The sequence below is a fragment of the Staurois parvus genome, unplaced genomic scaffold (genome assembly GCF_062004578.1).
Source record: "Staurois parvus isolate SC_StPar_1 unplaced genomic scaffold, SC_StPar_1.0 ptg000978l, whole genome shotgun sequence".
NCBI lineage: Eukaryota > Metazoa > Chordata > Amphibia > Anura > Ranidae > Staurois > Staurois parvus.
The window spans coordinates 1,890,580-2,441,781 of NW_028318774.1; the positions used below are offsets into that span (position 1 = coordinate 1,890,580).

General features: G+C 42.3%; 3 protein-coding genes across 4 annotated transcripts; 1 reads left to right on the top strand and 2 right to left on the bottom strand.

The window, feature by feature from the left end:
- The first annotated feature begins 73,410 nt into the window (after positions 1-73,410).
- TDRD9 (tudor domain containing 9) lies at positions 73,411-469,063 on the top strand. The gene is made up of 36 exons (XM_089657266.1): positions 73,411-73,619; positions 111,600-111,691; positions 130,408-130,502; positions 144,699-144,920; positions 152,420-152,542; positions 191,827-191,907; positions 226,756-226,920; positions 236,785-236,885; positions 260,168-260,229; positions 288,180-288,234; positions 288,502-288,586; positions 310,191-310,248; positions 313,012-313,116; positions 313,750-313,847; positions 315,625-315,756; positions 317,074-317,236; positions 325,806-325,869; positions 326,010-326,073; positions 326,331-326,375; positions 334,369-334,422; positions 334,702-334,815; positions 341,254-341,361; positions 358,798-358,898; positions 362,850-363,017; positions 363,650-363,761; positions 363,861-364,073; positions 375,231-375,320; positions 382,155-382,415; positions 389,960-390,112; positions 402,468-402,538; positions 403,515-403,624; positions 416,589-416,685; positions 422,172-422,307; positions 422,398-422,510; positions 443,712-443,784; positions 468,763-469,063. The coding sequence occupies exons 1-36, from the start codon at positions 73,471-73,473 to the stop codon at positions 468,862-468,864; spliced, it is 4,035 nt and encodes a 1,344-aa protein (XP_089513392.1). The 5' UTR covers positions 73,411-73,470; the 3' UTR covers positions 468,865-469,063.
- Positions 83,569-87,959, bottom strand: RD3L (RD3 like). Of its 2 annotated transcripts, XM_089657267.1 has the most exons (4): positions 87,659-87,959; positions 87,022-87,104; positions 86,282-86,596; positions 83,569-84,736 (listed from the first exon to the last, which is right to left on the bottom strand). In XM_089657267.1, the coding sequence occupies exons 3-4, from the start codon at positions 86,578-86,580 to the stop codon at positions 84,445-84,447; spliced, it is 591 nt and encodes a 196-aa protein (XP_089513393.1). In that variant the 5' UTR covers positions 86,581-86,596; positions 87,022-87,104; positions 87,659-87,959; the 3' UTR covers positions 83,569-84,444. The 2 variants fall into 2 exon arrangements, with proteins under 2 accessions (XP_089513393.1, XP_089513394.1); XM_089657268.1 differs by lacking the exon at positions 87,659-87,959 and having other exon boundaries at positions 87,022-87,247.
- LOC149441551 (uncharacterized) lies at positions 386,597-389,175 on the bottom strand. The gene is made up of 2 exons (XM_089657209.1): positions 388,351-389,175; positions 386,597-386,707 (listed from the first exon to the last, which is right to left on the bottom strand). Exons 1-2 carry the CDS (start codon positions 389,164-389,166, stop codon positions 386,597-386,599), a joined length of 927 nt encoding a protein of 308 aa, XP_089513335.1. The 5' UTR covers positions 389,167-389,175.
- Positions 469,064-551,202: the final 82,139 nt, after the last annotated feature.

Here is a 551,202-nt window from a genome sequence, read left to right on the forward strand (position 1 = left end):
TTACCTACCTATCACATTTTTGGAGGCCCTGGAGCCCCAGGACAGTGAAAACACCCACATAACGACCGCATTTTGGAAAACAACCACCCCAAGGTATTTTCTAAGAGGCATAATAAGCCTTCTTTGTTTTCACACAAGTTATTGGAATATGCAGAAAGAAAATTTAAATAGTTTTTTTACACTAAGGTGTAATTTAATAAGACATTTCTCACACAAAGCTTGGGCATACTTAGAATCACACCCGAAAACACATTATGCTACTCCTGCAGAGTAAGCGATACCACGTTTGAGACTTTTTCACTTTTTGGACTGATCATATACTTTGTAGAATTTGTATCTTTTGCATCACACAAATAAACCAATTGTATCAAAACCAATATACAGTAATGATCATAACTATACGAGCAGTTGGGGAATAGAGCTTAGAGTAGCGTCACCTATAGCAGTCCCAGTTCCTATAAGCAAAGCAAGTGCAGTCTGTTGGTACATGGCTGCCCCCAGGAATTCCATATCCACTGGCCAGGAAGTACAGGAGACTGAAGAAAGGAAAAACAAAAGATTTCCTGTGTTTCCAGGACTGCAGTTGTCCAAGGGGATAGCTGGGACTGGTGTCTCACAAGAACACAGGCAGTCAAACGTGCAGATGGATCAGTTCAAGCCATAGGCAGAGACATGGTCAGCAAACAGGCAAAGGGTCAGTCCAGGCAACAGGCAGAAATGTGTTCAATTAATAGGCAAGGATCAGTATAAGCAGCAGGCAAAGCTGCACTGATGTGCGTGGTCAGGAACATTGTTGCTGGCTGCACTGGTCTAGTGACACTGGGGACTAGTGCAGCAGCAATCAGGAACACTACTGCTAATTCACACATATGCGGTGCGGATTGAAGCTCACATTTCACAGATAATTGATAAGAAGTTGTTCACCGGTTCATGTCAGGTTTACATCAGGTTCAGGACAGGATTTGCTCAGGATCTTATCCTGTTCACACATGCAGTTTAGAAATGGTTCCCATAGAAGCCAATAACCTGTAATCCGCACCTGAACCAGACCGCACTGCTCAGAAATCGTAAATGACTCTTTTTAAAACCGCACTGAATCCATACCGCCAATGCACCGGACATATGTGAACAGGCACCATAGGAAACAATGTTTTTTCACATGTCATGTAGATTGGATGCGATTCAAACCACATCTAATCTGCATATTACACTGGTGTGGTGACATTGGGACTGGTGTTGCGACAATCAGGGACACCTTTACTGGCTTACACTGGTATGGTGAGACTGCAACTGGTGTGGCAGTGATCAGTGACACTGTAACCGGTGTGGCAGTGATTAGGGACAATATGACTGTTGTGGCAGTGATCAGGGACAGTGTAACTGCTGTGGTGGTGATGAAGGACAGTGTAACTGGTGTGGCAGTGATTAGGAACAATATGACTGTTGTGGAAGTGATAAAGGACACGGTAACTGTTGTGGCAGTGATTAGGGACAATATGACTGTTGTGGAAGTGATCAGGGACAATGTAACTGGTGTGGCAGTGATTAGGGACAATATGGCTGTTGTGGCACTGATCAGGGACAGTGTAACCAGTGTGGCAGTGATGATGGACAGTGTAGCTGGTGTGGCAGTGATTAGGGACAATATGACTGTTGTGGCAGTGATCAGGGACACAGTAACTGGTGTAGCAGTGATGAAGACTGTAGTAGAAAACAAAAGAAAAGAGCGCACAAGCCTTGCGCATTACCTCAGTAAACACTTCATGTATTTATTGATAAGTTATACTCACAAGAGTAGCAGTATAAAAGGCATATAGAGTGGGGCAAAAAAGTATTTAGTCAGCCACCAATTGTGCAAGTTCTCCCACTTAAAAAGATGAGAGAGGCCTGTAATTGGCATCATAGGTAGACCTCAACTATGAGAGACAAAATGATAAAGAAAATCCAGACAATCACATTGGCTGATTTGGAAAGAATTCATTTGCAAATTATGGTGGTAAATAAGTATTTGGTCACCTACAAACAAGCAAGGTTTCTGGCTCTCACAGACCTGTACCTTCTTCTTTAAGAGGCTCCTCTGTCCTGCACTCATTACCTGTATCAATGGCACCTGTTTGAACTTGTTATCAGTATAAAAGACACCTGTCCACAACCTCAAACAGTCACACTCCAAACTCCACTATGGTGAAGACCAAAGAGCTGTCGAAGGACACCAGAAACAAAATTGTAGACCTGCACCAGGCTGGGAAGACTGAATCTGCAATAGGCAAGCAGCTTGGTGTGAACAAATCAACTGTGGGAGCAATAATTAGAAAATGGAAGACATACAAGACCACTGATAATCTCCCTCGATCTGGGGCTCCACGCAAGATCTCACCCCGTGGGGTCAAAATGATCACAAGAACGGTGAACAAAAATCCCAGGACCACACGGGGGGACCTAGTGAATGACCTGCAGAGAGCTGGGACCAACGTAACAAAGGCTACCATCAGTAACACACTACGCCGCCAGGGACTCAGATCCTGCAGTGCCAGTCGTGTCCCCCTGCTTAAGCCAGTACATGCCCGGGCCCGTCTGAAGTTTGCTAGAGAGCATTTGGATGATCCAGAAGAGGATTGGGAGAATGTCATATGGTCAGATGAAACCAAAATAGAACTGTTTGGTAGAAACACAACTCGCCGTGTTTGGAGGAGAGAGAATGCTGAGTTGCATCCAAAGAACACCATACCTACTGTGAAACATGGGGGTGGCAACATCATGCGTTGGGGCTGTTTCTCCGCAAAGGGACCAGGACGACTGATCCATGTACAGGACAGAATGAATGGTGCCATGTATTGTGAGATTTTGAGTGCAAACCTCCTTCCATCAGCAAGGGCATTGAAGATGAAACGTGGCTCGGTCTTCCAACATGACAATGATCCCAAACATACCGCCCGGGCAACGAAGGAGTGGCTTTGTAAGAAGCATTTCAAGGTCCTGGAGTGGCCTAGCCAGTCTCTAGATCTCAGCCCCATAGAAAACCTTTGGAGGGAGTTGAAAGTCCGTGTTGCCCAGCGAGAGCCCCAAAACATCGCTGCTCTAGAGGAGATCTGCATGGAGGAATGGGCCAACATACCAGCAACAGTGTGTGCCAACCTTGTGAAGACTTACAGGAAACGTTTGACCTGTGTCATTGCCAACAAAGGATAAATAACAAAGTATTGAGCTGAACTTTTGATATTGACCAAATACTTATTTTCCACCATAATTTGCAAATAAATTCTTTCCAAATCAGCCAATGTGATTGTCTGGATTTTTTTTCTCATTTTGTCTCTCATAGTTGAGGTCTACCTATGATGCCAATTACAGGCCTCTCTCATCTTTTTAAGTGGGAGAACTTGCGCAATTGGTGGCTGACTAAATACTTTTTTGCCCCACTGTAACATCCAAAACCAACACAGGGTTTGACGACACATGTGAGATCTATCCGGAAGGGAGATAAACTCTTGGTCAAGCTGACGCGTTTGGAAGGGGATCCCTTCTTCCTCAGAGGTAGTCACAAAGAGGTTGGTTACCCCTAAGTATAGTGTTCCTCTATGGCCCGGCGCGCCCCTGTGAGTGGGATGGCCTCATAGAGGGAGGGGGAACGGGTTTTTATGGGGACTAAACGTGTCACAAAAATTCATACAAATTCATAACATACAAAGTGTACAAAGTAAATATATAGAAATAGAAATAAATCTAAATATAAAATTATGATATGATCACAAATGCAAAAGGATAAAAGTACAATAATGATGATGCTATGTTAGCATAAATAGACATAGTATTTCAACGTTTAATTAATCCAGTCTTCATTTTAATCACTAAGTGGGAAATAACGTCAGAATAAAACATTTAATTATGTGTAAGGTTCCGGATATGCAATTACTAGGGTTCATGGATCATTGTGGAAAAAATCCTTATGGGATTTCCTTTACTCATGTGATAGACGAAAATGTACTAATATTTTTAGATCTAGAATTGAGACATGTTAATGAGGGTCAAATCCACTCCAAAATGCACTTCAAACCCACGGAAGGGAACTCGTACTTACATGAGAGAAGTCACCATTACCCTCAGTGGATTAAAAATGTCCCAGACGGTCAATTTTGTAGATTGAGACGCACATGCACTTTAAAACATGACTATATTGAACAAAGTTTAATTCTTAAAAATAAATTTAAAGAAAAGGGTTATGAACACAGCCTTATAGAGACAGAATGAAATCAATATTTATCAACGTATGATAACCCTTAGACGGATCAAATTGTATCAAATAAAAAATCTGTTACCGATAATACCACTGGTGGTCTTACTAGAGTGAGGTTCAGTACTAGAATTAACAAAAAATCCTGGGCAATCAAACAGATTGTCTCTAAAAATTGGAACATTCTCAAGAGTGATCCTACCTTGAGTGATACACTCTCAGAGAGGCCATGTTTTATCTTTAGGAAACCAAAGGATCTTAAAAGTATATTAGCGCCGGGCCAGGGGCGGATTGACAACTCATGGAGCCCCCGTGTCCTCGCAACACACAAAAAAAGCCTATGAAAAAGCCAATGGAAGGTACCAGGAGCATCTCATGGGGCCCCCTGCTGACCCCGGGCCCTCGGGCAGTGTTCGAGTGCTCGAATGGTCAGTCCACCCCTGCGCCGGGCCATAGAGGAACACTATACTTAGGGGTAACCAATCTCTTTGTGACTAGCTCTGAGGAAGAAGGGATCCCTTTTCCAAACGCGTCAGCTTGACCAAGAGTTTATCTCCCTTCCGGATGGATCTCACATGTGTCATCTAACCCTGTGTTGGTTTTGGATGTTATATGCCTTTTATACTGCTATTCTTGTGAGTATAACTAATCAATAAATACATGAATTGTTTACTGAGGTAATGCGCAAGGCCTGTGCGCTCTTTTCTTTTGTTTTCTACAACAGTCAATATCGAGCTTCCCCAGCTTCGTGTTAGAGCTGCATAACCTTTGATCATTGTTGGATGAACAATATCTATTTACTCAATCGGTCCTCCTCTGATCTGAGTCCTTGAGCACAGGAGGTGGTGGATGTGTGTCGAGTGGCAGTGATGAGGGACAGTGTAACTGGTGTTGCAGTGATTAGGGACAATATGACTGGTGTGGCAGTAATCAGGGACACTGTAACCGGTGTGGTGGTAATTAGGGGCCATATGATTGGTGTGGCAGTAATAAGGGACAATATGACTGGTGTGGCAGCGACCAGGGACACTGGGGGGTTTATTTACTAAAGCTGGTTCACTCATCAGCTTACAGGTTTTATAGCTAAAGCTTAAGCTGGCCATACATGGGTCGAATTCCGAAAATCTTTTCTAAGAATTTTCGTTCAAATTTCGCACCATTAGTGGGCCACAGCAACAGCCAATTTTTGAGTGACCATAGAATTAAAGTGATCGGGCATGTGGGAATTTTTTTAAAAAATGAACAAATTTCTAATCAATGACATAAGAATCATGTAAGAAATGTAATAAAAAAAGAAATGAGCATGAGCTGTGACCTGAAAAGAAAAGAATATTCTTGACCACGAAAATTATTTTCTGTAGCAACGAGGTGAAATTAAAGGCTTGGTTTGCCGAATTTCCTAAATCAACAGTGGCACCATCTGATTACAAAATGCATTCATTTCTGATTTTCTAAAGAAAATTCATTTGGAATTTGATGTATGGCTTGCATTCACTGAACAAGCTGAGGTTAGAAATTAATTGACTACCATGCACAGCTGCAGCAGATTCTGAGTGAACCAGCCTTAGTAAAATAAACCCCTGTGACTGGCGTGGTAGTGATCAGGGGCAATTTAACTGGTGTGGAAATGATTAGGGACATTATGACTGGTGTGGCGGTGATCAGGGACACTGTGATTGGTGTGGCAGTGATCAGGAACAATATGACTGGTATGGCAGTGATCAGGTACACTGTGATTGGTGTAGCAGTGATCAGGGACAATATGACTGGTGTGGCGTGATCAGGGACAATATGACTGGTGTGGCGTGATCAGGGACAATATGACTGGTGTGGCAGTGATCACGGACACTGTGATTGGTGTGGCAGTGATCAGGGACAATATGACTGGTATGGAGGTGATCAGGGACACTGTGATTGATGTGGCGGTGATCAGGGACATTATGACTGGTGTGGCGGTGATCAGGGACACTGTGAGTGGGTAGCGGTGATTAGGGACACTGGCAGTACTGGTCTGGTGACATTCCACTGCTGTTGGGTTGAACAGACATAGCTGGCAAATCTGACATGCAGTGATATCCGAGCAGCCAACAATTGCATACCTCCTAACTTTTTAAGAAGGGAACACGGGATACAAATTGGCAAAAGTATGTAGGTATAGGAGACACCCCCTGCCACGCCACCATATTATACAAGAAAAAAAGGTTAGTTAAAGTGTTACTAAACCCACAACAGTAAAATCAGTCTTTATATGCAGTAAAGCATGCTTAGTATACTCACTGTGGAACCTAAGGGGTTAATGCTGTTCGATCCTCACTTCTCTGATCCTCCCCTTCTTCCAGTGCCCCCTCATCTCCTGATAAGACATATCGTGTGGAGACACTCTGCACATGCTCAGTTTGGTGTGTATTGCTAGAGAGTTATTTTTTTCCTGGAAGAGTGCATGTGATCAACACAGGGCCAATTAGCACTGTCTAGACAGAGGTCAAGGGATCTTCATCCTCCCAGAGCAGAAAGAAAACTCCTACAAGCTTTAAACAGTGCTCTGCTGAACACTGATAGAAGTCACAAGACTGCTTTAACTGCTGATGGGAAAAGGTATTTAGCAGTTTATATTTACTAAAAAAATTGCATTTCAATGTTCTGTGTAATGTGGGAGACAAGATATAGTGAATGTAGGGTCCTGGGTTTTTGTAACACTTTAAATCTACAACTGATTTTTTACCACTAATATTACTTTATACTGGCTTTTGGAATTTACAAATGCAACAATTTAGAAATTAGATGAAAGGTTTAGCACTGGGAAACACTTTTGAAAGATAAAAAGTGCATTTTATATAAAGATATAGGGATCAGACCAAAATGAGGGACAAATGAGGACAAAAGAGGGACAGAAGGACTTTGTTCCAAATCAGAGACAATCCCTCGAAATCAGGGACAGTTGAGAGCTATGCAATTGTGCATGATCACTGCCACAGCAATACAATGCCACCATAGTGACACTGCACTTGCTCTGGTGACAGTAAGTAAAAAAAAATATTTATTCTTTTTTTTTTTTTTCAAAGAGCCATAGTTGATACTGCACTACTCTAAGGAGGTGATTGAGAATTTTTTTTTTGGGGGGGAAGGGGGGGGGGAGAGGGGATTGCACTCTGATAGCTTTATAAGCAATCATTTCTCACAGTTCTTGGCTGCATTAATGCAGCCATTGAGAACTCCTGTGGTGGCTGCGATTGGCCACAGCTATCACATGGTACAGGGCCGATGTGATTGGCCTTGTACCATGTGATCATTGTGACCAATCACAGAGTTTAAAGTAGTTCTCAATGGCTGTATGAATGACAGCCATTTTTATTACTATGATTGGTCACAGTAATCACATGGTACCTGGGCAGAGCATAGCCACCCGGTGCTATGATTGGTGATTGGCTGTGTTCGGTGGTCACAGGATTGTGCTGCTGAACACCTCCAGGAACAAGCACAAGGTGCAGTTTCCGGGAAGACGTATGGGCACAACCCTTGACCCGCCTGTCCATATATTTTCAGTGGCTGGGCAGAAGGAAGGAATTAAAAAAAATTCATGGGGTTGGATCTACTTTACCCTCTGGTTACCCATGTAACTTATATGTGCATCAGCAAAGGGGGTGGGATTTTATGCCTACATGTTGCGTATACATTCAGGGACGGACAAAATTCCTGTGCTGAGAGCATACTCCCTGTATCATAGACAGCTCTCAGTCTCTCATAAAGAGTGTGATCCAGCGGCATGTGCTCTCAATCATGTGACCACTGTGATGGCCAATCACAGTGGGGAACCAACGGAAGACTGCACTGTTCCAAATCCTGAGTATGTTCCTTGGGTTCCCCACTGGTCCTGGCTTTTTCTCTGACCACAGGGCCATTCAGTTTCGGGGTGACCTGGGAGAGGGCTTTGCCCCGGGCCCAGGCTCCTGGAAGCTGAATTGCACCCTGCTGGACGATGAGGAACTGCTAGAGGAGCTCAGGGAAATCTACGGTGCCTGGCGAGAGGAAAAGTCTTTCTTTCCCAAGGTAAGCGACTGGTGGGAGTTCGTGAAAGTCAAGCTGCGCAGCTTCTTTCAGGCCAGGGGACGCCAGCAAGTGTGTGCCAGGAGGAGGGAACTCAGGAGATTGCAGCGTCAGCTGCAGTCCCTACAGGACCTTCATCACTGTGGCTGGGACGTGAGGCAAGACCTGGAGGACACCAAGAAGAGCTTGAAAAAGCACTTTGAGGAAGAATCCAGGCACATTGTCTTCCGTGCCAAGGTGGAGCATCTAGAGAAAGGTGAGAAGTGTAACTCTTTCTTTTTCAGGAAACTCCACTCAGGACACACACCCCTGTCGGAGCTGCGCGACAAGACTGGAACACTCCAGAAGGGGAAGGAGGCCGTGATGGAAGTGGTCAGCGACTACTACACCGACCTCTACTCCCCCAAAGAAACAAACACGGAAGCGGCTGACAGATTCTTGTCAGGTATCTCTAATGCTATTGATCCTGCAGGTTTGTCGGCCACCAACACCCCCTTGACGTTGGAGGAGCTGCACTCTGCCGCTAAATCCTTTAGGCGGGGCAGGACCCCGGGCTGCGACGGTCTCCCAGCAGAGCTCTATGTAGCGCTGTGGGACCTCGTGGGCCCGGACCTGCTTGAGCTGTACGAGGAGATGGAGGTGGAGGGCAAGATGCCTCCTTCGTTGAGGGAGGGGATGATCACGATCCTGTACAAGCGTAAGGGGGAGAGATGTGACTTAAAAAATTGGCGTCCCATCTCTCTCCTGAACGTGGACTACAAGATCCTCGCCAAAGTCCTGGCGAACAGGCTGAAGGCTGTCATCGGACAGATCATCCACCCGAATCAGACTTGCGGCATTCCTGGCCGCAGGATTGCGGACAGCCTAGCGCTTGTCCGGGACACGGTCCAATACATCAAGGACCGCCGTGTGCACGCGGCCCTGGTCAGTCTTAATCAGGAAAAGACCTTTGACCGTGTCTCCCATGGGTTTATGTGCAGAGCCCTGCGCAGGTTTGGTCTCGGGGAAATGTTTTGTTCGTACGTGGATATTATGTATAACGATATTTGCAGTTCCGTGCAGGTGAACGGCTGGAAAACTGACCCCTTCCCGGTCCTCTCCGGGGTCAGACAAGGCTGCCCTCTTTCACCTCTGCTCTTTGTTTGCTGTATAGAGCTCTTCGCCGAATGCATCAGACGGAATCCAGAGATCGGGGGAATCACCGCACCGGGACCAGACAGAAGGGAAGTGAAGTGCTCGCTCTACATGGACGACGTGACGGTGTTCTGTGCCAACCAGCGCTCCATCGACCTGCTCGTCCAGACCTGCGAGGACTTCGGCCAAGCTTCGGGGGCAAAGGTCAACTGCGGGAAGTCGGAAGTCATGCTCTTCGGAAAGTGGTTCCTGCCTTCTTCTGCATCCATGCCCTTTGGCATCAAGACAGACTTCATGAAAATTCTGGGAGTTTGGTTTGGTGTCGAGGGCGCAGCCCTGAAGTCTTGGGAGGAGAGACTAGCAAAGATGAGGCAGAAATTTGGACTTCGGAGCCTCAGAGACCTCACCATCGAAGGGAAGACACTGGTACTCTGCAGCGAGATTCTCCCTGTGTTGCAGTACCTCGCCCAGGCCTGGCCCCCTCGGGTCAACACCTGTAAGGCCATCACCAGGGCGGTGTTTCACTTCATCTGGAGCTCCAAGATGGACAGAGTGAAGCGGGCAGTCATGTTCAAGGAACCCCTCAAGGGCGGTAAGGGCGTGCCCGACATCGCCACCCAACTGAGGGTGTTCTTTGCTTGCAACTGCATCCGCAGAACTTTGCCCAAAAGGATTATGGACTCTGGCGGGAACGCAATGTCACGCTTCTTCCTGTTGCTTCTCTGGAGGCCCCTCGGGTGGGACACTTGGGACAGTTCCATCCCCTACAACTGGGACACTCCTTGGTACTACTTGGATACCTTCAAGTTCATCAGGGAGCAGGGGCTGCAGGGAGTCAAGCCTGTTTTGTGGAAACCAAAGACCATTTACAAGCTCATCCGAGCAAGCGACATTTTGGAGTCGGTTCCAGGCCTGCCTTCAGACACCTGCAAGGTGGTCTGGAGGAATGTTTCTTCCAACATTCTCACCAACAGGCACAAAGACCTGGCATGGATGGCAATCCAAGGGGGTTGCCTCTCAGGACATTTATGCATGCCAGGAACCTGAGCAGATACAGACACTGCCCCTTCTGCATCATCCATGAGGAAACGTCTCACCACGTTTTCTGGGAGTGCTCTTTTGCTCAGGCCCTGTTGGGGGCCCTGGAACCTGAACTCAAGGACTTTGTGCCACAGACAGCCATCACTCACTTTGGGGTGTTGAATGGACTATTCTGTGGAACTTTTTCTCTGGAGGACATTGACGGCGCCTGGCGGGTGCTGTGTTGTTTTAAGGACGCTTTATGGTGCGCCAGGAAGCGCCTCATCCACCAGCGGGAGAGGATGTCCATTGAGGACTGCCGCAGACTGATTCTCAGTCTGCTCAGAGACTATACCTTGATGGACTTTAAGGAGGAAGAGGACGTCTGAAGATCTCCCCTTCCCCCTACTCCCCCTTGCGTGTCTTTGTCCCTTCAATAAAGCTTCGGGCCTGTGTTTCCCCCTTTTTTCCCTCCCCCCCCCACACACCCGATGCCTATTGTAGATTGTAACATTCGTTTTTCGTTTTTGCATGACTTAGTGATATTAGGAAATGTACTGTGTATTAGGATGCTATGGTTTTTGGGGTAAGCGGCGTTATGCATGACGTGTTGGTCTGGGGGATTCATCCTCCACGCACATCACGTCAGGCATCATACCGCTGAGCGAATGTATTTATTTCTGAATGTATTTATCGTATGCTTGGAATTGTATTGCAATGTGGTGCGCTGCGTCGCAGTACAGGGTGAGATGTACCCCGATTACAAAGTATCATGTTGTTTTTTATACTTCTGTAATAAAAGTATCTTTTCAATCAAAAAACTGGTCCTGGCTTTTAACAGCTCATTACACTCAGGCATTTTTAGCAAACAAAGATACGAGCCACACTCCTCAAAGTCACACCATGAAGTTTAATTCGTCTTCTGACACAATCCCCACCCTAAGCAACGCCCCTCTGACACACTTCACCCTGCTTAGGCTTATTCATGTTTCTTAAGATGGGGATTGTGTTGCAAGCCAACAAGTGGCCACGTGATTGGTTATATAGACCTACTAAAAGAGACATTGGCGCTGGGTGGGAAGGGGTTAACGTGAACATGTGCAGTGCCTGGACTAGGTAGACACAGATTCCCAGGCACCATACATTGTCTATAATTACCTTACTGTTCTAACATTCCCCCCCATCCCCAAATCCCTTGATGCCTTCCCTAAAAACTTCCTGGGCAGTTCTAACTTCACAAAGTCAAACCTATGACCAAGCTCGATGGGTATGGCAAAACGCATCAGGGGCATGGCTGGAGCGGCGGGTGAGGCCATCTACAACATCCCATCATTGTTTGACTCTGGGGTTCGGTTTTGAGCAGCGTCCACTTCTTTATATACTGCATCAGTCTCTGAAATAACCTGGGACGCTGCTCCCCACTTCTTGCTCTGCCAGCGGGGTGACTTTCACCTGTACTGAGCCTTGAGCAGCACCTTAAGTCTCCCACATGGTTGATCCACCAATGCAGTTGAGGCTTCACGAATTCTAATTCTTTATATGTTAGTCATATGTTGTAGTAGCGCAACACTATAACTTTGTTTGAAATGTGACTTGTTAATGTTTCATTCCACAATTGTTTACATGCAATATGAGGAGCAGCAAAAACAAAATATCTTAATTAATGCTTATGTTACAAAAATGTATATCCTATAGCTGTGTACCTAGTTTTAGCTCTGCACTTTGCACAATCCATAATAATATGTCACAGTGACTACTGTGAGTAATCCCGGAGTTCTGTGTAGATTCTTAACCCCTTACCGCCACTTACTAGAGGCTCTATAAGTGGATATGCTGAGTCCTAACCACCTGACCACAGTGGTTGGCTCTCACAGCTGTCACATGATCAGGAGACTTTTGCTCTGGCTCCCAATCACAGAAACTGAGAGTTGTCATGACAGTTCAGCTAGTGAGCTTGGAGCATGCAGTCAGCGTGCGCTCAGCACAGAAACTCGGACCCTATGGACACATATGTGCAACAGGCAGTTAAAACAGAGCTCCAGTCAAAGCTAAAAAAATAAAAGTCAGCAAATACAAAAAATGTAGTTGCTTACTTTTAAAAAACAGCTACTCACCTGTCCCTTGATCCAGTGGTGTACTCTCAGCAGTTGAGTTCACAGGCTGTCGTTGCTCCCCAGCACTGGCGTCTTAAGTATGGGCACCCGGTTGTGACAGCTTGCAGCTTCACAGTTGGGTGCCCACTGCGCATAAGCGAGTAACACTGCGCTTTATGAATGGTCCTGTAGTCTGAGATCTGTCATGTGTCCCAGAAAACTACGGGGGGGTGGAACAACTTTGGCTTGTGATCGCCTAGGTATTTGCAGCGGAAGTGGGAGCGGGTACCTATCAAAATCGGGTACCCACTTCCCAAAGGTGCCAATTCTTCACAGGGACTGAGGGACCAGTATGTATAGCGGAACTTCCGCTTTTGGGTGGAGCTCCGATTTAAGTTTCACACACCTTTCCCCAGCATATATACGTTAATGCAGTTGAAAAGGGTTAAAGTGAAACTCTGCTTTACCTATGCAGGGCATTATTAATATTATTATACAGTATTTATAAAGCGCCAATAGTTCGCTCAGCGCTGTACATTACAAAGGGGGACAGAACATGTGACAGAATAATACCAATACAATGCAAAACATGAGGGGATTGAGGGCCCTGCTCTTTCGAGCTTACAATCTAGGAGGGCATGGCAACAGGTTGACATAGCCTCCACCCTCTTCATCTGCACATGCTTACCTTTCTCTCACTTACAGCTTCCACCAAAGGAAGCAAAGAGAGAAAACACTGTACAAGTTCCAAGCTTTGAGCTACTGAGTCACATGATCCTTATACTTGGAAGTACCAGAAAATTGCTTTCACTCCTTGCAACTACAGTTGCAAGAAAAAGTATGTGAACCCCTTGGGATTACATGAAGTTTTGCCTGAATTGGGCATAAAATGTGCTCTGAACGTCATCTAACTCACAACAATAGAAGAACACAGTCTGCTGAACATAATACTACACAAACATTAGATGTTGCCATGGTTTGGGAGAAGTCATTAAGCTAGGGCCTCACATACTTTTTCCTCCCTGCACTGTGAATGTTTACACGTTATGTGCAATTAAACCATGGCAACATCTAATGTTTGTGTATTATTATGTTCAGCAGACTGTGTTCTTCTATTGTTGTGACTTAGATGACATTCAGAGCACATTTTATGCCCAATTCATGCAAAACTCCACGTAATCCCAAGGGGTTCACATACTTTTTCTTGCAACTGTAAACGCAGCAGTGGCAGGTGCACAACAAGGTGATAGTTTCCAGTCCACCTTGGTATTTTTTAAAACTTGTTCCACTGTCCTTCAGGCGCAAAACACAAGTTCACTTGTCCATTTAAGCTTTTAGTGTAAAATTATGGAGTACAAATAGTGTAGCAGCAGTATGACAGTAATGAGGTTCAATTGCTGGTAGCCTAGCTATCGAAAACAGTGGTAATACAAGAACATATAGCACAGTCAGAAAAGCAGCATGATGTTTCACTCATAAAAAGGCATGGGTGGTGCATATCCCACCAGTCCTTATGGCATTCATCATCATCTGATTAGTAAATATCTTCATAAAGTTGGGCAAATACTAATCTGCTTGGTGGTAAAAGAACAGCTATGGTGAAGGAAAAGACAAAGAAAGAGACAAGAGCAGGGAAAAGGAAAGGTGGGTTCCGAGAGGAGGAGAGCAGAGAGAGCAAGGGGGAAAGAGGTGGGAGTCGGAAGTCCTGTGAGGACTGACCTTGACTGCGTACACCTTGGTCCAAGCAGTCAGCTATAGTGAGAGGAGAGCGTTATCTATGTGCAGTTGCCCACTGTAGTACAGCCATGGACCCCAAGTCTTCAAGTAGTTAGCATGAGTATCGTTGAGTATAGAGGTTAGCTTTTCATGTATCATGGTCCCCATGAGACATTGCTTAACCATGGCTAAGTTTATTGACAGGCGCTCACAAGCTCTAGCTAGAGTCTGCCTAGCCAACAAACCCCGACAGCTTTCTTTGGTGTTTATTCATGTGTGGTATGGGTTTGTGGAGGAATGCTTCCATAGGTTTCGGACCAGATTAAAATGCACCCAAAAGCAAACTGCTCTGGTCAGGTCCGCCAAATGTGAAGAAAAGTCCCTTGGTTGGCTCAGCCTTGGAGTGGGGAGGCTGCAGGGATGAATGTAGCTATGCGGTCATGTGCAGTTTATTTTATTTAGAAAGCAGCCACAACATAAGCCTGCCCACTGCCAGCATTCTGCAGAGAAGAACCCATGTGGAAGAAGTGTTCTCTCTGCAGAGATCTGACACTTCCCCTGCTAAGTCAGAATTAAGGTTTTCCAGTGATTGGGGAGCATTTGCTTTGCTGATTGGTCATGGAGGATACAAACAGGAGCAGGGAGTTTGTGCCTTATAGAATGGTTCATGTTGGAAGGTCTCTAAATGCTGCCCTTCTCTGGGTAGGCCAAAAGAGTAAGTAGGTACATTTTTTATTGCACCTGAGGACTGCATTTACCAATGATAATGAGGATGGGATGGGGTATTGAATTTTGTTTAAGGGCCCACCATCCAGGCCTTGATGTCTTGGTGCATGGAGTTGTAGCACTCACCCACAAAAGGGCTCATTGATTTGCCCCAGGTTCTTTCCCCAAGTTGGTGTAGCGGCAGCCAGGTACGCAGCAATAGTCACTGTTTATGGCTTAATGAACAGTCAAGGAGTTATCTGTTTGATATGTATTGCTGAATAAACTTGTTTGGGATGCAGGAAGCTGATGGATACTCCAGCAACACTGTATAGTCAAAACTTTGTCAAAGCTTCTTAGTACAGTTCCTCTAGTACCAGCTAAGAAAATAAGCAGCACTGAGACTCCAGAACAACACACAAACAAAACACAAGAAATATACCAATTCAAGCACGCTTTGGCATTGATGCACAGGGGATAGCAGCAGCAGTCACTAAGATCCTGCACTCAGGTCTGTACTCACAATGTTCCTGGACACTTGGATACTTCCTTCCAATATCAGACAGACATTTCTCATGTGAACTCTCCAGACCAGATCCTCTAAAATTCCTCGATCAGCTCCAGCTATTCTCTGAACAGTAAGCCCCCAGCTCTAGCTTATCTGGGACTTTAATGATCTCCTTTAAGAACTTCAGTTAGCACTGCCCAAATGGGCAGTAGCCCTTCAGGCTGGGAACTTCTACTCCTGGACAAGAACAGGGCAACCTCTGGCCCCAGACTATTTATATACTCGTCAACCACTTACTGGGCACCCTCCCCCAGGGATTGGATGAAACAACATAAATATTAAGGCTGTTGATTTGCCTTTCCCAACCCACTACATTCTAGAATCCTCCAGAGAGCAGGGACAGTCTGTGAAGCCTTGAACACCCCAAAGCAATCACAAACTGCTCCACTGATTACAGGGGTGCCAAAAAGAACTACATTTACCTAACCTTTCTAGCAACCTACAGTCGTGGCCAAAAATATTGCCACCCTGTTTCTGTCAGATAATGCACTACTTTGCCCAGAAAATTGATGCAATTACAAATGTTTAGTCATTCACATCTTTATTTATTTTGTTTGTATTGCTATGACACAAAAAAGTGGAGAGACAAAAAGCCAGATCTGACACATTCCACGCAAAACCCCAAAAATGGACTGGACAAACTTATTGGCACCCTCAATTTAATATTTGTTAGCACACCCCTTGTGCTAAATAACTGAAATCAATTGCTTACTGTTACCATCAATGATTTTCACTGGAATTTTGGACCACTCTTCTTTAGCCAACTGCTCCAGGTCTCTCAGATTGGAAGGGTGCCTTTTCCCAACTGCTGTTTTGAGATCTCTCCACAGGTGCTCTATGGGATCTGCACTCATTGCTGGCCAGTTCAGTACTCTCCAGCGCTTTGTCTGAAACCATTTCTGGGTGCTTTTTGATGTGTACTTTGGGTCATTGTCCTGCTGTATTGACCCCATGACCTTTCACGGACACCCAACTTTTTGACACTGGGCCCTACATTGCACCCCAGAATTCTTTGGTATTCTTCAGATTACATAATGCAATGCACAGTCAAGACATCCAGTGCCTGAAGCAGCAAAGCAACTCCAAAACATCAGTGAACATCCACTATGTTTGACTGTAGGGACTGTATTCTTTTCTTTAACTGCTTCCCGACTGCCCTATAGCAGAACTACTGCTACAGGGCGGCAGGGCTGTGCAAAATCACACATATATACATATGTGATTTTGTAATTCGGGTAGGAGGCGCTTGTGCCAGCCACCACTTGCGGCTACAGCTGACGATCACTGGGTGATTAGTACTGATCAGGGGCGGACTGACCATTTGGAAACTCGGGCACTGCCCGAGGGCCCGGGGTCAGTAGGGGGCCCCATGAGATGCCCCTGGTACCTTTTTCATAGGCTTTTTTGTGTTTGGGCAAGGACACAGGGGCTCTATGATCCCCTATTGCCCGGGGGCCCCATGAGTTGTCAGTCTGCCCCTGGCACTGATCACGGTATTAGTGTCACTGGGGATGTCAGTGACACCAAGTCAGTTCCCCCCCAGTGTCAGAATGCCCGCCGCAGTCCCACTATAAGTCACTGATCACCGCCATTTCTAGTATATATACTGCCATTTGTAGATGCTTTAACTTTCACGTAAACCAATTAATTTACATGTATTGGGATTTTTTTTTTAGCAAAGACATGTAGCAGAATACATTTTAGCCTAACTTTATGAGGAAATGTGAATTTTTACATTTTTTTACTGGACATGTTTAATAGCAAAAAGTCAAAAATATTGTCTTTTTCTCAAAATTGATCTTTTTGTCTATATGTCATCTTTTTTTGGTCTATAAAACAACACAGAGGCGCTCAAATACCACCAAAAGAAAACTCCATTTGTGGGAAAAAAAAGACATAAATTTCATTTGAGTACAGTGTTGCATGACAGTGCAATTGTCAAAGTAAGGCAGCACTGTATAAAAAATGGCATGGTTAGGGAGGGGGGTAAATCCTCTAGAGGGAAAGTGGTTGAAGGCCTCATTGCTTTTTCTAAAAACAGCAGAATTATGGGTATCCCCGCCCCCCCGTCACATCAAGCCCGACATTGATATTTTACAATTTACAGTGAAGTCGCACGATTTCAAAGTCGGGTGAGATGCCGATTTCAGGTGCGATTTGCAAGACATCTGACACAGATGTCTATGCAAATCGCACCAAAAGTAGTACATGTACTACTTTAGAAATTGGCGCGGCTCCAACCAAGTCAGAAGCGCACCGATTTTACTGCTCAAATTGAGCAATTGACAATAGGGTGAAAACCGCATGCAAAGTCGCATCTGACTGGGGTGTTAGCAACTGTCAGCTTGTAGTTCTCAATTAACTACCACGGTGCTGTAGAGCGCTTTGGTAGTTCATTAAATCTTCCTGTCAGTATACAGTGAGGAACAGAAGTATTTGAACACCCTGCGATTTTGCAAGTTCTCCCACTTAAAAATCATGGAGGGGTCTGAAATTCACATTGTAGGTGCATTCCCACTCTGAGAGACAGAATTAAAAAAAAATTCAGGAAATCACATTGTATGATTTTTAAAGAATTTATTTGTCTTGCACTGCTGAACATTAGTATTTGAACACCTGAGAAAATCAGTGTTAATATTTGGTACAGAAGCCTTTGTTTGCAATTACAGAGGTCAGACGTTTCCTGTAGTTCTTGACCAGGTTTGCACACACTGCAACAGGGATTTTGTCCCACTCCTCCGCAGAGATCTCCTCTAGATCTGTCAGGTTTCGGGGCTGTTGCTGAGCAACACGGAGTTTCAGCTCCTTCCAAAGATGTTCTATTTAGGTCTGGAGACTGGCTAGGCCACTCCAGAACCTTGATATGCTTTTTACGGAGCCACTCCTTGGTTATCCTGGCTGTGTGCTTTGGGTCGTTGTCATGTTGGAAGACCCAGCCACGACCCATCTTCAATGCTCTGACTGAGGGAAGGAGGTTGTTGCTCAAAATCTCGCAATAAATGGCCCATTCATCCTCTCCTTAATACAGTGCAGTCGCCCTGTCCCCTTCACAGAAAAGCACCCCCAAAGCATGATGTAACCACCCCCATGCTACACAGTAGAGATGGTGTTCTTGGGATGCAACTCATCCTTTTTCCTCCAAACACGACGAGTGAAGTTTAGACCAAAAAGTTCTACTTTGGTCTCATCTGACCACATGACTTTCTCCCATGCCTCCTCTGGATCATCCAGATGGTCATTGGCAAACTTCAGGCAGGCCTGGACATGTGATGGCTTGAGCAGGGGAACCTTCCGTGCAATGCATGATTTGAAACCATGATGGCGTAGTGTTCTACCCACAGTGACCTTTGAAATTGTGGTCCCAGCTCTCTTCATGTCATTGACCAGCTCCTCCCTTGTAGTTCTGGGCTGATTCCTCACCTTTCTTATCATCAGTGATACCCCTCGAGGTGAGATCTTGCATGGAGCCCCAGTCCAAGGGAGACTGACAGTCATCTTTAGCCTCTTCCATTTTCTAACAATTGCTCCAACAGTTGATCTATTTTTACCAAGCTGCTTGGCAATTGCCCCGTAGCACTTTCCAGCCTTGTGGAGGTCCACAATTTTGTCTCTGGTGTCTTTTGACAGCTCTTTGGTCTTTCCCATGGTAGTAGTTGGCGTCTGACTGACTCTGGGGTGGACAGGTGTCTTTAAAGAGCTCAGACAGGTGATACTAAGTTAGATTAATGAGTGGAGTAGAGGTAGACTTTTTAAAGGCACAGTAAGAGGTCTTTGAGAGCCAGAATTCTTGCTGTTTCTTAGGTGTTCAAATACTTATGTTCAGCAGTGCAAGACATTCTTTAAAAATAATACAATGTGATTTCCTGAAATTTTTTTTTAAATTCTATCTCTCAGAGTGGGAATGCACCTACAATGTGAATTTCAGACACCCCCATGATTTCTAAGTGGGAGAACTTGCAAAATGGCAGGGTGTTCAAATACTTCTGTTTCTCACTGTATCTGCTTGCTTGTACATTCCATACAGGCAAGCAGATATACTGACAGATCTGCGGGAGACCTGCATGGCACCAGCAATCTGTTGATTTTGTGATTAGCTGCTGGAGACCGAGCTGGGGTCAGCTGCAGTTAGCTGTAGACAGGAAGATCCACTGAAAGCAATGGCAGGTTGAGGTTGACGACTCTAGCAGCTATTTAGGGCTGAACATCTGCAGGTAACTCCTGCATGAGCAATTAAATGATTGTAACATTGATTACCCTCAATGAGGCTGTCTGCAGTTAATTTCAGGGAATACCCTCTGGTCTCCCACAGCTGATCGCAAAGTGTCAACGGGGTATAAATCACACACAGCAGGAAGTTTCACCTGTGGTGAATGTTTGCAGAATGTCAGATTACCTACTTTATGAATATGCCTCTGTAATTTGCCTTCATATTTAGCTACCTGTCAAAACCTGGGCTTCCGATCTCTGATTGCACATGTATCATGTCTGATTTACTAACAGTGGTGAGAGCTGATATCATCAAATGGTGAAAAGAAGAATGTCTGGGCTGTCGGGTAAACACAGTAACTAAGTACAAGTAATGAATGATCCTGTCAACCACATTATTTGCTATGTATTTTATACTGTATGTAAATTTATCATCACAATTTATTTATGACTCATCATGTTTAAAGATCTTACAAGAAATTATTTCAGACATGCATGCATGTAGCCAATGTCAGTAATTCTGCTGTAAAGTGATGAGCAACAGAATGTTAAGGAGGACCTAGCTTTTGATATACTTTTCCATGTAAAGTGCTTGCATGCTAGGTAATGTATGACTGTAACCCTTTCAGGTATGTGCTCTCTGTCAATATGCCCAATTCATTAATATATAACACTTGTGCTTTTGCCCATAGGGATCATAATTTCAGCCAAGACGGCTTAAAGTGGACCTTTCTGTAACTTTACAAAGCTGTATGAATACATTCTTGGCATGTCAAAATATACAGAAACAGTCAAATAAAAAATACACACACACACACACACACACATATATATATATATAGGGGCGGACTGACCATTCGAGCACTCAGGCACTGCTTGAGGGCCCGGGGTCAGTAGAGGGCCCTTTTCATAGGCTTTTTTGGGTGTGGGCGAGGACACAGGGGCCCCATGAGTTGTCAGTCCATCCCTGTGTATGTGTATATATATATATGTGTGTGTGTGTGTGTATATATATATATATATATATATATATACAGTCATGGCCGAAATTGTTGGCACCCTTGATATTTCTCCAGGAAATCATGTATTTCTCACGAAACGTATTGCATTAACACATGTTTTGCTATACACATGTTTATTCCCTTTGTGTGTATTGGGACAAAACAAAAAAAGGGAGGAAAGAAAGCAAATTCGACATAATGTCACACAAACCTCCAAAAATGGGCTGGACAAAAGTATTGGCACCCTTTCACAACTGCGGATAAATAAGAATGTTACAAGCATGTGATGCTCCTGTAAACTCACCTGGGGCAAGTAACAGGTGTGGGCAATATAGAAATCACACCTGAAAGCAGATAAAAAGGAGAGACGTTCACTTAACCTTTGCATTGTGTGTCTGTCTGTGCCACACTAAGCATGGACAACAGAAAGAGGAGACGAGAACTGTCTGAGGACCTGAGAACCAAAATTGTGGCAAAATATCAACAATCTCAAGGTTACAAGTCCATCTCCAGAGAACTAGATTTGCCTTTGTCCACAGTGCGCAACATTATCAAGAAGTTTGCAACCCATGGCACTGTAGCTAATCTCCCTGGTCGTGGACGGATGAGGAAAATTGATGAAAGATTGCAACGCAGAATAGTCCGGATGGTGGATAAGCAGCCCCAAACATGTTCCAAAGACATTCAAGCTGTCCTGCAGGCTCAGGGAGCATCAGTGTCAGCGCGAACTATCCGTCGACATTTAAATGAAATGAAACGCTATGGCAGGAGACCCAGGAGGACCCCACTGCTGACACAGAGACATAAAAAAGCAAGACTACAGTTTGCCAAAATGTACTTGAGTAAGCCAAAAGCCTTCTGGGAAAACGTCTTGTGGACAGATGAGACCAAGATAGAGCTTTTCGGTAAAGCACATCATTCTACTGTTTACCGAAAACGGAATGAGGCCTACAAAGAACAAAACACAGTACCTACGGTAAAATATGGTGGAGGTTCAATGATGTTTTGGGGTTGTTTTGCTGCCTCTGGCACTGGGTGCCTTGACTGTGTGCAAGGCATCATGAAATCTGAGGATTACCAAAGGATTTTGGGTCGCACTGTAGGGCCCAGTGTCAGAAAGCTGGGTTTGCGTCCAAGATCCTGGGTCTTCCAGCAGGACAATGACCCCAAACATACGTCAAAAAGCACTCAGAAATGGATGGCAAAGAAGCGCTGGAGAGTTCTGAAGTGGCCAGCAATGAGCCCAGATCTAAATCCCATTGAACACCTGTGGAGAGATCTTAAAATTGCTGTTGGGAAAAGGTGTCCTTCCAATAAGAGAGACCTGGAGCTGTTTGCAAAGGAAGAGTGGTCCAAAATTCCGGGTGAGAGGTGTCAGAAGCTTATTGATGGTTATAGGAAGCGACTGATTTCAGTTATGTTTTCCAAAGGGTGTGCAACCAAATATTAAGTTAAGGGTGCCAATACTTTTGTCCAGCCCATTTTTGGGGTTTTGTGTGACATTATGTCATATTTGCTTTTCTGCCTCTGTTTTATATTTGTTCCAATACATACAAAGGGAATAAACATGTGTATAGCAAAACATGTGTTAATGCAATACCTTTTTTGTGTGAAATACTTGATTTTCAGGAAAAATATCAAGGGTGCCAACAATTTCGGCCATGACTGTATATATATACACACACACATACATACATACATACACACACTCCTTTTATAATCAAAGCTGAATCTTTCAGCCTTTCTTCCCCCGGGCACTTGAAAAAATATATACAGTTAGCTCCATATATATTTGGACACAGACACGATTTTATTTTTTTTTTCAGGTATTGACCTAAACATATTCAAGCTATAGTTATATAATGGATATGGGCTGAAAGTGCACACTCTTGGGTTTGTACATCCAAATTGGAGGAAGGGTTTAGGAATTACAGCTCTTAAGAGTAGCCACCCCTCTTCCCCCCTTTTTCAAGGGACCAATAGTAATTGGACAACTGAATATAAAAAAATAAAATGTTCACTTTTAATATTTTGTTGAGAATCTTTTACTGGCAATGACTGCCTGAAGTCTGTAACCCATGGACATTACCAAAGACTAGGTTCCCTCCTCTCTGATGCTTTGCCAGGTTTTAACTACAGCTGTCTTCTGTTGTTCTTTGTAGGGCTTTCTGCCATTAATTTTGCCTTCAGCAAGTGAAATGCATTTGAGATCAGGTGATTGAATCAGCCTTTGCAGAATATTCCACTTCTTTTTCTTCAAATGTTCCTGGGATGCTTTTGCAGTGTGTTTTGGATCATTGTCCATCTGTACTGTGAAGTGCCATCCAATCAACTTTACTGCATTTGGTTGAATCTGGGCTGACAGTATCTCTCTAAACAATGCAGAATTCAACCAGCTGCTTCTGTCTTCTGTCACATCATCAATAAACACCAATGACTCGGTGCCACTGAAAGCCATGCATGCCCATGCCATCACACTGCATCCACCATGTTTTACAGATAACGTTGTGTGCTTTGGATCATGAGCTGTTCCAAGCCTTCTCCACACTTTTCTCTTCCTATCATTCTGGTACATACAGTGGGGCAAAAAAGTATTTAGTCAGCCACCAATTGTGCAAGTTCTCCCACTTAAAAAGATGAGAGAGGCCTGTAATTGGCATCATAGGTAGACCTCAACTATGAGAGACAAAATGAGAAAAAAAATCCAGACAATCACATTGGCTGATTTGGAAAGAATTTATTTGCAAATTATGGTAGAAAATAAGTATTTGGTCACCTACAAACAAGCAAGCTTTCTGGCTCTCACAGACCTGTACCTTCTTCTTTAAGAGGCACCTCTGTCCTGCACTCATTACCTGTATCAATGGCACCTGTTTGAACTTGTTATCAGTATAAAAGACACCTGTCCACAACCTCAAACAGTCACACTCCAAACTCCACTATGGTGAAGACCAAAGAGCTGTCGAAGGACACCAGAAACAAAATTGTAGACCTGCACCAGGCTGGGAAGACTGAATCTGCAATAGGCAAGCAGCTTGGTGTGAACAAATCAACTGTGGGAGCAATAATTAGAAAATGGAAGACATACAAGACCACTGATAATCTCCCTCGATCTGGGGCTCCACACAAGATCTCACCCCGTGGGGTCAAAATGATCACAAGAACGGTGAGCAAAAATCCCAGGACCACACGGGGGGACCTAGTGAATGACCTGCAGAGAGCTGGGACCAACGTAACAAAGGCTACCATAAGTAACACATTACGCAGCCAGGGACTCAGATCCTGCAGTGCCAGATGTGTCCCCCTGCTTAAGCCAGTACATGTCCGGGCCCGTCTGAAGTTTGCTAGAGAGCATTTGAATGATCCAGAAGAGGATTGGGAAAATGTGATATGGTCAGATGAAACCAAAATAGAACTGTTTGGTAGAAACACAACTCATTGTGTTTGGAGGAGAGAGAATGCTGGGTTGCATCCAAAGAACACCATACCTACTGTGAAGCATGGGGGTGGCAACATCATGCTTTGGGGCTGTTTCTCCGCAAAGGGACCAGGATGACTGATCTATGTACAGGACAGAATGAATGGGGCCATGTATCGTGAGATTTTGAGTGCAAACCTCCTTCCATCAGCAAGGGCATTGAAGATGAAACGTGGCTGGGTCTTCCAACATGACAATGATCCCAAACATACCGCCGGGCAACGAAGGAGTGGCTTCGTAAGAAGCATTTCAAGGTCCTGGAGTGGCCTAGCCAGTCTCCAGATCTCAACCCCATAGAAAACCTTTGGAGGGAGTTGAAAGTCCATGTTGCCCAGCGACAGCCCCAAAACATCGCTGCTCTAGAGGAGATCTGCATGGAGGAATGGGCCAACATACCAGCAACAGTGTGTGCCAACCTTGTGAAGACTTACAGGAAACATTTGACCTCTGTCATTGCCAACAAAGGATATATAACGAAGTATTGAGATAAACTTTTGATATTGACCAAATACTTATTTTCCACCATAATTTGCAAATAAATTCTTTCCAAATCAGCCAATGTGATTGTCTGGATTTTTCTTCTCATTTTGTCTCTCATAGTTGAGGTCTACCTATGATGCCAATTACAGGCCTCTCTAATCTTTTTAAGTGGGAGAACTTGCACAATTGGTGGCTGACTAAATACTTTTTTGCCCCACTGTATTAATCTTAGTTTCGTCTATCCAAAGAATGTTTTTCCAGAACTGGTCTGGCTTTCTTTAGATTATTATTATACAGGATTTATATAGCGCCAACAGTTTGCTCAGCGCTTTACAATATAATGGGAGACAACACAGCAACAATACAAGAGGGATAGGTGGGCCCTGCTCCTCGGAGCTTACAGTCTAGGAGGTAGAAGCTAGTGGTACAAAAGGTAGTAACTGTGGGGGATGAACTGGTAGGAAGAGTAGAAGATTCCATTGTTAGCTGACGGCAGGATAGGTTTTCCTGAAAAGATAGGTTTTCAGAGATCGCCTAAAAGTGAGCAGAGTAGGCGATAGTCTGATAAATTGGGGTAGAGAATCCCAGAGGATGGGGGAAGCTCTGGAGAAGTCCTGGAGATGAGCATGGGAGGAGGAGATAAGGGAGCTAGAGAGCAGGAGGTCATGTGAGGAGCGGAGAGTACGGTTTGGGTGATATTTGGAGACAAGATTGGTGATGTAATTTGGGGCAGAGTTATAAATGGATTTATATGTTATTGTTAATGTTTTGAATTTTATCCGTTGGGCAATGGGAAGCCCGTGGAGGGATTGGCAGAGAGGGGTGGATGATACAGAACGGTTAGTAAGGTGGATGAGTCTGGCAGCAGCATTCATGATAGTCTGAAGAGGGGATAGCCTGCGATAAGGTAGGCCAATGAGGAGGGAGTTACAATAGTCAAGGCGAGAGATAACCAGGGAGTGAATAAGTTGCTTAGTGGTTTCCGAGGTTAAGAACAGGCGAATCTTGGAGATGTTGTGGAGGTGAAGTCTACAAGATTTAGACAACGATTGGATTTGGGGCTGAAAGGACAGATGGGAGTCTAGGATTACACCTAGTACCCTGGCATAAGAGGAGGGACTGAAGATTGTGTTATTGATCTTGATGGAGATGTCAGGGGGGGCACGGGCTGGAGGGAATACTAAGAGCTCAGTTTTGGAAAGATTGAGTTTGAGAAAGTGGAGTGACATCCATGGCAATATGTCGCTTAGTAGGTTAGTAATGCGAGAGGAGACTGAAGGGGTGAGGTGAGGGGTAGAAAGAGATTTGTGTGTCATCAGCATAGAGATGGTACTTAAAGCCATGGGAGTTTATCAAGTGACCAAGGGAGGAGGTGTAGATGGAGAAGAGTAGGGGTCCAAGGATGGAACCTTGAAGCACGTCTACAGAAAGAGGAAGTGGAGAGGAGGAGGCAGAGTTATAAGTAATGCTGAAGGAGCACTGCGATAGGTAGGAGGAGAACCAGGAGAGAGCAGAGTCTCAGAGGCCAAGAGAGTGGAGTTTTTTGAGGAGGAGGGGATGGTCAACCGTATCAAAAGCCACAGAGAGGTCGAGTAGTAAGAGTATGGAGTAGTAGCCATTGGTTTTAGCAGTTAGTAGATCATTAGTGAGTTTTAGTAGGGCAGTTTCAGTGGAGTGTAATAAGCGAAAGCCAGGCTGTAAAGGATCAAGCAGGTTGTTGTCAGTGAGGTAGGAGCTCAGGTGATTGTAGACTAAGCATTCCAGGAGTTTAGAGGTAAACGGAGCAGGGAGATGGGTCTTAAGTTGTTCATGTTGGTGGGATCAAAGGAGGGCTTTTTAAGTATGGGAGTGATGTGTGCATGCTTTAGAGGGGAGTGGAAGGCACCATTAGAGAGGGAGAGATTGAAGATGTGAGTGAGGGAGCATAGGATGGAAGAAGAGGGTGACCGTAGTAGTTGAGAGGGGACAGGATCCAGGGGGCAGGTAGTGAGACAGGCTTCTGAGAAAACCTAAGTGACCTTTTCAGTAGTAGCAAGGTCAAAAGAAAGTGTTGAGGGAGGTTTAGTATAAGGTATGCTAAGTGGGATGGATGTATGTGCAGTAGTGATGCCCCTACAAATTGCATCAATCTTGTTTTTGAAATGATTTGCAATCTCGTGAGCAGTGAGTGAGGTGCTGGGTGGAGGTGGAGAAAGTAGAGAGTTAAAAGTAGAGAAGAGACGATGAGGACTGGATGACAAGCTATTGCTGAGAGTGACAAAGTAGGCTTGTTTGGCAGCATGGAGGGAGGAATTGTATGTTAAGAAAGCAGATTTATATAAGGCAAATGCTTGGTGAGATTTGGTTTTATGCCAAGATGTTGTTAGGCAAAGTCTAACCAGGCTTATGAATGGTCTGCACCTTGTCATGAACCCTCTGTATTTGCTCTCGTGAATTCTTCTCGATTGTTGACTTTGACAATGATACACCCACCTCCTGGAGAGTGTCCTTCACTTGTCTGGATGTTGTGAATGGGTTTTTCTTTACCATAGAGAGGATCCTGCAATCATCCACCACTGTTGTCGTCCGTGGACGTCCATGTCTTTTTACGTTGCGGAGCTCACCAGTGCATTCTTCTTTTCTCACAATGTACCAAACTGTTGATTTGGCCACTCCTGATGTTGCTGCTATCTCTTTGATGGATTTTCTTCGTTTTTGAAGCCTTACAATGGCCTTTAAACTTATATGGACAGCTCCTTTGAATGCATGATGTAGGTTCATAGCAATAGATCCCAAATGCAAATACCACACTTAAAATCAACTCCAGACCTTTTACCTACTTGATTGATGAAGAAATAACAAAGGAGTAGCCCACACCTGCCCGTGAAACAGCTTTTGATTCAATTGTCCAATTACTTTTGGTCCCTTGAAAAGGGGGGATAGTTAATCTTAAGAACTGTCATTCCTAAACCCTGCCTCCAAATTGGATGTACATACCCTCAAATTAAACCTGAGAGTGTGCACATATCCATTATATAACTATAGCTTGAATATGTTTTGGTCAATACCTGACAAAATATCTAAAATTGTGTCTGTGTCCAAATATATACGGATCTAACTGTACATACTGGTCCAGTGATGCAACAGGTCCTTCCTCATCTCCTCCAGTGGTAGCAGTGGGGAATATGTTCTCAAACTGAGCAGCATACATATAATTATGTTTGAGCAAGGGTTGCATGATGAAAGCAGTGGGTCAATAACAAACTGAAGACATCTACTGGCAGAAAGGAACTACTGTGGGGGGCAGCTCTGGATTGAAGGTAAACTGCATTTTATTTAAAATTTTACAATTATTGGACTATCATTTCTTTTAGCTGGAGTTCAGCTAGAAATTATCTCAAAAGTTTGCTGCCGGCAGGATGAATTGCTTATTTTTACTGCCCCCCTCTCATCCGTATAAAACAAGGCTAAGCTATGAGAAGGAATGGAAAAAGTGAATTTTTTTACAGTTCCTAAGTTTTTTTTAGTTGATTTTTTTTTTATTATTTGGATAAACTATTATTTTATGAATAAGAAATACGATTCATTCAATATTGTGTTCACAGGAGATCGTGAGTTGTCTGCAGGGAGAGTGAAGCAGTATCTTTTTTTTTTTTAATATATGGCACCATACAGAGTGAGGAAATGAGTCCCTCCTTTGATATATATATATATATATATATATATATATATATATATATATATATATATATATATATATATATATTTTTTTTTTTTTTTTTTTTTTTTCAGCTGTGTTTGTAATCAGAGCTTCAGCTATATAAACAGGCTTTTTTTCCCCAGCAAAGCGGTGAAAGCCTCTGCTGCATCCACTATGACAGCTGGAAACAGTTTGGTAAGGAAGAAAGGTGTTCATAGTGTCTCCACTTTTCATAACAACTGTAGCTGTTACTGTTCCAGTGCGTTTTGGAAAATAAAGAGAAGCTTACAGGTGGCTACAGAGGCAAATACTTTCCTTTCAGGCATTTTGTGTGTCATGAATCCAAACCATTTGCTTTAATTTTCACCCTTGTAAAAGGGTTCATAATATTTTCCACAAAACAAGCCTGTTATTTTAGCTGAAACAACACGTACTTTGAGAACCAAACTGAAAGTCTTTCTACCTTTCACATGTATTGGTATCATTTTAGTAGGGTTTATTTGCATATTTTTGCCAATATTTGTAAGGCAAGGTTCACATCACTCCATGTCAGCTTTTTTCCATTTTGTTTTAAGTGCGTTTTCATGCATTTTCCATACTTTGCTGGGAATCAGCACATACATAAATTAGGCAGACATGCCTCGTTCTTACCAATACAATACGCAAATGTGAACAACCTCACTGGATTCATTTTTATGACATACGCGTTTGGGTGTGGTCAGAGATGCACATAAAAAAGCAAAGATGTGATATAGGGCTTAGTTACTGTTGCAGTGGGGGGGGCTTTGCCACCTCATCCCTTTAACCGAACACATATTAATTACACAGGTTCTGTGGCTGAATAATGTGGTAATTAAACATACTTAGTGCCTTATCTGCATTAAATTGGACTCAAAACTGTAATTAATAATATGTGTTTGGTTTTAAAGAGATGAGGTGGCCATGCTGGGGGCCACTGAGCCACACTTTTATTAATCCAACAATTCCTCTTTAGGCTGCAAAGGCAGTGAATGAGGGTGTACACATGCCATGCCCATGGTGCTTTGCTTTTGACCTTTGTGTTTGGTGGGCAGTACTACTGCTGAAAGTGACCAATTCAAATGAAGGTGGCTGCAGTGAAACAACCCCCCCAGGTGCACGATTGTGGCATGTGGTGTAGGCTGTTAAGGATTAAAACAAGCAGCAAAGAGGCAATATAACACCTCCTCACTGCCTGTCAAATGCCCTCTGCAAAGTGATCCACCGCAAGTCACACGCCAGTGTAAACTAGTCCTTAGTGTGTATCACCAACAAACCAACTTTCCTGCTCTGTGCAATGGTTTTGCATAGAGCAGCATTACTCCTTCTCTTCTTGGGTGCCCGGTTGGCACTCCTGGCTCCTCCCCTCCTCTAAGTACCACCATACCAAGCAGCCTGCTATGGGGACACTCGTGTATGCTCACTTAAGAGCTAGCTCTGTATATCCATTGACACAAAGCTGGCTCAGCCCTGCCCCCAGGCCTTCCTCACTGGCTGTGATTGACAGCAGCAGGAACCAATAAATCATGCTGCTGCCTCTGTCCAATAAGGAGAAACTGGAGAATCACTGCTCTCATGCACATCACTGGATCGAGATAGGGCTCAGGTACAAGTGTAAGAAGGGCTGAGGGAAAGCTACTTGCAGAAGGTTTTTTCTCTTAACACATTAAAGTGGAAAAAAAAATTGTACCTTTGGAACCCCTTTAAATTTAATTATAAGGAGGGCCTGTTGAGCTAAGTCAGCCCCTGCTTCCTTATTCCAACAGAGAAATCTCCATTCCCTAGGGACCAAGTCTGTACCCAAGGTTCCTGTGTACTTTGGAATTTTGGCTGATCCCACCCACCTTTCAGAATTCTTGCACTTCTGCATTTTCCATTAAACACAGTTATTACAAAATCTAACAGGTAAAAAGTAGGAATTCTTCATAACGGCCACAGAAGTAGGTCTCAGAAACTCAGAGGCAAAGCTCTCATCGTTGGAGCCCCTAAGAGATATAAGTAATTGCAAGGTGGCTGAACTTTCCAGTATCTACCAAACATAAAGCACAATTAAGGGTGGTTACCCCTTTAATACATTTAGAAAAACTACTACTAATTTACTCAGATGTACAGTCTAAACATACCATAGTCTAGGTCTGCAAAGATGATGAAACATCTTTTTTGGTTTTTATGATGTAAATAATGGAGGACCCAACTGTAGTCACACAGCATAGTTCCTCAGATTTCTGTAGTACATAACTAAATTTCCCTTCGCTTCCTGTCTGGTGCCAGGGTTCCTTCTCATCGAACTGTACTTCTCGTTCCTGGACAATGGCATGTCTAAAATCTTACCTTTGACTTTCTCAGGTTCCACTTGAATGTGTCAATTTGGTACATCTTCCATTTAAAAAAAAAAAAAAAAAAAAAGTTTTTTTTTTTCCCCCTCCAGTATTTCATAGAGTCAAGCAGAGGACCATGCAAAATCCATCTATTTTTTTGGCTGAATAAAGACCATGTTTATTTAGTTTCAGTTAAAAAAAAAAAACATGTTTCAGATGGCTGAAATTTGACCTCAAGGATCAAGCTTTAATGCTCCAGAATGGGAACAACTATCTTTCAAAAGCTTTTAGACAGTGGCTGGTGGTGTCCAAGACAATCCAATAGAGGAAAGTATCAACTTCCACTGAAGAAAACATTGCCAACATGGATTTTAGGATTCTTCCAAACCAGCTGCATTACATAAAAAGACACATTGGTTCCCTGTTTATTCAAACTTGAGGATTAAGTAATTTATACTGAAAGCAGGCCACAAGGATTTTTTTTTTGTTCAGCCAGAGAGCTAAGCAAAAAAAAAAAAAAACCCCTAACTGATTACTCCATCTACACAGATGAGGTGATTATAGAATTCCCCCTTACTGGGATATTGTATTCTTATAGCAGGACCCACCCCCATCAAAATACACTGATTAGAGGATGCAGCCACTGATAGAAGTTAATGAAGCAACTTCTGTTGAGTGGAGACCGCCACACACTGATCAAAATTTGTCATGCCCCTACTGAACCAGCCCAGCAGATTGCTATGGGGGGGAATCCAGACAGGCTCTTGCCCACGGCACTGCTCTGTGTGTCAATTCACACACAATGCTGTGGCTTGACCCTGCCCCCTCTCTCCCTATTAGCTCACTGGCTGAGATTGACAACAGCAGAAGCCAATGGCTCCTGCTGCTGTCTCAGCAAATGAGGAGAGATAGTCCTCAGAGCTGAAGCTCTTGTGCACGTCGCTGGATGGAGATGGGGCTCAGGTAAGTACTAGGGTGAGGGGCTGCTATACAGAGGTTTTTATACCTTCATGCATTGAAGAAAAAAAAAACCCCCACAAAATTACAGACTGGCTTCAGTGAAAACTAAGGGTGTTTTGAAATTTGGGGGTAGCTACCAAAATTAGGGCATTTAAAAAAGGTATGTCAGGCCAAGGAAAAAAAAAATATATATATACCTTTTTTGGACATCTTTAGAATACGTGTACATTTCCCCAAATTTTATCCTCTTAAACATGGTGCAAGTAGGGAAAGTGTCATATTTGTAGTTTACCTGCACAATCCTTTTCTTTGAGTACATCACAGGACATAAGATGCATGAAGGTAAGAAATGATCAGGCTTTAGAAGCTGATCCTGCCATGGATATCCTTGCTCAGGTATTTCCCATTGTGGGGTGACAAATGCCTCCCCCATGTGCATTGTGACTGCTATACGCATCCCTGGTGCAGAGATTATGAGGAAGGCAGTAGTGGAGTGGAGTGGAAGACGACTGGAAAGGGCTGGGGGGGATCATCAGCACAGAGATGCAAAACATCTCCTCACCCAATATCCCCAATTTCTTCAGTACAAAGTGCTATTAAAATAACTCCTTATGAGTTCTCAGAGGTTAACAAGACTTTAAATTGGGATTGCTATCATCTTTTATCTCAAAGAAAGGGGAAGAACAAACCTTTACTAAAATAGTTTACTTCTGGAATTGTTTTTGTGGGCTGCTCTTCCCATGGCAGTATAATGGGGGATAGCAATCTCCTTCACATGTAAGCTGGGCTGAAATTCTACTCTATAAGAACTTTAGCCATCCATAGACTGTTCTATCCATATCTACATCAAAATGGTGTCCTGCAATGTGGAAACTGAATAATCTATGCAACATGTGCTCTGACCTTTGTCATATGCACATAAAATCATTCAGCATTGTGTGTATTACGGGGAAGGAAACAGCCCATTCCACTACTCACTTCCTGAGCTCTCTGCTTCCTGATGGCTATTAATTGCTGTCTGTAGACACTCTCTGATTAGGGTTTCCAAACTCAGGGCAGATCTATGAGGCTTAAGGGTGACAGCTCATGCCTCAGATATGTTATGTCAAGTCACGCCTTCACAACCTATCAAATATAATTGGTCATAAGTAAATAAAACCTCTCTTTCTGTAAGTTAATATACAGGTGTACCTCAGTGTACGAATGCGTCGGTTAATGTTTTTTTTTCATTTTACAAATGAAAATCCATTGAAAATAATGCCTCGGTTTACAAATTTGTTTTCGCAATAGGAAGTGTATGTCGGTGCCGATTTTTAAATGCAATTGCTGGCTTTTTTTCCTCTTCATTATATCTCACAGAATTAGCTGTCACTTTCCCCGGAGCTAAAGGATACTTTGTTTCTTTTAACTCAGGGAAATAAACTAAAAAGGAAACTTTTTTTTTAGCTGAGGGGAAGTGACAGCTGATTCTCTGAGCTATAGTGAAGGAGGAGAGAAAAGAAAAAAAAAAAAACCACGCCGGTAAAAACCAGTACTGACCAAGAGCAACAAATTTTTTTTTTTTGTACTTCTTTCTGACCTCCAGAACAGATTAATTGGTTTTCAATGCATTCCTATGGGAAACCGTGTTTCAGTTTACGAATTTTTCGCAATACGAAACATCCCAGAGAACGTATTCAGTTTGTAAACTGAGGTACACCTGTATATCAGAACACACAAGTGAGAAAACATACACACAATTTAAAGTACTTGATCAAGGAACCAAAAAGGAAAAAAAAAAAAATTACTTACAATTAAAGTCAAAACCAACATTGAACTTCTTTGTTTTACAAGATATGCGCATTCATTTGATCTTGTCATGTTTTCTAACAAAATGACCAGAAGGCTCTGAGGCCCTTTATTTTGCAACAGCTCCTGAGACACCCTTAAAAATTCCTGACCTTTGAAAACACAATTTAATTGCCATTGATTTAATCATAAAAGAAAAAAAATAAAATGAACTCCTTCCCACCTGTCCCCACATCTCTTTAACTGGGCTATTACACCCTGGGGATGGGGGTAGGGGCAGGAAGGTCTGCCTAATCATGTGACCACTGTGATTGGAATGTTACAGTGGTCACATGATCAGCAGCTAGTCTCCAACCATTGGTACACACCAAGATCTGTCTTTAAAAGGATAAGTTCACCTTTTGGACAATAATTAAATGCACAATTTTTTTTTTTTTGCAGTAAAAAAAAACAAAAAAAAAAAAACACAAAAAAACAGCATTTATTATTTTTGTTCAATAGGAGCTTGTAAAGCATTGCACCAGTGATCAGTAGATCGCTGATGCCATGCAGGTCTCCTGCAGACCTGTCAGAATATTTGCTTGCAGCATGGGATGTACGAGCAAGCACATATACTGACAGGAAGCATCAATGATCTACCACAGCGCTCCACAGAGCCATAGTAGTACACTGAAAACGACAAGCCCACAGCCGCTAAGGCTGTCAGGGCTTGTAGGCACTCACTCATTCCCAGAACACTGTGAATGAGTGACACAACCATTTGGGTAGAGCCCCGCTCTTTTTACATCTGACAGATAGTATTTTATTTACTTATACAGTTGTGGTCAAAATAATAGAAGGATTTTGAACTTTTATTCACTTTTTCAACACACTGCTAATAGCTTTTATTTCCATACACACAAATGCCTTGGGAACACTACACATTCTATTCCAAATCAAAACATGAAGAAAAATATCAAATTTGTGTTGTTCCTCTAAAAAAAAAATAAATTGAAAAGTGAATATTAGACTGTTCAGAAAAATAGCAGTGTTTGTATTCTTCTTTACAAACTCAAATATTCACTATATAAACTGAAAAATGTTTGAAGAATTTGCTTTCCTTTGAATCACTTGATATTTAGTTGTATAAGCACTGTTTCTGAGAACTGCTGTACATCTGTATTGCATGGAGTCAACCAACTTCTGGCACCTGTGATCAGGTATTCCAGCCCAGGATAATTGGACTACATTCTACAATTCTTCTCTATTTCTTGGTTTTGCCTCAGAAACTGCATTTTTGATGTCACCCCACAAGTTTTCTATTGGATTAAGATCCAGGGATTGGACTGGCTACTCCAGAACATCAATCTTGTTGGTGTGGAACCAAGATGTTGCACGTTTACTGGTGTGTTTGGGGTCGTTGTCTTGTTGGAACACCCATTTCAAGGACATTTCCTCTTCAGCATAAGGCAGCATGACCTCTTCAAGTATTCTGATGTATTCAAACTGATCCATGATCCCTGGTATGCGATAAATAGGCCCAACACCGTAGTATGAGAAACATCCCCATATCATGCTTAGGCAACCATTCTTCACAGTGTACTGTGGCTTGAATTCAGTGTTTGGGGGTCGTCTGACAAACTGTCTGGCAACTAGACTCAAAAAGAACAATCTTACTTTCATCAGTCCACAAAATGTTGCGCCATTTCTCTTTAGGCCAGTCAATGTGCTCTTTGGCAAATTGTAACCTCTTCAGCACGTCTTTTTTTTCCAACAGTGGGACTTTGCGGGGGCTTCTTGCAGATAGCTTGGCTTCACATAGGCATCTTCTAATTGTAAAAGTACTCACAGGGAACTTTAGACCTTCTTTGATCTTCCTGGAGCTGATTGTTGGCTGAGTCCTTGCCATTTTGGCTATTCGTCTATCCATTCGAATGGTAGTTTTTCGCTTTCTTCCACGTCTTTCAGGTTTTGGTTGCCACTTTAAAGCATTTGCGATCATTTTAGCTGAGCAGCCTATCATTTTCTGCACTTCTTAATAGGTTTTCCCCTCTCCAATCAAGTTTTTAATCAAGGTACGCTGTTCTTCTGAACAATGTCTGGAATGACTCATTTTCCTCAGAATTTCAGAGAGAAATGCACTGTAACCAGCATGTACAACATTTGCTGCCTTCCTTCCTTAAATAAGAGCAATAATTGCCACCTGTTTTTCAAAGAATGAATGACCTCACTAATAGAACTCCACACTGCTAATATTTTCAAAATGCCCCTTTCAATTAGTGATTCAATTACTCAGAATCAGCAGCATGCATGTCATGACTGTTGGGTTTCTATTACTCTACTACACCTGCTACTAAATTATTTGCCATGTAGAAATATAATTTCTATCAAAAACAGTGATTGATCAGGTTAGTGATGTCTGACTGCTATTATTTTGAACACAAATATATATATATATATATATATATATATATATATATATATATATATAAAATATATATATTTATTAGTGCTGTATAGCTTTAATTCCATTGAAAAGTACCAATTACGGGGGGCGTGTCCAAGATGGCGTCGGGAGCAGATGTCCCTTTCTGAGCTCCGGCACCCTGAGCTCCCATCCGCTACCATCCGCAGTGCAGCGGCTATCCGCTGCGGATTCCCGGCTGCAGGGGCCCTGCCTGGCATCCGAGGAGGGGTGCTGTGACATTTTGCCCCTTCTCCGGGCTTTCGGGGCGCGGGACGGTCTGCGGCCTACCGTGGCGTGTGAAGCCGCGGTGTTTCCTAAATCCGCGGCTGGGGCGGTTCGCCGCCGCGGACGGATCGTCCAACCGCCGCTCTGCCCATCCACATCTGGAGTCAGGTCAGCTGTTGGGGGCAGTCTGGGTGGGCCCCCCCCCTGCTCCTGCTGGTGACACCGTGGCCTGCATTCTGTCCCTGCAGGGTCCCTGTGAGACTCTGGGCAACTGATTACCTGTGGGGTTGGTGCTGGTGACCTGCAGACATTTTCATTATTAACCCCAATCCCAGGGGGACACATCAGGGGTATCAGGGACGTCTCTTGCCGGCCCCCTCAAAGCCTACACACCCAGCTTGGTGGTTATATCCGTTTACAGTCTGCTGCCTCCAGCGTTTGATGAATCTTCTGTGAACACCCCCCCGGAGGGGGACACGCGCACGAGCCAGGAGGAACATGTCAAAGTGACCTCTATGTGACGTGCCACCAAAATATTTTACTCGGTTATTGGGCTTTTACACCCTAGCATACTACTTCAATAGTTTGTCAGTGCTTTGGAATCCTGTGTACCACACCTGGCGATGCACCGTACTCCCCGTAATAAGCTTAAGCTTCGGGCCCAACAGCAATCCCCTTCGCGGGGCCACACTGCTAAGCTGATTCCTAGCCCGCCTGAGCCTAATGACAACACCCAGCTTCCAGGCGACCTTGAGTCTGATGGTTGAATCTTTTGAGCACAATCCCGAAGCCTTGCTACACAAATTCCGTGCTATAGTGCGAGAGGAGGTTACAGCTGCCTCACGTAAATTATCTTCTGATCTGGCGAGAGGTCTAAAGGAGTTGGGCTTTCATGCCCATCAATTGGAACAACGTATGGATCTGGCGACTACAGTCCTGGAGGGTCATGAGCAGGAAGTGGAGGATTTGCACGCTTAGCTGGATACTTTAAAAGATAAGTTGGAGGATGCCGAGAATAGGGCACGCAGAGATAACCTCCGCATCCGCGGAATCCCTGAGGCAATTACCGATTTGCAGGGTACTGCTACTGCTTTTTTCCAGGAGTTGGCCCCGGGGATTCCTATGGAACACCTAGAGTTTGACCGTATCCATAGAGCTTTAGCACCCAAGCCCGCGGAGGGACCACCCAGAGACATTATTATTAAATTCCACTATTACCGCACTAAAGAATGTCTACTGCAGGTGGCTCGGAATCGTTCGGCTCTGGAGTTTCAGGGCCACTCTGTTCATCTGTTTGCGGATTTGTCCCCAGTTACGATTGCCAAACGACGTACCCTAAGACCCTATCTTCAAATTCTTCAATCGGCTGATATCAAGTACAGATGGGGTTTCCCTTTCAAGCTCTCATTCTCCTCGCAGGGGCGTCACTTCCAGGCCTCTTCGCCAGCGGATCTCCGACGTCACTTTCGTGAGCTTAATCTGGAACTGCCACAATCTCAGAGTGAGGAGGCCTCAGTCCCTGCACGCCTTCGGAATTCCCAACCTTTGCGTAAATCTCCTCCCAGTCAAAGTGGTTCCCAGGCTCTCCGATCCCTACAAGTCCAGCGTTTTCAGGAAGTCTCTGCGACTTGATGTTTAGAGGATGGCCGCCAATATATAGTTCCGCCATACGTGGATTTCTTATTTTTTGCTGCCAATTTCTAAAATAGGCTCTGGATCTGTTCAGGGATTTCAAACCTTTGCGTTTGATTGGTTGAGACCTCCAGTGCCTTGCGAGCTCTGGACTGCTGGTTTATAGGTGTATTAGCCTAAATTGTTTGTAGAATATTTCTAGAATTTATATTACTGCCGAGTTGTTCCGGTGGACAGTCGTGTCCCCCTCCGTGCTGGTTAGCGGTCTAGTTTTTTTTTTTTTTCTCAGTCCCGCCCGCTACCTAGCCTCTATGTGGGTATTTTACCCACAGCTGACTATTATATTGTTTGAATTAATAGTAATGCTTCTCAGATATCTTGCACGTATATCAGATGTCTTCTTGTCTGTTTTTTCCTTCTTTACTCCCTTTTTTTTGTCTTTTGTCATGTGTGTTTTTGTAAATTTTTTTTTTAGGGCTCCCGGGGATCGCGGTGGACTAAACCTTCCTTTTTTTAGGTCTCCATGTCGCTGAACTGGCTATCCTTGAATGTCCAGGGGATGAATTCTCCGCAGAAAAGGGTAAAAGTATTTAAGTTTCTCCGGGCTCGTCAAGTTGATATTGCTTGTTTACAAGAAACCCATTTTCCTACTACTTCTGCCCCTAAATATTTTGATGCACGTTACCCTCAGATATTTCAGGCCACGGGCCCCACTAAACAGAGAGGCGTATTGGTCGCCTTCCATAGTAAAACCCCGTTCGTCTGTGTGAAGCGTATTGCTGATCCCAATGGTAGATATCTTTTGCTCCAGGGCACGGTCCATGGGGTGGACGTTACCATAGTGTCCTATTACGCTCCCAATGTTAATCCTGGACCTTTTCTGTCACACCTATGTTCTCTCCTGGCTACGCATCAGCGAGGAACGCTTTTGATGGCAGGGGATTCAAATTTAGTGCTAAACCCCGCAGTGGATAAATATCCAGCGGAGTGTTCTGGCCCTTCTACATTGGCAAAGTCTTTTGTACGTGCGTTAACTACTCATGATCTGGTAGACTTATGGCGTGAATTTCATCCCCAGGGGAAAGACTACACTTATTATTCACACCCTCATTGCTCTCATTCCAGAATTGATCATGCCTTTGTTTCGCGTAAACACCTCCCTTTAGTTTGCGCTATTTCTATTCTAACGGTTCCATGGTCAGATCATGAACCTATTTTAGTGGTCTGCCGTTCTCTCCTCAGTAGGCCAGCCTTCTCTTCCTGGATAATGAATGATTCTTTGCTTTCACTGAAGGAGATTCAGGCGGAACTACATCGTAAGTCTCAGGAATATTTTCAATTAAATTCCGGTTCTGTCTCTTCTTCAGTAACATTATGGGAAGCCTACAAGGCAGTTCTCAGAGGACATAATATTCAAATAGCCTCCAGACGAAAGAAGGCAAGACAGCTTAAACAGTGTCAGTTGGAATCGAAGTTAGCTTCTGCGTCGGCCCAATTTAAACAGTCACCTTCCCCGTCGAACCGTCGGTTGTTGGATCAAGCCCGCATAGAGTTGGATCTTTGCCTAACGGATGGGGCTGAACGATCCTTACGTTGGACTCGCCAGAAATGGTATAGTAAAGCAAACAAACCGGACTCTATGTTAGCCCGTAGACTGCGCTCTTTTGCGCAGCACCCTAAACCAATATCGTTACGCACTCGTCACAATACCCTAACGAGCAATCCGGTAGCAGTTTTGGAAGAGTTCCGGTATCGTTTAGCTAAACTTTATTCTGATCCTACTCGGGCTGATCCTCAGTCAATTTCTGACTTTTTATCTCATCTTCCCCTGCCTACTTTAACGTCGGCCCATAAAGACTTGATGGATCGTAATATCCAAGTATCTGAGGTTTTGCAATGCATAGCAGATCTAAAAACGGGTAAACGTCCAGGCCCCGATGGATGCACGGCACTATATTACAAGAAATTAGCTGATGTGCTTGCTCCTCACCTTGCAGATATGTTTAACGCGGTGAAGGGAGGTTCAAATTTTTCCCCGGATTCTTTAACTGCTAATGTGGTTATGATCCCTAAACCAGATCGAGATCACTCTTCCTGGGCAAATTATCGGCCTATATCTCTTATCAATATCGACATGAAGATTCTTACTAAGATTTTGGCTACTCGCTTGAATTCCTTCCTTTCTCGTCTGATCAAAAAAGACCAAGTGGGATTTGTTCCTCACAGGCAGGCTGGAGATGCTATCAGACGCATTTTACAATTGCAACATTTGGCCCACACTCGTAAACTTGATATGATGCTCTTGTCTTTAGATATTAACAAGGCCTTTGACACTTTATCTTGGCCTTATCTCCTATCGGTCCTCCATCGTTTTGGCTTTGGCCCTTCGTTCCTACGGTGGATCTCTTCGCTATACACTTCTCCTCAAGCTAAGCTTAAATATTATGGTTTTGAGTCCACTACGTTTTCGATTGCTAGAGGTACTAGGCAAGGTTGCCCGCTTTCTCCTTTACTTTTTATCCTGGCCCTGGAACCACTGGCTGATGCCATTCGTATGCATCCTGATATTAAGGGGATCGAGGCCGCGGGCTCCCAACATAAATTGTCTTTATTTGCAGATGACATATTATTGTCAATTTCGAACCCGGGGGTTACTCTGCCCAACTTACTCGCGGTTCTTGATTCTTTTGCAACTCTTTCGGGTTTACATGTCAACCCGGCTAAATCAAGAGCTATGTCGGTCACCCTCCCACCATCACTCTTGCTGACTTTGAAACAAACATTCCCTTTTCAATGGCTCTCCGCCTTACCATATCTAGGAATTAAGCTCACCCCGACATATGACGGGCTGTATCAGGCTAACTTTCCCAATGTCTTTCATGAGCTGTCCGAGTTATTGTCATCTTGGTCTCATTTTCCGTTATCATGGTTCTGCAGAATTAATGCGATACATATGACCTATCTCCCTAAACTATTATACCTCTTTCGTGTTTTACCGGTTCCGGTACCTTCACATATACTTCGTACTCATCAGCGAAAACTTCTGTCCTTTATTTGGAGCTCTTCTCGACCCAGAATTAGCAAACATATCCTATTTGCGTGCCGAAGTGTGGGTGGGTTATCTGTTCCAAATCTCCAGTCCTACTATTTAGCGGCTAATATTGCCCCTCTAGCCCATATTCATGCATCTCACCACTTCCCCCTATGGGCTGTTGTGGATATGATGGACTCTCACCCGATACCGCTCTCTTCCTTGCCATGGCTTCCTATCTCACAACGTCCATCTACCCTTAGCCCGACGCTGACGTTTTTGTTGCGTCTTTGGGATTCTATTAAATATTCCTCTGGCCTCATTTCCCCTCACTTGCCGTTGTTACGTCTATTCCATAACCCATTATTTCCCCCGGGAAGGGATAATCCTAGACAGTTTGCCTGGTGGCAGACACATGGGTTTTATGATGTTCACTCGCTTCTATCTCCCACTAGAATAATTACCTTTGAAACTTTACGCTCTTCCTATAACATCCCTTTACGGGAACATTTTGGTTACCTTCAACTCCGTCACTTTATTAATACACTAATACGCATGCTCCCGGGTCCTTACCGTCTGTCCCCTTTTGAAAGCCAGTGTAGACATAGACCTCATGCCCCGGGCTTGATCTCCTTGATTTATGCCGCTATTGTATCTTCTAAAACCCCTCCGGTTCGCTCCTATCACCAGCGCTGGCAGTCTGAATTAGGAGGGTCCTTGGATCAACAGGATTGGCAGACCATGACCCAAGCAATATCCAAATGTTCTAGGAATGTCATTATCCTTGAGAATGCTTACAAAATTCTTTACCGATGGTACTATACGCCTGCTCGTCTAGCTAGTTTTATCCCTTCATATTCTCCGGTCTGTTTTCGGGGATGCCAACAATTGGGCACTATGGCCCACATCTGGTGGACTTGCCCTAAAGTAAGCAGACTATGGATTAGGGTGTGTGCCCTTCTTTGCACTATGTTTCACACGGACATTAAGCGTAACCCATATGAAGCGCTTCTATTTAAACCACTGGAGGGCCTCCTCCGTTCTGAGCGGCAGCTGGCGTCACACTTATTTATGGCAACTAAATTGACAATCGCGAGAGCTTGGAAAACTCCTCTCCTTAGTTTTGAGGCAGTCAAAAATCGGATGAACTTCATAATGGTTAATGAAAAACTGACTGCCATACTGTTGGATACCCATACAAAATTTCTGCGGATTTGGCGTCCCTGGTTGGATATAGCTCAACCTTCAAGATTTGATCAGTCCCTTCTGTCGATATAAGAATGGAGTCTGCTGTGAGCGCCCCGGAGCCCTTCTTCCCCACTTTTTTTTTTTGATGTTGTTGTTGTCCGTGTTTTTCCACTGTTTGTTTTCTTCTATCCTTCTGTCCAATCTGCTTTTAAATATATTTTACGGTTTGTGTTTGCTGTTTTCTGGGTTGTATCTGCACTACTATCTCTGCAACCTAGATCTCTTTACGTATCCAAGGTTTAGAACATGAATCATTCTCTGGAGGAGTTTTTTTTTTTTTCTCTGTGCCTCTCATGTTTTTTATAATGTTAATACTGTAAAATAATTTCTTATAAAGTCTTTATTGTTAGTGAACTTCATTGGTTTGCTTAATGTTCCCCTCCCCTTTCCTTCCCATATCCTTATCTAAAAGACTCTTATGTAAACATTTCAGTGTATGCACCTATCAATGTATATCTTGAAAAGACTTCCACTAGATAAACCCTCAATAAAACTCTTTGTAAAAGAAAAGTACCAATTACACTTACTGGTAATGGTGTTCTTGAAAAATCTTGCAGGATGGCACACCTGAGATGACTAGCTTCACCTGACAGGAAACACAATCAACAATTGACAGGGTTTAAATCCCCCACCCTTCCCTCCACTCTTCTGTTATAGAATATTCCCGCAGCCTGGTGCACAAAAGGCAATCTGTTTTGACATAACACAAGACACGGCTGGCAAGTAGGCCTTCCGTCCTGGGCGATTTTCAAGAAACACAGTTACCTTTAAGTGTAACTGGTACTTTTCTCTAGTTATCTTCCAGGACAGCATACCTGAGATGATAAGCAAGGAACTCAGGCCTACTTTAGGGTGGGACTACTGCCTGTAATACTTTCCTGCCAAATGCCAGATAATGGGGTGACAACTCTACCCGGTAGTGTCTCACGAAGGTGTCCTGGTTTGAACAGGTGGCTGCTCGGCCTAACTGTTCAATCAAGGCTCAGGCCCTTTCTGCCCAAGAGGTTGCTAGTGCTCTAGTAGAATGAGCCTTTAGATGAGGGGGTACTGAGGCTCCCGATTGCTCATAAGCGAAGGAGAATGCTTACCTGATCCATCTAGCTATTGTTGGCTTAGATGCCTTCTGTCCCTTCCTTGGACCTCTATACAAAATTTGAAGGTGACTTGACTTCCTGAAGTCACTCTATTTAAATATGTCAGTAAACATCGCCTGACAAAAAAAAAAAAAAAAAAAAAAAAAAAAAAACACACCTCTGTTCCCTCTCATTCTTAGCGTTTTGACAAAAAGATGGTAGGACAATTTCCTGCGTCCTATGAAACCTTAAGGCTACTTTCAGCAAATACAGTCTGCTGTCGAAGTACAACCCTGTCCTCTAACACCATCAGAAAGGGTTCCTTGATTGACAAGCTCTGTAGGTCGCCTATCCTTATTGCCATTGTGATGGCTAACAGGAAGGCTAACTTAAATGATACATTCTTACCTGAAATCTGTGCCGCTGGTTCAAATGGTGGCTTGATCAAAGCCTATAATATTAAGATCAGATTCCAAGTCAGAAAATCATGTAACTTAACTGGGGGTCACTCATTCCCTGGCCCCAGAAATCTCTTAACTAGGGGTTCTGATGCGAGTCTTGGATTCAGAAAGACTGATAGGGCCACCACCTGCACCTTTAGGGTAGCTAGCGCTATAACTTTCTCTACCCCTGCCTGGAGAATGTGCAGAATCACCAAGACCATGGGAAGGCAAACTCCTTGTTCCTGACAGCAGGTAGAAAACACCCTCCACATCTAGGCATATTTTTCTGGTGACTTGTTTCCTACTGAGGAGAAGAGTGTCTATTACTCTCTCCGATCACCCCTTCTTTCTCAGGATCTCCCTTTCAAGAGCCAAGCCATTAGCAGAAAGAATTCCGGATTGAGGCGTAGAGTTGTGCCCCTGTAGATCGCTCCTGACTGGGAGAAGCTGCGGGGGGAGCTACAGTTTACCTCTTCAAGGTGGCGAACCAGGCTCTTCTAGGCCAGCAAGATCAGTCTGCACCCTGATTGCACCAGCTTCTAGAGTACCTGCAGGATCAGCAGCAGAAGGGGCGATGAAGGCATATGCCAGCTTGAAATCCCAATGCTGTGCTAATGCGTCCAGGCCTTTGGGATCCTGTTCTCAAACCAAGGAGAAATACCATTTCACTTTCCGCTTTCTCCAGGCAGCCAAAGACCTGACCTATCTGAAAAAAAAGACCGAGATTGAGTGCCCTTTCTCCTTGGTGTACTGTCAGCTGAGAAAGTCTGCTTTCGTGTTGACTGACCCCTTTATGTTGACTGCTGATACCGAAAGCACTCTGCTCTCCTCCCAACCTAGAATCCCTTGTGCTAGGTTCAGGCGATTCTGGGATCTGGTACCTCCCTGATGATTCAAGTATGCCACTGTCAACATATTGTCTAACATAATCTGGACTTCTTCCCCTGCGATCCTGCTTGCGAAGTCTTTCAAGGCCTGACCTAGTGCCAACAGCTCTCTGCAGTTGGAGGTTCCTTTTTGATGTGGCTCCCACAGGACTTGGGCTTTTTGGACCCGTAGATGGGCGCCCCAGTCTGATTCGCTTGCATCCGTGGTTAAGCAAACTAGGTCCCATTGCGCCCATGGTCTCCCTGCCCCCAAATTTTAGAGCTTGAGCCACCATCGATCTTGACATTCTCTGGGAGGGAAATCCTCTCATCCAGTGATTCTTCTTTCCTGCTCCAGGAGGATAGAAGGAAGAATTGAAGCTCCCTGGAATGTAATTGTGCCCATTCCACTGCCAGAATGCAGGTGGTCATGAGACCTAGAACCCTCGTGATGTGTCTGCAGGAGCAATCTTACACCGCTAACGCAGAAACTGCCTGCACTACCTTTTTGGTCTTTTCTTGGAATAGAAATAGCTTCTGGACTCTGGAGTCCACCATGTACCCCAGGAACACCTTGGTTTGGGAAGGAGTCAGGGGACTTCTCCCAATTTACTATCCACCCCAAAGATACAAGGTGAGGCACACTTTTTCAAGGTTTCTCAGGACTTGGTGCGATGAGACTCCATAGATCAGATAGTCTAGGTAGGGAATTATGGAAATTACCTGAAGATGTAAAAAGGCTATTACCTCTGCCAAGCCCTTGGTGAATATTCTTGGACCGGCCGCTAGTCCAAAAGGGAGAGTTTGGAACAGCCATTGTCCAACGCCCTGCTCCGTGAAGATGGTAAAGCGCAAGAAGGCTTGGTATTCCGGGACAATGGGAAAGTGGAAGTAGACATCCCCGAGATCCACAATGGCCATGAAAACTCCTTTGAGCAGATGCTGCCATACACTGTAAATACTTTTCATGTGGAACTTTTTGTACCGTACAAAATCAATTTTTTCAGGTTTATGATCAGGCGGGTAATTTCCTGAAGGCTTCGGGACCACAAACACGTGGGAATAAAATCCCTGGAACCTTTGGTCTGCTGACACGGGGACGATTTCCCCCTGCTCCACTATATCTGATCCCTCCCAAGGGACCCTCTGCATTTGTCCTGTCTCTGGGGGGGGATAAGTCATCACAAAAAAGGTATAAGGAGGGAGAGAGAACTCCAACTGGTACCCCTCCCTTAGCTGCAGGATGTACGGGCGGTGCATAATCTTCCCCCACTGCTGAAGGAATCTGGAAAGCCTTCCACCCACCCTGAGGTCTATATCAGTTGAGTTCCTTGCTGGTGGGTTTAGAGCCAGGAAAAAAGGAAACTTCCCTTTTGTCCTGACCATCTCCACCACAGCATCTTCCAGGTAAGCCACTGCCTTATCAACTACCTCCACAGAATCCAAGACTTCTGATTGGGTTTCTCCTTTTTTCTTTGTACCTTGCTCAACGTGGACATTTTCACTTAGGGATGTAGTCACCTTTTTGCGAGCAATTTAGACATTAATGGCTGTGTGTGGAGTGATTTTGAGAGGACAGCAAATTTACATGTTATACAAGCTGTACACTCACTACTTTACATTGTAGCAAAGTGTCATTTCTTCTGTGTTGTCACATGAAAAAACATTAAATATTTACAAAAATGTGAGGGGTTGACTCACTTCTGTGAGATACTGTAAGTGAAAGCCTGCCCTCCCCAGCTCGGCTACTACCCTACAGGGAGGACCTCCAGCCGCAAGTCCCACGAAAAACAAAAAAAACACAATGTTTCACTGCCAGGGAAATACAATCAATAACTGAGGAGTGGAGGGAAGGGCGGGGAATTTAATCCCTGTAAATTGTGTTTCCTATCAGGTAGAGCTAGTCATCTCAGGTGTGCCGTACTGGAAGATGACTAGAGAGAAGAAAGAAGAAAGAAGAAAAAAAAAAAAAAAAAATGTATGCTACTCCACAAGAACAGTACAAAAATGAACATATATATTACTTACACACTACATTTTCTTGGACAAAATAATAGTTACTATAAATTACAGGTACAGAAAATACTATCAATTAAGACAGAACTATTGAGCAGCTCTGTGATTTTATAAAATAGTGTTACAGTGACCCCTAATGGGCATATTCTAGCATTTAAAAAAGGAAAAAAATATTTTATACACACACCTAAGTGGGGCTGATTCAAACTTATTTTGATCTTGCCCGATTCCCGCTTTCGCAACAAAAATAGGCTGCACTGGGGGGGGGGGGGGTTATTTCAGAAAACAACAAAAGCCAAAAGTTGTGAACAGTAAACAAGCAAATGTCTCATTTTAAAATCCTGCTGGAGAAAATATAAAACCTGATTGATCTAATATAGTCACCGTCTCATTTAAGTTTTCCTTAGTCAATATTTATTTTGATAGCTACAGTGTGGGTAGTAATTTGTTAGACAAAATAACAAAAATACTCCAGAACATTTATAACAAACTGTATTTTCAATGAGGAGCATAAAACAAATGCTGGATTTAAGTTTTGAAAACAAATTAAATATCTTCGGATGCATCAGGATCTCTCAAAATGGCATGTACACACTAAGTATATGAAGACAGGGTCCCTGGACAAATGGTTGATGGTTTACTGAACTAGTGGTGTCCTGACTCTGAAATAGAAAAACAAAACAGTTATTAACACACCCAGAAAGTTCCACCCACTTTCAGCAGAAAATTCTTACTATCCCAATACTAAATCAACAATTCCTTCACCTATGCAGAACCTGGCACTGTAGCCTAGCCTAATGGCGCACTTGAATCAGGAAGTGGTGACATAACCATCATGGTTTTTGTTTTTCCTCAGTCTTACCTGTCAAGCTCAAAAAAGCACACAACCGCCTTCTACTGTAATTGGCTAACTGCCTCTGCCAAAACACAACCAGTCAAATCTATAGTCAGGTTTATTGCATGTGGCATCTCCAACAATGTCCTTTTTTTATTAGCAGAGACTACAATTCTTTGTTAATAAACCAAGGTGTTTGGCATGTAGTTATGGACAGGGAAGCGCCACGCCTCAAACCTCAAATGGTGATCCAGCCTCCATTTTATTGCTACCTCTGGACATTTAAAGCTAAATTCAGCAACAGAACTGTGTGGGGAAGGGGTTGCAGTGAAAGCTGAGGGCTATTGGTAAATGCACTACAACTCTAGAAACTCTTTCCTTGGTCTTGTTTGGAGGTCTGTAGAGTTAGACACCCAGCCTTCACACCAGTGAGGCTTTGAAGTCGAGCTACTTCAGTGTGATTTCAAGCTGCTGATTAGAGTGACTTCATTTACACAGATGGCAATGCAAGCTGCACATAGAATTTCACAAAAATAGTGCAGGTTTCAAAGATACTGCAATGAGTTGCATCGATTTGAACGGTTCTCATAGCGGCAAATAAGGTGAGATGTGTCATGCAACTTTAATCTGTCAAGTCACACCGGTGTGAACTGGGGCTAATTATTCAGTAGGCACAAGCTTCTTCCAACAGTGCATTCACTAACAAATCACAACAAGGGACAGTGCTTTTACAAAAGGGCATCATTAAAGTGTTACTAAACCCAGGACCCTGAATTCACTATATCTGGTCTCCCACAGTACACAGAACATGGAAATGCAAATATTGTAGTAAATATAAACTGCTAAATACCTTTTATCATCAGCAGTTAGAGCAGTCTTGTGATTTCTATCAGTGTTCAGCAGAGCACTGATTTAAGCTTGTAGGAGGAGTTTTAATTTTGCTGTAGGAGGATGCAGAACCCAACCTGTCTGGACAGTTCTGATTGGCCCTGTGCTGATCACATGCAACCTCCCAAGGAAAAAAAACAAAGAAAAAAAACCTGACAATACACACGAAACTGAACATGTGCAGAGTGACTCCACACAATATGTCTTATCAGGCAATAAGAGGGGGACACTGGAAGAAGGGAAAGATCAGAGAAGTCAGGATCAAACAGCGTTTTTACACAACGCACAGGATTGACCCATAAGGTTCCACAGTGACTATAACAAACATGTTTTACTGCATATACAGACTGATTTTACGGTTGTGGGTTTAGTAACACTTTGAGTGCCTAGGGAGAATGGTGTATAAATACAGTTCTAATGCTAGGGTACCATGTTTTTGTTCTAAAGCAGGGTAATTAAGTTACTATAGTGTAGGTTGACTCTCCCACGATGGAGAATTTGAAAGATTTCAGCAAGCACAACAGAAACAAAAAAAAAAAAAAATCTTAACTATAAAATAGGTAAGGACTACCAATATTTGCACAGTTTATGGTTAACTTGGGGGGGGGGGGGGGGGAGTTAATCCCCCTTCCGCTGCCCTCAAAAAAACTAAAGTTTCTGTTTTCTTTAAGATTACGCATGGTTTTCCGCACTGCCTCTAGTACTGCTCTCATTCAGCTGTTTAGCTACATTCCTCAAAGTATTTACAGCCTAGAAACAAATGTACACGAATCCATGTTCCACAATCAAACCAGAACAGTATAAATGACAGTAGGAAGATGTAGGACAATTTTTTGCATAAAACATATCTGGCTTTAATTTAGACCATAGACAACCTTGGGTAGAAATCCTGTAGAACAATGGACTGCACTAAACTTAGAACCCCATATCAATGCACGCAAACCCTGAGAATACTTACTGCTGTCTTTCACAGCTTTCTTGCCTGTAAAAAGAGAAAGATCTAATTAGGTATGTATGGATGTATGTATGTATGTATGAATGAATGCTCAACCCAAAACATTTGTCTTGTTGCTTGTTCATTACGTTCAATAAACTAAAAATTCACACATTTCAAAGTCAAAGATCACAGTAAGCAAGACTTACACTTCAAAAAAAAAAAGTGTCGGTCACATTTGGGGAAAAATGTAAAAGCAGTGGTCTCCAAACTGCGACTCTTTGCCTACCTATATCTGGTCCGTGACATAGGCCAGTGACACCAACGATGGAGCACTATTCCTCCAACTGACACCACCAATGGGGGCACTAATACTCCCACTGACACCATTGAAGGGGAATTGCTTACTCCAGTTAGCTCTGACAAATCATGGCCACAGTTCGAACGAGAGAAGGAAAAAAAAAAAAAAAAAAACACCAAACAAAAAACCATGGTGTGCAAGACCATATGAAGGATAACAAATGCATTAAACACAGCACAGTATCCAATTTTATATGCTATCTGGGGTGTGCTCTGCCTACCTCATAACTGCTTTATATCATATGCCCAATATTGCGTTGCAGTAAGGCGCAGAAATGCATGTTACATGTGTTGGTACGGTACAGTACCATGCATTCTGAATTGCACCTCCAATAGAATTGATTATGGATGTGCACTGTGCTGTTAAACATGGTACACTTTTTCTTGGTTCACCACCCGCACAGAGAAATGTGGACCCACAGGTGGGTGCCATTAGTTTTAATGGCAAGCCGCCCGCACTGGAAAATGCAACCGTACTGGGAACCGAGGTTCCCGTGCGGGCTGCGTTTTCCAAAGAAGTGCAGGGACTTCTTCTCTGTGTGTCACGGGCGTCCATTCAGATGAATGGGCTCTCGTGCCCGTGCAAAACACTATCCGCACGGCCACATATATGTGAACCGGGGGTAACAGCACATTCATGGGATGCACCGAAATATCCGCAGCCAAAGGGCTTGTTCACACCTGGCTGTTTTACCAACGCTTGCCAAACGCCCCTATAGCGTTTGGCAAGCGTTGGTCTGGCGCTTGCGGAGCGTTTTTAACGCTCCGCAAACGCCACATGTGCGGTTTAGCGGCGGTTGCTAGGCGTTTGCCGAGCGTTAATAACGCCCCACAAACGCCTATAATACAGTTTGAGTGGTGTTACCACTCCGCAAATGCCCCGCAACCGCGTCGCAACCACAGCGCAAACGCCGTTCGGGCGTTTGCGGAGCGGCACCATAGACGAGAATAGGAGGCTTCAAAGCCTCCTGACTCGACCAGAGGCGTCTGTTTTGCCGCGACGCAAACGCTCCCGTTAGAACAGCACCATGTGCTGTAATGTGCAGAATTGGCAGAGGCATTTGGGAAGCAGTAAAAACGCTTCCCAAACGCCTCTCTGCCGCCTGCACACAACGTGAACGTAGCCTAAGTGTAGCAGCCAAAAATAGTGTTATTGGCATTTTGCCTCTAGGAAAAAAGGTGCCAACAATGGCCGTCAAACACAATTTTACCATGTTGTTTACCATGTTACCATTTTACCATAGGGTGTTTTTGTTTTTCATAGGTCATGTGACTCAAACACATTAAAAAAAATGCACACGTGTTGCGTTTGTAAATGTGATTTCAATGCATTTCAGGCCTGGTTCACACCTATGCAATTTGCGTTTTGCATGCACGTTTGATATATTCCGTGTTTCTTGATTTTTTTCTTTGTTGGCCAGCTTGTTGCTGGGTAGATTACATAAGCAAAACGCATCAAAAACACCACGTGTGCATTTTCAGGTCTGGTTCACACCAATGCAGTTTGCATTTTGTCCATTTTGCAGCATGCTTTCCATTTTTTAATGTTTTTTTTTTTTGGCCCATTTGTTGCTGGGCAGATTAAAAACAAGAACACAATATGTGTTTTTTTTATGCATTTTCAATGCATTTCAGGCCTGGTTCACACCAATGCAGTTTGCGTTTTGTCCGTTTTACAGTCACATTTGACGTGTTTTGCACATAAAAATGCAAAAACCACCCTACCTGCAAATGTGTCCCATAGGAAACCATGCTAAATGGACTATAGTGCTCTTAAAGCCTTAAAAATGCTTTGGTGTGAACCAGACCTCAATGGGCAGGTGCGTTTGGTGCATTTTTGTTTTACTCGCCAAATATGCAACAAAAATGTGGCAAGCAGGATTTTTAACACTGCAAGGGAAGCGCAATGGACCATTGTGAAGACATACATTGAATTTAAAGGAATGCATTTTTGTGATTTTTTTTTTAAATTTCTTTTTAAATGCAAAAGCGCTGTGTGAAAGCAGCCTATTGGGGCCAAAAAGGTGCTGAAAATAAATTCATATTCATTTAAATTCATGATCTTAAAATTAAAAAAAAAAAAAAAAAAATTATATCTATCTATCTCTTTTTAAACTGTCCATTTCGGTTCTCGGTCAAATGCATCCTGAATTTTCGGTTTCAGTCCAAGAATTTTCATTTTGGTATACCACTAGTTGCTTTACCCTTGCAATCACTTAACAGTAGTATGGCCAAAGCTGTTTTTGGTCAGACCTCTTCTGGGTCACAAGGCTGCACCTACGTTAGCTCTCCTGTGACCCAGAGTCTGGTTATAGTGGGCTAAAGCACGCTGTCAACCGACATCACACAGCCGCTCCAGTCTCTGGAAGGATCCAAACCATATTGTTGGGATCCACTCAGCTGCCTGATTGATAAATGGCTCTAGCTCTCAGTGAGCGCCCGCCCCCTCTCTAGCCTGCCAATCTAGTGAGCTCTGCAGGGGCAAAACAGTGACTGACAATCATTGCTCCATGCTCTGAGAACTGAGCGATTAGCAGTCATGTGGTGGCTCAGTTCTTGGGCTTAGAAACAATGAAGGACAGCTGCAGCATCAGACCAATGCTGCATCATAGAGAATATAGTTTTTTTTTTTTTTTTTTTTAATACTCCAAACGTCTTCTTCATAAAATAGTCTCAAACAATCCCTCCTCAGTGTTCCATTTTTGTCCTCATTTCAAAAGACAGCATTTGCTGAAACTGTCTGAAGGTACCCTATCCTCCTGCTTGGGTTCACACACTGCACTGCCAGTCCAGTAACACAAGCAATTTCTGTTTCAGTAATAAAGTTTCCTATGTTACCTCTCTAGCACCACCTTTACTGGACAGTAAATAAGCAGCATTACCTCTGTCCAGTAAACAGACCGAGGAAGCAGTACAGTCACTAACAGAGGTGCGAATCACTAGGATCGCTAACCAAATTACAAATCCTTTTGTAGGTAACACAAACACACACATAATTCAATCCTGTGTTTAACCATTTGCTAAGAGTTATACTTTATAATGTGTCACATGCCTTCTCTACACCTGTATAAACCATAGCTTGTTGTGAAGATGACAAGCTATGTCTAGTACTGACCTAATTGTTTTCTAATGCTTTTCGCTTTACAGGGGCCCCAACGTGACAAGAGCCTTAATGTGGTTCTAAATTCAAAATTATTTTACCTTCATACATTCTCTGGATGAAGATTAAAGAAAAGAAAAAAAAAACCCTTACCTGTCTTTCTAACCCTGTTCCTAAACATTTACCTGGCTCAATGTCGCTGCTACAGCACTCGTGTCACTCCCCTCAATTCCTGGATTCACAGGAGAAAATGAGAACAGTGAAGCGATAAACTCCCGCTGTCATCAGTCAAACTCCTGTGAAGAGGGAGAGGAGGATTGGCTCACCACCATCGTCTGCGTCTAAGGATGCACACAGCTCAGCACAGTACCAAAAAGGAGCACGCATGCATGGGTGCCTCCTTAGCACCTGGTTTGATGCAGGAGAAATCTGAAGGAGAGATAAGCCTACATTGCTGATGGTGAGTGCCAATAGAGGATAACATTTCTCCATGGCTTGCTACAGGAGACACCTGAAGGAGAGAGGAGCCTACATGGGGATTATCAATACGATGATTTTTTTTTTTTTGTAAAAGCCAAGACAAAGAATACTCACCACCATATGATAGTTTATAATAGAGGTAACCCATTATGCCAATACCGACCCACATTTCTTGATAAGCTTTTGTGTAGTATGGCTTTACCAAGGACCACCAAGTTATAAAAGCTTTTCCTGCCATCTGGAAAATAAATCACATGGTTGGTGTTTTGGGTCCAAAGCTCTGTTACATTTACAAAATGTTCACAGTAGTAAAGTAAAATTAGTTAAGAACTCAAATCCCTCTGTTTAAAGCACAACTCCAGACCCACCTAATTTTATTATTAGCTAGATTAAACTTTCCCCCTCCCATTTAGCTCAGGTTCCCCGATGCAACAGAACATAATCTATGAATGACACCAGTTCCAGTGCCAAGCCTCTGCCCCCTCACTCTGCTGTGCCAATCACAAAGCACAGCACAAACACCACTACGATGTGCTTTTTGAACAGCACAGCAGCATGACGGGGTTGGAAGGTTGTACCTAGTTGGGCATTAAAAGGCCAAGTTCACCTTTTCTAAAAAAAAAAAAAAAAAAAAAAAAAAAAAAAAAAAAAAAAAAAAAAAAAAAAAAAAAAAAAAAACAGCTTCTGCATTTATGCAGCCCCAGTAGATAGTAAAATAACTAAATATCTGTACAGCTTTGCAAAATGATCATTAAATTTTGTTTTGCTTGCGAGCCATTTGGGTCCCTTCGGAAGCCTGTTAAAGGATAAGTTCACCTTAGGGAACATGTTACATGTTCCACCCGTTTTTAGGGTGGAACATGTAATCTGTTCTCATAGTCGCAGCTGCCGCCCCCCTCCCTCTGACAGATAGTCCGGAAAGACTTCTCCCAGTACTCTGTCAAATTTGAAAATTGCGGACTTCCGTGAATTAATGAACTACCAGTCCCAACACCCTTAGCGGCTGTGGGCTTCTAGTTTTCAGGGAACTACCACCTCACAGATGTTACCTTTAATTCCACATACCCCACCCTATTACATTATAAACTTTTACAAGCAGGGCCCTCCTGACCCTCTTGTATTGCATCTGTACTGTCTTCTAAAGCAGAATGCCACTATACTCTATGCTGTATGACTTTGTAACGCGACTCGCACATCGTGCATCACACTGCAAGGTCCTGCCCCTCCCTGCTAGTCCCCAAGTGCGGAGACATCAGGGAGGGGAGGAGGAGATATAAAGCACAACATTAAAACTTTATTTATACTAGGCAGTACAGTGGCAATGGTTAGCACTTCTGTCTGGCAGTACTAAGGTCGTTGGTTCAAATCCCAGCCACGACACCTCCTGCCTGGAGTTTGCATGTTCTCCCTGTGCCTGCATAGGTTTCCTCTGGGTACTCCGGTTTCCTCCCACACTCCAAAGACATGCTGGTAGGTTTAATAGGCTCCTAAATTGTCCCTAGTGTATATATATATATATATATATATATATATATATATATATATATATATATATATATTTTTTTTTTTTATTTTTTTTTAATCAGGAAAATTAGACTGGGACCCCAATTTATTCAATGAGGAAAGAACATAGAGAGGGCGCACAGACCTAGTGCATTACCATAAAAAATAAAATAAAATAGGTGTTGTACTCACAAACGACAATAAAGTCAAGGCACATCATAAAAGACCAGATGGGTCAACACCAGCTGTTCTTTATGATGTGCCTTGACTTTGTTGTCGTTTGTGAGTACAACACCTATTTTATTTCTTAGTAAACTTTTTTTATGGTAATGCACTAGGCCTGTGCGCCCTCTCTGTTCTTTCCTCATTTAGTATATTTGGATTTCCCCATTCTATTTGAGGGCAGCAAGGTGTGCATGTTCTAGGACAGTCTTAAGGTGGTTGTAGCCTGCATCGAGTCCATCCCCAAGCGCAGGAGCATTTGTGTTTGCTGGTTCATTGTTACCCCAATTTATTCCCTTGGACTAGTAACATTTGCACACTACTGCTAAATCTTGTATAATAATCATCCCATACTGCCTCGTTGCTAGGAGGTTGCTAAGACACTCTCAGGTGTTACTGCTCACCTCCACCATCACAGGAGCAAGCGCTCATACACTGAGCTCAGAGCTGCTGTATCAGGGGAGAAAGTGCATGTGAGGGGGTTAGAATCAGAGTAAGAGCTGGCTCCTGTGATAGTAACAACCCCTCAGGATGGCCATACATACATATCAGGTACAGTGACAATGGGCTGCCGGCTTGCTCTACTTCAGTAAAACAATTTGATTGCCCATACGATGGCACTTACCAGGGGCAGGAAAGCCACATACTGGATATCACAATCACCACCCAGCTTACATTCACAAAGCATACTGAAGGGCTGGCTAATCCCAATCCAGCAGATTTCACCTGTTTTCGCCCACCTCTAGATATCCAGATCGCCTGCTCTGTAGCCCTGCCAGCTGCAGCCATAGATATATATGTGGGTGTCACAGAGGTCAGGAATGTGAGCCCCGGTCATATTGGGGACACCAGCAGCTTGCATCCGCTCCCTCATAATGAGACTACGATGGGCGATCAGCCATGCACCCCCCCCCCCCCCCCCCGAGGGAATATTCCGCTCACATACACAATGACAACCCACCTTGACGTCTCAGCTGCAGAGTCCGAGCAAGGAAGGTCACAGCACCGGTCTGCACAGGAAGTCACCACCGATATCTCGGAACAGAGCGCCACACTGCGCGATCACTGCCCTCTATCGCCACCTACTGGACCTCGAGCGCAGCACTAGTGTCTTTATATGGAGTAGGCAAAGGTGCACTTCATCACATCTGCCAGCTGTCCTTCACTTGGAGGACCGTCCTTCTGAAAACAAATCGCTCTGCCCCTCTTTTCTCAGCATTTGTCCCTGTTTAGATCTGATGTATAAACATCTATTAAAAATGTACTTTCAAAAGTCGAACTCTGGGAATAAAAGTATTACTAAGCCCCAATTGACGTTAGAACAAGGTGCAGGAAACCTGCATTCAAATCTCACTGCCCTGGCTGTTTGTAACAGGTGTCTGCAATGTTAAGGACACCATAAACACAGGTCACAAACATCTGCCTTCTTCGGATCTCATGGTACAGAACCACCCTGCGATCTGGTTTCAGTGCATTTCCAAATGTAATGCATGCACTACTTTGGTGCGATTTGAGGCCATTCAAAATGAATAGGCTCAAACTGCACCGCACAGCATTGCACGTGACTTGCACAGGAATGCAGAGATCATTCCTGTGCGATTCATAATGTTGAACATAAGCTAAAACTGACACTTTTTTCATTTTGGATAGAGTAAGGGAGGATTATAACCCCTGTCATTTTTTTCTATTTTGTCATCTGTGCCTCATTGGGGAGATTTTCCTTCACTTCCTGTCCCATGGCCAAAACAGGAAGTGAGAGGAAATCTCTCCAAAATGAGGGAATCCCTGGTTATCACCAGAACTAGTGTCCATTGGAAAATTTCCCTCTGTGCCTGCTCTGGTAACAACCCAAAATTTGATTTTCTTTTAGTTTCACTCTCAGAGATAATGGTAAAGAGGACAATGAGAGAGGGTGAATCTTCCTAACAGGGGGCACAGGCTTTAATAAAAACCTGACAGGGCTTCTGATCCCTCTACACTCTATCCAATACTAAAATAAAAAGTTCTGCCTTTCATTATACTTTCACTTTTCCACAAACTTACATTGGTCCAGCTTGGCCTAAAGTAAACATCCATAGCCGATATCCAGAGGGCTGCTGGAGATACTGCAAACCACTGTAGTAGTTGCTGCTCCATACAGGGACAGCCATGTTTTTTTCAAGTGCTGCTTCAGCAACGTCCCGTCTTTGCACTGACCACGGGGGGTCGCTCACTTGACACTGCTGCCATTCAGAGAACATCTTTGTGACGGGAGTGACTTTGGGTGGGGGGCCCATGGAACACAGCCCCCTTTGGAGAGGTGGGGAGACCCCTGTTTTAGCTCCCCATATCCCTATTATGTGTAAGTAACCCTGTGCCTGTTAGGGGTACAGGGTGAAATGTCCTGCTATTGAGTAGACATGTATAGGTGGGGTGGGGGTTGTTCATTGTTTAATGCCACCTGGTTGTTCCATTGTTCTATTTTGTGTCTGGCTTGGGAATAAACTATTATGGGATGTATGGGTTTGTGTATTGTCTACTGCCACGTGGAGGAAGGGATGAGAGAGGGGAGTGAATGATGTCATGATCTTTGAACTACCAGAAATGACATACTATGCTAAACAATTTATGTCACGATCACGGCGTCAGACCCCAGCCCTTCTCACCAAACTCGTGACCAAAGGACTAGCCAATCTAAAACCGCGCTGTCACGTGCATAACAATGCCATGCCCAGCTGCACTCTGCACAAAGATTTTCCAGCTAATGGACCACAATCTGTGTATCTGCAGCCTAGGAGCAATTGTTACTGGGTCAGGTTAATTACGCAATTAACCCTTCACACTGCCACCACCTCCTTTTTGTACAGAGAAAGAGGGAACTCGGCAATATCAGCAATAACACTATGATAATAAATTAAAAATCATAAATTTCCCACATGAAAAGTCAACCTTTCACCCTTGAAAGTGCATAAACTAATTACCTTTTCATAATCTACAAACATATACCATAATCTCATATAATCAACATAATGTCCAAAAAAAGTCCCACACACAAAAAAAAGTCCAAAATAAAGTCCAAAAAAATGAAATTAAAAATGTGCAAATAATACTCCACACTTCTTCAATCTTCCAACTGTGACAATGTTCAAATCTTCCCTCCAAAGTACCTCAAAAAAACATACTAGATATAGTGCATTATCTTTTTTTAAAAAATCAATAAACGTGATAGCATGCAACACACTAGTGACATAACATCACACATGTGAAAAAACAACACACCACTTAACTAGTGGTCCTGTGAAGCCACCACTGCAATACGTGACAATCTACAGAACACAATAAGTGATCAGTGACAAATGGTGTCAAATACGTGCCACTCAGCATGTAGGATAATATACAATTACCCCTAAACTTTGTGCCACATATAGTCGCCTTCACTGGGGGTATGCCATCCTTGACAGTAGTAGACAATTAAATCACTTCCTCACACAATGACGGGCATCGGGATCCCCGTTCCTCACAAGGCAAATGACTCTATTGTTTACTTTGAAATGTCATTAAAAGTGTAGGTTCACACAAGCCCGCTGAGTGCTATTGTGCAGACTAGTGACAGTGTCATGGCTGTCGGCAGCTGTGTGGTGCACGCTTCAGTACACCGCTTTCTTTTTTCTTTTTTTTTTAACTTTATTTGAAGTGTAACTATGTGAGGTTTCATTCATATCACTGTGCAGCAGCATGATGTATTGCGTTGCTATACAATGACAGGCAATGCCATCCAGACACGGTGTAGTATACCGCAGCTCATAGCACTGCATATCGCACCAGCATTGTGGTGTTAATGGGACACATAGAAAATAATTGTTAATGATAATTGCACAGATTACTGCTGATATTGTGAACAAGCCCTAAAGCATATAAAAATGTAAACAAGCCCTAAAAGATAGGTAGGGATAGACATGTGCATTTACTTTTGCTACAATTTGTTTTTCAGATGAAAACATCATTTTCAGAGATTCGGATGTATACAAATCTCTGAATGGACATAATAACGAATGTCAACGAATCTGAAAAAAAATTATAATGAAATGAATTTGTTTCATTTGGATGACGTCACATCTTGCAATAGTAGTTTGGGCCCATGGGCAAATTAATTCAATTTTCAGATTTGTTTGATAATTCGGATTTGGATTACAAATGGATCTGAACTTCCTTCCATTTGTCAGTTCAGATGCACATAATGCCAGTTGATATTGTCCATTCAGCTCATGCTATTTCTCTTGGTGGGTTGGACTAGCTTCTCAAAATATTGAATCCTTTTGATTCATATCCGTCCTTTCCAATAATATATTGAATATATAAAACAAATAATATCCGTCTGACTGCAATGTAAAGCAACTGTTTGGCGCTACACTTTTTTTCACTTATATCGAATATATAGCAATCTTCCAGAAAAACTGCTAAATTATTCAGATCCACCCGAACCAGCGAATATACAAAACAAATTCTTAAAATTAATCTGTTCAACATAATGAGTATGACTAAATAAAATTTTTCAATTAACAAATGCACCTGAAACTAAATAAAAGGAAAATTTCCGGCGTGCACATGTCTAGGTAGGGGTAGGTTTGACCAATCCTTTTATTGCATATTAGACCTCGTTCACACAGGGTGTACTATACCGTACACCCATGCAGGGCCGTGTTGACCCACACAGGACTGCACAAGTGTTCTGTGCATCCTCGTGCAGACAGTCCCATTAATGTCAATTTGGACACAGAGGCTGCACAGACACAGTCAATGTGTCCCTATATGCCATCCATGTGAGTGTGGGCGCGTGTCCCCAAACTCACTCAGTCTACGGTCGGGGACATGCGCAAGCACCCACAGGGATGTCATATTGGGACACAGCAGCTATTTCCAAACTGACATCAATGGAACTGCCTGCACAAGGATGCATGGAAGTGCATGTAAACACCTCCCCGCATAGGTGAATGGTTTAGTACGCCCTGGGTGAACGAGGTGCAAAAACTCTGTGGTCTGCATAACCAGGGATGGCTCAGGGGTGTGTCTCTACATACTTTATATAAAATTGTGTCCCTCTTTCGCATTTCAAAAAGTTTGGGGTATGAAATATAAAAGCTGCCATGTTTTAGAAAAGCTAGTTGCCTTGCAGTTTTGTTGATCCACAGACTTTAATATTTAAAAACTCAAAAGTCAGTAAATCAGCACAAGTACACAGAACAGAACTTGAATCCCAAATCTGAGCGCAATAACCTTACCTGGATCTTCTGTCACGCATGCTTTCTCCTAGTCCTACCATCTGCTTATTTATATAATGGGGTTAGTATAGATTTTCCTGTACTTTCAGGCCGCTTGCATGTAAGTGCTGCAGGTCCCATAGTCCCCAATTTTGTGGTAGTGCCTCCACCTCCCTCTCCTCTTTGCTGTTCAAAAAGCAAAGTCTGAGGCTGTGTGTTTCATGAATAGGGAGGTGGAGTCATGAGACCTGCAGCACTTACATGTGAGTGTCCTGGAAGTATTAGTTCTACTAATCCCAGTATGGAAATAGGTACATTTTCAGAGCTAGGAGGAAGCCTGCATGGAGTTGCTTTTGAGAAAGCTATTGATTGAAGTAGTACTAAAATCATTGGATTTAGTCCGCTTTAAGGGCCTATGTTGGTTTTAGTGGAGAAATCCAAATGAAAAGGCACAAGGGGTGCTAAGTGCAGTATTAGGGTGTAACCTTTACTAGTAAAGCCAAATGGTAACTCCTGTTTCATAGTATGCAATGCGCTTGTCAGTAGGCATAAAACTGTAACAGGAGTCAATCAACCCAAGAAATGCTCCTCAGTTGCAGCAGGCGAGATATGGTGAACCATGAAACCGATCATCTGCCGATCCAGGAAGTGGAATCACTAAGGATCGGGGTACCAGAAGTGACATGACATTACAACAGGGGAAGGGGAGGCTGTAACCATGGTAATGCGTTTCTAAGCTCACAGGCTTCATTTGGCTTTACTGTTAAAGGTTACACCTAATACTGCACTTAGTTGGTGCCCCCCTTGTGTCTTTTCGTTTGCATTTCAGAGATGGATTCCTCTCTCTTTGAAGGAGCTGTCTACTACATGTGTATATTTGGTTGTGCATACAGATTTCTAATGGACTTTCCCATGGACCTATTGGATCCTTAGGACTGTAACCTAGCTCTACATTCTTCTATGATCTCCATGATCACTATATATATTTTTTTTTTAACATTTTAAAAATCTTAATATTATATCTTTAGTTCATCATTTACCTTGTGGAGTATCATAATTACTTTTTTGGGGGCAGATAATGTCATATTGCACCCTATTATCGCGTCATACAGTTGCAAGAAAAAGTATGTGAACCCCTTGGGATTACGTGGAGTTTTGCATGAATTGGGCATAAAATGTGCTCTGAACATCATCTAAGTCACAACAATAGAAGAACACAGTCTGCCTAACATAATACTACACAAACATTAGATGTTGCCATGGTTTAATTGCACATAACATGTAAACATTCACAGTGCAGGGAGGAAAAAGTATGTGAGGCCCTAGCTTAATGACTTCTCCCAGAGCTAATTGGAGCCAGGAGTGAGCCAACCTTGACTCCAATCAGTGTGATGATATTGGATGTGTTGCTGACAGCTGTCCTGCCCTTAAAAAACACACACCTGTTTTGGGTTTACTGGTTTCAAGAAGCACTGTCTGATGTGAACCATGCCTCGCAGAAAAGAGCTCTCAGAAGACCTACGATCAAGAATTGTTGACTTGCATGAAGCTGGAAAGGGTTACAAAAGTATCTCCAAAAGCCTTGATGTTCATGTGTCCACGGTAAGACAGACTGTCTACAAATGGAGAAAGTTTAGCACTGTTGCTACTCTCCCTAGGCGTGGTCGTCCTGTAAAAATGACTGCAAGAGCACAGCGCAGAATGCTGCATGAGGTAAAGAAGAATCCCAGAGTGTCAGCTAAAGACCTACAGAAATCTCTGGCACATGCTAACATTTTTGTTGACACATCTACAATAAGGAAAACATTAAACAAGAATGGAGTACATGGGAGGACACCACGGAGGAAACCATTGCTGTCCAAAAAGAATATTGCAGCACGTTTGAAGTTTGCAAAAGAGCACCTGGACGTTCCACAGCACTACTGGCAAAATATACTGTGGACAGATGAAACCAAGATTGAGTTGTTTGGGAAGAACACACAACACTATGTGTGGAGAAAAAAAGGCACAGCACACCAACATCAAAACCTCATCCCCACTGTAAAACATGGCGGAGGGAGCATCATGGTTTGGGGCTGCTTTGCTGCCTCAGGGCCTGGACGGATTGTTGTCATTGATGTGAAAATGAATTCCAGAGTTTATCAAGACATTTTGCAGGAAAACGTACAACCATCTGTCCGCCAACTGAAGCTCCGCAGAGGATGGGTGATGCAACAGGACAATGACCTAAAGCATACAAGTAATTCAACAAAACGATGGCTGCAACAGCACAGAATACACCTTCTGGAGTGGCCCAGTCAGAGTCCTGACCTCAACCCGATTGAAATACTGTGGCATGACCTTAAGAGAGCGATTCACACCAGACATCCCAAGAATATTGCTACACTGAAACAGTTTTGTGAAGAGGAGTGGTCCAAAATTACTCCAGATCGTTGTGCAGGTCTGATCTGCAACTACAGGAAAAGTTTGGTTGAGGTTATTGCTGCCAAAGGAGGGTCAACCAGTTATTAAGTCCAAAGGTTCACATACTTTTTCTGTGAGGGACCTCCGAGCGGCACCACTAGCACTCCACTGGTCAGGCGTGCCCAGAACGCGGAGTCTAAGCCCCAGGGTACTTGTTCACCAGAGCCCCTGATGGTGGGGATGGACTTGGAGTACCCTGGGACCAGGTCGCCACTACTGAGCACACCTGTCAGTGGTAGGGGTGTTTGCCAGGGGCTCCAACCAGGGAGAGCCAGATGTGAGGAGGTCGGGTGACCCCGATGGATGGATGGCTGAGCAAGTGCGAAGTCAGACGGGCCGAGTTGGTAACATAGAGGACGGTATGGTACAAGGGAGCGGACAGAGAATTGTCGGGTCACACGCCAGGTCAGCAACAGCAGGTCAGATCTAATGAGGGGCATTCAGAAGAGAGGTCAGACAAAGCAAGGGTCTGGGCAGGAGAAATCAGCAGGTCAAGAGCAATCCGGGTCAAATAACTTACTAGGCACAGGTTCAGATTCGCAGGATACAGGTAGGACCAGAAGGCACTGAATGACAGGTCAGGGACATTTAAATATCCCGCCCTGCGCTGCCATTGGTGCCCAGCGGGCGGCCGTGGCTTCTACTGCGCATGCGCGAACTCGAACGCCGCGGCTGGCCCGGACCTAGTGCCCGTGTCCCTGCACAGGGCGGTGCACTGCGCCTGTGCCGGGACCATCGCGGCGGGGATCGAGGGGATCCCTGACATTTTCCTTCCTGCACTGTGAATGTTTATATGTTATGTGCAATTAAACCATGGCAACATCTAATGTTTGTGTAGTATTATGTTCAGCAGACTGTGTTCTTCTATTGTTGTGACTTAGATGACGTTCAGAGCACATTTTATGCCCAATTCATGCAAAACTCCACGTAATCCCAAGGGGTTCACATACTTTTTCTTGCAACTGTATAACCTGTTTTAATTTTGAAAAGGACAAATTCAGAGTGCTTTTGACATCAGTGAGACACTTCTGAGATCATATGTCCTTCTTTTTTATAACACGTATTTTCAGAAGGAGTTCTTAAATTGCAGACCCAATATTTTTTTAATAAATTTTTATTCTTTTAACTATAGCAAACTCCTCCATGTTTTAATCCAGGTTCCCTGCAGTTGTATATCATAATGTGCAAAGTTCACAGCAGCCAGTCAGAAGAAAGGAGATTGAGGACGCCTCAGTTTCAATCTCTGCAGCCTCAGCAGCACAGGATTAATGGACAGGAATAGCTATGTACAGAGATTCCCGTTCATTCATAAGCAGAAGCATAATAAAAACAGTTTACTATGCCTCAGTGATGAATAAAAAAAAAGTGTCAATGATTGGTACTGACGGGGACAGTATGTAGAGGAACCAATGCCCTCCATTTCTCTCCTGCAGCAGCTGAATATCTGCGGGAGGGAGAGGAGAAGAAGCGGGCATTCAACGGTTGCATAGAGGGATCGGTTCCTCTACATGCCTCCCCCACCACCCCTCCTATCCAGGTGTACAGGGGGGCAGCATGGGTCCCCTGGAGCATGGGGCCAGGTCACAATCCTGACCCCTGTACATATGCCTTGTTTCCTCTACATTCCGCTTCAATCAAGAGTTTTCTGCCATAGTACTTTTTTCCTCTGCTTAATGTTCAGAGTCTGGTGACTAGCACCATGCACTATGTCCAATGAATACAAAGCATTCTGTGATTTAATAATGTGGAGATTGTGATGTCCCCACCTTTCTTTCCACCTTGACCAATCAGAGGATGTCTGTTTCGTTGAAAAAAATGCAAGGTATTTTATGAACAATGGCAGTGCATGTGAGTGAGCCCCCTATGGTTAGTGTGCAGTGAGGCTGCCACTCTTATAGACTCTGCTCAGGACCCAGAAGATCACGTCTATCATTGTAGCGCGACCAACTACTACAGTGATTGTCGGTTTCCCCAATGGCCCTTCAAGTATGAGATATGCAAAATTACATTGGTCCAAGCTGAACTAGTATAAGTATGCCATACAGCCATCTGGAGTCCAGCTTTAATTAAAAAAAGGTAATAACTAATGTATTTAAAATGTACTTTTTACATTAATGTGTTGTATTGGCCATCATTGGAAAGAAATGCATTAACCATATTCTTTATGTCGATGTGCATTTCCATTTACGCTTTATTGACTGGAGTCCTTGAAAATGCTCCAAAACACATTGAATTGTACAAAAATGCAGATGCTGACATATAAACACTCTCTAAGCCCAGTGCAAGCCTCAGTGAACACAGGACTGCATCTGACCTACATATTACTGTAGGCAGACGCATGCTACATGATCTCCCCCTTGTGGGAGAATGTGACATTACATAAGACAAAAAACATGCTAAAATGCTGATAACAGTATTAGAAAATCCTACCCAAGGTTTTCCACTGCACTGTAAACTTGGTGAAAGACATCTTTTCAGGGCACCTTTTATTATTTTTAGGGGATATGTTGTCAGGACAATTGCACTGCAGTGGAAACAAGCTATTCTTATTGCACTTCAGTGCAACACTGGGCCAATTACCCTAGCCTACAAAACTGTCACATGCACCGGAGCAACTTCCTCATTAAAGCAGTATTAAACCAAAAATGTAATATATTGCAGTTTAGCAATCCTTACATGTTGTGGCTGCATTCATTTTTTAATACTTTTTTTCCCCTCTTTTCACCTGATGACCTGGCCAGTGACACACCTCCTCCATTAGATTGCCCCTATTCTGGATAAAGGAGCACAGGGGCACCTTTGGACAGCAGCATTGTCAGCCTGGGGGAGTGATAGATGGATTAGTAGATTTAGAAACACAGACAAATTTAAGCCAACCCCAAGCTTACACTGCAGTTACAGCAACAGTTTTTTTTCTTTTGGGATAAAGGTTTTACATAAATAAAAAATAGGTGATACTTGTAAGCACACCTGTCATTAGTAAATGGTTTGTCTAATCACTCTTAACTGACAGATTTGCAAGACAGCTTGTGCTCTAGAAAAACAACAGACTTACTGGCAGGATCATTAGGTGAAATGAAGGAAAGAATGCCTAGAAAAGAAAACCACTGCAGCCATCATATCTAAGAACTGGTAAGCTGCAATAATATAAATGTTTGCTTTTGGGTTTAATAACACTTTAAAGTGGTTGTAAACCTTATACATGAAATATGAACAAGCATATCTATCTATAGTGTGTACTTGTCTCAATCCAGAACACTAAGTGTCATTTCTGTCTGCTGCTTTGTTCCTCTGCTATCAGCAAGAATCACTTCTAACAAGTTTTCTGACACCAAGAGAAAAATGGTGACAGAGGAGGGACCACCGAAACATTGACGCTCTGTTTCTGTGAGTTGTGTGGAGAAAGAACGTGTCTCTTCCCTCCAATCAGCTCTCAGAACTCTCTTCACTGAGCTGTGCAGAGTGTAACTTCAGCTCTCCACCCCCTCTGCATAGAAACCAATCAGCTTCCAGGTATTATTGTCAAAACTTAAACAAGCTGAAGTTAGAAGCTGATTGGCTACCATGTACAGCTGCACTAGACTCTGTGTGCACCAGTTTTAGTAAATCCCTCCTATTGAGTAATTGATTATAGGAAGAATAATTTCAAAGTATTTGATCACTCAATGCGACAAGCAAAATATGACCTTGGTCACATTTTACTGGATTTTCTATCAGGACCAACTGTTACGTTCCTATGAAAATGACTGTTTATTAATCAAAACTCTGGATCAAACAATTAATTAAAAATCTTTTTTTTATGTTCGCTTTTTTTTGGTTAGGGGTTGGGATGGTTGTCAAATGTATGTTATGGGACAATCATAACCAGGCCATGTAAAATAAGCCACGTGCAAATGGTGATACAGGGATTTCTTTGCTTCCTGTGTTTACTAAGCCGTTCAATTACCAGAGCTTTGTGGCAGCGTGGCCATACTGTTTTTTTTTTTTTGAAGACCACTTTTTTAAAAAATTGTCATTTGATCTGAAGACAACATTAGTTCAGCAAACTTGCAAATGGAAGAAAAGCAGTTTATTTTTACTTTATTTAAAGATTTACCAAGGTAGAAAATATTGACAAAATATAACAAAAACAAGAAAAACAAAACAAAAAATCTGTAAAGATCCAGTAGTGGTAAAAAAGCAACTAGTCATCAGAAAAATAACTGTATCTATACAGTGTTCCAAAAAAAAAAAATCTTAAACCAGTTAGCTAGTAAAGCTTTAGAAAAAAAAAAAGTTTTCCCCCTGCAAGGCATCATCATAATGTGCTAGTGTGAAGGATATGGTAAAATGCCTATTTCGTTTCCGATTGAATATATATATATATATATATATATATATATATGTACTTTTTTTTATACATATTGTGGCAGTGCGGTATCCTGCCATGGTGGAAATCATGATGGAGACACAGGATTCTCAACTAAACAGGTTGAGGGGCTCCAGGCAGTTCTCACAATGCAGAGGAAACTGATTTATAAGTTTCCTCTTTGGTTTGTAAAGCCTGTTTTGGGACCTGTAGCCTGGAGATTTCTTAGAGATTTGGGAGGGATGAAATCTCCAATCCTGGGCCCATATTTTGGGAGCAGCCAGCGTGCTGATTGCACAGGTGTGTGCAGGCCTTTTAGTGGAGGCCAGGCCATGATTCTGGGCTCCACCCCGGCAAACGGAGTCAGGAGGGCTCCACCCCGGCAGACGGGAGGTCTCTGCCTTGGAGTCAGGTGGAAGCCGGACTAGCTGTGTGCTAGTGCCATACTTTGGGAAGAGTCTGCAGGAGGCAGACTTAAAACTGCGTGCAAGCCAGGAGGCTGAATATTGTTGTGTTTGATGGTGGATACCCCTGCGTGGGAAGCATTTGTGTTTTCTTGAACTTTCTTAAATAAAAGTGGGTAAAAAAGCCCTGAAAAGAAAGCGAGTTGCTGTGTGTTTAACAAGAAGAGCTCTACCACTTGAAGCGAGTTCCCACATATGGTGGAGGATGCGGGCAGGCATAATTGGAGATCCCTGCAAAAGTAAGTTCATCAGTTATATGAACTGTGTTTCTGTGCAATGGACAGCACAATTTGGTGTGTGTGCAGGTGAGGAGAACCTGCCTTAAAGAGACAGTGCTTCATTTCTTGGTTGTTGGACTGTGCAAAAGTGTTGTGAAGTGACTGTGAAGATGGGGCGGTCAAAGCAAAGAAAAGAAGCAAGATTTGCTGATATGAGAGACCGAGCCCTGTGGCTGGAGGGGTTGTTATCCCCAGAACAAGCCCCATACATAAATGAACAAAGTTTGCCAAAATGGGAAGTGCATGTTGTTGCTGCTGGCAACACTGGTGAAAGGAGACCAGCTATGAATGTGCAGAGTCCTAAGCTGGAAAAAGGCTGCAATGTGGGGAGCCTGGACAAGACACGCTGGCAAGAGCGATGCTTGCGGTGCAGGGAGTGGGGGCACACTGTCTCTAAATGCCCTTTGTGTCAGCCTCCATTGCAAAGTTGCATATCAAAGCAAAGGACTGCATCTGTGTTAGGCAAGCCGGCTCTGAGTGCAAGGAAGGAGCGACAGCCTGACCACAAGTTTGAGAAGAATGTGGTTGCCCATAGCAACACATGTGACTTCAGGCCTGCGGACCCTGTAAGAGGAGTGTCGTCTGCAGAGGATTGTGACAACGCAGAAATGAGAGTTCAGCGCATCTGGAGGAACCCACAAAGTTCAGCTGGGAGAGTGCCATCTCCCATAGCAACAGGAGAAAGCCTGCCAACCAGGAGAAGGGGCTACAAGGGAGATGTCGTTCCGTATCCCAAGAAGGTAATACCCTGCCTGGAATGTGGTCAGTTTGGGCATGGTATCTTTTCCTGCCCCAGATTATGGAATACCACTGATGAGGGTGCTACTGAGCAAAAGTCTTCATCTGCAAGCCCAGATTCGTTTTTAAAAATGTTGGCAGCCACCTATGGCAACAGTGAAAAAGTACCTGTTGTGCCTGCAGGGGGTGCCAAGGAGTCAGAAGTGCCTGCCACGGTATCATCCTATAGCTGCATGGATGAACTGGGTGGCCAAAGCCAAGCAGAGGAGAGACTACGCACTCAAGTGAAGGCTATGACACCTGCTTCAGGAAAGGGTAAGACTGTTTGTGGGACTGAGTCCAAGGAAGTGAGGGTGTGTCCTTCAGGGAGTTCCACAATACAGATGGACATGGACTGGCTGCTGTGTGCTACCCTGAGTAGTGGGGAGGCACAGGGAACAGCCCAACGATTAGCAGGACTAAATATGGAAAAGGACATGGGGACTCTGCAGGTGCCTGCTATAATCCAGCAGAAGGCTGGGGATGGTAACCTAGGGGTGACCAAAACTGCCATGGCACCGTGTTCCCTAGTGATAGGTGCTGCAGAGATGACCAGGGAAACCTCCCAGGAGCCCGCAGTGACGGAGCAGAGGATTTCCCAGGTCAGCTATGGAGCTGCAGTCATGTCTATAGGTAATGAGAATGCTGATGGTCATGCCAACAAAAGTGTTACTGTTGGTAAATGTAAGGTTACGGTTGGTGATGGGCTAGCACAGCTCACTAAGGATAACAGTGTTGATGTGAATATGATTGAAGATATGTTGTTGCCCTTGGCAACAGTATCCAAGGCTGCAAAGGTGTCCATGGAAACTTCCTGGGAGCTCTGTGTGTTGGAGCCAGAGGTTGCCTGGGACAACTATGTTGCTGCTCTGGACAAGAGAGTACTTGACACAAATGATGATTTAAATGCTAAAACTGAAATTTTTGAAAATGCTCATGGTGATAATGGGTTAACTGAGTCTGTCAGTACTGACAATATGTATGGAAGTGTTCCTGAGGTGAATGAAGCGCCATCAGAGTACGGTGGTGAAGGTGTGGTATTGCAACCTGTTGAGGTTAAAAATTTAGTGCCACAGTTTTGGTTGAACAAAAGTGATATATGTGATGTGTCTGCTGAGCCACTCTGTCCTGTGTCTCCTCCGGCAGTTGGTGCGGTACTGCGTAGTACCTCTGATTGGAGCGCAGAGAAAGTAGACTGGGACAGATGGGCTGAAAACCTGTTGGCTTTGTTGAAAGGGACCTCTGTTTCCAACAGTGGAGTGGACACGACTTCTGCTGTGCTAAATGGAGGGACTGCAGAGCGGCTTATAGACAAGGGCACACTTGCTGTTGCTGCAGATGATCTCCCTCCCAATATGGACGGGCCAAGTGAGATTGAGCACATAGCAGAGATCGTGCCCACAAACCACAAAGGATCCAATGGTGTAGGATCGAATAGTGTGATACCAAATGAGCCAGTGTTGGTGGAAGTGTCAGATGGCACAAATCAAGTGATTGGGGTCAGTAAACCAAATGTGGAATTGTGTTATGACCGTCAGGTGTCAGGACAGTTGCTGGAAGAGGTACATGTGCCAGTGGAGCTGGTGGATAGCGACGTTGCCATGGGAGACAACCACTCCACGCTGTGCACTTGGTCTCCAGACACTGCCCTAGCCTGGAGATTTCTTAGAGATTTGGGAGGGATGAAATCTCCAATCCTGGGCCCATATTTTGGGAGCAGCCAGCGTGCTGATTGCACAGGTGTGTGCAGGCCTTTTAGTGGAGGCCAGGCCATGATTCTGGGCTCCACCCCGGCAAACGGAGTCAGGAGGGCTCCACCCCGGCAGACGGGAGGTCTCTGCCTTGGAGTCAGGTGGAAGCCGGACTAGCTGTGTGCTAGTGCCATACTTTGGGAAGAGTCTGCAGGAGGCAGACTTAAAACTGCGTGCAAGCCAGGAGGCTGAATATTGTTGTGTTTGATGGTGGATACCCCTGCGTGGGAAGCATTTGTGTTTTCTTGAACTTTCTTAAATAAAAGTGGGTAAAAAAGCCCTGAAAAGAAAGCGAGTTGCTGTGTGTTTAACAAGAAGAGCTCTACCACTTGAAGCGAGTTCCCACAATATTTACTTTTATACTGTAATACTATTTCTTTCTTCATATTTAGAAATGTTTAGTATGAATACATATGTTGTGTGAATATTTTCTGCCTGCTGGGCTTTGTGGTACTTTAAGAAATCCTTGCTTAAGAAATGTTTGCTCACACGCACCGCCCCCCTCCCATCGTGCCAAGTTGAGACAAAGGAATGTTTTTCTTTCTATAAGATAAGACTTGGGAGAAGATCACACCTATACCATGACGGAGATTGTTTTCGTGTGGAAATGACCAAAGACTAATATAATGCTTATGCTGTTCTCACATGACTCTTGCATCATTTTGCATATATAAGCTCACTTTCTCATTATAATAAACTAGAAGTGTTCATAGACTGAACTTGTGTGTCAGCGTGAGTCTCTTCCAGTGTGCGCACATTCCAAAGCTAGAATGATAAATTAGGACAGGAGCAGATAAGCACTGGACAATTTAGTCCTCAACTAAATCACTAGTATACATTACATAACAGCACATTATGAAAAACTTACCTTAAAACAAAGCCCTTCAGCTGCACGCTGTTACCGCTGGCAGGGCTTCCATCTTCACCTGATCTTCTTTCCGGGTTCACGAGCTCCGGCCATTCGACTGGCCGAGCCGCAATGACGTCACTCCCGTGCATGTGTGTTGGAGCCCTTGGCACGGCAAAAAGCTCTGAAGGAAAAGCACAGGTATGCCGTTCCTTCAGAGTGCATGCATTGGTGGCATCACCAGTTGCTGCTTGATGGAATATTTCCTAAATGATGCACATTTAGGAGATATTTTAGCTACAAATAAGCTTTATGATAAGCTTACCTTTTGGTAAAAATCACAAAAACAAATTTACTACTACTTTAAAATGGAGGATTAAGATTTAAAAGGTCGATGTCATCATCAGCCAGGTCCAGGGGCGGACTGACAACTCATGGGGCCCCCCGGGCAATAGGGGATCATGGGGCCCCTGTGTCCTTGCCAAAACTCAAAAAAGCCTATGAAAAAGGTATCAGGGGCATCTCATGGGGCCCCCTATTGACCCCGGGCCCTCGGGCAGTGCCTGAGTTTCCAAATGGTCAGTCCGCCCCTGGCCAGTTCACACCTTGCTGAGAAAAATAAGCTTGTGAGGGTTCGTCTAACAAAAATACTGAGTCCAAAAATCTTGAGTCATTGCTAACCCGAGGGATGCCTTAGAAAATAAAATGGGAGGTAGGGGGGTGGAGGAGGGAAGAAGGGGAAAAAGAGGAAGGTATTGCAAATAATGAGCACACTCTGAGTTCTCAAGATAGGAAAACAAGTTTTTCCTGTCTAATTGTATACTAGGGGCTTATTTATCAGTGCCCTAATGATCAGTGCCGATCCCTTCACTGACAGCTGCCGGTTCTCAGAAGTACTTTCCTCACGCTGTGACAGCGTGCGAAAAGTGCAGCCGAGAACCGTCAATTTACCCGGTGATCGCCGTGTCATTGGACACAGCTGATCATGTGGTAAAAGGCTGCGGTGATTAGCCGTTTATCGTCCCCTGTGATCAGCTGTGTCCGCAGGACACAGCAATCACCAGCGGCACCGGGTGCGCACCGCTGGGAGCTTGCAGGGGGGCGGGTTCTGGAATGATGTCCATGGACGTCGTCCCAGGGTTTCACAACCGCACTGTAGCCGTCCTTCGGCTATAGTCCGGTTGGGAACCGGTTAACCGCTTGCCCACTGCCCCACAGTAGATGTACTGCTACAGGGCGGCTGCACTGTTTATAATCATGTAAATATACATGATTTTGCATTTTTAGGTAGGGGGCGTGTGCGCCGCTATACCCACGCTGCTGCTGCTATTGGCTCCTAAGGATGTTGATCACCGGGTCCCGGCTGGCGATTCGCTGGGACTCGGTGATTGACAAGGGAGACATCTGTGTGTAAACAACATAGATCTCTCTCCTGTCAACATGGACATGCTGCTTTATCTCTGCATAGAAGAGAGATAGAAAGCAGCAGGTCTCCTTAGTAAAACACAACTCAGTACACAGTCTAATCACTCCCTAACACACAGTGTCATTAGTTTTTGTATTAGTACCACTGTATTGGTGTCACGGAGGATGTCAGTGGTAGTTAGTTCCTGAATGCCCACCGTAGTCTCGCTATAAGTCGCTGATCGCCGCCATTACTAGTATAAAAAATAAAATAAAATTCCAGTATCTATACCGCCATTTGTAAATGCTATAACTTTCACGTAAACCAATTAATTTACACGTATTGGGATTTTTTTTAGCAAAGACATGGAGCAGAATACATTTTGGCCTAAATTTATGAAGAAATTTTATTTTTTAAATGTTTTTATTGGACATGTTTTATAGCAAAAAGTCAAAAACGTTTTTTTTTCTTTAAAAATTGTCAGTTTATTTTGTTTATAGCACAAAAGATAAAAACTGCAGAAGCGATCAAATACCACTGAAAGAAAGCTCTATTTGTGGGAAAAAAAGAGACAAATTTCATTTGGGTGCAGCGTTGCGTGAACGTACTATTGTCAGACAAAACGAATGCGGCGCCATATCGCAAAAAAAGGTCTGGTTAGGAAGGGGGGTAAGTCTTCCAGAGGGCAAGTTGTTAGAAAATGCTAGCTGCTTGGCTGCCCGGCATATTCCTCAGAGTCAAGACTTTCCTAACTGCTGACCATAGAAACCAAACATAATTGCTTTAATTTCCTACATTATAAGTCAGTTACTCAGAAGCATTGGAGACAAGGGTAGCCAGGTAACAACTTGAACCGGAAGTTAACAATAGTCTCCTATTTATTTTTAATGACATGTGTCCTTTAAATTATTGGCAAACCAGTAAAATCAAGCCCCACCCCCTCCAATCTATCCGCCTACTCCCAGCGCCTCAGGAATCAGCAACTGCCGCTAATTCCTGTCACGCAGCCCCTCTGCACATGCGCCGTCCGCCCTCAGGATACCCCGCCCACGTCTGGTTTAGCGAGCTATCTGAGAGGAATTGGCGCCAGTTGGCGGTTCACGTGACTTGGAGCGGTTGTAGTTGCGGAGTGAGCTCCGAGCGGGAGGGACAGGCGGCGGCCATGCTGAAAAAGTTAACGGTGGAGCAGATAGCCGATTGGTTTACCATCGGGAAAGAGGTGTCTGATGTCAAACTGCTGGGCCCCTGGGCGGAGCCGAGCCGTGAGCCGGACCCCGGGGAGGAGGAGAGGAACCGTAGGAGGCCTAAGGGGTAGGTGCGGCCTAGGAAGTGGTGGGGTTTGGCCTGCACAGTAGGGCACACGTGTATGAGGAGGGCTGTCATTACAAGAGTCTTTCCCAGGCTGGGAGGAGGTCTCCTTAATATCCCACCTTCTCTATTTATTTCTGTATGTTGGGTGCCATTCACTCCCCAGTGACAACCTATGGGCAGCCTGTCGTGCAACAAATGTGCTGGTACCCTCCTTCCTCTTTTTTTTTTTCTCCTTTCCTTAGGGGAACTTAACTATAGGGTTGTCGCCTCACCCCTTTAAAACTGAACACACACTTTTCAGGGCCGGTTTGCACTATGTGAACGCAGTCTGGATGCATTTCCGCATGTGTGCTTTTAACGTACCTGTGTGTGTGTTGTTGTTTTTTTTTTTTTTTTTTTTTTAACTTATCCCTGTGCTTTTTTTAAACAGTTCCCCCCCCCCCCCCCTTATTCAATTTTAAATAGGGACATGCTTTTTTTTTTTGCATTATATGACGTTCCTGTACATTTAAGTGCAGAACAAATGCAGCGTTAATTTTTTTTCTGCAACCAGAATGCACTGGAACTGCAAGCACTGATGTGAATTATGACATTGGCAACCATTTTTTTTTTTTTTTTTTTTGTGCGTTTTTGTATGCAGCAATAAAGCAGCTGAAATGCATGTAGTTTGAACTGGCACTTGTGTAGGTTCTGTGATTGAGGTGCCATTTCAACTCCCGTAATGCCTTATCTGTGATTGGCCTCAGAACCTGTCAATGTGTTCGGTTTTAAAGAGTGGCAATCCTACTTAACCAAGCCTAAATTTGAGTGCAAAATGCACAACCACTCCCCATGTTTGGGGCATCATTAAACACTTCCTGTCCGGACACTTTTACCACTTTCCTGTCCAGGGCAATTTTCATCTTTCAGCGCTATCACACTTTGACAATTGCACGGTCATGCAACACTGTAGCCATCTGAATTTTTTAGCATTTTTTTGAGACAAATCTTTATTTTGGTGGTTTTTATTCACCACTGGGATTTTTTTTTTGCTATGCAAATTAAAAAGTCCAAAAAATTTGGAAAAGTGTTTTTCTTATAAAATGTTGCGAATATTTCATGATAAATCTTGCCCAAAATTTATTCTGTTATTTTTAGTAAAAATAACCCAAATTAGTTTATAACCAAAAATTTTAATTTTTAAACTTTTTTTTTTTTTTACTTTTTTTTTTTTTTTTCTTTTTTTTTTTTACATACTGTCACCCTAGCAGTACAGTGTCATCATGGTGACACTACTACTTGGGGGGGGGGGGGGGGGGGGTGATGATTTTTTTTTTTTTACACTGATTGCTTTTACACCCATAAAGGATGTTAAAGCAATCATATCTCCTTCTCTCTAGCTGCATTATTGCAGCCATTGAGAACTACTGAGTGAGCAGTGATTGGTCACAGCTTGTCACATGGTACAAGGCTGTTGTGAATAGCCTTGTACCATGTGACCTCTGTGATCATTCACAGATTTCACACGTAGTAAGCAATGATGTCACAAGTGACATCTTGTTTACTACTCTGCATGTGATGGCTGATTGGCAAATCAACAATCACATGATCGGGACCTAGCACGGAGGTCCCGTCCGACAATCGGTATTTCACTGTGTCCGGAGGACACGGGGCAACGATTCACGGTGCTGCACGCTCCCAGGGAGCGTGCACAAGCAGGGGGCCTGGAAAGCCGTTTATAAACGCCGACCCTGCACTGCCACCGTCCGGCCGTTTATATACAACGGCCGGACGTGAGGTGGTTAAGAAATAATGGCGCTGCAAGCACATTGCCCTTGTTTCTGGAAATGTGCTTAGAAATAAGTGTCCATGTTTCCCAGTTCAGTCTAGGGCTATTTTCACAGTGATCAGTAGCAAAAACGCATATGCATTTTTACTGCGTTTCATGGCGTATATTTTACAAGATGTGTGACTCAAAAACTGAACCAAGAACACTGTGGATGTTGGTGCACTTTCCATTGATTTCAATAGGTGGGATTTTTTTTTTTTTTTTTGGCGCACCAAGAATGCAGTAAGCAGGATCAGCGTGAAGAGTTCCATAGGAATACATGGTCCTCCCTTCTTCCTTCAGTGGTTTTTTTTTTTTTTCTCAAATGCAGAAGCGGAAGAAAAATGGATTAATGTGAAAGCAGCCTAAGACAATATTCACACCAGTGATTTAGGTTAGCGCAAATTGTAGCCTCTTGTCCCATGCACTGTAATGACCGCTTGTTGGCAGCCTTGGCTATTTATGGATCTCTGCACGGCCAATTATTATGGCTGGACGCACCCTTGTGTGTGGGCAGTCCTGAATACACACGGCCGTTGGCAACTTTCCATTATACGGACAGAGCAGCAGCTGGAATCAGATGGTTTCTGCTGCTGCAATCTGCCTAACCGGTGTGAATGTAGCTTTAAAGTCACTCTAAAGGCTGTTAATTAAAAAAGAGAAAAAAAAAATGATGCTTGCATGCTCTATACAATGGTTTTGCACAGTGCAGTCCATCTACCAGTGCTTCTGGTTCCTTCACCCCTGCCAAGTGCCCCCCAATAGCCTCCTGATATGGGGGCTCCCAAGCCACGTTCCTGTGGATGGACACAGTCCATTAACACAGAGTATGGCTCTGCCCCACCTCCCACTCTCCTCATTGGCTCACTGGCTGTGATTGACAGCAGGAGCCAATGAGAGACCCAAGAAAGCTGTGGCTCTCTTGCACATTGCTAAATCCGGAGGGGACTAGGGTAAGTATATGGGGGAGGGCTACACACAGGTTAATTTACCTTCATGCATAGAATGCATTAATGTAGTTGTAAAGGCCCAATGTTTTTCACCTTTATGCATTCTATGCATGAAGGTAAACCTGTCTGCAGCAGCCTCCCCCCAATACTTACCAGAGGCCCATCATGATCCAGGTATGTGCACCAGAGCCTTGGCTCTCAGGCACCCTCCGTTCTAATTGGCCTGAGACAGCAGTGGCAACCATTGGCTTCCGCTACTGTCAATTACAGCCAGTGAACCATTGAGAAGAGAGGAAACACGGTGATGTTTGTAAAATTGAGGGCACTTGCCAGGAGCACTGGCTGGGGACCTGAGAAGAGGATTAGTGCTACACTGTGCAAAACCACTGCACAGATCAGGTAAGTATAACATGTATTTTTTTTCTTTAAGTAAAAAAAGATGCCTTTAATATAACTTGAGGTAAAAAAAAACCTTCTGCCTTTAGAACCACTTTAAAGCCCTTTCACACTAGAATGCGTGTGGGAAACCTGCGTCCCGTGTTCATTTCTCACACTGGTCAAAACTTGCTGCAGTTGTGATCTGTAGTGGATGTCAGTATTCAAGTTAATGACACCCCAAGCACAGGTTGCAAAAGCAGGGTGTTTGCTCACACCTAATCGCATGGTACACAAGCAACATGTGACCCAGTTGCAGTATGTTTCCAAAAGTAGTGCAGTGCGATTGCAAAGCAGGGAAAAGAAACCGATCTGAAGTGATAAGCGGCACATACTACACGCATTAACACTAAATGTAGCAGCAGAGAAACTGCATGGTACTCTTCATCATGCGTCTCCACATGCAAGACAGTGCACCATGTTTTCCAATGCATGGGGTGCTGTTAAGAACTAATGGCACCCCTGCATGTCTGCAGTAGGTGTGTAAATGTGTGCGCTTTCCACAACTACCTGCAATAGTGTTAACTGGGCTAAAAGGCCAACTCCAAGGTCTGTAGCTAGGTTCACATTGTTGCAGGTTTGGAAGGCACCCCCTATAAGCAAACACGCTGCTCTTTAGCATATGTCAGGTTGCCATGATATGTTAACGGCACCCCCACACATTGGCTAATGCTGTACGGTTTTTTGCACCTCAAAAACCGCTTGGTGACGGTATGACTTAAAAAAAAATGGGGTCTTTAGGGCCACATACACACAGAATGCAGGTTACAATAATATGAACTGAGTCTGTTTCTATATTCCTTCCCTCCATGCCACTGCACACAATGTACTGAGATCTCATTCACACTGGGTCCCATACTGTGTGCTTGCTGGCTGTGTTTGTTTTGGTGTCTGCATCCGCTCCTCGGTGCAGACAGCTTCTAGAGGTGGATTCAGGCACAGCAACTATGTGGACACAGCCTCATGTCAAAATCTGACGGCTATGTGGATGTGTGGCCCCAAACACACACTGTCTGCATTTGGGGCTGTGCACATACTCCTGCACAGCTGTTGGCTTTAACATGCGTCTGTCTATTACCATTCTCCTGATCTCTTCATTCTTCCACAGCCAGCTCTTCTGTTTGGTCCTAAGAGTCATAAACTACTTCAGCCTAAAACCAAGGAAAGGGGGCACAATCATCACTTTTCAACACAGCAAGTGGGCTTTATGGACTTACAGGGATGCACTGACCCCCGTTGTTTTGGGGCTCTCAACACTGATCACCAGCATTTGAAGCAACACTTATCACCAACCATCATCACAAGGGATGTTAACTCCAATTCCTTGAAATCGGCAGTCTGTTATGTACATTATATAGTCCTGGATCCTGCACTCTTGACTGCTGCATGCTGTGTCCTAAACTATACAATTTAGTAGGAATGTATTGCTTTAACCACCTCCCGCCCACCATATAGTCCAATGGCGGGTGCAAGGTGGTTCTCTCGTTCTGGGAGGACGTCATACGACGTCCTCCCATTCTCACTGTGCATGGAGGGATCACTCGGGGACACAGCGGATCACCGATCCACGGAAAGAGCTGAAGATGTTGGCTCGGTCATGTGATCAGCTGTGTCCAATCACAGCTGATCAAATGTAAACAGAAATGCCGTTTATTGGCATTTCTCTCCTCTAGCTGTCACGCTGATAGCTCGAGAGGAGAGCAGAGCTGGTAATCGGCATTCCACGGAGGGGGACATGTACACTGATCATCAGGGCATTGATGATCAGTGTAGCCCCAGCAGTGTCCATCAGTGCCAGCTGTCAGTGCTCAACAGTGCCATGTGCCTGTGCCACATCAATGCCACATATCAGTGCCTACCAGTGCCCATCTGAGCTGCCAGTCAGTGCCACCTATCAGTGCCATCTATCAGTACTGCCTTTCAGTACCCATCAGTGATACCTGTCAATGCCGATCAGTGCCACCTACCAGTGCCTCCTCATCAGTGCCCATCACTGCAGCCTCTTTAGCGCACATCAGTGAAGGAGAAAAATCACTTATTTACAGAATTTTATAACAAAAACTAAGAAAAAAATTTTTTTTCAAAATTTTCTGTTGCTTTTTGGTTTGTTTTAAGAAAAAATAAACCCAGCGGTGATTAAATACCCCCAAAATAAAGCTCTATCTGTCACAAAAAATGATAAAAATTTCATATGGGTACAGTGTTGCATCACTGCGCAATTGTCATTCAAAGTGTGACAGTGCTGAAAGCTGGAAATTGGCCTGAGCAGGAAGGGGGTATAAGTGTCTTGTAGCCTATTGGTTAAGAAACACAGTCATTTGTTTTATGCTATTTTTTTATCTTTTTGTAAAAAAAAAAAAAAGTGAAACTACCAAAAGAAAGCTCTGTCTGTCTCAAAAACACTGAAAACTGAGGTATGACGTGGTAATAAAGGGATATATACAGGCTATTGCCCAAGTGGTTAATATACTATCAACCACGCCCCTCCCATCAAGCGCACCTTTGCCCTCAGTTTCACTTAAGTGAGAGGACCTACTGTTCTGTTGTCTCCTGGAGTATCACTTTCTCAGGTGACTGCTGGAGGACAAACTGTCAAGGGTGTCATCAGGACTGGGCTGAAAGAACCTGGAAAAGTTAAGCTGATATCCACCTTTTGATATACTTTACATAGTTTGTTTAGTGAGGCCACTGGATGTGCCGTATAAACTGTATGTAGCTGCGGCTACATACGCCATACCTCACTGTGTTCCAGGTGCGAGCTGAGACTTCCTGTCTCATACCTGGAACACAGTTGTCTATCACAGTGGCACTCAGCCATTCAGAGAGAGCTATGTATAGCAAGGTTGTGACATCATCAGCCCGCCTCTGACTCAGCCAATCAAGGAAGCTTTGTATTCATTGATAGAATACTTTGCTTAAGCCTAGTACACATGATCAGAAAATCGTACGGAAAACCACTACTTTCGAAGAGCTTGTACGATAATCCGATCGTTCGTACACAGCTTTTGTCTGCAATTATTTGAAGGGACAAGCACGAAAAATGTCCTGGTATGATACTAGATCATAGATTTTCGTTTAATCAGCACAGTTTTAGTTCGAAAATACAATACATAACATCGCGTTAGACTTTTTATTCTGTTGTGCAAAAAAATTCATAACTTTACTAGCCGCTTCACTTTTGATATAAGGCTAGCATGCATAGAGGAGAATGGAGGGTACGAACGGGTCTGCCTGAAAAACAGGCAAACCAAATCTGACCGCTAGAGTGAAAGGGGCCTAAATTGTGGATAAAGTAATGAATGGCTAAAACGGAAGTAACGAATTTGAGAAAACGCTGTCAGAGGTAGACTTATGTCTCTTCTGTCATAAATGCTACCTGCCCATCAGCCCTCCTGAGTGTACACTGAGCTGCCCACATTCCTAGCACGATGCTGTGCCAGGTTGAGATATCTCCCGTGCATATGCATAGGAACTACATCATCTTTGTCCAGCCATTCAACATTGCCAAAAAAGGAGGGCAATGCTGGTGGTGTCTACTTTGCCAGGAAAGTGTGCCATAATGTGCAGGTGTGCTGTGCATATCTTGCACGGTATGGAAAAATGCTCCTGGGGCACAGATCTTTTTCTTTTCCCAAGGGTTTATTTTTACTTAAAAATATTTTTTTTGTCATCTGTGTCACATTGGCAGATCTCCCTGCATTTCCTGTGCTGCGTATACCATGAGAAGTCTCTATGTCCTGCTGTAATCGGCGCCGAAACTTATATTTTGAGGACTGTCAATCTGCTGGTCCTCCTATAGCTCTCCTCTCATGCTGGCCTTTCTGTTACTAATGGCATTGAAAAGGAGTTCATGGGCAGCAGGAAAGGTCAGCAATTTACTTTCCTTTAACCATTAGCCGCCCGGCCAATGGCCGTTTGGCGGCTTGAAATGCGCTCCTAAATTCCGGGTGCACGCCATTTGGCGTGCTCCCGCACATGCGCAGTTTGCGGCACAGCAGAGCGGCGCAGCAGCAGGATCTGTCACGGGCCGTGCACCTCGGACACGGCCGATGACAGATCCGAGTACCGGCTCCCGTAGCTGGTACCATGTGACCTGCTGTGACCAATCACAGCAGGTCACATGATAGTTGTATACAATGGATGGCTTCATTCATGATGCCATCCATTGTATACTAGTGCCTAGCTGTGAATGGTCACAGCAGGTCACATGCACATGTCATGTGATTAGCTGTGACCAAATCACAGTTAAGCACAAAAAAAAAAACAAAAACTGAATGAATCGATTTCATTCAGCTAAATGCTTGCTTATAGCAAAGTAATTCTTTGCTATAAGCAAACTGTGTATATAAAAAAAAAAAAAAAAAATACTGATCACTCCCCCAAAGTAGTACAATGTTACTATGGTAACATTGTACTACTTTGGTCATAGTAAAATATGAAAAAAAATCTTTAAAAAAATGTAATAAAAAATTAAATATAATAAAAAAAAAAATATATATATTTTTTTTCATACTGTCACCAGTCAGTGTCACTGTTCACCGCCATGCCAGTTATATGAAGACGCTGTACTGCACTGGTGACAGTATGTAAAAAAAAAAATATAGTGAAAATAATTTTTTTAATTTTTTTCATTTTCCGAAAAATTATGACAAAAAAATACAACTTCAAAAAACTCGCCATGCCTCTTATGAAGTACGTCGGACTGTCTACTCTGCAAAAAGGGGTCATTTGGGGATATCTGTACTATTCTGACATTCTTGGACCTCAAGAAATTAGATTGGCTGTCAGTACTTCAGGATTGATCAATATTCAGATCTATACCATAGTTTGTGAACTCTATAACTTTCCTACAAACTAAAAAATACATCCTAATTTGGGTTATTTTCACCAAAGACATGTAGCAGAATACATCTCGGCCTAAATTTATGAAGAACAATTATTTATTTGTAAACTTTTATAACAGAAACAAAGAAAAATGTGTTTTTTTTTCAAAATTTTTGGTCTTTTTTTGTTAATTTAGCAAAAAATATAAACCCCAGCGGTGATTAAATACCACCAAAAGAATGATAAAATGATAAAATTTTAGTTTGGGTACAGTGTTGTATGACTGCGCAATTGTCATTCAAAGTGTGAGAGCGCTGAAACCTGAAAAATGGCCTGGGCAGGAAGGTGTAAAATCACACGGTATTGAAACGGTTAATAATCATATGTGGCTTGGTAGCATCACTTTAGACATGGAGTTTACTCTTAAATATGTAAGACAGCTGTGCTGTTTTGCTTTCATGTCATGTTAATACTTTCTTCAGTACCTAAGAGTTGCTCATAATTTTAGAGGATCAACTTTGGTGGCCAACTAGTATTTTCCAGATTGGCCGTGATGGTCCATTTTGATGTGGGGGTGAAGTAGTAAAGTTTTATCCATGGTGGATGAAGGATAACTCAGACATGACATTTCTGTGTAGTATGGGGGCATTGAACCTAACCAAGATTATCCCCTGCACCCATTGAGCTCTATGATTTTATTGAGCTCAACAATTTTGTGGTTTAATTTCTATCTTGTGGTGGTCCTACTAAAAATACATGGTTTGGATCTTGGCTGGTTCCTGCTGAACCAGCTGATATTCAAACCTTCTATGGCTGGGTTAAGGTTGTCTTTTATAATTAACTTCAAAGCGATTAGCCGGAAAAGTTTTTAAAGTTTCTCCTATTGACAGGAGGGGGGGCACACAATTTTTAATCTCGTCATATTTGGTATTTTCTCGTCAGTCTCATTGTGTAGGGGATTATATTGTTTGACATGTATTTGACAGTTATTTGGATTTCCAGGTTCTCTGGTTTAAGGAAATGTATAGTTTTTTGGGTGGTTAAGGTACTTTTTTACATGCTGAGAAAGGCACACCTATGTGAGAAAAAAAAAATGGTCCTTGGAAAGTGTGTAGGTGCAATTTCCTATTCATGTCTTTAAGATATTAGAGCAGCACAGATGTATGTATTTAAGGGGGCTAAAGTGGGAGGCTGGGGACTTTTTTTTTTTTTTTTAATTTTCCCATAAATATTTAGGTGGATATACAATTATAGGACAGCTCTTGAGCGGTTTGGCAGCGTATCGAGAGAAATAGCGAGGGCAATATTTCATGTTGAATTCTAATGAAAGTAATGGTTGCAGCATGGATTGTCAACCTATTCTACCACGTTTTACACTTGAGCATTTTTCAGCTCGAAGCTCAAAAATGCTCAACAAGTAAAATCCTATTATTTCCAATGGCCCCTGTTCACGCTTGAACATTCTCTCACCTGTAGCAAAACACCTATTTCTCTAAAGTATCGCTCCATTTTTCAGGCAGACCTGAGTGTTTTGTCCCCATATACTTGAATGGAAAACGCCTGCACAATGGGACTAAGCAAATTTTTTTTTTCCATCTCAAACAGCAGCTATTTCTATTGGTCACAGCAAAAACGCCTGTAATATTTGCAAATCTGCTCAAAAAAGCTCTGACGCCTGAAAAACTCTCAGCTCAGTCTAAATAAAGCCTTTTTTGTAAAAGGGATGCAGTTCATCTTATTTTTTTTTTCAGGCAAAATGAAATGTACAGTTCCTTGAGAAAATCTGCCTCATCAGATCAGTACTTTTGTTTCATATAGTCAGTAGTAACTGATTGCAAGTGATTAAAAACTGTAATACATTGTGGGGATGGGGTTGAATCTAAATATTTGCTAGGGAGAGTCACCTCACAAAGGAGTGGACAGCACAGTAATATAACTGGAAGCATTTTTAATCTTTCTTCACTCTATCTTAAAATAATTTAGTCGGATTTGCACTTTATGTATTTTAAAACCTGTGGTGTTATCCTCCGTCACTGAAGATTGCATACATTTATGACGTTTTAAGTACATTGCTTATTTCATGCAATTTTATTATTTCTTTTAAATACATCTGTTGTACATATTTTTATAGTTCCATAAAATATAGGAGCATGGACTATACACAATTACATTGGTCTGACTGGTACAAAAAATAAGTTCTCTATAGGGTCATACATTGTGTATGTATATATGTCAGTTATTTAAAAATAGCTACAGGAACTGACTAAAAATAGCATTGCTTTTAAGTTATGGTTTTGTACTTATAAAATATGCATAGGAGTCTTAATGCACGTGGCATTCCCTTGTAAAAATGTCTGCTCGATTGTTTGTTTGTTTTTTTATTTCTGGTTGGAAGCAATTGGATAATCAGAATGTTATTTTTAAAGTACGAGTCAACTTTCAAGTGCCAATGACTAAAATGCCCCCACTCACCCTTGTGATAATTTTGGCATAAACACAGTCCTCAAATCGTATGGTTATTGCTTTCAATAGGGAAGTGCCTGGAGTAGACACCACCTCTTCTTTTGGAAGTTATACTATGTACGTGCAGCTCTTTCCATCAGACTTCAATGGGGAGTTCATCTTTAATAGGCTAGATCTTCATTTAAAACCAAACATGCAATCCCTGATGCAGGCTGCAACATTGGAAACCGTGGTCTAATCCCATTGCTGTATAATGGTGTATATAGGGAGCGAGGTGACGTTTTAGCCCTGGATGGATGAAAGTGCACTCATTCTTTTCCTTTTTAAGAGTAAGCTTTTTCCAATTTTAACCAGAAGGATAGTAGTATGGTAAGTTCCAGATGCGGTTTGAGAAAGTCGGAAATAAACTCTGTGTGTTCCTGTCGACGTAGCTGGAGACTGTTGGGATTTCCTCTTTGTGTGAGTTTGTATCACCAGACACTGCAAAATTGACAGGGCAGTTTGAGTTCCACAAATCGATCAGCTTCACCTGTTGATTTTCTCTCTCTAAGGAATTCAGGAAATCCTTCAAGACTTGTTTGAATATGTAGACAATCTCCCAAGGTAGTACATCATTTTCTGCCAGGACTTCTCGAAACCTGGAGGCAGACAAAGTCTGTTTTACACTTTATGCACTTTCTAGAGGCGCTCATACAGAATGTAGACACATCTTGTAGAATTTGAAAGCGTTTCAAATAAGGGACCAGTATGGGTTTTTAAAGATTATATTAATAAATGTTAGGCAGCAGCTGTAGTTTTCAAAGGTCTCAGCAGATGAGACATACTCCTTATCCTAATTTGGCTAATTTTAGGAAAACAGCAAGCCGATTTATGTGAAATGTTCTTGTACATGTGCAACAGTTTCTATGTAATAAGGCTACAGAGAGATCCTGATTCTATTCCCCCAACCCCCCATCCCCTCTATTGTGTGTTCATGAAAAATGTTTATGGTTGAATTGGATGTCAAGCACTTGAATAGCATTTGCTTATCTGTCTCCTGGAATTTTGTCCATTCCTTCCTTCCATTACTAAACTCACTCTTTTTGTTACCAGTTTGTTTTTTTGACCTCCAATTTCTGAAGTCAAGGGTAACTACAGATAGAAATATGAAAGCTGCTGTGTGTGTGTTTTGCAGGCATGGGGATGTCACCCTGATGCTGGTTTCACTATCTAGTGCATCAATGACCTGGAACAGACATGCCGCTGAAGTTCAACACCTGTCCCTATTACTTATTGCAGTATGGTACTTTCTAGGTACTGAGGGCAATCCCAGAGTCATTAAAGCCGTGATGGCGTTGGCTCTGTCTGTATTTCAATATAAGACTCTCCTCAGCCAACCTAGAAAAGGTTGGTGTTGCTTTACCATGTTCCCCTAGCTAGGCAGACTTGGTTTTATTAGCAAAATAGTCTAAAAATTCAATGGGTTTGAATGTTTGGCAGATAATGCCCACTATGTGTATTTTTCTGTGGTGTTTGTATGCATGTTTAGAAATATCTGATAAAAAGATAGAGTTCCAAACGGTTTATATGCGCACTGGGCATAAAAAATGCTGCTCATACAGGCAATTTGATTGTATTTTTTGCATGTGTGTAAAAGAAACTGGTAGCCTATGTGTCCATGCACATTGGGGTGTTTAGAGGCATATTTGAAGTGGAGCGTTTTCAGGCTGAAAAACCCAATTGCAAGTGTTTTTTTTTTTTTGGGGGGGGGGGGGGTAGAAAAAACACGGCGTTTAGGAGCATTTAGACTTTTCATACTTTGAAAAATAAGCAAAGGCAGCAAATGGTAATAAACGTGCATAAATTATTGTGCAATACATGCCACTGTGAGCATTTTGCCACTTTTTTCTACAGAGGTTCTGGCATTTTTTCTGCCCCTATTGTGCATGGACCCTCTAAACGTATCTTGAGTTTTGCATTTAAAGAAAAAAACTATACCAAAAAGCTCAAATTTAAGTGTTGCTCTGAGAGATCAGTTGCATTCATCTAGATTTCCTGTAAAGAAAATTTGTTTAATTTACTTGATTTACTAAATGAACTTGTGGGGAAAAAAAAAAAAAAAAAAAAAAAATATATATATATAATATTATTGTATAGTAGGCCACGGCTCTACCAATGCAAATAGTCCCCCCCGAGATATATACCTGCTGAGCACTGTCCCTGTGTGGCATGGCTGAATCTGGGAGCATAGAACTTCCAGCTGCTTTTGTTCCGTAACGGGGATGCTTGGCTTCAAGCTGTAATCATTTCTCAGCCAGTTGTAATCCACTCCTGTTTTCTGCACCCTCTGCTCGTTTTCTATCTCGTGCAGTAACCTTTCACGCTCTCCTAGGTGCCACTGTAGCTCTCTTAGCAAAGTCTTGGTTACAACTTCTGATCCAGGGTACTGAGTGGCCTTGTCAGGATCATTCTTTGACCATTTCATCCAACCGAAGAATGGCATTTTGCTGCTTTCCAAGCTGCAACAAATATTTGTATATGTTATCTGTCAGATGTATTAAATGTCCTTGTGCCAGCCATTTATAAAAGGTGGAAATTACCAATACTAAAAGCAGTGGGCAGTCTACGTAGGTATGAATTGAAAAAATATGCCAGTCAACCAGCCTTCAGTTTGATCTAGGGACCTGGATTTATTCGGTATTAAAGCAGCATCTAACTCCTGCTGCATCATAATGTTTAAAATAATCCCTAGATGGTGAAACCACTTCATAACAGGAACAAGCTGAAAAATTGGGCAAGATCTTTTGAAGGTTGATATGAAGTAACCAACATCCAGCTAACATACAAGGTTACATTTTATCAGAAGCACATTTACACAGTACTCAACTATTGAAGCAAATATTTATAGCTTTGAATAAAGATTAAAGTAACAATTGAAGCTTACCAGTTATATGGTTCCTTTTAACAGTTGGAGAAATATTTCTGTGTTCACTTTCCTTAAATTCTTTATAAATCTTCAATGGATTCCTGGGAAAATATAGTGCAGTATCATTAGTGCCCAGTGTATTTCGCAGCAATTTTAAAGCTGTCCCTGTCTTCGGCTCTGTGTAGTAATAGAATAGCGATGGAATCCTGTTGAGTGCATCTAAAAAGATTATGGACTGACTGCATCTGCAGATGTGCCTGTTGTAAAAAAGTTGAGCAGGTCACGTGATGATCTTGTGCTTGTCTACATGTCAGTTGCATTTTGAGTCACTGAAGGTAACTTAAATAGAATCAAGTTGTTTAATAATTGTACCTCCTGAAAATACCATGAGGAAGCTGCTGCTCTAAAACTTGCTTACAAGGTCAATTATTGCATTTTTACTTGCCTTGTTGCAGCAGCTGAATCATTTTATCCCATTTTTTTAAATTAGAAATTACTTTCAAGAATGTGAAATCGACTTTGCCAATTTTAAATATGTGATACTCGGCAACCGTTCAGGATAAGCATATTAAAATAACATGCAATGGCTATTTGCATATAATGTCAAAAAGGAGAACACTGAAGCAAAGGAAGAGTTGTTAAAATGAGCTCTTACCATTATGATAAAGTGCTGGAATTAGATCCATTCTTTGCCTTTGGTCCCGCTAGGATAGTATGTAGAAGGAGACACTGGTTCATGACGATATTCTGTGAACTAAAGGTCGCTGGAGCAGTCCCCCCTCCTGTTTTTCCCCTCTTCCGTTTCAGTTATCTAGTCTCTTTTTATTAGTCTGAACCCCGGGCATGAGGAGACAGCTCCACTCTTTACTTCCTTCCTGAGATTACTGGTTTTGCAGCTTGGAATCTTCTCAGCATTGTTGCATATTTTTTTTTCATTCCCAGAGATGCTGAATTGTTGGCTAACAGAGGCTGTGTTAATGTGCCCTAGATGCCATACAACATAACACATGACGTGCATGGCAGTTATTAAAGCAGATATTATACGCTGAAAAAATTCAGATGTCAACATTAATAAGGCTCAGCTGGAAGCTTTTCACATTGCATTGTATATGGTACTATGAAGGTCTGAAGAAGCTGGGCGCATAATGACAGAACTGTCTTTGCAAATTTTAAGACAAATTGAAAGCTTGACTTCTCACCACCTATTTTATTTTACTAATGTACATTTTTTTTGTTCATCTGTGAATGATTCATAGTAACATTAGGGCTAGCCACAATTTTTATTAAGTTTTAATTTTCTAATTTGCTAAGGTTAGTTTTGTTTTTTCTGATCGTTGCAAGCTAAATCCTGGGTTATAAGTCTGGGTCATCAGATGATTGCTTGCTCCCTTGCAGAATATTTTTTTAACATGATTGCTATTTCTTATAAAACTGGTCTTTGCAAATTTTAAGCAAAAATGTGGATTATACTATAAAAGTTGCTAAAAAAAACTGAGGGCAATAGTCACAGTGGGACAAGTGGTGCAGGGGTGCAGAAATGTTTGAAAAAACTACCTGTCCAGGGACTAAATTGGTGTCTCAATCTACTTGTCCCTCATGACAATCTACTTGTCCAGATTAAATTTTTTTTTTTTAACCAAAACCGTATTTAAATCTGAGGCGATTTTAGCATTGCCAGAGCCGTTTTTGTGTTTTTTGCACAAGTTTAAAACATAATTTTAGGCCTGAAGATTACACAAAACCACCAAAAACATGATCTATATTCTGAAAGCAGAGACCCTAGAGAATAAAATAGTGGTAATTTCAATTTTTTGTGTCACGTGTTATTACCATAAAATTAGTTAATTTTAGGGCACAAAAAAGAGCAATAAATTAACCTATTTTTTTTGTAAAATATAAAAGATGAGGTTGCAGCGAGTAAATAGATATCCAACATATCAAACCTTGAATTTGCGTGCGCTCATGAAATGGTGACGAACTTTAGTACCTTATAATTTCTATAGGTGCACTTTTAAAGCTTCTCATAGGTCATCAATATAGTGTACGGAGGAGGTCTGGTGCTAGTATTATTGCTCTCATTCTGGCGTGCTTGGCGATGTGACGTGTATCGCTATCAATGTTTTCATGCATAGGCACCCCAGCGTGTGCTTTTACGTGCATATATGTTGGGGTGCGGGGCCTCAATTGTTTTTGGGGTGGGGGATGTTATGTGCTTAGTTGTAACTTTAATTTTTTACAATTAAAAAAAAATAAAACAAAAATAAACTACTTTTTTAACTTAAATTTTTTTTTCATCACAAGGGAACAAAGTTCTTGGTGACAGGTTCTCTTTGAGACACCCAAGGTCGAAAAGACCCTGCATGTCTCCCCTGTGCTCCACTGAATGTAGTGCGGTGCACATCGCACCGCATTACTTTTTATCCCGGCTTCCATGGCCAGAAATCTCAACGTGGACCTGGAAGTGACATAACATCACTGCCGAGTCGGGAAAAGAAGGGGAGGGCAGCGGATGTGTCCGCTCTCCTTCCTTCCCTCTAGTCAATGGTGGAGAGCCGGTCCTGGGCCCGCAGATGGGCAAGCGGAGCTCGGGAGACAGTGGGCAGGGGGAGGTTCACACGGAAGAGGCTAGCACTGTGTGGAAGTATTCGGCCGAATGTTTTCACTTGACAGGTGAGCCCTGCTGTTGCCCGCAGCAGGACTAAAGGTAAAAACAAAACTACCTGCCCAACGCCCGGAACTTCATGTCCCGGGCCTTGGCCAATAGGAATTCAAGGTGTGTGCGTGCGCTTAGGGTTTTATTTGTGTGCAAGTTATAAACATAAATTTGTGGGTTTTTTTTTTTCTGATTTGTATGATAGGCAACTTGCTGCTCTTGATCTTGCATGCATCTCTTCTAGGGCATTTGGGGTCTGCCTTGGAGGTGTCATTAAGCCACTCCGGGCTCACAGAAAAATGCTGCACAGAGCAGTTTTCACTTGGATTTTAAACTGGATTTCCAGGATATGAGCCTGCCTGTTGAGTGAAAATCAAAGGCAGCTGGCTACTGGTTAAAATCTGTTTTAGGTTTAGGTAGAATTGTACAGAAATCTAAATTGGTTAGTGAGTTTTGTTAAAACCCAACTCCAGGCAAAAAGTGTTCCCATGCAGTGGGGCTGTGCCCACACTGCATGGATTAAATGCTCATTTTGTCTAGGAGCGACCAGAAAGCTTATGCTCACCCAATAATTTGCTGCAGTAGCAAATGGCACTCCCTCCCACGAACCAGCGGTGGACTCTTCCGGATGTCTTCACATCCAGAGTTGGTATATGGACAGGATGACCTCAGGAACAGTCCACCGCACAATAACACTAGTCTGGGGGGGAGGGGACTCGGGGAGCGGTCTTGTGCGGGAAGGATCAGGTAAGTATTTCCCTTCAATTTCCTAGACAAAAATGAGCCATTAACCCTTGCAGTGCCAGTGTGGGTACAACACCACGGCAAGAGAGTACTTTTTTTTTTTTTTTTTCGGACAGGAGTTGGGCTTTATTATCCATTGCATTCCAAAATGTTGGGTGAGGTATGCATGAAGCATTAAAGTAGAACTAAAGTATCTCAACTGCCATAAACTCTCTTTACCTTCTGCTGCTATACTTCATAAATAGGAATTTACATTTTATTTTTAACTTGTGGCCATGGCTGGAAATGGGTGGGGGGGGGCTTTCATAGTGATCTCCCAACAAAAAAAATCCTAGAGACATGAGTGAGTTTGCTTTTGAATAACTAGTTGCCATCCGCCCTATTTCAGGATCACTACTAAAGGGCGGACTCCCTGTGCAAAAGCACGTGCATATATACGTGATCCGTGTTCCTGCCGTGTTCGCAGGTAGGGGGTGCGCGCCTGTCGACCTGGTGGTGCTGTGATTCGGTGCAGCACCTGTCAGCAGATAAAGGCCAGTTATGTTCGGCCTGGATTGGCTGGCTGATCACTGCCCTATCAAAGGTATTCCTCTGCCTGTGTAATCTTCTCTCCCTGGGGCACATTCCATTTCAGAATGAGAAGAAAGCAGGTCCATGTGCGTCAAAAGCACTACACCTTACAGTAAAAGGATAGCTAGGGCACACTTAACCCCCTGATCGCCCCCCCCCAGTTAACCCCTTTACTGCTCTGTGACCAGTGTCATTAGTACAGTGTACAGTTTGTTTGTTTTTTTTTTTTTACTTAAAGCTGTATTAGTGTCACAGGTGACTTCAGCTAGCGTTAGCGGTCCCTCCCAGATAGCGTCAGATTGCCCGTCAATACATCAGTCATCACATTTAACCCTCTGATTACCAGGAACATGCGCACATACACAGTAAACCTCTATTGCTAATATAGTGTCTGAACGGATCAATATCTGATCAGATCAGAACTATACCAGCGTTGACAGTAGTATAGTGTCCCCAAAAATGCAGCGTTAGCAAGATCAGCCCGACACTTACCAGCACCTGCGTTTAGCCCCTACACTCTACCCCCCCCCCCCTCCCCCAGCAAGTGCAGTGTCAGATCACTGTCACTTGATACATTGCACACAAGACTGCAGGGTAAGCAAGATCAGACCTGATCTCTGCTTTCACTAGCAGGTAAATTTTTATTTTTTTTCTAGTGGTTAAAGCAGTCCCTGACAGCCAGATGCTCCTTCTCCCCCCTGTGAGTTTTACTAGGTACCCATAAATTTAGTGGCCAAAATGTCTAAGAAAAGGTGCTCTAGTGAAGGCCTACAGGATTCTGACAATGTCAGATGAGTGAAGGGGAAGCCTCACTGACAGTCAGGCTCAGAATACGTACCTGTAGACAGCTGCGGCACCCTGACAGCTCAGACAATGGAGTAGAGATCCCTGCTAAGGTCAGGCATACCTGACTTCGTTCCCAGGTTGCTGAGATGTTAGAATTGCATGATTCTTATATGCAGCAGAGTGCCAGTACTAGTGCCGCTCTACCGTTTGGTGAACTGGCTAGCACCAGCAGCCTAGTACATCCTGGTCTTTTACATAACAGCACTGCAGTATCGCTTGATGACGTGGCAAGTCTCATAAGTGCAGTACAAGCTGGTGCAGTGGCCAGCACAAGTAGTGTCCTGCAGCCACCAAGAATTCACACACAGGCCCGTAGAGCCCTTAGTGTCCTTCCTGATTGCAAATCCTGATTGGCATCCCACAAATTCTGTAGCACCTGTGCTTCCCCCCCAACCCGGAATTTAGGTGGAAACTGCAAATTTAACTACTCCCCTTGATTTTTTTTTTTTGGGAGCTGTTTTTTGTGGAAGATCTGCATGAATTGATTGTGGATCAAAGCAATTTATATGTATGACAATTTATCTCCGCTAATCCAAATTCAAACCTTGCTAGACCATTTGCATGGAAACCTATTATGGTATCTGAATTTAAAGTTTTTTCTTGGGCCCAGCCCTCAACATGGGCGTTACTAAGAGAAAAAAAAATGAATTGCAGTTGTATTGATCCACAGACCCAAATCATCATATGTCCTTTTTCTCTGTTGCCATGGCCAGGCATAAATATGAGAATATAATTATTAATTATTTATGCATTTCAGTGACAATACACTGTCTTGGGGTGACCCTGAATTTGACCAGTTCCACAAAATTCGGCCCCTCGTAAACGCACCTTAATCACAAATTTGCAGATGTGTGTACTCCCCAGCAAAACATCTGTGTCCCTCATTAGTTTTTCTGGCTGCCTTGCATTCAAACAATTTCTCCCCAGCAAGCGTGCCAGATATGGGGTCAAAATGTATAAGACCTGTGAGTGGGCAACAGGCTAACCATGTAATTTGCAGATTTACGAGGTCAAAGATAGTCACTAAAGGACGACTTCTGTCACTACCATACACTAGTATATTAGTATAGAATACTGCATGGCACAGTCTAGGGCACATATATACAAAGGGTCTCGAAAGGTGTTAGGTAGTCTGGAAACTGTCTACCGCATTTTGAGAGACCCTACCATCTGGATGTTAATTTAAAAATAAAATAATCGCAATAAAATATATATTACAAAATCAAAACAAAATTGTAGTTTTATTGTTACTTTTTTATTAATGCTTTTTTCAGTTACTGTTTTTATTGTTAACCATTGCTTTTTACTTTACAGGAATGCCATTCAGCTGCAGCACCTATCTGTTTATTCTGACAGCAACAGGGTTTTGCTCTCAGAATATACGCAAGAGTGCGCCGCTGTTGGATGAGATTTTTCATCCGCAGTTAAAAAAAAGAGCATATATGCCCAACAAGGACCAGCGGCGTAGTTGTACATCACTGGGTTTTGAATGGTTATACCAGGATGTTAGTTTTTTCAGGTGGCGATCAGCTTTCAGGGAAAAGCAATCCTAATGGCTTCTATAAGCAGTGGGAGGCGATGCGCCCCCCGCATTCCACAGCTTTCTCAGGCAATCCCATACCATCAGGGGAACCTGAGAATGCAGCCAGTGTTTTTGCTTGCTGTTCATAGAGCGGATTGTAGACTGTAATGGTGCCAATCATCTCTATAGTGTAAGAAACATTTCATCACTTCTGTTTCGCCGGATATAAACAGCGGTATTTTTAATCTGAGATAACATCTGATCACACCGATCTTGGTGTGATCAGATGATTTAAGGGCAGAGGAGATATCTAGAGTCGAATAGACCCAAGATTTCCCTGAAAAGAATACCTGTCAATGCCTACTATCACAGGGTATATAAACATTCCATATGATAACAATAAAAGTGATAAAAAGCAATTAAAACCGACAGTGGAAAACGAATAAAAAAAAAAATGGATAAGAAAAATAATAAAAGTACCCTTAGCCCCCCCCCCCACCATGCGTTTGCTGGCCCCCAAGTATGTAAACAGCAGTTGCACCATGCATGTCAGGTATTGCCACGAACGTCAGATCGAGGGCAGTAATTCTAGCACTAGTCCTCTTGTGTAAATCTAAAATGGTACCCTGTAAAGGCTTTTTAAAGAGTCGCCTGTGGATATTAAAAATGTATGCAGTTTTTTGTTGCACACGCGCAGTTTTAAAGCATGTCATGTTTGGTATCGATTTACTCGACATACCATAATCTTTGATATTTTACCAAACAATTGGCCCAATTTTTGTGCATTAAAAGTAAACAAAAGTGTGTGTGTTTCCCCCCCCCCCCAAAAAACATTTGTGACATAAAAATTGCAACACCCTTCATTTTTATTTGCTAGGGTGTCTGCTTTAAAAATCATATATAATGTTTGAAGGTACAAAGTAATTTCCTAGCAAATAGTGATTTTTTTTTTTTTTGTGAACAGTGTCAGAAAGGCTTGGTCTTCAAGTGGCTAGAGTGAGGCATAAAATCCCCTCCCCCAGAATGACCCCCATTTGGAAAGTAGACACCCCAAGTTATTTGCTGAGGCATGTTGAGTCAACAGAAGAATACATTTTTTTTTATCATAAGCTTTTGGAAAATGACAAAGAAAAAAATATTTTTTGCACAGTTAATTGATGTTACTCACACATGCCATGGAAATATGTGAAATTACTCCCCAAAATACATTATTCTACTTCTCCAGAGTATGGGGATACCGCATGTGAGAGACTTTTTGGCAGTCTAGCCGTGTACAGGACCCCAAAATCCAATAAGCACCTTCAAGCTTTTAAAGGGCTTTATTTCCTCACTACACTTTCTGACTACCTATCACAGTTTTGGAGGCCCTGTAATGCCACAATAGTACACCCCCCTCCCCCCCAAATGACCCCTTTTTGGAAAGTAGAATTTGATAAGCATAGTGAGCATTTTGCAGAGCTCATTTTGTTGCCACAAGTTTTTGGAAAATGAAAAAAAAAAGAAAACAAAACTTTTTTTCCCCCAAAAACCTTGTGAGGAAAAAATTAGATCTGCAAAAAACTCACTATGCCTTTTAAATTTCTTTGGCGATCTACTTTCCAAAAAGGGGACATTGGGGAGGTTGGTGCTGTTCTGGCATTTCAGGGCCTCCGAAACTGTGATGGGTAGTGAGGCTGTGAAATGAGAAAGTTGTACACCTTCAGGCTTTCAAAGTGGTTATTGGATTTCGGGCTGCTGTATGTGGTTAAACTTCCAAAAAGTCTCACATAAGGTATCCCATATAGAAGTAGCAGAATGTATTTTGGGGTGTAATTCCACCCATGGCACGTGTGAGTAATATATCATTTAAGCAACAACTTTGAGTAAAACAACAAAGTTTTTTTTGTTTTTTTTTTGTCATTTTCCAAAAACTTGTGGGAAAATAAAGTATTCCACTGACTCAGCATGCCTCTCAGGAAATAGTCTGGGGTGTTTACTTTCCAAAAATGGGTAATTTCTGGGGGGATTGTGTTATCCTTGAATTTCAGAGCCTCTGAAACTGTGATGGGTAGTAGGGAAGTTACACACCATCAGGCTTTCAAAGGGTTCTTTGAATTTTGGGCTCCAGTATGTGGCTATATGGAATAGAATATGTAATAGCATAATATGTTTTGGGGTGTAATTCTAAATATACCTATGGCATGTGTGAGCAATATACCTTTTAAATGACAACTTTGTGTGTTCATTTTTTTTTTTCTTTTGTCATTTTCTAAAAACTTGTGGAAAAGACTTCTATGGTCTCAAAATTCCTCTCAGCAGATACCTTAGAGTGTCTACTTTCTGCAAAGGGGTCATTTAGGGGTGTTTGTACTGCCTGGTATTTTAGCTCCTCAAGAAATGTGATAGGCAGTCAGAAAGTAAAAGCTGTGTATATTCCATTTTATATACACCATAGTTTTGTAAACGTTATAACTGTCACAAACTAATTAATATACTCTTATTGGATTTTTTTTTTTTTTTTTTTACCAAAGACGTAGCAAAATACATTTTACCCAAAATTTATGACAAAATGTGAGTTTTTGGATTTTTTTTTTTTTATAACAGAAGTGAGAAAATATATATATATATATATATATATATATATATATATATATATATATATATAATTTTTTTTTTCTGGTGTATAGTGCAAAAAACCCCCAAAGGTGATCAAATACCACCAAAGGAAAACTCTCTAATTGTGGGGGGAAAAAAAGGACATACATTTAATTTATGTACAGCATTGCATGGTTGCGCAATTGCCAGTTGAAATAGTGCAACGCTGAGAATAGCAAAAAATGGCCTGGTCAGGAGGGGGGGGGGGGGGGTTGTGTGTAAATCCTCTGGAGGACAAGTGGTTAATTGGTGTTTTCAGATTGTGCTGCTCAGATGTAGTTCACTTCCGCTTTAACTCCATAAGATGAAGTGTTTATCGGGTTAACCAGCAAATGCGCAGCTCTACCTGACTGGTTATAAAGTTAATAGTTTAAATGGGCCCTCACCCCATATAGTTGTTTGTAAAGGGAGATTGCACTTGAGTAGATAACTTGGAGTCCAGCTTTATAAAAAAGTTATAACATCACTTTTTTTTTTTTTGGCATTTGTGTGTGTGTGTGTGTGTGTGTGTGTGTGTGTGTGTGTGTGTGTGTATCATACAATTGCTACACAAGCCATATTGGAATTGAATAAAAAATTACATTTTCCTTTTCGATCTGCAGAGCTGTAATTTCCTCTAAAATATAATGAAATATGGCACCCTGGAGGCATTCCATACACATTGTATAGAACTCCCCCAAAAATGTCATTTCCGGCTTATATAGTTAGCTAACTGATTTTGCCAGAAGTCTGCACAAAGGTAAAAGTAACATTTTAGGCATCCTCTGCAATAGGAAATATATTTTTGTCAAGACACTTCGTAAGGGTTAAAGTGATTCTAAAGGTAAAAAAAAAACAAAAAAAAAACCCTGCTCTGTGAAGTGGTTTTGTATGGGGTAACCCTGATCCTCTTTTGGCTCCCCCACTGGCGGTCCTGGCTCCTCTCTTCTGCTGATTGCCCCCAATAGGAATCCTATGGACAATGTCCATTCACACGCAGTGTGTGGCTCACCCTTGCCCCCCACTCTGTCCTTATTGGCTCACTGGCTGTGATTGACAGCAGCAGGTGCCAATGGCTCCCACTGCCGTGAGAGCCATTGAAGTAAGAGAGAGACCGAGTAGAGCCGCGTCTCTCCTGCACATTGCTGAATCGGGAATGGGCTTAGATAAGTATAAGTGGGGGGGCTGCACCCAGTAGGTTTAATCCATAGAATGGGGCTCTGAGTTGTGATTGGACACAGCCAATGACTCATTAGCAAGGATTTGCGGAAAAAATCCCGCTTTGTCCAATTACAGTGGGAGTCGGCGGTGCGCCTGCCCGCCCTTAACTTGGAAGAAGAGAGCGACATACAGGTAATGTCCCTGTATGAGCTGCCTGCAGTACAACGCATGTGTGCGGTCTCTAAGTGGTTGAACTATTACATACTACACCCATATTTGCAATATAATATGTAACAAGGTGCCACGTTGATTTCAGAGATTTGTGAATAAATGAACTACAAGGTCCCATCTGCCACCGCAGCAGACGAATGTGTAGTTAACAGTGGAACATAAGTGTGGTAATCCCCACACCTGTAGTTCATTGATACTTCAGCTTTGCAACTGAAACCTTGATACAGACAGAGCTGGAGGAAGGGTGCGCAGGTGTAAAAACTACTTATGTTGCATAAGGGGTGTATAGGTGTGAGAGGTGAAAGGGTAAGATGAATTACGACTTAAGTGCTTGAACTTCAGCAACTGCCTAATAACTCTCTTGCTTAGATATATACAAAATCTTCCTGCGCTTAAGGAAGTGGCCTAACAGATAGCAGACAACACTTAAAACGGATACCTCAACAGTGTAAATAATTTCTTAAAAGTAGTGCAGCGCTTAACCTAAATAAACATCAAAATCATAAAAATGACCAACATACTGAATAAACATAACTATATATATATATAAGTGCTTCCCTTCCTCAAGCCCCATTAACAGTGAAATATAACAATAGAATATATGTGAAAATATATTAACGAAATATGTGAAATTACTCATGAGTAACCTAAAATATATCCAATGACCCCTATATACAGAGGATATGCTGAATGTTCCAAGTGATAGATGTGACCACACAGCAAATCACTTAAATACAAAACCAATATAATTGTCCATAAATAAGTGCTTCAAACAACACAAAAAAAATGCAACATGAAGATAATGATGATATCTGTGAAAGTGTCCGCACACTTTTATCCTCAGTGGCTAGATTGCCTCCTCACCTCCCTTAGGCGACCCAATGGGCCATTTCACTTTCAGGATCACACACAGATCCTACTCCAATCCTGGCAGGTAATTATTTGACCTGTAGTTCCTCTTCCCAAATATTCAATCAAATATTCCAGGCCCCTCAGGAAGGATGCGTCTGTCAAATACGTTTCTCACCAATATTCATGGTGAGAAAAGAGAGATCCTCCATAGTGTAGTATTAAATATAATTTGCTTGATTTTATATCACAAAAAATGCCCACTCACTTTTCAGCCAGAAAGAAAAAGCCAAATACTCATGCTTGGGTGTACTGCATGGGTAGGGGATTATCAAGGTGTACCAAAATGGCGTCCAACGCCGGAAGTGCATCACCGTGCATCGGAAGCTGCGTCACGGCGTACCTACGCATTACGTCACCAAAGTGGGCATCGCCTCTCTCTATACATTCTCAGAGCCTCTCCAGACTTCATCGAAGAATGAAGGCGGATGTCCCATACTTGAACGATATCTTGTTTGCTGGTGGCAAATTTGTAGAAGACAGAAGAGCATCTGTTTGGGCTGGCTTCTTAACCCGGAAAAATGTAATCTGGTTCCTGCCTAGGTGGTGAGGTTCTTAAATTACACCATTCAGTTCAACAAAAAAAATTCTCCCAAAAGAGAATATAGAGAGGTTTCAGCTTGCGGTGTGGCAGATTCAGACTAATCTGTCAGTTTCAGTTCATTTAAGCCATGTTGACTTTAGGCCTTCTCATTGTGGTGCAGTGGGCCCATCTCCATTCTTGAGCACAATTACAGGGCATTCTACAAAATTGGAGTCACCTAGAGTCTTTGGAAAAGCCCATCTGTCAGATGTGGTAAAACTGCATCAATCTGTCAGGGGGTTTGATGTAGGCTTTCCAGCCAGACAAGAGGCTGAGGACCGATGCAAGTGCCTGGTGATGGGGAGCCCATCTCAAGGGTCAGATAGCTAACAGGAAGCCAAGAAATTATCAAATTGTAGAGAGGAGAGCTAAATGCAGTCCAGTTCTATCTTTCCAGGGTTCCATCAAGGGTCATCATGTTCAGATTATCTTGTGATTATCTTGACAGTGTGACTGCAGTAGCCTAAGTTTCAAAATGAGGAAGCATGGTCCTCTTGGCCCTGGCGTTAAAGAATCTGCACTGGGCAGAGCAGACTTAAGGTTTTCTAGTGGCAATTCATCTGAAAAGGAGTCAAAATCAAATAACAGATGACTTTAAATAGAAGGGTTCTGGAGTCAGGATGGAGCCTGAACCAGGACGTTTTTTGGATGATTATGCACAGTTCTGCAGATCAACCTTTTTGCAGATCAGATCAGTCGAATGCAAATGGTCCAATTTATTTTTCCCTTTGCAGAGAACATCAGGCAATAGGTCTGAATGTGCCAGCCCAGCGTTGGATTTTCTGATTGTGTCCGGCTTTTCCCTTATTTGTTGATTCCTTTTAGTCGTTTCATTTAGAATCCACAAACTGGTACCCCATTTTGGCCCAAGAGTCCATGGATCTTGACTCTTCTGAATCTATCTTCAGAATCTTAGATGTTACCTTTTGAGGGAGGATATTCTGGTTCAGGGGCCACAACTTCATCCAAGAGTGAGCCACCTCAAGCCTTAGTTATGGAGGATGGGATTCTGAGGAAGAAGGGATTGTCTAGTAAACTGGTTCCAATCTTACAGACTAGCACGTGGTTACGAGAGCTATTTTTTTCAAGCCTTGGAAGTGCTACAGTTCTCAGTGTACATCCAAGGAATTTTTGCCCAAGAGTACTATTTCTGTTTTGCAGTTTCTTCATGACCAAATGCAGAAAGGTCTAGCAACCAGCACACTAAATGCTCAGGTGGATGCATTGTCTGTTTTTCGTGAAAGAACTCTATCATGGGACCAGTTGATCATGAGGTTCTTTATGGCCCTGTCCAGGTGCGGACCAGTGCCTTTTTTGAAGTGTTTTTATAAATCGGATTTATCTGCACTATCTTACTAAAACTTTTTGAACGTTTTGAAAGAAACTTTACTAAGGCCTAATTACTTTAAAGATAGTCCTATTGGTGGTGGTTACTTCAGCTCTTAGCATTAGCGAGTGGCCAGGCTTTGTCAGTTTGTGAACCTTCTATTCCCCCCGTGCTTATTTTTATTTTTTCAACTTTTTTTCCCTCTTCCTCTTGAACAAATGAGTTTTTTTTCATACCCTGCATGCAAAGATGTTTGATACTGTATCTTGAAATCTCTGATCTCTTAGAAAAGCCAATACCTTATTTGTTCAGGAGCTCATAAAGGGCTCAAGTAGTACTCTAGGAAGATGGCAAAGACTGACTTTGAGTCCTATACAGCCTTTATCAGGGATGATTTAGCTGGGATAGATCTGCTGATCAGCTAGTGGTCAAGTTGTTCTACTTTTATCTGATGTCACAGGATGGATTTGCTGTAGGCTGCAGAACAGTCGTTAGGCCGGAAGGTCCTGCAGGCTTTTGTACCACCCTAGAGTATGCACTTGCCTATCCTCTCCAGGTGCTGTCCTTGAAAAACAAGTGGGGAAAACCTTAGACTTGCCGCTAACTGTTTTTCTGGGAGTCTTTCAGGGTTGAAGGGTCCTGCTTTTTTTAAAGATTGGGATTGCAGTGTTTGAATAGAACTACACTCTCCTCAGGTGCTGTCCTGAAAGACTCCTAGAAATACTGTTACCCGTAAGTCTAATGCTGGCCATACACTAGTTGAAAAATCGTTCAAACGATATTGCCATCATATAATGGCGGAATTTTGAACGATATATCGGTCAATGGATACAAATCAGTTTTAATTTGTTTTGTCACATATATCCGCAGTATGAACAGTTTGATTTTTTTTTTTTTTTTTTTTAAAGGCCAAGAAACACATCAACCTTTCAATTGTCCGTTTTCCAAACCTTTCCTCTTGTTTTTTTTTTTTTTTTTTTTTTGGTCTCAAAAACATCAAAACTGATTTTTCTATTTGTGCCCACTGGACAAGAAAAAAAACAAACTGTCCACATGACAGATTTTTAAACTATTTTTCATCTAGTATATGGCCACCATAACGAAACTTTCTTCTTCCTTCATCTGTGCTATACAGCGTGGATGTACAAAGCTGCGGTGTGACAGTGAGCCAGTGGCTGTCAGATTACCGAACAGCTGTTGCATCTTCTGGATTCATTCGATGTTTGGCTTACTTTCTGCCTGGCTACTTAGATTTTACAGTCGAAAGATGTTTGGTGGGAAGGTGTTGACAGGGCTGTCCACAAAGCCAGATTTGTTCACTATGACCAGCTTTATAAGGTCTATAGTTGGCCCTATAACTACAAGCCGTTCCCTGGAATATTCGTTTACAATAATCAGACTGTTTCGGAACTCTGCGTGCTGGTGAGTGCTTCTAGTGTTGGTTTGGTTGGTAAATCTCCTGCTGAGTGAGTGGGCAAGATTTTTTTCTTTCTCTGAAGCTTTAGTGGAACCTGTTAAACAGGTAACTATCCTCTTGTTATGTTAATGTTAATTGATTTTATGCTTATCTCATTTAACCTTTTTAACTGTTTTTAGAGTGTAATTTATTTTATAAGACCAGAGTGGAATATTCATGTTGTCGCAGTTACTTTATATCAGTAACTGCAATTAAATAAAACGTTTCCAGACAGTTCCCTGACACTTTGACATGCTCCAAATAGATGGATTATCTCCATGGTAGGCTGTAATTAATCTAATGAAAAGGGAGTTAATTAGCTGAATTGGTTTGATTGTCCACTTACAATAATACATTAGTGGACTTTTTCATGAGTGTCTCAGTTCTTTGAGGCAGCACAGTGGCTAAATAGTTAGCACTTCCTGGCAGTACTAGGGTTGTTGGTTTGAATCCCAACCACGGCACCAACTGCCTGGAGTTTGCATATTTTCCCTGTGCCTGCGTGGGTTTCCTCCGGGTACTCTGGTTTTCTCCCACACTCCAAAGACATGCTGTTAGGTTATTTGGATCCTGACTAAATTGGCCCTAGTATGTGTATGTATGAACGTAGGTTAGGCAACTTAGATTGTACGCCCCTTGAGGGTTAGGGACTGTTGTGAATGTACAATATATACATGTAAAGCGCTGCGTAAATTCACGGCGCTATTTAATAAGTACCTGAAATAAATAAAATCATCTTTATACCTCTGCTTGGGACAAAAAATATTTTACTATTGCAGTGGGTACCACCCAGTGCCAGGGTCAGATGCTCAATTTTCCTTGAAGATGATTAAAGTGATATTAAAGGCTCAGTAAAAAAAAAAAAAAATACTTATTGACTCTATGCAATGGTTTTGCACAGATCCATTCTCTTCTGGGGTCGCCTGCCTGCACTCATGGCCCCTCCCCCCCGCTGAGTGCACTTACAGCAAGATGCTTTCTGTGGGAGCAGTTTTTCACCTCAGATTTATTTTTCATTATAAAAGTAGTTCTAAAGGATTTTTACCTTCATGTATTCTATGCATGAAGGTAAAAAAACCTGTGTGCATCGGCCCCCCCAGCCACCCCAAACCTTACCTGAGCCCCCTCCGATCCCGAGATGTTCTCGCAGCCTCTGCTGTTCGGGGACTCTTCCTCCTCATGTTCTGAGAGCACCAGCTGGAGCCCATGTGCTCCTGCAGTTGTCAATCACAACCAGTGAAGCGCGAGCATGGGGGGGCCGAGCCCCGGTTCTATGCGTCTTATGGATGCATAGAGCAGTGGCTCAGAGGGACACACACGCAGTGGTGCCCCCAGGGTGAGCGGCCCTCTCTGGGGCCACTGCTCGAATGGAAGGAGTGCCAACGGGAACCCGAAAAGTGGCTTGGGGCTGCTGTGTGCAAAACCATTGCACAGAGCAGGTACGTATGTCACTGTAATGGGACCGACCCAGACTGCAGGTGAGTACTTCCGTTAGAATACCGCTTCCCCATCCGAACACCAACAGCAGACTATACGACACCAGTCTTGACGTAAACCAGGAGGTAAACTAGTTTATTTTAACACCGGTACAGGATATATACACTCAGGGCAATCCCCCTTTCTGCATAATGACACAGGGCGGGGCAATCTACATTTAGTAACGAGACACACAGGTATTCAAACTTCACACCAGCAGACCGTCCCATCAGGAGGGATGGCTGCTGGAGATACCACCCCCCCCCCACTAAGCTAATACACATAAACACATACATCCCTTAATAGTTTGCTTCCAAGCCTGACAAACAACAGAACAATGGGATGCAGCCCCCCAACCCCCACCCCACCTATACATGTCTACACAATATTAGTACAGATCACCCTGTACCCCTAACAGGCACAGGGTGACTTACACATAATAGGGATATGGGGAGCTGAGACAGGGCCCTCTCCAAAGTAAGCTGGGTTGCATGGGCCCCCCACCCAAAGTGACTCCCGTCACATATCTCTCCTTTCGGCAGGAGACACCAAACGGGTTGACTCCGAAGTTAGTCTGTACTTCCAGTCCCCCAATGCCAGCACCCAAGCAGTTCCCCAAACAAATTGTCCCAAACATAGCATTACTCACACAGCCAACCTCTTCCTCTCTCATAGAACTACTTGCCGCTGGGGAGAAGTACGGACTTGTCTTTCTCCCTGAAGTCCTCTCAGCTGCTGGAGAGAAGACAGGGTGACTGGGCCAGCTCCATCATGCTGCTGAGGATCTGGGCCGACTGCCCAGCATCCCTGGGGTATCCAGGTGGTGACTGTAGTCTCATCCACTTTGGTTAGTTGAGGGCAGAGTGAAGTCACTTACAGTCGGGTCCATAAATATTTGGACATCGACACAATTCTAACATTTTTGGCTCTATACACCACCACAATGGATTTGAAATGAAACGAACAAGATGTGCTTTAACTGCAGACTGTCAGCTTTAATTTGAGGGTATTTACATCCAAATCAGGTGAATGGTGTAGGAATTACAACCGTTTGCATATGTGCCTCCCACTTGTTAAGGGACCAAAAGTAATGGGACAATTGGCTTCTCAGCTGTTCCATGGCCAGGTGTGTGTTATTCCCTCATTATCCCAATTACAATGAGCAGATAAAAGGTCCAGAGTTCATTTCAAGTGTGCTATTTGCATTTGGAATCTGTTGCTGTCAACTCTCAAGATGAGATCCAAAGAGCTGTCATTATCAGTGAAGCAAGCCATCATTAGGCTGAAAAAACAAAACAAGCCCATCAGAGAGATAGCAAAAACATTAGGCGTGGCCAAAACAACTGTTTGGAACACTCTTAAAAGAAGGAACGCATCGGTGAGCTCAGCAACACCAAAAGACCCGGAAGACCACGGAAAACAACTGTGGTGGATGACCGAAGAATTCTTTCCCTGGTGAAGAAAACACCCTTCACAACAGTTGGCCAAATCAAGAACACTCTCCAGGAGGTAGGTGTATGTGTGTCAAAGTCAACAATCAAGAGAAGACTTCACCAGAGTGAATACAGAGGGTTCACCACAAGATGTAAACCATTGGTGACCCTCAAAAACAGGAAGGCCACATTAGAGTTTGCCAAATGACATGTAAAAAAGCCTTCACAGTTCTGGAACAACATCCTATGGACAGATGAGACCAAGATCAACTTGTACCAGAGTGATGGGAAGAGACGAGTATGGAGAAGGAAAGGAACTGCTCATGATCCTAAGCATACCACCTCATCAGTGAAGCATGGTGGTGGTAATGTCATGGCGTGGGCATGTATGGCTGCCAATGGAACTAGTTCTCTTGTATTTATTGATGTGACTGCTGACAAAAGCAGCGGGATGAATTCTGAAGTGTTTCGGGCAATATTATCTGCTCATATTCAGCCAAATGCTTCACAACTCATTGGACGCCGCTTCACAGTGCAGATGGACAATGACCCAAAGCATACTGCAAAAGCAACCAAAGAGTTTAAGGGAAAGAAGTGGAATGTTATGCAACGGCCAAGTCAATCACCTGACCTGAATCCGATTGAGCATGCGTTTCACTTGCTGAAGACAAAACTGAAGGGAAAATGCCCCAAGAACAAGCAGGAACTGAAGACAGTTACAGTAGAGGCCTGGCAGAGCATCTCCAGGGATGAAACCCAGCGTCTGGTGATGTCTATGCGTTCCAGACTTCAGGTTGCAATTGACTGCAAAGGATTTGCAACCAAGTATTAAAAAGTGAAAGATTGATTTATGATTATTCTGTCCCATTACTTTTGGTCCCTTTAACAAGTGGGAGGCACATATGCAAACTGTTAAACTGTGACATAAAGCGTCCTACCTTTTTTTATGGAATTCCTTTCTAGAGTATTATCCCACCTACTCCTATGTTCATCTCTGCTTTTAAGCTATTCCATTATTTGGAATGTATTTAGGTTTTACCCTCTTCAAGCTTTTGTGACTTTTAATATCTGCAGGAACCATACACCACTGGTTACCTGTGATACCATTTTCTCTAATGTACTTTATCTGTAATTCCTGCCCCACCCATGGCACAGGATATTGTTTCCTCCCTTATACCTTCCCAAAGTTCTATCGGGAACTTTGCTCATCCATGTCTTTATGAACCTTGCTCTGTGCACTGGTGCACGGTCATGTTGGAACAGAAAGGGGCCATCTCCAAACTGTTCCCACGAAGTGGGGAGCATGAAATTTGTCCAAAATGTCTTGGTATGCTGATGCTTTAAGAGCTCTTTTCACTGGAACTAAGGGGCCAAGCGCAACCCCTGAAACACAGCCCCACACCATAATCCCCCTCCACCAAACTTTACACTTGGCACAATGCAATCAGGCAAGTACCGTTCTCCTGGCAACTGCAAAACCCAGACACGTCCATCGGATTGCCAGACAAAGAATCGTGATTAGTCACTCCAGAGAACACATCTCCACTGTTCTAGAGTCCAGTGGTGGCTTGTTACTGTTGTGGTAATTTGGAGGTCTTTAGCTACCGACTCTGCAGACAGCTGGTGACTTCTGTGCGCTTCAGCATGTGCTGACCCCGCTCTGTCATTTTATGTTGCCTACCACTTTGTGGCTGAATTGCTGTAGTTCCCAGTTGCTTCCACTTTGCTATAATACCACTTACAGTTGACCATGGAATATTTAGTAGCAAGGAAATTTCACGGATGGACTTACTGCACAGGTGGCAACCTATCACGGGACCACGCTTGAATTCACTGAGTTCCTGAGAGCGACCTATTCTTTCACAGGTGTTTGTAGAAGCAGTCTGCATGCCTAGGTGCTTGATTTTATAAACCTGTGGCCATGGAGGTGATTGGAACACCTGAATCCAATGATTTGGAGGGGTGTCCCAATATTTTTGGCAATATAGTGTATATCTCTTCTAAGTCTCTTATTTTTAGAGTGGATTAGATATTTTTTTCCCCAGCCACATAGCTGGTTATTTATATTCATCATTGCACATAAATATTCAAGAATAAATCAGCTTTTTTTTTTTTTTTTTTTAAACTTTTCATATTTACTAAGTAATACACCACACTTTTTTGAGGTGGATTTGATTTAAATCAAGTCGATTTAAATCACTAGTGAAAAGGCTCGATTTAAATCATAATTTTTAAAGAGCAACGGTTGACTCACCGACAGTCCTATTCACGTTAATGGGATTGCTGGTGATGTGGCAGTGACACAAGGTGAGGGACGTGGTGGCAGCAGGTGAGTGGATACAAACCAAATGAAGGTTTCCTCTTTAGAATAATAAGCTGTCAGGTTAGTAAAACAGCGATATTTGAACCGATTTTAGGTTAATAGGTTAATCACACATAGCTGGAGAACAACTCAAATTCTTTTATTTAATTAAAACAATAACCTTCTATTACATATTCTTGTATTTGCTTAACCACTTCCTGACTGCCCTATAGCAGAAATACTGCTACAGTAAGTTATATACTCCACCCATCAAGAATTAGGTTAACATTTTTACCTTCTAGACTTTTTGCACATTGCATAATTTCTTCATCGTATACTTTATCCAAGTTTCCCTGCAATATCTAATCTACTGGGTGGACTGTTTTTTGATCTCAGTGGCTGAATCATATTAACAAAGTATGGGTTTTCAAGCAGACATAAGAGTTTGTTGCATAAACAAACCAAGCAATTTTTTTCTTAGCCATAAACAAATCAAGCAATTTTTCTTATCCATAGTGGTTGCAGATGGTTTCTTTCTTTTAGGTGATATATTGTGGATATGTGTAAATGATGTGACTGATGCACTATCTTGGAGAAAACTCTGAATCTGTAGAACAAGAGGTTGGCGATTTTAGAAAGTGGATAGTCTCCAGAATCGTTTATGTTGGTGGTTTCACCTAAACAAAAAAGTCAGTGCTGTTATTTTATGATTTTAAACCATGTATGCTTATTGTGGATTTCTCATTGTATTCACACACAGTACAGCCTAAAAGAATATTTACAAATGTCATCTCCTTATTTCTGTTTTTGGCAACTGTATAAAAATGCAGTGCCATGCAGTAACAATAGCAGATATATATTATTGCTTTAGAATAACAATACCTTATGGAAATCAAGAAAAATATGGGAACATAAAAACGGTTTACCAACTTGAAGGTCCTGCCTCTTAAAACATAGTCCTTTCATTACAGCACTTTTCATGATGTTTCATTCGGGCCACCAGGCATTGCATCTTTGTTGCATTTTGCATGCACACCTACTTTACCCATAGGTAGAGGAACTTCATTAATATTCCCAAATTGGGTCTCTCTTATGGCCTGCTGCTGCTGCCATTTTGCTCCTCAAGGGAGGAATAAAGCACTTCAAGCTATTTGCAGAAAGATCACAAGGTTTATAAGCTGCTTAGAAGGTTTCACTTTCATTTTTACTGCTTGCCTTTCCTCCTCACACGTAGAGCCTGGTACAGATGGATTTCTCTTCAAACAATCATGCAGTTTGAAGTGTACATAGATTTGCAAAACAACGGGATAGAGGAATATTCCTGAACTTTGTTTTACGTCATGGTTACTGTGAAATTGTGTGAATGCATCAATGCAGTGCATGTTATCTCAGCTTGTAGAGCTTGGATTCATTGAATGAGTTTATCAAAAAATGTAAATATTGCAGAATATACAACCTAATGCTACATAACTAAGCTCCATTTCATGCTGAATGAAATTATTAATGTACCCTAAATAGAAAAACTATCTTTAGATAGATTTTTACTCCAAAAGCATTTTATTAAAATTGATTAAAAATAAACAAAATCCGATTTTTAGATTTTTTTTTTTATTTTTTTTTTTTTGTTTAAATCAGTTACTTTTATCCACCCAAAACAATTTCAAAATAAACGCCCAACGAATCTATTACGTATTTCCCCACAAAAATAATCGTTAGTTGCAGCCCTACAGCGGAGCCTGATTTGGGGGGGCAGAATAATTGAGCGCATTGTTATTATTACAGGATTATTATAATACAGGATTTATATAGTGCCCACAGTTAGCGCAGCGCTTTACAAAATGAAGGCAGACATTACAGTTACAATACAATTTGGTACAAAAGGAATCAGAAGGCCCTGCTTATCAGAGCTTACCAGCTAGGGTTGAGCATTGATGTATGATGGAAAACATGAACTGATAAACATATTTGAATGATGGACGTTCAAATAACTTTGTTCTGAGGATTTACCTAATATTACACGGTTATGTTATATATCACTTAACGGCACTGGGCTTGTGGTATCAGTTTGGGTTACAATGAGGAATTTTGTGTATACAATATCACACATTTATTTTTGGGAGCATGTGCCACACTATAACATATACTATATGAGAGATTTAGGCTTTACCTTAGCCATTTCCTTTTGCTGACCTTTTGTAATTTTTTTTTTTTTTTTTTTTTTTTTTTTGATTTTGGGTATTTATCCCCCAACTTTTTGTTTGTTTTTATATGCCCGTTTGTCTAAAACTTACTATAATCTTCTGTCCCTCAGTGGACAATAAGAAAATTAAAATGTTAAAATTTACTGTAAAATCTGATTCTGGAAGTTATTTGAGGGACACAGATTCTGCCCCTCTGTTATTGGTTTTGTAAGGCTTACTCAAAACATTCTGCTGCGCGTCGTCCCAAAAACTTTACGGAATGCGATTTTTAGATTGTGCGATTGTCGTGACAATCATGGCAGAATCACCCTGTGTTTTAGGTGCCATTGAAATTATTTGCACCTCAACAAACTTATGCTCGATTTTGACATTTTAAAAGTGCCACGATTCTGTCTGTCTGATTTAGAACATCTGTATGTGAACGGAGCCAGAGGCATGACGGTTGGAGGCAGTGGGCTTAACTGTTCTTGTTTTGCTAATGTCCAATCCTCCTGTAGGCAGCAGTGAAGTCCACATGTCCAAGACGTAATACAATACTGTATGCTTTTAACCATTTGACGCCTGGCCAATAGCCGTATGGCGTCCGGAAAAATGCACTAGCTTTCTGGGAGGCCGCCATATGGCATACTCCTGCACATGCGCAGTTCGCGCGCTTGCAGAGCCGCTGGCTGTGTACCTCAGACACGGCCGATGACAGATCTGAGTATCTGCCCCGTTGCTGGTACCATGTGACCTGCTGTGACCAATCACAGCAGGTCACATGACCCTTGTATACAATGAATGGCTTCATTCATGCCATCCATTGTATACTAGTGTCTAGCTGTGAATAGTCACAGCTAATCACATGCACATTTCATGTGATTAGCTGTGGCCAAATCACAGCTAAGCACAAAAAAAAAAAAATCTTGAATGAATCGATGTCATTCAGGTAAATGCTTGCTTATAGCAAAGTAATTCTTTGCTATAAGCAAATTGTGTAAAAAAAAAAAAAAAAAAAAAAAAATACTGATCACTTCCCCAAAGTAGTACAATGTTACTAAGGTAACATTGTACTACTTTGGACATAGTGAAATATGAAAAAAAAAAATTTAAAATAAAAAAATAATAAAAAAAAAATATTTTTTTTTTTTCACACTGTGACCAGTCAGTGTCCCTGATCACCACTATGCCATTTATATGATGATGCTGTACTGCACTGGTGACAGTATGTAAAAAAAAAAAAATAGTGAAAATAATTTTTTTTATTTTTTCATTTTCCGAAAAATTATGACAAAAATAATACAACTTTAAAAAACTTGCCAATACGTCGGACTGTCTACTTTGCAAAAAGAGGTCATTTGGGGGATATCTGTACTATTCTAACATTCTTGAACCTCAAGAAATTAGTTTGGCTGTCAGTACTTCAGGATTGATCAATATTCTGATCTATACCATAGTTTGTGAACTCTATAACTTTCCTACAAACTAAAAAATACATCCTAATTTGGGTTATTTTCACCAAAGACATGTAGTAGAACACATCTTGGCCTAAATTTATGAAGAACAATTACTTATTTGCAAACTTTTATAACAGAAACAAAGAAAAACGTTTTTTTTTTGTCTTTTGTCTTCAAAAGTTTCGGTCTGTTTTTGTTAATTTAGCAAAAAATAAAAACCCCCGCGGTGATTAAATACCACCAAAAGAAAGCTCTAGTTGTGTGAAGAAAATGATAAAATTTTAGTTTGGGTGCAATGTTGTATGACCGCGCAATTGTTATTCAAAGTGTGAGAGCGCTGAAACCTGCAAAATGGCCTGGGCAGGACGGGGGTAAAATGCCCGGTATTGAATTGGTTAATGAACTTCAAGAAAAAGATTTTACAGTGAGTACAGGAATCTTTATCATTTAATAAACAGAACAAGCTGTTGATCGTTGCAGTGGTAAGAGGAACTTGATGCAAGGGTAAATGTATATTGTCCCTAGAGGTATTAAACCCAAAAACAGTCATTAAAATGCTCATTACCAATTCTTAGATGAGTCTTCGTTAGTTTTCTGTTTTTAGGCTTCCCTTTTCACCTGGTGATCCTTTCAATAAGTCTGTTATTTTTCAGCTTCCTTTAACAGACCAAGCTGTAAAGACAAGGTAGCAAAAGGTTGAGACAAATCATGTACTATTAAAAGGGGTGCCTACAATGGTCGGCGTTTATTCATTTGTTAAACCTTTTATCCAAAAAGATAAAAAAAAAAATGCAGTAACTGCTCATAAAGTGTTGGCTGCAGTTCATCAATTTGTCAGTCAAGTCCATCTGCTAATCTCAACACTACCCTCACCTCAGTCTGAGTGCGCTGCTGTTCAAAGGTGTCTGCTTTATTACTTCATCCAGAATAGATACCCTAAGATAGAAATTGTCACTGCCTGGATCACCAGGTGAAATAAAGGGAATACCCTGGAAAAAAAAACAAAAACTAATGCAGCCACCACATTTGATTGGTATGCTGCAGTATATTACTTTTTTGTTTTGGGTTGAATACTGTTATAAGCTTTTATGTGCATAGTTTAAAAATTACAACTTGATGTTTTTCTCTTCTAGGCCACAGTATGAAAATGCATATGTTGAGGAGTTCAGACATCGAGACGTTCAAGAACTGCAAGCTTACAGCAGGACTGGTAATAACAAAGCTAGTTTTTCTTCTTTTGTTGTTGCTTTGTTAGCCTTCATTTCAGTTGACGTAGTTAGCCACTTACCCTTCAGAGGATTTACTCCCCCTTCCTGACCATGCCATTTTTTGCGATACTGCACTGCATTACTTTAGTTGATTTGTGCACTCATGCAACTTTGTATGTATGTATATGTATGTGTGTGTGTATGTATGTGTATGTGTATGTGTATATATATATATGTGTGTGTATATATGTATATATATATATATATATATATAGTATTCAGACCCCCTTCCCTTTTTTCAATTTTGATATGTCGTCACCTGATACTACAGTTTGAATTCATTTTTCCCGAGTCATCTTCTAGGACAGCTTCACTTGAGAGATAGGGCTCCTCCTAGGAAACACCCGCTCCACCTTTTCCCCTTTATAAGTGTCCTCTCTCCCAGTGGGCCCTCAGTATTAGTGTTTCCTCCGGCAAGGATGGAGCTACGCCCGCTTTATTTTTTTCCCGGCCGTCTGGCGAGGTACAGAGGGCCCCTGGCTGAGGCCCCCCCTTCCTCCTTTCTCTAAGCAAGGCAGCGGCCTTGTGGTGGGGTTTTCAGCCAGACTCATCCTACGGACAGACCCTTCGGGGTGGGGGTGACAGACCCCGGATGGTCCCAGCGGGGCTTTCCAGGGGGGTAGAGCACGCTCCGCCGACCTGGGCAGTGGTGCCTTTCTCTGAGTGGGCTGAGGTAAGTCCTACCTGCTCCAGGATCCCGGCAGCATGGCCAGGGGGTGAGGCTGTTGGGGTCAGGACGCCGCAAACGCGTCACTTCCGGCGCAGGAAGGAGGGGCTGCGGCCGCCATGTTGGAAATGGGCGGCGGAACGAGCCCACACCAAGGCCGCTTCTCCACCTACGGCCGTGAGAGGGAGGTCGGCGCGCAGGGACCCCAGGGAGGGGGCGGAGCCCGCCAAACCCTGAAAAACCGCCGCACTGAGGAGGAGTTCGCGGCAGGATGGAAGCAGATCTGTCTGGGCCAGGGGAGGCCTGCGGCAAGGTAAGGGCCTCCTTTGGCCGCCTCTCCCCCCTTGGGCACCCCCACACTCATCCCTGGGGGGGGGGGACCTTCTGCGGTTGATGAATACCTATGTCTCCTTGTCCCCAGATGGGCCCACAGGAGGAGGATAGAGGGGGAAGAGAAGCTCCTTGCGAGCTGAAAAAGAAATGCGCCACTTGCAGAAAGAAGCTGGCGATTTCCTGGCGGAAGCAACTCTGCCAAGGCTGCATAGATAAGCTTATCAAAAAGGAGTCTGGGTACCTCTTTAAGGATTTCTTACAGAACATGACGCAAGAGATGTCCAAGACTTTTCAGAGCTTTAGGGAGCAGAAGCAGGGACCGGCCCAGGACGAGCCCCAATCGGGCAATTCCCAGGGGGGGAAAAAGAGGAAGCAGGACCAGGTAACTATCACTAGGGAAGCCGAACCGTCGAGTACTTCAGACTCGAAGGAAGGCGAGGTCGAGGATCGTGACCCAAAAGCACAGAGATTCCTTTTTCAGGCAGAAGACACGGAGGGCCTTATGAAAGTGATCTGTGAGACTCTGGATCTGGAGGAGGAACAGCAGGACCTCTCTCTCCACGACCAGCTGTACGCGGGGCTACAAACAAAGAGCAGCCGCACATTCCCAGTGCACTCTGCCCTATGGTCCACTATTAGGAGGGAATGGGAAGAGCCGGAGAAAAAGGCCTTCTTTCCCAAGAACCTTAAGAGGCGATTCCCGTTTCAGGAAGAAGACTCTTCCGTGTGGGAAATCTGCCCGAAGCTGGATGCCCCCCTTCCTAGAATCTCGAAAGCGACGGACCTGTCCTTCGAGGACGGCGGGTCCCTGAAAGACCCAATGGACCGGAAAGCGGATACATTCCTGAGGAGAGCATGGGAGGCGTCCGCGGTGAATTTCAAGCCGGCAGTGGCGACGACGTGTGTCTCCAGAACTTTGGATGTATGGTTGGGGCAGCTCCGCTCGCACCTGGAACAAAGCACCCCGGCGGAGGAAATCCTGAAGTCGCTGCCGGTACTGGAAAAAGCGGTGGCTTTTATTGCAGACACATCAGCAGAAACTATCAGATTCTCACCTAGATCAACGGCGCTCATAAATTCCGCGAGAAGAGCTATCTGGCTAAAGTCTTGGCAGGGGGACCTTGCCTCTAAGTCCAAACTCTGCGGTCTGCCCTTCGAGGGAAAACTCCTCTTTGGGCCGGAACTAACTTTGGTCCTGGAAAGGTCGGCCGATAAAAAGAAGAGCTTTCCAGTCCCCAGCAGGCAAGTAGAACTAAAAGGGTTTCGCCTCAACAGGCAGTACACTACAAGGGAGACTAGATTTCAAAGCCAGCGCACAGGCTGTGGCGCAAGGAGGGGCAGGAACGAGTCAAGGGGCAGGGGAGGTTTCCTCTTCAACCCCAACCAGAATAGACCCAGCCCAAGTGACTGGAGAAGCCAGGTGGGAGGAAGGCTGGGGCACTTCCACACACAATGGCTGAAGATCACCCAGAGCACTTACATTCTAGAGGCCATTCGCAGAGGTTACAAAATAGTTTTTGAGCCTTCCCCCTCAAAGATTCTTCACAACACCCTTGTCAAGGGACAGGGAGAAGGCAGATGCATTGGTGGACCTCCTGGAAGGAATGCTCAGGCAGAACGTGATTTGCCAGCTGGAGGAGGAAGAGCAGGGAAGTGGGTTCTACTCCCATTTCTTCCTAAGGAAGAAGTCGTCCAGTACCTACAGGATGATACTAAATCTGAAGAAGGTAAAAAAGTTCGTGAGACCCAAGAAGTTCCGCATGGAGACCATATACACGGTAAAAGAACTCTTGTCGCCAGGAGCATTCATGGCCTCAATAGATTTGAAAGATGCATATCTGCACGTCCCGATAAGAGAGGGATCGAGGAAGTTCCTGAGGTTTGCACTGAAAGGCGCAAAAAGAAGGATTCTGTTTCAGTTCAATGCACTCCCCTTTGGCCTCTCATTCGCTCCAAGGATATTTACCAAGATCCTAGCGGAACCCCTAAGAGTCTTGAGGCTGGAAGGGATAAATATCATCCCCTACTTGGACGACCTGCTTCTATTTTCAGATACAGAGAGAGGCCTGAGGTCCCACGTCGAACGCACAATATCTTTTCTAGAGAGCTTGGGGTGGTTGATAAACGAAGAAAAATCACAGCTAGTACCTAAATATATACAAAAAATAGTGAAGCGCTTGATAAATAAACATATATAAATATATATATTAAAGTGCCATCAGTGAATATAGGTGATAGGTATTAATAATTCCTTGTTAAACGCTGGAACATTAAACCCAATAATATATTTAAAATAATAAAAAACCAAACTGAATTCATAATATATATAAAAACGGTGATAATAACTAAACGAATAATCACACCAGTGTCAAATAATCTTATATCTCCAAGGGGTTCCTTATTCTCCTTCACTATTTAAATTGAAAGTGCTCATCAATAATTAAAGTGAACGTGTGTATACAAAAAAGCTTAATTTAAGTGCATATACAGAACATATATATATATATGTATAAATCATATATCATATATATATATAAATAAAGTCCATGCAAGTGTAGCTTGTGATAGAACAGTGGTCTTCACTTCTAGTGCTCAAACACAAAATCCTCAAATGGCAGCAGTGCCTGCTCACCTCCCCGCACTGACCCTCAAGGGGCCAAAAGGCTACTGATCTCCTCTATGGCCAAACTTTTTTCCTCCTCCTCTCGGTAGCTCAGCAGGTGATCACAGGGTCTCCACTTCTCCTCCACTCATATGTTATATAGGACACAAAACAGAGCTTCCCATAGTATAATATTGTTTAATGTAAGCCACTTCTATTACATATCGGTTGTACTCACATTTGATTTCCTGGTTACAAAAGCCTTCCACCTCATGCCATAGGTGTATCTCATGAACACAGGGGGAAACCAATATGGCCGCTCCGTTCGGACATGCGTCCCACGTGACCGGAAGTGACGTAGTTCCAAACCGGATATGGCGTACCGACGCGTTGCGTCACGTGCGTCGTGACTTCATCAGGGTTAACCATTATATATATATATGATATATGATTTATACATATATATATGTTCTGTATATGCACTTAAATTAAGCTTTTTTGTATACACACGTTCACTTTAATTATTGATGAGCACTTTCAATTTAAATAGTGAAGGAGAATAAGGAACCCCTTGGAGATATAAGATTATTTGACACTGGTGTGATTATTCGTTTAGTTATTATCACCGTTTTTATATATATTATGAATTCAGTTTGGTTTTTTATTATTTTAAATATATTATTGGGTTTAATGTTCCAGCGTTTAACAAGGAATTATTAATACCTATCACCTATATTCACTGATGGCACTTTAATATATATATTTATATATGTTTATTTATCAAGCGCTTCACTATTTTTTGTATATATTTGGTTACTTTACGGTGAAGGTAGAGTGACAGCAGCTGTTGAGATAGGGACCTTGCCTGTATTGAGCGCAGGAGGATACTTGTAATATTGACAGCTAGTACCTACCCTCCAGGAGGATCACGTACTTGGGGTACGTCCTGGACTCCGCAAATGCTTGCTCATACTGCGGTGCATCTAAAAGGGAATCTGAACCAGTTGGCGGACCAGTTGAGTCGGAAAGAGGTCACCCAGACAGAATGGTGCCTCAGCCGTTCAGCATTCAATCAAATATGCGCCAGATGGGGCACCCCCTCTACGGATCTCTTCGCCAACAGCCAAAATGCGAAGCTGGAGAGATACTTCTGCCTGCAGAAGGACCCCAGGAGTGCAGAGATAGACACGCTAGCCCAGCATTGGGAAAGAAACCTCCTATATGCCTTTCCTCCGTTCAGATTATTACCAAAGGTGGTAGAGAAGATCCAGTCATCTCAAGCCACGGTCCTCCTAATTGCACCGTTTTGGCCCAAAAGGTCATGGTTCTCCCGGATGAGGGAACTAAGCTTAACAGACCCATGGATGATACCACCTTCACAGGATTTATTAGCCCAAGGGGGAGTGCTACATCCTCACCCAGAAAGGCTGTCCCTAGCAGCGTGGCTTCTGAACGGGACAGGCTAGTGGAGAAGGGGATGTCTGAAAGAGTGGTCGCCACCATCTTGAATGGAAGGAAGAAATCAACAAACGCTATATATGATAAAGTCTGGAAGAAATTTTCCGCCTGGAAGGACAGGAACGAGGAACCGGGGGCCCCCCATCTTGCATACAGTGCTTGAATTCCTCCAAGCCGGGGCCGATAAGAACCTGGCCGCTAATACCCTTAAAGTGCAGGTAGCGGCTTTGTCAAACTTTCTGGAGTTGAGGTTGGCGGCAGACCCATTGATAATCAGGATCCTGAGGGCTATCTCCAGGCGCCGAGCCCCGTCCACATCGAAGTACCCCACATGGGACCTGGGCACGGTCCTGAAGAGCTTTCAGCAAGGGCCTTTCGAACCACTGGAGGAATGTTCCCTCAGATTTCTAACTCTGAAAACCACCCTCCTTATAGCATTAGTTTCCGCCCGCAGAGTCAGCGAATTGCAGGCTCTATCAGTAATCGAACCATACTGCACAGTCTTGTTGGACCGAATCGTCCTCCGCACAGATGCGGCATTTCTACCTAAGGTTGCGTCACATTTCCATAGGTCACAGGAAATAATAATACCTTCCCTTGCATCCCAGGCAGCACGGAAGAAGGGGACTATAGCAAAATCGATGTGCGAAGATGTTTGATCGCATACATCAAACGCACAAAAGCGTGGAGACGTTCGTCCCGTCTTTTCATCCTATTCCAGGGTCCAAAGAAGGGGGACAGTGCCTCCAAAGGCACCATCGCAAGCTGGATAAGAGAGGCAATCTCAGAAGGTTATAGAACTGTGGCCCTGCCATCGCCGGCCTAAAAGCACTCGACAAGGGCCCCCACGGCCTCCTGGGTGGAAAAGGAGGGGGCCTCCCCCCGGACAGATCTGCAGAGTCGCACCTTTGCTAAGCACTACAGATTGGATCTGATTGGCAGCAAGGACCAGGTGTTCGGCAGGAAGGTCCTACAAGCAAGGGGCCCACCCTAACGTATGTATTTCTATTCAACTCTTCTCAAGTCAAGCTGTCCTAGAAGATGACTCGGGAAAACGCAGTTATTTACCTGTTAACTGTATTTCCTGGAATCTTCTAGGACAGCGTAACTCCCTCCCGATTGCTGTGTGATTATGTACTGATGTCTAGGTATGTTATGAACCTGTGATGGGTTGTCTCTATTACCGGTTTTTATGCTTTCTCCTAGGCCTTCGGTCATATTCTTATACTGAGGGCCCACTGGGAGAGAGGACACTTATAAAGGGGAAAAGGTGGAACGGGTGTTTCCTGGGAGGAGCCCTATCTCTCAAGTGAAGCTGTCCTAGAAGATTCCTGGAAATACAGTTAACAGGTAAATAACTGCGTTTTTTTTCTCATTAATATACACTCCGTAACCCATAATGATAAAGCAGAAACAGAAGTTTAGAAATGTCTGTGAATTTATTAAAAATAAAATTAAAATATCACATTGCTATAAGTATTCAGACACTTTAAATTTAGCTCAGGTGCCTCCCATTTCTCTTGATAATTGCTGAGATGTTTCTAAACCTTGTTTGCACTCTACCTGTTGATTAGACATGATTTGGAACCTCTCTGCAAAAAAAACCTCACAGCTGACAGTGCATACTGTATCAGAGCAAAAGCCATGAGGTCAAAGGAACTGGCTGCAGAGCTCAGAGATAGGATTATTGTAAGTCGCAGATCTGGGGAGGGCTACACATTTCTGCTGCACTGGAGGCTCCCAAGAGCACAGTGGCCTCCATAATTCTCTAATGGAAGATATTAGAAGCTGTTTGTCTACTGTGCACAGCTGCACCAGATTTTGCACACTCGTGTGTGTTAGGGTTGGCACCTCATCCATTTAAACCAAAACACATTAATTACACAGGTTCTGAGGCTAATATAATGGAAGAGAAAGAAGGTGCTTCTAAGTGCACAACATCCACATGTTTATTGGTTAAAACCACTTACAAAGGATGATAAGGCTCGGGCATATAGAACATCAATGCAGGGCTCCTGTTATGGTTTCCTGCTCACTGCCGTCCAGCAGGGGGAGCTCAGGTGCAACTCCAAGATGCCTGCTGCTGTTCCTGGGCCGCCATGGAATACACATCCCGGATGTGAAGTCAGTGATGGGTGGTGACATGTTTCAGAGCATGCACAATAGCTCCTTCGTCTTTGGCATTGAAACCAGTGGATTTTGGATTTTGTAGTCCATAAAGTGTCTTTGTACAAAATCCCAAAGTTCTTCACATGCTCATCTGAGTTTGTAGTATATTGCCTAGCATGCCCTGGTGGCTTACACTACGTGGGAAGAACCACTTGCACATTGTGGAAGTGCGTTGGTGAACATTGTCGGTTCATTGAGGATGGTAAAGATATACACAGTGTTCCCAGACACTTTATGGATTACCATGCCAAATCCACTGATGGCTTCAGAGTCTGGGTCATCGAAGCCATACCTGACAACCTACCCGTTGCTAAAAGGTTTCAACGTCTATGCCAAAGAGAGACATATTGGATTTACGTTTTTAGATGTACTATCTCCAGGGGGCTTGAATGAGGAGCTTGAGATTAGCACCATAATATAGACAAGATATCATCAGTCCAGTTTACATAGCCCCCATTAGTATATCCTCTCCTCCCTTATCAAGTGATCGTTTTCTCACACTATTGTTATCCCTATGGTTTAATGGGGTGTATTTCTATTCGTATTTATCATTATTAGTTGCTCTTCCATTGCTTTGTGTGCGATCTCATATGCACAAAAACCCCTTTTTATATTTGTGATCTGATATCATTTATTAATGATTTGACATAGTTCATGTATTCCCTTAATAATTCAACCATCTGTTTGTTATGCGTTTATTATATATTGGTGCATATTCTTTACCCTCTCGATTTTATAGGAATCATTCTTTGCATTATTATGCCATTCCATATCCACTCCCTTCTTTTTTTATTTTAATATATATTAATTTTTTATATATTTTAATTTTTTCCTTTATTTTGTTTAATTGATCAGTATATCATTGCCCAGGTCCATATGTTATTTATTCCTATTTTTATCGTTTACGACGTATATTGCACAGGAATCCTGTCACCGCTTGCCTGGCTCTATTACATTCATAGGTGTGTCCCTTTCCTGATTGTTCTGCCTTGTCCCTGCCCTCCCCTCCCATTTATTCAACTTAGTTCTCAGTGGGTCATGGATTTGATGGAGCTATTGCGCGTGCTCCGAAATGTGTCACCACCCACCATTGATGTCACTTCCAGAACGTGCATTCCACGGTGGCTCAGGAAGAGTGGTGGCCATCTTGGAGTTGCACCTGAGCTCCCCCTGCTGCTGCTGGACGGCACAGTGCACTCCAGGAAACAGTGACTGGAGCCCTGCATTGACGTTTTATATGCCTGAGTCTTATCCATTGTAAGTGGTTTTAACCATTTTTACCAATAAACATGTGGATGTACTGCACTTAGAAGCGCCTTCTTTCTCTTCTGTTCTGCCCAGAGTTTGCTTCTACTCCTGGAAGTGCTACTCTAGTGCCTATTCCCACTGTCTCCCTCTACCGATCTCCAAGACAGATGTGACCAAAGAACTCCTCTTCTTTTGAGGCTAATTTAATGCAGATAAATCACTAGGTAATATAGAGAGTGTGCGTGTATGTGGAGATAGATATGTAAAAATCTTTGCGTAAAATATTATTTTCTTAACTTATGTGGTAAAAAAAACTGCTCTGATGGTGAAAGGAGTAAACAAGTTTTTCTTTTGATTCAACCATTGTAGGTAAACCTCTTTGTAAGGTTCTATAGTCTTCCACTGTGGTGGAAATGCATTGATAGCATTGATGTGCTAAGAGCATACCTTTTAACAGCTTGAGCTTTCTTCTGAGCATGACCAAGTCATGCGGAAATACCATGTCTACACTATGACATGCTGAAGTTTGCCAGAAGGAATCTTAGGTTTAGTCTGTACATCACGACATTCTATCACAAATGCTTTATCTGTTCATGCAGATTTTATATGTTATACCATATTTATTTGGATAGATGTTAACTGGTGGGTGCATATGTTCCAGACAATTGCTGAATATGAGCAGCCTTTGATTTTGTGCAAACATTGCAGAATGACAAATTTTGTTAACTTGTGTGATGTTGAACATTGGTGGAATTTTTTTTTTCCTGAGCGAATAGTACTGGACACAATTTTTTTTTTTTTTTTTGTCATTTAATAATTTTGACTGAATTATACAGTGCCTTGAAAAAGAATTCATACACATTGAAATTTTCCACATTTTTTTCATGTTGCAACCAAAAACGCAAATGTATTGTATTGGGATTTTATGTGATAGACCAACACAGTGGCACATAATTTGTGAAGTGGAAAGAAAATGATAAATGGTTTATAATTTTTTTTTTTTTTTTTTTATACAAATATCTGAAAAGTGTAGCGTGAATTTGTATTCAGCCCCGTTTTTTACTCTGATACCCCTAACTAAAATCTAGTGGAACAGTTGCTTTCAGAAGTCACCTAATTAGTAAATAGAGTCCACCTGTGTGTAATTTTAATCTGAGTATAAATATACAGTTGCAAGAAAAAGTATGTGAACCCCTTGGGATTACGTGAAGTTTTGCATGAATTGGGCATAAAATGTCCTCTGAACGTCATCTAAGTCACAACAATAGAAGAACACAGTCTGCTGAACATAATACTACACAAACATTAGATGTTGCCATGGTTTAATTGCACATAACATGTAAACATTCACAGTGCAGAGAGGAAAAAGTATGTGAACCTTTGGACTTAATAACTAGTTGACCCTCCTTTGGCAGCAATAACCTCAACCAAACGTTTCCGGTAGTTGCAGATCAGACCTGCACAACGATCTGGAGTAATTTTGGACCACTCCTCTTCACAAAACTGTTTCAGTGTAGCAATATTCTTGGGATGTCTGGTGTGAATCACTCTCTTAAGGTCATGCCACAGCATTTCAGTCGGGTTGAGGTCAGGACTCTGACTGGGCCACTCCAGAAGGCGTATTCTGTGCTGTTGCAGCCATTGTTTTGTTGAATTACTTGTATGCTTTGGGTCATTGTCCTGTTGCATCACCCATCCTCTGCGGAGCTTCAGTTGGCGGACAGATGGTCGTACGTTTTCCTGCAAAAGGTCTTGATAAACTCTGGAATTCATTTTCCCATCAATGACAACAATCTGTCCAGGCCCTGAGGCAGCAAAGCAGCCCCAAACCATGATGCTCACTCTGCCATGTTTTACAGTGGGGATGAGGTTTTGATGTTGGTGTGCTGTGCCTTTTTTTCTGCACACATAGTGTTGTGTGTTCTTCCCAAACAACTTGGTTTCATCTGTCCACAGTGTATTTTGCCAGTAGTGCTGTGGAACATCCAGGTGCTCTTTTGTAAACTTCAAACGTGCTGCAATAATCTTTTTGGACAGCAATGGCTTTCTCCGTGGTGTCCTCCCATGTACTCCATTCTTGTTTAATGTTTTCCTTATTGTAGATGTGTCAACAAAAATGTTAGCATGTGCCAGAGATTTCTGTAGGTCTTTAGCCGACACTCTGGGATTTTTCTTTACCTCATGCAGCATTCTGCGCTGTGCTCTTGCAGTCATTTTTACAGGACGACCGCGCCTAGGGAGAGTAGCAACAGTGCTAAATGATAGAAAAAAGATTGCGCCGCGCTCCTATATATTTATATATACAGTTGTGTCCAAAATTATTCAACCCCCAATGCTGTAAAGGGGTTTAGGGACTATAGTGTACATTTGGAATTGTATTCAGAATCAAATCCTACAAGGACGTTGTAACTACCCAAATGCAACTAAAATGACATCAATTGTTTATGTAATACAGTAGTAAATGGTTCTTATGTGGTTTCTTCATTGCCACAATTATTCAACCCCTTAAAGACTACCACTCTGAAGAACAGAGGTTCATACAGGTGCTTTCCATCAGGTATTGAAAACACCTGTGGATGTCACCGAGCAGCAATCAAGCATAATAAGCACCAATTAGGCAGCTTTAAAATGACTGTGATACTCAGCTCCTTCTAGACATTTACTGGTGTGGTTACAAACATGGTGAAGGCAAGAGAATGGTCCAGGAAGACAAGAGAAGAGGTGATTTCTCTTCACAGGAAGGGCAATGGCTATAAGAAGATTGCAAAGATGTTAAACATACCAAGAGACACCTTAGGAAGCATCATTCGCAAATTCAAGGCAAAGGGCACTGTTGAAACGCTACCTGGTCGTGGCAGAAAGAAGATGCTGACTTCGACTGCTGTGCGCTACCTGAAGCGTAGAGTGGAGAGAAGTCCCCGTGTGACTGCTGAGGAACTGAGAAAAGATTTGTCAGATGTGGGTACAGAAGTTTCAGCCCAGACAATAAGACGCACACTGCGTAATGAAGGCCTCCGTGCCAGAACTCCCAGGCGTACCCCCTTGCTGTCTCCAAAGAATAAGAAGAGTCGACTGCAGTATGCCAAAAGCCATGTGGACAAACCACAAAAGTTGTGGGATAGTGTTCTGTGGACTGATGAAACAAAATTAGAACTGTTTGGGCCCATGGATCAACGCTATGTTTGGAGGAGGAAGAACAAGGCCTATGATGAAAAGAACACCTTGCCTACTGTGAAGCATGGTGGAGGGTCAATCATGCTTTGGGGCTGTTTTGCTTCTGCAGGTACAGGGAAGCTTCAGCGTGTGCAAGGTACCATGAATTCTCTTCAGTACCAGGAGATATTGGATGGAAACGTGATGCAGTCCGTCACACACCTGAGGCTTGGGAGACGTTGGACCTTTCAACAGGACAATGATCCCAAGCATACCTCCAAGTCCACTAGAGCATGGTTGCAGAGGAAAGGCTGGAACATTTTGGAGTGGCCATCGCAGTCACCAGACTTAAATCCGATTGAGAACCTCTGGTGGGACTTAAAGAAAGCAGTTGCAGTGCGCAAGCCTAAGAATGTGACTGAACTGGAGGCCTTTGCCCATGAAGAATGGGCGAAGATACCCGTAGATCGCTGCAAGACACTTGTGTCAAGCTATGCTTCACGTTTAAAAGCTGTTATAACTGTAAAAGGATGCTGTACTAAGTACTAAGATTGAATGTCACTTGGGGGTTGAATAAAACTGATAATGCTGTGAGCACAGAAAAGACATTTGTGGTTATTTCATTATAACTGTTATGTTATATTTGTCTGACCTACAAGTGCCTCTTTAATGTAAATGTAAGCAAGATGACTGAATGATCAAAAGCAATGTCAAACTGGCCAAAACACTCAATTTCAGTGGGGGTTGAATAATTTTGGACACAACTGTACAGCTTAAGCTTCTAAAGTGTATCAAATAACAATATTGCTAAATATGAACTGTGACTATACCACTAAATGCATATGAAATAATACATGTAGATAGCATGCATGGTAAATAATCCTAAAGCAATAGTGCCTTAATGGGTGCCACGGTATAAACCTATGTTGCACCTATATATAACTGTGTATACTCTATATTAATAGTGTAAAAGCATATGTGCACGTGCTAGTATTAAACAAATATATATACAGTCTTTAAAAAAAAATGTGCAGGTGGATATTCTGTTCCTTTTCTCCGAGTGCTAGTTGGTCTCCTTGTATGCTCACCTCTATATTTAATTATATATATGACCTCCTTATACCCTCAAAAAGTCAATACTTTCCACCCTAGAAAGTGTTAAATATATACAAAAAAACCTTTTTGGTGATGCAATAAATCCCACATTGAATTCGAAATCCTACATATACCAAATGATCTAGTATAATATAAATACACCAACTCAAAATAGTCCAATGTGAACTCCAAAATTATGCCCAAAAATTGTCCAAAAATTGTCCAAAATAAATCCAATATAGTGTCCTAATTCCAATCTTTTCCTTCCAATCTGTGAAAATTATTCCTCCAAACACGTACCTCGAGAAATAAAAATAAACAATCTAGTGCAATACAATTAATTAGAAAAAATCACCCCGTGAAACTCCTCACTTCACTGCAAAAGTATATGTATTTGTGGAAAAAAAAAAAAAAAAAAAAATTCAATTATACCAATCTTATTTTATAATAGTGCAAAAACCACATCAATCAAAAGTGTGCGCACTCTGTGATCACTGCTGCACAGTGAATTCCTTCAACCACCACACAATAGTACAAAATACTATTACCCTCTATGTGTGTAATTAAGGCTCTACCAACATTATGGATCAGTAATCTTCCAAAAATCTTCTTTTGGGATATTTCCAGGTCCTCAGAGAAATAAATGGTCTTAGGAGCAATATTCAAAACATAGGGATAACATTTATTAGTAACTCACACTTAAGAATTGGATTATCAGCTCCAGCTATGGTTTCTGTCCGCTTAGACAAACATTTCCTCCACCATGTGTATTGACAACCTAAAAATGGCCGCGGCGACACTTCCGGTCTGCATACGTGCGTCCTGACGTATGCATCAAATTCCCCCTGATGAAGTCACGTGACCCTGTGACGCAACGCGTAGGGGAGGGGCTCTGACGTCACGACATTGCACTGGAGAAGCGAGCAGATCCGAGCACAAGCACAGGCAGACAGCACTGCAGGGACAGCTGCAGAGAGGTTTCTTATTACCTACTTTTTACCTGCTGATTGCCATCCATGCCTGTTTGGATCATATATGAGCTGCACACCATCAAGTTATACCTGTTATTGGCAGAAATAAATCCATCTTGTGTATAAGGATAAGACACTATGGTCTGCTTTTTCCTCTTTTTGACCAAACATCCCATGAGCTGATATAAGGAGGAGTGAACGAGGAAACAACCCCAGGAGGGGAATTGGGAGATCCCAAGAGAGCTATTCAGTGTACTCATAGATACACAGGGAGATAAAGGAGATAACAGGAGGATCCATCCATATGCATGTCCACCTCATAGGACGGCTAGAGCAAAGGCATCATCCCATTTCATCTATCCTGGAAGGATAAAAAGCGTATTTGCCTGGATTCATTCAGGCAAATATAGAGGTGAGCATATAAGGAGACCATCTAGCACTCGGAGAAAAGGAACAGAATATCCACCTGCACATTTATTTTAAAGACTGCATATATATTTGTTTAATACTAGCACGTGCACATATGCTTTTGCACTATTAATATAGAGTATACACAGTTATATATAGGTGCAACATAGGTTTATACCGTGGCACCCATTAAGGCACTATTGCTTTAGGATTATTTACCATGCATGCTATCTACATGTATTATTTCATATGCATTTAGTGGTATAGTCACAGTTCATATTTAGCAATATTGTTATTTGATACACTTTAGAAGCTTAAGCTGTATATATAAATATATAGGAGCGCGGCGCAATCTTTTTTCTTTCATTTATACACACTAGCTAAGTGAGTCAGTGCAAGTGCCAGCGCACCCCATACACTTGCAGAACTTATTGAACACCTCGATTCATAATAGCTCACAAGCATTCACCATAATTATTCATTAGCAACAGTGCTAAACTTTCTCCATTTGTAGACAGTCTGTCTTACCGTGGACACATGAACATCAAGGCTTTTGGAGATACTTTTGTAACCCTTTCCAGCTTCATGCAAGTCAACAATTCTTGACCGTAGGTCTTCTGAGAGCTCTTTTCTGCGAGGCATGGTTCACATCGGACAGTGCTTCTTGAAACCAGTAAACCCAAAACAGGTGTGTATTTAAGGGCAGGACAGCTGTCAGCAACACATCCAATATCACACTGATTGGAGTCAAGGTTGGCTCATTCCTGGCTCCAATTAGCTCTGGGAGAAGTCATTAAGCTAGTGCCTCCCATACTTTTTCCTCCCTGCACTGTGAATGTTTACATGTTATTTGCAATTAAACCATGGCAACATCTAATGTTTGTGTAGTATTATGTTCAGCAGACTGTGTTCTTCTATTGTTGTGACTTAATGACGTTCAGAGCACATTTTATACCCAATTCATGCACAACTCCACTTAATCTCAAGGGGTTCACATACTTTTTCTTGCAACTGTAGCTGTTCTGTGAAGCCCTCAGAGGTTTGTTAGAGAACATTCGTGAACAAACAGCATCATGAAGGCCAAGGAACACACTAGACAGGTCAGGGATAAGGTTGTGGATAAGTTTAAAGCAGCGTTCAGTTACAAAAAAAATACCCCGAGCTGTGATCTCATGGTGCACTGTTCAATCATTCATCCTAAAATGGAAATCGTATGGCACAACTGCAAACTTACCAAGACATGGCTGTCCACCTAAATTGACAGGCCGGGCAAGGAGAATATTAATCAGAGTGGCAGCCAAGAGGCCCATGCTAGCTAGAGGAGTTGCAGAGATCCACAGCTCAGGTGGGAGAATCTATCCACAGGACTATTAGTTGTGCACTCCACAAATCTGGCCTTTATGGAAGATTGGCAAGAAGAAAGCCATAAGTTCCGTTTGCAGGTTCCGAGAAGTCATGTGGGGGACACTGCAAACGTGGAAGAAGGTGCTCTATTCAGATGAGACCAAAATTGATTTTTTTTTGGCCTAAAATCAAAAACGCTATGTGTGGAGGAAAGCTAGCGCTGCACATCACCCTGAACACACCAGCCCCACTGAGAAACATTGTGGTGGCAGGATCATGTTGTGGGGATGCTTTTCTTCAGCAGAGACAGGGAAACTGGTCAGAGTTGATGGGAAGATGGATGGAGTCAAATACAGGGCAATCTTAAAAGAAGACCTGTTAAAGTCTGCAAAAAACTTTACTGGGGCATAGGTTCACCTTCCAGCAGGACAACGACCCGAAACATAGCCATTCCTACTATGGAATGGTTTAGATCAAAGCATATTCATGTGTTAGAATGGCCAGGTCAAAGTGCAGACCTAAATCCAATTGAGAATCTGTGGCAGCACTTGAAAATTGCTGTTCATAGACTCTCACCATCCAATCTGACAGAGCTTGAACTATTTTGGAAAGAAAAATGGGCAATCATTTCCCTCTCTAGATGTGCAAAGCTTGTAGAGACATCCCCAAAAAGACTTGCTGTAATTGCTACGAAAGGTGGTTCTACAAAGTATTGACTTAGGAGGGCTGAATACAAATGCACTCCACACTTTTCAGATATTTATTTGTAAACATTTTTAGAACAATTTATAATGTTTCTTCCACTTCACAATTATGTGCCACTTTATTGGTCTATTACATAAAATTGCCCAAAAAATATATTTACGTTTTTGGTGGAAAATTTCAAGGGCTATGAATGCTTTTTCAAGGCACTGTGTAAAATATTTTTTCAGATGATAGGACTAGCAAAAACAATACTTGGGCATTTGCTATAAACCTTCCCACTCCTTCCAGCTAGCCTCAGTTTTTGCTAGTGTCTTTAGATGATGGACCTCTTCTCGGTACAGAGAGAAGTTTTAACATCTATGGAGGTTTTCCTCTGGATGAGTCTGTTCCAAAGTGGTTCTTACAAGATTCTTGCTATGCATAGTCACTGTAGTGTTTCATGCAGCTTCTGGATTGGATGAGTATTTTGCAGTGCCTTGGGGAATCGTGCCAAAAACCCACATGGTGGAAGATGTGGAGCTCTCCTGTACAGTTGGTTTCTGCTCTGAATCCTGCTTTTGAGTGCTTCCCTTTGCAATGCCTGGAGTTGGCCTCAAAGGTTTTACAGGTCTAGGGCTATGGTTTTCCTTTTGCAAAGCCCTTTCCTGAAGATCCCTGTTGGGGTAACCCCATGGCGGAGGGCTTTGCCAGGAAAGTTAATCCCCTGATATTTCTTGTCTTTGCAGATACCTCTGGGATATCATGCTTCAGTCCATCCAACGCTGCCAGGTTGCACCTCAGACTGTACAGGAACTCAGTGAAGTCCTGGTCCAGATCTGGGAAGAAATACCCCAGGACACCTTCGTTGCCTTATTAGGAGCATGCCCCGACATTGTCAGGCATGCATACAAGCACGTTGGGACCATATGAATTACGGAGTACAATCTTGAGTTGCTGCAATTAAATTTCAGCAAAATGGACTAGTCTGCTGCATCATTTTCTCCCTTTATTTTTCAGGGTGTCTTTTTGAATTCAGTCCTCTGTAGGTTGATGATTTTCATTTCCATCAAACGAGGGGGCATCTTACATTCCTAATACATTACCCAGTCCATATCAGTATAGATATCCAGCAGGAGATTTCCCCCCATTTTGAGATCTGATGTCGTTTCAAAAGTTTTTTTTTTCCTTTAATTTTTGGAGTAGTGTATTTCAAACCAAGCCGCCTTATTCCATTGCTGTGTGGTTCAGTTCTAATGCTTGTGTGTCCCTTGTAGACACTTTTGGCTGTAGACATGGTTCAGCATGGGCACCCTGACCAGTCTGAAGCTATGCATCCCCATACTCAGCAGATCCATGCACTGTGTTCTGACACATTTCTGTTGGACACACCTTTTACCTTTCGTCTAGCTATTGCAATTTGACCCTTGTCAGAGTCCTTTTTTTTTTTTTTTTTTTTTTTTTTTTCTGCATTTAAAATATCGAGGTCAGGGTCAACATTTAAAACTTGCTGCCTAAGGTGTCCCACCCACTTTCAGGTGCCCTTGTAACAAGATAATCGATGATAGCTATATATGTCAATATTGTACCGCGCTCCAATATATTCAACTATGAGTGATATTATAAATTTTAAGTGATATTATAAATTGCTGAGTGTATCACCAATAATTCAATAATTATCTGAATCAATTATACTCAAATCCATAATTAATAAATGTAAAAGAATCAATTAATATTTTTAATTGTGTATATATATACATTATATTTAATTATATTTTTTATATATATATGGGATGCAGTTTGGCATGTCATTGAGTATTTTATAGTAATGATCCTGTAAAGTGTAATGTTCCTTTTTAAAGTGTTACTAAACGCACAACAGTAAAATTAGTCTGTATATGCAGTGAAGCATGCTTATTATACTCACTGTGGAACTTAAGGGGTTAATTCTCTGCATTGTGTAAAAACACTGTTTTATCTTGACTTCTCTGATCCTCCCTTTCTTCCAATGTCCCCCTTTTATTTCCTGATAAGACATATCGTGAGGAGTCAATCTGCACATGCTCATTTTTGTGTGTGTTGCTAGAGAGGTTTTTGGTTTTTTTTCCCTTTTTGGGAGATCAGCAGAGGGCCAATCAGCTCTGCCCAGACTGAGGTCAGGGGTCCTGCATCCTGGAGCAGAATGAAAACTCCTCCTACAAGCTTCTATCTGCTGTACACTGATAGAAGTCACAAGACTGCTGTAACTGCTGATGAGAAAAGGTATTTAGCAGTTTATAATTACTAAAATAATTGAATTTCCATGTTCTGTGTATGGTGGGAGACCAGATATAGTGAATGCAGGTTAATGAGCTTAGTAACACTTTAAGTGTTGTGTAGTATTATTTCTCGTATCTTGGAGAGTTGCTACTCTCTTGTCAGCCTGATCTAGGTCGTTTTAAAATGTTCTTTATTTTATTTTAGAGCAAAATGTTTTTCTTTTTTAAGTAAACTTTTAATAAATTAAAAAGCAATGTTTTTTGTTTTAAAATGTGTTTTTTGCAGATTGCAATAAAAAAACTAGGGGAGTAAAGGACATGCCGGTGCTGGATCATGACTTGACATATCCAGAGCTGCCAATATTGAAAAGCAGAGAAGAGGTAAATAACTTTTTTTCCTTTTTATTGATTGAAACTTTTTACATATATTGTGGGGAGGGGGGGAGGGGAACCTTTTGAGACTAATTTTTTTTCTAAGTTGTACAGTAATGGACATAGATTCCTTTGTGTGTGTATCTGTTGCAGGTAAATCCTCCTATACAACTTCTCTCACTTCCAGCTGTCTTCATGTTTTTGCAAGTGTCCTTAGCCGATGTATTTCCTTTTTCTAATATGTGATGTTTTCCTCTTTTCTGTAAAGCATTTTTCTTTCATCAAGGGTGCCTGATTAAGATTCCTGGCCACACCACAGCTACTGCAGCTTTCACAATGGTGGACTCTTTGGGGGATTGCACCGGCCTGAAATGTCATTTTGGGCACTGGATCTTGTCGGGCTGCTCACCTTGTAGATGGTGCATTGCAGATGTGTATTTAGGTTTCGTGCTGCCCTAGGTAACACAAAACTTGGCTCTCCCCCCACGGAGTGACCCTGATACCGACCAACACCCCAGCCCCCCACCCTAGAGAGCCTTCCACTACCACCGCCCCCCATACACTGGCAACCCCCCACCCCAGGAAGAGATAAGACACTCACCTTCACAGCTCCGGAAATCCCCTGGAACAAGAGTCAGGTTTTGCATATACCACTAAGCAGCCCGCAGTCTCTCTCAGATCACGTCTGGTCCCGTGCTGCGTGTGTCCCTTTCTCCATCCCTTCTTTCGGGGGGCGCTGCCCCCCTGAAACATGCTGCTGCCACCCTGAAAAATGCTGCCCTAGGCAGATTGCTTGTTTGCCTTGTGGTAAATACACCCCTGGTGCATTGTATTGAGTTGGCAGCAGAGTACTATACATATACGGGGTGGTGGGCACTGCTACCTGCTAGCAGTGGAGCTGTATCCCTGACAAGCCCTTCGGGTTTATGGCCACTGTTGTGGGCAAAACCAGGATGTGTGTGATATCTTACATTCTGCCCCCATTGCTACGACTCTGCTGTGGTAAGTGCTTGTGAAATTATGGCTTGGCTTTGGAGGAGTGGTGCCTGCAATGGTTTAAATGGTGTGTCGCAGCCATGGGGTCAGAACACTGCTGGCCGTTTAATTTGGTGCCAATTTTCTGGCGGCTTGGCACAAATTTGATTCTGACACTCTTTCCCTGTGTGTCCTTGTTTTCAGTTGCTTCACACTGTATTATTTTCCTTGGGGCATGCTTATTTCAGTTTGTACCAGCAGATTCTGTCTCCTTGCAGCATTGCGATCTCTGCCGACCTGGGCAGTGGTGCCTTTCCCTGGGGGGGGGGCTGAGGTAAGTCTTACCTGCTCCAGGATCCCGGCAGCATGGCCAGGGAGTGAGGCTTGCGGGGTCAGGATGTCGCAAACGCGTCACTTCCGGGCGCCAGGACGGCGTCACTTCCGGCGCAGGAAGCATGGAGCAGCGGCCGCCATGTTGGAAGTGGGCGGCGGACCGCGGAACGAGCCCACACCACGGCCGCTTCTCCACCTACGGCCGTGAGAGGGAGGTCGGCGCGCAGGAACCCCAGGGAGTGGGCGGAGCCCGCCAAACCCTGAAAAACCGCAACACTGAGGAGGAGTTCGCGGCAGGATGGATGCAGATCTGTCTGGGCCGGGGGAGGCCTGCGGCAAGGTAAGGGCCTCCTTTGGCCGCCACTCACCCCCTCTCCCCCCCCCCCCGGGACCCTTGGGCACCCCCACACTCATCCCCCCCGTTGACTTTTTAGGTGGGGGGAGTGCACGGGGGGGGGGGGGGGGGGGACGGGACGGACCCTTCGCGGTTGATGAATACCTATGTCTCCTTGTCCCCAGATGGGCCCACAGGAGGAGGATAGAGGGGGAAGAGCAGCTCCTTGTGAGTTGAAAAAGAAATGCGCCACTTGCAGGAAGAAGCTGGCGAGTTCCTGGCGAAAGCAACTCTGCCAAGACTGCATAGATAAGTTTATCAAAAAGGAGTCTGGGTACCTCTTTAAGGATTTCTTACAGAACATGACGCAAGAGATGTCCAAGACTTTTCAGAGCTTTAGGGAGCAGAAGCAGGGACCGGCCCAGGACGAGCCCCAACCGAGCACTTCAGTCAATTCCCAGGGGGTGAAAGGAGGAAGCGGGACCAGGTAACTGTCGCTAGGGAAGCCAAACCGTCGAGTACTTCAGACTCGGAGGAAGGTGAGGTCGAGGATCGTGACCCAAAAGCACAGAGATTCCTTTTTCAGGCAGAAGACACGGAGGGCCTTCTGAAAGTGATCTACGAGACTCTGCATCTGGAGGAGGAACAGCAGGACCTCTCTCTCTCCACGACCAGCTGTACGCAGGGCTACAAACAAAGAATAGCCGCACATTCCCAGTGCACTCTGCCCTATGGTCCACTATTAGGGAATGGGAACAGCCGGAGAAAAAGGCCTTCTTTCCCAAGAACCTTAAGAGGCGATTCCCGTTCAAGGAAGAAGACGCTTCCGTGTGGGAAATCTGTCCGAAGCCGGATGCCCACCTTTCTAGAATCTCGAAAGCGACGGACCTGTCCTTCGAGGACGGCGGGACCCTGAAAGACCCAATGGACCGGAAAGCGGATACATTCCTGAGGAGAGCATGGGAAGCGTCCGCGGTGAATTTCAAGCCAGCAGTGGCAACAACGTGTGTCTCCAGAACTTTGGATGTATGGTTGAGGCAGCTCCGCTCGCACCTGGAACAAGGCACCCCGGTGGAGGAAATGCTGAAGTCGCTGCCGGTACTGGAAAAAGCGGTGGCTTTTATTGCAGACGCATCAGCAGAAACTATCAGATTCTCAGCTAGATCAACGGCGCTCATAAATTCCGCGAGACGAGCTATCTGGCTAAAGTCTTGGTAGGGGGACCTTGCCTCTAAGTCCAAACTCTGCGGTCTGCCCTTCGAGGGAACACTCCTCTTCGGGCCGGAACTAACTTCGGTCCTGGAAAGGTCGGCCGATAAAAAGAAGAGCTTTCCAGTCCCCAGCAGGCAAGTAGGACGAAAGGGGTTTCGCCTCAACAGGCAGTACACGACGAGGGAGACTAGATTTCAAAGCCAGCGCACAGGCTGGGGCGCAAGGAGGGGCAGGAACGAGTCAAGGGGCAGGGGAGGTTTCCTCTTCAACCCCAACCAGAATAGACCCAGCCCAAGTGACTGGAGAAGCCAGGTGGGAGGAAGGCTGGGGCACTTCCACACATGGCTGAAGATCACCCAGAACACTTACATTCTAGAGGCCATTCGCAGAGGTTACAAAATAAAGTTTTTGAGGCTTCCCCCTCAAAGATTCTTCGCAACACCCCTGCCACGGGACAGGGAGAAGGCAGATGCATTGGTGGACCTCCTGGAAGGAATGCTCAGGCAGAACGTGATTTGCCAGCTGGAGGAGGAAGAGAAGGGAAGTGGGTTCTACACCCATTTCTTCCTAAGGAAGAAGTCATCCAGTACCTACAGGATGATACTAAATCTGAAGAAGGTAAACAAACAAGTTCGTGAGGCCCAAGAAGTTCCGCATGGAGACCATATACACGGTAAAAGAACTCTTGTCGCCAGGAGCATTCATGGCCTCAATAGATTTGAAAGATGCATATCTGCACGTCCCAATAAGGGTGGAATCGAGGAAGTTCCTGAGGTTTGCGCTGGAAGGCGCAAATAGAACGATTCTGTTTCAGTTCAATGCACTCCCCTTTGGCCTGTCATCAGCTCCAAGGATATTTACCAAGATCCTAGCGGAACCCCTAAGAGTCTTGAGGCTGGAAGGGATAAATATCATCTCCTACTTGAACGACCTGCTTCTATTTTCAGATACAGAGAGAGACCTGAGGTCCCACGTCGAATGCACAATATCTTTTCTAGAGAGCTTGGGGTGGTTGATCAACGAAGAAAAATCACAGCTAGTACCTACCCTCCAGGAGGATCACGTACTTGGGGTACTTCCTGGACTCCACAAATGCTTGCTCATACCTGACAACGGAAAAAGCACTCAAACTGCAGCAAGACACGAGGGCCTTCCGGAGGATGTCGGCCTGCACAGTAAGGACCGCAATGAAGCTAGTCGGGAGCATGACAGCCGCAATACCAGGGGTGCAATGGGCACAGCTCCACTCCAGGGTACTACAGAATCACACCCTCTCCCACTGGGATGGCAGCCAAGCAGGTCTGAATTTCAGGGTCCGCCTCACGCACAAGGTGAGGGAATCACTAAGGTGGTGGGGGAACATCCACACCTTGGAGGCGGGAAGGAAATGGAAGCAAGCCAGCTCAGTGAGGATCACTACGGATGCAAGTATGACCGGGTGGGGTGCTCATATGGGAGACTGCCTAGCCCAGGGCAGATGGGATGCAGAAAATTCAAGGAAGTCATCGAACTACAAGGAGCTGTCGGCAATCTTCAAAGCGCTTACGGCTTTTCAGGAGAGGATAGAGGGGAGAGAAGTCCAGATTCCATCCGACAACACAACGGCAGAGCATACTTGAACAGGCAGGGGGGCACAAGGTCCCCGAGGCTGATGGAATTGTCGGGAACCCTCCTGACCTGGGTAGAGAGAAACCTAGAGTCCGTCACTGCGGTGCATCTAAAAGGGAATCTGAACCAGTTGGCGGACCAGTTGAGTCGGAAAGAGGTCACCCAGACAGAATGGTGCCTCAGCCGTTCAGCATTCAATCAAATATGCGCCAGATGGGGCACCCCCTCTATGGATCTCTTCGCCAACAGCCAAAATGCGAAGCTGGAGAGATACTTCTGCCTGCAGAAGGACCCCAGGAGTGCAGGGATAGACGCGCTAGCCCAGCATTGGGAAGGAAACCTCCTCTATGCCTTTCCTCTGTTCAGATTATTACCAAAGGTGGTAGAGAAGATCCAGTCATCTCAAGCCACGGTCCTCCTAATTGCACTGTTTTGGCCCAAAAGGTCATGGTTCTTCCGGCTGAGGGAACTAAGCTTAACAGACCCATGGATGATACCACCTTCACACGATTTACTCGCCCAAGGGAGAGTGCTACATCCTAACCCAGAAAGGCTGTCCCTAGCAGCGTGGCTTCTGAACGGGACAGGCTAGCAGAGAAGGGGCTGTCTGAAAGAGTGGTCGCCACCATCTTGAATGGAAGGAAGAAATCAACAAATGCCATATATGATAAAGTCTGGAAGAAATTTTCCGCCTGGAAGGACAGGGACGAGGAACTGGGGGCCCCCATCTTACAGTGCTTGAATTCCTCCAAGCCTGGGCGGATAAAAACCTGGCTGCTAATACCCTTAAAGTGCAGGCTTTGTCAAACTTCCTGGAGTTGAGGTTGGCGGCAGACCCATTGATAATCAGGATCCTGAGGGCTATCTCCAGGCGCCGAGCCCCGTCCACATCGAAGTACCCCACATGGGACCTGGGCACGGTCCTGAAGAGCTTTCAGCAAGGACCTTTCGAACCACTGGAGGAATGTTCCTTCAGATTTCTAACTCTGAAAACCACCCTCCTTATAGCATTAGTTTCTGCCCGCAGAGTCAGCGAGTTGCAGGCTCTATCAGTAATCGAACCGTAATGCACAGTCTTGTTGGACAGAATCATCCTCTGCACAGATGCGGCATTTCTACCTAAGGTTGTGTCACATTTCCATAGGTCACAGGAAATAATAATACCTTCCCTTGATGGCATCCCAGGCAGCACGGAAGGAGGAGACTATAGCAAGATCGATCTGAGAAGATGTTTGATTGCATACATCGAATGCACAAAAGCATGGAGACGTTTGTCCCGTCTTTTCATCCTATTCCAGGGTCCAAAGAAGGGGGACAGTGCCTCCAAAGGCACCATCGCAAGCTGGATAAGAGAGGCAAGGGCCACCGCGGCCTCCTGGGCTGAAAAGGTGGGGGCCTCCCCCGGACAGATCTGCAGAGCCGCAACGTGGGCCAGTTTCGCCACCTTTGCTAAGCACTACAGATTGGATCTGATTGGCATAAAGGACCAGGCGTTCGGCAGGAAGGTCCTACAAGCAAGGGGCCCACCCTAACGTATGTATTTCTATTCAACTCCTCTCAAGTGAAGCTGTCCTAGAAGATGAATCAGGAAAACGCAGTTATTTACCTGTTAACTGTATTTCCAGGAATCTTCTAGGACAGCGTAACTCCCTCCCGATTGCTATGTGATTATGTACTGATGTCTAGGTATGTTATGAACCTGTGATGGGTTGTCTCTATTACCGTTTTTTATGCTTTCTCCTAGGCCTTCGGTCATATTCTTATACTGAGGGCCCACTGGGAGAGAGGACACTTATAAAGGGGAAAAGGTGGAGCGGGTGTTTCCTGGGAGGAGCCCTATCTCTCAAGTGAAGCTGTCCTAGAAGATTCCTGGAAATACAGTTAACAGGTAAATAACTGCGTTTTCAGTGAACTACCACTGCACTGTGGAACGCCGTGGTAGTTCATTGAAGTTACCTGTCAGAATATCTGCTTGCTCATACATCTTGTACGGCCAGCAGATATTCTGACAGGTCTGCAGGAGACCTGCATGGCATCATCGATCTACTGATCGCTGGTGCAATGGTTTACAGGCTCCTTTTGGACAAAAAGGAGCCTGTATAAAAAAGGATAAGTTAACCTTTTGGACAAAAATAATAAATGCACATTTTTTTTTAAGTTTGATAGTGGTTCCCTAAACAGACATTGCTCCATTCCCTTGATTCAGGCTCCCCTAGAGACACACAACATGCTGACTAAATCAGAATTCTCTGCCACTGTGTATGATTTACTTCAGTGGCCCATGGATATGTTCATAGGTTGCAACCTGAATTGCCTAGTGCACTTACATTTGCAGAAGGCAGTGTGTAATTGGACATTTTAGTGGGGATTGCTGAAGATTTTTCAACAGCAATATTTTGTTTTGATATTTATTCACCTTCCCACCACATGCTGGCTATAATAGACTCATTGGTTGAGAGAGTGCGTAATAGTCTTTGGCTAGATACACCTAACTCTGATCAGCCTCCAGATATTTCTAAAGGCACAGAAAAAAGGCATTTCCTAGTAAGCCTTTCCCTATTCTTGATTAGCCCATTTGAGGGTTCTTTATAGTGACTGGTTACTCACCCTTTTTGGCTTTTTTGCTGTTTTGTAACCTATGAAAGAAGAATTCAATGTCAGTTTCCACTGTGGTAAATGCCTAAATAAATAGCAGCACTAAACATGTCTCATAACGAAAGTGCCTTTTGCATCAACATATGTGATTCCAAACTTAAATGTTATATTAAAAGTTAACAGTCATAACAATACGCAAAATAAGGATGCTTGATAACAGTAAACGATAAGTATTCACTTCTAATAAATGTCTGTCTGCACTGGTGGAATGCCTGTCTGCACAGAGATCAGTACCAACCAGTGGAGCAACGCTCCACAACAGTAAGCAGGCAATTTATCCTGGATGCCCAGTGAGGCACTTTTATTGTGAGTGTTTCCAATCTGTGTATTAATCTATGCTTTTTATAAATGGTGTATGTCTATGAGCAATAGTTTTTAACATTGTTGTTTATGTTGGACATCAAGGGGATATCTTGTAAGCAGTAGCTGAGGGTAATATAGTTTTGGTTTGTTCCACAAGAGTGCAAGTATTTTATTATTTTACTGATTTTAGACTTAGACATTCTAACCCTAAATCTATTGCTTCTATTGAGGTCATTCCCTCCACGAGTCCTGGTTCACACGTGTGGCTGTGCGGGCCGTGATTTGCTCAGGAACCAAAGCCCATTCATTTGAATGGACTCCCATGCCTCAGGACATGTAGGGAAGAAGTCCCTGCACTACCTGGGAAATTGCAGCCTGCATGGGAACTGAGGTTTCCAGTGCGCGTGGGTTGCCACTAGAATTATTGGTGCCCGCCTGCTGTCCTTCATTCCTCTGTGTTGGTGGTTAGGCTGCAGGTATTTGTGCGGGTCCCACAGCGGCACCACCTGCACAGATGTGAACCAAGCCTTAAGGATTCAGTTAATAAGTGTTTGGAGATGTGGGAAGTCATCCTTTGCTCTGGCAGGTCCATCCTTGCTTGATGGGTTAGAATGTGCCCTGCTGTTTTTCCACTGCTAACATTCTGGGTCTTTTCAGTTGGCAGCAGATTATCCCAGTTGTCATTGATCAGGAGATCTCTCCACCCATAGGTAATTTTCCCGGTTTGTCTCTGGGGGAACGCCAAACAGGAATGTCCTTGTTTCCAAACTTATTCAGAAAGTTCCCAGGTTCATAGCCAGAACAAGTACTCCCTGATTTATCCTCTGAAATGCTTAGCCCGGCTGTTGCAGAGGATAGAGCTGGAGGGCCCAATCTTCCTCCCTTCTTTACAGTTGCTGGCTTTTATGGCAGCACTATTTAAACCAGGTTCCTAATGGTCTACCATTCCTTTACTCACATTTCCATGATGCTTTGAGCTCATATGTCTACCTTCTGATTTATTGCCATCACAGGCCTGTTTTGCCTATTGTAAGATGCTGAATTTTCACCTCCCAAGCTTTTTCTGTTGCATATTTGGTGGCCTTCCATCAGTGAGGTGTAAACTGAGTACCGTGAAAAATCAGGTTTCTTCTCTGGCTGTGTTCTCCCTTGTTTTTTTTTGTTTGTACTTTCAACCAGGGGGTTACATGGTTCTTTCCACCCACGAGACCTCAGTTGACGCTGTGAGATCTGACAAAAGACCAAGAAAAACCTCCTTTCTAGAGCTTTTGGGTAATTCCTTTGACACTATCACACAAGGTAGCCTTCCTGCTGGGCAGCTCTTCAGTGCCCTTGGTGTCCTAACTGGCAGTTCTTTCTTGTAAGTTACATTTTTTTGGTAGCACGTAGGGATAAGGTGGTCCTTTTTGTCCCAGGTTGGTTTTATTGGCAGTTCACTTGAATGAGGATATAGTCTTGCTCGCTTGTGTCCTAATCCCTACCATCTCGAGGAAGTGGTGCTACATTATTTGGATGTTGTTCGGACCATTAATTCACCTTTATTTTGAAGACTGATCCTCAGTTCATAGCCACAGATTGTTCTTTGAAAGAAGCAGGTGGCATTGTCCACCATTTCCAGGTGGTTTCATTAGACTGTGGTTCAAGCTCATGTTATCCAATTTTAGGAACCTCTGTTTCCCCTTACTGCTCAATTTATCAGGTCCCTGAGTGCGTCCTGGGCTTTTTATCATTATACCTCTATTTTTCATGTTTGAAATGCTACTTACCTGGTCATGTGTTCACTTTTACCAAGTTCTGCAAAGTTGATGTTGTTGCCTATGCAAATTTTACTTTTGTCTAAGGTGTGAGTCCACATCCTTAACATGTTTGGTTGTTTAACTCCCTTAACAAGCCCAGTTACAAATTCATATGCGCAAGATTTGTTGAAGTGTTGGTCAGCTGAGCTTCCCTGTACGAAGCAGGCTAAACATTTGCCCTTTCAGGGAGAACAGCTCTTTGGTCCTTCCTGGGTGATTACATCCAAAAAGTGACTGTCAGCAAGATTGCCGTTTTTACTGCTCAAGAAAAAAGGTGAAAGCTTGGTATAAACCCTTCTCGCAATTAAGGGCTGCCCCACTTCCTGAGCTGGGGTAATGATTGTTGGTCTTCGTGGACATTTAGACCTGGACTCCTCAAAGATTTGGCTTTTTTTCAGGCGCTGGATTTACTTGAAAAGGGATTAATCTATCCGGTTCCATAGGAGTCAAATTGTCACCGTTTCTAACCAAAGTGTTTCACAGTGCCAAAACTGAACCTCAACGTTTTCCCAGTTCTGGATTTTAAAGGGACTTGAGTTCTTTCGCAGCAGAAATAACAAGAATTGGTCTAGTGAGTGGTTACTTTCTTATAGCAGGTAGAATTTCTGATATCTGTAGGTTTAACGGATGCATATTCTCACTTCCCCAGCTCCTGGCCTCAGTGCAGAATTACTGCATCTTGTAGTGGACAACTAATGCATTCATCTTCTTCTGTTGCCTTGAGTTTTGGGTTACTCCCTTTCTCAGGGGTTTTCCATTTTGGGTTACCTGGACAACCTTCAGCTTCAAGAGCAACTCTGCCTGTCATGACGCCTTCCCAGAACTGGACAACCATGATGTAGCCATCCTGTGGTTAAGCACAATTTGATTTCTGAGGTGAGCGCTCTGTGAGCACTGAGGGGATATCACCTGCATGGTTATAGCACTTATCTAATGGTGCGGGTTTTGAGCACATGAAAAGAAGCAAATGAGCTGTGAAGAGTTGGATTGTTCACAATATCACTGATTATTTCACATAATATGGACTTGGATTATGGACATTCATTTAATATTTAGTGTATACTATACTCTATACACCTTCATATATGCTTTTTTGTTCATTTGTTTGCAGCACAGCATTGTTTTATTTATGACTGTGTGGAAGAATGGTCCAAAATCGCACCTGAGCAAAGCATGCGACTAGTTTCTCCATATAGGAGTCATCTTGAAGCTGGCATTACCAACAGAGGATTTTGTACCAAGTATTAAATTCATTTCAATTCTCATGTTCAAATCTTTTTCCCTGTGTCATTTCATTTTATTACATACTACTTAATTTCTCAACTTATTTGTTTTGGTTTCTTTGTATCTATGGATTGCATGGGTTGCACCTTTTCGAAATACAGGGGTACCTCGGTATACAAATTTAATTAGTTATGGGGGACGTTTCGTTTTGCGAAAATTTCGTAAACCGCACGGTTTCCTATAGGAATGCATTGAAAACAAATTAATCCGTTCCGGAGGTTAGAAAAAAGTTAAAAAAAGTTAATGTTCAAAATTCTTTATAAAGTGCACTTTAAAGATGTAAAGGGACATGATTAAAAAAAAATTGTAAATGCTTTGAAAACCATTTAATCTGTTTGTATTGTGAAAAAAAATCATAAACTGAGGTAATATTTTCAATGGATTTTCATTCGTAAATCGAAAATTGCGTTAACCATGGTGTTCGTAAACCGAGGTACGCCTGTATATTTACCTAGAATATTTACCTTTCAGAATCAACATTTTCTATGGGACACTATATTACAAAATACTCCCACAAATGTGGGCCATTGATTGCAAACAATATTTGTTAATTTGTACACACAAAAAAGTATTTTTCCTAACAAATTCATTCAAGACCATGTTGTAAAAATAAATACACCCCAAAAAAAGTCTTGGGAGAAAAGCTAAATTTTAGATCATAAAATCCTAGGTAACAAGAATTCAACTACAGGTGAGTCTAATATTTATTGAACAGGTGTCCAGCAGACAGTTGATTATAAAAGGGCATAAATTAACAAAGAAAACTCCTCCCCATTTCATGCTGTCAGCAATTGCACCACATGGAAGAGAAATGTCCCAAGAATGAAAATTATTTCTTTACACAACAAAGGTGAAGAGCACAAGAAGATCATCAAAGCTTTACTTACCAGTCAGAATGCTGTAGCAAAAGTGATACAAAAAATTAACAAAGATAGAATTGCAACCATCTCACAGAGGAGTCCAGGCCATCCACAGAAGTTCACATCGACAGGAGTGTCTTCTGATGAGAAGGGTTGAAGAAAATCGCCATGCAAGTTCACTGACGTTGGCTAAAGAGAGAGCCAAACTGGGGTGATTGTTTCCCGTGACACAATATGGTGTACACTGCAAAGAAATGGCATGTATGGATGTCGTCCACGAAGGAAGCCTCTCTTAAAGCCCATGCACAAAAGAGCCCACCTAGAATTTGCCAGGGCCCATGCTAGAAAAAAAAAAAAAAAGTCTACTGGGATTCTGTACTCTGGCGTGATGAGATCAAGATATCAGTTTTTGGAACTGATGGCTTCAAAACTGTGTTGCGTCGCAAAGGCGAGGATTAAAAAGAAAAATGCATGGTTCCTACCATGAAACGTGGTGGCAGTGTCCTTCTGTGGGGCTGCATGAGTGCTACTGGTGTCGGGGAGCTGCATTTCATTGATGGTATCATGAATTCACAGATATACTGCTCTATATTGAAAGACAAGATGCTACCATCACTCCATGCCCTCGGCTGTCATGCACTTTTCCAACATAACAATGATCCAAAACACACATCTAAGGCCACTGTTTCATTTCTGAAGAACAGGGTGAAAGTGATTCGGTGGCCAAGTATGTCTCCTGATCTGAACCTAATCCAACATCTATAAGGATTTCTGAAGAGACAAGCTGAGCATCACTCTCCATCCAGCCTCTAAAAGAGGTGGTTTTTGAAGAATGGAAAAATGATGTTGCAATATGTCGCTAACTTGTCAATTCCATGCCTAGAAGACTCTGTGCTGTCAAATCTTGGAGGTCATACAATAATCTATATATTGCACTGATGTTTGTGCTGATACAAAACATTTGCACGCGTACTTGTATTCTTACAAATGCTCCGATACTAAAACTGATAACTTTAAGTCTGCAGACTGTTATTGCCATCTGTCTGGGATTACAAGAAGAGAGAGAAGGATTTTGAGGCCGCCTACATCCACAGAAGATCTGTGTGTTGGTTCTCCAAGATATTTGGAAGAACTTACCTGCCAAGTTCCTTCAAAAACTGTGTGCAAATGTACCTAGAAGAACTGATGCTGTATCGAAGGCAAAGGGTTGTCTTATCAGATTTTGAATTTGATTTCTCTTCTGTTCATTTTCTTTCCATTTTGTTAATTGGTAAAAATAAAGCATTAACACTCCTATCTATGAAAGCATTCCTATTTTACAGCATTTTTACACAACTGCCTATAACTACAGCTATACAGTGCTGTATATACGTAACATATTTTCATGCTGGCCTGGTCACATAATCTCCCTTGTGTCAGCCAGCGTCCAGTTTAAGGGCAAAGGAGAGCACGCTTGACAATAGCTGGTGAAGACTGGAGTGCTGACGTCGCCCATAGGCCTCAGTGGCCCATCCATTTTCGCCAACCCCCCCTTCCCTGCAGTCGCTGCTTGTTGACACAGGGTATCCAGATTACATACAAAGAAAAAACTGGTCACCTACCCAGGTCTATAACTGGCTTTTTAAACCGTGAACATGGAAGGCGTCACAAAGTAAAAAATAGGACTATCCAGTTCAACTTGCCAGCCTACCCCAGTCTAAGAATAGCTATTGTCGGCAAGGAACACGGATAAGTATACCTTATCAAAAGAGGGGGATAAGAAAGCCAGTTCAAACTGCCAGCCAGTTAGCCAACTATCAAAAACCAAATTAACCTGTCTAAGAACATGCGTTTAAAAATGGGTTTAGTTAGCACACATTTGCAAATACATACGTAAGCCACAGAGCCACATCACGGCACCCTGAGTATCTGTGGTCCTAACTATAAATCTTGAGAGTCCTCACAATGGAGGCACATGCATTTAAATGGTTAGAAACAAGGGCAGGTGAACCTGAGAGAGCCCACCCCTCATTAAGGTCATGGGAGCGCACCTGACACCCAGCATGTAGCACAACGGCAGCCAGGGTGTCCAATGCACCCACTGACCCTCCATGGTGAGGACTCTCAAAATTTATAGAGTTAGGACCACAGATACTCAGGGTGCCGTGATGTGGCTCTGTGGCTTACGTATGTGTTTGCAAATGTGTGCTAACTAAACCCGTTTTTAAACGCATGTTCTTAGGTTAATTTGGTTTTTGATAGTTGGCTAACTGGCTGGCAGTTTGAACTGGCTTTCTTATCCCCCTCTTTTGATAAGGTATACTTACCCGTGTTCCTTGCCGACAATAGCCATTATTAGACTGGGGTAGGCTGGCAAGTTGAACTGGATAGTCCTATTTTTTTTACTATCCAGATTACATGACTTGACCGGAGTGGCATAAAAATAGGTAAATATATGCATCTTCCTTACTCAGGTTAGTAAGCAAATGTGTTAGGAGAAGGAGTATTTTTAAGATTAGTTAGGGTTATCACAGAATTTTACTGTAAGGATGTATTCATGAATAAATCTGCCATTTATTTATTTATATATATATATATATATATATATATATATATATATATATATACATCTAGAGTACATTTTCAAGCCAAGCTTAATTATACAGTTAAGTCTGCTTCAAAATTGAATAAGGTGGCATGTGTTAGGCAGTTACTGTCTCTGCATCCAACATGCTAGAAAAACATGAATGAAAAGTTTCTTGTGACATACATGATTTAACCTCATTATATATGCGAGGTAAATTTGTACGCATGCGATTTATTTTTCAACTAGTTATTTAAAAGTTTGTGTTTTTTGTCATTTCAGTTAATCTCTCTTATAGAGTACAATTCAGTGGTAATTATACATGGTGCAACTGGAAGTGGTAAAAGCACTCAGCTGCCTCAGTACATCCTTGATCACCATATGCAGAATTCCATGTACTGTAACATTGTGGTTACTCAGCCCAGAAAAATTGCTGCATGTAGCATTGCCAAGTGGATTAGCAAAGAGAGAAACTGGCCTCTGAGTGGCTTGATCGGTTATCAGGTAAGACTTTATTATAAATTTTTTAGTTCCAAAGCATGAACTGTAGGATAGAATAAAAAATCGACCTAAAACAGTTACATTTTTCTGTTTCTTTTAGAAGCTTGGGGTCCATTTAAAAAAAAAAAAAGTTAGAGAATAAAATAATAAACATACATTCTTGCCTATATGGCTGTGGCATCTATCCAATGCTTTAGCTTTCCTCTGCTGGCTCCTACCACGAATTGAGCAATCAGATTACCGCTCAGTTTTCACTGAGCAGAGAGCGGTGACTGTCAATCACTAGCCCTTCAGCGCTCACTGGAGCACTGGTCTGTGGAGGGGACAGGAGTGGCTGTCTCAGGCTCTGACTCATTAGTCAGGCATCTGGGGGGATCCCAGGATTGTTGGGATCCCTGCAGAATCATCACTGGTTCAGCTGACAGTGGGCTTTAGCTGCTATCAGTTGAATATGGGTCACAGGAGTGCAGAAATAAGTGCACCCAATTATATTGAAAGTACCTTTTTTTTTTTTTTTTTTTTTTTTTTTTTTTTTTTTTTTTTTTTTTTTTTTAGTACTCCCCTTTAACCACTAGCCTACAGGGCACTTGTACCCTCTTCCTGCCCAGGCCAATTTCCAGCTTTCAGTGCTGTTGCATCACTACCCATATGAAATTTTTATCTTTTTTTTTTTGTGACAGAGCTTTATTTTGGTGGTATTTAATCACCTCTGGGTTTTTTTTATTTTTTCTTAAACCAAAAACCACTGAAAATTTTGAAAAAAAAAAAAATTTTTTTTCTTAGTTTTTTGTTTTAAATTTTTGTAAATAAGTGATTTTTCTCCTTCACTGATGTGTTCTAATGAGGCTGCACTGAGGAGGCACTGGTAGGTGGCACTGATTGGCATTGACAGGCATCACTGATGGGCACTGACTGGCACTGATAGGTGGCACTGTTAGATGGCACTGACGGGCGACAGGGAAAGGCAGCTTAGATGGGCACTGTTATGTGGCATTAATGTGCACTGGTAGGCACTGAAATGTGGCACTGATGGACACTGGCAGGTAACACTGCTTGGACTACACAGATCTTCAGGGCACACTGATCATCCATGCCCTGATGATCAGTGTACATGTCCCCTCTGAGGGATGCCGATTACCGGTTCTCCTCTCATCTCGAGCTGTCAGCTTGACAGCTCGTGAGGAGAGAAATGCCGATAACTGGTATTTCCCTATTTTACATGTGATCAGCTGTGATTGGACACAGCTGATCACATGACTGAGCCGACGTCTTCGGCTCTTTCCGTTTATCGGTGATCCGCTGTGTTCGAGGGACACAGCGCACCGCTGATCTGCGCGCTTAGAATGGGAAGACGTCATATGACATCCTCCCAGACCGAGAGAACCGCCTTGCGCCCGTCGTACTATATTGTGGGCGGGAGGCGGTTAATCTGGAGCTGTCCTCACACTATTTCATTTTTCATTGCTAGATATCAATCAGTGTCTCCCAAGTTGGATGGCATTGAGTGTTACTCAGCCGATCTATTCTGAACCCATGCTCGTAGACTCTGCCTTCTGGAGCAGTGTTATGCAAGCTGGACTTTGAGTGTTTCTGATTTCACATTTTATGCAAGTGCATCTTTATCGTGGTTTATATGTGGCTATGCAGTATGCACTATGGTTGAAGGAACGGAGGAAGGACTCGGTATGTCATTGAACTGAAACAACTGCAGTGCTTTAAGTGAGACTCTGAAACCTCTGTTTTAAAATTAAAAATAGCATAATATTGTTTGCTGAATTCTGGCACCATTATGCTACACTGCATCTATTGCTGGTAGCAGTACGAATTTTTAATAAGTGTTTTATGCTGTACTAATTTCACTAAACTGCACTTGGATAAATCTGCATTATTTGAGCATTTCCTTTGTTCTTGGGACATTGATGACGTTGTCGTTGATAGTGCTAAGGACTGATTTTGGAATAATCAGCAGTATATTAGGATTATACCATACATAGACACATACTGACCCCTACTCTGTAGATTCCATTTCTCTGTTAAGCTTTCTGTCCATATTTGGTGAAGGTGATTGATTTTCATGCATATTATTATACAAGGTTTATATAGTGCCAACATATAGGACATTTTTTGATTGGTGACACTGGTGGAGGATTTTATTGTGTTTTATAGCACAGGAGTTTACCTTCAAACGCTGCAATGGTTGTATGTTTATATAGGAACTTTATAATTAGTCTTTCTTCAAACTGCTGTTTTTCTTGGATGAATTGAATTGTCTTAAATGTTCTGTTTTTTTTCCTCCACATATTAGCATTGATATAGATTTAATTACTGTCATTTAACGAGCAAGCAACATTTTGGGTTGAAAAATTGTAGGTTTGTGTGTATCAGATGATTGAATCATGTTAACTTTGGTTTGCTGGATGTTTTAACTTAGTGGGAGGTCTGCAAACACTCAACCTTTTTCAAGGTTAATTTACTAGACAAGTCACAGGTAGCAGGACACTGCAATGGATGAGATGCACCAATGCAAAAAAATAAAATAAATAAAATAATGGTCCATGTGTCCAGAGACACAGGAATTTAATTACGTTTACGTTCTACTGCCAACTACTGAAGCTTGGGGCACTGGCGATCAGTAAGCCAGCTCCTGTAAATCCCCCTCTTCTGCCCTTCATAGCTTGGTGTACCAAGGGTTGGCTAGTGCAGCAGGAGCTGGCCAACTTTCAGTACATTTGTACCGCTCTGTTGAACACGGTCTTTTGGACAGTATTTGAAAACCAACATCTTATTTTTGCTTGCAGCCAAAGTCTGCAAGTGCTGATCTGTGTCTTCTGGTGAGGGGGGGGGGAGAGTTCCCTTATCAGAATACAATTGCTCAACAGAGGAGGTCCCTGCATCACACATCTGTGTTTTTTTTTCCATTGAACCCGTTAGTGTGTATGAATGTGTATACCTAGCTTTAGTGTGTATGTCTGTTCCAGCTACGCCACGGGGCAGATGCAACAAGACTTAGGATAGTCCGGTCCCATGGGTGACCTCCACCCATACTTCCCTAGAACCTGAGTCCCCTTTAGTTGGGTCTTTTGCCAGTCTGCCGAATTTTCATCTGCTAAGGTTGAGGTGTCCCCAATGTCCACTCTGAACGACGTTTTTTTTCTGCCACGTTACTGGAAAAATTTGCCTGTAGATACTCTACATGTGCACTGGAACCATCCATGACAGAGTCCGTCTCTGCTACACCAGAACCATTGGGCTAAGTCTGAGGGTGTGATCTTTTTGATTTAGAATGAGTCTTTCCAGTTCTCTGCTGAAGAAGTTGATAATTGAGCCACCCACTGTTGACATTTACAAGGGGATGCCATAAACCTGATAAATGCGGTTTGTTCTACCCTGCATTTGGAGGATTAACCTACTGTTCTAGTCTTACGGTCTTTTAGAGCACCTTCAGCTTCTAAGACTTTGACATTAAATCCTCTTTTTAAGTTCTTCACCTGAGAAATGGAAATGTTCCGAAAGATCCTGGGACCCTACTGACTGTGTGTCAAAACTCTTGCCAGCCACACAAACAAGTGCACCACCAAACAGGGTTATATTCACCCTTTCGAGTCTTACTGCTAAATTTATTTTCTCAGATTCCAATTTTAATTGACTAGAGTAGCTGTCCTATTTTAGCGCTGATCCTATACTACCATACCATATTAGAATGTGTTGACTTTCCAAAAGTGGACCCCTCCTTAGCTAGGACAGGTTCTCGTATCATGGATTGATTAGAACAAATATCTGGAGTTTTTTGCTTTAGTTGTGATGGCTTGTACGAGCATCCAAACTTCTCTTGTGGGACTGATTGTCAGTTGAAAGCCATAGGACACTCTGGCTGCATGCTTTTGATGCAGATAATCTATCCATGGAGCATCTGACACTGTTGTCTACATTTGACTTTCTTTTCGGACCTTCCCTTGAAAGTGTCCTAAAGGTGCCACTGGTGGCCAGGGCAGACTGCTGCCTTAATGCAGGAGGTCTGTAGAATGGTCACAAAAGAAACTTCCGCATCCTCCACTGCAGTCTTTGCATGTAGATGCTAAAAATCTGCTTCTAACATACCCCATGGATTGTAGCCAGAGCTCTGCCTTGTCCTCGGGTAACCATTTTGAGTGTGGGACCAACCACTTGGAGTGATGGACCTATTTCATCCAGCTAGGTTAGTGGGCAGTGTGCCTCTCCAGCATTTGCATGCTCAGATCAGCCCCATTAGCTGTCAGGCTGTACCCCAAGGTGGTATGTCCCCTTGCTCAGCTGTCCCTCATTAGTTAGGACTGTTTCCAAGGGCATGTCTGCCTAGTCCTGCTTGTGTTACCTACTTCCTTGGACATCTTGTCCCTCACATGGTAGGAACATAACCTCAAGAATGGTACCTCTTTTAAGCTCCTGCCTCGCTGTGAGGACATTTTCAATCTCTGGGAACTGGTGAGCCACCCATAAGGCGGTTCCTCTTTGGGGGTTTCCCTAACGTACAAGGTCGAAAATAATTGACTTTTGTTTTTGCTCTAAGCATTGGCTTCCATTTTGGTCACATTGCTTGTCAGAGTCCTGTATGGTCCTGAAACATTGCATTTTTCCACTGTCATGTGATCTCTAAAGAGGAGTTTGGATGTTACTTGAGGATCCATGTTGTATTGGCAAAATATGTACGTTGATTTGTGATACCAGTTCCAACTGTTTGTTCTTGCAGCATCCATTTAGTTTTCAGGCTATTCCAAGAATGCGTGGAATTGGGAATATTGATTATCATTTGGGTGCCCTTTTCTGGAATCCCTATTGCTCAACTCTCAGGAGACACCCCTCTGAACAGTCTCTCTTATCAGTCCTTGTAGAACCCCTTAGTCTGTCTGTGCTGGACCGTACACCTTCATGCCTCACTTGGAGGGGTACTGTCAGCAGTTGGAATGCTCTGGAATTCTTTTTGCAAATGCCCTCTCTGGAGAACAGTGCAAGTCCCAGAGGTCTTAGTGGGACTTGATAGTTAGGAGTTGTGTCCTACATCTGCCGTAGTTTTGCAGCTTTCTTGAGTATGTATCATGGGGTTCTTTTGTTCGTTCTCCTAATTGGGTGACTACTCCAAGCAGAGAGGGATGCCCCCCTCACTCAATGGAGTTTGTGGCATGTGATTTGTTTTTCTTGGGTCTTGGCTAAGCATTTTTTTCCTAATCTTCATTTTGTGTTTTATCTTGTAGTTTTTTCTTCCTTATTTAATGTATACTAGTTTTTTTTTTTTTTTTTTTTTTTTCCAGTTCTCACTGGCAGGGGCCCATTGCGCCTTCTGTCTGCAGTTCTCTTGGTGGTGAGTTGCTTTCTCGTGCTCTCGAACATCAAGTTGATCCTCTGTTCTCTTTGTTGTGGCCGTTTTTCTGCATTGCAGTGTCCCCAATCTTGATTCAGGATGTGGTCCCTTCAGACATGCACTATATTGTCAGTTGAGACAACTCTCCAAATCATTGAATTCAGGTGTTCCAATCGCCTCCATGGCCACAGGTGTGTAAATCAAACACCCAGGCATGCAGACTGCTTCTACAAGCATTAGTGAAAGAATGGGTCACTCTCAAGAGCTCAGTGAATTCAAGTGTGGTACCGTGATAGGTTGCCATTTGTAGAATGCAGAGTAGCCTCTATGGTAGTTATCACATTTGTCAGATGTTTCTTCACTGGCTTCCTGTATAGAACCTTCCTTGTACTTCACAACAAGGTTATTGTAAACCCGAGAACATCCTTTCCTCCAAAGTTGGTGTTGCCATTCCACCTCAATGAGGACTTTGTACTGCCATCCTTATGCCCTGCTTCTCACCATCCAAAGGAATTCTTGACATTGTCTGGACATAGTCCATATTGCCAAAAGTATTGGGACACCCCCTCCAAGTCATTGGATTCAATCACCTCCATGGCCACAGGTGTATAAAATCAAGCACCTAGGCATGCAAACTGTGTCTACAAACATTTGTGAAAGAATGGGTTGCTGTTGGGAGCTCAGTGAATTCAAGCGTGATACCGTGATAGGTTGCCAAGTCCATCTGTGAAATTTCCTTGCTACTAAACATTCCATGGTCAACTGTTAGTGGTATTATAATAGTGGAAGGAACTGTGAACAGCAACTCAGCCACGAAGTGGTAGGCCATGAAAAATTACAGAGCGGGGTCAGCACATGCTAAAACACACAGTGCGGAGATGTCACCAACTGTTTGCAGAGGTTGCAACAAGTCCATCCGTGAAAATTCCCTTGCTACTAAATATTCCACAGTCAACTGTTAGTGATATTTAACAAAGTGGAAGCAACAGGGAACAGCAGCAGCTGTCTGCAGAGTCAATAGCTAAAGACCTCTAAACTTCGTGTGGCCTTCAGATTAGCACAACAGTGCATAGAGAGCTTCATGGAATGGGTTTTCTTGGCCGAGCAGCTTCCTCCAAGCCTTACATCACCAAGTGCAATGCAAACCGTTGGATGCAGTGGTGTAAAGCATGCCACCACTGGACTCTAGAGCCATGGAGAATTGTTCTTTGGAGTGACAAATCGCGCTTCTCTGGCAATCCGATGGATGTGTCTGGGCTTGACGATTGCCAGGAGAATGGTACTTGCCTGACTGCATTGTGCCATGCTGGAACCTGGTCTGGTCTAGGATTCTCCACCTCTGATGATATGGGCTTATTAAGAAGATGGCAATCAGAGGTCCCTCTCCAGGGTGATAAGTCTGGTCAAAAGAAACTTTTGACCAGGGGCCGCCGGACCTCCGCGATCCGGCAGCGTGACGTCTTTGGGTAGTGGGGCTCCTCCTTTATAAGGTCCGGCGGCACCTACAAATAGCTGACTGGTCAGTAACCTTGCCAGCACAGGCCACCTGCATTTGACTTTTCACATTCCTATGTGAACTTTCTGCATTTAATTTCATTTTTATTACATGACTCGGGTACCATCCGACTTGGCAGGATGGATTAAGTTTCTTTTGACCAGACCTATCACTCTGGAGAGGGACCTCTGATTGACATCTCCTTAATATGCCCATATCATCAGTGGTGGAGAATCCTAGACCAGACCAGGTTCCATTGATGGGAGTCCCCCAGGCTGACTTAAATTATACAATGCTCATTACGATTGTGCTTCTGGTGAGTTTGCAATCCCACTAATCTCTCGCACACCACTGGATGATTATTACTCTTCAGTTTATGGGTGATTTTGTATTTCCATTATTTATGTAAAGCACTTGCTGGAATCCCACTACCTGAGCAGTGTTCCCATGCCTTTTACTTGGACTCGCCATAACGGTCATTCTATCTGGACTCACATTTTCTCATAAGAGGATCTGTTATATAAATTTTTTTGGCCATTTATATAGTTTCTTATCATGCGCTGCACTATTCTTTTATTTGATTTTATCGAGAGGACATGTCGTTCCTTTTTTGGTGCATTTGCTGCTTTTCATGTTAGCATTCGCTGATTCCAATTGTTTTTATGTTTTTAGGTAGGCTTGGAGAAGCAGGCCACGTCTGACACACGTTTGATCTTTGTGACGACTGGTGTTCTTCTGCAGAAAATAGTTGGTGCAAAGAGCCTGACTGAATTTACTCACATTTTCATTGATGAGGTAAGTTTTGTTTGTATCTAGAGATAACTGTACATTAGTGCTGGTGTTGCCATACACCTTTACCTAACGTAGAATCGGACTGTTAGAATGCAAAGATAGTGTTCCTGATTTTGTAGGTCTTGTTATTTCACAAATTTTAACCCCTTAATGCTGGCGCCACCTGGCCTTTTGAAGGGTTTCAGAAGCTGGGAGGCGGGGCAGGGTTTTAGGGTCATGTGACCACCATGATTCGCTGTCATGGCGGTCACATGATTGGGAAAGGTCCTGATCGAAATCGTTTATTGGGACCTTTCTGTGAGTACCGGACATGTGTGCTGGGAAACGCACAGGGCGCACACTCTCAGCACATATGTTTTTCTTAATTGCACGCAAATGTGCGGCCGGCACGAAGAGGTTAATCAATCGGTTTCCTGCTGACATCTGAATTCATCACTCCAGGGAACACATCTCCACTGCTCTAAAGTCCAGTGGCGGCGTGTTTTACACCACTGCATCTGACGCTTTGCATTGTACTTGGTGATGTAAGGCTTGGAGGCAGCTGCTCGGCCATGGAAACCCATTCCATGAAGCTCTCTACATACTCTTGTGCTAATCTGAAGGCCACACGAAGTTTGGAGGTCTTTATCTATTGACTCTGCAGACAGCTGCTGCTGTTCCCTGTTGCTTCCACTTTGTTAAATATCACTAACAGTTGACTGTGGAATATTTAGTAGCAAGGGAATTTTTACGGACGGACTTGTTGCATAGGTGGCAACCTACCACGGTACCATGCTTGAATTTACTAAGTTCCTGAGAGCAACCCATTCTTTCATACACACACTCGCTCATGGTCAAATATATTGGTAGCACACCCCTTGGAAATAACTAAAATCAATTGCTTCCTGTAACCATCAATGAGTTCCTTACACCTCTCTACTGGAATTTTGGACTAATGTTCTTATGCTAACTGGTCCAGGTCTCTCATATTGGAAGGGTTCCTTTTCCCATCTGCTATTTTGAGATGTCTCCACAGGTGCTCTATTGGATTTAGATCTGGGCTCCTTACTGGCCAGTTTAGTACTCTCCAACCCAACGCTTTCTTAACCGCTTAAGGACCGCCGTATAGCAGATATACAGCTACAGGGTGGCATCTGTGTGCAAAATCACATCTATATATATGTATATGGGTATATCTACATATATATGTGTATGTATGTGTGATTTTGCATTTCTGGGTGGGAGGTGCGCGCTGCCATTCGCAGCCGCTGATATCAATCACCGAGTCCTTGCCGGTAATTACCCGCCAGTGCCTGGTGATTACCGACAATCACTGACAGGGAGGAAGATTGTTTTGTCAGCTCGAGCACACTGCTCGGGATGGCTGTGCACAGCACAGTGATCGATGATTGAAGCCGCGATTTTTCGCAACAGTGCCACAATATTTCTGCTATAGGGCGGTCGGGAAGCCGTTAACTGCCTCATTTCTTTTTATGAAAACATTAGAATGATGGGCTTTACCAAAACGCTGTGATTTTGTTTTATCTGTCCACAGCACATCTTCCCAAAAAGATTTTGGCTTCCTCGGTTAAGTTTTGCCAAATGTTTGTGTCAGCAATGGGGTCCTCCTGAGTCTCCTACAATAGCGTCCCTTTTTATTCAGATGGGGACATACAGTTCAAGCTTACACAGTTGTACCCTATGCCTGAAGGTCAGCTTCAATTTGTCTAGAAGTTGGAGGAGGTTCTTTAGCCACCATTCAAATAATCCTTTGTTGCAATTTTTGATAAGTTTTTTATTTTTTTTTGGTTCACATCCAGGGAGATTAGCTCTACAGTGGCATGGGCTGAAAACTTCTTGACAATGTTGCGCACAGTGGACACAGGAACATTAATATCTCTGGAGATGGACTGTTTAACCTTGAGATTTTCCATGCTTTTCCACAATGTTTGTTCTCAATTTCTCAGTTCTTTTCTTCTTTCTTCTCTCCATGCTCCATGTGGCACATAGACAGAGTGGTCCAAAATTCTAGCAGAGAGGTGTAAGGAACTCCTTGATGGTTACACGTATCAATTGATTTCACTTAATTTTTCCAAGGGGTGTGTTACCAAATATTAAATTGAGGGTGCCAATAATTTTTGTCCAGTCCATATTTGGAGCTTTGCATGGAATGTGTTTGTTTTTTTGTTTTTCCCCTTTTTTGTGTTATACCTATACAAACAAAAGAAATAAACATGAAAATGCCTAAACTAATTGCAAGTTTTCTGGGTGAAGTTGTGCATTATCTGACAAATGCAGGGGTGCTAATATTTTTAACCAAAACTATACTAGGGACATTTTTAGACAGGAGGCAATTAACCTACCAGCATGTCTTTGGAGTGTGGAAAGAAATCTGAGTATCCAGAAGAAACCCATGCAGACACAGGGACAACATGCAAACTCTGCAGGTAGCGCATGGTTGGGATTCAAGTCAATTACTCTAATGCCCATTTTGTGCAAAGAAAACTGCTGCTTCGTCGGCTGAAAACAATCACAGGTGTGCAGAACGAACTACACTCCCATGATCTATAGGAAAAGTATAGCCAAAAAAGCTTTGGCTATACTTCTCTTAAAAAATTGAGAACATTTGCCCATAGTGCTATTACAGGTTAGCAAAAGGGAAAATGTTTTAATTTTAAGGGCATTAAAACTAACTTTTAGGTAAATCAAGCTGTGTTTTGGTGGTACTAATTGTTAGCTGTGAAGTCTACCTTTCCAAAAAACACTTAAGGGACCTCCGACTCCCCTCCTCCCCCCTCCATATAAAGACTTTTGTTTGTGAGATGCAAGATTTTGCGATTCCATAGGTCTCCAAGTCATTGTTTATACAGTCCTGCAAATGGTTCGGTAACCGACCTTTTATTTACAGAGTTACTAGGAGGAGCAATGAAAAGTGTACTTTTTCCTGAAATGCTATTTTTTTTTTTCCTGACACTTGCTAGTGGTAACAGCTGTTGTAAGAGATCGAAGTTTAGAAGTATCACTGGGGTTATTAAAAAGTTTTCCCGTGAAAACCTATATTCAGAAATTAAAACTTTTTTTCACTGACAAATATATTCTCTTTTTATAGCATTCAAATAAAGCTCATATTATGATTGCACATATGTTTTATGATGAGTGGTAGCATAAGCGGGAGATTATTTACTACCAAAGAAGATAATCTAGGGAAGAGGGGTTTTATTATTAAAATGACAGATCCATGGATTGCATGAAAAATTGTTAGATAAAGCAACTAAAGGCAGGACAGATGGCATGATATTGAAGTAGGTGTACATGGTAACAAGGGGTTGGTCACAAAACAAGACTGTTGCAATCCAAGATGGAAAAGTGCATGTAGAAATATATATATATTTTTTGTGGTGTGTATGTAAATGCTTTTTTAAAAAGCTGATGTTGGCATGGACAATTCAGAATAAAGGTATTAGGAGTCACCTTCTGGTTCCTGATATTTTATTTCCTGATATTTTATTCTTGGCTTATGTTGCTTGTGGGCATCATTAGGTAGAGTTGCAAGAAAAAGTATGTGAACACTTTGGGATTACGTGGAGTTTTGCATGAATTGGGCATAAAATGTGCTCTGAACGTCATCTAAGTCACAACAATAGAAGAACAGTCTGCTGAACATAATACTACACAAACATTAGATGTTGTTATGGTTTAATTGCACATAACATGTAAACATTCACAGTGCAGGGAGGAAAAAGTATGTGAACCTTTGGACTTAACTGGTTGACCCTCCTTTGGCAGCAATAACCTCAACCAAACGTTTCCGGTAGTTGCAGATCAGACCTGCACAACGATCTGGAGTAATTTTGGACCACTCCTCTTCACAAAACTGTTTCAGTGTAGCAATATTCTTGGGATGTCTGGTGTGAATCGCTCTCTTAAGGCCATGCCACAGCATTTCAATCGGGTCGAGGTCAGGACTCTGACTGGGCCACTCCAGAAGGCGTATTCTGTGTTGTTGCAGCCATTGTTTTGTTGAATTACTTGTATGCTTTGGGTCATTGTCCTGTTGCATCACCCATCCTCTGCGGAGCTTCAGTTGGCGGACAGATGGTCGTACGTTTTCCTGCAAAAGGTCTTGATAAACTCTGGAATTCATTTTCACATCAATGACAACAATCTGTCCAGGCCCTGAGGCAGCAAAGTAGCCCCAAACCATGATGCTCCCTCCGCCATGTTTTACAGTGGGGATGAAGTTTTGATGTTGGTGTGCTGTGCCTTTTTTTTCTCCACACAGTGTTGTGTGTTCTTCCCAAACAACTCAATCTTGGTTTCATCTGTCCACAGTATATTTTGCCAGTAGCGCTGTGGAACGTCCAGGTGCTCTTTTGCAAACTTCAAACGTGCTGCAACATTCTTTTTGGACAGCAATGGCTTCCTCCGTGGTGTCCTCCCATGTACTCCATTCTTGTTTTAATGTTTTCCTTATTGTAGATTTGTCAACAAAAATGTTAGCATGTGCCAGAGATTTCTGTAGGTCTTTAGCCGACACTCTGGGATTCTTCTTTACCTCATGCAGCATTCTGCGCTGTGCTCTTGCAGTCATTTTTACAGGACGACCACGCCTAGGGAGAGTAGCGACAGTGCTAAACTTTCTCCATTTGTAGACAGTCTGTCTTACCGTGGACACATGAACATCAAGGCTTTTGGAGATACTTTTGTAACCCTTTCCAGCTTCATGCAAGTCAACAATTCTTGATCGTAGGTCTTCTGAGAGCTCTTTTTTGCGAGGCACGGTTCACATCAGACAGTGCTTCTTGAAACCAGTAAACCCAAAACAGGTGTGTGTTTTTCAAGGGCAGGACAGCGGTCAGCAACACATCCAATATCATCACACTGATTGGAGTCAATGTTGGCTCACTCCTGGCTCCAATTAGCTCTGGGAGAAGTCATTAAGCTAGGGCCTCCCATACTTTTTCCTCCCTGCACTGTGAATGTTTACATGTTATGTGCAATTAAACCATGGCAACATCTAATGTTTGTGTAGTATTATGTTCAGCAGACTGTGAACTTCTATTGTTGTGACTTTGATGACGTTCAGAGCACATTTTATGCCCAATTCATGCAAAACTCCACGTAATCCCAAGGGGTTCACATACTTTTTCTTGCAACTGTATACTAAACAAAATTAATAAAATCTTTTGCATTAAAGAGCTAAAAAATTTAAAATACAAGATCAATTAACCTATTTATATTAGGGCCAGTTCATACCAGGTGTTGTAGGACTGCGTTGGGCAGCTATTCCAGCACAGTCCCACTGTAAGAGAAGGAGTTCATTATCTGCTACTTGACCAGTTAACACCACCATGTTGTGGTTTTGTGTGCTTGAAAAAGTACAGCATGCAGTACATGGTTTTGTGTGTTTTTTTTTTTTTCCTTTGTGAAGTGTGAGCCAATCCACCACCCCACACTGTACTACAGCCAGTAGAACCTAATTAAATGTCTTTAGGCCATTTCATTAAACTTTGATTAAAAATGGTGCAGTGCTCTGCAGTCGTTGCTTAGACACCACTAAAATCCTACAGCACACCAGAGACTGCGTCTTGGTATAGATGCTGGTGTGAACAATCTCTATATTGTACAGTACAGGACACAGGCAACTTATTCATACACAGTTGGGGGTGTTTACTAAAGCTGAAGAGTTCAAAGTCTGGTGCATGTCTTCATAGAAACCAATCGGCTTGTAGGTTTTATTTTCAGACTTTATTTGAACAAGCCGAAGTTAGAAGCTGATTGTCTACCATGTACAGCTGCCCCAGATTCTGAGTGCTCTATTATGTCCCCCAATGGGTTATAGACTTTTACCTTTAGGTGATTGGACATTGGCAAGCTTTTGAGGACATGTGCCCCTGGGTCTCACCTTCCCTTTGTAACCCTCACCCCTTCCGTGAGTCTTCATTATTTTGCTAGAATCTGTAAGTGATACATCTTTACTCCTGCTTACAGAAACCAGCTTCACTAGTTTAATATTTTTCACTTATTTTATCTTAAAGTGGTTGTAAAGACTAAAGGTTTTTACCTTCATGCATTCTATGCATGTCTGTTTTAAAAAGAAAAAAAAGAAAAGAAAAACATGTGCCTTTAGTGTTACTGTAAGATTAGTCAATCAACCCACACTGTCTAGTGCCGACACAGAAGCAGTGTTTTTGTATCGGTCCAACCTCAGTAAAAACTTGGGAGCTTAGCCTGGATCCCACACTGTAAAGACTGCGTTTAATGTTTCTGGCATTCTTCATGTGGTGCTCATCTTGGCATTTGGTGCAGTGCGTTGTTAGCAGGGTGCTATATAGGTTCAAGGCTGTGGTCTGTCGCAATGGATCACAGTCCCTGAAAACTCCTTTGGAGGTATGTCAACTGTGATGGGTGAAGCCTGAAAATTAATTTCAGTCCAGTGTTTTGGACATGTAAGACAGGGTTACCCTGTATCTCTGACCATTTGTGTATAACGGGACTATGTTTGAAATGTATTCAGTTCAGTGTTAACCTTTCCAATTTGGTGCTAAAATGCAACCTCTCAGCAGTCTCAGGTGGATGACCAGGGCTTGCATCACACCACTGCCACTTCTGCCTAGATTCATTATAAGATACTCACATGTTCCTCCTGCTATTTTTACCATGAGGGTTCATTGCTGGACGGTCTACATTTGGGTTATCATGTACTCCTTCTGGACACGCTTTATCTCCCACACTCTGAGTACCTCAAAGGGGAATACCCTCACTTGTAGCACTGCTGGAGACCAGGTGAAAGGAGCCAACTTTAAACAGGTGAACCTTCACCATGCTAAAGGACTGCATAACACTCCTCCTTTGAGTGACGATGAGCTCCTTGCACCAGCGCAGAACCTGGTTTTAACAACTGTCTCTGCATCCAGTTCTAGCTCTATTATGGCACTCAACAAATGGCCTTCTTGACAAAAGCAGAATTTTCTGCATCTAAGCACTGATGTCACACTGCTGTATCAATTTTCCCAACAGCGGCTCCTAATGTAAGTTCTCTTGGCGTTTTTGTACAGTTTCAGGTGCTTTTCAATTGTACTTGTTTCTTGTTTAAAAGTAGATTACTACATGGGCCTTTATTTTCCTGCTCCATCTGTGAGCTTTTACAGGTTTGCTTACTCTTCTGAGGAGAAAGAGGAGAAATTGTTATATCTGTCAGAGGTTGTGACTTTGATGGCAGGAAGGGAGTGAACTACTCTGAGCAATCAGGCTGTTGCTGCTCATTTTGCAGCCATTATTTCTGGTGGGAGTGAAATTCATTATGGGGTGATGTGTTGCCATACATTGGAAGATCAGCTCTTAAAGTGATACCAAAGTGTCATTTTTATTTTTTGTAATATGTCATACTTACCACCCCTGTGCAGTAGTTTTGCACAGAGCAGCCTGGATCCTCCTCTCCTTTGGTCCCCCTCCGGCACTTCTGGCTCTTCCCTTTTGTCGGTTGCCCCCACAGCAAGCAGCTTGTTATGGGGGCACCCAAGCAGGCGCACTCCTGAGCCGCAGCTCCTCGTGTCCATTAACACACAGAGCCATGGCTCGGCCCCTCCCTCTCCTGGTTTGCTCACTAGTTGTGATTGACAGACGCTGCTGCCGCATCCAATCAGGAATGAGAGTCCCCAGAGAACAGAGGCTCTCATGGACATCGCTGGATGAAGAGGGGGGACTCAGGTAAGTGATGGGTGTGAGCCTTTATAACAACTTAAATTGGATATGGTGGTAGATATCACAGTATGTCCTTGATTTTCTGCACTTGGATGAACTTGTTACAGTCACCTTTTTTTCAGTTTTAGTTCACCTTTTGCATTTTTTATTATGATTTGTACACTATGATTATGTATGTTTTCATGGATGGATATTTATTTCTTTATATGTTCATGGTTTATATTGATTCATATGTAAAATATTTAAATGCTGTAGGCATGGCAAACATGAGATATAAAAGAGAATGGCATGATTCCGCCATCTTTGTCCACAACTCAAATGTCCCGCCACTTCTCCCATTTCTGAAACCGTGTCAGACCGAGTTAGAGGAGAATAACGATGTCTTAACAGCAATGGAGGAATCTACAGAAGATTTCTCTCTCATGTTGCCACTATATTGAAGAGGGAGCTTCAAGCAACATGCTTACTAACATTAAAACACTCACTTATCTGTCTTCAAAAGTCTTGGCATAGTTAATTCTAATTCTCTTCTGTCTTGCTATGGCCCTTGCACACTAAGATCTAAAAACACTTTCAAAACACTCCCTGTTCATGAACATAAAATGTAGTCGCATGATTAAACAGACTTTCGCTCCCCACAAAAGCTTTGCAAAACTCTATCAAATGGAAAAAGTTTTAAAAAAAAAAGTGGACTATTGCTGTGGTAGATCTTGCGGTCTCTGTCATAAAAAAAACACCCCAATGTAACTATTGAAGACGTTCTTTCCTCCTTTTCAAAGATTCTGCTGACAAAATATTGGAGAGACACTTGAAAGTTCTTAAAAGCTCCTTTAAACTAGCAGGACCAACCTTGCAAACAGGTCTGGATGCTATTTTTGCTATTCCACAAAAGGGAAGAGACAGAAGTGCCGGAGGGGGACCAAAGGGAGAGGAGGATCCAGGCTCTCTCTGTGGTCCAAAGTGGTCCGCTGTGGGGGTCACCCACTGTGGGAACCTATTGGCTCCTGTCTGCACCGAGTTGGCACCTTTCCTCCTCTCTGTCGGTGTCTCCCAGGACTCCTCCATGGCAGATCACCTTAACTCTCCCAGGGTCCACTTCTCCGTCTCTCGCCTCTGCTCCACCTGAAGATTGAGAGCTCCTCTCCCTCTAGAACCAACTCTGAGCTCACCACTGACTCAGGGTTCACACCAGGCGCTGGGTACACTCTGCATGAGTTAGGGTGGTAGGTCCACATTAGCGCAGGTACTCTTTCATCTTGAAACTGGCGTGCTCCAGGAGCTTCTGTTACATGCGCCGCAATGGCACCATGCTCATGCTCTGCCACCCTGCAATGGCTGGGCCTCTCTACTGAAAATTTTGAATTACCTTTTGCATATTGCTATTCATCCTTAAATATTTCTAGCACATTTTTTCATAAAAATAGCAATATTTGATTGAAATATCAAAGTAATCCTTTTCTGGCTAGTCCCTTCTTTACAAAAGGTTTGCACTTGCTTATTGTATACATTCATGGATGTAAAGTTGCTAATATGGGGTAAAAATCCCTTTCCTTTTTTTTAAGGTTTGTAGGGCATTGAGGGGTGTCTCTCAATATTGTCTTCCCTTCTCGTTTGCTCTTGGTCCTATCATATTTTTTCTGTGTTGCTTTTAGGTCTGAGTGAAAACAGAACAGCCTCTATGGACCAGGTAGTCCCCAGCATGACCCATCAGTCCCTTCAGAGGTACATGTCGTGGTTCTTTTTGGGGGACCCTCTTCAGTCTGCATCCTACTGGCAATCCAGGGGAGCATATAGCCCTCTATAATTTCTGCCTGCCGCATAGGAAATGAGCATAACCTAGACAGGCTAACCTCTCCATTCTTTTGTACATTAAAGTGGTTCTAAAGCCTCATCATTTTTACATTTTACTGCATCCCCTAAAATGTTTAGGCATCACTATCGCCCCCTCAACCACCTTATACTTACTGGAGTACTCACTCGATTTAGAGCTGTGCCTATCTGCAGTGTCTTTATTTTTTTTCTCTCCACTCTCACAGGACAGACTGAAAGCATTGGCTTCCACTGCTTTCAGTATAATTCTGTGTAAGGGATGGGGCTGAGCCACACTCAATGTCTATGAATGCAGGTAGAGCAGCTCAGGATCAAGTCAGCACGAGTGTGCTTTTAGCAAGTGGCTTGCTATGGGAACTGTTGGGGAAGAGGAGAAGCCAGGCGCGCCAGTGGGTGACCTGAGAAAAGGAGGTTCGGGCCCACTCAGTGCAATTTCATTCATTTTTTTTCCCTGTTAAAAAAAAATGTAACTTTAATGGTTCAGGAAGCCACATTTCTTTTTATTTAGGCTTCCAACAGTAGTATTCCATTGTTTGATCTCCCATTTTTTTCTAGAGGCAACAGCGCTGCAACACCAACTTGACATAATGCAGAGTGCAGTTTTAGAGTCCCAAAACTACTGTATGCTTTATAGGAATTGCAGTGATATTGGCATAACCTTTGCCCATCACTTAATTTAGAATTTGAGTGGATTTTTTTTGCTCATACTTTCTTCTAATGGCATCTTCTGTTATGCTGTAGGTGATTTCTACTTCATTTCTGATTTGGGGTGTGGTTTTTCATGCTGTTCTCAGTTGCAGACAGTTTCCAGTGTCTCTTCATGTGGTTGATAGTTTCTGTGCCTCCTCCTACACCACGTTGGACTGTACATGAGAACATTTTTTTGGGGGTTTTGTTTTGGTCGTAAAATGTATTTTCTCATATTCTTTGATGGACAAAGTCCCTCCTCCCCCTTTTTTTTTGTCTGTTTGCGCTTTCCCTTACACTGTTTCCACAAAACTAAGGCATGCTGAGTAGAAGATGGCATTAAAGGGCTGGCTCAGTTTTTCTGTGTCGCTCTGTGTTGGGGTAAAAAAAAAATTAATTTCTCAAATGTAAAGGTTAAAGGGCTGTGGAATGGAGGACACAGATAACAATAAGGCTGCACAGATAAAAATAGCAGCTGCCTGTTAACTGCTGGAAGTGTTTTTATTTATTTATTTATTTTTTTAAATGGAATTTTATATTTTAGAGCCAAAATAAGTAATTGGAGAGAATATTGGAAGTCTTGCCAAACATCTCCAGTTTCTTCTGTTCCCCAGGGGACAATGCGCATGTAGCCATTTTGTCTTGTTTTAATAGGTGGTGTGAATACTGAGCTAGCTTGGTTGGCATGAGACCCCTTTCCTTCCACTGCTGTTCAACCATGCAGCTCAATAGAAGACAGAATAGCAAGCAAGTTGTGACAGCACTCGTCTCCAGTACCAAATGCTGAACACCGTTTGGCAGCTGTGTAGTGGATGCTAGATTTTTTTTTTTTTCTTCCCCTCTATTTTTCAATTTCTGCCATTCTTCACTGCCTTCCATTGCCTTGGCTCTTACTTCTCACCTATACATTGTCTATGGAATGTCATTCGTCACATACAGTGGGGCAAAAAAGTATTTAGTCAGCCACCAATTGTGCAAGTTCTCCCACTTAAAAAGATGAGAGAGGCCCGTAATTGGCATCATAGGTAGACCTCAACTATGAGAGACAAAATGAGAAAACAAATCCAGACAATCACATTGGCTGATTTGGAAAGAATTTATTTGCAAATTATGGTGGAAAATAAGTATTTGGTCAATATCAAAAGTTCATCTCAATTCTTTGTTATATATCCTTTGTTGGCAATGACAGAGGTCAAACGTTTCCTGTAAGTCTTCACAAGGTTGGCACACACTGTTGCTGGTATGTTGGCCCATTCCTCCATGCAGATCTCCTCTAGAGCAGTGATGTTTTGGGGCTGTCGTTGGGCAACACGGACTTTCAACTCCCTCCAAAGGTTTTCTATGGGGTTGAGATCTGGAGACTGGCTAGGCCACTCCAGGACCTTGAAATGTTTCTTACGAAGCAACTCCTTCGTTGCCCGGGCGGTATGTTTGGGATCATTGTCATGTTGGAAGACCCAGCCACGTTTCATCTTCAATGCCCTTGCTGATGGAAGGAGGTTTGCACTCAAAATCTCACGATACATGGCCCCATTCATTCTGTCCTTTACATGGATCAGTCGTCCTGGTCCCTTTGCGGAGAAACAGCCCCAAAGCATGATGTTGCCACCCCCATGCTTCACAGTAGGTATGGTGTTCTTTGGATGCAACTCAGCATTCTCTCTCCTCCAAACACGACGAGTTGTGTTTCTACCAAACAGTGCTATTTTGGTTTCATCTGACCATATGACATTCTCCCAATCCTCTTCTGGATCATCCAAATGCTCTCTAGCAAACTTCAGACAGGCCCCGACATGTACTGGCTTAAGCAGGGGGACACGTTTGGCACTGCAGGATCTGAGTCCCTGGCGGCGTAGTGTGTTACTGATGGTAGCCTTTGTTACGTTGGTCCCAGCTCTCTGCAGGTCATTTACTAGGTTCCCCCCGTGTGGTCCTGGGATTTTTGCTCACCGTTCTTGTGATCAGTTTGACCCCACGGGGTGAGATCTTGCGTGGAGCCCCAGATCGATGGAGATTATCTGTGGTCTTGTATGTCTTCCATTTTCTAATTATTGCTCCTACAGTTGATTTGTTCACACCAAACTGCTTGCCTATTGCAGATTCAGTTTTCCCAGCCTGGTGCAGGTCTACAATTTTGTTTCTGGTGTCCTTCGACAGCTCTTTGCTCTTCACCATAGTGGAGTTTGGAGTGTGACTGTTTGTGGTTATGAACGGGTGTCTTTTATACTGATAACAAGTTCAAACCGGTGCCATTGATACAGGTAATGAGTGCAGGACAGAGGAGCCTCTTAAAGAAGAAGATACAGGTCTGTGAGCCAGAAATCTTGCTTGTTTGTAGGTGACCAAATACTTATTTTCCACCATAATTTGCAAATAAATTCTTTCCAAATCAGCCAATGTGATTGTCTGGATTTTTCTTTCTCATTTTGTCTCTCATAGTTGAGGTCTACCTATGATGCCAATTACAGGCCTCTCTCATCTTTTTAAGTGGGAGAACTTGCACAATTGGTGGCTGACAAAATACTTTTTTGCCCCACTGTATGTTCTTTTTTTGACTGGAGACGGGGCATCAAAGTCAAGGTATGGTGTAAACTGGCTATGAATTACCTACCCGTTTTAAAATTGAAGTGGCAATGTAGTGCCTAAACGATAGCTTCTCTGGTTTTGAGTTTCATATTGAGGGGGAAATAGAGACTTGCATGGGTTGGCAGGTCCTTGAGGTGTGAGGAGGGTGACTGTTATTTGTAGCAGCAACATGAGGTTTTTTGCTTTCGGGTTATACTGCTGCTTACAGAACAATCGGTAACTGGCAAACAAATTGTAGGACAGCTCAGAATATCCCCTTTCACTGCCAACATGCATTTTTTTTTTTTTGTGCAATAGTTTATTGTACCAGTTTACTTTTGTACTAGTATATTTGGTGAAGATCATATAGGAACTGCATGCAGTTCCTATATTTTTTTTCTTTTATGTAAATAGTTTATCATAAGTTTTTCAAATTATCAATTTATATTTGCAAACATTAATATGACAATCAAAATATTACATTCAGATTTTACCTGACATATCTAAAAGTATTACCTTTCCACTTAATATCCTTTTCCCCCTACCCTCCCAATATACAACCCCCCCCCCCCCCCATCCCTGACAGCCTAGACTCTACGCATTTCTACTCATTCTGGAGATCTTGATCCAAAAATATTCCTATTTTACTACTACATTTTTCACCGATGGCTTCTGAACTAATTTACCTATATTCAAGATATAAATTTTACTTTTTGAATTCCTCCCATTTCCTCCACCTGATCCGGAAAACCTTCATCTTATCCTCATCCATATGATAAAGTTCCTCCAATCTATATACCTGCTCCATCTTATCTACCCAATCCTTTATTTTTGATGCTTCTTGTTCCTTCCAAAACTTGGGTATCAATCCCTTTGCTGCATTCAAATAGTACATTAAACCTGAGTTTTTATATTCTGTCACTGAGAATTTATTACCATAAAAGAGACAAGTCTTTGTGTCCTTTGAAATGTTAACCTCCATTATTTCCTGAATTAAGCGGACTATACCCCCCAATATTCTTGAATTTTATCACACTCCCACCAAATGTGAAACTTTGTGCCTCTACCTCCACATCCACGCCAACACATAGGTGAATAATCTCCCATTATTCTATGTGTTACACTTGGTGTAATATATCATCTTGCCAAACATTTATAATTCATTTCCACATCCCTCATATGTACATTTCCGTGTACTAATCTATATATTTTCTTTTGCTTTTCCTCGTCTACAATTACTCCTAAATCCCTTTCCCAGTTCTCTATAAATGGGGGCCTTTTGACCATGTTTAATCCTGTGAGGATCTTATATACTTTCGAAACCCTGTGTTTCCCATCTCCCCGTGTATCTAATAAGTGCTCAAAAGGGTTCCAGTCCTTTTTTTATTCTGAATGCCCGTGGAAGCTTCCCCACAAAGTTTTTCAATTGAACATAACACCACTCATTCATTCTCACAAATATTTCACTCTTATTTTCCATTTCCCTATAAGAACATACTTCTTCCCCTGCCATTATATCTTAGTTGTACATCTTTCGTCTTTATCCACCTGCCTGTGATACTTTCTTTACCTGGGGGGAAAAACTCTGTGGATCCTTAGGGCATTAACAGTGAATTAAATTCCCATCTCATTTGTGTAAAACATCCCAAATTCTTAAAACATTAGATGTAAACACACTTGTACTATCTGCCAATCCACGGAATTGTGGAGGCAACCATACAATTCTACTCAAATTTACCTGACTTAATGTATTTTCTATTTTTACCCAGCTTTTCCCCTTTGCATTGTATGTCCAATCATAAATTCTTGCTAATATTACTGAATTATAATATTTTTTAAATCTGGAGCTCCTAATCCTCCTTTCACTTTGTCTCTACACAAAATATCATGGCTTATTCTGGGTTTCTTATTCCTCCAAATAAATCTTGTCAGAATTTTTCTAACTGTTCCAAAATATGCTTCTGGTAGTTTCATAGGTATCATTTGAAATTTATATAAAATTTTTGGAACAGTTACCTTTTTTTCAGGTTTATACGTCCTATCCATGACACAGATCCCCATCCTATTTTCCTTAATTCATCCTTCATTTCATTTAGTAGTGGAATATAGTTTGATCTATATAGGTTCTTTGGCGATACTGTCAATTTTATACCTAGATATTTTAATTCTTTCTCTCCAAACAAAGGGGAATTCCTCCTGTAACATTTTTTCTCTCTATTAGGAAGGTTTATAGTTAAAATCTCTGTTTTAGTAGGGTTAATTTTTAAATTAGACATCTCACCATATTCTTTTAAAGCTTTCATTAAATTTGGCAATGTTGTCCTTGGGTGTCCCGCATAAAATAACATATCATCTGCATAAGCTGCCACCTTATGCTCTGTTTCCCCTACCCAAATTCCCTTTATATCTATATTATTCCTTATAGTAGCCAAAAGTGATTCCAGAGATAAAACATGACAAAGGGCAACCCTGCCTTGTACCAGTTTGCATCCCAAAGTACTCTGATAATTCCCCATTAACCATAATTGCAGCCATGGTTGACTATATAATTTCCTCATCGATTCTCTCATCCTAAGTCCCAACCCTAGTACTTCCACTGTAAAGTGTCCAACATATATCCCCAGTTTACTCTGTCAAATGCCTTTTCGGCATCAATCGAGAGTACTAGTGGAGTTTTATCTTTCCTACATTTTTGTACAAGAAACTGCGATCTTAACCCATTGTCTCTACCTTCCCGCCCTGGGACAAACCCCACTTTGATCTATATGTATCCCTGCATAAAATCTTTCATCCTATTTGCTAGGACTTTTGCATATAGTTTAGTGTCTGTATTTCATAGAGATCGGTCTATAACTTGAACAGTGAGTATCGTCTTTACCTTCCTTGTGTATAAGCACCACATGATCTTGTAGGGATTCCCTTCTCATCTCCATCTCTCCTCCCAAAGCATTCATATATGTCCTCAGTTTGGGTAGTAATAGTTCTTTATATTTTTTTTATAGTATCTCACTGTGTACCCATCGGGGCCTGGACTTTTCCCACCTGCGGTACTTTTTAATGCTAACTGTATTTCTTCCTGTGTTATTGCTGTTTCAAGGGATTTTAGTTGTTCACTTAATTTCGTTAATCTTGCCTTTTTTAAATATGCCCTTCTTTTTTTTATTCTCACCTCATTTTCCCCTACAATCCCATGGGGATTAATATTGTATAGGTTATTATAATCTTTAAACACTTTTTTTGCTATATCCTTAGTTGAATGCGCTAACTCTCCTTTGCCAGCTCTTATTTTCTCTATATAGTTCCTAGTTTTTTTTTTTTTTTTCCTCTGAGCTCTCATCATAATTTTTCCCGGTCTATCTCCCCATCTATATCTCTCTCCTATCATTTTATTATACACTCTCCTCTTATCTTCTTCCAGAACACTATTTAATTGTTTTATTTAGTACCCCCTCTGCATAATCTCTTTTGTTACTCTATTTTTATGTGACTGCTCTAAATCACGTAGTTCATTAAGAATTATATTTATTTTTTCTCTTTCCCTCTTCTTCTTTGCTCCTATTGCTCTTAATAGTCCTCTAATGTATGCCTTATGTGCTTCCCACACCGTTGCCACAGTTACTTCCTCAGAATCCATTTTCCACAAAAAATTGCTCTATTTCCTTCCTAATTTTCTGATCCGTCTCTTGATCCTGAAGAAGTGACTCATTTAACCTCCATGTTTTCCTTCCTCTCAGCTCATTTTCCCATGATAGTTGCGTTGTGACAGGAGCGTGATCAGAGATAGACATAACTTCTATATGTACTTTAACCACTGACTCAATAAGTCGATGGTCCAATAAAATGTAATCCAGTCGTGAAACATCTCGTGTGCATGAGAGTAAAACGTGTAATCTCTATCTGCAATTCAAGTCTCTCATGTCTTCAGAGAACTTCAATCTTGCTGAACGACCATTTTTCCTACCAATTGAACAGGCTGAAAAACCCCAACTATATCGAACGTTCTGCTTGTTCATTTGTTCTAATAATGGCCTCAAAGTTCTCCTTCTTAATAATGTTTCCGCTGTTAGGTCCGCAAAAATTTGAATATCTGCTTCCCCATATTTTATTATATCTCTTCCTTTTATCTTTTTCCATATCTCTTCTTTGTCTCTCTAGTTATGAAATTGTACAATTACATCTCTCTGATTTTTCCCTTCTATTTTCTTGTTGGAATCTTCCGATTCTATATACTCCATCTATTTTAACAATTTTAGGAGTTGCAGCTCTATCCATTATCGTCTCTAGCATTTTCCCTATGGTTTCCTTCAGATCCTCTTCTTTTTGGTATCTCTGGGAGACCTTGTATCCTTAAATTGCGTCTTCTATCCCTATTTTCCTGTTCTTCCAATTTATATAGCAGATTTCTTTGTTCTATTTTCATTTCTGTCATCCGTTTTTCTAAGACCTGTATAACTTGGGCATGTTTGTCTAATTTTCTTTCAGTTTCCTCTACCCTTGCTAGTACCTGCCCCAGATCTGTATGTAGTTTCGCCATTTCTTGTTTTATAGATTTTTCTAATCCCTTAAACATTTCTGCTTTTTCTATTTTAGTGGCAAATTGTGCGCTCTTCTCTTGTTCTTCTATATTCTCAGATGCCAACATTTTTTCCATATCTTCATCGTCTATATTTTGGCTGATGTTAGCCATTTCCAGGGATAATCTGGTGCCTTCGCCAATACTATTTTCCTTCTCGTGTCTTCCATTTATTCCTGTTTTTGTCTCTCCGGGGTTCATTTTTCTTGTAATGGCATATATTTTTTCATTGAGCCTGTTTGATAGACCTTTGACCCTTTACCTTTTCCTTTCTTCCTGTCTTTCTTTTTCCATCGCTGGGAGGGATTATCAATTTAAAGTTCCATCTCTCTAGATAAGGGGGTCCTCAAACTGTTTAAACAGGGGGCCAGTTCACTGTCCCTCAGACCGTTGGAGGGCCGGACTATAGTTTAAAAAAAAAAAGTTAATGACATCAGCAGTTTTGCTCACGTTATGGCCCCCCCATGTCTCTGACCCCCCCCCCCCCACCCACATGTCAGTGTCTTCCCCATGTCACTGTCCTCAGCACATGTCACTGTCCTCCATGTCACTGACCCCTACACATCACTGTCCTCAGCACATGTCACTATCCCCCCCCACATGTCAGTGTCTTCCCCATGTCACGGCCCCCCCATGTCACTGACCCCCCCCCCCCCCCACATGTCAGTGTCTTCCCCATGTCACAACCCCCCCCCCCTTCCCCATGTAACTGTCCTCTCTCAGATGCATGATGCTCCCCAATACGCATCTTTGATCCATCTTGTTGGAGCATCGGCAGCTAGTGATACGCGGGATGAGCGGCGTGTGTAATCAGCGGTGCAGCAGAGAAGGGGTTACCTGTGACAGCTCTGGGCTATGGTTGTTGATCGGCTACTTCTGCTGAAAACCATGACATGCGCAGATGCGTCAGGGACACACATCTTCATAGGGGAACTCATCTTGCCGCTGTGACATGCTGGGAACTGTGCGAGCCCCGCCCATTGCTTCATCTCCATAACGACAGCTTGGTTGGATGGTGAGGGACGGGGCCGGTGAGGCAGTGAATTTTGTATCTCCTGTATGTGCTGGATATTACACAACACCCGGCGGGCCAGATAAATGTCCTCGGCGGGCCGCATGTGGCCCGCGGGCCTTAGTTTGAGGACCCCTGCTCTAGATAAATATCCTTTTAAATGTCCTTTAAATCTTCCCCCTCTCACCTATAAGCCTCTTTCAGGGTCCACTGCACTTTCGGGTTTTATCTTTTTTAAAAGTCCTCTTTCCACTTCTTCTATTGGTAAAACCCCTTAAATATAGCCCCGAGTACCTTCCCCCCCCCCCCCTCGTTTTATTACACAGTTTAGTCCCATCTAGTGCTCATGCTGCTCTCGCTCACCCTTTTGCTCCTATTTCCTCCGCTCTGGTGCGTCAGCTTCCAGTCTCTTCTCCCGAGGGGGAGGAGGAATAGTTGGCTTCAGTGTTCCTCCAGATAACAGCAACCTTTGGGGGGAGCAGATCACTCAGCAGTGAACCGCAGCAGTAAACCGCCGCAGTCTGGCTCATGAGGAGGGAGAATCAGCTGTTTCCTCTGCTCCTGCACGCCGGCCGGCTTCTCTCACCACCCATTACTCCTTTGCATTAGGTCACATGACCTTCATCATCCACTGAGCTCCTCTCCAGCTCTCAAGACACTCGCTCTCCTCTTGTGCCTCTGCTCCATCTCCCTCACCGCTCAGACCACCATGCCTGGGTCCGCGGGATACTTGCTCTGCCAAAAGGGACCCTACCCTCACTTGGGTACAGTCAGGTCCTTAAATATTGGGACATCAACACAATTCTAACATTTTTGGCTCTATACACCACCACAATGGATTTGAAATGAAACGAACAAGAGGTGCTTTAACTGCAGACTGTCAGCTTTAATTTGAGGGTATATACATCCAAATCAGGTGAACGGTGTAGGAATTACAACAGTTTGCATATGTGCCTCCCACTTAAGGGACCAAAAGTAATGAGACAATTGGCTTCTCAGCTGTTCCATGGCCAGGTGTGTGTTATTCCCTCATTATCTCAATTACAATGAGCAGATAAAAGGTCCAGAGTTCATTTCAAGTGTGCTATTTGCATTTGGAATCTGTTGCTGTCAACTCTCAAGGTGAGATCCAAAGAGCTGTCACTATCAGTGAAGCAAGCCATCATTAGGCTGAAAAAACAAAACAAACCCATCAGAGAGATGGCAAAAACATTAGGCGTGGCCAAAACAACTGTTTGGAACATTCTTAAAAAGAAGGAACGCACCGGTGAGCTCAGCAACACCAAATGACCCGGAAGACCACGGAAAACAACTGTGGTGGATGACCGAAGAATTCTTTCCCTGGTGAAGAAAACACCCTTCACAACAGTTGGCCAGGTCAAGAACACTCTCCAGGAGGTAGGTGTATGTGTCAAAGTCCACAATCAAGAGAAGACTTCACCAGAGTGAATACAGAGGGTTCACCACAAGATGTAAACCATTGGTGAGCCTCAAAAACAGGAAGGCCACATTAGAGTTTTCCAAACGACATGTAAAAAAGCCTTCACAGTTCTGGAACAACATCCTATTGACAGATGAGACCAAGATCAACTTGTACAAGAGTATGGAGAAGGACAGGAACTGCTCATGATCCTACGCATACCACCTCATCAGTGAAGCATGGTGGTGGTAGTGTCATGGCGTGGGCATGTATGGCTGCCAATGGAACTTGTTCTCTTGTATTTATTGGTGATGTGACTGCTGACAAAAGCAGCAGGATGAATTCTGAAATGTTTCGGGCAATATTATTTGCTCATATTCAGCCAAGTGCTTCAGAACTCCTAGGACATCGCTTCACAGTGCAGATGGACAATGACCCAAAGCATACTGCAAAAGCAACCAAAGAGTTTTTTAAGGGAAAGAAGTGGAATGTTATGCAATGGCCAAGTCAATCACCTGACCTGAATCCGATTGAGCATGCATTTCACTTGCTGAAGACAAAACTGAAGGGAAAATGCCCCAAGAACAAGCAGAAACTGAAGACAGTTGCAGTAGAGGCCTGGCAGAGCATCACCAGGGATGAAACCCAGCATCTGGTGATGTCTATGCGTTCCAGACTGCAGGCTGTAATTGACTGCAAAGGATTTGCAACCAAGTATTAAAAAGTGAAAGTTTTGATTTATGATTATTCTGTCCCATTACTTTTGGTCCCTTTAACAAGTGGGAGGCACATATGCAAACTGTTGTAATTCCTACACTGTTCACCTGATTTGGATGTAAATACCCTCAAATTAAAGCTGACAGTCTCCAGTTAAAGCACATCATGTTTGTTTCATTTCAAATCCATTGTGGTGGTGTATAGAGCCAAAAATGTTAGAATTGTTTCGATGTCCCAATATTTATGGACCTGACTGTAGGTCCCAGAGGTAGCTTCTCTAACATCCCCCTCCTTTCACTCCTTCCTAGTGGGGCTATGGGTACTGGGTGCGCCTGGTGTCGGGAGATCTCACATTGATCTCCTGCTCTGCGCCATGTTCAGGCTCCTCCCTCAGGAGCCTCTGTTTAATGGTTCTGATGCAGTTCCTATATGATCTTCACCAAATATACTATTACAAAAGTAAATTGGTACAATAAACTATTGCACAAAAAAAAGGAAAAGTTTCTAGTATGATGGACACTATTTGAAATTGTTATCAGTTGGGATTGGGACACTATTACAAAGGTGTAGACATGAGGTTTTATCACATATTTTTCACCGTCTGTTATCACAAGGCTTATTTCAGTGCTTACAACATCAGTAGTGTGGATAGGTGTGCAGCACAGCCCTTACTATTGCATTGATTTGTAGTGTGGTAACACATGATGGTGTCATCTGGCTGCACGCATATCTATGTATGTTATAGGTAGCTCTGGGAGTGTTACACATATTAATTTACTTTATTTTATTATTTTTTTTAAGAAATGTGTAGACAAGAGGTTAGAAGCCACTTTTGAGGCATTTTTTGGTTCTGGCAGGTCTGGATATGCAGACTGCAGTTGCCTCCATCATTTTCTGCCAGCCTTTACCCATTTGGTCAAAGTCTATAGCTAGTAACCTGATCCGTTTTTTTTTTTTTTTTTTTTTTTTTTTTTGTGATCCAGCATTTGGAGTTCTTCCCTACTCTGTTGTATTGATAGGCTGGCAGATACTCTCAGGCTTTCCTGTATGGTCTTCTGTTGGTACACATGTGGCCGGTACTCTGACTCAAGTGGTGTTCTGTGGAGCTGCCCCCTAAAATGCCTTTGGACAGCTTACCCTTTGATGGGGAGTGCTTGTTTGGCAAGTCCTTGAATTTATTTTCTCAAGGAAGTCCGGTTCTAGAGTTCCTTTTTTAAAAGAGAAAAAATGGCTAAAAAGGAATGATTTCTACTTTTGAACAAGGTTTCTTTTCTCTCCCAAGTCCCTAAACATTCTAAAGTGATATATCTTGTTGTAGGTACTGGCATTGTAATTCTAGGAGCAATCCCTTTTATCAATGAAGGAGATCTTCCACTCATCAGTGTCTGAGGGATGTCTGTCAGTCTGCATACTTCTGTTCCCTGCACACTTCAATTGTTTGTGTTCAGGACATGTGTCCAGGGAATACAAAGTGGGGTTTTGTTCTCTGCTAGAAAATGTATATTATATAGGGCGCCCTTGTTGAAGCCCAACCTCTGTAGCTGTAAGATAAAGGTGCCAGATGGATATCAGGGATGGATGGAAGCAGTAACACTGAGGCAGTGCTTTTTAGAGTGGAAGCAAGGTTCTAGTGCAGTAACAAGAAAAAGAGAGGAAGGTGCCTCTAAGTGCAGTATTAACAATTTATTAGTAGACAATGGAAAATTTGCACTTAGAAGATAAACTGTTAAACTCTTTTTTTCTTTTTTTTTTTTTTTGTTCTCTGATGCCTCATTTATTGCTGTCAGATTTGCCTCCCTCTCATTAATGGCGGATACACAACTTTGTTGACTTGGTGTAACTCCTCCTTAAAGGGGTCATCATCCCTGTTCCAGAACCGGAAGGGTTCCAAGGTTTTATTTTAACTTTCTTTGTTCCGAAGTCAAAAATATGTTCCTCCCATTCTAAACTTTAAATCTCCCTCAACAGGTTTGTTAGAGTGCAAAAGTTCCATATGGAATCTTTCCATTTGGTCATCACTACTTACACTCAGGCATCCTTGCCTACAGTGGCTAGAAAACTTCCTATCTAAAGAAACAACAAAATAGGCACACAGGATTGAATACCAAGTTATTATCAATACATGAAATTGGCTAAGAAATAGTCCAAGGTTCTGAGGAACCATAATATGAGGGTTTAAAAAGTTGTTAGTCCATACACCAGAAGGGGGGCAGTGGGACAGGAGGGGGGGCCCAGCCCACAGGACAGGTGGGGGGTCACAAGACAGTTGGGAAAGCAGCGTCACTGGAGATGGGCAGCGGATCAGGTGAGGTGCATAAGGAGAAGTCACATGGTATTTGTGACAAGAAGGCTCATCAATTGTAAAATCCACATTGAGAGTCGCCACTGCATGGTGGCTGGAGCTAAAGGAAATCTGATGCTCAGCCGCTGGTGTGGACAAGGAAGCTAGCCGGGACAGTCTGTAACTGAAGGTGAGGGCTGGAGCACTCCTTGGAATGCATTGTTGGCGTGGTGACATCACTGGGGAGAGGATGCAACATGTTTCTGAGCATGAGCAATGCCTGGACTGGCAAGCGCACTACTTTCTCAAGCTAAAGGGGAAGGAAGTATTGGAGCCTTATACTGTATATACATGCTGGGGGCGAGCCATGAATATAGTGTGACTACAATGCTCAGCTTGATCGAACAGAAGTCCTAAAAAAAACCCCCACTTTTATAATAGAATGGGTACACATGATTGACACTGTGGGGGAGATGTACTAAAACTGGTGCACTCAGAATCTGGTGGAGCTGTGCATAGTAGCCAATCCAGCTTCTAGCTTGTTCAAATTAAACTTCCACATAAAACCTGGAAGCTGATTGGTTTCTATGCAGAGCTGCACCAGAGTTTGCACTCTCCAGCTTTAGTAAATCAACTCCCCATGTGTACGAAAATTGATAGGAAGTAAATAAGCAAATTGAACTTTTGTAATTTCCTATATTAGAAAACTTTAAAAGAACTATATGTAAAAAATCACCAATGTATGGATCCGATAATGCTTAGAAAGTGAATTACAAAACTATATATGTAAAAGTGCATAAGAGCCATGTATAACACTAGTGGGTGCGTGGCTCAGAATCAACGCATAATAAATTACCATGACTAAGTTGATAAATTTATAAATAAAATTAAGTCGTATGTATATACCAGTGGTATGAAATTGAGAAATCAGCCTACAGTAAATAAAACCCATATATATATATATATATATATATATATATATATATATATATATATATATAAAAAAGACAATTATGTCATATTTTACTTATTATGGATGTGAAGATGCAATTGCGACCACCCATGATAACCAAGAGCAGGGTGGATTTGATTTAAATCAAGCTGATTTAAATCACTGGTCAGTAAGGCTCGAAAAATCATAGTTTTCTACATAGACTAACTCTTGCTGGTATAACTTTAATATGCAAGTAGATGAAGATTTTTAGAATAACAACTTTTCATATTAGTTTTTTTTTATCCCCAGTTTAATAGGTTAATCATTCATATTTGGACAACTTTTTGTACTTCGGAAAAAGAAAAATAATCATTACCTTAATAATAACAATTTAAATAGATTTATTCAACTGAAACAATAACATTCCAGCATATGTTATTTGCTTAAACAAACATCCATGTTTGTTAACTAATTTGGTTAAACAAAATATATATATTTTAAGAAACTTAGACTGTCAGCCCCTTCCTCCTCACACTTAGTTTCACTTTCTTCTTGTGCAGATCTATTCCACTCCAAACAATCAGAAAAATATTGTTTCTATTCACTGAACTTCTTGAAACTTGGCACTGAAGGGGTTGATTCTGTATTCATAGGTTTGTAGAAGTTAGGATTAAGGTCTTTTTCTTAACTCTGTTCATGTTATAAAATTTTTGCTGTGAAGAAGAGGCATGTGATCTCCGCTGAGTCAAATTCAGTTTTGAGAACTGCAAAAGTAAACCAAACATCTGTGATAATATCTTGTAGGCAGAGAAACTGCCCAATAATCTTACAAAAACCTCTGGAAGAGCATGACATTGTGAATGGATTCATGGAATTTATTTACCAAAAAAATTAAACATATACAGCCTTATTCTACATAATTAAAATAATCTTTATTTCATGATGGAATAACCTTTGGATGGTAATATATTTTCCTCAAAAAGCATTTTATTAAAAAAAAAACGATTTTAAATAAAAACAAAATCCGATTTAAATCAAAAAAATCCGATTTAAATAAAATCCTTTAAAAAAAATAAAATAAAAAAAAATCATTGACTTTTATCCACCCTGACCAAGAGTAAGGGAAAAAAAGTTAAGATTTATTAAATAACCTATTCCATCTATCCTTTGGGTGCGAGAATAGTATAATACATGTTTATTAACAACAGTTTTGTATAAGATGTCTATACGTATATAGAATATTGTAAAATGGCACCATCTAAATCTTCATTTAATCCTCACGGGCAAAGGGTATCTAGGATATAAATCCAGTATGTCTCCCTTTCGCAGACCTTCTGGCAGCACTCTGCTTCAGGGAGATTTTTTGGCATTGCTTTAATAACCTAGACGTGAATGCCTAGTTGCATGTTTCCCTCTTTTTCAGCTCATTGTTTTTCTTTGGTGGGTACATAACAGATACAGTTTTTTGTTTGGGCGATCCCCTAAGGAAATGGTTAGTGCCTTTCTGCCAGAATCCATCAGACTGTGTAGACTCTACAGAAGTTTGTAGTATCCTAAACCTCCAAAAAACTTTTCAAAATGTGACCCATCCATTGGGGAATGTCTAGGCCTGGTCCTGGATATAGCTTGGTCCAGGATCTGGACTAAAAAAAAAAAATGACACAGGACATAGGCCCTGTAGCAATCGGGCACACAGAGATGGGACGTGGTCATCCATTTTGCTCCAAACCCTCCATCTTGTATCTCTCTCTCCCTCTTCCCTCATCCCCCCTCCCTCTCTGTTGAGTGACGTGGTCTGAATGAGGCAGAGGTCACAGGCAGTCAAGCTCAGCGGGAGAGCTCCAGGGCTATAAAATCCTAACCTAGCTGGTGCCTAGATGTCTGTTAGCTGCTCAATCTGGGATATCGTAAAGCCATAAACCAAGCCCTCACTGAGCTTCAAAGACATTCCAGCTAGCTGTGAAACAGACTTACATTTAAAAACCCAGTTTTCCATATAATTTTATATCTCCAAATAAGAAATAATTACACAAACATGGAGCACATATTCGGATGGCTCACTTTAATACAAATCGCCTGATATATTACACCCCCTAGCTGACAGCTCCAGGAGAGCAAAAAATGACACCTCCTTAACCATCCCAGCAGGTATGCCATATTTCACATCTAGATGTTCAGCAGATAATTCTGGGTTGAATGTTAAATGTACCTAGGAAAAGTTATTGACCATATTATTTGTGAGGGCTTTGGTCAGAGCCTGAGCTTCCCGCCTACAACTCCCTCCCCAAATGAGGCGATTGGTTCTCTGCTTCAGGGAGACACCCTGCTGAGTTCCTAGAAAAAGGCAGTTATGCTTGAAGCTAAACTTAGCTGAGTTGAGCCAAGTTGAAGAAATCTCCCGTTTTAACATCAGGAACCAACTTTGGGAGATAAGGCACCCTTCTGCTCTGAAACTTGAAATCTTAAACCAAGGCTTTTGACAAGTACTTTATGTAAATTCCTTTCTGTTATCTCTTTGCTGTGTTATTGCTCTCTGTATATTTAGATATATATTGCCTACATCTTTTTTTTTTTGTAAATATTTTTATTGCACCCTTTTAACCTTTTAGTAATCCTACTTTCTGAAAGTGTTGAATTGTTTCTAAAGCTCTTTAATGCAATCTAAGAACCCCTGTCTCTGAAAAGCGCTACTGTGTGTGTTTAAACCTCTGTATAACCTGCCTGCTGTCACAGTGGTATACAGACGATTATTCAACCATCCTAGTGTTATTGCTGAGTTTCCTCTTTCTCACAAAAAGGTGGTGGCATTGTGAAGGGTTAATTGCATTATTAACCTGACCCAGTTCCAATCGCTCCCAGGCTGCAAGTACACAGATTGTGGTCCATTAGCTGGAAAATCTTTGTGCAGGGTGCAGCTGGGCATGGCATTTTTACGCACGTGATAGCGCGGTTTTAGATTGGCTAGTCCTTCGGTCACGAGTTTGGTGAGAAGGTCTGGGGGTCTGACGCCGCGATCGTCACAGGCCCCTCCTCTTGTGATCTGTTAATGTTACAAACTACAAAACTAAAGGCATGCTGGGATTGGAGGGTTTGAGATGGAATTTCCTAACAGCTTTGCTTTCCAGGTTGAAATCATTGGAAGGTAGCTGCTTAATTCATTTGTGACTCGATTACCTTTGTATTGTTGAAAATCTTATCTCAAAATTCTTCAAAGTCAGTAAATCCAAACTCCATACAAAATTGCTATACAACATTGGACATGTACCAGAATATTTCTTGTTTGCACTATGTGCTATTGTTTAGTGGATAATGCCAAGTGTCTGTTTTCAATAGAATAGAAAACACATATATGAATTTCTTGGCACTGAGGAGATAGTACTCCCAATTAGTAAAAGAAACAACAATGTAACTGGAGACACAGATATATTCCCCTATGCCTGGCAATACATGGGCAAGGATGGGGAGATGACTATTGTTCTTTAATGCTGGTTGATTTGACAGAATTAGACTTCTAGCTACATAGTAACAGCCAATGGGCTCACCTGGAGAAAGGAAGAAAAATACCCCCCAAAAACCTAGACTCAACACATTATTGTACAGTCATTTTACAACTTTTTTTTTTTTTTTTTTTACTTGCAAGAAAATCCTGTATGGTGTCGATAGAGGAATCATGATCATACTTTTGGTACTGCTTGCTACATAACTTGCATGCTAGTACTGGGAGAAGTTATCATGGTCTTTTTTTTTTTTCTTCTTTTTTTGCACTAGTGTTTGATCCTTCTGTAGTCCATTTTGAGGTGTCCCTCAATGGACTCCTCAAAAAGTACTTTTTTTTTGCACTTATTGAACAGATCTAACACAATTAATTTCGGGGATTACGTACACTTGAAGGTTTAGGCTACAGCCTATATTTTAACACCTGATTTTAGACTTTTGGTTATAAAGTTTTGATTTCCTTATTATATGTTTTAGTTAGGTTACCATACTTTAATGTATGCTATATTTAGAGCTTGTCATTTTAATTCAGCTCCATCTTTTTGGGTTGGTGTCTAATATTGCAAATATCAACTCTAGTATTTTTTTTTTTTTCTTGTGCTTATGTAGTCAGTATGCTGAAGTTGTAAAACCTACTTGCTTTACCCTTTCTCCTCTGCATGCTTCCTTCTGGCGGTTCATATTGTCTTCACTGAAATGTCAGCAGAGGCCTGACCTTTTGGTTGCACTGGAACAGGTCTTTTCAATGCTCAGTTGCCTTCGGAGAATAAAATGACTTGACAAATTTTGTCTGTGCTCCTAATTTTTTTGTACAGTACAAACTTTTTGCCTTCAACTGTAATGCTGGTTATTGAAAATGTAGTGCAAGTTACTTTCACATGCCTTATTTTGCTGAAATTGGTTATTTGAGCATGTTTTTATATTCTGAAAGGATCTGTGTTTTTGAAATTCGAGCTTAGACTTGTGGCAACTTTTGTTGAACATTCTTGTCTTGTTTTACACCCTAACACATTGCGAAGTCCATTAACCACTTGTAGCCGAATGACGGCTACAGCGCGGTTACCCAGTTCTGGGAGGGCATCATGTGACATCCTCCCACAATGTGCCCTCCCGCGTACCCCCTAGGGTCGTGCACCTGGTGATCTCTATGATCACTGTGTTCTATGGACACAGCTGATCACGGGAGTAGATAAAAGGCCAATCTCAGCGGTCTATTACAACATGATCAACTATGTCCAATGACACAGCAGGTCTGTCAGAGCCTGAGTCCGAACCTGGGCCTTCTGCGGTGAGTGGCAATGTTTCTTCTTGCTGAGCCACCTGGAATGCTGGACAGCTCCCTTGACAATTATTTGGATGATCCTACCTTGACCTTGTTTATCATGAACCTTGAACCCTTTGCTCCTCCCACGAACTTCCTCATATAAGCCATGTCTCTGCACTTCCTGTTTGCCAGATTATTGTGCTCTCCAACCAGTATTGTGCTCCTTATCGTCTCTGCTGTTATCCATATTTTGCTATCACTCGTTATTGACCCATGGCTTTTTCTCTACTACGCTTCTTCTTGATCCCAACCTGTGACTGCTCCTTACCGACCTTGGCTTGTTTACTGATCACTCTTCCGTTTAATCCTAACCTGCTTTTACGCTACTGGACCTCCGCTTGCTCACCTCCTGGTGGGATGATCTTGAGCCAAATCCTTCTCCACCATCAGGAGCTCTGGTTAACACTGGTTGGTACTTAGACTCTGCACCTCAGGTGATCTCACTCCTCTGCCACGGTGACTTGCCTTTATACCTATCCTGCTGGTTTCAGGTAAGCCTTTCCATTGCTATAGCAACTGGTCTTTGAGCCTGACCTCTGATTGTGACAGAATAATCTGGCCCAAACATGGAGGCCACTATAGCAAACGTTGTGGCTCCTCTTAGGCAGCAAATTGCTGAGCTGCAGGTATTTGGGGTTACCCATCAAGAAAAGTTGCCAAACTAGAAAGCATAGTGGATAGGCAACAGGGAGAGATTCATACTCTGCAGATACAACTGCTGAACCGATATGATACCAACTCACATATGCCCTAACCATCTAAGTTTAATCACTTCCCGACCGGCCGTTGTATATAACTGGCCGGATGGGGGCACTGCAGGGTCCGGTGGCCATTTATAAACGGCCTCCCTGCACCCTGCTTGTGCGCCCTCCCCGGGAGCACGCAGCACCACGATCCGGTGCCTGCTGTGTCCTCCGAACACTGTGAAACACAGATCGTAGGACGGGATCACCTCTGTACGAGGTCCCGATCACGTGATCACTGATTGGCCAATTCGTGATCATATGCTAGGGTGACAGTATGTAAAAAAAATTAAAAATAAAATATATATAAAAAAAGTAAAAATATAAAAAAAAGTTTAAAAATTATAATTTTTGGTTATAAACTAATTTGGCTTTTTTTTTTTTTTTTTTTTTTTTAATAAAAAGATAACGGAATACATTTTGGCCAAGATTTATGATTAAGTATTATTTATTTGCAAAATTTTATAAAACACTTTTTTCAAAATTTTTGGACATTTTCATTTACATAGCAAAAAAAATTAAAATCCCAGCGGTGAATAAATACCACCAAAATAAAGTTTTATCTGTCTCAAAAAAATGGTAAAACGTTCATATGGGTACAGTGTTGCATGACCGAGCAATTGTCATTCAAAATCTGATCGTGCTGAAAATTTCCCTGGTCAGGAAGGGGGTAAAAGTGTGCGGATTGGAAGTGGTAATGGAGACCGCTGCCACTACAGGGGTTTCTTTAATCAATGTCTTTATATATTTCCAAATGCACCCTGCTGCATTTCCTTCAGATAAAAGAAGGTAATGTTTATTATTGGACTTCTGACTGGGGAAGCCCTAGCTTGGGCCTCCCCTTATATAGAACAAGACAATGGCACTCGATGAATAATTTTGATACCTTTTTGACCGCGATGAATCAGGTTTTTGATGATCCCAACCGTTGTGCTACTGCTGAAGCAAAGTTGCATAGTCTGCAGCAGGGTAAACGCTCGGTCGCTGAATACATAGCCGAATTCAGATATTGGATCGCAGATACCACTTGGAACCCTGCAGCACAAAAAAGCCAATTCCGCCAAGGGCTTTCTGAAAAGGGAAAGTATGAGCTTGCCAGAGTAGATATTCCTAATGATCTTGAGGAATTCATACAATTATGTATCCAAATTGATCAGACTTACAGAAAGGAGGAAGGAGAGGCTGGGAATTGTTGGAAATAGGGAATGCATCTCTCTGCTAGTCCATTTGTTCAGCAGGATTCAAAAGTCTCTCTGGGTTCTAACACTCCCGAGCCTATGCAGGTTGATGCTATCAAGAGATCCATTTCCATTCAGGAGAGCGAGAGAAGACATTCAGAAAACTTGTGTCTATATAGTGGAGACTCCTGTCATTATGCAGTTAATTGTCCTAACAAGGTTAGAAGAACAATTGCTATAGCTGATGTGATTGTGCCTGAACAAATAAACTCTATTAGCCAGTGTGTTTCCCCACTGATTCCTGAAGAAAATTAGGTGAACTCTCTACTACTCTTTTTCTCATCCCCATTAAACTTGTCTCTGAGGGCCGTGAAATCTCCTGCTCAGCTATGCTGGACTCCGGGGCTGGGGGAACTTTTTGGATATATAATTTGCCCACAGCAGTAATATTCAAGCAAGAAATAAATTTACCCCTATTGATATGGGGACAGTTGATGGTTCACCCTTATCTTCAGGACATGTTACTCATAAAACGGTTCCCCTGCTACTGCAGTTTGAGGCTGACCATTGTGAGACCATCAGTTTTCAGCTGATTACGTCACCCAAGTTTCCTATCATCTTGGGCATTGCTTGGTTCTCCACTCACAATCCTTCTATCAACTGGGGAACACTGACTATAGATTTTACATCCCCTCCACCATGAAAAATATTTTAAGAAACTTTTGTCGACAAAGTTCTTCACCAGCCAAGGAATCACAAAGAGATTATAGTAGCTATCCAGTCATATGACAACTTGCCCCCACATTACCATGAGTTCTGGGATGTCTGTGACAAGAAAAATGATCAATTACCTCCTCATCACCCACATGATTGTCCCATTGAGCTTTTCCCAGGGGCAGAAATACCTTTTGTCCGCCTTTTCAATCTGTTGGAACCTGAATTAAAAGTGCTCAGGGAGTGGATCGAGGAGAATTTAGAGAAGCGCTTTATTAGACACTCAACATCTCCTGCTGGAACAGCCCTGTTCTTCGTTGAAAAAGGCTCCACCTTGTGTCCATGAGACATGCGGCTACAGAGACATGAATAAAATTACAATTAAAAACCGGTATCCACTACCCTTGATCTCTGAAATATTGGAAAGACTTCGTTCTGCCAAAATCTTTACAAAACTTGATTTACGAGGGGCATATAACCTTGTCCGCATTCGTCAAGGAGATGAATGGAAAACCACCTTTAGAACCAGGTATGGGCATTTTGAGTCCTTGGTTATGCTGTTTGGACTTTGCAATGCCCCTGCAATTTTTCAGCATTTCATCACCTATTTTTTTCGTGATCTGTTGGACCAATTTGTAATTGCTTATCTGGATGATCTTATCTTTTCCAATAATTGGGAGGAGCACCGCAAACATGTTTGCACTATCTTTGAAGATTAAGGAAGAATAGACTTTAAATTGGAGAAATGCAAGTTTGAACAAACCCAGATCCAGTTCTTAGGCTATATCATTTCTCCAGAGGGAGTGAGCATGGATCCCGAGAGAATCAAAGCGGTGGTAGATTGGTCAGCACGTGGAAATGTTAAGGAAATTCAACGTTTTGTTGGGTTTGCCAACTTCTACAGAACATTTTATAAGAAAATTTATAAGAAACACGGTGACCTGCCTGTGTACCTATCCTGCTGGTTTCAAGTAAGTCTTTCCACTGCTATAGCAACTGGTCTTTGAGCCTAACCTCTGATTATGACAAGAGTAAATACAGTTGCCTGTTATTGGCAGCACTTTCCTTACGCTGTCACAGTGTGAGATAAGTACTGTCAATAACTGGCAGCTATATCACAGAGGAGATTGGCACGGATTATCAGGGCATTGATGATCAGTGCCCTGTAGTGCCATCCAGCAGTTGCACCCATCAGTGCTGCCGATTAGTGCCATCAGTCAGTGCCGCCTTATCAATGCCACCTCATTAGTGCAGCCTATCAGTGCTGCCTATCCATGCCACCCTGTCAGTGCCAATCGGTGCTGCCTATCAATGCAGCCTCATAAACGCACATCAGTGAAGGAAACATATTGCCTGTTTGCAAAAATTTATAGTAGAAACAAAGGAAAAAAATTTTTTTTTCAAATGTTTTGCTCATTTTTTGTTTATAGTGGAAGAAATAAAAAAAAAACAAAACAAGTGACCAGTAAATACCACCAAAAGAAAGCTCTGTGTGTGAAAAAAATATAAAAATTTCATATGGGTACAATGTTGCACGACCACGCAATTGTCATTCAAAGTGCGACAGCGCTGAAATTTGGCCTGGGCTTGAAAGGGGTATAAGTGCCCAGTAAATTAAGCAAGTGGTTAATGTGCAAAGCAGTGGCCTTTGTTTTCTTGACCTCAAACAACCTAACACTACTACATCTGCCCCATAAGTACCCTTTCACGGACTGAACCAATGTGTGTGGTCATGTGTCCAAGGATATGTATATTATTGTACTCCTTTAATTCATCCAAGAAACACACAGGTGGCATATAAGGGTCATAAATCCTTGTTTCCATCTGCCTGGCTTTTATTTCCTTGATATTCAGTGTTGATGTTCCTTGGTACGCCTTACACTTGTGTTAGAGATCATGTATTGGTAAAGTGGTTCCAAAGGTAGGTTTCTTACCGTAAAGTGGTTGCAAAGGCAAATGGCATTTTACCTTAACCACTTGCCATCCAGAGGATTTACCCCCCTTAATGACCAGGCTTCTTTTTGCTATTCGGAGCTGCACTTTCAACTGATAATTGCATGGTCATGCAATGCTGTACCCAAACGAAATGTACGTCCTTTTTTTCACACAGAGCTTTCTTTCGGTGGTATTTGATCACCTGTGCTTGTTTTATTTTTTGCACAATAAACAAAAAAAGAATTAATTTTTTTTTGGTTTTTTTTTTACTTTCGGCTAAAAAAATATATATTGAACTCAAAATTAGTCATAAATTTAGGCCAAAATGTATTCCGCTACATGTTTTTGGTAAAAAATCCCACTAAGTGTATATTGATTGCTTTGTGTGAAAGTTATAGCGTCTACAAACTAGTATAGATACTGCAATTTATGTTATTTTTGTGCTATACAGCACTGCACTAGTTTAACTGACAATTGTGCGGTCATGCATTATGGTACATAAATTAAATTTATGTCCTTTTTCCCCCCCCCCCCCCACACAAATAGAGCTTTCTATCGGTGGTATTTTATCACCTGTGCAATTTTTATTTTTGGTGCTGTAAACAAAAATTTTTTTGAAAGATAAACATTTAAAAAAAACAAACAAATATTTTCTTATTTGTCATAAAATATCCAAAATGTATTCTGCTACATGTTTTTGGTTAAAAAAAAAAATCCCAATAAGTGTACAGGTGAAACTCAAAAAATTAGAATATCGTGCAAAAGTTAATTTATTTCAGTAATGCAACTTAAACGGTGAAACTAATATATGAGATACTCATTACATGCAAAGCAAGATAGTTCAAGCCATGATTTGTTATAATTGTGAAGATTATGGCTTACAGCTCATGAAAACCACAAATCCAAAATCGCAGAAAATTAAAATATTGTGAAAAGGTGCAATATTCTAGTCTCAAAGTGTCCCACTCTAATCGGCTAATTAAGCCATAACACCTGCAAAGGGTTCCTGAGCCTTTTAAATTGTCTGTCTGGTTCAGTAGGAATCACAATCATGGGAAAGACTGCTGACCTGACAGTTGTGCAGAAAACCATCGTTGACACCCTCCAAAAGGAGGGAAAGCCTCAAAAGGTAATTGCAAAAGAAGTTGGATGTTCCCAAAGTGCTGTATCAAAGCACATTAATAGAAAGTTATGTGGAAGGGAAAAGTGTGGAAGATAAAGGTGCACAAGCAGCAGGGATGACCGCAGCCTGGAGATGATTGTCAGGAAAAGGCCATTCAAAAGTGTTGGGGACTTTCACAAGGAGTGGACTGAGGCTGGAGTCAGTGCATCAAGAGCCACCACACACAGACGGATCCTGGGCATGAGCTTCAAATATCGTATTCCTCTTGTCATGCTGCTCCTGAACAACAAACAACGTCAGAAGTGTCTTACCTGGGCTAAAGAAAACAGACCTGGTCTGTTGCTCATTAGTCCAAAGTCCTCTTTTCTGATGAGAGCAACTTTTGCATCTCATTTGGAAACCAAGGACCCAGAGTATGGAGGAAGAATGGAGAGGCACACACTGGAAGATGCTTGAAGTCCAGTGTGAAGTTTCCAAAGTCTGTGTTGATTTGGGGAGCCATGTCATCTGCTGGTGTTGGTCTACTGTGCTTCATTAAGTCCAGGGTCAACGCAGCCGTCTACCAGGAGATTTTGGAGCACTTCATGCTTCCTTCCACAGACGAGCTTTATGAGGATGCTGACTTCATTTTCCAGCAGGACTTTGCACCTGTCCACACTGCTAAAAGCACCAAAACCTGGTTCAATGACCGTGGGATTACTGTGCTTGATTGGCCAGCAAACTCACCTGACCTGAACCCCATAGAGAATCTATGGGGCATTGCCAAGAGAAAGATGAGACATGAGGCCGAACAATGCAGAAGAGCTGAAGGCCACTATTGAAGCATCCTGGTCTTCCATAACACCTTAGCAGTGCCACAGGCCGATAGCTTCCATACCATGCTGCATTGAGGCAGTTATTGCTGCAAAAGGGGCCCAAACCAAGTACTGAGTACATATGCATGCTTATACTTTTCAGAGGTCCGATATTGTTCTATGTACAATCCTTGTTTTATTGATTGCATGTAATATTCTAATTTTCTGAGATTGTGGATTTGGGGTTTTCATGAGCTGTAAGCCATAATCATCACAATTATGACAAATCATGGCTTGAACTATCTTGCTTTGCATGTAATGAGTCTATCTCATATATCAGTTTCACCTTTTAAGTTGCATTACTGAAATAAATGAACTTTTGCACGATATTCTAATTCTTCGAGTTTCACCTGTATATTGATTGCTTTGTGTAAAAGGTATAGCATCTACAAACTATGGTATCGATCAAGGACTTTACACAGCTTTTACTTTCTTACTGCCCATCACATTTCTTGAGGTGCTAAAATACCAGGACAGTACAGACACCCCCAAATGACCCCTTTTTGGAAAGTAGACACCCTAAGCTTTCTGAGAGGCCTATTGAGTCAATGGAAGATTTATTTTTTTTTCCCACAAGTTTTTGGAAAATTACAAAAACATTTATTTATTTATTTTTTATTTACACAAAGTTGTCATTTTAAATTATATATTTCTCACACAAGCCATGGATATATGTGGAATTACACCCCAAAATACATTCTGCTACTTCTACCGAGTATGGGGATACCACATGTGAGACTTTTTGGGAGCCTAGCCACATACAGGAGCCTGAAATCCAATGACCACATTGAAAGCCTGAAGGTGCATAACTTCCTCATTTCACTTTCTCACCCATCACAGTTTCAGAGGCCCTGAAATGCCAGGATAACACATGACCCCTTTTGGAAAGTAGAATTTAAAAAGAGGCATGGTGAGTATTTTGCAGATCTCATTTTTTCTCAAAAGGGTTTGAAATAAAAAAAAAAAAAAAAAGAAAATAAAATGTTTGTTTTCTTCATTTTCCAAAAACTTGTGGTAACAAACAAGATCTACAAAATACTCACCATGCTTCTTATCAAATTCTTTGGGGTGTCTACCTTCCAAAAAGGGGTCATTGGGGGGCGGGGGTTTGGTGCTATCCTGGTATTTCAGGGCCTCCGAAACTGATAGGTAGTGAGGAAGTGTAATGAGGAAATAAAGCCCTTTAAAAGCCTGAAGGTTCTTCGATTTTGGGGTCCTGTACTCGGCTAGACTGTCAAAAAGTCTCTAACATGTAGTATCCCCATACTCTGGAGAAGTAGCAGAAGGTATTTTGGGAAGTAATTCCACATATACCCATGGCATGTGTGAGCAATAAATCATTTAAGTGACAATTTTGTGTTAAAAAAAAAATTGTCATTTTACAAAAACTTGTGGTAAAAAAAGTAAATTCTTCTATTGACTCAACATGCCTCTCAGCAAATGGTTTGGGGTGTCTACTTTACAAAAACGGTTGGTTTTTGGGGTGGGGGCATTTTATGCCCAGCATTAGAATTTTATGCCGCACATCATTCACTCGAACCACCTGAAGACCAAGCCTTTTCTGACACTTTGTTTCCATGAAAAAAAATCAGTATTTTTTTGCTAGGAAATTACTTTGAACCCCCAAACATAGATTTTTTGAAGCAGAGACCTTAGTGAATAAGATGGTGGGTGCTTCAATTTTTTATGTTACATATTACTCGCGCAGTGATTTTTCAAATGCATTTTTTTTTTTTTTACTAAAAGTACACTTTTTTTACTTTTTGATGCACAATATATTGGCCAATTATTTGCTAAAATGAAAGATGGTATGCTGAGTAAATGTATACCAAACTTGACATACCTTTTAAACTGCGCATGCCCCGTGCAATGGCAACAAACTGCATACATTTTTAATATCCATAGGCAACGCTTTAAAAGCCTTTACAAGCTACCATTTTAGATTTACAGAGGAGGTCTAGTGCCAGAATTACTGCCCTTGATCTGATGTTTGCGGTGATACCTCGCTTGCATGGTGCAACCCGTTTACATACCTGCACAGGGTCAAAGCTCACGCACACAGGTGCTTTTTTTATTTTTTTTATTTTTATTTTTTTAAATTACTTTTACTATCCCTTTTTTAATGTTTTTTTTTTTTTTTTTTTTTTATATCCCATAAAACTTCAATGGGAATATTAATATATTCTTTTTTAAGAAATCTGGGGTCTATCAGACTCCAGATATCTCCTCTGCTCTTACATTATCTAATCTCACCAAGATTGGTGTGATCAGATGCTTTGCCAATTTACAAATGGCGCTGTTTATATCCTGCAAAACTGAAGTGATGAAATGCTCGTAGCATCCGTTTTCTTAGACTATAGAGATTATTGGCACCATTGTTTCCTAAAAGCTCTATGGTCATCTGGCAGAAACACCGGCTGCATTTTCAGGTTTTTCTGATTGGCACAGGACTGCCCTAGAAGGCCATGAAAAGCAACGGAGGAGGGGTGCATAGTCTCCCGCTGCTTGTAAAAGCAGTCCTGCAGCTAATTAGCCACTAGGATTGCTTTTATATAAAAGCCCATCACCGGCTGAAAATAATTTATACCAGGATGATGTCTGCAGCTGTAGGCATCATCCTGGTATAACCATTCAAAGTCCAGTGATGTACTAGTACATTGCTAATCCTTGTTGGGTATATATATATGCTATGTTATTTTTATTTTTATTTTTTTAAATCTTGGGGGGGTGGGGGGGTGCTGTCAGTGTGCCTAAACTGACTCAATGCAGCCCTCCTCCCTGTCTGTGTTTGCCGGTAATCACCAGCTGGGACCAGGTGATTGCAACCGCAGTGACAATCTGCGGCACAGGTAGGGCGGTCGCGCACCTCATGTGTGCCCCCTACCCGGATATGCAAAATCACGTATATATACGCGGTGCTGCAGTAAAAGTACTGTGGCTGGTCGGCAAGCAGTTAAATCATTTTGCATTATGGTAAACAAAAAACATTCTGTGATCAGTTCCTTTGCCCCCCCCCCCCAATACTTACCTGATCTCGATTCAATGCTGTGCCCAGGAGCAGAAGTGCTGAACTCTATCCTCTCACTGGACACGGAGGCAGTAGAAGAAGCAATTGGCTCCTTCTGCTGCCAATCAAAGCCTGTGAGGAGGCAGCTGCGCTGTGTGTCAGCACACACATAGACTGCTTATGGGAGTGTGCACGCATGGTAAGTGGCTAGCTATGGGGGTACTTGGAAGGGAGGAGCGTCCTTGAGTTCTAAAAAGGGAAGTTTTAGGGGCACTTTAAAGCATTTCATCCTCGCAGATAAATTCTTAGAAGCACTGAAACCATCTACATCTCTCGAAGGAGCTCGGTTCCCCCTTTTTCCCCTCTCATTAGGGATTTGGCATTCTTACTGGTCTTTCATCTTGAACAAATGTTTTGAAAAGAGCAGAGAGAGCTACTGCCTAGAGATATGCACCTTGCTGCTTGTTGTGAACTCTGAGGAGGGATAACAGGTATTGATGTTTAAAAGCGAAAAAGTTAATTAGCAGTGTTGAAATTTTTACTGCTTTATTTTATAAAGCTAACATTGTGCTGGTACTTGACTTTAGCTGCTTGTTTAGGTGCATTGGCTCCTGCTGCTGTCAGTCTACTTCTGTGAGGAGGGAGCGGGGCTGTGCTGTGTGTGTCAATAAACACATAGACTGGCTTGGTATAGTGCTGAGTGGCAGTATCAGCTTTGATAGAAAGTGCTGTAGAAATAGGTCGTCAGTGCATTTAACGCCTCACTTGACCTTGCTGTAAAGGACAAATAGTGTTCACGATCCTGCCTTTTGACTGGTTCTTTGTGTATTGCTAGATTAAATCAGCACTTGATGAATCCCAGGGTTCATTTAGCTATGGATGATAATGCTGGCTAGCTCATGCTCCCATTGTTCGATATTTTACTATGTCCTTTTGTTTCCTTTGTACCCTAATCTTAAGTATAGTAAGTACCTTTTTTGTCTTTTGCATCTTTCTGCCGTCTTCATGTAAGAGATGCATGCTGGTTAGGAGTTTCACTGCCTGTAACGTCTTTCATAAAACCCATATGCTTGCTTGCTGACGGTGTGAAGGAAATAAGTGTCCAAAAACAACAAATCCAATATGCTGTAGTAATGTCTCTTGGATGCCAAGGAGATACGAGTGTGGTTTTTGTTGAACTTTCTTTCATTTTAATTTTGTTTCCCTGTTAAGGTCCATGAACGCACGGAAGAAATGGACTTTCTCCTGATGATTGTTCGCAAACTCTTGCGCACTAATTCACGAATGGTAAAGGTAAGCAGCATGTGTTTTTTTTTTTTTTTTTTTCTTCTTCTCCTTATGCTTTGATTGTAGAAGGGTAGGATAGTGCATCATAATTTGTATGGATTTATTTGTAGAAGGGCAGGATATTGTGTCAAATTTGTATTGTTTTAATCCGTTCTTAAAATGAGCCTTTGCTAAGATACATCTGTAGTTGTAGGCACTGTGGAGCAGTTCATCCTCATGAATAAATTCACAGCAGAAGCACTGAAGCCTTATAGATCTCTCTCAGCATCTCTGTTCCCCCTGCTCCCCTTCCCATTAGATATTTGGCAACCTTCCAGTTGTCCTAATTTTTAACAGATGTTTTGAAAGAGAGCAGGGAGAACTGAGCTCCCTAGTGATCTCCACTAGAATAAATTCTTCTGACCAATCAAATGAATTAACACCCCAATGCCTGACGTCTAGTGTGCATGAGGCCATAAACTTGTAAGGAGGAAGCTTATGGGACCAAAGAGTAAGGTAAGAACGATTAGAGACTGGCAAATAAAACTTTTGTCAAAATCAAAAGAAGGGGAAGAAAAAAAAGTCTGAACACCTATTTGGCTAACCTTGAATTTATTATGCACCATAAACAGTAATAATCCATCGGAGACATGGAAATCCTGCATAACCGAGGACACTACCCGCCCCAATCCCCCCCCCCCCCCCCCCCCCAGAGTATTCAAGAGGAGACCCTCAAGAATGGACCGTTTCGTGCTGTTGCGATTTTGTCCCTCCCACTTCCGGGACTTCTTCAGAGCTATTGGTTGTACAGGGTGTCAGTCAATACTTCTATATCACCAAAAGTATCCACCCTTACTCTTTTTAAAGGCATCTCAATCTTATAATGACAGTCTGTAATCCACTTAACATCAAGTGGATAGGAACATAAAAGGGAACACAAACCAATGATTGGAAAACATATATCATGGCAATACCTTTATCATACAAAAATGTACACATCTAAGTAAGACATACAGACCAATAAGTATGCATATTACACCGGTGCTGTCCGCAGCAGGTGAAGCCCATGTCAAAAGACAATAATGCATCTAGAGTAAGGGTTGCTGCAGTGAATAGCAACCCTATGTGAGCTGACTCGTTAAGAGACAATTAAATAAGGCTCCTGGCCATAATATGGCCACATAGATAATATCCTATATGGTACTTAGAGTGATGGTCTATAGGGCACATCACTCCCATACTTAAAAAGCCCTCCCTGGACCCCACCAACCTGAACAACTTAAGACCCATCTCCCTGCTGCCATTTACCTCTAAACTCCTAGAACGCTTAGTCAACAATCACCTGAGCTCCCACCTCACCGACAACAACCTTCTTGACCCTTTACAGTCTGGCTTTTGCTCACTACACTCCACTGAAACTGCCCTACTAAATCTCACTAATGATCTACTAACTGCTAAAACCAATGGCCACTACTCCATACTCTTACTACTTGACCTTTCTGCGTCTTTTGATATGGTTGACTATCCCCTCCTTGACCTCAGAGACTCTGCTCTCTCCTGGTTCTCCTCTTACCTATCGCAGCGCTCCTTCAGCGTTATCCATAACGCTGCCTCCTCCTCTTCACTCCCTCTTTCTCCAGGGGTCCCTCAAGGTTCTGTCCTTGGACCCCTTCTCTTCTCCATCTACACGTCCTCCCTCGGTCACTTGATATACTCCCATGGCTTTAAGTACCATCTCTATGCTGATGACACACAAATCTATCTTTCTACCCCTCACCTCACTCCTTCAGTCTCCTCTCGCATTACTAACCTACTAAGCGACATATTGGCATGGATGTCACTCCACGTCCTCAAACTCAATCTTTCCAAAACCGAGCTCTTAGTATTCCCCCCCCCCCCAGCCTGTGCTCCCTCCCCTGACTTCTCCATCAAGATCAATAACACAATCATCATTCCCTCCCCTCATGCCAGTGTACTAGGTGTAATCCTAGACTCCCATCTGTCCTTTCACCCCCAAATCCAATCATTGTCCAAATCTTGTAGACTTCACCTCCTCAACATCTCCAAGATACGCATTAATTCATTAATGCTGCTGCCAGACTCATCCACCTTACTAACTGTTCTGTATCCACCACCCCTCTCTGCCAATCCCTCCACTGGCTTCCTGTTGCTCAACGGATACAATTCAAAACATTAAAAATAATGTATAAAGCCATTTATAACTCTGCCCCAAATTACATCATCGATCTTGTCTCCAAATATCACCCAAACCGTACTCTCCGCTCCTTGCAAGACGACCTGCTCTCTAGCTCCCTTGTCTCCTCCTCCCATGCTCGTCTGCAGGACTTCTCCAGAGCTTCCCCCATCCTCTGGAACCCTCTACCCCAATTTATCAGACTATCACCTACTCTGCTCACTTTTAGGTGATCTCTGAAAACCTATCTCTTCAGGGAAGCCTATCCTGCCCTCCGCTAATACTGGAATCTTCTACTCTTCCAACCAGTCCATCCCCAACAGTTACTACCTTTTGTACCACTAGCCCCTCCCTCCTAGATTGTAAGCTCCATGGAGCAGGGCCCTCAAATCCCTCTTGTATTGAACTGTATTGTTGCTGTATTGTCTTCCGTTTATATTGTAAAGCGCTGAGCGAACTGTTGGCGCTATATAAATCCTGTATAATATTAATAATAAAGGTCACAAAGTCAAAACAGTATAGGCAACTATCCTTATCCCAATCTGACATATGTAGGCGGATCAAAAGAAACATTGCAGGGACAGGTCACTATTAAGTCCTTTAGGGATTGTAGATTCCAACAAAAAGATCCACATGGCTTCTTTCTGAAGGAGTATCTTGTCTCTATCTCCTCTTCTATCAGAATATTCTAATTTAAAAATCACTGTGCATTTGAATCCCTGAGTAGATCTGCCATGTTAATCTCTGAAGTGTATGGCCACTGGTGATTTATCAGCAGTGGAGATACTAGTAAGGTGTTCACCCAACCGTTTTCAAAATTCCCTACATGTCTTGCCAATATAGATTTTGTCACAAGGGCATATAATCTGATATACAACAAAACTAGAGGAGCAGTTGACAAATGAATGAATTTGATATTTCTGGGTTTTTTCTAGTTTTCAAAAGTTTTTTGGTTTTGACCACATATTTTACATACGCTGCAATGTTCACATGGGTGCATGCCCACTATTGGTTTAGTAAAAGATATACTGGTGTTCGGTTTTTTGGTGGGGATGTATTCACTGTGGACCAAGGCAACACCAATAGTTGGAGCTTTCCTGGCTATTAGATTAGGTATAGAACTTAAAATTTTCTTTAGCCTTCCATCCAACAATAATATATACCAATGTCTCTCCAATTAGAGATCGCAACCACTCCCCAATGGGTTTCATATGTAGTAACAATACCTATTTTTTCTACATCATTCTGTATGGATTTTGAGCATGCACTTTGCTTATTCAGGATATCTTCCCTACTTTGATGCCATACCTTGTGTTTGCCATCCCTAACCACAGAGTTAGGTTCCCCTCTGGCTTTAAATCTCTTACCTAGATGGATGGCTTCCTCATGAAATTCCCTAGGACTCAAGCAATTCCTCCTAATCCTAAGGAACTGTCCTGTTGGAATCCCTCTAATCAAATGCCAGGGGTGATGACTTGTGGCATGAAGAAGGGTATTGCCCTCGGTTTGTTTTCTAAAGGTTTTTGTATTCAAAGTAGATGTGGATTTGCTAATTAGCATATTGTGTGGTTTAGTACATCCAGGAGCCCCCGGTGTGTTTAGTTGGTATACATTTCCATCTAGCTGGGGTTGGGGGTGTCAGTGAGCTTTTATTCTTCTCAGCTCCTCTCTCTCCTACAGTGATGTGGGTGTTGTGACTGGAGGGTTCTCCATTTAGGGGAGATGCGCATTGTGGGTCCCTGTGGGGGTTGTTGGTAATGTTTGGTTGGGTGGGTTGTGTCAGGGGTTGGTTTTTGGAGGGCTTGGGGTAGGTTAGTCCCATAAACGTTTGGCCAGCCCAGGATATCTCGCTTGTGGCTGTGAACTTGGTTGGTTAAACCTTGACTAACTGGACAAAGTTACTTACTGAAGTCAACCACTTTGTCACTTTGTCATGGAACATTTTGGAGCAAATGGTTGTAGCTTTACGCCACAAATTTGAGGGCCTGTTGGTAACTTGCAGTCTCATCTCCTGCTTTTTTTTTTTTTCTCCTGTCAACATGTGGAGGAGATTTGGTTAAATTATTGGTCCGAGGAACCTGTGTCTTAAGAATTGCTTGATTCACACTGCCTTTGAGAAACATCTCTTGGGATCCACTCTTAATACTGTTCTCACACTGCTGGTGACGAGTACCCATGTTCCCCAGCAAAGATAATGTAAGGATCAGGCTGTAAAGTTGTCTTGTTTAAATATTCATTTCATTTCTCTACTGCTGCACAATCAACAAATAAGGTATGCTTAATTTCCTGTCCCACCCACAAGGTCAGGGGCTCAGTCTACCAAATATTCATAAGACTCCCTCTGTCAGGGATCGCCACGATCCCCGCCGCGATGGTCCCGGCGCAGGCGCAGTATGCCGCCCTGTGCAGGGACGCGAGCTTGAGGTCCGGGCCGGCCGCGGTGCGCGCATGCGCAGTAGAACCCGCGGCCGCCTGCTGGGCACCAATGGCAGCGCAGGGTGCGATATTTAAACGGCCCTGAGCTGTCATTTGGTGCCTTCTGGTCTTATCCTACCCTGCATTCTGTATCCTGTACCTGAACCTGTTCTAGTAAGTTGCTGACCCGGATTGTGCCTGACCACTGCTGTATTCTCCTGCCCAGACCCTTGCTTTGCCTGACCTCTCTCCTGAATGCCCCCTATTGGATTTGACCTGCTGTTGCTGACCTGGCGTGTGACCCGACCATTCTATGCCCGCTGCCTTGTACCTTACCGTCCTCTCTGTTACCGACCCGGCCCGTCTGACCTTGCTCATCCATCCATCCGCCCATCCCTCGCAGTGGGGTCTTCTGACCTCATATCAGACTCTCTCCCGTGGGAGCCCTTGGCGCATACCACTACCACTGACGGACACACCCAGTAGCCACGACCTGGTCTCAGGGGGCTCCAAGTCCATCCCCACCATCAGGGGCCCTGGTGAACAAGCACCCTGGGACTTAGACTCCGTGCGCTGGGGACGCCTATTCAGTGGAGTGCTAGTGGTACCGCCGGGCGGTCCCTTACAGTACCAGAAGGCCATGACTGAGTCTAGAGGAGGGCCCTCGCCGCTTGAGGAGATCTGCAGGCACCTGTCTAATTTGACTCAGGCCGTATCGGCCCTGCAGGACAGATGTCAGCAGATTGAGAATCAGTTCCAGACCTGCACTATATCCGTTCCTGCCCCACAGGCCACGGTCCCGCACCCCCGGCCGTAAAAGCCCCTGTGCCGGTTTCTGGGGCTTCCGCACCACTCCCGGCGGCCGAACCCCGAGTACCCGTACCAGAATGTTTCCACGGGGACCGCACACGCTTCAGGTCGTTCCGTGAGTCCTGCCTTCTCTATTTTGAGTTACAACCACGGACCTTTGTGACTGAATCCGTGAAGGTGGGGTTCGTCATCTCCCTCCTGCAGGGTGAACCCCAAGACTGGGCCCACCGACTGCGGGGAAAAAATGACCCTCACCTTAGTTCGGTTGACAATTTTTTTTGACGCAATGGCCATTCTATACGATGACCCACAGCGGGCAGCTTCTGCTGAAGCTACTTTGTACAAGCTCCGGCAAGGCCGTCGAGCGGCGGAGGAGTACGCGTCTGAGTTTAGGCGCTGGATGGGGGACACACACTGGAACGAGTTTGCGCTCCTGCATCAGTTCCGTATAGGCCTATCAGAAGGCCTGAAAGATGAGCTCGCCCGGGTGGAGGTGCCTGAGACTTTAGAGGACTTAATTGCGCTGACTATTAAGATTGACCGTAGACTGGGAACGCAGATTTGAGAGGTCCGGTCAGGGTCATGGAAATCCCTGGGGGCCATTTCAAGGTCCCAGTCAAGCACCTAGGCCAAACATCAAGAACCGGCCACCTGGAGATATCCCTGAACCCATGCAACTCGGCCTGGCACGGCCTAAACTATCTCCGGAGGAACACCAGCGCAGACGATCCCAGAACCTATGCCTCTACTGTGGTGAAGCTGGTCATATGGTACGATCCTGCCCGCAGAAACTGAGTAAGTGCACCTCTTCTTCCTTGTCCATTGGCAATGTTAGTCCATCCCAATACTTAGTGGTGGCCCTTTCCTTTCAGCTTCCAGAAAGGACCGTGGAGGTTTCGGCCATAGTTGATTCGGGGGCATGCAGCTGCTTCTTGGACATCAATTTCGCTCACCAGCAGGGTATTCCTCTCCAATTGAAACAGAAGGGGTTCAATATTTATTTGGCCGATGGTTCCCGGATAAAATCGGGGGTAGTGAACCAGGAAACCCCCTCCATCGCCACGGTCATTGCCGGCCAGCACCAGGAACTTCTCCGCCTGGATGCTATAGCTTCACCCCTCTTCCCAGTCATTTTGGGGCTCCCATGGTTACGGGCCCATAACCCCCAAATTGACTGGGAGACCGGAGTAATCTCGTTCCCTTCCCCATACTGTCGGGTATACTGCACTTCGGGCCCGGGGGTCCCCCAAATCCTCCTGTGCTCTGAGGGGGAAGCCGAATTAAAACAAGTAATCCCTGCAGCCTACCATGAGTTTCTAGATGTGTTCAGCAAACGGGGAGCCGATACTCTACCCCCCCCACCGCCCTTATGACTGTCCCGTTGACCTGTTACCCAGTTCGGAAATTCCTTTTGGGCGAATATTCCCCCTTTCAGAACTCTAATTGGGGGCCCTGAAGGAATATATCGAGGACAGCCTCCAGAAGGGGTTCATCCGCCCCTCCACTTCACCAGCGGGGGCGGAAATTTCTTTGTTGAAAAGGACAAGACTTTAAGGCCGTGTATCGATTACCGGGAGTTGAACAGGGTCACGATAAAGAACCGTTACCCACTGCCGTTAGTACCAGAGTTATTCCAAAGTTTAAAAACCGCAGTGGTCTTTACAAAGCTGGATTTGAGGGGAGCGTACAACTTGGTTCGCATAAGGGAGGGGGACGAGTGGAAGACTGCCTTGCGCACCCGTTTCGGCCACTTTGAATATTTGGTCATGCCGTTCGGGTTGTGCAATGCTCCGGCCACTTTTCAACACTTTGTGAATGATATTTTTAGGGACTTCCTGGATGTCTTTGTTATTGTCTATTTAGACGACATTTTGATTTTCTCCCCTTCTCTGGGGGAACACAGAATACATGTAGCAAGGGTATTGGGGCGATTGCGGCAGCATGGGTTGTACGCCAAGGCAGAGAAAAATGTTGTTTCGAACAATCCAGCATTACTTTCTTGGGCCTGATTATCTCCACCGCGGGGGTCGCGATGGATCCTCAGAAGGTCGCTGCAATACTGGATTGGCCTGAACCCACGGGCAGGAAAGGCGTCCAACGATTTATCGGTTTTGCAAATTTTTACCGGAAGTTCATCAAGAACTTCTCGGGTCTGGTCTCCCCCATTACTCAGCTAACCAAGCTGGGAACCCGGTTCAGATGGACACCAGAGGCTCAGGAAGCTTTTGAAGCCTTGAAGAAGCTGTTCACCTCGGCACCCATTTTGGGTCACCCAGACGCCGCCCTGCCCTACATCTTGGAGGTGGATGCATCGGAGAATGCGGTAGGTTCCATCCTCTCCCATCGGAAAGGCACCAAGAAATTGCTCCATCCTGTAGCATTCTTCTCACGGAAGCTTACCCCAGCGGAGAAGAATTATGACATCGGTGATCGAGAGCGATCAAAACGGCATTAGAGGAATGGAGGTACCTGCTGGAAGGTGCTGTGCACCCCATCTTAATATTTACTGACCACAAGAACTTGGAATATCTGAGAACCGCCAAGCGTCTACGCCCGCGTCAGGCAAGATGGGCACTATTCTTTTCAAGATTCAACTTCCATATTACGTACCGGCCTGGATCAAAGAACACTAAGCCAGATGCGTTATCACGTATGTATGAGGACGCCAAGGAGATCCCAGTGCCCGACACCATCCTGTCCTCGGGTAACTTCTTAGTCCTTCAGTCGGACCTTCGTTCCAAGATAATGGAGGCATCCACAACCGTCTCTACCCCGGTCGGAGGGCCCCTCCAGAACAAGGGGGGACTCCTATGGAGGGAAGATCGGATTGTGGTGCCGGAGGAAGCCCGAACCCTGGTCTTGGGGCATTGCCATGACCACCCGATGGCGGGACACTTTGGCCCAGAAAAGACCCTGGAACTTCTCCGACGCTCCTTCTGGTGGCCGGACATGGCTAAAGATTGTAAGGGCTATGTAAGGTCCTGTATCACCTGCCAGAAGAACAAACCTTCAAGAAACAAAGTTTGGGGTCTGCTGCGACCCTTACCGATCCCTGAACGGCCTTGGCAAAAGATCTCGTTAGACTTTATAGTCGAGCTTCCGCCATCGCTAGACCACATGGCAATCCTGGTGGTCGTGGACCGCTTGTCCAAGATGGCCCACTTCATCCCGTTGAAGAAAACCCCCTCGGCAGCCGAGACTGCGCGAGTCTTCATTCGTGAGGTGGTAAGGCTGCATGGGGTCCCCGAAGACATTGTCTCGGACCGGGGGGTCCAGTTCACGTCAAGATTTTGGAGAGCTCTGTGCAAAGCCCTGGACATCAAATTATCCCTCTCCTCTGCATTCCACCCTCAAACTAACGGTCAAACCGAAAGGACCAATCAGACCCTGGAGCAATACTTAAGATGCTACACTTCGTTTACTCAAGATGACTGGATGCCATTTCTACCCCTAGTGGAATTCGCGTACAACGCCCGTCATTCAGCGACGGGACAGTCCCCGTTCTTTGCCAACTATGGTTTTCACCCCGTCTTCCTCCCGGATTTGGTCTCGGAATGCCCAGTACCAGCAACGCAAGATGTGGTAACGTTTTTCTCTGCGAACAATAAGAAGCTTCAAGAGGCCATCAGTCGGGCCCAGGAAGACTACAGGAAGGCATTCAACAGGAAACGGAGGGGAGACCTGGTGTTGCGGCCTGGGGAGAAGGTTTGGCTAGCGACGTCTAATTTAAAGATGCTTTGCCCGTCGAAGAAATTGGGACCCAAATTTATAGGCCCCTTCTGCATTAAACGGATGGTCAACGAAGTGGCCTACGAACTCGTCCTTCCTGACACTCTCAAGATCCACCCTGTCTTCCACGTGTTCTTACTTAAACCTGTGATCCCGGATGCCTTCCCAGAACGAGAATCCAGACCTCCGGAGGCCATAACGGTGGAGGGACAAGAAGAATTTGAGGTGGAAACGATCCTAAAGTGCCGAAGAAGGGGGGGCCAGACCCAATTTCTTATCAAATGGAAGGGCTACGGCCCTGAGGACAATTCTTGGGAACCAGCCCATAATGTCCATGCACCCAGACTTGTCCGGAGGTTTCTTCGTGACCACCCGTGGTGGGGAGATCGGGTGGGCATCCGGAGGTTGCCCGTAGGGGGGTGGGCATTGTCAGGGATAGCCACGATCCCCGCCGCGATGGTCCCGGCGCAGTATGCTGCCCTGTGCAGGGACGTGAGCTCGAGGTTCGGGCCGGCCGCGGCGCGCGAGTTCGCGCATGCGCAGTAGAAGCCGCGGCCGCCCGCTGGGCACCAATGGCAGCGCAGGGCGCGATATTTAAACGGCCCTGAGCTGTCATTTGGTGCCTTCTGGTCTTATCCTACCCTGCATCCTGTACCTGAACCTGTTCTAGTAAGTTGCTGACCCGGATTGTGCCTGACCACTGCTGTATTCTCCTGCCCAGACCCTTGCTTTGCCTGACCTCTCTCCTGAATGCCCCCTATTGGATTTGACCTGCTGTTGCTGACCTGGCGTGTGACCCGACCATTCTATGCCCGCTGCCTTGTACCTTACCGTCCTCTCTGTTACCGACCCGGCCCGTCTGACCTTGCTCATCCATCCATCCGCCCATCCCTCGCAGTGGGGTCTTCTGACCTCCTCATATCAGACTCTCTCCCGTGGGAGCCCTTGGCGCATACCACTACCACTGACGGACGCACGCAGTAGCCACGACCTGGTCTCAGGGGGCTCCAAGTCCATCCCCACCATCAGGGGGCCCTGGTGAACAAGCACCCTGGGACTTAGACTCCGTGCGCTGGGGACGCCTATTCAGTGGAGTGCTAGTGGTACCGCCGGGCGGTCCCTTACACTCTGCATGAGGTTGCTGAAGGTGGTCCCCAAGGACTACAAGATGGAGTTTTTCCTTGTCCTCATCTCACTTCCAGCCTTCCTATTTTTTAGCACATATTGGCAAGTTTCCATCAAGACATCTCAAGTCGTTTGGTTCAAGGTCATTGCCCTAGTTCCTGTAGCTGAATGCGTTCCAGAATTTTACTCTCTAATCTTTTATCCATCCTTAAAATCAAAGAGAGCATCTGCCCCATACTCTATCTTGAAGCACAAGCACATAAATTCCACATTCGATCTGCCAAGTCAGTCTTCGCTTCCCTAACAGACCTTTTGGTAGGATATCCAAGACATGTAATACTTGTCCCCATCTTTCCAGCTTATCAGCATTTTCATCACTTTACTGCGGGGCCCCTGTACTGCTAGTTCCTGGCCTCGCCCTTGGGCTCTTTGTTTGCACCTTGGGTGTTCATCAGGGTACTGACCTCATTGTTCTACTGTGCACTTGTGGCATCTCTGTTGGGACATACTAGACAACCTCCTTTTTTACGGAACAACGTAGGCTCTGTCAGATAACAGTTTTGACTGTTATGGTATTATAAAGGTTTGCATGACTCCTTCACCTTTTGAAATTGATTCTGGAGTGTACTCCTTGTTTGCGTTATCTGCATCTAGTTTTATACACCTCAAAAGCCAGTGTGTTTCTTCCATAGAAGACCTTTTTAGATTCTCTGATTCAGGTGCTCCAGTCCAGGACTCGACTGACTTTTTCTTTTCTTGAGTGTCTTGTGTCTCGTGGTAGCCTCCTTTGAGGCAGTCTTGTTAGCCCAGTTTTAAGCTTGTCCTCTACAGACCAACATTGTTGCACGGCATATCCATCTTCTTTGGAAAGAAAAACTCATTTGGCCTTGAATAACTTGTTTCTTGGTTTGTGGCTCAAAAATGTGACTCTGGTTCTGATGAGGAATTTTCCTTGCCATCTTTTGGGGGATCCTTGTGATAGATGTCTTTCCCTCCTCAGGGCTTGAGTCCAGGGCACTGTCAGCGCAGGGAACTTGGTTGTCAGAGGTTTTTCATCTCCAAGTCCACACTCATGAACTTAATGCCATCTGGCTGTTTAGCATTCGACTATTATTCTAGAGTGCCATCTGACCAGAATTCAGTTGGACATCAACCACCAATGAGGAACCTGCAGTCTTGCTGCAGCAAGAAATGTAGATTGTATCCGAAGACAGAATTTTGTTTGTCATGTACATACTGAGTGTATAATTGGTATGCTGTTACACAGTTAATATTTATGTTAATGTACATGAGAATTCATATAGTTTATTTTTTGTACCATTTCCTATGGACATTTCTAGTTAGTTATGCTGCCATCCAGTGGCCTTATTTGGCAATGCACTTGTTTTATATTACCTCCCTGAGATCTATGACACAATTCCTTTGTATATGAAGCTCCTCCCTTCTTTTTGAGTTCAGCACTTCCTGTGTCATGGAGGCAGCTAACAGACCACATGTAACAGGGACACAAGTATTCTGCATAGTACGCTACAGAAAGTATCTTTTGACCGCATAATACTGGAAACCATTCATTCTGCTGTATCCTGTTGTCACATGTACAGAATAAAGCAACTTCTGGATGAACACCGTATTGGTGAGTTCAAGCTATCTGATAAGGATTGCCCACAGTGATTATATCTGCTTATACAGGCTAGGCAGAGAGGTCTCACAAGGGATAAATCGCTATCACAACAATCTGAGTCAGAATAATTGGAATGCAGAACTCTTCATCAGGCATCATCCCAACATGGGGAATGTTTCCTACACCTGGAGATGTTACAAAAGCTGTGTCACAGGTGGGAATGCTAGACGTGGACATTTTTGCTTCCATATTGAACAAACTGGATGGGTCTGTCTCTAGGTACAGGCATCCTCTAGTGCAGGGGTCTCCAAACTTTTCAAGCAAAGGGATTTTTTTTTTCAGACTTTAAGAAGGCCAGAGTGTGACCAGTAGGGGTTAGTATATGTTTCAGGCCCAGCATCAGTGAGAATAAACACGGCCTCAGGGATGGTGTTTAGTAGGAGGAAGAGCAGTGCTCCATCATTGGTATTAATGGGAGGAATAGTACCCCATAAGTGTTGTCAGTGGAAGAAATAGTTCCCCATTGTTGGTGTCATTTGGAGGAATACTGCTTCATATCATTGGAAGGAATAGTGTCCCAAGGGCCGGATAAAGACTAGCAAAGGGCCACATCTGGCCTTTGGGTTTTAGAGACCCCTTCTCTAGTGGAAGCAGTGGATACTATAATGACATAAAGATAGAAGGCATTCCAGTTAATCCTCATTCATTTGAACTGTCCAGTGGATATAAAAATGCTTACATAGACCCCTTGTGGCCCTTCGGTAGATTCTGCCAAATTTTCAGTATGAACCAACATCCTGCTTTATTGTACATGGCTTTATTGGCATGGCTGAACTGAAGTCCAGGTTTTTAGATATAGAAGTGTTTTACTTACTCTTTTGATTCCTATGATGCTAAATAGGAAGGCTACTTTTCTGCAAGGTATATCATCAGATGCGGATGATATACTTTGCTTGCTGGTAGTCTTTTCTTTTACAAAGGGTTTTATTATAGAATAAGCCGAGATAAACATTCGAGAATCATATACATTGACCAACAAATATGAGACGTACAGGGCAATTGAGAATTATTTCAAAGCATGTACTAGTAGAAACATAAGCATTAACTGAATATTTAAGTGCCATGGAAGAGAAGACTGGGAAGGGGAGAGAAGAAAAAAAATAAAATAAAAAGGGAGTAGGGGGAAGAAGGTGAACAAACATTTGGAGGTCAATAACAATGCAAACTCTAAGAGAAAGTTTTGCTATATCAGCATATATAAAACAGGAGAGGCATGAAATAAAGCCTCTCCAAATGTTAATATATATTCCAGATACTGGGCTCACAAAAGAGTCCAGGTTGCATAGGTAGTGTTGCAGATGTAGCACACAGAGCAATGATCACAATCATTACAATTCGCATAAGAACAGATTGGACAGAAGACTAGAGAAGGAAAATCGATGAAAAGACAAGGACAAAACATAAAAAAATAAACAATCACAAAAGGGCTCCAGGGCGACCACAACAGAATCAATCCTCATATCGACAGAAGGGACTGGTCAAATCTCGATGGTTTGGGCGGTTTCCAGCCAGGGACGCCATATCTGCAGGAAGTTTGTATGGGTATCCGTCAGTTTATCATTAACCATTATGAAGTTCATCCGATTTTTGACAGCCTTGAAGCTGAGGAGAGGAGTCTTCCAAGCCCTTGCATTTGTCAATTTAGTAGCCATAAATAGATGTGATGCCAGCTGCCGTTCAGGACAGAGAAGGCCTTCCAGAGGTTTAAATAGGAGCGCTTCGTACGGGTTACGCTTAATGTCCGTGTGAAGCATAGTGCGGAGAAGGGCATAAACCCTAATCCACAATCTGCTAACCTTAGGGCAAGTCCACCAGATGTGGACCATAGTACCCAATTGTTGGCATTCCTGAAAACAAGCCGGAGAATATGTAGGGATAAAATTAGCTAGACGAGCAGGTGTATAATACCATCGATAAATAATTTTGTAGGCATTTTCGAGAATGATGACATTCCTAGAACATTTAGATAATGCTTGGGTCATGGTCCGCCAATCCTGTTGATCCAAAGTCCCCCCAAGTTCCGACTGCCAACGCTGATGATAGGAACAAACTGGAGGAGTTCTATAAGAAATAATGGAAGAGTAAACCAAGGAAATCAGGCCCGGAGCATGGGGTCTATGTCTGCACTGGCTTTCAAAGGGGGAGAGACGGTAAGGTCCCAAGTGCATCCGTATTAGTTTATTAATAAAGTGACGGAGTTGAAGGTAACCAGAGTGTTCCCGCAAAGGGATATTCTAGGAAGAGCGCAGAGTTTCAAAGGTAAGTATTCGAGTGGGAGACAGCAGTGAATGTACATCATAAAAACCATGTGTTTGCCACTAGGCAAACTGCCTAGGATTGTCCCGACCTGGAGGGAATAACGGGTTATGTAACAGACGTAGCAACCGTAGATGGGCAGAAATAAGGCCAGCGGAATATTTAATAGAATCCCAAAGACGAAGCGAAAGCGTCAGGCTAAGGGTTGATGGACGATGAGAAAAAGGAAGCCACGGCAAGGAAGAGAGTGGTATCGGATGGGAGTCCAACAAATCTACAGCAGCCCACAAGGGGAAATGGTGAGATGCATGAATATGAGGTAGGGGGACAATATTAGCTGCCAGATAATAAGACTGGAGATTCGGGACAGATAACCCACCCTCACTCCTTCGCGCAAATAAGATATATTTACTAATTCTGGGTTGGGAAGAACTCCAAATGAAGGACAAAAGTTTTCGCTGATGGATACGCAATATATGCGAAGGAACAGGAACTGGTAAAACGCGAAATAAATACAAAAATTTAGGGAGATAGGTCATACGGATCGCGTTGGTTCTGCCAAACCATGAAAGCGGGTAATGAGACCAGGAGGACAACATCTCGGTCAGCTCGTGGAAGACAGTGGGGAAATTAGCCCGATATAGTCCATCATATGTCGGGGTGAGCTTAATTCCTAGATATGGTAGGGCCGAGAGCCGTTGAAAAGGGAACGAATGTTTCAAAGTAGCCAAAAGTGATGGTGGGAGCGTAATTGACATAGCTTTTTGATTTGGCAGGATTGACATGAAGACCCGAAAGAATTGCAAAGGAATCCAGAACCGCAAGTAAATTTGGCAAAGTTACCCCTGGATTCCTAATTGACAACAGTATATAGTCTGCGAACAGAGACAACTTATGTTGGGAACCAGCCACATCAATCCCCTTAATATCAGGATGCATACGGATGCCTTCTGCCAACGGTTCCAAGGCTAAGATAAAAAGTATGGGGGAGAGCGGACAAACTTGCCTAGTACCCCTGACAATGGAGAACGTGGAAGACTCGAATGCATAGTATTTAAGTTTTGCTTGAGGGGATGTATATAGCGAAGAGATCCATCGCTGGAACGAGGGGCCAAAGCGGTTAAGGACTGATAAGATAAGGCCAGGATAAAGTGTTGAAGGCCTTGTTGATATCTAAAGATAGGAGTATCATATCAGTTTTGCTAGTATGAGCTAAATGTTGTAATTGTAAAATGCATCTGATGGCATCTCTGGCTTGTCTGTGGGGGACAAATCCCACCTGGTCCCTTTTTTATCAGACGAAAAAGGAAAGAATTCAATTGAGCGGCCAAAATTTTAGTAAGGATCTTCATATCAATGTTAATAAGAGAAATAGGCCTATAATTTGCCCAGGAAGAATGATCTCGATCCGGTTTAGGGATCATAACCACATAGAGTTTGGGTATAAGTTTGAACCTCCCTTCACCTTGTTAAACATGGCGGCAAGGTGAGGGGCAATCACGTCAGCCAATTTTTTGTAGTATAGTGCCGTGTAATCAATCTGGACCTGGGCGTTTGCCCATCTTCAGGTCTGCTATGCATTGCAAAACCTCTGATATTTGGATATCACTGTCCGTCAAGTCCTTATGAGCCGGAGTCCAGGTAGGCAGGGTCAAACAAGACAAAAAGTCAGAAATTGACTGAGGATCAGCCCGTTTGGGATCAGTATAAAGTTTGGCAAGTCTATACCGGAACTCCTCCAAAACCGCTACAGGATTACTTGCGAGAGTATTGTGACGAGTGCGTAAAGAAATCGGTTTGGGGTGATGTGTAAAAGAACGTAATCTACGAGCCAACATGGAGTCTGGTTTGTTTGCTTTACTATACCACTTCTGGCATGTCCAGCGTAAGGAGCGCTCAGCCTCATCGGTTAAACAAAGATCCAGTTCCAAGTGAGCCTGATCTAACAATCTATGCTTCGACGGGGTAAGTAGGTGTTTAAATTGAGCCGATGCGGAAGCTAACTTTGATTCCCACTGACACTGTTTAACCTGCCTATCCTTCTTTCGTCTTGAAGCTATCTGGATAATATGTCCCCTAAGAACAGCCTTGTAAGCTTCCCATAACGTCACCGAAGAAGAGACAGAACCCGAGTTTAGCTGGAAATATTCCTGAGATTTGCGCTGTAGTTCTGCCTGAATCTCCTTTAGCGAAAGCAGGGAGTCATTTATTATCCATGAAGAATAGGCCGGCTTACAGAGAAGAGATCGACAGACCACCAAGATAGGATCATGATCAGACAATGGAACCGTAAGGATAGAAACAGAGCGAACCAAAGGGAGATGTTTATGTGATACAAAAGCATGATCAATTCTGGAATGAGAATGATGAGGGTGAGAATAATAAGTATCGTCTTTCTCCCAGGGATGAAATTCACGCCACAGATCTACCAGGTCGTGGGTACTTAACGTACATACAAAGGACTTAGCTGATGCGAAAGGGTCAGGATGCTCTGCTGGATATTTAGTGCAGGATTTAACACTAAATTGGAGTCCCCTGCCATCAAGAGTACCTCGTTGATGTATAGCCAAGAGGGAACAGAGGTGTGACAGAAAAGGTCCAGGATTAACATTGGGAGCATAGTAGGACATTATGGTAACGTCTATACCTTGGATCGTACCCTGAAGCAGAAGGTATATACCATTGGGATCAGCAATACGCTTCACACAGACAAATGGAGTTTTTCTATGGAAGGCAACTAGCACTCCTCTCTTTCAGGCTACTGGGGCCAGTAGCCTGAAATATCTAAGGGTAGCGTGAATCAAAATATTTTAAGGCAGAAGTAGTGGAGAAATGAGTTTCTTGCAGACAAGCAATGTCAACTTGACGCGCCCGAAGAAACTTAAATATCTTTACACGTTTCTGCGTAGAGTTCATCCCCTGAAATTTCAGAGATAACCAGTTCACCGACATACTGATCGGAAAGAAAAAAGCTCAGATCTGCTGTGATCCCCTGGAGCGCTGAAAATCTTTTTACAAAAACACAAAACACATGACGAGACAAAGAAGAAGAGGTGGAGAAGAAAACATCTGATATACAAGCAATATATCTGTGCAACAATAAGATTAATACAAACATCGTAATCAACTGTGGGTAAAATACCCACATAGAGGCTGGGTAGCGGGCGGGGCAAAAAACCAGACCCCTAGCCAGCACAGAGGGGGACAAGATAATCCACCAGGACAACTCTACATTTAAAAAAAACAAAAAAAAAAACAATTATTATGCAAACAACTTCGGCTAATACACCTGTGAGTGAGTGGTCAACAGGAAACTCGCAAGACAATGAAAATCTCAACCAATCAGAGCGGAGAAAGAGGAAAAAAAAAAGGGGGGAGAGCCTGAGATCCACTCTGGCTTGGAAGAGGTAAATCACGTCAAGGTTATGAGCACCTTGGACCTGCAGATGTTGTAGCCTCCCAATTTGGGGAGCGGGACAAATCAGGATTCAAATTCAGAAAGTGGTGGCAAAGATCCACATGTGATGAAGCTGTATACTGATGGCCAGCCACTAAATATCAAGTCGCGGAGACTTCCTGAAAACGCTGGGCCTGTAGAGATCGAAGGGCCTGAGAGCTACTCTGACTTGGAGAAGAAGATTTACGCGAAGACTGGGAATTCCAAGGGCATGTAGACTGTAGCCTTCTCACTCTGGGATTGTGGCAACTCCAAATTAAGCTCCCGAAAATGACCGCGAAGATCCGCTGGTGAAGAAGCCTGGAATTGACGACCTTGGAAGGAGAATGAGAGCTTGAAAGGGAAGCCCTATCTGTACTTGATATCAGCTGTTTGAAGAATTTGGAGATAGGGTCTCAAAGTACGACGTTTGGCAGTCGTAGCTGGCTAAGTCGCCCAGCACCCCTCTTCAGGTGTCAGGCGGGGTCCGGAGATCCTCAGATCTGCAGTGGGTGACTGCTATCTCTGGGATGGCAGGGCGCCGGAGCTCAGAGAGACGCGTCTGCTCCCGGCGCCATCTTGAACACCCCCTCTGATTGCTGGTGGTAGGCTCTTAGTGGTAGTTTACATCTGTGGGATGAATTCTCCTTTTCATGCTTACGTGTCCGCCCTCTCTGTATCATTTTAGAGATTGCTGTCCTGTCACTTTTTTAGATCCTTTTGCAAGAGTATCTTGTGTGTATCTCCCCATTTTTTTTTCTTCTGCTATGACTGTAAAATCTTAATTTGTTGTTTTCTATTATTTTTTTAAACCCATCAGACACTTCTATTTATTTTCCTATGGCTGCTTGTTACTGCCTTAAGCTTTTAGGGGTATCTAAATTGGTGGCCCTATCCTGTAAGGTGCCCTTTCTGGTTTTGCCTGTGGACAAGAGGGTGTTGAGCTCTAGGTCTTTCTTTTCCCATTAAGACAGTTTGTGCATTTCACTTAAACCGGGACTTTTTCCTTCTGTCCAGCTCCAGTTCACTTGAAGTCTATCTCCAGGGAGAACAAAAATGTACCTCTGCAGTGCAGCTGCCCCCCCCCCCCCCCCATCTCCTTCGCTCTGACAGTGGACTGTCCCTCAGTATCCTCCCATCCATTGCATAACTATGAGTTCTAAACTAGTCTTGATGTCAGAGGACCTGCAAAAGACAGAGTATAGAGAAGAGGTTGTAGGGTTGGTTTTAAAACTGATGAAATTGTGGGAGTGGAGGTTTGGATAAGTAAAACTGCCTTTCTTAATCATAACTTACAGGACACAAGCTCCTTTCAATCTTGACCATAAGTCTTATACTGCAACCTTCAGGTTAGGTCCCTGGTAAATAGAGTTGTTATGGCAGGCTTATGTTTGATTATAATGGAAGACTGAAGACTGATTCTTTACATAAATGATTTCACCCCTATCCTGGATAGATATCATTGTAGTAATAGGATTGTGGTCATCCCTTAGGAGCACATTGGAAACCATACCTGGACCCCGATGCATGTAGGATGTTAAGGCTGTTTCCGACACTTAACTGTGTATGGTTGTCATCCTTGGTACAGTATTACAACATGTTATGGTTGGCTGCAAAGCAGTGTACAGGTTCATGGCAGTGGTGATCTGAATCCCAGTAATTGCAATCTATGAAGACCCACTCCTTTTTAAGGGCAGAGTACATCTTTCTGATGTAGGCGAATTGGGGAATTAACACTTTTGTAGTGTTTCCCCTGTGATCTGGTGTTAATTTGTGACTTTACCGCTTTCTCTGCGAGGTCCCTCCGAAGCCTTCACACCAAGTCCCATCTTCCAACCTGTGGAGAGTCCTGAAAACAAGGCCTCTACCTTGGGCACATGGGGCGGTGAGAGCACCTTGAGCCATGAGCAGTGTGTACTAGGGTTGCTTCAAAACTTTGTTTTGTTGCAGCCATGGACTTGCATGTCTTGCTTTTAAATGGTCTGTTGCAGCCACAAAAATAGTCAATTTCCACATAGGGAAGGTCTAATATGCATTTTGGTATAATGGCCCATTCTGTGGGCCTATACCCACTCTGTTGGACAGGTATGGGCAGTTTTACCAAGAGCCCACATGAGAAGCCGGGGCTATTGTGGAAGCCTGAACCAATAGTAAGCTGACTGACCCCTGTATGTACAGTTAAAGGCTGGGAAGAATCACTGTTTTCCCTGGAAGAGAGAGGTCTAATTTGCACCAGCTGCTTGCACTAAAACGCATGCAATAATTTTTTTCAACGTTCACCACCTCAGTACAGTGGTTTGAACTGGGTGCATACGAGACTTGGAATTTTGGACATGAAGCCTCTTTTGCATTGTCGAGGTCGTCCATGCAACAGATGGTAGTGTCTATGGCTGTTTGCCAAACTCTTGGTAGCCAGGGCCAAGCAAAACCCTAAATCCGTTTTATCGGATCCCTTGGTAGTAAACCCTCCTAGTAGCATTGCACTGCTGTGTAAGCAATTTGGCAGATACCCTGTGCCAAAAATCTTTTGTCTTTAATGTCTGTACAGATGCACCGAATCCTGTGACTAGAGTTATTCTGCGGAGATAGTTTGTAAGAAACTTTTAGAAAGGGTTTCTTTTTATGTAGAAAAACGCTTCGGTAAAGAGGTTGTATAGGCAATCTTTTTAAAATTAACATGTTATACTGACCTGCTCTGTGTACTGATATTGCACAGAGTAGCCCCTTACTTCCTTTTCTGGTGTCCCCCAATAGCGCTGTTTACTCCTCCTATGAGGCAAAACAGGCATGGAACGCACTAAGGTCAAAATGTTTAAAGTGTTAATAAACCCACAACATTAAAACCAGTATATATATATGCAGTAAAGCATGTTCTTTTTTCTCACTGTGGAACCTAAGGGGTTAATAATCCAATGTGTGTAAAACGACTGCTTGATCCTGTCTTCTCTGATCCATTTGTTTTTTTTCTTGTAGTAAAGGTGCATCTGTTTTAGGATCCCAATTTTCTTTGCTTTGGTCTTACACAGACCTCTTAGGCACATTTTGAGGAGTCTGCAGGAGACTCTCAAATCCTGTCATTTTTGGTGTTCATAAATTTAGCCAAACATGTTTGAGTTGCAGCCCTGGCCTGTTATTTCCTTTTCCTGATTTTTGCACAAGATGGTTTTAATACCTTTCCTTCCTTTTCTTCCTAAAGTGGTTTCTGCCTTTCACATTTACAAAGATCTAGTGCTCCTGTCTGGCTGGCAGTTTCTGACCCTAAAGAAAGTCCTGTTACATGCTTTGGATGTTTTTAGGGCCATCAGTTTATCTTCAGACTACTTCATCCTTTCGTCAGGCTGATTGTTGTTTGTTATATAAGGGACTTGCTACCATCTCGATTTCGGTTTCAATATTTTTACTGAAAATTCCCTTGAAAAAGAGCGGACCATAGCAGATACAATGCAATCACAGCAACAGACAATAGTCTGCAACGTAGATGGTATATACTACAAACGGACAAATACAGTGCCTTGAAAAAGCATTCATACCTCTTGAAATTTTCCACATTTTGTCATGTTACAACCAACAACGTTAATGTTTTGTATTGGGATTTTATGTGATAGACCAATTCAAAGTGGCACATAATTGTGAAGTGGAAGGAAAATAATCGATTTTCAGAATGTTTTTACAAATATGTGAAGTGGTGTGCATTTATATTCAGCCCCCCTAAGTCAATACTTTGTAGAACCACCTTTCCCTGCAATTACAGCTGCAAGTCTTTTTGGATTTGTCCCTACCAGCTTTGCACATCTAGAGAGTGAAATTTTTGCCCATTCTTCTTTGCAAAATAGCTCAAGCTCTGTCAGATTGAATGGAGAGTGTATGTGAACAGTAATTTTCAAGTTTTGCCACAGATTCTCAATTGGATGTAGGCCTGAAATTTTACTGGCCATTCTAACACATGAATATGCTTTGATCTAAACCAGGGGTCCCCAAACTATGGCCCTCTTGGTGTTGAGGAAATGCAAGTCCGATGAGGCCTTACTAGACTCTGACAGCTACAGGCAAGACTCGCAGAGGCATGATGGGACTTACAGCTGGAGGGCCATAGTTTGGAGACCCCTGATCTAAACCATTCCATTGTGGCTCTGGCTGTATGTTGTATCGTTGTGCTGCTGGAAGGTGAACCTCTGCCCCAGTCTCAAGTCTTTTGCGGACTCCTAACAGGTTTTATTCTAAGATTGCTCTATATTTTGCTCTATATTTTGCTCTATATTTTGCTCCATCCATGTTCCCATCAACTCTAACCAGCTTCCCTGTCACTGCTGAAGAAAAGCATCCCCACATGTTGCTGCCGCCACGTTTCCCGGTGGGGCTGGTGTGTTAAGGGTTATGTGCAGTGTCAGTTTTCTGCCACACTTGGCATTTTACTTTTTGGCCAAAAAGTTCTATTTTGGTCTCAAATGACCAGAGCACCTTCTTCCATATATTTGCTGTGTCCCCCACTTTCTTTCAACAGTGGCTTTTTTCTTGCCACTCTTCCATAAAGGCCAGATTTGTGGAGTGAACGACCAATAGTTGTCTTGTGGACAGATTCTCCCACCTGAACTGTGGTCCTCTGCAACTCCTCCAGAGCTACCATGGGCCTCTTGGCTGCTTTTCTGATTAATGCTCTCCTTGCCCGGCCTTTCTGTTTATGTGAACGGCCATGTCTTGATATGCTTGCAGTTGTGCCATACTATTTCCATTTTAAGATGAATGATTAAACTGCTCTTTGAGATGTTCAAAGCTCTGGATATTTTTTCTATAACCTAACCCTGCTTTTAACCTCTCCACAAGGTTATCCCTGACCTGTCTGGGGTGTTCCTTGGCATTCATGATGCTTTTTGTTCACTAATATTCTCTAACCAACCTCTGAGGGCTTCACAGAACAGCTATATTTATACTGAGATTAAATCATATACATGTGGACTCTATTTACTATTTAGATGACTTCTGAAGGCAATTATTTCCACTGGATTTTAGTTAGGGGTATCTAAATAAAGAGGGCTGAATACAAATGCACTCTACTCTTTTCAGATACTGATTTGTGAAAAATTTTGAAAACCAATTATGTTCCTTCCACTTGTTTGTTGGTCTATCACATCAAATCCCAATAAAATACATTTGGTTTTGGTTGTAACATGACAAAATGTGGAAAATTTCAATCGGTATAAATACTTTCAAGAGACTGCAGTATAGTTCCCCAAAAATGCAGCATTAGGATCATCCCCAACACCTGCCAGCACCTACATTTAGCCCCTATCCGTAACCCCCATGCAGAGGTTGCATGATGATTCTCATATGTAGCAGAGTGCCAGTATTAGTGCCGTAATACCTTTTGGAGAACTGGCGAGCACTAGCGGCTTAATTCATCCTGGTCTTACATACTAGCTCTGCAGTATCTCTTGGTGACATGGCGAATCCCATAAGTGCAGTACAAGCTGGTGCCATGGCTAGCACATGTAGTGTCCCGCAGCCACCAAAAATTCAAACACAATCCTGTAGGGCCCATAGTGTCCTCCTGGATATGCTTGTGAATCCTGATTGGCATTCGTACTTTCCTCATTCGCTACCCAACCTGGAATTCAGGTGGAAACCGCAAATGTAACTACTCCCCTTGATTTTTTAATGTTTTTCAAAAATGATTTGTATATTTTTATTGTGGACCAAAGCAATTCATATGCACAGCAATAAATCACTGCCAACCCAAATTCAAAACTTGCCAGACCATTTAAATTTGGAAACCATAATAAGTTTCCATGCAAAGTTTTTTTTTTTTTTTTTTGGGGGGGGGGCTTAACCCTTAAGATGTGCATTACTAAAAAGAATGAGTTGCTCTCATTGGTCCACAGACCTGATTCATCATTCACATGTCCTCTGCTGCTAGATCAGGTATAGATTTGAGAATATAATGCGATTCATGCATTTCAACGACAATACACTCGGTTGTCGGGATGACCCTTAATATGAAAAATTTGGCCCGTCATAAGTCACATTAACCAGAAATTATATGCTCCTGCAAAACATCTGCGTTGATGAGTCCCTTAATTTTTCTGGCCGCCTTGCATTCAAACAGTTTCCAGCAAGCATGCCAGGTATGGGGTCAAAATGTATAAGACCTGTGAGAGGGCAATAGGAAATACATGTAATTTTCAGATTTACAAGGGAAAAGATAGTCATATGGAGCCCCCCTGATTCCAGACTACATGGGGAGCAGTGGCAAGATAGTTTGGGTCTTGGTGTCACCCTTTTTCCATATGGGAAACCACTTATATGTGGACAATTTTTTTTTAATACAAGTGTGCCAATATTTAGGCATTTGTACATTCTTGGAATTGGCTTATGTGGCACTGTTCAACCCAATTGCTGGGGCTTCCTCCAATGACTTGTGAATACCTGACTTGGAAAGGGGGAGAGAGCTTGCTTGAAAAATGATAAATTGCTTGCAATGAAGTGAAAGGACAAAATGGATGTTTTTGTCCTGTCTTTCATTCACACATTTACAACAGTCCAAATTCCATGGGAGCTGGTGGTGTAGAGAAGCCCCTCTGTCTGCGACTATAACCTTAACATAGAAGGGGTAGACTTCCAATGACCAAATGATGATGCCATACTTAGTTTCCCATAAAGCCAGGCGCTGGTGCAAAAATATCTGTATATTTATTTCAAATTGCTCTGTACTTTTTTGTGCTTTACAAAGCAAGTGGACGAAGTGGATCTTTCTAAAATTCCAGTTAGATTGTCATGGCCCTTTTGGATCCAGAAGGTGCCATGGCCCAAGCCCCCAACCCAGATGCAGTGAGTGGCATTTTCCTGATGCCATTCCTGGTACCCTAACCTAAAAGTCACCCCAAAAAAGAGGTGTCTGCATCTAACAAGGAATTAGATGTGACTCCTGCTTTTTTTGTCCCACTTGTCTTTGCCAACCTGGTCTCTGCCTCAAGGACTGCTTCTGTCGCTACCAAGCACTAGAGGAGTATTAGTATAGGGTGCAGCATGGCACAGTCTAAGGCATATATTTACACAGGGTCTCAAAAGATGTTAAGTAGTCAGGAAACTGGCTGTCGCATTTTGAGGTTCCCTAAAATTTGGACAATGTATGGATTAAAAAAAGCTTAAATAATAAAAAAAAAAATAGAAAAGCCAAAAATAGTTGTCTTTTTGAGTTAATGTTCTGTTACTGTGTTTTATTGTTAACCATTGTGTTTTTCTTTAAAGGAACACTATTCAGCTTCAGCACCGATCTGATTATTCTGACAGTAACAGGGTGTGCAAAAAAAGAACATACAGTTAGGTCCATATATATTGGACACGGGCACAATTTTAGTTTATTCAGTTATTTACCAAGACATATTCCAGCTATAGTTATATAATGGTTATGGGCTTAAAGTGCCCACTCTTAGGTTTAATTTGAGGGTATATACATCTGAATTGGAGGGAGGGTATAGGTATTACAGCTTTTAAGAGTTGCCTTCCCCCCCTTTTTCAAGGGACCAAAAGTAATTGGACAGTTGAATCAAAAGCGGTTTCATGGCCAGGTGTGGGTTACTCCTTCGTTATTTCTTCACCAATTAAGCACGTAAAAGGTCTTTAGTTGATTCTAAGTGTGGTATTTGCATTTGGAATCTATTGCTGTGAAACTACATCACGCGTTCAAAGGAGCTGTCCATGCAAATGAAACGAGCCATTGTAAGGCTTAAAGCCAAACAAATCCATCAGAGAGATAGCTGCAATATTAGGAGTGGCCAAATCAACAGTTTGGTACATTCTGAGGAAAGAAGAATGCACTGGTGAGCTCAGCAACATAAAAAGGCTTGGACATCCACAGAAGACCACAATGGTGGATGATCACAGGATCCTCTCTATGGTAATGAAAAACCCATTCACAACATCCAGACAAGTGAAGGACACTCTCCAGGAGGTGGGAGTATCATTGTCAAAGTCTACAATCAAGAGAAGACTTCACGAGAGCAAATACAGAGGTTTCAAACCATTCATAAGCCTGAAGAATAGAAAAGCCAGATTAGCCTTTCCAAAAAACATCTAAAAAAGCCAGACCAGTTCTGGAAAAGCATTCTTTGGACGGATGAAACTTTAGATTAATTTGTACCAGAATGACGGGTAGATAAAATTGTGGTGAAGGCTTAGAACAGCTCATGATCCAAAGCACACAACGTCATCTGTAAAACAAGGTGGAGGCAGTGTGATGGCATGGGCATGCATGGCTTCCAGTGGCACTGGGTCGTTGGTGTTTATTGATGATGCGATAGACAGAAGCAGCCGGATGAATTCTGCAGTGTTTACAGATATACTGTCAGCCCAGATTCAGCCAAATGCGGCAAAGTTGATTGGACAGCACATCACAGTACAGATGAACAATGATCCAAAACACACTGCAAATACAACCCAGGAGTTTTTGAAGGAAAAGTGTAATATTCTGTAATGGAGGAAACCCAGTCTTTGGTAATGTCCATGGGTTCCAAACTTCAGGCAGTCATTGCCAGTAAAAGATTTTCAACAAAATATTAAAAATGAACATTTTATTTATGATTATGTTCATTTGTCCAATTACATTTGAGCCCCTGAAAATGGAGGGACTGTGTATAAAAATGGTTGCAGTTACTAAAATTTAGACTTGATATGTTCAACCCTTTGAATTAAAGCTGAAAGTCTGCACTTCAAGTTCATTTGGATTGTTTTGTTTTAATTTATTCTGGTGGCATACAGAGCCAAAAGTCTGAAAATTGTGCCTGCGTCCAAATATATATATGGACCTAACTGTATATGCCCAAGCATGGGAGCCTACGTTGGCCAGCGGGTGGATTGCTCCTATGCTAAGGCATATAACTTTTTTCATATTTTTTTGGCACAGATTTTAATTAAAAATTGTTGGCTTATTGAGTTATTGTCTATTGTTACTGTGTTTTCTTGTTAACCATTGTTTTCTTTGTAGGAAAACCTTTCAACTGCAGCACCGATCTGTTTATTTCAACAGCAACAGGGTGTGCTCTCACAATATACATCAGTGTGTGCAGCGCTGCTGGATGATGTATATCTGCAGTTTAAAAATAAATAAAATGCCCAAGCATGGGGCATGCTTCAGCATATATTTTAAAAAATGTTTTTTGGCAGAGATTCTTTCATCCACATCATTCAATGTGAATTGAGGAAGCTCTTAGGTTCTTTTTATTTAGCCTATGGGCTGAACGAAAAAAAAAAAAAAAATTTCATATATGTCTAACATTAGATGTGGGTGGATTCAGGGCGGTATATTTTAATGCTGGGTGTACCACAAACTTTTTTTTTTTTTTTTGGCTGATATTACTTTTATTTTATTCAACACACAGTGTGCATAATGAAATCTATGCCCAACAAGGATCAGCGAATGTACTGGTACATCATTGGACTTTGAGTTTTATACTAGGATGATTTGTGTAGCTACAGACATCATCCTGGTTTTTTTTTTTTTTTAAGCTCTCATTCTCCTTTCATGTAAAAGCAGTCTTGGCGGCTTTCTTGGTCTGTCCCATTCCATCGGAGAGCCTGAGAATGCAGCTGGCATTTGCATTAGCTTATCATAGAGCTTATCGGAGACCAGAACGCCTCGAATCATCTCTATAGCCTAAGAAAAGGGAAGCTACAAGCATTTTATCACTTTAGTTTTGCCGGATGTAAACCTCGCCATTTATAAATTTGAAGAGCATCTGATCACACTAATCTTGGTGTGATCAGATGATTTAAGGGCAGAGGAGATATCTGGAGTCTAAAAAACCCCCCCCAGATTTCTCAGAAAATAATACCTGTCACTTCCTATTGCTGTCACAGGTTATATTTACATGTGATTAAAAAAAAATGATTTTTTAAAAATGAAAGGGACGGTGTAAAAAAAAAAAAAAAAAAAATGATTAAAGTATTCTTGCCCATCAATCCTCCCACTTCCCCATGTGCACTCGCTTGCAGTGGCGTATTCAAGCGTTGGCCCCGTGCCGGTGTGTAACAGCAGTTGAGCACTAAGCATGTCAAGTGAGGTGTCGCCATCAAGGGCAGTAATTCTAGCTAGCACTAGACCTGTGTAAATTTAAAGTGGCTTTTAAAGTGTCGCCTTTTGATATTAAAAATGTATATCCAGTGCAGGAAATGAGTATTTGATCCCCTGCTGATTTTGAATGTTTGCCCACTCACAAAGAAATGATCAGTCTAAAAATCGAATGGTATGTGTATTGTAACACTGAGAGACAGAATAGCAACAAAAAATTCAAAGAAATGCATGTCTAACAAACTATGCACTGATTTTCATGTTCATGAGGGAAATAGGTATTTGATCCCCTTCACAAAACATGACTTAATACTTGGTGGCAAATCTCTTGTTGGCAATCACAGAGGTCAGACTTTTCCTGTAGTTGGCCACCAGGTTTGCACACATCTCAGGGGGGATTTTGGCCCACTTCTCTTGACAGATCCTCTACAAGTCTTTAAGGTTTGGTGGCTGACGTTTGGCAACTCGAACTTTCAGCTCCCTTCACAGATTTTCAATCAGATTAAAGTCTGGAGACTGGCTAGGCCACTCCAGGACCTTAATATGCTTCTTCGTGAGCCACTCCTTTGTTGCCTTGGCCATGTGTTTTGGGTCATTGTCATGCTGGAACACCCATCCACGGCCCATTTTCAAAGCCCTGGGTGAGGGAAGAAGGTTCTCACCCAAGGTTTGACTGTACATTGCCCCTTCCATCGTCTCTTTGATGCGGTGCAGTTGTCAGGTCCTTTTAGCACAGTGGTTCTCAACCTGTGGGTCACGACCCCTTTGGGGGTTGAACAACCCTTTCACAGGGGTCGCCTAAGACCATCGGAAAACACATTTCCGATGTGTAAAGAGCAGCTACTGTGTAGAAAGCAGCTGCTGTGTTGAAAGCAGCAGTATTGGAGGTAAAACACTTCATGAATTATAATTACTGGATAAATAACTTTATGGTTGGGGGTCACCACAACATGAGCAACTGTATTAAAGGATCGCGGCATTAGGAAGGTTGAATACCACTGCCTTAGCAGAAAAACACCCCTAAAGCAGAATGTTTCCACCACCATGTTTGACAGTTGGGATGGTGTATTTGGGGTCATAGGCAGCATTCCTCCTCCTCCAAACACGGCGAGTTGAGTTGATGCCAAAGAGCTCGATTTTGGTCTCATCTGACCACAACACTTTCAACCAGTCCTCCTCTGCATCATTCAGATGTTCAGTGGAAAACTTCAGATGGGCCTGGACATGTGCTTTCTTGAGCAGAGGGACCTTGTGGGCACTGCAGGATTTCAATCCTTGTCTGCGTAGTTTGTTACCGATTGTTTTCTTGGTGACTGTGGTCCCAGCTGCCTGGAGATCATTGACAAGATCCTCACGTGTAGTTCTAGGATGATTCCTCACTGTTCTCATGATTGTTGACACTCCATAAGGTGAGATCTTGCATGGTGCACCAGACCTAGGGAGACTGACAGTTGTTTTGTGTTTCTTCCATTTGCGAATGATTGCACCAACTGTTGTCACCTTCTCACAAAGCTGCTTGGCGACAGTTTTGTAGCCCAGTCCAGCCTTGTGTAGGTCTACAATCTTGTCCCTAACATCCTTGGACAGCTCTTTGGTCTTTGCCATGTTGGAGAGTTTGGAATCTGATTGATTGCTCCTGTGGACAGGTGTCTTTTATACAGGTAACAAAATGAGATTAGCAGCACTCCCTTTAAGAGACTGCTTCTAATCTCAGCTTGTTACCTGTATGAAAGACACCTGGTAGCCAGAAATCCTGCTGTATGATAGGGGATCAAATACTTAATTCCCTCCATGAACATGCAAATTGGTACATAATTTGTTAGACATGCATTTCTTTTGAATTTGTTGTTGCTATTCTGTCTCAGTGTTACTATACGATTTTTAGACTGATTATTTCTTTGTGAGTGGGCAAACATTCAAAATCAGCAGGGCATCAAATACTTATTTCCTTCACTGTGTGTGTAATATATATCCCCTGGTTAGTATTGTAAATAAAGCCACTTTTCCTTTAGGCTAGATGGCATTCATCTGTGACCAGTGTAATGTGTTGTGATTAAGATTTTTCTCATGTTCACTTGAATTAATATCTAAATTTTGCTTTGGGCTAGTGGAAATATAAAATTGCATTGATTTGAGCTCTGGCTGCAGACCCATGTAAGTTCTGCATTCCTATTATTGCCAATGTATTGAATGCTTTGCTAACATTGCTGACAAATGAGCAGGTTTGTTTGCATGTAAATTGTCAAGAGAATTGTTTTTTCTCAACTGTTTCCATTTTCTGGTAGGATGGTATGTTAATTGGCTGCTGTCTAAACATTGTCCTAAGTATGTGTGTATATACATTTCAGGTAGGGACCTTAGATTGTAAGCCTTCTTGAGGGTAGGGACTAATGAGAATGTACAATATGTAATGTGCTGCATTAATCAACAGCACTATATAAGTACAATTGATTTTTTATTTTTTGCTCATTGTTAATGTTTTCCTTTCATTCACTGCATGGGTATTACTAGAATGTTTTATCTTTGATTTAAAAGAAAAACCTTACAGATCAATTTTTCTAGTTTTTTGGTACTAAAAAAAAAAACCTATGCACTCAAGTTTAATGCAGTTTTAGGCCTCCAAACATTTTTCTGAGACCCCTGCTTGAGGTAATTGTAGCCATATTGGTGCGCCTTTGAAAAACAATTGAGTACTGTCCATGATACTTTTTTTTTTTTTTTTTGTGCTTGCTCTTCCTTCCATGTTCAGTACAAGCTGTCATGGTGTGTCCTCTTCTTCACGGTCCATGCAGTACTATTTCACAACATTTTGGCAGAATGTTAAGACACATTCTGAGGAAATTAAATTAATTTTCCCTAAGCAGTACTCTGGAAAATCCTACCATTTTTTTTTTTTTTTTTTTGTAGAATGCCTTCTGAAATTGGCAGTGCATTTTCTGGTATGTGAAGGTGTCTAATCAATCGTGTGCTTTTGCAGTGCCAAATCTATTGTGAGGTCTGAGGTCCTGCTGCCTCCTACTACCATATTTGGAATAGTATTGGGCAGTGCCTTTGCTATGCTACTCACTGTTCCAAAGGAAAATCCTACCCCTACCAAGATGGCCAATAACATATAGTTATGGTGCAGGCTGCAGAACGCGGCATTGTAAGTCATTCATTGGGAAAGAGCCGCTGTAAGGAGACCACAGATAATGCAAACTAGTCTTTTGCCCTTTGCCTGCCTCTTGAGCACAGCTACAAGTTCAGCTACTCATTAATCTTTTCACTGTTAGTAGCCACACATTGTTTTGTTTATTATATTTATTATTTTTTTTGTTAGTGGCAATAAGGAATAACACATAGATTCCCCTGAGTATTATGCTCATTGCATTGCAGCATGGTAATAATCTTTGCTTCTGGAAGTGAAGGCACAGAAAAAAATTCAGGAAAGTGGAGTAGCTGTCTAAATTTTTGTTGTTTGTCAGCTACTTTAAAACAGAGCCATATTTATTCTGGTCTTGGCTAGTGATGAAAGCTTTCAATACATGGAGGGGAAAGGCTGATTTTACAAGGTATACTTGCCAAACTAGCCTTAAGTGTATAGGTATGTTTTAAAAACCAACCTGTTAATCATCAGTCGAAAAGCATTTCTTTTTGGGGGAAGGAAATAAAAGGCTATTGCATTTGAGCAGTGTCAAGATTGCAAGTACATGGCCAACCTAATTCGGGGGAGAGATACCTGACATCACCATACCAACACAAGCAATGTTTGTGTGGCAACCTTCCCTGCTTTGTCTTTGTATTCTGACAGAGGGGCTATCTCCTCTTCTCAGAACACACTGATCAGTTCTCGCAGCATTCGGCTGCAAGTGCTGATTGGATACTTGTTTTCCAGCATGCCCGAACAGACAGCTGCACACACGGGTTGAAAGTGGACGATTCCTGCTGAACCAGAGTTAAGCTGTAACTGCGTGTTTTTCCACTTCATCTGTGTTTGTGATGGTCATACACCGTTCACCACTTTAAGGTGATTTGAGCAATTTGATCATTGACTAATGTATTAGCCTTATGAGTTAACTGGAAAGGGGTAAATAGTCCTCTTGCTTGCATTAACCACTTGCCCTCTGGATGATTTACCCCCCTTTAATGACAAGGCCATTTTTGGCTGTTCAGCACTGCACTAGTTCAACTGGTAACTGCGTGGTCATGCACCTCTATGCCGAAGCAAAATTTATGTCCTTTTTTTCACACACATAGAGATTTTTTTGTTGTTGTTGTATTTGATCACCACTGTTTTGTGATATAAACAAAAAACCTAACAGTTGGGCGAAAAACTACTTTCAGTTATAAAAAATATCCAGTAATCTCCAAGTTAGACCAAAATGTATTCTGCTTTTTTTTTTTTTTACACAAAGTTGTCACGTAAATGATATTGCTCACGCATACCATGAGTATATGTGGAATAATGTCCCAAAACACATTCTGCTACTTCTCCCGTGTGTGGGGGTACCACATGTGAGTGACTTTGCAGCCTAGTTACATACAGGCTCTGAAAACCCAATGACCACCTCCAGGCTTTCAAAGGGCATATTTCCTCATGTCATTTCCTCATTACCTATCACAATTTCGGAGGCCCTAAAATGCCAGCATAGTACAAACAGCCCCTTAAATTTCCTGTTTTTGGAAAGTAGACACCCCAAGGAATTTGATCAGAGGCATGGTGACTATTTTGCAGATATCGTTTTTGTCACAGGGTTTTGAGAAAGAAAAGAAAACATTATATATTTTTTTTTCTTTCCCCATTTTCCAAAAATGTGGCAACAAATGAGATCTGCAAAACTCTCACTATGCCCCGTAGCAAATGGATTGTCTACTTTCCAAAAAGGGGTCATTTGAGGGGGTTCTTTTACTATCCAGGACCAACATTAGAAGCTTATGCCACACACCACCCACTCTTCTAACTACTTGAAGACCAAGTCTTTTCTGACACTTTTGTTTACTTGAAAAAAGTTTTTTTGCTAGAATATTACTTTGAACCCCCAAACATTATATATATTTTTTTTAAAACCGAGGCCCTGGAGAGTAAAACGATGGGTGTTGAAATTTGTCACAGTATTTGCGCAGCAATTTTTTTCGTATGCAATTTAAAAAAAAAAAAAAAAACTTTTTAAAACTTTATTGCACAAAAACACAATATATTGCCGAGTTTTTTGTTAAAATATAAAAGATGTTACATCAAGTGTAAATGAATGCCAAACATGGCATGCTTTAAAATTGTGCCCATCCTTGCAACAGCGACAAGCTACGTACATTTTTAATATCCATAGGCAACGCTTTAAAAGCCTTTACAGGTCACCACTTTAGATTTATTCAGGAGGTCTAGTGCTAGAATTACTGCCCTTGATCTGATGTTCGTGGTGATACCTCACATGCATGGTGCAATCTCTGTTTACATACCGACATGGGACTGCCGCTTGTGTTTTCCTTTGCGCGTGAGCACGGGTGAATTTTTTTTTTTCCCAATTTATTTTGCTTTTTTCATTTTTACTCTCTCCCTTTCATTTTTTTCTAATCACTTTCATTGTCACGGAATATAAATATCCCCTGTGATATCAATAAGCAGTGCCAGGTACTCTTTTCTGAGACATCTGGATTCTAATTAGCTTCTAGATTTCTCCTCTGCCCTTAAAGCATCTGATCAAGCCAAGATCGGTGTGTTCTGATGCTTTACCCACTTGAAATTGGCGCTGTTTATATCCGGTGAAACGTAAATTATGAACTGCTCGTAGCTTCTGTGCTCTCAGACCATAGAGAGGACTGGAGGAATTCTGGTGTCTGAACAGCTCTATGGTCAGAAAGCGGAACTGTCCGCTGCATTCTCGGATTCCCCTGTGCAAGGTAGAGCCCAAGAAAACCGCAAAAGGGGGGGACGACACTTCCCGCTGCTGGCAAAAGCGATCCAGCAGCTAATAAGCTGCTAGGTTTTTTTTTTTTTTTAATTTTTATTTTTTTACATTAAAGCTGACCACCAGTTGAAAAAGATACCAGGATGATGATTCCTGTAGCTGTGGGCATCATCCTGGTATAACCACTCAAAGCCCAGCGACTTACAAGTATGTTGCTGATCCTTGTTGGGCATATATGTAACGGCAGAGAACAGGGCTGATCTTGCTAACACTTTTTTTGGAGACACTATACAAAAGAGGCACTAGTTTAGTTCTGTTTGTGGTCAATATATTGATCTGTACAAACACTATACTAGTAGTGGCGTTGATCATTGTGTGTGATAGTTGGTGGGAAAATTGGTGCTAGCAGACCCGGACTGGGAGGGGAGCTTATAGACTCTGACGTTATCAGATGTTGCTATTGGCAGTAATACAGTGATCAGTGAAACATTCTATGTACTGACACTGTACTAATAACACTGGCTGGGTGACGGTGGAGAGGTTGAGGGTGATCAAAAGGTTAAATGTGCTTATCTAACGTGTAAAATATAGTGCTTTTACTCAGTGCCGTGTTCTCTTCTCTCTATGGACTAGCGGAGCGGAGGGGAATTATAGAAACTGACGTAAGGGTACTTCGCTTTGCCCAGAGCCGCCGCTCACTTTTTTACACTTTGTATTGCAGGAGTAATAAAGATTATTGCACCTGCAATGCAAGGTTTGCTTTGAACTGTCATGAATAAGTTAAGTTCAAGACCACTCAAAATAGTCATCTGCGATTGGCTGCAGCTCGTTACATGGTTCAGGGTTCTGTGATTGTCCCCATGTATCGTGAGAGCTGTGAGCCAATCTCCGCTCACCAGAAAGAGAAGCAGAGCTGTTATGAATCAAATTGATTCAGAACAGCTTTGTTGACAGTGTGATCACATGATCACCGGGTCCTGTTCACTGAGATTTTCATTTAGCTGTGTTTAGTGGACACAGCAGACATGGGGGGAGGGGGCGGTTGCGCGCCCCCCCTGTGTTGGAACAACACCAGCAACATACGGTTACGTTGCTGGTCTTGTAGCTTCCTCCAGTCCGCAGTGCATTGCTGGTGGAGAAATGGAAAGTGCTTAAATAGGACCCTTAGCTGTCTTTCCTTTTTCCTGGAAATATGGGTTCAAGCAAGTAAGTTAGGCATATTTTATTGAGTAAAAAACTAAAACAAAGCTGTGCGTATATAAAAAAATGTTTTTTTCTTGACAGGTGATTTTGATGTCTGCTACTATAAACTGCAGAGAATTTGCAGATTATTTTGCCACGCCAGTCCTCAACAGATTGGTTCCAGCATATATTTTCAATGTTGAAGGAAAGCCGTATGATGTTGAGGTGTTCTACCTTGATGATTTGAAGCATCTTCCTAAACATAAGGTAGGCATGCAAAGCACTTCTGTAACAAATGGTGGTGGGAGTGTATTTAAAATGGTATTAAACGCTCATCATTCTGTAGCTTAAAATGACACTTAACTCAGGTTTAAAGAAATCCTGTTCAGACATAACTTCTCTACTCCAAATAATACTTGCTATTGCTTTTAATCTTCTCCAAATCCCCCACCTCCCTTGAAAGCAAAGAAAAGTGCAAGGGAAAAAGAGCGTTGGGAGCTTGTTGAGGATGTTGCAAGGAGGCACAGAAACACTGTAAGAAATGTTTTAATGAAAAATGCATTACAGGCTCATTAAAGCTGAAAAGCAGGACTTCAGCTTTTAACTTTGTAAAAAGCGCAGGCATACTACGAGCGGAACTTTATTTTCTCAATCAACATTGGCTATATGTAATCCTTACATTGCTAGCAAAAGTAAGTAGATAGAAAACTATATTATATTTTATTGTTTTAATTTTTTTTCACATTTCTTCAGTTACTTCCTGCTTTACATGCTTAGGCAGATTATGTCATACATTCCAGGAGTCTTTAGGAGGGGTTTACTTAAGCATACCCTCCTACCTGCATGCCTAAGCTAAAGGGAGATGGATTCCAATAAATGCTACATAATTCTCTCCTTACTCAAGATGGCCACAGTCATAAATGCAAGGGGGCGTTTCTCAGTGATTTCTCTGCAAAATAATGCATGAAGAGATGGATGGGTGAGTTTGCTTTGAATATTAAAAATGAAATACAGGTGAAACTCGAAAAATTAGAATATCGTGTGAAAGTTCATTTATTTCAGTAATGCAACTTAAAAGGTGAAACTAATATGAGAATCATTACATGGGGTTCAGGTCAGGTGAGTTTTCTGGCCAATCAAGCACAGTAATCCTATGGTCATTGAACCAGGTTTTGGTGCTTTTGGCAGTGTGGACAGGTGCCAGTCCTGCTGGAAAATGAAATCGGCATCCCCATAAAGCTCGTCTGCGGAAGGAAGCATGAAGTGCTCCAAAATCTCCTGGTAGACGGCTGCGTTGACCCTGGACTTAATGAAGCACTGTGGACCAACAACTGCAGATGACATGGCTCCCCAAATCTGTTGTTTGTTGTTCAGGAGCGGCTTGACAAGAGGAATACGACATTTGAAGCCCATGTCCAGGATCTGTCTGTGTGTGGTGGCTCTTAATGCACTGACTCCAGCCTCAGTCCACTCCTTGTGAAAGTCCCCAACACTTTTGAATTGCCTTTTCCTGACAATCCACTCCAGACTTCGGTCATCCCTGCTGCTTGTGCACCTTTTTCTTCCACACTTTTCCCTTCCACATAACTTTCTATTAATGTGCTTTGATACAGCACTTTGGGAACATCCAACTTCTTTTGCAATTTCTTTTGAGGCTTTCCCTCCTTTTGGAGGGTGTCGATGATGGTTTTCTGCACAACTGTCAGGTCAGCAGTCTTTCCCATGATTGTGATTCCTACTGAACCAGACTGAGAGACCATTTAAAGGCTCAGGAACCATTTGCAGGTGTTATGGCTTAATTAGCTGATTAGAATGGGACACTTTGAGCCGAGAATTTTGCACCTTTTCAAATTATTTTAATTTTCTGAGATTGTTGATTTGGGGTTTTCATGAGCTGTAAGCCATAATCATCACAATTATGACAAATCACGGCTTGAACTATCTTGCTTTGCATGTAATGAGTCTATCTCATATATTAGTTTCACCTTTTTAAGTTGCATTACTGAAATAAATGAACTTTTGCACAATATTCTAATTTTTTGAGTTTCACCTGTAAATTGCATTTTTGATTTGTGCTGCTCAGATGCAGCATGGTTATGCTTCAACAAGGTGCCTGCCACCTGCTGGACTTACCCGTGTTTTTTATATCTGACAGGTAAAATCCAGTCGTTAGACCAGCTTCTGTCGGTTGGAGAGGCTGCTGTACACATGGGCTGAAAGTCGGCCGGTTGCTGTTCAACTGGCTGATATTTGGCCCATTTGCACTAGTCTTTAGTATGCTGGAACTTTTTACAAAGTTGATGAACTCTTAGAGTTAACTTTTAAGTGTTTTTCAGTTGTGTGTGGGAAAGGAACCATGCACAAATACAGCTGTGTGCATATGCCCTTCTTTTGGGTCGAGTTGGCGAAATGTTTCTTGGCCTCTCTGAATAGGTGTTAGTTCAGTGCTTCAGTGCATTTATAGCTAAGGGATGTGTTAGACACACCAGCCGTCAAATGAAAATAGTTTTTCTCTTTTGTTCATTGAAAGACTCAGCTGGATTAGTAGATTGGGACCAGTGGATATCGTGCAAACTACCGGAATTGAATGCTAGGTACAATAAAGAGAATAGAATGCAACTTAGAGCCCTGCTTGTGGCTAAACCCCCTGTCTGCAACACTCAGTTTTTTGCCTAGCACGTAGGAGTTTGGACCTGAAAAAAATTTGTTGCCCCTATTTTCCTGTTTTTGTTTTATTTATCCTTTTGTGGTTGATAGATTTTTGTCTTCAATCCAAATATAGATTCTGGTTCCCCCCCCCCCCCCCCCTTCCCCATCCTGCACTGCCTCTGAGCACATGCAGTCTCGTGCCTTTGCAGGACTGGCTGGAGAAAGGAAGGGATATAGTAGTGGCAACATCAGGAACGAATACGGGGGGGGGGGATGGAGTCCTCATTTTTCTTTCTTTTTTCTTTTTTTTTTTTTTTTTTTTAGGTGAGACTTTAACAGTACCATTTACTTATATGGTGAATTTCAACAATTCAAAAAAGGTTTTTTTTTTTTTGTTTTTTTTTTTTAATGGAAACAATATCAAATTTTATTTTTACAATCTTCAAAAATAAACCTAAAGCTACAATACATATTGCGGCAGTGTCATCAAAGATAGTATTGCTAATCTATTCATGGATCATGCATGGTTCGCATTTGATGCGTTTCGAGATCAATAAAAATCTCTTCCTCAGAAGTGCTCAAGAAGGCATGACGCCTATAACAAATTATTTATTTATATATATATATATATATATATATATATATATATATATATATGACGCAAATTATTATAAACAATTTGATCATTTACAATATGGTTATACACTTACTTGAGGTAAAAACTGTCAAGAAATTTAAGAACAAAGTTATATGAACACAGCCACATATTTCTTGTTTATCTCAGGCAAAAATGACACACAAATTAATAACTTTTTTTTTTTTTTTTTTGAAACCAGTGGATGATAAATGCCGCCCAATCGCATCCTGAATTGGCCCTGCCCAACTGCACCGTCAACAAGATTACCTTCTGGCTGGTACTGATAGGGCAGTGCTGCAATGTGGATAATAAAAAGTAGCAATAATATCAATTGGATATCATCAACCCTAGAAGAATTTTAAGTTAAGAGCTAAACGCACCTACTGTGAGTGCGGAGCGAGGACCACAAGGAATTTAAGTGTTGATGACCTGATAAAAATCAGGATTTAGATGTGAAAGACGGCCTGCTATGGGGCAATATACCTAAAGAAAAAAGCATGTGTGCATACCATTATAATAGTAAAATAAAGAACAGAAAACAAAAAAAAAAATATTTTTGCAGGACTAGCTGTGACATCTCTGTTCTCTGGTGGAGTGGCACAAAGAGGGTTCTTTGAGACTCAGACTTGTATAATGGATTGAGCAGTTCATTCTGCTGCTGCACCATGGTTGGGCAAGCAATTCCTTGATCAGCATTTCCCTCAGTGTCTAAATGTTCTACATTCAGTGGTTCAAGGTCTTCTTGTTGGAGGGGTGATAGCTCTGGTACCATCATCCAAAAGGTTCACGAGCTTTTTTCCATCTGTTCATGGTACCAAAAGAGGGAGTAAACCTCATCCTAGATTTGAATGCCATGAATATCTTTGTGAAAGTATGCAGATTTTGGATGGGATCCGTGTGGTCCGTTGTAGTCTCTTTAAACCACAGTGACATTCTAGCCTCAATTGACATGAAGGACTTACTCCTCCACATCCCCATTTCCTGCAACTGTCAACGTTTTCTTTGATTTGTGGTGGGAGAACTCAACTACCATTTGTGGCTCTTCCTTTTGGCCTGGCGTCTGCACCTTGGGTGTTTACTGAGATACTGGTACGCTGGTGCTGTCTCTACTATGAATCCGATGGATCTCAATCTGAGCAATTTCCTCCTACAAGCCAGGTCTGCTTTGGACTAGGAATGCTGCTGTATTTTCCAATCGTGATTCAGACTCTGGAGGATTTCAGATGCATCCTGAATCTGCGCAAGACTGACTCCCCTCCCCACTTTGTTTGGAGTACTGAAGGTTTATTCTGAACATCAAGATGTTCCACCAGAGAAGCTTCAAAAACTCCACCTTTACATCTCTTAGCTTTCTTCTCTCTGGAGGGTGTCCATTCTTTGTTACATGAGTCCTAGGCCCCATAGTTGTTCTTTGAGGCAGCTGCATATGTGCAACATCACACCTGAACGCTACAGTGAGAAATTATGAGAAAATGGAATGTGGTTCTGGACTCTTAACAGTACCATTCGCCTCTCTTGCTAAACAAAGGTGTACATAGCACCTGGTGCCTCTGCTCTCCCTTTACTGTTATAAGGGAATTCCTTTCTTCCTCTGCCAATGATCCTCAGAATGGATGGCAGATGTTCGCCTAGGGAGGAGTTCTAGGGCAGCAGCCAGTTTAGGGCCAGTGGACCCAGGAGAAGACCACACTCTCTCCATCACTCTTCATCAACCTTTTTGGAACTCAGGACTTTTTGGCTCTCTCCTTTATTGGAATCCTCTTCTTGGTACAGTCAGAGAATGTTTTGGCCATGGCCTACACCAGTGGTGGGCAACCTTTTTTTTTCAACTGAGCCAAATCTCGCCAAAACCACGATTGCAATTTATTTTGAGAGCCACATTTTTAAAACTGAAAATACATAGGATGGTACACGGTTTTTAGTTTCAATAAGTTTTTATAGTAATCATCCCCCATATAGTAATTCATCCCCCATATAGTAATTCATCCCCCATATAGCAATTCATCCCCCATATAGCAATTCATCCCCCCTATAGTAATTCATCCCCCCTATAGTAGTAGCAAGTAGTAAGCCAAGTCCCCCCTGTGTCAATTCACTTACATTTGCTCCGCGCGTTCCTCTCGCCGTGCTCCCGCGCCGTTCCGGTCTTCAGGGCGGACTGTGAGAGGAGCCTAGCTCCTCTCACGTTCGTTACGCTGCCCTGCCTACACACATCCTGACAGCCAATCACTGGCTATCAGGATGTGAGTGGCAGCGAGACTGGCCAATCATTGCATTTGAGCGCACTGCCCTGGCTGTTTTTTTTTTTTTTTTTTGGATCACGCTGCAGAGTCCCTGCCGCCCGAGAGGAGGGAGGGGAGCGGGCGCCCGGCACACAAGAGCCACATTAAAGCGTGTAAAGAGCCGCATGTGGCTCGCGAGCCGCGGCTTGCCGACCACTGGCCTACACCAATCACCAGGGAGATATGAAAAGCTTGATCAGTGCTCTACAAATTGCTTGGATCCTGGATTATGGCCATGGCCTACACCAATCACCAGGGAGATATGAAAAGCTTGATCAGTGCTCTACAAATTGCTTGGATCCTGGTTTAAGCGGGAAGTTCACAGCTGGCATGTGCACTCTCGGCTTTTAATGTCTGGATCAGGGGTATTGGTCATTCCTTACAGATATCTTTCATCAGATTGGTTTTTGCTGGGGTACACCAGATGTAAATCTACTTGTGTCCAAACTCAATTGAAAAGTTCCTAGATTAGTGGCCAGGGCAAAGGATCTTTTTTGACTAATGCATCAATTACATTGGTGGCCCCATGGGATTCTCTAACCTATGCCTTCCCTCCTTTAAAACGCCTACCACGTTATTGCAGTGTATATAACGAGAGGGAATTCCTTTTAATTTTATGGTCTTCAGATTGGCCATGTTGGTTGGTCCTATCTAGACCGCAGCTTCGCCAAATAGATGCTTGAGTATCCTATTTACTCCCCCAGCATCCATGCCCGCTGCTGCTTTCATCCTTAAGGATGGGCACAACAGTTGCACGGGAGGCCTGGCAGGTCATGATAGAGGGCAGGACTTTACAAGTTAAGAAGCGTTTGGTTGCTAGGCTGCTGGGGCAGTCCAAGCAATCATTCACCTGCCTTGAACATGAAAAGTCCCACCCTTGTCCAGACTTTCCATGCCTCCCATCTTGTGTGAATAAGGTAGGAATGTAAAGGGAGTGGGAGGGGGGAGCTGTGATAAACGGGAACAGGAGTCATGATATGCAGGGAGGACTGTAATGTGGAAGGGGAGGGGAAGACTTGATATACAGTGCCTTGAAAAAGTATTCATACCCCTCAAAATTTTCCTCATTTGTCATGTTACAACCAAAAACATAAATGTATTTTATTAAAATACTATGTGATAGACCAGGGGTGGGCAAACTTTTTGACTTGAGGGCCGCAATGGGTTCATATATTGGACCCGGACCAAGAGTAGATGAATGAATATTCCCCCATAGTAAGCATAGTAATTCATCCCCCCTATAGTAATTCATTCCCCATAGTAATTCATCCCCCATATAGTAATTCATCCCCCATATAGTAATTCATCCCTCATATAGTATTTCATCCCCCATAGTACTCTTCCCCCACCAAGTAGTAAGCCAAGTCCCCCCTGTGTCAATTTACTTACCTTTGCTCCGCACGTTCCTCTCGCTGTGTTCCCTCGCCGTTCCGGTCTTCAGGGCGGACTGTGAGAGGGGCCTAGCTCCCCTCACGTTCGTCACGCTGCCCCGCCTACACACATCCTGACAGCCAATGTTTGCCTGCCCTGGCTGTTTTTTTTTTTTTTATCACGCTCCGCGGGCCGGATTAAAAGGTCTGCCGTATACGGCCCGCGGGCCGTAGTTTGCCCATTGCTGTGATAGACCAACACAAAGTGGCACATTATTGTGAAGTGGAAGGAACATAATGGTTTTTAAATTTATTTATTTTTTACAAATATCTGAAAAGTGTGTCGTGTATTTGTATTCACCTCCCTTTACTCGGATACCCCTAACTAAAATCTAGTGGAACCAATTGCCTTCAGAAGTCACCTAATTAGTAAATTGAGTCCACCTGTGTGCAATTTAATCTCAGTATAAATACAGCTGTTCTGTAAAGCCCTCAGAGGTTTGTTAGAGAACATTAGTCAACAAACAGCATCTTGAAGGCCAAAGAACACAGCAGACAGGTTAGGGTTGAAGTTGTGGAGAATTTTAAAGCAGGGTTCGGTTATATATAAAAAAAATTCTAAGCTTTGAACATCACGGAGCAATGTTCATTCCATCATCCAAAAATGGAAAGAGTATGGCACAGCTGCAAACCTACCAATACATGGCCGTCCACCTGAACTGACAGGCTTGGCAAGAAGAGCATTTATCAGAGAAGCAGCCAAGAGGCCCATAGTAACTCTGGAGGAGCTGCAGAAATCCACTGCTCTGGTGGGAAAATCTGTCCACAGGGCAAATTTTAGTCGTGCACTCCACAAATCTGGTCTTTATGGAAGAGTGGCAAGAAGAAAGCCATTGTTGAAAGAAAGTCATAAGAAGTCCCCGTTTTTTAGGTTGCGAGAAGCCATGTGGGGGACACGGCAAACGTGGAAGAAGGTGATCTGGTCAGATGAGACCAAAATTGAACTTATTGGCCTAAAAGCAAAATGCTATGTGTGGTGGAAAACTAACACTGCACATCACACTGAACACACCAGGGTTTTCTTCAGCAGGGACAGGGAAGCTAGTCAGGGTTGATGAGAAGATGGATGGAGCCAAATACAGGGCAATCTTAGAATACCTTTTAGAGTCTGCAAAAGACTGGGACGGAGGTTCACCTTCCAGCAGAACGACGACTCTAAACATACAGCCATAGCTACAGTGGAATGATTTAGCTCAAATAATATTCATGTGTTAGAATGGCCTAGTCAAAGTTCAGACCTAAATCCAATTGAGAATCTGTGGCAAGATTTGAAAATTGATTTTCACAGATGCTCTCCATCCAAACTGACAGAGCTTGATCTATTTTGAACAGAAGAATGGGTAAAAATGTCACTCTCTAGATGTGCAAAGCTGGTGGAGACATCCCCAAAAAGACTTGCAGCTGTAATTGCAACTAAAGTTGGTTTTACAAAGTATTGATTCTGGGCTGAATACAAATGCACGCTACACTTTTCAGATATTTATTTGTAAAAAATGTTAAAAAAAAATTATCATTTTCCTTCCACTTCACAATTATGTGCCACTTTGTGTTGGTTATCATATAAAATCCCAAAATCCTAATAAAATACATTTGTTTTTGGTTGCAACATGACAAAATGTGGAAAATGTCAAGGCGTATGCATACTTTGTCAAGGCATTGTAATGGGGGATCTGTAAGGGGAGTGGTAATATGAAAGGAACACTGTAATATAAAGTGGGAAGGAGGGACTATGATGTAAAGAGGGCTGTTGTAATTGGGGGACTGATGTGAAGGGGGTGGGGTCGGAGGGCAATGGTGTAAAGGGGAATGGGGGACTTTTATGGGGTGGACTATTAATTGGGGTTGGGGGTGCGGAGGGTTTTGACTTTGATGGGGGTCTGTTATGTTAAGGGGGGGACTGAGGTGTGTGATGTAAAGAAGTGGGGAGGAGGGACTATGATGTAAAGGGGATTGTGGTATAAGGATTGGGGGACTGAGTGCAATGGTGTAAGGGAGGGGCTTTGATGGGGGTGGACTGTGATTTGGGGGTGGGGTTTCTGACTGTGATAGGGGTCTGTTATGTTAAGGGGGGGCTGAGGACAATGATGTAAGGATTCTTTCACACTTGTGCAGAGATCTAGGTTTTTTTGTACTAAAGGAACACAGGTCTCTGCAAGGGCTCTAGAAGACAAAAAAAATTTTTCTTTGTCCTGTTCACACTGCAACAGTGCCCCTGGGTGCAATGCAGCGCTGTACAAAATGCATACTGTGAGCATTTTTCTGCAATGGACAGGGGCACATCTGCAGGCTCTGTATACAGTATGTTTCTATGCACCGCAACTGAAATGTGGCGCTTGCCAATGAAAAAAAAAAGGAATTTGAAAAAGGACACAGTTGGACACACTTAAATGTGCTCCGCCGGTCCCTGGACCTCACACTACCAGGTGCCCACACAGTAGAATCCTGCGTTTTACCATAATGGCCAGGATGTTTGGGCCCTAAAGGTGGGATGTGGGGGGGAGAGGGGGGATGTGACATGCACAGAAGGCTGTGATGTTAAGGAGTCATAGCATAAACATGACATTCGGATCTCTGCTGGATGAACAGTTTACTGACCAGATCCCTATGAATTTTAATTCAGTACCCCTGAGATAGGGGTTTGGGTCACTGTTGCCCCTGGTTGTTCTATTGGTTTTGTTGTACCTAGCGTTGAACTCCTGCAGGTGGCGCAATATCCATTATTCACAATCTACTGATCTGGCTGTCTTTCATTGAACTGGATGGATTTTACAGTGAATACAAAAATCTTTGTTGGACGGCTCACATAGTGCATCATCAGAATTCTGAAAAGAATAGTCAGTCACCATGACCACATTGTTAGATGGAAAGTACAGATCAAACAGGAAATTTGTTAGGTAAAAATAAGACCGAGGAGCATTTACTAAGATGGGCAATTTCCGAAGATGTTTTGTCTTAGAAAATGACTCAAATTTCCTATTCCCTTTGTTTTACTTTGCATTTCTCACCCCATTTACCTTTAGCAAAATTGACCCTTTATCGTATTATGTTTGCAGGTGTGCTTTCAATGTTTACTTAGATATGCATGTGCTATAGTTGTAACATAACTGATTTTTATTTGTACTGTTAGTTGGAGGCTGCAGCTCATACATTTGATGAACCAGCGATTAGCAAGGAAATGTTTGACATTACAACAACTTTGGTACAGCTCTTTGATGACATGGAGAAAGAACAGAGGTGAGCTCAGAAAGTTGACAATTGACTTTTCATAACAATATAGGAAATTCAGAGGTAAGTTGGCTAAGGAGTGAAAAAAATTCAACTGTGTGTGTTCATTGAACCTGTCAGGTACTGATTGCCTCCGATAAAGAAAGGGATTTAGGATATTCAAAAATGTAGTTCAGTGGAGAAATCTGTTGGGCAACAACTAAGAGGGCAAGTACCCCCCTCCCCACCCCCCTCCACACTTTTTGTAATATTCCCTCATTTGTGTTGTGCCCATAGGGCATGAAAAGAAAGAGCTATCGTGTCACCTAAAAAAAAAATCGTACTTTACTCAACACATACAAAAGTATTCATAGATCCTGGTTTATAGTTTATTAACTTCAGGTGACTGAATACTGGTAAAGCTTTCAAGGACCTGCTCCCAAAGTTTTTTTTTTTTTTTTTTTTTCCCTCTTTTCTTTCTTGTTCCTAGTCTATTAAGGTGTTGGACCACTTCTTCGTGGAGAATCACTAAATATTTTTTTTTTTTTTTTTAGATCTTCATTTTTTTTCAATCTACTTCTCATTGCCCTCTAAAAACATAAATAGAAGCAGTGCATCCAGATCTTCACATTGGCAATAAATCTTGGAAGCGTTACCAGTATCCCACTATATTTGGGTGCGGCCTGTAATGTTGCTTAGGCACTGGATACTGCATGGGGTCGCACCTTAGCAATTAGTGCAATGTGTCACCTGCAGGATGCTATACAGGTCCAGGGCTGTGGTCCACAAATTTCCCTTCGGAGGAATACTCACTCTAGCAGGCGAAGGCTGGAATAGTTAAACATCATGGACAGGTAACATAGGGTCACCCTGTAAGTTTCTGACCATTACTGGTAATCAATGGGTTGATATTTGCATTGTTTTCACTATGGTGTAAACGTTTCAATTTTCCAACCGGCTACAACATCAGTCTCAGCAACCAATTCTTCATCTAATTCAGGCATGTAACATATGGCCTATTTGATAAAATAATTTTCTGCATCTATCTCGCAGTTCCTTGGCCAAAAAAAAAGCCTTAGGCTACGTTCACACTAGCGTTGTGTGCAGGCGGCAGAAAGGCGTTTGGGAAGCATTTTTACCGCTTCCCAAACGCCTCGGCCAATTCTGCAGATTGCAGCACATGGTGCTGTTCTAACGGGAGCATTAGCGTCACGGTGCGGCAAAACTGACTCCTCCAGTCGAGTCAGGAGGCGTTAAAGCCTCCTATTCTAGTCTATGGTGCCGGGCGTTTGCGGTGCGGTTACAGGGCGTTTGCGGAGCGGTAACACCATTCAAACTTCATTATAGGCGTGTGTAGGTAGTTTTTAAGTATTGACAAATGCTTAGAAACCACTGCTGAACTGCGCATGCGGCGTTTGCCAAGCGTTAAATGCTCCGCAAACGCCTGACCAACGCTTGCCAAACGCTATAGGGGAGTTTGGCAAGAGTTGGTAAAACAGTCACGTGTGAACGAGCCCTTAATATAGACGTCTTTGCCTTGGGTTAAAGAATGCCATGCCTCTTCTCCTTCCGTTTTACCTACCAGAGTCAGATCCCAATATACCTGCTCTGAGGCAGACACAGTAGAGGTTGAAGAGGACATTGAGGGAGCATTGGCGGAAATGGCTGAAAAATTTTCTCTTACATGCTGTCACTATATGTCGCTTGCTAATGTGGAAATACTCCCTACCGCTCACAAAAGCATTTGCATTTTGCAAATTGATTCTCTTCTTTCTTGCCTTGCCCTTTTGGGTACAAAAATATATGAATAAACATTTTAAAGCATTCCCTGTTTATGAACATAAAGAATGTGCTATCTATGATTATTGGATCACTTCAGAAAAGGGTTTGAACTCCAAAAATGTATGCCAAACTCTTGACCTTTGGAAAGATTTCACAAAGAAATTGTATATCCCTATGTTTGATCCTACCATCTCAGTGTTAAACATTTCACTGTATCTATTGAATATGGAGATAGTAGAGAGAAAGGGGACAAGGAGATTCTCCTTCTCTAGGAAAGGAAGAGTCGTATGTGCAGAAGAAAAGAGAAATAAAGGAGAAACCACCAAAGGATAACTTTAATCTCCTGTAAGTGGAGGCTAGTTTTGCCCCCATAAAGTGTCCTGGAATTAATGTTGGTACAAATTTGAATTTCAGATCCCAGAAACCAAAAGATTTTAACTCTAAAGCTAAAAAGGTGGAGGATATAATCAGGGTTAAAGTCAAAAGGTGGGTAATTCTGCAGTTGTGAAAAGGGGGGCAGAGGGTAAGGGAATAGAGAGAAGGGGGAAGATATCAAATGTGTGAGTGGCAAGTCTCAATCTAATCTGGTACTCATTTTGGATAGTTTATTCATTTTAGTCAAGTATTATTGCTTGTCTTTGGTCGCTTTGTATGTAATGGGCATCTGAAATTCAGTATGTCTGCCATGTTCTATTTTAGTTTATAATGTATAATGAATTTTCCTCTGTCTTGGTATAAAAGTGCATGCAGCATTAATAGTCTCTTAATAAATGTTTAGGTGGTAGAGAATAATTTAACGCGCAGGTCTGTAGAGAGTATGGGGGATGGGCTTGTTGGATTAGAGTGCTTATCTGCTTCCAAAATTATTGTAATAATTTGTGCTCCTAGAGCAGAGGTCTCCAAACTGCGGCCCTTTGCCAGCCTTTAACCGGTCCTTGGCACTATTCCTCCCACTGACATCAACAATGGTGCACTATTTCTTCCACTGATACCAACGATGGGTTTCTATTCCTTCCACTAATACCAGTGATGGGGCAATACTATTCCTTTTACTGACCACCAAGGTCATGTTTATTCTTTCAGATTCTGGTCCTGGGACTTTTTCTATCCCCCCACTGACCACAATCCGGCCCCCCTAAAGTCTGAAGTACAGTAATATGGCCCTTTGAATGAAAAGGTTGGAGACCCCTTTTCCAGAGTATCGATCGAGGTCCAATCACTTCTTTTTGCCCTTCTCAGAACGTATGGCATTCACATCACAGGATTATTCAGATGCTTTAGGTTTTTAGGTGAGTTATCAGTTTAAAGAAAACCTTTTCTACTCACCTGGAATACTTGGGTCTTGTCCAAGACACATCCCAAGCAAAGGTTTTCTTTCCAGAAAAGAAAATACTTTTTCTTAGAGCCCAAACTGAGACCAAAGCATCATCCCAAAATGAGATTCTCTATAAGAATTCTATGGCTCACGGGTAGCTTCCTTCGAGGATTTACCATTCGCCCAGTTCTGTTCAAGAACTGTCTAACACAATCACCTGTCGATCTGAAACATCCGTGCTCCTTCTCTCGACCCACCCATGCTGCTGTCCAGCCAAGTGAGTTACTCCGTATCTTGGTGGATTTCATGCTCAGCCTTACAACTGGGAGTCCTTCCCTTCCTATCACTGGAAAGTGAAAACAGATCTTTCAGGCTGGGGAGGAGCGTTCAGTCCCAAACAGTCCAGAGAATGGGTCACTGGTGAAAGCCAAGTTTCCAATTAATGTGTAGAAGCTCAGAGCAGTTTTGCTGGCATTACAATATTGAACCCCCTTCTGTGATGTCACCCATTCAGGGGGCATTCAGATAATGCTTTAGCTGTTGCTTACATCAACCATTAAGTGGGCACTAAGAATCTGTCTTGAATAAAACAAGCCAGATCATTTCATGGATGGAAACGCAGTGTCTATTTATCTCTGCATTTCACAACCCAGCAGTGAAAAACTGGCAAGCGGTCTACCTCAGTCACCACCGCCTTCATTAAAGTGAATGGTCCCTTTACCTAGATATTTTCAGGCTGATATGTCAGAACTGACTAACTCTAGATGTAGACTTCCTAATCTCCAGATTCAACAACAAACTTCCCTCCTTTGCCCCAGATGTCTTGCTAATTCCCAGGTCTCAGTTCAGACTATTATACACCTTTCCCCCAGTGCAAATTATGCCTTATCTGCTCAAGAGGATCACGTAAGAGAACATCTGGTGCAGAGACTTCCTCAGAATTCTAGCAGATGATCCCTGGCCTCTTCCCAATTGGCAAAATCTGCAATATCATGACCCTCCACCGTTTCAGTCGTTGGCTTTAATGGCATATCTGCTGAAGCCCAGACTTTGAAAGACAGAGGTGATTCTGAAGTCCTTAGCTTCCTAACAACAAGAAAAAACACTTCCAGGAAGATCTACTATTGTGTCATGAAAGCTTATTTTCCTTGTGTGAACACACTTAATCCCAAAATTGACTGTGCCTCGCATTCTGTTTTTTACAGTCAGGTCTTGATCAGAACTTGGCCTTAAGCACTCTGTAAGAACAGATCTCGGCTTGTCCATTCTCATTCAACAACCTTCCTTGTAAAAACTTTTTCTTACATTTAGCCCCATTACAGCACCCTATTTGTTCTTGGAGTTTCAGTTTGATTATCTCTGCTCTGTAGAAACCTTCTTTGATATTTCCTTCTGTGATCTCTCCTGCAAAGTAGCCTTTTTAGTGGTTGTTACATCGTCAGACTTGTCTTAAGTTTGCAGCCCTCTAACTGTAAGGAGCTGTTTTTTTATATTTCACACAGACAAGGTTGTCTTACACCCAAGACCATCTTTTCTTCCAAAGGTGGTATCAGTTTGGTATCAGTTTTCCTCTTCAATGAACACAGTCGTACCTCGTTTACTCCCTGCACTAAAGCATCCTAAGTAATTTCCTATCTATTGTCTAGATACAGACCATTAAAGTCTACTTCAAAGCTATGACTTTGATAAGACCGAATGATTCGCTGTTTGTCCTGTCCTCAGAGCCTCGCAAGAGACACCCTGCTTCCAAGTCCACCATTGCAACATAGATTAGGTTACTAATAGCTTACAATCTTAAGGGCACATCATCTTTGCTTTTATGCACCCTTTCCACTAGGTCAAATGAAGTTTCTTGGGCATTTCAGCACCAAGCTTTAATAGCCCTGCTGTATAAGCTGCCACCTCGTTCTGTTTCATACCTTCTCAAGGTTCTATCAAATGGATTTCTAATCTTCTGCAGAAGTAGCTTTTGGCTGCAGGGTTCTTGCAGTGGCACTCCATGGAGTTATTTTCTGATACTTGTTGATCTTGTTAGCACAGTTCTATTTGCCTAATTTTTACCCACTCTTCTCACTAGTTTCTTGGGCGCATCCCAGGACACATTCCTTGGTTACTCTGCATTGCTTGCTACAAAAGCGAGGACCCCCAAAGTGAGGTAAGGTTATAGGGGAGGTGTCCAGGGGGTGTGTGTTCGAAATCGTTAAGTGTTTATTCACCCGCAGGTACAAATCTTTAATCCAAGGCCTATGAATGCTTTTCCTCTGTCCTGTGCTGGACTACATGATATGCAATTTCTAGGCAAGTCAAAATTTCTTTCTCAAACTTTTATTCATTGAGACAGAGGGACAATTTTACATTGCTGGTTATATTGTTGCGTACAATGGATTGGACATTGACATACAAATAATTGTGTGCAACTTCAGGATAACTATTCCTACTCCCAATATGCTTGTTTGTTTTGTTGGTATCCTAAGCGTATGGAACTCTTTTCTCTCCCCCCCCCCCATCCAATTAAGATATCTACCATATTTCTGCTAAACTGGTCTTTTATATGCAGGGGCTGTGGTATGTTGTCAGGCTTTGCACTTTCCTGCCTATTCAGCATGGAGGAAACACCTTTCTCTGCTGCTCCTGATTCCAAATGACACCTGGACTGCTTCTCAGTTTGCCACTCTTACCGGCCCATAGTGATTTGACTAGTTTTGGCCTCCTGACTGTGTACGTGCTACCTAAACAGCCAGGTCCATGGGTATCTAAGGCCTAATTTTGTGCCTTCTGCTAAATTTGCGTTATTTTTTATTTTATTTTTGTCCTGTTGTACTGTATGTCTCCAGCACGCATTCATTTAACGTTTCTGGTGCTGCCAACAATATGCTGCTTAGGTGCCTGACATGCAGTATAAATTTTGCTCTCTATTAAAGTCTGCCATTACTGCACAGTCTCAACTTACGGAGCCAAATTGAAGTATGGTGATCAGTTAGCCCCCAAATCTTGTACTTCTATGTCCCTAAAACGTATATAAATCTTAGGCATAAAGAGAGAGCCCCTATTTCCTAAGTGGGCAGATGTCTGTTTGCTGATAATGGAACAACCTACTTTTTGAGGTGGTTTTCAGGGACTACAGGATAGAATGTCCCCCCCAGCCCCCTTCCAGGATAATTACGTCTAACCTGCTTGTCATGTTACAGATTAGTAGATCTTCAGTTTCTTTTGTCTTGGGGCTTTATTGCCCCATTTCATGCAGCAGACCGGTTCCAGAGGTTCTTATCCAATCTATAAACAGTTTCCAAATAAACTGGCCATCTACCCCATCATTGATCTCAATGCTCTGAATGTTGTTCCCAAAAACGTGGTATACACTAGGTCTGAGATAGTCTTCCTTCATTGAGGAGACGTTCTTGTTTCTATAGATACAAAGGGTGTACACCTACAGGTCTCCTGTTTTTCCCAGTGCATTAGCAAACCTTTAGCTATGCTGTAGGTTCCCTGCACATCTTCCCATGGAAAAATTTCAATCTCTCCACTGCCAGACTCTCTGATTCTTCAATCTAGGACTCGCCTGGCTCTGTGTTTGCATTTTTGAACAGATTGTAACCTTTTTTTTTTTTTTGAGGCAGTTCATTTGTCCTGGCCCCCTTCCTGAGCCCTAAAACACAAACATTTGTCTTCATGAGAGAAAATCTTCACCGTGACATTAAATACGTACAGAGAGTTAACCTGTACCACCACTGTGCGCAAATGGGTGTACCCTCACCTTATAAGTTGCATAGTATTTTACAGAGGTCAAACAGCACTTAAGTTATGTCCCTACACCCATTCCAGGCCCTCCTATCAGACATTTTGGCCAACCACTTTCTCATAAAAAGGTCTTCTTTAGTAAGGTGCTCTAGGGACAAGAGTAGAAGGAAACTCCATAGTGTAAAACCACAAGGTAAATAAAATACACTCAAAGGATATCACTTTAAAGGTGAGGGCACACCCATCTGTGCACAGCGATGGTGCATGCTCACTTTCTGCAATGATTTAAAGTCACGGTGGAGAATTATGACACATCGTGAGGCATAGATGTTACTGTTGGGACTATACATTTGAACTTTTCATGCTATTCGTTGTATTTAGTGGGACATTCTGTACATTGTAGGCGGGCGGTCTGTAAGTGGTTGCTGATGTATTGCAATGATAAAATAAATAAATACAGCTTCATTCCAATCCAGGAGAGCTCGTAATTCAATTAAGTTCCTGGAACCATAGTCCTCTTTACTCTGGCACATTGTCCCTGCTTTTTGTCTTAAACCAATATATATACTTTTTTTGCAGTGTATTGACAAGCTTAAACAAGTTTTTATGGAATGTGATGACAAATATGATCAGGTTAGAGCAGTGGTTCTCAACCTGTGGGTCGTTACCCCTTGGGGGGTCGAACGACCATTTCACAGGGGTCGCCTAAGACCATCGGAAAACACATATTTCCAATGGTCTAAGGAACCGAGACACCGCTCCTCTGTCTCAGGCGATGTGTGGGCGGGATGATATGGTGCCCCTGTCACCTGGCCACACCTCCGGGATCACTCAACAGCTCCGCCTCCTCGCCGCTGATTGGCCACCGGAACTGTAGCTCAGGAGAGGCACACAGGTGGCCAATCGGCGAGGAGGTGGAGCTTGGAGAGGAGGAGCCGAGCAGCAGCGTGCGTAGATCAAAGAAGATCGAGGGAGCTGCCAGAGCAAGTAAAGAGGAGAGCGGCCAGAGAAGGAAGACAGCTGACAGGTAAGTGCAAATTTTGCTGCTGCAGCCAGGTATGCTGGCTGTAGATGGGAGAGGGAGAGAGCGAGCCCAGGCTGGAGCAGGGGTCAGCAAGGTAAGTATCATTGGTGTCAGTGGGAGCAATAGTGCCCCATCATTTGTGTCACTAATACCAACGATGGGGCACTATTTCTCCCACACATACACCAACGATGGGGCACTATTCCTCCCCCCACTGACACCAACGATGGGGCACTATTCCTCCCCCCACTGACACCAACGATGGGGCACTATTCCTCCCCCCACTGACACCAACGATGGGGCACTATTCCTCCCCCCACTGACACCAACGATGGGGCACTATTCCTCCCCCCACTGACACCAACGATGGGGCACTATTCCTCCCCCCACTGACACCAACGATGGGGCACTATTCCTCCCCCCACTGACACCAACGATGGGGCACTATTCCTCCCCCCACTGACACCAACGATGGGGCACTATTCCTCCCCCCACTGACACCAACGATGGGGCACTATTCCTCCCCCCACTGACACCAACGATGGGGCACTATTCCTCCCCCCACTGACACCAACGATGGGGCACTATTCCTCCCCCCACTGACACCAACGATGGGGCACTATTCCTCCCCCCCACTGACACCAACGATGGGGCACTATTCCTCCCCCCCACTGACACCAACGATGGGGCACTATTCCTCCCCCCCACTGACACCAACGATGGGGCACTATTCCTCCCCCCCACTGACACCAACGATGGGGCACTATTCCTCCCCCCCACTGACACCAACGATGGGGCACTATTCCCCCCCCCCACTGACACCAACGATGGGGCACTATTCCTCCCCCCCACTGACACCAACGATGGGGCACTATTCCTCCTCCCCCCCCACTGACACCAACGATGGGGCACTATTCCTCCCCCCCCCCCCCACTGACACCAACGATGGGGCACTATTCCCCCCCCCCCCCCACTGACACCAACGATGGGGCACTATTCCTCCCCCCCCCCACTGACACCAACGATGGGGCACTATTCCTCCCCCCCCCCCCACTGACACCAACGACGGGGCACTATTCCTCCCCCCCCCCCCACTGACACCAACGACGGGGCACTATTCCTCCCCCCCCCCACTGACACCAACGATGGGGCACTATTCCTCCCCCCCCCCCCCCCCCACTGACACCATTGATGGGGCACTATTCCTCCCCCCCCCCCCCCACTGACACCAACGATGGGGCACTATTCCTCCCCCCCCCCCCCCCCCCCACTGACACCAACGATGGGGCACTATTCCTCCCCCCCACTGACACCAACGATGGAGCACTATTCCTTCCACTGCAAAATTACAGTTATGAAGTAGCAACGAAAAAAATTTTATGGTTGGCGGTCACCACAACATGAGGAACTGTATTAAGGGGTCGCGGCATTAGAAAGGTTGAGAACCACTGGGTTAGAGGGTGATAGCTAATAGAAATAGCATATGTACAGGTGAAACTCAAAAAATTTGAATATCGTGCAAAAGTTCATTTATTTCAGGAATGCAACTTAAAAGGTGAAACTAATATATGAGATAGACTCATTACATGCAAAGCAAGATCGTTCAAGCCGTGATTTGTCATCATTGTGATGGTTATGGCTTACGGTTCATGAAAACCCCGAATCCACAATCTCAGAAAATTAGAATATTGTGAAAAGGTGCAATATTCTCGGCTCAAAGTGTCCCATTCTAATCCGCTAATTAAGCCATAACACCTGCAAAGTGTTCCTGAGCCTTTAAATGGTCTCTGTCTGGTTCAGTAGGAATCACAATCATGGGAAAGACTGCTGACCTTACAGTTGTACAGAAAACCATCATCGACACCCTCCATAAGGAGGGAAAGTCTCAAAAGGTAATTGCAAAAGAAGCTGGATGTTCCCAAAGTGCTGTATCAAAGCACATTGATAGAAAGTTATGTGGAAGAAAAAGGTGCACGAGCAGCAGGGATGACCGCAGCCTGGAGTGGATTGTCAGGAAAAGGCAATTCAAAAGTGTTGGGGACTTTCACAAGGAGTGGACTGAGGCTGGAGTCAGTGCATCAAGAGCCACCACACACAGACGGATCCAGGACATGGGCTTCAAATGTCGTATTCCTCTTGTCAAGCCGCTCCTGAACAACAAACGTCAGAAGCGTCTTACCTGGGCTAAAGAAAAACAGACCTGGTCTGTTGCCCAGTGGTCCAAAGTCCTCTTTTCTGATGAGAGCAACTTTTGCTTCTCATTTCGAAACAAAGGACCCAGAGTATGGAGGAAGAATGGAGAGGCACACACTGCAAGATGCTTGAAGTCCAGTGTGAAGTTTCCATAGTCTGTTGATTTGAGGAGCCATGTCATCTGCTGGTGTTGGTCCACTGTGCTTCATTAATTCCAGGGTCAACACAGCCGTCTACCAGGAGATTTTGGAGCACTTCATGCTTCCTTCCGCAGACGAGCTTTATGGGGATGCCGACTTCATTTTCCAGCAGGACTTGGCACCTGCCAAAAGCACCAAAACCTGGTTCAATGACCGTGGGATTACTGTGCTTGATTGGCCAGCAAACTCACCTTACCTGAACCTTATTGAGCATCTTTGGGGCATTGTCAAGAGAAAGATGAGAGCCATGAGACCGAACAATGCAGAAGAGCTGAAGGCCGCTATTGAAGCATCTTGGTCTTCCATAACACCTCAGCAGTGCCACAGGCTGATAGCTTCCATGCCACGCCGCATTGAGACAGTAATTGCTGCAAAAGGGGCCCAAACCAAGTACTGAGTACATATGCATGCTTATACTTTTCAGAGGTCCGATATTGTTCTATGTACAATCCTTGTTTTATTGATTGCATGTAATCTAATTTTCTGAGAGAGTGGATTTGGGGTTTTCATGAGCTGTAAGCCATAATCCCAATTATGACAAATCACGGCTTGAACTATCTTGCTTTGCATGTTATGAGTCTATCTCATATATTAGTTTCATCTTTTAAGTTGCATTACTGAAATAAATGAACTTTTGCACCATATTCTAATTTTTTGAGTTTCACGTGTGTGTGCGTACGCACACCCGCACGCACGCACATGAGTCCATATATATTTGGACATGGGCTCAATTTGTTTTTGTTCAGGTATTTACCAAAATGTATTCAAGCTATAGTTATATAGTGGATATGGGCTGAAAGTGCACACTCGTTTAATTTGAGGGTATGTACATAATTGTAGGAAGGGTTAAGGAATTACAGCCCTTAACAATAGCCATCCCTCCTTTTTCAAGGGACCAAAAGTAATTGGACAATTGAATCAAAAGCGGTTTCATGGTCAGGTGTAGACTACTCCATTTTTTCTCTTTTAAAAAAAAAAGAGCTTTATTGAGTGATAAGCAAAGAGAAACACAGTAGAAGCAAAAATTCAATGACCAACATTTACAAATTGTATTAAATGAGGGGAAGCTGGTTCAAGGCATGCATCGATAAAAGCATAATCTGAAAAGTTTACATAGGTTCTCTGAGGGAAGGGATGGGGGAAGAGGTTGGAAGGGAATGGGTAAAAAACCTTTGTGGGTCAATGATAATGTGAACTCTAAAGGGAAATTTTGCTACATCAACATTATAGAAAACAGGAGAGGCCCGAGAAGAGGCCTCACCAAAAAACAGTACATGTTCATGACCTAGAGTTTATAAAGAAATCCAGATTGCATAAATAGTATTGCGGATGTAGCGCAGAAAACAGCAGGCACAATCCGTAAAATATGTTTAAGAACAGATTAGACAGGAGAGTAGAAAAAGACAAATAGTAGAGCGACACGGACAACACACACACAAAAAAAAAAAGGGGAGGGAGGGGCTCCAAGGGGGTCACAGCAAAATCCATCCTCATATCGACAGAAAGGACTGGTCGAATCTCGAGGGTTGAGCTATATCCAGCCAGGGACGCCATATCTGCAGAAATTTTGTATGGGTATCCAACAATATGGCCGTCAGTTTCTTATTAACCATTATGAAGTTCATCCGATTTTTGACAGCCTCAAAGCTAATGACAGGAGTCTTCCAAGCCCTCGCAATTGTCAATTTAGTTATAAATAAATGTGATGCCAGCTGCCGTTCAGAGCGGAGAAGGCCCTCTAGTGGTTTAAATAGGAGCGCTTCATACGGGTTACGTTTAATGTCTGTATGAAGAATAGTGCGGAGGAGGGCATACACCCTAATCCATAACCTGCTTACTTTAGGGCAAGTCCACCAGATGTGGGCCATGGTACCCAATTGTTGGCATCCCCGAAAACAGACCGGGGAATAGGTAGGGATAAAGCTAGCTAAACGGGCAGGCGTATAATACCATCGGTATAGAATTTTGTATGCATTCTCAAGGATAATGACATTCCTGGAACACTTAGATAAAGTTTGGGTCATGTGCTGCCAGTCCTGTTGATCCAAGGTCCCCCCTAATTCAGACTGCCAACGCTGATAAGAACGAACCGGAGGGGTTCTATAAGATATAATGGAAGAATAAATCAAGATCATCAGACCCGGAGCATGAGGTCTATGTCTGCACTGGCTTTCAAAAGGGGATAGACGATAAGGTCCTGGATGCGCACGTATTAGAGTATGAATAAAGTGACTAAGTTGAAGATAACCAAAATGTTCTCGGAGAGAAATGTTATAAGAAGAACGCAGAGTGTCAAAGGTAATTGTTCTGGTGGGGGATATTAGTGAATGAACATCATAAAAACCATGCGCCTGCCCCCAGGCAAACTGTCTAGGGTTATCCTTACCTGGAAGGAATAATGGGTTATGCAATAGACGTATCAGAGGCAGGTGAGGAGAGATAAGGCCAGCGGAGTATTTGATAGAATCCCAAAGACGAAGCGAAAGCGTCAGCGTTGGGCTAAGGGTAGATGGTCGTTGGGAAATAGGGACCCATGGCAAGGAGGAGAGCGGTATCGGGTGAGAGTCCACCACAGCCCACAGGGGGAAATGGTGAGATGCATGAATATGAGCTAAAGGGGCAATGTTAGCCGCCAAATAGTAATACTGGAGATTTGGAACAGATAACCCGCCCGCACTCCGCTGCGCGAATAAGATATGTTTGCTAATTCTGGGTCGAGAAGAGCTCCAAATAAAGGACAAAAGTTTTCGCTGATGTATACGCAATATATGCGAAGGTACTGAAATTGGCAGAACACGAAATAGGTAAAGTAGTTTAGGGAGATAGGTCATACGGATTGCATTAATTCTCCTGAACCATGACAGCGGGAAATGAGACCAAGAAGACAATAACTCTGTCAACTCATGAAAGACAGTGGGAAAGTTAGCCTGATACAGTCCATCATATGTCAGGGTAAGCTTAATTCCTAGATATAAGGCCGAAAGCCATTGGAAAGGGAACGTTTGCTTCAAAGTAGTCAAAAGTGATGGTGGTAGGGTAACTAACATAGCTCTTGATTTAGCTGGATTAACATGTAAACCTGAGAGGGTTGCAAAGGAATCGAGAACTGCGAGCAAATTAGGCAAAGTAACCCCCGGGTTCGAGATTGACAATAATATGTCATCCGCAAACCACGACATTTTATGTTGGGAGCCTGCCACATCAATTCCCTTAATATCAGGATGTATACGAATGGCTTCTGCCAACGGTTCCAGGGCTAAGATAAAAAGTAGAGGGGAAAGCGGGCATCCCTGTCTAGCACCTCTGGCAACTGAGAACGTAGAAGATTCAAATCCGTAGTATCTAAGCTTCGCTTGAGGGGATGTATATAGCGAAGAAATCCATCGTAAGAAGGAAGGGCCAAAGCGGTGGAGGACCGACAGGAGATACGGCCAGGATAAAGTGTCAAAGGCCTTATTGATGTCTAAGGATAAGAGCATCATGTCGATTTTACGGGTATGGGCCAAATGTTGCAATTGTAAAATACGTCTGATAGCATCTCCGGCCTGCCTGTGGGGAACAAATCCCACCTGGTCCATTTTAATCAGACGAGAAAGGAAGGAATTCAATCGAGTAGCCTAAATCTTAGTAAGAATCTTCATATCGATATTGATAAGAGAGATAGGCCTATAGTTAGCCCAGGAAGAGTGATCTCGATCCGGTTTAGGGATCATAACCACATTAGCAGTTAAGGAGTCCGGGGAAAAATTCGAACCTCCTTTCACCGCATTAAACATAGCGGCAAGGTGGGGAGCGAGCACATCAGCTAATTTCTTATAATATAGTGCCGTGTATCCATCAGGACCTGGGCGTTTGCCCGTTTTCAGTTCTGCTATACATTGCAAAACCTCAGATACTTGGATATTACAGTCCATCAAATCCTTATGGGCCGCCTTTAAAGTAGGTAAGGGCAAACTAGATAAAAAGTCAGAAATAGACTGAGGGTCAGCCCGGGTGGGATCAGAGTACAGTTTAGCTAGTCTGTGCCGGAACTCCTCTAAAACCGCTACAGGGTTGCTCGTAAGGGTATTGCGACAAGTACGTAAAGATATCGGTTTGGGGTGTTGCGCAAAAGAACGCAATCTATGGGCTAACATAGAGTCAGGTTTGTTTGCTTTGCTATACCACTTCTGGTGAGTCCAACGTAAGGAGCGCTCAGCCTTATCTGTTAAGCACAGATCCAATTCTAAACGAGCCTGTTCCAACAGTCTACGATTTGACGGGTAAGGTGACTTCGATTCCAACTGACGTTGTTTAAGCTGTCGTTCCTTCTTGCGCCTTGAAGCTATATGGATAATATGTCCCCTAAGAACTGCCTTGTACGCTTCCCACAATGTTACTGAAGAAGAGACAGATCCCGAGTTTAATTGAAAATATTCCTGAGACTTACGATGTAGCTCCGTCTGAATCTCCTTCAGTGAAAGCAAGGAGTCATTCATTATCCATGAAGAGAAAGTTGGCCTACATAGGAGAGATCGACAGACTACCAAAATAGGCTCATGATCTGACCATGGGACTGTTAGGATAGAAATAAAACGAACCAAAGGGAGGTGTTTACGTGAAACGAATGCATGGTCAATTCTGGAATGAGAATGATGAGGGTGTGAATAATAAGTGTAGTCCTTCCCCTGAGGATGAAATTCACGCCATATATCTGCCAGATCATGGGTAACTAACGTCCGTGCTGATGTGGAAGGGTCAGAGCGTTCCGCTGGATATTTATCTAGTGCAGGATTTAGCACTAAGTTTGAATCCCCAGCCATCAGAAGCGTACCCCTTTGATGTGTGGCCAGGAGAGAACATAGGTGTGACAGAAAAGGTCCGGGGTTGACGTTAGGAGCGTAGTAGGACATTATGGTAACATCTGTGCCATGGATCGTGCCCTGGAGCAGAAGGTATCTGCCATTGGGATCAGCAATACGCTTCACACAGACAAATGGAGTTTTACTATGGAAGGCAACCAATACGCCTCTCTTTTTAGTGGGACCAGTAGCTTGAAATATCTGAGGGTAACGTGCATCAAAATATTTTGGGGCAGAAGTAGTGAAGTGGGTTTCTTGCAAACAAGCAATGTCAACTTGGCGAGCCCGTAGAAACTTAAATATCTTTACCCGTTTCTGTGGAGAGTTCATCCCCTGGACATTCAGTGATAACCAGTTCAACGACATGGATATCTAAAAAAAAGGAAGATTAAATCCACCACGATCCCCGGGAGCCCTGGAAAATTTTTTTTACAAAAACACAAGACATACATGACAAAGGACAAGGAGAAAGAAACAAAGAAGAAAGGAGAGGACAAGAAGACCTCTAATATACAAGCAAGATATCTGTAAAGCATAGAGATTGATTCAAACAATATAGTAATCAACTGTGGGTAAAACGCCCACATAAAGGCTAGGTAGCGGGCGGGACAGAAGACCAGACCGCTAGCCAGCTCGATGGGGGACACGACCATCCACCGGAACAACTTAGCATTGATATAAAATATATAAACATTATACAAACAACTAAGGCTAATACGCCTGTGAATAGGAAATCCAAAACTCGCAGGACAATAGAGATCTCAACCAATCAGTGCAGAGAAAAGTAATATCCACTCTTGATTGGAAGAGATAAAGCACACGAAAATATGATATCTCTGAACAGATCTAGATTCAAGTCTAGAAGGTGGCGGCAAAAAAAAATCCACATGGGACTAAACTACATACTGGCTGCCAGCTTCTAAACCTCAAGTCGCAGAGATTTCCTGAAAGCGCTGGGCCTGTAGGGATCAAAGGGCCTGTGAACCACTTTGACTAGGAGGAGATTTACGCGAAGACTGGGAATTTCGATGACGCGTAGATATTAAAGTCTCCTCACTCTGGGATTGTGGCAACTCCAAGTTGAGCTCCCGAAAGTGACGCCGAAGTTCCGCTGGCGAAGAAGCCTGGAATTGACGACCTTGAAAGGAGAATGAAAGCTTGAAAGGGAAGCCCCATCTGTACTTGATATCAGCTGACTGAAGAATCCGAAGATAAGGTCTCTGGGTACAATGTTTGGCAATCGTGACTGGGGACAGGTCTGCGAACATATGGACAGAGTGACCTTGAAACTCCAGAACTGAACGGTTCCGAGCCGCCTGCAGTAGTCGTTCTTTAGTGCGATAGAAGTGAAATTTAATAATAATGTCTCTGGGAGGACCCTCCGTGGGCTTAGGAGCTAGAGCTCTATGGATACGATCAAACTCCAGGCGTTCCATAGGAATCTCAGTGGCCAGCTCCTGGAAAAGAGCAGTTGCAGTGCCCTGCAAATTGGTGATTGCCTCTGGGATTCCGCGGATGCGGAGATTATCCCTGCGAGCTCTATTCTCAGCATCCTCCAACTTATCTTTCAAAGTGTCCAGCTCAGCATGTAAACCCTCCACATCTTGTTCGTGACCCTCCAAGACTGTAGTCGCCAGATCCATACGTTGTTCCAATTGGTGGGCGCGAAGACCCAACTCCTTTAGGCCTCTCGCCAGATCAGAAGATAATTTACATGAGGTAGTAGTAATCTCTTCTCGTACTATAGCATGAAATTTGTGTAGCAAGGCTTCGGGATTGTGTTCAAGAGAATCGGCCATCCCCTACGGGAATTGCCGCTGACTATCGCCGTCAGACTCGGGGTCACCTGGAAGTTGGGTGTTATCATCAGGCTCAGGCGGGCTGGGTATCAACTTAGCGATATGGCCCTGTGAAGGGGATTGCTGTCGGGCCCGGTGTTTAAGTTTAATGGGGGGAGTGCGGTGCATTGCCGAGAGTGGTCCACAGATTTCCAAGGCACCCTCAGACTATTGAAGTGATATGTTAGGGTGTAAAAGCCCAATGGCCGAGAAAAATGTCTCGGCACGGCACAGGGAGGTCACTCTGGCATTTCCTCCTTGACTCGTGTACGTGTCCCCCACCGGGGAGGTATTCACAGAAGGTTCAACATAATGCTACAGTCAGTGAAATATAGATGGTTATGGTATATAGGCCGGGTATGCAGACTGTGTAGAGGCTGCCACAAAATATCTCAGACACCCCTGATTTATCCACTGGGGAAGGGGATTATTAAGAAGGATTCCTTCCCCCATCCAGCACCATTCCTGCAGCAGATCAGATCCCCAGTATCCTGCTGGGATCCTGCAAGGATATGGTATAGTCTACAGGGCCACCAGGATGATCAGGGGAACCCACCCAGCCTGTCCCAACAGCTGACCTGTGTCCAGAAGCCGGTGGGCAAGGCGGTAGTGCGGCGGTCCGGCCGCGGCGGCTATTCGCTCCAGCCGCAGATTTAGGAAACACCGCGGCTTCACACGCCACGGTAAGCCTCAATTCGCCCCGCGCCCCAGATGCTCAGAGAAGGGGCAGAGCAACTCGACACCCCTCCTCGGATGTCAGGTAAAGTCTGAGCAGCTGGGGATCCACTGTGGGCGGCCTCCGCACCCCGGATGGCAACGGATGGAGGATCAGGGTGCCGGAGCTTCAGGGAGAAACATCTGCTCCTGGCGCCATCTTCTACTCCATTATTTCTCAATCAATTAAGCAGGTGAGAGGTCTGGAGTTGATTCCAAGTGTGGTATTTGCATTTGGAATCTATTGCTGTGAGCCTAAATCATGCGTTCAAAGGAGCTGTCCATGCAGGTGAAACAGGCCATTGTAAGGCTTCAAAAACGAAACAAATTGATCGGAGAGCAGCAACATTAGGAGAGGCCCAATCAACAGTTTGGCACATTGTGAGGAAAGAAGAACGCACTGGTGAGCTCAGCAACATAAAAAGGCTTGGACGTCCACGGAAGACAAGTGGTGGATGATCGCAGGATCCTCTCTATGGTAAAGAAAAACCCATTTGCAACATCCAGACAAGTGAAGGACACTCTCCAAGAGGTGGGAGTATCATTGTCAAAGTCTGCAATCAAGAGAAGACTTTACAAAAGCAAATACAGAGGGTTCATCACAATGTGCAAATCATTCACAAGCCTGAAGAATAGAAAAGCCAGATAAGACTTTGCCAAAAAAACATTAAAAAAAAAAGCAAGACCAGTTCTGGAAAAGCATTGTTTGAACAGATGAAACTAAGATTAATCTGTACCAGAATGACGGGAAGAAAAGTGTGAAGAAGGCTTGGAACAGCTCATGATCCAAAGCACACAATGTCATCTGTAAAACATAGTGCAGGCAGTGTGATGGCATGGGCATGCATAGCTTCCAGTGGCACTGGGTCATTGGTGTTTATTGATGTGACAGAAGCAGCTAGATTAATTCTGCAGTGTTTAGTGATATACTTTGTTTAGTGATTTACTGTCCGCTTAGACTCCACCACAATGCAGCAAAGTTGATTGGATGGCGCTTCACAGTACAGATGGACAATGATCCAAAACACACTGCAAAAGCAACCCAAGGAGATTGTGAAGGAAAAGAAGTGGATGGCTGAGTCAGTCACCTGATCTCAACCCAATTGAACATGCATTTCACTTGCTGAAGGCAATTCTAAAGGCAGAAAGACCCAGAAACAAAACAACTGAAGGCGCCTGCAGTTAGAGCCTGGCAAAGCATCAGAAAGGAGGAAACCCAGTCTTTGTTAATGTCCATGGGTTCCAGACTTCAGGCAGTCATTGCCAGTAAAGGATTCTCAACAAAATATTAAATATGAACAATTTATGATTATATTCATTTGTCGAATTACTTTTGGTCCCTTGAAAAAGGAGGGATGGCTGCTCTTAAGAGGTGTAATTCTTAAACCCTTACTGCAATGTGGATGTACGTACCCTCAATTTAAACCAGAGTGTGCACGTTCAGCCCACATCCATTATATAACTATACCTTGAATATGTTTTGGTCAATACCTGAAAAAATATTAAAATTGTGCCTGTGTCCAAACATATATGGACTTAACTGTGTGTGTGTGTGTGTGTGTGTGTGTGTGTGTGTGTGTGTGTGTATATTGATCTATATATCTATCTCTTTGTGTATGTTTCTTGTAAATCAGCTATTAAAAGCCTAAACTTCAATGGCCTGAGCTTCCATTTTTACCCAGGGTGCTTTCTTTATTCCATGTCAAGATAATGTGCAAATGACCGCAAAGTGTGGCTCTGCATTTGTGGCCACTTGCAGAGTTGGGAACCAGAGCACTTAGTATAATGGGATATATGCCATATAGAGCATTAAAAATATATTTTTAAGGTAATTTTTGACCGCTTACCCACATTTTGCGGGCGAGACGTGTCTCTGGTGAAAGCGACATAATCCTCCTGATGCTTTCTATTTCGGGATGGATGTGAACGCGCCTGCGCTCCCCGCTGGCCAACATCCCCCCTGTTGGTCCAGGAAGAGAAGAGAACACCACACTTAGCACATTTAACTCTTTGAACTCCCCTATTAAGCCTTTGATCACCCAGTCACGAAGCCAGTGCCATTTGTACAGTGTCAGGATATAAAATGTTTCACTGATCGCTATATTCCTGCCACTAGCGACATCCAGTAGCGTCAGGGTCTGTAAGCTCCCCTCCCAGCCAGGGTCAGCTAGTATTATTGCCCACACACTATGGCACTCACGATTGTATGGATCAATATATTGATCACGAACATAACTACTAGTTTCTCCTTTGTATAGTTTCTCCAAATACACAGTGTTAGCAGGATTGGCCCTGTTCGCTGCCAACACTAGCGTTTTATCCCCTTCACTCTTTTTCACTGAAGATTTGTATCAATTGTGGGCCAAAGCAATTTATACGCACAATACATCGCCACCCACCCAAAGCCAGACAATTCTCTTGGAAACCTGTCACGGTTTCTGAATTTAAAACCTTTGTGCTTAACCCTCAACTTGGGCATTACAGAAAAGAATGATTTGTGGTCATATTGGTCCACAGACCCGATTCATTATATGCCGATGTTCTTTGTTACATATATGCCCAACATGGACCAGCAATGTACTGGAATGTCGCTAGACTTTGGTTATACCGGGATTATGCCTGCAGCTACAGGCATCATCCTGGTATTTTCTATTCTGCTGGCGTTCAGCTTTCATGTAAAAGCAATCCTAGTGGCCAATTAGCTGCTAGATCATTTTTGCAAGCAGCCTGCCACCTTCCACTGATTTCTTGGCCTCTCCTGTCCCACAGGGGAATCCAAGAATGCAGCCTGCAGTTCTGCCAGCTGACTATAGAGCTGATCAGAGAGCAGAATGGCTCCAAACTTCTCTATGGTCTAAGAGCGGAAGCTGCGAGCATTTCATCATTTCCGTTTCGCTGGACATTAACAGCGCCATTTTTAAATTGGAAAAGCATTTGATCACACTGATGTTGATTTGATCAGATGCTTTAAGGGCAGAGGAGATATCTATAGAGTATAATAGACCCCAGATTTCTCAGAAAAGAGAACCTGTCACTGCCTATTGCTGTCATGGGATATTTACATTCCCTGTGATAAGAATAAAAGTGATTAAAAAAAAAAAAATCATTCTTTTCCTTTCCTTCCTTCACGTGCTACTGCGTAAAGGCGAACGCAAGTGTTGGTCCAGTGTTGATATGTAAACAGAAATTGCACCATTTATGTAAGGTATCACAGCGAATGTCAGATCGAGGGCAGTAATTATAGCACTAGACCTCTTGCGTAAATATAAATTGATGACCTGTAAAGGCTTTTAAAGCTTCACCTATTGATATTAATGTATTCACTTTTGTCGCCATTCAACGGGCATGAGCAATTTTTAAAGCATGTGATGTTTGGTATCAATTTTTACTGTGTAACATCTTCTTTTATAGTTTATCAAACCATTGGACAATATATTGTGTGTTTTGTGCTTTTAAAATTCTAAAAAGGGTTATTTTACCAAAAGATTTTTTGTTTTAAAAATCGCTGCTCAAATACTGTGACTTAAATAAGTTTCAATACCCACTGTTTTATTTTCCTCGGCCTCTGCTTTAAGAAAATATATATAACGTTTGGGGTTTCATAGTACTTTTTTAGCAAAAAAAAAAAGTTTTCATGTGAAGCAAAAAGTCTCAGAAAAAGGCTTGGTCTATAAGAGTGGGTGGTATGTGGCATAATCTTCTAATGTTGTCCCTGAAATGTCAGGATGGTAAAAGCAACCCCTCCAAATTACCCCTTTTTGGAAAGTAGACACTCCAAGGTATTTGCTAAGAGGCATGGTGATTATTTTGCAGATCTCATTTGTTGCCAAAGTTTTTGGAAAATGAAGAAAGACAACAAAAATGTATTTTTTCTTTTCTTTTTTTTCTTTTTGAAATCCCTGTGACAAAAATATCTTTAAAATACTCACCATGCCTCTTATCAAATTCCTTGGGGTGTCTACTTTCCAAAAAGGGGTCATATAGGGTTTTTTTTGTACTATCCTGGCATTTTAGGGCCTGCAAAACTTTGGTAGTGAAGAAGTGATATGAAGAAATAGCCCTTTGAAAGCCTGGATGTGGTCATTGGATTTTGGGGGCCTGTATGTAGCTAGGCTGCCAAAGTCTCCCTCACATGTGGTATCCCCATACTCGGCAAGTAGAAGAATGTGTTTTTGGGTGTTATTCCACACTTACCCATGGCAAGCATGAGCAATATATCATTTAAATGACAACTTAACAAAAAAAAATTATTTAAAAAAAATTTGTGGCAAAAATAAAATTTCCATGGACTCAGCATGCCTCTCTGCAAAGTCCTTGGTGTGTCTACTTTGCAAAGAGGGGTAATTTGGGGGGTGGTGGTGGTTGTACTGCTGTGATATTTTAGCACCTCAAGAAACGTGATAGGCAGTCAGAAAGTAAAAGCTATGTAAATTCCAATATATATACCATAGTTTGTAGATGCTATAACTTTCACACAAACCAATTAATATACAAGTATTATTTTTTTGTTACCAAAGACGTGTAGCCGAATACATTTTGGCCTAAATGTATAACTAACTTGAGTTTATTGGAGATTTTTATAACCAAAAGTGAAAAATACTTTTTCTGTCAATTTTTGGTCTTTTTTTTTTTTTTTATAGCGCAAAAAGTACAAAACTCTAAGGTGATCAAATACCACCAAATGAAAGCTCTTACTTGTGTGAAAAAAAGATGTACATTTCTTTTGGGTGAAACATTGCACAACTGCGCAATTACCAGTTGAAATAGAGAACAACAAAAAAATGGTTTAGTCATGAAGGGGGGTAAATCTTCCGGAGGGCAAGTAGTAAACCCAAAAGCAAACATTTTATTATGCAAACACCAGTTCTTAGATGTGATGGCTGCAGTTGTTTTATTTTCTAGAATTTCCTTTATTTTCACCTGGTGATTCTGCCAGCATGTTTTTTTTTTTTTAACAGAACAATCTGTCCTACATATGTAGCAGTTAGAGGGTTGAGATCAGCTTTTATTTATGTAAAACCTTTATCCAAAGAAAAGTTGCTTTTACCCGACTAGGCACCATAGCTTAGAAAAAGTGTTACTGGCCATATCACCGGATGATAACCAAGGCATACACGACATGTATTGATTGGTAAGTTGCAACATGTTACATTTTTATTTTTTCAGCCTAATACTGCTTTGAGTCATCTTCAATTTATTTGATTGGTGGATGTAAGATCATTTTTAAAATAGTTGTAAAGGCTGGAGGTTTTTTACCTTCATGCATTATGCACAAAAGTAAAAAACCTTTTGTATGCAACAGTGCCCCCAACCCCCTCAATACTTACCTGAGCCTCGTCGCGATCCAACGATGTGAATGACAGCCTTGGCTGCCCGGGTCTCTGCCTCCTCAGTGGCTGAGACCAAAAGCGGTCGCCACTGGCTGCCACTGCTCTTAATCACAGCCAGTCAGCCAATGAGGGGAGAAAGGGGCAGGGCTAAGCCACTGCTCTGTGTGTGAATGGACTCACGGAGTAGTGGGTGCCCCCATAGCAAGAAGTTTGCTGTGGGGGCGCCTGACTGGAGGGAAGGGTCCAAGAGAGCCTGTGGGGGACCCAAGAAGAGGAGGATCCAGTTTAGTAGTTGTATTATATCTCGTAATCTTATTGTGCCTTTCGTCTTCTGCAGGCAAAAATCGGGCTTCTCCAGAATGGGCACAGAATCAAACAGCGTTTTGGTGTTCTTACCAGGTAAATGATTTTATTTTCAACCTGTTACTCTCATGTTAAGTTAATTTCCGCTAGTGTTGTCTGTTTTGGGCACTATAGGTTATCAGCTCACTGTTTTACAATGAGGGGCAACGATCATTAAGGTGTGGAACAACTCCTACCTTGTTGGTAGTGATTTCTCCTTTAAGGAGTTCACCTTTACAAGAAACTGCCTATGAAGGTAAGGAGCGTTTGTAGATAAAAACAAATTGCTGCTCTGACTAAAGTTGTATAATGCCCTTGCTATACGGAAGGGGATAGGGGGCCCTTTGATCCCTCACCTGGCCTTTCCCTTTACCCCTCAGGTGACTTCTCAAAACAAACTGCAGCTTTGTCTTAAAGTGCGTGCAGTAGAAGGGGGAGAAGTTGAGGGCGGTAAAAATGCACAGCGGAGCTACAATTTTAATCACCCCCAAATACAACTGTAGATGAGACCTAAGGCTACATTCTTACTGCTGATTAGGGCTGGTGCAAATTGTAGTGACAGTTCCTTCTGTGGCAGCAACAATTTATACCTATGCTCAAATCCCCATAGCTTGTACATGCATATATCAGGTGATAAAATTGTGTACGCCCATTTTAGCACTAAATATACAAGAAGAACCCCTCTGCTCACTGTTATTTACCTTTTCCAGCAAATGTTGCAGTAAAAATAGGAATTTCTAGTTCACACATATTGCAATACGTGTTTTAGCTGGCCAAATGTGTCAGAGTAATCTCTTTTGGCCAATCCTACTCTACTCTGCCAACATGTATTGCAATGTGTGTTAAATAAAATTAATTTTTCTTATTTTCATTGACGGACACGGCTTCTTATTCATTACCAAACGGTTTTGTAGCCCCACCTACAGGAGTAAAACACTAGGTAGAGAAAAGCTCGGTTCTTCATCGGTCAGTCCTCTTTGCCTATAAAACCCCCTCTCTATCGGCCTCCAGTCATTCTGCTTAGTGTCTCAAGAGTATGAATTAACTTATTTTTATGCTGGGACTTGTGGTCCTACAGCTTTTTTTTTTTTTTTTTTTTTTTACTTTTTTACTTTTCCCTGGGATTTTTTCTATATACAGACAGGCTGGATAATTTAGATCCTGTGGTCACCCCAGTCTGACCAGCAAGTTTGTGGAGACTGCTCGTTCCTTGATCAGTCGGCCGCGACTATGCCCAATCTTGGACTCGGGCAGCCAGCGGCATAAAAGTCTTGTAGGGACACACATGACCAGGCACTTGGTCTGTGTCAGTGTTGCTTTTGTGTGATATCCCTTCAGCTTGGTGGAGAGGAGGATCTTTACTGGGAGCCATACCTGCATGCTCCATTGGATTGGTAATTAAATATGCCCCCCCCCCTTTGGGACGTGGTGTGGGTACTTCAGGGACTGCCAACCCTGCATTCTCCCTCCTGCTACCCAGAAGCCTGTGATCTCCTTTGTGGCCTTGTCTTCCATACCCACACCTGTAGGAGTTTAAAGTGGGCTTATTCCTTACTATGTGGAGCCTGGGGGAGCTGGTCAGAGACCAAAGAAGGTTATTTGTCTCTTCATTGTGTTGGTAAGGCTTTTCATTCGGTCTGGTGGTGTGGATCAACCTTGCCAGGAGGTACAGTTCCCCGCTGCTTGAGCAGGCTCCCACCTGATAAAGAGGGGAATTCATGAGGGGGACTCCTCTCATGTGTTGCGATCGTGCGCACCAGAGGCAGAATGCAGCCTCCATTTTGTTAAGAATCTCCATTTTCTCCTCTCATTCTTTTCCCCCTCCCTCTCTGAGAGGCACAGACATTTGGCCAGTGTGTGTGCACTGGTTGTGTGTCACTGGCAGGCTAGGGCACAGCAGGGAACCCCAGAGCTATAAAACATTTTTGAGCTAGATGCCTGGCTGTCTGGGTGAGCTGTACCATATAACACCTCGTATAAGATAAGGCAAACTTTTCCAGGAGTTCAAGGCATTCCAGCGAAGCACGAACCAGATAACCACTTTTCCAAAATCCATTTTTCCCCTATGGCTCATATCTTGGAATATGAAAGACTTGCATAAAAACCAGACATATCGTCAGATTGGCTAAGAGGAGACAAACAATTTGATGGGTCACTCTCCTTGTCTCGAATACATAGGAAAGCAGAAAAGTAGATCTTGGGAACCATTTAGTGTAGAATTTCATAATTCATATCTAATCAATCCTCAGACGTGTCTGCATAATAATCTACCCGCAGGTGGAATGTCACTTGTGCATAGGAAAAGTTATGAGGAAAATATGAGTTATGAGAGATTCTGGCTCTAGTTGAGGTATCCGCCCGGGGACCCCTCCCTAAACAGGGCATTGGTCCTGGACTTCAGAGACACCCCCTGCTAGGGAACTACAAAATGGGCTGTCAGGCCTAAGAGAGTTAAGTTGAAGAATTCTCACATTTTACATCAATACCACCTGGGGAGACCCCGTACCCTTTCGCTCTGAAACTTGATGTGCTAACCCAGGACTTTGGCAAGTACCTTAACCCTTTAACCTCTCTCTGTTATCTCTTTGCTGTGCTGTTGTTCTCTGTATATTTATATATACTGTATATTGGTTACATCTTTGTTCTGTAAATATTTTTATTGCACCCCTTTTTGACTTTTCAGTAATAAATCTTTCCTTCTGAAAGTGTTCACCTTTTTCTATAGCTCTTAATTGCAATTTACGAATTCCTGCCTCTAAAAGAGACGCTACTGTGTTTGTTTTACCCTCTGTATAACTGGTCTGTGGTGACCGTGTTATACAGACGATTACCTCAACCATTCTAGTGTTATTGCGGATATCGCCAAGTTTCCTCTCTCTGTACAAAGAGGAGGTGGTGGAAGTTTTAAGGGTTAATTGCGTAATTAACCTGACCCAGTAACAATCGCTCAGGCTGCCGGTAGATCGATTGTGGTCCAATAGCTGGAAAGTTGTTGTGCAGGGTGCGGATGGGTGTGGCATTGTTACGCACGTGACATCGCTGTTTCTGATTGGCCAGTCCTTCGGTCACGAGTTTGGTGAGAAGGTCAGGGGTCTGACGCCGCGTCTGTCACATATTGATGACCGCGATCGTGGGATCGTCACATATTGGTGGCAGCGATCCCGCGTTCATCGCACCATATAACCATTCCCACGCAGCCAGAGGAATTTGTGATCACCCCATCTAGGGTGGTGCTGATCATCTTATTACTGCTTTTTAGCTTTTTTTTGGGCTGCATAAGCAGTGGCTATCCCCTATAGGTCCCAGCATGCCTTCACTGAAATTTTGATCACTTCTATAGTGAACATCCTTTGTCGATGCCTGGCGTGAAAGCAACCCAGTACTTCGCAATTATACTTGTTTTTGCTAGCCTCACAATTCTACGCACATTGACCACATTTTTCTTCCCAGAGCTTCTGCTCCTTTGTTTTTGTATTCAATTATCAAAGCAATGGTCTGACCACTCGGCGGTAATAGTTGCGCTGTCCTCACTGATTTTCAAATCTATTGACCTTACCTGGTTCTTAAATGAGTCTTGCATATCAACAGTTCCTTCTTCTTTATCAAACTAGCCCTGTGAGACGATCTACTCCAAAATGCTAATCCATGGCCTTTCTCCCATTACTCTCTAGGAGTCCCATAAACCAATTATTAGAGGCACTTGTATAAAGATAGCTTTCCAGATGAAACGGGATAAAATTTCCCGTCTAAAATAGATGGAACGGGATTTCCAATCCCGTTTTCTGCAATTTCAAGTGCATCCTGCACAATCCAATAGGCTTCTGTTGGAAAAATGTGGATTTTTTTCTATATACTTACCTGTAAAATCCATTTACTGGAGTATGTCAAAGGACACAGAGCAGGCTATTCATGACTATATGGGTTATATGCCACCTATAGGTGAATGGGCACTGGCCAACCAATGAGAGAGAAAATCCTCCTCCATATAACCCCTCCTACACAGTAAGTACTTCAGTTATTTTAGAAAACAATGAAATTCCAGAAAGAGGGGAGGAACCTCGGTGTCCCGTAATGTACTCCAAGAAATGGATTTTACAGGTAGGTATGTAGAAAAATATCAAATTTTCTTTAGTGTACATCATGGGACACATAGCAGGGTTTTCATGACCATATGGAATGTCCTAAAATGATAAAATAAACTGAGGGGTGGGTGTCACCATGATGGCCTCCACCATCAATCTCCCAGGACTTACTCAGCTGTATGTAAAATGCTGCTGCCAAAGGCAGAATCCTCCGTGGTTCTGACATCCACTTTTTATAGAACCTTGTGAATTAATGAACTGAAGACCATGTAGCAGCTTTGCAAACCTGAGCAAGTGACGCCTGATGGTGGATCACCCAAGATGTCCCCACACTTCTGGCAGAGTGTGCACTTACCCGAAAGCATGGGACCTTAACATTTAAACCATAGGCTTGAACGATTAACTGATGGATCCAAATGGAAATGGTTGATTTGAATGCTGCCTACCCTTTCCTATGCCCCTCTGGCAACACAGACAGAATATCAGACTTCCTGTTTTGCGCTGTCAACCTCAGGAAGATACTTATTGCCATACCACATCCAGGGTATGCAAGGATCTCTCTTGCTGACTGAGGCCTAGGAAAAAATGAAGGCAGGATAATAGCCTTATTTAGATGAAAAGTTGAAACCAGCTTCTTTAAAAAGGGCGGATGAGGTCTCAAAAACACCTTATCTTGATGCAAATCCATAAATGGTTCTCAAGAAAGAGCTGCCAACTGCGACACCCTTCTTGCAGAATTGATTGCCACTCAAAACATAACTTTCTGTTTCAACAGGAGTAGTGCAATCTCCCTAATAGGTTCAAATTGTGGTTTCTGCAAAACCAAGTTCAGGTCCCAAGGACATAAAGGCTGTCTGGCAGGAGCTGCTGCACTCACTACTCTTTGCAAAAAAGGTACGAACCATAGAGTTTGACGCAATGGGTCTCTAGAAACAAATAGCCAATACTGAAACCTGGTCCTTAGTACCAACAGCCAACCTTCTTTACAGACCTAATTGAAGAAAAGACAGAATTCTACCAGTGACATATTTCTGTGGAACGCATTTCCGGACCTTACACCAGGAAATGTAAGCCTTCCGTGTTCTGTAATAAATGTCCCTAAAAGATACCTTTCCAGCATTCAACAATGTAGGGATGACCAAGTCCAATACTCCCCTGTCCTACAGAATATGGGTCGCAATAGGCACGTCGACAAATTTAGCAACTGTAAAGCCTGGTTCAATATATGTCCTTGAGACAGCAGGTCTGGCCGGCACATCGCAGACCAAGGCCCGTCTATTGTCAACTTCACTAAATCTATGTACCAGGCCCTCATGGACCAGGCAGAGGCAACCAGTATCACAGGAATCAATTCCTCCAGAACACTGTGTAAGATGTGGCAGCTGCTGAATCGGAGGAAAAGCATAGATCATGGAAATCTGGTCCCAAGGAATCACGAAGGCATCTACCCCTGCTGCACTAGGGTCCCTTGCCCTGGACACGAACCTGTCGACCTTGATGTTAAATCTGGATGCCAACATGTCCACGTCCAGGCAACCACATTGCTGGCAAATTGCCATGAAAACCTCGGAATACAAAGCCCACTCCCCCAGAATATACTGTTGGGGATTGAGATAATCTGCCTGCCAATTCTCTACTCCCAGAATGAGCACTGCTGACAAACTTGGAACAATTTTTTCTGCTGAAGCCAGAATATGATTCAGCTCCTCCTGAGCCCTTCAGCTCCTGGTACAGCCTTGGTAGTTGATACAGCAGGTAAAATAAGTATTGAACACATCACCATTTTTCTAAGTAAATATATTTCTAATGGTGCTGTTGACATTAAATTTTCCCTAGATGTTGGTATCAACCCATGAGATCCATATATGCAAAGAAACCAATACAAGTTTAGAAATTAAGAAATAAAATGGAATGACACAAGGAAAAAGTATTGAACACATAAAAAAAGGGTGGTGAAAAAAGGCGTGGAAGCTAAAACACCTGCTTAAATCTATCAGTAATTAGAAAGCACTCCTGCCCGTTGTCAGTGCAAATTAATATCTGCTGGTTCAGTCTCAACTGATGGCCTATAAAAAGGTGTCTTATTACCAAGGTGTCACACAGTAAAGTATGTCATGATGGGGAAAAAGCAAGGAGCTCTGTCAAGACCTTCGCAACCTTATTGGTGCAAAACCTAATGGCATTGGTTACAGAAGGATTTCTTAACTTCTGAATATTCCAGTGAGTACTGTTGGGGCCATAATCCGAAAGTGGAAAGTTCATCATTTCACCATAAACTGGCCATGACTAGGTGCTCCTTGCAAGATTTCTGACAGAGCAGTGAAAAGAATTATCAGAAAAGTTTTCCAAGAGCCCAGGACCGTTTGTGGAGAGCTTCAGAAAGACCTGCAATGAGCAGGTACAATTGTTTCACAGAAATCAGTAGGTAATGCACTCAACTGCCATGGCCTGCATGCACGCTCACCACACAAGACTTCATTGCTGAAGAAAAAGCATGGTGAAGCTCGTTTAAAGTTTCCTGTAAAATACTGGGAGAATAGTCTGGTCAGATGAGACCAAAATGGAACTCTTTGGATGCCATAATACACACCATGTTTGGAGGTCAAATGGCACTGCACATCACCCGAAAAACATACTAGCAGTGAAGTTTGGAGCTGGGAACATAATGGCATAGGGCTGTTTTTTCAGCATACAGTACTGGCAAGGCTTTCTTGATTAAAACGTGCTGCCATCTCCCAAAGATGATGAACATGAAATCAGGGTGGACATTTTAGCAAGGCAATGATCCCAAAAACAAAGCCAAGGAAACTTGCAATTGGTTTCAAAGACAGGAAAATAAAGCTGCTAGAATTGCCCAGCCAATCGCCTGACTTGAATCCAACAGAAAATCTATGGGAAGAACTAAAGTTCAGCATTCATAGAAGAGGCCCATGGAACCTTCAAGATTTGAGGACTGTATGGAAGAAAGGGCCAAAATCACACCTGAGCCGTACATGCGACTAGTTTGGCCAAACAGGAGGCATCTTGAATCGGTCATTACCAACAAAGAATTTTGTTCCAAGTATTAAATACATTTCAGTTAGTGTGGTAAATACTTTTCCTTGTGTCATTCCATTTTATTACACATAACATAATTTGTGAACTTTTTTGTTTTGGTTTATATGTACAATTGCATTCCTTGTTACCAACGTGGTGAAAATCTCATGTCAATAGCACCTTTAGAAATAAATTTAATGAGAAAATGGTGATGTGTTCAATATTTATTTTACTTGCTGTAAATGCAACAGTTGTGGTGTTGCCGAAAAAAATCCTTACTTGCAAACCCTGAAGCTTGGATATCCAATACCTCAGGGCAAGCCAAACATCCTGAAATTCCCAGCTATTGATGGGTAGAATCTTCTCTCGTGGAAATCATGTCCCTTGGACTGTGGTTTCCTCCTGAACAGCCCCACAACCGAAGAGGCTGGCATTGGTGGTTACCAACTTTATGCCAATAGCCGAAATGCAACTCCCTTCCTCCAAATTCCGAACCACCAACCACCAGTTCAAGTTCCACAGTACTTCAGGAGACAGAGACATATAGTAATTCAGGGCTGGAACCTTCTTGTTCCAAACAGAATGTTCCTTTGTATCGGTCTGCAGTGGAACTGTGCATAGGGAACTGCTCAAATGAGAATACCATCTTCTCAAGTAACCTCATGTAGAGACAAATGAAAGGAAACATATTTGCCTTTTACACTGCAGACCTGGTCTCTCAAGGCGCAGCACTTCCCTGAAGGCACAAACACCTTTTCCTGAACCTTGTCTAGGATCAACCCCAATTACTCCAGCCTTTGTACTCGTTCCAGGGCCCACTTATCACAGTTTAGTGCCCAGCTGTTTCAGGATCTGCACTGTAAGGGTCACATCTTGCTTCAAACCTGGAGCCAACTGACCCCTGAGTAATCGTCTAGATAACCCTTAATTGATACCCAGAGTTCTGAGCAGCCCCAACACAGGAGTGAGAACCTTCGTAAATACTCAAGGAGCTGTGGCCTTCCCAAACGGCAGAGCTACAAACTTGAAATGCCAAACCTTTACTGTAAACCATAGAAATCTTGGTGAGTGAGGAATATTAGCACATGCAGCTCTGCATCCTTGATGTTGATGGGCGCTAAGAAATCTCCTTGTAGAAAGACCACTACTGACCGAATAGGTTCCATTAAAAAGGAGAAAACATTTAGAAATCTTTTTAGACCCTTGAAATCTAAAATGGGTCCCTTTTTAGCTTTGTAAATGTGAACTGGTTTGAATAAAACACTTGAAATCCTTTGTCTACTGGAACTTCCGTGATCATGCCTAGGACAGTAGGCGGTTGAGTGCTTGTAGCAGACATCATCTTTTTTTCTGGATTTGTAGATACATTCAACTTTAGGAAATGGGGATGACCTGAAATTCCAGCCTGTACCCCTAAGACATCGTGGAAATGACCCACATGTCTTGGATTAGCCCTTTCCAGGCAGTTACAAAATTCAAAAGTCTTCTCCCCCATGAGAATGAGTAGGGGTGCCCCTTCATAAGGAGGCAGACTTTGGATCTGCCTTGGGTGAATTTTGCATCCAGGGCCTCCTTGAATTCTTACCGAGTCTTCCCTCTAGAGGCTGGAACCTGTGCACTGGTAGATGAGGGGTCTGCAACCGAAGCACCTGACCCCTTAAAAGAAGGGTGCTTGGATTTCCTCTTAAAGGGCACAAGAGAACTCTTTTCTCCCTGAAATCTTATGGATATATTTGTCCAAATCCTCCCCAAACACTCTTCTCATGAAAGGGAATGCCTGCCTGCAATTTTTTGCACAGCAATTCTACTGACTAACTTTTTAGCCACATGACCCTACGCATATTTATCTACAAGAGTAATTTGCTGAATTGAATCCTTAAGTTCATCATCCATAACACATAAAGCACATGGAACATCTGCCAAATCCTTGGCAGAATACTCCCCCTGCACAGATTGGTCTTCCAAGCAACCGATTGACACGGTCAAAGAGAGTCTGGCAAAAGCCAGTAGCCCCATACTACTGGCTGTGCGGCAATATCTGCTAGGGAGAAGGAGGCTTTAAAGAGAGATTCCATCTTTTTTCTGCTGGATCCTTGAAGACCTGGACGTAATTCACAGGACATACCCAATTTCTTATACTTCCTAATGGGCTATAAGAAAGAAAATCTCCTTGGTGGGACAAACACTCTTATCAGCTGATCCCATTCGGCTTACATAATCTGTTTCAGGAGAGGATGCATCCGAAAGGCTGGAGTACTATGTGGAGGTTTTAAAGAGCCCAGAAAAGAACAAGTAACTTCAGACATCTCTACTGGGGTAGCCTGAACCCAGAACTGACCATATCAGTGAGGCTCTGGACTACTAAACTCTGAGGTTGAGAGGCAGAAACCACCTTTTTCTCTTCAGGCTGTGAGCCCTTTTATAGAGACTCCATTTCGGTACCACCCGTTCCTGCTCCAAAAATAGTGGCTCTAGTGACAGGGACCTCTCCCACTTCTTTCCCCCCTTAGAAACAGCTGGGTTAGAGGATAAGATCACAGGGATGATTGCAGCTAAGGCTGAAGCAAAACTGTCATTGGTTACATATGGAGATGTGGATGCAGCAGTAGTAGACACAATGCCAGATATACGCAGTGGCTCAGATTTCCCAGTCACATCTGGCCTCTCATGAGAGGATATTACAGTGGAGTTCCAACTAGGTTTCTCAGGACCACATGGTGAATTAGTGCCCCTTCCTGCTGTGCCTCCCCCATTCCGCTTTCTGAAAGATATTACTTCACTTAGCACTAAGACCTTTGTTACCATCTACTAGTAAACACAGAGACTAAATACAGCTATGCAAATAGTGTGAAACCAACACTCCAGCATTGTCTTTTTAATGGTCTACCTATGCCACCCCTGAAAGTGGATGTAAAGGCTCAAGGTTTTTTACCTTCATGTATTGTATGCATGAAGGTAAAAAACCACCTGTGTGCAGTAGTTCCTGCAGCCCTCTTAATACTTACCTGAGCCCCATCGCGATCCAGCTATGTGCATGACAGCCCTGTCTGCCTTTTGGTCTCTGCCTCTTCATTTACTGAGACCGCAAGCAGGAGCCATTGGCTCCGACAGCTGTCAATCACAGTCAGTCAGGGGCCAAGCCCCGACTACGTGTGTGAATGGACATATGGAGCAGTAGCTAGGGAACGTGCCTGCTCCGGTGCCCCCATAACGAGCTGCTTGCTGTGGGGGCACCTGACAGAAAGGAGAAGCCAGGAGTGGTGGCAGGGAACCCGAGAAGAGGAGGATCCAGGCTGCTCTGTCCAAAACCACCACACAAGATAGGCAAGTATAATCTGTTTGTTTTACATAAAAATATATAAAACAATGAACCTAGGCAATGTGACTCTTTAGGCTGCTAGATTTCTGTAGATGAAATCCTAGCACCTATTAAAATTTTGCCTCAGAAATGCCCGGGTCCTGATGGCCTTTTATTTTAAGACGTTTGCAGAAACCCTAGCCCCACTTTTTGATAACGTTCAGTTCTTTGCTTGACTGGCACAAGTTCCGTCCAGAGATCCTAACTGCAATTATAGCCGTGATCCCAAAACCCCATTCTGACAACTTCTAGCTAAAATTCTGGCAGTACACTCATCCATATTGTTGGCAGCTTAATAAAAAAAAAAAGACCAGGTAGGTTTTATCTCACATTGTCCGGATGTTGATAATGTCAGTAGAGCCTCTTTATTAGCCCTTATTGCACAACGCTTTCATATTCCTTCCCATTTCCTATCCTTTAATATACGAAAAGTCTTTGGAACGCTTTTGTGGTCGTACTTACATTTCTAAACAATGGTGTTTTGCCCCTAATTTCCTAGGCTGGATGCGCTCTCTTTATTCCAAACCTCAGGCCTGTGTTAAATATGCAGTTTGCAAGTCTGACAGGTTTAACGTGGCTAGGGGCTCGAGGCAGGGAATACCCCCTCTCTCCGCTTCTTTTTGCCCTCACCATTAGAGCCTTAGGCAGCATTGATTCGTTCTAATCCCAACAAAAAAGGCATTGATGTGGCAGGCCATTCACATAAGCTATGCCTATTTGCTGATAACACATTTCTCACAGCATCCTTTGCCTCGATCCCTAATATTCTCCACATCATGGATCAGTTTACAGCTGTATTGGGCTTTGAGGTGAATCAACAAAAGTCTCAAGCTCAAAATGTAACACTTGATGCCTCTACTATAGCTCAATTCAATCTACATTTCTCTTACATTCCTTGACAGACACAGCCTCTTCTTTTTATCCATTACCAAGCAGAGTTTTATAGGTCCACCTACTGGAGTAGGGCACTAGGCAGAAAAAAAAACTCGGCACCTCCTATGGGCAGTCCTCTTTGGGCATAAAACCCCTTCTCTGCTGTAGGTCTCCAGTCAATTCTGTCTAGTTTCTTCAGGACGTGATCTTATGCTTGGGCCTTTGGTCCTATGGCTTTTTTCTTATCTTTTTTTTCTTGGGATTTTTTGTTTTCCTGCAGAGTTCTTTATCAACAGTCGGGCTGGGTGATGTGCTGGATAATCTAGATCGGTTGCTCCTGTCCGGCCTGCGCGCGTGGGCAGACTGCTTGCTCCGCACTCAGTTGGCCACGAGGATTAGGTGTGTGGTGGCTCTAGCAGACCACTTTTGGTCCAGGTATGGAATTGCATATGTGGCACATCTGTTACTACTGCTCCCTTTCTCCCCAAGCTCTCCATTCACGGTGGTGCCTTGGTGGCTATTGTGGCTCAAGTATTGGCTGGTGACCAGATGCCTGTGAGGCCTGTCGTTCCTGCCCTGCCAGAAATGTGGTACTGCCTTGCACTGCATACATTCAGCTTCTCATTGTTGGCCTGGGTTCTGCTAATGTTGACCAGGGCGGTGATGGTATCGTGTCTGTACTCTTGGCTTTGTGTTCACTGCTTTGATGAAGTTTGGCCACAATGTAGACTTTCCTTCTTATTCGTCTACAAACTGGAACTTCATTGCCTTCTGCTGGTCAGGTTTTTTCTTCTAATCTCTGGCTCTTGCCAACTCATCTGATGGTCCTGTATGGGGCTGTGCAGGTTCTACTTCCTTCACAGAGGGATCGCTCTTGTGTCCAAGTTTTTCTCTGGTGACTGCAGTCTCCATCTGTGTGAAACGGAATGTCTGTCCTTCCTATTCGATGGACTGTGGTCATGGCAGATGCCAGCCTGTTGGGCTGGGGAGGAGTCTTGGGATAGGACTTGGCTTAGGGTTGTTGGACTCTGGCAGAGGCTCAACTTCACCATCAATGTCCTGGAATTCTGGGCGCTGGGACTAGTCGCCTACAGGGTCTGCCAATCGGGATCCGGTCGAGCAACGCCACTGCAGTTGCATTTCATTCATTAGAGGGCTCAAAATGTGCAAAAGCAGTGCTGCAGGCATCTCACGCCCTGAGATGGGCAAAAAAGGTTTGTTCCGGCTCTGTCCTCCATTCATGTACATGTTTTGTGTGTTCGAAACTGACAAGAAGATTTTCTCTGCTGCATCAGGGTGAGTGGTCCCTGCACCTGGAGATGTTCTTTTATGTCTGCCTTCACTAGGAAGGATGCCAGATGTGGATGTTCTGGTGTCCTGCCTTGTTTCAAAGGCTCGTGGCATGATCATTGGATCCTCTGGCGGATGCAGTGGATGGGCTAGTGATGCCAGGGGATCAACACAATCTCATCTACACCTTCTGTCCTTATGAATGATTCTTTGTCTATTCTGCTGGATAGAGACTGAATGGATCCCGGTGGCTCTGGACTTGTCTCGCATCTGTGGTGCAGTGGTGGTGGATGCCCCCGTGCGTCTGTGTAAGGTAGGGAAAGGACCTTGTGTCCCCTGCTACTTTCCTTTGCTGGTTTTGACAGCATGGCTACTGCACGCCTGGTTCTGAAAGAACTGGGGGTTGTCTGGCTTGATGTACCTTTTTATGGTAATGTCTCGCGAGTCTACCTCCGGCCAGATTTATCATCGCACCTCAAAAGCTTGTTATTTAGTGCGCAGCCTTAGGGTTCCATCCCTGTTCTTTTTCGGTGGGTCAGGTGTGGATCCAAGGATTATGGCTCTTGGCTCTGCTCTGGCTGTTTTCTGTGTCCTTTGGTCACTCACCTTGGGTTTGCATCTTCTATGGGGTTCATCATGTGGTTTCCCTATCACTGGCTTTGAATGTGGTGTTGTCGGCTTGTTGGATGCCTCCTTTTGGGAGAGTTCATGATTATTTTCCTTTCTTGCTCTTTTGCAGTAAGCTGCCTTCCTCCCCGCTTACTTTTGCTCAGCGGGTGGCGGATTTGGTAGCCCTATCTTGTTTGCCACCTTACCTGGTTTTCCACAAGGACAAGGTGATGCTCTTGCCTTCCCCTTCCTCCTTTCCTAAGATGGTTTTGGATTTTCACTTGACTGAGAACATTGTCCTTCCTTCTCTATGACATTGGCCATCACTTTCTAAGGTGATGGCTCTGCACTCCTTGGATGCGCTTTGTGTATACCTCTCTGTGATTGTTGTTTTTTTTTTTTGTTTTTTTGTTTTTTTTTGAGGGTTCTACTCTCTTCTGGTGCTCACGAACGGTATAGGTAAAAGGCCACTGTTCCTGTTGGATTCAGCAGACGATTTGTGCAGGGGTATGCCATTTTTAGGAACAGGAATCTCCCTTCCTTGGTACAGTACTCTTCTCCAGGGCAGTTAGGACCTCAGGGGTGTTCAGGCATAATACACCTGATTAAGGTTGCAAGCCAGCAAGCTGGTTGCTGTGCATGCATTTCCTAAGTTCTGTCTGGTTGATGTGTTGGCATTTTAAGTGCTAGTTGTGGCCGCAAAGTTTTGCAGACCACTCAGACACCCTTGGGATAATTCGGATTGTTGGAAGATTGCCTTGGGTTTTTTCTCCATTAGTTGGTTTGCCCACCCCTCATGGCACTGCTTGGGGACATCCCTGTTTGGTAATGGATAAAGAAGAAGAGGCTGTGTCCATCAATAAATGTTGGAGAAAACTGGATTTTTTGTTACTCATCGTAAAATCCTTTTCTCTGAGTTTACTAACGGATACAGTACCCTCCTCTCTATGGCATTTTTTCCTTTTGACACTGCTTGTAACTGACAGGAGACCTATAGCAGAGAGGGGGTTTTATGCCCAGAGAGGACTGCCCGTTAAAGGTGCAGATTTTTTTTTTTCTGCCTAGTGTCCTATTTCTTTAGGTGGGGTTATAAAACCCTGTTTGTTAATGGATAAAGTAGAAGAGGCTGTGTCTGTCAATGAACTTAGAGAAAAGGATTGTACGGTGAGTAAGAAAAAGAATCTCCTTTTTCCTTTTAAGTGGCCTACATACCACCTTTTTTGTTTGGATATTAAATTGACTCTGCACCCTTCCACTCTTTCAGACTAATTATCTGCCAATGCTTTCTCACCTAACTTCACTCTTAACCCACTTGTCTTCTCTGTATATTTCATGGATTGGGCGTATAACAGTGGACAAGATGACCCTTTTACCTAAAATATTATGTTTAGAGTTCTTTCAGTGGCAGTACTGCCTCACTTTTTGCGCATCTTACAACACTGAGTAAAATAATTTATATTGAGGTCTTCCAAACCCTGCTTATCTAGGACAGTATTGATGTGTCCCAAGATTCAAGGTGGCTTTAGATTGGCAAATTTTACAAAATACTGTCAAGCAGCCAAATTAACACAGAATGTTCCACACCATACAACTCTCTCTACCACACATCGTAGGAAGTGACTTTTTTGTATAGAAACTGGTGATTGCGACCCCTTCGCTATTAATAATCTAATTTGGTTTGCCCTTACAGGGTGAAAATGATCAGTAATCCCATAATAAGACACTGTCTGCCATTGTGGGACAGGCTGAAGGTTCCGTATCGCTTCCAATACTTACACAATCCACTTCCATTCTTATTAAAACTCATTCTTTCTTCCTGGCTTGCGCAGCCCCCCCCCCCATCTCTTTCCTCTGCTGGACTGTGCTTGGTATAACCGGGTTGTGTCACCTGGTTACCACTTCCTTATATTGTACGTTTCCTTCCTTACAAGAGTGTTACAGGTTACCGAATTCTGAAATTTTCCGCTATTTTCAGATATCTAACTTTTATTCTTCCTATATTGTAGGCCAAACTAACTTGCAAGCACAAACTCTATTTGAACATATTTGCTCTTTTGATCCAAGGGACCCTTTTGCCTCTTTTGCTCCACTATATGCTACTCGCTGGGCCTCAGATCTAGACATCCAGCTTGACAAAGAAGATTGGGCTGACCTGTGGCAATCCACTAAATCCTCTTCAGTGAACATGCTAGCTCTGGGAACAAATTAGTCCTCACCAGATGGTATCTCTTACTGGCGAGAATAATCAATATCCTTCCATCTCACCTTTCACAATGTTAGAGTTTTAATGGATAGAGGAACCCACTTACAAATCTAATGATCATGCACTGTTGTGATGACCTTTTGGGCTGAAGTGTTTTGTGTGCTGTCTACACTTAAAATGAATATATCAACTTAAAACCTTCAGGTCTCTAAAGTCAATATTTTGGGAGTCCCTAATCATAAGCAATATTACAACTCAAACGACAAAAAGAATTAGTTATGGACTTGTGTGTTTTTTTAAATATCTGTGAAGAAATCATTAAAGGGGTGATCAGAGCTATATAAATAATCCCTTTTACCAGGCCATTCTTTTGAGATACGGTGCTGTGTTACTTGGACAATTGCGCTGTCATGCAACGCTGTACACAAATGAAATTTATTTCCTCTTTTCCCCACAAATAGAGCATTCTTGTTGTGGTATTTGATCACCTGTGCGTTTTTTATGCTTTGCGCTATAAAGAAAAAAAGACCGTTTTGGAAAAAAACCAAAAAACACAATTTTTTTTTTAACTTTTTGTTATAAAACATATCCAGTAAAAAAAAATTATAAAATCAAATTTGTCATAAATTTAGGCTCTATTATTCTCACTTTGTCCTCTTTGCCCTCCAGAGGATTTACCCTTTCCTGACCAGGCCATTATTTGCGATGCGGCGCTGCATTATTTTAAATGACAATTGCCCAGTCATGCAACACTGTACATAAATTAAATGTACATCCTTTTTTTCCACCCCACAAATAAAGCTTTTTTCAGTGGTATTTGATCACCTGTACGGTTTTTCTTTTTGCGCTATAAACAAAAAACAGACAATTTTGAGAAAAAAAACAAAACAAAAAAACCTGTATTTTTTATTTTTGCTATTAACCTCCCTAGCGGTCTGATTAGGTCAGTATTTTTGTGCTCAAAGCGGTAAATTATTTTTAATGGAAATATGTTGTGTTTTTTTATTGTAGGCCTGTAATTCTTAGGAATAACTCGCTGACATCTGTCCAAACGAGTCAGCTCGTGCTCTACCTTTTATTGACACGCACTAGATTATCACTTGCCCGTTTCCTACTGGATCCCCTGGTTCTCTTTCTCCTCCTTCTGTTTCTTTACTTTTCCTATAATTTTTCTTTTCTCCCATTTATGCATTTGAACTTTGAAAGCTTGATGAGCTGCTTTCTACTCCCTCTACTTTTAAAGCACCTACTATCAGTTTGCTTATCCCCCTTTAATTGGGTGTTCAGTTGTATACCTCTGTACATAAACAGACATTTTCTAGACTATGTTGTTAATTTTATATTACCAATAGCTTAAAACTTTTGAAAGCTAATTACTATGTTTTTCTACACGTACCTGTATCAGGTTCTTAATCTTCAATAATATAAATATTGAGCAAGAAGTAGCACTATGTCACTGCAGGAAATTTTTTTATCTTTCCTTTAGAATGGCACCCCAATGTGACAATACAGTAGTTTCAGAACACCATAACACACATGCTCCCTGTTGTGTGTTAAGCAAAAAAATGTTGTGTGTGTGTCTAAGGGGGTGGGAGAGAGTGAGTTCTGGTTTCTTTTGCTTTGCCAGCCTAATGTGGATGATTTGATTGAATTAAGGCAAGCTGATGTGTAGAGTCGTTTGTTATAATTTGTGTGTGCATTGCAGTGGAACACCATAGTGTGAATAAGGTCAAACATAGCTAGCTGCTGTTGTACACAGCATAGCCATATTTGATTTTAATTTTTCCTTCTCCCTTTACCAGATCATCTTTCCCTACACTTAGCTGTGTTAATCTGAACTGATTGAGGTTTGTGCAGGCTTTTTAATGTGATAAAAAATGACTAACGCTTTGTCATAGTTGCAATCTGACATTTTGCCTCTGAGTTCATCAGTTGGCTATAGAGCCTGAGAGAAGGAACAAGGTTCCTGACCAGTTTTATTGGGCGTGTTTATGGGTGCATTGAATCGTGCTCTAATTGTACATTATTCAGGACACTGAGCAGCCTTTTAGGTGAAGTTGTTGAGGGTAATGATTTGGCTGAGGCAGGAAGCACACAAGCCACAGAGCAGTACTGTATGTATGCGTACTGGCAAATGTATGCGTAGCCTGCAGTGCCGTGCAAAATGTCCTTCCTGTCAGTCATTTAATTTATCGAGGTCTCTCAGCCCTTAGGTTTATAAATGTCACAACTAATTTGCTGGAGATAATGTAAATAACATGCAATTATTCCTATTTTTTGCTCCCTATTGTTTGCTTTTTCCACAAGACTCTTTTCATGTGCACTTGCTTCAGCCCCTTTGTACAGGCTTTAATTAAAAGGTCTGTAGCGAATGTATGTGCATTTACTATTTTCCTTTGGCCTCGACTGGCACATTTTATTACATTTCATTTATTATTTTTTAATAGTGTGTAAAGCTTATAGATAAAGTATTTATTTTTAAAGACTATGTAATTTTAAAGCAATAGTGCCAGGGTCAGGAAAATGCTATTTGCTGTCCCTGTGATAATTGGACATAAGTGCCTTGAAAGTGATAGTGTAGTGAAGTCCCTTTTTCTTCTTGTTACCTTGCCCAGGTCTCCTACAGTGCTGTTGATGCTGTTTTGCCTAATCACTGGGGGAGACCAAAGACTTGTAAAAGGTATTAATCACCATCTATTTCCCCTAGAATCCCCTAAGATCTTGGGCCTAGATCTTCTGTATACGCTTTAATGCTTCTGTTCCTCCTAAACAATGCAGCTCCTGTGGTAATGTGACCTCCGTGCAGCTTTTGGCGGGTAATATATAACTGTAGCAGAGTAGCATGCTTCTGTGTCAAGTACTCTTCATATTTAATAGCCTATTTGTGAGAAGAACTCTTTAAAGGCATCATCACAAATGGAAATGCAAGTCATTTTGTACTTTAAAACTGTAAATTGAATTTCTGTCAAGATTACTGATTTTAAATTAGCGATGTCTCCAATGGAAGTAAAGTGGGTACTGGGACAAGGAAGATCAACCAATATGCGTGGAATCTCCATTCGTTGTGTGCTCTGAAATCGGTGAGTATGCTAGCAGATTTTCATGGAGACCCCTCAGTTTTCCAGTCTGGTGACCAGTAACAACCATACAAAATGCAAGTGTACAATCCAAACGCACACGTTCCTGCGTTAAAAATGGCTGTGTGTATAAGTGGTTGCTGGGACTGTCGGCTGTAACCGAACAGAATCCGCAAGGGAGAATTTCACCAGCACACCGAGAATCACCATTATGGGTCCAAACATTTTAATGAATGATCACATAGTTAAAGCAAGGCAACGTTTTGGAGTCTTGCAGGACCCCTTCATCAGGTATGTGACGACGTTACATATTGGTGATCCTCGGTGTTTTTTTGACATTCTCTTTAACCATACAACATGCACATTCAAATTTTCCATGGCTTCCACTAGTTGTCAAGGGTGCATGTCCACGGCGATTGCCTAACCAGGGCAAGGACCTTGTTTTATGCAGTTGAAATGAGAAGACCACTTTATTTTGTGTTAGTAAAGCCAAGTTTGAAACCGTTGTCACAGTCTGCAATACTTTGGCCATCACTTGAAGATTTCACCTGAATTTATGAGATTCCTCTAGCTCTCCTGTAAGCTAGATTCTTTCCCAGATGTCCACATATATACTAGACACATGACTTGGGGTTGCTTGCCAGCGCCCTGCAATTAGTTGACTGGTTTGCTGGTCAGTTATTCACACAAGTTCCTGTCTGGCAGATCTGCTATGTTGCACTTGGACATTGATCCTATCAGATTGGCTGTCCTGTTCTTTGTGCATCAAAGAAAACAGCGCTGTGAGAGTGACTGTAGATTAAACCTCACTAGGAGGTGTACCTCAATTGCCCATGTTTCCACCATCTGCAGTACACAGTCTCCTGTATCGGCTAAATTTGTTTCTATTTGCAGAATGCTGATAGAGCTGTTTTCGTCCAATATGTTTCGGTGGCCGAAATTTCGGTGCATCCCTAGTAAACCATTGGGGATGCTATCCCCTTGGCAGTCGGTTTTGGCACCAGCTGCTGGGCAAGTAGTGGTCTGCGGCCGTGGACCATGTGATTGCTGTATCAAGTTAGTCATCACAGTAAACAATGTCATTTCCTGGTATCATTGTTTAATGCTTTGTGATCTTTGTAATTGGTAACAGAAATCACATTGTACAGGGCCAATCACATTGACCCTGTACCATGTTATAGCTGTGGCCAGTAACCGTTATCACAGTAGATCTCAATGCAGCCAAAAACTGTTAGAAATGATTGCTTGTATAGCACAAAAAAAATAAAAAGTCCCAGCCACCTCCCATGAGTAGTGCAGTATCAATTGTGGTAACACTGTTCTCCTCTGGTGATGAGATGTTTAAGCAAAAATGATTTTTTTTCTTAAATGCTGTCACCACAGCAGAGGTTTCACTATGTGCCGCTGTGTCGTTGATCATGTACAATGGCTGGCTTCTGTGATATCACTGTATGTCAGTGCTGCCAGTTATCTTTGATCACCACCACAACAGAACAATGTCACCAGACCAGTGCTATTAGTTAGTGTTGCTAATATCCTCCGCACCACTTGGTTTCCCCAATCACTGCCACGCCAGTCCTTTTGTCCTCAGTCACCACCACACCAGTCAGTGTCACCACACCAGTGTAAGTCCGCAGTGGTATCTCTGATTGCTTCCTCACTAGTTCCTAGTGTCACCAGACAAGTGCAGCCAGCAACAATGTTTGCAATGCAGGTGTTGCCTCTGCCTGAAGACTTTAGTGACCCTGCACTGTTGGATCACGCGTCTGCTTGTTGCCTGGCCCAATCCTTTGCCTGTTTTCTGACCATGTCTTTGCCTGTGCCCTGAACAGACCCATCTGCATGAATGACTATGTTCCGGCAAGACACCAGTTGATAGAAAGATGGATAGAGCCAAATACATGGCAATCTTAGAAGAAAACCTGTTAGTCTGCAAAAGATTTGAGACTGGGGTGGAGGTTCACCTTGCAGCAGCACAACGACCCTAAACATATAGCCAGAGCTACAATGGAATGGTTTATCTCAAAGCATATTCATGTATTAGAATGTCTCAGTCAAAGTCCAGAACTAAATCCAATTGAGAATCTGTGGCAAGACTTGATAGTTGCTGTTCATACGCTCTCTACCCAATCTGACAGAGCTTGAGCTGTTTTGCAAAGAACATTGGGCAGACATTTCACTCTCTCTAGATGTACAAAACTGGTAGAGACATCCCCAAAAAGACTTGCAGCTGTAATTGCAGCGAAAAATGGTTCTACAAAGTATTGACTCGGGGGGGGGCTAATACAAATGCACACTTGTATAGCAAATACAAAATTCAGTGGTAACTAAATACCACCAAAGAAAAGCTCTATCTTTCTCAAAAAATGATTATTTTCATAATTGATTTATTGGCTGATTGTTTTGATTAATTGGGTAAAAACCTAAAAAAAAAAGTAGTCTCTTATTTAGTTAATATGTAAAGTTTTTATAAAAGACAATTTATTCTTGAATATCTGTATGCAGTGGTTAATATAAATAACCAGCTGTATGGTTAGGGACAAAATACCTAATCCACTCTGAGAACACCTTACAGAAGAGATATATTGTATATACTATTAGAGGTTTAATCTGATACATGTCAGACTCTGGGATCAACTTTTATTTATTTATTTTTTTAAAGAAAAAACATTTTAAAAACACCTAAAACACTGTTTCTAGACAACTGTAATATAATAATGTATGAGAGATTCCTATGTCATAGACAGGTAGCTTGATGTAAGCTACCTGCTTGCTGTTTGTATGCGAACAAATTTTTCCTTCAAAAATTTTTATTTTAGCACCATTCGTTCAATTTTCCAGTTGTTAGTGGGGTCAGATCAATGTTCGTTTCCAACCACAGTGATGGGAAAATTCGAAGGAGCAGAATAGAAAACTTTTCTTGATTGAATTAAATCTTGGACAGTGTACGTGGTTTTTGTTTAGAAACTACATTAATTTCAAAATTGAATGTTAAAAGCAAGTTAAAATTTCCAACTACGTTCATCCATTTGTCGTCAAAAAGAATATTTGTACTAATATTCTCATCTGAAAATTGATAATGCATGTCCAGCATAAGACATCCAGTAGCAGCAGCATACTGTTTTAATTTTTTTTTATTCAATATATCTTGAGATTTTAATGACCATACAAAGCAAAAAAAAAAGGAAGGAATACAAACCAATATTACAGTTGGTAGAAGAGGCGGCTTTAGATATTGCTGTAGGGATGGGGGCTCATTCTTTGTTGGACAGGGGCAGTGATTTTGACAAGCGAGTGACTGCCGGGCATAGTACCCCTTATCTTGCACATCATGAACTGGGAGGGGGGTACCCAGTTTGGCATCTTTGCCCTGGATGACCTTTGTCGCAGCACTGATCATGGGGCATTGTCAGAGAGTAGTCTATTCAATTCACTATACAGGGTAGATTGGTGGATATGTAGGTATGCTTCTCAATGAAACACCAATGTTAGAGACAGCGCTATGTAAAGAAGAAAGGGGTCAGAGGGAGAATAGTAGGAAATTAAGGGGGTAGAGGTAGAGGAGAGAGGGGGGATAACTGAGTTATGGAGAAATAGGGATAAGAGATATCATAACTGTTAAACAGTATGACGCATACTGGGTAAACGGCTTAATATCAAACTTTAACCATATATCTGAGGTGAGTAAGCCAGTTTAACCACATGCTGATAAACTTTTTCCATTTGTAAGTTTTTACAGGCAATCATTTTTTTCATCTCACACTGGAGATGCAGGTCAGTCACAGTTTGTAAGATTGAAGGCACGTTTGAACATTTAATTTGAACCTTGAAACATTTATCTCGAGCTGGAGGGAACCTCTCCTCTCCAGTATGTCAACGGGCGAGGGCCAGGGTTGGTGTTTTGTCTTTGTGATAGCCGAAATTAGTGTAAACATTTGGTGCCAGTAGGAACGAAGTGACTTACAGAACCTCAAAATATGTGTAAGTATACCTTTTGCTTCCACACTGTCTCCAGCAACCAGGGTATATTTTTTGCCAGTTGTTAGAAAGTCAGGTACCAACAATGTAGAGATTTTTGGTATATTCCCAATAGTTGGAGCAGTGGCAGGCTGAGTGTCACACCAAAGGCCCCCCACTTTTTTTTTTTTTTTTTTACCACATAGCAGGTGAGAAGCTCTCACCAAAGTCCAGTTCCCATTTGGACAGGGTGGTTGTGAGTAAGGCGGTTTTTATTAAGGAGAATGTAGAGTAATGAGATACCCTGTTTTGGGTTCATTGGATCTATGAGAAATTGATAGATGGGCGAAGGGTATGGAAACTTTGGTAGGTGTTTTGGATGTATGTAGGAAGTGAGAAATCCGGGTCAAGGTGTAGGCATCAGAGTTCGGAAGACCATATTCTTTCTGTAAACTGTCAAGTGATTTTATAGTTTCGTTGGAGGTATGATCAAGTAGAAATTGAAAACCATGGTCATTCCAGTGTTGTATCTTCGGTTCAGGTAAATATTTATACAATACTCTAGTAGGGATTGATATTGTGTGGTAGAGGGATGTGGTGCAAGGCATGTAGACAGTATTTTTCATGCACGATATGATTCTATGTATGTTGGATATATATCCAATGGCACTGGGGGGGGGTATTTATAGCTTATAGGGATTCGACATGCTTGGTTGGGTGGTGTAGGGATGCTTCCATAGTTGACCAGATTTTGTCAGAGGTTGGGTGTGGCAATAATACATTTGATCTAATATCAATGCATAATAGTAGAAGCGGATTTGGGTTAAGCCAACTCCTCCTCCTTTATGGCATCCAGTGAGAATGTGATTTGCACATCTGGAGGGACCAGATTCCCAAACATATCTGTTAATTTGATATTGGAGAGACAAAAAATGTCAGAGAGATGGGAATTAGAAGAGTGTGAAATAAATAAAGGAGCTGGGGGAGTTTGAGCATCTTAAATGTTGTGATTCTTCCCAAACTGGATAGACCATATGAACAAAGAGAGCTCAGTTTTTGGGGGAGATGTTAAAGAAAGTGTTTCAAATTTAAGTAAAAAAGGTGGGACGTGGAAGAGGCCTGCTTGATACCTAGGTAAGGAACGAAATGGCTGGCCAAGGTGAATGGGTAGGGGGCTCTTATCTGGGCTGCAGTAGGCAGAGGTATGTTCAGGTCTAGTATTAAAGATTTGGCAGTATTAAGTTTGTAAAAGAAGACTGAACTGAAGGAAGAAAGAGTTGTTTGGATAGCCCAGTGAATTGGCTGATTTTGTGCTCTTCCACTCTAAATACCATTAGTTATGCTATACGGTTTGGACAGCGTTCCTGATGTGAGCACTTTTGCAGTGGAACCAACTATGAATGCCATATTTAGAGAGAACCGCTCAGAGGAATCTCCAGTGCACCCTGTCAAATGGAGACTGAAGCAGAGAAGGTGTTTTCTTAAGGTTGGTATGATGGATGAGATTGCGTACTCTTCTGATAGCATCAGGCACTTGTCTCCTGAGTATAAACCCTACTTGGTCAGGGTGCAGTAGGGAGAAGTGAAGGGGTGGAAGTCTGATAGCAATCACTTTGGGTAGGAGCTTGATGTCAATGTCCCAAAGTGATTTAGGCTTATAATTTGCGGGGGAGGAAGAGTCCTTCCCTTTTTTAGGGATTGTGGTGATGGCCAATTGAAACCTATCAGCTGGAATTGAGCCAGAGGATGCAGCAGTATTAAAGAGGGGGGTACTAGTTGAAGGGGAAGATATCTGCAAATTTTTTGTAACATTTGTTAACCAAGTCATCTTCGCCTGGCAATTTATGGACCAGTAGCGAGTTAATGGCACAAAGAATTTTGTTGTAAACTGTTTAGATAATGTTGCTTGTTGACAGGCAGAAAGGGCAGGGAAATCGATGGAGTCCAGAAAGGCTCTAATAGAGAAATCAGTGGGCTGGAGAGTGGGAAGGGGTCACTATGGAGGTTAAGGATTTTGGCTTTGGCCCATAACACTTTAACCTGTTGAGCCAGTAGTGACCCTGCTTTGTTACCTAATGCATAGTAATTTGCTTTCATACTCTTTTGGTTGCATTCAAACTTATACAGTAGCAGGGAACGAAGTTTGTCTTGCTTCGAGTACGTTTGGGAAGGGGACTTTATTTTGATCCTCCTTCTGCCTAATAAAGACCAGCACCTCATCAATCTGCTTAGTGCTCTGGTGGTTAACAGAAGCACTTAGTTTATTAAATACACCTTGCATATAGGCTTTATAGGTGGACCAAAGTACAAACCTATCAGTCAGTACCTGGTACGTTATTTGTTTCAAAAAGTGTTGGTGACCTGACTCAATGGTTTGTCTATCATCAGGGCCCTCTAATGGAGAACAGTTGAGTCTCCATAGGCGCGGAGCATCATTGTGGTATTGGCCGATCTCGATCTTGACAGGAGCGTGATCCGACCATGCAGTGTCCCCAATACTAGAAGATATGTTCTGGAGGGTCCATTTGTCAGTGATAAAAAAAAATAAATAAATATGCGAGAGGGAAACTTGAGAAGAGGAGGAGTAGGTGTTGTCCCATTCAGTTCCATGTTGGCATCACCAGACGTCGTAGAGGTGGTTCTGCGGGAAGGGGTTCAAGACCGAATCTGAGCGGTTTAGTTTTAGGAGCATAGACATTTACCAAGGTGTAGGAGACCTGATTAATGTTGCAGATACAGTTGCAAGAAAAAGTATGTGAACCCCTTGGGATTACGTGGAGTTTTGCATGAATTGGGCATAAAATGTGCTCTGAATGCCATACATCCAGAAGCCTTCTGGAGGGGTTTTTCTAAGTCACAACAGTAGAAGAACACAGTCTGCTGAACATAATACTACACAAACATTAGATGTTGCCATGGTTTAATTGCACATAACCTGTAAACAGTCACAGTGCAGGGAGGAAAAAGTATGTGAACCTTTGGACTTAATAGCCGGTTGACCCTCCTTTGGCAGCAATACCCTTAACCAAACGTTTCCTGTAGTTGCAGATCAGACCTGCACAACGATCTGGAGTAATTTTGGACCACTCCTCTTCACAAAACTGTTTCAGTGTAGCAATATTCTTGGGAAGTCTGGTGTGAATCGCTCTCTTAAGGTCATGCCACAGCATTTCAATCGGGTTGAGGCCAGGACTCTGACTGGGCCACTCCAGAAGGCGTATTTTGTGCTGTTGCAGCCATTGTTTTGTTGAATTACTTGTATGATTATGGTCATTGTCCTGTTGCATCACCCATCCTCTGCGGAGCTTCAGTTGGCGGACAGATGGTCGTACGTTTTCCTGCAAAATGTCTTGATAAACTCTGGAATTCATTTTCCCATCAATGACAACAATCTGTCCAGGCCCTGAGGCAGCAAAGCAGCCCCAAACCATGATGCTCCCTCCGCCATGTTTTACAGTGGGGATGAGGTTTTGATGTTGGTGTGCTGTGCCTTTTTTTTCTCCACACATAGTGTTGTGTGTTCTTCCCAAACAACTCAATCTTGGTTTCATCTGTCCACAGTATATTTTGCTAGTAGTGCTGTGCTCTTTTGCAAACTTCAAACGTGCTGCAATATTCTTTTTGGACAGCAATGGCTTCCTCCGTGGTGTCCTCCCATGTACTCCATTCTTGTTTAATGTTTTCCTTATTGTAGACGTGTCAACAAAAATGTTAGCATGTGCCAGAGATTTCTGTAGGTCTTTAGCTGACACTCTGGGATTCTTCTTTACCTCATGCAGCATTCTGCGCTGTGCTCTTGCAGTCATTTTTACAGGACGACCACGCCTAGGGAGAGTAGCAACAGTGCTAAACTTTCTCCATTTGTAGACAGTCTGTCTTACCGTGGACACATGAACATCAAGGCTTTTGGAGATACTTTTGTAACCCTTTCCAGCTTCATGCAAGTCAACAATTCTTGATCGTAGGTCTTCTGAGAGCTCTTTTCTGCGAAGCATGGTTCACATCAGACAGTGCTTCTTGAAACCAGTAAACCCAAAACAGGTGTGTGTTTTTTAAGGGCAGGACAGCTGTCAGCAACACATCCAATATAATCACACTGATTGGAGTCAAGGTTGGCTCACTCCTGGAAACGTTTGGTTGAGGTTATTGCTGCCAAAGGAGGGTCAACCAGTTAAGTCCAAAGATTCACATACTTTTTCCTCCCTGCACTGTGAATGTTTACATGTTATGTGCAATTAAACCATGGCAACATCTAATGTTTGTGTAGTATTATGTTCAGCAGACTGTGTTCTTCTATTGTTGTGACTTAGATGACGTTCAGAGCACATTTTATGCCCAATTAATGCAAAACTCCACGTAATCCCAAGGGGTTCACATACTTTTTTTGCAACTGTAATGATGTGCTCCAGACAAATGGAGTATTTGCTATAGTATTTGTATTTCTGTTTATCCAGTCCTCAGACTTTACAATTCTGAAACACATCAGCCACAGTCCTTTCTGGAAGTGCAGGAGACTAATTTTCTTTGCTGCATTTTAGTAACTCCTGCAGGTCTTGTCCTTCCCCCAGCCCTTGACATTAAAATGAGAACCAGAGGGTCGATAAGCTCCTCTTTCTCTCTGATCTCAATTCACCATGAACATTGCAGCAGAACTACCTGGCCGTGTTTGCCACTTCCCATTTCCCGACTTTGAGTTTTGCTGTATATGGCATGCAAGAGGCTGGGAACAGGTCATATTTAGATACATAAAGTGAAAGTCAGTTAACATATTCTCTTTTTAATCCTTATGCTGCTATCTTTAGTAAACATATAGGTATGTTTTAAACATTAATTTTAAGTATCTTCAGTGACTTGCTGGTTTCATCAGTTGCGCAAATGATGCCATACATCCAGAAGCCTTCTGGAGGGGTTTTTCTCAGCTAAACACACCCTCCTGCGTGTATGCCTGAACTAAGGGGAGACTGATTCCGGGAATCATCTGCCCGTACTCAAGATGGCCACAGCTATAAATGCTAGGTGTTGTCTTTCAAAGTAATTTTGCAGCAAAATAAAACATTGGGACATGGATAGGAGAGTTTGCTCTGAATATTAAAAAATGAAGTAAATAGCAATTTTGCTTTGTGGTGCCCAGATGCAGTATTGATCCACTTTAACAGTGCTTACATTAAAACAAAAAAATCAATTATGTATTAGGGTAGAGTTTTAAGTTGCTCATGTTATTGTGTTGCCACCAAAACTTTGGCATACTTCAGGTTTAAAGCATTTTCCTGGTAGCCATATGAAGTTGAGTATTCAATCTGTCATACCCCTTAAATTTGTAATTTTTTTTTTTGTTCACTAGAATATATAGAATCACTGGCTAATTACTACACTTACACACCAGAAACTAGAAGGTTCACACCCATGCTGCAACTGTATTTACTGGATGTTCTTTTTATTGTAATTCCAAAAATGAGAATTACAATAAAATAAACAGTTTAAAATGTAAAATGTAAAAGCTTTGAAATTTTGTATTTTTACAGGCATATTTGAAATCAACTATCTGCATGAGCTGTTCACAAACATGGTTCATAAAAGGTACATAGATTTTTTTTTTTGTGTCATTTGCTGTCACCGATCCAAATGTAGATTGTGAATAACATAGGACATTTGTATATATGTTCTCTGCCCTGATTTTCTGTTGCCTACACCTACCATTACATATATGCATGCACATGTTATGCCCTTCAAATTCAGATGCTCAATCACTTAATCACTTAATCTTTTTTTTTTTTTTTTTCAATCTCTTTATTGCAGCAGATATGGTATGTTGGCAGTAACTTTGATTGCTTTTTTTGGTTCCAGGTTACATGTTTATCCCCTGCATTCAAGCATTACTCTGGATGAACAGAACATGGTTTTCATGGCTCCAGTTATGGGCTACAGAAAGGTAATTTTTTGTTAAAATGGTTTAAACTGTGGTTGCAATGTAGAAAATATTTTGAATGATAATACACAATGAGTAGTTGCAGACTTTACACAAGGGCTATTTTTAGGATAGCTTTCATAGGTCTACTTTCTCTTCCATTTTCCCTAAATTTTTTTATCTGGATTCAGAGCTTGTCCTATCTGCAGTGTTTGTGGTCTTTGTTACTTTCCTTACAGGCAACAACAAGAACCATTGGCTTTTGTTGCTGTCAATTAAATTCTGAGGATTGATCAGGGAGTGGGGTCGATATGGTTTTTCATGTGTCTGGTCACACACAGCCTTGCTCTGGAACGAGCCCACACGTGTGCCCCCATTTTAAGTGGCAAGCTTTGGGGTCACACAGAAATGGAGGAGCTGAGAGCGCCGACAGGTGGCCCCAGAAAAGGAGGGTCAGGTCACTCTGCAATACCATTGCACAGAGCAGACAAGTATACCATGTTTAATATTTTGGGAAAACCAAAAAATTAAGCCTTAAAGTGTTACTAAACCCACAACAGTAAAATCAGTCTGTATATGCAGTTAAGCATGCTTGTTATACTCACTGTGGAACCTAAGGGGTTAATTCTCCGCTTTGTGTAAAAAGACTGTTTGATCATATCTTCTCTGATCTTCCCTTTCTTCCACATTCTTTAATTCATCTGCTGTTAGTATAGAGCTCTAGGAGTTAATCTGCACATGTTCAGGTTAGTGTGTATGGCTAGAGAGCTTCCCCCCCCCCCTCTCTTTTAAGTGTGCATGTGATCAGCACAGGGCCAATCAGCACTGTCTAGTCAGAGGGTCAAGGGTTATACAGCCTTATAGGACAATCAGAGGAGAATGAAAACTACAAGGTTTTAAAAGTTCTTGGCCGGACACTGATAAAGTCACAAAACTGCTATATACTGCTGATTAGAAAAGGTATTTTGCAGTTTACATTTACTAAAATATTTGCATTTCTATGTTGTATGTACTGTGGGAGACCAGGTATAGTGAATACACTGTCATGGGTTTAGTAACACTTTAAAAACGCTTTAACACCTCACCTATTCTAATTGATCAGAAGACCCCATCACATTGAACTTTATTTACCTATACAATAACCATCAATCTGACATCTGCAATAAGATCTAATCCCCTCCAACCCAAACTGTCTTTAAAGTAATAGTATCACAAAGAGGGTACAAGGGCTACTATTGCTGGCCTTATGAAGAAAATACGCTACTTGCTGTGCCTTTTTCACAGACATTTTCTTGTCTTTAGCCAAATAAACACAATTTACTGAAAAAAAATCATTATATCCACCTATCCAGTGACCTTTGTCTCCCCCCCTATCTTTTACCCCATGCCTGTTCTAGTGCTGCATATTTTGTGGATATCTTCTGAAATTAATATTTCTAGGAGCATAACATTCCTGTATTTTCCACCACTTTCTGCTGTTGCTGCTGAGTCTGGTAGTAATGTAAGAGTCAGGACCAGGATTGTGCATCAAAGGACACGAGCAACTGAGACTGTGAGGTCGAAGGGAGATGGGAGAGACATACTGTCAGAAGTGAGGCTACTGCTGACATTTAACCATTCCTAAAGAAAACTTACTTTCTTGTCCTTTTGAGGTAGACAGGATTTAATTCAGATACATTTGGGTTGTACTGCTATATAATGGAGGATTGAGTACTGGGATATTGTAAGTCAGCTCCCAGTATAATTTCTTTACTCTACATACCTCGGTTTTTTTGCAAGTTACCGTTTAGGAAAATCTCTTCTCTTCAGTTCTGCTTGAACTGAAAAGTTTAACCAGTTTTTCTGGTTGTTTTTTTTTATTTCTAAAATTCCATTTTCTATAATATTAAATCATAATTCCTCTTTTATAACTTTTTGAACTGATCTCTGCATAGCAGCTATCCACTTCAAGGTGTTCTCAGCCTAGCTTTGGCAGCTGTACTTGGACTTCACTTTCTTTAGACGTACAGTGTTAGCCAGTGGAGGCAGACTATAGTGTGGCCCTAGGGTTTTGGTCTCTGCTGTGGGTGTTCTCCAAGGCACCTGATGTACTGGGAGTCAGCCATAGAGCATTTTACAGGTCAGGGGTTGCTCTACACCCGCTACATGAACTCTCTAAAATAGCTGTCCTTAACTTTTTTTTGAGTTACTGATCCCTTTAACAATCTGAAAGCTTTGGGCACCGTCCCTAAAAATATTCACATAAACACAACTTTGCATTTTTGAAATGTGATTACCTCATTATTATGACATGTACAAAATTTGAATAAAGTTAACAGTCTTAAAATGGTAGTAAAGTCTTGTAATGGGAAATCTGCTGACAGGCATGATTTATATAATCGAAGAAATCCTAATGATCTCTTCTGTCATAAATGTTCTCCCATCTTGTCAGCTGGTAATGTGATATGAGCTGCACATGCACAGCTCAGGCCACATATACGGCCCACTTAGCATGATGCGGCGATATAACCTGTGTACTTGCACGGAAGTGACGTCACCCTAAGCCTGGCCATTCAAATGGCTGAAGATCAGGATCCCAGAAGCAAGATTGGATGAAGATGGAAGCCACCTTTGAACAGGGAGAGCCATGTAAGCATGGTGCTGGTGGGCTCCGTTTGCAGGTAAGTATGTCTTAATGTACTGGTAAGCAGTGCATACTAGTACATTATGATCTAAGCCTGCATGGGGAACATTTTTTAAAGTAAAGATATAGGAACAAAAATAGACTTTTCAACCGTTTTTAAAAGCTTGCTCCTTTTCATGCAAAAATCAATGGCTCATTTCAAAAATGAAATTTAATCATCTTGTGTGAATTAAACCAAATTTTAATTCTGCTCAAATATACTACTAATATCAAGTGATCATTTTCACTTGATAATATGGTCTGGCACAAGATGTCTCTTGTGCAGAGAACATTGCTACAAATTTAAACGGTAAATATGGGTCAACAATGAGTCAATAGACACTTAGCAGTCGTTGCTTTAAGCAGTGTCAGGGTGCTTATTCTTTTACTGGGGAACGGTTGATTGGGATAAGGATGGCTGTATAGTGAATGTAAATGTGTTTTATTTTTTTGTAATCGATCCTCAAGGACCCCCTGAAACCCATCCATGGACCTCAGGTTAGGAACACCTGCTCTAATGTCTACTTAGACAGTATGTCCACCGGAGGGGCCAAGACTGTTTGAATAGTGCATGTTCCACTGGATCCTATGTCGCTTGCTCCATCTTGTCTGCATTGTGAGGGGCACAGGTTGTATCTTGGGCTACCATTGTAGTAAGTTAAAGTAGAACTATAGGGAATATTCTTTTTTTTTTTTCATTTTGGATAGAGCAAGGGAGGGTTATACCCCGTCAGATTTATTTTATTTTTTTTTTTTCGCCATATGTATCTAGTTGCAGAGATTTCCATTCACTTTCTGTCCTATAGCCAAACAGGAAGTAAGAAGAAATCCCTGAAAATTAAGGGAATTCCTTGGGGACCCATACATAACCAAAGTTACTGTCCCCTTTGAAAGCTTTCCCCTATAGTACTTTTCCGGGAACATCCCAAAATGTGGGATTTTTTTTTTTTACTTTCTCTTTCAATGGTAATGGTAAAAAGGACAAAGAGGGTGAATCTCCCTAATGGAGGCACAGATCACAATAAGAACTGATAGAGTGCAGAGGGATTAGAACGGCTAACTCCAAAACAAAACAAAAAAAAAAATTGCTTTTAGCTGTACTTTAAGGACCTTTCCCTTAACATTTGCGCTGCCAGAGCTCTTTTTTGCGCACGTTCAACATCACATTTTATACCTAAAGATTAGTGCAAACCCCCCAAACATATATTCTGGAAGTGGAGAACCTGTCCAAGTTGCAACTTTAGTATTAGTGCACTTATTTATCAAATCCACATATAAAATAAATCTTTGTTTTAGTGCACACAAACCAAATGTAATGGATTTTTTTGTAAAATGTACTTTTTATTTAACTTGACTTTGATTCTACCACATATGGGGCCCTTACTGTCACCTCTGGACATAACTAAAGCTGATCAAGCACAGATTGTGCTTGGGATGTCTTTACCTTCAGGTTTGTTTGAAAGAATTTGGGTGGCCTCCATTCCAAAAAAGTCAGCATTTGACTTGGCAGATGTAAACACACACCCAGCTGCCATCGCAGTCAGGAATGTGTTGTAAAGCCAATGCTGCTGGCAATGTACTGTTGGCCTTGTGGTGCAAGGCAAAGGTTAAGTCTGGAGTCCACTTGGTACTTTTGCTGAGGTTGCATCCTCTCATCAGTTAACACCAGAGTTGCAGCTGTGACTTTTATGGTCACAGGCTCATAGTGGGAATGGGGTGCTGCACCATTTTTCTATCCCATGCCTGCTTTTCTTAGTCTGTGAGGGACATTTTGAAACTGATTCTAACACCTGTTATGGTGAGCCTGTATGGACCTCCCATGTGTTGTAGCACTGCACCTGTGTGCATATTTTCATGTGTTCTTGCGCACCCTGTCAGCCTTCCCACCCTTTTTTAAGTCACACTGCTGCCACTATTCTTGAGGATGATCATACACTAGCTGGCTGCTTTCTTTTGGTAACATGGTTATAAACGGCCAGATGTTTTCCACTGCTCTTGCAGTTATACTTGGCATTGTGGTGGATCATAGCTGCAGAGAGAGAACCAATGGGGAGGCCTTCATGACTCCTGATCCACTATCACCTCTGGGACGGCCTTCAGCGTCTCTGTCAAAGGACCTGATACAGCCTCGGCAATTTTTACTGCTAAAGTCCTCGTGGCTTCTATAATTCTCCCAAGCAGGACCCCTTACTCTACATTATCCAGAGAAACGGTTTCTGCAAGCATGATCGATTTCATGGAAAAAATCACTTCTATAGTAGCTGAATCTGAATATAGGGGACACAAGCGATCATCTTCACATTCTTTCAGTCTGTCTCTAATTAATCTGCAGCTGCCTCTGTGCACTCAGGTGTGAACAAGGAGAAATGTGATTTTTTTTTTTTTTTTTTTTTTTTAAAAGCTGAAAATGTATTGCAATTTATGTGTCCGTTTTACAGAGTTATAGATGAATATACACCAATTAGCCATTACATCATGACCACCCACCTACCATTGAGTAGGTTTGCATATTGTTGCAAAACGGCCCTGATTTTCCGAGGCATGAATTAGAGCTCTGAAGGTATGCTTGACAGTAAGCTTCCTTTACATCCTATAAGCTCTGATAGTGAAGTTTCTGTAAGTAGTGAGTTTTCCAAGATGCCTCAAATGGGAAAGCCTCAAAGCTCTACTCTTTTCCCCATCCTTTAGACCTAAGTTCAAGTGTGGGGCCCAGTTTCACCATATGTATTAAACATCTACGGCCTTTAAGCCTGCACATAAGCCATCCTCTCATTGAGGGCCACCCCCACTTCAGTGTGAGTGGGTTATCTGTTGACATTTCCTGCTATCTAGTCTGAATGCATCTTGGATGTTTGGGTGAAGGGCATAGTGTCCAGGAGCTACAGAGTATAATTTCAAGTTCTACCTGCACCTCTACTTAGAGATGGGAAGGCCTTGGGAAAGAAATGATAAAATTGGTGTAAATTTTCTTCCCCTTTCTCTTTCAAAGAAGCCCCCTCTGCTGGAAAAATTGGATAAAAAAGTTTGGGATATGCTTTTACAATAAGTAATATATCTGTTATGGCTTTCAAACTATATAACATGAATACCTTAATGGAAAATTTCTGATATTTTATGTAAAGTCCTAAATTATTGCAAGTTCTCTCAACCGGAGACAAGCAATTCCTGGAGTACAATTCAAGTAACACTGTACTTCTCAATGCAGCTCTTGAACAATAGAAATATGCAGTTCTCCCACTAAGGGGCATAGCAATGGAGAGGCTCCAGTTTAGTTTGCTTGTGGGCTACAACTTGTACCTCCTACATTTTGGTGATTGTCGGCTAGATGGTAGTTTGTCCTTTTGAGGTCTTAGTTGAAAGGTAAAAGGGTAAATTTGTCTAACAAATGAGTTTTCTTTTTTAACCTTTAACCACTTCCAGTCCAGACACCTTTTACCCCCTTCCTGACCAGGGCAATTTTCAGCTTTCGGCGCTATCACACTTGGAATGACCATTGCGCGGTCATGCAACACAGTACCCATATGAATTTTTTACCTTTTTTGAGACAGATAAAACTTTATTTTGTTGGTATTTACCGCTGGGATTTTAATTTTTTTTTGCTATGTAAATGAAAAAGTACAAAAATTTTGAAAAGTGTTTTTCTTATAAATGTTTGTAAATAATATTTCATCATAAATCTTGGCCAAAATTTATTCCGTTATCTTTTTAGTAAAAAAAAAAAAGCCAAATTTATAACCACAAATTATAATTTAAAAAATTTATTTTTTTTTTTACATTTTTTTTTTTTTTTTTAGATTTATTTTATTTATTTTTTTACATACTGCCACTCTAGCAGTGCAGTGTCACCATGGTGACACTGTACTACTTTTGGGGGGTGATGAAGATTATTATTTTTTTATTTTTTTTTTTTTTACACTGGTTGCTTTTACACCCATATAGGATGTAAAAGCAATAATTTCTCCTTTCTTTCTGTCTGCATTCTTGCAGCCATTGAGAACTACTGAGTGAGCTGTGATTGGTCACAGCTTGTCACATGGTACAATGCAGTTGTGAATAGCCTTGTACCATGTGACCTCTGTGATCATTCACAGATTTCACACATAGTAAGCGATGTCACAAGTGACATCTTGCTTACTACTTTGCTTGTGATCACTGACCACAGCGCAGAATGCTGCATGAGGTAAAGAAGAATCCCGGAGTGTCAGCTAAAGACCTACAGAAATCTATGGCACATGCTAACATTTTTGTTGACACATCTACAATAAGGAAAACATTAAACAAGAATGGAGTACATGGGAGGACACCACGGAGGAAGCCATTGCTGTCCAAAAAGAATATTGCAGCACGTTTGAAGTTTGCAAAAGAGCACCTGGATGTTCCACAGCACTACTGGCAAAATATACTGTGGACAGATGAAACCAAGATTGAGTTGTTTGGGAAGAACACACAACACTGTGTGGAGAAAAAAAGGCACAGCACACCAACATCAAAACCTTATCCCCACTTTAAAACATGGCGGAGGGAGCATCATGGTTTGGGGCTGCTTTGCTGCCTCAGGGCCTGGACGGATTGTTGTCATTGATGGGAAAATGAATTCCAGAGTTTATCAAGACATTTTGCAGGAAAACGTATGACCATCTGTCTGCCAACTGAAGCTCCGCAGAGGATGGGTGATGCAACAGGACAATGATCATAATCATACAAGTAATTCAACAAAACAGTGGCTGCAACAGCACAGAATACGCCTTCTGGAGTGGCCCAGTCAGAATCCTGACCTCAACCCCATTGAAATGCTGTGGCATGACCTTAAGAGAGCGATTCACACCAGACATCCCAAGAATATTGCTACACTGAAACAGTTTTGTGAAGAGGAGTGGTCCAAAATTACTCCAGATCGTTGTGCAGGTCTGATCTGCAACTACAGGAAACGTTTGGTTGAGGTTATTGCTGCCAAAGGAGGGTCAACCAGTTAAGTCCAAAGGTTCACATACTTTTTCCTCCCTGCACTGTGAATGTTTACATGTTATGTGCAATTAAACCATGGCAACCTCTAATGTTTGTGTAGTATTATGTTCAGCAGACTGTGTTCTACTGTTGTGACTTAGATGATGTTCAGAGCACATTTTATGCCCAATTCATGCAAAACTCCACGTAATCCCAAGGGGTTCACATACTTTTTCTTGCAACTGTATATATTGTACATTCATATCAGTCTCTAACCCTCAAGGGGCGTACAATCAAATGTCCCGAACTCACATTCAAATACAAGGGACAATTTAGACAGGATCCAATTAACCTACCAGCATGTCTTTGGAGTGTGGGAGGAAACCGGGAGTACCCGGAGGAAACCCACGCAGGTACAGGGAGAACATGCAAACTCCAGGCAGGAGGTGCCATGGCTGGGATTCGAACCAACAACCCTAGTACTGCCAGGCGGAAGTGCTAACCATTTAGCCACTTTTCTGCCCCACCATGTAGGACCCATGTACTACACCCAGAAACATGAGGTTTTCTACATTTATGCTCTTAACAAGAGTTGGAGAATGTGAGTGTATATATTGAAGATTTGGGTTTACATTTCCTCATTGAATAAAACAGTATTATGCTATGGAAGCTTTTTATTGTGTCTTAATGAGATAACTGGCCATATCTTACCTGGAGAGTGTTGTATTGCCACTTTACCTGTCCGTGAGGGGAGACTACTGTGGAGAGAGGGGACGTCATTCCAGAGGAGTCTCTTGCATGGAGGATCCTAGAGAAGAGTGATCCAAAAGCATTTTGACCCTTAGTAGGTTGAGGCATTGAGGTGAGCGCGTAATTCAGCCACTTATGGATATGTGTTATTACCCACTTGAACACGGGTGTTTTTTTGGATGATTAGGTTTTTTTTTAAAAAAACACCATTTTTTGGACTTTTCTATCTTGTATTTGGGGAACATGCGTGGTTCCTGAAGTTCTAATATATTCACGTTGGGACATTATTCACGCACTATCATGCATGTATTTGTGTATGTGTCTTTTGCAGTTTTATTTGCATTTTTTATCTGCATTTATGTGTAGACATGCGTTTATTGTAATATTCTTTTGGTTAATGGAATGGTCCTTATTGGGCTTTTTTTATTTATTTACGCAAAAATCAAGGGAGACAAGGGGCATCCCTGCCTCGTACCATTGGTAATATAAAATTTATCGGAGAACAGACCACCTGTGTAGACGTGCCGATGGGGAGGAGTGTAGTGCAGAAATAGCTGAATGAATTGGGCCATTGATACCAAACTTTAGTAGAACCTAAGACAAGTATGCCTGGTGGATTCTGTCAAAGGCTTTTTCGGCCTCTAGCGACAGCAGAATTGATGGTCTTTTAGAGATTTCTGCTGTATGGATCAGATTTAGTACTCTTCTTGTTGCATCTGGGGCTTGCCTTCCTGCTACAAAACCTACCTTGTCCTGCTTGACCAAATCTGGGAGACACTTTACTAGTCTGTTGGCTAAAAGTTTTGCATATTTTTTTAAATCTACATTCAGTAGAGATATTGGTCTGAAATTTTGGATGCAATCCTGCTCTTTCCCAGGCTTAGGCAAGGTTATTATAGTCGCTTCAAGCATTTCGGATGGAAAGGACGCTTTAGAAGCAGCAAGGACAAATACCTTCAACAATTTTGGTACTAACGTATTTGAATAAGTTTTATAATACTCAGATGAGTATCTGTTGGGAGCTGGTGATTTGTTAAGCCATAAAGATGCAATGAAGCTTACTAGTTCCTCCTTAGTAAAAGGAGCATTTAGGAACTCCAGGTCTGTAATTTGTAGCTTGGGCAAAGATATGCTATTTAAAAATTCCATAATTAGTTCCTGCGATGGTTGTGTTGTTTTAGAATCGTCTTTTAAGCTGTACAAGGAGCTATAATAATTGCTAAAGGCATCTGAAATTTCTTTTGGATTGTATAGTTTAGCTCCAGTGTTAGGGTGATGCATGTATGGTATGCATTGTTTAATTTTTTTTTCACTAACTTGGTTGGAGAGCATTTTACCTACTTTATTATCCTGTGTGTATTGATTTGATTTCAGAATACGCATATTGCGTGTGTGTTGCACAATCAGGAAGTGGCATAGCTCATGTCTGGCTCGATTTACTTTGTTGCTAATTATTATGGAAGGCGATTGTTTTTCATTTCTAGGTTGTTTTTTTCACCCAAACTTTTATCCATCTGGTGTTTCCACTGCCGCCTCAGTACTGCCTCCTTCTTTTTTTTTTTTTTTTTTTTTGAGTTCTTTCCTAATAAATGCCTTGTGAGTGTTCCATAGAATATGTGGATATATTCCAGGAGTATTATTTATTGCAAAAAATTCTTGGATTGAGTTTCCAATTTCTTTAGAAATCTCAGGATGCACAAAGAGATGTTGTTTTTCCATCTTTTGGCCTGAGTAGAGGGGCCGAGGAGCCCCCACTGTGATTAAGATTGGGATGTGATCTGACCAGGTAATGGAGCCAAGTTTTGAGTTGGAAATTTTTTTGTAGCAGAAATTGTCTGACAAAAACATATCGATTCTTGAATATGTAACGTGCACAAGAAAAGTATTTTTCTGTAGAATGGTGACACCGCCAAATATCAAATAGATTTACTGTATTGAGAAATTTGGTTAAGGTTATTATATGTTGGCAATGACCAGAAGAATTGGAGAGGTCCATGTCTCCGCACATGATCATGTGCCCTTTGCTCAGAGATTTGGCCTTTTCCCACAGCATTTTAATAAGAGACTTGTCTTGAATTTGGTGCATATGTATTGATCAGAGTGTTTGAAAGTCACCATGTTTTTGATAAAAATAGCCACTACCTGTTTTTTTGTGGGTGCATTGGAGAAGTAAGCATGAGGAAATTGACTGTTAAAAAGTTTAGGCAGGTAGCTCTTTTTAAAGAGTCTCCTACAGGCCATTATATTGCTTTTTTGTTTATGGACTTCTCGCCACAGCATACGTCTCCTCTGTGGACTGTTTAGGCCATTAACATTGAGTAATGTGATCTTGAAGGACATCAGTGAAATCTTGTCAGTGATCAGTGAAATTCTTGTCAAAAGTAGGGCCAGTAAGGGATGATAACTAATTTAAAGAAAGTCCCGCCACTCCTCCGAAGGAAGCTAGATGGTGTGGAAAAATTACTATGAGCTTCCCTTTGTCTTTATTTCCTTATTTTCAAATACTGTCAACGGTTGGAAGACCAAAGAACTTAGAAATTGTTATTCATGAATAAAAAAAAAAATAATAAAAAAAAAATCCTGACACAACATATTGAGGATCGCTGAACCGAAGTGATACTTAAAATTAGCACACTAACAGTAGTGTATAATAGATAATCATAACTGAATGGCACTAATTGTGCCACTGTAAAAATTGCGATTTCTTGTGGAAATCTGAGCGGAAGTTTAGTCTCGCCAAGTATTGGGGGAAAATTCTAGCTAATAGGCTTGCCACACACAACCACCAGAGCGGAGTTGTAAACAATGTGTTTTGAGTAACAGGACTTATATTGGATTTACTCTGGTTTCACTTAGTGTACAGTACAATCTTAAACAATCTAGGTAGAGGATGATGGACTTGTTGAAGAGGATTGGACTGATATTATAGAATCAGAATCCGATTCTGCTGCTGAACTCGGTTTTTTGAAGTAGGCATCAAGGGATGTTTGCACAGAGCGCTTTTTTTTTTTTTGCTCATCATGAATAGCCCTGTAGCAGCTCAGGCTTTCTGTAACAGGATGGTAAACTTTGGTAATCCTCTCTGTATCAGGATCTTGTTCTTGCTTCAATGAAATGAAAGAATTAGCTGTTTTGTAGAATACTTTTTCAATTTTGGAGTTTATGGGTCCTGGTTTTCTTCCCTAAATGCCATCATCTGTTGCTCTAGTTACATAAGGTCTTCATTGGTTAATTCTTTGCCATGGAAGTCGAGTAACTCTGATATCATTTTCTTTGATGTCCAACTGCAATTGATTACCATTAGCAACCACAGCTTGCCTGGTTTTTTTAGCGATTTCATATTCTGGAAATCACAGAGATCCTCGTGTGAATTGGGGGCAGAATTTGTTCCAAAATCCTCTATTTGTCTCACTTCATCCCAAGCATTTGCAGTGTTTAAATTTTCAAACCTTGCATTGTTTCCTCTATTCAGAGCTTCATCTCAGGTGGATGACTAGTCATTAGATCCCATCACATGTTACACTGTTACTACCGCTTCCACCCAGAACCTTTATAAGGTAATGAGGTGCTTCTTCCGGCCCCTTTTGCTATGAGGACTTTGCTACAGGACAATCAACACCTAGGTTGCTGTGTGTTCTCTAGCTTACAACAATTCCACACCCTGCTCTGTGATTACCTCCATAGAGAAGTACCTTCATTCATAACTATGGTGGAAACCAGGTGCATAGGAACTGAAGCAAAAGCTCAGGAAAACATTTGCTCCATCAATGGACTTCAAAGCACTCAATCTGCTTGATGACATTGCTTACCTTTAACTGGAGCAGGACACTATTTTTAAAACTGCTTTCTGCATCCAATTCAAGCTCTGTTGCACCAAGGAAGATTTTTTTGTAACTGTCAGACAACTAATGGCCTTGCTTCAGCCATTCAGTGTCCAAAGCCCAAAAGTTCCAGGCTTCTTCATCTTTGCTACCTGAGTCTGAAGTGGATCTACCTCCCTTAGAGTAATGCAGGCCATAGACTGTTTATTGGTCGATTTTTCGTCAGAATAATCAGTTGATTTTCACACTGTTAGTGGGGCAATGGCATCAGCCGATTTTCACTGTTCCTCCTCATTTCGTTTATCGGTCATGCTGGAAAATTTGTGAAAAACGGACGATTTTTGCAATCATTGGTGGCAACATCGGTTTACAGAATGAACAATGTTTCGTTTTTCGGCCGATAAACTAACAGTCTATGGCCTGCATTAGACAAGGAAAACCTTGAGGACCCAGAGATAGTATTAGAGGCTGTGGAAGATTTCTCACCCCCAGCATCCCATACACCTGATGTTATATTTTTGCCAATGTAGATCTATTCACTTCTGCTGCTTGTAAAAGGTTTGATATAGTCTCATTTAAAAATCAAGGAGGTAAGGACCACTGTTTGCCACAAAACTATAGACCAATCTCAGTCATGAATAATGATCTAAAGATATTTAGCCGTATTTTGGCGGACCGGTTGGCCCCTATCATCTCCTCTTTGGTCTCTCCAGACCAGTCGGGTTTTATTCCCGACAGATTTATTACTGATAACATTCGTCTCACTCTAAATGTTATTCAAGACGCCAATTTACATTCCAAAGAGGTTCTGTTGATGAGTTTGGATATAAACAAGGCCTTTGATAGTGTTCTTTGGCCCTACTTGTTCTCCTTGCTACAGAAAATGGGCTTTAGTGAGGGTTTTTTGGCAGGCATACATGCCCTGTATGACTCTCCTAAAACGAGAATTAGGCTTCCTGGCTGTAACTCTGACTTCTTTACATTGGGTAGAGGTACCCGCCAGGGCTGTCCTCTTTCACCCCTTTTATTTGCGCTGGTGTTGGAACCTTTGGCATTGGCGATTAAATCACATTCGGATATTTCTGGCTATTCATTATTAGTTTCACATTTTAAATTGAGCATGTATGCTGATGATGTTATGCTTTTTATTACTAACCCGTTGACTTCTTTACCTAACTTGTGTGCTGTATTGAACGATTTTGCCAAAGTGTCAGGTCTCACCGTTAATTTTACCAAATCTGTGGTCATGCCTGTTAATGTTCCTGACTCCCTAAGTGCATCTCTCCGTAGTTCTTTCCCATTTCGCTGGGTCAAGGACAGGATATCCTATCTGGGGATTAACCTCACTCCCAGATACTCGGATATATTTGCGGCTAATTATCCACCATGTGTATCGCGTCTCTCTACTCTACTGAAGATCTGGCACGGTTATCATATCTCCTTTCTGGGTAGAGTCACGGCGGTTAAAATGAATATTTTGCCCAAATTGCTTTATCTTTTTAGAGCACTTCCAGTTCCGGTCTCAAAAACCTTTTTGGATCATTTTCAGCGGACTATTAATAATTTTATTTGGGGAAATAAGCATCCACGTTTTGCCTCATCCATTTTGTATCGCTCACAAGGGTCGGGAGGTCTCGGTCTTCCTAACTTTTGGCTATATTATCTCTTGGCTCGCTTTGCGCAATTGTCACAATGGGCTACTATTAACTCTCAAATCCCGTGGATCAAGTTTGAGTCCCAGTCGATACGTACTTTTTATTTACCGGGAATTTTATGGTCTAACATCTCCCCCCGATCGACTGTTTTTCATAACTCCATAGTGACTCACTGACGCTTTGGTCCAAACACAAATCTAAATTGGGTTTAGTCTCTTCTATTCCCCCAGGTGTGTCATTTTTTGGGGATCCTACTTTTGTTGTAGCCTTTTCTTCCCCTCATATGTTTCGTTGGTGGTATGATCGATCTTTTATCAGATTATCTGATTTCCAAAGAGGAGGATCTTATATTACCTTTGATATGCTGCGCGTGTTGTTTGATGTTCCTCTACGTGAGTACCTTCGTTATAGACAGATTAGGCACTTTTTTAAAGCGCACTTTGGCCTTACCCCATCCTCTCCGATTTCCTTTTTTGAACGTATCAGCCGTGACTCTCCCAGGGGTAGGGGTCTTATCTCAAATCTTTATCACCAATTTTTGATCTGTCTTTTTCATGCTCCCCCTTTGTACAGACGAAAATGGGAGGAGGATTGTGGCGTCACTTTTTCGGATGAGGATTGGGATTCCATGGTGGATAATATATACAAGAGCTCTAGATCTCTTTCGGTTCGTGAGACGGCCCTTAAAGTTCTAACCAGATGGTATTATACCCCGTCAAGACTACATGTACTGTTTCCACAAACGTCCCCTCTATGTTTTCGGGGCTGTGACTGCACGGGTACTTTGGTTCATATATTTTGGGATTGCCCGACCATATCTTTGATCTGGCGTAGGATTTCTGAGGTCGCTGCCTTATTGTCGGGCGCCCCGATACGATTGTCCATACAGACCTGTTTATTGGGGGCCCATATCCCAGGGGTCTCTGATGCCAATCTGAGATTGATACACACATTATGTATTGCCACTTTATGGTCTATTGCCCTACATTGGAGGTCCAATGTTGTACCCTTGGACTCCGTTTTACACAGAATTGACACTGTAATGCTTATGGAACGCATTCATTATACCCTACTGGATAAGATGCACTTATACGATAAAAAATGGGAGTCATGGAGAGATTGCAGACACTTATTACATGCTTAATAACATCCCCAGTAAAAGTTGGCTGGCATGTACTATTGACAGGTGTATCACCTAACCTATTTTGTCGTTTACGTACTTCATGCACTTGTAACTTCCTCTTTTTTTTCTTATCTTCTTTGTTATGTTCATATACGTTTATGTATTGTACTTTTCAAAAGTGCCTTGTTTTTGCTGACAATATCACTTTTAAAGTGTGCTGTTGTTCTACTGTCTACTCTTGTACAATAAAATCGTTTGTAAACAAAAAAAAAAATCAAGGAGGTATGTGAAAGACCAAGATGTACTAGACCGCTGGTACTCGCCAGTTCACCAAAAGGTAGAGCGGCACTAGTACTGGCACTCTGCTGCATACGAGACCGGTAAGTGCTAACAGAGATCAGGCCTGATTCTGTTAACACTGCGGTTTTGTGTGCAATGTATCAAGTGACAGTGACCTACTGACACTGCACTTGCTGGGAAAGAAAGGGGGGGGGGGGGGTAAGCTTAGGGGCTAAGCGCAGGTGCTGATCCCGCTGACGCTGCATTTTTGGGGACGCTATACTAATGTCAACGCTGGTATAGTGCTGATCTGATCAAAGATATTGACCCGTTCAGACACTATACTAGCAATGGAGGTTTATTGTTCATGAGCGTGCTCCTGGCAATCAAGGGGTTAAATGTGATGACTGGTGTTCTGACGGGCAATCTGATGCTATCTGGGAGGGGCGTGAAAACCACGGGAGCGTGATTCTCATATATATATATATATATATATATATATATATATATATATATATATATATCTCTCTATATATGTGATTTTTGCGCACCCATGCCACCCTGTAGCAGTATTTCTGCTATGGGGCTGTCAGGAAGCAGTTACAGAAGCGGTTTGTGTTACGTCACTGCGTTACTTTAACTGACATTTGTGCGGTCATGCAACACTGCACCAAAATTAAATTTACTTTTATCCCACAAATTGAGCTTTCTTTTAGTGGTATTTGATCGCCTGTGCGGTTTTTATTTTTTGCGCTATAAAAAAAAAAGTTAACAATTTTGAGAAAAAAAACATTTTGGATTTTTTGCTATAAAACATGTCCAGTAAAAAAATGTAAAAATCAAATTTCGTCATAAATTTCTGCCAAAATGTATTCTGCGACATGTCTGCTAAAAAAATCTTTTCCATTTGCATTGCAAAACAACCACCCTTCTAACGCAAGGAAGCCCTCTTATTTCCATAATTGTACTGATTTTCTCACATTAGCATTTGCCAAAATTTCTTTGCCCTGTTCCAAAAATATCCCTGCAGAGGAAAGATTTTTTTCATTTGCCAATGACAAACTCCCATGGTTGATATAATCTTCAAATTCGCTTCCTACAGCAAGCACAATATAAAGTTAATTATACATACATCTTCTATTATTTGAGAAGATGTACTCAGGTCCACAAACACATTTAATCTCTTGGATTTATTCCATCCTTGGAGAAACAGAAAACACCCTAATCACACTTTAATAACAAAAACTGGATTAGAACACTCACTAAACAATGGCAGAAATATAACCACATTACCCCAAAAATGGTCCCCAAGTTCTTGCATACAGAAAACAAGCTAAAATACTTTCTCTGGTTTCTTGTTCTGCCAGACTGCACAAAGATAGTGGAACACACTCCACTCCCTGATAAGGTATATCACAGGATGTAATATCTCTTCATCTCTGGGTATACACCTACATTTGGAAACAGGATCAACACATCTTCCCTCTTCATCACTCATTAGACATCACAACAATGCAGTCCGCATTTTTATTCCTAGGCACTGGTCTAGTCTGAGTTTCGCACCCTGAAAGAATGCATAGTTATGTAGACTATATCTTAGAAATGGAATCAATCCTGCATTCTAAACTAGACAAACTGACACAAATTAACAATATATGGTAAAGAATGGACAGTGTTTCAGCAGTCTTCCTTTCCTTGGTAAAAGCCTTGTGCACAGTGGATAGTTCCACCTGTGTGGCCTCCCTTGTCTGCGTGGCATCTTAACTTGGTCTTGCCTGTTTTTCAGATTTCTCCTTTTTAACCTTTTGAGATTCCCTTGTTTCTTTCCACATGGCAGATTGCTATTTAAGTTGGCAATATATGATGGCATCTACAGAGGCAATGCATGCCTCTGTAGATGCCAGTTTTGATCTAAGGCTCCATGCACATTGGCTTAACCATTAACTGCCCGGCCAATGGCCGTTTGGCGGCTTCAAATGCGCTCCTGTATTCCGGGTGCACGCCATTTGGCGTGCTCCCGCACATGCACAGTTTGCGCTAATGCAGAGCGGCGCAGCAGCGCGATCTGTCACCGGCCGTGCACCTCGGACACGGCCGATGACAGATCCGAGTACCGGCTCCCGTAGCTGGTACCATGTGACCTGCTGTGACCAATCACAGCAGGTCACATGATAGTTGTATACAATGGATGGCTGCATTCATGATGCCATCCATTGTATACTAGTGCCTAGCTGTGAATGGTCACAGCTAATCACATGCACATGTCATGTGATTAGCTGTGACCAAATCACAGCTAAGCACAAAAAAAAAAAGCTGAATGAATCGATTTCATTCAGCTAAATGCTTGCTTATAGCAAAGTAATTCTTTGCTATAAGCAAACTGTGTATAAAAAAAAAAAAAAAATACTGATCACTTCCCCAAAGTAGTACAATGTTACTATGGTAACATTGTACTACTTTGGTCATAGTAAAATATGAAAAAAAAATCTTAAATTTTTTTTTAAAAAAATGTAATAAAAAATTTAATATAATAAAAAAAAATATATATATATATTTTTTTCATACTGTCACCAGTCAGTGTCCCTGTTCACCGCCATGCAAGTTATATGAAGACGCTGTACTGCACTGGTGACAGTATGTAAAAAAAAAAAATAGTGAAAATAATTTTTTTAAATTTTTCATTTTCCGAAAAATTATGACAAAAAAATACAACTTCAAAAAACTCGCCATGCCTCTTATGAAGTACGTCGGACTGTCTACTCTGCAAAAAGGGGTCATTTGGGGATATCTGTACTATTCTGACATTCTTGGACCTCAAGAAATTAGATTGGCTGTCAGTACTTCAGGATTGATCAATATTCAGATCTATACCATAGTTTGTGAACTCTATAACTTTCCTACAAACTAAAAAATACATCCTAATTTGGGTTATTTTCACCAAAGACATGTAGCAGAATACATCTCGGCCTAAATTTATAAAGAACAATTATTTATTTGTAAACTTTTATAACAGAAACAAAGAAAAATGTGGGGTTTTTTTTTCAACATTTTTGGTCTTTTTTTGTTAATTTAGCAAAAAATATAAACCCCAGCGGTGATTAAATACCACCAAAAAAAAGCTCTAGTTGTGTGAAGAAAATGATAAAATTTTAGTTTGGGTACAGTGTTGTATGACCGCGCAATTGTCATTCAAAGTGTGAGAGCGCTGAAACCTGAAAAATGGCCTGGACAGGAAGGTGTAAAATCGCACGGTACTGAAACGGTTAAAATTCGCTGTTTCCATAGGAGTTTTGTTTTGCCTGTACAAGCAGCTCAACATTATCCTACGTGTCCATGCACTTTAGGATGATTAGAGGCGTATTTTAAGCTCAAGTTTCGAGGCAGGAAAAATACCCTTATGGTTTGCGTTTTTGATTGTTGCTTTCTGATAGAAAAAATGCTTAACGCGCCTAAACTGTGTACAAAAATGCAAAATGCTCCATCAGCTTTTTATTTTTTAAGCCTAGTGTGCATGAAGCCACAGTAAGATCCTGCAGGAAGCTTAGTAATAGGGTTTCACTTCCCCCCTCCTTCGTTCAGTTTTCTGGTTTGGGGCTTATTTAGTCTTATTGCTGTTTTGCCCACACCTCATGTTTGGTTGAGCTGGGAGAGGTTATGCCTGGGCGGGATTCTTGCCTTTTTTTGGCCAGTGTTAATTCATCTGAACATTGCAGTATGAAGTGGTTGTGAAATATGAAGTCTTCTCTTTCATGAAAGAAAAGTATTTTATAGGTAAACAAAAAATTAAATTTTCTCAAGTTTGGTCCGTCTCATTTTGGCCTTGAGGCTCATCAACGGTCATACCTTGGCCTTAGAGATTCATTCAGAGGCTGCTTGCCTCTCACTTGTTGTGGAGGTCTTCTCACAGGGTGGTGTTCATGTACTTATTTGCAGTGTATCCAGGGGGATTTTGCCTTTTCTTTATTTCAGTTTTTAGACCTTTAGACTGACCCTCCTCAGTCTGTCGTTACTTGCAAGGTTTTTTTTTTTTTTTTCCTCAAACATTTCTGTGAGGAGTTCTGAATTTACCTGCAAGGGACATTTTTCCTTGACTAGAAAGAGGCTGTTCTGAGGCAAGCACCTCTTCTGTTCCTCGGTCAACATCTCACCCCCCCCCTTTCACATTGACTATTACACCTTTCTGTTCTGCTCTGAATCATCCGTTGGTGATTTTCCTTCTATTGTATTGATTGGGTATGCTTGCTGTATGAATTCATATCTCAGCTGCTTTATCTTTTCATCAGTCTGACTGTTTATCATCCCCTTAGATAGTCAGCTACCTTCTTGCTTCATTAGGTGGGTTCTTCTTCCAGGCCTATGACCTTTTACAGCATGGTTCCTCATTTTACTGTCTGAATGTAACCTACCTAAGCAGTTTGCTTTTTTTTTTTTTTTTTTTTTTTTTTTTTAACTTTTCATCATCGGGCATCTGCTTATCAGATCACAAGGCTTTCACCTCTTCCCCTGTTTTTAGTTCTAGTTTTCCCAGCTAGATATCCGGGGCTTATATGTTGTCTGTGTCTGGCATAGGGGCTTCAAGCTGCTCTGACCTGTATTGAGTCCTTCCTTTGACACATTGTTTTGTTGGTCTGTTTTTTTTTTTTTTCTGTTTTATTGCCCACTCATTTGTATTCTTTTTGGATGATTAAAGATCCTGTACGGTACAATTAAGGAAATAGGAATTTTGTCTTGCAAAATGGTTTCCTGGAGAGAATCGCACAGCTGCATATGTAAAGTTAAGCAGGAGTAGGATATGAATCCGCCTTTCCCAGTGAAGGCTCACTTATTTGCTCTGTTGCCCACCCTTCAGTTGTATTGCCTGGTGACATCCCATGGTCAAAATTTTAAAGCAGCCTGTGTCCTTTTCTGTACTGTACTCCAATAAACGTTTACAGGTAAGATAAAAATCCTTATTACTTCACATACAATTCCTTTCTTGGAGTGCTATAAGGGACACAGGGCCTCCCCTCTTTTGATTCACTGCTGTTACTGCATGCTACTAAATGTCAGAGAGATTATAGTAGGGTGATAATTACAGCTTTTTTTTCCTTTCCCTCAGTGTCCACTCTCCTGAAGGTTTAAGCATAATTCAGTGTACCTACTTTACGTTATCCTGTACTTTTTGTGTACTTCGAGAGAGAGACTTTAACGTAATATTTTTTTTTGTACTCCATATGAAATCCTATTCTTGGAATCCATTGAGTGAAATACGTTCCACTCCTCTGTGTTTGATATAGTTTTTGGTACTTCTTTACTACATAACTGAGGTGTGCTAGGGGGTAGGAGGGGTTTTCCTGGGCTGTCTGTTTTTTTTTTTTTTTTTTGCCTGTGTCCTTTTCTCCTGTGAATAGCAGTATAACCCAACAGTCAAGACTTCCTGTGTCCCTCAGTGGGCTATTAGAAAATGAGCTTATGGTGAGTACAAAAATCATCTTTCAGAAAATGGAAAAAGTTTGGATCTTCTGTCAAGCTTTCCGTGGCTCCTAAATAACTCTCACCCTTCTCTTTTCTTGTCCTAGTGTCAAAAGGGTTGGGTTTCTCCAGTAAACTTATAGTTGGCATTTAAAAACCTCACTGTAGTTTCTCAAGGAAATATTTCTTGAGAAAACCATGAAGGATGCCTTTGCAGACTTTGCAATCTCTCTGTGGTAGTTTTCCTTCTAGTTTGGGGTCTGTGGTTTCAGTACATTGAACCACTAATCTAGAGCAACTTCTTCCCCACATGTTTCCATTAAATCACGGAGGCAGTCAGCCACATAAATGGCCCAAAGGCATTGTAGCAGAGCATTGCCTGTTTAACCACTTGACGCCAACCGTACACAAATATGTGGCATCTTGGCGGCTGGGCCTTGACGCCGAGCGGCCTCATATTTTCGTACCATTTGAAAACACATATGTGCTGCGTTCTCCCAGCACATATATCGGTGTCTCACGGAAAGGTCCTGATCTCCCCTTGCGATCTGGACCTTTTCCGATCATGTGACTGTGAATCATGGCAGTCACATGACTCTTAAACCGCGTCACGCCTTACAGCGTCAAAAACCCCTTAAAGGACAGGAGGCGCTGGCTTGAAGAGGTTAAAGTGGCCAGGCATCAGGCAGGGAGTATAATAAGTAATAAAAGCTGGCATGGCATTAGGGTGTAGTAGGGGCAGTTAAATGTGATACAGGTTTTTTCGTCTGCACCTGATTTGGTTTTGTTGACTTTTTTTTTTTTTTCTCATTTTGACCTTATTTATTGTGTTTTTTACATGTGTTTGTATAATATGTTACATCTGCACCTGTTGTTGCCTGTGTATTTAAATATATACTAAAATGGGTTCATATCTGCTTTCTGCTTTTGTTTGTGTTAACAGATCATTTTGTCAACTAACATTGCTGAGAGCTCTATCACTGTACCGGATGTGAAATATGGTAAATCATTCAACTGGGGTGGCAGCAAAGCCTTTACTGAGCATTTAATTACAGAAACTTGTTTTTGAAACTTATTAAAGCTGCTTTTCAGTCTAAATAAAGAGTCGTTGACATGAATGTCAGAAATGCTGTTTTCTTGTTAGCTTCTGATCCACATATTGGTGTAGAACAGAAGTTCTTCCCATTTTTTTTCCTCTTCTTTCTTGTTTTGCAATGAGCTATTCCCAGACACACCCACTACAGGTTCTTTGTCTTTCACATATGATAAAGTGCTATTACAAACATGGACAGTACTAAGAAGATTAAAAAAAATAAAAAAGTGAGCGCTCTCTCAGCAGCAGCCAATGCACTCAAGGTAATCACAGCAAAAACCCTCAAAATACACAAGAATATAAGAAGTGCGGCGCTAATAAATATGTGTCTCAAATGAACTAAAACACAAATAAGCTAAAATAAATATATCAGATAAATAATAATGTCCAAATAAAACGCAGGATCTTGCATGAAGTGAAAAGAACCAGGATCCAACAGTAAAATTGCGCACTCACCGGACGCGCTATAAAAAAAGCGCATATGTAGTATGACCACTGGAAATCCATCATGCGGGGACAATAGATAGCCATCCAGGGACAGATGATCTCAGTGTAATGGACAACTTCCAGATCCAAAAATCCCCTTAAGACTGGGTAAATGATAAGTAAGGGACTCCCTCCGGTGGTGAAGATGAGAAATGGAATTTCCTGAAAAATGTTAGCAGTCATTAGATGTGGCTGGATCAGTTTTCTTTACTTAGGCTTTTCTCCCTCTGTTTTCACCGGGCCAGTAACATACCTCCTGTAGTAGCGAGAAACTACTCTCAGGTTTTGCCTTATAAGGCAAAACTTGAGAGTAGTGTCTCGTTACTACAGGAGGTATGTTACTGGCCCGGTGAAAACAGGGAGAAAAGCCTAAGTAAAGAAAACTGATCCAGCCACATCTAATGACTGCTAACATTTTTCAGGAAATTCCATTTCTCATCTTCACCACCGGAGGGAGTCCCTTACTTATTTACCCAGTCTTAAGGGGATTTTTGGATCTGGAAGTTGTCCATTACACTGAGATCATCTGTCCCTGGATGGCTATCTATTGTCCCCGCATGATGGATTTCCAGTGGTCATACTACATATGCGCTTTTTTTATAGCGCGTCCGGTGAGTGCGCAATTTTACTGTTGGATCCTGGTTCTTTTCACTTCATGCAAGATCCTGCGTTTTATTTGGACATTATTATTTATCTGATATATTTATTTTAGCTTATTTGTGTTTTAGTTCATTTGAGACACATTTATTAGCGCCGCACTTCTTATATTCTTGAGTACTAAGAAAATTCATTTACATTCATGTGATTGGTGATGCATGAAGCATAGAGAGATAAAAGGTACACATCACTGGCAGCTTACAAGTATTTCTCCATTCAGATAGTGAAATGTTTCATAGTTAGCTTGCAACTCTTGTTAGTGTCTTACAGTAACTTGAGTGAGTTGCAGAATTTGCTGGATTATTTTTGCATCTCTTGATTTAAAAAAATTCCACGTATTTTTGTTGTGCATGTGAAAGCTGAGCAATTTGTGAATACAGATACAATGATTTACAAACTAGTCCTCTAAAGCTAGATGAAGTTTGAAGGTGTTTGAACAGTTTGGGGTTGAATGTCTGGAATTTTTTCTAGATCATTAGTGCTAATCTTTATCATTAGCAGTATTCAGACTGGTCATTTAACTTTACGGATGTTTTCCTTTCTGTGGGAAATCATTATGAACTGAAGTTTTCGAAGTACTGACACTACTAGGAGAGTCAGAGACTTTGTAGCGGACAGCCTACTTGGGGTACCACTTTAAGAATACAATACAATGCACCTTTTATCTACCTCAGTTTTTTTTTTTAGTATGCAAAAAGATTTTGTTTGTTTTTTTTTTTTTTTAGCTCTCTGGCTGAATGAAAAACAAATGAACCTTTTGTGGCCAGCTTTACAGTGATAACTGTGAGATCAAAGAATAGAAAACCTCAGCATGCCAGTTGGGGGGACTACAAGTCCACTGAGGCTCTGCTTAATGAAATCTCTACATGTTTTTTCACAGCTGGAGTGCCAAGGTTGCCTTCCCTGCTCAAAACAGGCAGATATTTGCTGGGTGCTCTACAGGTTGTATGCACACTCCCTGGTAACTTTAGGAAGAGGAGAATAGAGGAAATGAACAGTGCAGGCTATCTGATGCAGGAAACTTAATACTCTCTTGAAATTTTTTGTATTTTAAGAACTACAGAGTTGCTAACAAAAAGCATTGCTAATAAGTGGACAGCATCCGTGCATGCTAATTTCAACCTATTTTTATATAGCAGTCTGCAAGTGTTAATGAATGTATCTCTTACTGACCGTGTAATGCAGAAATGTGGTAGCAGGAAAAGTGGGCTGTAACACCCAGCTACCACACATGCGTCTACGATAGCCTGTGGTTGTTTTTAGAGTCCACTCACTGTGCCTTCCCATCACATTCTTACCAGGCCAGTAGGATGTGTTTCCTATCATGTGACAGTTGAGAGAAGACGTGCGGTCCCTTGAGCATTAAAAATCCAGCAGATTAAATTACTACTTGCTGTGCCTGGATTATTTTTTGGGCTCAGCATAGTATCTGTATTCCACCTTTGTTTTGCAAATGGTAGAGATTATTCTTAACCTCAAATGTATCTCAATTTCTTTATTATATTCACCATCTGTTTTTGTTTTACAGTGATTGATTTTTGTTTGACTAAAATGCTTGTGTGTGATGAAGAGACAAACTACCAAAGCTTGAGACTGAGCTGGGCATCCAAAACCAACTGTGATCAGAGAAAAGGTGCTTTGGGAGGGGAAAAAAAGGGAAATGGGAATTAGGACTTGCACTGAGTATGCAATGACCGTTGGAAATATTTTGTTGTGCTGACAGCACTGTGCATATTACATTCATTGTTATAAGCAAAATGTTGGGTTGTCATACATTTTTGAATGGCACTGCGACACACAAAACCATTGTTCCTTTAACACACCTGTGTCACAGCACACCACAACATATACATAGTATACTACTGCTTTGGGAAAAAGTTTAGGTTTGAGGTGCATTTACAGCTTCTTCAAATTAATAGGCTTTCTCAACATTATCCATTTTTACACACAACATTGGAATGTATGGGGGGCCCTTATAATTTCTTTTCAAGTAAGAGGATACAGTAAAATAAGATGGTTTGTTATAGTCCAGTAACAAGGCAAGAGACCCCAAATCCTGCAAAACCCCTAAGTAAATGTTTGCATTGCTCTGCTTACCATACAATGTGGCATGTGTATGTGAATCTTCGGTATGGCTGAACAGAGTTTTAGGTTTGGCAGGTAAAACTGTTTAAATCTTCCTTGCAGTGTATTTTATTGATAATGTGTTGTGATTATGTGTCTGTTTTATAAAATTAATATTCTAATGCCTCTAATCTTTCAAAAGGTCGAGCAGGACGAGTTTCTAAAGGCTATTGCTACAGGCTTGTGCTGAAGGACTTTTGGAATAATTTCGTACCTGACAATGTTGTACCAGAGATTTTGGTATGATGTCCATTAGATAATTTTTCATTGTACCCGCACATAATTGTACTGTTAGCAACTGAAACATATTTTGCAGTGAAAATAATTTTTCCAGCTGAAGAGAAAATGCAGAGAAGATGGTGCTTCTTTGTTGGTCGTATCATAAAAATACCAAATGTTCGCCACACACACACACACCCTTGTAAATATTTTATTATTTCTTTTCATGTGACAACACTGAAGAAATGACATTTTGCTACAATGTGACATAGTGAGTGTACAGTTTGTATAACAGTGTAAATTTTCTGTCCCCTCAAAATAACTCAACACACAGCTATTAATGTCTGAACCGCTGGCAACAAAAGTGAGTACACCCCTAAGTGAAAATGTCAAAATTGGGCCAGAAATGTCAATATTTTGTGTGGCCACCATTAATTTCCAGCACTGCCTTAACCCTCTTGGGCATGGAGTTTACCAGAGCTTCACAGGTTGCCACTGGAGTCTACCTCCATGATGACAGGAGCTGGCGGATGTTAAGAGACCTTGCGCTCCTCCACCTTCCATTTGAGGATGCCCCACAGATGCTCAATAGGTTTTAGGTCGGGAGACATGCTTGGCCAGTCCATCACCTTTACCCTTAGCTTCTTTAGCAAGGCAATGGTTGTCTTGGAGGTGTGTTTGGGGTGGTTGTCATGTTGGAATACTGCCCTGCAGCCCAGTCTCCGAAGGGAGGGAATCATGCTCTGTTTCTTTTATGTCACAGTAAATGTTGGCATTCATGGTTCCCTCAATGAACTGTAGCTCCCCAGTTTTGGCAGCACTCATGCAGCCCCAAAGCATAACACTCCAACCACCATGCTTGACTGTAGGCAAGACACGCTTCTCTTTGTACTCCTCACCTGGTTGCCGCCACACACACTTGACACCATCTGAACCAAATAAGTTTATCTTGGTTTCATTAGACTACAGGACATGGTTCCAGTAATCAATGTCCTTAGTCTGCTTGTCTTCAGCAAACTGTTTGCAGGCTTTCTTTTGCATCATCTTTAGAGGAGGCTTCTTCTGGGACTACAGCCCTGCAGACCAATGTGATGCAGTGTGTGACGTCTGGTCTGAGCACTGACAGGCTAACCCCCACACCCCTTAAACCTCTGCAGCAATGCTGTCAGCACTATTTCCCAAAGACAACCTCTGGGTGTGACGCTGAGCACGTGCGCTCAACTTCTTTGGTCGACCATGGCAAGGCTTGTTCTGAGTGGAACCTGTCCTGTTAAACCGCTGTATGGTCTTGGCCACAGTGCTGCAACTCCGTTTCATGGTTTTTTAAATCTTCTTATAGCCCAGGCCATCTTTATGTAGAGCAACAATGCTTTTTCTTTTTTTTCAGATCCTTGGAGTTCTTTGCCAAGAGGTGTTATGTTGAACTTCCAGTAATCAGTATGAGAGAGTGAGAGCGATAACACCAAATTTAACACACCTGCTCCCCATTCACACCTGAGACCTTGTAACACTAATGAGTCACATGACACCGAGGAGGGAAAATGGCTAATTGGGCCCAATTTCACTTTAGCTCCCTAATCATAATTTTTGTATCACTTGTCCCTCCTTTTTGGATTATAAGCTCCTATGGCCAGGGGCATCCTAACTACCTTATTGTATATTGTAACTGTATAACCTTTAATTTTATAAAGAACAGCTTTAGAAATCATTTAAACAGTAATGCTGATTTTTGTGCTTTTCTTGTAGTTTTTTTAATGTTCTTTCTCACCTACATGACAGCTTCTTTTCCTTCCTTCAGCGAAGCCCTTTGGGAAGCACAATCTTGAAGGTGAAGCTTCTTGACATGGGAGAGCCTAGAGCTTTGCTAGCTACAGCCCTTTCCCCTCCTAATGCTTCTGACATTGAACGCACTATACTTTTGCTCAAGGAGGTAAATGTCTGTTCAATTCAAATGGGCAGTGTATGAAAATATTTTAAACGTTTTTAGAAACCAATATAATTTAAATTCAATATACGTTAATTCATTAAACTCCTGGTAAGCAGGAGCATTGGGATTGAAATTGAAAAGACTAAAGTAGTAGCTGAAGACATTCTTTAAAGAACTGGGACCAGCCTTTAAAATTTCAAATATTTAGTTTCTTAGTGTGTAGTATTTAAGTTTAACACAAGCTATCTTTTTAGTTGCAGCCAATGTGGAGTAATTAATCCTTAATATTCACTTTCAAAGCAATGATGTGGGTTTAAGTCTGGTTTTTACGTTGTTCGCTCCTTGTGTAGCTGAAAATCATATGCAAAACATTTACCCATGGGACTTTTAAGTGAGGCATAACATATTAATAAAATATCAATTTATTACACAATGAATAAGAACCTTATTCATGCATAAGAGAGTTATTTAATATATCAAGCTGGTTTGTTACAGTTGACATACGGCTGTACAAAATATGCATCAAGCTGATATACTTTTACCTATATATTATGTGTAAGATTCTTATTCATTGACTAATAAATTGATATTTTATTATCAGTATGCTATGCCTCATTTAAAGTCCTATGGGCAAATATTTTATGTATGGGTCTTATCGGGATGGAGGTGTAGCATAGGCACCATATCACAATTTTTACTTTTATATAGGTTTAGCTGAGAGTAACCTGTTCTCCATAGAGAGGCTGGGTTTTGCTCTTTATGAGTCAACACAATATGGAAGTATCTTACAGATGCAGAATTTAACAACAAAATTGGTTTGTCCCCACTGTATGCTCAGCCATTCTTGCGTTAAATGCCAAATCTATATTTTTTAATAAAGATACATCTTCCATTAATGATGCAGTGGATGGTTGTTTGGAGACTATATTTTAAAAACCTACTTTTATGCTAGCAGGCCCTGCCCTACATCCTACCATTATCACAGCAAGAGTTGCCCAAACTTTGGCCATCTCCTCGCAGCTGCTCTGTATTTCAGAAGGCAAGCTCTCTGAAATGTGTGACACAGCAGTGCCTTCTCACAGGGCATAGTGAATGCATGCTGCATAATTCAAGGAAATATATGCATGGGGATCATCTCAAAGTAAATTTACTATCTTCAAGATCAATAATAGATATAGGAGTGTCCTACTAGAAATAATGGAAAAACAATGTGGAAATGAATATAGGATTTTACAGTTTGATCCTAGATATGCTTCATTGTGTTTGCATGTTTTATTAGATGTGTTGCAATATTTTTTTTTTTTTTTTTGCTTCATGAAGGTAGGTGCTTTGGCAGTAAGTGGAAAGCAGGAAGAGAACCCATATGATGGGGAGCTCACATTCTTGGGAAGAGTTTTGGCTCAGTTACCTGTTGACCTTCAACTGGGAAAGCTCCTTGTCTTTGGCCACGTTTTTGGATGTCTTGATGAGTGCCTTATTATTGGTACGTGCCCATGCTTGTTTATAAATGCTACCTCAGATGATTGTCAGATTGGTTTTCTTGTTAGATGGTAGTACTAATATTTTTCTAAACTATTTTTTTTTTTTTTTTGAGTTTTAACTTGTAGCCCAACTCTTTACAAGTTTAAAATATATTTTATAGGATCTCGGACAGTAAGTACACATGTGATTCAGATTTAACCAGCAAGCTTGATTTGCTCTGCAGCTTCCTTTCAATTGTGTTCTTTTGCCAAATATCAAGTAGCTATGCCCAGAATGGACTTGTTACAATTCTGGTAATTTCAGATTTGGGCTAAGAAAAAGAAAAAAAGCACTGACAGTGTGCCATTATAAAAATGCATATCAAAAGGTCGCTAGATGCATAGCTGAGGTTATAAAAAAATATCAACATTTTCTGTTAATCTTGCCTTTTACTCTTGTCTCAAGCTTCCCTATTGCCCAGAGAGTCTGCCCATGCTTTAAAGCAACTGATTGAAAGGTCAAGTATAGGGCAGATTTACAGTATATACTGTGCAAAAGTCAAGAATTAAATTATCTTAATTGTGCAGTACAGAACACATGCAACTTGCTAACACACCATGGGTCCATGTCCTTCCAGTACCGGGCTCCCTTATAAAGGGCCACCTAATTCGCATGCAGTCAGACAGTGCCACCACAGTGGCATATATCAACCATCAAGAGGACACAAGGAGCTTGGCTACCTTGAAGGAAGCAAACCAGAAATTTGTGTGGACAGAAACTTGTTGTCCAGCGATTTCTACAATCCTCTTCTCAGTAGTGGACAGTTGCCAGGCAGATTATCTCAGCCTCACTGTCTGGACCAAGGATAAAGGTGTCTTCATCCAGATGTGTTCAATCTGATATGCCAAAAATGAGGGACTCTGGATGTGGACATTGTAACCTCTAGAGCAGTGGTTCTCAACCTTCCTAATGCCGTGACCCTTTAATACAGTTCCTCATGTTGTGGTGACCCCCAACCATAAAATTATTTACCCAATAATTATAATTCATGAGTGTCGTTTTACCTCCAATACTGCTGCTTTCAACACAGTAGCAGCTTTTAACAGAGTAGCTGCTTTCAACATAGCAGCTGCTTTCTACACAGTAGCTGCTCTTTACACATCGGAAATATGTGTTTTCTGATGGTCTTAGGGGACCCCTGTGAAAGGGTCGTTCGACCCCCAAAGTGGTCGCGACCCACAGGTTGAGAACCACTGCTCTAGAGTGGAGCTACTTCTATCCAGAACCAGGGTCCTTTAGCTTTGGCCTTGGATACTCTAGTTATCGCCTGGTCTCCGTTTGGGATAATCTTTTCCTTCCCTCCACCGAGGATTGTGCCTCGCGTGCTCCACAAAATAGAGCATGAGAGCAAGAAGGATTCTATTTAGAAAAGCTACAATTTCTGGGGAAATTGTGTGAAGTGTTCTTGCCTCCACCAGTAGTCTACAACTGGAGTGGGCGGAGTAACTGGGTGGAGTGGCTTGAGTAACTATAGTGTGGCTGGAGTAACTGTGAAAAGGTTGGACTAGGCAGAGTAACTTTATGGAGTGGGCAGAGTAATTGTGTGGAGTGTTTGGAGTGAGTAAAGATAGTAAACATTACACTAACCATTTGATTGATAAAATTTAAAAAGTGCACATGGATAGTTTGATAGAGTGAGAAATGCATTTCAACTTTTATTTTTCAGCTTACACTCTAGCTTTTGTCACTCTGCTGTCTGCTCACACACCTGGGTTCCTATGGCAACTCACTCTACAGCAAGGGCAGAAAAGAGTGGTTAAAAACAAACTGCTCCAGCTTGCTCACTTCACTGGCAGTTGCCATATTCAAACAGTTGTAGTTTAAAAATTTAAAAATTATAAATCCTACAGCAAAGAGCTTTATATTGTGAGAATCACAAGACCCAAACCTACATTTTGATGCATAGTATGTCTCTGAAATATTAAAAATGAAGGCACAGTCGCAGTTTAGATATTGCCCTTCAAATTTGAGGTAGCTAGAGTGGCGTTTCAGTGAATGTCAATGGGCGGCGTGAGTTGCAAACAAATGGTCATATTGTGAAAACTATCAGGACTATGGCTTAGCAGTGGACATTTTTAGTGGCAGCAGGGATAGCTGAACGGTTTAATATACGATTTGTGTAGGTGGGCTTGAAAATGAGGGCGTGATGACAGTTTAGAAATCATGTCCTGGTTTTTCAGCTCACACTCTAGCTCTTGTCAGCTCCCACTCTAGTTTTGAACATTCCGCCATTCATTCCTATGGGACCAATTTCAGCACAAAAACGCCGATATTTCATGAACCATTTGGCGGAACGTTCCACAAAGTAATAGCACACCAATCGGAAACAATCTGCACGTTTCGGTATATTACTGTCTATGTAGTGTAAAAACTGTGGGAGGAGTTAGGGTGGTAAATTTGGCTATAATAATAAGAATATATTGTGAGATAACAGGAAGTGGTCTTGCCATGCAAGAACACTTAATGACACCAAACTAGCCCAGATGAATATGGCACACAGACATACTCAGGCTACTTGCAGAAGAACCCTAGCTTCTATTCTATAGAACAGATCTGGTAATGCAAGGATCAATTTCCATCCTGCTTCAGTCTCTTTAAGGTATTGGCTGTTGAAATCCATGCCCTAAAGTTAGTGGGGTCTCTTCATCGGTCATTCCTACCTTCCTGCATGCAAATACTCTCACATGCAAGAATATTTAGTGTACCTTGATATTTTACTTCACATGGTGTGAGCACAGGCAATTCAGTCCTAGAGATTACTCTATACCCCTTGTTCTGGTTCTGTAACAGGTCTTGACCGTATTTTCACTCCCAGCACCCTTAAAGAGAGAGGTTTTGCTATATCCATTTTTTTTCTAAAGGCCTCTAACTTCCTAGTGTCCAGTCAGCCGAAGATGCGAAGCTATAATCCATGGTGTATGAATAAGTTGCCTCTGTCCTGTACTCGAAGGTATGTAATTGACAGGCAAGTCAGAATTGCTCTTTCTCCCCATTTGCTTTTGTCCCTGATCTTCTGAACATTTTGATGTTTTTTGCTGGCGGTAACTCTCTTTATGTTCTATGCTCAGTTTGGGCTTCCCACGCTTTTGCCTTTTTTTTTTTTTTTTTTTTAAAGAACACCTGTCATAACACTCATCTTTAAATTTACAAAATCGCACAAGATTTGGTTACGCTTTGAGTGCCTCAGTGATTGCATCTTTTTACATTAACTTCGCCTGGGTCTCTATGGTCATGCAGAAGGTTGGTATTTTGAGTCCCATTCTTGGCTAGACCACGGCTAGAATGGTCACCCCTGACTTCATGTCCTCAGACATTCCTCTAACTAACAGTACAAGACAAGAATGCCCACTTTCCCCCCTTCTTTTTAGCATTGCTTTAGAACCCTTATCTAAGCTATTTAACTCCAAAGTGGCGGTTAGTAGTGTCATTGGCGGTTTTACTTTTTGTTCATCTCTATTTGCTCATGATACACTATTGTTCTCTTCAGATCCACCCTCGGATTTTGAACTACTTCAAAACCTGTTTGCGGCCTTCCACATTTGCTCAGCCCAGCAAATCAGTTTTGACAAGAGTGAAGTACTGCCTTTGAACCTACTGCTTTGGTTCACTGGCTGGCATCTTCTCTTTTCTGTATAGCTAAACACTCTATTACCTATTTAGGCATACACATAGGCAGAGAACCAATGTTCCTTTACTACCTTATTTACCCTTCCCTAAATAATATTGTACAGAAGTTGGAAGCTTGGAAGCATTCTGCTTTGGGGTGATTTTCTGCTAAGTGGACAGGACAACTGCACCGCATCAAAGGGACGATGGACTGGGCAATATACCGTCAAATCTTGGGTGAAAACTTTCTTCCCTCAGCCAGGGCATTGAAAATGCGTTGTGGATGGGTGTTCCAGCATGACAATGACCCAAAACACATGGCCAAGGCACCAAAGGAGTGGCTCAAGAGGAAGCACATTACGGTCTTGGAGTGGCCTAGCCAGTTTCCAGACCTTAATCTGATTGAAAATCTGTGGAGGGAGCTGAAAGTTCAAGTTGCTAAACGTTTGCCACCAAACCTTAATGACTTGGAGAGGATCTGCCAAAAGGAGTGAGCCAACATTCCTCCTGAGATGTGTGCAAACCTGGTGGCCAACTTCAGGAAACGTCTGACCTCTGTGATTGCCAACAAGGGATTTGCCACCAAATACTAAGTCATGTTTGTGAAAGGGATCAAATACTTATTAACCTCATTAACAATTAGCAAATCCCTGCATAATTTGTTAGACATGCACATTCTTTTGAACTTTTTGTTGCTATTCTGTCTCTCAGTGTTACAATACATATACCATTTGATTTTTAGACTGATCATTTCTTTGTGAGTGGGCAGACATTCAAAATAAGCAGGGGATCAAATACTTATTTCCTTCACTGTACATCCAGCCCTACAGGCCTTCCTATGGCAACGCCAAAAAAAAAAACCACGCATTGCAATAAAGTTTTGTCTCCCCAAGAGTGAGGGTGAAGCAGGTTTGTCTAATATTAGATTCTACAATCTGTCTGGTCTCCTCCATCAGGATCTCAACTGGCTCTCCATGAAATCATGCTACTCTACTCTTTAGAAAAAGCCCTGGTGTCTCCGCTTCATCTCTCAGACATTTTACATTCAAAACTTAAATCTCTCCCTCTCTCTTCGATCCAACTTAATGATTAGAGACATCATTTTGGCTTGAAGGGAAATACAGAAACTACTAGGACTATCACTGAGTATATCACACTACTTGCCCATACTTGGAAACCCTATGTTTCCTCCCTCTAGTGCGCAAATACGGCTTTTTCCCACTGGTCATTCAATGGACTAATTAGTCAAGTCAGTCTTTGTACCCAAAGATCCTTTAAACCTTTCTCAGAACTTGCTACTCAACATTCCCTCCCTGGATCCCACATCTTCCACCACCATCAGCTTGTGAATTATCTCTGGTCATCCTACTCCCTTCAACAGAATCGCTTCAAAAGCTTCTTCATAGAGGGTATTGATTCGTCAAGATCATTACTCCATCTCAAACATCTACTCTCATTTATCACTCACCAATCCACAAAATACCATCTTACTCTATTCAAACCATGGACTCCCATACTTTGTAAGGACAACACTCCAAAAAAAACTCTTAATGGGATACTGGAAAATTGGTTCATTGGTGCTTTGTGAAACATGGCACGAAACTCTATTTAAGATTATTCCCCGTGCTTCCTCTCCTTTTCTACGAGCTCAGTGGTCCGTGCTCACCCAACATACCCCTAGTGTGACCAAAACCTGCTGACCCTATTCCATCGCCTTTGGGAATGTAACGGAGTCTCTTCCTTTTGGGACCAAATTCTACATTATATCACTCATCTTTATAACATCACTGTCTCCAAATATCCCATGATCTGTCTCTAGCTATGATGAGCCTACAAGCTTGACACATCTCTGCATTCCCTCAGTGGATTCATATTTGCCTTTTGGTGGCCCGTAGGCCCTTCTGCAGGCCTGGATCCACCCAAACCCTTCACCTCTCAATGTGGTGAGACAAGCGCTAAATAACGTCCTTAACCTGGAAAAGCTAGACACCATCGTCCAAAATTTCAAGTACACTCGTCGATTCTTTGCAAGATGGAGACTCTTCATAGAGCATTCTTTTTGCACCAGCTGAACTCGCCTCTCACTTGACACCGTTTCATTACATGGATTGGAATCTCGAAGCCCAACTGACCAACACACTGGGTAGAATCCAAGTTACCAATTTGGTTTCTGCCCCCCCCAGAATAAGCATGTTGAAGCTTGTGTAAAGTTTGCTGTACAACATTACATTTAGACAAGCCTGTGAAATACTGGGAGAATAGTCTGGTCAGATGAGGCCAAAATAGAACTTTTTGGATGTCAGAATATACACCATGTTTGGAGGTCAAATGGCACATCATCCCAAAACATCATACCAACAGTGAAGTTTGGAGGTGAGAACATTATGGTGTGGGGCCTTTTTTTCAGCATACAGTACTGGCAAACTTCTCATTGAAGGAGGATGAATGGAAAAATGTAGCAAAATCTTCTTTATAAAAATCTGCTGCCATCTACCAGGATGAGTAAATTGAAATGAGGGTGAACATTTCAGCAAGGCAATGATCCGAAGCGCAAAGCCAAGGAAACTCTCAATTGGTTTCAAACAAAGAGAAAATAAAGCTGCTAGAAATCGCCTGACTTGAATCCAATAGAAAATCTGTGTAAAAAAAAAAAAAAAGATCAGATTTGATGACTATGTGGAAGAATGGGCCAAAATTACACCTGAGCAATGCATGCAACTAGTTTCTCCATACAAGAGATGTCTTGAAGCTGTCATTACTAACAAAGGATTTTGTACCAAGTATTAAATTCCAGTTAGTGTGTTCAATACTTTTTCCCTGTCATTCCATTTTATTACACATAATTATAACATATTTGTTTTGGTTTCTTTGTATGTATTAAATTTACTGAGAAACATGGTATTGTGTTAAACGTTTTTTTACCCGATGGGTTGGTGTATGTATGTATACATGTACAGTTAGGTCCATATATATTTGGACACAGGCACAATTTTTGTTTTTTTAAGGTATTTACTAAAACCTTTTCAAGATATAGTTCTGTAATGGATGTGGGCTGAAAGTGCACACTCTCAGTTTTGAGTTGAGGTTATGTACATCCAAATTGGAGGAAGGGTTTAGGAATTACAGCTCTTAAGAATAGCCATTTCCAGGCTTTTCTCAGTTCGTCAGAAACCAAAAATGTCTGCATTGCTGTATCCGCAGCTTTTGTCAGTTATCAGTTTCCTCTGCTCATCCCTCACATCTGTGCTCACCGTCTCTGCTCTCTTCCGCTCCAGACAGACAGAAGGTGCTGGACTATTTGGAGACACTCCCTGGAGTAGTTCAACGCAGGTGGACACTGGCACCAACACTCACTAAGTTAGATCAAGCCCTGATCTAGTTAATTCTTATTAATAATAATTTAAAAAAAAAAAATATATATAATTTTTTTGTGTACAGACTTCTCAACAAGGTGGAAAAGATACAGTACATCTTTTCCCCTTTCCAGAGAGGACACAGCAGTGGGGTGTGTCTATTAACCTCTTGCCGACCGCGCATAGACGAATGACGGCTTCACCGCGGCCGGCCAGTTCTGAGTGGACGTCATATGACGTCCTCCCAGAACGCGCTCTCCTGCGCGCCCCAGGGGGCGCGCACCCGGCGATCTCCGTGATCGCTGTGTCCTACGGACACAGCTAATCACGTGATGTGGTGAAAGGCCGATCCCACCGGCCTTTTACCACGTGATCAGCGGTGTCCAATGACACGCTGATCACAGGGAAATGCAAGTGTCGGTTCTCGGCTGCACTTTCCTCACGCTGTCAGATCGTGAGGAAAGTACTGCCGAGAACCGGCAGTTGTCAGAGCGGGGATCGGCACCGATCATCAGGGCACTGATGATCAGTGCCCTGATGATCGGTGCCCAGCAGTGACACCCGCAAGTTCCGCCCAGCAGTGCGCCCACTAGCCCCGCCCACCCGTTCCCAGCAGTGCCCCCACCTGTGCCCAGCAGTGCACCCACCTGTGCCACTCTGCAGTGCCACCTACCTGTGCCCAGAAGTGCCACCTACATGTGCCCAGCAGTGCCACCCACCTGTGCCCACCCACCTGTGCCCACCAGTGCCACCCACCTGTGCCCACCCACCAGTGCAGCCCAGCAGTGCTGCCAGTCAGTGCCACCAGTCAGTGCCCAGGGGTTGTGCCAGTCAGTGCCGCCAGTCAGTGCCCAGAAGTGATGCCAGTCAGTGCCGTCTATCAGTACCCATCATCAGTGTCACCTATCAGTGCCGCCTATCAGTGCTGCATATCAGTGCCGCCTATCCGTGACCCCTAATTAGTGCTGTCTATCAGTGCCGCCTATCCGTGCCACCTCATTAGTACTGCCTATCAGTGCCCATCAGTGCCGCCTATCAGTGCCCATCAGTGCCGCCTCATCAACGCAAATCAGTGAAGGAGAAAAAATACCTGTTTGAAAAATTTTATAAAAGAAACAAATAAACTTTTTTTTTTTTTTTCTCAAATTTTTTGCACTTTTTTTAATTTATAGCGCAAAAAGTAAAGCGCCCAGTGGCGATTAAATACCACCAAAAGAAAGCTCTATTTGTGAGAAAAAAATGATCAAAATTTCATATGGGTACAATGTTGCATGACCGCGCAATTGTCAATCAAAGTGCGGCAGCGCTGAAAGCTGAAAATTGGCCTGGTAAGGAAGGGGGTATAAGTGCCTGGTAGGCAAGTGGTTAATCGCATTAATCTGGAAAGCAGACTTTCTGCACAAACACAGGAACACATATATGCGCATCGTGGGCATACATCGTATGTGTTACGTGGTTGTAAAGGGGTTAAAATACTCTAAATCTGTGCTTTTTTTTTTTTTTTTTTTCCCTCGTGTTGTTGAACCTTTAATGGTTAATTGTGATTTTTTTTTTCCCTTTTAAATTGTTAAGCTTCTGCTCTTTCGCTGAGAAACTTCTTTGCAATGCCCTTCAGACAGCACCTTGATGGATACAGGTAATTTCTATAGTTGTCTGTTTTGGCTGTTCTACTGCAATAACTGTTGTGGTCATACATGTAACATTAGTGCACTGTAACTACTGTTGCAGTTTGTGGACCATTTTCATGAATATAGTATTCATGGTTTTCATTCACAGGAGCAAACTGAGTTATGCTGGCAATAGCAGGAGTGATTGCATTGCTCTTGTCAATGCTTTTCGGGTAGGTTTACTGGTTTGTTTACCTTATGGGGATTTTCAGCAAAAATGTGAATTTCATGTTTTAATTGTCAAAACATGGTTTCCATAAATATGTAAGTTTTGGTTGTAATATGATAGCAGATCTAACCAGAAGGTGATAATGTAAGTGAAATGTGGGGCCAGAAACAAGATGGTGCTTTTCAGTTTAATTAAAATTCCACACTAATATATTTCTGAGTCAAACTGAGTTGTTTTTTTTTTTTTTTCCTCTCCCTCTAGTTTTGGCAGGATTGCAAGGAGAGAGGTGACCTTCGACAGCCCAAGGTGTGTATGATAGTTTCTGCATTCACCTGCAAAGTATTGTGCCTTATTTGTCAGGAGGGTAACAATAAACTTTGAATAAAATTTACAGGCTTATTCAGAATTGTGCCTCCTGGCAACGTGCACCTTTCTCCAATGCATGGTAACAAACCTGCTCTGTGCTGTGCATTGTGATGTTAATTGGTAACCCCATCCCAACACATTTTATAGAGTACAGCACATTAAAGCATGCTACATTGTACATTCGGTGTGCTGCACATGTACAGTCGCGTACAGCGCATTGTGACATTGTTTACCCCCTTGCTTTTTTTTCCCCCTTTTTTTTGCATTACAACCTGAAACTAGAAAAGGTACAATTTCTGGGGAAATTGTGTGAAGTGTTCTTGCATCCAACCCTAACCAAGTGATTGATGAAATGTAAACAGTGCAGATGGCAAGCTTGAAGAAATGCATTTGAACTTTTATTTTGCAGCTCACACTGTAGCTTTGGTCACTCTGCTTCCTGGTGACTCGCATTCGGTTGCTATGGCAACTCACTCAGAGCAAGCTGAGAGGGGCTTTTATAACCAAACTGCTCCAACTTGCTCACTTCACTGGCAGTTGCCATCTTCAAACAGTTGTAGTTTTAAAAGTATAAATTCTACAGCAAAGAGCTTTATATTGTGAGAATCACAAGACCCAGACCTACATTTTGATGCATAGTATGTCTCTGAAATATTAACAATGAAGGCACAGTCACAGTTTAAAAATGGCCCTTGAAATTTCAGGTGTCTAGAGTGAAGATTCAATGAAAGTCATGGGTGGAGTGAGTTGCAAACAAATGGTCATATTGTGAAAACTATCAGGACTATGGCTTAGCCATGAACATTTTTAGTGACAGCAGGGATAGCTGAACGATATAAGATATGTGTAGATGGGCTTGAAAATGAAGGAGTGATGGCAGTTTAGAAATCATGTCCTGATTTTTCCTTCCACACTTTAGCTTTGTCAGCTCCCACTTTAGTTGCTCCATTCATTCCTATAGGAAAATTTCACCACAAAAACCGCGATATTTTGTGAACCATTCGGCAAAACGTTCCACAAAGTAATTGCAATCCAATCGGGAACAATCCGCACGTTTTGATATATTACTTGTCTTTTGCAGTGTAAAAACTGTGGGAGGAGTTAGCGTGGCAAAGTTTGCTATAATAATAAGAATATATTTGTGAGATAACAATAAGTGTTCTTGCAAGAACACTTAATTAAAATGATTTTGGGGGGCTTTGTACCATGTGTAAATATTTTTTTTTTTTAATTGTGGTACAAACAATTCAGATAAAAAAAACTATCTTGCGTGTGTATGTTAATATTTATCCTCTGAAATAAAACTTATATGCTTGTGCTCATTGGATGCTCTTTAAACATATCCTGAATGCATGCATAGTAATATCAATGGTTTTCAGTCACGGTAGTTCATGCTACTGCATTCCATATCAGTGTTTAAAAAAAAAAAAAAATTTTCCTTAGCATGAACTGGAAAACTGGCCAGGATTAAATGAAAGATGGATAGCACTAAATATAGGATAATTTGTAAAGAAAACTACTTTTAGTTTGCCAAAGTTTGAGAATGTTACAGAGGTTCACCTTGCAGCAGGACAATGGTCTTAAACATACTGCTAAAGCTACACTGGTGTGGTTTAAAAGTGAACTTTAAAAAGTATTGGAATGGCCTAATCAAAGCCCCTCAATCCAGCTGAGAATCCATGAAGAACTTGGTGTTTTTTGTACACAAAACACCAACGCCACTTACATAACTTGAAGTAGCTGGAGCTGTTTTGCCCTGAAGAATGGACAAAAATCTCAGTAGCTAAATGTGCTAAGGTAATAGAGGCATACTGTTCCCAAGAGACATGAAGCTGAAATTGCACCAAATGGAGGCTGTTAAACATACTGACCTTTGAAATATTGAATAACTTATGTAAGCTCGCTCAAGGGTTTTTTTTTTTTTTTTTCCTTATGTCACAATAAATAATATTTTGCACCTCCCTAAAGTTGTAGGCATGCTGTGTACATCACATTGTAGAAAGCCCCCAAAAGTATATTTTAATTTGAAGTTGTGAAGCAAAAAAAAAAGGTAGGTTAATACTTTTGCAAGGCACTGTATGTTTTTGCATTTGTTGCATGGTGGCATTTTCACAATGTATGGGCAGCATTTACACAACATACATTAACATGTACCATAAGGCCATCTAAATGAATGCTGTTGTGTGATTTAGTTCCTAGAGGCAAGCTTTCAAGACAGAAATGTTTTTGAAGGTGTGTATGTCCATCAGTCATCATTATCTGTTCTTTAGTACTTTGGGAGTCAGTGACCCGGAACAACTGCATTGAATACCAGATGTTGGACATATGATAGTAACATTAACCACTTCAATACAGGGCACTTTTACCCCCTTCCTGCCCAGACCAATTTTCAACTTTTAGTGCTCTCATACTTTGACAGGTTCTCAGTCATGCTACACTGTACCTTAACAAAACTTATAATTTTTTCAGAGATGGGGCTTTTTTTTGGTGGTACTTAATCACCACTGGGGGTTTTATTTTTTTAGAGAAAAGGGCGAAAATTAGAACAAAAAAAAAGTTTGTTTCTATTAAAAAATTTTTGTAAATTTTCTTTATAAATTTAGGCCAAAATGTTTACGGCTACATTTTTTTGGTAAAAATAACCCAAATCTGTGTATATTATTTAGTCTATGTGAAAGTTAGAGTCTACAAGCCATGGTATCAATCATTGAAAATTGATCACACCTGATATACTGAAGGTCTATCCTTTTTCTTGAGACCCAAGATGACCCAATTTTGGAAAGCAAACACCCCAATGTATATTCTATGAGGCATAATGAGTCTTTTGAGCATGTCTTCTTTTTTTCCCACAATTTCTTGAAAAATGTGGGAAAAAATTTTAATCTTTTTGTACACAAGCTTGTCTATTTATAAAATATTTCTAAAAAACACAACATGGCCATCCCAAAATACATTGTGCTACTCCTGAGTATGATACTACATACATGAGACTTTTTCACAGCTTAGGTAAACAAAGGGTAAACAAATAATTACCTGTGGTTGTAGTAGAGAAGTTGTCTGCAGAGGAGAGTAGTGGTCCAGGAAGCAGGCAGAGATGTGGTCAGCAATAACCAAACTAATAGTCCAGGCAGCAGGCAGGAACATAGTCCAAAAAAAATTCCTGGGTCATTACAGGCAGCGATATGGTCAGCACAGCCAAAGTACTGGTTCAGGTAGCAGGTAAGAACATGGTCCATAAAAAGTCCTGGGTCATTACAGGTAGGAGGCAGAGATATGGTCAGCATAGTATTGGTCCAGGCAGCAGGAAGGAACATCAGGCTTAGGGCCTCGGTCAGGTAAGACCTGGCCACAGGGGTAGAGGCTTCTTCCCACCCAATCTCTCCAAAGCATACGGACTAACAGACCCTGCTCCGAGAATTACAAAACTCGGGTGAATACCAAAAACTGTTTTTCTCTTCTCTGAAACTCTTCATATATGTGAGACCCCCTGTGTTATCTTGCATCCCACTACTACAGTAGCAAGGAAAATGATCAGCTCAAGCGGCAGGCAAAAAACATGGTCAATTAACTGGTCACAGTCCGTGCAGGTGAAAGGCAGAAACGTGGTTTAGAAACAATCCAGATGGCAGGCAGAGGCATCGTCGGCAAACAGGCCAGGGTCAGATAACATGGAAGGGAAAGGCATGGTCAATCAAGGCAGCAGGCAAATGATCAGAACAGATTTTGGAAACTGGGAAATGGCAGGCTGTTAATAATAAGGGGAACTAATATTTTAGTAACGTGTGATAACATGGGAAACGGCCTCCGATGTATAGGCATGGTTAGGAGGGACATTGGGGTTAATGAACACTGGTGTCTTTCCTAACTCCTCTTCTGCTGCATACCCGGCAATTTTTTTTCACTACACACATGGGTTAAAATGCTAATTGGAGGTTAATGTTCCACATCTGTGGCTTTTTAAATTGCAATTAGTGTCAGTGTATAAATAGTCAATGAGTTTGTTAGCTCTTACATGGAAGCACTGACTAGGTTAAATACTGAACCATGGGGATCAGAAAAGAACTGTCAAAAGTCCTGCGTAACAAGGTAATGAAACTTTATAAAGATGGAAAAGGACATAAAAAGATGTCCAAAGCCTTGAATATCAATCAATAAGCTCCTATATTACAACCCTACACACAAAATCACAACTTTCTATTTATTTGGATTGTGATATATATTGGATATATTTTTTTTTCACAAAATATATATTTTTTCACAAAATAATTTTGGGGGTGTTTTTTGTGTTGTGCACAGAGTGGAGTGTGTATGTGTGTGTGTGTGTGTGTATATATATATATATATATGTGTGTGTGTATATATATATATATATATATATATATATATATATATATATATATATATATATATATGTGTGTGTGTATATATATATATATATATATATATATATATATATATATATATATATTTTTTTTTTTTTAAAAGGGTAATACACTATGAATTTTCTTTTTTCTATTTTTCTTTGAGGTGATCATGGAGTCTTAAAACCAATTTCTGCTTTACTGGATTGAAGGAAAAAAAAAAAGATTTTTTTTGGAACTTGGACACTTTGGGTTTATTGAACACAATTTTTATATATAATTTTTATATATAATTTTTATATACAATTTTTATATACAATTTTTATATATAATTTTTATATATAATTTTTATATATAATTTTTATATATAATTTTTATATATAATTTTTATATATAATTTTTTTGGGGTTTATTTTTTAAGAGAGAATTGAGTGTGGATCTATGTAAACACAATTTAGTTGGTTATATTGAGTATATTAATAATTGGAGTTTTTTGGGGGATTTATGTGTATCACAAAAGGATTTATTAAAGCCTTGAATATGCCAGTCAATCAAAAGAGCATTTTTTTTTGCATGATCAGTCATATTTTCATTATCAATGCCAAAATTTCACAATTTCTGCCAGGGTATGCAAACTTATGAGCACAACTGTATATTTGAGGGAGGTGGTGGGTCTTTCTGTTGACTTTTGATAGATGACAGATGTTTTGTAAATGGCCAAATGGAAAAAATAAATTGCAACTTTTTTTGTACCAGAAAATAGACTTGTTGACAAATAGGACTGTAGCATCTGGTCATTTAAGTCCGCCCCCCGCCCCCCCAATGAACCGATTTTAATCGTGGATATAATCAGGTTTTTGGATGGGACCCTGTCTTCCGTTTATTTCCACCGAGGTGTCGTGGATAGTGACCAGGACGTAAACATCTCTCTTATCCCTCCACTGCATGACCAACACTTACTCGTTTCTCAGCCTTTCGGATTCCCCCCTTTTGTAGCCTTCTGGTTGCTAAACTTTGCGGGAAGCCCTTTCTATTTTTTAGAGTGGTACCGCAGGCTAAGGTTTTCTCGTGGTACAGATGCCGGAAAAGGGGCAGACTGATATAATAGTTATCAAGGTATATATGATAACCTTTTTGGAACAGTGGGAATGCCAGGTCCCAGACAATTTTGTCACTTGTGCCGATGTAGGTTGGGCACTCGGCTGGAGCTGGGATTTTTTGCCTTCATACATTCGAAATGCATGCACATATCCTGTAGATCTTTCACAGAGGTTTTTCAGCTTCAATCCATACCTGGCCCTTTTACTGGGGATGTATTGCTTGAATCCCAGCTGGCCAGTGAGGTGGACAAGGGATTCTTCCACACACATATGTTGCTCAGGGACATAACGTCCCGCAAATCTCTTAGCAAAAGAATTTATTAAGGGGTGTATTTTGTATAGCTTGTCATAGTTGAGATGATCTCTGGGAGGGCACTGTGAGTTGTCATTGAAATGCAGGAATTGTATAATCAGATCATGGCATGACAGGGACGTTACAGCAGAATAGTTGGACATATGATGGATGGGGTTGGTGGACCAGTAGGCATGCAGTTAAGTTGTTTTTTTTTTTTTTTTTTTTTTTTTTTTTTTAAGCCATATGTTAAATGTAAGGCCCAAAAACTATTTTAACTCCTCCACTGTGAGACGTCTTCATAGAAAAGGATGGGCATAGGTTGTACTGGGATTGTTATTAATATACTGCTGAGCAAAAATGTTTGTCTGGTCCACAATATATTGCAGTAAATCGGCAGGGAAAAACAAATAAAAAATTTAAAAAAAAACAATTTTCAGTATTGGTCTGCACACCTAGCTGTGCGGTGAAAGATGGGATTGAAGCTGATCCTGAGCTGTAAGGCAGCCATAAAGGGTTTACCAATGTGTCAGGAAGATATTTTTCGGCCCTAATTCTTGGTCTGGTGGGATTCTCCAGTGCTGGTACTGGGCCTTTCATCCTGGGGTCTAGCGCCATTGGTGTCTTCTCTTTGACCATTGGGGTGTATGGCGCGGCTTGTGGTTGCCTGCTCTTCAGAGCACCGTATCCTTTTAGGAGGGACTGCTTTCTCCTCGATTTGGTCACTGACCCACTACTTTCTGCTGGCTTGTATTCCGAATCGGAATCAGATGGTGAGTGCTCCCCGCTGCTCTCCTCTGACATGTATAGCTGTGATGGGTACTCTGCTGAAGGGTGGCAGTTGTGTTGAATCTGTGGCAAGTACACTGATTGGGGTGCACTGATTAATGCACTGACCGGTACACTGATGAATGCATTAACAAGTATACTGATGGGCTGCACTGACAGATCCACTGTCGGGGATGCACTGACAGATCCACTGTTGGGGGTGCACTGACAGATCCACTGTCGGGGGTGCACTGACAGATCCACTGTCGGGGGTGCACTGACAGATCCACTGTCGGGGGTGCACTGACAGATCCACTGTCGGGGGTGCACTGACAGATCCACTGTCGGGGGTGCACTGACAGATCCACTGCCGGGGGTGCACTGACAGATCCACTGCCGGGGGTGCACTGACAGATCCACTGCCGGGGGTGCACTGACAGATCCACTGCCGGGGGTGCACTGACAGATCCACTGCCGGGGGTGCACTGACAGATCCACTGCCGGGGGTGCACTGACAGATCCACTGCCGGGGGTGCACTGACAGATCCACTGCCGGGGGTGCACTGACAGATCCACTGCCGGGGGTGCACTGACAGATCCACTGCTGGGGGTGCACTGACAGATCCAGTAATGGGCTGATCTGACTGATCCATTGGTGGCACTGAAAGGGACTCTTTATTAGGGGCAGTGTGGTGCACAGTAGTAATCAAAGGATTTGAATAACTCACTGTTCTTAGGTTCTTCTCACACGAGCAGTGTGTGAGGAGGAGAAGATGGCAACAGTAAGTGATCGCTGTGTTTTTACACATATGATCGGCTGTGACCGGTCATAGATGATCATGTTATAAAAAGCCAATTTCATTGGCTTTTTACCTTCAGTGGTGAAGTGCTGTGTCCGTTGGACACAGCCTGATAATAACGGCTGCGCTGCGTGCTGCGATGCACAGGATGTCATATGACTCCCAATCACAAGAAGAGTACTGCCCGGCCGTCAATCTGCTATAGGCTTGGCGGTATCTGGTTAAAGCATAACTAAACACTCTGTCATCTAGTTATTTTTAATTCCTAAGCTGCTAGCCTTACTAAATAAGTAAATACTATATTAATTAAAATTATTTTTTTTTTACTTTTTTCCCCAAATTTCTTCTGTTGCTTCTCTAGTCAAAAATGTGATACATTCCATCCCATGATATGAAGATGGTTACAACCTCTATCAAATTCATTCTGCCATCTATTTCTTCCCTGCTCAGGGACAACAATGTTGCAAAGATAGGATATGGTTATTCGATTAATTCACCATTTTTAAAGTTCATTTTCTTCCATCCAATGACAGTTCTTTCTGTTGATTATTAGTTAATTTGATAGTGTTTTAGCTGATGCAGTATTTAAATATATTCCTTTTTCTTTCCTAGGATGAAATGGAATGGGGCAAATCCAACTACTTTCAGATCAAAAGAATAAAAGAGGTGAGTGTTTAACTGAGAAATGGCAGACGTTAATAAGGTTTTATGAAATATTCACTTGGAGAGTTAATCACCTCAGCTGTAGTCTTTTCTTTATTTATAGTAGAAGTCTATTGTACTTTTGTATGGCTTCATTCATGCTATCACACCAGTACATTTAAGCATTCGGTGTGTTATCTTTTAGGTAGATACTTTCAGACATCCCAGTAATTTTTGAGCTTTTCAGTTTTACAGAAAGTCTTTACCAATGTGCCTCTGTAATTACGTTTGGCTTCTCCTCAGGTGGCTGCCTTGTATGATGAGCTGAGAAAGCGAGTTGCCCTTTTCAACATGCATATTAATGATCAAGCAAGTGTGGATCAAGACTATATACACAAGCAGCGCTTCATACTCCAGGTTTATAGCTGTATTTAATCTTTTACATAAAATGAAACTGTAGTTTTTTTTTGGGGGGGGGGGGGGGTTCTTCCTTCCTTCCTTTTTTTTTTTTTTGATCTTCAAACATGGGTAATGTCACCTTTATAGATAGCGATACAGCTGCAGAACTCCTAATGCTTTCCAGAGAGCATTGGCCTATTCACACCATCCCTATTCCCAAAAAAAGAGATGCAGGCAAATTTGCCCTTGCATACAAATGTACACTACTGGACCAATTTAGCAGGATGGCTGGGAGCCTAGTCAGAATGTCAAGTTTTTTGACTTGAAAATGAATTGAGATTTTCAGTGTGCAAATGTGCATTAGTGTTAGGTAGACTTGAAGTGACGCTAATATACATATTTATTTTTTTACCTTAATACATTCCCTGCATTAGAATCATTTTAAACCCTTAAATGTACCCAGTGAATCAAACGGCCTCAGATGAAGTACAGATGAAAAATAAATCCTCCTATATTAGCTATACCTCTTTATCTGTAGCCATCTGTCCTGTACAGCTTTGTAAAACAGATATAAAAGGATTTTTGAACAGAAGCACAAAGCGGGGTGGGAGCTGAAGTTGCACACTGCAGACCTCAATGAGGAAAGCTGAGCTTATTGGATAGAATGGACATACCTCCCTTCACTCAGTGTACAGGAGCAAAGCTGAGGCTGTCAATCACAGCTTGTGTACTGGAGCTCCCTCACATGACACCTTTTTAACCTCTTGGTGTCAGGAAACCTGTCAGGGAGTCATGCAGATAGAAGGGGAAAGAGGTAATAGACAGAAATGACTTAGTGCTCTGGATTAAGACAAGTACCTACTATAGAAGGTGTTATGTTAAGGAATGCCTTAACAATAAATTTAGTCAGCTAAATCACAGTGCCTCCAATACAAAAGATATTTATAAAATAATTCAACGTAATAATTCTGAATTATTTTTTGCCAAGCAACATTCCTTAACACAAACCAGTTCTGCGTGACCATGGACTAGAGATTATGAAATCAATCAATATTTATTTATACAAAGTCAGTCTGCCAACACAATAGATATTAGCCCGATTTGTGATAAATTTCTCTCCGTAGACAAAATAACCCATGCTAACTAATTATCAGACAATAGTCTGCATTTTACGGAATTCAACTGTTGTTCCCCTGTAAAAGGAATAAGCATCAAACTACGCAAAACTGATTGGCAATACGGCCCAAGAACAGAAAAATAGCAGAGAAATTGTGTCGCATCCTGAAAAGTTCATGCCCTGTCAAAAAGCTTTGCTGAACAATACCCTATAGAGGATTTTTTTCATCTTAAGAAATGGGTAATCCCTGAGGTTGATGGAGGATCTACTGGCATTTAAGGGCTCCATGGATAAGCGCCCCAAGGTTTTTTTAAAATGGTTTTTTGGCCTGATTTGTCCAGCAATGCAATCAACTATTGCCTCTGTAGCAGTACGTCACACACATTCAGTCTGGAGAAAAGGTATGTCCAGTGTTCCATGGTCCATTCCTATGAACTTATGAACTGTGTGAGCTTTCTGTGGTGGCTTTTCTAGCACTCCGGGGAGAGAGCTGGGGGCAGTCCCATAAGTTGTCAGAGGATGCATTTCATCTACTCCTATGGAGCTACTTCTACGGCATGCATTCCAGCGGTGGCTACAGCCAGTGAACACAAGCGGTTTTATGCTGAGCAAGTTAGTGGGGTTACATGTGCCTTGCCATATTACTTTATTATTTAATGCACACATGTATTTGTACATGGTTTTATTCATGTTGCTGAGGCTAGAGCTATGGGCATTACCATTGATGCTCTTCTTGTGATGTGCATTGTGTGGCTCGTTGAGGTATTGGTGGGGTGTGTTGCTCCTGCTCTGTAGATGACTTATGATGGTGTACATGTATTAATGGTTTTGTGTTGATGACCAGGATATTTTCCATGAAGGAGTTGATCCTTTTGAGTGCTGTGCCATGTTTTTACCCGCCACTTAATTTTAGGGGTGTGATTTTGCATTTTGGGCTTGGCTGTACCGTGTTTATTGGTTGCAGTGTTTGTGCTCTGGTTTACTTTGAGGAAGAGGGCATGGCCGTTGAAATGCATAAGCTGCGTCCTAGCTGGTGGATTTGCGTCCAGTGGTTTGATGAGAATTAGTTTATGCACTTGTTCACTTCATTTGTTAGTATATTGGCATTTATTTTATATCCAATAAATAGTCTCACAGTAATGCTATAGGCTGGTGCACCTCCTTCCTATACCTTTTTTTTTAAGTTTTGGTTTCCCTCAAACTGAAGAGGGCAGCAAGGCTTGCTACAGGGTGTGCAGTGAAGGGTGGAAGAGATTGAGACTTCCACTGAGGAGATTGAAGAGATGTCCACTCTGATCTCCATTTTGATTTGTCTTAATGGCCTTTTCATCTATAGCACAGATATTGTTTGTTCACTGCTTAAAGTACCTTGACCTTGTCCGGATATGACTCTGACTCGAGTGTTTTTCTCCAGCATAAATCCTGGCGCTGATATCTCAGGTACAGATAAGTCGTCAACCCCTGGTGCGATTTTGCATGAGGGTGTCCTGGGTCTTGCGGCATGGTTCTAGGTAATGACATATGCTCAGATTTGCTCCAGACTAGTGTCCTGGCTGGTGGGACAAGCAAACTTCTACTATAGATCTACTCGTGCCAGTTGGAGAAGGCCAGACCCTCTCTAACATGGTGGATATCCAATCCTCTGAACAAAAGAAAGAGTATTCCCAAATCCAGCAAAGTCCTTTCTCCAATTGTCATTATTCACAATGGGCACCTTACTGTTAGGCTGGTGGTGCTGGGAACTTAGTGGTGGAATCCTTACTTCCCATGAATATTTTGCAGTTCGGCGCTATTGACCTTACCCTGCAGAAGTCTACAAGCTGCCTTTAAGGACTGTCGACTTAGAACTCATAGAGGCAGGGCTGTTTGTGGCTTCCATCAATTACTATGGTAAAATTAGAAGTTATGTATTTCGTAAGGAAGCAGTTCAGGTTCTGCAGTGGTTATAGTGTCACGTCTTCGTCTCGTCAGCAGTACACATTCCAGGTGTGGAAAATTGGCAAACAGACTTTCTCTGCTGCCAGTAGCTGGACTCAGGAGAGTCATCCCTACACTCAGAGGTTTTTCGGGACAGTTGTCAGAGATGGGGGATGCTAGATGTAAATCTTCTATGCTTACATTTCAAACACAAGGCTGAAATGCACTTCTCCAAGGGCCTTTGCTGCAGACTCTCTTGTGACTCCTGAGTTCATCTTTCCTTCTCTCTCTTAACCACTTGCCTATTGGGCACTTTTACACCCTTCATTCCCAGGCCAATTTTCAGCTTTCAGTTCTGTTGCGCTTTGAATGACAATTGCGCAGTCATGCAACATTGTGCCCATATGAAATTTTGTATTTTCTTCACAAACAGAGCTTTCTTTTGGTGGTATTTAACCGCCACTGGGTCTTTATTTTTTGCACTATAAACAAAAAAAAAGCAAACAATTTGAAAAAACAAAACAAAAACTTTTTCTGTTTCTTTTATAAAATTTGGCAAACAGGTAATTTTTCTCCTTCACTAATGTGCATTGATGAGGCTGCACTGATAGGCAGCACTGATGAGGTGGCACACATAGGTGGTACTGATGGGCAGTGGCTGGCGGCACTGCTGGGTATTGATGGGTGGCACTGCTGGGTGGCACTGGCAATCATTGCCCTGATTATCAGTGCGGATGTCCTCTGTGACATTTGCCAGTTATCAGCAGTACTTTCTTCACACTGTTACAGCGTGAGTAAAGTGCTGCCGATAACCGGCAGCTGTATTTACTTTGTGATCTGTTGTGTCATTGTACACAGCTAACAGTAGTGGAAAAAGCGAACGCTCTCTACTAAGCAGCTAGAATACCAAAGGCAAGCAGTAATAAAACCTTCAAAAACATAAAATGGATAAAATAGGTGCAGCGCTACAAACATAAAGTAATGTTCATGAGTATGCCAATAAAGTGATAATCAGTGCAGGTCTAGGTGCAAATTAGCTGTAGAATCCGCAATTAGTGCTCCAAAATGTGTGGTATAATTACGCACTCACCAGATGCGTAAATTAAATACGCATTAGATATCACTGCAGGGGTCTATTCTAGGAGTTGAGTAGGGTCCTAGTCCGGGCCAATCCTCCTTCTGGGTATGGTGGTGCTTGTCAGCAGCTCACGGGTAGGAAGAAGGTCCAGCTGGTCAGAGATCCCTTTAAGTGATGGACGGGTGTAGAAGCCTGCATTAAGGGACTCTCTTCTCTGGATGCTATGTTGGCTGGATCATGGGGGGCTCTATAAATGAATTGCTCCATGCAGGAGACCATAGAGAATGCCCATAGTGTAGTAGGTATAAATGATTAATTTATGAGAATAAAAGTATAGTTTTAGCAATTCCAAAAACAGCAGAGTGAGCAGCAGAGTAAATGCACGTGGACTAACCGTCCAGTAATTAAGATGGCCGCCGGGCCTCCTAAAAGGAGGAGCCAAAGACACCGTGATGTCGCGCCACGTGGAGGCCTGGCGGCCATCTTAACTATCCATTGCTAGTACAGTGATCTCTCCTGCTGTGCATTTGTGTTCTGACAGGGGGGATGGCCCACCAGAACACCCCGGTCAGCACTCTCAGCCATTGGCTGAGAGCTCTGATTGGGAGACCTTTTGCGGTCATGCCCCTTTGACAGAAGCCAGCTGAATGCCTGGCTTTTGTTGGACCAGCTGTCGTACACGTGGATCGAATGGTGACCTGTTGCTATTGAACCAGCTGATGTCGCCCGATATTTGGACCTTTCTGTACTAAACTTAGAGGATAAGTTCACCTGTTTTTAGAGTGGAACATGTAACATGTTTCCATTGCCGCTGCCTGCCACCTCCCCTCCCTCTGACAGATAGTACGGGGAGATGTTTCACCGTACTATCTGGCAAATTTTGAAACCGCATGGCCATGCCGGGCTCCACCTCCACATCATTCATTCACGGACTTCAGTGAACGAATGAACTGCAAGTCTGAACATCCTTAACGGCTATCGGCTTGTAGTTTTCAATGAACTACTAGTTCATTGAATCTTCCTGATTGCTGGTGCAATGCTTTCCAGGCTCCTGTAGACAAAAATAATGCACATTTTATTTTTTTACCTGCAAAAAAATGTGCATTTATTATTTTTGTCTAAATTGTGAACTTATCCTTTAAGGAAACCAGTAAAGGTTTAAACTGAATACAGATAAGGTTTTTAACTCAGTCTGGCTTCTTCAGCCATTCTACATTCTGACTAGTAAATTCATTACAAAGATGCCTAAATTTAGAAATACAGTTATGTGCAAAAGTCTTGGCTAGGTTTAAAGTGAAAGTAAACCTACTTTTGTATATTTTACCTACAGGTAAAGCTTACCTGTAAGTAAAATGATTATCTCCTAAACGTGCAGCATTTAGGCGATATCCGCTTTTTTTGACAGCTGGCGCATGTGCTGTGAAGGAATGGCATACTGCGGGAGTGACATCATCGTGGCTTGGCCAGTCAGATGACTGGCGCTCGTGAACCCGGAAGGAAGGCCAAGTGAAGATGGAAGCCTCTGCAGCTGCGGGAGGGTTTCGTTTTTAAGGGAAGTCCTTAATAGCATAAGCACATTATGATGGCTTGTAGGGGATTTTTTTATTTTAATTTTTTTGCAAGCTGCAGTTTACTACTGATTTTTTTTTAAAATAAAGCTGTAAATTAAGATTACCTTCAGAAGTAGAAGTTTTTGTTGTGATTTATTTTTATCAATTAAAAAATTTTTTAAGTAAATAAACAGTAGAATCAAACCAAATCAATATTTGGGTGATCACATCCACTTTCCATTTTGTTGATAAAAATAAACTATGAACACATCAGTTTCTCAAAGCATTCTTAATTTACAGCATCTTTTCACACCTGCCTAAGACTTTTGCACAATACTTTACAAAAATTTTTTTAGAAGATGTCAATCTCATGAAAGATATGTTAATACTAGTAGCAAGATGGTGATGGATGGAGCCTAGTCCTCTTCCAGCTTTACAGAACTACATAAGCTGGTACAACAATAAAACTGTGTTCTGGAATAAATCAGATATTTCTAAATAGTAGGTGTGTGTATCCGATCTTGATTATTGGTGTCTTTTTATGTACATCTTTTAAATCTTTGCATCAAGCCAACACAAGACAACTCCTACAGTCGGCTTCTGTAATATATTTTCCACTTTCATTCCTCCAGTTTTCGACTATTTAAAGCATGTAAATGTGTGTAACGTACGTTATATACACATAGGAATTGAATTAGACTTGTCTCAGAATATACATGTGCATTCTTTGTTTTCCAAAATACAGATGATTTAATTGCTTCAAGCTCTAAAATGTTTCATTGTACCATTTTCAGGTTGTTATGGCTGGGGCATTCTACCCAAATTATTTCTCATTTGGCCCATCAGATGAAGAGTCTGCTATTCGAGAACTGGGAGGCAAGGATCCAAAGACTACTATTGTGGTATAAAGTAGGCCCAGCAATTTGGGTCATTTTTTTCTTGCCGTTGAATGTGTTAGTCTCCTTATTTTGCAAGAATGTGTAGTGCTTACTACTTTAAAGTGGTAGTAAATTTCTTTTGTATATTTTTACCTACTGGTAAGCTTATGATAAAGCTTACCTGTAGGTAAATTGAACATCTCCTAAATATGCACTGTTTAGGAGATATTCGCTCCTTTTGATGTCCGGAGCATGTCTCCCCGGGTCTTCTTCACGCATGTGCAGAAATGACATCATCGCGACTCAGTCAGACGGCTTGGGCTCGCAAACCCTGTAGGATGACCATGTGAAGGTGGAGGGCTTTTTTTTAATGTTCTTCATAGTGTGCGATGACTATAACATTACCTTGCAGGAGATATATACAGTATATTACTATTAAAACGTATCTACGGTCCATAAACTGAATGAAGGCATTCACCCCACTTTGGACTTAACATTTCTGAACAAATATTTGCTTTTCCCCAAATTTCGCATGGAGGTTTCAATATTCCTTTCAGATCATGAAAATTCCTGTCATCCAGGGACATCACCTTTCTTCACATTTTTATCTTTACCACACACAATCGCTGTTTATACTTTGCTGTGGGAGGCTAAAACGTTTAATCTGTCGCCCACCTTTTTGGGTTCTCTTATCACACCAAGAATTTTCGCAAAGTTGCATGCTCTACTGCTGGCCTTGATAAGATCTCAGGGCATCCTTGTCCCGTGGATACCTAGGCAACCTGCTTATTTTACAGACCATCTTTAAAGCATAATCGAATTCCATCATACTTTTAAATGGGTTATCATTTTTAAAAAGTCTGGGACTGATTTCAGTTATGGTCTAGCCCACAGCTTTTTTCCCCAGGGAAAGATTGCTTGTCTGAGGTCAAGTTATCACTCTCGGATCAACCCGACATCTCTTGTCTTAGTGCTGTGTAAGGGTTCTGTCCCCCATGGGGGCCTCTTTTGAAACTGTTCTGTTCACTCACTTGCCCTTCAGACCTTTGCTGCTCAAAATTCTTAACATGTGGAGGCATGGTCTGACGATGGTGGCGTGAGGACGCTCTTCCCAGATCTCTGCATTAACCGTGACAGACAGTGTTCATTTTGAGCCTCACCGCCTGGCTGCTCACATGCCTGGGGACCGGAGGGGGGGGGGGGGGGTGAGATCACCCATTATTTTCTCCGCCCGCACTCTCTCCTCTCCCGCGGCCTCCCCCATGATGGCACCGCCGAGGCCTAGTTTCGCTGGCTCAGCCTTGGCCAAAAAGCCTTCGCAGTTGGGGTGTGTAACCCTCTTCTCCCCCCCCATTGTGCGCGCCCACTGGACCAGCATCCCCGATCTCCTCTTCTGCCCTCCCCCCAGAGGACTCTCCACCGTCTGTGGATAGGGAGGGGGAAGGGAATGGACATGTGGCGGGATCTATCTGGGATCTCATGGCGGACTTTCCCACTAAACAAGACCTTCAGGACATGGCTACTTCTATTGTTAATGCCCTTTCCTGTGAACTACATGACTTAAGCCAGCAAATGGACACTGTGGAGGAGAGGGTGATAGATCTGGAAAGTTCCTCTACCAATACTGAAGCTAGATTGTCCGCCAATGAAGCTGATCAGCGGGCCTTTAGGCACCATCTTATAGATATGCACCTCTGTTTAGATGATGGGGAAAACTGTAATCGCCGCAACAATCTCCGGCTGTGGGGGATCCCTGAGGCTACCACTGCAGCGAATCTACATGCTACTGTTACTGCCATTCTCAATTACTGGAAAAGCCTTTTACAGCAGAGTTAGAGCTTGACCGGGTGCACCATGTCTTTGGACCTCGTCAGCTTCCTACATGTCAAGCTGATTCTGCCTCTCTACTCCCTCCCAGAGATGTCCTCTGTAGGGTTCATTTTTACACTGTAAAGGAAGAAATACTGCGCCACTCTTGCGCTTGGACTGCAGGTCCCATAGACTGGTGGTGCCACGATTCGCATATACGCTGATCTCTCCAGACAGACCCAAGTAATGCGGGGGATGCTTCGGCCCCTGTTGGAGGTGATCCGTGAGGCTGAGGCAACGTACCAGTGGGGGCCATCCATTCCACCTTATCATCCGTAAGTTAGTGGTTGACTTTCCCCTTATCTCCCCGGATCAATTGTTGGACTTCCTGGGCAAATCTGCTATAGAGGTGCCAAATTGGTTAGATTCTCTGTTGTACCTTGATGTACCACCTTAATTTCCACGGCCACAGAGGATTCGGAGGCCACGGTCCACAGCTTGCAGCCAGGAGTCCGCTAGGAGCAGGCCTCCCAGGCCCACACCTGCTTCTTCCAAGGATTGATTAGCTGTGCTGCTGTTAGAGATTTGGCTCTTGTATACCATAGCTTGCCAGAAGTTGGGCGAGGGGTTTTCCTACTCCCTTCTCCATTTGTTTTCTGTGTGCAGGGGGACTCTTTTTGTTTCCTCATTTTTGACTCAGACGCTTGTTTTGTTTTTTTTAATTTATAATGGTGACCTCTGCTCATAGGGGCTGCATATGTGGTGTTGTTCATTACCTGGTTCTACTGTCCTACTGCTCTGCCTTCTCTATTACGGGGGGAGGGGGATATTATTACTCATGCTTATCAATGATTTATGGAATTGTATCATTGCATGGCTATTTCTCCGATGCCTGGCCATTGCAGTTATGACACTTTGCCGGTCATTTCTCTCATGGTGAGGTTGTAGTGGGAACAGGGAAGCTGAGGGGGACGTCTGCTAAGAGGACCCCCCCCCCCCCCCCCCAGGCGTCCCCCCGCTTTTTTCGGTGTGTGGGGGTCGCCTTGGTTGGGGGGGGGGTCCTCTTAACAGCATTTCCCCTCAGCTTCCCTTTTATTTGTTGCTAAGATGCTGATGTATCAATTATTTGGCCTTATTTTATTTGATCTCGTGCTATGTAATCTGGTGCCTCGTTGGTAGGGTGGAAGGGTGTTTTTGGACCTCTTGCGCCCTTGGATTGAGGATTGGTCACCCTTTGCTTGGTGATGGGATGCACCCTTGTGGTGGGCTGGGGGATGCCCCCTCCTCTTCTCTGTGGATGGATGAGGACATATGTGATTTTATGTTCCTAAACTTTACTAGGTTGGGGCGGTGCTGACTCATATTTGTGTTTTATAGGTTATCTTTGGTCCTTTGTCCATGCAACTCCCCCATTCTTATCTTTTGGTGTTTCTTCTTATTTCCCTCCCTTTTTTTTTTTTTTTTCTCTCTGGCCTCTCCCGCCTGTGGTTCTGATTTGACTCCCCATAGGGCCAATCCTTGTGGTGGTGCCTTGTTCTCTCTCCCAGGGACTTCAGTTTTTTCCCTTCTCGCTCACCCCTTCCTTTCCCTTTCCTTTTCCTCCCGCTACTTCTTTTTTTTTTTGGTTTCCTTCCTGTCTTTCTCCCCTCTTTTCCCCTTCTTTGTGCATTTCCCTTTCCTCACTCTTTCTTCCTCTCTTAGTTGGCTGATCTCAAAAAGAGACTCAAATGGCCTTTCTACAGGAAACGCACTTTAAATGTGATCATATTCCAAAATTAACCAACCGGGACTTCCCATGGGTGTATCACAGTTCCTTCCCTATTTCTAAATCAAAAGGCATCAGCATTTTGATTAGGGGTTCAGTGCCCTGGTTGTGTGTTTCGGTGCGATCCGATCCATTGTGTCGGTTCTTATTGCTGAAGGGATTGATTCAGGATATGCAGTCTACCTTTGTAAATGTTTACCTAATGTGGATCAGGTCCAATTCCTACATGACTTGTTGCCCACTTTCCTAAATTTTGTTGAAGGGGCTCTGATTTTTGGCAGGAGCCTCAACTTTGCTATGGATCCTCTATTGGATGTCTCTCAGGGGTTCTTCCCATCTCTCTTATGCACGTCTTCGACATTTGAAGGGTGATCTTCAGCTTTTACGCTTAGTTGATCTGTGGCGCTTGCTGAACCCCCAGTGTCGTGATTATTCTTTTTTTTTTCGCCTACTTATTCAAGCCTGGACTACCTTCTGATCTCTCGTCCGGCACTGTCTTCTGTGATCTCCACAAAGATTGATATTTTTTTCTCTGACCATGTCCAGGTCCTTCTTGCCCTCAGGTTGGATTCGTCGACCCGTGGTCCTCCTTCCTGGAGGTTGAATGAGACCCTTCTTCAATCTTCAGATACTTGTGCTGCCCTGCGGTCCGCCCTTGTTAAGTACTTTGCGATCAATAATGACTCTGTAGATAACCCTCTTATGGTGTGGGAAGCCCACAGACCGGTGGTTTAGGGCCTTTTGATCTTTGTTGGTGCGCATCTTAAGTGGGAGCATTCTCGCCAGATTGACAGCCTTCTGCAGGACTTGAGCAGGCTTGACCGCTCTCATAAAGAGTCCTTAGCGCGAGCCACTTATCTTGAATTCTCTGGAGTTTGGGAGGACTTGTGGTTTCTTCTCTACTCCAAGACGAAGCAAAAAATAGCATGGGCTTGTCGCTCTTTGTATGAATTTTTCAGTATGCCAGGCACTTTGTTGGCAAGGGCTCTTAGAGGCCCCGAACTTATATTCCGCTCATCCAAACCTGCTCAGGACAGAAATTGACCAAGTCCGCTGATATGGCTGCTGAATTCCATAGATTCTAACGTGATTTATACAACTTGGGTCTCTCCTCTGCTGACACCCCCCCCCTATTGAAATAGTTTTCTCTGTTGGTTGCCTGAGTTCCCTGGAGGTTGCCCTATTCCACATGTCTGAGATCTTTGGATGGCCGATTGTCCGTGTGACACGTGTATTTGGACCATTGCCATATTAGCTGATCGGGGCCGCACAGTACCATGCACCTCATTTTATTTTGTTATTACCTGTCTCGGTTTCTACCATGCTGCTGTTTGTTTACCTGATTATTGGTTATGTTTGACTCATATTCTGCCCTTTGCTATGTAGCTATATATGCAGTGAGGAACAGAAGTATTTGAACACCCTGTGATTTTTCAATTTCTCCCTCTTAGAAATCATGGAGGGGTCTGAAATTCACGTTGTAGGTGCATTCCCACTCAGAGACAGAATTAAAAAAAAAAATTCAGGAAATCTCATTGTATGGTTTTTAAAGAATGTATTTGTCTTGCACTGCTAAACATAAGTATTTGAACACCTGAGAAAATCAGTGTTAATATTTGGTACAGAAGCCTTTGTTTTGCAATTACAGAGGTCAAACGTTTCCTGTATTTCTTGACCAGGTTTGCACACACTGCAACAGGGATTTTGGCCCACTCCTCTACACAGATCTCCTCTAGATCTGTCAGGTTTCAGGGCTGTTGCTGAGCAACACGGAGTTTCGGCTCCCTCCAAAGATGTTCTATTGGATTTAGGTCTGGAGACTGGCTAGGCCACTCCAGAACCTTGATATGCTTCTTACGGAGCCACTCCTTGGTTATCCTGGCTGTGTGCTTCGGATCGTTGTCATGTTGGAAGACCCAGCCACGACCCATCTTCAATGCTGACTGAGGGAAGGAGGTTGTTGCTCAAAATCTCATAATAAATGGCCCCGTTCATCCTCTCCTTAATACAATGCAGTCATCCTGTCCCCTTCGCAGAAAAGCATCCCCAAAGCATGATGTTACCACCCCCATGCTTCACAGTAGGGATGATGTTCTTGGGATGCAACTCATCCTTTTTCCTCCAAACACGACGAGTGAAGTTTAGACCAAAAACTTTGGTCTCATCTGACCACATGACTTTCTCCCATGCCTCCTTTGGGTCATCCAGATGGTCATTGGCAAACTTCAGACGGGCCTGGACATGTGATGACTTGAGCAGGGGAACCTTCCGTGCAATGCATGATTTGAAACCATGACAGCGTAGTGTTCTACCGACAGTGACTTTTGAAACTGTGGTCCCAGCTCTCTTCATGTCATTGACCAGCTCCTCCCTTGTAGTTCTGGGCTGATTCCTCACCTTTCTTATCAGTGATACCCCACGAGGTGAGATCTTGCATGGAGCCCCACTCCGAGCGAGACTGACAGTCCTCTTTAGCCTCTTCCATTTTCTAACAATTGCTCCAACAGTTGATCTATTTTCACCAAGCTGCTTGGAAATTGCCCCGTAGCCCTTTGCAGCCCTGTGGAGATCCACAATTTTGTCTCTGGTGTCTTTTGACAGCTCTTTGATCTTGCCCATGGTAGTAGTTGGCGTCTGACTGACTGTGGGGTGGACAGGTGCTACTAAGTTAGATTAATGAGTGGAGCCAGATCTCTTGCTGTGTCTTAGGTGTTCAAATACTTATGTTCAGCAGTGCAAGACAAATAAATTCTTTAAAAATCATACAATGTGATTTCCTGAATTTCTTTTTAAATTCTGTCTCTGAGTGGGAATGCACCTACAATGTGAATTTCAGACCCCTCCATGATTTCTAAGTGGGAGAACTTGCAAAATCGCAGGGTGTTCAAATACTTCTGTTCCTCACTGTATATTGTACAATTTTTGGCTACTCTGCAAAAAATGTATAAAGGAATTACAAAAACAGATCCCTTCTCTGGATCACCCACCCCCTCTTATTGGCAAGGAAAAGTGAAGCTTTTCCCTTGACTGCTCCACAAGGTAGAGGGAGAATGAACTCCTTGGATTCTTACAGCCTCTAATTGGTCCTGGGGAACTTGGCACATTGATGTACTCTAACTCCTGGAGGACGAGCTTTAGCCTTTTCTTAAACAGGCATGAATTCCTATCAGAAGACCCCCTCTCTTACTCCCTGCTTGTCAATAGCTGTCTTTACATCATGGCTGTTTAAATCCATGTCCTAAAAGGCATATTATTGGTTCAGTCATTCTCACCTTGCATAACCACTCCCCCTCCAGAGGATTTACCCCCCTTCCTGACCAGGCCATTTTTGCAATAGGGCACTGCATTGCTTTAACTGACAATTGCGCGGTCATGCAACACTGCACCCAAATGAATATTGTGTCCTTTTTTTTCCCACAAATTTTTTCGGTGGTATTTGATCGCCTCTGCAGTTTTTATTATTTGCGCTATAAACAAAAAAGACCAATTTTGAAAATAAAACCCCCATATTTATTACTTTTTTTGCTATAAAACATATCCAGTAAAAAAAAAAAAGTAAAAATCAAATTTCATCATATCTCTAGGCCAAAGTTTATTTTGCTAATTTTATTTCTTTGCTAGAAAAAAAAAAATCGATACATGTAAATTAATTGGTTTACATGAGTCATAGCGTCTACAAATGGCGGTGTATATACTGGAATTTTTTAATTTTTTTTATACTACCGTTGTAATGGCGACAATTAGCGACTTGTAATGGGACTGCGGCAGGTATTCTTACACTGCGTGGGAACTAACCGCCACAGACATACTCAGTGACACTAATACAGTGATCAGTGCTAATAAAAAGCACTGACACTGTACTAATGACACTGGGCAGGAAGGGGTTAACATCTGGGACGATCAAAGGGTTATCTGTGTGCTATTTTACTGTATGTGCTGTGTGTGTTTATTAGGGAAACGTTGCTTTGTATAGCTCTGCTGTGCAGAGCAATACAGAGCAGCCTGTTAATGCTGACAGGGGAGAGATCTGTGTTTACACACACACCTCACCCCTTTCACTGTTTCCCGGTGATCACTAGTTACTGGTGGGGAATCTCTGGCCGGGGCCCAGTGATTGATCGCTGTAGCCACCAATGGCAACACCGGTAGGGCGGTCTGTGCATAGTTCTGCTATAGGGCGATCGTGAAGCAGTTAACCACGTCAATACCGTATTTATATATGGCCTGGTATTGAAGTGGTTATACTAGGATCATGGTTGAGGCTACAACCATGATACTGGTATCACTTTGTAGTGCCTGAAATTCTTTTTTATTTAAAAGTAATTAAGTACAAGTTCTATGCAGCAACTGTATTGCTTTTAAAGGTGGCAGAAGGGGTTCCCACCCCCTCCCTCAGCCGCCTTTACCAGGCTCTCCCATGCGATCAGGGAGCCCAGTAAAGATGTGAATGGCATACCGTCCAGTGAAGCAGCCGTTCTGACCCCAGATCTCTCAATAAAGAGAACTTATCATGACTGATACTATCAAAAGGGGGATGTTCAAAATTTATCCAAAAATAAATTATAATAAAGGTACAGGGGGAAAAAAATGAAAGCGCCCCAAGCTCATATGCAAAGATGAATGCACGCATTGGTTCCGTGCGCCTATGTAAACTGTGATCGCACCACACGTCTGGTATCACCACAAATGTCAGCAATAATTCTAGCACCAGACCTCCTGTGTAACTCTAAACTGGTAAACTTTAAAGGCTTTTAAAGTGTCACCTTTGGATAATTTAAAGTACCATAGTTTACCATTCACGTATGCACAGTTTTAAGCATGACATATTATCTATTTACTCGGCGTAACACCTTGTTTTATATTTTACCAAAATAATTGGTATTATATTGTGTTTGTGTTGAATAAAATTCATTGTTTTTTCCAAAAAATTTCCACTTGATAAACCGTTGTGTGGTTATATTTATTTATATTATATATATTATTTTTATTATTATACAAGATTTATATAGTGCCAACCGTTTGCTCAGCGCTTTACAATATAACGGGAGACAATACAGCAACAATACAGTTCAATACAAGAGGGTCAGGAGGGCCCTGCACCTTGGAGCTTGCAATCTAAGACCATCTGGCTGATCAGAGGTAGACAAGTAGTGAATAAAAAGTAACAGCATTCAAAGAAAAAATTCTTCCAATGTACATAAGCAATTTCTTCCATGTTATTGCTGTTTTCTTGCCTCCCACAGTCCCATAGTCTATGACTTCATATCCTGTCCCATGCTAATAATGGGAATATCCTAATTGTAGAGTACAGGACATGGGCTGAGTATACATAGGCCCTTTGTTAGGGGCTGGTATCTTAGGAGGTTGGATACTGGCAATGCTTTAGAGGACATGCCCCCAGGGAGTTTCCACTATAACCCTATTGAACTCAATGAGTCTTCAGATTTCTGTTCTAAGGTGATGAACCTCTTCTCCCTTACAAAGAAATCACTTCACTTATCTAGTTTATTTTTTTTATTTCACTGAGGTTTAACCTTAGTGAAACCCTGTGAACAGTACCCCAATTTGTGAGAAAGGCCTATAATGTTGCTTTGGGCACTGGATCCTGCAAGTGCACTTATCTCAGGACTTTGTACAACAAGTCTAGTTTTCCCCAGGGTGCTATGTAGCTATATAGGAACTATCAATGTGAAAAGGTAGAAAAGGGTTGCTTTGTTTTTCTAACAATTACTGTAAACAAATCAGGCTGTGTTTGAAATGTATGCACTACAGTTGAACAGTTCTAATTTTGAGCCACTCAGAGCTTAGTCTGGTCAGGTAATATAACCCCAATTACATATGTTGAAACGCTGTGTAAAATCTGCATAACAATGCAGTGATTTTCAAATCCCATAAACCCATATTTAATTCACAATAGAAAATACAAAACATCTAATGTTTAAACTTAGAAAATATACCATTTGATGGGAAAAAAAGGTAATTTTGGGTCAGGACCATGTGTATCATGTTTCTTCTTTTAACTCTGTAAATGTATGGAAACTGAAGAGACCAGTTGTTGGTGTTTTGGGGGGTGGATTGTTGTCCCAATCTTACCTGATATAGGATTCTAACTTTTCAACAGTCCTGGGTCATCTTTGTAGTGTTTCAAGATGCACCAAATATCTTAAATTGGTGAAAGGTCTGGACTGTAGGCAGGCCAGTTAAGGACCACGACTCTTTTACTACAAAGCCATGCTGTTCTCTTTGAATGTAGTATGTGGTTTAGAATTTTACTGATGAAATATGCAAGGCCTTCCCTTTAAAAGACCTTGTCTGGGAGGGAGCATATGATGTTGTGTAACCTGGATATATCTTTCAGCATTTATGGTGCCTTTCCAGATGTGCAAGCTGCCCTTTCCATATGCACAAATGCAGCTGCATACTATCAGAGATGCAGGCTTTTGAACTGCGTGCTGATAATAAGCCAGAAGCTCCCTCTCTTCTTTAGTCCAGAGGACGCTGCACCCACGGTTTCTAAAAGTAATGTCAAATTTTGATTCGTCTGACCACAGCACAGTTTTTCACTTTGCTGCAGACCATTTTAAAAGATATATGGCATGATGGAGCTTCACCTTGAATTTTGGAAGGCTCAGCAAATTGTGTTTACAGACAGTGATTTTTTGGAAGTATTCCAGAGCCCATGCATAGATGTTCATCACAGAGTCATACCTTTTTATTTTTTTTTCCCATTAATATTTTATTAAGTTTGTTAACCATTTTATCTTTTCCAACAATTAAAATTTCAACATAGCTTATTCCCTTATTTTGATCCCACATACAAAAAATACAAAATCCCCCCCCCCCCCCCCCCCCCCCACACCTCTCAGCCTCTTTTTCTCTTTCTTTTGGAGTCGTAGGGTATTCATATAATTTTTCTTTCCTATACAATTTCAATTAATTTAACCTTAAACCCCTCCCACTTTTTCCATTTCTCACGAAAACCCTCCATTTTGTCCTCCTCTATATGGTATAGTTCTTCCATCATATATATCTGGTCTACCTTTTTAATCCAGTCCGTTATTCTTGGTGCTTCCTGTTCCATCCAAAATTTAGAAATCAGACCCTTTGCTGCATTTAATCTAATATAGTAACCCAGAATTTCTATACCTTTCAACTGTTAACTCTGTTCCATGTAGACTGGAACAGTCTCTTCATGGAGATTGCTAATTTTATTCCTAAATATTTTAATTCTTTTTCCTTCCAAGAGAAAGAAAATTCCCTTTGCAAGGCCTCTCTCTCTTCTTGGAAGATTTATATTCAAGATTTCTGTTTTAGTTGGGTTGATTTTCAAGTTAGACCACTCCCCATATTCCTTCATTGTTTTCATTAAATTGGGTAATGTTATCCTTGGGTTACCTACATAAAAGAGCATATCATCGGCATACGCCGCAACTTTATGCTCTGTCTCCCCAATCCTAATTCCCTTAATATCTGTATTTTTCCTTATTTTCTCTAGAAGAGATTCTAAGGACAGAAGAAAAAAAGCAGCGTTGACAAAGGGCATCCCTGACGTGTCCCATTATGCATATCAAAATCTCTGATATTTCCACCTTGACTTTTATTGCAGCTGATGGTTGACTGTACAGTTTCCCTATCCCTATTCTCATTCTGGGGCCCACCCCCAGGACTTTCAATGTATCCAACATATACCCCCAGTTTACTCTATCAAATGCTTTTTCAGCGTCTATGGACAATAATAATACAGGGAATTTTTCTCTGTTACTTTTTTGTATGAGCATTATTGATCTTAATCCATTATCCCTACCCTCTCTCCCAGGGACAAACCTCACTTCATCCATATGGATCCACTCCGGCATTAGCTCTTTCAACCTACCTGCCAGCACTTTTGCATATAATTTAGTATCTGTTTAGTAGGGTTTATTGGCCTATAGCTAGAACACTGTGTGCTATCTTTCCCTTCTTTTGGTATTATTGTGATATGGGCCTGACGGGATTCTTCCCTCATTTCCATCTCCCCTCCCAATGCCTTCATATATGTATTTAATTTAGGTATCAGTTGGTCTTTAAATTTCTTATAGTATCTCACAGTATACCCATCCAGTCCTGGACCTTTCCCTGCCATAGTACTCTTCAGTGCACTATAAATTTCTTCTTCTGTTCTTGCTCTCTCTAGGGATATTAACTGCTCCTCTCTCAATTTTGTTAACCCCGCCTCTTCTAGATATATCTGTCTTTTTTTACTGCTTTCTTCCTCATCTCTTATGGACTGTTGGTAATTGATATTATATAATTTGCTATAATTTTTAAACACTTTTGTGACATTTTTGGTAGAATATTTTAGTTCTCCTTTATTATCTCTTATTTTCTCTATATACTTCCTACCCTTCTCTCTTTTTTTTTTTTTTTTTTTGAGCTCTCATTAGGAATTTTCCTGGCCTATCGCCCCACTGGTATCTTTCACTACTCATCTTATTAAACACTCTCCTTTTTTCTTCCTCCATTAATTTGTTTAGTTCTTCTCATTTTTCCAATACCTTCTGCTTATTCTTTTTTGTTATTCTTTTTATGCACCCGTTCTAATTCAAATTATTCTCTGTTAAGTGTATTAATTCTCTCTTTCCTTTTTCTTTTTTTACCCCAATCGCTATTAAGATTCCTCTAATATATACCTTGTGGGCTTCCCATACAGTTTCCACCGACACCTCCTCAGTCTCATTTCTTTCGAAATATAATTCTATTTCTCTTTTAATTATCTGTTCCGTCTCCTGATCTCGAAGAAGTGTCTCATTTAATCTCCACGTACTTACCTTTTTTTTGTTTTCTTCCCCATTTTAACCTTATTGTGACAGGTGCATGATCGGATAGCGTTATAGTTTCTATCCTTGCTTTCACCAAAGACTCTATAAGTCTATGGTCTAGCAATATATAATCCAATCTTGAATACGTCTCATGTGCGTGAGAGTAAAATGTATAATCGCTATCCCTTAGATTTTTAATTCTCCAACTATCAACCAACTGACAATATTGTATCATTTTCTTTAATTCTTTAAAATGTTTTTTCCCCTCTCTCAGCACATGAGATGTCGAGTCAAGCTGTGGTTTCATGCAACAGTTAAAATCTCTTGCCACAATTAGTTTACCTTTTTTAAAAGCTAGTAGCTTCTTTAATATGTTCTTTAGATAAGCCTCTGATTTTTTTATTGGGGCAATATATATTTGCCAATGTACATTCTACCTCTTGCAATTTCCCCTTTAAAAATAAAAATCTCCCCTCCAAATCCTCCATTTATCTTCCAAACAGAACCTTACATTTTTCGCAAACCCATTGCCACCCCTTTAGCACGTTTAATTTGGGAGTCTGCATAGTACCATACTGTTTTTTTTCCATTCTTTCCCCAGGATTCTCCTTAATTCTTTTATTTCCTTTCTTTTTACTGAGTATCCCCCTTCCCCCTTTGCGCCCCTCCACCCTCCCTTCCCCCTTCCCTCTCCTCCCTTCCCCCTTCCCTCTCCTCCCTTAGACTACCTTTTGGTCTATGAATCATTCGTGGTCCCTATACCACCCTTGATTCAAGTTTAAGGTGGTGCTCCGACCACGGATGGTTTACCAGCCACGCATCCTCTGTGCCCTGTCCCTCACTATATCTCATACATCTTCGATGGGCCTTCTATATAGGAGGACTGGGGCTAAAAACAAAAAGGAGAGGGAAAAGAAAAAAAAAAAACCCTCCCCTCTCTATTATCTATTCCTCCTCCTAACTACTTGCCAATTTTCTTTTCCCAAAGCCCCTATCTCTCCTTTCTCCTCTTCCCACCCAGGTATCACCATTATCTTCAGGAAATCGTAGTCTTGCTGTCCTTCCATTTTTCCATCCGATCAAACAAGCCGGGAAACCCCATCTATATTGCACATTTTGCTTCTTCATGTCCTCTAATAATGGTTTCAGAGATCTCCTCCTTGTCAGTGTCTCTACCGCTAGGTCTGAAAAAAATCTGAATATTTATTTCTCCATTCTTAATCAATGCTCTTCCTTTTATTTTCTTCCATATCTCTTCTTTATCCCCAAGATTATGGAATTGCACAATTATATCTCTCGATTTTTCTTTATCCCTTTCTTGTTGGAGCTTTCCTATTTTATACACACTGTCCAATTTAAGCGTTTCTGATACCGATCTGTCCGTTATAGTGTTCAGGATTTTACATATTGTTCCCTTTAGGTCTTCACCGTGTGCAATCTCTGGTACTCCTTTTATCCTTAAACTACATATCCCTATTTTCTTGATCCTCTATCTTATATTGCAGTTTTCTGTGTTCTTTTTTTCATTTCTATCGTCCGCTTTTCTAGTTTCAAAATAGCTTGGGCCTGTTCTTCCACTTTTCCCTCTGTTTCTTCACTCTTGCTATTATTTGTCCAAAATTTTTCTGTATTATCACCATCTCTTGTTTTATTGATTTTTCAAGGTTTTGCTATTTCTCTCTTATTTGGCATTTGTAGTTCCTTTTGTTGTTCTACCGCCTCCGTTCTTTCTCTCCTTCTTTGATTACTATTTGCCATTTCCAGGGATAGTCTAGGACTTTCTTTTATACTAATTTCCAATACGCTCCTTCCACTTAGTCCTTGTCTTTCTGGGGTCAGATATGTGAGGGCATATATTTTTTATTGTACCTGTTTGGGAACTCTTGGGTCCACCTCCTTTGACCCCTTTATTTTTTATGCTGTCAAAGATTTAGTTTGCTAATCCAGGCTCTTGGGGGGGATTAATCTTTTAACTGTCTTGTATTTTGACTTTTAAATTCCCCTCTGTTAAGTTCTACTTCTTCTTGGGACTTGTGCTATATCCCTTTTATCCTCCTTTTTTTTTTTTTTTTTTTTTTTTTTTTTTTATTCTTCTAGAACCCCTGGGCAATCTCCCCCCTTACTTTCACCTTACATATCAGTTCATTGCATTCAGTACATTATGCCTTGCCTCACTCACCCACCCTCCTGCCGTCTTCTCTCTTTATTGTGAGGTGGCTCCAGGCTCTTCTTTCTGTGGGCTGCAAACTGCAAAACAGCCCCTTTGTTTCTATTTCTCCTTTTCCCTTCAGGGGAGATTCACCCCAGTGGCTCCAATCCCTGGTGGTACAGGGTCCCGTGCACTCCGGAGGAGAACCGGCGTTTCCCTTTGCCTGGGAACGCCAGCCAGCTTCTCCTCCTCCTAGTGCTCCTCTGCGGGATGTCATGTGGCCGTCTCCACTTCATCCAGTATCCAGGTAACCCTCTTCTCCGGACGGAAGCTGCCGCTGTCCCACTGCATAGGACTCCCAAAGCTCTGTTCTCCTCTACCGCCGGCCCGCCTTGCAACCTCCGCTCTCAGGCTCCCACGCCTCCGCTGGGACCCCCCCTCTCACGGGTAGGTCCCTGCGGGCGCCTCTGACCTCATCGCGGGGCACTTGTTGAGGAGCAGGTGGCTGTTAGTGGAGAGCGCTCACGGCATGCTCTCCCTCACCACCATGATCAGGCTCCTCCCGCCCGCTGACTGCCATGCCTTTTTTAATGTCGTGCCACCTGAGGGCCCAAAGTTCACAGACATCCAATATTGAATCAACTTCAAACTGCTTTTGTGGGTCAATTGGTAGTTTTTCTTGCTACCCACCCCTCATTTAGTTGGTAAATCCACTTTAGTTCCTGCTGTAGGAGGGTTTTGTTAATGTCTGCCCCCCCTCGTGGGTTTGTGTGGATACAGTCTAGACCTAAAAAGTGTATTTGTGGAAAAATGGCCAAATAGCCCAGAGGAAGCTTTTGTGCATATTGCTAACATGGTATTAGACTCTGCACCAAACAGGTGGCTTGGTCTTACTGACCTGAGATCTTGTAATTGACATAAAGTTTTCGATAAAAAAAAAAAAGTATGATTGTTGGGAAACTGAATGTGGCGACGTATGTCCATGAACTTACATTGGGAGCAAGACCCACGTGGAAAAGTACCCCATGTTTTACACGGGTCTCCTCTGTTCGCTCCCCTGTACTTACTGTGAACCAGCCAATCACCCACCCAGGGCACCCTCCTGTAGGTGATGGCTAGTATAGTGGGCATACGGGGGCCACAACAGGGTCAGTGGTAAGTAAATACCAATATTTCTGTTCGATCTGTCTAATTTGCATGTGTTGTGTAGAACACTGGGTGACAATGCATACAGTGTCATCACATTTGTTTGCTTTGGTAGATAAAAGGTCATGACGTGTAGATAGACCAGCTCTTTTGTAGGCGCTTTTCAGACAGGAATTGGTATAACCACGCTCTAATAGACGTTGTCTTTACACATCATCTTCCTTTTTAAATAATGTATCACTAGAACAATTGCGCCTAGCATGGAGGAAGATGCATGTGGTACTTTTTCTCCTTATAGCACTTCCTGAGCCTTTGCAGTAGTTGGTCTTTTGTGTTACATGCATGCGGCCCCCATGGGGTGGGGTGGGGAGGAGTCTTTATCTTCTCCTCTGCTACACCTTCTGGGCCTTTCTTCCAGGGCTTGGCAGATGTCATTCATAATCCAGTGATTGACCCCCCTATACTTCTTCTGGAAAATTCTTCCAGAGGCAGGCAGACTCAATCTACCACCAGATTTAGGGATGAATTTAAAACCTAACAAGCAAATTGCAGCTCTGTTGGCTACAGCAAAGCTATACGCTAAATTTGTTACCCCAGGTGCCCCGATACCCCAAGAATGCCACTGAGGATCAGATAAGTAATATATCCCCTTGTCTAAATGAATGGTTATATATAATATGTATTATATATATTTATACCAGCGCTCATATATTAAAATTATATTCTTTTCATATTTTTGGTAACAATAAAAAATCTTTTTGAATTTATATTTAGTCCATGTGTGAGCTATACCTTAAAGTGCTTTTTTTTTTGCAAATGAACAGTTAACCCTGGCAGTGCTGGGACAGTCCCACTGAAAGCGAGAATGTTTGGAAGTTTTAATCAGGGAATTCTCTTTTCTCCTTTTGTCTTTCTCCAATTACCAGATTTCTCTCTACTGCTTAGATATGTGGTTTTGGCTGTTTGCGTGCAATTCTGTGAATCTTCATTCCACTTGATTCTCATTTTGCCATTCTGGATTGACCCAGGAAATGGGCCTTCGTTTTTATTTGCAACCCTTGTAGCTTAGACATACCATTGTGCAGTCTTATAATATCAAAGATTGGGTTCCCCACTTTCCAGTCAAGGCTCACACCTCCAGGTCTGTGAGCTCTTCTTGAGCATTTTGCCATTTGGACTCTTTTTCCTAGGTTTGGCTTTCATTGGGTCTTTTTATGTCAGGCCTGTTAGTGATTTGCAGTGTTGTTCACCATCGAGTTTGACTGCTTTTGCTTGCCCCTAAACAATAGACTTGCTTTTTCCCTCATTCAACAAGAAAGGATATACAATTTTTGTACTAACTATAAATTCCTTTTTGGAGTCCATTAAGGGGCACCGTTCCCACCCCTGCTTTAATGATATCATGCACTTGGTGCTGTTTCACTGCTGAACCGAGGCATCCTTGTAGTAGGAGATATTATACCCTGTGCTGGCTTGTAGAGTGTTTATTTTTTGTGTCCCAGGGTGCAAACCTATTAGGCAGCAGTATAACACAAGTATTTAACTTCCTTTGTCCCTCAACTGACTCGAAGAGGAGGATTTTATAGAGAGTATAAAATAAGACATTCCCTAATTGACACTCTCCCAAAGGCCTGATACATACAGGATTTCAATTGCGTCAGATTACATATTGGTAAAAAAAAAAAAAATCTGTAATTTTCAATGATGCTAAAGTGTTGAAGAAGCTAAGGTATTACTGAAATGTGTGGGTTTTTTTTTTTCTTATTTCTTTTTGTCTTTTTTGCAACAAACAGCTGAAAAATCTTCCACAGTATGGATTTCTTTACTACAAGCAGGTGCAATCTCTATTCAGACAGTGTGGTCAAGTAAAATCTATTTTATTTGATGGCTCAAGGTAAGTAATAATTTAAGTAGAGTTTAAGTAGAGTAAGCTTTAAATTTTTAGAATACTGTTGCTTAAATCATTTACTGCTTTTTGGGAAATGGTCTGTTGCATGTTCGTCATAACCTGTTCTAGATAAGATTGTAGGCTGTGGTTACTCCTCATCTGACAATACTGGTTGAATGAAGTCATATCTCCTGGATTCTGTTTTTTGTTGTTAAAATATAACTAAATGCAAAATAATTTTTATTTTTCATGACTGACACAGCACCTTCTTAATCTTGACCTTAGGACTATATCGCTACCTAGAGGAGTAGGACACGAGGCAGAAAAACAAATTTGGCAGCACCTATGGGCAGTCCTAGCTGGTATAAAACCCCCTCTCTGCTATAGGCATCCAGTTTTTTTCTGCCTAGGTTCTGGAGTAAGGACCTAGCTCCCTGCTGGGACCTTAGGTTCCATAGCTTTTTTTTCTTTTTACTTTTTTTTTTTTTCCTCTTCTTCTGCGGAGATCTTCAATCAACTGCTAGACTGGGAACCGGGCTAGATGATCTAGATCCAGTAGTCACCCCAGTCTTTCCATCGAGTGCGTTCAGACTTCCAGCTAAGTTCTAGGTGGACCGTGATACAGCCCTTTCTAGGCCAGGGGCAGGCCAATGAATTAAATGTTCTCGCGGGGATGCACATGACCAGGCTCCAGTGCCCGTGTCACAGCGTTTCCCTGGCCGACAGCCCCCTCACTTCAGTGATGAGGCGTATCTGTCTGTGGAGTGGTGCCCCCACCTCTGTTGATCGGTTAGTACAGCTCTCCTCCAGCCGGGGGGCGGATGTGGGATCTCCCTGGGATGGTTAGACGTGAGGGTTCCCCTCCTCCCATCCAGGCCCCCCCCCAGTTTGCTGCTGGATTACATTATGGCGCCCTCTCCCTTCTGCTCTGTGTGACTTTTGGGCACTGTGGTTAGCTGTCTTGAATGGAGTGTGGGCTATCTGTGGGGGGAAGGGTGTCCACATACCTGGATTTCCCCTGCAGTCGGCATGGCGGTCTTTTCCCTCTGGGGGTGGTGACCATCTTCTCTAAGGTCTGTACAACCTTGTGGTGTCCCAGAGGTAATTTTGTTGTGGTCTGGGCTGGGCTGGGCTGCCTGCTGTTTTTTTTTCCTTGCTGTGCAGTGCTCGGTATATGGCGGCCATGTTTTTGTGCCTTTTAATCATTCCCCCTGGCAGCCATTTACTTGTAGTCTAGCGGCAGCCTTTTTCGGGTGGACCAACCTGCTAATGAGGTACTGTGGAATGCAGGGATGCTGTGACCATGCTTCTGGAACGGCACGGCGATGACTGCTCCAACTTTTTTGGGCCCCCCTTTGATTCCTCTTCCCAGGCGCTCTGCATGTGCCCGACGCGACCCTTTTGTGGTCCCTAAGCGCTTTGCCATGCATTTTTGAAGAAGTTTACTGCTCCGACCAGATGTGGGCCCTCTGATTTCGAGGTTGAATAAGGAGTCTCCCTCTTTTAAGGATCCAGCTGACAGAAAAGCAGAGCCTGCGGCCTTTACTAGGTTTACTATTGCTGGTTTGGCTTTACAGACGGTTTTGGTCACAGCCTTGGTATCCCAAGTATTCACCGACTGGGCTAAGCTTTTGCACTATGGCCTGGTGAGCAGGTTCCTCCTGCTTATGTGGAACTGACAGACCAGCTGGTCCAGGGGCTACAGTTTGTGTGAAGCATCCTTAGATACAGAGCATTTGCTTTCCAATCTCTCTCGGCGGTGGTACAGTGTCTGCGATACAAACCTCTACGAAAACTCTCACAGATTTTCCTTTCCAAGGCAACCACTTGTTTGGGGCTACTGTTGATGACACCAGTAATAGTCTCAGGGGGCAAGAGCACCTTTCTTCCAATGTTTTGAGAAGGGAAAGGAGCCCTGCCACAAGCTTGGCCCTTTCTTCTCTGCGCACAAAAAATGTATTTGCTCTACCGGAGCCACAGACAAGGGCAATAAATCTTTTAAGCCCTCCTCAGGTTATAAGCGACCCTGGTCTGGCAAATCTTCCAGGCCCGTGGACAAGTCTTCTTCAGCATGAGGGTCTTCACTGGTTTGCGGGCCCGTGGACCTCCTTTTATTTCCGAAAGGGGAGTTCACAAGGTTTTCCTGTCCGCGTACGAGATTGTTTCACTCCTGTCCTTCGGAGAGGTTCTTCGCTTCCATTATGCATCTCTCTCCGGGTCGCCGGCAGGCTCTCTATGGGGCGGTGCAGGATCTGCTTCTCCAAGTGGTAATCACCCCAGTTCCAGCCTCTGAGCAGTATCAAGGTTTTTATTCCAACCTGTTCCAAAGAAGGAAGGCAGGGTTTGCCTGATTCTGCATCTTAAGGCCCTGAATTGCTTTGTGCGGGTGAAAAAGTTCAAGATGGAGTGCATACAGTCTGTGGTGGCCTCCCCACATCAGGGGGATTTTCTGGCCTCTATCAACATCAAAGATACCTACCTGCATATTCCAAATTGTGCCCAGCACCAACGTTTCTTCCGTTTCGTGGTTGGGGAGGCTTACTATCAGTTTTTCAGTTTTTGGTGCTCCCCTTTGGTCTCGCCTCCGCTTTTCACCAAGGTATTCACCCCAGTTCTGGCATTGCTGTGACAGCAGGGGATTGACTTGATTGACTCCTCCTATGGGCAGAGTCGTTCGCATTAACGGACGATGTGGTGCTCACGATCCATAACTTGCACTGGTCAGGGTGTTCCCTCCCATGGACGAGCTCCGAAAAACTGCATTCAGCGATTTGCCTTTTATCCTGCAGGTTGTCTTCCCCCTGGACTTGCATGCAGGTTCTAGGCCTGATAGTGTCTACCTTCAGGGCGGTTCTGTATGCCCAATTCCACACGAGAACCCTCCAGAAGGAGATCTTGCTGAAGTGGGACAAGTCCCCCAACTCCTTGGACGCACAGATCTGCTTGGGGTGGGAGACCAGAGGGACCCTGGCTTGGTGGCTTTGGTCTCTGGCCCTTCGGGAAGGAAAATCCTTTTTTGGGAAGGGGTCATGGGTCTGAGGTCAGCTCAGGGTTGTTGGACGCTGAAGGAATCCAGATTGCTGATCAATGTCCTGGAATTTTGGGCCATCAGGCTGTGCCTGGAGCAATGGATGGAGCGTCTCCGAGGACACCTGTACTGGATCCAGTGGGATAATGCTACAGCAGTCTAGCGCCACTGGCGTTTGCAGTTTGACCATTGGGGTGTATTTCGCTGCTGGTGGCTGCCTCGTTTTCAGATCGCTGTATCCTTTTAGGAGGGACCCTTTCTTCCTCTTATTCAGTCACTGATCCACTGCTTTTTATGGGCTCATACACTGAATCAGAATCGGAGAGTAAGAGCTCTCCGCCACCCTCGTCCATTATACTAAAGATTTTGAACGCCACCTCACTAGTATAAATTTGTTTTGGCATGGCTGGCTCTGGTGGTACTGGGACAGGTAGACTGCTGATGTTGGCTGTAGGATGGGTACTCTGGTGATGGTAGCTGTATGACTGTACTCTGCTGATTGTGGCACTGATGGACGACAGGTGCACTGCTGATGGGCGACAGGTAGACTGATGGGCACTGATGGGCGACAGGTGCACTGCTGGGCGACAGGTGCACTGCTGATGGTCACTGATTGGCAACAGATGCACTGATGAGGACTTAAGGCGGTTAAAATGCCCATTGTGCCCTGAAGATTTATGGGCATTCTATTTTACATTTCAGCCTTGACCGTTGCACACAGATTTTCCCCGATTCTCGGAATCTTTTGTTATGTACTGGTAGATGTTTATATAGTTAGTCTTTGCAATTTTACATTCAGGAAAATATTAGACGTTTAGGATGGGCGTAGGCTTTGGATGTGCTATTGTAATTGCAATATCTATCCCTTTTTATTTTGTGATGGTAGCTAATTGTAAATTGTCTTTCACTGATTTCTTGTTTTTTCATAGAGCATTTGTGGAGTTCTCTCGCAATCCCACAGAGCGGTTTAAGACACTCTCAGCAGTTACTTTGGCAGTTAAGATGGCAATGATGAAAATCCCCCTTTCTTTAAATGCCCATTCTGCTGAGGCAATTGAGCAAGATTCTAAAGATGCCACGGATTTAAAATTAACCAGGTAATGCATGTTTATGGGTATGGGTCCCCGCCATTCACACCTGAGCTTTCTGTAGTGTTTTCCTACTCCTAACTATGCTCAGCATATGTAATCCTGTTTGTAATTGTGCCTGTTAACATTTCATTGTTCAGTCCCTTGTACACTTAACTGCTTACCTTAAAAAAAGTACTGTTGTTTTAAGTGTTATCAGGCATGTGTGGCCCCATAGACTTCAAGGGGAGTGCCTCTGAACTTGGTTTTGTATGTTTTTGCACTTGAGAAATGCCTCCTTTTTGCCCAGCCAAGGAAACAACCATTTGAATCTTGATTGATGTGCTAAACTGTTAAATGCCAACGCCCCCTCCCCTAGATACGCTTTACTCAAACTCTTCATGGTTATGAATACAGGATTAGTCATCCTTTTGACTTAATACGATTAATTGGCTATACCATAATGAGGGAGCAGGTATCCAGCACATGCATAAGTGTCAGTTACCTGTAGTGGCCAGGAATCAACTAAATGATATTTCTGCACACAGCCACTGTAAAAAGGGATTATTCTTTTAGAAGCCTATATTTTTAGAATTTGGGCTTGTATTGGGTCTGCAGTGCCAGGTTCACTTTAAATATTTCCCTTTTTTCTTTTTTTCAAGAATTGTTGTGGACTTTCACAAGCAGACAATAGAACCACTTCATGTTTCCCAGACCTTTAAAGAACTGTCAGAATCTATTGAAGGCCTTGTTTTGTCTATCAGTGTCACTGAGGTAAGTGCTATAAAAGCATATCAACCTGATAATTGTTGCCTCTTTTACCCTTTTTTTTTTTTTTTTTTTTTTGTCTCAGCTGTTAATTTTTCTCTACAGGTGGTTGAAGTCGGCCATTTCTGGGGCTATCGTATTGATGATCGAAACTCTGCTGTGCTTGGACACCTCTCTACAGAGATTAATCACCAGGAGCTATTGCCTTTATCTAGGCGTCCTCATCCAGATCTGATTTGTTTGGCTCCATTTAAAAATTATAGCAACCCAGAATATTACAGAGCCCAGATATTGTACATATCTGGAAAAGAGGCAGTGGTATGTTGCTCACGCATATACCTCATTGCAGTTGTGTAGTTACAATAAACAAAATCAATTGCTGTTATCGTATTAAAAAATGTTTAGTTTTTTGGGTTCCCCCCCCCCCTCGTTTGCTAAAAGAAAAAAGGATATAGTTCTTTAGAGACAATAAGATTAGTGTCACCTATGAAAGTGTTTAGCCAGCAAAAAAAATGTGGCCAGCAAGTTATAACCTCTCCCCCTTCCGGTGTGCTTTAGTTTTTTTGTTGTCCTAGGAGAATGGACATATTTCCTCTTCAGAGATAAGTGTAAGGCAGGCCATAGATGTTACAATTTTCCCCCTTCGTCTTTCAGGACAGCACCTTGAGAAACCTTGGCTCCTCCCCACCTGAGGAAACACCTCCACCCTAAACAAAAAGCACTATCACTCCCCTCCAACCTCAGTTTTGGTGTTTCCTCCGGTAGGGAGACATCTCGAGGAAGCCTCTCAGGTGCTGTCAGGGGACAGCAGGACCTTAGCTCCTGAATGGACAGGAGAGCTAAATTGGTGCAGCAGGGAGTGAGTGCCAGAGAGCTGGCTGCGATCCTCCCTAGGAAAGTTGCGGGGGCAGAGCAGTGAGCCCTGGGCGACAGGGTATGACACTGACCTCCCGGCCCCCTCCGGTGAGTTGCGGGTGCCGGGGCAGCCTCGGTGGGATCTGGAGAAGATCGGGGAGAAGTACCGCTCCTTCCCATGCAGGCCGGCTTAGGAGCACGCCAGGCCGGATGACGAGAGACGTAGTTTCTGGTGGACGGGGCGGGCTTCTTCCGGGATCGCGGCTTCCGCTTCCGGCCGCGGCCCTATACACCGGGGACGTGCATCGCGGACCAGAGCCTGTAGGGACAGGCACACCGCTGAAGATTGGCGACCACCCTCCTGTCAATGTCCGGCGCGCAGGCCCCGAGACCAGGCAAGGCCTGCACCAGCCAGACCCAGGTAAGGTGACTTAGTGGCATCCTCCCCTACCTGTGGGCCCCTAGCTCCTGGGGTATTCCCTGGCTCTCTTGTGGTCAAAGGGTCTAGGGCAGGGGGGGTCCGTCCTTGGAGGGTCTGTCCTTGGAGGGTCAGGCCCTTAGTCCCTGCCAGGCAATGGAGAGGGGGAGCAGGTAGCCAGGAGGTAATAGGCTCTCTTTCTCCCTCCTTTTGTCTTTTCAGGGTAAGGCCCAGGGAAAACTTTAAACACCAGGAACCTTGGTGGAAATGCCCGTCTTGCAGAGCAGCCCTCAGGGAGTCATGGAAGAAGGTTCTATGTGGGCCCTGTATTGAGGGTTTAGTGAGGGAAGAGAGTCCAGCTCAGGGTGATTTGGTCAAGTCGGTAAGGGAACTGACCAACACCTTGCCTCCTTCAGAAATTTGATGGAGAGTCTAGCCATTCCCCAGGCTACACCCCGCCCCCCCCCCAGCAGGTAGCTCCGTCAACTAGCCGGAGAAGGGAACTCCAGGAGGCAGGGGAAGAGGAACCTTCCTTGGATTCTCAGTTCGAGGAGGACTCAGCAGGGGAGGGCCCCTCGGGAGATCCTAGAGGTCCCTCCATATACAAATTGTCCCTGGAAGAAGTGGACGACTTGTCAGGGGCAATTTATGATACGCTAGACCTCAAGGAAGAGGTAAAGCCTCTATCTTTACACAATCAATTGTACCAGGGTATAGAAGAACAGAAGCAAAGAGTATTCCCCGTACACAAAGTTTTTGTAGACCATATAAGAAAGGAATAGCAGGATCCAGAGAGGAAGCCCTTTTTTTCAAAATCACTTAAGCAGAGATTTCCGTTCAGTGAAGACCCGTCAGCCTTATGGAACAAGAATCCTAAGTTGGACGTAGCCTTTTCCCAGATTGCTAGGAAAATGGATCGGGCCTTTGAGGATATGGGTGTTTTGCCAGACCTGATAGACAGGAGAGCTGAATCCCTCCTTAAAAAGTCTTGGGACTCGACCCTGTCTAATTTAAAGCCAACCATGGCCTCTAGTGTAGTAGCCAGAAACATGGAGTACTGGCTTACACAGGTACAAGCTCACATAGTGGCCGATTCCCCTAAAGATAAAATCCTTGCGTCATTTGAGACATTGCTGCAGGGGGTGGGGTACATTGCGGACGCATCTGCAGAGTCGGTAAGGCTGGCTGCTAGGTGAGCAGCCCTAACCAACTCGGCCCATAGGGCCTTGTGGCTTAAGACGTGGCAGGGGGATATCACGTCTAAGATAAAGTTATTACCTCCGCGGAAGGACAGTTGCTGGGCCCGGTCCTATGTCCCAGGGTGGAGAGGCTGAAACTGACGGCTTGGTTTCTGAGGAGCAACTCCTGTTAGCAAAGGGACTCTCAGCCACGGTGGTGGCTACGCTCTTTGCTAGCAGGAAAACAGAAACCCAAGCCATTTACAGGAAGGTTTGGAGACGCTTTAAAGAATGGTGCTGCAGGGCCTCAGTGGATACCCATAACCTAGTGTCGGTGCTGTAACTCCTGCAGTTGGGGGTCGATAAAGGACTCGCGATCAGCACACTCAAGAGCCAAATCTCAGCTCTTGGTGTATTTCTGGAAACCCCTTTAGCTAAGGAAGTATTGGTAATTAGGTTCTTTAGAGCTCTGGCAAGACAGAGACCTCCTGGGAATTGACCATTCCCAATATGGGATTTGGCAAAGGTACTGATGGAACCACCATTTGAACCCATAGGATCTTGCTCCCTAAGGGCCCTCACGTTTAAAACATTTTTTTTTTGGTGGCGGTTACCACAGCAAGGAGGGTGTGTGAACCGGAAGCCCTGTCAGTCAGGGCGCCTTATTTGCAATTTTTTCCGGATAGGCTGTTGTTCAGGACTGACCAATCCTTTGTTCCTAAGGTGGCTCAAAGATTTCAGAGGGAACAGGTTATAGTTTTGCCTTTTGTTTTACCCTAATCCATTGCGGGAAAGGCAAGAGAAATTTAATTTGTTAGACGTAAGAAGGTGTGTGCTCCTTTACCTAGACAGGACTAAGGAATTTCTAAGCACAGATTCATTTTTTTATTTCTTTTTCGGGGGCTAGAAAAGGGAAAAAGCCTCCAGGCGCACAATAGCTAGATGGTTAAAGCTAGCAATTGAACAGGCATACCGAAACGAGGGTCTAGAAGTCCCAGAAGGAATCAGGGCTCATTCCACACGGGCCACGGCGGCAACTCAAGCAGAACTGGCAGGAGCCTCCCCGGAACAGATTTGTAGGGCAGCAACCTGGTCCAGTTATTGGACTTTTGTGAAGCATTACAGACTTGACCTGGTCTTGGTGCAGGAGAAGGCCTTCGGACGTAAGGTGCTGCAAGCAGTGAGCCCGTCCGAGGGGTAAGTACTCGCTTATCCTCTCAAGGTGCTGTCCTGAAAGACGAAGGGGGAAAATCAAGTTACACTTACTCTAACGCCTTTTCCAGTAGTCTTTCAGGACAGCACCGGTTACCCACCCTTTGTTCTGTTGTCTCATATTCTGTCTCCCCTGGTGACCGGAGGTACGATTCCAGGAACTGAGGTCCGAGGGGAGTGATAGTGCTTTTTGTTTAGGCTGGAGGCGTTTCCTCAGGTGGGGAGGAGCCGAGGTCTCTTAAGGTGCTGTCCTGAAAGACTACTGGAAAAGGCGTCACCGTAAGTGTAACTTGATTTTTTTTTTCCTTCTACCACAGGTGGATGGAAAGGAAAATTGCTTGATTACACCATCAACACAGTGTTGATGAGGGAATGGCTCCCTTAGTAGTATTGTGTTCAGGTTGCCTTTCTGGCCAGCAAGACACAGGGATAACTGCTAGCTGCTGTTGCTGCCAGCAGCGGCCGCATGCAAAAAATCTGACAGGCTGGGTTGTTCTAAATTTGATGGATTGACTTCAGTACAACCAGCCTGCTGAACCAGCCGAGTTTTGATCCATCTGTGGCCAGCTTAACTGTTGACCAGGCCTTTTTTTGCTACTTGGCGCTGCATTAATTCAACTGATAATTGCGCGGTCATGCAATGCTGTACCCAAACAAAATTTACGTCCTTTTTTTCCACACAAATAGAGCTTTCTTTTGGTGGTATTTGATCACCTGTGCAATTTTTATTTTATGCGCTATAAACAAAAAAAGACCAAAAATTTTGAAGAAAAACAACATTTTTTACTTTCGGCTATAAAAACTATATAGTAAACTCCATTTGGTTATATATGTAGGCCAACATATATTCTGCTACATGTTTTTGGTAAAAAAAAATCCAAATAAGTGTATATTGATTGCTTTGTACGAAAGTTATAACGTCTACAAACTATGGTATAGATACTGCAATTTACACCATTTTTTTTTTTTTTGCTATACAGCGCTGCGCTAGTTTAACTGACAAGTGTGCGGTTATGTAATACAGTACATAAATTAAATTTGTCCTTTTTTTTTCACACAAGTAGAGCTTTCTTTTTTTTAAAAAAAACTATATTTTCTCATTTCTGTCATAAAAAAATATCCCAAAAAACTAAATTTTCATCTTAAATTTAGGCCAAAATATATTCTGCTACATGTTTTTGGTTAAAAAAAATCCCAATAAGTGTATATTGATTGCTTTGTGTGAAATTTATAGTATCTACAAACTATGGTATAGATAATGGAATTTACACAGCTTTTAGTTTCTGACTGCCCATCACATTTCTTGAGGTGCTAAAATACCAGGATAGTACAAACACCCCCAAATTACCCCTTTTCGGGAAGTAGACACCCTAAGCTATCTGCTGAGAGGCATTATTGAGTCCATGGAAGATTTTTTTTTTTTTTTTTTCACAAGTTTCTGGAAAATTACAAAAACATTTTTTTTTTTTTTACACAAAGTTGTCATTTAAATTATATATTTCTCGCACAAGCCATGGGTATATGTGGAATTACACCCCAAAATACATTCTGCTACTTCTACCAAGTATGGGGATACCACATGTGTCAGACTTTGGGAGCCTAGCCACATACAGGAGCCTGAAATCCAATGACCACTTTGAAAGCCTGAAGGTGCGTAAGTTCTTTACTTCACTTCCTCACTACCTATCACAGTTTCGCAGGCCCTGAAATGCCAGGATAGCAACCCCCCCCCCCCCCTTTTTGGAAAGTAGACACCCCAAGGAATTTAAAAAGAGGCATTGTGAGTATTTTGCAGATCTCATTTTTTTCTCACAAGGTTTTGAAATCTAAAAAAAATAGAAAAAATATGTTTGTTTTTTTTCTTCTTTATTTCCCAAAAACTTGCGCCAACAAACGAGATCTGCAAAATACTCACCATGCTTTTTATCAAATTTTTTGGGGTGTCTACTTTCCAAAAAGGGGTCATTTGGGGGGGGGGAGAAGTTGGGTGCTATCCTGGCATTTCAGGGTCTCCGAAACTGATAGGTAGTCAGGAAGTGCAATGAGGAAATAAAGCCCTTTTAAAAGCCTGAAGGTGCTTATTGGATTTTGGAGTCCTGTACTCGGCTAGACTGCCAAAACGTCTCTCATGTGGTTCCCTCATACTTGGGAGTAGTAGCAGAATGTATTTTGGGGAGTAATTCCACATATTCCCTTGGCATGTGTGAGCAATAGATCATTTAAGTGACAATTGTGTGTTTAAAAAAAAAAAAAAAAATGTTATCGTTTTCCAAAAATTTGTGGTAAAATAATTTCTTCTATTGATTCAACATGCCTCTCAGCAAATAGTTTGGGGTGTCTACTTTCCAAAAAGGGTTCATTTTGGGGGGTGGGGGCATTTTATGCCCAGCATTAGAAGTTTATGCCACACATCACTCACTCTTCTAACCACCTGGAGATCAAGCGTTGTCTGACACTTTTTGTTCACATGAAAAAATCTATTTTTTGCTAGGAAATTAATTGAAACCCCCAAACATATATTTTTTTTAAAGCAAACACCCTAGTGAAAATAATGGTAGGTGCTTCAATTTTTTATGTTACATAGTACTCACGCAGTGTTTTTTCAAACTCAATTTTTATTTTTAAAATACACTTTTTTTACTTTTAATGCACAAAAACACAATATATTGGCCAATTATTTGGTAAGATATAAAAGATGATGGTATGTCGAGTAAATTGATACCAAACATGCCATGCTTTAAAACTGTGCATGCCTGTGCAATGGTGACAAACTGCATTTGTTTTTAAAATCCATAGGCAACATTTTAAAGCCTTTACAAGCTACCATTTTAGATTTACAGAGGAGGTCTAGTGTTATAACTACTTCCCTTGATCTGACGTTCATGGCGATACCTCACAAATTATTGGCGATTACCTCAAATTATTTTTACACGGTTTCTTTTAATTTTTTTTTTTTGATCACTTTTACTGCTATCACAGGGAATGCAAATATCCCCTATAACTTCAATGGGCATTGTCATATATTCTTTTTTGAGACATCTGGGGTCTATCAGACTCTAGATTTCTCCTCTGCCCTTACTTTATCTAATCAAACCAAGATCGGTGAGATCAGATGCTTTCCCAATTTACAAATGGCACTGTTTATATCCTGTAAAACTGAAGTGATGAAATGCTTGTAGCTTCCGATTTCTTAGAGTATAGAGATGATTGCCACCATTCTGGTCTCCAATCAGCTCTATGGTCAGCTGGCAGAAACACCGGCTGCATTCTCAGGTTACCCCGATGGCATGGGACTGCCAGAGAAGGTTGTGGAAGGCAGCGGGGAGGGGGGGGGGGGAAGGGTCATCATCCCCCAATGCTTGTAAAAGTAATCCTGCAGCTAATTAGCCACTAGGATTGCTTTTACATGAAAGCTGATCGCTGGCTGAAAAAAACGATATCAGGATGTTGCCTGCAGCTCTAGGCATCATCCTGGTATAACCAAAGTCCAGTGATATACCAGTATGTCGCTGGTCATTGTTGGGTATATATGCTATGTTCGTGTTTTTGTATTTTGTTTTTTGTTTTTTTCGTGCAGCCTGTGGGCTGAATAAAAATAAGAAGAAATCTCTGCCAAAAAAAATGTATGGTATGCCCACCATTAGAATATACCGCCACATGCGCAGTTCCAAGATTGTACAACTAGTGTCTAAATAGTGGCACACTTAAATAAAAATTTGTTTACATAGAAGTGGTACCCCATATGGAAAAAGGATGACACCAAGTCCCAAACTATCTTGCCACTGCTCTCCATGTAGTCTGGGCATCCAGGGGGCTCCACATGACTATCTTTTCCCTCGTAAATCCAAAGCTTATAAGTATAGCCTGTTGCCCTCTCGCAGGTCTTATGCATCTTGACCCCATATCTGGCACTCTTGCTGGGTCGAAATTGTTTGAATGAAAGACGGACAGAAAATTTAATGAGGAACTCATCAACGCAGATGTTTTGCTGGGGAGTATAGACATCTGCAAATTTTTGGTTACGGTGATTTACGAGGGGCTGAATTTTGTGGAGCCGTTCAAATTCAGGGTCACCTCGAGGACGACAGAGTGTATTGTTGAAATGCATAAAACACATTATACTCTCATATCTATGCCTGGCCATGGCAGCAGAAAGCACTGGATATGATGAGTCGGGTCTGTCTACCAAAACAACCGCAATTCATTTTTTTTTTTCTTAGTAATGCCCATGTTGAGGGTTAGGCCCAAAAAAATTTAAATTCAGAAACCGTAATGAGTTTCCATGTGAATGGTCTTGCAAGGTTTGAATTTGGGTTGGTGGCGATAAACTGTTGTGCATATAAATTGCTTTGATCCACAATCAATGCATACAGATCTTACTTCTAAAACAGCTCCAAAAAATGAAGGGGAGTAGTTAAATTTGCTGTTTCCGCCTGAATTCCGGATTGGGCAGTGAATGGGGGAAGTACGGGTGCTGCAAAATTGGTGGGCTGCCAATCCGGATTTAGAAGCACTTCTGGAAGGATACTAGGGGCTCTACGGGCCTGTGTGCGAATTCTTGGTGACTGCGAGACAATACTTGTGCTCGCCACTGCAACAGCTTGTACTGCACTTATGGGACTCGCCACGTCACCAAGTGATACTGCAGTGCTGGTATGTGAAAGACCAGGATGTAATAGGTCGCTGGTGCTCGCCAGTTCACCAAAAGGTAGCTTGGCACTAGTACTGGCACTCTGTTGCATATGAGAGCCATCAAAATTTGCCAGCAAGTGCTAACAGAGATCTGGCCTGATTCTGCGAACACTGCAGTTTTGTGTGCAATGTATCAATTGTCAGTGACCTACTGACACTGCACTTGCTGGGGGAGAAGGTGGGTAAGCGTAGGTGCTAAACTCAGGTGCTGGCAGGTGCCAGGGCTGATCCCGCTAACGCTGTTTTTTTTGGGACGCTATACTAATGTGAATGCTGGTATAGTGCTGATCTGATCAAAGATATTGATCTGTTCAGACACTATACTAGCAATGGCAGTTTATTCTGTATGAGCGTGTTCCTGGCAATCAGGGGGTTAAATGTGATTACTGGTGTACTGACGGGCAATCTGACACTATCTGGGAGGGGCGTGAAAACCGCGGGAGTGCGAATCACGTGTATATATACGTGATTTTGCTTACCCATGTCGCCCTATAGCAGTGTTTCTGCTATAGGGCGGTCAGGAAATGATCAGAAAGCGGTTTGTGTTATGGCGCTGCGTTATTTTAACGGACAGTTGCGCGGTCATGCAACGCTACACCCAAATTCAATTTGTCTTTTTTTCCCCCCACGAATTGAGCTTTCTTTCGGTGGTATTTGATCGCCTGTGCTTTTTATATTTTTTGTGCTATAAAAAAAATTTTGAGAAAAAATATTTTAGACTTTTTGATATAAAACATATCCAGTAAAAAAAAATTAAAAATCAAATTTCGTTATAAATTTAGGCCAAAATGTATTCTTCGACATGTCTTTGCTAAAAATAATCCCAATTCGTTTAAATTTATTGGTTTACGGGAAAGTTATAGCGTTTACAAATGGCGGTATATATGCTGGAATTTTTTTTGTACTACTAGTAATGGCAGCGATCAGCGACCTATGGCGGCAATCTGCGACTTATGGCGGGACTTCGGTGGACATTCTGACACTGGGGGGAACTGAGTTGGGATCCCTGACATCCCCAGTGACACCAATATAGTGATCAGTGCAAAAAAAAAAACCCAAAACACTGGCACTGGGCAGGAAGGGGTTAACATTTGAAGGCAATCAAAGGGTTAACTGTGTAAGGGGAGTGTTTCACTGGGGGGGGGGGGTGCTTCACTGTTACACACTGATCTGGAAGGTTGTGCTTAGCAATCCGGACCAGTGTGCTCAAACTGACAGGGAGGAGAGCTGCAGTGTAAACACTGTAGCCATGCTCCCTGTCAGTGTTTGCGGGTAATCCCCAGCCGGGGCTCGGTGGCTGACACCCGTGGCTGTGATAGGCAGCGCAGATGGGGCAGTCCCGTGCCTCGCGCTCCCCTACCTGAAATGCAAAATCCCATGCATATATACGTGATTTTGCACAGCGGTGCTGACCTGCCACAATAAATGTACTGTGGCTGGTCGGCAAACGTACGACCATCTGTCCGCCAACTGAAGCTCCGCAGAGGATGGGTGATGCAACAGGACAATGACCCAAAGCATACAAGTAATTCAACAAAACAATGGCTGCAACAGCACAGAATACGCCTTCTGGAGTGGCCCAGTCAGAGTCCTGACCTCAACCCGATTGAAATGCTGTGGCATGACCTTAAGAGAGCGATTCACACCAGACATCCCAAGAATATTGCTACACTGAAACAGTTTTGTGAAGAGGAGTGGCCCAAAATTACTCCAGATCGTTGTGCAGGTCTGATCTGCAACTACAGGAAACATTTGGTTGAGGTTATTGCTGCCAAAGGAGGGTCAGCCAGTTATTAAGTCCAAAGGATCACATACTTTTTCCTCCCTGCACTGTGAATGTTTACATGTTATGTGCAATTAAACCATGGCAGCATCTAATGTTTGTGTAGTATTATGTTCAGCAGACTGTGTTCTTCTGTTGTTGTGACTTAGATGACGTTCAGAGCACATTTTATGCCCAATTCATGCAAAACTTCACGTAATCCCAAGGGGTTCACATACTTTTTCTTGCAACTGTATTATTGCTCATACACATGGATGCATTAGGGAAAGTGCCAGGGAATCCCAAGGGAGTACCACCACCCATTCATATGAAAGGCTGAATGCAGATATACGCCTATTCCCACATACAAATGCATATGGCCACAATCCCTGAACCCAGAGTTTTGTGGTTTTACACCAATCCCAGTGTATACCCACATGTACAGGTGCACAGAGCATTTTTTGTTTATGGGCACTTGAAAGTTCCACCTGGAGGTTTCCATGCCTGGAAAAAGCCAGAATTTTATGTTGTACACTCCTTATGCACCCATGTGTATGGGTCTTTAAAATTTCAAAAGCTTGGCTGCTGTAGCCATTATCCAGAATGCCATACTTGAGTGACTGTTGTAAGATAGTAAACATTTTCAAATAATCATTTATAAAATAGGTTAGAATACAGAGTTGTCTGGCCTTGACATTTTATTTAGAGGTGCCTTTGTTAAAAACTAAACAAAAAGGCTTCTTTTAGGAGAGGTTCATGCCCCATCTTTCCCCATTCCATCCTTCAAAGATTATGCTCTTCAGTTTTGTAAAGTAAAAAATAAATGTGCTCAACTAGAATTGTCAGAGCTCACCCTAGTATAAATCCTTGCAGCTTTGCTGAGACTAAGATGCAACAATAAATAAAAGCCCAAGTACACTGGATAGTGAAGAATGTTCCTTAATACAACATAATGAAACAAATAGTATTGTGCCTACATATTTGGGTTAAGCGTAAGTGTTGTGGTTTGAGCCATTTGTAGATCTGATGTCAGAGGAGCACTCTACCCTCTTCTTGGGCAGCCTGATACTTTGAAAAGTACCCACTATTAGCTTTGACTGAAGGGTCACCTGCCTTCACATGTTTCAGGGTCTGTAGCCTTTCCTCAGAATTAGAATAGCTGTTCATTAGAATATAATGCAGTTGCTCTATTTTCCTTTTCCCTTCATCTGACCCAAGAATGCTTTCAGTTTCCAAAAAACATTGTGCTCACATACCAACTGTTTTGAAACTTTTGTGAATTTTTGGCAATACTCTCTACCTTTTTCATTTCATGTACTTTTGGGTAATTTTTTTTTTTTCTTTTCATTTTTCACTAGGTGTTTTTTGTGGACTATGGTAATCAGTCAAAAGTTGAATTGAGATATTTGAGGGAAATCCCCAGCCATCTTTTGGATCTTCCTTTTCAGGTCAAGAATGTTTTTTGTGTTTTTTTTTTTTTTTTGTTTTGTTTTTTTTCGTGTTTTATTTTTTTTTTCTCTTGCAAATTCTTTATGAAATGTTTATAAACTTACATACAGAATAAGATGAGTTACAATAATACAGAGAAGAAACAGAATCAACACGAGTGTAATAATTATGCGCTACATACATGAAAACAAAATGGTAGGAAAAAACAGTTTAGTTAAAGAAAAGGTACCCTTCAGCTTAGGTTTACTAGCAGAGGTTGAGGGAAAAACAGGGTGGATGTAAGGTAAGACAGCATGGGATTCCAACTTGGGTTAAATTCTTTACACAACAGACCAAGACATTTTTTTTTCCATAAGGGGAGGTGGGTGTTAGAGGAAATAGGAAGTGGGTGGTGATATAACTAGTGGTCAATGTAGGGGGCTGGGAGAACTAGTAGGAAGAGGAGCAATGGGAGGTGAGGGTGGAGTAGGAGGGAGGGAATGGGTCTCTGGGGGGGGGGGGGGGGGGATGGAGCGATAAAGGAAGGGGAAATGAAAGGGAGGGGGACTAGTAAACAAAGGTACTAGGATAAAGTGGGGAAACGGGGCTCCTTTGGACACATGGGATTGAGAGCAAGCCGAGATCAGTATCACACGGGTGTCAAACTGGCGAGCCCTCCAGCTGTTGCCAAACTACAATTCCCACGAGGAATTGCAAGTCTGACCGTTACAAGCATGACTCCCAAAGGCAGAAGCATGATGGGACTTGTAGTTTCGCAACAACTGGAGGACCAGCAGTTTTACACCCCTGATTTAGGACAAGAGAATTTTACCTTCATCTGAAAAGAGGAAGTCATTCCAGTAAAGCCAAGTTTTAGAGGAAGGGCAAAGACTTGGGTTTGAAAGTGTTTATATCTGGAGAGATTAGAGTAGCCAAGTAATGGAGAACTAAAGATGTCCATTTATTTTTTCAAAATTTTGTTTTGGTTGAGTTGTCAAATTGTGGGGCATGGCCACCCCCCTATAACTTTAGATTTAGAGAAATATAATTCCTTATCGTATATCGTAAGACATTTTCATATCCATGTAGGGTTATGCTGCCACCCTCAGGTGATTGGTCCCTGGCAAAAAGACCTTCCCCACCCAGGAATAATTCCTCTCATCTTAGCACAGGATAAGTTTTTTTTTTTTTTTTTTTTTTCCCGCTAGTGTCTTTAGCTGATTGTCATGTCTAATTAGTCTTTGCACAATTACTTTGTTAGCTGTTGTCTGGGGTTCCCCCCCCCCCCCCCCAAAGTACTCTTTGGGTCCAGGAGACTGGCATGTCCGACTATTTCCCTACAACATTCTGCCAAGAGGAATTGTGCCTAGACCCAGCACTGGATACTCAAGGAAAACCTGTAAGGTTATTGGTCGGCATTGGATCCTGCATGACTGGACCCTATACAATTTTATATATTGGTCATCCCCAGCTGGGTAGTCAGGTCCCTGAAGGGAATAGGGCATACACACCATGGATGAAGCTTTAAGCCTGTGAGGGTCCAGCAGCATGGACTGGTGATTGCCTCAGATGGTGGTCCCTGGGGGTGGTTGTACCCTATGTTGAGAGATGGGCCTTCCTTTTTTCACCATGTCCTGTTATCCCCTCCCTTGTGGCAAGGCCTTCTTTGCACCCTACATCTGTGCCTTTTACTGATCTTGGTCCTCGATTCCTTAAGCACTACATAACAGTTGCAGACATCATGGGGGTGGACCAGGGTAATTTTGTTAACAGGAAGGCAGAGTGCTACTCCATTCCCTAATGTCTCTGAGTAGATCAGGTTGCACCTGCGTCATTATGACTGGTGATGTTATCTGGGGCGGGACATTTGTCCGCCACCTTGGAGTTAGTCCATTTGCTTAGTTGGACCTGCACACTAAAGGCTCAGCAAGTATTTTGCACATTGTTTTTTCTCATAAAATGGTTGATTGCTGCCTGTGTTGTATGGCAGGTGGGTCACTGGCGCAGGGAACAGAAATCCTGGTCCTGGATTCAGCTCTCCCACACAGTGAGGGTGGTATACAAGCAGGATTATTGTACCAGGCCCTCTCAGCTGCCTTAATCTATTCATTCAGCTAAGGTCCAAACAAATTTTGTTAGCAGTCCATGTCATAGCGATGGAAAATGAGGAAGAAGGTTCACTAATCCATTATCAGGCAGGCAGCAACCTGGCCATAGCTCCCCTTGGGGGTCAGTTCTTTGTTGCTCTGAATTCCTCTACTTCTCAACCAGTTCTTTGGTGTCAGGGATGAAATTTTCAACTGCTGGGTTGCAACACCAGCTCTCTGTAGTCCTTTTTGGTTAAGAACATCTAGGTCACAAACATGTTCTCCTCTTCCTTGCTGATGGAGGATGAACCTGCTGTGGAACTACTGGTAGAATAGGAAGCAGTGTTTCAGGAGGAAGGAGAAGCTGAACTCTTTCTGAAAAGTCTACTCCTGAATCCCAGAGTCAGGTCTTATCTCAGACTCAATATGCCTTTGTGGGTTGCCTTGCAAAAGTGGTATGGACTAACTTGAATTTGCTGCTGCAAGAGATGACTACTCTGAAGATTACTGGTTTGAGGTTAATCTTTACCTAAAGAATGTGTTCTATGCTGACTGGATGTATCCTGAAAAGGTGTTTGCTCCATCAAAATTATTTGCTAAACCATATCCCATGGTAAGTGAATTTTCCAAAAAAGAGCATGCTGGCTGTAGATCTGGCAGTTTCCTATCTCAATAAGACCATCACAGTCCATGTGGGTGAAGTTCTGGACTTTAAAGTGTTATTAAATCCACAGCAGTAAAGTCGTTCTGTATATGCCGTAAAGCATGCTTGCTATATTTACTATGGAGCCTAAGGGGTTAATCCTCTGCATTGTGTATAAAGGCTATTTGATCCGGTCTTCTCTAATCATCCCCTTCTTCCTCTTATGTCCTGATAAGACATATAATGTGTAGTCACTCTACACATGCTCAATTTGGTGTGTGTTGCTAGAGTGCTAGAGAGGTTTTTTTTTTTCCCTTGAGAGTGCATGTGATCTGCGCAGGGCCAATCAGCACTGTCTATACAGAGGTCACGGGTTCTGCATCCTCCTAGAGCAGAATGAAAACTCCTCCTACAAGCTTTAACCAGTACTCTGCTGGACACTGACAGAAGTCACAAAGTTGCTCTAACTGATTAGAAAAGGCAGGTTATATTTACTGAAATAATTTCACTTCCATGTTCTGTGTACTGTGGGAGAGCAGATATAGTGAATGCGGGGTCTTGGGTTTATTAAAACTTTAAGAATGCAATGGACAAGCATCTGGAGACTTTATTGAAATTATCCTATGCTCTTGTGGATTATGACCTTGTAACCTGTGGTTGCAGCCATCGGAGTGTATTAAGCTTTTAAGGTCTTGGTTCCTTGGCTGATGAGGGATAGGGAACTTGACTGTAGTGATACTGATTTGGGCAGCTAACTGAAGGATTTCCTCCCCTCCTTTTGTTTCTCAGTGGATTCCTTGAAGGATTCTGGTTAACAACTTTCTTGTTTGGATGTTTTTTTCTGTATGCATGCACAGGATACAGTGGTTGTGAAGCATTGATCAGCGGGACTACCTTGCATATGAAGTAGGTGGAATGGTTACCCTTATAGGGGGAAAGTTTGTTTGGCCTAGCATTGGATGAAAACATCCAGAAGGTAAAGGTGGAAAAGAGTACCTTAACTTTTAAGAAGGCATAACCTGTATTGCAGAAAAATATGCCTGTGTCCGTCAAAGGCCTCAGTCTAAGCCTTGACCCCAGATACACTAGAAAACCAGGGCTTCATGAAAGGGACTGAAGGAACACACGTTGGTGCACTTGCTGGAGAGACAATTGCTGGCCTTCACTGACTTCTGTACCTGGCAGATTAGACAAGAGTGACCATTCCTCTTCCAGATAGATCTTTTCAGAGCTTCTACTTGAACCTATTCACAGTTCCCAAGCCAAAAGAAGATGTTTGTCCCATTTCAGATATCAAGACTCGAGTTCTGAGTGCAAAAGTTCCAAATGGAATCTATTCATCCAGTTGTGACCTCCTTACCATGCGAAGACTTTCTGGCATTATCAAGGACACATCAACATATCCTGGTACCTTAATCATACAGTACAGGATACTTATTCATACACCGTGGGTGCCAGTCTTTCAGGCTGGGGAGCAGTGTTACAGTCCAAGGAACATGGTCATTAGTAGACACCAATCTAACCATCAAGGACCTTTACTTTAGAGCAGTAAGGGTGGCTTTGCAACACTGGAGAAATCCCTTTTGCAAGGACACTTAATCAGGGTAAAATCAGGAACTGCCACGTTTGTGGCCCACATCATCCACAAGGGGGCACCAGGAGTCATACAGCATTTAAGAAGTTAAGCCAGATAATTTTATGGTCAGAAACTCACTGTCCCCGTGACCCAAGCCCAGGTCTTAAAAAGATAGAGGGGCCTCTAAATCTGTCACTATTACTTTGCTACAAGCAAGAAAATCCACTTCCAGAAAGCTATGCTGTGATCTCTGCAAATCCTCCTTTGTCTGAGGTGAACACAGGCATTTAAATCCCAGAAATTACTCTGTGCCTTGAATTCTGATTTTTCAACAAACTGTACTTGACCAGAACTTTTTCTTAAGTACTCTGAAAGGAAAGAGTTCAGTCTAGTCCATAATTTTCAAAACTCTGGCTTTCCTTTGTCAAAATCTTTATTCAAGGTGCATCAATCTTGCATCTAGCCCCTTGCAGCACCCTGTACATCATTGGGACATAAACTTGGTTCTCTTTGCCCTTTAGAAACTACCCTTTGAACCCATCTGGATGTCCCTTTAGATGACCACTCCTGCAAAGTGGCCTTTTTAGTTATCACGTCTGCCAGACGTAAGAGTTAGGGACTGTCTTGTTAGGAGGCATTCCTTATTCTTTAAATGACAAAGTAGGTAGTCCTACACCCATAAACCATATCCTTATAAGCTGGTATCAGCATTTCCCCCTAAAGAAGGCATAGTCCTGCCATCCTTATGCCCTGCTCAAAAACACCCAGTGGAAATTGCTCTCCACTGCTTGCGCCTAGTTGGTCATCAGTCTACCTTAAAACATTAGCTTTGATAAGGAAGATGGATTCTCTGTTTATCCTATTCTCAGAACCTTGCAAGGAACTTTGAAGTCCACCATTAAGCAGTGGATACGACATCTGATTGCTAGAGCTTAAATTCTCAAGGACACATTTCCTTTTTGCATTTTTAGGTGCTCACTCCACCAGGTTGAGTTTCCTGGCCATTCTGGCACCAGAACTCTTTTTAAGGCTGCACCCTGATCCTCTGTATATTTTTAAAATTCTACCAGGTGGATGTCCAATCTTCTGTGGATGCAGCTTTTGGCCTCAGGACTAGTTCACACCACAAAAACGCATGTTTATTACGTTTCTGATGCGTTGGGGTGCATTTTTGATGTGTTTCCAGATTTTTTTTTTTTCTCACTGTACTGGGGACTATTGTGTTTTTGATGCAATTTATTGCTTTACAGTACAGTTTTGTGCAGGAAAAATGCAGCATGTTCTTTTTTTCTGGAAGTGGAACACAGGTACTGGTGTGAACTATTGCATTGAAAACCATCAAACCTACTTTGCGTTTTGGATGCAGAAAGAAAGCACTGGAACACATGTGATGTGCACTATCCCTCAACGTTCTTGCAGTAGCACCGAAGTTGGGTCTGCTGAACCTTGTTAAGCCTTTTGGCACAGTTCTGTTGGCCTAGTTGTACCCATCCTTTTCATGCATAGCTTTGGGATGTCCCAGGGTCTATGACTACTCAGTCTGTGTGCTGTACTGTCACATTGGGGTGCTTGTCCTCAAAAGCTTTGCCAGTGTCTAATCACCTGAAGGTGTTAGCCTATCAACCAGAATCTAAAACACTTAGCCTGTGTTTTGTTTTATTCTCCAAGATATGGAATTTATAGGTAAATTTAATCCCCCCCTCCTTTTTTTTTTTTTTTTTTTTTTTAATGTAGTTTTCATTACAAAAACTGTTCATGAATGTTTTTCTTTGTTCAAGCACTTTTGTAGTGTTCTGCTGCTCTGGCCATGTCTTGCAGTTGTGCCCCTGGATTATTATTGTCACATGGGCCTTCGATGGAGATTTCAAATAACCATTTTAACATACATTTTGCAGGCACAGTCCACTGTTATCACTGTCAAACAACCCTCCCTTCACCTATCTCCAGAAGTGCTGTGCAACTGCAGGAGGTCAACAGCACTAAGATGCAAGAAAGGATGAAGAACATGCGCGAAAACTATTTAGTAGAGCACTGTAGCTTTCAGTTAGGGCTTACATCTATTTTGACTTCAAGCAGAAGTAGTTTCAATTTTTCTTTTTTTCATTTTGCAGTAAGGTAGGGTAATAACACGGCTTTATTTTTTGTCCTCTGTGTCCCATTGGTTAAGAATTCCCCTCACTTCCTGTCCCAAAGCCAAAACAGGAAGTGAGAGGAAATCCCTGCAAATTAGGAGAATCCCTTGGGGACCCCTTGGTCACCAGAACTAGTGTCCCCATTGGAAGATTTCCACTCTTACTTTTCTGGGAATATACAAAATTGAGGATTTTCTTTTACTTTCAATGATGCTGGTAAACAGGACAAATGGAGAGGGTGAATCTCCCTAACAGGGACACAGACTGCAATAGAAACTGAAAGGAGTTCCAATCCATCTCCACGCTAACCAAAACTTTAAAAAAAAAGTTTTGCCTTTAGTTGTATTTTACAAGTGTTGAAAATATATATATTTTTTGTCATTGGAGCTTTATGTTCACTCTGTTCTTCATTTCAGGCCTTGGAGTTCAAGATTTGTAAGATGCGCCCATCTGCAAGGTCAATGATCTGCGGAGAGCAATGGAGTCGTGAAGCCTGCTTGAAGTTTAACTCCTTAGTTAATGGTTCTGTTCTTGTGGTGAAAGTGTTCTCTGTTGTACACGGTATTCTACATGTTGATGTCTGCCGATACTTTGAAAATCTTGAGGAGATCAGCATAAGAGATATACTTATTGCCGATGATTATGCTGAGTCTGCGGAGGAGTCGTTTGAATCAAAAGTGTGTAATTCTAATGAGCTTTAAAATGTATGCAGTGTTATCGATGTTGGTGTTGGTACATGTGGGACAGAGCTTCTATACAAGACCTCTATGCCCCCAGAGAACTTATTTGTTTTGTGAAATAACGGATAACATTTGCAGCGGTACCTCTAAAAATTTCCCTGACCTTTATTGACTTAAACTGTATACATAGCGAAAATGTTAAAAGCAAACTTGTACATCTCTAAAATAGATGCGTACTGACAAGAAAAAAACAGTAAGCCAGTCCCCATATAACTCCAACCATCATGTTTCATATTTTTGGTAAAAAGTCTCCTAGCTGGTTGGGCACCTTTTCCTTATTTCCATTGAAAAAAACGTAAGTGCATTATTTATTTCTTTAAAAGGATACTTGGTACACCACAGATATTTTTTTACATTGGTGACTTTAATTAAGACTTCAAAAATGCGGCTTTAACTGATCACTTGACACAGCAGCTATCAGAATCATTGTATGCTCCACAACATTTTTGGTGGTGCTACGCAAACTCTAAGTTACGGAGCTCTTCAGACTTCTTTGTACTTTTGGATTCTAATGTGGCCCAGTCACCGTTCTAGCTGTTGTGCACCATTTTAAAATCCCTGCCTCCGTCATTAGCAGTAACAGTAAGACAGGTAGATCATGGTACTGACCTTATCTGCTTGATCTGCAAAAACAGTTGAAACTGACTACGGTTTTCTTTCTTTTTAAGTGTTCTTGCAAGAACACTTATTGTTATCTCACATATATATTCTTATTATTATAGCCATATTTACCACCCTAACTCCTCCTACAGTTTTTACACTACATAGACAAGTAATAGACCGAAACGTGCGGATTGTTCCCGATTGGTGTGCTATTACTTTGTGGAACATTTCGCCGAATGGTTCAAGAAATATCGCCATTTTTGTGGTGAAATTTGTCCCATAGGAATGAATGGCACAACTAGAGTGGGAGCTGACAAAGCTAGAGTGTGAAAGGAAAAATCAGGACATGATTTCTAAACTGCCATCACTCCCTCATTTTCAAGCCCACCTACACATATCTTATATCAAAACGTTCAGCTAACCCTGCTGCCACTAAAAATGTCCACGGCTAAGCCATAGTCCTGATAGTTTTCACAATATGACCATTTGTTTGCAACTCATGCCGCCCATTGACATTCATTGAATTTCCATTCCCAGCCACCTGAAATTTTAAGGGACATTTTTAAACTGCGACTGTGCCTTAATTGTTAATATTTCAGAGACATACTATGCATCAAAATGTAGGTCTGGGTCTTGTGATTCTCACAATATAAAGCTCTTCGCTGTAGGATTTACACTTTTAAAACTACGACCGTTTGAAGATGGCAACCGCCAGTGAAGTGAGCAAGTTGGAGCAGTTTGTTTTTAAAAGCTCCTCTCAGCTTGCACTAGAGTGAGTTGCCATAGCAACCGAAGGTGAGTCAGCAGCAGGTGACCAAAGCTAGACTGTTAGCTGCAAAATAAAAGTTCAAATGCATTTCTCACTCTATCAGGCTTCCCATCTGCACTTTTTACATTTGATCAATCACTTGGTTAGGGTTGGATGCAAGAACACTTCACACAATTTCCCCAGAAATTGTACCTTTTCTAGTTTATTTATAAGTGTTTCTTAAAGCCAGAAGGTTGGCATGTTAAATGAAAAAAGTTTTGAGGCATTTCTGTGATTTTTAGTTTTTTTTTTTTCTACACAATTTAAATATTTGAACATTTTCCATAAGTGTTGATTCCGTACTTTTTACCAGGGGTTGTATCTGCTTGCTCATACATTCTGTACGGGAAAGTAGATATACAGACAGATCTGCTTATTTGTGTTGAATGTTTGTGAATGTATTATTTTCTGTCAAAAGATAGACTTTTCCTTTTTTGTTTTTCTTTTTTTTGAGGAATGGAGGTAGGTCAGAGCCTGGACACTCCTCGCATTTTCCTGGAAAGCGCTCCTGTCCATTGGTTAGTGCTGACCAGTGAGAGTATCTTCTTTTGTCTTGGAATACAGAACTGACACTTATTAGTCAGTGCTGGCCTGTAAAGTGTCTCTTCTCTGGACTCTGCTAGCCAGAGTTCTCTGAAAGACACTGACTCATGCAAGTTTTTTCACTGATTGGAGCCTTTACAGTGCAAGTAAGGCTGACCAGCTTAGATCCTCGTTGAAGCCTCTGAGTTAGTAGAATCTTCTTCTGTAATGGACACTGTACTTTTCCCTACCTCCCATTGAGGGCTTCTGGGGTACTGTGGATTTTCCCTCTTTATATTGCCTCTCCTGCTCTTGTAGAGCTCTGGTCTTCTTTAGACCTCCCCCTTTGTATCTTGGAGTGCGAACTTGTGGTGAGATATGCAGGTAGTCCCTATGGAAATTAAGGAATGGTCCCTGATACGCACCTTCAGTCTCTTAGGGTCTTTGGGGTCCACCCCATGCAAGAACTCATGGCTGTTCTTTTGCCACTCAGTATAACAGTGGCTCAAATGTGTTTACTGCCCCTTTGCCCTCCCATGTAAACAAGCCCTTGAAACATCTGTTCTTTTGTTAATCTGCTTTCAAACTTTCCATTAGGGATCAGTTTTGAGGCTGGAAAACCTGCTAGTGTTCCCTTACTTGACCATTATTGTTTTTTTGTCCATTCTCCCCAATTGGGTAGTCATGTTACCTCACCTATTAACCTCAGAGTAATTACTCCCTTGACTCTCGTTCCTGCCCTGGTCTGAGCATTAGGCTTATCCTCAGATCTTTTCTGGGTTACGTTCCCCTGTTCCATTGGGAACTTCACCTTTTTCTGGTTCAGATTTGATCTTGGTCCTTCTGATTATTAAAAATGGGTCTGGATTTTTTTCTAGATCTGCCAATGGCTGTAGCCCTTCCTACATGTGGACTACTTTTGGATGTCCCATGTGTTTAGAATTTACATTTCGGTGTCACTAATTGTAAGATTTTTACACTTAATATAAAATCTTTTACTCGACTTCTATTTGGGCACAGGTCCCGCCCCTCAGTTTTTGAGCAAGCCATACATAATAACAAGAAGCAGCATGGTGGTTGGAGGTGGAGTTATATGGGGTCTCACTTAAGAGTTGATTCACACGTGTGGTGCGGATTGAAGCTCAGGTTTCACAGCTAATTGATACAGTAGTTCACCGGTTCATGTCAGATTTACATCAGGTTCAGGACAGGATTAGCTCTCAGTATTATCCTGTGCATACCTATGCAATTTAGAAACGGTCCCCGTAGATGTCAGTAGCCTGTAATCTGCACCTGAACTGGACTACACTGCTCAGAAATTGTACAGGACTCCTTTTCAAACCACATTGAATCCGCACTGCCAGTTAACCAGACTTGTGAACAGGCACCATAAGAAGCAATGTTTTTTCACATATCATGCAAATTGGATGCGGTTCAAACCGCATCCAATCCGCATATATGTGAGCCTGGCATTAAAGGCTATTTTGCCAGTTTCCCAATCTCCTGAAGGTGGCAGTGTAACATGTTTAAGAGTTTACTACCTTTCTGTGGCTCTTGAAGGTCTTTAAGAAAACGATTTTACGATGAGTATAAAAAGCTTATTATAATGCTTAGCTTTTTTGGCAGCAGCTGATACATTTATGATTGTGGCACGTGATACAGTTAATTGTGCTAATGTGGACAGATTGGCAACTATGAAGCGGAAGGAATATTCCCATGGCATTGCTAAAATTACCCTGGCAAGACATCTGTTCTTGACATTTGTCTTACTAACGTTTTCCCCTGAATAATTTTGCATAAGTAAATTTCTTCTAAAGAAAGGTAATTCAGTGGGAATAGTGTAATAGCTAAATATCAATGTCTCTTGAATGTTTAAAAGCCCCCCATAGACCACTTTGCGTAGTTCTCATAGCTCCTTGATTGTCTGCCTTTGTGTGCTAGAGAACTCCTAAATATTTGGGTTCAGTTATGTTAATCTGTTAGATGTATTACAGATACTTTTTTTTTTTTGATTGTGAAACATCCATTCATCTAGGAAACGCAGATTCTTAGGACTCTTTACAAGATCTGTGTTTGAAATACCAGCTTACTGTTTGTCTTTGCTATAGCAAAGGGTTCTCATACTCCTCTTTTCAAATGCTAAAACTTGAAGGACAAGCCTGATCTTCGATTCCAAGAGGCTTTATCAATGCTCATTTTTGAAAACTAACACAGCTATTCTCTGGTTCCACAAATGCTTGCAGCCCAGAACTGTTATTTTAGGCACTTTATAGGCAAGGTGAGATTTGCAGCAAATCTTAAATATAGTCAAAATAACACAAAAATCAGCACAAGGCTTATTAGTTTGTTGTGTCCCTTATGCTGTTCACTCCTGGTTTCCTTAATATTTTCCTCCATCAACTTTCCTCCACGGTAATATTATGCTGTGGTAGGGGTCGATAGAAAAATTATAATTTGTACCCCTCTAGAGTGACAACTATGCCTGCCCTTTCCACCTAACACTGCTGTTCGTAGAAGTTTCCATATATGAGTGGAGGGCGTGGGCTTTTCAATAATTTGCCTGTTTTCCTTTCAAAGACCCTGTTCATTTATAGAGGGTTTAGTTATGGCTTTTGTTAAGACCATAGCTGGGTGGAAAGGGTGGGCATAGTTAGGCACTCTTGATGAGTGCAGATAGTGTCTTCCTCAGTTTCATTAATCCCTGCAGCACTGAAAGATTGCCAGGGGGAAGAAGTGTTATTGAATTGGGAAAATTAAGGAAGCCATTGCCAGCACAGAGCATTAATACAAAGTTTTTTCCTTTGTGCTTATTTTTGTGTTTTTTACTACACTTAAAGTGGAAGTAAACTGTATTTTGCACCTTTTACTTACAGGTAATCCTCTAAGGCTTACCTGTAGGTACTGTAAATATCTCCTAAACGTGCACCATTTAGGAGATATTTACTGTAGAAGCGCCAGTGACGTCACCGGCGCACTGTGCTGTCAATGGACATCGTGCTATCCATTGAGAGAGCCGTGCCACAGCCAAAACTCCAATCTGAGCTTCAGGTATTTGTGGTGCCTGAGAAAAGCTTTGTTATTCTTTAACCTTCCTCTTGTGTTAGTTTCCTGTTACCATCTCTTATGTTAACGGGTCGGTTTTGACCCGTGTCTTAAATCAGCTGTAAAATACACTAAAAACAATTATCTATCATCCAATTTGTTTCTCATATCTTGGTTACCTTGTTAGGCTTCCTTATCCATGAAAATATTGTTTTTAATAATTTTTGTGTTGGCCCCTGGGCCTTTTTTTTGTCAGTATACCCCTCGATTTCAATTAAAAAACAATGTAAAATGAACCTCAAGAGAATAATATAAATAAATAAAAGGTTGTTATGTCACCTGACTATTACTGAGGGGATTTAGAACACATCTCTGAAATAAATTTGTTTTGTTTATTTTTTCATTTTAATATTATTAACTTTAGTAACATCTATGGTGTTGCGGGTCAGTTTCGACCCCTATATATAATTACTTCAAAAAGGCAAAAAAGTCTCTTTTTTTCAGCAATAGAACTTTAGTACAAACACAAAATGAAAAACAATATATATATATATATATATATATATATATATATATATATATACAGTATATATATATATATATATATATATATATATATATATCTATATATATATATATCATAAATATAACCAAATCTAGATTTGCAAGGTCAAACAAACAACAACCAATCAAGCAAATCAAACCAATAGAAATCAATTACTTGTTCCAACACAAATAAAAAACAAAATCAGAGTAAAAGTCTGTGTGCAAGAACATGTATGTGTGTGCGTGTGTGTGTTTAGATGCATGTGTGGGAAAAAGTGACACTTTTAGTGTGTTCTTTGCAGAGATATTTGTTGCAGTTGAAGCACAGTACATTTGTCTTTCTGTCCTTACTGCTTGGGCAGACCTGACACCTCTTTCTTTTAGAATCAGGTGGCCTGAGTGGGGTTGTGGTTGTGGTTGTGGTGGATGATGTTGAGGGACAAGACGTTCATCCACTGTCACCTCTGGCCCAGGGTTGAACATCAGTGGAAGGAGCTGCACCCATCTCTCCCAGACATCCCTGATGGGAGCAAGCTTGTCAGATCTTGCTCTGGTATCTTTGTTGTCAAATCTGAGGACTCTTGATATCATTTGAAAGGTCTGAAGTGACATTGTTGCCCGGAAAATATTTCTGCCTGTCGATGCGTCCCACAGACTATCAGTGGCCTCATTGCAGAATCTGTACACTCCAGCAAGAAGAACACCAATATAGGCATCCAGGTATTCCTCATCAATGTCTTTCCACATGCTGCCATGGACTTTTTTTCGTTCAAGGTTTGTCATAGCAATGATGACTCTTTTTAGTGACAATGGCATAAATAGCTCAAAACATGTCTTGATGTCACTGACTCTCATCACAGCAAAACTTGTGATTCCAGGGGTCATTTTGATGACATTTGCAGCAACTGCCCTGCCATGTACATCAGGAGGTACTGAGCTCCAACAGATCTTACCATTTTTGGACTTGAATATTTCAGCGGGAGCAGCTTCAGCACCGGTGGCCTCCTCATCAGACTCATCAGATGTGTCTGTGTCTTCTGGATGATACTCCACATTGTCTTCCTCCTCAGAAACCTGCTCATCCAAATCACTATGCTCCTCTGTGTCCTCTCCCTCATTTTCACCAAAAATATTATCCAGAACTTGGCTCAATGAAAATCTTCTCATTTTTGCATGCTACAAATTGGAGATGTGCACTCTGCAAGTCAAAATGAGAATCCCCTAAAGCTCACATGATTGGGAGAGGAGCTGGCTGTCAATGTGCTGGTTGACAGTGAACTTATGATTTCAGTTTTGGCTCTAATTATTGCTTTATAATCTTATTTTTATAACTGGGTCGAAACCGACCCTAACAACACAAAGGTCATAATTTCAACTTGAGCATTTTATAATTTAGTGAAAACAATTTTTTGTTTTTTATTTTGTTGAAATAGAGGTCCCTGACAAAGTCATAAAGCCTTGATGCAATAAACAAATTTATATGGTTATTTTATGCATTTAAAACCTAAAAACGGGTCGGTGCTGACCCTAACACAAGAGGAAGGTTAATGACATCTTGGTAAAGTCTCTTGGAATCTAGGTCCAGGCTTTATAGGAAACCACCTTTTCAAAAAAATCCCCTCCCCTTCCATTCAGCTTTAATTAGTAGAGCTTCAGCAGTCATTAGCCTCTGCCTTGTGACTGTTGGAACAGTAAAAAATGCACTCAGGTATTTGCACAAACCACTACATCCGTGCATTTATGATCTGATGCCCTATTCTCCCTGGGTTAGGTTATATTTAATTTTTTAATGGAGAATGTAAAAGGAAGAGTGAGACATCCTTTGATATAAAAGGATGACTCCAAGGCTGACAGGGAGTTAAAAGACATGATTGTGGAAGTTTTTATATTCAAATAGACCAATTCAGAATCTGTGAGAGATTTTTGATAGGGTCATTCTCACACATTCATTCTCTCCCAGCAAAGCAATGAAGTGCTCAAAGAGTTGTTTGCAGCGGGTAACAGAGGTGAGATAAAACACGTGCGTGGTTTTCAGAAGAAGAGAGAAAAGGAACTCATTGATGCCCTACTTGAAAGCTACCAGAATAAGCAGTTTGGATACCCAAATAACCAGGTACAAGCTTTGTTGCTGCAATCATAAATCTGTCTTTCTATATATTTTTTTAGTTCAGTGTGCCTCTTGAAGACTTGAAATATGGTGATTAGTAAGATAATCTATATTGTGTGCTTCAACATAGCTATATCTAGCATATTGAAGTGTAGGAGCCTTTATGAGGACAGTGTCGATAGTCCTGCTGTAGTAGGAGAGATGGTGACTGGAGCAGAGGTAATGTTGCTATTGTATACCCTTTCTAGCTATATTTTAGTATATCTGTGGCGCAGAACTTTTTTAGCCTACGTTTGTTTTCATTTAGAATAAAGCCAATATTTGCTAGTAGTATATGCATATTTTACTTGGTTTTAAAAAAAAAAAGTACCTATACTAAAATGTTAAAGGTTTAAGTGCTTTCTTGTTTTTTTCCTGGAGATGCTTTTACAGGTGTCCAAAGCTGCTCAGATAACCGAAAGCCTAATTTGATCATATGAATAACTATTTCATAATCTGCCTACTGAAACTGTTAGACCAAGTCCATTACGTTTTGGTAATTGGCATTAAAGGAGCCAATAGTAACATGTTTTCTTTCTTGTATATCCCAGGATACAGGGTTTCTTCATCTCCATTACAACAGGGTAATGCTCTCATCTGCAGATGAATGGGCAGGGGAGGGAAAAGATTGGATTTTTTCTACATACTTACCTGAAAAAAAATCAATTTCTTGGAATGTATCATGGGGCATAGAGCAGGCTATTCATGACTATGTAGGATATAGGCCACCTATAGGTGAATAGATACTGGCCGATCAATTAGAGAGGAGGTCCTCCCCTATATAACCCCTCCTATACAGAAAGTACCTCAGTTTTTGTAGCAAGCAATGATATTCCAGGAAGAGGGATGGGACCTATGTGTCCCTTGATGTACTCCAAGAAATGGATATTACAGGTATTAAAATAAATCCAATTTTCTTTATCGTATATTACGGGGTACAGAGCAGGCTTTTCATGGGTATGTGGGATGTCCCAAAGCAATAAGAAATTTGAGGGGAGAGCGACACCATGATAGCCACCGTCAATAATCCCTCAGGACCTACTTAGCCATCTGTAAAACACTGAGGCCTCTGTGGCTTTGACATCCACCTGGTAGAACCTTGTGAATTTGTGAACTGAAGACCATGTAGTTGCCTTGCAAACCTGAGCTACTGACACCTGATGGTTGGTTGTCTAAGATACCCCCACACTGCTGGTGGAGTGTGCCTTTACCTGTAAGGGTGGGACTTTACCTTTTAAACCATAGGCCTGAATGATCAATTTGCAGATTTAATGAATAATAAGTTACCTTGCATGCTGCCTGCCTCTTACTAGGCCCCTTAGACAGCACAAATAGAGCATCTGACCTGTGTTTTGCCTTCACGAAGACCCTTACAGCACGAACCACATCCAGAGATACTGGCAAAAAAAAATGAGGTACTTCCTGTATAGGAGGGGTTGTATAGGGGAGGACCTCCTCTCTGGTTGGCCAGTGTCTTCACCTATAACTCACATAATCATGAATAACATGCTCTGTGTTCCATGATATACAATGAAGAAAAGACAGTGTTGTGTCCCCAGTCATCCTCCTCCCCCCCCCCCCCCCGACATATCCCTCCCCATTAGGCAAGGCCTTAGGTTTTTGTTATTGTCTTAGATCCATAATTAGTCTGGCTAAAAAGAGACAAAAGTCCATCCAGTTTAACCATAAAAAAAAGTTATCCTACACTCAGTTGATCCGGAGGAAGGCAAAAACCCAGCAAAGCATGATCCAATTTACTCCTGCAGGGAAAAAATTCCTTCCTGATCCCCCGAGAGGCAATCGGGTATTCTCTGTATCATCTTTACCTATAAATGTTAGTATCCGGTTATATTCTGTGTATCTAAGAAAGAATCCAGGCCTTTTTAAAGCAATCCACTGAGCTTTCCAGAACCAACTCTTGAGGGAATCTATTCCACATTCTCACAGCTCTTACTGTGAAGAAACCTTTCCGTATTTGGAGATTAAATTTCTTTTCCTCCAGACGTAAAGAGTGCCCCCTTGTCCTGTGTGGCGACCTCAGGGTGAAAAACTCTACGCCGAGTTCAGTATATGAATCACTGATGTGTGTGCGTGTATATATACATGTCATATCCCCCCTTAATATCCTCTTCTCAAAAGAATAAATTGAGTTCCTCTAATCTTTCCTCATAGCTGAGCTCCCCCATGCCGCTTATCATTTTGGTTGCCCTTCTCTCTACTTTCTCCAGTTCCCCAGTGTTCTTTTAGTGAATTGGTGCCCAAAATTGTACTGCATATTCCAGATGAGGTTTTACTGATGATTTGTATAGGGGTAAAATTCTCTCCTCTCTTAATACAAGAGAGTATTTTGCTTGCTTTAGAAATTGCAGCTTGGCATTGCATGCCATTATTAAGCTTGTGATCTACCAGTACTCCTAGATCCTTCACCATTGATTCCCCCAGTTGTACCCCCCTAGTATGTATGATGCATGCATATTCTTAGCCCCCAAGTGCTTAACCTTACATTTATCAACATTAAACCTCATTTACCACATAGTTGTCCAATTAAACCGTGCAATGAGGTTGGCTTGTAAGTTGAAGACATCCTGTAAGGACGTTATTCTACTGCACAGCTGTATAGTTTCTGCACAAATAGAATAGATAGCTCCTTAGCAATACCATCTGGGATTGGGGGACTGACTTTTCCAGGTCCATTACCTATGGTTCTGCTGCGCTCAGAGGATTGGTACCCAAACCCTACACTAGAGAACGGCATGTAAAGTTGCTGCTCAACACTGGATCCTGCAGGATGCAACCCTGTGCAATAATATTTCCTTGCTGACCTGTAGGGTGCTATACAGGTCCAGAGCCATGATCCCCAGCTGGGAAGTAGAGTCCCTGAAGATTAAAATAAAAATGGTAGATGGGGGCAGAATCCTCATCTGAGGAATATACACCTGAACAACCCCAGAGTCAGGGTTTTACTCAGACCTAAAAGTCCTTTTGGAGGTTTTCTTAGTGAGGTTGTCTGGACTAAATAGAAGCTACTGCAAAAGATTTGGTTTATGGCTCCCACCAAAACCTCTTCAATCCTTTCTTGTCACTTAAAGAATGTTTTGTAAGCAGACTGGGTTCACCCTGACAATGTGTTCATTCCACTGAAAAAGATTCCTCTGCGGAACCCCATGGAGAGTGAGTTAACGAAGACATGGAGTGTGTCTTCAGTGGATCTGGCAGTTTCTTAGCTAAAAAAACACCCTTACATGCCCAGTGAACAAGGTCCTGTTATTTAAGGATGCGTTGGACAAACATCTGGAGGCTTTATTGAAGGCCTTGGTTGCTCTGGTGGGAGCAGCTTTACAACTGGCAATTGTGGATGTCTGAGTGGGTGAAATGGTAACCTGTACTGAGCCCACACAAAGCAGTGTGGAAAGGCAAGGACGCCATGTTGTTCAGATTCAGCCATGACAGTTTGCAGCGCAAGTTGGTGAATAGCAGCAGTGGTTCCTGTCTCTTCATCCCCCCAGGAAGCCTCTGGTGCAATACACAAATGTTAAATGATGCCAGAGCCTTCTGATCAGACCAGAACAGATACAGGCCTTCTCATGCCCATTATTTACAGAGGCTGGTAGTGGAGTTACCCTCATATGTGAGGGATTCAGGCCACATATTAGATATCCTCTCCAACTACCGGTGGGATAAGAGTTACAAGTGGGTGTCCCTAGACATGTCATCTCTGTATATGAGCATTCGCCATGAATTTGGCCTTCAGGCAGTGCAACACTTTCTGGCATACGACCACTCCTTACATCCCTCTCAGATCACGTTTCTTCTTAGATGCACTGAATTTACCCTCACCCACAATTATTTCACTTTCATGGATAAATTCTACAGGCAAACAAGAGGGACAGCTATGGGAGCAAAGTTTTGCCCCTAGCTATGCCAATCTCTTTATGGGATTTTGGGAACAGAATTGTATTTGGCAACACAATCTATTTGGAGCCAATTTAGTGCTACAGTCAGGTCCATAAATATTGGGACATCAACACAATTCTAACATTTTTGGCTCTATACACCACCACAATGGATTTGAAATGAAACGAACAAGATGTGCTTTATCCCTATTTCTATTTCATTTAATAAATACGTGGGTCTCCACGGTAATGCACGATGAGAGTGCACCCTTGTCTGTTTTTGTTAACCAGTTTTCAGATTTCCTGGTCTTTGAGGGGCAGCACCCCTTCATTTGGCATTTTCAGTTTGTTTGGTATTTTCAATTCCCTGGTATGCATGAAGATTTGAGCGCTGGTTTCTCTTTGTTTGTCTAATGCACTGACTCCAGCCTCAGTTCACTCCTTGTGAAAGTCCCCAACACTTTTGAATTAATTTTTCCTGTCAATCCTCTCCAGGCTGCGGTCATCCCTGCTGCTTGTGCACCTTTTTCTTCCACACCTTTCCCTTCCACATAACTTTCTATTAATGTCCTTTGATACAGCACTTTGGGAACATCCAACTTCTTTTGCAATTACCTTTTGAGGCTTTCCCTCCTTATGGAAGGTGTCAATGATGATTTTCTGCACAACTTCTCAGGTCAGCAGTCTTTCCCATGATTGTGATTCCTACTGAACCAGACTAAGAGACCATTTAAAGGCTCAGGAACCCTTTGCAGGTGTTATGGCTTAATTAGCTGATTAGAACGGGACACTTTGAGCCTAGAATATTGCACCTTTTCACAATATTCTAATTTTCTGAGATTGTGGATTTGGGGTTTTCATGAGCTGTAAGCCATAATCATCACAATAATGACAAATCATTGCTTGAACTATCTTGCTTTGCATGTAATGAGTCTATCTCATATATTGGTTTCACCTTTTAAGTTGCATTACTGAAATAAATGAACTTTTGCACGATATTCTAATTTTTTGAGTTTCACCTGTATGACATTTCACCTCCATCTGGGGCACCTTCCTCCAGTTTTTGTGTCAAGGGAGGAATAATCAATGTCGCTTGTTAGTTTACATCACCATCTTTCTTTCTTGTGTCCTTCACGCTTTAAACAATGTAGGTCATAAACAGAAATTATTATTACAGGTACTTGTATTGCTCCTTCAATTTGTGCTGCGCTTTACAATTATATATTTTACATACACTTCAGTCCCTACCCTCAAGGAGCTTACGGTCTAAGGTCCCTATCTCACATTCATACACACTAGCTCCAATTTAGACAGCAACCAATTACCCTACCAGCGTGTCTTTGGAGTGTGGGAGGAAACTGGAATACCCAGAAGAAACCCACGCGGGCACAGGGAGAACGTGCAAACTCCAGGAAGGTAGTGTGCTGTCCTTCCCCCTACTCCCTCCTTGTTGATGGAGGTAGACTCAGAGGATGGAAGAAGCACTGGAGTCTCAGGAGGTAGAGGGTCTTGAACATTCTTTCTCTGAGAGGTCTACTCCTGAGGAGGACCTGCTTTTGTCACAAACTCAAACAGTATGATTAATTTCCCTGATAGAGGTGGTTCAGACCAGCTTGAGGTTGCATCTCCTGGAAACACCCAATCAAAATGTTATTGGGTTGGTAACTTCCCTCAGCACCCCTAATTTGTGTTGTGTGAGGATCATAAACGTCAACCTCTCAAGTATGTTGAGGGATGTGTTCTGGACTTTCTCCATGTTTAACCCTGAGTACCATCAAGGGTCATATTTTGGCCTTGGCAGTTATTTTCTAGAGACCCATTGCCTCTCATTGTTTAGTACCTGCCCTCATACAGGGTGTTTTACCTTTGTACCACCTTATGAGACACCATTAACTGCACGGGACCTCAATCTAGTACGTTATGTATCACAGAAGTCTCTGTTTGAGCCCATCTTTGATGACTCTTAGTGCCTCTGACCAGGACAGTTTTTTTGGTCGCTATTACTTAGGCTCACAGAGTTTCAGAGTTGGCGGCTCATACCTGCAAAGAACATTTGCTGGTCACTTGTCAGGATAATATTGTCTTATAACCTCAGTTGTACTTTGTGCCTAAAGTGCATTTTTCATTCCAGCTCAACCAGGATTTTGTGTTGCCCTCCTTCTTTCCTAAACTTTGGGCACCAGGGGTTTTCATACTTTGGATGTGGTCCATGCAGTAAAAGTTTACCTGTAGTTGGGCAGCATTGATTAGACAATCTGATTCTCTTTTTGTCTTTCCTAATGGGCCAAGGAAGGATCATTCAGCTTCAAAATCTACTATTTCTACATTGATTTGTCAGATAATTTCTCAAGCTTATAGTGTTTCCTGTAATGGCTAATTCTACCTGAATTGTTGGTCTCTCTTGGGCTAGTCAACATAAAGCTAAAGTTTGTAGGCTGCAGCCTGGTCTTCAGTTCATACCTTTTCTAAGTTCCACCAGATAGATGATCTGGCCTCCGAAGATGCAACCTTTGAGTGCAGGGTATTACAGTGACTAGTTTGAAGTTCTAACCTATATTGTTTTTTTTTTTTTATGCTGCCTGTTTCCCTACCTTTGTGTTCAGTGCTCTGGGACATCCCCAACATAATGGACATGAAGTAACTGTGTCCTGTCCATTATGCTAGGGTTGCGCTGTTACTGTCAGGTGATTGAACACTGGCAAAAAAAAAGTAATTTCCTCAAAGGCATAAACATTCCCAGCCACACAAAACTTCAGTTTTGTAGCAAGCAATGAACAATATAGGAAGTGGGGTGGGATACCTCTACCTTGTGATGTACTCTAAGACACAGGTTTTGCAGGTAAACCAAAAATCCCTTGCAACTCACACTCCAATATTTCTATGGATGTTCGCCATCGGTGTCCTCTTAAGCTCTTAGGTGTGGCTTGTCTCTCTGCCCTGAAGTTTTTACTAGTCATGCAAAGCTTTATGGCTCAAATTTCTAAGTTATTTCTTGACTGCAGAGTCTCAAACGTGCTCCAGCACCTTCTCCCACAGATTCTGTATCTAATATACCCATGGCCTTGGCAGCGTCTAGATCTCAGTCTACTGCTATTACTTCCAAATTAAGAGGCTATTTTGGTTCCTTTCAGTGTGATGCACTCAAAGCCCACATTACTATGATCCCTAAATCAACTGAGGAGGCCTTCAACCCACTATTATTAATCACCGTCGGCCTTGGTAAATATGCAAGCTTTTTTCTGAACAGTTTCTCATCTTTCGAGGTACCTGGTGGGGTTTCCCCCTGTCCCTGGTGCTTTTTATTTTGGCATTGGAATCATTGGCAGCAGTGATTAAGGCCAACGTGGATATATCAGAAGTGGCATATGCTGGGGTCCAGTATAAAGCGAATTTTTTTTGCGGACATCGCTCTCCTGATCCTGACCAACCTGCTTATCTCTTTTTCCAACCTGCAGCTTACGCTAGATTGCTTTTCAGCCTCTTCAGGTCTGCAACTCAACCCTTCTAAAGCCCTGCTTAAGACTAATGGGGTTCTGGTCTAGGGTTTTTGGCCTGCTCCAGATCCTTTTCCATCTAATGGTCCTTAGGGTTGCAAAGTTGATCCTATTACATTGCCCAATACCTGGCTTATATGCATCACAGCAGAAGCTGGCTACATACATTTAGGTCCATATATATTTGGACACGGGCACAATTTTAGTTTTTTTTCAGGTATTTACCAAAACATATTCAAGCTATAGTTATATAATGGGTATGTAAAATAAACTTATATATAAAAATATATATAAAATCGAGCGCACAGTAGGATGTAGATATGGTAGCTGCTGGCACAAAAGGCACCTCGTGAACCTCCTTTTATGCTTTACTATATAATGGGTATGGGCTGAAAGTGCACGCTCTCAGGTTTAATTTGAGGGTATGTACATCCAAATTGGAGGAGGGGTTTAGGAATTACAGCTCTTAAGAGTAGCCATCCTCCCTTTTTCTATGAACGAAAAGTAACTGGACAATTGAATCAAAAGCTGTTTCATGGCCAGGTGTGGGTTACTCCATTATTTTATCATCAGTTAAGCAGGTAAAAGGTCTGGAGTTGATTCTAAGTGTGGTATTTGCATTTCGAATCTATTGGTGTGAACCTACATCATGCGTTCAAAGGAGCTCTCCATGCAAGCCATTGTAAGGCTTCAAAAACGAAACAAATCCATCACAGAGATAGCAGCGACGTTAGAAGTTGCCAGATCAACAGTTTGGTACATTCTGAGGAAAGAACGCACTGGTGAGCTTGGCAACATAAAAATGCATGGATGTCTACGGAAGACAAAAGCGGTGGGTGACCGCCGGATCCTCTCTATGGTAAAGAAAAACCCATTCACAACATCCAGACAAGTGATAATGTACATATGGTGCAGCGCTAAATAAATAAATAGTGCACTAAATACAATAAATAAATATAAATGCCAACTTATGAATCCCAAAATAAGGGACTTAAAATTAAGGTGCAAAAAATCCTTAAAGTGCAATTGAGTGAATTAATAAAAAATGGGTCATAATAACAGACCCTAAATGCTTTGAAATAATAAACCCAAATCCCAAAACTGGTATAATTCACACCAATAGTGTAAACTAGGTGAATCCCTACAAATGGGAAAAAATAAAGTGGCCAGTGTCAAAAACACAAATAAGTGTATACACTATACACGCAGTGAAAAAGCACAAAAACAATCTAATGTGCAGTGAACCAACATCAGATAAGTAGTGAAACAAATAGTGAAACACTATTCATAAGAAGCAGCAAAAAGTCCTTTTTGAGTCCAAATAATAGTGCCGTGGGAATCCTCCACACTAAACAGACAGTACTCCACTCTTAACAAGGAACTTGTGTCATATAGTGTGCACTCCAAGGAATCCCAAAAATGGCTGAAATGACTGCTTCACCTCAAATACGTGACCCAACGGGTCATCATGCTTTTTGGATTACACCTGGATCCTATGGTATAGATCTCCTTATAGCTCGATCTCCATATACACACAATGTGCCCAGTGTATAATCCCCTTCCTGGATCGATTTAGGCAGGTGACTTTAAATACCTCCAGCCCACTCACAGAAACTCTGCCCAGTTCTCAGTGCAAACATGCCCATGAAAAAAGAAAAATACTTCCATAGTGCAATACTGTTTTAATAAAGGTAATCAGACCAAAAAACCGCCAGTAGATACACTCACATTTCCACAGAATTAGTAAGACATTTCCACCTCACATTATGGGTGTATCCATCTGTATCCTGGGTGCACCAAGATTGCTGCCGGCGTAATGACGTCACCACGTAGCGTATTGACGCATTGCGTCACGTGTCACAAGTGACTTCATCAGCATAACCCTATCACTACTTATCTGATGTTGGTTCACTACACATTAGTTTGTTTTTGTGATTTTTCACTGCGTGTATAGTGTATACACTTACAGTATTTGTGTTTTTGACACTGGTCACTTTAATTTTTCCCATTTCTAGGGATTCACCTAGTTTACACTATTGGTGTGTATTATCCCGTTTTTGGGATTTGGGTTTATTTCACAGCATTTAGGGTCTGTTATTATGACCCATTTTCTATTCACTCAATTGCACTTTAAGGATTTTTTGCACCTTAATTTTAGTCCCTTATTTTGGGATTCATATGTTGGCATTTATTGTATTTAGTGCACTTTCTATTTATTTATATTTAACACTGCACCATATGTAAATTATCTGTGTTTATCCTTTTAGAGGTATGAGGTTGGGTTGCTAGCAGCTCTGTCTAGGTTGAGTTCATTTAGCGCAGAAGGAACCACTACACTTTTTTATCCAGACAAGTGAAGGACACTCTCCAGGAGGTCGGAGTATCATTGTCAAAGTCTACAATCAAGAAAAGACTTCATGAGAGCAAATACAGAGGGTTCACCACAAGGTGCAAACCATTCATAAGCCTGAAGAATAGAAACACCAGATTAGACGTTGCCGAAAAACATCCAAAGAAGCCAGACCAGTTCTGGAAAAGCATTCTTTGAAACTAAGATTAATCTGTACCAGAATGATGGGAAGAAAGAAGTGTGGAGAAGGCTTGGAACAGCTCATGATCCAAAGCACACAACATCATCTGTAAAACATGGTGAAGCCAGTGTGATGGCATGGGCATGCATGGCTTCCAGTGGCACTGGGTCATTGGTGTTTTTTTATTGATGTGACAGAAGCAGGCGGATGAATTCTGCACTGTTGTTCTGTTTAGAGAGATAGTCAGCTCAGATTCAACCAAATGCAGCAAAGTTGATTGGACGGCGCTTCACAGTACAGATGGACAATGATCCAAAACACACTGCAAAAGCAACCCAGAAGCTTTTGAAGGGACAGAAGTGGAATATTCTGCAATGGCCGAGTCAGTCACCTGATCTGAACCCATTTGAGCATGCATTTCACTTGCTGAAGGCAAAACTAATGGCAGAAAGACCCACAAACAAAGAACTGTTGACCGGTGCAGTTAGAGCCTGGCAAAGCATCAGAAAGGAGGAAGCCCAGTCTTTGGTAAGGTCCATGGGTTCCAGACTTCAGGCAGTCATTGCCAGTAAAGAATTCTCAACAAAATATTCAAAATGAACATTTTGTTTATGATTATATTCATTTGTCCAATAATTTTTGAGCCCCTGAAAATGGAGGGATTGTGTGTAAAAATGGTTGCAGTTCCTAAAATTTGTACTTGATATTTATGGTCAACCCCTTGAATTAAAGCTGAAAGTCTGCACTTCAAATTCATTTGGATTGTTTTGTTTTAAATTATTCTTGTGGCATACAAAGCCAACAAAAGTCTGAAAAATGTGCCTGTGTCCAAATATATATATACCTAACTGCATCTTTTTATTTCAGTTAAACAGACCTTACCTCAATCCTGGAACACCCAGCACGTATCCCTCTAGGGTTTGAAGATACGTATGCCCGTAATGATGCTTCACAAGCAAATGGTCCAGTATTATGAGTGATTCACATGCCAAATTTCTCAAGGTCTGGGAACTGGGGATCTCATATGAGTCACCCTCACTCAAACCAACCTGTTTGGGCTTTCTCTGACTGCTCCCATCAGGGCTTCTGAGTTACCTCCTGCTCTTCCCTCCCCCTTTCTCTTGCCTATGATCCTCTTTTTTTTCTTATTCCCTACTTTTTCTTTCGAGTTCATCTCTGTTCTTGCTCAAGTGGTTATCGCCCTACAGGGTTGGTTGCAGGAGAAGAACCTCCCCTTCAGTGACTGCAAGTAGATTCTAGGGACATGACTTTTTTGCATTTTCAACTTGTTGGTATCATCCCAATGATTCAGAGTTTTTTATTTTGGTTTCTATGACTGTAACCCCCTATTGATCAGCCTTTTATGATTACTCTTTTAGCCCGTGTGGTCAATTCAGATGCTTGCTTTTGATTTGCTATGTTCATCCTCAAAACCCATAAACATATTGAAACAAAAGTGATTTAAGCAATCTATTCCATGGGGCTCTCAAGGTATGCCCCCCTCCGGCGGTGCCCACAGTGGTGGCAGTGCATTACTTCAGAGAACCTAGGACTGCTGAAGTTCCTTGGAATCTCTGCTTTCAGAAAATAATAGTTTGGGGCTTTAAAGTGTTCACCTTTTCAGAAAAGGGGAACTAACACTCAACACAAACCCCCTGTCCCCACTTTACTTGCCTCCATGGGTGATAAGATGTCAGTGTCCATGCAGCCGGTGTAGCAGTCCAGGGACTTGAATTCCTCACTCAACGGGGACCAGAGACTCTGTATCCCAATTGTGTAAGGCCACCACCTGGTCCTCTTTTCATACTTTTCAAAGTTTTGCTAGATGAAGTCTAATCTTCTGCTTTTGGCCACAAGGTTCTTGCAGTGGTTTTTATGAGATTGGGTCTTCTGACCCTTGTTGGGCCTGTTGGCACAGTTCAGTTTGCTTCATTCTTTCCCACCCTCCCTTTTCATTACTTAGAGATGTAATATGGTGTTTGAATACTTCTGCCTGTGTCCTGTACTGTACAGTTAAGAGAAATTTTGAAGTACCTTTTAAATTCTATATCTTTAAGATCAGTACAGGACACAGGGCACCCTCCATTCCATTCCATGATCTACTCTGTGGCTTGCTATAAAACTGAGGACTCCCAGAGTGGGGTAGGGTTATAGGGGGGTGCTAAGAGAACGTGTCTTCTAAAGCTTTGCCAATGTCCAATCACCTAAAGGTGCACACCTATAACTCGTTAGAATACTCTGCTTGTGTTCTGAATTGTACTCGGATATGTATTTTACAAGAAGGTCAAGTTTTCATTTCTTCACTTATGTAGAGCAGTCCTCTGTTCTTAGCCAGTTGAGATGTTAAATGTGTGTTTTTTTTTTTTTTCCTCTTGCACTAATCTTAATGTACATTTGTGTCTAGACAATCCTTTATGGACCACACCATCCCTATAAAATCCTTTTTCACAGCATGATAAAAGTTTCCAAGTTCAGGTAAAACATACAGCAAATATTTACACTATATAGAGATGATTTTGACCTATTTTTTTTTTCTTTTAATCTTTCTCTTGCTTATTTGTCATGTAAAACACTTTAGCACTTCAGTTTTTAAATGTAGTCTATGCATTGGTTGTGTCTTTCCTACAGTTATTGTGTTCTCAGAGTATTGCTGTGATTTAGCTTGTGCCAAAGACCTGTGCTGCACTCATTGCCTGCTTTTTTTTTTAACAGCTGTTTACATTTGGAATATAACCTGAATAGCTGTCGGCGGTGAATTATATGTACTATCACAACAGAGAAGGGGCAGACTTAATTTTTTCAGTGTGTAGACTGAAGTGAATCCCAGAGGTCAGCGGTGACCTGCTGTGAAATACAATCTGAAATCTGTCAATTCTCATAATACCGCTATAAGAGCAGCTCATTGATTGCAGTATATGCTGCAGAAGAACTACAGTAGTAGGTCACATGGACTTTCCAGGCATTTTACAGGGGTTACTTAAAACTGGGGTCCTGTCTGTTACCAACCATATATACCTAATTGAAATGTATACACTTTTTTTTCAGTATGTTGCTGGGCTGTTTTGTTTTGGGGGTTTTTTTTTTGCATGTTAATGCATACTTATTCTGTGCAAGCTACATCCATAGATAGAGCTCATTCCATGTGGGATGGTTGAAAAATTCAACTTATCTACACAATAAAAATTGGAACCTTGTGTTTTGTATTTTCAATCATTGCTATTTTTGTATTGGTTGAGCCAGTTATATACCCAAAGAGGTACATTGTAAGCAAGAGAAAATTGGCAAGGCATAATGTGTATATTTAGAGGTGTTAAAACATGTAAACTGGGAGCCTCTTTAGCATTGGATAGTGGGGTGAATTCTGGATGTGTTTCACTGTGACACTCCTGGCTGTTCTGTTTGAGTTTTGTTGGGAATTATCAGTAATAAGTGTGTTTTTATACCTTTTTAGATCTGTTTGGATTGAGAGAGACAGTATCAACTCTGTATTGCTTAATGATGCTCCAGAGGAATCTCATCAAAGAATGTTTATTGCTGCATCCCTTTCCGTAAATGCAACCGGTATTTAGATCACCTTAATTTTGCCATAATTTTTGTTTTTAGAGCAGTAATAGTTACATCATATTTAAAAGTACAGTTGAAATACTTTTGTTTGAAGTCTTGCCTGGCAAAGTATTTGATGTTTTGTTCATCCAGTCTTGTGATCAGCCCACTCCAGCCAGAGAGCACAGTGCAATTCTGGAAAATAAATTACAGTATGCCACTGTTTAGCAATGCAGCCTCCTCCAGAACCTCTCCCTGCCTGTGATCAAACCGTGAAGATGGAAGTTCATTATAAAGTCATCTCACCTATCCTCTATGGTCATATTGCATCAAGTGTTGGACAGTATTGGTACAGTATAGCCCTTGACAGGCTGACCATGCTGCCACTCCTTTCCAAGTTATAATGCTGCTGTGCAGTTAGACATTCACCATTCAGTTAAGGCTTTCAGACTTATCAGAATGGAGTGCATGGTCAGTTAGTGGTGGTCACTATATAGCAGGCATCACTAAATGGCAGACCGCGGTCCAGATGCAGACCTAGCCACTGTTTCATTCAGACCCAATCACACCATTTAGGAGCCGCTTCTCCCCCCCATCCTCCACTGCAGTTCTAACAACAGAATGGACAGCAGGAGACAGAACATTTCTGCAGCGAGTATGGAATAACAGCACAGTATTGAACAGAACGCAGGAGCTGTCATAACATTTCTGGATCGGATGCGGGAACGCACAGCATTGAATAGAATGGTGGAGCTGCCAGGGTTAACTTTTAAGTTAACCAGTGGCTGATTGGAAGCAGGGCCAATCACCTGCTGGTTAATACAAAAAGGTAACCCTGGCAGCTCCCAAGCTCTATTCAAGGCTGTGCTATGCTTGCCGCGTCCGATCCAGAAATGTTATGACAGCTCCTGTGCTCTGTTCAATACTGTGCTGTTATTCCACACTCGCTCCAGAAATGTTCTGTCTCCTGCTGCCCGCTCTTGTTACAACAGCGTCAGAGGATGGGGGGAAAGAAGTGGCTCTGTTCAATGATGTGTTGTGCTTCCCACACCAGATCCAGAAATGCTCTCCCTCCTGCTCTCTGCTCTAAGGTAGGAGAGTGAAGGGCTACCGGGGACACTACTCTGGCTGTGTGTGTGATGTAAAGGCAGGGCAAAATGTGAAGAAGGCCAGTGCTGTGTTCAGGTGGTGGGAGGGAGTTGATGTAAAGGGGGCAGTGCTGTAAAGGGGGGAGCAGTGCTGTTGGGGTGGGTAGAGGGCACAGGATACTTCTGTTAGGGGAGATTTGTGATGTGAGGTGGAGCAAGGCTGTGGAGGGGAGATGTAAAGGGGGGGAGCAGTGTTGTGGGGGGATGTGAAGGGGCAAAGGACAGTTCTGTAGGGAGAGATGTAAAGGGGGCAGAGGACAGTAGTGTGGGTGGTGATTTGAAAGTGGGTTGAGAACTGTTGAAAATAATGTGAAGTGGGGACTATGACTTGCAGGGGGAGAGTGAAGACACTGAAGTTTAGGGATTTGCAGTGATATGCAGTAGGAGAGGGCTGGAAACAAATGCGGTTTGGAACTCTGTTGGAAGAAATTATAAATAAGTCAAATGATTTTTCGTCAATAACTTTTTAGAGACCGCATACTTTTATCGTATTCTTAAGGTCCACAAAGATTCCAGCTGTCCTCCAGGAAGACCAATAATAGCTAGTATGGATGGCATTACCAGTAGACTAGCACAGTATGTGGATATCTTTCTTCAACTTCTGCCTATCCCTCTCCTACAAAGTCTGTACCTGTTCCTACCCACAACGTTTGTTCATCTAAGACTCGTGAAAGCATACCCTAGCCCTTAAGATGATTTTTACCTGGGGTGGGGGGTTTGGTCTAGGGCAAGGGTCTTAAATTTAAATTTACGGATTTTGTCAGAAAAATTTCCTTCCAGTAGAGGTTCAAATCTGAGCACTGTAACGCATCATGGTTCCCCTGTACATTATCTTCAGGGTACCTTTCACATTGTAGACCCCTTAACATCACAGTCCCTCTTTAAAGCAGTTGCACAGTGTCCTCAGTTCCCGTTCATATCACTGCCCTCCTTTACATTGTAGTGCCTTTTATATCGTAGTTCCCCTTAGCACAGTGCTCCTAACACAACACAGAGCCCATTTTAGTCCTCATGCACACTGGATGTTTTTACAGCGGCTGTTTTTGGCTTTTGACATTTTTTCTTCAGCTAGTAAACCCCCCAGCATGTTATCCTATGTGTCCATGCACACATAGATTGTAATCAACGTTTTTTTTGGCTGGAAAAAAACCCAGGACTAGTGGGTCTCTAGAGGAGTTTGCTAGCTGTATAAATGCTCTAATGCTAAAAACCGCCGCAAACCAGTGTTATTTTTTTGGGCGTAATAAAACCTGCTAAAAATCGCAAATGCGGGAAAACCCTGCTAAATGCTAATGCAAAAACGGTAAAAATAAGCTTTAACATGAATTTACACAGCTAACGTTACCAGCATGATCAAAACACCCAGTGTGCATGGAGCCTTAATTCAAGCCTCCCCCTGCACAGTCCTCTGGTATCTTTGGCAGGGCAGAGGCACTGGTGTCCTCTCCCGAACCTTCAGTCTGTCATGGATGTCATTCTTACAGCTGGCGGGGGTTGGAGGAACTGTAGATCGGAACTGGGGGGTGAGAGCTGCCCAAATTGTTATAACAAGCAGGGGATTACCCAGCTTGTTAATATGAAAAGATTCCCGATCTGTAGAAAGAGAGACACCAGCCATGGCAGTGGTCTGCACAGGACTGTCATTCGATCTGATTTCGGACCGCGGTTCTTCATTTAGTGACCACTGGTCAAGGGGAATAACCCTTAGACCTGGAATCTTTTAGGTCAGTAGTACAGGGCCTTCCTAAGGCTTTTGAAATCCTCATCCTACAACTTATCCCAAGCTTTTCGGACAATGGAATCGCAGAATTGTGTTCTAAAGCCACAGATGGAGATTTCGGTCTCTGGCTCAATTGCATTTGAAGACCTTCATACTACTCTGACACAGTTTAATCTACCTTGGGTTATGGCCATGGATGCTTTGGTCGTATATTGGATTTCAGCCATGGCAGTTACTTTCATTGACCATCTGGGAGAAATCTCATGTCTTGCATATTACAAATTAGCAGATCTGCTTCTGACCCAGTCATGAATTCTTTTCCAGCCTTGCCCACCACCATGCTTGTCTCAGATGTGTAAAGCAGGTGATTTTTTCCACAGCTGTTCTTTTTGGGACAAATTGTCTTCAGTCTGGTTTAGATCAACATCAGACCTTCGGTAGCTTTAGGGGCTAATCTCTGCCTTCGGGGTTCATTTTGGAGACTGTTTGCACCTCACTCTGGGGGGCCCTTTTGTACAGGATGTTGTGTGCAATTTTTGTTCCTGTGTTTTCCCCAGGGACTCTATGGATCACTACCTTGTCTTTCCTTGTGTGCTTGCTTTCTTACCACCATCACTTTTGCATGGAGAATTCCAAGTTGGAGGACTTGACTAGTAAGGAAACTTTTCTCGTTCCTCATTAAGGACAAAGACCTCTTTTCTTCCGAATATTTTTTCCTTTACCTTAACCAGGAGTTTGTTCTGCTTTCTGTCTGTCCTGCTACTGTACATCCTCTAGAGCACAGATGTCAAACTGGCGGCCCTCCAGCTGTTGGCAAACTACAAGTCCCTTGAGGCATTGCAAGATTGACAGTTACAAGCATGTCTCCCAAAGGCAGAGGCATGATGGGACTTGTAGTTTCGCAACAGCTGGAGGGCCGCCAGTTTGACACCCCTGCTCTAGAGAATTCTCTCAGTTGTCTGGATGTTGTATGTGCTTTTCCAGTTTGTCCGCTGCTATTCTTTTTTTCTTAAATTTGAACTCTGAGAATTTTGAACACTTCTTGTCCCATTGCTAAGTGGGCCTATTAATGTTTGCTGTGTTCCCCAACTCTTTGGACATCCCTTTGTTAAAATAGAAGTGCGGGAATGTAAAACAACAAACTTGCATACTCGCCTAGATGGCTGCAGTATCGTTCCCAGCCTGCTCTACACCCAGAACTGAGTAATCAAAGACCACTGATCGCTCAGTTCTCGGTTCTGGCCTGGGCAGAGAGGAGAGCAGTGACTGTCATTCACTGCTCTTTGCTCTGCCCCTCCAGCGCTCACTGGAGCACTGGACTGTAGAGGGGTTGTAGCGACTGCCTCATGCTCTTAGGGGGCACTGAGAGGCTAAGCCAGCTGCCGGTCAGGAATATAGACAGATCTCAACATTATTTTCGGGATCTCTGCAGAGATTGGACCGGCCCTGTGATGTCAGCCAGCAGTGGACTTTAGCCGACTGTTGGCTGAATCTGGGTCACAGGAGTAAAGAACTAAGTGCACTCCTGTAACCCACAGTGTTAGAAAAGCTTTGGCATATTTCACCTTTAAGTCTTTTGCTCTGTACTGTACAATTGTACAATGAAGAAAATTAGATTTTTTGACTTGCCTTTGAAATCTTTTTCTTCGAGTACAGTTCTAAGGTCCCTCTCATCTGTTCTGTGTGATCTCCCTAATGTTTGCTATAAACTGAGACTTTCTGGGAGTGGGAGGGGCTATTTCCTTCCTAAACAAGACATGGATGGTCCTGGTGGATAAGGTTATGGTTTTTAGATGTTATGTGGACAAATGTGGTGTTGTCTTCCACCTGAACCAGTATATTGTGTTGCCATATTTCTGTCCTAATCCTAAACTCCCTAAAGAGATGGTTGTTCGGTTCTTGCATGTTGTCTGCAGGAGTGTCAGTGCTTCGTGGGCAAGTCAGCATCAAGATTCAGCTGTTCAATTTTGTAAGGCTGCTACCCGGTCCGCTCTTCACACATTTATTAAGTAGATGGATGTTCTTGCTTCTCCAGGTGCCAGTCTTGGGAGGTCCCTGCAGGACTCTGCAACTCTGTAGCGGTGTTTTACCCTGTTCTGTGGTTTTTACTTGTTTTTTTTTGTTTTGCGCTTTTTACAAATTGTTTCTGTGTTGCTCACCCCTCATATTTAGTGCTTTGGGACATCCCAGTCGCTATGGTTTTGAAAAAACCCTGTTCTGTGAGGTATAATGAAAAAAATAAATATGTTTGGTTTGTTGTTAAAAACCTTTTCTTGGGATACATCACAGGATACAGGGATCCCTTCCCTCTTTATATGATTCCTCATTGCTGTGTACAAAACTAAGGTTGTACTGTGCTGGGGTTATGCTTGGGTGGGGAAGCCTGCCTTTTTTTTTTGTCCATGCAGCTTTGACAGCATAATCCAATCCCAAACCCATCAAAGCTTAGAAATACAGGCAGGTACTTGCCCATCTTGCAATACCATCAGTGAGGCGTTTGATTGGCCCTAAGTTTATTCTGCAGCAGGACTATGACCTTAAACATACAGCCAATGTCATTAAAACGGTAGTACACTGCAAGGAAAAAAAAATGGGCCCCCGCAGATTTAGGTCATAATGTACTTGTATGAACCACGTACTAGTACATTATGACAGACTTACCTTTTACACAGAGCCCTTCAGCACAGCGCTGTCATGGCTCTCCACGTTGCCATATTCACCCAGTCCTTCTTCTGGGTTCACCGGCTCCGGCCAAATGAATGGCTGGGGCCATGATGATGTCACTCCCGTGCATGCGTGTGGGAGCCCTTGGCTACGGCACGAAGCTCTGAAGGTCTCGCACGATATACCGGCCCTTGTGCCAGTAATGTCACTGGCTGCATGTTACATGAATATCTCCTAAACGGTGTAAGTTTAGGAGATAAACACTATACTTACAGGTAAGCCTTTTTATAGGCTTATCTGTAGATACAAGTTCAGAAGTGGACTTTACTTCCACTTTAACCCCTTCCCTCCCAGCCTACAGTAAAATGACAAAAAAAAAAAAAACTTAATGTGATTCAGTAGCGCAAAATATATAGTAAATAAAACAATAGAACTAAATATCAAAATATAACTTTTGATGTGAAAAAGTCCTAAATAAAGTCCCACAAAATTCTTCAAGTTCTCCAAAAAGGATCACCACGTGTAAAAAATAAATGTCCCCCATTTCAGGTGTACAATCACCAAATTAATTTGTCCCCCACTTTCATGGTTGGCCAAATTGCTTAAAGAAAACAATCACCATCTCCCATACACTAAGTTGTCACTCTCTTCAGGATGCAGAGGTATCATTCCATGGATTGGTTGGTAATGAATTTACAGGCATTGAAAATGGTAACAACCACCCTTCTTCCTCCTCTGTAATCACCTCCCAAATGGTCATGTAAGGGAAAAAACACAAAAGAGAAACCCAAATGGTGCAGTACAAAATTGCCTTCTTTATTGGCCCAAATAGATGGCCACTTACAAGAATAACAAGCTCAAGCATGCTGCAGATAGTGAAACCGAACCATGTGAAGCCCTGCAGTGCTCTCACCACCGCCGAGTAACACAAAATGGCGCCAATCACCTCACTTCCAGTTCCTCTTTCATCACTTCCGATTGCCGCACAGTCCCCCACTGATTCGTTTTGTCACTTCGATTTCCTCAAATTCATTTGGTGAGTGTACACCCAAAAGGGGGGACATTTATTTTGTACACGTGTTGATCCCTTTTGGAGAACTTGAAGATTTTTGTGGGACTTTATTTAGGACTTTTTCACATCAAAAGTTATATTTAGATATTTAGTTATATTGTTTTATTTACTATATGATATTTTGCGCTACTGAACCACATTAAGGTTTTTTTTTTTTTGTTTTTTTTTCTGTCACATTGATTTATTAGAAGTAGCAGCAATGATCTGAGCACTGAAAAAAATGGTGTTGCGCTCCCTAAATGGTATCTAAATACACTAAATACAACCCATAAATATATACAATAAACCAATAATCTTATGCATATAGACATAAATAATAACGTGATACTTAGACCAATAAACATTCGTGTGTAGACAAGAAAAAAAAATCACCTGACATAAATGAGTGAAAACTAAACCTGCGTCCCCAAAAATGGGAAAAACGTGACTTGGGTCACGAGTGAAGTGATAGATGAATGGCATAAATTGTGCCTCAATAAAAAGCGCTGTGTAAAAAATAACTCACAACAAATGTAAATGCACTAAAGTGATACGATCAGAATAAAACCTGTTAACCTGAAAACAGTGTTACAACACCATAACAGATCGTGAAAGAAAACCTTGACTTGCTGAAAATTGTGCCACTAAATCATTCATATATAATGGCGAAAAAGTCCCCTTGTGCACTCTTCAAACGAGTGAACCACATATATTGGTGATGAAGGTGATATGAGTGAAAAAATTGGGATCCTCCAACGACTGGATTGCCCCCTCACCTTATTGCAGCGACCCAAAGGGCGAATGAGCCTTCAAATTGCCAGGTATATTAACCACTTCAGCTCCAGAGGATTTACCCTCCTTAATGACCAGGCCTCTTTTTGCTACTCAGCGCTGCACTATTTCAACTGATAATTGCGCGGTCATGCAATGCTGCACCCAAACGAAATTTACACCCTTTTTTTCACACAAATAGAGCTTTCTTTCGGTGTAATTTGATCACCTGTGCGCTTTTTATTTTTCACGCTATAAACAAAAAAAGGCCAAAAATTTTGAAGAAAAACAATATTTTTTACTTTCAGCTATAAAAAATATATAGTAAACTCAAACTTGGTTATAAATTTAGGCCAAAATGTATTCTGCTACATGTTTTTGGTAAAAAAAACCCAATAAGTGTATATTTGATTGCTTTGTGTGAAAGTTATAGCGTTTACAAACTATGGTATAAATACTGCAATTTACGCCATTTTTCTGCTATACAGCGCTGCGCTAGTTTAACGGACAATTGTGCAGTCATGCAATACGGTACATAAATGAAATTTACATCCTTTTTTTCACCCACAAATTGAGCTTTCTTTCGGTGGTATTTGATTGCCTGTGCAGTTTTTATTTTTTGCGCTATAAAAAAAAAAGGCTGACAATTTTGAGGAAAAAAAAAACAATATTTTGGACTTTTTGCTATAAAACATGTCCAGTAAAAAAAAATGCAAAAATCAAATTTAGTCATAAATTTCTGCCAAAATGCATTCTGCGACATGTCTTTGCTAAAAAAAAAACCCAATACGTGTAAATTAATTGGTTTACGTGAAAGTTATAGCGTTTACAAATGGCGGGAAAGATACTGGGATTTTTAGTTTTTTTTTTTTATACTAATAATGGCGGCGATCAGCGAATTATGGCGGCGATCAGGGACTTATGGCAGCGACCAGCGACTTATGGCGGGACTGCGGCGGACATTCTGACATTGGGGGGTACTGACTTGGGGTCACTGACATCCCCAAAAACACTAATACAGTGATCAGTGCAAAAGAAAAAAAAACTGACACTGTACTAATGGCAATGGGGAGGAAGGGGTTAACTTTATTTTGCAGGAAAGGGTTATAGGAGTGAGGGGAGTGTTTTACTTGGGGGCGGGGGTGTGTGCTGCACGGGACAAGGCTGATCGAGAAAGAGAAACTGTTCTTTCTCAATCAGCTCATCCTCGAGCTGACAGGGAAGTGACAGACAGCACAGCTACTGCAGCTGTGCTGTCTGTCACTGTTTGCCGCCGATCGCCAGAACATAGCCGCTAAGGACCGGCTGTGACCCAGTGACTCACATCTGCGGCGGTGATCGGCGGGACAGATAGGGCGGCGGCGCGCCTCGCTTGCGCCCCCTATTTGTTTGCAAAACACACGTTTTAAAACGTGGTTTTGCCTGCGAGTGCCGCCCTGCCGCCGTATATCTACAGTGGCTGGGCGGCATGCGGTTAATATGACCCATCCACATCAATGATTCAGGTTAAGCAGTAATGGTGGTATCCCCCTTTACATGCAACACTGAGAATGACCTATCCAGATATTCACGCTTCTCACAGCGGTAGGATGCTAAACTCCGCTAACTCATATATGGATTGAAAACAAGAAGAAACTCCCATAGTGTAATACTGTATGTTTAATACCACAAAAGTAAACCAGCAAGTAGCACACTCACATTTGCATGTTTAAAATCAAGCTTACAGAGCCTCATGTATATTGCTGGGTGTACTCCTCTGGGTGTACAAAGATGGCGCCTCTGCTGGAAGTGACGTCACCACATGTCCACCGCGTTGCGTCACATCCCATGTGACTTCTCCTGGAACAATAGGCGTGGTTACAAGCCCTTCCTTTTATACAGTCTGCTTGTTAAACTCTAAGAGGCTAACACCTAGATCTAACTATAGGGAACACCCACGGTCATTTTATTGAAGACCTGTGGCCATGTTTAAAGAGCCAAAACCCCAACTCTGGACAAAAATTATCTGTGGATAATTATAATATTCTTAATGTATAAGCCTCATTACATTTATACCACTAGACTACCAAGTATATAAATATTGGCACCTATATCTGACCATTAATAATGGAATAAATAGGGCAATCTAAAAACTGCTATGTGCCATTTACTATAATAGATGCAAATGGATCACATCTCAATTTGACACCATAAAATAGAAAAAATCTCTATTAGGCAAAAAAATTGTGTATATGTGTGTGTGTGTGTGTATGTATATGTGTATATACAGTTGCAAGAAAAAGTATGTGAACCCCTTGGGATTACGTGGAGTTTTGCATGAATTGGGCATAAAATGTGCTCTGAACGTCATCTAAGTCACAACAATAGAAGAACACAGTCTGCTGAACATAATACTACACAAACATTAGATGTTGCCATGGTTTAATTGCACATAACATGTAAACATTCACAGTGCAGGGAGGAAAAAGTATGTGAACCTTTGGACTTATTAACTGGTTGACCCTGCTTTGGCAGCAATAACCTCAACCAAACGTTTCCTGTAGTTGCAGATCAGACCTGCACAACGATCTGGAGTAATTTTGGACCACTCCTTTTCACAAAACTGTTTCAGTGTAGCAATATTCTTGGGATGTCTGGTGTGAATCATTCTCTTAAGGTCATGCCACAGCATTTCAATCGGTTGGTGCAGCCATTGTTTTGTTGAATTACTTGTATGCTTTGGGTCATTGTCCTGTTGCATCACCCATCCTCTGCGGAGCTTCAGTTGGTGGACAGATGGTCGTACGTTTTCCTGAAAAATGTCTTGATAAACTCTGGAATTCATTTTCCCATCAATGACAACAATCCGTCCAGGCCCTGAGGCAGCAAAGCAGCCCCAAACCAGGATGCTCCCTCCACCATGTTTTACAGTGGGGATGAGGTTTTGATGTTGGTGTGCTGTGCCTTTTTTTCTCCACACATAGTGTTGTGTGTTCTTCCCAAACAACTCAATCTTGGTTTCATCTGTCCACAGTATATTTTGCCAGTAGTGCTGTGGAACATCCAGGTGCTCTTTTGCAAACTTCAAACGTGCTGCAATATTCTTTTTGGACAGCAATGGCTTCCTCCGTGGTGTCCTCCCATGTACTCCATTCTTGTTTAATGTTTTCCTTATTGTAGATGTGTCAACAAAAATGTTAGCATGTGCCAGAGATTTCTGTAGGTCTTTAGCTGACACTCTGGGATTCTTCTTTACCTCATGCAGCATTCTGCGCTGTGCTCTTGCAGTCATTTTTACAGGACGACCGCGCCTAGGGAGAGAAGCAACAGTGCTAAACTTTCTCCATTTGTAGACAGTCTGTCTTACCATGGACACATGAACATCAAGGCTTTTGGAGATACTTTTGTAACCCTTTCCAGCTTCATGCAAGTCAACAATTCTTAATCGTAGGTCTTCTGAGAGCTCTTTTCTGCGAGGCATGGTTCACATCAGATAGTGCTTCTTGAAACCAGTAAACCCAAAACAGGTGTGTGTTTTTTAAGGGCAGGACAGCTGTCAGCAACACATCCAATATCATCACACTGATTGGAGTCAAGGTTGGCTCACTCCTGGCTCCAATTAGCTCTGGGAGAAGTCATTAAGCTAGGGCCTCACATACTTTTTCCTCCCTGCACTGTGAATGTTTACATGTTATGTGCAATTAAACCATGGCAACATCTAATGTTTGTGTAGTATTATGTTCAGCAGACTGTGTTCTTCTATTGTTGTGACTTAGATGACGTTCAGAGCACATTTTATGCCCAATTCATGCAAAACTCCACGTAATCCCAAGGGGTTCACATACTTTTTCTTGCAACTGTATATATATGTGTGTGTATTTTATGAAGAACGCTTATTTATTTGTGAACTTTTACAACAGAAACAAAGAAAAATGTGGGGTTTTTTTTCAAACTTTTTGGTCTATTTTTCATTTTGGCAAATAATAAAACCCCCAGTGGTGATTACATACCACTAAAAGAAAGCTCTAGTTGTGTGAACAAAATGATAAAATTTTAGTTTGGTTACAGTGTTGCATGACCGCGCATATGTCATTCAAAGTGTGAGAGCGCTGAAACCTGAAAATTGGCCCGGGCAGGAACGGGGTAAAAGTGCCCGGTATTGAAGTTGTTAAAAACTAACTTCAGCATAATGAAGAACAAGGAGTCCTGCAAGTGATGGCTTTGTCCCTACAGAGCACTAATCTCAACATTGAGTCTGTCTGGGATTACATGAAGAGATGGAATGATTTGAGGCAGTCTACATCTACAGAAGATCTGTGGTTAGTTCTCCAAGATGTTTGGAACAACCTACCTACCGAGTTCTTTCAAACACTGTGTGCACAAGCACTATGTGTACCTACAAGTGATGCTGGTTTGAAGCCAAAGGATAGTCACACCAAATATTGACTTAGATATTACTTCTATTCGCTCACTTTGCATTTTGTAAAATAATAAATCTAGTTGAAATATATTTTTTTGAAAGCAATCTTACTTTGCAGCATTTCTTTACACCTGTCTCTATCTTTTGCACAGTACTGCATGTCAAAGAGACCATGTAGAATATGGTGGATTGATGTGGTTTTCATATAGCTTTTTCAGGATCCACTCGCTTGTACAATCTGTTGATATGGCTAACAATAAATACAATGAACAAACATAACACAATAATACATAGTATCAAAATAACAATCCCAAAACAGATTACAATATTATGGTCAACCCTGTAGACCCAGGGAAGAGAGAATAGACTGGGACAAGAGGGGGAAAGAAAATCAAGACCGTTATGTAATTTGTTTTTGGGAATGTTATTTTGATAATGTGTTACTTTTGTGTATTGCATTTTTTGTTATCATTAGTCATATCAACAGATGGTACAAGCAAGTGGATCCTGAAGAGGCAAGCTATATGCGAAACGAGTCCATCCATCCTACTCTACATGATATCTATAACATATGTAATATGGCAGTTTTGCTATTTTAACTTTATAACATTTAAATAAAAGCGCGACATATATATGTTTGTCAAAAATCCTTACTTTCCCAGCTTTCCTAAGGGAGGCTGAAATGTAATGGAGGGTTAAAACCACTCTGCTTTGTTTATGCCTTCTGTCTTATTATTGAGGTTTCCCTTCACTAATAGTGCTGTAAATTTAACATAAAGTGAGGGGACATCCTTCCAACCCTTAAACCATTGAAAGCCTGCAGTACATGCAGTTGTGACACAGCCACATTCATTTGAATGGATTTCATTTGGAGGGCAGTACAATAACACGATGGAAGGAGATCATTTTTACTGCAAATATATGCTAGACCTTAGACTGTCATCACAGGACCAAATGTCCACATGAGATTGTTTCCCCTCTATTCCTGTTCTTGTGGCAATTCAAAATGTTGTTTACCCTCACTTTTGTAGCTTGTGATATTGGTGATCAGGACAACTAGAGATAGTGAATTTCCCTACTGGGGACACGGACAGGAATAGAGGCATGAATGGATTTAATCCCTCACCACTCTATTCAAATTTAACAAAGTTGTGCCTTAGTTTTATATTATAGCAATGGTTTTCATTTATTTACAGACATTTTATTTACTCTATTTCTTCCTGACATAGGCTCTGTACTAATTCTGCGGGAAACATCTTTGCTTCCGTCTATTCCAGGACTGCCAGCACTTGTTACTATGTTGTTCGCCCCTATGATTGAGCTAAGGTAAGTTTTTTTTATGATATACTATACAATAGCACGAAGGTCTGTTCTTATATCATGCTGCTGCTCTTGAAGGGTGAGGTCTTTCCACAGTTATGCTATGACAAAATTTTGTTTTCCTTCTAGTTTTTTAAGGGTCACACAAGTTTAGATACTGTTTGGCCATACTGTCACTTATAAAATCATCAGCCGCTGACCAAAAAAAAAATTGTGGCACAGGCTAGCCCCTCCTCTTCCTCGCCTGCCACAGTTTTACATGTGTCCTGGGAGAAGGGACATCTTTTCTCTAGCTCTGCTGAGAGAAGTTGAACCAATTGTTGTAGCCTTTTTTCTTTGAATTATTTTTGGAATTCTTCTTTTGTTGACTTCAATCAAAATTTCTCACTACAGTGCTGATCAAGTACTTTTAGTCTGTAAATAGCAGTTATCCATCTTTGGAGTGCCATAACTGGAGCCTACTGGACTGGATATGTGGGGCTAGCCTGGAATCTGACCTTTAAGCATTGGGTTCTGCTTGTGTTGTTTTCCAGACTTCAAATGCTAGTAAAAGCCGAGTAGTGCTTTCCAGTTCCAGACCCACAACATTGCTTCAGCACTTGCTGTGACTCTGAATACTCATTCTGTTGAGTAAGTCTGTTTGGGCTTACAACCGATGGCTATCTTGTTGTTGGCAATATTGGGTGCCTTTCAAAGTTCCAGCTACCACTGCTTTACTGTGGAAGTGGTAAAGCGTAAGGATTGAGTTCTGACATTATCCAATGATTTTAGTGTTGCACATGTGCTCTCAGGCTATTCAACATAGAGGAAGCATTATCCCATTACTGCTTCTACTTTGAAAAGGCGCTTCATAGAGCTCCAATCTCCAGTTGGTTTCCACTGTCCACCCCCCAATGACCTGGTCACCTTCAGCCATCTGACCCTCATCAGTCACCAGGTGCCTTGGTTTGTGAGTACCTGAGGACTCGCCTCGTACTTTGAGCTAAGTTGTATCAAAGCTACATGGACACAAGGTGTGTGCACATAGACACAGAGGGCAAGCCAGTGACCATGTAGTTTTATGTCCACATCATTTGTAGACTGTAGGTGAGGCAACATCCTTTCCGTTAAGTGAGGCAATGTCTCCTTTCCTGTTGTAAGGGGCCTCCACGGCATCACAGGACTTTGTCACTAGATTCACTCAATTCCCCGTGGATACTGACCACAGAGGCTGTAGTGTTCCCCAGCATAGTCTATCACTGACCTTTCCGAGACCTTAAAACAGGCCGGTCCACTGGTCACTGCACCCATCTATGACTCGGATACAGTCTGAAGAAACTGACCTTCAGACACTGCCGTCTTCTGCCATCATTTCATAAGCACTTATTTCTAACCTTATTAATGCAGTGTGTACTACCCTGCATTTGTAGCAAGAGCCTGCTGCTTCTGCCCTGAATCTTTCAGAGCTCCTACAGTTGGAAAGACCTTCTCACGCAAACTTTTTGAGATGTTTGTGTGTGTGTGTGTGTAGACTGGAGGCACCTTGAAGGGTCCTGAGCCCCATCTGAGTGTGTTATGATCTATTCCCCTTCCTCAGGTCACTGGGTCCTTTTTATCTTTCCCATGTGTTAAGATTCTGGAGTTGTGCCCTATCTGATCCTTCCCTCCCAGATGGCGGCCGGGCGAACAGCTCGTCCCTCTGTGTGCACGCCATATGGCGTCCTGTCTGGAACGCAAATGCTTGCAGGGCCGCGCTGCGGCGCGATCTCTCACCGGCTGTGTACCTCGGACATGGCGGATGACAGATCTGTGTACCAGCCCCGTTGCCAGTACCATGTGACCTGCTGTGACCAATCGCAGCAGGTCACATGACAGTTGTATACAGTGGATGGCTTCCTTTCATGCCATCCATTGTATACAAGTGTGTCTAGCTGTGAATGGCCACAGTGATCACATGCACAAGCTGGGCCAGTCACAGCCCAGCTGTGTCATGTGATTAGCCGTGGCAAAATCACAGCTAATAAGAAATAAAAAAAAAAAGCCTGAATTAATCGATTTCATTCAGGTAAATGCTTGCTTATAGCAAAGACATTTTTTGCTATAAGAAAAATGTGTACCAAAAAAAAAAAAAATACTGATCACTTCCCTAAAGTAGTACAATATTACTATGGCAACATTATACTACTTTGTTCATAGTGCAATATGAAAAAAAATCTTAAAAATAGAGAAAAAAATTAATAAATTAAAAATAATAAAAAAAATTTGAAAAAGATCTTTTTTTTTTTCGTACTCTCACCAGTCAGTGTCCCTGATCACCGCCATGCCAGTTATATGATGATGCTGTACTGCACTGGTGACAGTATGTAAAAAAAAAAAAAATATTTTCATTTCTTCATTTATTCTAAAAATGACAAATTACAACCTCCAAAAACGCGCCATGCCTGTTATGAAATACAGCAGACTGTCTGCAAAAAGGGGTCATTTGGGGGATATCTGTACTGTTCTGAGATTCTTGGACCTCAATAAATTAGATTGGCTGTCAGTACTTCAGGATTGATCAATTTTCAGATATCCCATAGTTTGTGAACTCAACTTTCCTACAGACTAAATAATAAATACCAATTTGGGTTATTTTCACCAATGAAATGTAGCAGAGTACATCTTGGACTAAATTTATGAAAAAATAATTATTTAACAGAAACAAAGAAAAACATGGGTTTTTTATGTTTTGATTAACAAAAAAAGACTGAAAATTTTGAAAAAAAACCCAAGTGGTGATTAAATACCACCAAAAGAAAGCTCTAGATTTTCTATGATAACTCTGGAGGAGCTGCAGAGATCCACAGCTCAGGTGGGAGAATCTGTCCACAGGACATTAGTCGTGTACTCCACAAATCTGGCGTTTATGGAAGAGTGGCAAGAAGAAAGCCATAAGAAGTCCCGTTTGCGAAAAACCATGTGGGGGACAAGGCAAACATGTAGAAGAAAGTGCTGTTGTCAGATGAGACCAAAATTGAACTTTTTGGCATAAAAGTAAAATTAAGTATGGTGGAAAACTAACACTGCACATCACCCTAAACACACCATCCCCACTGTGCAACATGGTGGTGGCAGCATCATGTTGTGGGGATGCTTTTCTTCAGCAGGGACAGGGAAGCTGGTCAGAGTTGATGGGAAGATGGAGCCAAATCTTAGAAGAACACCTGTTAGGGTCTGCAAAAGACTTGAGAGTGGGGTGAAGGTTCACCTTCCAGGAGGAAGACCCTAAACATACAGCCAGAGCTACAAAGGTATGGTTTAGCTCAAAGCATATTCATGTGTTAGAATGGCCCAGTCAAAGTCCAGACTTAAATTCAATTGAGAATCTTTGCCAAGACTTGAAAACTGCTGTTCACAGACGCTCTCCATCCAATCTGGCAGAGCTTGAGCTATTTTACCAAGAAGAATAGGCAAAAACGTCACTCTCTAGATGTGCAAAGCTGGTAATGACATCCCTCAAAAAGACATGCAGCTTTAATTGCAGCGAAAGGTGGTTCTACAAGGTTTTGACTCAGAGGCTTCAAATTCACACCACACTTTTCAGATATTTATTTGTAAAAAATTTTCAAAACCATTTTTAATTTTTTTTCCACTTAACAATTTTGTGCCACTTTATGTTGATCTATCACATAAAATCCCACTCCAGCGGTCCCAGTTGATTGGAGTTTCACAGGCACAGGGAAAGTGTGCCTGGCGTTTCAGGGGCGATTGAGCCTGTCTGCCTCTTCCGGGGCACCGGGAAGGCATGTCCAGGAAAAGGCTGGCATCAAGGTGGCTTTTCGTCTGTATGGGGATCACCGGCCGCCTTGTTGAATCACACATGGTGGCCACAGTGGAGTCTGCTACTGGTTCTGCCAGAAGGCAGGCAGGAGAACCTAGGGCACAGGACCGTAAGTGGGAGCGAGGCTGTGGACCAAGCTTCGCTCTCAGCAGGACTTCCGGCGAGGGTGGGACTGCTGCCTTAAAGTTGGCATTTTTTTCCTCATGAGTTTGGTGAGGAGCATCCAGGAATTACCTCTGGGATCCCGGCAAAGGTGACTCAGCCCCAAGGATAGAAGGCGAGGCAGTGGCTGCAGCGAGTGGGAACACCACGGCGGTGAGCCTGACTCAACTGGTGGGGAACAGGAGGGGGGTACCCACTAAAACTAAAGTTATACCTCGTGGGGGAGGAATGCCATTTTAACATGAGCCTTTTTTTTTTTATAGCTCTCCCTAGAGCCATGTGGAACTGTGCTAGAGAGCACCCACAAGACACCTAAGGCTAATGCCCCTGTACTCCAGGTGGTGTGGTTATTGCAGTGATAAATTTCCACAAGACCTTGCCAGACCCTTCTGCTACAAATCTATCCACAAGTTGTCAGGGAAAGAAACCTCTGCGGTTATGATGAAGGATTTTTTATTGATGCAAACAGATATGTTGGCCACCTTACAATCCTTCAAGACAGCTCTTGCATCCAAAGAGATGGATACCTGGTCCTCTTGGGAGGGGTTGGATAGCAGTGGGGGGGGGGGTTTGGGTCCCTCATCCTCTCAGGTTACAGAGGAGGAAGACCTAGAGGAGGCCAAATTTTCTGACCAAAGCTCCCTGGAAAAGGAGGAAGATTTGGAAGGTGATAGTCAGGCTAGCGAGGAATCTAAACCGGGTAGACACCTTTTTCCGGCAGATGATATACGGGGGTTCCAAAGGGCTATTTACGCCTCAGAGGACATCGAAGAACCACCGGTGCAGGTCTCAGCTCAAGATGAGATGTATAGGGGGTTGGTGAAGCCGCAGACTAGGGTACTACCCGTACACCAAACTCTCAAAGATATTGTCTTGAGAAAATGGAAAGATCCCAAGAGAAAGGTCCTAAAAATTTAAAACCTGAAAATGACGGTACCCCTTTTGGGGATAAGGAGGAAGAGAAATTCTTCAAGACTCCCAAGCTAGACGCTGTGTTATCACAAGTGTCTAAAAAAAAATCTGACCTGTCCTTTGAGGGTTTAGGTAACATCAAGGATCAGGTGGACCGTAGGTCTGAGAGCCTGTTGCGTAGATCGTTGGAGGCCAATGCAGCTACTATAGCCCCAGCCTTTACATCTTCTTGCATCGCTAGGAATACTGATGCTTGGATCGAGAAGCAGGCAAATGGTGACAGGATTCCTATACAATACACAGTAATGTCGGAGGCTATAAAACACAATAATGTCGGAAGGTCATCAAAGCCATACCTGACAACCTACCTGTTGCCGAAAGGTTTCCAACGCCTATGCCAAAGAGAGACATTGTATTTACGCTTTGGACATAATATAACCTGCAGAAGATTATAGTATTTTTGCATATTTAGGGGATACTTTTTTTTTTTTTTTTTGGCTTTTGAAATTGTGTGAAAACTAGTTTATTCAGTTGAAGAGGGCCTTACATCTGTGACTGCTAACTGTTTGGAGGAATATTTCTATGCAGATTATAATCTCAAATTCTGATTGCTTTCTAGAGTTGATGACATGAGAAGAGAGTACACAGGTGCCCTCTGTGGTCTGGGTTGGCATTATAGAAATCTTGCAGTATGGCCAGAACATGACATTGAACTAGCTTTTGATGTCCGCTTCACTGCTGAAGATCTTTTTAAGGTTTGTGATTGAACAGATGATTCTTTAGCTTTTTGACTTTAGAATTCTATATTGGCTTCACCTCTGCCTGTTTTTTTTATTTTATTACAGATAAATATGATAAGATCTGCTATAAACAGATTGGTTTGCTACAGTTATGGTGGCTCCATCAACAATGAACGGACTAGGCGGCTTCAGGAAGATGTCCGAGAGCAGCTGTTGAGGTATGAATCTTTTACATCCACAGTGAACAAACACTTCTGTCTTGTATATTACTACAGTTTGGTCTTTGATCTGTCAGCCATATAAAATGGTAGATTATCTAACACGTCATAACCTAATTAAGTTGCTCTGGAGGTACATTCTGTAGCACAGTGACAGTTCAGTAATCGATTATAATTAATGGATTGCTGCTTGCAACTGATAGGGTTATTGAACAACCTGTCATTTCAGCTTTGTCAGATCATGCCCCATTTTGAAAACTATTTCAGTTTTTTACTTACAATGAACTAGTGTGTACTAGACAACCTTTTTTCAACCACGTCCCACCCGTAATTCGTGTGTGTGTGTGTGTGTGTATATATATATATGTGTGTATATATATATATATATATATATATATATATATATATATATATATATTCATGACTGCAGCTACAGTCCTGATCCTAGCAAGTATTTTTTTTTCTGCCAGTGTTTCTCTTTTTTGTATAAGTGATCTGAGCAGCTTTTCAGCCACAGTATAACCTTTACAGGCAGGGCATGGAGGTTCCCCCCGTTCCTTCCGCTGCCTTTACCAAGCTGCCATGTCCAGTCGAGGAGCCCAGTAACAGTGCAACCTGTTCAGAGAGGAAGGAATGGAAGTTCCCACCCCTCTTCTGTGATGTCAGAAACCGAAAGCAACGAAGATGGTCACTTCCAGTTTTGGTTTGACAAGCAGTTACCGGCTTGTGCAGCATTTGATCAAACTAATCTTGGTTTGATCAGATGCTTTGGAGGGCAGAGAAGAGATATGGGGTCTGATGGATCCCAGATGTTTCCAAAAAGAGGACCTGTCAAGACCCATGCTATCACAAGAAATTTTATTAATCCTTTGTGACAGTAATACAGTTGATCAAAAAATTTTTTATTAAAGTTAGTGTTAAAAAAAAACAAAAAAAAAAACACATTTACAGTGCCCCGTCTCCTTGGGCTCACACACACAAATGTGAATGCACACACTAGTCATGCATGCATATGTAAATGTTGATTGCACCACACGTGATATATCGCTACGAGCATCAGAGCCAGAGCAATAATTTCAGCACCATACCTTCTGTGTAACAATCTAAAGTTGTAACTTCTAAAGGCTTTTAAAGTGTCACCTATGGATAAGTTAATGTATCATAATAGTAGCAACATTACAATAGCCTACAACATTTTTAAAGTGTGATGTGTGGTATCCAATTATTCGGCGAAACGTCATCTTTTATATTTTACCAAAAAATGGGTTTTGTGTTTGAGTTCACTAAAATTCATTAAAATGTATTTTTCATAAAAATGTGTTGGGAAAAATGTTGCGCAAATGTCATGTGTCATTAAAAATCTACCACCAATTTATCCTCTAGGGCCTCTGCTTAAAAATATTTGTTTAGGGGGGTTCTACATAATTTTATAGTAAAAAAAAAAAAATGCAGATTTTTACATGTAGCAGAGAAGTGTCAGTATTAGTCAGGGGGTCAAGTAGTTAAATAGATATTGGGGTTGCAGCTATGTTCAGTCAGAGTTCCAAAATTGAGGTTTGAGCTTACACTTTTAGCATTTGGACCAGCGCCGAATAATATTTAATGAGCATATCATCCCCTAGTCTACCCTGGTGTCCGTGTTCTTTCTTCATTGGAAGTCCTTGTTATGTCACAGATTTTCTAGCTTTGATTTTGTGCAGCTGAGCTTAGTGAGAAGAAGGGAGTAGATACATTTGTTTTATTGCTATCTGCCTGTCATTTTCTGTCACTTCCTTCACTTTGACCTCTACCCTTCTTAGGCTGTCTTGTGCTAGAAAACTACTTAAAATCCCAAGCATTTTTTTTATTTAGGCAGAGACCATAGAGAATAAAATAGTGGTTGTTGCATATTTATGTCGCATGAGATTTTGTACAGCGGTTTTCAAACAATTTTTTTTATGCAAAACACACTTTAACTACTTGCCCTCCTGAGAATTTATCCTCCTTCCTGACCAGGCCTCTTTTTGCTACTCGGCGCTGCACTAATTCAACTGATAATTGTGCGGTTATGCAATGCTGCACCCAAACGAAATTTAAGTCCTTTTTTCACACAAATAGAGCTTTCTTTCGGTGGTATTTGATCACCTGTGCGCTTTTTATTTTTCGTGCTATAAACAAAAAAAGACCGATAATTTTGAAGAAAAACCTAATTTTTTTACTTTCAGCTATAAAAATGATATAGTAAACTCAAAGTTAGTTATAAATTTAGGCCAAAATGTATTCTATAAAAACCAAAAATGTGAATATGGTATATCTCACAAAGACCCAATCACTCTCTGGATTCAAATTAGAAAAAACTTTCAACCCTTGAAAGTACAAAATTCAAAAAATATTCTAAAAAGAATCAAATATCCCCCTCATTAAACAAATCCCTAATTGGAATACATAAATAACTCACACCCCTTATAAGTGATAATAAATAATAGTCTTATCAACAATACTCATAAGTGTCCATTGTCTCAATAGTCCAAACCAATATTAGAAAGATGAATGTAATAAACTTGAAATTTCTCATAGTGTTGATTCCTTCCGGTGACTTTTATGAAAACCTCAAAAATTAAAAGAAACTAAAATAGTGTATTAACATAATACTAAAGGAGAAAAAAAAATATATCACAAAAATAGTGAAACACTCGTGAGAAATTGCAAACACTCATGCCAATTAGTTATGTGTTTCATTCAGTGAAAACCACTTCAAAAGTGTGACACTTCTAATAAGTAAGACATATATAACCTAACCAAAGATAAAAGAGAAAACTCCTTAGGATGACAGTTGCAGAAATCACCCAACAAATTTCTTTCTCCTCCTTTGCTATTGCAGAGTAACACTATATTATCATCCCTCCATGGTTATCCGTAAGGCTTGATCCAAATATTCCAGGCTCCATACATATATAATAAGAAATGATGATAGTGTAACTCTGTATATTACAAGACCATATTGCTTTAATTAATCTGCTTACATGTAAATAGAATAAGAGATGCACAAAAAATATATCCCCCAGTTCCTGGGGATTACCAGGCAGTTCCCATGTGGAAAGTGCAGCGATTTCCAAAAGTAAAGATGGCCGCCGTATCACTTCCGGTTCCTGCTCCTTGCGTCCGACGTCACTTCCCTGATGCGTTTCGTCACATCCAGGACTACATGTTTTTCGTAAAAAAAAAATCCCAATAAGTGTATATTGATTGCTTTGTGCGATTAGTTATAGTGTCTACAAACTATGGTATAGATACTGCAATTTACGACACTTTTTTTTGGCTATACAGCGCTGTTAAACGGACAATTGCCTAGTCATGCAATACAGTACATAAATTTGTCCTTTTTTTCACACAAATAGAGCTTTCTTTTGGTGGTATTTGATCACCTGTGCGCTTTTTATTTTTGGCGCTATAAACAAAAAGTTTGAGAAGAGAAATTATTTTTGGAAAAAAATATTTTCTCATTTCAGTCATAAAAAATATCCTAAACTAAAATTTCGTCATAAATTTAGGCCAAAATGTATTCTGCTACATGTTTTTGGTTAAAAAAAATCCCAGTAAGTGTATATTTATTGCTTTGTGTGAAAGTTATAGTTAGAGATGAGCGAATCGAACATGGCGAAGTGGAATTCGTTTCGAAGATTAGGAAAAATTCGATTCGTGCCGAATCCGAAAATTAGCAAACTTCGGATGCACGAATCGAATTTTCCCAAAAATGGCGGCGACATGTGTGGCGACGGAGCGGGGATCTCTGGGAAGGCGCGCAGACAAGGCGCGCTGACCCATAATGCATTCATTCATGACATGTGATCGCATTAGCCAATCAGCAGCCAGCCAGCACTGTGTAATGGTGGAGCTATAAATCGCGGCCATCTTAGAATTCTCCATTAGCCTCCGGTCATTCAAGAGAGACAGACCTGTCTGTATTAGGGACAGAGTTAGGGCCACAGAGACTTTAGGGCCACAGAATCGTTACTCAGGGACACAGAATCGTTACTCAGGGACACAGAATCGTTACTCAGGGACAGACACAGAATTGTTACTCGGGGACACAGAATTGTTACTCGGGGACACAGAATCGTTACTCGGGGACACAGAATCGTTACTCGGGGACACAGAATCGTTACTCGGGGACACAGAATCGTTACTCGGGGACACAGAATCGTTACTCGGGGACACAGAATCGTTACTCGGGGACACAGAATCGTTACTCGGGGACACAGAATCGTTAATCGGGGACACAGAATCGTTACTCGGGGACACAGAATCGTTACTCGGGGACACAGAATCGTTAATTTCTGCTTCACAAGCACTATTGAATTAAAGAGTATGTCAGACAACACGCAGAGGAGGCAATGTTTCAGGAGCGAGCAGACGTGGCAGCAGAGGAAGGGGTCGAGGCAGCACTAGTCGCAGCCAGAGGCCAGTGCTCCCGGTGTCATCCAGCGGTCGTGTCTCCACCGACAACCCTGCCGTCATCGATTGGTTGGCTCGGTCGTCTTCCTCTTCCCAGGTCACCTCTGACACCTACAGCCAACGGTCGGTGGGTACGTCAGACACAACCGTTAGTTGGCATGGCCCGGGAGTAAGCCCACTGAAATCACGTGTCCTCTACCTGCCCCTGTCCTTTGGTGTTCCCTCACCAAGCGAAGTATCGCATGCTGTGGGCTCAGCCCCACTGTACAGTGAGGAAGAGCTAACAGAGGGCGGTCAGGAACGGGGGGAGACATCCGCCTCTTCAGCAGCCAGGCGAAGAAGTAGTGGCGAGGAGAGTGGCTCGGTAGCCGGTAGGTCTGTCTCCTGACCCACACGCAGCCGAGGGGGCTAGTAGTGAGGCGGAGACCCTAATTGATGATGATGAGGCTGATCGCACTTGGCAGCCTCGTCGTCATCAGGCTATTGCTTCCGCATCATCAGGAGAAGAGGGTGGCAGCTTGGCAGCGAGCAAAACAGTCGGTGGGTTGCCCAGGAGGCAGCAGGGTCGCAGCAGTGTCAGTGGAGGCAAACGGCCACGGAGTAGAGCACCAGCTCCACTGCAGCCTACCACCACGGCCAGTAGTGGTGCCGGTGTGCACGGAGGAAGTAGCAGTCAGCCAGTGAGGAGTAGCAGGGGCAAAGTTTCCTACTCGGCGGTGTGGCAATTTTTCGTCAAGCCGCCCGAGGAAGTAAACGTAGCCGTATGTCGACTATGTGGCCAGAAAGTCAAGCGTGGCCAGGGGGCCCATGTTGGGACTACAGCGTTGCGTCAGCATATGCAGCGTCGCCATTTGGTGGCCTGGGAAAACCGTGATAAAGATACGGCGGTTCTGCCTGCCCCAACCCCCGCTCCGTTACTTGCTCCGTCACCCGACGTCAATCGCCCTCTATCAGCCAGTCAAGGCTCCAACACCTCTGCTGAGGGGAGTTGTCGCTCGTTGGCATCTTCCGCTCGTTCAGATGCTCCTTCTCCTGCTACTCCTCTTCACGGATTCCGTCAGCAGTCTTTCTTGGAATCCGTTTCCAAGAGACAACAGTTTGCGAGCACGCACCCGACGGTGCAGAAGCTGAACGTCCTCCTGTCCAAGTTGCTGGTGCTGCAGTCCCTCCCTTTCCAAGTGGTGGACTCAGCACCTTTCCGAGAAATGATGGCTTGTGCCGAGCCGCGGTGGAGAGTGCCAAGCCGGCATTTCTTCGCCAAAAAGGCAGTGCCAGCCCTGCATTCACATGTAGAAGAGATGGTGGGCCAGTCTTTGAGCATGTCGGTCTCTGCCAAAGTGTACGGCAGCGCCGACGTGTGGAGCTGTAACTACGGTCAGGGACAGTACATGTCATTTACGGCCCACTGGGTGAACGTGGTGCCGGCACAGCCGCACCAGCAACTTGGACAGGTCACGCCGCTTTTGCCTCCACGTTTGCACGTCCTTGGTCCAGCAAAGATGTCCGCCTCTACCACCTCTTCTTCCGCCGTGTCCTCAGCCGCCACCCCCGTGCCAAGTCCCATTACCCGACCGGCATATCACATGTGCAGGGCGCAACGGTGTCACGCTGTGCTGCACCTGGTATGCCTTGGCGAACGTAGTCACACAGTGGAGGAACTTCTGAGTGTAATGAACAGAGAAATCGACAGATGGCTGTCTCCGCGCAAACTGAAAATCGGAACCATGTTGACCGACAACGGAAAGAACATGGTGTCTGCTCTGCGTCAAGGAAGGTTGTGCCATGCGCCATGCATGGCTCACGTGTTCAATCTGGTTGTCAAGCGGTTCCTAAAATCCACCATCCCACTGCAAGACATCCTTAAAATGTCACGTAAACTTTGCATGCATTTCAGCCATTCCTACACCGCAAAGCACACCCTCCTTGAGCTGCAGCGGCAGAACGGAATTCCACAGCATCGCCTGATGCTCAACGCCACATGACCCCTGTGGGGGCAGGACAGGAAGAAGAGGAGGAGGTAGAGGAGGACATTGGTGCTCAGGAATTATTGAGTGAAATGGGTGGTTTTTCCACTCAGCGGACAGGAGTGGAGGAGCAGGAGCATCTGGTAGAGGAGGAGGAGACAGAGGACCCAGACGCACCGTGGCAGTATGCTGTGGAGATGGAGGCAGGGAGTCCCTCGCATTCCTTGGCACAAATGGCCCATAGCATGCTCGGTTGCTTGCGTAGCGACAGCCGAATAATAACCATCAGACAGAGGGATGACTTTTGGCTGTCCACCTTGTTGGACCCTCGCTACCGTTCAAAAATGGTGGCCTTTTTCACACCTGCTGAGAGGGAGGCCAAAAAAAGTACTATAAAAACAACCTATGTAGTCAGTTGGTCTCTGCCTTTCTGCGCCAACGTCCATCCTCAGACACTGTGGGCCCTGTGCGCTCGCGTTCCGCTGCCATGGCAGCAGGGGAGGGGTGGGGTGGTAGGAGCAGTGGCAGCTCCACCAGCAGCGGCTGCCTCAGTCTGCAGTCGATGATGAGTAGCTTTCTTCACCAGCGCAGTGAGGAAACTACTAACCAGCCGCAGCAGCATCAGGTGGACCTGGAGCAGGACCTCAAACAACAGGCTCGGGCCTACTTGGACAGCACCCTGCCAACCGAAGTAGACAATCCCCTTGACTACTGGGCAACGAAACTTGACCTTTGGCCCCAACTAGCTGAATTTGCCCTTGAAAGGCTGTCATGCCCGGCCAGTAGCGTGGCATCGGAGCGCGTGTTTAGTGCGGCAGGAGGTATTGTAACTCCGCGGAGGACACGACTGTCCACCCAAAGTGTGGAGAGACTCACGTTTGTGAAAATGAATCAGGCGTGGATTAGTCTGGATTTCAAACCACCAGTTCCTGACACAACTGACTAAATCCGCCATGAATCATGCCCCAAACATGTTATTATTTTTAACATAGGCCTCTGTATGGCCTTCAATTTAAGCTGCTTACGCTTCGCCACTCTGCCATGGGCCCCTGTACCACCTCCTCTTGCTGCTGCCAGGTCCAGAGTGTGTCATGGGTCCCTGTACGGCCTCCCATTGCTGCTGACTTCATCGCCAGACTCTGCCATGTGCCACTTTCAGGTCTCCTTACACTGTTGGTGGGTTCCATTTTGTGATAGGGTGCTGTATGGCCTTCCATTGCTGCTGCCTCCACCGCCACCCTGCGCCATGTGCCTCTGTCGTCTGCTCATGCTGCTGACGGCTTCCGCTTTTTAACCGAGGCCTGTGTTTGGCTTCCGAATACTGCTGCATCCACCGCCACCCCGCGCCATGTGTCTCTGTCGTCGACGACTATCAAGAGTCCAATGGCAGAGTGGCGGAGCAGAAGCAGCTTCAATTGAAGGCCATACACAGGCCTAGGTTTAAAAGTCCCTCACAGTTAATTCCAATAACGAACTCTACTCCTCCGTGCAATCTACTTACGAGACCCTGGGCAGGTCTGGGTCCAATTTGTGGTAGAGACTGGTTTTGTTCAGCCATGCTTGAGCGAGTAATAACAGGTCTGTGCTGCCCTTTGGTGTCTGGCTTAATGCGCACAACACTGAACGTCCCAGCGTTTGTCAACGATTTGCCGTTAAGTGATGCAAACCCGCTGAACCACGTTCATGAGGAGCCGGTACAGGGGGCCATGAATCAGTATGGACCTGGCAGCAGCGTGAGCAGACGACAGAGGCACATGGCGCAGGGTGGCGGTGTAGGCAGCATTATTCTGAAGCCATACACAGGCCTAGGTTAAAAAGCGGAAGCCGTGAGCAGACGACAGAGACACATGGCGCAGGGTGGCGGTGGATGCAGCAGTATTCGGAAGCCAAACACAGGCCTCGGTTAAAAAGCGGAAGCCGTCAGCAGCATGAGCAGACGACAGAGGCACATGGCGAAGGGTGGCGGTGGAGGCAGCAGCAATAGGAGGCCGTACAAAAAGTCCCCCCAGCAGCAGCGTGGGGAGACGACTATTAGTCGTCTCCCCACGCTGCTGCTGGGGGGACTTTATAACATAGGCCTCTGTATGGCCTTCAATTTTAGCTGCTTACGCTCCGCCACTCTGCCATGGGCCCCTGTGCCGCCTCCTCATGCTGCTGCCAGGCCCGTAATCTGCCATGGGCCCCCGTACCGACTCCTCATGCTGCTGCCAGGCCCGTAATCTGTCATGGGCCCCTGTACCGCCTCCTCATGCTGCTGCCAGGTCCAGAGTGTGTCATGGGTCCCTGTACGGCCTTCCATTGCTGCTGTCTCCATCGCCACACTCTGCCATGTGCCACTTTCAGGTCTCCTCACACTGCTGGTGGGTTCCATTTTGTCATAGGGTGCTGTATGGCCTCCCATTGCTGCTGCCTCCACCGCCACACTGTGGCTCCACACTCTGGTTTTGGCCCCGTGACTGCCCAAATGAGTGAAGTGTGCGGTGATTCTAAGATTGACGGCACTCATCTGCATGTCATACTGACTGACAGTATTAGTTCTCTTCCCCAGCAGACTCCAAGGGCATTTAAATTAAAGGTACAGTGTTCTGCACTAATATAAAGGCTCTCTGAAGCCTAGAAACACCCTTTTTATAAGTTAAATTCGCAGTGAATATATTCGCCTCGAATCGAATTTATTCCGCGAATTCGGCGAATCAGCCGAATCGAATTTTTGTATAATTCGCTCATCTCTAGTTATAGTGTCTACAAACTATGGTATAGATAATGGAATTTACACAGCTTTTACTTTCTTACTGCCCATCACATTTCTTGAGGTGCCAAAATATCAGGATAGTACAAACACCCCTAAATTACCCCTTTTTGGAAAGTAGACACCCTAAGCTATCTGCTGAGAGGCATATTTAGTCCATGGAAGATTTTTTTTTTTTTTTTCCACAAGTTTCTGGAAAATGACTTTTTTTTTTTTTTTACATAAAGATGTCATTTAAATGATTTATTTCTCGCACAAGCTTTGGATATATGTGGAATTACACCCCAAAATACATTCTGCTACTTCTACCGAGTATGGGGATACCACGTGTGTGAGACTATTTGGGAGCCTAGCCACATACAGGAACCTGAAATCCAATGACCGCTTAGAAAGCCTGAAGGTGTGTATCTTCCTCTTTGAAACTGTGATAGGTAGTGAGGAAGTGTAAAGGCCCTGAAATGCCAGGATAGCACCAACCCCCCCCCCCCCAAATGACCCCTTTCTGGAAAGTAGACACCCCAAAGAATTTAAAAAGAACCATGGTGAGTATTTTGCAGATCTCATTTTTTCTCACAAGGTTTTGAAATTAAAAAAAAGAATAGAAGAAATGTTTGTTTTTTTTCTTCATTTTCCTAAAACTTGTGGCAACAAATGAGATCTGCAAAATACTTACCATGCTTCTTATCAAATTCCTTGGGGTGTCTACTTTCCATTGGGGGGGTTAGGTGCTATCCTGGCATTTCAGGGCCTTTGAAACTGTGATAGATAGTCTGGAAGTGTAATGAGGAAATAAAGCCCTCTAAAAGCCTGAAGATGCTTATTGGATTTTGGGGTCCTGTAATTGGCTAGACTGCCAAAATGTCTCACATGTGGTGTCACAATCGCAGCGTCAGACCCCAGACCTTCTCCCCAAACTCGTGATCGAAGGACTAGCCTATCTAAAACCGCGATGTCATGTGCGTAACAATGCCACACCCAGCTGCACCCTGCACAACGATTTTCCAGCTAATTGGACCACAATCGATGTACCGGCAGCCTGAATCGATTGTTACTGGGTCAGGTTAATTACGCAATTAACCCTTCACACTGCCACCACCTCCTTTTTGTACAAAGAAAGAGGAAACTAGGCGATATCAGCTAAAACGCTATAATGGTTGAGATAATCGTCTGCATAATACGGTCACCGCAGGCCGATTAAAGAGAACGCTACTGTGTTTGTTTAACCCTCTGCATAGAGGCAGGAATTCGTAAATTGCAATAAAGCGCTATAGAAACAGTTCACTTTCAGAAGGAGAGATTTACTACTAAAAGGTCAAACGGGTGCAAAAAAAAATTTACAGAAAAAGATGTAACCAAGATATATATATATATAAATACACAGAGACTAACAGCACAGCAAAGAGATATCAGAGAGAGGTGAAAGGGTTAAGGTACTTGCCAAAATCCTGGGTTAGCAGATCCAAGTTTCAGAGCAAAGGGCACGGGTCTCCCCAGGTGGTACTGATGTTAAAATGGGAGATGTCTTCAACTTACACTCTTAGGCCTGACAGCCTATTTTGTAGTCCGCAGCAGGGTGTGTCTCTGAAGTCAAGGACCAATACCCCGTTTTTAGGGCGTGAAGGTATGGGTGGATACCTCAACTAGAGCCAAAATCTCCCCTAACTCATATTTTGGCCCATAACTTTCCATCTGCACAAGTGACATTCCACCCGCGGGTAGATTATTATGCAGACACGTCTGAGGATTGATTAGATATGAATTATGGAATTATACACTGTACGGTTCACGAGATCTACTTTTCTATTTTCCATGTATTTGAGACAATGCGAGTGACCTACCAAACTGTTCGCCTTCTCGTGCCAGTGGCCAGTCTGAAGATATGTCAAGTATGTAAGTCTCTCATATTCCAAGATATGAGACATAGGGGAAAAATGGATTTTAACAAAGGTTAGCTGGTCGTGTTTCCTGGGAATGTTCTTTGAACTCTGGGGAAAGCTTGCCTTATTGTTAAATTGCGCAGGTTCTTTGGACAGCTAGGCCCTGGCTCAGAGAGGTGTTTTTTAGCTCTGGGCTCCCTGCTGGCTCTAGCTTGCCAGTGACCCACAACCAGATGTCCTTGTGAATTAACAGAGAGGGAAGGGGGGGAATGAGGGGGAAATATGTTTGTCAGGATGGTTAACCCCTTTGCCAAGATGGAGGTTGAAGCCAAAATGGTTGAACCGCGTCCATCTCTGGGTATACGCTGTTACATGTGGTACCCCCATACTCCGTAGAAGTAGCAGAATGTATTTTGGGGAGTAATTCCACGTGTGTGAGCAGTAAATCATTTAAGTGACAATATTGTGTAAAAAAAAAAAAAAAGTTTTTTTTGTCATTTTCCAAAAACGTGCGGTAAAAAAATCATTTCTTCTATTGATTCAACATGCCTCTCAGCAAATAGTTTGGGGTGTCTACTGTCCAAAAAGGGGTCGTTTTGGGGGGTGGGGGCATTCTATGCCCAGCATTAGAAGTTTATGCCACACATCATTCACTCTTCTAACCACCTGAAGACCAAGCCTTTTCTGACACTTTTTGTTCATATGAAAAAATCAGTTTGCTAGGAAATTAATTTAAACCCCCAAACATTATATATTTTTTTTAAAGCTGACACCCTAGTGAATAAAATGGTGGGCACTACAATTTTTTATGGCACATAGTACTCGCGGTGATTTTTCAAAAGCCAATTTTTAAAAAATACACTTTTTTTTTTTTCTTTTAATGCATAAAAACACAATATATTGGCCAATTATTTGGTAAAATATAAAAGATAATGGTATGCCGAGTAAATAGATACCAAACCTGACATGCTTTAAAACTGCACATGCCCCGTGCAATGGCGACAATCTGCATATATTTTTAATATCCATAGGCAATGCTTTAAAAGCTACCATTTTAGATTTACAGAGGAGGTCTAGTGTTAGAATTACTGCCCTTGATCTGACGTTAACGGCAATACCCCACATGCATGGTGCAACCACTGTTTACATGGTTGTGCACACAGGTGTGCGTGAATGGGAGGGGCGATTTTTTTTTTTTTTTTTTTTCATTTTTAAGTTATTTTGATTTTTTTAAATTATTTTTACACTGTACCTTTTCATTTTTTTTTTTTAGTTTTTTTTTTTATCACTTTTAATGCTATCACAAGGAATGCAACTATCCCCTATAACGTCAATGGGCATTGTCATATATTCTTTTTTGAGAAATCTGGGGTTTATCTCCTCTGCCCTTACATTATCTAATCAAACCAAAATCGGTGTAATCAGATGCTTTCCCAATTTACAAATGGCGCTGTTTATATCCTGCAAAACTGAAGTGATTAAATGCTTTTAGCTTCTGATTTCTTAGGCTGTAGAGATGATTGGCACCACTCTGGTCTCCAATCAGCTCTATGGTCAGCTGGCAGAAACAGCTGCTGCATTCTCAGTTTCCCCCGATGGCATGGGACTGCCCGAGAAGGCCGTGGAAGGCAGTGGGGGAGGGGGGGCATCATCTCCCGCTGCTTGTAAAAGCAATCCTGCAGCTAATTACCCACTAGGATTGCTTTTATATGAAAGCCGATCGCCGGCTGAGAAAAATGATACCAGGATGATGCCTGCAGCTGTAGGCATCATCCTGGTATAACCATTCAAAGTCCAGTGATGTACCAATACATCACTGATCTTTGTTGGGTGTATATGCTATGTTCTTTTTTTTATTTTTTTTTTATTTTTAATGCAGCCTGTGGACTGAATGAAAAAAGAGATGAAATCTCTGCCAGAAAATGTGTGTGGTATGCCCACCATTAGAATATGCCGCCCTGCATTCACCCACTTCTAATGGTGGGCACACATTAGGTCACAATTTGCCACAAGCGCCAGTTCCAAGATTGAACAAATGTCTAAATAGTGGCATGCTTAAATAAAAATTGTCCACGTATAAGTGGTACCCCGAAACTTATAAGTATAGCCTGTTGTCCTCTTACAGGTCTTCTACATCTTGACCCCATATTTGGCACGCTTGCAGGGGAGAAATTGTTTGAATCAAGGCGGCCAGAAAAATTAATGAGGGACTCATCAACGCAGATGTTTTGCTGGGGAGTATAGACATCTGCAAATTTTTGGTTAAGGTGATTTACGAGGGGCTGAATTTTGTGGAGTCGGTAAAATTCAGGGTTACCCCGAGGATGACAGTGTACTGTCGTTGAAATGCAGAAAACACACTATACGCTCATATCTTTGCCTAGCCATGGCAGCAGAGAGCACATATGATGAATCAGGTCTGCGGACCAATACAAGTGCAATCATTTTTTTTTTTATTAATGCCTATGTTGAGGGTTAGGCCCAAAAAAAATGTAAATTCAAAACCGTAATGAGTTTCCATGCGACTGGTCTGCCAAGGTATGAATTTGGGTTGGCGGCAATAAATTGTTGTGCATATAAATTGCTTTGATCCACAATCAACGCATACAGATATTCTGTGAAAAACAGCTCCGAAATTGAAGGGGAGTAGTTAAATTTGCTATTTCCACCTGAATTCTGGGTTGGGCAGTTTTTGGGGGAAGTACGGGTGCTGCCGAATTTGTGGGCTGTCAATCGGGATTTGCAAGCATAGCCGGAAAGATACTAGGAGCTCTACAGCACTGGATATGATGAATCGGGTCTGTCTACCAAAACAACCGCAATTCATTTTTTTTTTCTTAGTAATGCCCATGTTGAGGGTTAGGCCCAAAAAAATTTAAATTCAGAAACCGTAATGAGTTTCCATGTGAATGGTCTGGCAAGATTTGGGTTGGTGGCGATAAACTGTTGTGCATATAAATTGCTTTGATCCACAATCAATGCATACAGATCTTCCATGAAAAACCGCTCCAAAAAATGAAGGGGAGTAGTTAAATTTGCTGTTTCCGCCTGAATTCCGGATTGGGCAGTGAATGGGGGAAGTACGGGTGCTGCAAAATTTGTGGGCTGCCAATCCAGATTTAGAAGCACTTCTGGAAGGATACTAGGGGCTCTACGGGCCTGTGTTTTTGCGAATTCTTTGTGGTTGTGGGACAATACTTGTGCTCGCCACCGCACCAGCCTGTACTGCACTTATGGGACTCACCACGTCGCCAACTCATACTGCAGTGCTGGTATTATTATTATACAGGATTTATGGCGCCAACAGTTTGTTCAGCGCTACAATATAACGAGAGACAATACAGTTCAATACAAGAGGGTTAGTAGGGCCTGATCCTGGGAGCTTACAATCTAAGAGATATGTGAAAGACCAGGATGTACTAGGCCACTAGTACTCGCCAGTTCACCAAAAGGTAGCGTGGCACTAGTACTGGCACTCTGCTGCATATGAGAGTCATCAAAATTTACTGACAAGTGCTAACCAAGATCAGGCCTGATTCTGCGAACACTGCAGTTTTGTGTGTAATATATCAAGTGACCGTGACCTACTGACACTGCACTTGCTGTGGGGGAGAAGGGGGGGTAAGCGTAGGGGCTAAACTCAGGTGCTGGCAGGTGTCGGAGCTGATCCTGCTAACGCTGCATTTTTGGGGACGCTATACTAATGTTAACGCTGGTATAGTGCTGGTCTGATCAAAGATAATGATCCGTTCACACACTAGACTAGCAATGGAGGTTTGTGTATGAGCGCATTCCTGGCAGTCAAGGAGTTAAATGTGATGACTGTTGTACTGACGGGCAATCTGACACGATCTGTGATTTTGTGCACCCGTGCCGCCCTGTAGCAGTATTTCTGCTATAGGGCGGTCAGAAAGCGGTTACAGAGGTGGTTTGTGTTACGTCACTGTGTTACTTTAACTGACAATTGCGCGGTCATGCAACACTACACCCAAATTAAATTTGTCCCTTTTTTTCCCACAAATTGAGCTTTCTTTCGGTGGTATTTGATCGCCTGTGCATTTTTTATTTTTTGCGCTTTAAAAAAAAAAAAAAGGCTGACCATTTCGAGAAAAAAAACTATATTTTGGATTTTTTGCTATAAAACATGTCCCGTAAAAAATATTTAAAAATCAAATTTCGTCATAAATTTTGGCCAAAATGTATTCTACTTCATGTCTTTGCTAAAAAAAAATCCCAATACGTGTAAATTAATTGGTTTACGTAAAAGTTATAGAGTTTACAAATGGCGGTATAGATACTGGCGATCAGCGACTTATTGCGGGACTGCGGCGAACATTCTGACACTGGGGGCGACTGACTTGGGGTCACTGACATCCCCAGTGACACCAATACAGTGATCAGTGCAAAAAAAACACTGACATCGTAATAATGGCACTGGGGAGGAAGGGGTTAACTTTTTTTAATGAAAGGGTTAACTGTGTGAGGGGAGTGTTTTACTAAGGGGCGAGGGTGTGTGCCTCACAGGAACACGCTGATCCCGAGAGAGAAACTCCGCTCTCAGGATCAGCGTGCTCGGAACTGACAGAGAGCAGAGCTGTAAACACTACAACCGTGCTCCCTCTCAGTGATTGCCGGTAATCGCCAGGACCCAGCGGGTAATGACCGGCTGGAACCCGGTGACTGACAGCGGCACAGGTAAGGCGGTTGCGCGCGCCCCGTTTTGCAGAATGATGTTTTAAAACGTTGTTTTGCGCAGCAGGGCCGCTCTGCTGCAGTATAAACACTGTGGCTGGTTGGCAACCAGTTAAAAAATCTAATTCGCCCCTCCACCCCACCCACCCCCTTTGCGCACCTGCGTGCGTGAGCGTTGACCCCGTGCCAGTATATAAACAGCAGTTGCACCATGCATGTGAGGTATCGCCGTGAACGTCAGATCAAGGGCAGTAATTTTAGCACTAGACCTTCTCTGTAAATCTAAAATGGTAGCTTGTAAAGGCTTTTAAAGCATTGCCTATGGATATTAAAAATGTATGCATCTTGTCGCCATTACACGGGGTATGCAAAGTTTTAAATCTTATCATGTTTAGTATTTATTGGCATACCATCTTCTTTTACATTTTACCAAATAATTGGCCAATATATTTAGTTTTTGTGCATTAAAAGTAAAATGTTTTTTTTTTTTAATTTGGCGTCTGAAAAATCACATTGTGTGAGTACTATGTGACATAAAATTGCAGCACCCACCATTTTGTTCACTAGGATGTCTGCTTCAAAACAATATATACTCTTTGGGGGTTCAATGTAATATCCTAGCAAAAAATACAGATTTTTTTTTTTTAAATTCCATTATCAATACCATAGTTTGTAGACGCTATAACTTTCACACAAAGCAATCAATATACACTTATTGGGATTTTATGTTACCAGAAACATTTATCAGAATACATTTTGGCCTAAACTTATGACTGCGTATACTATTTATTTTTTTTATAAGTAAAAAATATTGTTTTTCTTCAAAAAGTTTTGTTGAGAGCGCAAAAAATAAAAAGCACACAGGTGATCAAATACCACCAATAGAAAGCTCTATTTGTGTGAAAAAAGGATGCAAATTTTGTTTGGGTACAGCATTTGGATGACCACGCAATTATCAGTTGGAATAGTGCAGCATCGAATAGCAAAATGAGGCCTGGTCAGGAAGGGGGGTAAATCCTCAGGAGGGCAATTGGTTAAGGAGATTCATCCTCTCTATTTGTCCTGTTTACCATCTAATTGAATGTGAAAGTAAAAGAAAATCCCAAATTTTGGGTTGTCCTCAGAATAGTAATATAGAGGAAACCTTTCAATTGGAACACTAGTTGTGGGGACATGGGGGTCCCCAAGGAATTCCCTGAATTTGCTGAGATTTTCTCACTTCCTGTTTTGCTGTGGGACAGGAAGTGATGGGAAATCTACGCAATGGGACATAGATGGCAAAAAAAAATTTGACAAATGTTAAAACCTTCCCTTGCTGTATCCAAAATAAATAAAAAAAAAGTTTTGCGTTTTAGTACTACAGCCCTGGTCAAACATTTTGAGAATAACACAAATATTAACTTTCAGAAAGTTGTTAATCTTTTTGTCAGATGTTACTATGGTATACTGAAGCATTTCATTAGTGTCAAAGGCTTTTATTGAGAATTGCATTAAAGGATAGGTTCACCTTTTGGACAAAAATAATAAATGCACATTTTTTTTTTTTGCAGGAAAAAAATGTGAATTTATTATTTTTGTCCAAAGGAGCGTGGAAAGCATTGCATCAGCGATTAGTACATCACTGACACTATGCAGGTCTCCTGCAGACCTGTCAGAATATCTGCTTGCTATATGGGATGTACGGCCAAACATATATACTGACAGCTTCAGTGAACTACCACCGCGTTGCACAGTTCCATGCTAGTTCATTTTAAACTGCAAGGCGACAGCCGCTAAGGCTTTCGGGACTTGTAGGCACTCATTCACAGACTTCTGTGAATGACTGTTGCGGGCATGTGGGCGGAGCTCCCTAAAGGCTGCGCTGTTTTCAAATCTGAGAGATAGCACAGGGATGCTTCTCCCCGTATTATCTGTCAGAGTGAGGAGGGCGGCAGGCGCAGCTTCAGCAACATGTTTCATGTTCTACCCTAAAATTGGGTGGAACATGTCACATGTTCCAAAGGTTTACTTTTCCATTGAGTTTGTGCAAAGAGTCAAAACGTGCAGTGCTGACCCTTCTTTTTCAAGACCTCTTCACTTTGCCCTGGCATACTGTCAATCAGTTTCTGGGCTGCATCATGACTGACGGCAACCCATTCTTGCATAATCAATGCTTGGAGTTTGTCAGAATTTATGGGGGGGGGGGGTTTCTGTCCTTTTGCCTCTTGAGGATTGGATGGTTGTGAAAAGTTGCTCTCGGAGGATGTTTTTGTACCATTCTTTATTCATGGATGTGAATAATTGTGCGTGAGCCCACTCCCTTGAGATGCAACCACACACATGAATGGTCTCCAAATGCTTTCCTGTTGTCTGTTGTCATAGCGCTCACCTTTTCTTCTCCGGACAAGGTTTTTTTCCCACGTGTGTGTGATTTGCATTTTTGGGTAGGGGGCATGCGCTCTGCCCTTCCTGCACCGCCAGTGGGAAGTCAGTACCCGGCGATCGCTGAGTACAGCTGACAGGGAACAGACCTGTGTGTAAACAACACAGGTCTCTCTTCTGCCAGCAAGAACATGCTGCTTTGTATTTCTCTGAACAGCAGAGAAATACAATGTAGCATGTCTCCGTAGTAAAATGGAACACTTAGTAAAAAACACCCACATCACACAGTTATCCCTTTGATCGCCCAAAACTTGACCCTTTCCTGCCCAGTGTCATTCGTACATTGTCAATGATTTTTATTAGCACTGATCACTGTATTAATGTCACTTGGGATGTTAGTGGCAGTCAGTTCCCACCCAGTGACAGAATGCCCGCCGTAGTCCCGATATAACTTGCTGATTGCCGCCATTACAAGTATAAAAATTCCAGTGTGTGTATACCGCCATTTGTAGATGCTATAACTTTTACGTAAACCAGTTAATTTGCACGTAGTGGGATTTTTTTTGTTTAGCAAAGACATGGAACAGAATACATTTTGGCCTAAATTTATGACGAAATTAGATTTTTTAAATTTATTTATTGGATATGTTTTATAGCAAAACGTCAAAAATATTGTTTATTTTTTGTTTATAGTTAAAAAAATTTAAACCGCGCGTGATCAAATACCACCGAAAGAAAACTCTATTTTTGGGGAAAAAAAAGAACATGAATTTAAATTATGTACAGCGTTGCATGACTGCGCAATCTTCAGTTAAAGTAACGCAGCACCATATCACAAAAAATGGCTGGCCCCTAAGGGGAGTAATTCCTCTGGAGGGAAAGTGGTTATTTGTGTCAGTCTCAAAACTTTTGGCCAGGGCTTTACTTTAAGCCAGGGTTTCACATAGAAGCCTGGCAACTAGAATATTATGGTGATTGTGACGGGCGCGGCATCAGACCCCAGCCCTTCTCACCAACTTGTGACCGAAGGACCAGCCAATCTAAGACCATGCTGCCACTTGCGTAACAATGCCACTCTCAGCTGCATCCTGCACAAAGACGCAATGTATGTGCCAGCAGCCTGAGAGCGATTGTTACTGGGTCACGTTAATTACGCAACTAACCCTTAACACTGCCACCACCACCTTTTTTACAGAGAAGGAGGAAACTCACAAATCTTAGCAGTAACACTATGATGTTTGAATAAGCGTCTGTATACACACTGCCACCGCAGACAGATGTATGCAGAGAGTTAAAACGTAAGGTAGTACTCTTCAGAGACAGGGATTCTTTTAGTTTGCATTAAAAGCATTAGAGACAGTTTCAATACTATTCAGAAAATAGGATTTATTACTAAAAAGGTCAAAATGGTACAATTAAAATATTTACAGAAAAGATGTAACAAAAATATATATATATAGAGAGAGAGAGAGAGAGTGCAATAACCGAACAGAGAGATAAAAGAAAGAGAAGTTTTAGAAGGTAGGATACTTGCAGAGGTCCTTGGTTTAAGCAGAGTCCAAGTGTCCAAACAAAAGGTTGTCTTTTCTCCCAAAGATGGTTCCTGGTGTTAAAAGGGAGAATCTCTTCTTTTCTCTCCAGGCATGGCAGCCTTTATACTAGTGTCCCAGCAGGGGGTGTATACTGAAGCCAAGGGCCAATCGCCTCATTTGGGGAGGGGTGTTAGGCGTGGGAACCAGGCTATGACCAAATCCCTCGCGAGTTTATACCATGGTCAATAACCTTCAATATGTACATGTAGCATCCTAGCCGCTGGCAGATTAATATGAAGAATCATATTCTGAATGTCCAGACACCAAATATGGCATATCTTACCATTCCAGATAAAAATATATTGCTTTCTACTCTCTTGTAGACGCCACATAGGGATGTAATGTGTCAGGTGACTCGTATAAAAATGACCTATCTGAATATATGCTTTATTTTAATGTGCTCTGTTCCTGTTGAAGTTTATGAATTTGTATGAAAAAGTGATTCAAGCGGGATGTACGTTTTATGGCCACTCTGAGATAATGTTTCATGTCAAGTGACAACTGAGTTATAGTTTTAAGACCGGGCAGATGAAAGTGTTTGTCAGACCCTCTGGAACCAGGCTTAATTGGGGTTACAACCATGAAGCGTATCCAGGGGTGCCTTATGCACTTGTGACCCCAGTGCACACACAGACATATCACATTCCATTCAAAGGGGAGGGGGGACTTGATGGAGTGAGAAGGATAGTTGGAGGATGAATCAAATATGATTGTCAGCGTCCGTATCTATACGCAAAATTATAACAGTGATCAGTAATGGTAGTTCAAACACTTATTTCATCACAGGTTTCTTTTAGGGCAGTGGTTCCCAGCTTAGTGGTTGCAAACATCTGATATTAACGGTGAACAAGCTTTACCCCTCTATAGTGTGTGCTTGTTTCATTTAAGAGCACTAAGTGGCATTTCTGTCTGCTGCCTCATTCCTCTTTTTATCTGCATGAGTCACTTCAGACAGGTTTTCCTTACACCAAGAGGTAAAAAAGTGACTGAAGCGGAAGGTGCAGGACACAGCTTGTGATTGACAACCTCAGTTCTGGAGAGTGTGTCCCTTCTCTCCAATTGGCTCTCCGTGTTACCCACACTAAGCTCTGCAAAGTGTAATTTCATCTCCGTGCCCCCTGCTTTCTGGAATCTCAGATGAGCTGTATAAATTCTGCACTTTGAACAGATGTAGAGGAGAAAGGGCTAGCGATAAACATGTAAAACCTATGTAAGAGGATTTGTCTCATCTCTGTGTATTACCTCAAGCTAGTCACTTAATCTGTATTTGTGAGGGTTTACAACCAGGTACTCCCTACAGGCCATCTTTTGGGAATTTCCCTTAGATACAATAGCTGACATAAATTCCAAGCCATTGACATTGCAAGGTGAAGAAAATCCTGAAAACATGATCTGTTGGTATTCAAGGACTGAGGCTGGGAACCACTAGTTTAGGGCATCAACCCTTACATTCTCATACGAAATGCTGCCTCAGATCAAAATGCACATAAAATGAGAAATTTGTACTAATTCAACTTTTTTCTTTGTCAAAGTTTGTTTCAAAAGGAGAAACATCGTGAAATGATCCATGTGAAGTGCTTTGAGAACATGTACCAGTGGAACCAGGTAAAATATAGTTCCTCAATAATGCTAAACTCCAGGTCATCCTAAAACAGAAAATCCTTGCATTATTAGATTTTTCATTGGGACGTAAAAAGAAAAAAAAACACCTATTATATGAATGATGCAATGTGACTGCATCTTTTTGTATACGGCTGGTCTTGAGAAGGATACAGCCTTCTGCAGTACTTCATAGGCTTGTGTGCTTACCTGAGAAATATGTCCTAGAAGGCTTCAGGGCATCACTATGTAATGAGTGGTGTTTGGATGGTAGCAGTACGAAGCAGCTGCATAAGCTGGTACTGTAATCTATATAGAGGTGACATGGTTGGGCATCTTGTTTGTGCACCATTCCAAGAAATTCCACCTTAGGGACAGGTCAAAGACTAGTCTTCTAATGCATTGAAGCTTGGCCTATATAGCAGTCTAATGGTGGGGCCAGAGTTTCATTGTTCTGGGTGAACATCGTTTGACGTCCTCTTGGAGGGAGCCTCGTGCGCATCTGTGATCTGTCACAGGCTGTGTATCGGACACAGCCTATGACTGATTAGTGTACCGGCCTGCCGCCGGTACCATGTGATCACAATGACCAGTCACAGCAGAACACAAGACAATTGTAAATGAATGGCTTTGATTCATGCCATTCATTGTTAGAATTGTGTTGGCTATGATTGGTCACAGTGATCACATGGTACAGACAGGGTCAATCACAGCCCATCTGCACCATGTGATTAGCTATAGCCAATCAGAGCTAAGCACAACAAAACAAACTGAATTAAATTTAATTCAATAAAATGTTTGCTTATAGCAGTGAAATTCACTGCTATGAGCAATTATAATGTTAAAAAAAAAAGGTTTACACTTCCCCAGAGTAGTACAATGTTACTATGGTAACATAATTTTGCTCTGGTCACCGTGTGTTAAAAAAAATTGTAAAGCGAATAAATGTAATAAAGAAAAAATAATGAAAAGAAAATATACAAATTTTGTTTTTTTTTTCTCGTACTGCCACCAGTCAGTGTCCCTGATCACCGCCACACCATTTATATGATGACGCTATACTGCACTGGTGACAGTGTTCAAAAAGAAATATGTTCAAAAAATTACAACTTTAAATAACTCTCCATGCCTCTTACTAAATACTTGTATTGTCTACTTTCCAAAACTGGTCATTTGGGGGACATCTGTACTGTCTTTTCATTTTTGGGCCTCAAGAAATGATAGGCCATAAGTACATCAGGATTGATCGACTTTCAGATATATACCATAGATTGTGGATTCTATAACTTTCCTACAGACTAAACATACACGGATTAGTTTTTTTTTGGGGGGGGGTTAATGTTTGGTCTTTTTTTGTTCATTTAGCAGAGAATGACCCAGTGGTGATTAAATACCACCAAACGAAAGCTCCATTTGTGTGAAAACACATTCTCTGCATTCTCTGTGCAGTCTATAACTCTTTTAATACAAGACAGGATTTTGCTTGCTTTAGAAACCGCAGCTTGGCATTGCATGCAATTATTAAGCTTGTGACCTACCAGAACTCCCAGATCCTTCTCCACCATTGGAGTTATACTCCCCCCCCCCCCCCCTTAATGGGATGGCTGCATCAGATTTTGTTCTAGGCTTTATTTTCATCCAGCAGCCAGTTGGCCTGGGTTTTTTTTTTTGGGGGGGGGGGGGGGGTTCTTTTTTTAAGCAGAACAGGCTCCCCTGCAAATGTAGCAGTTTGTGCTGAGCCCAGCCATTTACCACTGACGGGTGTTTTCAGTGTTCATCTTTTTTAATTAATGTAAAGCCTTTATTCCCCCAAAAAACAAACTGTTGCCGTAACTGCTTGTGTAACTATAGAGCAGTGGTTCTTAACCTTTTTGGAGGTACTGAACCCCACCAGTTTCATATGCGCATTCACCGAACCCTTCTTAATTGGAAAAATAAAATATGATTTTTAAAATTCAAAACATAGGTATATATTTATACATAGGTGCACAAAATGAACAAAACCATTAAGAACAAAGAACAAAACCATTAAAACATGATTTTCACACAAAAACAAAATAATGAATATTTACCGCAAATCAGTGTGACTTCTGCTGTTGTCTTTCAGAGGCCAGTTCAGAAATGCGCGGCATTACCTTGGCAAGTGCCACTCTCATGTCATTTTCGCAACAAAGTCTGTTCCTTTTCTTCGTCTTTATGTCCAGCATCCTCGAAAAGGATTGCTCGCAAAGATATGTTGTAACAAACGGTATGAAAATTCATCCCCCATATAGTAATTCATCCCCCATATAGTAATTCATCCCCCATATAGTAATTCATCCCCCATAGTAATTCATCCCCCATATAGTAATTCATCCCCCATAGTAATTCATCCCCCATATAGTAATTCATCCCCCATATAGTAATTCATCCCCCATATAGTAATTCATCCCCCCTATAGTAATTCCTTCCCCATATAGTAATTCCTTCCCCATATAGTAATACATCCCCCATATAGTAATTCATCCCCCATATAGTAATACATCCCCCATATAGTAATTCATCCCCCATATAGTAATTCATCCCCCATATAGTAATTCATCCCCCATATAGTAATTCACCCCCCATATAGTAATTCATCCCCCATATAGTAATTCATCCCCCATATAGTAATTCATTCCCCATATTAATTCATCCCCCATATTAAGTCCCCAAGTCCCCCCTGTGTCAATTCACTTACCTTTGCTCCGCGCGTTCCTCTCGCTGTATTCCCGCGCCGTTCCGGTCTTCAGGGCGGACTGTGAGAGGAGCCTAGCTCCTCTCACGTTCGTCACGCTGCCCCGCCTACACACATCCTGACAGCCAATCACTGGCTATCAGGATGTGAGTGGCAGCGAGACTGGCCAATCATTGCATTTGAGTCCCTGCCGCCCGAGAGGAGGGAGGGGAGCGGGCGCCCGGCACACAAGAGCCGCGGCTTGCCGACCACTGGGCATGTCATCACAAATCATATGAGTCGGGTGTGGGTCACCTCCGCCGAACCCCCGAGACTGACTCACCGAACCCCTGGGGTTCGATCGAACCCAGGTTAAGAACCACTGCTATAGAGTCATGTGTAGTTTGGCCCCTCCCACCAGACTGACAATGTTGCTTTCCAAAGGTCACCCCTGTGCTCCATTCAGTGTGGGGGCACTTTAATACAGGGCTAAATTACCAGTTGAAAGCAGAGGGAAAAGCCTAACAGAAAACTAATGCAGCCACCACATTTAAGGATTGGTAAGCTACAATATATACATTTTTGGCTTAAATTAGAAAAAGGTACCTACTGAATAAAGGTACCTAATAAAAATCACCCTTTGAATTTTGCCAGTTTTGTTTGCATACCTGTAACCACTTTCCTACTGAGCTAATTCTGATTTCTGTCCTACATTTTTTGCTAGAAAATTACCTTGAACAGAGAGGTAAAATATTTTCTAGGGGCAAAGGCCTTAGGGAATAAAATAATGGGTTTTGCAATTTTGTATGTGACATGATAGTTGCGCCGTGGTTTTATAGATGCAATTTTTTGGAGAAAAAATACACTTTAATTTTAATGTAGACCATATAATACCAATTTTTTTAGTAAAATAGATACCAAACATGTTGCGCTTTAAAATTGTGCACACTTGATCACTGTTTACATATGTGTGCAGAACAGAGGTGTGTGTTCACCTTTGTGCGTGACATCCCTTGTGACAGTAATAGGCAGTGACAGGTACTTTTTATGGAGAGATTGGGGGTCTGTTAGACCCCAGATCTCTCCTCTGGCCTCCAATGCAGTTGATCAGACACAGATTGGTCTGATCGGCTACTTCAGTTGCTGGTAACTGGCCAGTTAACCGTGCCAAAAGCAGAATTGCTTCTGATTTCTGACGTCACACAGTGGTAAGAACAACTTCATTTCCTCTCACTGTTTGCCCGGGGCTAGATGCATTCTTTCCAGGCTCCTCCGTTGCTCAGGAGAGCCTAGTAAAGGCAGCGGCAGGAGGGGGGTAGGACCTCCTTTTTCCACCTGTAAAAGTAGTCCAGCAGTTTTTGAGCCACTTGGGCTTCTTTTAGTCAAGAGAATCGCTGGGGCTTTAAAATTATACCAGGACCATGGTTGTAGCCTCAGCCATGATCCCGATATAACCGCTTCCATACAAGGCCATATATATACGTACGACTGTAGGGAAGCTTTTAAACTCTAGGAAATAAATTTCTTTATCGTACATCACGGGACACAGAGTAGGCTATTCATGACTGTGGATTATATGCCACCTATAGGTGAATGGACACTGACCAACCAATCAGAGAGGAAGTCCTCCCCTATATAACTCATTCTACACAGGAAGTACTTCAGTTTGTTTACCAGTGTCTGTAAGGTGGATGGTCACTGTAAGTGTTTCTCGTGCTCCATGGAGGTCTGGATGGGTTCTCTGCGGAATCATGGACTTGAATCTGAGCTATTTGGAAAGCTGCTTAGCCAAAATAGATGTTACTCATGCCTCGCTAGATAAAGAGAAGAATCCTCGGGGGTTTGCCTGTAATGCAGCCTTACGGTGCTAGACCCTATGTAACAGAACCCTGTGCAGTAGAAACTGACCAAGGCGTTTTTCTGTTAGGGTGCTGTACAAGTCCGAGGCAGTGGCCCCATTTAATAGTCCTTTAGGGTTTATATGACAGCTCACCGTGATGGGTGAAGATTAGTACTTGACGGAAAGTCGTCCCGACTTCAGCGGGATTGGTAAGCTGCCTCTGTATTTTCTTAAAATCAAATTGTAGTTTTGGAGGGAAAGGAGAGGCCTATTTCTGCTTCAATAGGTCGTGGTACCACTAGGTGGGTGCTCGCTGTGATCCTTCCATTATGTTTGCCTTTGTTTTATCTTTTTTGGATGCCAGTAGAGGGAGCAGAGTGCCTGGTAGTACTGCCGATCGCAGGGCATGTGCACGGCGGGGGTATGCACGAGAATCAGGAGCGCGCATGCTCAGTGTAGGCCAAAAATGGAAGTCGGCCCTGTTTATCCATCATCCTGGACGCTCGTGGCTGGGTTGCTGCTGGATGCTGTGGCCGGGACACAGAGCAAGCTTTTCGGTGGGGGCATGTGAGTACTCCCCTTGGTGTGGACAGTAGGCCAGTCAGATGGCATCCTTTGGGCGTCCCGGGAAGCAGCGGTTGCAGTGAGTGTTTGAGTGAGGGAGTTGCATAGCTGTATTGGTCCCTGTGTTGATGTTTCTTGGTACATAGTATAAAGCGCTTAGCGAAGTAATGTCTTCCAGAAAGCAGAGTGGGGGAGGCACGGCAGGAAGGGTCACTAATGTACCGCCGTCAGGTCCTTTTCAGCCTAGTCAGAGTTCTATTGCGATATCCTCTCCTAGATGGCCAGAGACTTCTGGGCAATTTGAGTCACTGCGGTTGTCTGGCATTGTAGCTACTACTGGTGCTTCTAAAGCAGCTTATGTAACCAAGGAGGATCTTCAGCCTTAGCAGGGTTAGAGAATAAGATCGCAAGAATGATTACCTCTTTTTCACAAAGTGCTAAAAAACGGGAGAGGTCTCCATCACTAGGGCCACCAATCCTGGAGCAGGAATGGGTGGATCCTGAGGATGAGGAACTGGAGTAAGGTCAGGCATTAGAATCTCTATCGGAGGGGTCACAGCCTGAAGAGAAGCAAGTGATTTCTGCATCTCAGTCTCAGAGGTTATTGGTGTAAGACCTCACTAATATGGTATGCTCTGGTTTCAGGATACCACCAGTAGAAACCTCTGAGGTTACTTATTCCTGTTTGGGCTCTTTGAAACCTCTGCAGAATGTTCAGGCCTTTCCCGTACAACCTCTCCTGCAACAGATTATGTATGCTGACTGGGATTACAGAAACAGTGTTTGCATTCCTCCAAAAAGGTTTTCCTTTTTGTATCCAGTTGATAAGTTTAAGAAATGGGGTATGCCTGTAGTGGATGCGGCTATTTCATCCCTAAGGCTTCTTTCTCCTTGGCAGGTTCTGCCGCATGGCCTGCAGTGGCCGCTATTGGCATTTACCAGAGTCTTTCTATCAAGCGATTGCTTTGAATGCCTTCAGGGCAAGGGGATTGTTCAGCCATGGATTTGAATGATGTTCCACTTGCTTTGTTTTGTGGTTGATGCGCTTTAAGAATTCAATTTAGCAACATTTCTCAATTGGCTCTCTTACCAGTACACATTCGCAGGTTTTTGTGGCTGAAGAGTTGGTTGGCGGAACTGCTATGCAAGAAGTTGCTGGCAGGTTTTCCCTTTTATGGGGAGAGACTGAAGAGCATTTAGACAAGAATATTCAGAGAATTTCTGGTGGAAAGACTTCTCCTTTACCCTTTAAAAGGAAATCCAAGCACCCTTCTTTTAAGGGGGCAGAGGCCTCAGTGACTAGGACCTCAGCTACCAAACAGTCTATTCGCTGCACACAGGCGTCAGCCTCTAGGGGTAGGACTCAGAGTCAGAACCCAAGTATGCCCTGGGTGCAAAAGTCAGCCAAAGCAGATCCTAAGTCTGCCTCCTTATGAAAGGGCACCCCCACTTATTCGGGTGTGGGGAAGGTTTTAGAATTTGTAACAGTCTGGAAGGCTCTAAGCCAAGACAAGTGGGTAATTTCCACAATTTTGCTAGGGTGCAGATTTGGAATTTCGGGTTCTTCTCCCGCCCCGGTTTCTAAGGTCACATGTACTGACAAATACAGTGAAAAAAAGGCGGCTTCTACAGGCGCTCGATCACCTATTCTCCTAGGTGATGATCACGGAGGTTCCAATAGACGAAAGAAATCAAGGGTTTTATTCAAACCTATTCACAGTCCCAAAGCCAAATTAGTATGTGAGGCCCATTTTGGAACTCTGAATGTCCCGACCTTTCGTATGGAATGCATTCGGTCGGTAGTAGCTTTTTTGCAGGAAGGAGACTTTTTTAGCATCCATCGACATCAAGAATGCTTACCTGCATGTAGTGATATTTCTCGCTTATCATAGATTTCTGCATTTTGCAGTAGGGTCTCAGCATTTTCAGTTCATAGCACTTCCTTTTGGTCTGGCCACAGCTCCTCAAGTGTTTAGGAGAGTTTAAGCTCTGGTATTAGGGCTTCTCAGAGCTCGGGATATCAAACAGGATATCTAGACAATTTGTTGCTCAGGGGTCAGTCTGTGCTAGGTCTGAAGCAGGATGTGGTTTTTATGGTTCTGATCTTGAAACAGCTTGGCTAGGTGCTCAATTTAGAGAAGTCGGCCTTGGAGCCAGTACAGAGAGGCTTATCATAGATTTCTGCATTTTGCAGTAGGGTCTCAGCATTTTCAGTTCATAGCACTTCCTTTTGGTCTGGCCACAGCTCCTCAAGTGTTTAGGAGAGTTTAAGCTCTGGTATTAGGGCTTCTCAGAGCTCGGGATATCAAACAGGATATCTAGACAATTTGTTGCTCAGGGGTCAGTCTGTGCTAGGTCTGAAGCAGGATGTGGTTTTTATGGTTCTGATCTTGAAACAGCTTGGCTAGGTGCTCAATTTAGAGAAGTCGGCCTTGGAGCCAGTACAGAGAGGAAAATTTGGGGATAATCCTAGACACTGTTCATGCAAAGGTGTTTATTCCTGTAGGGAAATGCTGCGCCCTGAAAGAACAAGTCTGCAGTTTAAGGGCTAGGATATATCCTGCAGTTGAAAAAGATGGTGTCTTCATTTGAGGCAGTTCCCTATGTGCAGTTTCACTCCAGACTGGTGCAACAGAACATTCTGTCCATTTGGAACAAAAATATTCCAGCCCTAGATTCTTGTAAGTCTGTTTCCAAAGGTACTGCCAAGTCTGAATTGGTGGTTGGTGTCTTGGAATTTGAAGAACGGGAGATCCTTTTGGCCGGTGGTATGGATATTGGTAACCACCAATGCCAGCTGTCTTTTCTGGAGGAGGCCACGGTTCAGGGAATCTGTTCTGGAGGAGGCCATGGTTCAGGCAACATGGCTTCCACAGAAGAGGATTCTTCCCATCAGTGTCCAGGAACTTTGTGCAGAATGGCTTTCCCAGGGATATTGGACGTCCAGAATTCAGGGATGGACACTAAGAATTCAGTCCAGCAATGCCACAACAGTGGCATACATCAACCACCAGGGCGGTGCAGGGAGTCAAAGAGCTCTGGAGGAAGTAAACTCAATTCAGACCTGGGCAGAAAGACATGTTCCACGTTTATCAGCAGTATTCATCCTGGTTGTAGAGAATTGGCAGGCTCCTCAGCCTTTCCAGGGTAATGGGTTTTGCATCCCGAGGTTTTTGCAACAATCTGCCAGTTATTGTTTTACCCGGTCGTTGATCTGTTGGCATCCAGGTTCAACGACAAGGTCGACCATTTTGTCTCCAGGGTAAGGGACCCTTGAGCGATGGGGGTAGATGTCTTAGTCATTCCTTGGAACTAGTTTTGTCTGACTTGTGCTTTTCCTCCGATTCAACTACTGCCACATATTTTACCGTTCTGGTGATACTGATTACCCCGGCCTGGCCTAGGAGGGCCTGGTACGCAGACATAGTGAAACTGGCAGTGTACAGACCTTGGTCTATGCCAGCCACACCTGCTGGCTCAAGAACCTTTATTGCACCCAGCTTTACGTTCGCTAAATTGACAGCCTGGCTATTGAGACCCAGATCCTCAGGGACAGGGGGTATCAGATTCCATCGTCCCCATTATGTTGAGCGCTTTATTACAGATGCGGGAAGGCCTACTTTTTCTCGTGTGAGGTTCGGAAAGGTCACCCACAAAAATACGTAATTGGTAGGATTCTGTCGTTTCTTCAGTTAGGGTTGGAGAAGAAATTGGCTGTTGGTGCCATTTAAGGGTCAGGTTTCAACATTAGTTTTTTTTTTTTTTTCCAGAGGCCCATTACGTCTCACTCTTTGGTTCGTACTTTTTTTTAGAATGAATAATGCAGTTACCTTTATGTCCTTGGGACCTGAACTTTGTTTTGAAGGTTTTGGAAAAACGACCATTTGAATCTATTGGGGAGATTCCTCTGCTCCTGTTGACTTGTAAGGTTTTGTTTCTAGTGGCAATCACTTGTGCACGAAGGGTGTCAGAGCTTGCAGCTCTTTCTTGCAGAGAACAGTTTCTGGTTATACATCAAGATAAGGTGGTATTGCGACCTCAGACGACTTTTTTTTACCAAAGGTGGTTTCTAGCTTTCATCTCAATCAGGACATCATTCTGCCTTCATTCATTCTGCCTTCATTCTATCCCTTGCTGACAGGCCTCTGTCAGCAAGGGATAGAAATGTTATATCTACTGTGGCTGGTCAGCAAGTGGTTAAAGTTGTGTAATTAAATGGTATTACAAAGGAAAAAAGTATTGAAGAAAGGGAGTTGGAAAAATGCATGGAAAGCCAAGACACCAGCTGAAATCTCAGGAATTAGAAAGCAATTCTGCTCCTTGTCAGTGTAAAATATCAACTGGTTCAGTCTCAACTTATGGCCTATAAAAAGGTGCCTCATTACCAAAGTGTCTCACAAGAAATATCTCATGATGGCTATAAGTAAAGACCTTCGCAACTTTATTGTTGCAAAACGTACTTATGGCATTGGTTACAGAAGAATTTATAAACTGCTGAATGTCCAAGTGAGCCCTGTTGGGGCCATAATCTGGAAGTGGAAAGAACATAATTTCACCATAAACAGTCTACAACCCAGTGCTCATCGTAAGATTTCTGACAGAGGAGTGAAAGGAATTATCATAAGAGTTGTCCAAGAGCCAAGGACCACTTGTGGAGAGCTTCAGAAAGACCTGGCAGGTACAGTTAATTCAAGGAAAACAAGAAGTAATGCTTTCAACCGCCATGGCCTGTGTGCATGCTCACCACGCAAGTCTCCATAGTTAAAGAAAAGGCATGTTGAAGCTCATTTAAAGTTTGCTGCACAGCATTTAGACAAGCCTGTAAAATACTGGGAAAATATAGTCTGGTCAGATGAGACCAAAATTAAACTCTTTGGATGCCATAATACACACCATGTTTGGAGGTCAAATGGCACTTTTGCACATCACCTCACCCCAAAAACACCATACCAAGAGTGAGGTTTGGTGGTGGAACCATCATGGTGTGGGTCTGTTTTTCAGCATACAGTACTGGCAAACTTCATGCCATTGAAGGAAGCATAAATGGAAAAGTGTACCAAGACATTATAAAAATCTGCTGCCATCTACCAGGATGATGAAAATAATACAAAGGTGGACATTTCAGCAAGACAATTACCCCAAACACAAAGCCAAGGAAACTCAATTGGTTTCAAAGAGAGAAAATAAATCTGCTAGAATGGCCCAGCCAATCACCTGACTTGAAGCCAATAGAAAATCTATGAAAAGAACTAAAGATAATAGAAGAGGTCCACGGAAACTTCAAGATTGAAGACTGTGTGGAGCATTTGGCTAAAATCACACCTGAGCAATGCACGTGACTAGTTTCTCCATACAGGAGACATCTTGAAGCTGTCATTACCAACGAAGGGTTTTGTACGAAGTATTAAATTTCATTTAGTATGTTCAATACTCTTTCCCTGTGTCATTCCATTTTAATACACATATTGCATGGGTTTTTACCAACGTGGTGAAAATTTCATGTCAATAGCACCTTTAGAAATATATTTACCAAAATAAATGGTGACATGTTCAATACTTATTTTACACAGGTCTGTATATATTTGGACACAGGCACAATTTTAGTTTTTTTCAGGTATTTACCAAAGCATATTCAAGCTGTTGTTATATAATGGATATGGGTTGAAAGTGAACACTCTGTTTTGAGTTGAGGGTATGTACATCCAAATTGGAGGAAGGGATTAGGAATTACAGTTTTTAAGAGTAGCCACCCCCCCTTTTTCAAGGGACAAAAAGTAATTGGACAATTGAATCAAAAGCTGTTTCATGGCCAGGTGTGGGCTACTCTGTGATTTTTCCATCAATTAAGCCGGTAAAATATCTGGCATCAATTCTACATGTGGTATTTGCGTTTGGAATCTATTGGTGTGAACCTACATCATGTGTTCAAAGGAGCTGTCCATGCAAGTCAAACAGGCCATTGTAAGACTTCAAAAACTAAACAAATCCATCAGAGAGATAGCAGCAACATTAGGAGTGTCCAAATCAACAGTTTGGTACATTCTGAGGAAAGCAGAATGCACTGGTGAGCTCAGCAACATCAAAAAGTTTCCTTTGCATACCGTCAATGAAGCGAATCTTGCCTAGCTTTGTAAGGCCACCGCTTGTTCTTCAGTTCATGCCTTCTCCAAATTCTAGCAGGTAGAGCAGGCAAGTGCAGTTGAATCTTTGATCCACAAGGTTCTTTTAGAGACACTCTGCACTGGTTTCTTGACTCACAGCCTTTTCCACTGTCCAAACACCTGAAGGTAGCAGCCTGGTTGCAGTGAAGGGAGCTGGCTTCAGTGCACCATTTAGAGGTGTAAAAGCATTATCAAAGAGAAGAAAATGTGCCTCTCACTAACCCTGTAAATTAGTATGTAGATGAATGTGGCCTCAGCCAGCACTGCTCCAGCCACGCCCTCCTGACATGTTTCACCAAGTACACCAGGGTTAGTCACAGAGGTCAGAGTATAACCCAATTAGTTATAAACATGAAGTGCTCCAAGAAAAGGATTTTAGATTTACTAAATATCTTGTTTTTCTGACGTGAATAGCACCCAAACGGTGCTTCAAACAGTATTATACAGTCAGTGGGCTTTATTCAAATGCATCTATCTAGGTTATTGCTTACTGTTGTGCCCTTCTCCCTTACTTGGTATATAGAAATGCAAAGCTTTAGCTGTCACCTGTGCAGAATTAGAGCAGAGAGTAATGACGTCTTCAGCTGTTCCATTTTCTATAATTCGGGTTGACTATTATGTACGCATATTCATCATTTAGCTGTACTTAACAGGGATCAGTGACAGCTTTCTTAGCATGTTGAGACGGTTTGCCTTAATTCCGTATTAAAATAAGTATGAATTTATCCTTTCACTCTTTACTAACTTTCATGATTGAGTTAATATTTGCTGAACCTAGTGTACCTGTGTTCTGTTTTATTTTTAATGTTCTTCAAGTTTTTAAATAGTGCACTTTGTTTTACATTTTGTCTCGTGGAGTATTTTACAGTGAAATGGGAAAGCCTTTGTGAGGCGAAATCAGGTCATCAGACGGGATTATATGTGTGACACTTGGATTTGGCATTTTATATTTTAATCTTCAGCATTGCCAGGAGATGCTGTTATCAGAATGCATTCAATTTCATAAAGTAATCCTCTTGCTTTGCTGGGTTAGCATGTCCTTCCAATTCCCTCTTAAAGCGGGATTATATTGGCGTTCAGGAAAACCTGCACTTCCACAGCGCTAATGGCAGGAGGGTGACCTGTGTTCTGTAATATGCATTTTTTATATGAGGCAGCTCAGCTTAATATATCACAGTGATAATGTTCCCAATATTTCTTTCATGTATTGTCTTTATAAATCCATGGCTAAAATGTTTGTAATGCCTATAATCATCTCTGCTAAGCACTTTTTTTTTTTTTTTTATCTTATATTGCCACACTATATAACCCAAGAAAACAAAACCTAGTACTCAATCTGTGAAAGCAGCTTCATTTTTATTATATTGGGAGTTCTAATGGTAGGAAGGAAATAGCTGCAGCAATTTAAAGTGGCTGCATAAATGAAAGCTTGAAACAATCGAAATCTTGCATAAAATCACTGTGGCAAACATTGCTTTCTGCTGCCACCTCTGATCACATCAGCTTCTCAGTGACAAAAGTGTCAGTTACACATAATTTTAACACATGGCAGGTACAGTGGATACAGATTTGCCCCCCCCCCCCCCAATCCAGCTACATCAGGTAGTAAAACAGTGCTCATATTTCTGCATGTTGATTGGTATGCAACTCGGGCAGGAAAACCCTTCTAGGCTGATAGCAGTGTAAATAGGTCCCCTTTACAACACCTTGTACCAGCTCAAGGACCTGTGTCAGTTGGCTTTTGTTTGATTAAAAGGGATTATACATTGTGATACAAGTCTATTGGGGTCAAAGAAATGAATATGCACAAAGAGCATACACATAAGAGTCCAGTGCTACTTCTGGAAGTATCCCTTGTGTATGGTGAAATCCACAGCAGTCCAAAAGCACGAATCAGGGAAGAGGATCCTACAGCTTCTGGGTAAGTCTGAGACTGATCCACTCCATGGTCATGTAAAGAAGCAGGGTGCAAGAATCAATAAATTCAGGCTTTATCCCATTAAAATAATAGCACACTTAAATTCAAGAGGTGCTGTGTCCAGCATTAGGTGCAAAGGGAAAGCATGGGAATCAACCTAAGATTATGTAAGGGCTTGTATCGCTGAGCCTTCGTGATGAAGAGCAGGACCCTCCACAACTTTTGGAGACAGTGGCGTCTACGGCCGCCCATTGTGTACCTCGTATATAGGCAACAGCAGCAAACAGTCAGTGGGGAGAAACAGATAGTGACATATTGCAAGGGTCCCGCCCCTTTTTTTTTAAGCTCTGTGTGACATGCACAGGCCAGACCGCTGTCACCTTCAATAACTTTTGACAAATAACTGGCCAAACGCACTCTGTGCTGTCACTGCTGCGCAACTATGATACTCTCAGCCTCCTCACCTTGCACAAAGGGTTTGCAGGACCACAACCTGAATGCCAACAGACTCAGCGATTGTCACTGGATTTAGTTAACTGAGTAATTAACCCTTTAAACTCCAAGCTGCCACCAGATAGCTTTTGGCCTATCAACCCTTTGCAATAACAGCAATGACTATCATGACTTTAAATAAACGTCTGCTATGTACACACTGTCACCACAGACAGGTATGTGTAAGTAGCACTCTTCAAGAGAGAGGTATTCTTTAAGTTCTGCCTTATTGCATTAGAGACAAGTGTAAACTTTTCCAAAATATTATTTAATAATAAAAAGGTAAAATGGTGCAAGTAAAATATTTACATAAAAAGGGTATTACAAAGGTAACAAAGACAACAATGCAACAGTAAAACAAAAGGGTTTAAGAATGAGAAGTACTTATCAAGTCCTGATTCAGCGAAGTTCAGTCAACAAGCAAGATGGTACAGTGGCTCTCATAAGACTTGACAGGTCTTCCTTGGTTTGATGGTAGAGGAGAGCTGACAAATGTGTTTGCAGCCCCTCTTTTCTGAACTTAGAGGGCTGGTGTTGATAGAAATGACTTGGCCAATCGCCAGATCCAAGGGCCACTGGGATGTCACTGTGTTCATGACCATGTCCCAAATAGTTTTCTGTAGGTATTAATATTGTTAAATGTCTGCAGGTTAGAGGCTGCTAACTTGCATATTGAATTTCCTTTTGAATGGAGATATATACATTGCTCCAAAAAATAGGAGAGCACTTTTTAATCAGAGTATAGTATGAAGTCCATTAAACTCCTGGGATAATGATTTGGTCAGTTAAGTAGCAGAGGGGGTTGTTAATCATCTTCAGCTGCTTTGGTGTTAATGAAATAAACAGGTGCACTAGATGGGCAACACTGAGACGACCCCCCCCCCCCCCCCCCCAAAAAAAAAAATAACAGGTATGGTTTTACAGGTGGAGGCCACTGCCATTTTCCCCCCTACTCTTTTCTGTTTTTTTTTTTTTTTTTTTTTTTTAAACTATTTTTCCATTTGGCTAGGGTCAGTGTCACTACTGGGTAGCATGAGGCACCTGGACCCTATAAAATGTCCCCAATGTCTTAAATCACCACAAAATAAAGTCTTTTTCTTCTTTCAAAATGAATCTCTCTCTTAGTTCGTGAAGTTTCCAATGATCATAAACCTCAAAAAACAAACTCAAAATAGTGTCATAACCTTTATAAAATTAATATGTGCCACTCACTGTGAGTCATGCAAAACACATAACTAGTGCAAAGAAAAAAAAAATGTATGTATATATATTATATACACATATATATATATATATATATATATATATATATATATATATATATATATATCCAAATCCTCCAAACGTGAAAACACTCCAATTGTGTCCACTACAACAAATCAGTGGTTTACTCAAATAATGTGTATAACCACACTATATCCAAAAACAGTGATCACCTTATGCCCATGAAATCACAATATAACACTCCAACTCGTGTAACAGTGAACAATTACCATATATATATATATATATATCAGAAGGGCATATCATAAGCTAGGATGACATCTTTCTTCAGGATCCAAGTCAGTTCTCAGATTTCTCCTCCATTTCCCTCATAAATTAATCCACAGTTAGATATGGTGAATCAAATATAATACCAGTTTATTCAGCAACTTACATTTAAAATTGGAGAAAAGAGCTCCTCAAGGCAAAGACAATTCCACTCTGTGTTTGTGAAGCAAGGGAACACCCACATGTTCCCACTTCCAAAATGGCTACGATCGCACTTCCGGTAAACGTTGATGCATCACGTGTCATGACACGTTTCATCACTTCGACTTTCTTAAGGGACCCCTTAAAGTCAAGGAAGTGACGAAACGCGTCAGACACGTGACGGCTGACGCATCGACGTTTACCGGAAGTGCGATCGCGGCCATTTTGGAAGTGGGAACATGTGGGTGTTCCCTTGCTTCACAAACACAGAGTGGAATTGTCTTTGCCATGAGGAGCTGTTTTCTCCAATTTTAAATGTAAGTTGCTGAATAAACTGGTATTTATATTTGATTCACCATATCTAATTGTGGATTCATTTATGAGGGAAATGGAGGAGAAATCTGAGAACTGAGTTGGATCCTGAAGAAAGATGTCATCCTAGCTTATGATATGCCCTTCTGATATATATATATATATGTGTGTGTGTGTGTGTGTGTGTGTGTGTGTCTATATGGTAATTATTCACTGTTACACGAGTTGGAGTGTTATATTGTGATTTCATGGGCTTAAGGTGATCACTGTTTTTGGATATAGTGTGGTTATACACATTATTTGAGTGAACCACTGATTTGTTGTAGTGGACACAATTGGAGTGTTTGGATATATATATATATATATATATATATATATATATATATATATATATATATATATATATAAAGTTTTTTTTTTTCTTTTCTTTTTTCTTTCTTTGCACTAGTTATGTGTTTTGCATGACTCACAGTGAGTGGCACATATTAATTTTATAAAGGGTATGACACTATTTTGAGTTTGTGGTTTTTGAGGTCTATGATCATTGGAAACTTCATGAACTAAGAGAGAGATTCATTTTGAAAGAAGAAAAATACTTTATTTTGTGGTGAGTTAAGACATTGGGGACATTTTTTATGATTATTTGATTTTGTATAAAGAAAAGGTGTTTATATATAATTTTTGATTAACTTTCAAGGGTGGAAGTGAATAACTTTTCTTCAAGAGTGGGATTGATATAGTTAGTTTTGTGCTGATAGGCAAGTATAATACCTGGACCCTACAGAGGTTGCACAGGCAGTCCAACTCTCAAGAGCATGGAGGAGATTTCTGGAGACAGGCAGTTACTGTAGGTGAGCTGGACAGGGCCGTAAAAAGGTCCTTAACCCATCAGCAGGATCGGTATCTGCTCCTTTGTGCAAGGAGGAACAGGATGAGCACTGCCAGAGCCCTACAAAATGACCTCCAGCAGGCAACTGGTGTGAATGTCTCTGACCAGACAATCAGAAATCAACTTCATGAGGGTGGCCTGAGGTCCCCGACATCCTCTAGTGGGCCTTGTGTTCACTGCCCGGCACCATAGAGATCAATTGGCATTTGCCATTTAACACCATAATTGGCAGGTCTGCCACTGGCACCCTGTGCTTTTCACAGATGAGAGCACATGTGACAGACGTGAGAGGATCTCGAGAAGCTGTGGAGAACATTGTACTGCCTGTAGCATCGTTCAGCATGACAGTTTGGTGGTGGGTCAGTGATGGTCTGGGGAGGCATATCAATGGAGGGATGCACAGACCTCTACAGGCTAGACAATGGCACCCTGACTGCCATTAGGCATCAAGATTAAAGTCTTGGACCCATTGTCAGACCCTACACTGGTGCAGTGGGTCCTGGGTTCCTCCTGGTGCACGACAATGCCTGGCCTCATGGGGCGAGAGTAAGCAGGCAGTTCCTGAAGAATGAAGGAATTGATACCATTGAATGGCCCCCACGCTCGCCTGACCTAAATCTAATAGAATACCTCTGGGATATCAGGTTTTGGTCCAACAGTCAGACAGTCCAGGAGCTCAGTGATGCCCTGATCCAGATCTAGGAGGAAATACCCCCGGACACCATCCATTGTCTCATTAGGAGCATGGCCTGATGTTGTCAGGCATGCATACAAGCACGTGGGAGCCATACGAACTACTAAGTACCATTTTTGAGTTGCTGCAATGAATTTTCGACAAAATGGACTAGCCGGCTGCATCATTTTTTTTACTTTGATTTTTGGGATGCTTTTGAATTCAGTCCTCTGTAGGTCCATCATTTTCATTTCCATCAAATGATGGGGCATCCTTCTATTACCCAGTCCATATCAGTATAGATATCCAGCTTCTATGAGATTTTCCCCCATTTGAGCTCTGATGTGTTTTCAAAGTGTTCCTTTAATTTTTTGAGGGGTGTGTATATATATATATATATCAGATATCTATTTCCCCTGGGAGGGGTGTGGGGGCCTAATGCACTCTGATATCATAGGGGTGTTTGAGCTGAAAATGCTGCTAATTAACTGATAAGAGGTAAATATGGCTTTATTCTTGCTGTACTGTTAATATTTCAGAAGTTATTATATACACTGAAGTTTTTTAGTCTGTCAGTAACAAGTCAGTCAGGAATGCCTATTGGCCATTCCACCAGATGAGCTATTTAAGACTGATATACAACTAATATGTCTGAGACTAGGACAGGTATGTGTTAAAATTCTAGTTACTAGCTTTCAAGTTTGACAGTTTTATGAGGACATTGAGACATGTATTGTGGTTAAATTCTGCTAATCCTATCAAAGTACTGATTTGGTGTGCACCTAAAAGTTTGTTGATTGTACAAGGGAGTAAGGTCACTGCTGTTATGTCTCGTATTCTGACAAAATGCCATGGATGACCTTGGACCTGAACAACATGACTTCCACATACAGCTTTTCTTATGCCCAGTATGTTTAAAGCGGAGTTCCACCCAAAACTGGAAGCTCCGCTTTTTTACTTCTTCCCCCGCTACATTTTGCACCTTTTTTGGGGAGGGCAGGTACCTGATTTTGACAGCTACCAACTCCCACTTCCGGCTCAGTTTACCGCAGTGAACGAAGCAGGAAGTTTGGCAACCCCTGCAGCCATCTGGGACCCAGAGGACTGTGGTCCATTCACAAAGCGCAGCGAACTGCGCTCATGGGCAGTAGTTAACTGTGAAAACCACTTGGCCTCACTGCCATTTTCCCTTCGTCAAGATGGTAACGCCAGCACCCGACAGCTGATTTGAAGAATCGGCTTAGGGTGAGGACACCGTTGGATGCATGGACAGATAAATTCCCTAATGTTCAAAGTCAGCAGCTACAGTATTTGTAGCTGCCTACTTTTATTATTTATTTTTTTTTTTTTGGAAGGTGGTTGGGGCCAGAAATCTGCATTAATTACTTCCAGTCCCGGCCATTTCTGGCACTTTTTTGTTCACATGTAACAATTAGTTTTTTATGCTAGGAAATTACTTAGAACCCCCAAAATGTATATATCTTTTTTAAAGCAGAGGCCCTAGAGAATATATTGGTTTTTAAGTTTTTTTATGTCACACGGTATTTGCGTAGCTGTTTTACATACGCATTTTTGTGGGGAAAAAGTATACTTTTTTTTTTTTTTATTGCAAGAAAACACAACCCATTTCTTTTGTAAAATAGAAAAGGTGTTACACAGAGTCAATAGATACCAAATGTGTCACGCTTTAAAATTGTGCATGCCCATGCAATGGCGACAAACGTAAATTTTGCTATCCATATGCGACGCTTTAAAAGCCTTCTTAGGATACCACCTTTTGATTAATAGAGGAGGTCTGGTGCTAGAATTACTGCCCATGATCTGATATTTGCAGTGATACCTCATGTGTGGGCTGTTTGCATGTGTGCGGGACTGATGTGCGCATTCGCTTTTGAGCCAGAGGATATTTTTTATTTTTATTCTTTTTTTTTTTTTATCTTTTGATCACTGTTATTGCTGTCACAAGGTATATAAACATCCTTGTGACAGCAATAGGCACGTGACAGGTACTCTTTAGGGAGAGATCTGTGGGCTTATAAGACCCCAAATCCCTCCTCTGTACTTAAAAGCATTTAACAACACCAATATCTGTGTTTGTGAATGCTTTTATTTTTTTTAAATGGCGCTGTTTACTTCCAAGTAAACCAGAAGTGATGTCAGGGCACTGCTTCTGGTTTACTGTTATGGAGTGCCGATCTCTGCTTTTTTTTCAGCTTTCCCGTTAGCCAGTGGATATGCCAGCTGGTCTCCCAGTGGGACGTGAGAGTTGGAGGGGGTGGGGGACGTCGTCCCCTCCCACTGCTTGTAATAGCAATCAAGCGGCTGGAAAGCCGGTTCGATTGATATTACAAGAGCGTCGACCACCAGCTCTAAAATACAGAACCGTGGTTGATGCCTGCTGTGGCAGGCATCACTCTTGTATAAGCACCGAAAGTCCAGCAATGTACCGGTACGTCGCTGGACGGCAGGTGGTTAAAAAGGGGCGTGGCCTTCTTACTTTTTCTCACCTGACAGTCCAAAGCTGTTGCCTGGATATGAAGTGTATGTCAGGTGGATATAGACGCTGCCAGATCCAACAGTTGTTTCTTCACCACAGAGGCTTAGTGATGTGGGCCCATACATCATTTTAAGTTGATTCCCTTTGCTCCCCTCTGCACTTCATGCTGGACACAGCACTTCTTCAATGTAAGTGTGCTATTATTTTTATGGAATAAAGTCTGAATTTTTATTGGTCCTTGCACCCTGCTTTTCTGTTTCTCTACATAACTATGGAGGTCAAAGGCAGGTCAGAAGGTCAATTGCTGGTCCACTTCTGTCAGAACATTAGCTCTGAGAAAATATTCAGTGTATAGTTTATGAAACTAGGTGGGGATCTGGAATTCAGGACATTCCCTACTACAGTGCCTTGAAAAAGTATTAATTTTGTCATGTTACAACCAAAAACGTAAATGTATTTTATTGGGATTTTATGTAATAGACCAACACAAAGTGGAACATAATTGTGAAGTGGAAGGAAAATGATAAATGCTTTTCAAAATTTTTCACATCTGAAAAGTGTGGTGTGCATTTGTATTCAGCCCCCTTTATTCTGGTAGCACTAACTAAAATCTAGTGTAACCAATTGCCTTCAGAAGTCACCTAATTAGTAAACAGAGTCCACCTGTATGTAATTTAATCCCAGTATAAATACACCTGTTCTGTGAAGCCCACAGGTTTGTTAGAGCACATTAGTGAACAAACAGCATCATGAAGGCCAAGGAACATGCTACCAAACAGGTCAGGGATAATGTTGTGGAGAAATTTAAAGCAGGGTTAAGTTATAAAATAAAAAATATACCAAGCTTTGAACAACTCAAGGGCAAGGAGAGCATTAATCAGAGAAGCAGCCACGAGGCCCATGTTAACTCTGGAGGAGCCACAAAGACCAACAGCTCAGATGGGAGAATCTGTCCAAAGGACAACTTTTAGTTGTGCCCTCCACAAATTTGGCCTTTATGGAATAGTGGCAAGAGGAAAGTCATTGTTGAAAGAAAGCCATAAGAAGTCCCGTTTGCAGTTTGTGAGAAGCCATGTGGGGGACACAGGAAACGTGGAAGAAGGTGCTCTAGTCAAAAGAGACCAAAGTTTAATTTTTGGGCCTAAAAGCAAAATGCTTTGTGTGGCGAAAATCTAACACTGCACATCACCCTGAACACACCATCCCCACAGTGAAACATGGTGGTGGCAGGATCATATTGTGGGGATGCTTTTCTTCAGTAGGGACAGGGAAGCTGGTCAGAGTTGATGGGAAGATGGAGCCAAATACAGGGCAATCTTAGAAGAAAACCTGTTAGAGTCTGCAAAAGACTTGAGACTGGGGCGGAGGTTCACCTTCCAGCAGGACAACGACCCTAAACATCCAGCCTGAGCTACAATGGATTGGTTTAGATCAAAGCATATTTATGTGTTAGAATGGCCCAGTCAGAGTCCAGACCTAAAAACAATTGAGAATCTGTTCACAGCTCTCTCCATTCAATCTGACAGAGCTTGAGAAAAGAAGAATGGGCAAAATGTTTACTCTTGATGTGCAAAGCTTGTAGAGACATGCCCAAAAGGACTGCAGCTGTAATTGCAGTGAAAGGTAGTTCTACAAAGTATTGACTCGGGGCTGAATACAAATGCACGCCACACTGTTCAGATATTTATTTGTAAACAATTTTGAAAACCATTTATCATTTTCCTTCCACTTCACAATTGGGGCTCATGTATACTGCAGCTGATAAACTCACAATTAGGAGCTGTTCAGCGTTTTTTTTTCAGCAGCCCCTGAACTCACACTAATGTTTTCCTATGTGTCCATGTACACATCTTTGTTTACAGTCCTTCACAGGCATTTCAGTTTACAGTTTTTTTTAACGCAGAAAAGTTGCGTTCAGCAGTTGATTTTATCAGCGTTTCAAACGCTAAACGCGGCTAATCGCGTTTTTAAGCATTTGCGTCTGAATTTTTTTTTTTTTTTTAACTTTCAGTTCCTGATGCTGTACTGAACCTTTTTTCATAATGAAAAATGCATGCAAAGCATTTTCAAGGTACCCAGATGGGCAAAACACTGAAAACAGGATGTCCCTACCAAGCTTGTCACATGTTGTAATGACCAATTCACACCTCAGACCTCTCCCACCCTTGGAAACAAAAGATATGTTAATGACCATTCATGCCTCAAAGTACTTATGAAGACCCCCTGCCAGATGGCCTTAATGACTCACTCTACCAAACAAAAGAAATGTTAATGAGCAACACCTAATCTAATTTTCAGCACATACTGCTGTTTCTGCTTCTACTCTCTATATTTCTCTGAAACAGTCTGAAATAGTTAATAATTTACCACTTTTCAGTGCATTCTGGGCATTTGGGAGGTTCTGCTGTGCTTTTCTTTAAAAAAAAAAAAAAAACTCTTCTAAACGCAAATGGGCATAAACACGTTATGAAAACGCTGCTAAACAGATGTTTCTTAATCTGCGTTTTCGAGCAGTCAGTTTCCATCGTTCAGAAGTGTCCCGTGTACATGGGGCCTTATGTGCCACTTTGTCTTGGTCTATCAGATAACACCCCAATAAAATACATTTGTTTTTTGTTGTAAAATGACAAAATGTGGAAAATTTCAAGGAATATGAATACTTTTTCAAGGCACTATAATTTTCATAAATCAATTGATAATCCAAGTTTTTTATTTGCACTAATTTGAAGATGAAATAAAAAGCAATAATGTGCAAAAATTTACAATTATTAATAGTATAATCCGTGAAAATGGTAATGAAATATCATAGGTGATGATAAAAATAAACAGTTCAAAATAGCAGTACAATTATCTAATCCAAAATAATGGCTAGGAATTCAAACCAGCAACTATTTTCAAATAGTAATGAATTGAAATAGCTGCCTAGAATTGCAACGTAGGAAACTTTCAGTAACTCAGCAGCATATGACAACAGTTATGCAAATACATGATGTGATCTCTCTACAACCAGATATTCAAAGCTCAACATGTACCATGGTATGAATTTATTTAGAATATCATACACAGACCAATCTGATGAACTTAGCATCTTTCTGAGGTCAAATTCAAATGTTCCACTAAGTCACAGGTGACAAACACAAGGCCCGTGGGCCAAATTCGACCCTCCAAGCCATTTCATGTGGCCCTTGCACCTCTCCTGCAGGTACCCCCTTGTCTCTGCCCCCTCACTGCCTCAGCAGTCGGCAGCAGAGAGGTGAATATAATTCTTCTGTCAAATTCTGCACCTCTCAGTGCAGCTGCAGTACTCCCTCATCTCTGCCTCCCCTGGTCTCCGCATTCAGCAGACTCTAGTAACTGACTCCTCGCTTCCTCTGGCCATCCTCCACACCCTGCACTTTCTGCTTTCCAGCTATGCTCTCAAAGGGGTTCTACGGTGATGTTAGGGAGGATGTGGTGATATTGATGTAATGGGGGGTGGGGTGCCTGGACATCTGAGACCAGTGTCACTGAAAATAATGTATTGCCTACCTGATTCTGGAAAGAAAAAACTACCTGTACATCTTACAGACATTCGTTGAGGTCATTTGTACTGAGACTTCTTAATTATCTAATGCCTTCTGTACTATACAGACATTGTAATATAATGAACTCAATATTTTTTATATTGAAAATGTAATACTCACAATATGCACAAGTGTATTAAGTGTTAAAATCAATTAATATAGATAAAATATACAGTATATGTAAATAGAAATTGAATGTAGTAATATAAAACCCAAATTACTTAAATGAATATAGACTTTATGCAATACGAATCATACAATTAATATTTTTGGTTAAAATATTCCTGTCAAATAATACTAAACACAATATGCAATGTAACGTTTAATATGAACTCTTTCCCAATCGTTCATGGAAAATAAAATCCTTGTGAATAGTTTTCTTTTGTTCTATCCAGAAATGGACCCATCCTATAACCTCCATAGTGGTATGATTATGTCCATATCTCTGTGCTGAAAGCGGTAGATTTTTTTGCATGGAAATATGTCGTTTTTTTATTGTAGGCTTGTAATTTTTAGGAATAACTCACTGAAATCTGTCTGAACAAGAGTCTAGTAAACATCCCGGGTATGATAAAATTTGAAACACGAAATCATAAATTATAATATAATAAATAATAAAAAATAATATAATAATAAATTTAATTCAATAGTATAATCAAACCAAAAACAGTGACATTTGAAATATAGCGCTAAATTCACACATCACTGAGCAAAGTCGCAAAATCGTTTTCAGTGTCTGATGACGAATTTCCCCACGAATCATCCCTCAATTCTGCAAGTGGTTCTGATTTACGATGGCTGTATTCTGGCTGGTCTAAAACCACTTTTGACATAAAGGGACCCTTTTTGGACGCCATGGACTTTTCTCAGTTTCCAGGCAGAAAGAACAGTAAAAATGCAGACAGGGCACAGGACAAAGCAGTAGGGACAAAATGTATGTGAAATGCTTTGAAACAGTAATGTTTTAATATGTGAGATTAGTGTATTAGTGAATGTCACTTTTTAAATTTCCTGCCGGTTACGGCCCCCGTACATCCTGACGCTCGCAGGGACCGGAAGACGGATGACGGCATCGGTCGGAGGAGATGGCTGAGTACCCTGCAGGGGACACATCGCGGGAGCGCAGGACAAGGTAAGTGATCAAGTGAATCCCAGAGCAACGCTGCAGGGTAATCCCGAGTGTAGCTCGGGGTACCACTTTTGCCACTGATAATTAACCCCGAGCTACACTCGGGAATACCCCCAGGGAGGTTAATCTTGCAACTTGGTATCATGTTCAGTCTGTATGTTGTAGCTGTCTGATACCATCATACATCCCCCTCCCCAATTTATAACCTGAGAAAGTATGCAGAAAGAACCTGAAAATGTCTGCTGTTAGAATCCTTGTTCAGAAACCATGAAAATAGAATATGAAGAACAAAATGGCTTCCAGCATGCCCTTGTAGAGATAAGTTCAGGCCTTCCGGTTTAATTCCGTGAGCCCAGAATATTTCAAACCATGCACACCCATCAATAACGTTTAAATGTTCTCAAGAGCATCTCAGTGTGTTGCTTCAGCCAGTAATGCGTTACATAGTTTTGGTATGTTTCATTGTTTGAATACAGCATTAGTCTTGCCTATTATGTGTTATGTAGTGAGTTCTCTCTGGTAATATGTTGAGTTATATTTTTTTGTTTTCATTTATAAGGTGGAGACAAGATACCTTGTTGGTCAATCAGGAAGCGCTGAAGAGGAAGAAAATAATTCTCACATTTACCAGTTGCACAAGTTTATACTGTTAAATTCTTAACCAGATAAAAATAAATCCTTAAACATTTCTTTTGGAAACCCTGCAGATCACAAAATACAGCGAGTTTAGTCTTTTCATTTATCGGGAAAAAAAAGTAGCTGACAATTGTAATATGTTACTGAGAGGTCATTTTGAAATCTTTTTGTTTTGGCTTGTAAATTGTTACTTTTGATATAAAAATAAACACGTTTGTGAAGCATGTACAAAAGGTTTTTATATATCAGGTGTGTTTGAATACTTAGAGAATCCGTTAGCAGGGTAGAAGATGCATATGGCAGCTGCTTGATTAGGGACTAAAAGCATTTGTCAAGGCACAAATTTAAAAAAAAAAAAAAAAAAATTGCTGCAATTCTGGAATACATAATCATTTCTCCATATCATACCCCTGTGAACAAGTTGCACGTACAGAAAAATAATGGTTGCTGCGGGAGGAAGTTTAGTTCTCAATTACAAAGCATGTGGTGCCCGCCTTGCCTACTTATGGTTCAATAAACGCAGACCTCGCCTCATCTTTTAGACCTCACCATGTTCTCAACCCCCTGTATGAGCACAAGAAGTTCTCTGCTCTCAAAATTGCTGGCAACACCCACACATATTTTTTGTATTTAATTGAACAGGTAAGTCCAAACATTTTCAACGGTATATTTAGCAGACCAAAAAGGAACAAACAGGTTTTACATACACTTAATGTGGATAATTATTTCAGATGAGCAACTCTAAAATTGTTCCCTAGCACTCTAGTTCTGTTTCTTGCCTGCTTTTCCTTTCAAATTTGTCAGGTGACTGTTAACTCTACAGCTGTAGAAAGCTGTATATAAAAAGGTTTATCTTAATTGCACAGTACAGGACCCAGTAATTGATTATTAGACCGTGGGTGTACCCATATAACCCTGTCCACTCCGTAGAGTCCTTAGATGCTATTGACCTTAGATGATGGATGCATTGTAGGTGATTTTTTTTTTTCCTTTTTTCTTTTTTTTTTTTTTCACCAGCTTTCCTTTCCTCCTTCTTTGACTCATCTATCAAGATTTGACCGCTTATTGCCTAATGTCTCACTAACATTTTCTGGATCAGCTACCCTTGGTATATACCTTGGGAACCATATCCCCATAGCAGCAGGGCAGTCCTGTAATGTGTTTTTTTTTTTTTTTTTAAATCTTTATTTTGTAGTCAAGGTATTCAGCAATGTGATACAGAACATAAGAGAAGAAACATTAAACAGTTCCATGTGAAAACTGAATCACTGGGGACTCTAGATCATGACATCATTATTTAACATATACAAGTACAGGTTGGATGGGTAAATTCATGGAGCTATTGCGCATGATGTCTAGGAGCTGTTAACAATCGATAAGCGTCGAATTCGGAGCCATGTTTTATATTTTACATGTAGAGAAAACACTGATATGAGTAAATATAGAATAATAAATGCACAGTAGGGTCAGTAGAGAGAGAAGAATGAAGGGAAGGAAAAAAGGTGGGGTTTTCTCCCCCTTGGATGGGGAAGGTTCTGAATTGTCATCCATAGGTAAATCAGGGCTGAGAGGCGAGCAAGGTCTGATCCCCTTTAAAAGAAACAGGGAGTCCAAATCTTCCGTCCTGTAATGTTTACTTTGGGCACTGGATTCTGCTTTCGGCACTCACTTTAGCATGTGGTGCGAAAAGTGGGTTACACGCAGGGTGCTATTTCAGGGTTGTGGTCCACGCCGATGACCACAGAAGACAGTCTTGGGGATATTGCTATCTTGTCGGACGAAGTCTGGACCGTGGTAAGACCAGTGGCGTGTTCGAGGTAAGACACAATTTCTTGTTGGATCATTACTTGGACCTGTAGTCCACCCTGTTATGTTTTTTTTATCCTACTAAGCACACAAGTAGTCTTGAAGGCACAGGCTATAGAGTAATCTACATTTTTAGCTTTTTTTTACCCGGTTTTTGATCAAGTCGTTTTGGGCTTTATGTAATTACTGTAATTCCAGGAGGTTATTGCTTTAAGCTATGTTTGCCTTGTACCCTATGGAAGTGGACTGTTCCCACTGTGGAATGATTAACCTACTGATTCTATTGAGGGTGTTCCCTTCCCCTCTTAAGGAGACCCTCTTGAGGTCATCTATTGCCACTTTGTCAATTGCCCAGACAATGGGAAAATAAACTAGAGAAATCAATAGGGAACTTTCTCTTGATATAGATAATCCTATTCTTTTTGCAAGATTAAGCGCTTTCCCTGAACCCTAGATGAATAGATGCCTTGGATAATGTTACCTATCAAAGCTGTAGTCAAAAGGGGAAGTTCTGTCTCAAGGCCTTGTCCCCCGCTCTCTATTAAGGATTAGCACCTTTGGGGAGAAGTGTCCCCGCTGTGATTCAATATGACAGCGGGGGGGGATTGCCGAAGAAGCATTTATCTTTAATTCAAAAGATTATCATCTCAACCTCACCCTGGTCTGATCATGGCCCTTTGGTCTTCTCACTGTGTCTTTCTGGTATGGCTCGGCCCTCTTTTTCGTGGAGACTCAACGAATCCCTGCTCACCACTCAGGCTTCTTGTTCCCAGGTTCTCTCGCACATTCAGTCCTATTTTATGGACAATGTGGGCTCTGTAACCTCGGCCGTCACTTTGTGGGAGGCTCACAAAACCACCCATTAGGGGTTATTTGATTCAGATCGCCTCGTCTAGGAAACGGGCCAGAGAGAAGAGGATGTCGGAATTGACCTCGAGATTGGCCGTGGTGGACGCTACTTGGAAAGCCTGCCCGACCACGGCCAACAGGAAAGCTCGAGATGTGGTGGCTGCTGAACTTGATCTTCTCTCCACTACTCGAGCTGAGAAGGCATTACGTTGGGTCGGACATAGGTTTTATACAAGCGCCAATAAACCGGGACCAATGTTGGCCAAGAAACCTAATTCGCTTGGTCACACGCATAAACCTATTCGACTCCGAATGAGGGGTGGTGGCCTTACCTCGGACCCTGTGAAGATTACACATAGATTTGCTGATTTTTTGTCCTCTCTATACCAAAAATCAAACGCCTTTGTCACTGAACATGCGGATAGTTTTTTTCAATGAGCTGAACCTGCCCTATTTGTCCGTTGCAGCCTGAGATGCCCTGAATGCGGATATCACTGAATCTGAACTCTTTCAAGCCATCAAATCTTTGAAGGCCTCCAAGGCTCCAGGTCCTGATGGGTTTTCTGGGCTTTACTATAAAAAAATTTGCCACCGTTTTGGTCCCTCACTTGATGGCCTTTTTCATTTCTTTGAAGCCGGGTTCACGGCTTTCTTTGGAGTCTCTCCAGGCGCATATTACTATGCTTCATAAGAAATCTGAAGATGCTTTTGAACCGCAAGCTTTCAGACCGATCTTGCTGCTAAATGTGCACTTGAAGATTTTGGGCAAGATTTTGAGCACCCGAATTAATAAGTATCTACTCTTCCTTATTCATCGAGATCAGGTTGGCTTCGTTGTGGGACGACAAGCTGCTGATAACATTCGTAAAGTCATCCATCTCATTCATATTTTACATCGCCGCAGGATACCAGGATTCCTTTTATCCTTGGACATTTATAAAGCATTCGATTCACTTTCGTGGGAATACTTGACATATACGCTGTCTAGGTGGGGGTTTGGTGATGCATTCCTGGCATAGATCTCGGCTTTATATACGTCTCCCTCGGCCTCTGTTAAATATGCAGGTTTTTTTTTCCTCGTCCTTTCCTATTTTCAGGGGCACAAGACAGGGATGCCCATTATCACCTGCTCTTTTCGTTCTTGCTCTTGAACCTTTAGCTGCAGCCATTCGAAATCACCTGGATATTTCGGGTGTCCCCTATGCCGGTACTCCAATACAAGGCCATCTTCTATGCGGATGTAGCCCTTTTGGTTTTAACAAATCCTCTCATCACTCTCCCCAATCTCCAAGTCATATTGGACCGTTTTTCTACTATTTCTGGCCTCCGTATTAATTTGTCTAAAACCACAGCTTTGAATATTACGCTTCCTGATGACCTGGTTGAACAGTTGCAGACACACTTTCCCTACTGCCATTCTCTGGATTATCTTGGCGTTACACTTCCTCCTATTCTACTTTATTTTCGGCTAATTATTATCCCTTATTTCTCTCTGTTACTTCCCTTCTTCATTCTTGGCAGTTTCCTTCTCTATTTTGTATTGGCCGGATACATGTTGTCAAGATGACTATTTTGCCGAAGATCCTGTACTTTTTCCGTACTCTTCCTATTCAGGTCCCTGGGTTTTTTTCTTCTTGTATTGCAAAGCTGGATTCACAGTTTTATTTGGGCTCATAAACAGCCCAGAGTGCCTAGAGCCACTTTATATACTCATAGATTACAGGGAGGTTTGGGAGTCCCACACATTTCTAGATATTACTTGGCGGCCCAGTTTTCCCAGTTGTCTATGCTTTATGCCACGACAGATATCCCGTTATGGGTATTATTGGAATTACCCAATTGTGCTCCGCTTTCCTTAACTGCATTGCTTTGGCTCCCGAATAAGCTACGCCCTCCAGATTTGAGCCCTATCATGCTTCACAGTTTACAAACCTGGGATTCTGTAAAATATTCAGGTAATTTGATTTCATCATTTCTAGCTCTTTTGCCGATCTTGGTGGACCTCCCATGGCTTTGTTATCGTACATGATTTTCTGAACGCTCGTACGTTTCCTTCATGGGAATCTCTTCAGCTCATCAAAGGGGGTCCTGCCACGGGAATATTATCGGTATTTGCAATTGCGCCACTGGGTCCTTTCCCTCCGTCGTACTTCTGCATACCCTTACCGCAAAACGTCCTTTGAACACGTTTGTCAGCACTCCCCAGGGTCCCCTGGTCTCATTTCTGTAATTTATGCCTCCCTTAACAGTAGGTCCTCCTCTCCGCCCCTGTCTAATGTCTCTTAGTGGGAGCGAGATCTGGGTGGCTCGATTGCAGCGGAGGATTGGCGTAGGGCCTGGGGGACAGTGGCGAAATGTTCATTCAATACAGTCACTCTTGAGGCAGCCTGCAAAGTTCTCCTGCGGTGGTACTGGGTCCCGGTTGGGACTGTGCACTTTAATCCGACTGGTGGAGATAGATGTTTCCAGAATTGTGGTCTACGCGGGGACGTCTTACACATTTGGTGGTCGTGCCCACGATTGATAGGCTTCTGGTCTAGGGTTTTTGGTTTGCTACAAACGCTATTTCACATTACGGTCCATAGGGATGCAAGGGTGGCCTTTCTACATTGCCCAATTCTGGGTCTGTCTAGATCTCAGCAGAAACTGGCATCCTACCTATTTATTTTGGCCAAACGCGCCATAGCTCATGCATTGAGAACCCCCTCGGTTTTTTTCCAAGGGGTGAAGACCCAGGTGAATGATATGTTGATCAATGAACAGATGTCTAGCATTCTTCATGATTCTTATGCGAGATTTCTTAAGGTTTGGGAACCTTGGATACGATATTCCTTGCCATCCCTGCCCCTTACTAGTTATGACCCCTTATAATTGCTACCTGTGCTAGCCCTGGATCCGTGACTCTTCTAGTCTCCCTTTCCTCTGTTTTCTTTCTGACTCCCTTTTTTTTTTTTTTTCTTCTAACCTTTTTTCTGTCCTCTTTACTGTTTTCTATTTGACTACTGCTGATATTTGGTTAGGCTTTTTGTCATCCTTCCTAGCTGTTAATGGTCATTTTATTATTTGGCTAATACAAGTCAGCAGGATATACCTGTTCCTGATTTACTGTTACGCTTGGCCCCTGCGTGGGCGTATATTGAGCTTGTTGTGTTCATAAAACAAACTTTCTTAATAAAAATATTGAAACGGAAAAACTGGCAGGTGGATTTTTTACTCAGCCATAAACAACTATCTATGGGCAGCAGACTCTACCCAGAAGTGTTTGCGGAGATCTGCCAATGGTGGGGAATCTCAAATGTGGATTTTCTGCTGTCCAGGTTCAGTGCTGAGCTGGACAGGTTAGTCTCCAGGATCAAGGATCCTCATGCATTGGCAGTGGATGCTTTGGGGACATTAAAAGGCTAGTTCTCCATTTTATTTCTTTTTGCCTCATTTTGCTTCAGTGTTTGTGTGGTTGAGCAAATTGGATCATGCTTTGCTGGGGGTTTTTTGCCTTCCTCTGTGGGTATAGGATTATAACTTTTTTTTTTTATGGTTGAACTAGATGGACTTTTTCAGCCAGACTAACTATGGAAGGAATTCTGGTGATTCTGATCGCTCCGAACGTGGTACTCCCAACACTGGGAACATGTCAGCAGCCTACCTTTTGGATCCTTCAGATTGACCTGACCTGCTGTCCAATCTTCCATGCTTCTTTATAGTCGCTGCCCTTAGCAGCATGGCTGTTGAAGCCAGGGTATTGGGAGAGAGGGGAGTCTCATTCAGATATTCCTACCCTACTAAATGCTTGGAAGGTGATTTCAAGGAAGATTCACCACAGAAATTTTAAATCTTGTTTTTCTTGAATCTGCTCAAGGGTTTGATTTCAGGCCTTGGTTGTCCGTTTTCAGAGACCAATTGCTTCAAATTCCTTGGTGCATGTTTTCGTGACAGCTGTCACAGGTATTGTACCACCATTCACCATGGGACCTCAACTTGATACTTTTTGTATTGCAGAACTCCATAGAGCTTATTCAGAATATTCCCTTATTCCCTCTGACTCGGAAGTTTGTTTTTTCTGGTTACCTTTACTTCGACTTGCAGAGTTTTGAAATGGCTGTAGGAATTGACACCAGCGCTCCATCATGACAAAGTTGTTCTACAGCCTCAGCTGTACATTTTACTTGGGGTGTTTTTTTGTTTTTGCTTCATCTCAACCAGGACAAGTGCTGTTGGTTTTCTGTCTTAAGTTGCAGATGCTGGGGACAAGGCTCTTCACACTTTGGATATATTTCATGCCATCAGGTGTTACCTGAAGCGACTGCTGCAATTTGTCAATTGCATTCCTTCCTTGTGCTTCCTAAAAGCCCAAGGAAAGGTCACGCAACTTCCAAGTCTACCATTTTTCATTAGATTGTAAGCCTGAGAAATAAGCTGACAGTTCCAAAGGTAAAGTTTCACCAATTGCAATAGCAGCTCATTCTACCAGACTTGTGGTTGCTTCCCGGGCTATTTGACAATAGTCTTTTGTAGCTCGTTAATTGAGCTGCTACCTAGTCTTTAATTTTCATGTTGTTTTATCAAGTGGATAGTATTGCCGCTGATAGCACCTCAGTTGTTTGGGGCCAGTTGGCTTGTTGTCATGTTGCCCTTCCTTTATCCCTGCATCCCGCGACGTACAATAAAGAAAATAGTATTTTTGGTTTACCTGTAAAATCTTTGACTTTTCTTGGAGTACACCATGGTACGCAGAGAGCCCACCCTTTCTTTCTTTGTAGTTCATGGCTTACTAAAAAAAATTAAAGCCTACCGGGCAGGGGTTATGCTGGGGAGAGGACTTACTGTTTTTATTTTGTCAGTGTCCAGACACCCTGAAGCAGCTGGATAACCCCACCATGATGTATATGAAGAGTCTTTGTGTCCTGTTTATGTACTTCAGCAAATGGATTTTACAGGTTAACCAGAAATCCAACTTTCTTGATTATTGCTGTAGCTAGGCTCCTGCATGATATTCTGTAAACATAGAAAACTAAACTAATGTGGTTGCATACTGTAAGTGTGCACACCCTCTTAAAACTGGGGATGTAGCTGTGTTCAGAATTAAGCGATCACATTCAAAATCATGTTGAATAGGAGTCAGTACACACCTGCCATCATTTAAAGTGCCTCTGATTAACCCCAAATAAATTTCAGCTGTTCTAGTAGATCTTTCCCGACGTTTTCTTAGTCACATCCTACAGCAAAAGCCATGGTCCGCAGGGAGCTTCCAAAGCATCAGAGGGATCTCATTGTTAAAAGATATCAGTCAGGAGAAGGGTACAAAAGAATTTCCAAGGCATTAGATATACCATGGAAGATAATCATCAAGTGGAGAAAATATGGTGCAACAGTAACATTACCAAGAACTGGATGTCCCTCCAAAATTAATGAAAAGAATAGAAGAAAACTGTTCTTGGAGGCTTCCAAGACACCGACAGCAACATTAAAGGAGCTGCAGGAATATCTGGCAAGTACTGTCTGTGTGGTATATGTGACAACAATCTCCCGTATTCTTCATATGTCTGGGCTATGAGGTAGAGTGGTAAAGAAAAACATTCAGGCCCGGCTACATTTTGCAAAAACACATCTGAAGTCTCCCAAAAGCATGTGGGGCAACGTGTTCTGGTCTGATGAAACCAAGGTTTAAGTTTTTGGCCATAATTCCAAATGATATGTTTGGGAGAAAAACAGCACTTCACATCACCAAAAGAACACCATACCCACAGTGAAGCATGGTGGTGGCAGCATCATGCTTTGGGGTTGTTATTCTTCAGCTGGAACTGAGGCCTTAGTCAAGGTAGAGGAAATTATCAACAGTTCCAAATGCTAGTCAATATTGGCACAAAACCTTCAGGCTTCTGCTAGAAAGCTGAACATGATGAGGAACTTCATTTTTCAGCATGGCAATGACGCAAAGAATACATCCAAATCTAGGCATGGCTTTACCAGAAGATTAACCCCTTCGCACCGATGTCACACAAATATGCTGCCTCACAGAACTGGGCTTTTTTTTTTCCATGGGGCCGCATATTTGCGTACCTGTCTTTCTGCTGGGAGTGTGCCGCACAGCGAGCTCCAAGCACAAAGACTGGTGTCACTGAGAGCCCCAGGTCCCGTTCTAACGATCGGGACCCGGAACTCCCAATTCCAGGTCAATTGATAGCTGTGATAGCCTCTGATTAGCTATCACAGTGTTCAGTCATTGTATAGCCCACCCCCTTGTGTTTTTATTTTCTGTATGAATGGAGGGGAGAGAGACATTATATCGAACTCCTTGCATAGAGAAAAAATAAATGTTTGTTAAAAAAAAAAGAAAATATTAAAAAATTAAATAATCGATACCTAGATCAAGGTTTGATCTAGTTAAGTGCCAGGGTTAGTGTTTGGGTCAGGGTCAAAGGTGAGGGTTTTTTTTTTTCTAATTGGTGTCAGAGTGTTTTAGGTAAAAAAAAACAAAACAAAATGCACACTATTGTTTCTGGGCTGTACTACGGGAACATACACATATATAGTATTGCTGCGATCATCGAGCTGGAGAATTTTTTTTGGGTTGTTTAGTGGTAGGTTATGGTAGTAACCAGAAACACGGCTAAATTAAAAAAAAAATAGTTTTACTATTTTGGGCCAGTTTTCCTTTGATAATAAACAAAAATCAGGAGATATCCATTACCATTTACCACCAAATGAAAGCCCAATTTGTCCTGAAAAAAACAAGGTATAATTTATCTGGATGTACAAAATAGTGATGATATGTATGGTTTTACAAACACATGTCAACGTTGCAAAATTGTGCTTGGGCATTAAGATTTGTTTTACCCTTAGGCATGAAGGGGTTAAAGTTTTGGAATGGCCCAGCCAGAGCCCAGACCTGAATCCGATCGAAAATCTTTGGGGTGATCTAAAGAGGGCTGTGCACATGAGATGAGAGTTTTCAGGGGTCACCTAAAGGTGCACAGAGTAGGTGATAGTCGGACAGATTGGGGTTGGGAATTCCATAGGATGGGAGAGGCACTGGAGAAGTCTTGCAGGTGAGCATAGGTGGAGGTGACAAGGGAACTAGAGAGCAGGAGGTCTTGGGGGAACAAAGAGTGCGATTTGGCTGGTATTTTGAGACTAGGTTAGTGTTGTAGCTGGGGGCCGAGTTGTGGATGAGTTTATAAATTTTTGTTAGTATTTTGAACTTAACTCGTTGGGTGAGTGGCAGCCAATGGATGGAATGGCATAGGGGGGTAGCAGACACTGAACGGTTGGTAAGGTGGATGAGTATGACATCAGCGTTCATGATGGACTGGAGGGGGGATAGCCTATGTAAAGGTAAGCCAATGGGAAGGGAGTTGCAGTAGTCGAGGCGACAGATAACCTGCGAGAGAATCAGGAGCTTTGTGATGTCATTGGTTAGGAGGGGGCATATTTTGGAGATGTTGTGGAGGATGATACAGTAAGCTTTGGAAACTGATTGGATGTCAAGCCGAAAGGACAGTTCAGAGTCTAGGATTACCCCTAGCACCCTGTGGAGATGGGTTGAGTAGTCAGGGGAAGGGGCACATGGGGGAGGAAATACTAGGAGCACAATTTTGGATAGATTTAGTTTAAGGAAGTGTTGTGACATTCAGGCTGACATGTCGGTTAGTAAATTAGTGATACGTGGAGTCTGTTGTGAGCTCTAAGGGGGTAGAGAGATAGATTTGGGTGTCAGCAATGTAGAAATTATATGGAAGGCCATAGGAGGCTACCACCTGACCAAGGGAGGTGATGTAGATTGATAGGTCCAGGAACAGAACCTTGGGGGACCCAACGGAAAAAGGAAAAGGAGAGGAGGAAGTAGAATTGTAAGTGACACTGAAGGGGCAGTGGGATAGGTAGGATGAGAACCAACAAAGAGCACATTCATGGATACCAAACGAGTAAAGTTTTTTTGTGGAGGAGGGGATGGTCAACCGTATCAAAGGCAGCCAAGAGGTCCAGAAGTAGGAGTGCAGAATAGTGTCCATTAGTTTTTGCTGTTAGTAAATCGTTTGTGAGTTTTAGGAGAGCAGTCTATTAGACCCCTAATGTCTCCAAAAAGAGTACCTGTCATCTGCCCAATCGCATCAGGATTTATTAACCCTTTGTGATAGCAATCAAGTGTAAAAATAAAGTTGAAAGAAAAATTACAGTAAAATGTAACCCACATTGCAATGCACATGCGCAAATGTAAACACAGACCTATGGTGTACATGAGATGTAAACCGTGGTCGCTTTACACATGACACGTCTCTGGAAATATTAGTGAGAACAATAATTCTAGCACAAGAGCTGCTGTTTAACTGTAAACTGATAAGCTGTGAAAGCTGTTAAAGCGTCACCTATGAAGATGTTTGGGTACTATAGTTATTTGTGATATCACAGGTGTATACAGTTTTAAGACTTGGCATGTTTGGCATCTATCTACTTAACGCAACCTTTTCTTTTATATTTTGGGTACTACATTGTGTGCGCTCTTGCATTAAAATTCTTTACATTTTTTTCCTGAAAATATGCATTTAATAAACAGTTGTGCAAATATCATGTGACATGATAATTTGTTACTAGCATCTTTTTATTCTACATGGCCTCTGCGTTAAGAAAATATATTATGTTCTGGGAATTTAGTTCATTTTATTGCCATAAATGAAGATCTTTACACGTATGCAAAATATGCAAAAAATTCCTCTAGAGCCAAACTGGTAAAAAATAATCGCAGCACCATTTTATTCTGCATCTTTTGAATTGTATTTATTTTTATATTTCTTTTATATACATATATGTGTAAATATATAATTTTATATTTAATTTTTTTCACCCATGTGAAGTCTGTATCTGATTTTGTTACAGTAACTAAATCTGTGCTGTTAGTAAAACCACTATAGATTCTTGTATGTCTTACTTACTGAACCATACCAAACAGCATACTTGGCAGCAGTTATGACAATTTGGCATTACTGATATTTCATTAAAATAGGCACAAACATAAAGCAATTCTGAACAGTTTATATAGTGTTCCTGTGCTGCCATCTTATGGTTATAAGGAGTGTTAGAATTATTTTTTTTTCTTTAACTACTGTGGGTTGTTAATTCATATTATATAAAATTGTTATATAAGTTATATAGTTTAAAGTAGCAATGTTTTTACATTTTTTAATTTAATATAAAAATAAATATATTTAAAATAAGTTTAAAATAGAAACATCTGTATCCAAAATGGATACAAATAGATAATGTTGCAACTTTTTCTTCTTCGTATTCTATTTGTATCCATTTTGGATACAGATGTTTCAAATTGGATATAAATAGATGACATTTAAAAGTATAGCAACATTGTATCTATATCCAAATAGAAACATCTGTATCCGAAATGGATACAAATAGATACAATGTTGCAACTTTTTCTTCTTCATATTCTATTTCTTCTTTTCCTTCTTCTTGCTGGTCACTGCTCATGCGCATTTTTTAAAATCGGTAAAAAGAACGGCTGATTTGTCCATCATTGCTGCGAAAATCGGCCGAACGACAAAATTGGCCTATTTTTTTTCCAACATGACCGACAAAAAAAAGTGTCAAAATCACGAAAAACGGCCAACCGATTACCCCACTAACGATCCGAAAATCGGCCGTTTTTTTTTTTTCGGCTGAAAAATCAGTTGGTTTTCTTCCCGTATATGGCCTGCATTAGTCTCCCAGGACCACAAACATTAATTTAGTTTGGTGCCACTCTTCAGTTTCTTACCTACAACCCTCTGTGTCACAGCTCAAATTAGCAGATCAAGTCTTCTCAGGTCTTGTACATCCTGCCCTCTTGGGTCTTCTAGATCAAGGTGCAATTGCTGCATATCCTTTGGTTTCAGGGGTTTTTCTCCAACATGTTAATTGTTCATAAGACCAAAGGCAAGATTTGCTCTATTTTGGATTTCAAAGCTCTTAAAGTCTTGAAACTCAAAAATTCAATACGGAAATTTACTAAATCTGTTATTGCCTCCCTGGGTAAGGGAGACTGTCTGGCTTTTGTGAACATCAAAAATTGTTGCCTACATGTTTCCAGCACATCAGAAATTACTGTAAGGCCCCTCCACTACAAGTTCCTATTGCAGGAAAATTGATGTGGTCTCTGAACAGACTGATTCGTCTATCCCAGAGAATCCCAGGCTGGCCCCTACTTGGTGGCTTGGAAATCCAGCTCTGGAGTTAGGGAAGACCTTCCTTCCGATCTTTTGAAGATGGGAAACAGATGATATCTTGCCGAGCTGGGAGTTGAGTCCCAAAGCACTGTGTTGATGCTGGGGACTTGATCTGGAGATGGGACTTCTCTAACAATCAACATCCTGGAACTTCATCCAGTAACATGGTTCATTTCTGCAGAGACTGCCAAATTGCCCAGTCTTCTGATCCAAATTCAGTAGGACAGGAGTGGAAACAGATCTTTTGTTCTGGAAAGATAAATTAAATTCTTTCCTCGGAAGAACTTCACATTTCAGACATAGACATTTGCAGGTATACTTCCTCAGCATGCAACATCTGGAGTTGTTCTAGGCCTGTGCTGTAGGTGGAGGTTGCCGGATGTGAACCTCTTTCCCTACAGGTTCTACATCAGACTCAACAGATTTTTCTCCAGGTACAGGGAGCCTCTAGAATAAGCAGAGGACGATGTGGCTCAGTGAGTTCAGTACACACTGATGCATCTTCCTTCCTCCAGAACCTTATTTTCCGCAGGACAGAGAGCATTCCAGTGATCCTTATTGCTCTGGAGTATTCCAGTCAGATGTAGCACTCAGACCTGGCAAGCTCTGTGGACTTGGCGGGCATCTGGTTTTAAAGGAATGGCTGTTGAAGATCAGGTTTTTGAGGTACAGGGGCATCTGAGTATGATTCTTATGATGCCATAGGCTAGAAGTACTACTTCTCTCAACATCTATTTTTGGACATGGAAGGTATACTTGGAGTGAGTCTAGGGTTCCACCACAGGAGTTTGGTACCTGTGGGTCGAATCCTCTTCTTCCATTGCTAAGCCACGCCTCCAGTCATCCCCATTTAAGCCCTTCCAACTGTTAGACAAAATCTGCCCATGTCCATTGTTTGCCACAATGCTCTACACATTCCACATAACTTTTTCTGTTTATCCCAGGATACCTCGGGTCTTCCATAATCCTAGTCATGCTCACATTTTGTTACTTTAAATTAAATTGTAAAGTCTGGCAGATTACTTGTTATGAGTATTGCTGATGTTTACATATAGTTTATAGTGGTTAAACGTCAATTTTCTTAGTTTTATAACAGTGTCATATTTCAGTAAAAAATGTACTCCCCTTAGCAAATTTTCCATATTGCGCGTTAGAGAAAAAAAAGTCATGGGGGTTGGACCACCCTAATACCAGACAAGTGAACTGTGCCCAACTCCTACTCTTCCAAGTCCCAGGCACAGTTGAAAAAACTCACACTACACAGAAGAACCCAACCAAGGGGGTAAACTGTGCCAGGACTTAGTTAAAATTGCCAGTGTGAGTACATCCTAAATCTCCCCAGTGGAAGCACAGGCGGCAATGCAAACCTGACAGATTGTAATCCTTTGTTACAATGCAAAGAAAAAAAAAATCTGGATTTATCGCCATGTCCTTTATTGATGGGACAGGTGGAGGTTTTTATATTTGGAATCCATATTAAAAGCAGAATTCATGTTTTGTATTATGCCTTTTCAAATTACAAATGATGTGTGCAAAGTTAGTTTCTTTTCTGTAGGTGTTTTTAGAATCTGGTGATAGTTATGGCCAAAAATATTGGCACCCCTGCATTTCTGTCAGATAATGCACCACTTTGCCCAGAAAATTATTGCAATTAGAAATGTTTAGGCATTCTCATATTTATTTTTTTGTTTGTATTGGTAGGACAAAAAAAAGTAGAGAAACAAAAAGCCAAATCTGACACATTCCACACAAGACTCAAACTTTAAATTGAAGATGCCAATAATTTTGTCCAGTCCATTTTTTGTCAGACCACCCCTTGGAAAACATAACTGAAATCAATCGCTTCCTGTAACCATCAGTGAGTTTCTTACACCTCTCCACTGCAATTTTGGACCACTCTTCTTTCGACAACTTCTTCTTTCTGGTCTCTCAGATTGAAAGGGTTCCTTTTCCCAACTACTGTTTTGAGATCTCTCCACAAGTTGTCTATGGGATTGAGATCTGGACTCATTGCTGGCCAGTTCCGTACTCTCCCAACGCTTTGTCTGAAGCCATTTCAAGGTGCTTTTTGACGTGTGCTTTGGATCATTGTCCTTCCGTAAGACCCATAACCTCTGATGGAGATGCAACTTTCTGACACTGGGCCCTACATTCCACCCTAGAATTCTTTGGTAGTCTTCATATTTCATAATGTCATACACACGGCCAAGACATCCTGTGCCTGAAGCAGCAAAGCAACCTCAAAACATCAGTGAAGCTCCACCATGTTTGACTGTAGGGATTTACAACAAATCTGTAATTTTGTTTAGTCTGTCCACAGCAAATTTTCCCAAGAGGATTCTGGCTTCCTCAGGTAGGTTTTGGCAAAATCTAATCTGGATTTTTTATGTTTTTGTGTCAGCAGTGGGGTCCCTTTTCCTTCATAAGGCAACATATAATGCAAGCCGATACAGTTGTACCCTGTGCCTGAAGGTCAGCTCCCTGGAGATAGATTTGGAGATTGTCCATGTTTTTCCACAATTGTTCTCAAATCCTCAGGCAATTCTTTGCTGCTCTCTCTCTCTTCTCCATGCGGCACACAGAGACTCACAACAGAAAGGTTGAATCAATTTTTCACCATTTTAACTGGTTGGCAGTGTGATTTATATGATGTCAGCACCTCTTAATTGATACAGGTGTGTTTTATTACAAATTACAGGAGCATCACAAGCTTGGAATGCAATTATTTCTTACAATTTTAAGAAGGTGCCAATAATTTTGTCCAGTTTTGGGTGAAATGTGTCAGATTTGGCTTTTTGTTTATTCACTTTTTTGTGTCATACCAATACAAACAAAATAAACATGAGAATGCCTAACCATTTGTAATTGCAACAATTTTCTGGGCAAAGTGGTGCATTATATGACAGAAATGCAGGGCTGCCAACTGTACATGAATTTCTCTCAGCCACAGACATCTGCCTCTGAGGCAGATTGTTCCTTCCAGTGACTATTCTCTGGTAATTATGTAAGTTGAAAAGAAAATGAAAACTGTTCAAGCGTAAGGTAAAGACAAATAAAATGTGTCAGTCTTTAAATGGGGTTGATTAAGGGCCATCAGCACCTTAGGCTGTGTCGCTTGTAAAGAACAATGCTCAAGTGACAAAAACATGAATATGGAAATAATTTAATTTTAAAGACACTTCTGCATCAAAATCAAGGTTTCTTTTAGAAATCTGTTATTCAGCCAGTGTTTAGTATTGTGTTGTGCAAAATTATGTGTTGGTGCTTTCTTTACAAGGAACAAGCTGTGAGAGAGACTTCTCAAAATACTAGTCACTGGGCTGTCAAGTACAAGGTTGTATCAGCATTCTATCTGCTGCTTGAGCTCGGTATCAGTAACATATTAAAAAAAACAAAACAAAGGGTCTGTAAGAATTGTGTTCAAAATGATAGCAGTCAGACATCAACCTGATCTATCACTGTTTTGGTAGAAGTTATATTTCTACATGGCAAATAATTTACTAGCAGGTGTAGTAGAGTAATAGAAATCCAACAATCATGACATGCATGCTGCTGATTCTGTGTAATTGAATCACTAATTGAAAGGGGCATGTTCAAAATAATAGCAGTGTGGAGTTCTATTAGTGAGGTCATTCATTCTTTGAAAAACAGGTGGCAATTATTGCCCTTCTTTAAGGAAGGAAGGCAGCAAATATTGTACATGCTGGTTACAGTGCATTTCTCTCTGAAATTCTGAGGAAAATGGGTCATTCCAGACATTGTTCAGAAGAACAGCGTACCTTGATTAAAAAGTTGATTGTTGAGGGGAAAACATATAAAGAAGTGCAGAAAATGATAGGCTGCTCAGCTAAAATGATCGCAAATGCTTTAAAATGGCAACCAAAACCTGAAAGTTGTGGAAGAAAGCGAAAAACTACCATTCAAATGGATAGAAGAATAGCCAAAATGGCAAGGACTCAGCCTACAATCAGCTCCAGGAAGATCAAAGAAGGTCTAAAGTTACCTGTGAGTACTGTTACAATTAGAAGACACCTATGTGAAGCCAAGCTATCTGCAAGAAGCCCACGCAAAGTCCCACTGTTGAAAAAAAGACGTGCTGAAGAGGTTACAATTTGCCAGAGAGCACATTGACTGGCCTAAAGAGAAATGGCGCAACATTTTGTGGACTGATGAAAGTAAGATTGTTCTTTTTGGATCTAGTGGCCGGAGACAGTTTGTCAGACGACCCCCAAGCACTGAATTCAAGCCACAGTACACTGTGAAGACAGTGAAGCATGGTTGCGCAAGCATCATGATATGGGGATGTTTCTTATACTACGGTGTTGGGCCTATTTATCGCATACCAGGGATCATGGATCAGTTTGAATACATCAGAATACTTGAAGAGGTCATGCTGCCTTATGCTGAAGAGGAAATGCCCTTGAAATGGGTGTTCCGACAAGACAACGACCCCAAACACACCAGTAAACGTGCAACATCTTGGTTCCAGACCAACAAGATTGACGTTATGGAGTGGCCAGCCCAATCCCTGGATCTTAATCCAATAGAAAACTTGTGGGGTGACATAAAAAATGCAGTTTCTGAGGCAAAACCAAGAAATAGAGAAGAACTGTGGAATGTAGTCCAATCATCCTGGACTGGAATACCTGTTCACAGGTGCCAGAAGTTGGGTGACTCCATGCAACACAGATGTACAGCAGTTCTCAGAAACAGTGCTTATACAACTAAATATTCATTAAGTGATTCAAAGGAAAGCAAAATCTTCAAACTTTTTTCAGTTTATATAGTGAATATTTGAGTTTGTAAAGAATACAAACACTGCTATTTTTTTGAACAGTCTAATATTCACTTTTCTTCAGTTGTTTTTAGAGGAACAACACAAATTTGATATATTTTTCTTCATGTTTTGATTTGGAATAGAATGTGTAGTGTTCCCAATGCATTTGTGTGTATGGAAATAAAAGCTATTAGAAGGATTTTGAACTTTATTCACTTTTTTCAACACACTGCTATTATTTTGAACACAACTGTACATTAAAAGAATTGCGGTCTTTAGAGACATTCTATTAAGTTAAAAATGACCACCTGCAATACAGATTTTATAAATGCTTGTCCCGCCACCCATTCCTCCCAATGTCTGCACCATTCAAGGGCTACAGCTTCTGGCTTTTCACATACAACATTTCAGGTGTTTTGAGTGCCCACGTCCTGCACTGTGGTTCCTCCCTCCTGTTGCCCCTACATTGTTTTAAGAAACAGTAGGAACATAGGGCCAGTAGATGGAACCAGAGCATGCTTCGGAGGTCATGGGCATTCATTACTCATGGAGGAGTCTAAGGTGAAGGTTCTACAGGACACTACCTTTTGAACAAGTCTTTGAGTGAAGATTGGAGGGAGAAGTGAAAAAAAAACTTTTTTTTTTTTTTTTTTTTATTACAATAAAACATTTTCTTCACTATTCTTTAGAGGCAGAAGATGGAAAGTAATTTTGGACATTGGCAAACAAAAGCAGTTGGCCAGCTAGGTATAACTGTGGCTTTCAGCTGCAGCAGGGAAAGACAAACAAGTGATCAGTTTTTGTAATCTCCGCACCGATCACCCCCTTCTGTCTACCATACAATTTTTCCTGCTACCCCTTCCCTAGTGCTGCAGGGGATCAGTTCCAGTTTTCCTACCACCTGCCGCTCTGATCATCCCTGTCGATCCCCTTCCTCCTGCTGCCATGACCCCTATGTTTACTATGCTTCAGTTTATGAATGAACAGGAGCCTCTGTACAGAGCTTCTTGCTCATTCATTCTGCAGTGCAGCTGAAGATACAGTGAATGGGATTGAAGGATGCCCTCAATCCCTTTCCCTGTCTCAAAAGTGAGACATTTAGAGTCTGTTTAGACCCTGATGTTTCACCAAATTCTCCCACAAAAGCATTGTGAAAAAAACAAAATTGTCATTTAGGTTGTATGAGGCCCTATGAGCCTGATTTTGCGTTCTCCAGCTTTGGTAAATAAACCCCACTGTTTTCTCCAACTGCATGGCACAATAATTGTTTTCCCTATTAAAACACTGAGCAGTAAAGGTAAATGCTCTAGGGAATTAGCTGTTTCAATAACTAAAGTGTCTTGCGCGCTCTGCACTTCCTATTTTCGCCTTTTCAGTTTTAAGTCCCTTTTTTCACTTTTGGGCTACTGACTAGGGAAAAGTAATTTTTACCACAGTTTCTCCTTGCTGCTGCCTACAGTTACCTGGTCACCTCTGGCCGCTAAATATCGCCTGCTCTCAGCAGTTGGTCCATGAGTACTCACTACTTCTCTTGGTGTGTTCATTAGTTCTAGTGGAAGCACAGTATGTTTTCAGATCCTAAGCACATAAGACATGGTCCCATGGGCCTCTCTAGCTTATAATCCACTAACCGCTCTGGGGCAACTTGCAGTTTCTTCCCTCAGGGACCAAGCAACACCCTGGATTGTTGACCTCTGCTGGAGTCAACACACTCCTCAGAGGTTCCCTGTAAACTATTAATTCCTGTAAAACATTTTTCTGAGCAATATCTGTTTGAGGAGGTACCTATTAAAAAAATGGTCTGTTTTTTACCTTTCACACCTTAACCAGTTGACCTTTGGAAAGTTTTACCCCCTTCATGATCAGGGCATTTTTTGCTATCCAGCATTGTGCTACTTTAATTGGAAATTGTTTGGTCATGCAACATTGTACCCACATTTATATTTTTTTTTTCACACAAATAGAGCTTTATTTTAGTGGTATTTGATCACCATGAGGTTTTTTTTATATTTTATAAACAAAAAAAGACTGAACATTTTGAAAAAAATATTTTTTTTACTTTGTCATAAAACCTATCCAATAAAATCAAATTTCTTCATAAATTTAGGCCAAAATGTTTTCTGCTACGTCTTTGGTAAAAGAAAAACCCCAATAAGCGTATATTGGTTTGTGTGAAAGTTATAGCATCTACCAAGTATATTTATACTATATAATTGAAAGTTGATCAGTCTTGATGTATTGTACTCATTTCTTGAGGCCCTAAAATGCCAGGACAGTACATATACCCCCCTAATTACCCCTTTTTGGAAAGTAGACAATGAGGTATTTAGTAAGAGGCATACAGTCACCAGTGCAGTACAGCATCCTCCTAAGACTGGTGTTTCAGTGATCAGGGATACTGACTGGTAACAGTATGTAAAGAAAATCTATATATATACAGTGAAGGAAAGAAGTATTTAATCCCCTGCTGATTTTGAATGTTTGCCCACTCACAAAGAAATGATCAGTCTAAAAATCAAATGGTAGGTGTATTGTAACACAGAGACAGAATAGCAACAAAAAAATTCTAAAGAAATGCAGGTCTAACAAATGATGCACTGATTTGCATGTTCATGAGGGAAATAAGTATTTGATCCCCTTCACAAAACATGACTTAGTACTTGGTGGCAAATCCCTTGTTGGCAACCACTGAGGTCAGACGTTCCCTGTAGTTGGCCACCAGGTTTGCACACATCTCAGGAGGGATTTTGGCCCACTCCTCTTGGCAGATCATCTCCAAGTCAATAAGGTTTGGTGGCTAACGTTTGGCAACTTGAACTTACAGCTCCCTCCACAGATTTTTCAAACGGATTAGGTCTGGAGACTAGCTAGGCCACTCCAAGACCTTAATGTGCTTCTTCTTGAGCCACTCTTTTTTGCCTTGGCCATGTATTTGCGGTCATTGCCATGCTGAAACCCCCATCCACAACCCATTTTCAATGCCCTGGCTGAGGGAAGAAGGTTCTCACCGAAGAATTGACAGTACATTGCCCCATCCATCGTCCCTTTTTGATGCGGTGCAGTTGTCCTGTCCCCTTAGCAGAAGAACACTCCCAAAGCAGAATGTTTCCACCACCATGTTTGACAGTTGGGATGGTGTTCTTGGGTTCATAGGCAGCATTCCTCCTCCAAACACGGCGATTTGAGTTGATGCCAAAGAGCTCAATTTTGGTCTCATCTGACCACAACACTTTCAACCAGTCCTCCTCTGTATCATTCAGATGTTCTGTGGCAAACTTCAGCAGAGGGATATTGCGGGCACTGCAGGATTTCAGTTCTTGTCTGCGTAGTGTGTTACCAATTGTTTTCTTGGTGAGTGTGGACCCAGCTGCCTGGAGATTATTGACATTCCATGAGGTGAGATCTTGGATGGTGCACCAGACTTAGGGAGACTTGACAGTTGTTCTGTGTTTCTTCCATTTGCGAATGATTGCACAACTGTTGTCACCTTCTCACCAAGCTACTTGGCGATAGTTTGGTAGCCCTGTCCAGCTTTGTGTAGGTCTACAATCTTGTTCCTGACATCCTTGGACAGCTCTTTGGTTTTTGCCATGGTGGAGAGTTTGGAATATGCTTGTTTCATTGCTCATTCACTGTGTGTGTGTGTGTGTATATATATATAAAAAAAATTTTCATACTGTTATCAGAGTAGTTCATTGTAACCATACAGTCGTGATACTGTACTACAGTCATAAATGGATATCAGTCATAACAGCTGTGCTTACACTAGCGATGCTGTGATTGGCACGAAGCTATCATATGGTACGGGGTGCTCTGAATGCCCAGGTAACATGGTAGCTGCGGGCCAATCACACCATCACTGGAGTAAGCACTGCTATTATGAATGAAATTAATTCATAACAATTTTGTTTACCTCGTGATCACATGATTGGGTACTGGTAGGAGCAGCATGCTGTGTGCACGTTCCAGGCAATGTATATTTATGTTGCTGATTTGGTTGTGCTGCCCTCCCACAGTAAAAGTGCTGTGAGCGAGACAACAAGTGGTTAAATGGCTCATGTCTTGACATTTTATACCTTAGCACTGATTGTTCCTATTGAGGATGCACCAATGTGTAAGGATCATTTTGACAAACATCTGGAGGGTTGCTTCACATCATTGTTCTCCCTGGCAGGTCCTGTTATAACCCTGCATATTTCCGAGGAACCCACTGCTCACTGACCATGCAATTATGAAGCATTTAGAGCTCATGCCTGCTAATTACACAATTTTTTTATACAGTTTAGTTGTCCATTTAACCTCCTTAATGAGTCTCCTCTCTATTGATATACAGAGAACTCTTTAGCCTAAATATTGGTCTGCCGTACAATAATGCAAAAAAAAAAAATGCTTGCCATATGTACCCTTTGATGGAGAACATTCTTTTTGGGCATATTTTGAAAGCTTTATTAAGGATGTTACTGAAGGAAAGAGCACTCTTTTGCCCCAGCAAAAGAAGTCTAGACCTCAGGTTGTGGAGATGACTCCTGCTTCTGAAGCTTCTGTCTTCTATTCATTTCTCCCAGGCCTCCCATTCAAACGCTAGACCAAATTGAGGGATCCTATTCGATCGCAAGCCTGGGGCTCCCTAAACTTCATAACCTACATACAAGTCTTCTTTGTGATGAAGGGATGCCTCCACTTTCCACAGTAGGGGACCTTTGCAGACAAATAGTCAGAAAACTTCTCAGATACATGAGTAAAAGATGTGGCAGCCATTGCCTAAAAGCTAGAGTTTCAATCTCTTCCTCCACCCCACTTCATGCTGTCCAAATTTACCTGTGTCCTCCACACAGACTACCAGACCTCCTTAGGTGAGGAGTCATCACCAATTGATGCAGAAAGGATTCAAAGTTTTAATTCAACTATGTACACTATGCCAAAAGTGGGCATTTGTCCCTTTGTGGATCAAAAGGCTTTCTTCGACTTCAAAAATTCTGTATGGATTACATTAGGCCAGTTATCGTATCCCTTCCCCAGGGGGATCTCCAACCCTTTGTGGACATCAAGGCTGCCTGCTTGCATGCTTTTGTATTTCCATTGCACCAATGCTGCCTACATTTTACTGTGGGCACACACTTCCAGTGGTCCACCGGCCCTGTCTTCCTCACCCAGAGAGTTCACAAAAGTACGAACACCAGTGCTAGCCTGACTGATGCGATCACAAGAAATGTTCATCCCTTGTGATATCAATAAAATAAAAATGAAAGGTACTGTGTAAAAAAAAAAAAAAAGAAAGAAATTAAAGCATCCCCTTGCTCACCCGCAAATGCGCACATGGGTCTCGCATGCATATGTAAACGGTGATCGTATCATAACTGAGGCATTGCCGCAAACAGTGAGAGAAATAATTCTAGTGCCAGACCTCCTGTGTAACTCTAAACTTGTAACCTGTAAAGGCTTTCAAAGCATCGCCTATGGAGATTATTAGGCTCCGTAGATTGGCACCTTTCCATGGATAGACACCATTTTAAAGCGTACCATATTAGGCGTAAAATGATCTTTTTATTTTTTAGAAAAAAATTGAATATTACATTGTATGCACTTAAACTCATTAACCACTTGCTCTCCAGAGGATTTACCCCCCTTCCTGACCACGCCATTTTTTGTGATATGGCGCTGCGTTATTTAACTGGCAATTGTGCGATCATGCAAACGCTGCACCCAAATGAAATATAAGTCCTCTTTCCCACAAAAAGCTTTCTTTTGGTGGTATTTGATCGCCTGTTCGTGTTTTGTTTTTTTCACTATAAAGACCAACAATTTTGAGAAAACAATATTTTTTACTTTTTGCTTTTACCCACTTGCCTACTTGGCACTTATACCCCCTTCCTGCTCAGGCCAATTTTCAGCTTTCAGTGCTGTCACACTTTGACAATTATGTGGTCATGCAACATCCATATGAAATTTTTGTTACACGAATAGAGCTTTCTTTTGTTGGTATTTGATTGCCACTGGGTGTTTTATTTTTTGTGCTATAAACAAAAAAACAGCAAAAAATTTAAAAAGTTTTTCTTTGTTTCTATTATAAAATTTTGCAAACAGGTAAATTTTCTCCTTCACTGATGTGCGTTGATGAAGCTGCACTGATGGGCAGCACTGATTATGCTGTACTGATATGCAGCAATGATGGGCACTGATGGGTGGCACTGATGGTCAAAGATGGGTGGCACTATATGTATAGAAAACCTTCAATAAATGCCTCCTAATGTGCAGCTAGCATATAATGTGTTCCCACATATAACAAAGTAAAATAGTAAAAAAATGCATCGCAACAATGAAATTAATATAATACTGCTTATTGTATAAACTGCAACCTCCTAAATGCGTATTTCAATAGTCACAATTAACACTCTTCCGTGCTAGTGATGATCAATATAGGCTACTCATCTATTTTGATAAGTACATGTAGACCCCATAAATTCTATAACGTCAACAGTGCTATGTGATATAAATACAAAATAAATTGTGCAATTTAATGTCAGTTGTAGTGAACTGTACCTTTTAAATCCGCAATAACTTCAAGTGGACCAGTGTTGTCACAATACTATATACAAGTGTATGATGCTCCTGTATCACCCCTTAGTGCTCTTCCACCTCCAACACACTTATGCGCTCACCTCAAAGTTTGACCCACAATGACGGGTCAAACTGAACTTTTAACCTGGGTAGGTAGTATAATGGTACACAGATCTTCCCACTCTTTGCCAGCACGTTTATGTAGATCCAATCCACTCTGCATTCATGTAAAAAAACACTGAATATAGTGTAGTATGTATACCAAAAATGGCCTTTATTTAAAATAATATATATCCACTCACATTAAAATGTGTCCTCCTGGGACACCACAGGGTTAAAAACTCACTATACAATGTTCCAAGTTGAATATATGCTGATATCCCACTTTCAAAATGGTGGCAAGTGGACTTCGGGTTTACAGCTTGACGTCATCAGCGTACCCTACGCGTTACGTCACATCATGTGACTTCATCAGGAGAACACAGATCGCCAAGGGTGCGTGGGAAGGTGTTTTCTGGGAGGACGTCATATGACACCCTCCCAGAACTGGACAACCGCACTGTAGCCGTCATTCGACTATAGCCCGGTTGTCAAGTGGTTAAACATGGCCAATAGAAAAAAAAAATTTTAATCTAATTTCGTCATAAATGTAGGCCAAAATGTATTACTGCTACATGTCTTTGCTGAAAAAAATCCCATTATGTGAAAATTAATTGATTTACATGAATGTTATAGTGTTTACAAATGGCAGTATATATACTGGTATTTTTTTTTTTTTTGCTACTAGTAATGGCGGCTATCAGCGAATTATAGCGGTACTGCGGCAGGGAATCTGACACGGGGGGGGGGGGGGGACTGACTTGGTGTCACTGACATCCCAGTGACACCAATACAGTAGAAGTGCTAATAAAAAGCACTGACACTGTACTGATGGCACTGGGTAGGCAGGGGTTAACATCTGGGGCGCTCAAAGGGTTAACTATGCTATATGCTGTTTACATTATGTGCTGTGTGTGCTTTCAACTGTAAGCACACTGCTTAGGTTTTTGTTGTCTAAAATCTAGCTTTGCTCCTAAGACTTTCATAGGGGTGTATTCATTTTTGCAACATGGCTTGAATTAATTTGTTAGAAAAAAAACTTTGTGTGCGCAAATTATTATTATTATACAGGATCTATATAGCGCCAACACTTTACACAATGAAATTAACAATTCTTGCAATCAATGGCCTGCATTTTTGGGAGCATTTTGTAGTATAGTGTCCCATAGAACATGTTGAATATGAAAGGAAGGTAAAGGTTTTTTGATAATTCTGTTGGGGTATACTTATTTATACTGAGCACTGTATTGTTTTGTGTGAAAGTTAAAACGTCTAAAAACTATTTACTATATATTGGAATTTACGCAGCTTTTACTTTCTGGCTGCCTCACATTTCTTAAGGTGCTAACATGCCAGGGCAGTACAAACCTCCCAAAATGACCCCTTTTTGGAAGCTAGATACCCCAAGGAATTTGCTGAGAGGCATGTCGAGTTCATGGAAGATTTTATTTTTTGCCACAAATTTTTGGAAAATGACAAATGTCACTTAAATGATATATTGCTCACAAATGGTTATATGTGGAATAACACCCCAAAACACATTCTGCTACTTCTCCTGAGTATGGGGATATCACATGTGAGAGACTTTTTGGCAGCCTAGCTACATACAGACCCTGAAAATCCAATGACAACTTCCAGGCTTTCAAAGGGCATATTTCCTCATGTCACTTCCTCAATACCTATCACAGTTTTGGAGGCCCTAAAATGCCAGGATAGTACAAACACCCAACCTCCCTTCCCCAACAAAGATCCCTTTTTTGAAAGTAGACACCCCAAGGAATTTGAAAAGAGGCATCATTAGTATTTTGCAGATATGATTTTTGTCACAGGGATTTGAAAGACAAAAGAAAAAATATATTTTATTTTCTTACTTCGTTTTCCAAAAACTTGTGTCAACAAATGAGATCTTCAAAATGTTCACCATGCCGCTTAGCAAATACCTTGGAGTGTCTACTTTCCAAAAACGGGTCATTTGGGGGTGTTTCTACTATCCTGGCATTTCAGGGTCAACAGTAGCTTATACCACACATCACCCACTCTTCTAACCACTTGAAGACCAAGCCTTTTCTGACACTTTTTGTTTACCTGAAAAAATAGTTTTTTGGGGGAGGGGGGTTTAGAAAATTACTTCCCAAACATCATATATTTTTTTTAAAGCAGAAGCACTAGAGAATAAAATGGTGGGTGTTGAAATTTGTCACACAGTAGTTACGCAATGATTTTTCAAACGCAATTTTTTTGGGATATCTTTAAAAATAAACATTTTTAGAATTACGGCCCTCGATCTGACATTCACGGTGATACCTCACATGCATAGTGTAATCTCTAATACCACCATGGGACAGCCACAGCTTGTATTTGCCTTTTGCATGCGAGCAGGGGGTGGGGGTGAATTATATAATATATACAGTAAGGTCCATAAATATTGGGACATCGACACAATTCTAACATTTTTGGCTCTATACACCACCACAATGCATTTGAAATGAAACAAACAAGATGTGCTTTAACTGCAGACTGTCAGCTTTAATTTGAGGGTATTTACATCCAAATCAGGTGAACGGTGTAGGAATTACAACAGTTTGCATATGTGCCTCCCACTTGTTAAGGGACCAAAAGTAATGGGACAATTGGCTTCTCAGCTGTTCCATGGCCAGGTGTGTGTTATTCCCTCATTATCCCAATTACAATGAGCAGATAAAAGGTCCAGAGTTCATTTCAAGTGTGCTATTTGCATTTGGAATCTGTTGCTGTCAACTCTCAAGATGAGATCCAAAGAGCTGTCACTATCAGTGAAGCAAGCCATCATTAGGCTGAAAAAACAAAACAAACCCATCAGAGAGATAGCAAAAACATTAGGCGTGGCCAAAACAACTGTTTGGAACATTCTTAAAAAGAAGGAACGCACCAGTGAGCTCAGCAACACCAAAAGACCCGGAAGACCACGGAAAACAACTGTGGTGGATGACCGAAGAATTCTTTCCCTGGTGAAGAAAACACCCTTCACAACAGTTGGCCAGATCAAGAACACTCTCCGGGAGGTAGGTGTATGTGTGTCAAAGTCAAGAATCAAGAGAAGACTTCACCAGAGTGAATACAGAGGGTTCACCACAAGATGTAAACCATTGGTGAGCCTCAAAAACAGGAAGGCCAGATTGGAGTTTGTCAAACGACATCTAAAAAAGCCTTCACAGTTCTGGAACAACATCCTATGGACAGATGAGACCAAGATCAACTTGTACCAGAGTGATGGGAAGAGAAGAGTATGGAGAAGGAAAGGTACTGCTCATGATCCTAAGCATACCACCTCATCAGTGAAGCATGGTGGTGGTAGTGTCATGGCGTGGGCATGTGTGGCTGCCAAAGGAACTGGTTCTATTGTATTTATTAATGATGTGACTGCTGACAAAAGCAGCAGGATGAGTTCTGAAGTGTTTCGGGCAATATTATCTGCTCATATTCAGCCAAATGCTTCAGAACTCATTGGACGCCGCTTCACAGTGCAGATGGACAATGACCCAAAGCATACTGCAAAAGCAACCAAAGAGTTTTTTAAGGGAAAGAAGTGGAATGTTAAGCAATGGCCAAGTCAAATCACCTGACCTGAATCCGATTGAGCATGCATTTCACTTGCTGAAGACAAAACTGAAGGGAAAATGCCCCAAAAACAAGCAGGAACTGAAGACAGTTGCAGTAGAGGCCTGGCAGAGCATCACCAGGGATGAAACCCAGCGCCTGGTGATGTCTATGCATTCCAAACTTCAGGCTGTAATTGACTGCAAAGGATTTGCAACCAAGTATTAAAAAGTGAAAGTTTGATTTATGATTATTATTCTGTCCCATTACTTTTGGTCCCTAAGAAGTGGTAGGCACATATGCAAACTGTTGTATTTCCTACACCGTTCACCTGATTTGGATGTAAATACCCTCAAATTAAAGCTGACAGTCTGCAGTTAAAGCACATCTTGTTCATTTCATTTCAAATCCATTGTGGTGGTGTATAGAGCTAAAAATGTTAGAATTGTGTCAATGTCCCAATATTTATGGACCTGACTGTATGTATATATATATATATATATATATATATATCTCTTTTTTTCTTTTTTCTTTTTTTATCACTTATTGTTATCACAGGGAATGTAAATATCCTCTGTGAAAGCAATAGGCAATGACTCTTTTCTGAGAAATCTGGGGCCTAGTAGACTAGATCTCTCCTCTGCCCTTAAAGCATCTGATCACTCCAAGATCACTGTGATCGGATGCATTCCCAATTTTAAAATGGCGCTGTTTATATCCGACGAAACAGAAATTATTAAATGCTCGTAGCTTCTGTTCTCTTAGACCAGGGGTAGGCAACTTGCGGCTCTCCAGCTGTTGCAGGACTACAAAATCCATCATGCCTCTGCAAGTCATAGCTGTAACTGTCAGTTTTGTAATGTTGCAATGCCTCATGGGAAATGTAGTTCCACAACAGCTGGAGAGCCGCAGGTTGCCTACCCCTGTCTTAGACCATAGAGATGACTGGAGGCATTCAGGTCTCCAATCGGCTCTATTGTCAGCCGGCAGAACTGCTGGCTGCATTCTTGGGTTCCCCGGTAGGACGGGGAGAGCACAAGAAAATCGTGGAAGGTGGCAGAAGGGGGAGGACATTCCTTCCCACTGCTTGTAAAAGCAATCCAGCAGCTAATTAGCCACTAGAATTGTTTTTACATGAAAGCCGACCGCCAGCTGTAAAAAACAATACCAAGATGATGCCTGTAGCTGCAGACATTATCCTGGTATAATCACTCAAAGCCCAGCGACATACCAGTACATTGCTGGTCCTTGTTGTGCATATATGTAACCGCAGAGAACTTGGGAATGTGATGAATCAGGTCCGTGGACTAATATGACCACAATTCATTATTTTTTGTAATGCCCATGTTGAAAGTTAGGTCAAAATTCAGAAACCGTTATAAGTTTCCATGCAAATTTTCTGGCAAGAGCTGAATTTGGCTGGGCGGCCGTGTATTATTGTGCGCATAAATTGCTTTTGCCCACAATCAATTGGCACAAATCTGTGAAAAACAGCAGAGCGGCTAAATGCTAGTACTGACAGTGAACGGGGCTGATCCTGCCAACACTGCTTTTTTGGGAACACTATACTAAGGAGGCACTAGTATAGGTCGATCATTACCGCAATTATTAGTATAGTATTTGTACAGATCAATATAGTGATCCTTACAACCACTAAATTAGTAATGGCGGTGATCAGCGCCCTATAGAATGAGTGCGATAGTGTGCGGGCAATCTAACGCTTGCTGACCCTGGCTGAGAGAGAAGCTTACAGACCATGACGTTATCTGATGTTGCTAGTGGCAGTAATACAGTGATCAGTAAAAAAAATTCTATATACTGACACTGTACTAATGGCACTGACTGGGTGATGATTTAAAAGCCTTTACAGGTTACCACTTTAGATTAATACAGGAGGTCTAGGGTGAGAATTACTGCCCTAGATCTGGCGTTGCCAGTGATACCTCACATGCACAGTGCAATCTATTTACATACCAACATGGGACCGCCACTTGCCTTTGCACACAAGCGCGGTGGTGGGGGTAAATTTTTTTATTTATTTTAAAATCTATATACTGACACTGTACTAATGGCACTGGCTGGATGATCAAAAGGTTAATAAGGGCAATCAAAGGGTTAAATGTGCTAATGTACGGTGTATGTAAAATGCAATGCTTTTACTCAGTACAAAGTGCTCTCTTCTCTCCCTGGACCGGCATGGGAGGTGGGTGCATGTATTCACACCCAGAAATAGAAAGCGACGTAAGGGTACGGCGCTTTGCCCAGAAGCACCGCTTGCCTGCACATTTTGGGCGGTTGGCAAGTAGTTAAAAATATTGAATTTTTTTTGTAACATTTTTTTTTTTTTTTAAATACTTTCATCGGAGTAGTAAAATGTTACCATCATAACATTGAACTACTCTGAGGGGGTGAACAGGATTTTTTTTTTTTTTTTTACACTTTGCATTGCAGGAGCAATAAAGATTATTGTTCCTACAATGCAGTGTTTGCTTTGAACTGTCATGAATGGGTTAAGTTCATTACAGTTCAAAACACAGTGATCTGTGACTGACTTCAGCTGGTCACATGGTACAGGTAGCTGTGATTTGCCCCGTGTACCGTGTGAGAGCTGTGGGCCAATCACAGCTCTCCAGGAACAGAATCAATGCTATGAATCAGATTGATTTTTTTTTTTTTTTAACAGCTTTGTTGTCATTGTGATCACATAGCAATCACCTGACTATCGGGTCCGTTTCACTGGGATCTTCATTCCGCACAGCAGACATGGGGTGGAGTTGCATGCCCACTCGGGCGCGCAGCGCCCCCTGTGTTGCTACAACACCAGCGACGTACAGGTACTTCGCTGGTCATGTAGCTCCTGCCCGTTCGCAGTATAATCTGGATGGACAGAAAGTGGTTAAAAGCAAGGTTGCACTACTCTAACTTGTTAAAGTAAACGTGTGATGAGAGAGGTGTGTGAGCAACTGCTGTTTATGACAGGTGGCTGCTATGTTGACTTCCTGGCTTCAATATTTTATGCAGCATCGACACAAAACAAATATGCAGATTAGGGTTAGATCAGAAAAACTCATGCTACTTGTTCCAGGTCACTGAATCAAAGTTTAGAAGCTGAAGAGCAGCATGACAGACAGCATATTTGTATATAAGTAAGCAATGGCAGACTCTTTTTCCAATTGTCTTAGGAATGGAGATACACTTAATTGCCAAAAGTATTGGGACGCCTGCCTTTACACACACATGAACTTTAATGGCATCCCAGTCTTAGTCCGTAGGGTTCAATATTGAGTTGGCCCGCCCTTTGCAGCTATAACAGCTTCAACTCTTCTGGGAAGGCTGTCCACAAGGTTTAGGAGGGTGTGTATGAGAAAGTTTGACCATTCTTCCAGAAGTGCATTTGTGAGGTCAGGCAGTGATGTCAGACGAGAAGGCATGGCTTGCAGTCTCCATTCTAATTCATCCCAAAGGTGTTCTATCGGGTTGAGGTCAGAACTCTATGCAGCCTAGTCAAGTCCCTCCACCCCAAGTTCATCCATGTCTTTATGGACCTTGCTTTGTGCACTGATGTGCAGTCATGTTGAAACAGGAAGGGGCCATCCCCAAACTGTTCCCACAAAGTTGGGAGCATGAAATTGTCCAAAATGTCGTGGTATCCTGACTCCTTAAGAGTTCCAACTGTAATTTTCAATGTCCTTAAATTTTAGAGGTTTCAGTAAAATACCTGGTATACCTCTTAAGATAACTATGGAGCATGCCTTCTTTTCTTAAAGCTACATTTCAAGTTTTTTTTTTTTTTTGCATTATTCCATTGGTCCAGCTTAGCCCAATGTAAATATGCATATTTCATACCTTGTTGATCTCTACGGAGAATCAGTAAAGTAGTCACCACTACTACAGTGATCCTCACTGTCTTCTGAATCCTGTGCCCAGCTGCTCCCTTGTAAGCACATTTGGTTGCTCACTCAAAACATTTTCTCACTTTATCCAAAATGCTCACTCATTGGACGAGGTGGAGAGGCAGGGCAGTGACATCCCTAATTCTAATCCGTCTGCTTAAAGAATGCCTTGTTCTTTGTTCTGGCAACAACTGCATGCTCGCAAAAGTCTGGGGCAGGTGACGTTTTTTTTTACCCCTCTTTTCTTCCACGCTGCTCGATCTCTTACTGTTCACTCTTTTAGATTTGTATATAGAAACCAAGAGCCAGAACAGAAAGCAAAAGAGGGGGGCAGATCATTAAATTTGCATAATTTGGACCATTACTCTGACCATATTTGCAGTCCAATTCCTGTAACAAACTTCAGAGGAGCATCTTATCACATTCACAGTACATGCCTTAAGGTCATTTTATTGTTTACAGCCTGGTACTTCATCCTCCTTTAACCACTTCCTGTTCAGACACTTTTACCCCCTTCCTGTCCAGAGCAATTTTCAGCTTTCAGCGCTATCACACTTTGAATGACAATTCCATATGAATTTTTTACCATTTTTTTGAGACCGATAAAGCTATATTTTGTTGGTATTTATTCACCGCTGGGATTTTTATTTTTTTTTGCTATGTAAATGAAAAAGTCCAAAAATTTTGAAAAAAAGTTTTTCTTATAAAATTTTGCAAATAAATATTTCATCATAAATCTTGGCCAAAATTTATTTTAGTAAAAAAAAAGCCAAATTAGTTTATAACCAAAAATTATAATTTTTAAACATTTTTTACATTTTTATTTTATTTTTTTATATTGTGTTTTGTTTTTTTTACATACTGTCACCCTAGAAGTACAGTGTCTTGGGGGGTGATGATTTTTTTTTTTTTTTTACACTGATTGCTTTTACACCCATATAGGATGAAAAAGCAATCATTTCTCTTTCTCTCTGTCTGCATTCTTGCAGCCATTGAGAATTGATGCGTTAGCTGTGATTGGTCACATGGTACAAGGCTGTTGTGAATAGCCTTGTACCATGTGACCTCTGTGATCATTCACAGATTTCACACATAGTAAGCAATGATGTTACAAGTGACATCTTGCTTACTACTTTGCATGTGATCACTGATTGGCCAATCAGTGATCACATGATCGGGACCTCGTACAGAGGTCCCATCCGACCGGTGCCTCACTGTGTCCGGAGGACACAGCGGGCACCGGATCGCGGTGCTGCGCGCTCCCAGGGAGCGCACACAAGCAGGGTGCGGGGAGGCTGTTTATAAACGGCCACCCAACCCTGCAGTGCCATCGTCCGGCTGTTTATATACAACGGCCAGACAGGAGGTGGTTAAGGCACTTCCTGTTTTGGAGTGACATTGCTCTGTGTCATCTTGTCATGTGTTTTCTATAGGATTCCTTGCAGAAGCACATTGTGCAGGCATGCTCGTTCCTTTTCACCATGAGAAAGGCCGCCATGAGCAATGGAATTAAGCTTGAGCGAGATGCATGTAGACAGGAAGTGGCTGCAAAGAGGCTGGAGGGGTGAACAACACAGATAAAAATAAAATGGTAAAATCGATACTTTGTAAGAGGAGAAAATAACATAGCAGTTATTTGATTTACAGCCCTGGAAATCATAATAGTGGTATAAAGACTCTTTAGAAGTGTGCTGCACCTCTGTACAACAAATGCGAGTGTGCAACAGATTCCTGTGCATGTCAGAAACATACATGAAATTGTCTTGCAGATACGCCAGAGTTGGCAAACAAGCATTTTGAGAATTTGTTGCACCTGTTTAAATTAACTACAGAGCTGTTGTAAGGAACCGCCTGGTGGTACCTCTAGCAGTCCACTGGTCAGGTTTCCCCAGAGCGCAGAGTCTAAGTCCCGGTCCGCTTGTTCACCAGGGCCCCTGATGGTGGGGATGGACTTGGAGCGAACCGAGACCAGGTCGCGGCTCCTGAGTACACCTACCAGTGGTAGAGGAATCCGCCAGAGGTCCCTGCAGGGTGAGAGCCTTATGTGAAGAGGCGGAGGTGCCAGGGCAAGGTAGATGGATGGATGAGCAAGAGCGCGGTCAGACAAGCCAAGTCGGTAGCCGTGGGAGCAGTGCGGTACAAAGCAGCGGGCAGAGAATGGTAGGGTCACACGCCAAGTCAGCAACAGAAGATCAGATCCATAAGGGGGCATCCAGGAGGGAGGTCAGGCAAGCCAGGGGTCAGAGCAGGAGAAACAGCAAGGTCAAGAACAATCCGAGTCAGCAAGAATCACAGGATCAGGAACACAGGGAGACCAAACGGCAATACCTGTCAGCGCAGGGTGATTTAAATATCGGGCCCTGCGCTGTCATTGGTGCCAGGCGCGCACCCGCAGGTTCCGTCCTTGCCACGGCCAGCCAGGACCTAGTGCCCGTACACTAGCGTGAACGACCACAGTGTGCCTGCGCCGAGCCGCGGATTGTGGCAGCTCCTGACAGCTATCACATACCTTGTATGAATTTAAGTTTTATATACAGCCATAACATCAGAATTGTTTAACAAACCATCACACACAAAATATTCTCCAGTTAGGATTTAGATCTACTTTAACTGTGTCATATGTGTAAAAAGTGGGTTTTCCTGCAGTAACCACCTTCTCTTTTTTTGCTGTGGTGATTACAGTACGTCTCAGTTCTACTATTCTCCTTTATAATGAACCTGTGGCCTGGCATTGTACATTCAAATTAATGTAAAACAAACACAAATTATGTAAAGTAGGGATGCACTGATATTTCAGCAACTGAAAATAGCCCTATTGGCATTTTGCCGATATGAAACAGATACAGGTGCCGAAAATTTAACTAGTAGCTGTTGACAAATTCTATCCTTCAGGTCTGCCTAGACTTCTATTGGACAGCTCCACTAATATAGCGGCCAGCCACGGACCCGAAGTAACCGTAGCGGCTGCCTGGAAGTTACCGCTGGAACGCATTTGCGGCTTACGTTTCCGGGGGTGAACAGTGGTGCGCGTTCTAGTGCAGACGAGACCACCAGGGGACGATAGCTACAGTCCTCTGAGAGACTGCTATGATTAGATCTAAGTCCACGTGGAAGCCCATCTTTGGAACAGGTAAAATATATTTTCTAGCACTTTTACGAATTTTTCTTTTATAAGAATTATCTACTTTTTTAACAACTGCTTATTTATTAACCAACACTCTATGATGGTTTCCAATTATCAGTAATTGCATTGTGAATTGGTACACTGTATAATCCCTCCAATGTGTGGAAATGGGTGGAGAAGCCTTAGACTTACTTAGGAAGGATTAGATTATATAGCTGGCTGAATGACCGTTTCCAATCAGGCTCTGAGTAAGAAGGATTCTGTTTGAAACGCATCATCCTTCAGGGACCCCAGTGAGGGCCCCCCTATGCCTGGACAACTGTTGTATCTGGCCATGGATGTGTGCCATGAAGTGTGCTTTTCACATTCTTGCCTGTGAGTAAAAAGTTTAAAGAAAAGTCCTTCAGATAATGCACAAGGTTAGTGCGCCCTCTTTTTTTTTTTTTTTTTTTTCTGTTATCGTTATTTCAGGACATCCTCAATCCTAGATGGCAGCAAGGCTATGTGTGATCATCCGCCTTTCCACTGGGCCAGCACTTATGCGCAGTAGAGTTTGCCTTGTATCAGCCGCTACCTGCTGTCCTTTGGCTGGTGCATGAAGTGAGTAGGTATGGCTGTGACATCTTGGTTCTGCCCTGCTCCATTCTCACTGGGGAGATGTGGGTTGTGCTGGGTCAAATGTAACACAGTTCACACACACACACACACACACACACGTCCATATATATTTGGAAACAAGCACTATTTTTAGTTTTTTTCAAGTATTTACCAAAACACACTCAAGCTATCGTTCTATAATGGATATGGGCTCAAAGTGCACACTCTCAGTTTTAAGATGAGGGTATGTACATCAAAATTGGAGGAAGGGTATAAGAATTGCAACTCTTAAGAGCAGCCATCCCCCCTTTTTCAAGCGACCAAAATTAATTGGACAATTGAATCAAAAGCTGTTTCATGGCCAGGTGTGGGCTACTCCTTAGTTATTTCTTCATCAATTAAGCATGTAAAAGGTCTGGAGTCTATTCTAAGTGTGGTATTTGCATTTGGAATCTATTGCTGTGAACCTACATTATGCATTCAAAGGAGCTGTGTATACAAGTGAATCAGGCCATTGTAAGCCTTCAAAAATGAAACAAATTCATCAGAGATAGCAGCAACATTAGGAATGGCCAAATCAACAGTTTGGTACATTCTGAGGAAAGAAGAACGCACTGGTGAGCTCAGCAACAAAACAAAAAAAAAAGCATGGACGTCCACTGAAGACAACAGTGATGGATGATCACAGGATTCTCTCTGTGATTAAGAAAAACCTAGTCTATGGTAAAGAAAAACCCATTCACAACATCCAGGCAAGTGAAGGACACTCCAGGAGGTGGGAGTATCATTGTCAAAGTCTACAATCAAGAGAATCCTAATCCAAATTAGTTTATAACCAAAAATTATAATTTTTCAAAAAATGTTTAATTTTTTTATATTTGGTTTTGTTTTTTAACATACTGTCACCCTAGCAGTACAGTGTTACCATAGTGACACTGTACTACTTGTGGGGGGGTGATGAAGATTTTTTTTTTTTTATTCTTTTTTTTTAACATTAATTTTAACATTTAATTGATTTTAGATTTAACATTCTTGCAGGCATTGAGAACTACTGAGTGAGTTGTGATTGGTCACAGCTTGTCACACGGTACAAGGCTGTTGTGAATAGCCTTGTGCCATGTGACCTCTGTGATCATTCACAGATTTCACAAGTAGTAAGCAATGATGTCAGGAAGTGACATCTTGTTTACTACTATTCATGTGATCACTGATTGGCCAATCATTGATCACATGATCGGGACCTCACACAGACAGTGGGTAACAGATCACAGCGCCACGCACACAGCTTGAAAATGCGGGCACAGTTTATGAATGGCAACCCACCCCTGCACTGCTCCCATCCAGCCATTTATGTACATGGGCTGGACGGGAAGTGGTTAAGTGATAATTTTGGTGTAAAAAAAAATTCTTTTGTCATTGTCCAAAAACTTGTGGTAAAAAAATTAATTCTTCTATTGATTCAACATGCCTCTCGGCAAATAGTCTGGGGTGTCTACTTTCCAAAAAGGGGTTGTTTTTGGGGGTGGGGGCATTTTATGCCCAGCTTAATAAGTTCATGCCACACATCTTTTACTCTTCGAACCACCTGAAGACCAAGCCTTTTCTGACACTTTTTGTTCACATGAAAAAAAATCTGTATTTTTTGCTAGGAAATTACTTTGAATCCCCAAACATACGTATATTTTTTTAAAGCAGACAACCTAGTGAATAAAATGGTGGGTGCTGCAATTTTTTATGTCACATAGTACTCGCGCAGCGATTTTTCAAACACAAATGTTTTGAAAAAAATACACTTTTTACTTTTAATGCACAATAGCACAATATATTGGCCAATTATTTGGTAAACTATAAAAGATGATGGTATGCTGAGTAATTAGATGCCAAACATGACCTGCTTTAAAACTGCGCATGCCCCATGCAATGGCGACAAACTGCATACATTTTTAATATCCATAGGCAAGGCTTTAAAAGCTTTTACAAGCTACCATTTTAGATTTACAGAGGAGGTCTAGTGCTAGAATTACTTCCCTTGATCTGATGTTCGTGCCGATACCTCACATGCTTGGAGCAACCGCTGTTTTTTTTTTGTTGTTTTGATTTTTTTAAAATTATTTTTACACTGTCCTTTTTAATTTTATTTTTATCACTTTTAATGCTATCACAGGGAATGTAAATATCCCCTATAACTTCAATGGATGGACATTGTCATATTTTCTATCAGACTCTAGATATCTCCTCTGCCCTTACATTATCTAATCTCACCAAGATGTGATCAGATGATTTCCCAATTTACAAATGGCGCTGTTTATATCCTGCAAAACTGAAGTGATGAAATGTTCGTAGCTTCCGATTTCTTATACTATAGAGATGATTGGCACCATTCCGGTCTCCAATCAGCTCTATGGTCAGCTGGCAGAAACACTGGCTGCATTCTCATGTTCCCCTGATGGCACGGGACTGCCCGAGAAAGCCATGGAAGGCAGCGGGGGAGGGGGGGACATAATCTCCCTCTGCTTGTAAAAGCAATCCTGCAGCTAATTAGTCACTAGGATTGCTTTTAAAATGAAAGCCGATCACCGGCTGAAAAAAAAAGATACCAGGATGATGCCTGCTGCTGTAGGCATCATCCTGGTATAACCATTCAGTTCACTGATGTACCAGTACGTCGCTGGTCCTTGTTGGGTATATATATATATTTTTTTTTTTTATTATTGGATGCAGCCTGTGGGCTGAATGAAAAAAGAGAAGAAATCTCTGCCAGAAAAAGTGTGTTCTAAGAATATTCCACCCTGCATCCACCCACTTCTAATGGTGGGCATATATTAGGTTGCACGGTGCCACATGCACCAGTTCCAAGACTGTACAAATGTCTAAATAGTGGCATGCTTGAATAAAAATTGTCCATGTATAAGTGATGCAAACAGATGACACCAGAAGTCTCAAGAGACGCAGCCGTACTCTTGAGTGAGCATGGCGTAAAACTAAATCCCTGAAAGACTTTACCTTCTACAAATCCACTCTTCTCGAATACAACTCCAGCCTCCATGCTGCTAAGCAAACCTACTATAACACTCTCAAGACCCTCTTATCCAATCCTCATCAACTCTTCTCTACCCTTAATTCCTTACTCCACCCCCCACTGCCTCCACCCACCAACTTACTGCACAGGAGATTGCCAGTAACTTCAAGAAGAAGATTGACACTGGAGATCTCATCACGAATTGTGTCAAGCTTCCTCCTCTAACCAACATACCAGACCCAACACCAAACTCAACACACTCCTCCTTCGACCCAGTTACCACCAAGGAAATTACCGAACTCCTTTCCAAGGCCCACTTCACCTCCTGTCCCCTCATGACTGTTGCAGCCTTTTTCCTGCTCTATCCTAAACTCTCTAACTCACATCTTCAACCTTTCACTCTCCATGGGCACCTTTCCCTCCCCACTCAAACATGCATTGGTTACCCCCATCCTAAAAAAACCCTCGCTGGACCCCACCTGTTTGAATAACCTAAGACCCATCTCCCTGCTCCTGTTTGCCTCCAAGCTTCTTGAGTGCCTTGTTCACAACCGTATGAACTGCTACCTCACTGACAACAACCTTCTTGATCCCCGACAGTCTGGCTTCTGCCCACAACATTCCACAGAACCTGCCCTACTAAAACTCACTAATGACCTACTAGCTGCTGATGACCTACTAACTGCTAAAACCAACGAGCATTACTCTGTACTCATACTCCTTGACCTTTCCGCTGCCTTTGACACAGTCGACCACCCACTCCTCCTCAGTACACTCCACTCCATTGGCCTCTGTGACTTTGCTCTCTCCTGGTTCTCCTCTTACCTTTCTCAGCGCACTTTCAGTCTCACATACAACTCCTCCTCCTTCTCTGCTCCGCTTCCTCTTTCTGTTGGGGTACACCAAGGTTCTGTTCTTGGGCCCCTCCTTTTCTCTCTCTATACCTCCTCCCTGGGCCAACTGATAACCTCCCATGGCTTCCAATACTACCTCTATGCTGATGACACCCAGATCTATCTCTCAACTCCCCAGCTCACCCTCTCAATCTCCTCACATATCACAAATCTACTAAGCGACATATCAGCATGGATGTCACATCACTACCTTAAACTCAATCTTTCAAAAATTGAGCTTGTAATATTTCCTCCTCCCCGATCCCCCACTCATGACTTTACCATTAAGATCAACAGCACAACCATTGGTCCTTCCCTTCATGCCAGGGTGCTAGGCGTAATCCTAGACTCTGACCTCTCCTTCGAGACCCACATCCACTCACTGGCTAAATCCTGCTGCCTCAACCTCCGGAACAATTCCAAAATCTGCCCCTTCCTGACCAATGACACCACAAAATAACTTACCCACGCCTTGGTTATATCTCTCCTCGATTACTGCAACTCCCTCCTCACTGGTCTACCGTTACACAGGCTATCCCCCCTTCAGTCTATTATGAATGCTGCTGCTAGACTCATACACCTTACCAACCGTTCAGCGACTGCTGCCCCTCTCTGCCAATCTCTTCACTGGCTTCCACTAACCCAACGTGTAAAATTCAAAATACTAACCACAGCTTACAAAGCCATCCACAACACTGCCCCTAGCTACATCGCCAACCTCATCCACAGATACTGTCCAAATCACCCACTCCGCTCCTCCCATGATATCCTCCTCTCTAGCTCCCTCATCACCTCCTCCCACACTCGCCTCCAGGACTTCTCCAGAGCCTCTCCCATCCTCTACAACTCCCTACCACAGCATGTCCGGTCAGCCACTGCTCCCCATGTAGTCGGGGCATCTGGGGGGCTCCACATGACTATTTTTTCCCTCGTAAATCCGAAACTTGTATGTATAGCCTGTTTCCTTCTCACAGGTCTTCTACATCTTGACCCCATATTTGGCAAACTTGCTGGGGAGAAATTGTTTGAATGCAAGGCGGCCAGAAAAATTAATGAGGGACTCATCAATGTAGATGTTTTGCTGGGAAGTATAGACATCTGCAAATTTTTGCTCAAGGTGATTTACGAGGGACCGCATTTTGTGGAGCTGGTCAAATTCAGGGTCACCTCGAGGACGAAGGATCATATTATCATTGAAATACATAAAACACGTTATATTCTCATATCTATGCCTGGCCATGGCAGCAGAGAACACGGGAATATGATGAATTGGGTCTGTGGACCAATACAACCGCAATTTTTTTTTTTTTTTTTTTTTTTTAAGTAATGCCCATGTTGAGGGTTAGACCCAACAAAATTTAGATTCGGAAACCGTAATGGGTTTCCATGCGAATGATCTGGCAAGGTTTGAATTTGGGTTGGTGGCGATAAATTGTTGTGCATATAAATTGCTTTGATCCACAATCAATGCATACAGATCTTCTGTGAAAAACAGCTCCAAAAAATCAAGGGGAGTAGTTAAATTTGCTGTTTCCACCTGAATTCCAGGTTTGGCAGTGAATGGAGGAAGTACGGGTGCTGTAGAATCTGTGGGCTGCCAATTGGGATTTGCAAGCACATCTGGAAGGATACTAGAGGCTCTACGGGCCTGTGTGCGAATTCTTGATGGTTGTGGGACAATACTTCTGCTCGCCACCACACCAGCTTATTCTGCACTTATGGGACTTGCCATGTCACCAAATGATACTGCAGTGCTGGTATGTGAAAGACCAGAATGTTCTAGGCTGCCGGTGCTTGCCAGTTCACCAAAAAGGTAGAGCGGCACTAGTACTGGCACTCTGTAATTTGTTTGTCATAATTTTTTGGAAAATGAAATTAAAAATATATATATTTTTTTTTTTTGCATACTGTCACCAGTGCAGTACAGTGCCATCATATACAGTGAAAGAAATAAGCATTTGATTCCCTGCTGAATTTGAATGTTTGCCCACTCACAAATAAATGATCAGTCTAAAAATCAAATGGTATGTGTATTGTAACACTGAGACAGCATAGCAACAAAAAATTCAAAAGAAATGCATGTCTAACAAATTATGTACTGATTTACATGTTCATGAGTAAAGAAGTATTTGATCCCCATCACAAAACATGACTTGGTGGCAAATCCCTTGTTGGCAATCACAGAGGTCAGACATTTCCTGTAGTTGGCCACCAGGTTTGCACACATCTCAGGAGGGATTTTGGGCCGCTCCTCTTGGCAGATCTTCTCCAAGTCATTAAGGTTTGGTGGCTGACGTCTGGAAACTTGAACTTTCAGTTCCCTCCACAGATTTTCAATCGGATTAAGGTCTGGAGATTAGCTAGGCCACTCCAGGACCTTAATGTGCTCCTTCTTGAGCCACTCCTTTTTTGCCTTGGCCATGTGTTTTAGGTCATTGTCATGCTGGAACACCCATCCACGACCCATTTTCAATGCCCTGGATGAGGGAAGAAGATTCTCACCCAAGATTTAATGGTACATTGCCCCGTCCATCGTCCCTTTGATGCGGTGCAGTTGTCCTGTTCCCTTAGCAGAAAAACCCCCCCAAAGCAGAATGTTTCCACCACCATGTTTGACAGGATGGTGTTCTTGGGGTCATAGGCAGCATTCTTCCTCCTTCAAACACGGCGAGTTGAGTTGATGCCAAAGAGCTCGATTTTGGTCTCATCTGACCACAACACTTTCAACCAGTCCTCTGCATCATTCAGATGTTCAGTGGCAAACTTCAGATGGGCCTGGACATGTGCTTTCTTGAGCAGAGGGATATTGCGGGCACTGCAGGATTTCAATCCTTGTCCGCATAGTGTGTCACCAGTTGTTTTCTGGGTGAGTGTGGTCCCAGTTGCCTGGAGATCATTGACAAGATTCTCAAGTGTAGTTCTGGGATGATTTCTCACTGTTCTCATGATCATTGACACTCCATGAGGTGAGAACTTGCATGGTGCATCAGACCTAGGGAGACTGACGGTTGTTTTGTCCAGCCTTGTGTAGGTCTACAGTCTTGTCCCTGACATCCTTGGACAGCTCTTTGGTCTTTGCCATGGTGGAGAGTTTGGAATCTGATTGTTTGATTGCTCCTGTGGACAGGTATCTTTTATACAGGTAACAAAATGAGATTAGCAGCATTCCCTTTAAGAGACTGCTTCTAATCTCAGCTTGTTACCTGTATGAAAGACACCTGGTAGCCAGAAATCCTGCTGAATGATAGGGGATCAAAATACTTATTTCCCTCATGAACATGCAAATTAGTGCATAATTTGTTAGACATGCATTTCTTTTGAATTTTTTGTCTCTGTGTTACAAAACACCTACCATTCGATTTTTAGACTGATCATTTCTTTGTGAGTGGGCAAACATGCAAAGTCAGCAGGGGATCAAATACTTATTTTGTTCACTGTAACTGATGTGGCAGTGATCAGAGACACTGATTGGTGATAGTAGTACGAAAAAAAAAATTGATAATTTTTTATTTTTTTTAAATTTTTTATTACATTTTTTTCTCTCTAACATTTTTTTTTTTCATATTACACTATGACCAAAGTAGACCATAGTAACTTTGTACTACTTAGGGGAAGCAGGGGCGGACTGACCATTTGGAAACTCGGGCACTGCCCGGGGTCAGTAGGGGGCCCCATGAGATGCCCCTGGTACGTTTTTCATAGGCTTTTTTGAGTTTGGGCAAGGACACAGGCCCCATGATCCCCTATTGCCCGGGGCCCCATGAGTTGTCAGTCCGCCCCTGAGGGGAAGCGATCAGTTTTTTTGTTTGTGTTTTTTTACACAGTTTGATTGCATATAGCATAGAATTTCTTTGCTATAAGCAAGCATTTAACTGAATGAAATCGATTCATTCAGTTTTTTTGTTGTGATTCGCTGTGATTGGTCACGGCTAATCACATTGACACAGATGGGCTATGATTGGCCCAGCCTGTGCATGTGATCACTGTGACCATTCACAGCTAGACACACTTGTATACAATGGATGGCATGAAAGGAAGCCATCCATTGTATACAACTGTCATGTGGCACAGCAGGTCACATGGTACAGGCAATGGGGCCGTTACAGAGATCTGTCATTGGCCGTATCTGAGATACACAGCTGGTGACAGATCTTGCCACAGCGTGGTCCTGCGGGCATGCGCGATCCGGGAAGGATGTCATATGACGCCCTCCCGGAGGGATGAGGGGTTCAGTTGGCCATCATATTACTATAGGCTGGGCAGGAAGTAGTTAAAGGTATAGAGAAAAAAAATTTTACTTGGAAAAAAAATGCTGGCTGTTAACTGGTCCAATACTGAATGACCGAAAAAGAGAGCTCACTGGTCTGGTGCAGTATTTTAGAGGATGCAGTAGTCGCATATACTCAGTTGCATGTCAAATTTGACATGCATGAAGGAGCAAGTGCATGGATTCAAATGCAAAAGGTCTACAGTGTGTAAAGAAAAGAACCACCCTCTTTAAAATAATCACATTTTGCTGCTTTGCAACTTGAAATGACACCGTTTTTGTTTTATCCAGATGTATTTACATATAACATCCCAGTGAAAGATATAAAACTATCATGTTGCCAAAAAAAATTCAAAAACAGAATCATTGCGTTGGAAAAAGGATTGCCCCCTTCTAAACTCAATCAGGAGTATTACATTTTCAGCACACAGAAAGCCATTTGACTTTCAACTATGTTTAGCTGTGGTCATTTTGATTTAGCTCAGCATGAAAAGCGCTTTCCTGGAGCATTTCAGTCCCTGATAGTGCAAACTAAAGCAAACAGTCAAATATGTGTGGCAAGGCACTGTCAAAAGATCTCCGGGATAAAGTTGGACAGGCACATGTCAGGAGATGGATGCAAAAAATGTCAAAGGCTTTATCGAGGCATTAAAGCACAATGAAGTCTAATATTAAGAAGTGAAGGGTAATTGGTACAACACAGACCCTCCGTGGATCAGGACATTGCTCCAAACTGGAGGAAAGAGCCAGGAGGAACCTGGTCAGAGAGGGTACCAAGAGGCCTACAGCAACTCTGAAACAGTTGCAGGAATTTTGGTCATTGTGTGCATGTGACAACAATTTCACAAATTCTCCACAAATGTGGCTTATGTGGGAGGACTGCAAGAAAAAAGCAACTTCTCAAGAAAGGCCACATGCAGTCACGACTAAGCGTTTCCAAACCGCACCTTGAAGGGTCTGAGGCCACATGAAAAAGGAGCTTGGATCAGATTAGACTAAAATTAAATTTTTGGGCTTCAACCGTAAACTATATGTCTGGTGGAAATCTAATTCAGCTCACCATCCAAATAACACCATTCAGTAGCTTGAAACTTGTGGGCCCAGATGTAAAAGTTGACTTGGGGCCCTCACCACTACCACCTGCTTCTTCTACAGTGTACAAGATACTCCAAGTGTTTTAAAGAGTTATTTCAGATCATTATATCAACATAATGAGAGGATAATTAAAAAGATTTTGGAGAAACTGACCATATTTTGACATACCTCTCCAATTCGTTTAAATACCCTGGAGCAGAAGTGGGCAACCTTTGAGAGGTGGAGATCTACCTGAACAACATGAGAGATCAAAGATCACCAGGGTTCAGTGATCTTTTATTTATATATATTTTTGTTAAGAAATTAACTAGCAAGGCCTAACTAAATAGTAAGGCAAACTTAGAAAAACATAATGTCACTGTTAAACTATAAACTTGGCCTACTTTAATAAGGGGCAGTGTCAGTAGGGCAGGAGATGTTGCAGTAGAGCATTTGATGGTGTCAGAAGGGCAGTGGTTGGTGGTAGTTTTTTATTTTTACTCTTTTATTATTTGTTACCATTTTATTTTCATTTTTTTACTATTTTTTTTAGCAACACTGTTTGGGGGCTTTGGTAAGATATTAGAGGTCTTAACAGACCTCTGACGTCTCACTTTTGAAACCGAGAAATGAGATTGAGGACACAATCCTCATCCTCCATCCCTGCAGCCTCAGCTGCACAGATGAAAGAACAGGAAGTGCTCTGAGGCTTCTCATTCACAAACTGAAGCCTAGGAAGGATAGTTTACTATGCCTCCGTTATAAATGGACACAAGAGTGATCAATATTGTTCACTCACTGTATCCATTCAGGAAAGGAAGGGGTTGGTATGTATATATGTGTGTGTATATATAACGTATTTACATGACATATTTACTGGACCTTTCCCTTCCTCTCCATCCTAAAATCTTCTGCAGCAGCCAGCGGATGTGGGGAAGCAGCAGAAATAATAGTAACCTGGACAGGAGGGGTGGTGGCATATACAGGAACTGAGACTCTCCATTTTCCCCAACAGCCGCTGAATGCCAGAGAGGGCGAGGAGGAGAAGCTGGCTTTCATCTGTTACAGGAGGAAGATATATGCTGCCCCTTTTGTCTGGGTGTAAAACCAAATAGGCGGCCTGCAGTATGGTTCATTGCAACCCCTAACGTTGCACCAGTGTTGGGGCCTCTTCATGCCACACAGGGGTCCACCTGCTGCCTGCACACTACAAGTCCCAGCATGTCCAGGACTCTCACACCCGCCCATGTTGGCTCCTGTCATTCCCCCACGCATGGGAAGTCCCATTTCTCCTTAATGTTTGGAAGTCTCTCAGCCCTGTGTTCTGGACTTTAGAGTGCTTTCAATCCCTCCATATCCCCCTCCCTCTCACATAGTCTCACTTGATCCATCTCCAGCTGGAGAGCATGTACCCCCAGCAGATGGAAGGGGAGTGGTAAAAAAAAAAAGAAAAAGGCTAGGAGAGATCAGCAGGGACTCAGAGGGAAAGGTGAGAGGAGGAGACGAGAGGAGGGAGCAAGACCCACTCAGAGTGGCAGGGTTGGGAGGCAGCTGGGAATGAGATCGCTACTGTGCCCTGTGTGGTTATCATTCCCTTCAGCACGTAACCCACCTTCTCCATTCAGCTGTGCTGTCCTACCTGGCACCTGTGTGGAGGATAGGGGCATGATCTGTCCCATTACATACCAGCTTCTCCTGTGACTCTGCCATCCACATACAGGCACACTTTGCTCCATGGTGACATGTGAGAGGGAGGTTTCACGGGTCCCCCTGGAGCATGGGTGGGGTTGCAAATATGAACACCTCAACCCCTGATTCTACACCTATGAGCTTATCAATTCTTACCAACGGCTGCATTAATTTTCTTTTAACAGATCAAGGTTTTCCTGCAGATGTAGCAATTAGAGGGTTGAGAGAAACTATACCACTGACAGAGTTGCTTACACTGATCAGCTTTTATTAATGTATGAAAAACCTTTATCCTGCGAGGAGCAAAACTGTCTAAAAATGGAAAGGAATGCAGCCACCACAAGGTACTGGTAACCTGCAATATACTATCTTGGGGGCAGGAAAGGAGTCCATGGTCAGGTAATGAGCCTGGGGGCTAGGTAAGGTGCCCGTGAGGCCAGGTAAGGTTTCCAGGGGCTAGGCAAGTAGCCCAGGTGGCAGGTGAAGAACCTGATATAAAGTGCATGGGGCCTGGAGAAGTGCTCAGAGTATTGGGTGAAGTAAGGAGTCCAGGGCTAGGTAATATGCCTGGGAGTCAGGTAAAGAGTCCAGGAACTTGGTAAGATGCCGGGGGCTAGGTAAAGTATCTGGATGTCAGGTAAAGTGCCCAGTGGCAGGGCAAGGTGCCTGGGGGCCAGATAACGAGTCCAGGGGCTACTAGGATCCACACTACCTTTCCAGAAGAAATTCTAAAGCCTGATAGATGCCTCAAAATGTGATTCACCCTTGAATCTTTACTCACTTTACTTTCACTGCATAGCAGAGCCATACAAAGTAGTGTGCTTACAGTGTAAAGCACAAAGTCCACATAGTAAAACAGCACACCGTTAACCCTTTGATAGCCCCAGATGTTAAACCCTTCCTGCCCAGTGTCAGTGCTTTTTATTAGCACTGATCACTGTATTGGTGTCACTGGGCATGTCAGTGACAGTCAGTTCCCCCCAGTGTTAGAATGCCTGCCGCAATCCCGCTATAAGTCACTGATCGCCGCCATTACTAGTAAAAAATAAATTCCAGTGTCTATACCGTCATTTGTAGACACTATAACTTTCATGTAAACCAATTAATTTGCACGTATTGGAATTTTTTTCCCCGCAAACACATGTAGCAGAATACATTTTGGCCTAAATTTGACGAAATTTGATGTTTTAAATTTTTTTACTGGACACGTTTTAATAGCAAAAAGTAAAAAATTTGTGTTTTTTTTAAATTGTTCGTCTTTTTTTGTTTATAGTGCAAAAAAATAAAAACCGCAGAGGTGATCAGATACCACCAAAAGAAAGCTCTTTGTGGGGAAAAGGACATAAATTTCATTTGGGTGCAGTGTTGCATGACCGTGCAGTTGTCAGTAACCATAATGCAGTGCCGTATTGCAAAAAAATGGCCTGGTCAGGAAGGGGGGTAAATCCTCTGGAGGGCAAGTGGTTGAACTAAAGGCAAACCTTTTTTTTGTCATTTTGGACAGAGTAAAGGAGGGTAATAATGCCTGTAAGGTTTATATTTGCCATCTGTGTCCCACTGAGATTTCACTTCAATTCCTGTCCCATAGTCAAAACAGGAAGTGAGTGTTAATCCCTCCAAAGTGAGGGAATCCCTTATTGTCACCAGAACATATATCCCCTTTGGAAGATACCCTCTCTATTATAATTCTGGGGATAACCCAAAATATGGTATCGTCTTTTACTTTCAGTTTCAGTCATAAAGGTAAACAGGATAAATACCGAGGGTTAATCTCCCTAAATGGGACACAGACAGTAGTGAAAACACGATAGGTGTTCTAATCCATCTCTATTCTATCTAATGTGAATTTAAAAAAAAAAAGTTCTCTTCTTTCATTGCCTCTTCTTTGATCTTTGAAGATTAAGGGCTCATTCACACCTGTGAAAGCGAGTGGTGCCCCTCTGGATGGTCATCTGCAGAGGATCACTTTTCAAAGGGTGGTTGAGAGGTGATATATGTTGCCTCCTCACCAGCTACTTTAACCCTGAAGAGCAAGCCCGAGTCACCATCATATGACCCATTCACTTGAATGGGTCTTGTTCTGCAGTGGTACTGCCTGCCAAACATGACTTTGTAAAAAATTTTTGTTACAAGTCAAAGCATCATGGCCACAGCCTGAGTATACCCTCAACTGGTTGCTGGGGCAAGTTAAGCGGCTTGGGACTTCAGCTCAGCTGCCACCTGTATGAACGCGCTTCAACTGATCTACAGTGCCTGCAATCACAGTGGTCAGTGAGTACTTATTTTATAACTCATTTAGAGCTTGTTATGAATATTTCAGTATTTGAATGTCCAAAGTACTTTACCGCCCCATTCACACCTGTCTGCGAACGTCTATGTGCAATTTGCGGTTTTGGGGGGTTTTTTTTAGTTCTGACATTTTTTTGTTATCGGCCAATAGAGAAAACTTTCATCTGTAACATCAATTGTTGCCATGTTTTGCCATGCCAGAAAAACACTCTTGTTTGCGTGAGAAAACGCGCTAAAGCGCATGAAAACACATGATTTGCACGTTTCCATGTATTTCTATGGGAAAGAAAATGCGCAAAATACGCATCAATCTGCCCGAAAGGAGCTACAAAACTATCTCCAAAACTTTTTTGAGCTTCAAGCGATTTGGAGTGGAGATGTGAATCCTCTCCATAGAGTAAGGCTACGTTCACACTAGCGTTGTGTGCAGGCGGCAGAGAGGCATTTGGGAAGCATTTTTACCGTTTCCCAAACGCCTCTGCCAATTCTGCACATTCCAGCCCATGGTGCTGTTCTAACGGGGGCGTTTGCATAGTGGCAAAACGGACGCCTCTGGTCGAGTCAGGAGGCGTTGAAGCCTCCTATTCTAGTCTATGGTGCTGCTCCGTAAACGCCCGGCCGGCGTTTGTGATGCGGTTGTGGGGCGTTTGCAGAGCGGTAACACCATTCAAACTGCATTATAGGCGTTTTGTGGGGCGTTTTTAACGCTCGGCAAACACCTAGCAACCGCCGCTAAACTGCGCATGCGGCATTTGCGGAGCATTAAAAAACGCTCTGCAAACGCCAGACCCACGCTTGCCAAACACTATAGGGGTGTTTGGCAAGCGTTTGTAAAACAGCCAAGTGTGAACGAGCCCTAAGATTGATTTTTTTTTTTTTCTTCCTGAGCATTTTGAGCTTTGCGCTCCAAAACTCTCACATGTGAATGGGGCCTTAAGGGATTGAATAATATTATTGATATACACTCACCAGCCACTTTATTAGGTACACCTTGCTAGTGCTATGAAAATATTCCCCACGCCATTACACCACTAGCCTGAACCATTGATACAAGGCAGGATGATTCCATGCTTTCATGTTATTTGCGCCAAATCCTGACCCTACCATCTGTATGTCACAGCCGAAATCGAATGCCCATTCTCCTCTGACATTAATAAGGCATTTTTAGTCCACAAAACTGCCGCTCACTGGATATTTTCTCTTTTTCGGACCATTCTCTGTAAACCTTATAGATGGTTGTGTGTGAAAATCTCAGTAGATCGGTAGTTTTTGAAATACTCAGACCAGCCCATCTGGCACCAACAATCATGCCACGTTCAAAGTCACTTAAATCCCCTCTCTTCCCCATTCTGATGCTCGGTTTGAACTTCAGCAAGTCATCTTCACCACATCTAGATGCCTAAATGCATTGTGTCTCTGCCATGTGATTGGTTGATTAGCAATTTGTGTTATTAAGAAATTGAACAGGTATACCTAAATAAAGTGGCCGGTTAGTGTATTTCTCTTGTGCTCAGTAAATATGAACCATTGACTTTTTCAGGTGCAGCTTTAGCCTCTGTTTCATGTTTTTCAGGCTTTGCTGTGATGCATGTTTACACACACAAGTGGATGACATGGATGTCACTTGTGTGTGTGGAAAGGTTAATGATTAAAAGTAAGATGCATAGTACTGATCTATTAACTTCACCTGCTACAAGGGAAGTTACATAGGTTATCTTTTACTATTTTGATGTGGCTTATCTTAATTGATGCTTCTGAATCACACAATAGAATTCCGAGTCATGGCTGAGCTCTTCTTCTGAGTATGTTGGTCAACCGGTTCTGATGCTGATTCACAGTTAACAGGACTTGATGCATAATTGATCACGAGCAAGCAGGCAACCTTTAGGGGTTGATTTACTAAAGGCAAAAAGGCTGTACACTCGGAAGTGCACTGAAAGTGCAGTTGCTCTAGATCTGAGGGGAAGATGCAAAGAAAATAAAAAAACAAAACAACATTTTTGCTTGCACATGATTGCATGAAAGAAATCAGCAGAGCTTCGCCTCATTTCAAAGCTTACCCTTGGATATATAGCAACTGCACTTGAAGTGCACTGTACAGTGCCTTGAAAAAGTATTCATACCCCTTGAAATTTTCCACATTTTGTCACGTTACAACCAAAAACGTAAATGTGTTGGTCTATCACATAAAATCCCAATAAAATCCAAAGTGGCAGATAATTGTGAAGTGGAAGAAAAATGATAAATGGTTTTCAATTTTTTTTACAAATAAATTTCTGAAAAGTGTGGCATGCAATTGTTTTCAGCCCCCTTTACTTTGATATCCCTAACTAAAATCTAGTGGAACCAATTGCCTTTAGAAGTCACCTAATTAGTAAATAGAGTCCATGTGTGTAATGTACTGTAATTGCAACATAAATAAGGCTGTTTTATGACGCCATCAGAGGTTTCTTAAAGAACGTTAGTGAACAAACAGCATCTTAATGCCAAGGAATGCACCAAACAGTTCAGGATAAAGTTGTGGAGAAGTTTAAAGCTGGGTTCGGCTATAAAAAAAAAATCCCAATTTTTGAACATCTCACGAAGCACTGTTCAATCTATCATCCAAAAATGTAAAGAGTATGGCACAACTGCGAACCTATCAAGACATGGCCGTTTACATAAACTGACAGGCCGGGCAAGGTGAGCATTAATCAGAAATGCAGCCATGAGGTCCATGATAACTCTGGAGGAGCTGCAGAGATCCACAGCTCAGCTGGAAGAATCTGTCCAAAGGACAACTATTAGTCGTGCACTCCACAAATCTGACCTTTATGGAAGAGTGTCAAAAAGAAAGCCATTGTTGGAAGAAAGTCCTAAGAAGTCCTATTTGCAGTTTGCGAGAAGCCATTTGGGGGACACAGCAAATGTGTGGAAGAAGGGGCTCTGGTCAGAGGAGACCAAAATGTAACTTTTTGGCCTAAAAGCAAAACGCTGTGTGGCGGAAAACACTAACTGCACATCATCCTGAACACACTATCCACACTGTCAAACATGGTGGTGGCAGCATCATGTTGTGGGGATGCTTTTCTTCAGCAGGGACAGGGAAGCTGGTCAGAGTTGATGGGAAGATGGATAGAGCCAAATACAGGGCAATCTTAGAAGAAAACCTGTTAGTCTGCAAAAGATTTGAGACTGGGGTGGAGGTTCACCTTCCAGCGGGACAACGACCCTAAACATACAGCCAGAGCTACAATGGAATGACTGGGCCATTCTAACACATGAGTATGCTTTGGTCTAAACCAAAGTCCAGAGCTAAATCCAATTGAGAATCTGTGGCAAGACTTGAAAATTGCTGTTCACAGATGCTCTCCATCCAATCTGACAGAGCTTGAGCTATTTTTCAATGAAGAATACGCCACAATTTCACTCTCTAGATGTGCAAAGCTGATAGAGACCCAAAAAGACTTGCAGCTGTAATTGCAAAGAAAGGTGGTTCTACAAAGTATTGACTTGGGGGCGGAATACAAATGCACACCACTTTTCATATATTTATTTGTAAAAAAAATTTAAAACCATTTATCATTTTCCTTCCACTTCACAATTATGTGCCAGTTTCTGTTGATTTATCACATAAAATCCCAATAAAATACATTTATATTTTTGGTTGTAACATGGCAAAATGTGGAAAATGTTAAGGGGTATGAATACTTTTTCAGGGCACTATATATTTACCTTTAGTAAATCAACCTCCCTGCCTAGTTTCACACTAGTGCAGCCGCAGCATGGTCTGCTTTACAGCGCATTTTGTGACGTGTTTTTCATGCTTTGTGCATTTTTCTTTGTAGAGGAAGAAGGCTGGATTTTATACACAAAACTGCATTAAAAATGCAATCACATGCGGTTTACACGTTTTTTTGGAGCATTTCCATTGACGTTCATGGGGCCAAAATCTCACTGCACCAGCACCCATACCATTTCCAAAAATGTGCTGATGTGAACGGACAGCATAGAGAATAATGTGATTGTCATCGTTGTGCAAAGCTACATGACAGCAGCAGCATCAGAAATTGCAATGAGCCCTGGTTCACACCGCTGCAACTTCAGGTGTGACATGCAAGTTACAAATCACACCTAAAGTCCCATCTAATATAATTTCTATAGCACTGTGTTATTAATAGTTCCTGTGTTACCTTTTAAATACTTCATTGTGATTTAACTCTCATGGACTAGAAGGTAAATGGCACTGAAATCGCACCTGTGTCTATGTCAGCGCTACTTTGAAGTCGCAATTTAAATGGAACCAAATCGCACCACTTTGAAATCGCATTTGGTGTGAACAAGGGCTGAAGTCAACAGGGGCTTAATGTCAGCTAGGGGCAACCTCGTTTTCAATTAAACTGTTAAATACAGATCCCCCATCCCTCCATATTGATTTTTTTTTTTTTTTTATGCTGAGGCTCCAACTTGGAAGAAAAGGTTGAGTGGTTCAAGACAGGATGTCAAACAGTCCTTGCTAGGTCCTTGTGGTGCCTATGAATGAAAGCATGAACTTGTTAGGAATTCATAAGGGACAGTTTCAAGGATATGTGAAGATCTCCATAGTTGAGTTGTAGGTGTTTTTCTTATGGGGGGGATCCATAAGGCTACGTTCACATCTGTGCGGGTGGTGCCACTGCGGATCCGCACCACCCCCTGCACAGAAAAATGCGGACCAGCGGGTGGGTGCCATTAGTTCTAATGGCACGCCACCCGCACTAGAAAACAATTGTACTGGGAACCGAGGTTCCCGTGCAGGCTGCATTTTCCGAAGAAGTGCAGGGACATCTTCCCTGTGTGTCACAGGCACGGGAGTCTATTCAAATGAATGGGCTCTTGTGCCTGTACAAAACATGGCCCTCACGGCCGCATATATGTGAACCGGGGCTTAAGGAGGATGTTAGTTTATGTTGTCACTAACTTTTATTATCAAGGCTGCCTTTGTTTACACCTGTTTATGAAATAACTGTCATGCCAATCTTAGGTTAGTATCCAGATCAGGAGCTCTGTATACTTGTTTAATGATACAAAGTGTGAAAGCCAAGCAGCGGGCATTTTCAGAAAGAAAACAGCCTCCATCTATTCTTTGCACAAGATTCCTTTAAAGTGACCCTCTCAGCGCACAGGGCCATTTGAATGTAAAACATGCTTCTAAAAGAGGACTGCGTGTATTTACCTTTGTATTAGCCTGTTAGTTGAAAGGCTGCTGCATCACTGCTCTTCATTCTCTGCACATATTCACACATTTATGTGTTTCTCTCTTTATAACTACAGGATGTACAAAGCTGGTGGGAGAAACCACAGTCAAAGGCAGGTAATCAACCAATCTGATTGGAGGAATACTGTGAGGATGGCAAGCAGTGATGAGGTGGCCTTTTGAGGAGTAAGCTTTCAGAAAAGTTAGAAATTGCATACATACACAACACGCATCCTATCTTCTATCAACATTTGTTTCTTTTTCTGTTTTTTTTTTTCCTCTTTTATCCTTTTTTACCTTTTTGCAAGGATATATTCTAAATACATGTTCGCCTGCTTCGCAGATCCAGCATTGTCCTACTGTGCTTCATTGCCATGCTTCAGGTACCATGTAGCCTTCTTCCCTGCCTACATTGAGAGCCAGCTGTCTATTATTATTATTATACAGGATTTATTTAGCGCCAACAGTTTGCTCAGCGCTTTAGAATGTAACGGGAGACAATAAAGCAACAATACAGTTCAATACAAGAGGGATTTGAGGGCTCTGCTCCTTGGAGTTTACAATCTATGGGTTCCTGCAGCCACCTCCTGCAGATGCGCTGTCAAGACCTGGCTGCAGGAACCCATAGATTGTAAGCTCCAAGGAGCAGAGCCCTCAAATCCCTCTTGCATTGAACTGTATTGTTGCAGACTGCCCTCCAGCCAGTGTGTGTCGCTGCTCCTGCAGTCATCATGTGATAGGAAATGTCCCAGGAGGCTGCTGGAACAGGGACAAGGTCATTCTTGCCAATGCAGAAATGAAGGTGGAGGGCAGACCAGGGTAAAAGAAGGTAGTAAATTGTGTGCAATGAAAACTTGCGACTTTGTGTAAATAAAAGTCAGGCTTGTTCCACCTGCTGGCTTGTATACAGGTTTTGGGCAATTTTTAGACGTGCCAAGGCACCCCTGAAGAAACCTCAAGGCACCCTGGTTGAGAGAGGCTGAGTTAGGCAACTTTCACACTGATCCATAGCAAAAATGTGTGTTTGCCACATATTTACAGCATTTGTGGTGCTCTTTTTTTTTTTTTCCTCCTGACTCAAAACAACACACCAAAAATGTTACAAGGATGCGGTTTTCATGCTTTTTTTTTTTTCTTTCTTGCTAATTTTTCATTTATTTCAATGGGGATTTGTGTTTTTGGTGCAGGTTGTTTTTTTTTGTTTTTTACACCAAAAATGCAGCAAGCAGGATTTCAAAAACTGCAGCAGACTCTCAATAGACCAGTGTGTAGAGTTCCATAGGATTACATGGTCACATATTTTTCTTCCGCTTTTTTTTTTTATTATAAAAAAGCGTCCTAGAAGTGAGATCTGTAACAAATACTGCAGCAGCTTGAGACACAATCACCGGAGATAACTTTTTACTGTGCACATAGCCAAAATAATTTGTGGCCATACGTCTTGACCCTATTCAGGTTCTGTTTACATCTGAGCACTGTGCATTTTGGGGTGACACCATTCACTTGAATGGGCTTCCCTCCACTCTGAGAATACAGCAGAGTATCTCCTTGTACCCATTTTTGGAGCTGACTGGTGCATTTTTGGACAGTGCGGTCTTTGGAGTTTGTTGCACTTGTTAGAGACCATTTTGTGTGTGTGTTTGGGGTGCCTTTAAGAATGTGAGGGGCAGAAGAGTGCAGTGCTACCTCACACGTAGCTTTTTTGAAATGTGTTTTTCCCTTGGTTCCTCCGCATGGCACAGTAGCTCATTGTGAAGTGCCAGTTTGCACGTTTTGCTGTGGCTGATGCGTGTGCCATGACCAATTCCACGTTCCTAGAATGTACAGATATGAATGGAACCCAAACATTTCCAGTGTGTTTTCAGGGGGAAGTTTTACATCTCATTGAGCCAATCCTGACATCATGCACATCCCGCACGGCTTGGTCCCCTTTCCCCCGCCTCCATGTTCATCTCCCTTCCCCCAGCAGACAAGGGTAACACATGGGGTTGCGGAGATGGCGAGCAGCCACGCCTCCACCTTCAACAACAGCACACCCCCTCCATGGTCCCGCGGGGTGATTGGTTCCTGTTGTGGGGGTGTTAATCCTCCGGAGGGGGTGTGTGCTGCAACAAGTGACCACAGATGGGCTGTTTATCGCACACGTGCAGATAGAGGTAGTGGGCGGGGCGTGTGGGTCGTGACTTTTGGTGTTTGCAGACGATCGTTATGGAGGAGGAGGACAGGAATGGCACTATCCCCAGAGCCACCTCGGTGTCACGGCTGTCCAAGGCCCTCTCCCACACCCACCTGGACCTACTGGAGCAAGAAGCCATGGCCAGCTGCCCTTCGCAGACCTCCGGCACCGTGACCCCGCGGGTGACGCAGAGCACTCGCAAGAGGAAGCTGTCCAAGAGCCAGAGCCTGTCCGGTTCCCTGGAGAGTCTGAACGGCCTGGCCAGCGAGGCCAGAGTGCTGGTGGTGAACACCGGGGGGACCATCGGTATGATGTACCAGAATGAAGGTGAATGGGGGAGGGGGGATGGGAGACATCATCATCTGTGACGTCCCATCACTGATCAGCTGCAGACGAGAGATCCCAACGCTGATCATCCATAGACGAGAGACCCTAAAACTGATCATCCATAGACGAGAGATCCTAAAACTGATCAGTATCGGGATCTCCTGTCTATAGATGATCATCTGATAATACAGGAGATTCTAGTACTGATTACCAATAGATAGAAGATACGGATATTGCTCAGCACAGGAATCTTCAGTGTATAGGTAATCAATACAGGGATCCCTGGTCTATAGATCATCTATAAACAGGAGATTTCAATATTGATCATCTAATAATACAGAAGATCCCAGTATTGATCATCTATAGACAAGAGATCCCGATAATCATCTAAAAGTACAGGAATTCTTGATGGTGAAGACCAGAAATACCAATCATCTATAGACAAGAGACCCAATATTGATCAGCACTGGGATCCCCTGTGTGTACAGATGATCAGTATTGGGATCTCTAGTCTATTGATGGTCAGTTTCTTATACTGATAAGTATTAGGATCTCCTATCTATAGAGATGATTGGGATCTTTTTGTACTGTCAGATAATTAGTATTAAGAACCCTTGTCTGTACAAATGATCGGTATCGGGATCTCTTGTACTGTTAGATGATCTGTATCGGGATCTCTTGTACTGTTAGATGATCAGGATCTGGATCTCTTTTACTGTTGCATGATCAGTATCTGAATCTCTTGTACTGTTGCATGATCGGGATCTCTTGTACTGTTGCATGATCGGTATTGGCACCTCTTGTACTGTTAGATGATCGGTATCGGGATCTCTTGTACTGTTAGATGATCATCTGCAGGCAGAGGTTCCAAATACTGATCATCTAACAGTACAAGAGATCCAGATACTAATCTTCTGTACAGAAGAGATCTTAATACTGATTATCTGATAGTACAAAAGATCCCAATCATCTCTAGATAGGAGATCCCAATACTTATCAGTATCGGGAACTGCTGTATATAAATGATCAGTATTGAGCTCTCCTGTCCATAGATGATCATCTGATAGTACAAGAGTTGCCAGTAGTGATCATCTAACAGTACAGATTCTGATAATGATTATTGAACAGTACAAGAGATCCCATTACTGATCCCCTAATAAGAAATACAGGAGATCCCAATACTGATCTAATCCGGCCTTTGCCTTGGGAGTAAGAAACCTACATGCCAACTGTGGTCAGTAGAAGGAATACCCCATCACTGATATTAGTTGAAGGTATAGTGCTCTATTGTTGGTGACTGGGAGGAATAGTGCACTTATTGGTGTCAGTGGGAGAAATTATGCTCTATTGTTGGTGGAAATGGGAGGAATTATGTGCCACTGTTGGCGTCATTGGAAGTAATGCTGCCTTGTTGTTGTCAGTAGGAGAAATAGCAACTTGTACTGGTGGTAGGAATGGTACCCCAAGGACTGGATAAAGATTAGCAAAGGGTTGTGGAGGTCACTGACCTAATCACACAGGAGATCCATCTGATTTTGAATCTTGTTCTGCAGTTTCAATATTATCAGTGAAAGGTTTTGGGTTCAAGGTCTTCTGATTAATGTCCTGATGGCGCACAGATTGTGTATGATGTACCTTTGTAACCTGTGACAAAATTCATCTCTGTAGAATAGAGACTATTATGTATGGAGGAAGCTTGCTACAAGTTACAAAGTGTCTGTTAAAGCCCCACTCCTGAAAAAAAAAAAATGAAATGCACCTATTCTGTTATTCAATAGGAGCACATTTATCCTTTTTTTTGCAGTGGAGTCTGCAAAGCATTGCAGCCGCCAACAGTGGATTGTGGCTGTAATTCTTTAGCTTCTGCAGACTATTTCTCCAGCCTACAGGTACTCTGACATTCAGTTACAGGGCTGGAGGAAGAGGCGTTCTTTTTTTTTTTTTTTTTACTTTTGGATGGGACATGGAGGGGTTAGACCTTCTACCGAGTTTTTAATGCTGTGTCCTCACTGGGGAGAGTCAGCGCTCTGTGTGTGCTGGTGACCATCGTCTTTGAGAGAAATCCAACATTTTAGAGCTGTCCCCAGAAAGGTGAGTGGAAAAAAAGGGATACCTGTTCCAGGAACAGCTATCTAAGCAGCGAGTTTTCCTATCTTGGGAGATTTTCTATGACTTCCTGTTGTGTGTCTTGGATAGGAAGGGAAGGGAAATTTCCACAGTAGTACAGAGAGAAAGAAAAAAAAAAGTACTCTGGAATGGTTTTAGCTCTTCCTTACTAAATGTAATGGATATACTTTAACATGTATAGCCAAAGTGCAGAGGTGTTCTGTGGTCCCAACAAACTTTCTGATGAGATTGAAGATAGGTGTGCAGGAAACAGAACATCACTTTGATTCTGGAAGAATCAACAGGTTTTTTTTTCTAATCATACAGATACAAGACTTTTTCACTGGTGTATTTAGGTACAGTTTGTCATTTAAATTCTAATCTAGTTGGTGTCCTTTTGTGGCCAGTGAATTGTTAGAGGCTGCACCTTGATTGCATATGAATGAACATGTAATTAACAGACTATCTCTTCCAAAGACCTGTGACATCATGTTTATCAGTTGCAGACTGTTTTGACTCCACTACAGCTTTGTTATGCTGATCAATGTTTACTCAACCTCCTTGCTGGAAATGTTGTTTACAAATAGGGGTTTTTTCTTACTTTTTTTTTTTTAAATATAACAGATTCCACTTAATGGGTTACTTTATCTTAAAGTTAGATTTAAAAAAAAGGGAAAAAATACACCATGCAGTGTGTTGTAACAACATCCCTACACAACACAAACCAGCCAACCTGTGTACACTATATCAGGCATACCAAAGTCCTAGCATGTGTGAACTGCACCCTTAAAGTGGCTGTAATGGCTTCCTTATTTTTTCTCAAACATGTTGTACCAACTGCTTTGTGCAATGGTATTGTGGCTGCTTACTTGGTCCCCTGCCAGCACTATTATATCATTATAGTGCTGCTATGAAATATTTATATGAACATGACCCCACTGGAAATAGTTTTATATCACTTCTTGTCCATGTGACAGCAGTAGAAGAAATAAGGGGCGCAGTTGTCATAAGGAACTGATAATGCACACTAAACTTGGCCATACACTGATTGAAATTTGTTTGGTTCATTAGGGAGCGGCCGAATTTCGATTAGTGTGTGGATGTCCCCACTTGACAGCAGTCAGTTGTTTGATGAAACATTTTGGAAATTATTTTTAAACTAGAAGCTGCAGCCACCAACCAGTTTATTCTGACAATGGTCGGTGTCCTCAGAATACAATGTCCCAGGTGGAGAGAGTCTTCCATCATCCACCTTTTGGGCGTATGGAGGAATCTGTTTGTTTTTCCCCATTCAGTCTGCTAGCTCATGTATGGCAATCTTAAAGGTTTCTTTACTTTATGCACAGAGACCTCCACTTATCTGCACAGATCAACACAGGCTGAATACAAGGGCACAATAGGAAACAATTATTTTCTTTGTGCTCTCATTATCCCACATTGTTTCTTTGAAGTTGGGTTGCAGTGTCTTGTGTAAAATGCATACAATTCTGTGTTTTTTGCACTACACCTCCACTCATATTAATACATCTCACTCCTCCACAGCCATACTTAAACTGGGTATGCGTGGTTAGTTTTTTCTTTTTTTTTCCTCTATCCATATAAGCAATATGGAAGCAGGAATCCCTTCTGCCAGGACTTTGTATTCCGACAGTGAAGACTTCCTTCTGGACTGTCCGAATGTATATCCAGCTTAAGAGGTGAACGAAAAGGTAAATAGTGCCATGCATTTTAACATAATAACAGGCCCTCCCAATTATGAATAGAAAAGCAATTATTGGGCTGTTTCTTGCCCAGTAGAGTGGTAGGTACTCAGAATTGGTTGTTGGCCCATAGAATTTGCCTGCAATATTGCTGGCCATTGGCTGGATACAGAGTGCCATGTTGGAAGTAGAACCATGCATGCTCTGAACTGAACACTGTGAAATCTCTGGAGCAGGAATACAGATATCATTTATGATACGCGTGAATCACAGTTCCCTCACCTCACCCCAATCTAAAGACCCAACTATATGCTATGGGTCCTCTTTAACTGGTTCATTGTTTGCAGGAAATGGACCACCTTCTGGAAATGCTAGTTGCCTGTTTTTTTATTCCTGAGTTTTGATGTCTGAATCAATACCAGCAGACACATCATCAGGAATGAGAATTTCTGATCCATATACTTGTTTGTCATGGACTCCAGCCATTGATTTTACAGGAGAGCCAGGCAAGTAGAATTGTTGGGAGTGGTAGCAGAAATTGTCTCATGATCACAGCTCTGTAGGTGTCTGGACCTATCTGCAGTTTTGAGGTCCCCATAGACAGTTTACATTTTGGCTGGGTGGCAAATTATCAGCCAAACAGTGAATCCTGAAAGTGACTATAAAATTGAAGCCTCCTTTTGCTAGTGCACCTAATATTCCTGCTCCTCTTTAAAGCTGACCATTAATACTTCAAATGTATGTGGAATCCTTCAATTTCACGTCTTCACCAAGAAGTGTGGAGACAGGAATGTCAGCTGTATGCAGTAGTCACTGCTCAATACCTGAACAAAGCATAGATTATTATTATTATACAGCATTTATAAAGGGCCAATAGTTTGCTCAGCGCTGTACATTACAAAGGGGGACAGAACATGTGACAGAACAATACCAATACAATGCAAAACATAAGGGGATTGAGGGCCCTGCTCTTTCGAGCTTACAATCTAGGAGGGAGGGGATGGTGGCACAGGAGGAGATAGCTGTGTGGGATGGAGTGGTAGGAAGAGTGGAGGAGGTTGGCAAGTTAGCAGGGGGTGGGGTAGGCTTCCCTGAAGAGATGGGTTTTCAGGGTGCGCCTAAAGGAGAGGAGAGTAGGTGATAATCTGATGGGTTGGGGCAGGGAGTTCCAGAGGATGGGTGACATCCTGGAGAAGTCCTGGAGGCGGGCATAGGAGGAGGAGACCAGGGAACTAGAGAGAAGGAGGTCTTGTGAGGAGCGAAGTGTGCGTGCTGGGCGGTACTTGGATATTAGGTCAGTGATGTAGTTCGGGGCAGTATGGTGGACAGCTTTGTACGTCAGTGTTAGGATTCTGAATTTGATCCGTTGCACAATCGGAAGCCAGTGGTGGGGTTGGCAGAGGGGGGTGGCGGAAACGGAGTAGTTAGAAAGGTGAATGAGTCTGGCAGCCATATTCAGGATCGACTGAAGCGGGGATAGCCAGCGGTGAGGCAGGTCAACGAGGAGGGAGTTGCAGTAGTCGAGTTGTGATATGATGAGGGACTGGATGAGCTGTTTCTGGAGTTAGGGACGCGCGTATTTTGGCAATGTTGCGGAGGTGGAGTCTGCACAAGTTTGTTAAAGATTGGACTTGGGGCTGGAAGGATAGGTTGGAGTCCAGAATGACACCAAGTACTTTGGCCTGCGGGGCGGGTTTGATGGTGGCGTTGTTGGATGTGATGGAGAAGTCAATGGGGGGTGGTGTCCAGGCTGGGAGGAAGACAAGAAACTCAGTTTTGGAGAGGTTCAGTTTCAGGAAGTGGAGCGACATCTAGTCTGATATGTCACTCAGTAGGTGTGTGATTCGGGCGGAGACCGAGGGGGTGAGGTGGGGGGTTGAGAGATAGATTTGTGTGTCGTCGGCATAGAGGTGATAGTTGAAGCCGTGAGAGTGTATGAGTTGGCCAAGGGAGGAGGTGTAGATGGAGAAGAGAAGGGGCCCGAGGACAGAGCCTTGAGGGACCCCAACAGAGAGGGGGAGTGAGGGGGAGGTGATAGCATTATAGGTAACGCTGAAAGAGCGTTGTGACAGGTAGGATGAGAGCCAGGAGAGAGCAGAATCTCTGAGGCCAAGGGAGTGTAGTTTTTGAGGAGGGGGTGGTCGACTGTGTCGAAGGCCGCAGAGAGGTCAAGGAGTAGGAGCACTGAGTAATGGCCATTAGCTTTGGCGGTTAGCAGGTCATTGGAGAGTTTAAGTAAGGCAGTTTCGGTGGAGTGTAGGGGACGGAAGCCGGACTGCAGGGGATCGAGGAGTTTGTTTTCGTTGAGGTGAGAGCATAGGCGATTGTAGACTAGGCGCTCGAGGAGTTTAGATGTAAATGGGAGCAGGGAGATGGGTCTGAGGTTGTTTGGGTCATTGGGGTCCAGGGAGGGCTTTTTAAGTATGGGGGTGATGTGTGCATGTTTCAGAGGGGAGGCTAAAGTGCCGGAGGAGAGGGAGAGATTGAAGATGTGGGTGAGGGAGCGTAGGATGGAGGGGGAGGGAGGTTGTAGGAGTTGTGAGGGGATAGGGTCAAGGGGGCAGGTGGTGAGGCGGGCCTCAGAGAGGATCTTGGAGACTTCCTCGATGGTAGTAAGGTCAAAGGTGCGGAGTGTTGGGGGAGCTTCAGTATGAGGAATGTGGGGTGGAAGAGGAGGTCAGAGCAGTGGTGGGGCTGAGGGAGAGGGGTGATGAGGGGGTAGCTGTGTGAGAGGGGAAGGGTTGAGAGGGCGTGTGAGTTGCGGCAATGTCCTTGCGAATTGTGTCAATCTTGTTTTTGAAGTGATTGGCAATCTCAAGGGCAGTGAGTGAGGTGCTGGGTGGAGGTGGGGGTGGCGAGAGTAGAGAGTTGAAGGTGGAGAAGAGTTGGCGAGGATTGGAGGAGAGGGCCTTGATGAGGATCAGGAAGTAGGCTTGTTTGGCTGCGAGGAGGGAGGAGGTGTAGGTGTGGAAGGCAGATTTGTAGTGGGTGAAGGCTTGTTGGGATTTGGTTTTGCGCCATAGTCGCTCCAGGGCACAACTGTGTCGTTTGAGGGTTTTGGTGTGATCAGTCTGCCAGGGCTGGAGCGGTCGGGGTGTGATGTTGCGTGTGGTTAAAGGCGCTAGTGAGTCATGGGCTGTTGACAGCGCGTTGTTGTAGGCAGTCATAGCCAAGTCGGCGCAGGACAGGGGGAGGATGCTGTCATGGAGTTGATCAGCTGCAGAGTGGAGGGGGGCAGGGTTAAGGTTGCGGAGGTTACGGCTGGTAGTAGTGTGACATTTGGAGGGGTAGGCATTGGAGGACGAGGAGATAGAGAAGGTAATCAGGTTGTGGTCAGAGAGAGGGAAGGGGTGTTAGTGAGGTTGTGGGGAGCGCAACGGTTGGAGAAGACAAGATCAAGGATATTACCGTCGGAGTGGGTGGTGGATTGTATGCACTGTGCAAGTGCAAAGGAGGAGGTTTAGATGGAAGCAACCAAGAATTATCAGACTAGCTCCTTTGACTAAAGTCACTTGAAAGAATCAGCCTGTTGACAAATTAACCCCTAGGATGTTTGGAAGATGGCGTGTGATGGTACCCCTAGACATGACACTAATCCAATGTTTGTTCTGATGCAGGGGGTGCTTGGAGTCACTCTGCAGGAAAGTTTTGGCTTAGTGTGTACCCCATACTGTGCTCCACCTAAAGTCTTGCATATAAACACATTCATGTTATTGTATCCTCTACTTTTCTTTTTCAGTAGTTTGGATGCATTGTTGAGTCCCAGGGAACACATTTTCTGAAAGAGCTATCAGTGTATCTTTTGAGCCTTTTTCCATAAGATAAGTAAAACTGCTGGATCTGCAGCAGTCTCTCAGCACCATCCTGCTTCATCATAATTCACTTTTTCTTTCTTTTTTGCTGTTTGTGTAGTAATAAGAGCAATGCAGAATATAAAATAGCTTGTTAGCTGGTTGTAGCTAGAGTAGAGCTGTTTGACTGGGATTCTTGTAGGTTAGGAATGTTTTGGTGTTGCGTCATTTTTTTATTTTGGTTGTGCTTGAAGTCTTACTAAACCCAGGGCCGTGCATCCACTATATCTGGTCTCTCACAGTGCACAGAAAATGGAAATGCAATTATTTTAGTAAATATAAACTGCTAAATACCATTTCCCATCAGAAGTAAGAGCAGTCTTGTGGCTTCTCGCAGTGTTCAGCATTGCACTAGCTAAAACTTGAAGGAGACGTTTCTTTCTGCTCTAGGAGGATGCAGAATCCCTGACCTCTTTCTGACCAGTGCTGATTGGCCCTGTGCTGACCACATGCATTCTTCTCAAGAAAAAAAACCTCTCTAGCGATACACACCAAACTGAGCATGTGCAAAATACCTACAGTTCAGTCTGCCTAATCATGCTGATTTTACGGTCGTGGGTTTAGTAACACTTTAAACTCTGAATTCAGTTGCTCTCTGGTTTGAGTAGTCTCTTAGGAAAACCATCAGTAAGATTTGCTTACCATTGGGTCCCACTCATCTAGCTACATTCTATTCTACATATGGCCTTATGCAGACCATACATGGGTCAAATTCCGAACAAATTCTCTTTAGAAAATCAGAAATTTTGTGCATTTTGTACTCCAACGGTGCCAACATTGAATTCAAAATTCGATCAGGCAAGCCTTCAATTTCACCTTGTTACTACAGAAAAGAATATTCATGGCTGGGAATCTTTACTTTCCAGATCACAGCTCGTGCTCATTTCTTTTTTGAATATTCATCCATGGCCAGAAACATTGGCAGCCCTGCATTTCTGTCAGGTAATGCACCACTTCGCTTAGAAAATTGTTGCAATTACAAATGTTTAGGCATTCTCATGTTTATTTGTTTGTATTGGTATGACACATAAAAGTAGAGAAATAAAAAGCCCAATCTGGCACATTCCACACCAAACTGCAAAAATGAAGTGGAAAATTATCTGCACCCTCAATTGTTGGTAGCACACTCCTTGGAAGAAATAAGTGAAATCAATCGCTTACTGTAACCAGTTTTTCACACCTCTCTACTGGAATTTTGGACTACTCTTTTTTTTCTTTTTTTTTTTCCCCAACTGCGCAAGATCTCTCAGATTGGAAGGGTTCCTTTTCCCAACTGCTGTTTTTAAGATCTCTCCATAGGTGCTGTATGGGATTTAGATCTGGACTCATTGCTGGCCAGTTCAGTACTCTCCAGCACTTTGTCTGAAACCATTTCTGGGTGCCTTTTGAAGTGTACTTTAGGTCATTGTCGTGCTGTAAGACCCGTGACCTCTGACAGAGACCAAACTTTCTGACACTGGGCCTTACATTGCACCCCAGAATTCTTTGGTAGTCTTCAGATTTCACAATGCCATGCACGTGGTCAGGACATCCAGTGCCTGAAGCAGCAAAGCAACTCCTAAATATCAGTGAACCCTCACCATGTTTGACTGGAGGGACTATTCTTTTCTATAAAGGCCTCATTGCTTTTTATGAAAACAGTAGAATGATGGGCTTTACCAAAAAGCTAAAGTTTTGGTAAGTTTTGGCAAACTCCAATCTGGCTTTTTTATGTTTTGTGTCAGCAGTGGGGTTTTCCTGGGTCTCTTACCATAGTGTCCCTTTTCATTCAGATGGCAACATACAGTGTGAGCTGACACAATTGTACCCTGTGCCTGAAAGTCAGATTGAATTTGTCTGGAAGTTGATCAAGGTTCTTTATCCACAATTTGAACAATCCTTCATTGCAATCTTTGATCTATTTTTCTCTTTTGTCCATGTCCAGGGAGATTAGCTACACTGCCATGAGCTGTAAACATATTGGCAATGTTGCTCGCAGTGGACACAGGAACATTAAGATCTTTGAAAATGGACTTGTAACCTTGAGATTGTCTATGCTTTTCCACAATTTTTGTTTTCAAATCCTCAGACAATTCTTTGCTGCTCTTTTTCTTCTCCATGCTCCATGTGGTACACAGAGACACACAACAGAAATGTTGAGTCGATATTTAACCATTTTAACTAGTTGCTGGTGTGATTTTTATATTGTCAGCACCTGTTAACTGCATTCCAAGTTTGTGATGCTCCTGTAATTTGTAATTAAATCTAACCTGTGTCTATTATTTCTTACAATTTTTAGAAGGTACCAATAATTTTGTCCAGTCCATTCTTGGAGTGGCATGTGTCAGATTTGGCTTTTTGTTTCTCCCTTTTTTTGTCATTCCAATACAAACAAACATGAGAATGCCTAAACATTTGTAATTGTAACAATTTTCTTGGTGAAGTGGTGCATTTTCTGACAGAAATGCATGGGTGCCAATATGTTTGGCCATAACTGTATTTATCACACAATTCTCACATCATTGATTGTCACCAACTTGTTTCCAACTTGCTCGATCACTCAAATTCGAATAAAAATTCTTGTTTATGATATTCGACATCAGAATTCGACCCATGTATGGCCTGCATAATTCACATGGGTGTGTCGATCTGTACACCTGTGTGAAGTGGCCATTTTCACCCATATAGGATGCACAGATGTTAACCGTTTCAATACCGTGCAATTTTACCCCTTCCTGCCCAGGCCATTTTTCAGGTTTCAGCGCTCTCACACTTTGAATGACAATTGCGCGGTCATACAACACTGTACCCAAACTAAAATTTTATCATTTTCTTCACACAACTAGAGCTTTCTTTTGGTGGTATTTAATCACCGCTGGGGTTTTTATTTTTTGCTAAATTAACAAAAAAAGACCAAACATTTTGAAAAAAAAACACATTTTTCTTTGTTTCTGTTATAAAAGTTTACAAATAAATAATTGTTCTTCATAAATGTAGGCCGAGATGTATTCTACTACATGTCTTTGGTGAAAATAACCCAAATTAGGATGTATTTTTTAGTTTGTAGGAAAGTTATAGAGTTCACAAACTATGGTATAGATCTGAATATTGATCAATCCTGAAGTACTGACAGCCAATCTAATATCTTGAGGTCCAAGAATGTCAGAACAGTACAGATATCCCCCAAATGACCCCTTTTTGCAGAGTAGACAGTCCGACGTACTTCATAAGAGGCATGGCGAGTTTTTTGAAGTTGTATTTTTTTGTCATAATTTTTCGGAAAATGAAAAAATTTAAAAAATTATTTTCACTATTTTTTTTTTTACATACTGTCACCAGTGCAGTACAGCGTCATCATATAACTGGCATGGCGGTGAACAGGGACACTGACTGGTGACAGTATGAAAAAAAAAATATTTTTTTTTTTAATTTTTTTATTTAATTTTTTATTACATTTTTTTTATTTTTTTAAGATTTTTTTTTTCATATTTTACTATGACCAAAATAGTACAATGTTACCATAGTAACATTGTACTACTTTGGGGAAGTGATCAGTATTTTTTTTTTTTTTTACACAATTTGCTTATAGCAAATAATTACTTTGCTATAAGCAAGCATTTAGCTGAATGAAATCGATTCATTCAGCTTTTTTTTTTTTTTTTGTGCTTAGCTGTGATTTGGTCACAGCTAATCACATGACATGTGCATGTGATTAGCTGTGGCCATTCACAGCTAGGCACTAGTATACAATGGATGGCATCATGAATGAAGCCATCCATTGTATACAACTGTCATGTGACCTGCTGTGATTGGTCACAGCAGGTCACATGGTACCGGCAACGGGAGCCAGTACTCGGATCTGTCATCGGCCGTGTCCGAGGTGCACGGGCTAGTGACAGATCGCGCCGCTGCGTCGCTCTGCAACCGCGCATGCGCAGGAGCACGCCAAATGGCGTGCACCCGGAATACAGGAGCACATTTGAAGCCGCCAAACGGCCATTGGCCGGGCGGCTAATGGTTAATTTGTTTAAATCAATGATAGGTTGCATGGATCTCCTCATAGAGTGTATATCCATGTGGGTCCAATGCATGGATCAAAATGCAGACAGACTGCATCCTGATCCATACATCAGACCCGCATGGAGGTACAGTTCAGTTCAGCTGGCCTCCTGTCATTGATTTGAATAGGTGATATGCACGAAACACCTGTGCATCCCACGCGGTGAAGACTGCCCGCTTTGCATGGATTGTTACGCCTGTGTGAATGAGACCTAATTAGGAAAAATATGGAAAAGGGGAGACCCTGGACTGTGGCAGGTGTGGACTTGGGAACTTGGGGCACAGAGATATGTTTCTCCTGACCAGAACTGGGTGACATGGACCTTCTATATGGCTGCCATTGCCAACTTTTAGAAATGCTAGTTAACTGTCTGTTTTGCTGCTTTTTGGCTTAAAGTGATATTAAAGGCAATGTATTTTCTTTAAATAAAAAAAAGTTATACTTACCTGCTCTGTGTAGTGGTTTTGCACAGAGCAGCCCCGATTCTCCTCTTCTTGGGTCTCCTGCTTGCGCTTCTGGCCCATTCTTCCTGCAGAGTGCACCCATAGCAAGCAGCTTGCTTTGAGGGCACCCGTTCAGGCTTGTTCCCGAGCTGCTGCTCTGTGTGTCCATTCACACACACAGCCGCAGCTTGACCCCTTCCCCTCTCTCCTCATTGGATGTGATTGTCAGCAGTGCGAGCCAATGGCTTTCACTGCTGTCTCAGCCAAAGAGGGAGAATCACTAGACTTCCGAGGCTTTCATGCTCCTCGCTGGATCACGATGGGGCTCAGTTAAGTATTGGGAGGAGCTGTTGCACACAGAAGGTTTTTACCTTCATGCATAGAATGCATGAAGGTAAAAAAAACCTAAAGCCTTTACAACCACAAGTGTGATGTTAAGCTTTAATATTGTTCTGAGCTGGTCAGTAAATTACTGCCACTATCCTGGAAAATTCTTAATCATCTACAAATCAAAAATATCCATTTCCCAGCCACCCTATAGCAGTTTTACTGCTACAGGGCAGCCACTCTGCGTAAAATCATGTACACAGTTAGGTCCATATATATTTGGTCACAGGCACAATTTTATTTTTTTTTTAGGTATTTACCAAAACATATTCAAGCTATAGTTATATAATGGATATGGGCTGAAAGTGCACACCCTCGGTTTTAATTTAAGGATATGTACATCCAAATTGGAGGAAGGGTTTAGGAATTACAGCTCTTAAGATTAGCCATCCCCCCTTTTTCAAGGGACCAAAAGTAATTGGACAATTGAATCAAAAGCTGCTTCATGGCCAGGTTTGGGCTACTTCTTTGTTATTTCTTCATCAGTTAAGCAGGTAAAAGGTCTGGAGTTGATTCTAAGTGTGGTATTTGGTATTTGCATTTGGAATCTATTGCTGTGAACCTACATCATGCGTTCAAAGGAGCTGTTCATGCAAGTGAAACAGGCCATTGTTATGCTTCAAAAACGAAAAAAACAAATCCATCAGTGAGATAGCAGCAACATTAGGAGTGGCCAAATCAACAATTTTGGTACATTCTGAGAAAAGAACGCACTGGTATGTTCAGCAACATAAAAAGGCATGGACGTCCACGGAAGACAACAGTGATAGATGATCACAGGATACTAATGAAATACCCATTCACAACATCCAGACAAGTGAAGGACACTCTCCAGGAGGTGGGAGTATCATTGTCAAAGTCTACAATCAAGAGAAGACTTCACAAGAGCAAATGCAGAGGGTTCACCACAAGGTACAAACCATTCATAGGCCTGAAGAATAAAAATGCCAGATTAGACTTTGCCAAAAAAACATTTAAAAAGCCAGACCAGTTCTGGAAAAGCATTCTTTGGACGGATGAAAGTAAGATTAATCTGTACCAGAATGACAGGAAGAAAAAAGTGTGGAGAAGACTTGGAACAGCTCATGATCCAAAGCACACAACATCTTCTGTAAAACATGGTGGAGGCAGTGTGATGGCATGGGCACTGGGTCATTGGTATTTATTGATAATGTGACAGAAGACAGAAGCAGCCGAATTAATTCTACAGTGTTTAGAGGTATACTGCCAGCCCAGATTCAGCCAAATACAGCAAAGTTGATTGGAATGCGCTTCACAGTACAGATGGGCAACAATCCAAAACACACTGCAAAAGCAACACAGGAACTTTTGAAGGAAAAGAAGTGGAATATTCTGCAATAGCCGAATCAATCACCTGATCTCAACCCAATTGAGCATGCATTTCACTTGATGAAGGCAAAACCAAAGGCAGAAAGACCCACAAACAAAGAACTGAAGACAGTTGCAGTTAGAGCCTGGTAAAGCAGCAGAATGGAGGAAACACAGTCTTTGGTAATGTCCATGGGTTCCAGACTTCAGGCAGTCATTGCCAGTAAAGGATTCTCAACAAAATATTAATAATGAGCATTTTATTTAGAATTATATGTATTTGTCCAATTACATTTGAGCCCCTGAAAATGGAGGAGATGTGTATAAAAATGGTTGCAGTTCCTAAAATTTGTGCTTGATATTCATGTTCAACCCCTTGAATTAAAGCTGAAAGTCAAATTCATTCGACTTGTTTCGTTTTAAGTTTATTCTGGTGGCATACAGAGCCAAAAGTTTTAAATTTATGCCTGTCCAAATATATATATATGGACCTAATTGTATATACCGGGGAGGGGGCACACCGTTCTACCTGTGCTGTCATTGGCTACCCTAGGTGACGATCATGGCCAGGACCTGGTGATCAGCGGAGCAGCTGACAGTAGAGAGATCTGTCAGTGTAAACAACAACTCTCCTATGAGTGGATGAAACACAAATGATGCCGCACTACTTCCATAAAAATTCTTCACACATAAATAAATAAGTGAAATGGTGCAAAATTAGTGACACAAATAACTTAAACACGCAATAATAAATAGTGCCAAAAAACTCATAAATAATCACGTGTGACAAGTGTCAATACGAGGTCCTAAAAGGACCAAGTAACATAAATGGTGCCCCAAGTAATCCAATGGGATCCAATAGTGCTCCAAATCAAACAGGTAAGTCACAACAGGACTCAATGCGCTACCGGAACTAAAATCAGTTCCCACCATATAACACAAAACACACGTGCATCCCAATAAAAACGCATAAACTAAGAACTGATCATGCAAACAAACATGAATAAATATATAAAGTCCTGTGAGGTGTAAAACACCTGACAATATACAAAAAACCATATACAGTCAGGTCCATAAATATTGGGACATCAACACAATTCGAACATTTTTGGCTCTATACACCACCACAATGGATTTGAAATGAAACGAACAAGATGTGCTTTAACTGCAGACTGTCAGCTTTAATTTGAGGGTATTTACATCCAAATCAGGTGAACGGTGTAGGAATTACAACAGTTTGCATATGTGCCTACCACTTGTTAAGGGACCAAAAGTAATGGGACAGAATAATAATCATAAATCAAACTTTCACTTTTTAATACTTGGGTGCAAATCCTTTGCAGTCAATTACAGCCTGAAGTCTGGAACGCATAGACATCACCAGACGCTGGGTTTCATCCCTGGTGATGCTCTGCCAGGCCTCTACTGCAACTGTCTTCAGTTCCTGCTTGTTCTTGGGGCATTTTCCCTTCAGTTTTGTCTTCAGCAAGTGAAATGCATGCTCAATTGGATTCAGGTCAGGTGATTGACTTGGCCATTGCATAACTTTCCACTTCTTTCCCTTAAAAAAACTCTTTGGTTGCTTTTGCAGTCTGCTTTGGGTCATTGTCCATCTGCACTGTGAAGCGTATAATGAGTTGTGAAGCATTTGGCTGAATATGAGCAGATAATATTGCCCGAAACACTTCAGAATTCATCTTGCTGCTTTTGTCAGCAGTCACATCAATAAATACAAGAGAACCAGTTCCATTGGCAGCCATACATGCCCACGCCATGACACTACCACCACCATGCTTCACTGATGAGGTGGTATGCTTAGGATCATGAGCAGTTCCTTTCCTTCTCAATACTCTTCTCTTCCCATCACTCTGGTACAAGTTGATCTTGGTCTCATCTGTCCATAGGATGTTGTTCCAGAACTGTGAAGGCTTTTTTTACATGTCGTTTGGCAAACTCTAATCTGGCCTTCCTGTTTTTGAGGCTCACCAATGGTTTCCATCTTGTGGTGAACCCTCTGTATTCACTCTGGTGAAGTCTTCTCTTGATTGTTGACTTTGACACACATACACCTACCTCCTGAAGAGTGTTCTTGATCTGGCCAACTGTTGTGAAGGGTGTTTTGTTCAACAGGGAAAGAATTCTTTGGTCATCCACCAGTTGTTTTCTGTGGTCTTCCGGGTCTTTTGGTGTTGCTAAACTCACCAGTGTGTTCCTTCTTTTTAAGAATGTTCCAATCAGTTGTTTTGGCCACGCCTAATGTTTTTGCCATCTCTTTGATGGGTTTGTTTTGTTTTTTTTCAGCCTAATGATCGCTTGCTTCACTGATAGTGACAGCTCTTTGGATCTCATCTTGAGAGTTGACAGCAACAGATTCCAAATGCAAATAGCACACTTGAAATGAACTCTGGACCTTTTATCTGCTCATTGTAATTGGGATAATGAGGGAATAACACACACCTGGCCATGGAACAGCTGAGAAGCCAATTGTCCCATTACTTTTGGTCCCTTAACAAGTGGGAAGCACATATGCAAACTGTTGTATTTCCTACACCGTTCACCTGATTTGGATGTAAATACCCTCAAATTAAAGCTGACAGTCTGCAGTTAAAGCACATCTTGTTCATTTCATTTCAAATCCATTGTGGTGGTGTATAGAGCCAAAAATGTTAGAATTGTGTCGATGTCCCAATATTTATGGACCTGACTGTATAAAGTCCACAGCAATTCTTGAAGAAAAAAAAAAATGCTGATAAATGTGCAGAGATATCCAAAAATGGCTGAATTGCCCGCTCACCTCCCTCTTGCGACCCGCACAGGGTCAAAAGGCCTTCAGGATCACGAACACATGGACCCTTACTAGTAGGTAATCCTCCACAGCTCTCCACACTGACCTCCCCTCATGTACAGATTCAAGCACAGGATCACAGGGCAGCAGATCTCCTCTTCAGGCACATAAGGTGGCTGCAGCCACTTGATCCCTCAGAAAATATAAGTGAATGCTTGCATAGTGTAAAACTATTCACCAAACAAAGTATCACATATCGAATATGCTCACATTTAAAATCATCTTTTACATCACATGTAAATCAAACCTCAGATCAGATGTACTTGCATGGGTGTCCAATGTAAATAAAGAAGGCGTCCGACCGGAAGTGCGTCACCGCCAACGCGTATCGTCACGCTTAATACGTGACTTCATCAGGGCCTATTAGGAGCGCAGGAGTTTGTCACATTGATTCTCTCCTATCAGTGGAACATCTCTATGCAAAGGAGGGAGATAAGCCAGCACATCCCTTAGTAAAACACAACATGGTACACAGTCTAATCACTCCCTAACACAGTTAACCCTCTGATCGCCCCAGATGTTAACCCCTTCCTGCCCAGTCTCAGTACAGTGTCAGGGCTTTTTATTAGCACTGATTATTGTATTAGTGTGTTATGTCATTGGTAGTTAGTCAGTTTCCATCCAGTGTCATGTCACAATGCCCGCTGTACTATCACAGTCCCGCTGATTGCTACCATTACTAGTATTAAAAAAAAAAAAAAAAAAAAAATTCAAGTATATATACCCCCATTTGTAGACACTATAACATTCAAACAAACCAATTAATATACACTTACTGTTTTTTTTTTTTACCAAAGACATGTAGCATGTGGCCGAAGTTTTTTTTTTTTTTTTTTTTTTCCTTGGATATGTTTTATAGCAAAAAGTAAAAAAAATTTTTTTTCGGTCTTTCTTAATTTATAGTGAGAAGAATGATATAAATTTCATTTGCGTACAGTGATGCATGACCGTGCAATTGTCTAAGTAGCACACAACCGTATGGCAAACAATGGCTAGTCATGAAGGGGGTTACATCTTCCTGAGGGCAAGTGGATATACACACTTGTTTATCAACCATTCAGCAGTGTTCTCAGGATAAATAGAACATTTTATGAAAATATTTGTTATGGTAATACTAAATATATTATGCCTTGGGTCACATGCACACTTGGTCGGGTGTTTAGCTGCAGGCGGAGGACACAGCTGTCCTGTCCAAGCCACACTGCCAGCAGCCAGTTAACCTCTATAAGAAGCTGACAGCTTCTGCATCTGGACGGTGCACCTAGCGTTACTTATTATGTATCAGGCATTCATCCTTTGGTGCATGCTACCCTAAATGTTCATACTGCTAGGTCTAGCCACAGCAGCCTTTCAGAGTTTGACAGGCTCCTCCTACAGCTAAATGCCAGAACCCCATCCACCAGGTATAAATGCCCGCTGTGCATGGTGCACTAAACCAAAACTGCATCTTTGTTCATTTGTCTGCTTATTATAAAAATTATGTTCAGCTTTTTTGGGGGGGTTTTTTTTTTCAATACAAATGACTAAATGCTTTATTTGCTACGGAACTGTGAAAATACTTTTGGTATGTAAAGCAGCGGTTAAATAGTTGGGAGTAAATGGCCAAATACAAAAACATCAAAACTTGGTCTGGTCACTCCTCTTACACAACAGTTTTTGTTTCCCTAGCCTTGATACTGAGTGTGATTTTTTTTTATTTATTTTTTTTTTTTCATGAGATTTAGTAACAAGCTGTGATAGTTTTGTAAATCATTTTAAGCCCGTTACTCTCTACAGATTGTGTTTGGCACATTCTTATCCGTTTTTTGTGATGGGATTTTGCCCAATATTTGTTTAGTTATCTTGAATAGCAGAATGTTGGCACCTGATTTTATATGTAGCCAGCAATGTTATGTTTGCCAAACTGTTTTTTCGTGAAAGCCATGATTACAGTGTAGCAGAACTAGGCACAAAACATATTGGAAAAAACCTTTACTAAGGATAAACTATAGGTTTATATCTATATTTTCAGCACTGCCTGCCACCCCGAGGGCTACATGTTAAAAAAAGATAAAAACAAAAATATGTATGACGACAGGCACGTTTGTAAACTCCCACAGTGCAATGCTCCAGCGGACAGTCTCCCAGCCCATATAACCACATGGAGATAATGGGGGTGAGGGCAAACTGAGCATTCAGCAAATACTGACTATCTGGAAATCAATATTTTCATAGGATGTTCAGATGTTTCCCAAGGCAGTGGGCAGTGCTGAAAAAGAGCAGCAGTTATACAAGTTTACTACACATAAATAGGTGAGAAAACTTGGATGTCAGTTGATATTCCCTTGGAACATTTGTTTTTAAGCTTTTAAGAAGGTCTGTGTGTTTTTACATCTGAATGTGGTCAGCCTAATGTTGTTTTTCTTGTTTAAAAAAAAAACCTTGTTTCTGTAGTTTTACACCAATCAGATGATACAGTAATAATTCAAAATTCATACAGAATTTGCATGGTAGTTCCATGCGAGCTGTAGAATTCCATGGGCTGAAAGTGAAATATACACCTAGTTTTACAGCTGATGTACTGATAGTATGGAAATCTGGGTGTCTTTGCTTTTAGCTCTAATCATACAGTTGTGAACATACTCTGAAATGTTGTTTGTTGGAGGCAGACCTTAAAAGTAAAGTAGGGCATATTTTGAATTTTATATTGCAGTTTTAACCCTAAACACAGCACGTTAATGAATGGCATAACAAAGCGAAGCAGCGTAACAGTGTGAAGCCAGCCTAAAAGTGAATCTGCTTTGCCCATGCAGGGATTAATTGATTCAAGCTAAAAGCAATGCCACCCAAAATTCTACATTACTCCCCCTCTAGCAGCTTATGCTACCCTTTCTTTTGCACCATTTGACATGATGGGGGGGGTCCAAAGTCTTCTCTAAAAGGCAAGAGTCACTGGCTTGTATCTTACAGGAGAGCTATGGACTCCCCCTTGTGACAGCTCTGATTGGCCCAGTGCTCTCACAAGCACCACCTTTGCTGGAAGTATCGGGTATTTCTTCAGCTCCAAAACGGAATGGGAGAGAGCAGAGAAAAGACTAGTATGTGCTGCTGAAAAGGGCTTCATTAAAGATATGTTGCTTTGCCCTAAGATACCCCACAAATGGCCTGATGGTTGTGCATATTTGAATTTGTAAGTATTTGACAGTGATCAAGTCAGCTGCTGCTGTTCATGATTGCTTTAAAGTTTTAGTACCCCAAGTAGAATGTTAGTGGTGGGTTTTTTTGTTTTATTTATACATACAACGCACGCCTTCCTTTTTATCTATCTTTTTTTTATCAATGTATTTCAATCCACAATCTGATAATGGTTTTATGACAAGATGACATTGCTCAGACCTTTAACTGTTTACACTGCAAGTCATTGTGAAGGTAATTATGCGACCTGGGCTCTGTAACTATATACATTTCCATGAGTATCATGTGATGTCTTAGTATTGAGTTACAAGTATGCCACAACACAGCTCTTAAGGACAGGTTCACACTAATGCAGTTCGGAATTCACAACGTTTTCTGTGCAAATAATGCACTGCATCAGAATTGCACCCCGTTCATGCAAACCACTGCGGGTGTGTATGTTAACACCACGAAATCGGTCCACAAAACGTGGTGCGATGTGCAGAATCGGATCGCACAGGTGTTAATACATGTGATTTGATTCTAGTATGGGCCAAAAAAAAGGTCCTGCTCGTTTTTGGTGCGAGTGTAATGCGATTAGAGCCATACAGAATGTATGGCTCCGATCGCACCGCACACAAATTGCCTGTGATTTGCACGGGAATATGCTGCGGTTACTGTGCGAATCACATGCGATGTGCTGCACCCCATATATGTGAACCTGATCTTAAGCTAAAATAGAAATTACTCCAAGGGTTTACAAACACTCCTTCACTAGCTCAAACGTGTATCGTATTAAATGTTTCTTTTTCATAAAGTCCTGCACACCCATGTATTTTTCTCATATGGGGGATCAAATTCTGGTTAGGTTGAACAAAAGGACAATGACATGCCCTCATGTCTTCAAAACAAAATTCACTGAGTTCCCTTAATGCCACTAGATGATGAAGGTATGAATGGGCTTTTCAATTTCATGGCTGGGCTAGCTAGTTGGTAAAAATATTTTTTTCTCACAGTATATAATTGTGTCCCTTTTTTGAGTAATACCAAACACATTCCCATAAACCTTGGAGGTCACGATTGCTAGCAGTCCTCTGTCTGTCTGTCACTAATGATCTGGTTCTTGATTTGTCTGATGTAACCTGACTGCAAGTTTGTACAGTAGAATAACTCTCAACTTGCTACATGATTAATGTTTTTGGAGGAAAGAACTCAGCAGCTCTGGGAGTAAAGGGTGTAAATGAAACAGGAATGTTGTAATCACAGGTCATGGCTGATGTAATTGTAGCAGATTGGATCTACAGTGAACCTTTCAGTAGCTTTACAAATCTGCATTATTAAACTCTGGAATTGTTGAAATATACAGCGTGTGTGTGTATATGTAATATAAATTTTTCTTTTGTTTCCCAGGGAAACAATAAATAAGACAGTCCAATAAAACAGAAAATCTTTGCCATCCAGGCACTAACTAAACATTACAGGTTCCTGCCTCACAGGTGAAGGGCTTCTCCCAGTCACTAGCAAAAGAAACATTATGCAGACCTTTTCCTTTCTCTTAGGGAGCAGTCTTTTTCCAGTCCTGCTTTATTTATACTGGTGGTCACCAGTAGAATGCAAATCCGGTTTGTAACCAACACTGTCAGAGTGGCTTGGAAAACCTGGACCGGATTCCAACTTTGTTTCCTACATACACTGTATTGCCAAAAGTATTGGGACGCCTACCTTTTTACACACACATAAACTTTAATGGCATCCCAGTCTTAGTCCGTAGGGTTCAATATTGCCCACCCTTTGCAGCTATAACAGCTTCAACTCTTCTGGGAAGGCTGCCCACAAGGTTTAGGAGTGTGTCTATGGGAAGGTTGGACCATTCTTCCAGAAGCTCATTTGTGATGTCAGGCACTGATGTCGGACGAGGAGGCCTGGCTCGCAGTCTCAGCTCTAATTCATCCCAAAGGTGTTCTATCGGGTTGAGGTCAGGACTCTGTGCAGGTCAATCAAGTTCCTCCACCCCAAACTTGCTCATCCATGTCTTTATGGACCTTGCTTTGTGCACTGGTGCTCAGTCATGTTGGCACAGGAAGGGGCCATCCCCAAACTCTTCCTACAAATTCGGAGCATGAAATTGTCCATAATGTCTTGGTATGCTGATGCTTTAAGAGTTCCCTTCACTGGAACTAAGGGGCCAAGCCCAACCCCTGAAAAACATCCCCACACCATAATTCCCCCTTCACCAAACTTTACACTTGGCACAATGCAGTCATGCAAGTACCGTTCTCCTGGCAATCTTCAAGCCCAGGCACGTTCATTGCCAGACAGTGGAGCGTGATTCGTCACTCCAGAGGATGCGTTTCCACTGCTCCAGAGTCCAGTGGCAGCGTGCTTTACACCACTGCATCCAACACTTTGCATTGCACTTGGGGATGTAAGGTTTAGATGCAGCTGCTCTGCCATGGAAACCCATTCTTTGAAGCTCTACTCCCTGTTGTGCTAATCTGAAGGCCACATGAAGTTTGGAGGTCTTTAGCTATTGACTCTGCTGCCAGTTGGCGACTTCTGTGCACTGTGCACTTCAGCATGCGCTGAACCCGCTCTGTCATTTTATGTGGCCTATCACTTTGTGGCTGAGTTGCTGTTGTTCCCAGTTACTTTCACTTTGTTATAAGACCACTAACCGTTAACCATGAAATATTTAGTAGCAAGGAAATTTCACAGATGGACTTTTTGTACAGGTGGCAACCTATCACGGTACCACGCTTGAATTCACTGAGCTGAGAGTAACCCATTCTTTCACAAATGTTTGTAGAAGCAGTATGCATGCCTAGGTAATTGATTTTACACATGTGGGCATGGAGGTGATTGGAACACTTGAATTCAATGAGTTGGAGGGGTTTCTCAATACTTTTGCCAATATAGTGTATGAACGTATGCAAAGTGACACATAGGGGCTGATTTACTAAGAATAAGGTGCCGCAATAGATGTTAGACACCAAATTTCACCTAATTGAAACAATTAAGACCTTGCCGTGGTGAACGTAAAAACGACTTCAAAAAGGAAAATTACTTTTGGTAAATGTCGAATGGGCATAGTCGCGTTTACATAACAGGCATTGCAAAACTTGGTCCCTAGAGGGCGTAGTAGCCCAGGATTAAGCCATGATCGTGTGTGTGTGTGTCTGTCTAATGTTAAACATATATCTAACAATTACAGTTATGTCCCTATTTATACAGTGCCTTGAAGTATTCCTACCCCTTGAAATTTTCCATTTTGTCATGTTACAACCAAAAACGTAAATGTATTTTATTGGAATTTTATGTGGTACATAATTGTGAAGTGGAAGGAAAATGATGGTTTTCAATTTTTTTTTACAAATCTCTGAAAAGTGTGGCGTGCATTTGTATTCAGCCCCCCGGAGTCAATACTTTTATAGAACCACCTTTCACTGCAATTACAGCTGCAAGACTTTTTGGTTATGTCTCTACCAGCTTTGCACATCTAGAGAGGGACATTTCTGCCCATCCTTCTTTACAGAATAGCTCAAGCTCTGTCAGATTGGATGGAGAGCGTCTGTGTACAGCAATTTTCATGTTTTGCCACAGATTCTCAATTGGATTTAGGTCTGGACTTTGACTGGGCCATTCTAACACATGAATATGCTTTGATCTAAACCATTCCATTGTAGGAATGGCTGTATGTTTAGGGTCGTTGTCCTGTTGGAAGGTGAATTTCCACCCCAGTCTCAAGTCTTTTGCAGACTCTTAACAGGTTTTCTTCTAAGATTGCCCTGTATTTGGCTCCATCCATCTTCTCATAAATTCTGACCCGCTTCCCTGTCCCTGAAGAAGAAAAGCATCCCAACAAGATGATGCTGCCACCACCATGTTGCACGGTGGGGATGGTGTGTTCAGGGTGATGTGCTGTGTTAGTGTTCTGGGCCCCCCCAACACACATTATTGCCTACAAATTCTGTGGGTTGTTAGGAGACAGCACCTGCTGGCATCATAACAACCAACGATTCCCCGATGGCAGCAGAATGAAAAACGCATAGCCAACATGTACCAAAAGAGCATGGACCCTTCAGTCTGTCATGGATTTGAAAGGGAACCCCATAGCCATCCAACGATCCCGACGAGAGGAACCCCCATGCACTGTCACAGGGAGGAGGCTCTGGGGGTGGGAGGTTGGGTTTTTAGGAGCATGTTCCAAAAGGTGAACCTGGCCTTTAACTGTAGCATGGTGTCATCCTCATAGCTGTATTATGTAAATCTCCGGCCTGGGTGGACAGCATTTTATATCCTTTTAAAAGGTCATTTTTTGGGGGTTTCATCTGTGTATTTAGGTGTACAGTGGGTATAGAAAAGAATTGCCCCCTTTAAAATAATCACATTTTGTTGCTTTGTAGCCGGAAATGAAGACACTTTTTGTTTTATCCAGCTGTATTTACTCAGTGCAACTTATAACTGCCAAGTGAAAGATATAACACAAACATGTCAGAAAATAAAATAAAAAATTCAAGAACAGAATCACGGAGTTAGAAAACGGGTCACCCCTTTGTGTCAGTATTTTGTTGAACCACCTTTTGCTTTAATTACAGCCTTAGCTTGTTGGGCTACGTCTCTATTAACTTTGCACATCTAGACTTTGCAGCATTTGCCCACTCTTCTTTGGAGAACTGCTCAAGTTCAGTTGAATTTGATGGTAACTTTTTGTGGAATGCAGTCTTCAAGTCATTCCACACATTTTCAATGGGGTTCAAGTATGGACTCTGAGTAGGCCATGCAAAGACACTTACTTTTTTTTTTTTTTCCTTCAACCACTGTGTGGTCATTTTCTCTGTGTGTTTTGAGTCATTGTCATGTTGGAAGGTAAATGTTCTTCCCATTGACAACTTTCTGGCAGAGGGCAGCAGATTTTCCCCAAGAATTTGACAGTATTTTGCCCCATCCATTTTTCCTGCTATCCTGACAAGTGCTCCAGTATCTGCTGCAGGAACAACCCCCCCCCACCCCCCATAACAGGATATTACCACCTCCATGCTTTACTGTAGGAATGGTGTTATTTGGATATTGAGTTGTATTGGATTTCGGCCAGACATAGCGTCAGCTTTTTCCTTGTCGCCTCAGAATCTCCAAAGTGCATTTTGCTAAAGCTCAGTGGTGACTGCATGTGGCCTTTTCTTAAGGAGTGGCTTTTTTCTTGCAACTCACCCCTACAAGCCACATTTGTGGAGAATTTGGGATATTGTTGTCACATGCACACAATGACCACTCTTTGTCATAAACTCCTACACCTGCTTTAGAGTTTATGTAGGTCTCTTGATAGCCTCTCTGCCCAGTTTCCTCCTGGCTCTTTCATCCAGTTTGGATACAGTAATGTCCCAAATAACATCCACTTCCTAATAATAGACTTCCCTGTGCTTCTAGGCATTGATAAAGCCTTCAAATTGTTTTGTATTCAACTCCTGACTTGTGCCTGTCCAGTTTTATATTGGAGATCTTTTGAAAGTGCCTTGCCACCCATAGTTGATTGATTGCTTCAGTTGCACTATCAGGGACTGAAATGCTCCAGGAAAGCTCTTTTTATGCTGAGCTAATCAAAATGACCACAGCTGATCACAGTTGAAAGTCAAATGGCTTTGTGTGGCATTGAGAATGTGATTAGCTACACCTGATTGAGTTTACAAGTCATTTTTAGGAGGGGGTGATCCTTTTTTCCAATTCAGTGTTTCTGTTTTTGAATTTTTTTTTCTGACACGTTGGTGTTAGATCTTTCACTTGGATGTTATAAGTTGCAGTGAGTAAATAGAGTTGGATAAAACAAAAACTGTCTGTTTTCATTTCACGCTACAAAGAAACAAAATATGATTATTTTAAAGGGGGGTGATTCTTCTATATCCACTGTATGCCTGGACTGCAGCTTTTGTATAGCTGATATGTCTGTAGGCGTATTATACAAATACTTGATTTTCTTAAGTGTTGACATATGGAATAATAGCATAAAAAAATGTGTAGCATCCAGGGAGTGGCCACAGTCTGGGAAACATGGCCGTGGTTGATCTTAGACAGTTGCC

Bases quoted from the DNA above. Each gene is read 5' to 3' on its own strand.
- TDRD9 (XM_089657266.1), top strand. From the start codon at position 73,471: ATGCTGAAAAAGTTAACGGTGGAGCAGATAGCCGATTGGTTTACCATC. The intron at 236,886-260,167 runs GTGAGCTCAGAA...CGTCTTCTGCAG, and splicing joins GACATGGAGAAAGAACAGAG to GCAAAAATCGGGCTTCTCCA. The intron at 416,686-422,171 runs GTAAGTTTTTTT...ATTGCTTTCTAG, and splicing joins GCCCCTATGATTGAGCTAAG to AGTTGATGACATGAGAAGAG.
- RD3L (XM_089657267.1), bottom strand. From the start codon at position 86,580: ATGCCATTCTTCGGTTGGATGAAATGGTCAAAGAATGATCCTGACAAG. The intron at 84,737-86,281 runs GTATATATCTCG...GTCTGCCTCCAG, and splicing joins ACAGGGACAGTGCTCAGCAG to GTTTCGAGAAGTCCTGGCAG.
- LOC149441551 (XM_089657209.1), bottom strand. From the start codon at position 389,166: ATGAGAAGATTTTCATTGAGCCAAGTTCTGGATAATATTTTTGGTGAA. The intron at 386,708-388,350 runs GTAAGGACAGAA...ACTATATTTAAG, and splicing joins GTGTCAGGTCTGCCCAAGCA to ATTTGCTGCAAATCTCACCT.